Source organism: Poecilia mexicana, unplaced genomic scaffold (genome assembly GCF_051168715.1).
Source record: "Poecilia mexicana isolate PSO_F unplaced genomic scaffold, ASM5116871v1 scaffold_13, whole genome shotgun sequence".
NCBI classification, from domain to species: domain Eukaryota; kingdom Metazoa; phylum Chordata; class Actinopteri; order Cyprinodontiformes; family Poeciliidae; genus Poecilia; species Poecilia mexicana.
Genome location: NW_028263382.1, coordinates 29,923,459 through 30,500,174, shown reverse-complemented (window position 1 = coordinate 30,500,174; position 576,716 = coordinate 29,923,459). Strand labels below are relative to the sequence as shown.

General features: G+C 39.1%; 5 protein-coding genes and 2 long non-coding RNA genes across 9 annotated transcripts; 1 reads left to right on the top strand and 6 right to left on the bottom strand.

The window, feature by feature from the left end:
• Window positions 1-1,618: 1,618 nt before the first annotated feature.
• Window positions 1,619-34,893, bottom strand: zbtb16b (zinc finger and BTB domain containing 16b). Of its 2 annotated transcripts, XM_088012055.1 has the most exons (8): window positions 34,808-34,893; window positions 31,502-32,750; window positions 26,278-26,375; window positions 24,174-24,281; window positions 21,984-22,070; window positions 11,081-11,251; window positions 8,296-8,463; window positions 1,619-5,630 (listed from the first exon to the last, which is right to left on the bottom strand). In XM_088012055.1, the coding sequence occupies exons 2-8, from the start codon at window positions 32,653-32,655 to the stop codon at window positions 5,401-5,403; spliced, it is 2,016 nt and encodes a 671-aa protein (XP_087868181.1). In that variant the 5' UTR covers window positions 32,656-32,750; window positions 34,808-34,893; the 3' UTR covers window positions 1,619-5,400. The 2 variants fall into 2 exon arrangements, with proteins under 2 accessions (XP_087868181.1, XP_014842369.2); XM_014986883.2 differs by lacking the exon at window positions 24,174-24,281.
• Window positions 34,894-37,956: 3,063 nt separating this feature from the next.
• ncam1b (neural cell adhesion molecule 1b) lies at window positions 37,957-153,872 on the bottom strand. Its single transcript, XM_088012054.1, has 18 exons — window positions 153,354-153,872; window positions 102,408-102,482; window positions 99,110-99,319; window positions 96,426-96,569; window positions 93,551-93,688; window positions 92,323-92,440; window positions 85,786-85,946; window positions 83,436-83,578; window positions 65,374-65,524; window positions 63,488-63,675; window positions 63,044-63,140; window positions 59,410-59,580; window positions 58,366-58,494; window positions 52,986-53,110; window positions 52,548-52,728; window positions 46,040-46,238; window positions 45,241-45,357; window positions 37,957-40,330 (listed from the first exon to the last, which is right to left on the bottom strand). Exons 1-18 carry the CDS (start codon window positions 153,403-153,405, stop codon window positions 40,216-40,218), a joined length of 2,514 nt encoding a protein of 837 aa, XP_087868180.1. The 5' UTR covers window positions 153,406-153,872; the 3' UTR covers window positions 37,957-40,215.
• Window positions 153,873-200,434: 46,562 nt separating this feature from the next.
• cadm1b (cell adhesion molecule 1b) lies at window positions 200,435-457,179 on the top strand. Of its 2 annotated transcripts, XM_088012052.1 has the most exons (11): window positions 200,435-200,606; window positions 373,001-373,021; window positions 382,205-382,351; window positions 390,643-390,795; window positions 394,851-394,988; window positions 402,863-403,021; window positions 406,802-406,898; window positions 407,176-407,348; window positions 433,984-434,034; window positions 451,872-452,000; window positions 452,163-457,179. In XM_088012052.1, exons 1-11 carry the CDS (start codon window positions 200,531-200,533, stop codon window positions 452,279-452,281), a joined length of 1,263 nt encoding a protein of 420 aa, XP_087868178.1. In that variant the 5' UTR covers window positions 200,435-200,530; the 3' UTR covers window positions 452,282-457,179. The 2 variants fall into 2 exon arrangements, with proteins under 2 accessions (XP_087868178.1, XP_087868179.1); XM_088012053.1 differs by lacking the exon at window positions 373,001-373,021 and having other exon boundaries at window positions 200,437-200,606.
• Window positions 277,018-278,342, bottom strand: LOC148155900 (uncharacterized). The gene is made up of 2 exons (XR_015765127.1): window positions 277,943-278,342; window positions 277,018-277,306 (listed from the first exon to the last, which is right to left on the bottom strand). It is a non-coding gene; the product is annotated as an uncharacterized LOC148155900 (long non-coding RNA).
• Window positions 457,180-477,742: 20,563 nt separating the features above from the next.
• Window positions 477,743-511,646, bottom strand: arhgap32a (Rho GTPase activating protein 32a). The gene is made up of 22 exons (XM_015006828.2): window positions 511,379-511,646; window positions 499,308-499,421; window positions 498,339-498,444; window positions 496,829-496,920; window positions 496,468-496,552; window positions 493,502-493,588; window positions 493,261-493,398; window positions 492,413-492,505; window positions 490,558-490,680; window positions 490,363-490,440; window positions 489,436-489,517; window positions 489,174-489,323; window positions 487,952-488,054; window positions 486,318-486,462; window positions 485,982-486,064; window positions 485,274-485,381; window positions 484,999-485,144; window positions 484,687-484,900; window positions 484,118-484,266; window positions 483,927-484,001; window positions 483,199-483,828; window positions 477,743-481,839 (listed from the first exon to the last, which is right to left on the bottom strand). Exons 2-22 carry the CDS (start codon window positions 499,394-499,396, stop codon window positions 479,666-479,668), a joined length of 4,950 nt encoding a protein of 1,649 aa, XP_014862314.2. The 5' UTR covers window positions 499,397-499,421; window positions 511,379-511,646; the 3' UTR covers window positions 477,743-479,665.
• Window positions 511,647-514,991: 3,345 nt separating this feature from the next.
• On the bottom strand, window positions 514,992-520,903 carry LOC148155899 (uncharacterized). Its single transcript, XR_015765126.1, has 2 exons — window positions 520,615-520,903; window positions 514,992-520,427 (listed from the first exon to the last, which is right to left on the bottom strand). It is a non-coding gene; the product is annotated as an uncharacterized LOC148155899 (long non-coding RNA).
• Window positions 520,904-526,906: 6,003 nt separating this feature from the next.
• Window positions 526,907-576,355, bottom strand: igsf9ba (immunoglobulin superfamily, member 9Ba). The gene is made up of 18 exons (XM_088012149.1): window positions 576,067-576,355; window positions 574,570-574,767; window positions 565,278-565,568; window positions 555,719-555,870; window positions 549,912-550,029; window positions 546,718-546,859; window positions 542,115-542,260; window positions 539,772-539,914; window positions 538,838-538,978; window positions 538,603-538,722; window positions 538,309-538,459; window positions 536,397-536,520; window positions 535,881-536,056; window positions 532,178-532,404; window positions 531,998-532,082; window positions 531,734-531,895; window positions 531,011-531,056; window positions 526,907-528,746 (listed from the first exon to the last, which is right to left on the bottom strand). Exons 1-18 carry the CDS (start codon window positions 576,353-576,355, stop codon window positions 527,123-527,125), a joined length of 4,335 nt encoding a protein of 1,444 aa, XP_087868275.1. The 3' UTR covers window positions 526,907-527,122.
• Window positions 576,356-576,716: the final 361 nt, after the last annotated feature.

The window sequence follows — 576,716 nt, the reverse complement described above, 5'->3', positions numbered from 1 at the left end:
ACATTTTTAATGCTGGAGAAACTAAGCAAATAAAAAATGATCAGAAGAATACTTCAATCATTACAGGAGAAAAAACAACAAACAGAAAGGAAATAAATAAATAAAGTGATACGATAAATTTCCCTGCAATTTGATTAATTTTAGAACACAGGATGCCATATTTATTGACAACCCTGATAAATACTGGAAGTAAATGAATCATGTTGTATGAGGCAGAAAAAATCCAACATATTAAACTGAATTCAGGATTTTTCCCTACTGATTATAGTAGGGAAAAATCCTGAATTAAGAAACAATTTAATATAAAATCTCTGCCACTCTTACTGCTTCCAACACATTATGTAACGTCCTGCATTACAACACAAGGCTGGAACTAGAGTTCTACAGTATTTAGGTTTAAGGAATAAGATCACTAAGCAAAGTATATTTTTAATTCATTTGGCTAGATGTTTTGAAAAATTAAAAGCTTTAAAAACCTTTATGCTCCATGGGAAAGTAGAGATTAAAACTCACTCGGTTAGCAAATAAAATAACATTTTGTGCGTTCCAGTTAACTGCTCAGTGTTGCTTACTTGTAAAGCTCTGGAGTTTTTACCCCAGTTATTTCTGAAACAATTTCATCTAACTTCTACCACTTCAGACATTTCTCTAAAAATAAAAAGCCTTGTAACTATTTACAGTTCCAACTGCAAAATATATCCATGAAAGATGACGCCAATCAACAGAGTGCTCACTCTGCAGCAGCAGACTGCAAAGAGTTTAAACTTCTAAGCAAAATGCAAAATCTGAAAACAAAAAAAATCTCTTGGACACAATTTATGTGCCAACTATGCATGTGTAATCAAACTGTGCAGTTTATGTTTGACTGACTCCTTAAATGTGCAGAGTAAAATCAGAGAATATAACCTCCAGAAACACAAGACTGTGCTGTTCTGCACAGTATCCCATCCAACTATTGATAAGGATTAATTACTGATATTATATCTGTTGGGCTCCAGTTAGAATCATTTAAAGGGCAAATGTCTGGAGAGCCAGAGACTTTTGTATTGTTGAAACAACTTCTTAAAATAATAATAAAAAAATGTGATTATAAATGAAAAAACAACAACAACCCCACAAACCTTTTTAGATATGTTTATTGGCTGGCAATAAAAGTGTAGTTGTGTGGGGTTTAAGTATTTTTTCCCCCTTACAGGAGAGTGCTTTTATTATGGGGTACTATATCCAAAGTCTACGCTTGTTAGTCTCTTGCCTATTTTCACTGGCAGAAATAACAGGAACAGCTGAAATAATTAGAATATAGAAACTGCGGGAATGGCTTCAAGTGAACTGAATAAATTAGTTGTATAAAAAAAAATGGCAGGGAAAATCTTTAGCTGCTGCCAGCTTCAAGTGGTTAGAAGTACAAACTTGAGCAAACTATCACTTGATTTCTTAAAAAAGTCTAAACATATTATAGATTCTGTTTTCTATGGCAGTTCTGTAGGACGCCAATAAAAAGATGTCACATATTTAGAACATGTCAGGCAGGTGTAAATAACGTGCATGTTTGGTGCAGAGAGGATCAAATAAAAGCTCCGAAAGCAGACAGAAGCAACAGCAGGAAACCGAGACGAGGTGCATAAAATAGTAAATCGTTTTATTCTTTTTTTAAACCATGCCACTGAACACTGACGCATACAGAGTTGTGCCTGAATCCACACTGAGAAAACATTTGCACACACTGTGTTACAAAGCTGTAATGAAGAGGGATTTTTCTGATTTTTTTTTTTTTTTCCCCATTTTTTTTTCTTTTTCTTTACTGCACACATGGCAAGAAGAACAACCCTGATTGGATACCAGCTCGAGCTTTGATCTGGTCCTGAGGTAGACAGACAGTGACATAATCTAAACAATGCTAATCACATCCTTCTAGGACACATCAAATAAAAGACAGCTGCATTATCACAACATACAAAGATCAAAGAAAAAAAAAACCCTTTTCAAACAAAAGTGCTCTATTTCTTTTGGTCCACCGAGGAAATCCATTTATAGTGCATGTTCATGTAGAATAGATACAGTGACTGTGGGTTTTCATGGCACTGAGTGTTGTTGGCTACTTAGAGAGGCTTCGGTAATGCCTGCAGACGCCAAGATTTCGCTCATCGTCCAGAGATGTCAGTCCATTGTCACTCTGAAGGGAACGGCTTGAGACGAGCCGCGCCACTTCTCTTTTTATTTATTATTTCTTTCTTTATTTTTTTTTTTCACATAAAAAGTTGCTCAGGCCTTGCATCAGATTATCAGCCACTATCACAGTATGTTGCTTCCATTTGCAATGTTCAGACAAAGTGGATCTACATGGCAGTCTATCTTTAGTTTTAGTAACAATAAACAAACACCCAGAAAACACCAATCGACAGCACAGACCCATGTACTCAAGCACATTTATGCTCTACTTATAAAAGAGGCACGAGGGAGGGGTCTTAATCAAACTCATACAAAAACAAAACACACACACAAACATTAAGATGTCTCTCAAATCATACTGAATGTAAACAAATAGCAAATTACCGTAATACAAAAAAAAAAAAAAAAAAAAAAAAATTACGACATGTTTAAATCTAAAAAGCCGGCGTCGGGCTCACACAGGGGGAATCACATACCATGACAGTACGTTTACAGCTACACTACGACCAACGACGACCTGCACCTCATAGGAGTCGGATGTCAGAATTTTCTGCTCGTTTTATAAAAACACAACTTATTTTCATGTTTTGTTTTTTTTATCTTTTCTAATAGAAAATTCTGTTTCTGTGATTTTTATAAGACATCTATGTAGAAGCGATGATTTAAAAAATAAACACATTAAAGCCTTGCAGAGGCTTGTCACATTTTTTTTACACACGTTTGACCATGGAAAGTGTTTTTTTTTTTTAACTGAATCTTGCTGAAAAATAATTTGCAGTGGAAATTAAAAACCAGTAAGCGATAGAGACGCACCGATTGGAATCATGCCATAAGTAACCCATCTGTTTTTTTTTGTTGTTTTTGTAAAGCTTTGCCCTCCTGATGCAGAGTTTGACTGATTTTAATTTCTCTTTGAGAACTTAGAAGAAATAAGAACAATATTCTGAATAATTTTTTAGCTTTCTTGCCATGCAAGGTCATGTATTGTTTTAAACATTAGGAGCAAAGGTGACCTCGCAGTGTGTACGTGCGGGTGTGTGTGCGTGTGTGTGTGTGCGTGTGTGTGTGTGTGAGCAGGGTAGCAAAATTCCAGAAATGTTCTCAGTTGGAAAATTTCCATGCAATATAACAGGATTTTCATGGGAACGGAGATGAATAATTATGGAATTCAAAATAGAAAAGGTCGACCTTTTGAAAGAAAATTTTAAAATAATTGGGGGGAAATATATTTTAGCTTTATTTTGACAAAAAATCTAATTTTGTGAGTACATTTCAGTGTATCTGTGCTATTCACCAATTCGGTGCACATAGAACTACAGGGGAACCAAAGCCGTGACCCCGACATGCACCCTGCAGTTCTCCATCAGGTGCTCTGATTATTCCCTCCACCCTGGACTATTCAGGCCACACTGGAGCATACTTTCTAAGTCTATTGAAACCATATTCTCGGAATGTGTTCATAATATTCTCAGGTGTTTTTTAGTTTTTAACTCACAAGTACTACATGGATACTTACAATGAAACAAAATGTTTGCCTTTATCATCGGATATGTTAAGTTACATTCATACAATGTAAAGTTTCCAACTTAGAAGATTACAACAAAGGAATTTATTGCTGCTTTGCAACCCAATGGGTGAGAAACGACGTAATAAAAGAGGATTTTAGTTCTGTAATACAAGGGACGGTAGAAGAAGCACAATTAGTAATTTCCAAGGGGACCCCTGCTGGTCTGGAGGTCCCAAGAGAAAAATTGACAGAAAACGTTGTTTGTGCTAGTTGTACACATAAAAAAATGTGTATATATTAAGAAGCATGTTTTATAGATTTGATACTTTACAAGAATGGATACTCAAAACAGAAAATGCAAAAAAAAAAAAAAAGTTGATTTGCTGGTCACTGTTCAGCCTTACTATTATCTGCTTCAAGTCTTGCTCTCTCTCACTTTGTTGCAGCAAATTGTTAAATAGTTTCCTTTTAAATAGCTTTTTACATCTCTCTGCCTCCCCTGATTTTATTCTTAGTCACTTTACTAACACTAGACATGCCTAACTTTAAGGCTTCTTCGTTCATAACAGGATCTACTGTGAAGATTGGTGCTGCTATAGCAACCCGTTCTGAAGACAGTTTAACTTTATGCGGACCATCACTGGTCGGGGCCAATCCAGCTGAAATGTGCCCGGTGCCAGTCTCTCGGTGCGTCTCTAGTGAGGAGGTAGAGCTTGCTCTACGAGGAAACATCCCTACAGACACAGACCACGTGATGAAAACCAGCACATATATTTGGTAACACATAAACAACATATAAATAGCAAAAAACCTTTCATGGAAGCAACTCAGATTTGCGAGCGAGTCGCCTCCAAATCAACGCTGACTGCATAAGACAAGGCAATTAAAGAGATCAAGCTCATGAGGTCAGCCGTTCAAGTAAAGAAAAGAAAAAGTGAACATGCAGAAAAGAAAAAAAATTGACTCCAAACTGAAAACCCAGCAGGGAAACAAAGCTAAGTCAGAGGAAATTAGGAGAGAGAAGTTGCAAAGTTTAGCAAATGGAGCTTTTAAGGGTATATTTTTAACATCCACGGCACAACTGAAGACGACAGTCGCTCAAATCCTGCGGCTGCTGCAGGTCAGCGGTCAGTCACTGTGGTGTTGATGTTGTCACCACAATAGATTCTCAAGACATGATATCCAAACTGTGCGCACGGAGGGACGTGTGTTTGCAAGTGTGTGTGTGTGTGTGTGCGTGTGTGTGTGTGTGTGTGTGTGTGTGTGTGTGTGTGAGGACTCGAACAGTTAAATCATCAGGAATCTGTCAGCAGCTTTTCTAATTACGAGGACAAGCGCGCTCCCTGCTCCTCGAAATGTCAGAGTTTGAGATTTAGAGAAAGACTAAGTAAATCTCTTTGGATTTGACTCTCTTATTTATTTAGAATGTCATTGCCAAGTTGTCTCTACTTTACAGCATTCTTCATATTCGGAATAATTCGACTGCTAATAAAAGTAATCATTAGCTGCAGCTTTACTTTGTAAACACTTCTGTAATCCTGCTTTGTACGTCTTGCTGTCGGGTTACAAAACAACCCTCAAAAAAACCTTTTTCTTCTTTTCTATCTCTAAGGGACACTTTGCCCTAAAACAGCAGAATACTTTTTAACAGTTCAGCATTAAACCCAGCAGCCCCAGTTTTCACCCAGTCGTGACGGTTTTTGCGCCTGGCGTCCGAGTCCTGCTCAGACGTAGCAGACGTACAGGTACGTCTTCTCTATCCTCCAGTCGGTCGGCACGTCCTCGGGCTTGTGGCCCTTCATGTGCTTCTGCATGGCGGCCAGGCTCGGGCAGAAGTCCTGGCAGATGGTGCACTGGTACGGAGAGGCTCCGTTGTGCGTACGCAGGTGCTTGATCATGGCCGAGTAGTCTCTGGAGCGCTGGTGGCAAAGCTTGCACTCAAATGGCTTCTCACCTAAAAAAAGACCAAAAACAAACAAACAAACAAACAAATAAATGGAGGATTAAAATGAGTCTGTAGCTGGATTTTTGATGATGATTTGATGTTGTAGCTCACTGACATTTTTCTAGACTGCTGTCTGGAAAAATGTGGAAATTGTTTTCAGCATTTTGCTGGTTTGTATAAATGCGGAAAAAATAATGTAGAGAATATAAAGTGATTTTTATTTCCATATTTTATCCTTGTCCCACAGACTAAATGTCCTTCCCATTCTTTCTTTGTGTTCTTGTTTTGTCTTCCTTACATCTTCCTTGTTTCCTCCTTTCTTCCCCATGTCCACTCTGTGTTTACTTTTCTCTCCTTGCTTCCTTTCTCCCTCTTGTCCATCCTTCTTTCCTTGTATTGTTCCTTCCTTCCGCTCTTGTGTTCTTCTGTTCTTTCCTCTTATGACCCGACTTCTTTACTCCTGTTTGTTACTTCGTTCCTGTTCCCTCTGTTTCTCTCCTCTTCTTCCATCTCTCTGTCCAGGTTTCTCTTAATAATTCATTCCATTTTGTGTATACTTTTTCCTTCCTTGTTTTTGATGGAACTCCGTTAAAAAAAACATAATGTCTGTATTGGAACCTTGAAAAGTCTGGAGTATTATTTTTCATAAATGGGCAGTTTACCTCGCAAAAAATTAGGCTAAGTTATTGAGTACCACTAAAGGCAGACCAAGGGCCACCAGGGTACTTGAACCATAGCTTGAGCACCATCATGGCATCTCATATTATTCCAGACTGCATAGGAACCTTGTCATGTCAAGCACATTTAAGCAACAAGACAATTCAAACAAACTTGACCTGATTTCACCATGGTTTTAGAAGAACCGTATATTAATTTCTAAAAGGGAATCTGCAGTTAAATTTCCAGACTTTTCATCTGCAGTGTCTACCTTTTCCAGTCAATATCAGCTTTAAATGCATTTTGAACTTTTCTGCATTTAAATGGCTGAAAACTTAACTTGGAAGTCTGGAAAATGACAAAAGTTGTAGGAACTTTATGTATAAATCATAGCCAATGTATACTGAGCGGCACATTATGGAACCAAAGCAAACCACTGGGTGTCAGACTTGAGCAGCAGCAGCTACACCTAAGGAATAAAATTGAAACTGAAAACTTGTTGGATTAAATCATCTCATCAAGCTCTTTGTTTGAAACAAATGAACCAATATTTACTCTTGTATGCTTTCTATCATTTTTTTAATGTCCAGTTCAGAATCAAAAACTAATTTTGAAAAGGAAAATCTAAAACTTTGGTCACTTTTGCACAGATTCATGTGACTGGAACAGCCTGATCAGACAAGAAGGAAAATGACTACTCAGTCTCACATGGTTATTTTGCTAATACCCTGCTAAATAAGGTGGTAGTTTGAAGGATTGTGTGTGTGTGTGTGTGTGTGTGTGTGTGTGTGTGTGTGTGTGTGTGTGTGTGTGTGTGTGTGTGTGTGTGTGTGTGTGTGTGTGTGCGTGTGTGTGTGTGTTGCTGTACGGTTTCTTTAAGTCGGCTTACTGAATGGAGAACGTGTGTTAATGAAAAGAATCCATTTTTTCTGGCCTTAGTAAGTAGTACATGAAAGGTGCAGGGCCTTACATTAAATCTTCAAACAACTTCATATTTTTCTCTATTCTCACATCACATCCACAAGCTTCAATGGATTTTATTAGGATTATATGTGATAAACCAAAACAATGTACCACATGATTGTGAAGTGGAACCACAATTCATTCATTCAAAATTTTACCACTGAAAATACACAAAAATAAAATTTAATGCTGCTAAATTTTAAAAGTAAACCTTTGTTTACTTTTATCTCTGTTGCTCCACAAAGGCCTAAGATGGTTATGAAGGATCAAACATTGTAATAAAAGAGAACACGGAGCAGAGATCAACCAAAAGGCCCTTTCAACCAGCTGGAGGATGTCGTTTGCAGCAGAAAGGTACCACTGCTCAACACACTATCGCCTCTGTGATGGACAGATATGCAGCACAATGCTGCCACTACAGAGCAGAGGGAGGAAAACTGGTCATATTATACCAGGAGTAAGATTAAAGTAATTATATTTCAGCCCAGAAATAATCCTGTAAGAGGTTCTAGAAGATTAGAGGCTGAGAATGATTCTTACCTTCTGGTCTAGTCAAAGTCCAGGCATAAATCAAATTAAAATCTTTAAAAACTTTTAGAACATAATTCTAAAAGTTTTTAGTCAATCAAATCTGGCTCCACTTGAGCTATTTTGCGTAGAAAAATTGTCACTGAGTTTTGTAGAGACCAACACCAGAAGGTGTAGCAGGTCCTGTCCTGTGTTTCTTTGTGTGGCCCTGGAGTTACTTCTACAATATAAGGATGGACTAAAAACATGCTTAGTTTTTTCAGATCATTGTAAGGACATTTTTCAATTTTAAAAATCATGTTCCATCAACTACACTGTGAAAGATGGGGTCAGACGGAGACAGATGACTCACTGTAGCAAACCCTAGAGAGAAAAGCCAAAAGGCAAAGATGATGATTCCATCAACAACATGCACTGCTTTGTGTTGGTCTACCGCATAAAATCCCAACAATATTCAGATGAAACATGAAGGGGCATGAATAACGTTGCAATGCACTGTGTCGGTGTACGACTTCCAGCGTCTCACCTGTGTGAACCCGGTAGTGCGTCTCCAGCTGGTGTTTCAGGCTGAACCTCTTGCCGCAGCCATTGCACTCGTAGGGCTTCTCCCCCGTGTGGATGCGTTTATGGCCCCTGAGCGTTCCGTCGTCTCTGAAGCAGCTCCCGCAGAATTCACACTCAAACGGGTGATCGCCTAGGAGCACAGTCACATAACACACGCGAGCTGCCGTTACAAGAAGCATCACAGAACAACTTTGTCGCTGGCACTGCATGTCGCGGCGCAGGCGAAACGGCGTAGGTCAGATACTGACACAGGCCTGTCTGGATACGGCCATTAGGGAAACGGCGTGCTTTCAGACGTCGCTAATGTTTTGACACGAGGACACTCCTCTTGGCTGTATGCTAACAGCTAATAAAAGTCCTCCGGGCATGTGCTGCTCTGTTCCCTATACTGTAGTTAATCTATTTCTCTCCTAGGCTGAGGGTTTGACTCATCTCCAATGACCTATGTGCCTCATTATCTCAGTGTCCACAGCAACAGCCAAGTCAGAGGATACATTGCTCTCCTCATTACAGGCCGATTCTCCCCAATCCCCCACCCCACTGTGGAGCAGATGACATTTACAAAATGTTACTTCCAAGCAGAATGGCATACAAACAAGATACGGCGCCATGGCCAAAACTCCCTTCACTTCTGTCTCTTCACATCAATTATGTATTTCTCCCGTCTAGACATCAAGCCGTCCTGACAGCTGGTAGTGTTATTTAAGGTAGGAGAAGAAAAGGGGACATCTTTTCAGTAAATATCTCCCCGTCTCCCGCGGCACCGAGACTCACCCTCAGCAGCACACAGAGACAAGTCATTTCCATTTGCTTTTCCTTCAATATTTATTTGGGTTTCCTCTATCATTTTCCGTGAACCACACAAGAAGTGACAGCCATGAATTGCAGAGGCCCCAAAGGCTGTCTAAGAACCCGAAATATAAACAGGATGAGATTGCCCAAAAATACGCACCGGCCATAAAGGTACAGTGCTGTCATCGGAGAGGTGAGTCATCCTATAGAGAGCGAGAAGGAAGAGTGGGAGAGGATGCGTGCAAATTGACTAAAAACCTTACAGCCAATAACCTGAGGAAATTAACCTATATACAGAAATAACACAGCTCTTCATCTCTTTTCAACATACAGTGCTGTGAAAAAGTATTTCTCCCTTCATCCAGCTATTCAGCCTTCTACAGCCGCTCAAGGGACCGCGGCCTGCTTCCAGTGATTGTCGGGTCAGAGGCTGGACAGGTCGCCAGCCCACCACAGGACAAACAGCCATGCACACACACAACTAAGGGTAATTTATAGCAACCAATTAACCAAACATGCATGTTGTTGGACTGTGGGAGGGGGTACCCAGAGACACATCCACACATCCAAAGGATGGGCATGAAGAAAACTCCCAGTCAGGATTTCAGACCTTTATGTTGCAAGCCAGCAGTGCTGCATACTGTGCTAAAATTCAAATGGTGATCAGTTCTTAAGAGAAAAACGCTATCCAAACAAGCATGACGCTAAGTGAAATGGTAACCTGGCCCAGTACTAACAGCTAGTTGTGCCACACTTGACGGAACGATTGCTCTTCTTTACAAAACTACTTTAAGTCCACCGTGATGCAGGTTCTCAAGGACGGCCTATTTAAAGTCTTGTCATAGCATTTCAACCGCTGTCAAAGTTTGGTTTCGACTGAACCATTCAGTGTTTTGGATTGTTTACCTGCTGCATAACTCAAGTGTCTTTGAGCTTTAATTCACAAACTGATGTCTGATTATCTCTTCTTATGGTAGAGAGCTGAATTCTAGATTTAACAAATTGTACTAAGTCATCTTTATTCTTCTTCTGAGGACAAGAAGCTTCAAATATGACAAACAGAATCTTATATGACTGTCAATATATTTTTTATAAAATGTTGGTTTTAAGGAAGATTTACTGGGATGTACATCTTCTAAAAAGTGCAGTTTGTCTCAGAAATCAACTGAATTTTCTTTTTACATAATCTTTGAGATCATCATTAACCTGAGGAATAGGAAGTTTTTAATGTAAATATGAAATGGGCCAGGCTTCTGTGCCGCTTTTGGTCAGCAGTGGTTTCTGAAAAGAGATTTTTGTAGAGGCCATTCTTGCCCAGACTCCTGGTCATCTTATTGGATTTTGAACACTAAGTTAGTCAAGTGATGTCTGAAGTTCTCAGACATCACTTGACTAACTTAAGTGATGTCTTAAGTTAGTCAACTTAATGGATTCTGGTCATTGATGGATTCTTCGAATGATTCTGGTAGGTCGGCCATAACTGGTTAGCATAGTAGATCGCCACTGTTTTTCCCCAGTGGTAGATGATCACTCCAGCTGTGGTAAGACGATCTCAAAGCCTTGGAAATGTCTTCATTAGTCTTTTTCAGACAAATGCCAATAACTTTCTCTTCTGTTCTTAAATTTGTTTAGATTGAGACATAATGCGTTATTTTTATAAATCGTTTAGCTTATTGATGTTAGGCAAATCCTGGCCAAAGGATTTCTGTAGTGTGCAGGCCTGAAGGTAATACGATCTTGTGGCTAATATTGACTCAGCTTTTGAAAAAGAAAGTGATTTATATATTTAAATATAAATATATAAGAATATATAAATATATTGTATATATATAGTATACAATGAATATACTGTATATATTCATTGTATTTATAGAGATTACTTTTCACATAGAGCCTGGTTAGTTTGGACAGTTTTTTTTTTTTTCTATTTGATAAAAGCTAAAATGACTCCTTACCTGTGTGGGAGCGCAAGTGTCTTTTGAGGGTGGTGTGGCTGGGGAAGGGGCGCTCACAGTGGCTGCAGATGTAGCTGTGCATCCCTGCGTGGACCTCCATGTGCTGCTGCAGGGCCTTCTGGGTCTGGAAGCGCTTCGCACACAGCAGACAGAACACCGCCATGTCAGTCCCTGGAGAACGCACAAGACACAGACGCGCAGTTATTTCAGTACCATACACAGACAGGGCCTTAAGTGGGGAAACTGGGTCACTTCAACTTTGTGCAAGTCCTCTGAGGGAAAAGCTTCTTTCAAAGAGCAAGCGCCTCTACCTAAACTAACTCCCCTAAAAGCCCGGAGGCACTTTCAGCTGCGAGTCTTTATATGCTCTATTTTAAACCATGAAAGTGATTGTTTTCTTTAAGAATTTCCCCCCACACAATGCACACGGCATGCCAATCACACAATCATTCCTCCTTCCTGGCGTGTTAGATGTCTAATTATTCTCTTCTTTCCCCCCATCAGGAGTCGGCTTCAGCCTGTGAAGTCCTCCGTCTCTGTGCTCAAAGAGCAGCTGATAGTGGCTCCACCCTAAATGATGCCTACACTACGTGCTCCGTGCTGAATGTTAAGTAGCGATATCAAGCCATTAAAGGCAGGACTGCAGGAAAAAACACAATCCAGTTTAATCCTGTGTGTGACCTGGCATCTCTTTGGGGCTGCTTTCCTGTTGCATGGAGTGTGGCGAGGAATACAGATAGGGGAGTCGCTGGCAGGGTTGTTCAAGTCAAAATGGCTACGTGAAGAAGATCCATTGGCTGTCATACAGTCGACACTCGATCTACCGGGTTCGGGGGGTGGCAGCAGGCGCCAGCTCTTGAACCCTTTTCTGGCGTCCACGCCGACGCAAACTCACACGTGCGGCTAGCCAGAGAGACCGGGACTAATGGGCAGCATTGACATAATGTGCGTGTCCTGGAGAGCGATGCTTTAATGTGAGATTATGAGGTCCTTATTTCTCTGTCTGCTCAGGTTGCAGATCATTTACAATGTGAGCAGGTCCCATTGCTCCTGACTCAGATTCAATCAGACATCTCCAGCAGAGGATCATTAGTAAACAGAGGACTGTGCCAGCACTTCATTGGAATTCAAGTGGGGTTGCTGTGTCGCATTTAAAATGCAGTCTGATGAGGTCCACTAAATCAAATCATTTGTTACTGTTATTGAAGTGCCTTGAGGCAACTGGCAATTAAATTGGAATTAACGCAGGGAAAGGGATACAGCACACTCATACTAAGAGGGAAGAGTGTCAGACACTTGCTTTAGGTTCAATCAAGTTAGCAGACAGACGAGCCCGCTCAAAGAAAGAAGGAAAGAGAACGAGAAAACAAATCAAGCAAATTCACATTTTAAGGAGTAAATCAAACACATTCACATCGCATTGTTTACTAATCCATGCCTCCTGATTTATTCAAACAAAGCAAAGCTCAGCATTTTATAGATAACTATAGTTTGACAAAGCCTTTTTTTTAAATCTAAGGTTCTGAAAATTACAGCTAAAAATTCAACAAATGTAGATAATAGAAAAATGGTACAGGATTCTTGATGTGAAGTTGTGTTAAGGAAAATAAGCAGTTTTGTATCTTACCTTAAATGTATTATTTTAATAATTTGTATAAATTTATATTAGCTGCACCCTACTGGCCAGCCCAAGAGAGGCCATGACCAAAGAGCAGCCATCCTAAAGCAACCCCACACTCAAACTTAACTGTGCTTTATGGGAACGTTATTTTATGAACAGTTTTCACATCTTAAGTGGTAATTCAGAGAGAAGCTGAAGAATATTTACACTGCAAGTAGAGGTTGGAGGTGCTACATGATCAATAATCTTCCTGTGTAAAAAGCATTCTGCATGTGCAGGTCCTCCAAGGTGGAGCTTTGGTGAAATAGGCGGAGCTTTGTAGTAGCACGTAGGAAGCCCTGAATGACTGTCAGGGGCTATTCAAGGATTTACATGTAAAGGTCCAAATATTATTGTTTTTTTAATAATATCCCACATTAAAAAGTTTATTTATTTCAGTAATTCAAATCAAAAAGTGAAACTTTCATCGATTCATTACACGGTTTGATTTATTTGAAGTGTTTTCTGTTAATTTGGAAGATTATGGCTTGCAGCCAATGAAAGCTCAAACTATGTCAAACTATTGCACAAGACAAGTAAAAATAATTATTAGAGAAACATAATTTTATAGCTTACACATTAATAATGATGAAGACTGCTGGCTTGACAGCTGTCCAGGTTACAGTCACTGATATTCTCTACATAAAAGCTGAGCAACAAAAGTTAGCTGCTGAATAAGATGCCTGTTCAGAATGCTTCTATGCCAGCATACAAACGGAAAGTTGAGTGAAGGGAAAAAGTTACACCAGTAACTACAGTTTAGAACGGATAGCCTGGAGGAGATTCACCAAGCATGGACTGCAGCTGGTGTCACTGATTGAAGACCCACCACACACAGACCTGTCCTTGGGGCATAACTTGTGTTTATCATTAGAGGCATCTTGCTTACGTCTTTAAGGACCCATGTTTTAAACATCATTACGTCTATCAGGGAATTCTGCAGAATTTTTCTGATGAAGACGTTTATGGTAACAGTTTTATTTTCCAGCAGGACTTCACACCTGCCCACATGTCAAAATACCGATACTGGCTTTAATGATGATGATGATGCCATTGTGCTTGAATGACCAGCAAACTGAGCTGAACCTAATAGAGTATTTGGAGTATTAACAAGAGGCAGCTGAGGCACAAGACCCAACACTGCTTAGGACCTGAGGGCTGTTTGCAGAGCAACCTGGATTCCCAAACAGAACCACAGGCTTATCGACTCGGTACCACGCTGCATTGATGAAGTAAGTCGTGCAAAATGAGCAACACCCACACATCGAGTAGTACAGTATTTTTTAGTAGGCTGATTATTTCAGAATAAAACATTTCTCTTCTTTTATTGGTCTAATGTAATATTGAGGATTTCCGAGAAACAGAATTTTGATACCTCATTAGCTCTGAGCGTGTGTTTAATCAAAATATATTATGTTGGATTAAATTTTTTCAGTGATGTACCTAATTTATAAAGATGAACCTCCAATGTTGGTTTCTCCTCTAAGACAGTTATTTATAGCCAGAAAAATGCGAACTCGTACGGTTTTAACAGATCTTCACTTGAAAAAATACTGAACTATCCCTTTGACACAAAGAAGATGGGATGAAAGACATTCCCTGATCTCAACAATCCTTCACTGAGCCACTCTGGTGGAATGAGCTGCACCTGTTTGGGGGACTATAGCCCCCACAAAGGACACACAATAAGGTTCAGGGCCTCATTGACCGAGTCTATTAGTCATAGGCTCCACACACAACTTCAACAATCCCTGTCTTTCTACTAAAGCCTAATGACTAGGGCTCTTTTCTCACCCGCAGATCACAATATTTTAGTTGTAAACAAAAGACTTTCCATTTTGAACGCCTCTGCTGCCACCCCACTCCCTGCATCCGCTGACCGTACAGGAAATCATTGGAGTGTCTAACCAGCTTCCCTCTGTGCCTGAGTCATACTCTGCTAATTCTACTGGAAGCTGCAGCTGCGAGGCCTGGATAATGAGCCATCCAAAACCAAAGCAAAACACGTTAAAAAAAAAAAAAAGGTAGCAAATTGAATGTCTTTATAATCCGTGATTCATTTGATTTCCTCTTTTTGGTAGTTGCTGCGGCCAGCAGGGGGAGCGCTTTCTGTTCCTGTTCAAACGGTAGCTGCAGGGAGAACAACTAATCCAACGTGAATACATCAAAGCTGCTTTAATTACCCCGCTTTATATCAACCATCATACATCGCGAACTCCTGCCTTCTCTGCGGCTCGTGCACTTCTCAGTCTGCGGTGAAAGTTTAGTTTCTCTGCGCCGGTGAAACCGTCGCTCGCTGACACTCGCAGACATCCACAGATGTAGACCTGATCCTTCTGTCACCAACAATCCAGAAACTTGAGAATAGAAATGACAAATATTCTGTCACAAGAATCTTCACCCTTGATCTGCGGCTGACACACACTGACAAACAGCTCAGCGGTCGTTTTTATTCCGCGCAACTGACGGCTGCTGAAAATAAAAATACCGAATAATATCTTGAAGTGTAAAAAGAAGAGGAAAAAAGAAACCTAAAAGGAGTGTTTGTGTGTGTGTGTGTGTTAGTGGTGGCATTTCACCTCACCGCGCTCTGTTAACTTCTCAAAGGTTTTTCTTTTTTTCTTTTTGGTCGTGGATTTTTTTTTTTTCCTGTAAGCTTTTGTAATAAGTGCAGAGGAGCTTCTTTATGAGAAAATAGGCCCCTAAAGTTGGCTCCCGTTGCCCCCTGCTTTCTCAACCCGAACTGCACAATAGGTGTGGGATTTGGCCTTTTTGAGGCACAGGCTGACCCCTCTGACCTTTGGCCCACAGAGGGGTAAATACCATGTAATCAATGGGTTTTCTCAAAGCTTTGTGTTCAGTGGGAGGAAGGCTTTAACAGTGGAGAATAATGATTTACTTCTGAGCATTTCTGCATTTGCACTGTGCATTATATGACAGATCTGCCCGCCTAAAGCACGATTAGGTGTCCGAATGCGACGGGCTTGAGGTTCTAATGCCGCGTCGGCATATCTCTATCAGGATGGTGCCACACACATGATTTTTACACACTCTGCCTCTTTTCATCTGCCACTTAATTCAGTCCAGCTGAGGTGGGGAGCTGGCCTGGCTCTCACGCTGCCTAAGAAACAAAACCATGTGTCCAGGCAACCAGATAGGATCATGGTCCTTGCTGGGGTGAAGTGTTCGAGCTAATCCCTTCATTCACAAATAGGCGCAGCCTGTTTCTTTTCAAGCAGCAAACAAAAGTTTCCCACCCTGAGAATCTGGGAGCAAAACCCCGCCGTAGACGGAACAAAGGATTGTATCAGCAATGACCACAAATCGGGGTAAATTCTTCTTAACTTTCGTGTTTGGAGCCCATCAATTAATTGTCTGTATGTTGAAATGTTGGATGAACATGAAGACAAAGAGGATTCTGATGGCAGATGGCCCTGTTCAAGACATGGGATAGCTTTAAAATGAATCATTTTTTAAATGTTCAACTTTTGTTTGAGTACTTTTATTGACTTATGTTGTGAAATATTTATTTTTAACTGTTTATATTATTTGATTAGTTAATCTGATGTTTTAGCAATCAATGAATTCCTGTTTCCCTGAGATACAGATGGCCATTTTCTTAAAGTGGACACATATTAATCTGGCTACCAGGCACAATGAGGAGGATGGTGAAAGAGAGGAAACAAAGACCTGCACCAAAGAGTGGCGTCTTGAGGTCACCATGTGTCCATAACAACCATTAGACTCCATCAGCAAGACAGCTTGCTGTTTGGAGGTCAAACCAGGAAAGAAGCATTTCCTGTTCTACCATCACAAATATGAACGTGCGAAATTTACTAAAATCTGCAGGTTCTTTTGGAACTGTGAGCTGTGGTCAGATTAGACTATAAATGTCTTTGGTGCCAATCCAAGTGGCTTTGGGGTAAAAGGATAAATATGTGGTAAAACTACCTCATACCAATTGGAAAAAATGTAGGATGTGATGCCGTGTGTCTTTTTGGAATACACTGCATCATAAACTTCTTCAATTGAAATAAAATGAAAAATCATTGTGTGGTTGCCACTAGAAAAACCAATGTATTCCAGCAATGTCCTCTGTTTTGTTCCAATACAGTGGACTCTATTCGGAAATGTTGGCAGCTTTCTGGAAATCTTAGTCAGTCTGACAGGTGTGCAGCAATGATTCACAAACATTTTGTAATAAGTATTTCTCTAGTAAATGCTACATATTGGAATGTACAATACTATTTGTACTATTTCTATTTTATTTGTATGTGATTCATAATTCTACAAAAAAGAAAAAAGAAAAAAGTTGGAACACTTACCAGAAATGTAACAAATGTGCAAATTCAGGAGGAAAAGTAGGAGGTCTCTCTTTAACTAATACCTTGAAATGACTGAAAATGTTTCAAAGTTTTGATAATGTTTCTTTGAAACCCGTTCACAAAGACGCACCACATAACCTCCTTTAGTAATCATGTTGCTAACTGTTTAAAAGTACAAAATGCAGAGGATTGCTAGCTTGTATTGTTAATAACAGGTAACGTGCTGCTTACAAATAATTTCGATGAGGATTTGGTGTTATTCATGTTCTGACTGCAGAGGTAAATGGATCAGAAATGCGGAGCTTTCCCCTCCTTCTCATGCATTTCTAATAAATCAACCATCAACGACTTGACAAACAACAAGTCATTGTCTATGTCAGTATGCATTTTTTTTTTGCATACAAACAAGTGTCTGTATGCAAAGTATGCGTTTTTTTAATGCATGCCTTCAGAATTTATAAACGTCAAAGTCTATAAAATGTAATATATTTATTTTTAGAAAGTGCTGGCTGGCGTAGTTGGTAGAGCAGGCGCACTATGTGCAGACGGTACACTCCTCGATGTGGAAGTCCTGGGTTCAGTTCCTGATCTTGGGACATTTGCTGCACGTCTTCCCTCTTATCTCTTCAGTAAAGGTCACCAGTCTCAAACAAATCTTTAAAACAAATGAATTCAATTTGAAAAGAAGTCACAGTCTGTCTTTAAAGCCAGGAGTTTATGATGACATCAGTGTTGACATGTTCACCAGTGTGCAGGGGCGAAAGTGCTATAAACTGCATGGCCAAGCTCAGCTCAGTGTACACAGACTGTGTGCTGGCTCACATCTGCTCTGTCACCCAGTTAAGCATACAGTCATACAGGCTACATTATGTCCCAGCCCTCACATGACCCATGTGCATTCATGCTTACTGTATGTGCTCATGCACTAAGATCAGACACGCGCACACACACCAGCACACACACAGAAAGCTACAGTACCTTAAACAACCCCGGGAGCTTATCAGTAGACTGCTAATCTACCCGAGTGACGAACAACCGTCTCAATAATTAATGCAACAAGAGAAGCGTCGCTCGCATTTAAGCACCATTCCATGGTCCGGTTCATTGAGGTCATGCGACGGCTCCGCTCGCCTCGATTCCTAGAACATTTCAAAAATATTCTGCACGCAGGCCTCGGCGCTTCGCCTCACATGAAACGACAGGCCTGTCCCGGCGCAAATAAATAACCAGGAGGCATAATGGCCCGAACGGAGCCCGGCTCAGTTCAGTTTGAGGCTTATTCGAATTAAAACCGGGTATTACCAGGAGGGTGCAGAGCGGTGACGGACATGCAATTAGGCGAGCTAAAAGGTCTGCATTAGGGGAGATGCATTAGAAAGCCTTGGCTGTATCTGAATAGACTACAGGAGCGTTTAATTAGGGCTTGGGCAGAAGGTAATATTATTCACTTGATGAAGCAGCCTGTAATGTGTGGAAACAGCACAGCTGCTGCGAGTACACAAAGCCAGGGCTCTTATATGGCCCGTTCCTAAAGGCAGAGGTGGCAAAATGGTCAGCCAGCAGTGTTTTAAGCTAGTAGTCACAGATAAGCCACAGTCTCGGGGTTTTCCAAAAAAATGTAAAAAAAAAAAAAAAAAAGAAACCCGGTGAGCTCGGTGCCCCGGAGCCTCGCCTCGACTCGCCTTACTGTGATGAAACAAACGCCTTTGTTGTGAGAGCGGTTCGGAGACAGATCCATTCTTTTATTTTGGGCACTGACAAGTAGGTCAGAGGAGACGGTGACAGTGCTGTGGTGAGGAGTAAACAGCAGCACATGATGTTGTTTTTCCTCCTCTTACTCCTGGCACCCAACACCAGCAGCAATGCCTCTACCCTCAGGACACCACGCACACACACAGGCACACACACAGGCACACGCACACACCGCCCTCCCTCCTCTCCCTTTGATCTCAAACTTCAGTAACCCATGGCCGTTCACCCCTGACATATTCAAATGGATATAGAGACTTTCACTGTAAACTAACGTCGCTGCCAGAATTACCTAATTGCCTCAGATTAAGGTCTTCCCAAAAAGTAGGGAACATTTCCCCTCCGGAGGACATGGACAGTGCTGCAGCTGCTGAGGGCCCTGACAAGTGTTAATCTGCTCAGAGGAAACTCATTTGGCTCACTGGGTAAGTCACATGGCAAATTAAAGCAGGCACTGTTTGATCCCCCCCTCTCCCCCCACTGAAAGATCCCAGTGTGTGTTTTTTAGGAGGAAATGTGGTAAATGGGAGCATTTCAACTTCTAACCTCTGCAGATCAGAGCTGATTAAGTTACCTGTGGCTCATGTCATACGGACGTGGGAGTGCGTCACGGCAGGCCGAGCCAAGATCATGACAAAATAACAGAGTAATGCCCTCCTGTACCCAGATCCAGTGCCAAGCTGAAACCGAGCTCTGGGTGTTTACAACTCGCAGAGATGCGGGTAGAAACTTCTGGCCATCGTTAACACCCCTCCATGTCCGCATGCATTAAGTATTCATACTGCGTGTGCCACCTGGAGTTACAGTTACATGCCAATGCTCCTGAGAGGGTTATCACCTTTCTCTGACAGTAGCAGAAAAGGTGTGGATTCAGACACTGCTGGGCGTCGGACAATAAAACCACGGCTTGTTTCCGTCGCAAACATTAAAAACAAAAACAAAAAAAAGATTCGAACCGCTGTCAGTAATAGCCATGATAAAAATAAAGTATATAAATGGAATAAAACAAGTTTAAAATCTAGTACTCTACATAGTAAAAAGTCATTGTTTACAGATAAGCATTTTCTGTTTTTAATCATAAAAATTAACATACTGTGAAAATAAATGTCTTGATATCTTGATTGCAGTGCTCATCAACTGTGCTTTGCTTTCATTAGTTGTCTTTGTTTTCCTTTTCCTTTCTTGCTTCCATTTGATTCATTTTATCAACATTGAAAAGCCAAACAAGTGTCAAAACACCAGAAAGGTCATCGGTCAGTTCAGCCCACCAATTTGTCACAACCTACTGTCCAATAAAATCCAGATTATGTTGTTGTTGCAGATTAGAGGCTTCAGAGGTTGAGAATCCAACCAAACAGGAAAATCAGTTCCTCATATAACACATTCTCTGAGTATCTTGCCATGACCTCTTAGAGGTCTTTACTTGGTTCAATCTGTTGTTTTTGTTATATTTCAATCATATTTATCTTGTTTTCTAAAAGGGTTTTCATTCACTTCTATGTAGATGATATTTTGTTGAATGTAGATAGTTGTATTTTAGCTTGTCTTCTGTCAAGAGGCTAAAAACCTTTTCCTACTTTATGCACAAAGACAATTTTTATAAATTAAAATATGAGTAATAGCTGCTCTGTATTCTGGGTTAACAGTGTGTTAAACTTTTTCATGGAACCACCAGCCTCCAGATATTTTCAGTGAAAGTTTTAAGTTAAAAAAAAAAAATCTTATGTATTTCTTTTGTTTGACTCTGTTTTTATATTAATTTTGTATTTTTCAACTCCAATGCACAGCTTTTCTATATTGTTTTTGCCACACCACATTGATAAAAAGTGACATATAAGTAGTTAAATTCAGTAAATTAGAATATCTGAGTCTCGTTTGTCACATTAAAGCGCCTTTTGAAAATAACAACCTTTAATCAGGTATTAAACATGCGTTTCATAAAGCTCACATTCCTCTTTTTAAAAAGTTTTTTATTGGTCTGAAACAACATTCAAATTTGAAAACATGTTTTCATTAGTGGTACGTGGGAAATCATCATAATTAACAGAAATAAATGTTCTCAAATATCTGTATGTAGTTGATCTATATAATGTTTCACTTTGCAATAAACTTCGTATAAATAAATTGACTTTTAAATAATAATAATCTAAGTTGTTTATAATTGGGTCTTCAGTTTTAGAAAACAAAGAAATGTCAATATTTCTCAATACAATAATTGACATTCCTCACTACTATCTTCTCTTTTTTGTATGTTTTTCTCTAATCATGATTCCACCACCATTTTCCCTCAACTTTAAAATCTCAGTGACAAAGATTTAAATTGGAGACGAGCAAAAATAAATAAGGTTCTTTCAGCAGGCTCATAATTTCTGTAACATTTTACTATGTCAAGATAAGCTGATACACAGCTTTGAGTATTAATTAATGCAAATATCTGATTAAAGTGCTCTAACTTTGAGTTATAAACTCACAGGAGTTTCATAACTTTACAGGAGAGCACGAACAGACTGGAGCATCTGGCTGGTTGGGGGTCATCCCAAAGGCCAACAGGAGCATGCAGTGTCCTGCAACAGATCCTTACTTCTTGTACCCAAACAAACAAAACAAAACAAAAAAATCTCAGATGAGAAATGACCAAACAGAAAAAAAAAAATAATCCAGCTAACATAGGGGGAAAAGTACCTGCACCCAAGAAAACATGGCCACCCAAAAAATCCAAATGTAAAAAACAACACGCAGATTAATCAATAATCATTATTACCAGATGACTACTGATGTAATCCACAAATGTTCTTAATTCTCAATCATTTTTAAAAGCATATGGGTGTCGGGAAAGTAATTTCAAAGCCATGGTCAGGAGGGAAGGTGAGGCCAGTATGTCTGTGAAACTGTAACGCCGCATGGCGCTGCATGGCGCTGCGCGGCCCTGGCTGCGGCAAAGTGGCACGCGGTTGGTCAGGATGCCAGGAGATATTAGTGGGTGATATGTGAGAGGCCTCCCACCTCCCTGTTGATAAATTATGGAGCTTCATGACAGGAACAGTTTAACCCAGCCAGCATGACAAGCAAGTTTAGACCCACAATCACATGAGTGTCGTAGTCACGGCTTACTCAACAGCTTTAAACACACTCTCTCCGGGTGGAGCGGACTGTTGGTTCGGGTAAATACCTGTGTGTGTTTGCCTGTGGGCCTCCAGAGCGTCCTCTGAGGAGAACGTCGCTCCGCACTGATCGCACACCAGCGCTTCTGCAGGAGCTGTGGGTGACATCAAACCCAACAGAAATCAGCAAACATACGAATCTCTGTGTGTCACTGCTTAAATGTTGAAATGCAGACTAGTCAGGATTCAGTTTCTCAGATTTCTGCTTCTCGATCATTTCCAGTATTTTTACGATGATTTCTGTCTTACTGTTTGGATCTTCTGACAAACATTAAAAGATGAATAACTTTGTAAGGAACTTTGGAATAAATGATGCTTTTTTTAATTATTATTATAAAAAGAAAAAAAAAAGTTCCCGACTGGAAGACTGTGGTCTAAATCTGATCTGGGCTTCAATGAAGTCCCAGATTAGGCCACAGACTCCTGAATTTTGACTAAAGGCAAAACACTGCTTGGGTAGTCCAAGTTTTGTAAAAAAAAAAAATAAAAACTTGATGCCTTTCTCCTTAATGCATATTTTCTATCTTTTTTCATTTTGTAAAGCATGAAAATCCCTCAACTTTTTTTTTTACCTGCATTTAAAAAAAATAAAATCTTGAACAGAGAAATGAGTCTAGAAACAAAAATAGTTTTGGAATATTGTTTTGTTTTTTCTCCTTATCACTCTTGGTCAATAACAGACATATGTCCATTTTTATGTTTGATTTCTTGAGAGACTCCATTGATCAACCTTCTGCTGTCTGTGGTTTCATTGATAAATGCGATGTGAAAAATATTGTAAAGATGTCAGGACACTGACCAAAGAGTGAGAGCTAACTTTTAAAAGCTAAAATGCTTTTCACTTAAGAATGTGAAAAGTCCCATTTTTAAGAATACAGGCTGACAGTGCTGACATTTCTCAAAACTGACTGAAAAAGTAAAAAGTAAATTCCACACAATGCCTTGCAAAAGCAGATTTCAATGTATTATTGGGGGATTCAGTGGCTGCATTTCCATTAAAAATGTTCAAAATCTGTTTTTTTCTAATGTAAAAAAACAAAAAACTATTTTGCATTTGGAGTGTTTCCATCAGATTAGAAATAACTAAACTCATGCATGAATCAGCTTGTTTACATAAGTCATCAAATGCATGGCAGCGACGGATGTAAACATATGAGATATATCCATAATTCAGTCACGGTGCTGGCGCTCCATCAGCCGTCAGAGGAGACATGTCGTCTTCTTGTCCTCTCTTCTTCGTGGCTTTCCAAAACTGCCGTTTGTTTCCATTAAGCAGATTTATTTTTGGAATTTCAGTTTGCACAATTCTATAGTTAAAAGGAAAATGATGCCTCATTTTCCCAGTTTTTACAAAACCGTTTTAAAAATTGTGGCATTAAATTCATAACACAGTGTCACTAATTTGTAGAAGTACCTGTTACTGAATCTCTACACAAGTGAGACACCAGAACAAGTTGAACTCAGACTGGATGCAGAGTGTCTGTGAACGTTGCCATATATTAAATCAGATGGTTAGTTCCGTCTTTAAGCGTTTAAATCCTCTAAAATGTCCCTGTATTTTCCTCCATTCATTTTTTCCATGAACTCTATTTGGCCTCCATGACATAAAAAAACGCTAAGAAAAAGAAAAGCTTGTTACCCTTTGAGGACACCGTCTTCAGGGTAATATGCAACTAAAACTTTCCAACACATATAAGTTTTAGACATGCAGACCAAAAAAATTCATTCTGGTTTTATGTGACCAGAGTACCTTTGTAATATTTCCCGTCTGCCCTACCTGGCTTGTGGTGAACTGTAAATTTGACTTCTTATGGCACTTATTCAACTATGGTTTTCTTCTGGCCACAGAGTGGCAAGAACAGAGACTTTCTTCATCCACAAAGGCCTGAGTTAGTGGCTGTAACATGACAAAGTGTAAGAAAAACAACTTTTGCAAGGCTCTGTCCTTTTGGGCTGCAGAGGAAGCCTGGTTTAAGTGAACGCAGTTGAAAGAAAGGTAAAGAAGTCACCGGAGAGCCGCGTCTACACACTTGTGCTTTTCTGTTGTTTAACAAAGGAAGCAAATGTGAAAAACTACAATGGAGTACAGGACAGAGAGAGGAGGGGGGCCTGAGGGGGCAGTAGACAGTGTGCAACAGCCCATCTTTTTCTTCTTCCTGACAAAAAAGAGGAGAGCAACGCTGAAGAGTTTTATTTACCGTGGCCTGTTATCAGACTCTGAACAGTGAGCAGACTGTCTGCCTGAGAGGCCACAGAAGGACCGGGTGTTCTCTGTACAGCAGACGCTTCCCGCCTGCGGCGCATCCCTTTATCACCAAAAAAAAAAAAAATCCCACTTCAGAGTCAACATCCCAAATCCCAACGCATGGACTGTAACTTCAGGTCACCTTTGCAATGCCCTTGTCTGTTCTGATATAGACATGAAAGAGACAAGTATGCATACAGCTTACAGAAACATCCCATTCTTGTTCTGCACTCACCTCACACCTGCATTGACAGACACATTGGACTAATATGTGTGCTCACACACACATGCACACACACACACACAATTTCTCTGTTTCTCTCTCTCTCTCTCTGTGTGTGTGTGTCTCTGTTGCACGCAGCTGTTTGGATGTGGGTTGGCTCTCACTGAGATGTAAATCGGTTGCAGATCCATACTGGCCCAGGGCTCATTCACTGATCTATTTTCTGCTCAGCTGGCTTTAAATGAAGTTAAAATGACTCATTAAAACACCCACAAGCTTTGGGAACTCTGAGCACTACAGCCTAAATGTGGTCCTCTTTCAACTCTTCGCACAGACAGTGCACCACTGTTCCCAGAGCTGCACGCAAATAAAAAAAAAAAACAGCCTCAATCTGTTCATTTCTCAAAAAACCCCCGTTCTGCTTCGTTTTGTCTCGCACAACATATAAAAATAAAAATATATATGTATATATATATAAAAAAAACTCTATTTGAGAACGGTCTTGTGCGGCAGTAACAGTGGAGTTAAGTGTTGTAGATCCTGATGTTGTTTGACGCCGTCCAGCCCGGTGTGTCGTGCCCGCGTGAGATTGTGTGATAAGGGGGAAGAGGAGAACACAGTGCATTGTCTTGTGCAGTCAAAGGCACGGAGTGTGCTCTCATCCATAAACCATCAAACTGTCTCCAGACGCGGCTGCAATCGTCCTCCATCAAAACACTTTGTCTGGCATACCAAAATAAGAGCCAGCATCGAGCTGAATACCAAATCAGCCCATTAGAGCGGCGGAGCACTCGCTCCTTAGCAACCAGCGGGATCTGAGGCTGCTATACTGAAATACACAGTGACAAAGAAATGAGATCCACATCTATCTCTCTCTTTTTCACCCCCTCACACCCCCACTCCCCATCTCTTCCCTCCTTCTAGTATTACGGGGTTGACACGTCGGATGGGGAGAGTTTATGCAAAAAATTCAAATGCGGTTAAAGGTGCTGCTGTTATGGATGTCGGTGCGAATTGAAAATCAAAGCATGCTGTGAAGGTCTGAGAGTGATGCAAAACAATGTGTGTGTTCAGGGCTGAGCAGAACGGGGGGAAAAAAAACCCCCCAGGAAGATTCAGGTGAAGTTTAAAGGAGCAGATTCTCTCTCATCTGTCAGTGGCGTGCCATTCCTGAACAATCCTCAGAGAGGACAGGGGACTCTGCCTTGTCTCTAACATATATTCAAACTGAGCTTTGTGTGTGTGCGTGTGTGTGTGTGTGTGTGTGCGTGTGTGTGTGTTTTTTAAGTTTCATTTTTAGTCTCTGATCCCTCCTCTGTCTCTCTGCACCCCCCCCCCCCAACTTCTCCCTCCCCATCCTTTTTCTCTATTTTGGATAAAGTAGCTGGGAGAGCAGTCAGGTCTGATTAAGTCTGCATTTGGGTACAGTGTGTTCCTGGACACACATCTGCGAGCGAGCCATCACACACGCTTCGGAAAACGCTGGCAGAACACCCAGGCCTGCCGGCAGCTCATGATGTCATCACTCAGAAGGGGCAGAGCTGGCGAGCCGCCATTCTCTCTCTCTCTCTCTCTCTCTCTCAAAAAAAAAAAAAAAAGAAGGAAAAGGAAAACAGGAACAATTCAAACCGAGAAGAGAGGCCTGACGACCTCGGCGTGGAAAAGAGAGCGTGATCCAAGCGTTCGGAGTGGCGCTGACTGCTGAGGGAGGAACGGGGGGAGAAAGGGGGTTTGGGTGGAGGAGGGGGTGAACAGGTGCATCTGAAAGGCCGCAACCACTGTATGGAGAGCGCCGATGTGCAGAGGCTGAGAGTGCATGAGAGTTACTAAATACCTGTGTGAGACAGCATGTGCATCCTGAGCCGCATGCTGTCCTGGAAGTGTTTGCCACAGTATTCACAGCTGTTGCCCTTCTCCTCATTATGAAGCCTCCTGTGAAAAGAACGACACACTGATGTGAGAGCGCTAATGGAGGAGAAGAATGCAGCGAGAACACACTTGTAAAAATTTTTCATTTATTTCACGCGAACGGGCGGCTGCTCATTGATCAGCAGGAACAGAAAGCGGCTGACTGCGGTTTACCTGACTCCTTTCCCGCACTAGGATAGAGACCGTCAGCATTATGACGGCATTACCAGGTTCAGACCGGTCACTTGTTGATGAACATCAACGCCGCTTTTTACAGGTGAAAATGACATGGAAACAAGCAAACAATCTTGTCCAGGACGGTGAAAATTACTGACATTTTCATTTGACAAATTTGAGGAATTTGAGATGAAATCCAGTCATAAATATTTTAGTCCAGCAGAAAGTCGGAAAATGTCAGTGAAATTTAATCTAAAGTTTTTTCAAATGACAAAAAAAAAAAAGTATGTCACTGAACTGCAAAACAGAACATAAATATAAACTAAGAAAGTGGCAAAAATCCACATATTTTACCATATGCTTACGCTAAACTTAGTTTTGAATTGTAAGACTTACAACTTTGATGAAGTGTTTTCCCCTTGTGTTTTTTACATTTGTTTAGTTTTACACAAACTTTCTTAATATATTTCCATCTTCAAGCATTCAGCTTTCAGTATATTGGTTGTTACTCTGCATTGTCTTTATGTGACATCCAATGGCAGTCTCTGGCCTCTAGGTGGGACAAAAACAAGGAGGGGTAAAAAGGAAAACGATTAGTAAAAAAAATAAAAAATAAAATAAAATGCACTGTGAACATTAGCAATCATGGCGTAGAAAGTAAAACTTAGCCACGGAAACGCTATTTTAAACTACAGCCGGCAAGCTAGCCTGTATTTCTGTAAAGCAGCCAACTGCAGGCTAGTTACCCAAGTAGCCTGAATAATTAAGCGGCTGAGGTTTTTTGATAAACTTGCAGCGTTACTTTAAAAAGTGTGCTAACTTTTTTTTTTCTTTTTAGCTGAATTATGGTTATTAATAATCATAAGTTCAAATGTTAGGTTTCATTTAATCACATTTTTTGGGAGGATATTGCATGTAATTCTCCTTTTCCAGGTGATTCTAAACCTACTGGAATGGTTGAGGTTTATAATAAAAGACAGACTGTGATCACACCAAACGAGCAACCTAACCTTTTCCTTACGGTAAAGTCGGGATGGCCAGAGGAAACGGAGACGTTTTCATCATACTTTTTCTACTCTTTAAAGTCCTTTTTACTGAGAAAGCAGAGAAAGTGCTGGACTGACTGGAGTCTGTACTGCCCCTCCCCCACCTTTTGCTTGTCACAGCCATCTAGCTGACTGTGACGAGCTCTAAAGTTATTTGCTCACTTGTAAAATAAGCAAATCATTTTATTTGTGTTTTATGATACGAAATATTTCAAGAGGGTAATGCTGTGGAAACTGAAGGAATACTAAGCATCACTCTTATTAAGGAAGCTGTCAAAACCGCAATTACTGACTCGCTAAAACCAGTTTGCTATACAGGTAAATGGTAAGTAAAACGGTAGGAAACTACATTTTTTTAAAAACTTTATTTTTACAACAGTAGGATTCAAATAACATTTTTCAATTGCAGAGCATTAATCAATAGCGTTGAGGTTATTATACTATGAGAATCTGGACCACGTCTTTTCTTTAGGGCCTCTGGACTTGGAAGGATCGTTGTTCTTTAAAAAAACAAAAAAACAAACAAAAAAAAAAAAAACGGGAGTGTTTTAATTCCTGCAAGAATCCAAGGCTATATGCAGCATCATTAGTCTGAGAGGCCCTTGGAGTTGTGAATCAACGCATGAATGCTAAAAGCACACAGACAATAGGATATCTGGCTAATTTCAGAGTGCAGACAAACGCGTGCCTCCACCCGCCAGCACTTCAAGACAGCAACCACACACACAAACACACCGAGAGCACGCACACAATGTCACATCCCAGCTGAATAAGCTCTCTCTCTCTCACACACACACACACACACAAACACACGCAAATATACACACAAGCTTTTCCTGTGTTTGCAATGAAAAGATGATTCGCCGAAGCTCCGCCGGCAGCAAAACCTATCATATCATATCACACACAACCCAAGCATGCAAGGCATCTGTACTGTTATCCTTATATCACCCCCCTACAGCAGAGCACGTGGCCTGGAAAAGAGTCTGCGCTCAGGCACACGCTCAGGCAGCGCTCAAAATGAATGAAACCTGAGATGTTGCTTAACGCACATTAACATCAGGAGAGCAAAACAGGAACTCCGCCGTAAAGATTAGGTTTTATTTTGGCTGTGGAGAGTCCGTCTAATGTGACTTACAGAGCGTTTTTATTCTAACATGTAACACGTGGAGGTTTATTAAAAACACACACACACACACTAGAAATAGTCAAAATAAGTTAAATTATAAATAATTATAGGATGAGGTAATGAGGAAATAAAATGCAGCGGTGTTTAAAGCTGAAGTTCTCGAGTTTAACTTACTTCAATATTTATTCCTTGTGTTTTAAATAGTATTCAGTTTAATCAAATAATATTAGCAGCTACAATTAAATAGAATACAATATTTAAAGTAGTGAATAGGTAAGTTTTCAGTTTAAAAACATTAATACTCACATGGCCTGTGGGCTTCTCATTAAAGGGTTTGTAAGATGAAAAGCAAACTGAATCGGTTTGACAATGATCTTTTATTTAAAAACTAATGAAAGCAACTTTAGATCATTCTTACAATACAAAAAGCTAGGAAATCCAGAGACTTTAAAAGCAGAGTGAAGTTTGCTCTCTGGCTCTTGTTTCTGCAGCAGCTGTGTGGAGCAGATAGAACCGAGCTTTGCTTTTCTACGACCGACCAGAGAAAAGATCGTCGATCCCATTAAATATAAATGCATGTTCTGTTGTCCTTGCATTGGCATAAGAAACAAACTCAAGCGATGACAAAATGTATTCTTTACTACATTGTTTGTGTGTTCTTTATTACAACAAACAACGTTTGTGAACATGAAGTTTGACTCAAACGTGACGCTGAGGTGTATAATTTGGTCTAAATGACTCACTGACAGGCTTCAAAGTTGTCTTGCGAGTCTCTTAAAATGTGTGTTGATTACTAAAACTTCATCTTTGTCCTGGCTGAGCTGGGAAATTGTCCACCATTCATGACTTAATTATAACTTAAATAGTTTATAATGGGGCATTAATCTACCGTGGATCATCAGGAGGCATGTAAACGCAGAGCGGCGTTTTATCAGACCTCGTTGGTTTGGTCATTTCTTTCTGAACTTTTTCAAGTCATGAAGAATCTGAAACAGTTTTGATGAGATGATTCAAATTCAGCCCAGAGGTACTGATAGTTCAGGTTTTCACAATTATACATCATTCCTGTCGCATCGCTGAGATCTGTCTGTGCATTTTATTTTTTTAATTAATTTACCCCGTTACACTTCTATTACTACAATAATGAACCATTTCTAAGTTTCTAAACAATTAACTCAAGTTTCAACCATTTAAAATTTAAGGTATTTTGCAATTATTTTTCCACCACCAGGGTCAGACTTTAGAAAGGGGCAGCAGCCCAGGGCCCTGGTATAAGGGGCGCCACAAAGATTTTTTATTTGTTTTTGTTAGTGAATGCTATTGTGCAACCATTGTCCTGAACATAAAACTCACAAGCTGATACCAGATAAGTTTCATTAATAGTTTGGAATTTTTATGAATATAAACAATTCTGAAGTATTTGAAAATAATAGATTTCTTTGCAAGCAACATGGAGTTTTTGGCAAAGAGACGTATTGATATCTATCTACTAATGTACTCAAATTATTATTAGTAAAACATTTCTTCTGTAGTTGATAGGGCACCAAAACTGACCCCAGCCCAGGGGCTCAAATCCTTGTGAGTCCGGCCCTGGAGCACATATTCCTGGGGTTTGTTTTGGTGACATATTTAGGAGTTTGTTTACATGTCTGTACTTCCTACCCAGACCATTTGAATTTATTTAGCTCCTCAGTCTGAAACTGTGCCAGGAGATTCGAAGACGACAGCAGCAAATGTCAGTCTGCAGATCAGGTGAATGCTCAGTGACCTGGTTACAGACTTACAGCAACTTCATTGCATCCTCGAGCAGCGCCACCAACACAGCCCCTTCAAACCTGCGGACATCAGTCTGTCTCCATGAGTAAGGAACGCTCATCGCTACGTATCCCACAGGATGCTTTCTTCCCCCCTCTCACACCCCTGTTTTGGTGGCGCTTTTTGGAGTGGCATGCAGCTGAGATGTCAGCCGCAGGGGTGAGCAGGGGAAGGCTGTGATCCTAATCGTAGGTTAGCAGCATATTAAGGGCTTGTTGTGTTGCTAATGATTAATGATGACTCAAACACTGCCCATCTCGCACAATTAGAAGCATCTGCAATCAAGCTAATGAGTTTTTCATGGAAATAGTTGGTGGGGTTTTTACGTAGAGTGACAAAACACGAGCTGACAGGCTCATAAATAAAGCAAAAATAATAATAAAAAAACCCCACAACAACAAGAGAACGAGTCGCGAAACAGAAGTTATCCATCATGCTGCCGAGGCGTCCAGCCTGGTCCCCGCTGAGAGGCTTCTCTCGTTGATGTGAAGGAATGCATATCAAATAGCCTGGGAGACGGTCTGTTGTGTGAGGCACACGTCTGCGCAGATAATCAAAGGGAATTTAAGAAACGGGGCTTTGTAAATAACGGCGTTATGTGACATGGAGGCCTCTTTACATCAATCCCCCCCTTTCCCTCACAAAGACCCGATTCAAAGGATCCACTGTCAAAACATGAGCGCAGGTGTCCCTCTGAATAAATTACCATATTTACCGTTGCTTCTTCCAGCTTCTGGATCATAGTATTTAAACATCAAAGAGAAAAAGGATGACCTGTTATCAGAACTAAATCTTTCTCATCTCATTTTTTTAATAAAGTACATGAACACAATGACTGGCAGATCTCTAGATCACCCTCAACTATCTAGATGATGATTTATATTTGAATTCCCACACTTGTAATTTATACTTATTGGTTGTTTAACTTGTCTGGGCCTTTTGGGCATCAGGAGGTCGTGAAAGTTGGATGTTTGCGTGCTTACCTGTGCTGCTCCACAGCCTGTCTGCTATGCAGCTGGAGGCCACATTCACCACAGCACTGCTGGCCCTGAGTCTGGCCCTCGTGCCTCATTCCTGCTGCAAACTGGCCCAGCCTGCTCAGCAGCTCTCTGTGCAGGAGGCCATGGTGCAGCAGGCCGCCGTAGGCCCTGGGATCCAGCGGAACGCCCAGAGACGGCGCCACTGAAACGGACACCGGCAGCCCCTCTCCCGTGTGGTTGGAGGCCATGGAGTAAATGGAGGCCAGGTGTTTGTCCGCGATCCCGGGGAAACCGTCAAGAGCGTTTGTCGCTGCTTGACCCCCATCTTCGGAACCCGTGTTCAGCTCTCGGGCGCTGGTGATCACGCTGCTTCTGAGGGGCGTCCCCGGGCCCTCGTCTCTCGGCTGCTCGGATGTGCCTGTCGCCTCCCCTGCGCCGGATGACTTGCCCTCACAGCTTTCGTTGTCATCCACCTGCATACGCTCTGATTTGATACTTCTGGCATGATCCAGGGGCGAGTTGTTGCGAACCTGCTGGGAGCTTTCCATGTCGACCTCGGCGTCTAGTTTGGGACTCCGTTGAGGAGCTGCATCACACTCCGGACCCGGCGACGTTCTCTCTGCCATGTGGTAGAGAGCCAGGTGGTGGAGGGCGGTGGGAGTGCCGCACTTTGTTCCGTCCTGTAAGGAATGCTTCTTGGACATCAACATATGCCTCCAGTGCCTGGCCCGACCGTGATCGCCATGATCTCCAGAGCTGTGATTCCTCAACGCCACCTCTTCGGTTTCCTCCGCTTGGATGGTCTCGAGCACCTTCAGGCACTGCTCTTCCAGGTACTCTATCTCCAAGATCTCGGCGGCGTATAGTAGGTCGTCCAGGTCCTCAGCCGTGGCCTGGAGGGAGGCGGTGTAGGCGTACTCGAGGATCTGCTGAAAGGTCTTAGGAGAGAGGAAGTCTAGGGCGTAACGCAGGCTGCTCCGGTGGAAAAGGATCTCAAACATCTTGCTGGTGCAGGCCAGGACAGTGCGGTGCGCCGGAAACTCCTGGCCGTCCACAGTGATGATCACGTCACACAAGGTGCCGGTCAGGCGCATCTGATTGGCCCGCTGCAGGAGCGTGCTGGAGTGAGTGGGGTTGTTGAGCTGGAGAACACCCATGTTTGTCAGAGCAGTGTCCACCCGGGCCTTTGCTGAGCCCACGCATGAGGTGTGGCTGTCCTGCCTTCTTCTCTCACCTTTAGCCGGTTGTAGCTCTGTGGTTTTGGTGGAGGAGGGAAGACAGAGAATCAATTCTGCCTGATTTACACACAGAAGCAGCCCAAAGCATTCTATTTTAATTTATTGTTGAATAGTCCAATGTTTAGTATAGTAGCTGTTTTTATACTTAACATTTTTACCCAATACATGTACCTAAACAGAATCAAGAAAAAACTGAAAATGCACATGGGCTGCGCAATATTAGAACGACTTCTGATGGTAATTTTAATTTTTTAAATTGTGAAATCAGGAAACACATGTTTTCCTCTCCTCTCTCATTTCAACCATTCCGCCTGTCTCTATGACCTTAAGCATCTGATCTCTATCATGCGAGTTGTGACTAGCTACTGCTGTGAGACGCCACCTGACAGGTTTATTATTAGCCATCAAGGTGTGGATTTCTCACATTTGAAATTTATTGGCCCACTATTTTTGCATTTAATAGCCTGTGACGATATTTAATACATGGATATTGTGATTATGATATTTTTGATTTATTGTGCAGCTCTAACATCTGATTGGTCAGAAATTAGAATCAACAGGTCATATTGTAAAATAATCAACACATGGATGAAAACTAGAAATTCCCACCGGTTTTGGTTTTTAAATGTGTCAAACAGCATTGTATGTTTAGTTTACTAAAACATCAGTTAAAGGTTAGTGGCATGTACTTTAATGCATAGTTAACGATAATCTTACAATATTTTTTTATTTAAATGTCAAATTTAATGTCCATCAAATAATCTGAATATTTTTATCCCATGTTATCATCCATGCAATTAAAAAAATAACCCAAAGTATTGCCTAGGAAAAGTTTGATTTGTGCATTTCTGCTTCTTGACAATATTAGAAAATGTCACTTCTCCCCCCCTCATTAATTAGATTTTATTTTATTTATTTTTTAATTCTTGAGATACAACAATACTAATATAATGTGTGACCAGTATTACTTTCTAGTAGTTATATCAGATATATAAGGATAAAACTTAGATGAGCTGACTGATCTTAATTGGACGAGCCCCCATATCAAATTCTGATCAGGGCCCACGTGACTCCTTGAACCGCCTCTGCTTGTGTAAAGATTGTTAATTACACTCCAATGGAAACTTTTATCTAAGCTCAATCAAAAGGAATATTCTCTCAGCAAAACATTAAATATTTAATCACATTCAGTGAAATATGTTTTCCCGAGTGATGTCTTCAGAAGCCTTATTTGATGCAGCCTCCGTGTTTATGTATTTTAATTAAGAATCAAAGGCAGACATCAGGTCGATAAGCGCAGAGCAACAGTTTCCATTGCAGGTGATTAGTCTGAGGGCTCGTTGTGAGCGGTCACGTCGCTGTAATAGCGTCTGCATACTGAGAGGTGACGGTTCAATTTGTCAAGCTCCTCACACACATCTCTGCTCTCAACAGGTAGGCTTGTTTCTAACAAACGCCTATAACGGATGATTATCGGTTAATCTACGCGGCGCACGTGCGCCGGTGATCATTTAACGCTTCAACAAGTTATCAAACTCCCCTAAAATGATTCCTCCTGTACTCCAGTGTGTAATTTAATCCTTTTAAATCCTAACACTAGTGACATGTCTGACGCTTCTGTGTTTACCGGAGCACTTCAACGGCACCTCTGCTGATGCCGACATCCTCAACTGACCGCAACAACGGAGCGCATCAGGTGCAAATCCGCGTTCATTAGCTCAAACACGCCGAGGCAAACGAACCCCGAGTCTGCGCGCGCTCCTTCTGTCTGCGCTCCTGTGTGTGCGCGAGGAAGCGCATCCTGTCCGAAAATAACAGACCCAGTTTGCTGGAAATGGACCACTGACTCTGAACAGTCAAGTTTTCTAAAATCCCAAATCAGGCACAGGGATAACTTGTCTCGATTTCCACATCTCTTATGGAGCGAATCCGTTTGTAATCTGACCTAAACTGGTTTTATTTACAAAAATATACAAAAAGATATGTAAAACGAACTAGACACTAAAAAGTATTTGAGGGAAATTTTCGATTGGAATAAAATGAGAGTCAGGTGACAGAGCTTTTTTCTTACCTCCGTTTTCTAAAGTCCTCCGCTGATTATCCAGGCAACATCATGCTTACACATTTCACAGTACCCGCTCCAAACTCAGTCCTGCTTCAAGTAAGCAAATCATCAGCCTGCCACCAAACGTCAATTTAGCTGAGGGGAGGAAACGGGAGTTCCGAGTTGGGCTTTCAAAATAAAATGCCTTTAACCACATGTTGAAGCAGTAACAGGACTAATCCGAAGAGGAGGGGTGTCCCAAGATGACATTCATTAGCAGGTTGCTTGTCAACAGAGGTGGATCCATATGTGTCCTGATTAACATACCAGAGTATTTAGAGGTTTGTAATGCTAGTATGCGCGGTCTATGGCCAGACCACCTATTACAGACATTTGGAATCATCTTTCGGGTCAAATATAACTACGCTACAGTTCAAATTTAGCCCAAAAACCTGAGTTTGACACATCTTGGATGGAGTAAAGCAGACTAGTGTAGAGCTGTAAAATTTGTAAATTATAAAAACTTTCTTTTTATTTGAAGACTGGCCTGCATTTCATTTGAATTCAGGACAAGTGTTAGTTTTCAGTCCAGTTTTAAGTCAAACCTTAAAATGTTCTTCACAAACTGAGGGCTCAAATAAGTTTTAGAATAAAAATCTGTTAAAAAGTAAAGCTAATTTTAAGCTTTAGTTTTTTTTTATATGATGGTTATAACTTGGAACCTTGCCATGACTTAAAATTAGATCATTACAGATTTTAAGGTGTAACAAACATTACTCAGCAGAAAATGTGAAAATGCAGAAGTTGTGTGTGAAAGAACAAAAAAGAAAAACAGATCTTTATTCATTTTAATATGAATAAACTTCATACGTTGTTTTATTAAAATAAAAAAATATTTTTTTTCAAGTTTTAGTTTCCTCTAAATTTTTAGATTAATACAGTGAAACACTGATATTTTTTATTTATTGCCGTCGTACCCAACATGATTGAGAGATGCACCTTGCTGCTACTTTTACATTTCGACCTAGTTTTTGTTAAACTGTGACAGAATAAAACAATAAACGCCATGGTATTAATTTATTTATTAGCTAACTTTGAGCCCTTTTAAGGATCTATGTTCATGCTTGGATAACAATGGACATGATTGTATTTAGTGACGTTTTGCTCTCCAGTAAAAGCCCGTCTCTTGCTTTACTCTGAAGTCGGCCGTCCTGCTTCCTGTGCCAGCGGTTAGCTTGACCGGCTGTGAGAATGTCTGTGAGAACGTCAGGGCTTGTTTCTCCATCACAGTTTCTGTCAGGCGGATCTCCAGGACATCAGAACTGGCAACAGAGTGAGGAAATCCAGAAATCAAAAAGTGACAGGCCTTCTAATCAGTCGCCATCGTCTTGAGATTGTTTAAAGCGGAATAATGCACATCAGTTAATGAGTGCTTTAGTCCATCAGCAAAAACAAAAGTAACACGCCAGATTTACCGCGACAGGTTCATCTCTAACAGGCTGAGGGTGTGTAATGGATCCGTGTCTCTACGGGGAAATAAAACTTTATGTAAATAGATAAAGAGTGGCTGAAAGTGGATTCCAGGCCGTGTCAATGTGTTTGTTGACGCTCTGTTGACACAACACAGGTTATGTCACAACAGATACTGAAGGGAAGGAATGCCACGTGAAAATATCAAGGCCCCTACTGGAACATAGTTCCGACATCTGAGCCTCGATGTATCAAGTTTGTTCCTGCACAAACACATTTTCAAAGAGTAACATGGATTAGTTTAGTTTGCAGCCCAGCGTCTCTCTCTCTCTCCGAATAAAACATTCTGATAAGTTCTGAGGAGGAAGATAACCTACTTGTTCAGTAACATTTCAGTAAGTAATCCAGGGTGTTTGTCGTGTGGAAGGAGAAATTTGGAGGGGGAAAAAAAATACGCCATCACTGCCATCTGCTGTCCAACGCGTGTCACTTCATAAATGCGAGAGTAGAAAATAAAATGGTGAGTGACAGAAATATTAGAAAAGGATTCAGAAGTTAATTTGTCAGGAAATTCAAACTAATTGCATTCAGTAGTTATATTTCTCAAACATTTCTGTTAGTTCAGATATATTTGGCATACAGGCAATGAAAAAAGGAAACGATCAGCTTCTCAAAGAACTAGAATGGCACTTTTAAACATTTTTTTAAAATACAGAACTGTTAGTATGGCACACAATTATAAGTAGAACTGGTTACTTGCCAGTTATCCATCAAACACTCTGGACAGCAAGAATAGACTACAAAATGTCACTGGTAACGGAGCTGGCTGACCACAGGGTCATATGTCAAAGAATATTGATAAAAACTTGAGAGAGGAAAACAATCATCACATTCTGACATCTGGGGGAAGAGGGGAGAGGTCTACAAAGATGATTTGGGGAACCATGTGCTGTGCTGGTGTTGGTCCAGTGTGTTTCATCAAATCCAGGCAGTGCAGTCGTCTACCAGGAAACTAGCATATTTTATGCTTCCCTCTGCTGACGAGCTTAACACGGATGCTGAAACCATTTGCCAACTTGATTTGACAACTTTACTGACCTAAAATTCAAACATAAGATAAGGTATTGCATAACAGGAAGGACACCTTCCAATGATGTAGGCAAGTGAAAACATCTTTATTAAAGTAACCTCAAAGCCACTGGTGATGAACGCCTCCCTACACACTGCATGGATGCAGTAATTCATGCAGAAACAGCTGTGATTAACTGCAGTACATGTAGTGGAGAGTATGAGAACAGAGCCACGTCTTTATATATATGATTTATTTAGTCTGGTGTTCTAAAACCATGATAACAGAAATGTGTATGATGTTTCACTTTTGAATATTATTCAAAAGTTCACATTTTTTTATTGAATCAATTTGCAAAGTTATTGAAGACAACTGTCTCTCCATTTGTGCTCTGATATTTTCTACCACACTTTTTTCTTCCACTCACCTTTCCATCAAAACACTTGGATACAGTTCTCTTAACAGCCACAGTTATTCTGTAAATCCTAAACGTTATAAATGCTTGAAAAATATCACAGTTTGTAATGGAAATATGAGTATCATTTACGGACAGAGTGTGAAAATTCAGATTTATTGACACGTATCTGTAAGTAAATAAAAAATAAAATGTAAATACAAATAATAGGCTAGGAGAAAATTGGATTCGGAAACCATTTTTATTTTGTAAATGGGTAATCGCTCAGGCTGTACACTGATGTTTTCTGAGTTTTACCCAATAAAAACAGTTAGGAGCATCCAGAGACGAGAGAGCGAGGTGACGAGAATGAAACGGGATGAGAAGAGATCTGTACTCCGTTCTTTCTGGACTTTACATTTGATATCTGAAGCTTCATTAAAAAAAACAAAACAAACAAAAAAAAAAATAACACATCTTGTTCTGCTGTTTCAGGTGGCTCACCTGCTTCCTGCCCAACGGGATTCCTCAACTCATCAGGCAGCTGCTCTGGGTGAGAGATTCTTACTAAAACAAAAAGACGTTTTTTTAAGACAAAAAAAACAAAACAAAAACAAAATCCAAACGGCACATCAGAAAACACGGGCAGGGGAGAAGTAAAAAACTTTGTGTAGTTATGCCAGAAGAAGCTCCCCAGGGAATACACATTGATTCGATATGAGAACAGGTTTCTCCTGTACAGACAGAAGCACTGACTGAGTTCATGCCAAAGCTCAAAACACCTTCCGTCACTACAGCCGGCAATTATATAGCGCTGTGACCAGAGACGGACAGTTTTTATACACTACACTTGTTATAATGACCACACTTGATGTGCTTTTTCGTCTAATATTACACCAAATAAAAAATTAGGCTCCCTCACAACAAAGCTATACAGGTTATCATACAAACGGATGACGAGACAGTCTACTGACACACAGGTACAGTGCACGAGTTCGCAGGCAGGGATGGGGAGGGGAGAGGAGTCAGTCGTTTTTGAACAGTACGAAATGCTTTTTTTTTTTTAGTTTTTCCTTCTTCTTTAGTGTTTCTGAGCGAATCTCCAGACTTATGGAGCCAGAGCTGTGATCTCCACAAATGTCAAGAAGATAAACCGTCTTCGTCCTCTGGGCAGATATCGTTATTCAGCTGGCGGTCGCGTGACATTCACTTGATTTTTTGGAGGTTTTTTTTGTCCTCCAAACACTTGGCTTTAAGTCAGCTGCTCCACTGGCGTCTCGCATCTCATCTTCAGGACGTTCCCTTTTTTTTCTTTCGTTGAATGCATGGTATCGTGAATATTTAACAGCACTATTATAAGGCAGTGACAGAATAAGTTTGACAAATTGGTCCATATCTGATATGATCATGCACACTGTTGCATCGTAGAATATCTCCCTCCTGCAGCTGCAGCCTTTTTTTTCATTATTTACCAAAACAAATACTTTGCCTTGCAAAAGTTACAATCCCTGATTTTTGTTTTCATATTTTGATACAAATGTTGACGGATTTTATTAGTTTTTGATACTGATTAACACAAAGGTGCACATAATTGTGAAAAGTACAAGTTACAACATGTATGGCAGTGGTGTCCAATTTTTTTTCCCCCCAGGGGCCAAAACTGTTGTCACTATGTGTCGAAACAATAGAGCTATACCTAAACGACTGCAGTGAAATATGATCAAACACAATTTATGAATCAAGGATGGTTGAATACAAATAACTGCCATACAGTTTTGGATTTAGAAAAAAAAAAAATTGAGCATCATGAATCTGTTTTAAGATCGTGGTCGTAACAAAATGTGAAAAAGTTCAGGCTTGTGAACACTTTTGCAAGTCACCGCACGTCTAAACGCTGAAGTCGGGTCTCGGTTTTTCGATCGACGCCAGCGTTAAAAATCCCTGTAACAGACACAGTGAAAACTTTACAACCACTTGCAGGTCAGACATGCAGAACAAGCTACTTGGAGACTATCCCACAAAAAGTCAAATAATAATAATAAAAAAAAAACAAGTTTAGGTTTTGCACAATAGAACAATAAAATAAGAAAAATAATTTCTATTTATATAGTCATTTTCTCTTACATTTATATTTCTCATAATATTCCAGTATTCGTGAGTAGCTGGCAAAACTACGCACATTTTATTTATTTATTATTTTAAAGTTTCACACACTTACGAGGCGGTCCTTTAGTAAAAGCAGAAGTGTCTGGACTGGTTACGTAAAAATGAGAATTAAAAATAAATAAATCTCTTATGATCTAAAGATAAACTCTGCAGGGTGTGGTAAACATTTAATAAACGAAAGCAGTCAGAGTGCGCGCTAACCGATCCGCGGAGGTGTGAGGTGTTAAATGCGTTAAGGGCACTAAAAACAAAAGCTTTTCCTGTCACTGCTGCTGTAAAGCGTGACTGGGCGGCGGAGGGGGAGGAGGGGTTTTTTTGCGTTTCCCAGTTGGCCCATCATACTTTGCTCTCTGTCGTGTTTGTCTGTATGACACTGTTGTGTGCCGAAGTGATCAGGGGGTTTGGTAGGTCTCCCTCCTCCAGTTTGCTTTTCTCATCAGCAAATATCTTCCTGCAGTGGAAAAGGAGAGAAAGTTTAAAATTAGAAATGTTAACGTGTGCGTGGTAAAGTAGGAAAAAAAGAAAAAAAAAAGAAGGAAATCCCAGCAAACAAAACGGGTTTCTAGAAACAAACAATACCCAATATGTAAGACGACGCTGCAGTTAAGACGTCTTCTTACATATTTCTTCACCACCTTGACACGGTCGGATAAAATAAACAGATAATGACATTCCCACATCCCAAACTGACTCTCTTCCCTAAAATCAAACGTTGAGCAAATGTGTGATAATAATAATCAGCTTGGTTTTGTTTAACTTCTGAGCATTATTAATAGAAGAATAAATGCGCCCCAGGTTTGTTACAGAATGTCCCAGTTCCAGTTGAAGCCCGTTTTTCCAGATTTTTCCTTCAGCAGCTCACAGGAACAAACACCAGTTGGAATCTCTCGATACCTCTGGATAAAAGTTTGAGGAAATGCTTGAAGTTATGGAGTTAAAGCCTAAACTGATGCATCTTATTATTATGACTAGAAAGGCGTTTCAAAAATAATATAGATCATATTGCTATTCAAGTGATGGTTTCTATGCAGATGACCTCAGTTTGCTAAGAGACCGCTTTACTTTTGAAGACATTATTATTTTTTTTTTTTAGAAAAAGGTAATATTTGCTTTGATTTGTTTTATTTTTTCTACACGCATACACATTGCCTGTTTTATGTATATAAATTACATCTCTTCTTATATTCATGTTAGTTGCCGTTTTTTTTTAAATCATTTTAGAGTTGGAAAATCTAGAGAAGAAGCATTAAGTTGAGTTCAAGTAAAAGTCAATATTCATTAAAAAATAATCTCCAATATTTGAATGATGATATATTTTAAATATGTTGAATGCTGTTATTTGCAGCTCTTAAAGCTACTTTTATTAAAAGATTTTTCCATATTTGGCAAAATTGTGCAAAACGAGATAATCTGTGAAAAATATCAATCTCCTCTAGTTCCTCCCTGTGGCATTCCTGCCATCCGCAGAAACACACCGTTCATGATACAGGCTGTGAATGACTGCAACATTGTGATTTCTTACTTTTTTTTAGCTTTAAGAAATTGGCCAAACGCTACAAAAATCTTTCCCCACATTTTCATATTTAAGTATATCTATGTAGAAGTTTGAAGAAAGAGATGCATTTGATGCAATTTGGAGTAAGGCTGTAACAACACAGATGCTGTGAATCCTTTCCAGGTACACCGTAGATAACCTGTGATCTTTAAATCTCATCAAAATGAATCGCAGCAGGCAGACGTTCTCAGATGTCACACTATCCATTTTGTGTAATCACTCTGAAAATTACAGCACTTTTTGCGGGCGGCTGATATTTTTGTAGCTCCCAAAATAAATGAGGAGAAAGGTCTGGGACAAACAACTGTATAATTTCCAGACAGCGTCAGCTTTGCCACACTTGGACTCTAAAAATCCTTGTTTGCTTTAAAACATACGTTTCGTTTTAAACGTTGTAGGAACCCTGTACTTCTTAACATTTTTAAAAAGCAAATAAATATAGATAAGTCAAGTTTTGTGATTTGTTTCTAAATTAAATTCAATTTTTTTATATTATCACTTTTGCTAATTAATATAATTAATGTGAATCAGTAATATTGAATTCATTGTGACCCCTGTTGAAAATGACCTAAAATCTAGATTTTAATTTTAAAGAAAAACAAACCAGATGCTTAAACACTGTAATTGGGGACGGTGCTTTATATGTATTGAAATTTGTTGCATACAATATGCTGTGTTTAGCTGAAATGGCATTTTTTTAAGCTTGTTTTACTTTTCATTATTGTCATTGGGTTCTTATTTACTTTGAAATCTGTTTTGGGATTTTTTTTTTTCTGTTCTGACTTTTTTTTGTGTGTGTGAAAAACAAAAATGCACAATAAAATTGTTCAAAGCAAATTAAACCCATGATTTCCTGACCTCAGAGTAAACTAGAGCTATTTGAAGAGGTAAAGCCTGCTGCTAGTTTGTAAATTAGTCAGTAACGATGTCTACCATCCTTAAATTAAATTAATGAGTTCCAGATTTTGATGTGTGGAGTCACATCACTGTGGGCCTCAGCTTTGAACGCACACATGTGATTTAGGCTCTGGATGTGCTAATAAACATAACTGAATCCTTTTTTAACTTTGTTTAAAACTGGATGTGTATATCCAGATTGAGCTTAGTTAAAGAGGCAGCTTTATGTGGTTTCCAGGCACATAGTGCCATTTTATGGTACGATCAAGTAACTGATAAGTTGTTAAAAAATGCTATATATATATATCAAATATGACAAAACAAATTTTACTTTGTAATTTATCGCCTTGAAATTGGGCGTCTGTTGCTTTAAAAACTCCCGCTCTTTCTGAAACTTAGAAGTCATCACAACATCGCTCCTCTATTAACCATTTAAGATTTTTACCAGCGTTTTACTGAGAAGTGGCTCGTATAATGAGCTCGGCAGATGCGCAGTTCCACCAGGTGTTTGCTAATTGCTACTGGCTAGTCTGAAGGAGCTGAGTGGGGGAATCACAGGGAATGGGTGCTCCATGAGGCGGAATGTGTCTCAAAGGCCGCGCAAGGTCCATCCAGGCCGTTTTGCACAGCTGAATGGTCGCCACGGCAAATTAAATAATCTCTCAAACATGCATGACAGAATCAAGGCGACACTCCAGGCATGTTTTTGATGAGGCAATAACATTATAACATGATGTAAAGCCCAAAAGCTGATTTTACATAAAACTGCCCCTTTGACAACTTGCATTTCTAAAAACTTGCTCAACTACTCTTAATGTTTTGTTTCCAAATTACAAACCCCACATTGAATAACTGTCACACACAGGCAAAGAAAATGACAACCATCAGATCACTTCTATCTGCAACATTCCACTAACAATTAAAATTCACCCCAATGTCATTACCACAGTTTACCATTGCAATATCTGATATTGTGTGGTCAATGGCAAGATGCGGTGGTGAATGAATGAGCATACAAGTTACACGCACTCTCACACGAACGACACACGCACACAGATAAACCTCTAGAGGGAGCCGTACTCATCGTTGACAGGAGGAGCGGTCTTGAGAGTCTCTGAAGCCTCCAGAACTGGGCCTGAGGGAGGGAAGTCTGCTTGGTCTCCGCTGGGCAGAGAGGGGGCGGCGGACGGGCTCTCTAAGCTAATCAGGTCAGAGAGGGGCCGGGAGGGCCTTCCTGCGCTGTTTCTCAGCTCTAACTCTAAATCTGCATTTTTGTGCACTCCGTCCGGAGCCGTTAAGTCGTACAGGTCTGACCCCGGCGTCAGGAGGTCGTTTGGGACTGCTGAAGCGATTGCGGTGATGGGTAAAGGCGAGGGGATGTCTGCCAATAGAGTGATGGGATTTTTGAGTTGTGGATCTTCGACGGCATTGGGGATATCTGAAGAAGCGTTAATCGGCTCGGGTTTTGGTGTGGGGATGTTGTTACTGGTTGGATTATCTGTGTCAAAGTCAGTAAAGGTGTATGCGGTAGAATCTGGAAGACCAGGTTTAGACTCCGGGTCTGGTTTTGGGGGGGCAGTGTTCGCTGTAGTGGCGGCAGTTTGCACCGGTGTCTCTTTGCTTAAGGCTACGGCGTTGGCCCGTGGAGTGGGCTTGTTGACCGGTGGGCTCGGTGCAGGTTTCTTGCCATCTGGAATGAGAGGAGGAGAAGACACGGCGAGAGGGGAAACCGGCGGACTGTTTTTAGCATTCAGAGCAGCGAGTTTGGGAGAGTGTCTGCGCTTTGGCGGTATAGGCGTTCCGGACTTTTGAGGTCTACACTGTTCGGGGGTGGTAGGAGGATTGCTCGTCTTCTCTGGCTCTTCCGAGGTCTTATGCCCCCTCTCCTCGAGCAAAGGCGCCATTTTGGCTTCGACGGCGGTCGAGGAGACCACGGGGGTCGGAGGGGCCGTGTTGGACTCGGGGGTCGGGGCCGGAGCGGTGAGCGGGGTGGGTGAGGGCTCGTTGGCCAGGGTGGACAGGCTGCATGTGAGTGTGGTGGTCTCACTAGAGGGGCTTTCCTGAGCAGGATCAATGGTCGCGGTGGCTGTGTCTGAGTTGGTGGCTACGGAGGAGGGGGTGTCCAGTGCCAGAGAAGCCACCAGCCTGAGAGAGCAGGGAGAGAACAGAGACACACAGACTAGACACCAGGGTGACTGTGACAAGAGGAGGGGTGACCCGAACGAGAGCATGCAGAGGGATTAGTTGGCTTCAGAAAGTCACACAAACAGAGACAAAAGCAACTGAAAAACAGCAACTATTAAGCTTAGCAAGAAACAAAAAAGAAAAAAGGGGCATCATGCTGTGAGTGAACATTAAAGGATACATCCCATACACACACCAACATGGAGTACACTGACTACTCAACTAATGTACTTAAAAGGCACCAATCTTCTTAAGGTGAACTACAGCACCACACTGAACCACCTTCAAGGGTTAAACAGTACCAGTGACAGTCTTGTTCTGCATTTTTCTACAGTTTTTTGCTTTTTCTTCCATACTTCTGGTATGAGATGGCTGGCTGAGGCTGTCGAATGGCTTTATGAATTGACCACACTTGGGGGAGAAAAAAAAGCCTTTTTGTGTCTTTTACTGGTATTGCTTCAACCTTCACGTAATGAGACAGAAAATCTCCAGAGCTGGAGCAGAAACACAAAGTACGGTAATCCCCTTTGACCGGGAGGAGGAAAGGAAAAGCAACACAATCCAGTGGACTCCACTCAAGAATGAACTGAACTTTTCCACAGATTGAAAAGGCGAATTAAGTGTTGTTAAATAAGACGATTCTTTAAAGTGGAGTGCAATGTCGGACAGTTAAGAAAACCTTTGCGTAAAAGTTGCTGAGTGCTATTTGTCTGTTATTTACTCACTCTGGCTTTGTGAGAGGTGTAGTTTCGTTGGGCTCTATCGGTCCGGCTGCGTTGTGATTGGCTGTGCACTCATCCTCCGTTCGGACTTCCACTATGGGCTCTTTGGACTCGTCTTTCCTATGAGATCGAGAGGACGGCGTTATTACAATGGCAGCACATGATGTGCTGACCAACATTTTATTTTACTGTCATAGTGTGAGAAGATGCAATGAGAGCTGTGAATCTAGGCTTTCCAATTCTGTTATTGCACATGTGTACGTTTTGCTTTGTTAGAGGAAAAATGGTTATTTAGATATCATTTGAATGTTAAGTATCCAGCATTTTGTATGTAGATGGTTGAGTTCTGTTTGGCAATAAACTTGTAGTCATGCCTGATGGACGCAAAAACGCAAGCTAGTTAAGGTAGTACGGGTATATTAGCAGCTTGTTACCGTTGTGATTTTACACCGTTTGAATTTTTATTTCTTATTTTGGAAAGGCCTTGTAGAACAAATCAATAAGATGCTAAATGTAATGGAAAAGGGCATCTGTGTCATATACACATACACTAGGTCAACAGGAAGTCATCCATTACTAATCAAAGACGCTTTCAAATATAAAATATAAATACCTAATTAAATTACTTCATAAATGTACACAATTTAAGTACAATTTTACAACTTATCAATGTGAACTTAGTTAAAAATATAAACACAGTATCTGGATAAAAAACAGTTGGTTCATAAATTTTCTCTCGCTCAGAGCTGGGATGTTATAACAAATTTGTGAAAAAAACTTAAATGTGATCTTTCATACTCACACGAAAGCAGCTTTGGCCTCTTCCAACACGTGCCCTTTCGTCCCTGTGCCTGATTTTCCACACAGGCACATGATAAGGCCACATTTGTTGACAAAGTAACAAGTGACATCCACTGCTAGCAGCAGGAGTACAAATACTACAACAAGGATCCCTGCCCAGAGTATGATGTTCATGAAGAACGGGCCCTCATCACCCAGATCTGCCAGACAGGAGACACAACGCAGAGCAGTGAGAAACTGGAGCGCGACGCACAACAACATAAACCACCAAATTAAAGTGCTGCAAGGCTACAGGAGCTTTTAATACTTGTATGAAAATAAAGAACGTACCTGCTGAGGAGTGGTTACCGACAAGTTGCCTTGAACTGATTCTGAACATGAGTCAGCAGTGTGTGAGCTGTTAAATACTCCTCTAATGCTAATCATGATGAATGTGTATTTCATATGAAAAGATCGGATTTAAGGGGACAAAATTATATACATATTTTTATTTTCAAGCAATTTATTTGATATTAGAAAAACAAGCAAACCAAAGTTTACAGTGTTGCTGGTTACATGCGGGTCAACATTTCCATTTCCAAAAAAAGAAAAACCTGCTGAATCTTTACTCTTGATCTAAAACTATCTTTAGTTGTTATGGACTTCTAATGCAATATTTTAATATGTACATCGATCAGCCATAACATTATGACTACTGACAATTAAAGCAACTAAGACCCTGCACAACGTAGTGTTCTGCTTGGAGAAACCTGCTTTCTCACATACACAAACATGTTATTTTGAATATCTGCAATCTTTTATTTTTTGCAGATGACTTAATGTTTTATATGAGTGGGGTTTATTGCATGAATTAAATTTTGATTATACAGATTATTGGCTAAATTAGGCATGGGTCGGTATGCAGTTTTCATAACATATGTAAAACAGAACTGAAACAACTATTACTATTACTGCTGAAATAATAGACAATTGATTACACTTATGTTATCTATCATATTTGTGTTTTTGTTGTGATGCACAGATTTAACAGTAGGTATAGAATAAGAGCCTCATAAATATAGTGATATATGTTTATTGTGCGGAACACAATAAACATATTGTGTTCCGCACAACAGTTTATAGCAACAACGTTGCTATAAACTCTTTGCTGCTTAATTTGTCATGTTAAATTCCCACCTGACGTATTTCCAAATGCTTTCTTTAAACTTGTTTTATAGACACTGCACAACAACATGCGGGGGAGGAGCTGAGCTGCTTTACTTTATATCCCATACAGATCAAGAGAACTCTGGCAATGTCGACCATAGTAAGTGCTTCAAACCATAGAAGTGGTTCGACGACGGGTTTCTTTCTTTCTTTTTTTTTAATGAATCCTTTTCTCAGATTCATCAAAAGTAATTAAGATTGCTACCTATGCAACATTTCACCACTGCGATTCACAGAGTTTTGATTCTGCACAACAGCAAAAGATTAATTCAGTACAAAAAGTGTAAATGGCTGTTTGCTTGCTTTGCTTAATCCAGACCAGTAATTTGACCAATCTCAAAGAGTAAGAGTGCATGAAATATCAGCACTAGCAGCAGCATAGGAATGTTTTAGTATATCTGACATAAAACCAGGCCAATTTTAACTAATATTCATTGTCATGTTGTTTGTTTCTGTGGGGTGTTGGTCATGTGATAGTGATGCAGCAAAGGATTGTGGGAGGTTATCTGCAATAATTGATATTGTCCAAAATTTTTATATCAGTGCATCCCTATCAAATAGTTCACATGCAGAATAATTTTTTTGACTGATTCAAATATTTCTGTTTGAAAAAAGATGTTTGATTGATCAGTTCGTAAAAAAATTTAAAAAATAAAACTAAAAAAATAAGAAAAACTTGCTGCCTGTGAAATATGTATTTTAGTGCACAACCTTGTCTTTTACAAAAATTCCCTAAACCAGACCCATGCCCAAAGTAAATATGTCTGCCAGGCTATAAAACATGCAGTGCTGCAAAAAAGTAGAGCCTAGGTTCTGTTTAGGTTATTCCTGGATTCTACAGGTCGGACACGGACAAAGTTAGTGAATTTGAACATGGCTCTCCATAAAATTGAATCATAGTTCATCTATGATTTAGCAAACGGGTCAGTTACTTTTCCAAAAGGGTCGGTAGCTTTTATTATCCGAAAATACAGGTGCTGGTCATAAAATTAGAATACCATGAAAAAGTAGATTTATTTCAGTAATTCCATTTAAAAAGTGAAACTTGTATATTATATTCATACATTACATACAAACTCATATATTTCAAATGTTTATGTCGTTTAATTTTGATGATTACAAATGACAATAAATGAAAATCTCAAATTCATCATATCAGAAAATTAGAATATTACTGAAGACCAATAAAAACAAAGGATTTATAGAAATGTTGGCCAACTGAAAAGTATGAACATGAAAAGTATGAGCATGTACAGCACTCAGTATTTAGTTGGGGCTCCTTTGGCCTGTATTACTGCAGCAATGCGGCGCGGCATGGAGTCGATCAGTCTGTGGCACTGCTCAGGTGTTATGATAGCCCAGGTTGCTCTAATAGTGGCTTTTAGCTCTTCTGAATTGTTGGGTCTGGTGTATTGCATCTTCTTCTTCACAATACCCCATAGATTTTCTATGGGGTTAAGGTCAGGAGAGTTTGCTGGCCAATTAAGAACAGGGATACCATGGTCCTTCAACCAGGTACTGGTAGCTTTGGCACTGTGTGCAGGTGCCAAGTCCTGTTGGAAAATGAAATCTGCATCTCCAAAAAGTTGGTCAGCAGCAGGAAGCATGAAGTGCTCTAAAACTTCCTGGTATGTGGCTGTGTTGACCCTGGACCTCAGAAAACACAATGGACCAACACCAGCAGATGACATGGCACCCCAAACCATCACTGACTGTGGAAACTTTACACTGGACTTCAAGCAACGTGGATGAAGTGCCTCTCTTCTTTTCCTCCAGACTCTGGGACCTTGATTTCCAAAGGAAATGCAAAATTTACTTTCATCAGAGAACATGACTTTGGACCACTCACCAGCAATCCAGTCCTGTTTCTCTTTAGCCCAGGCAAGACGCTTCTGACGCCGTCTGTGGTTCAAGAGTGGCTTGACACAAGGAATGCGACAGCAGAAACCCATGTCTTTCATAAGTCTGTGTGTGGTGGTTCTTGAAGCACTCACTCCAGCTGCAGTCCACTCTTTCTGAATCTCCCCCACATTTTTGAATGGGTTTTGTTTCACAATCCTCTCCAGGGTGCGGTTATCTCTCTTGCTTGTACACTTTTTTCGACCACATCTTTTCCTTCCCTTCGCCTCTCTATTAATGTGCTTGGACACAGAGCTCTGTGAACAGCCAGCCTCTTTAGCGATGACCTTTTGTGTCTTGCCCTCCTTGTGCAAGGTGTCGATGGTCGTCTTTTGGACAACTGTCAAGTCAGCAGTCTTCCCCATGATTGTGTAGCCTATAGAACTAGACTGAAAGACCATTTAAAGGCCTTTGCAGGTGGTTTGAGTTAATTAGCTGATTAGAGTGTGGTACCAGGTGCCATCAATTTTGAACCTTTTGACAATATTCTATTCATCAAAATTAAACGACATAAACATTTGAAATATATGAGTTTGTATGTAATGTATGAATATAATATACAAGTTTCACTTTTTAAATGGAATTACTGAAATAAATCTACTTTTTCATGGTATTCTAATTTTATGACCAGCACCTGTATACATGTGGCAAAATGAATAAAACTGAATAAATCTGTTAGGGGGCAAATACTTTTTCACAGCACTGCAGCTGAATGAAGCACCTTCCACATATAAATATATAAAAAACATGATGTAACTTCATCAGATTAAAAACACTTGCACAACAGAAAAAATCTTACTAATCTGCACAAAAATAAATGTTCTCTAATATTTCAGTAAACATTTTGTGAATCTTTGCCAATATAAACGATAAAAATATTTGAGTCCCCCCCGCCCCGGCATTGTCAGTGTTATTGTTCCAAACCTCTAGAGTACAATTTTATGAAACAGAATATTATACAGTGTTTATGTAAACAGACAGGTTCAGTACTCGGCGCTCACTCGACTCTAAGTGCTATGTTTTGCTTTGTTAAAAAAAAAAAAAAATTATTATTATTATTATTTTAACTCCACATCTGTTCATAATTGTAAACTGGGAATCCTCTCTGTCAAGTGCTGATGGCTAGCTGTGCTAATGCTGAGCAGAGTGAATCTGTGGGAGGCGAAGGTTTTCCACTGCCTTTGGTTCATTAAGTCTGTCTGGTCTGTTCTGAAACCACACAACAGCCTTCTCGCCACCATGACAGAGGCGCATCGGTCATGGAGGAAGTCCGCTATAGTGGCTAAAAGCGTCCAGAAAGAAAGAAAGCCAGGCCAGAGAAAAGGCAGGCTCTCCTCCAACGTTACGATGTAGATCCCAAACATAAACTACGTCAGCAGAAGCGCAATGACAAGGGGCGAGATGAGTAGTACCAAAGTGTATGTCACAGATGAGCTGCCCTGAGTGGCTGTGGGTCGAGACAGCACAAACCAGACCAAAACGCACACAGGTCGAGACGAAAATGTTCACGTGGGCCCACCACACGAATATCCAGGATCAGGAGAGAGAGCAGGAACAATGAGCGAGGAGATGAAAAGAGAGAAAAAGAAAATAAGAGGAAATAAAAGCACAATAAAAAGGAAAAAAAAAGAGAAGGGTGGGGAAAACAGAGAAAGAGAGAGAGAGCGTGAAAAAAATGTTTCAGCTCTGAAAACCAAAGGTGAAAAAAAAATTAAGAAAAATGATTTCTCACATTTGAGGGAGGAAAAAAAAAAGAAGCAGCAACACATCAAAGCAAAAGCACATCACAAAGGGGGGGGGAGCACACTGTGTTGACTGGATGGGTGACTCAGTGGCGGTGAGTGGAAAAAGCTTTAGTTTGGGAAATAAATTAGAAAAAAAAGTGAGAGGAAGACATAATGGCCTGCTGCGATACTTCAGCGAAGCGCTCGACAGGGTCTAGCACTTAAAGGGAATTTGACAGGCTGTGTGGGTTTTCTACCGTTAGTAACAAGCTGCTTCAGCTGCAGTTAGGACCTCACTGAACATGTTAATTAAGAGTTATTCAAAAGATTCCTCTCAGAGGGAAACTATTTCATCTACTTGGTTAAAATTATACACAGGTTAAAGGGGGAAAAACAGGATTGGAGGAAGTCGTCCTCCTGTGAAACACAAACTCAAGCTTATTCAGCCACGGTTTTCAAAAACAACAAATAAAAAAATCTTTTTTATCCAACTTGGACGTTTATACCAGCTATGAGAAAGTATTTCACCTCCTAAAGAGTTTTGTTTTTGCTTTTCTGCCACTCCTAAATGTTTCAGATCATCAAGTTTCAGACAAAGATGCATCCAAAAAACAACAACAAAAAACAACCCAGAAAGCAGTTTTCAGCTCTTTATTTAATGTATTAATAGAATAGGAGAAGGTTATGCAGCCCAACCTGGCTCTATGTGGTAGCATGGCTGTCTGGGGCAGCTTTGCTGCTTCAGGGTCTGGACAATTTGCAGGAATTGACCGAATCCTGAAATCCTGATGAATATTTGGCCATCATGTTATAACTTTAGGCTAAAGGATTCTTGGGTTACGCAGCAGAACAATGATCCAAAGTTCCTACTCCAAAATGGTTTAGATTGGATCTAACCCAACTAATTAACTTTAATTTAAGAGCCTGAAACCTGACATGTTTTTAAGAGTTTCGTTTTCTTTCGTTTTTAGATTTTATCGTCTTCCTGCTCCATCTTAACCACAGGGTGAGTCAGGTGTAAATCATCTGGGATGTGTGGTTGATAGGATCCTATCTGCGCCGCTGCTTGAGCAGAGCCGCATGCGGTGCGCTGCACTTGTTTAAGTCTGCTTACTTTTTCCTCAACATATTAAACTCTCTACTCTTCTACTCTCACTGTAAGTAGATTACCACAACTTTATATCGTGGATTCTCGTTTAGCTTTCTCTGATCTGTATGTATCAGAGGTTTATTAAACGCACCACAGAAGCCTGAGCCCGACCCAACCATCAATAATTCTGGCCCAAATTCCAGGTCAGAACATCTAAGCTCCACTCTGAAACACTCCAATTAGCTAAATTACAACAATTCCGCAGAGAAATTATATTTTTTGCATTAATTTGAAGAGCTTTCTTTCCCTTGATGAATTACATAATTAGAAAACTGTATTTCTGCATTTTGTATCCTTATCTGATTTAAAGCTTTAAATGATGATCTGAGACATTTAAGTGTGACAGAAAACAAAATGAAAATAAATAAAAAAAATCTGTAAAGATGCACATACTTTTTCTCAACACTATTTTTCTCTTTACTAATGTGAGTTAAATTAAAGAATAGACCACAACACTCATTTTTCAGCTTTGAGTTTGGCTCCCGTGTTTCACCCTGTTGGTTTACTGAGAGCAGTGAGACGTCGCATACCTGGGAAGGCCTCTGGCTCTGCAGATGTTCTGAAGGACATGGTGGCGGGTGGAGACTTCCCCTTCAGGTTCTCGGCCACCACATACACGTCGTACTCCGTGTCCCAGTCCAATCCACGCAGCACGACGTAATCGCTGCCACTGGGCATCCGGATCTCAGGCTTCCACTGTGACGTCTGGATCTGAGGACAGAGACAGACATAAGCGACATGCTTTCAAGGCAGCAAAGCGTAAACTTCAGAAGAAGAAGAAAAAAGCTGTTGATGTAATAGAAAGCAGAATCGTATATTAACCTGGAGACGCCGCAAGAAAGGTGGCGTGGATGGATATTTGCTTAAAAGCATAATTATGCTGGAAATGTATTTTCCCCAGAGATGCACACTGGAGCCTAAAGTCAGGGTATTTTTTTACGCTCAACATGAATGAATTGTTAACTCACGGGTTTATAGCGGATAAGATAATGCAGGATGGGAGAGCCGCCATCATCCTGCTTAATCCAGCTGACTTTGAGGGAGTTGCCTTTAGGCTCCACTGACCCTTCAAGCTTAGGAGGATTAGGATTTCCTAAAGGTACACAAGAGCAACACAAAGATTATTTCAAAACTGGATAATTCAACTGCATATCGTATGAAGTTTGATTGTAAGCAAAGTCAGAGGCAATTGTTAGCTGACCGTTAAATTCAAAGTTTAAAACTAGCCACTCTTCCTGCTCTGGTCCTCTTTTATTCAGTTGACCTTTAATCACTTGTCCCAAGATGCTGTCAGGTTGCACTAATTGGCAAATGACACACAACCACATGCTTATTTGATTCATCTGAGCTGCTGCTGCTGTTGCTGAGTGACCTTCAGCTGGCATGAAGAATGCTAAGGGACCAGCTAGGATGAAATATTCACTTCCTTAAAGCTGCAGTATGTAACTAATCCTATCATCTTACATTTCATAACATACAACCTAACTGCTACACCAGTTGGTCATTATTTAGGAAAAAAAATGAATTACTGCAACCTGATTTTGTACAACTTGATACTATTAAACAGCAAGCTTTTTGCATAGATTAGAATTTAGAGATGTCATTTCATTGCCTCCAAAACTCAATTCAGTCAAGTTAGTAGATCTAACTGAAAGGCGTTGATCTTAATAGTGTTAACAATGACCAGCAATTAGGAAATTAAATGTAAAAATACTCAAGTCTTTGAATGAAAACCAGAGCTAAGGGATGTCGGCAGGAATAAATGGTAGCAAGAAACGACCAATGATTCTTTTGTAATTATAACAAACAAGTTTCATTACACACTTGATTTACTGTAACACATCCAACTGATAAACATCCGTCATGTGGCCGACTATCAATACTTCTACAGCGCCATGACCAGCTCTGGTTTTCCCTCATTTTTTTTCCCCCTTCAGGATGCCGACATGACTGATTAAAGTATTACATGCGAACACAGAAGCGCATAATGTGGTGTTTAATTGTCGTATTCATCAGCTGAAGTTAAGAATCTTCTTCGTCGGAGGAAATTCAACACCAAGTTACCTTCTGCACGGTTGAAGGAACCATCAGCACCATGCAAGTCAAACATGAAATGAGTGATTGAAACAGTAAAAAGACATAATTAAAGGACAAAACATTCAGACCTCTTTGACTTTTTTAACATTTCTCACATTGTAACCACAGACTTTGATTTATTTTTTATTTTATTTTATGACTGATTAATTGACTGATTGATTAATAACAATAAAATGCAAGGATTAGTAAGCTAGTTGCAATAAAACAAACAAAAAAAAATTGCAGTTGCAGCAAAAGGTAGTTTCCACAACGCATAGACTCAAGGCTGCTTAATATAAAGTTTTTTTGTGTGTTTTTATTTGTGCAAATGTTGGGAAACCCTTCGTTTTCCTTCCCTTTAGAATTATGTGCTGCTTTGTGTTGATTTGTCATAAAATTTCAGTAAAATCCATCAAAATGTGTGCTTGTTACATGTCAAAATGCTAAAAAAGTTCTGAAAACCTTGGCGGGTCTCTGCTGGGAGATGACAAAACAGAGGCAAGGGTAGAGGAGAGAAAAACTAAAGTGACCCTAAGGACAAACTAAAAAGAGACTAAATCACAGCAAAGCTATAAACACACTGTTAAAAGGCACTTTAATTCCTCTGTTTGGCTTCTCAATGTGAGAAGTGCAAGAGACATCAAACAACTTTACATCCTGATTTAGGCAGAATTAATCCTTCAGAAGGCAACTGATTAATCAATGCTGATGGGCTTAATCCAAATGCAAATATTCCCCAAACTCATCCCCAAAGTAGCTGAAACCAGAGGCAAAAAATTTAGCGGCTTTTGAAATACGAAGATTTCCCGTTAATTCATCACAGTGTCACTAAGCCAATTATTTTTTTTTACAAGCTCCAAACCCAGAATTACATTATTATTCATATTTGTGTGTATCAGATTGAAACTCATGGGATGAAAGTGAAATAATAATAATAATAAAAATCTGTTCACAGAGGAGTTTGCAGTGAAAATCGGGGCATGCGAGGTCACGAATGCAAGAGGAACTTATCGGGTTTTGCAATGCCTTCATGTTTCTAATCAGCAGGGGTGACTAGGTTATCCCATAAGACGAAAACGGCTACAGCACTAAGGGCTTCTATTAGCGGCGCCACAGAACAAACCTGTTCCGTCTGTGAAAAAATGAAAAAGGTCGTCTAGAGACATAAGACAAGAGAAGCAATCAAAATCAGTTTTCTACACAAATGACCATCTGAACCTCGATTAAAAGAATCTCTTGAATGAAGAATTTGGGAAGTCTAATTTCTGGTGCTGTGCAAGAGCTATTGTTTATGAAACAAAGAAAGTGATTACTTTTAAGAAGAGTTACAATTACTTTTTTTTTAAAACAGTGGTTCAAATTTACAGAGACTGAAAATATGGCTAAAACAAGAAAAAATGTTTCACCTTTTTGCTGCATCTTTAAGCTTTTCAATTAACATTAACTAGTGCTAAAACTAAACCTATATCTACAACAGATGAATCACTTACTCTTCTTAATGGGGGCTGAGGGACAACAGAGAAAAATGAACAATGGACACAAAAATTAGTCATTAAAAAATAGAAACGTAAAGACAAGACATGAAGTCATCATGGGAGGCTCTGCTCTATAAATGGACAACCAACAGAGGGCACTAAACACTAAACCATGAGATCAGGATTCAGTGAATTCTGAAAAGACAGTGATCAGATAAGTGGACCGCTGATGACACAATGCAAATTTGAGTTGAAAAATACATTAGCACTGGATTACTTTTCATATTTGTTACATGTCAAACCATTTTTGTGGACCAGTCGCAGCACCTACAGCATCAGCTGTGACACAGTCAACCTAAAAGTCTCATACAATTGAAGAGGCTCCAAAGATCCAACTCTGATCACAGGACTGAGAGGCGGTACTGGTCCAAATCAATATATTGGAATTTTACGTAAGTTCGTTTCTTCAATTCATAAAGTGAAACTCATATCAAGCATTTATTACACACTGTAATACTTTTAAAGAATCTTTTTCAAGATTTTTTTTCTCTTTGTTTTGATGATTATGGCAAATAATTAATGAAAACAAACAGTTTATAAGAAAACTGATTATAAATAAGTGTTTATTCCCTAAAGGGGCAGTATTATGTAAAATCGACTTTTCTGAGTATTACGTCACAACATCATGTTAGTCCCTCAATGTTTTTTTCTCTTCATGCATGTTTGAGAAATCCTTTAATCACCCGTGGCAACCACTCAGCTGTGCAAAACGCTTTCCAGCCACAGCGCCACATCAGAGCTGCAGTTCCACCTCAGAGAGTGTTGAACCCTGTACTTCTACTCCTCCATTCAGCTCCTTCAGACTAGCCAGCAGCAATTAGCAAACACCTGGTGGAACTGCGCATCAGCTGTGTTCATCATATGAGCTCACAATGTTGTTGGATGGTTAATAGAGGAGTGGTGTTGTGATGACTTCTTGAAGGCAGAGGTTTCAGAAAGGAGGTTTTAAAGCGACAGAGACCCAATTTCAAAGCTTTAAATTATGAAGAAAAGTTTCTTTTAAGTTCAATTTGATATATAGCATTTTTTAACAAATAAAGTTGTTTTATTGATGCTGCGAGTATCGACACATTAAATCCTACTCAAATCCTTCGTGTTCCAACTTGCACATGTACTGTAAAAATGACATGTAATGAAACAGTTACAATTAATAAAAAATAATGAAATGAAATAAACTATAAATAAATAAAAGTGAATAAGACAAAAAATATTCCTTTTCTGCATAACTAAATACACAAAGCTACAAAATTAACATTTAAACAAAGCAAATCTATAAAAGAATTTATAACAAAAGCATTTATTAAACCAGTATTATGCCATCAGTTCAATGAATTTAATCCAAATCTATGTGACATTCACAAAATGTCACCAAACACACTCTGTCCCTCTAAAATCTTTCAGAAAATCTTTAAAATGTATTGAATCGTACCGTTTGCTGAATATCGTGATATATATCATATTTTGAGCAGAATATCGCATATCGTGAGATTAGTGTGTCGCTACAGCCCTAGTTAAGATAGTTACTTGATTTGTGCTACAAGATGGTACTATGTGCACAGAAAAGACACAATACTGCCCCTTTATAAGTGTGCACTCGATATGCAGTCAAGGGACTTTTTGCATGAATTACTACATCAAAGCAAGGTGGAGCAGATCAGCCTATGGCACATCTGAGGTGCTAAAAAAGCCCACACTCCTCTCATAGTTGTATCTGTTGACTGTTGTGGTGTCTCTGATTTTCTTCTTGGCAATACTTCATAGGTTCCCAAAGGGAATATTGGCACTGGTACTTTCAGTATTTTGGACAGGCCAGCTTCTTTAGCAAGGAGCTTTTGTAGCTCATCTTTTCTGTGGAGTGTGTTGGTGACCAACTGAAATCAGCAGTATTTCTCTTTAATATGTTTGCTAAAAAATAAATGGTCAGAATTAAACACTTTTTTTTATTGTTCTATCCCAGAAGTCTGTGACCTTCACATCCTGAAGAGCCATTATTCCTCTGAGGCCAGCCAAATAAAACTTATTTAGAGCCGCTAATGTCACACAAATAATAATTTTAGGTAAAAATCTACTATAGTTTATTTTTTAAAGAACCGCCATTTCATTTCCAGCCAAAGTTATTGAGAGCCACTGTGGAAGGTGCAAAGAAAAACAGGTTGCATTTGTAGTCATTCAAATAACTACAAATACACATTTGAAATGCATTACTGTGTGTGATAATTCTATAAATTAGGAGTTTGACTTTTTGAACTGAGATACTAAGATATAATGTTTGACTTCAGTACAACTTCCCCTGATTAGTAAGAGCTGTTGTGATGGCAAAAGACTCATTCTTATCCATATCATGCTGCTGGTGATACTGTAATTCCTCACTGCAATTAGGGAGTAAGAAATTAAACCTTCTATTTTTTCAGTAAATTACAACATAATTAACATGAGAGTGCTGTAAAAATTATATCTATACTTTGTAACAAAGTGGGCATGTAATTATAGGAGTAAAAAATATCTGTAGATAGCTTTTAAAATAACTGCTTCATGAATTCAAACATCTCCCTGCAGAGAAGCAAAATCGGTCAGAAGAAAGGACTGAAATCACTCTGTTTTTGTGAAACTGTCCAAACATCTCAGGCAACCAGCCGATAATGTGTTTATAGAAATCCTCTGCAGGTAATATGTTTGTGATGAAAGAAATGAAGAGGAGGATAAAAGCTTCACACTGCGCTGTCAACTGTGCACTTACGGACAGGCTCGGTCTTGAACCGCTCCGTGGGGCTGCTCTCTCCTTCGCCCTTGCCGTTAATGGCCGACAGCTTCACCTCGTAGCGGCTCTCCGGTTTCAGGCCCGTTATCGTCACCTCGTTGACGAAGTCTGTTACAATATCAGAGACGGCGCAGGTTCTGTTGAGAGCACCTTGATCGTTTTGATGAGCACAACAATAAAATTCCCCCCCGTTCCAACAATACATGGATAATTAATCGGCGAACACGCAAACGCTGATTAGCTGGATTCTCATTTCGCCCAAACAATGTTTAGACAACTGATTAATCCATTTAGAGATGTACCGAAACTCGGCATACAGGGAAACAAGAGCAGCAGCCGTGTTCAATTATTTTGTCAACGTCACAGTTTGTATTGACAGCCAAGTGTGCCACGATCCAACAAAGAAACAGTTTGTCCAATAATTAATTACAAACTCGATAGTCTAATTACAACTGTAAGGAATAATTCAATTTTTTCATATAAATGTATACAGTTTTCTAATTCCATAAGCCATAAAAATTGAAGTAATTTAAAACTATACAGAAATAATTATAGATGGTTACAAGTACAATACATAATCATTGACTAACATTTAAAAATGTGCGTATTTTAATCCTTGCAAACATTTAAATAAAGAAGTGTTATTCATTTAACTGCCAGTTTCATGTACCAAATCTTTTACAGTTTTATTTGAATTTTTTTTATTTAAAATATTTATTCTTAACTGTAAATAATGGTAATTTTGGCCCAAGTAAATGTTTTTTAGTTAATGGCAGTTGAGCATTACCATAACATTTTCCTACCTTATTAAAATTTATCTAGCATTTGTATACAAAACAATGTATGAATATTGATTTCTACATTTGCACTGATATTTCTGACATTTTATATCAATTCCAACCAAAATAAAAAAAAGGTTTTATCTAACATTCATTGAAAAATAATTAAATCTTTTGTTGAACTTTTAAGTGAATTTTGCACAACTACTAATACCAGCAGTTTAGTTTTTATACGTGTGTTTACCGTCTTGGACCTCGTAGACTTTCTGCGTCCAGCTGCTCCTGCCCTGCATCCTCCATTCAGCTCTGTACTTGAGAACAGGAACGCCTCCAGTAGATTCAGGCTCTCCAAACTGGATCAGAGCGGTGGTGGAGAAAGGCCTCACTTCATCAATGACCAACGATGACGGAACCTCTGTGAAAAAAAAAAAAAATTAGGTCAGTTTAACTACAGAAAGTTTAAAATTTCACAAAAACGATTCTTATAGCCGCTTGTTCCTTTCACAGTGATACATTGAACTCTTAATGCATCTCATAATACATAGCAGTTGCAGAAGTGAATTAATTAGTGATTTATAGGTTTAAAGCTATGGATCTTACTCCAAACACTGTATTGTTCATTAAGTACAGCTAAATGTAAAAAGCATTCTTTGATTCCTGTAGTAAGCATTACTCATTTTGCCTATTTGTGCACAAATTGACTTCCAAGACTTGAATTCAGGTTAATGTGCTACATGCAGATTATAATAATTTTACATGCACAAAACAAACAGGCAGCAGAGAAACCGTCATCAGTAGTGGTGCCACTTTGTCAGCAGCTAAAACAAAATTTAGTCAGTCAGCATGTTATGTTCAAAGTTGGATAATAAGCAGAAAGTTGGATCCGATAATGAATGTTGCTGAGCAAACATCAACACCAATACAGAAGCTTTAGTTTTAAATATCTAGGCATGATGATGGATTCACAACTTTCATTTAAAAGTTTTTTTTAATTAAAAGATCAAATTAAATTACTTAAAAAAAAAAAAGTTTAAACACATAAGAAAAAATCTAACAAAAGAACCTTCAAACTCAGTAACACCACAGTTTTATATCATATGCCTTGTAGTTTGATGAGCTGATCCCAGGCCAGCAGGACCACTTTGAAGCATAAAAAAATAAAATAAAATAAAAAAAAATCCATATTATCATTGTAAAAATATTAAGTAAGCATAAATTTCTTAATTGGGGTAGTTTTATAATCTATTCAGATGACATATTTGTATACAAATTGCTTCATGGGCTGGCTCCACCAGTTAAAAGATTTTAATCAATTAAATTTTGTGTTTGTCTGTGTGTGTGCGTCTTTTTCTTTCTTTTCACCATAAACCTGCCATTACAAAAGGCTAAATCTGTCATTTTTTACAAGACTCTTTAATCTAGAAATGCTGATTAATATGCACTAAATCAAAATTTAAATTGCTCTTTGCACAACTACTAATACCAGCAGTTTAGTTTTAGACTAAACTAAACCAGCTGCTAGTATTTAGACAATAAACCTCATTTGCAGGGAGGGTTGAGCAGTAGTGGTCAAAGTGCACCTGGTAGATTTATTATTTATCTGTTGGAAGCATAAACACTTCTACAGGACTGGTAAGCAGGCTTAATTCACATAAAGAGCACAGTAAAAACACACACAGTCAGGGAAAGGCTAGAACTCTAGAAAAATAAGTTCCTGGAGAAAGAAGCAAAATGAAAACATGTCTTTTGATGTAAAATATAAAAGCAAAACTGTAAAAAAAATATATATAATAAATTAAAATAAGAAAGCATTAAACAGACCTAAAAACCCTTCAAAGAGCTTAAACTAAAATTAAATATGGATTTAAACCCTTTATCTCAGATAATTCAGTGTTTCAGAAATATGAAAACATTTAAACTATGAACAGAAGGGTTCAGGAATATACTGATACTAGTAAAATAAAGATTTATTTTACCCTTCCTATAAAAACCATCTAGGCTGCGAGGTGCAGAAGGAGCTGAAAACGCATTCTGACTTTCAATCATCCTTTGTTAAATTTACCAGCATAAAAAAATAATTGTTCACCACCCACTTCTTGATCCATTTTGGGAAAAATTACATTATTAAAAGTGTTTAACTAATTGAAACAGTAATATCCGAGTTCTGGTGGCTTTGCGGGATTCCTACACTCTAAAGCGAGCTCCATTCTTTCCTGCATCACTTTCACTTTGATCTGGGTAGTAAAAAGGAACACTGTAATTACTGTGGTTGCACAGGTTTCTGCCTGAAGTGAAAAATGCTGCTTTTTTTTCTCTAGTCACTTCAGATGGTGGCTTAAAACCTGTATTTTCTCCTTTCCTCTCGTCTTATGAAGACGGATGCATTCATATGAAGGTGTAACATTATTAACTTGTACTTTTCTCAAGAAAGCATTCAGCTGAATTATGCAGATGCAAAGTAAAAACACAGCAAAGTTTTATTTTACGCTGCACCGAGGGCTTTGATACAAGACACAGATAACCGTTGCTGATAGTTGAGCTGATGTCTTTTTATCTAAAGTTATCTTCTATCTAAACAAACACCGCTGCTTTGTGTAATCTCATGCTGGCTGTTACTGCAAAATATATTTTAAAAAGGAGTGTAAAATCTGTTTTACAGCCCAGAGCAAGACAACATCTAAAGCACTGCTCTGTGTTTTAGGTTGCTTTCACACCTGATAGTCCGGTAGACTGTTTGATTTTTGGACCAAAATTGCAACATGTGTTATATTTTCAGCTGGTGCAGTTTTTCGCACTGCATTGTGTCAAACCAACCAAACCCTATGAAAAACCTGTTCACCCTCTCGCCTCTGGAGGCGATGAACCAAGAACCACTGAAAGAAACGGCACAAAAACGTCTGAAGAGGACACTGAGTGGAACTTCCTTCTTCATGAAATATGGACAAAAATGAAGTGCCGTCAAATTTTAGCGGTTGTAGGATTTCTCTTTCTTTGGTGAAAGACCACAAGCCTTCTCTCCCACTAGCGCTGGACATTTGTTTTGGTTGCATTTACTCTTGGCGCTTTTGGAGTGGTCTCCGGTCCGCTTAGCATTCACATATGCATTCAAACCGCACCAGAGTTCACAGCAACCAATCCAAGACCTAGGTTTGTAGGCTAACTAGCTTGATTACTAGGGATAGTGTGAATGTACCCTTAAGTTTAATTCTGCTACAATGGTACTGAATCGCATCTGCACGTTTCAGCAAGTCAAATGTAAGACTTAAAACCTATCAACTCAGCTTTGTGCTTCTCATACTGCAGATTTTGCTCTCTACAGCTTTAACCCCTTCAGTGCCAAGCTTAAAAGTTTTGTTTTATCACTTTATCTCAAATTGGTTGGCAGTAGAAATCAGCCAGTTGCAAAAATGAACATCATCCAGCCAACTGCTAATAAATGTGATAGAGGCAAAAACGCTAGCTAGCTAGCTAGCCAGGGTAGTTTAGCGGCTAGTTACCGGTAGCCTCAACCTCCTCGAGTCACAGAACTCAATGAAGATGTTTCCAAACAACTTAAACTTTTGCCTAATAGAAAAGTACCACGAGAAAAGAAAACTACATCGAACAGTCCTGCCTCTACAAAGTTTAAGACCTGTGACTAACAAATTAAAGACCAACTTACATTTTTAATGAATTTAAGACATTTTAAGGTCTTAATTTTACACACACACAAACACTTTTTAAGACATTTTACGGATGTCCGTACACCCTGTACAAACTTAACAGCTATTACTGAAATATTCAACACACTCTGCTGAGTTGTATTTTTAGTATAATTACATGTGAAGGCCAAATGCTGTAAACAAGAGTGAGATTTAAACCACATCCTCATCACTGACCGGCCTGAATGAGCAGGAACTCCTTGGACTCGGTGCCCATCTCGTTTGAGGCGGTGCAGTTATAGCTTCCAAAATCATTTTCAGACTCTGGTGTAATCTGGAGGGGAGAAGAAAATATAGCAGTGAACATAATAAGGGAAGCATGGCTAAACAGATGAACAAACTTATGTGTCAATCACCATGGAGGTGACTTTTGTGTTTGTCCATCAGAATAGCCTATTTTCATGTGTTGCCGTGAGCCTTCATGCTGCTGAATTATTCATAGATTCCTCCCACCCCCGACAATGAGGCTAGAAGAAAATCCCCCTCACTTCTTAGTCTATGCTCATGAAATCTTGATGACACAAGGTGATGGGGGGTCTGGGATGTGCCTGTGCACATGGAGAAAACTTCATGCATGCATTATGTATGTTTACGTTGGAAAGTGTACTTTAAAGTCAGTACCTGTAGGTAACTGGATAAAGGAGTTCTGAAGATTTTGATGTTGGTGGTGTTTGAGTTTGGAAGCTGCAGTCCATCTCTGAGCCAAACAATTGACACATCTGTGGGGAAAGCCTTGACCTCGCAGCTGATGTTGACCGGGTTTCCCTCCCACGTGTAAACCGCCACTGTTCCGTGGATCTTAGGCGTATCTAGGAGTTGAGAATGTGATTCAGAAAACTCTTTCAAACAGCTGAAAATATTTTTTAACTTGTTCATAGTTCTGGTTGGAAATTCATACACATTCATTGTGGGGCTTTTAATGATTTATTTAATTTTGTAGTGTGAATATTTATGTTTCACCACATTTCTGAGCAGAATTGATTTAAATTAGTTGGTTTGTTTGCTGCAGAGAGGCACCATTCATGCATACTCCCTCGGCATACTCTTGACTTCCTTTATCCGTTCTAGTTTCAGTTTTTATAAGTATTTGGGATCCCAGTCCTTTTGCAACACCCAGTTAAGTCAAAGTATTGCCCAAGAATTGAGAGGATCCCAAACAAAACAGAAGCCCCTACTCAAAGTTTACGTCCTTCAACGACAGCCGAGTTTCAGAAAGTTCTATGATCAGAGGAGACACAAACTTGTTTTATCTGTACGAACCAAAAAGTATGTTTGCAGCAGTCAAGTTGAGGCTTTAAAACCTAAGAGCTATATACCAACTGTCGAGCTCAGCGGTGCAGCATTGCCAGAGGATGGAGCAATAAAGAACAAGGAGTACCTCTAAGTTCTTCAAGTCAAATGAACAGCTACCTGGTTGAAACTTAGACACACTTTGGTTTTATAACAAAGCGGAATAGAACAATGATCACAAATGGAAGTCAAAACTGGCAGGAAAGGATACAGATTCCAGACAGGCTTCTGCAATGACCCTGACCTCAACCCTGCAGAACGTGTGCAGACTGTGGTTGTTATCCTGCGGTAGGATAACAACCAATTAACTAAACTCTATATTCACCTTGAAACTTGCAGATAGCTACAAAAATGTTGCAGTCAAGGTGGAAGTTACTAAGGAATATAGTTTAGATTTATGGCCTGAACCGAACTCAAACGAGACAAAAAGTTCAGGCCGGGTTGGGTCAGTGTTATTTGCTTGCCTGCGATCCATACAGCACAGAGAAAACCAACGATAATGCACAATATAATGCACAATATAAAGTTGTTTTAATCTGTCTATAGTCTAGAGCAGATAGCTTAACTTGTTGATTAAATAAACACAGCAAAGAGGGTGCAGAAGTTAATCAGATTGTAACAAGCACAGTAAACTGCATGCACACACAGCTCTGTCCTGCCCTGCCCTGTTTGAGCAGCAGAGGAGATGGGATCCTGCAAATCACACATGCCAGATGATTTGCACTTGAGTATCTGAACTTGACTCACCCTGAGGTTACAACAAACGAGAAGATGGAACTGGAAGATGTTAATCACAAGCTAAATATGAGACACTGCTTATCTAAATGGTCTACAATCGTAATTTAAAAAAAGTAGGCATAGGTCTATAAGTAAAGTTAATTAGTCAGGTTGGATTGGGACACATTGCCTACGGATTTGGGTTGGGTTGGATACTAAGGAACGTGTTCTCACTAGTCAGCCTGTATACAGAATTTTGACCCTGTGTAAATTACAGGTGGTTCCCCAATAGTTTAAAATTTGTTCTCCATATGCTTTACTTTTTTCCTTAAGGTTGATTATCTAATCATGCCAAATTTGAAAAATAATGACTCAAATAAATAATTAAAAGCCTAAAACATCCACAACCTACAGCCCATTGTGACTGTAGGTTCACCTAAACCTGACTCTCAGGAACCAGACTTATTTTCCAGCTAAGCTGAAGACAATGCAATACTCACAGCGGACCTCCAGATAAGCGGTCTGTTCATCCTCTCCGATGGCACTGCGAGCTGTGCAGAGATACTGACCGGCATCTGTATACTTGACATACTTCAGAGTGAGGGAGGACACACGAGCATCGCTCCTTACTACTACATTTCCATCTGGACTCTAAATGGTAGCAGAAAAAGGTTTGGTGTAAGGGGGAAAACAACAACAAAAAAAAAACAATAGGACTTCATTAATGGCTATATTGCATTGTGACATTAAACAATTTTATAGAAAGATGTTTGTAACCTGAAATGGAAAAATAAAAGTAAGCCAGCCTTTAAAAAAGAGAGTGGACATTAACTTAAGGAAGGAGGCGAACAGCGCTCGATAAAGACGTGGAAACATGGGGACGCTGATGACAAAGCAGGGGAGCTGGTAAATAATAGATGGAAGACAGCATTAAGAACCATCTAGAGCTTTTCACATGGCAGCTACTAACTTGTGAAACATGCTGATGCACAGTTGCAGACGGGGAGCTCCACGCTTGCACTTTTACACATTGGCTGACATATATGTTTTTTGTTACATCATCCTCATTTAAGACAATTTTTCTTTTATTTCCCCATTTCTAGAAATTATTCGTTATCAGATATGTTATGAGGCAGTGATGTGTACATCTAGTATTTACTCCGTTTTCAGGGATGCATCAAGTCACCTACCATTTGAAATCGTGACTGTTACAGCAGATGTTGTTGTGACTGTTTTTATCATTTGGTACTAAAACTGCCAGACAATAAGGTTTCTGCTTCCAAAGAGCCGTAGTGTAGCATATTACTGTAAAAAGTCCCATTAGCCACTTGAATTTTACGATGATGGCCGCCATTTTGAGCTTTTTAAGCCAATTATTGCCATAAAATGTTACCTATTTTCATGACTTGGATGAACTGTCAAATCATGTTTTCTTATTCAGGCAACTTTAAACTAATATGTAGAAGAATCAGCAATTGAGGACTTTGCTGTTTGTGAATCTCACACCAGTCGTCAACTAGACAGAGACAATGTGTGACAGAATTACAATCGTCTTGGTTAGTGCCAACTTCTGCTGATTTTTTAAATATGCTTAGTGGTTTAGCGGCAGCAGAGCTAAGATTCTTGCTTAGTGAATTTATGGTTAGTCAACCTAACTATTTGGCCAGCAATGGCAATAACTACTCCTGATTTTAATACAAAAGTATACATTATAACCACAATGGCCACTGAAAAATGTCCACCAGAAAAAGATAACTGCAAATCAACAAAATATAAATGATTTTTGGCTCAAAATGTGTAGGTTATGATTTGACACCAAACACATTCATCTATTTAGTGATTTTAGTGCAAACATGTATTTTCCATGACGACCATGGCGGCACTCTTAAAAAATTATTACTAGACATGAGTGATCAATGGGTCAAATTAAGCATGATTTAACAAAAGTAATCATCTGTGATAATCATTGGCACATTTAGTACAACATACACAATCCCTATGACCATCCTGCAAAATGGTGGCCATCTTGAATTTTTCAGTAGCTTTTTTTTCTTTTCTTTTGTTTTGAAAAAAGGAAGACCCATTGAACATCTATGCCAAGTTAACTTCTTGTATTTGCAAGTGAAAGATTTTTCTGAAATATTCAGTTATCTTCTGCACCAGTGTTTCAGTGCTTTATTCATTTAAAAGACGAAACAAATTAAAACATGACATCCTCAATATAATCAGATCCACATTTACCAAAACCAAATAAATTGACTTTCTTTTTCTGCACACATTTGTACAATAACATTATGCATCTGTTCCTTTAACAAGGTGCTAGACTTGAATATCTAAGCGTCTCTTACGGTTGCCTTCGTGGCTTTGATCCAAATTGAAAACAAAACAATGGCAGAATGCTTTTACATAGACTGAATTAGGGCTCAGCCTGGGAAGGCATTTAAGAGAAACAGTGTTAGTTTGTATTCAAATTGAACACACAAAGCATGTCATGGGCATTTATTATGCATAGAGGGTAGCGGGAGCAGGGAGACACTTACATAACACACACTACCCTTTTCTTCTGACCCCTGTGCAGATAGCTATCTCAGTCGACCCCTGTGGTGCTGTTTTCGATTGCTGCATTTATACAACATGCCACACTGCATCTAAGCATTAGTGCCTACTTTAAAGAAAGCTTTAAGTATGGATGGGCTTTTTTTGGGGACACTAAAGTCTCTGATGTAATTTGAGAAGTAGCAAAGTGTGTGAGAGATCCCAAAAATGTGGAACGTTTCTAAATATTCATCAACATTTCAGTAAATTAGATTATTATGAAATAATCTCAGCTAATTTAGTTATTTTGATTGAAAAAGCTAAACTTCTCCTGATTCATTACACACAGTGAGACATATTTTATTTTCTTTTAATTTGGATAATTATATCCTACAGCACATGAAAACCCAACATTTAGTTTCACTGGAATTACAAGATAAAAACGACTAATAGAAATGCTGTTATGCTCGACACAATCATCTTCTAAATTGTCAGTTGTCAAGTAGACGGTAGTCAACGCCCTCAACAACAAGTAGGGTGTGGCACAAAGAATAACCGCTAAAGCAGCTGGCTGTTCAGAAAGTGCTGTGACAAAGCCTATTGCTGGAAAGTTTAGTGGAAGAAAAACCTGTGGTAGTGAAAGTTGTAGAGTCCTTAGTGCTATATGGGCCACAATCATACTGTTGAAAGAACTCGTGGGCCACAAATATAATTTTCTTTTCTGTTCTTTTTTTTATTGAAAGGTTTAACAACTTTACCAGTTCCTATTTTTTCCTTGTTAATGTCCCAAAAATAAACTAAACGAGCAATATCTTAATGGACATAGATGTCTAGACAAGGAATCTTGAAATATAAAAGGATTTTTGCATGTCTTACATATAGCTAGCAGAAACAATATAAGGATAATGATTTTATCAAATAAGTTTGTTGTATTTAGCCTTAATTTAATGACTAGGTGATCCCAAGTCGGGTGTTAAGTGGAAATTGCACTTGCAGGATGTATGTGGTTGTACTGGCAAAAAAAAATGAAAGGGGCAGTATGAGCTTAGGTTGAACAAACATGGTGTGTTATGAGCGACATCTCACTGCAACACTGGTAAAAACATTAAGGGGTTAATAGAGGAGAGATGCTGTGATGATTTCCTGAAGGCGAAGGTTCAGAAGGAACAGGAGTTTTTAAAGAGACAGAGGCCCAATTTCATGGCATTAAATTACAACAGGGTTTCCCTCAGTATATTATAAGCCTGGTGGGCCACCAGGCTTTACTTGTACCCCCAAAAGGCTACAGATTGCATAGTTTTTTAAGTCTTTTTAAACTTTTTGCATTTTTTAATGCTTTATAGTTAATGTTCAGATATTAATCTTTCAATCTTTCAATAACACATAATTATCAAGTAATATTTTCAAATTTCCTGTCAACTTTAAACATTTTTTAACTCAAAAACATGGCAGGCCACTGGATGAATGATTGGCCTAGCGACCAACCACCCGGCTTAGCAGGTTTTCTGGGGGAAACCTTGTACAACGTGAAATTGTTTGGTTGTAATAACTTCTTGGTTGTACTATAAAATGGCAGAATGTGCCTGGAAGATACACAATACTTTAAAGCAAAAGAAAAAGCTATTAATCATATAAAAAACACTTTGAATTGTACATAATATTTTCCATTAACATTTGCTTAATTGGAATCTGCATCTTTTTTCAAATGTCTTGCTCTTTAGACATTTTGCCCACTATGAATCTCTGGGATAATAATAAAATACATCACCGTGTGTAATACATCTTTACTGTGCATGTTCCACTGCTTGATTTTTAACAACTAGAATAAATTAACTTTTCATACAACTTTCTTGAGATGTTATACGAAAAGTAGAGGTGTGCCGATCGATCGGCTACCGATCATAATCGGACGATTACCGTGAAAAAGTGTATGATCGGTGATCGCCGATCACGGTCTGTTATTGCCGATCACACAAACCGATCACCACCTGCATCTCATTTCGCAGCCTGCCTGTGCAGCTGGTCTCCTCTTTCCTTCACACTGCGCAAACGCGCAGCAACAAATCCAAAGCGATGTGGAACTATAACGCACTGAGTGAATGGGGAAGTTTGCGTGTTGCAGCAGAAAATTGAAGCACGTGGGGTGAAACACTTCAAAATGCATCAACACGACGAATCTAATATGGCATAAAAACAATGCCATACTTGATGGAGTTTGGCTACATCGAGGCTCATTGCAGTAAAAAAGACATATGGAGGATCAGACAGCAGGTAAAGCAGCGCACAGCTACAAATACTCACCCGGATTAGCGTGACGGTCAGAAAGCTAAACAAAATTATTTAAGTCTTCGAGCTGCGATGTAAGACGCTGGTTCTGCTCTCGCTGTTGAACCGCTGCTACGCTACAGGTAGTAATATTTCACAGACGGAGCTTCGCTTCTGCTCCACCTGGTAGTGACTCTCACACCGAACCTCTGCTTAAAGCTGCAGCATCTAACTTAAAAAAATAAATTTTACATACGTATTAAAACTTTCGCTGTCCAAACATGAGACAGATAATCTCTGAAAAAATAATCGATCTCCTCTGCCTCCTCCCTGTTCTGCATAATTACTCCGCTCAGTCAGAAACAGCCAATCAGAACTAGCAGTAACCAGCTAGCCGCCATGCTATCAGGAAGTTTTCATTCAGTAACTCTGGATTGTTTATTGTAATGGATCCTGTATTTGCCTTTGAATGTTAAGTTTTATACTTGAATTTTCTGGCAATGTTGAGAGGTTTTATTTTGACTCTTTGCATTATTTAACCTCTTCAGAGCCTGCATATGTTTTCAGTCTGTTAAAGATAGTATTAGCGATAGCAGTACAATTTGCACAATGCCTGTTTTGTTTTGTTTTTTTCTTGGAAAAAGTTATTAAAAACAAGTTTTTGTCTAAATTAAGGTGAATTCATGGTTCCTTTTTCCACATACTGTAATGCTTATGATTAAAAAATTAATAATTATGTAATCGGTATCGGTGATCGGCCGTGATCGGAATCAGAATCGGCAGGAAAAAACCTGATCGGCACATCTCTAACGAAAAGCAAAAGCTTTTTAAAAAGATTAATCTAAATCAGATGGTGGAGAAAAGACACAGACTTTAGCATCCTTTACTAATAAAGCCAAACTGACAGCAGAGTATGACAAGTAATAATTCTTCTTCTCAAACCAAAGAGCGACTTTGAGGAACCTCAGAGCATAAAATTGACACCACATACAGGACAAGTTAAACTCATGTCTCATCAAATATAAAATAGGCCGGCATACAAATGTACCTTCCACCTGCACGGCTTATTAAACGAACACTCAGTATTCTCCCAGTGCTTCCAAGCCTTCCCTCCTGTGTGATTTGTAATTGGATGTCTTGCAGAGAGACACACTGATCAACTCAGAGCGCAGGTGAACTAAAAAAGCATATCATTATGTCGGAAAGTGAAAATTATTATTGCCTCATCCATTAATGAAATCTAGAGAACTCATGACTAGAAACCACACATGCTGCAAAAAGGCCACCAGGAAGTCTTTTTTAGATTTCACTAAAATATGCTTACTACGGACAAATGTATGTGTCTATATGAATAAACTTGTTGCAGTTCGTCGGCCATGTGTATTTGTTTCTGGAAGAGACCATTTTTCTTAGTCTTATGTAACTGGGGGTGAACTGTTTCAGGTCTTAGAGTTTCCTGTTTTATTTTTTTAGAATAACTGCCTAATTACGGATCCAGATGGCCAGGATGAGTCATTCATTTTTGTACTGGGAAAAAAAAAAAAAAAAGAAAGAAAAATCCAGTCACTTTTTGCACAACTTATCGGTGACGCAAACATGTTCAGGTTGCACACCTGAAGAGGGATGCAACCCCCTCCCTCATCAGAGGTGTGCAGTTACTGTAAATATCTAAAAATTGAACCTGTCAAATTGCATTCAATATTAACATTTGACCAGACAAAATATTGACATTATTTGCAAACTCTGAGCATTAACGCATATTTGATTTCCAAGAGTATACTAAATTCTCCTCATTTGAAACATCTGTGGAAGTAAAAATAGCGAGCCTATTTCAGGACCCAAAATGATCTGAAAGTACAGCACTGATGTCAAAGTAAAATTATAAATAACTGTGGTAACTTTAATATTCAGCATTGCACATAAAGCAGGGGATCAGTGACGCACTTAGCAAAAAGAGAAGATGAATCTGAAGCAGTTCTGATCGTTTCACTCGGCGCTGCGGACGGCACAGAAATGACGGAGATTTTCTCACTAATTTTCACACATATGGAGAACACATATTTGATGGAGACGTAAGCGTCAGAGGGCTGCTCTTTTCTGCAGACGATTTTTAAATTTTATTGACTGGCGGTCCTTTGTTCATTTCAACTTTTTCAACCCAAGAAAGTCTGATCTACATACTACATGAGGATGGCAGTAATTTTGGAAGATGTACATTTAGAGCAGTTGCATGAAAAGGAAAAGATGTGGAAGAGAGAGGTTACCTCTGGATCATGAATGTCTGCAATAATGCCATTTCTGACATAAAAAAAAAATTAGCAAAAAAATCCAGCATTTGATTCATCAGATATATCCGAACAAAACTATGTTGAGGATTCGAGTTTGAGAAGAAAAAATCACAGATTTGAAAAGAAATAACCACTATGTAAAGTGCCTCGCAAAAGTATTCACATCCCTTTAACTTTCACACATTTTGTAATGTTAAAACCACTAACCTACTGTATTTTCCGCACTATAATGCGCACCGGATTATAAGGCGCACCTTCAATGAATGGCCTATTTTAAAACTTTTTTTCATATATAAGGCGCACCACTTCATAAGGTGCATAGAATAGACAGTACAGTTAGGGTTGCCACCCGTCCAGTATTGAACGCGATTTGTTCCATACTCTACAAATGTGGATGTGTAGTAAGAAAGAACTGGTCTCCGAGTATTTTATATAGTAGGCTGCCCCAGTCATTGTTTCACTCACGGTGTTGGTGTTGCGATATTGTGCCCAACTGCTTTCTGGGTAACACAGACCAACCGACACACTGCCACCGCAGTCTCTGTCTCTCTTCCCCCGCCCCACCCGGCTTTAAATGTATAGGGGCTGGTCCCTTGGTAACCCTAGTCGAAGCACCCCGGATGAAAGTCTAAAGCCACTTTGTTGACATAAAGAATATCAACAAAACAGTCCGACTCCGGTCAGCGAGGAGAGCCTTCTGCGACTGGGCTGGGGTGTGGCCGGACGATGGTCATCCTTCTCCGTTTGCGCACAGCATGTTCGTGGAGAACGTGGTGCTGAATGACCTGCAGACGACCTGATTATAGACGGTCGGTAGGTAGATAGGTTAGTCAAAGTTTATTAACAAACCAGCGTTTTGACAACTATCCCAGCATGCACCGGGTGCTTCTTCTTCTACGGGCGAAAATGAAGTCGGCGGCTGCTTACTGTAGTTGCTAGACCTGTTGTGGCTCAATATTGGTCCATATATAAGGCGCACCAGATTATAAGGCACCCTGTCGGCTTTTGAGGAAATTGAAGGTTTTTAGGTGCACCTTATAGTGCGGAAAATACGGTAATTATATTTTACTGTGATTTTATGTGATAGATCTCAGGAAGCACAAATTGAACATAATAGGAAAATGTTCAAATATTTTATAATTTTATTTCAATTTTATTTTCAATTTTTAACAAATATCTGAGATAACACTCCAGTTGCTAGCTTTAGCTTTAGCCGTCGTTCCATTAAGTCCAACTGAGTTCACTGCCGGAAAAAAAACCCAACCTCCACAGCATGATACTGCCACCAATATGTTTCAAGATAGGGATTGTATTTTGTTAAACACAATCTTTAAGTAATATAAAAAAACTTTATATTACTTAACTTCTTTTGGCATTAAGCAATATATTTAAAAAAAACACACACAAATTTCCTATTTTGTCCCAGTTATTTCCTACACTGTGTTAGCTTATCACATTAAGTCTGGATAAAACACACTAAAGTTTGTGATTCTAACAAGCCAAAACGTGAGCGAATTGAAGGTGTATAAATACTTTTCCAAAGCAACGACTGTGCTAAAAATGTTGCGGTCGAACTGGCAGAAGTGAAGCCAAAACGGACAGAATCCCACCAGCACCACTTTCTCTACTGCATCACTCTCAGCGCTTTATACTCTCGTTGACCCTTATTTGATCAAGAATTTTGATCTGCATCCATTCGGAATTGAATTAGACTTCCCTGACGTGAATGATGGATGGGTGGAGGAAAAAGCCATGCATTTAGAATACCTTGTGCTGCTCAGGCCGAGTCCATGATGCCTGCAGGGGACAGAGAAACAACAGACAGAAGGCAAAGCAATTCTTAGAAGGTAATCCTCATCCTCTCCAGAATGGGATGCAGCACATCGCATACAAGTATTAAGTGTCCACATTATTTACCTTGCATCCAAAGTGGCCTGGTCTGAATATCTGATTTCGTTAAAGCCTGCAGCTGCTGTCTTTTTTTTTCTTTTTTTTTTCTTCAGAAATTTTCTAACTGGAGAATTTAGTGAATTTTATGACATTTGCAAACCAAAACAAGGTAGGTCTATTGGAATCATGAAAGGCCTTCTTTTTCCCAGATAAGAGGGTCTTTGGTTTATCAGAAGGATGTGATTCAATTACAAGGCAACAACAGAGATAGGACGGTCTTCTTTGGTAAAGGAGATACAGCAATTATCGACTCGCAATCCATTTTAGTCCACTCCTGCTGTCTTTATTTGTTAAAAGCCTCTTCTCTGCACCAAAGCACACCGGTTAGCAAGCTTGTCATTGAAGTCACCGAACAACACTTTTGGGCTTTTCAATAAGCGATGAAGGATTGAAAAAAAGGCAATTTCATTGGAAGGTCTTCCAGAAAATAAATCTGTGCCTGCAAGAGTTCTGCAAGTAGCATTTTTCTCCCCTGGTAACAAGCTTTGTTCTCCAAAGAACAAAAGGATGACAGCTCCCTTTGTCACGCATTTAAGCCGCAAAACAAAATATTTTCTCTTTGTTTGTAAATGATACAATTAAAAATGAAATATAGCCCACGCTGCTTTAGAGGTTTTTCTTCGACTTTGAAGAACCACCACTTGGTTGACGTGCTCACGTCTTTGGGAAATTAAATGCAATTGTTCAAAAAGTTAATTTGTTTTGAGATCTGGCACGGATTTTACATATTTTCAGCAGCTATAAAGCTTAAACATTCTCTGTAAAGCTGCTCCTATAATTTCTAAAGCTTTCAAGGCAACGCCAGAGAGCGTTGTTTTCTCCAGCTGTGTGGGAAGAAGGGAAGTGGCTGTGCACTGCCAGTCAGCTGGTTGAGAAAACATGTAATTTCCCCCTCCTTTTATGAGTTTGAGAAAACTGAGTGAAAACTAACAACGCTACCCATCATTATTTAAATTAGAGATAAGGCGGACTGCCAACAGCCCAACTAATTGACCACATACACTTGTGTTGTTCTATAAAAAGCAAACGGGTATAACATAACGTACATTCAAAACTACTTTGATTTTGTAGATTAGTGGTGGGCACTTATCGTATCGTTTATCATTTATTGAGATAAATTCTAAGACTTTTGATTTATCATTGTCACAATAAATTCCAATTCATTATACTTAAAGTCTATGTTGTCTGGATTGTTAGCGTTACTATTTTCTCTTCTGTTTGTTCAATAAAAATGTCAGTAAATGACAATAAATGTGAAAATATAACAAAAGGCGCTTAATGTAGGTAGCCTAGTGATACAAATCAGTTTTTTATGTTTTCTGAAGAATCGTATTAGAAATGAGAATGTTTTTCAACAGCAGTATTTGTGTTTGTTCTTTTTTTTAAAGTGGTTCTGTAGCTCCATAAAAAAGCACAAAGAAATAGTTTTTATTGTCTCTATAGTAACACAAAACGCAAAACATTGTGATAAAACTTTAAATCTACGTCGCCCACCTCTACTGCATGTCTAATTATTAAATTTAGTTTTTATTTCATGAAATAAAATCAAAGTACATTTATGTTAAAATGGGGCTAATGAGTAACTTTTCACAGCTGATTGAATTTCTTATGATGCACAAAGCATGTCGTTTGAAAAGGCAAGTAATACATTTAACAAACTTAAATACTTCTCTTTAACAAATTAACAAATATGAAAAGAGTTGCCGCCAGTCTGCAGCAGGAATATGTAAAACACCCTGTATAGAGACTGATGATTTTTAGCAAGATTCTGAGAGCTATTTGTCTGGAATACATTTCTTAGAACCTTCCTCTGAAGGAGTAAGAAATGTTGCTTTTGAAAGAACATAAATGGCTCGAGCCACTTCAGCCAGAAAAGAGGGGTATTAACGTTTTGACAGAACCTGGCTGCAATCCTATTAGCTCAAAGAAATTGACAAAGTGGCAACGAGTTAAACTGTCAAACCAGACCATTCTGAAAACTGTAAGCATCTGTCTGAAAGGTAACTGACTTAGTGTCAGCTGCAGGTGGAGCTAGTGGAGTCGACAGGTGGGAGATTTAACTGGAGTTTGTTCTTTCTGCTTGTTGTACAGAGATAAACAGCCATCTTTATTCATGGGAAGAGACATGAAATGTTTAGCACTAGTGCTTCTAACAAAAAAAAGTAATTTAGTCACATGTGCAACCAATATTTTCTGAGCCTTCCATTAAGATGTTAATTATGACTCCAAGTTCATTTTTTAGACGTTTCTGTTTTCAAATTTTCAATTTTTTGCAATGCACAAATTCCATGATGGTCAGCATCTTCGTACTTCTCTAACATACATCCAATAAATCACAGAGTTGTATCACATCTCGGCGGATAAAGTCTCAAAAACAGCACAGACTTTTCGAACCAGTGTAGACAACATGCTACATCCAATTAAAATCACAACACTGAAAGAACTCCACGAGACAGAAACCTTTGTGGACAGCATGCTCTGTGGTGATGCTGACGAGAAAATGTTAAGCATGTCAATGAGATGTGATGGCCTACAAAGCAGGAACACACACACATATAAAAAAAAACATTATTTAGATGCAACAAGCAGAGTGATAAACAGCTATTTCATCAGATGCAGTGGCGAGAAAATGCAAGAGGAAATGGAAGCAATCTACTGGAATAATAATGGGGCAAAACAGTGAATCAAACCATCAATATTCACATCTAAAAGCACTTTTGCATCATCGTTAGTGCCTCGGTAGAAGGCTTATAAAAGACTTACGGCGTGTTTAAAGTCGACCGGCTTTACATTAGCTAATTCCTTTAATATCCTTGACAATCAGCACCTTTTCTCATTGCCAAGATAAAGACAGTAAATACTTATGAGCAAGAGTTTTATGCAAAGCTGACCGTTCATCATTAAGTGCGGCATTTTGGCCGCGTATTATCCGAGCGTCGCCAAAGAGCGGTTGCCCAATTAAAACGAGCGACTCGACAGCGTGGAACGTTGCCATTTCGTCGGCGTGAGCGGTAAGCGAGCTGACGAGCAGCCGCCGTCGTATTGGTGACGGGTGCTTATCTGAGGCAGAAAAAGGACAAGGAGAGGACACCTACCGCATTCACATCACGGAGGAAACACCAAGAACAATGTGCTGTTGGCACCCAGGAGAGTTATCAGGGTTTTTATTTTTCTTTTCTCCTCCAGCCCATTGTTGTTCCACAGACAATAATCCTCCTTCTGTTCTGACTCAAACTGTAATGTCAGCGGGTGGAAAAGAAAACAGCGACTAGAGCAAATAATTTAGACACGTTAACAGAACCTTGACTGTGTTCTTGTTTTTTTAATCTAAAACATCTGATTAAGCTTTCTGTCATTGTCCTGAACCATTTATATATGCTGAGCCTTGGAACATTTCTATTGTTTCAGGACAAAATGAGCTGCAGCCACCCTTACGCCACATTCCATCACACATGACCTGACACGTTAATAACAAGGATCCGGAACAGTCCGGCCCTGTGTTCCAGCTGGAAACACTCAATCGTAACAAGTTTCTTCACACATATTACTACTGTAAAATCCCCTCACTTGTCTTTTAGCATCAAAAAAAAAAAGCAATTGAAAATTGAAAAGCCGAGGAACTAATTCATAGTGCTTAACTTGATTTTGCAACAAAAAAAAAAAAATATATATATATATTTATTTATTTATTTATTTATAAACCTTTTCTGACATAAAGCGGACTGTCACGCACTGATAGCTATTATTTGCTTTTAGGTTTTATAAATATTGCAATTTCCCTGCATCTTTCCGCTTTTATGACCCAGAATGCTTTGAAAACACGGCATCAAGGAAAAATGTTTAATATGTATTCAAATAAGCCAAAACATTCATTATGTAGATAATATACAAAGCGTGAATAAAAACTCCATTTACATTTTTCAGTTATTAAACAGGCGTACTTATCTAATATGACTTGCAGCAAAAGCTTTCAAAGGATCGGGAGACCCAAATACTACAAGTGAAGTTGATTAAAGTTTTTTTTTAATTGCTTTTAATAAATATATTACTACTTAACTTTGATAGCAGCATAAACAAAAGCAAAACTATCCTCAGATAAGCTCTGATTGAACTCTGAAATGTAACTAAGCTGGTAAACTACCACAAGTCCACATGGTTATTTTTTTTAACATGGTTCTTTTATCCTCTTTCACTCAGTGAACAGAACAACAGTAATCCTCAATTCTCACACTGTGCTTCTTCTTAAATGGCTATGGGACAATCCTTTTTTTTCCCCGCCTACATCTCCAGTGGGTTACCATTGGTTTCTTTCGCTAACCTTTGAATTCCAAGCAGAAAAGGAAGCGACTTGAATGAAGACGTGTCACATTTACTATATGTCAGATTTGCATTCAGGTAGTCTTCCAATAAATATGCAACAGATTAGTTGTTTTGTTTATTGCATTAGTTATTAATAAAGCAAGCTGTGTCTACACAGGTTTTAGGTACAGTTAAGCCCAAAATGATTCATGCCTCTGGCAGATTAAGTTCTAAATCATTGGCATTCAACCAAGATGTTTTGTTTCTGGTAAGAAAAGGATATAGAGGATTCTGTTGAAATTGTATTTAAGCAATGCAACGTGTTACCTTTATAATCGCATTTGATCAAAATACAGCACGCCGAGTTACTTTGAATCTCTGCAAATATTCAATTAAAATATCTTCTTTAGAAATACCGAAATCAAATCCTTATAATTGCTGCGTTTCATCAAAATGTTGAAAACTTCTTGGAAACTTTGAAAGATAATACTTTAAATCTAAATATGCCAACGCAAAAGAATAATTATGGTCTACAGGCGCATCTCAATGAACTGGAATATTATCATAGTTATTTTATTTTAGTACTTCGGAAAGTGAAACTTATACATTATGTAGATTAATTCCAGAAAGTGATATACTGCCAGAGTTTATTAATCTTTTCATTTGATTCATAAAAAGCACTTTAAAACATTGAAATAAGGTGATTAAAGTGCATAACAATAAAACCATGAAGCCTAGCCTTAATTACCGAATATGATTTGCTTCACAGCCTCCTAAGCATGCGATTATCCCTGTTGCTTGTGCAACTTTTTTCCAAATTCAAATAAGTTTCTACTCAAAACTTTCCATTAACACGCTCAGGAGACCGAACACTGAACAGCTGGGTTGTTTAGTGGCTTGAATTCCCTGGAAATGTCCAGACAACTGCCATGTCAGCAGTCTTCACCACATATTTCTGTGATAAAACTCAATTTTATTAGTAGTTGAGACCTAATTATTTAAAATTAAGAGAAGAAGACACTTAAAACGCTTAGTTCTAAGCATTGCCAATACACAAAATGAAGGAACTTTTTAATATTTTTTGTGATTTATGCAGATGTACCCGTATGCTGTTGTACTCAAACCTGAAAAGAGTACATTGTCAAAGACATTAAAAACAGCTTTGAGGCGACATTATTGCTTAACATTGTGATTTACTGAATAGTTTTTTTTACACAAAGGTATCGTACTGTGAGAATATCAAACTGGCACATTCCTACTTTTACACAGAGTAGTTGCTAAGTGTTCACCAAACAAGAAAAAAGTGCAACATCTACAGTGTAACAATTGGACTCAGTTAGGTTTTTGTCAAATCATGTTGGAACACAAAAAAAGTATAAAACTGCTCACTAACCAACATGTCCACGAAAAATATATTCTCCAACAAGCTAGATCAGGATGCTAATGATGTTCAACTCTTCAACCGGACAGCATCTGACCAGTTAGAGAGAGAGAGAGAGAGCGCCAAAGAACTAAAGACACTTTCAGATTAACTGCTAATTAATTCAGGTTATTAATCAGCATCACACATCTGAAAACACAGCCAAGGATCTTTGCTGGTTCTCTGACCAAAATGAAAAATCTCACCTCGATTATGGTAATGAAAACATGCTTCCTGTCACTTCATCATGCTCGCCCCAAATGGCATTTGGAACATTTGTCGCACTGATCCCAGATGAAATGCAGCTGTTGTATGGTCATTACAGACAGACACATCGGACGGACAAACTGAACAGGACAGCGAAACAATTAGCAGCTGCTTCCTCATACAGCCAAAAGCCCGCCACAGGAATAGGTTGTTTTATCAGACCTATAAAGAGGCGATTCAATAAGGCTGCTAATCATTTATTTTTTTAAAAGACAGCTGTGAGAAGAGATGCCACAAGATACCCAAGCATACTGTACTCTACAGCACAAATCACACTGCCACCACCACGCAGCTGGCTGTCAGCTGATGTGTCATGTGAAAGCCCGACGCGGGCGGACGCAAAATGCAAAACGGACAGGGCGACGTTCGTCGTACACTTAAAAAGTAAACTGTCTGCAGAGCTCTGCCGAAACGATCGCTTTTGTGACACGAGCTCTGAATTATTCGCGGCCCGTAATGAGTCTCTCCTCGTCCGTTATCGCTGTGAGACGATGGGAAGCTAAGCCAAACTAGCAGCGACAGCTGAGGACGTGGACATGCACCAGCTGGGAGACGCGTTCTCCACACATGCTCCTCCTGGGAGCCTGACTGTGGGGAAAACAGGACCGAGGTATGAGCCGTTACTCAGCGGCGCGTCCATGTGCGCGGGGTGTGTAGGTGCGTCGTGGTGTGCGTCATATGGTGGAAGTGTGTTTTGCACTTTCCGAGCGAGGCTCCGATCAAAGTATGTATTTTTAAATATCCAACAGGCTTGACAGGTGGCTGCATTTGTGTGGACGGTATAATGCAAAGCTGCCGGTTTTTGAAAGTGACCAGATTTCATGATTAAAAACCAATATTTTTTTAAAGTACGTTTGCAGGTGGTAAAGGGCTGATATTTTAAAAGACAGACTTTAATCGGAGCGTCTTTAAATCAGGATTTTCAAGCGATACCGACATCTGTGTTAAGACAATCTACATTGTTATGAAAAACGACACAGAACAAGCTCGGCTTGAGACCAGGCAACCTCATGCTGTGATGGAAAGTTTGAAAATGATCAAGCAAAAAGAAAGCAACACAGAAATGATGTCTTCCCTTCTTTTTCTATTTTTTTAAAAATATATTATTCGACAAATTTTCATTCGATCTTGTGAAACGAGCTCTCTGTGCTTTCTATCACAAGATCAGTGAAGTTTTCAGGCCACATTTAGGAAAACATGCAGCAGTCAAATCAATTTCATGAACCCTGATGAGATCATTCCCTTTGGGGAGGTTTTTGAGGTGGAGGGGGGAAATTTTCAAGAAGCAACTGAGTTTTTTTGAAACAAAGAAGGTCGATTGGGTTTCAGTAGAGTTTTTGTTGTCGCTCAAGACATATTTTTACACACTACTCCGGGACATTTCTGTGCTACGCGGATTTCATACCTGATAGATCCTGTTTAGATGTGCCTGTAGGGAGAAAATGTAGCGTATGTAATGGACCGGCTCCAAAATTACTCTATGAACTGAAGCATATCTCTAGAGCATATAACCCCCGTTTTTCCTTTTATTTATTTCTTTATTTCTCGACTGCAGTGAGTCACCAAACACCTTGAAAGAAATAAGCCATGTGGACAATAGATGTATGAGAATACCCCACGGGGGTATTCGCTGCTTTTGATGGTTTAGCCATGTAATAATGTGGAAAATATTACAGATGAAAACATTCAGGAGATTCAGGATGTGATGAAAGATTAAGAAGCTGGCTCTCATAAACGAGTCTGAAAGATGGCGGGAGAATGTCCGGCGACACCGTAGCGCCATAATTGAAAAGTATTTCAATCACTGACATGAGCACAAAATGGCAATAGTGATTGAAAGTACAAAACACACATATGCTGAGTCAAGTGCTCATTGTAGCAAATAAGAAACTAATTTCAATCACATTAATTGGCATGCTTACTTTGGGGAGTGGTATAATTGAGTTTAGCAGATTGTTTTCCCTGCAACTGGGGGGACATTTGTCTCAAATGTAAAGAGTCTTGCAGAAGTATTCATACTCTTGTTGAATTACAAAGCAGTGCACAGTTATGACGCTATTGGGAAAATAACACTGTTGTTGAAAGTGTGTTTGTAATCAATTCACTTGAATCATTACCTCCTGGAACTTCATTTTGCAGCAAGTCTTATGGAGAATGTCTTGAACAGCTTTCCATATCAAGACTATAACTTTTTATGGATCTTTGTAAATAGTCTCAAGTTTAATTAGATGGCATGCAGAGTATTGTAACAACACAATGTTTTTATCTAATCTTTTCCATTGCAGCTGTATGGTTAGGGTTCGGGCTTTTCCTATTGCATGATGAACAACCTCTGCCCAATCTTCAAGTCTTTTTGAGCCTCTTACAGGTTTTATTCTATTTAATAGCTCCACCTATCTCACCATCAACTCTGACTAACCTTTCTGACCCTGCTAAAGTAAAGCTTCCCTATCACATTATGCCGGCTTGTGGCCAACTCCAAATAGGACTTTTTCACAACTTCCTTTCAGCAATGACTTACTTCTCGCCTCTGTTGCACAGATTTGGCCAGATTTGCAAAGTGCTTGTCAACAGATTCTCCCACCTTAGCTGGTGATTTGTACAGAGTTATTTACAAGCTCTTCACAGCTTCTCCAATTAAAATCCTCCTTCCCCTGCCAGTAAGTATAGGTGGATGGCCATGTCTCGGTAGGTTTGAGCCAAACTCTTCCCATAATCATAGAAAACTGAACAGAGCTTTGTGCAATCTTCAAAGCTAAGGCTATTAATTTATGAAATAACCCTGCTGTAAATTTCTCCACAACTTCCTCCATGACCTGTCTGGAGTGCTGCTTGGTCTTCATGATGCTTCTAGTTCTCCAACAAACCTCTAAGATCACCATGTAACGTGCAATTATTTAGAAAGACAGATAAATACGAAAGCAACAGATTCTTATTTGTAAAATTCCAAAATACTGTTTCTGCATCACAATTATGCACCGCTTTGTGTTGGTCCAAGTGTGAAATATAAACATTAAAGTTTGTGATGCAAAAAAATGTTCAAGAGGTATGAATACTTTTTTGCCAGGTATTATAAAGGCACTGAGTTTCACCAAACAATGCACTGGGCCATTCAAAACTAGCTACTGATTTAAGATTTAAAAAGCCAGTGAACAAGATTTAAACCCTGTGAAAGAACCCTGTAATGAATTTCAAAGTCCCCCATCTGCACCAAATCAATACATCATTTGAAAGTAGGTTAAAGGTACTCAATTCTTCTTCTGAAAACACCTGTTGCCCACAGGTTTGTGTTTCTCCCTGGTGGTTACCGCTCAATGTTCCAATTCTACATAATCCATCAAAAATAAAGTATGCTAAAGAAGGTAAATATGCATTTTTCATAATTCTGTTCACATTGGAAAGCACATAGGATGCACAAAGCTAAAACATTCAAAACAGACTACACTAGATAGACTAAATGTTTTATTTCCCCATGTTTAATTGTTGGCTCACTTATTAAAATTATGGTGGATTTAAGTTAAATCAAATCTGACTTTACCTGGTCTCCTTCGGTGAAGACTTGCTCACCGTAGCTCCAGCTGATGGTTGGAGTCGGATCTCCAGATGCTTCACAAGTCACAGTTACCTGCTCTTCCGTCTCTGAAGCGGTCCGGTTCACTATGTATGTGATCTTCGGTTTAACTGCAGATAAATAAACCTTACGGTTAACACCCGCAGATTTTAGCTGGGTGATTTGCAGCATAAATAAACAGAGCAATGTAATACACTTGATAGTAGGGAGCAGGAATTAAAAAGTAGCTGAAAAATGTAAAGATTTTTTTAAAAATTGAAACAAAAATAAGTTGGATATTGTCCATGTGCAGCAGTGGAATAAATGTCTGAATTTAAATGTACAGTCCCCCTGAAAATACAGCACAAAACCAAACTACTGCATTTAATAGTGGAAATGGGATTATCCTTCCAAGTAAAACATTTAATCTTTTGCTTAAGAGAACAGACAAAAAAAAAAGAGAATGAATCATGGTTAAATAATGCAAACCAAGAGCTACTTCAGTTCTAATTGTATTTATTCAGGGATTGTAGGAGCTCAAACTGTTTTATTTCCAATTTTAAATGCAGTCTTATTAAAATAATACCAAGTCTTTCTTTGTCTGCATTTGCTATTGGTTTGGAATTCTGAATACATCTAAGTATAATGTCTGGCTCCAGCTATTCTATATACTACCTTACTTCTAAACACATCAATAAAACTCACAGTGAATCCAGGCCTCTAGTAAACTTATTCATGATGGCCAAAAAACAAACAAACAGAAAAACAGAGATCCTCAGAGAAAGTTTTCCATTTTCTGTTACGGTAAATGTTTTTAGAATATACTTCTTTAAATGTTTAAAACATAATAATTGTGTTTTCAGAAACGGTATAGTTTTTCACTTTGTCACATTGCAACCACAAACTTCATTGTCTTTCAGTGGGATTTTATGATTGGTCAACACAAAGTGGTGTAGGATTGTAAAGGGAACTAAAATTGATAAATGCTTGAAGTTTTAAGAAATGAAAAAACTGAAAAGTATTATGTGCATTTGCTGTGATAACAGCTTTTGCTACAAGTACAGTAGCAAGTCTTTAGAGTTGTCTCTTCAACAGTTTTATACTTCTCTTAAAGAGACAACTCTTCAACAGAAGATTGACCTCTAGATTCGCTAGAGGTCAATCTAGTCTGACCTCAGTCAGTCAGTCAATCTAGTCTGACCTCAGTCAGACTAGATTGACTGCATTTGTGGAAAAATCATTTTAAAGTCTAGCAACAGACAAGAACGGTCATGCTTTGTTCTAAACTTTTCCATTATTGCTCTTGTTACAAGATCAATAATGTTGCAATGTTTATAAGTCACCTAAAGACTTACAAAGTACAAAGGCAGCTGATTCCACTGGATTTTATTAAAGAGTAGCAAAGTAAAAAGGGGCTGAATAGAAATACAATTTGACAACATTGTATCATGTTCCCTATAGCTCCCTACTGTACACTGCTTTGTATCGGTCATTTATGAAGTTTCATAAATTGAAGTTTTTAGTTGTAACTTGACATAAAGTTGAAAAGCTAGAAAGATCAAGAACGTACAGTAATGCTTGCTTACATTTGAGACTTATTATAAGGTCTGTATTGCATAACGGCTCCACATTGTATGAAGGATTATTATCAAATCAAACAGTGTAAAAGTTTTCATTGAATAATGAAGGACTCCTGTTGAGTTAAAAGTAAACCAAGGACTCTGTAAATCCATATTTGTGATTTGTACTTAAAAACAACACGGATGCTCACAAAGGAGCGTTTGATTGCAGCTTTGCACACACTGATGTAAAGCAACCACAGCTTTCAAAGACAGCGAGAGAGAGAGAGAAAAATCTTTGAAATAATGAGGCAAACAGTGATCTGACTGATGTCTTGAATCATTTTGAGATAATTGTTTGCTCTGAAGAAATTACAGACGCCAAGTCTTCTGTTTAGGGAAAATAAATTGCAGCAGCCAGCCCACTCTAAATTTTAACTGACGAGAATTGAAAATCCGGTTGTGACAGGACAAAATAGAGACAGGAACAAGCTAATGGGCGTAAATAAACAAAAGCCGAACGCATTCCAAGACTCAGACCGAGCGCATTCGACTTGCTCTCTAATTCCTTCGGTTTTATCCCTACGACAACCCACACAAAAACAACACCTTATTCTTTTCCGACTTAAAACAGACACAAACTGTACTATTGTTCTTCCTCCCCACACGTACACACTCATATGTGGGTTATATATGTATATAATTTAAAATTCCCACTCACTTGGAACCTTTCATCCTGTCACTAGTCCACGTACTTTCTAGAAAACAATCTGTCTTACCAAACACTCTCAGGCTGAGTTCCTTCTCGCTCTCCCCAGCCTTGTTCTTGGCGACGCACGTGTACTCTCCTTCGTCCAGCTTGGTTACATCCATTATAGTCATTTCGGAGCCATCTTCATTAAAGCCGTACTTCTCCTCGTCTCTGAGTTCTACTCCGTTCCTGTTGATAACGCACAAAGTGTTAAAACACTGACGCCAGTCAATCCCAACACCACTCTTCTGACCTCTTTGCGGTGCTCTGTCGAAAGCGTGTAGTAGTTCTTAAACCCACCTGGGAAAAAAGTGAGAAAGGTCAGGAGATAAAGTACAAAAGCGACGATGAAGAGAGAAGATGTGAAAGCTGAACATCTGACACAGAATGTGTTCTTTTTGTACAGCAGCACATTTTTCTTCTGCAAGCCGTTTGACACCTTTGATCCCAATTTATTGTCGGTTCTTCACTGGATCCAAGTCATATTTCAGCTTTGCTGTATTACTAATGAGAATTGTTGGTAAATTAGTAGCTAAAGGAAGTCAACATGGAGCTTCCATCCTGAGTGGACGCTGATGCTTTAATAAGATGGTAAATTTAAAAAGAAAAAAAAAATGGATAATTTAAAATTTTTTAGCAGCCTGTTGTCTATGTGGTTTTTAAAGACTGTCAGCACCCAGGTGGTGACAGGTGGGGTTCAGAATGGTGAGCCCGTCTATCTCAGCAGGAGTAAGAAAGCTGGTCTGGGTCACTGAACCCATTTTCTGGGGAATCGGACTGACTGAAGTACGAGTCTTTCATCACTTTCTGGGTTGTTGTCTGACTGTGATACTAGCCTACTTTTTAACACCCTGCAAATTTTTCTGCAAAGACTAAAGGCGAGCATTATGAGGACATTATACATTATTCTAGCTAGACGGGTGAGAGGTGTTTACATCTACCAGTGGAGCATGTGGAATAGCTAGGGTGTGGTGTGAGAAAAAAATTAATTGAGAAAATATCCCAGTATCACAGTATTTAAACCAAAAGGGAAAACAGAAACGTAAGCCATGATCTAATTGCTTTTATTTAAAACTGAAAATTAAAAATCACTGCTGCAGCTGCTAAGATAATACAAAACACTGATGATGGTGGAACCTCGGTTGATACAGTCTTCTAAATTAGTAGATAGTGCCTCTCTGTAGTCGACTGCTCAATGAAAATGTTTAAAAAAAACAACATACCAACTTTAGTTTTAAAACAGTTTAAGACTGATGAGTGAAGTTTCACACCTTTGCTGTCTGTGATTTTTTTTTTTTTTAACAGGAAACATTTCCAAACAGCTAAATTAGTCTTTGCTGTAAACAACTGGAAAGTGTTATAGCTTTTATCAGCCAGCTGACTTGCAGTGTAGTGAAAATGTCAAGCACCCTAACCTTTTTGTGGATTTTTATTATCTCTATTGTTATCATTTTGAGTGCATACATGAATTTCATCTGGATTTGACAAGAAAAAGTGATCCAGTTTTCCAAAATCACATTTTAGCATATAGCATAGAGAACTAAAAGCTTTCACAACTCCTAATTATGACACTTTAACACAGGGAACATGAAAAAAGTAAATTGCCAACTGTATAAATATGAGCTAGTGAAAAGTATCCTCTCTGAAAGCGTTCTATCAGATTTTCTTATGTGTGGCTTTGATGCTTTTCTGCTAGAACAGCGTTAAAATAACATTCACCAATCAGAGCAGCAGCTAAAAAGCAAAAAAAGCATGAACTTGAACATGAACTAAAGTGATGAAAAGAGAAGCAAACTCCAGTAAGTGGTAGGCTGGATCTATTGGTTGTTAAGCTCCACAAGCACTCTCGGCAAACAATCACAAACTCAAATGATTAATGTTGACATTTCAGCCCACCTAAAGCTCACGCACAAATTCTCTGAAAATATTAAACAATACATTCTGTTCCTTCATCATTTTACAACTTGCTCTCAAAGCACATTTTCCATCTACAGTATGTTTAAAAAGAAGCTACAAATCTGAACTACGACGAAAGGTAAAATGCACCCAATAGTTTAAAACCACAGTCTTGTTAGTAGAGGCTCTTTACTAACAAATTACATTTTCCAAGTGAAAAAGGGAATCAAACTTTATGTCGAGTTTGTTCAGGAAGTAACATCCTTGTCTAACAGATGGCAGGTTTCCTCTGGAGCGCACACACTTCAACAGCTGGGAGTGAAGTATACTTTGAGAGAAATACCTTGGACATAATTGAGGCATGTAGCCAAAAATGATATGCAGCTCTATTTAATTTGTGTTATCTGAGCAGCTTAAAGAATTGTGCTGCTTGGATCCTGTTAGGCTGTGATACTCCTCTGTACAATGCTTCATTACATGAACACACATTGCACTGTAATGTTGCGCAAAGTAAAATCAATTCAAGTCTTTCCTTGATTTGCCAGATTGCACTAAGGCAGTTCTTTCTGAGTTGTTTTTCATCCTTTGAATGTGTCTCTTGCAGGATTGCAAGATTGTGGGAATTTAGTCACAACGGGTACATGACCCCTCTTTTTTTTCCTTTTATCGAGGTGATGGCATGTCGTATTGGTTTTCTATTTTGCTATGTTGCTTTTGGCAAAAAACTAGCTGCATCTAAGGGGTGGACGAGGTAAAGCTGACACGTGTCAGTCCACCTCCACATGGTTAAAATACCAACCAGTAATTTTACTGCACTATTTAAGCTTACATTAAAAAAAAAAAAAAAACAGAATATAGAATGCATTTACAGTCAGCTTCTGAGACGTGGGTGTTGCTTAGTAGCATGGATGTCTTTTTTTAGTGGTTTTGACTTTTTATTTGTTGTCAGTACCAGACATCTGGTGATGTAGGCAGATTCAATCAATAACCGCTATCTAATAACCATCATCCTGTATGTGTATTCATAATAATTAGCTTCAGCTGGGACTAATTTCCTTCCGTGTTTCAGCCCAATAAAGAAGTGCGCGTCTGACTGCTGCATATTTTCATATTTTACCATCAAGCATTAGTGTAAAGGGAGTTTTTAGAGCAAATGCTGTGACAAAACTGACTCCAGACAGATTGAGTGACATTAAAATAATAAGATTTTCCCAGTTAAATTACTGTCCTGTTCTGCAAACATTAACAAATGAAACAAAATGATGAGTGGAAGAGTTAAATGTACACATTCTCTGTCTAATATAAAGTATGCTAATTTGGTGACAGCTGCAGTGAGAACAGGGAGAGCCGATGCCAGGTCACGTCAGAGTAACAGTGCAGGTCAGAACTGGAGCAGGCATTAAAGTATCATCTGTTCATCAGTGAAAGGTGCCTAATAATAATTTTATCACTCCACATAACCTGAATGCTGGCAGAGTTTTTGGGTTTTGAAACAAAGTTTTGACTTTTCCACAAGGGATCATTCCCATGTACAAACAGACTCTGTTAACCGCAGAGCAAGTGGAAGTCTGTGGTGTAGTACCAAACCAGTTAGTTGGGTCTAGTATAGCCTGTTCTAAGTTTCGCATCATCCAGAGGGTCTGGACCCTCGGCTATTGGAACAGCTGGAGACGTGGACACAGTTGAAGTTTTAAATGATTGGATAAGATTTTACCTGAGCACTAATATTTGGTCACGATTTATGTAATGCAAATGCTTGATCACGAAGGAAGCTACGCTATGAAGCTTTAACTACTCAAGATTTTAGGCATGACCAACATGAACTGAATGTCATTCACTTTAACCAACTACAATAGGCAGACTACAATTCAAAAACAGAGCAAAAACTCCACGTCACAACTCCTCCTTCTGTTTGCCTACTGGCCAGGATGAAATGCATCCTTAGAAATCGAGCTCATTGGGACAAATCCAACACGAAGCACTGAAAGGAGAAGAGAATCGAGCAGAATTGCGTAGGAAGGTAATGGCAAGGCTAGGTCTCCAAACTAATGCTCTCAGAAAACTATTCTCCTGATAAAATGACAGCATAAACCTTCATTTTCTGAAATCATTTGCTCCACTGTGACCAGATCAATCTGGGTTGAACAATGTTAAACATTGACGTTGTCGTTTGGTGTCATTCTTCTGCAACTTTCAGCTGCTTTGTGCTCTTTTTGACCCCTACATATTTCTCATTTTCCAACATGGAAATGAATATAACTTTAATGAGCAACAATTGGGAATACAACTGAAATGAAAATGTGTAAAAGTTGCTATATCCTCTTTATGAATTTTGACATTTCTTCAAATTAAGTTGTAATTTCCCAAATGACAAACATGTCAGAGTTGATAGTTGATTAGAAATCTTTGATTTACTTTGCTTAAGTGCAAATGTTTTGGTCTGCAAAGTACTGGCCAAAACACCCCTAGCACTTTGTTTGGATTCCCCCCAGAGCTGAAAACATCTCATTCAATTAGCAGCTCAGATTTTCAAGGGAATAGCACACCACTCTGGAGTGCTCACAATGAAGGAAAGGCTCTCAAATCTTTATCTGAATTAAACTTTTTCCATGCAACATGAACAGCTTATGAAACCAAATAGGCCAGTTTTCTATGTAATCCATGGTGTATACATTCAGCTTTATTCGAAAGTCGGTTTAATTTCTATCTTGTCATAATAGAGAACACATCCTTTGTCCCAAACACTAGCAATCTAAAAGAAGTGTTGTTTTCTAACCTTCTATTTGTCAGTGTCTGAAAGCTTGTTTTGTCTTTCAGTGAAGTGTTTAATAAGACATCACCCCTCTCTAACAGAGCTAGGATAAACCGAATCTATCAATAAAACCCAGAAAGCCAAGTCTAACAGTGTTTCTTGGGCTGTTTAAACTTTGTGACCCCGGATCTAAATTGTCTGTAATTATCTGCTGTCTTGGAAACAAGATGAATGGAAACAGTTTAACAAAGCAGGAGCCTGTCAATGGCTGTATTCATATACACAGATAATGTGGCTATTGTTGACAAGCAGCTCCTCAGGTTTCAGTTTACCTTTGTTACCCTGTGATTAAGTTTCCTACTGCAATGAATAAATCAGTCTGCAGAACATCACTAATAAGCTGAAGTGTCTTGCACACAGAAACAATGTTTTTATGCCTAGGTTCAGTCAGGCTTTAACTCAAATGTGGAATTTTTAGTGCTACATGTCATTCAATTTATGCTATGTATGGAATATTGGGCTCTAGTAATGATTAATACTGCATTTATTGAGCAGTTCTGCTATATGAATAACATCCCAGATAACGAGAATGTTTTCACTAAATCTTAAGCTGAATTAGCATCTTAAATGCAGAAGGTGATGCTAATCTCACACAAACCACTTGATGAACTTGTGGGAAAATCTTAAGATGTAAACTTTATATATAGGTAAATATATGTATTGATGATATCAACTCATACCGTTTTTGAACACGTACAATTCACACAGCTCATTATTTTTGATTAGCCCTGCCTCATTAGTTTGTTGCTGCCGGCTTTTACTTCACTGTTATGCATCAGCAGCCCGGTACCGTTTTAAATGACTGGCATAACGAAGTAGCAACCTAGATCCAAACCACACAGTGGGAATGATGTGTTGTGCTCTTTGAATAAATCATTATTCCTTTTTCTGTCAACTTTACGATAAATATTCAACAAACGTCTAACTGAGCTGCGTTGACATTTTGGACAGACTTTGATTATATTATGTTTTAATTGTTTTGGCTCATTGGAAAATGTCTTAAACTATGACATGAATTGCCTTTAAACATAAAATACATATTAATGCTGCTGACAAAAAGTAATCACAGCTTTGTCACCAGGTGAAATCAACGATTCAAAGCAGGCCGGCGTACAAATTTACTTTTGTTTTGGACTAATTTGCAAAGTAATACGCTGTAAATGTAATAGATGGCAAATTTTTCTCAACATGAGAACAGAACCATGACATTACAGAAACCTTTTGCTAAAGCTAACGCTAGGCGTCTGTGTCTGCCTGTGCAATGAGAAGCATTTGCTGATGTTTTCCGATTCATGAATTCCAGTCTAGACCACAAATATTCAGATCCTTTAAGAATCAGGTCTAAAGTGATTTTTTCATTTTAACATGTCTTCTGGAAGTAATATTAATGTTTTGGAACTCCAATTTCAATCTGAAAGAATCTCTGGAGGAGGCTAAAGATTAAGGTGAAGAAGCCCAAACAAAGATTTGGCGCTTGTCACCAAATATTAAAAAATCAAAATAGCAAAATAAATATGCAATACAAAAACTGGACAACAAATTAGAATAAGGCTGATGTAGTGCCGGGAATGTATTTCCATTGACTGAGAAGGCTATGACTCACATTTAGACTTAGACTTATTTTATTTGATAAACAATTTTTTAAAAAATGTAAAGATATTTTTTTTCTTTTACATAACTTTATTTTCCTTGAAAATAGGTCTGTCTCTGTTCAAAAAGTGCAAAAGATACATTATTCCTATATGCATGCTTATGTTAATTAAGCATTTTCGTGCCTCATAAAATTACTTTTCACAACAGCAATAACTGAATTGTGTAAAAATCTGGCAAATGTCTCTACGAGTCAGAGAGGTTTACCTTATCCAGGTCACCATGGGTTCAGGGTAGCCATCAACAGCACAAGTCAGAATGGCAGGTTGTGCAACCTCTGCTGTGGCGTTGACTTCTGACTGCCATATTCTGATGGTTGGGAGCACTAATATAGACAAAGAGAAATGGTTAAACAAGGAAAAAAATAAAACATGGAGATAGGTACATTTACAAGTTATCAATAGACATAGAGAGAGATTAAAATATAACACATTACTATTAATTAGCACCCTCAGTGAAGATGTTTAAAAAGCACTGAAATAAAAATCTTTTATTGCAGCAGTATAATCTCACATAGAATAAATTTTTTAAAACTTCAAACTTTATTTGGAGTACATACATTAATGATAACCGTCATTTTTATGCTGGTGCCACAGATTCCTTTTAGGAATCGTTAGCAGCATTGAAAAGAAGCCTTTTTCAATTACCATATTTTCTGGACTATAAGTCACAGTTTGGCTAGTCCCAGTGGCACAACTGCACATTATTCAGGTGGATGCGAAAACTTAAATCGGCCCTAGGAAACTAGTTGAGAAGCCATCGAAATACCTAAATAAAAATGTGGTGGACTCTACAAGAAAACAGGAAATATAATTTGGTTTTTATGAACAATGATACTAAAACACCAGGCCAAATCAATACAGAAACGATTCACTCAACACAAAATCAGCATTCTTTCAGGGCTACCTCACAGTCCCCATACTTTAGAAAACCGTAAGGTTGACCTGAAGTATGATAGGAAAAGAGAAACCCAACACTCTGGATTTGTCTGCAGCTTTCACCGCTATGCTACTGCAGTGTAAGATTAATACAGCCTTAAGCTTTTGACACATCTTCACCAGACTTGCCAATAAGAGTGGAATGTGACGTATGAACCCATTAAGAGTGTGCAGCTCTAAACATTTGACTGTTGTACATGTAAAAAAAAAAAAAAAAACTATAGCAGAATCCGAGACCGAAACAGTCACTGTGACACATTCAGAGTACTAATTTTAGTTGTGTTCTGTGTCTCAGAAATTGCAGGAAACAGGCTTCATTAGCATAGAACATCTTTGATAAGCGGTTGCTCTGGGCAACTCTCTCTACAATGACACCTAACGTGGTCCCCCCTCTTCTGTATCTACTGCTTTCTTTGTGCGTCATGGTACACCTGCCACACAAAACCATGAACCCGGGAACAAAATGGAAGAGGAAACGATGTGAAGAGGTCGCTAACCATTCACCACGACGCTGATGGGACGCAGATCAATCTCGCCGCGGGCCATGAGGCGAGCCTCACACATGTACATGCCCTCATCGGTCTTCTTTATGCCGCGGATTTGAAGGTGATTGTTGCTTAGCACCTTGAAACGAACTGAAATGAAAAAGAGGATGAAAGAGTTATTTGTTTGTTACTTTGACAAGTTTACAGTCTGGAGCTGTCGTTGTACGGCCAGAGCGGGAAAAAATGGGGAAAGTCTTGTCTATATTAAATGGTAAATGGTCTGTACTTCTAAAGCACTTCATCTAGACTAGAACACTCTAAAGCGCTTTTACACTGCAACTAGTCATCCATCCATCCATTCACGCACGCACGCATTCACACGCAACATTAATAATGCAATACATTATTAATACATCTTTATTTGTAAAATATTTAAATAATTCATGTTTTATTTCCTGAAAGCTCTGCCCTGTTGCATAAAACTTAGAGGCTTTCTGACCAAAGTTTTAGGAAGAGTTTTATGCCAAATAATTAAAACAAATAATAATTTTTTAAAAATATCCAAGAAACAGCCAAAACTAAAATGATGGTTCCTTTTTCCTGTAAATATATTTTTAAGATGTTTCAAACACATTTTTGCAGACTGGTTTGGAAAAAAAGAAGTCTTTTACACAAACCACAAAAACAACAGTCGGTTGTACTCAGTGAATTAATAAAGGACAATAAACTAGTCATTAAAAATAATCTAATAAGTGGAACCCTATAATCTGAGAGAAAACCTACATTGTGACTAGGCTGAACTGCATATTTAACGCATTTATTCACAACTAATCACAAGCTCACTTTTATCATGAAATAGTTTTAGTCTGGAAGCAGATTTTTATGCATCGGATTCAAAATATTTCTTAAAACTAAAACATTTCCATGTACTATATTGAATTACAGTATAGTACATGACTGAATTACAAATAATCACTGACTGTGGAACTTCATAAAAGACTTCAACTCAAAACCTGCTGCTCTCTACTCCTCCAAACTCTGGTACCTTCGAAACAGGGCTGCAGCTAACGATTATTTTAGTAAACTATTAATCTACTGATTATTCTGACGATTAATCGATTAATCGGATATTTGAAGAAAAAAATGGGCACATTCTACATATGTTTTATTGCTTCAGACTTTTTTTTTTTACACAGTATTAGAAATACATTAAAGTATCATGTTTAATTCGATTAATCATTTAGGTACCATTTTCTAACAGACATAGCTTTTAATTTTTAATCATTTGTTGTAAAATAAAAATAAAAAAAACTTAATTTTTCCCCATCCTTTTTATAAAGGTATGTCATAAGAAGGGTTTATTTAGGACATTACATAAGCAGTGATCTTTAAGGTGAAGCGGATATTTATAGACAGTGGTGTAAGCCATGCAGGAGCACATGTTTACTTGTGGATTTAGCTCTATGTACATTGCCTGTGCAGATATTCCTTTTCAAAGGTTTTCCAATCCTCTTGTATTCTGCCCACCTGTAGTGTTGTAACAAAAAGGCAGCTTACAGAGGCTCAAACAGGCTTACAACAATGATTGCTGCTGAAACCTCTGCAAGGTACAGCACAAGCCAGATGTTTTCTCCCCTCACTGCATCCAACTGCTCCACATTTCACTGTTAATAATAATTCAGATTATCCGCAGGTTGTTTAAATCTGCAAGCAATATCTTATCAAATCCAGTCAACTGTATACTGTAATAAATGAAATGTAGTTTTTTTCTTGTTTTTAATGATTCAAAGTTGCAAACTGTGAAACATTACTACTACCTAAACAGGATAGATATTTCCATTTTGTTAGAAGTTATTAACATGTCCTACATGTCTCCAACAAGCTGGAGGCAAATAAAAATATGCCCAAAGCAAAGTTTTTTTCACTTTGAAATGAAATATGAACCACAAAACTGTAATCCAAACCGCTGTTGCAACCCTCACGAGCATGTGTTATTTCCTAGTAAGCAAAACCAACACTAACGTTATTAAACTGCCGGTGTCGAATGAGACGAAGAGTGGATTTTATTTTCAAACCCGAGACCAAATTAATTTTTTTTTCTTTCAAAGCACAGATAAACCCCAGAGAAGAAAGCCATGAGCAGTGGTGCACAAGCAATTTTAACTTTGTGACACCAGCAGATCTGCATAAATATAATTAGGTAGCCTTTCTTTGGGTGCCAGAATGCGCTTTCAGAAATTCTCTATCTATCTTTTGACAGCTCTATATAGGCTGGGGAGATTTCCCTAATTATACCACACTGCAGAACAGAACAGATGCATTATAAGTCGCATGATAATAAAATTTTATTATACTGCATAGATTCACTTCACAAAACAGTTTATAATAGCGCTAAGGCTTTAGTGTATTAATCCTGACTAATTACATATGTTAAAAACTTTGACGTAAACAATCGACTTTTTACTTCTTTTTTTTTTTTTTTTACATAAAACGGATCCAGCTGGAACCTTCTTTTTCTTTTTTTTTACTCGTTTCTGGTACGCCTGTAAATCTGACACACAAGTATTTTATGTATGTATCCAATAATTATTCTTATTTTTTTATTTTATACATTTATTTGATTGAGTTTTACATTCATGTCTTCATGGAAGAGAATGACTGTGTCTTTCTATGACCTGAGCATGACTCTCGTTGGGGGCCAGTGAGGTAGCCAACGTTTTCGAACAGGGGGTTATGGCCCTCTTCTACCCCCCTTGTGGCGCCACTGGTCATTATCTCCATTAAAAGTTTAAACTGAGTTCATAAGCATCACAAGGATTACAAGACTAGTTCATGATTTAACTATCAAAAGATACCAACAGCTAGTAACAGGGACAAACAGCCTTACCATCTTTCTCCATCTGTATTTTGGCTCCCTTGTATTTCCAAAAGACTGTGGGCGGGGGTGAGCTGGTGACATCACAAACGATGTTTGCGTTGTCTCCTTCAGTAAACTCTTGGCGAGGCGGTGCATTTGTGAAGGTTATTCTTTCTGCAATGAAACACGTAAACCACAATCACACTCAGGGATTTGGTTCATCTAATTCAGTGATTGTTACAGTGAGGTCAGAAGAACTTTATGCATTTTTTTTGAGTGAGCAGTTTAGCTTAAGTTTAGCGTGCGAGGACTGAGGCCAACGTAGAGGACTATGGCAAATGATACAAGTTTTACGTGTGTGGGGTCGGTTGGACCCCATTTCTACATACAAGGGTTATGAAGTGAAGTGTTGTGCAAGATTAGCAGCATATTTTACACTTTCTTATACCATCTTCAGAGGTTTTGTGAGGTGAGAACGTTGCAGTGTTTTTTTTTTTTCTGGATCTAATTTTTGTGAAGAACAAATACGGATCATTTTGTGGCATAGAGTGAGGCAGATAGCTTGGAGGATTAAATGTGAGTGAAAGTCATAAGAATAGTTCCTGATTAATTTTGCTCTTCACATATTCATTCTCTATTTAATCTCTTCCTCAAGCCATTTTGTACCCATAAACAAAACATTTCACACCCTTGTACTTATGAGTTTATTTTTTGCACACATTTACTTAGTTGGCACATTTAAAAACAACCAAGGCTAACCAAGTTGCTTCACAGTCTAGTTAAAACAAGCAAATAAACCAATTTAGTGCAATAACATATATTTCAAAGTTAATGAAGGAACAAAACACATGTAGATATCTACTAAAATTTGCTACTGTAATGCACATGTGTCAAACTCAAGGCTAAATCCGGCCCACTGTAACTGTTTTTAGACTCTTGAGGACCACAGAAACAGAACTTCAAAATAAAAATATTTGAGCATAAAACTGTTTTGTCAAATCAAATCAGCTTTTATTTGTATAGTGCCAAATTACTTCAATGTTAAGTATTGAATTTTTAGAAGTACTCATCGAATGCAATGCAAATTGTTATATTTTAACAATTTGTTAATTGGTAGTTTTACCAATACGTTCTGCCACAACTGGCCCTTTGATGTCACCCAATGGGAATTTGACCCCCATGTTCTAATAGAATCAAAAGTCATTGTAAAGCAATAAAAGAATATATATATTATCCTTTGAAAACTTTGTATTAGACTCCCACTCGATTATTTTGTGCAGTTGGATTTGATCCACATCTGGAACAGTCAACTCATTATCAACTAAAGTAACCGTTTCCTTTCAATAAAAAAGAAATAGAATACAGAAAATTTATTCCAATGATATTTTCTGAGTTGATTTTAGGTTGATTTAGGAAATGCCCTCTTGGTAAGCACAAAATGATGCATAATCCACTGAAAACCTCCCCTTGTGGCAGACTCCATTTTGTACCAGAAAAAATTTGGGCTTAAAGCATTGAAAATCACAAAGGTATGAAGTGCTGAAAGCGTCCCTTTAAAGACTGAATGAAACTAGCCTCTGACCTTTTCAGCACACAACAGGATTTAGGCATAGACCACTACAATATTACATAATTAAAAACCTCATGTAAGTCATTTCTAATGCAGAACGACTGTAATGTGATATTGATGTAATTAGATGTAGCAATATGAAAATGTTCATATTCAGAAATTTATCACAATAATTAATATAACCAAAGCTTTGTAAAGATGTGTTGAAAATATTCAAAACGCATCAAACTTACAAAATACAAATGCTTGTCAGTGCAAAGAATAAAGAACATGAACAGGTTTTTAGTGGAATCGTGACCCAATCGGTGGGATTCTTGGAGTGCAGCTTCTGAGATCAGTTTGCTGCTTTTATTAGTATTTTGGAGGCGTAACAGTGTAGTCCATCGGCAGTCTGCTGCCTCTCCTGCTAACCTTTAGACTGATGACAAACCTTCATGGGACTGCGGTGGTGTGAGGAAGCAGGTGTAAGTTTTATAAAAGCTACTTACCTTTATGTTTTCCTGAATAAAAAACACAACTTTCTAAGTTATCCCAGCATTAACAAAGTCAAAATGAATATTTATGAAGCTGCATTCTTCTTTTGTAAAATATTGGACTGTATACTGCAAATGTGCATTTAAAAAAATATTATATATATATATATATATATATATATATATATATATATATATATATATATATATATAGATAGATAGATATATATATATATATATATATATATATATATATATATATATATATATATATATATATATATATATATATATATATATAACTAAAACAGCTAGAGGACAAAAAAAAGTTTTGAGTAAACTGATTTCATCATATGGATATGGACATTTGTTGATGTTTGGCATTCAAGCAAAATAAAACCCATTACTCAGAAGAGCCACACAACAGACAGGATCATTAAACAGCCCTTTAATGGTCTTCCAACACTTTATTGAGCTGATGGAAAAACCCCTTACTTGAAAAAACGACAAGAATAATGTGTTGCCTTTGAGCAGTCAATAAAATACAACAAACCCCATTCCTTTTATTTTTCATCCTGCATGCATGTTTGTATGATTTAACATTTTTAAAGGCTGCCGTGGAGGAGAGGAGAGGAGAGGGGAGGGGGAGGCAAGGGGGGGCCGGCACTTACGGAAGATTTTCACTTTAACGGTTGCCTCCGCTTGCTGGTCTCCGTTGGTGGCGACGCACTTGTACGTCCCGGCGCTATCGGTCTTGGCTTCATAAAATGTGAGGGTGGAAGATGACTCATCGTTGCGGGTTACAGTCAAGTCTGGTCTATTCGGGGCTATCCGCTCCCCGCTCGGGCCATACCAGTCCACGTGTTTGGCAACGCCTACAACTAGGTACACAGAAAGACGAGCAGGAGATGAGAAAAGAGACAGCGGTAGTGGGCTCACTCCAAGTCTAGAGGAATCAGATCCTGTCAGCAGATGACATATTGAAAGCGGGTGAATCGTCTTTTTTACTTCTTATTTTGTTTGTTTCATGTTTTTATTATGGACCTTTTTTGTGTCTGGAATAAAGATATGATGATGATGATGATGATGATGATGATGTATTTTTTTAATTTTAAAAAGATTTAAAGCTGATTGACATGATTTCATCATGACTGCATCATGTAAAGCTCTTTGCTGAACAACTCATACCCCCTTGAATCTTTTCAAATTGACATTACACCCAAAATCTTTAATGTATTTTATTTGGATTATTTTAGAATACGCCAACATTAAGCCATGCAACACAATACCAAAGCAAAACTCATGGAAAGCATGTCCTGAATTTGTACACAGCCACTCTGACTTCATTGTAAAACAACCTGCCATTCCGATTTAAGCTCTTCTAGTGTATTTCTCTACCTTTGCAGTGGAGACTGAAATGTTTGACAATTTCTATTTGCAAAATAGCTCCAGCTCAGGCAGAGAGTATCTCTGAACATATATTTTCAGATTCCCTTTTGGTTTTAGGTCTAGTCTTTGACATATTATTCTGCTCAGAGCTAAACTATTCCAAAGTATCTCTGGCTGTATGCTTAGGATCTGTGCCCTGCTGGAAGGTAATCCTTCATTTTTTTTCTTTGCCTCAAGCAGGTTTACTTCCAGGATTGTCCTTTGAACGCAAACTTTGAACAGATTGCCTGATCTCTTAGCAATACTTTTCTTCTAGCACTCTTTAATGAATGCAGATTTGCGTAGTGCAATAATAAGGCTATCTGTAGTTTGAACTATCATGTTGCATGTTATTTGACTTTTGCGTCATTGACATTAGAGATGCATCATAATTCTGCACCAGAAGAAGCCAGACATGGTAAATGTGGAGGTAAACAGTGGCTGATAATTATGACTCTGAACATTCTGAAAGAAGTCTGTCAGTGAAGTGCTTCACTTCACAATCCAACGGCACTTCCAAACAGACTTCGCTACAAAAGGTAGAGTCAGTGCTTTGCAAAATTAATTGTACTTCCTTTTATTTAGCAGTGTTTCACTTTTATTAGCTGTGCTTTCTTTTTATTAGCTTCCTTTGTTTTGTTTTTGTCTTGTGACAATACTGTTGGCTCCTGTTACTGAATGATATTAAAATCAATCCATTGACGGTGGCGTCCATTATTCCTTCTGGAAACAATGCAGTGCTGTGTGACATCTATGCTCTTCTTCTGCTCCTCTGGGTGGCTTTGGGGTCGTAAGCTGTTCACACACACATCTGACTGCGGTCAGTAATTAGTAGTGTGAATGACCACGCAAAAAAATAATAATCTGATTGGACCCAAATCTTTGTGGAGTCCAAAGATTTTCCTACCTGATCTGTGGATCTCTGAAGCTCCTACGTCAACATGGCCATCTTGGCTACTTCTCTGACCAATGTTTCCATTGCCCAGCCTGTTTTTGTCCCTTTATCTTTTTATTCTCAAATGATGGACTGGACAGAACTCTGATAAATTATCAAAGCCTAAATTTACCTAACCTAGACTTGCGTTAAACTTTTCACAACTTTATCTTTGACTATTCTGTCGTTTTAATTTAGGGATATTAAAACACACTGAAGGTTTTTGCTGTAATGGTTATTATTAATTAAGTAAGAAAAGTAGATCCAACTTAAGCATCTAACCTAAATGGAATAAAATAAAAAAAATAATATGAAAAGTTGCATTTTTTTCAAACTAGTTTACACAACAATGTGCTCTTATTTAAAGCACAGGCTAGCACAAAGTGTGTCTTCCTCTGGAAATCAATGCAGGTTTCACTATTTCTCGTGTTTCCCATTTGAGTCGTTTCATAAAGTAAGCCTAGAAAACATCAAAACTCTAGCTGCTAACTGTTTTAGGGATTAAAAATGTCAAGTTTTTTCTTCATTTTGACACAATCTCATTTCACCAACAAAAGGACTACTGGCTCGCTCAAATTACTAACTTCACACTTGAAATTCACCAGTCTTTCTCAATCCTGGTCCTCAGGGACCACCGCCCTGCATATTTTAGATGTCTCTGCTCCAGCACACCTGATTCCAATGATAGCATTAACCCCTGCATGCCACCAAGTGCTGGAGAAGCATGTTAATCACCCATTTATTCAGGTCGGCTGTGTGGCAGAAGGGAAACACCTAAAACATGCGGAGCAGTGGTCCCTGAGGACCGGGACTGAGAAACACTGAGATACTCCAGTTATCTGGCCAGAAGCCGGAATCAGACGATTTTAACTTGATGGGTTCTAGTTAAGTTAAAGTGATCAGAACCCATCAAGTTAAATTTTGATCCAAACCCAATCAATACATACAGAATGCAAAACTAAGAACTCTCACTATTTTTCTAACACTGCATCTTCAATCAAAAGAATACTGAAAGACGCATTTTAGTTTAAGATGAAGATTAGAGATGTTTGCTTTGATGTTACAAATCTTTGCCTTGGAATTTCTTTAATTTTTAACAGATTTTAAAATAGCACAAGTAAAGTGTTGAGTCACAGAATAAATAGCACATATTTTGTCATTTTAAAGTTCTTACTATTCAACAACAACAACAAAAAAACTGATGCCCAAGTGGAGTTTAAAGACATTTGAAAATGCGTATCATCTGAGCAAGACCTGGTGCAACTTTACATTCCAGTATAACCTGCAGTATTTTTTCCTAAGTACATCAAATTCAAATGTTCTGCTGAGCTCAGAAATTGAGCCAAAGTAAGATAGTGTCAAAATTGTTAAGTTTCAAGTAGCGAGTAAAGTCAAAATTTAAAGATTACAGTAAATTGTTTCTTCTGTCAGTATAAAGAATCTTAAGTACTTTGGGCAAGGTCGACTCATTTTTAAATGATGCAGATTTCAAAACAAACTTCTTTTTTTTTCTCTTTATCTTCCACACAAAATTAAAACCAAAATATAAAATGAAATGTTATTTAAATGAAGTACCGAAAAGAAAACATATGAACTCTGTAACTTACCATCGCACATGAAGAATTTGGATTCTCCAAGACTAATCTCACCATGGGTTGGTGTGATCTGGACCTCCAAGGAAACTACAAATAAAAAGAAAGTCACACAATTACAACATTTACAAGCAGTAATCTGAAATATGATTAGCAGAAATAAAGGATGCACATAAGTTATTTAAAGACTACTTGGATTCGTCACTGTTGACACACTAATGTGCAGCATCCATTGGAAAAGACACCTGTAGAGAATATCTCAAGCCTTTTTAATGGCAAAGTACTTAAGTCCCTGTAAGATTTTAAACAAGGTTTCCCCCAGAAAACTTGCTAAGCCCGAGTTAACAAATGTTTAAAGCTGACAGGAAATTTGAAAATATCATTTGATAATTGTGTGTTACTAAAAGACTGGAAGATTAATATCTGAACACCAAATATATAGTCTTTAAAAATGCAAACATTTTAAAAAGACTTATAAAAATAAGCAATTCTTAGAATGTTTGGAGCCACAAATAAAGCCTGGTGGCCCGCCAGGCTTATAATACACTGAGGGAAACCCTGTTAAGTAAATATGTTCATCTAAATGAGGACAAATATATTTAAATGTAATTCTGATAACTTTTGATAAAGTTATCAGCCACTAAAAAATCCTAAATCCCCGTGTGGCCTTGGAAGGGCTGCATATCTGTAATCTCCTTGAAAATATGTAAACACAACGCTCTTCCCTCCTCACCCCCTCCTGTATCCATGGAGTTGCAAAGCTGAATGCTCCTAAGGACATTCCTAGATAAACAACACCTTTATCGGACTCTGCCAGGACGCTCAGTAACGTTCCTTCGTGGCCCTTTGACGTCACCGCCTTCACTCATGTCTTTGTTTTGCCCCTTTGTTTTGTCTGAATGTTGCCACCTGACCTACTGTGTCCATTCCTCTTTTTTGTTTAAGAAACGGTGGAGTACTCCCTATTTAACCCAGAAAAGGATTATTTTAGTTTATTAGTAATATCAGAAATTGTGGAGTACGCACTATTTAGATCATACAGCCCAGAAATGGAATCAGAATTAGAATTAGAATAACTACGAACTTGGAATCCAGAAATACTTAACAGGAACAGTCACTGCTTAGTTTATATTACTTTTAACCCAGAAAAGGATTTAAAACAAACTTAGAATTGTGGAGTACTCACTTTAACCCAGAAAAGGAATTAGATCAGTCATTCTTTAGCTTATTTTATCAGAAACTGTAGAGTACTCACTATTTAGAAATTGTATTAGATACTTAGCAACCCTGAACAGGAGCACTTAGTTTACATACTTTAGAACAACATTAGATTAGTTTTCTTTACTCTTTTTTCTTTCCTTTGGTTTGTTATTTTGTTTGTATTTCCTTGTAACTCATGTAAAGCATTTTGAATTGCCTTGTTGCTGAAAATGTGCTATATAAATAAAATCACCTTACCTTACCTAAATATTGTTTTTTTTAACGTTAAAGAAAACAAAAAGGTCTTTTATACAAAACAGAGTTCTTGTACTGTTCAAGATCATAGTTTCCTTGTGGTATCAACATGTACTGCCTGTATGTAGAAGTGGTTGCATATCCAAGACTACATTCATACTTAATTTTTCATTTTTTTTTATTTTTTGTTCTTATTTCTTGCAAGACTGAAAGAGCAGTGAGAATAACAAATCTGTGGAAAGCAAAGCCCATGCACATCAATAACTGTACCAATTTCGGCTCCTTGCAGACCTGCTACCAAAACATGACTAACAATCCCTCCCTCTCCACTGCCAGCAGCCCTGTCCTTTCAAGAAAAATAACATCAAGTTATCACCACAATTAATCAGTTCCACACACACAGAAGGAACTGGTGCAGCTGGAGAAGAAAAACAGCTCTGTCACGATGTGTCAAGAGGAAAGAAATGTTTAGTTACTTTAATAAACGATGTCCACTTGCAACATGAGAAACTGTAAATTATTTCAAAAAAGGATGTGTGCCACAATGCCACAATTCACAAAGAAATACAGTATAAATAGTAACCTACAGTTACCAACACTTAAAAATAAGTACATAAAATATATATCTAATTAACCACATATATAATTTCCAAAAACAATCATCTTTCAAAGCTGAACTTTGGTTCTGGTGCGGGTTAACCAAACAGACGTTAGCATCTGTCTGACAAAACCCAGAGAAAGTCTAAGGCCAAAATTGCTCTTTTTTGTGTCGTTTTATAAAATGCATTATTTCTTATAATCTTCTTGTATATTTTTAAGTGATGTGTGATTTTCATTTTAATTTTTAGGCTGGCTTTGACAACTGTCAATGATGAAAATTTGCCTACTTTAGCGGTTAGTCTGTCGCTGAATAATGTGCACTGTCCCTTGACAAATAAATCATTTAATCAGTTAATTAATTTGATTATGGGCTGTAGCAGAAGGACCATTAACTGAATAAGAGTAATGAAATAAATATATTTCATTTCAAACTATAATCACCACACATTTTTTTGTGGTTAATTTTTTTTATTTATTGTAGATGCACACTTTTACAAATTTCCAGATTTATTCAAACTGTGATTGGTCCATGTATTTATTACAGCTCAGCTGTACTGCGTATAGTGAAATGCAAGTCTCCCCCTCCACCACCTGTTTCTAGGCTCTGCTGTTAGCAGGCAACAAATAAGCTATGAAACATTTTCCTTTGTTTACAAAAAGAAAAAAATATCAGGCTGTTTGGAAACGTATCCGGTCTGGAAAAAGGGAAAGTTGGGCTGTAGAAATTAAAATTCACATTAGTTCCATTACAGCAGCTCTGTTTTAAAACTACAGCTGGTAAATTATGAGCAACATGTCTGTGGGCTGATTACTGTTACACACAGGACAACTAATTAGATCAAATCAGCTTGTTTGATTCGTTTTGGCAGTAAGGAGAAAAATGATTTAAAAAAGTTTTATATTTTTTCACAATTCTCACAAGTAAAATACTATGTTAATTGGTACGATATATATTTCCCTAGATATATAGGTATGTTTTTTTAGGAGAAACAAAATAATACATGTTCTAGTCAAAGACAATATACATGTGGAAATCAATTATTGATTTTCTGCTTAAAATAAAAGCAGAAGTGTTCATTTTTTTGTATAAAAATTATGTGTAATATCACATTGCAAAATTCTACTGGAGTGACAGTTTCAAGTTGGCCTTACTATGCAAAGTAAGGGCAAAAAGACACATAAAGTTATGACTTATCAATAGGCCTGTCGCGATAAATGATAAATCAATTAATCGCAGATAAATTAAACCTATCGACCTCATTTTAATTATTGGCTTTATTGTCTCTTCCTGCCGTTTTTTCTTTCTGTTGGTGACACTGAATGAAAAAGGCTCAACTCCGGTGCTCTTCACTGACCCTCCCTTCCTATTTCCTTAGTGTAATGCCCAGCGCACACTAAGAGTTGTCGGCCCATTTTCAAAACCTGAGAGACCACCATTAGCCGACAGAAATCCTAGGTATAGCGGTTCGATCGGGTTCGTCGTGCTTTGTGGTGTCCAGCCACATGGACACAAAGTAATGGCTACAAGTCCAGTTAACTAATTTTAAAACCAGGCATTAATCAATGCTTTACTAGAATCTACCTGTGATGCATGTGGCTAGAGTCAGTCCTGACTGAATGAAAATCATTATAACCTATTTATGTCATGTTAACAAAGAACAGCTGAAAAGTTACCGGGTTTATCAACTGCGGTAGCAATTTGGCTTCAACTCCTCCCCTTGTCATTTCTATATTCTTTGTACGAAATGTTGAATAAACATTAATGTTGTTTCCACATATTATCTCCAATATCCGCTGGATTTTGAGTTGCGCTGTGTCAGCTGTTTGGGATTCCTCTCGTTATTTCCCCTCAGAAAGCACGGAGGAGAATCCGCGCTTTCTGATTGGCTACCTGTCACATTCAGCGTTAAGCTCTCAGTCGGGGAAAACCCCTGATTAGATCGGAGCGGCCACGACGATCTAAATCACACTACAGGATGATCGGTTACGAAATCACCAGCGACAATCTTAGATCGGCCAACGGTAAGGGGAAAATAGGGGCAAAAAATCGTGTAGTGTGAACTACTGCACTAGGTAGTCGGATGTGCCTGTCTTCTCTATTTAAATCTAGTGATTACTGAAGGGCAATATAGTATACAGATTTCATAATCTGCACTCTTTTGGTTGAATGCAGTATTTATTTCCACGTTGGCTTTATGTTGTTTAGTATTTATTAAAGTACGTTTTTTGTTAATGGAGACTGAGAATCCATTTTATTTTTGTTTTTGGTTGTTTTGTTTATTAGTTTATCAGTTCCAGTGTTATGTGTTCTTTTGAAAATAAAGTGTATCTGTCTATGGCAGGAAATCGCATGCATTATTACGTCATTTCCATTAAATCAGTGCCAAAAGGTCTTGAAACAAAATAGCAAAATTTGTTATTGTGACAGGCCTACTTATCAATGGAAAAAAGAACACGGAGTAACTAAAGAAAATGGGATTTTTTTTTTCTAAGTCTAAGTCTTTTAAATAAAGTAACATGAATTCCCTCTAGCATGTCAAAAGAAGATGGCTCCATCTGAATAACTAAGGCAGTGAAAGATAAAGGATAATTGGCATGCACTTTTTAATTTTACTGCACAATTTAACAGCTGGTGCACAGCTTTGGCAGAATTAATTTGAGTCAGATTTAAAGCAGTTTTCTATTATTTTCAATCAACTTTACTTGATAGTAAATTATATAAAAACATGGCCTAAAGAAGTAACAGAAAAAAGTAAAAGACAAAAAACTCAATTTTGTGAGTGGAATGCTAAAGATGACTACCTAAAACGTATAACTTATAAAGACAACATGTTATAAATTATTGCCTGGAAAGACACAAGTTACAAACAGAGGTCTAAATATGGTTTGGCTGCAAGTACTGAAAATTTTATTTTGCTGATTGATGAATTCATCCCTAATTTAATCCAAGCAGTCATTGAGTTAGTCAAGATGAATTATCTGCAAAAGACCTAAAACTAAACAAAAGAAAGATTGTTCCACTTCCAATTACCTGTGTAAGGAAAAGACTTACTATAAAATAATCGCTTTACCTTACAATTCATTTTTAGTAAAAAAATAAAAAATAAAAAAAACACACTCGAGTTCCTAGGTAACAATGTATTCTTGATGAAATACTCAATCTTCCCAAGTTTTTTTTATTTTAAATTGAGCCAGATTGAATTATTTTCCAGCATACTTAAATGTTCAAAGAGAGAGAATATAAAACCAACACATCAATCTCCTTGAAGAAAACACCAACAGATTTATGTTACTGAAATGGAAAAAAAATATTTAGCATTAAGTGGGTAGAGAAAATGAAAGTGTTTGACAAAATGGAAACTCCACCATTCAGCTGAAATGTTGCTGATTATAGATTTAAAGCCCAGAGATTTATTTCACCTTCTCCTTCATATTCTTTGCTGACTTTATGAAGAAAAAAACAGTTGTGATCCAAAACTCTTTTTTCGTGACTGTTATTCCCTTTGACAAAGTACAAACAACAATACAAACCACCACTATTATGCGGACATTGACTAAATATTCAATAACTATGTGTAATCAATCCTTTTGATTCCTACAGTACAGATCCAAGTCTTGAGAAATCCTATCTACAGATGGCACTCAATACATTTTCTTCCCTAATGACACTGAACGCATCATAAACTCAGTGAAACATGCTACTGTGTCATCTCCCTGAGGGAAATGTCTTGTGTTGATTTTGTTTAGTTCCAATTGTATTCCTTAGAGAAAAACATGCTGTGTGTATATAATAGGAGGCATAACAAAGAAAGCAACAAGTTGATTAGCCATGCGGTATTTACCAACTACAAAATAATTCCATAGATGACAATAAACAGCAATCAAGAACTCGTTCTCTGTGTTTTGATAGAAATGCAGAATGTATACAATTAAGCAGAACACAGATGTTTAGAGCACTAGTGTCAAATCAAAACCTCATTTGATATTTTTTTGTTGTTGTTGTTGCACATGAGTTAGCCTACCTTTGGGCATTGCTACATGACCAAGCATTTTTTGACCAATCTGTTGTCATTCCCTTTCACTTCTACTTTATTTTAATCCCATTGACCACTAAAAGCATAGCAGTGGGGTAATTCCACAATCAGACTTCATGCACAGGTGGTATTCTGACATTACTGAGCTTGGATTTACTGACCTCCAGGGGGCAACCCTTTTTTTTTTCATACCTAGGTGCTTGACGTTTTCACACCTGTGGCCCTCTAAGTGGCTCTATCCATCTTTCCATCCATCCATCCATCTCTCCCCACACACAAACTTAGGGAAATAAAAGTACGGTAATTGTTGCTTGGTTGATTTATTTATTTGTTACACCTAGGCTTTTTGAAAATAAATAATATGACTGAATCCTTTTCATGTCCCCTCAGATGGCACAAAGTCTGTAAGAAAAATGAATTCGTGGGTAAGTGATAGAGGGGAGTATGTGGGTTGCGACCATGAAAAACTTGCCAAATTCCCCATTGCCGATGGCAAACAGCGTATTCTGCTACTGACTCATGTTTTGTGTCGTTAATTGGATTGGATGCTTGATGTTTAGAAAACAAGAAATACTGATCATTTAAAAATGTATTCATTTAATACACAAGGGACTCTGTTTTGCATGAGACAACCTCACCCAACCACAACGGCCTGGCCTACCTACTCATACTGATCCCCATTTTGGTCACACACCGCCGTAATATGGCTTTCACAATCTTCAACTAGACGTTGTCATAAGTCAGCCAATGTGGTTGTGTTGGTTAGTCTGGCCAAGCTGATCCCAAATGTGCTTAATGTGGGTTAGAGGTCAGGACTGCAGACAGGCCATTTCATTTCCTCCGCTCCAAAATTGTGGAGGTAGTCTCCGACAAACCCGGCTCTGAGGGGGCGACGGTTGTCATCTTGGAGGAGAGAGTTGTGGCATCTAATTAAAGGGATTTCAAAAATGTAGGGAATGTTATGAGGGAAAAATTTCAGCAATTACGGTTAACTGGCCCAAGCCCGACTGCGGCATACAAATGACCAAACTGATAAAATAAAATAAAAATTAAAAAATGTGACAATCAAAATCTTTAGGAGCTCTTACTTTATGAGTCAACTGAAACGATTTGAATTCCCGTCGTAAATTCAGACAGCAGTAAAGAAGGCTCTATAATCCCCGCTCCGCTCCAAAACCAGCAATGCAAAGCCGTCGTTACACTGCAGACGAGCTGACAGAGGGACAAGAGTTCCACAGGGGCTTTCCGAAAACTGAACCCTATATCGGTATCCCACTCAATCACTAAATGTTTTTTTTTTCTCTTTATTGAGCTGAGTGCTTTAAAAAAAAAAAAAAAACAGCATCACACTTGCACAGTCTGAGAGTCTATCAAATTAAATCACGGTTAGCAAACCGCTAATTGGCTTTCTAATTGAAGGTAGAGCCGAGCTTCCTCTTCACTAAGACCTATGAAGGTTTTATAATTGCTCTCCAACCAACAGCTCACTTTTCACATATTAAAGAGAACTGTAGCTCCTGCAGCTCAATGCCTGCAAGAGAGACTCTCTCAAAGCAGGGGTGGGGGGTGGCCAAATTACAAGAAGCAATTGTGAGGTCTGGAAATGTAATCCGCATGTGAACTTCTGGTAGCCGATGTGTTTGAAACCCAACACATAGACTGTAGAATGCAAACCGCTCAGCCACAACATTACAACTTCTGCCAACTAAGAGCTCTGGGTAAAAAAAAAGAGGAGTAGCTTTTGTTATCTTGTAATGAAATACTTTGCAGGAGAACCCTTGATTTTGGAATTGATATGCCAGACTGATCATTTGCAATACCAGCGATACACCAGATCCTCCAACAACATTTTGTATTTAACCAGACCGCAAAACCCTCAGAGTACCTGCTCAAAAATGCAATAAACCCACCGGCCTAGATCCAAAAGAGGAATGGAGGAAGAAAAATTTTAATTTTCTGTTTCAAAATAAATGTTGCAAATGTATTAAGAAATTACAATACCAACAATGAATATAAGAAGTTGACATACCCATGTAACGCAGAGAATAGAAATGTCAGAATTAGTAAACCTTTAATGTGAACAAGAATCTAAATGAACAACAAACTTTTTGGGAAGCAAAACAAAAAAAGAAAAGAAAATACAATAATATAGTTGCAGAAGTTGGCACGCTTTTAAACTAGCGCTTTATTTGAAGCATTATGATTTTCTTAAAGCACTGACTTTTCAGAGGAGTTTATTTGCATGGCAAATGCTGACTTGATCATTTCTTGTCCGTTCTGCAAAAACACTTCAAAGCTATCAGACTGTGAGGACATCTCCTGTGCACTAAAAGAAGAAGACTCAAGGTTAGGTGTGATTAAAATCAGTGAAGCACAAAGTGCTGGAAAAAGCTGAAAAGATCAAATGTATTTTGTGCACACTGAGATGCATCTTGCTCTTTTTAGCTAATATTTTATCAGCGTATTTAGTTGAGCAAAATGTATTGTTTCGTTGCAGAGTTATTTTTTTGGTTTTATCAAAACAAGTCTCTCTTGTAGATGAGATGATGGATCTCATTGAGAAAATCTGTACAAATAAACGCCAAAAAAAATAAAATATCTGGAGCTCATAGTTAAAAAGAAATTGAAACTTCAAACAAACACCAGGAGATCATTTTTACTTTTTTTTTAACAAGTTGCTTCTTCTGTTGCTTCATCCTTTTGTTGTCTCAGATATGTTTTGGCTCACTGTTGTGCTGACAGATAAAATTCCTTTTTGTCATTTAGCTGTCAAGCAGAGGACTGAAAGTTTGTGTCCAATATTAACTCGTGTTTGGAACAGTTATTAACTCCCTCTATCCTTAACTAAGGGTCTCAAATCATTATGCTGCCAACACTGTGCTTCACTGTAGGTAAGGCCTCATTATGATGATGAGCAGTGTTGATTTTGCAGTAAAAATATCTTTTGTAATCACAACCAAAAAGATCAGACGCATCTTCACAAATGCTTTCGGAGACTTCAGCCGTCGATGTTTGTTCCTATGTATAAAAAAAAAAGCTTCGATCTTGCCACCTAATCTCACAATCCAGGCACATGGCGCTCTGTCGATCGAGATTTGCTTCCCAGCTACAAAGTTCGGAACCTCTTTATAATCACACAACGGTTACAAATCCACTGCAGAACGAACGTACATTGAAAAACGTAAATCAGCTGATGGACCAGTCAGCTACTAAACAGTGGAGCTATAAAACAAACCACTGCGGCCCTCTTGATTACTCCTCTGTGTAGTTGTAAGGGCACTGGAGGCTAATGTGGCTAACAATAACAATGGAGCCAGACAATTGGAGCAGAAAATGTAGGAACCCCTAGCAGCCTATGCTGCTGCTTTAGTTGGTCACTAAACTAAATATTATACAAGATAACCAGAAATATTGAATAGTCATATGAGAATAGTCAACAAATATTTGTAATTCTTAATATATCTTTATGTATTTCAACTGTCAGATTGGTGTAAAGTGCTTTCATACCATTCAATTTTCAATTGATTGATCCTTCATAGCACTTTGAAAAAAGTCCTTTATTTGTAATATGGACTGTGGATGCTGACTACTAATGGTGCTGCAACATGTTTAGAATTGAGACGCTATTTTAGGCTTGAATGGCTTCATTGATAGACTAACTCCTTTTTGTAAAACATACAACATATTTTGCAAAAAGTCTCCAATCAAATCGCTTTTTTTCAAGCAAAATTCAAGCCCTACTGGACCAAAAGTGGTGTTGTCCAACACTGTTGCTTGTAGACGACATTTTTCTTTTACATTCATACCAGAAACGAATGTTGCTGGAATCTCTGTATGAGAAATAAAAAAAGATGATTAGTTGTGCTAATGCATTTGAAAATCTGTTAATGATTAATTAAAATTAGTGCTTTAATATCCCTGCGCTGTTTTAAACACAATTTAATTTGCCATAGAACAATACTTGGTGACCCGTTGGTAATAAAATGCATTATCAACAGCAAATTGACAAATAAAATAACGCACTGAGACTTGAAAGATAAGCAAATATAATTGCATGACTGGAATATAGGAACACATCTATAAAGGATGTTAATACGTAGACTAAGTGTAATCTAGTCTGTTTAACAAAGCCTGGATGTGACACTTCTACACGGTTGTTGAAAACGGTATTACGCATTAAGTATTTTTCATATTACTGGAAATGAGTTAGAAAGTTGTGCATTGTTCAATCGCTACAGATTATAGGTCATATTAAAAAGGTGTTAAAAGGTTTTGACATTAACCTAAATTTTTAAGCCACAATAATTTAGCATTGTAACCGGTTGTGTGAAAACTTCTATCCATTGCGTATGTATATTTGCTATTACAGTGGAAAGATTTTCAAGATTACTTCTCTGTCTAGAGAAATCCAATCAACAAGTTTTTGTTTATTCTGTTTTGAGTATTTTAAGCAATGAAATGTTTTTGTACGAAAACCCAGGAAAGGACACGAAAATGAGGAAACAGGAACTGAGCCTGAAGAGCATAAGAGAGACACAATGTCCCACTAATTGGCAAACCTAACCTTGAGCTCATGAAACTTGTATGCAAAACAGAAGTAGCAAAATCAAACGCATGTTAGGCTTCCAAGTTGTTAAGGCACCTCTACAGAAGACGGGGCTGAGAGACCTGGAGAAAAATAAACAATTCAAGCGGAAAAAGGAGTGACCTAGTTCTGGAAGAACCGCAATTAAACTTGGCATTTCTTGGACGATTAAAAAAAAAGAAATCCCTTAGAGTACCAGATCTAAAACCAACCTGCATTGACAGGCTATAATTCAATAAATCAAATCTGCTACAAAGCAACAGTGTTAGGTGGGAGAGTATAGGCACTTACAAGAGTTTAAAAAATATCTTCTTGTCTTTCACTTATTTTTAAAGGTTAAAGAGCCAAAGAAAGGGAAAAATAACAATTATTTAAAAAAATATTCAATCCGAATTATTGATTCAAAATCTTGCCAATTACAAGCGCAGAATATTATTGGGATCTGATGGCAGCCCAATGACAGACAGAGCTCGCAGTGCCAGCCACAAATCTGAGCTGCAAATTAAAAATCCTAATTACAAGAAATAAGCTTGATAATTTAGGAGCAGAGCAAAATAGTCTTCCAATTGTGCACAACACCAAGGGAAATGTGAAGAAGAAAACAGCAGGAAATCTGGATGTTTTTTTTTCTTTCTTGCCTTCTCTCAGGAAAACAAAAGGGGAGGAATTAGATCCGCCAATGTGGCTCACACGCTGGCACTTTATTTTAGATTCACCAGTCAATGTAGCTGCGGGCAATGTCGTGTATGGACACAGGCTTGTCATGACTTTACGAGACAGCTTGCATTGTCAATAATTCAAGTATCTGGAGGTCAACAAAAAAAGCCTTTTGTTTTTCTGACTTAAAGATTATTAAACTCAATTGTGAGGTGAATATAAATGTCACATTACACTGGATAAATGCCGTGCGATTTAAAATCAAATGCATGCTTTCCTATTAATTGGCTTATGACCAGGTATGACTGACTCGTTCGCCATTCTTGCTTCACTCCAGGCTTTGTTATGCATTTCCCCCTTTTAGAGACTGTAGTCGTTCTTTTTTTAGCATAGCCATGAGGCGTTGTACTACAGTGCTAAATACCAGTGCATGCACATGGGTCTGCACGTGCATGAAAGTGTTAGCATCTTATGTGTAAACATGGTGATGGCAGGAGGATTATTTCATGAATGAGAACTGTGTACATTGATGTCCTTGGGCTTAAGCAATCACCAGATCCAGCCGCTGCACCTTAAAACAGTCTCACGTTGCCTAAACCCCAACCTTCCCAGCTTATGTTGCCCCTTTAATGCAAGTTCCAAACAAGAAGACGCTGGTATTTTAGAAGTAAAAGATAAAATATAAAGAGAAGGGATAGCATATAGTCAAGAATTTATGCAGAGCCTTGCTGTTTTATATTTTCTCTTCTGGCCTTCGCGGTTATCTCAGAACACCTCGGATGCTGCAGACTACACTTTGGGGCGTTGCAGTAAGCCTCAGCCCAAGACGCGATTCAGCTCACTTGCCATGTGGGATTATGCTTATTATCTGTTCTCCCAGTGTGAAACACACACATAAACATTCATAGCTACTTAAAGAGTTTCAGCCTGCCACGTCGGCGAGCTTGACGTAAACCCAAGCTCGCCGATCGTCGAGGTAAAATAAGCAGATTTCTGATCTGTCCTTCACACAAACAGTAACCCCACAGGAAGTGAGAATCACTGAGTAACTGAAGATACATGACACATTTTTTATTACATTTTTAGATAAAACACAAGCAACATGGCATAAATCACATAAAATAACCCACTGCCTGATGCTATACATGTTCCCTGTGTGCTGCAAAAACAGCTCTGACCCACTGGGGCCCAGAAGGAGGACCTCGGAGAGTGCTCAGTGTCTCTGGCAACAGCCTCTTTAGGTCCTGTGGGTAATTGGGTGGAGCTTCTGTTGATCAGACTTTCAGCACATCCAACAGATGCTCGATCAGATTGCAATCTGGGGGATTTGAAGGCTGACTCAGTGCCTGTAGCTCTTTGTCGTGTCATTCCAGATCTTCTTTTTCTTATATTTTATTTATTTTTATTTTTTTGCGATGTGGTGGGCACAGGGTTACTTTAGTTGCTGAGTCCATTAAGTGTTGTTTTTGTGTTTTTTGCTTGTAGAGGCACTTGGTATGCAACAATGATGAGGTGGGTGGTGGGTGGTAGTTAGGATGAAACGCAAGGCAAAAAAAAAGTGATCCTTAAATTCAGACTTTCAATGAGTTTACTATATTTCTATTTCGCTGTGTCTCAGGGAAAGTGACATATTATTGCATTTCTCTGACAGCCTAATAATAGTCAAGCTAGGTTTCTGACACGCAGAATGTGGAAGTGGGTTACGGTGCCCTGTTGAATCATTCATATGCCTTGAACTTTTTCAAATTTTGTCTTGTTACAACTTTGAAAAACAGCTCGAGCTGAGTGAAATTTAATGAAGAGCGTCTATGAGTAGAAATTTTCAAACTTTGTCACCAACTGTCAGCTGAATTTAGCTGCAGACGTTTGAGGCCATTCAAACACATGAATAAGCTTGGATCTAAATCATTTTATTGCAGCAGCTTAAAGAGTTAGGGGAATGGAGGTTAATGGGCGGGCTTCTCTCCTGTTGGTCAACATCAAGATCCAAGTGTTAAGTTGGGAAAGTTCTTGTTTTTGTGGTGCAATATTTGACACATTAATTACTTTATTAAGCCATTCATTTATGTCTACCTTTATTGCCAGTTATCCTCAATAGAAACAAAGGAGCTGTTAAAAATGGGCTGATTTGTTGCATGAGTAGTTAGTAGGGCTGTAACATTTCATCGAATGATTACAGCAACTTGGTTTTTAAAATCCCTTGAGGCAAATTATGCGTCTTGAAGCTTCATTAAATTAGGTTTTACTATTTAGCGCCATGTGTTCCGGCCGGATAATTATTTGTGTTGCGCAACGCTCTCGTTCCCAAAATTGAGTTGTTGATGAATGCTAAGTGCTAGACTTTCTCCCTGAGCTGCTACCAGAGTTTGTCCATTAAACTGACTAAAGACTGGAGTATTCTTTTTTTATAACAGGTGTCTTTGTTACTCTGCTGCTTTGTTACTTTTATTATTAAATTTGATGTAATTTCAGAAATTGTGTGTAATTTCTGTCCAGGTTGACATAAAAACGACCTGTTTTTGTTACAGTTTAATTTTCTAAGCTACACAAAAGTTAGTCAGGGATGCACAGACATGAAAATTTGGGCCAATATTTATATCTGATTTATTTTATTAATTTTTTCATTTGGTTGCTCAATTAATTGTCAAAATGATTGATATGTCACTCGTTTACTAAAGTAATTGTTTACAACAGCCCTAGAACAGAGTCACAGATGTGTAAAAATTAACTAAATGAAAAATAATTAATCTCCTCAAAGAAAGAATGTGAGGATCTATCTGTAGTTCTAGTACCATCTCTTCCTTAATTTTCCATGCTGCCAAAGATGTTCCACCTTTAAGAAAGAGACAAGAAATTAGAGTAGTGAGTTAGATAATATATGACCTGCATATCATGAAAAGAGTATGTCTAATACTCGTCGTAGTGGACGACCAGCCTAGGCATTAGCTTCTCCAATACTAATGGCAGCCAATTCAATTCTAATCATTCGATAGGCTTTTTTTTCTGACTGTATACCTACATATATCCTACATATATACAATCTTCAGACTGTTGTGTGGTTGCACAGAAAAGCCCGGCATAACTGAGGGACATGAACTGTAATTTGTCTAGACTTTCATTTGATTTATTGTTACACAGACATGCGAGGATACACAAAAAAACGATTCAGTACAGAAAAGTGAGGCTTCAAAAGTGGGGACAAAAGGTCGGCGGATCAATAACAAAAACATCAAGCCGTCATTTAAATCTATCGAGGCATAGAGCTTGTAATCGATAGTCCCTTATTTTGTTTTTAAATGATTTTGACCATTGCATGTAAGATTTTTAACAGGATCATTTGTTCTATTTTATTTTTTTTTTAAGGTTTATTTTCGCAGACACATGAATCTTTTTTTTCTGGTGTAGACCTGACATTCATATCAGTGATTAGACAAGACTTCATACTTTATATCGTCATTTTTGTCCTTAATGCTAATTTTTTTCATTGTGTGATGTGATTTGACATGTTTGAAACTCCAGTCATTCATTTTACTATGTTCTACATATTAAATCCGACATTTTGTGCAGAAGTGGTTATTAAAGTTGAAATTATGTTTTTCTTTTTTCATCTGCTTTCCAATCAACTGAAAAACTGTCATGGGGCAGTGAAAGCTGATTACAGATTTACACTGCACTGACTCAACTGCTTATACTGACTGCTATCAGCTGTGGTGGTTCCTGTAGTACCACCACTCCAGGCAAAATAACTTCCTTCTAATGAGAGTCGAACAAAGGAGGAGGAATTCTTTGAACCAGAAAAGGACAAATGCAGATTGGATTTAGATAGTGTAAAAGAATGCAGCAAAAGCTCTCTAGTAGTAGCGTCAAAATGTCTTTATTTTTGCTTCCAACATTCATATCCTTCCAAGTTGACAGTCACATAGGGAACTGTTGACTAGCCAACTCCAACATCTATCTTGTCAAATTTAGGTTGTTCTAATTTGACAGTAGTTTGATCATTACTTTAGCTTGCTAAAACATGTTCTTCCTTCTTTAACTGTGCATTTTCTTTAAAAATCTAATCTTATCTTACATCTAATCATACAAATGACTTCTCAGTCCAACGTTCCTAAGTACTGTAGTAAACAACCTAATGGACGAAAACTGTTGTAGAAGACCTGCTGAAGGTAGAGAGTCGGAGCTTCTTAAAGAGACACAAGCTCAATTTCTAGGCGTCAAATTACTTCTGAGTCATATTTTATATGTAAAGCATTTTTATAACAACTGAAGGCGATATAGTTACTTAATTGTGATATAAAATTGCACTTTAATTTTTTTAAGTTGCTGAAGTGGTTTGTATATCTAGTTGGCAAACTTGTCACACCACAGGCATAAATCTCACTGTAATATAAATAAGTTGCTGAATATATATGGGCAGCACTTAATATTCTTGGACAGTCCAAACTCCAATAACTTTGGGAAGCCCTGATATGTGTGCAAGTTCTTCTTTTAAAAACCACTTTGGCTCCTGCGGAAGCAGAGGCCGGCTCATAAATTCTGTGTTTTGGTCCACTGCACACAAAAGACTTCACACGTATTCCTTCTTTGTTAACATCAATACAAAAGACGGCACAAACCCAAAGCTTTTAATTTTGTAAACACTCACAATTAAGGTCCCCACTAACAAGTTCTTTTTTTATATAATAAAATACTTCTATTCTGGACTTCCAGCTTTTAAGGAAGAAGTAAATATTTGCTTGCTGCTCATGTCTCTCAACCACAGTTAAACTCAATTGTACTAGTTGCTATGGAAACATGTCCCTCCACCCCCAGCCCTCCCTCCACTCCCCTCCCCTCTCCCCTTATTTTGACATCACTACTTTCTTTCCTCTGCTCTCTCCCAACTCTCTTATATGGCTGATTGGATGCAGCAGTACAGCCTGAGAGGAGTGCTATTTACATTGAAGAGGCTGTCAAAACATCACGAATGGTTTCAGTTGATCACAATGACTAGTGAATGGTATGATCTCCCAACTTCTGCACCAGGAAACTCCAGGTATTCAGGAAAACCGTTTTGGATTGACTCCTCTAAGCAGAATCGGGATTTTATCACTCGTGATGTTAAGTAGCACTTTTTGATGCACAGTTAGTGCCTCCCTTTTTATAGCTCAAGGCAGAGGCACTGGTATCTTCCAGGCTTTAGATATCTCATCTGTACATTACTGTTGTGCTTTTTTGTGTGTGTTTTTTTAAATTACAAAGACCATAGCAGATGGCCAGCAGCTTTATATATAATCTCTATGCATTAGCTTTAGAAGAAATGGTTATGTACCAACCCAAAAGGAAATGGTGGTGTTGTGACACTCACTGGAACCTAATTAGATGTGTTCCAAAGCTTTTAGTCCAAATTACCCATGTAGAATTTAAACTTAAATCTTAATCCTCATCATAGTTTCGGGGCATCCATTTGAAGTTGCTTACAATGCAGTTCATGTGCTTAAATCACTTTTATGAAATAATGATTAGTTTTATCTGGAAATTACAGTATTTTGCTATCAGAGTCTACAGATAGTGGGATTTATTTTAATGGACTGTTACATTTTGCGAACTGAAATCGCTGACATAATGGTGATGCTTATATAATATTATAAGGCAGCACACATTACATTAAGAGGTTAGAGACATAATAGTTGGCTGCCTCACTGCAAAGATCAAGTCTGAAAAATATCTGATCAATCAGAAAAATTGTAGTTTTCATAGTACAATAATTACATCATCAGTTTGTCTAGTTGCTTTTTTGTCAATTTGCAATGGCAGGCCATCAACCTATTTGTTTAACTTTCGAAAAAGATACAGTTTGAAGTTTCAAGTGTAAGGATTTTTATGTTACGTTTGGGTCACTTCGTTTTTGTTTCCTCAAAATATACCATCATAGTCTGCTACAGTCCTAATTTGCTTGCCATTTTCATAATTTTATTGCATGTCATTTTATGATTTCATGCAGATTTATAATAGATTTAAACACGTCATTTCTTGGAGATGCAACACAGAACAAGACAGGAGTTATTTATTGCCAGACAGACAGACATTTTAACAATAAATAATGTTTCTAATGTGGGGCGCTGTGTGGTAGTGGCAGAAAATAAATGTTCCTAACAAAGTTCTTAAATTTTGCAGAATCAACAAATATCTCATATTTTAGGAAAAGATCCCACTCTCATCAGTTTTAAACTTGGGATACAACGAAACTGCAAACGTTCTTCAGTCCAGGACATCCAATCCTACGTTGTCCTTGCAGTGCAAACGAAAGGCAATGTGGGTGGTGTTAGATTTCCTCTTTTGTAGAGGAAATCATCTTGCTGCAGCAAACCTGTGATTCACAGACAATTCCATTCTGCTTGCTCTTCTGGTTGCACCACCTTTTTACTGCAAAACAATGCCTAACCATGTTTGGTGGATTTAAGTTTTTACCACTTGCTTTTTCTTCTCAGCCTCAAAGATTTTAACAATAATTAAATGGTAAAATGACTTTAACAGGAGATTTTTTTTTAGCTTCAAATATTATTCAATAATATTCTTCAAATAATATACCCATATGTATATGGGTATATTATTTGAAGAATATTGGATACACACACACACACAGTACAGTTTAGTACTTAATCATTATTCACAGTGTCACAGTGTGTTATTTTTTCAGTATTTGACCTTTTTTTGAGTCTGTATACTCCAGTTACAGATTGATTACTAAATTAGTTGACCATCATTCCAGCAATTGATTAATCATGTTTGATCCTAGTAATTGTTTCAGTTGTGGTTATGATAGTCGCATTGTTTTCACTTGATTTTGCTCAAGAATGGGGTTTCACAAGTTGGCAGCAGTCCCTCTGGTCAGGGAATCAAATATACTGTCATTGTTTCCTGCTAATCTTTTCCCTCCAGCTAACACGATTGATTATTTACAGCTGCAAGTTCACTTGAATGCAACATGTAAACATAGATATGAGAGACTGCTGTGCTTTTGTTTTTGACAATCTACATAGCAAGGTGTATGAATGAATACGAATGGACTTACTCCATCCAGGCAACACAGTATGTCTGATGCAAAATCTATAATCACTATGCAGTGGTGTGTGTCTGAGTCCAAATCACAAAGCAGTAATGGAAGTTTTCGGGACTTTTCTCACCCACTGGACAGAAGTAGTTGCTAACCACAGGGACTTAAGAAGCAGGCTGGTGTCCTAGGCAAGTCCAACTGTTGCTTTGGCCACAAGACATGATAACTGATACTCCATTCCTTAGTGCTGTTTGACGTGCTGTGGGTTTCTTTTCACACTGTCACTTCTAATTTAGATTACAGGACAAACGACTTGTTGTTTGCTATAGTAAGACATTTTATTACACTATATTAAAAAAAACCCATTTGCCAGGATTTTAATGTCCAAAGCCATAAAGTAGCCATTTATATCAACATTTGAGATGTGCTGAAGAGACTGCAGCCCCATTCAAAACAGCACGTCTTATTATGGAGGAAAACAATACTGCTGCACAGCAGGAATTTCACTAGAAGTAACCATGGAGGAATTTTCTTTCTTCAGACACAAAGTTAAATACTGTCCACACCACCGAAACCAAGGTCAAAAATGGTGTGCTGCTTAATGATTTATTCAAAGGGACCCGCTGTTGGTATTTTTACATACTCTGAGACACAGTATGTCTGCATAGCCGCTCAACCTTTAATTTCTACTGTATTTGAAATCAAATTTGATGAGCACTAACACTGGGAAAGCCAAAAAGATCCATGAGTTGTTCTCTCCATTAATATGTGGGATTTTTGGGGGTACTCAGATTTAAAGAAAATGGATGGGTATGAGAAATAATAATTTGAATTTGTCACGGCAAAACTTCCATCTGATCCCTAAAATTACAATTATTGTGTTTGTATATTGCTTTCTTTGGAGTGTTTTTTTTTCTCTAATCATCATGCATTACTTGTACTCCCAAACCCAATTCAATTAGAAGTGTTATTCAGCTGAGTTTATCCAGCTGTGTGTAAACAGTGTGTGCTCTGAGACATTTTTTCTCTCGAACTCATTTCTACCAACTACTGAAAGGAATACAAAACATATACACATCTTTAGCAATGCAGGAGCTACAAAAAAATCTAAGCTACCAGCAAAAGACTCAAACTGCAGTCAAAATGTGAGCTACAGTGATCGGCCTGTAATGGGTATATGCCTCTCTGAGCTGCATTTCTCTTCCTCTCCACGCTGGAGATAAACTGCGACTCAATGAGCTGCGGTGCACTCCACTTCAACGGCCAACAGAATTTTGCCCTCGTTCAGGCAATTTAGTGTGAGTGCCCCTCAGCATCTGCCTCAGCTGTCTGCCACACAACAAAAGCCCACAGAGGCAGAGAGCTGAGCAGTCTGTGACCCAACATGCCACGCTGTGTACTCCTGTAATGAGTCACTGTTTAGACGGTAGAAAACAAGGCCAGAATAAAATACAGACATTGTGCCGGCGTTACACTTCAATTATGTTGGAGAGATGGGTGCTAAAGAAATAAAACCACATGAAATAGAGCAACTGTAACATCATCTGAAGTGTGTTTTCAGTTTGGGCTCATAGCTCACAGTACTTATTAATTTTTAAGTCCAGAATTGAGAGAAATGTAAAAAGGTGGAAAAGAAACAAAAAACAAACAAGTGAGGCAGAGATGCTGAAGAGTGAAGATGTTCTGTTTTTGAAATGCAGATTTTCGACATGCGTGACACAATGAGCTCTCAAAATAAAAGTGGTGATAAAGTCTCCAGCTCCAATGCAAATTCATAAGGGGGAGAGATTTATACAGCAATTATTCAGAAAGGAAGCGCTGTCTAGACCCCAGTCTGCATAAAAGTGAAGTCAGTGGCGAATGATTATAAAATTTGTGACTTCTGTACTTTTGTTTTAGTTGTCAATTGTAATTGTTTAACTGTGCTAAATAATGTAGCTGTTAAAATGTTCCCCGGGTAATGCCTGGTATGCCACTAAAACACTACAAGTCTCACGTTATTTTGGACCAAAGAGTCACTTTAAGATAAGACAACACATGACAAGGGTAAGTTCAGTTAGAATACTATCGCTACAGTAAAACAAACTCCCCTTCATTTAGCTCAGTCACAAAGAAAAGAAAGTCACAGCTGAAGCTCAGTCACAGCTTAACAAGCAGGAGGACTGCTTGGAGAGAACAGTTATTGATTTAACATGATATGTAGACATCAACTCATACCTGACACTCTTATCTGGTCCAAAAAGAGATATTCCAGTTAAAATATATTTTTTGTCAAAAAGCAATCTAATCTGTGAGTATTGTGAGAGATTTCCAGAAAATGCCTTTACAGATTCTACGGGATCATCCATAAATATAAGTGCCTTCCTGTTTTATTGGAAATGACTCAAAAGTTAATTATGTTCCAGAAAATAACTTATCTGCATTGATAATATTATGGAAAGACTCACTGTGAATTTTTATACAATTTAGAGACTTCAGCTAGAAAAGTTAAATACATATGTCTTTAAAGGCAAAAGGATGTCAAATGCATTGAAATATTAACTGTATCTGAATGTTCATGTTGCTTTTCATCTAGATTAAGGCTCCAGCAGAGCTGTAAAACCTGTGCAGAGACTGTGAGCAATCTGTCACTATGTCAAAAAAACGCATACATAATCAGTGAAATGGAAAGACTCTCGGGGGCTGACTTCTGGGGAGTCTATGAAGATTTCTGTTTTTTGGTTTTTTTCTTTTCAAATCCTGGATAGAAACCATAAACAAGAAAAGGGAGTCTATGTGGCAAGAACAATGACCGAAATGTGAACATCACTGTGAACACAATGAATCACCACAGTCTGTCACTCCTACACACAAAAAGGTTATTTTTCCAGATTAATCACTACAGTGGTTCTCCAGTGACTTCCCCGTTATCGCTAGTCACGACACACTCTCTTGAAACCTGCAAAACGCCATTTGTTTCAGGCGACGTAGCTATTAAGATTAAGCGGGGTGCGATGCGACAAAGCTGTGCTAAACTGGAACGGTTTTCAAAAAAAATCCTGAAAAAAAGTAAGTCAGAGAGTCTGGAAAGAGGGAGCCAAAATGACCACTCAGTCACAAGATGCCTGAGACTGCAGCGAGAATCGAAGCCTGGCACACACACACAGCTCTCTCTGTGTGTCCATTCATAAGGCAGACACGCTGAGACGAGCCGGATAAGCCTGCCTGTGATTCCACCAGGAAGAAGATCAATAGGAGGGAATGCACCATTTCGGATATAGACAGACAGACTGAGCAAGGGCAAGGCAAAGAGGCAGAGCAGCACTCGAGTGCTTATTATGCCGTGTAGGGCGTCCACGGTGGTGTGCCGCCACTTCTGGAGGTGTCCAGGAACACAGGCGGACAATGCAAACTCCTTAGAGATTAGGACACACCACGTGGTGGATTAAAGCCCTAATGAAAATCAGAAGTGGCATAAGCGTCTCCTTCAGCAACATTGCAAAGCTGAGGACAATTGCTTGAGCAGGCCAACAGACGGAAGAGAACCCAGGTGCCAGGGGCCCAAGCCTCTCCCGCGACCAAATAAACACTGAACATTGTTTGCCTTGACTGTCTCTTTAGCCTCCCTTGCTGGCATGGAAACAGTTGGCTGCATCTGAGCATTTGGACATCACCACCGGCAGTCAATCACAATCGGACGCCCCGCCTCCCGTGCTAACAGAGTCCAGCCTGCTTGCCAAGTATCAAACGCCTGTAAATAAACAAGGGTCAGCCTCAACGGAGGCCAAAATGATGATGCCTCTGAGAGTCTTTTCCTGTCCTCTGATTATTACGCCTCTGCTCACATCGTCTCCAGCTATTACCCAATTTAACCCCAAAAAAGAGAAGAAACTAGGCTTTGGATTAAACAGGTTATTGGGGAGGGAAAAAACTTGCTATGCTGTCAGCTGAAAGTTAAAGTACCATTACAACACCAATTTAAAAATAAGTGAATATAGTGAGTAGGGCTGAAACGATTCCTCGAATGATTCGAGTACCTCGATTACTAAAATTCCTCGAGGAAAATTTACCTGCCTCGAAGCTTCGTTAATTTATGTTTTATTAGTTAGCGCACCGTGTTCCGGCCGGGACTTCATTTGCGTTGCGCGGAGCTCTCACTTCCGCCTCTGAGTTGTTGACAAAAGCCAAGTCTCAGCGGCATAAAGTCCAATCTTCAAGATTGGCCCGTGGGGATTTTATTGATTGATGATAATGCCCGACTTTTTATCGTTTTTGGGGAACCAATAAGCATCCTTAAAATGACTGGGGGATGCCTGGAGTACGGCAGCATTTCTCCTCCGGGGCTGCTGGTTGAAAGCGAACGGCGGGAAGAGCGCTGAGGTGAGCGGATAGACTGAGCAGGGCGGGTGGCTGAGTAGCTGATGCTTACCGTGTAAATGTAGCTTTACCGACGAACCGCACAATAAATTTCATATCCCGGTCTGAAGAAACGGGTGGCGGAGCGCATCGTACATGGCTGGTAGATGAGTTTCTGAGTGACCAGTGAAGGTGTCGTAAATATCCCGTATTGCTTCCCCCCGTGTTCGTCCCCCGGTCTAACGGTTCGTCAGTCCGCTGGTCTATTTCCTCCCCTCCACCCCATCTTACGTTCGTTCATTCGCCCTCTCCTCCCACTCCAGGCGGCATTTCCCGTATTTTCAAACCCAAAGCGTGACAGGTTAGGTGGCAAGGTGAGTTTAATTAATCTATTAAACTCACTGAAGATGAATACATAAACTAAAAGCTGGATTGTAGACATTTTTTATAAGCATATTTGTGAGCCTGCCTCTTTGTTATTACATTCAATATAATTTCAGATTTTTCTATAACTTTTCTTCTGGTTAACTTAGAAAGTGAGCTATTATTGTTACAGGTTAGTTTTCTAAACTACAAAAAAGCAACTGTTAGGGATGCTCAAATATGAAAAATTGGACTGATATTGATTGATATCTGATAGTAACACCGGTATTATGCCAGATTTACCAATATTTCATTTTATAATTTTTTTTATCCGATTACTCGATTAATCGTAAGAATAATCGATAGATTACTCGATTACTAAAATATTCGTTTACAACAGCCCTAATAGTGAGGGTGTGTGTTAGAAGTCAGGAAGTAGGGAATTAAGCAAAAAGAATGCAATGAATTTATTTTTTACGCTTTTTCTTGTTAAGGGCGTAACACATAGGATTCGACATTGTTCCCTTTTAAGGTGACAACTGCTTGCCAAGCAATGCTAAGCGACATGACACAAGAAAGTTGAAAAGCATTTCAAGTTTTATCACTGTCGCAAGTCGTTCCATGTATTGGGATCGCGCCAAGTAGCAAAAACACTCACATGAAAACACTCACATGTTCTCCTTATGGAACTCATCAGTCCTTGTGTGTCGAGCCTATTAACATTAGAAACTTGTACTTTTTCCCGATTTTATGTGATAGACAAAATGGAAAAAGAAAAATCTGTTTTCAAAAATGTGACAAAGGGCGTCATTTCTGCCCCTCTAAAAAAATACTTTGTAGCATTACCTTTCACAGCAATTACATCCATCAGTGTTTACGCAAACGTCTTTACCAGCTTTGCACATCGTGAGGTTAAAATCTGGCTAAAAATCACTTTTCAAATCTTGCCGCAGATTCTCAATTGAAGCCTTTAACTGAGCCTGTTTAACACTTGAAAACGCCTTGATCTAAACCATTCCACTGCAGCTGCCACTGTATGTTTATTGATGTCTTGCTGAAAGGTGAATAATCACACCAGTTTCATGTCTTTTGGAGTTTCAAACATGTTTTCTTCCATGGCTGCCCTGTATTAAGTTTAACACTCCTCGCCGCCCGTCCATTCTGACCAGCTTCCCAGTCTTTGCTTAAGAAAAACACCCCTACAGCATGACACTGATCAAAGGATATATGATGCAAAATGACCAGAAACACAGAAATTGAATAGGGCTGGTCCAGAATACATTTGCATGGATCAGACCCTTGTTTATGATGTTGTCCAGCTACTTGCACATCTAAAACCAATGTACTTCTATCAAGGATGCAAACAGTTAAGGCTTAACTGTTACCAATCTTAAGTATTATGCATGAAAGTGACATTTTAAAATGTTTTTAATAGGTGCTCAATTGCACACCATTTTATTTCGCACAAACTGAGTCAACATATTGTCATGTTTGGTTACTTTTTTTCATGTCATTATAAAGAACCATATCCTTGGAATGATTAATTACAGTATAGAGCACTGAATATTTTTCACAGTATCTGAATTGTTTTAAAATTTTAGCATTGTGATAAACCGTGATTTTCATTTAATAAATTGTACCCATTTAGGTACAATTTAGGAATGTGGGGCTATGCATTCATCTGCAAGGAAAAATTAAAATAGTTAGCACTTTTATTTAAAATCCTCTTAACTACTGATCTTCATATTGACTTTTTTTTTTACAACAGTGATAAGTTGAAGCATAAACTGAAAATGAGGAATGCTCTAGAAAGCTGTGTTCTGTATAAGACCTTCTTAGTTAGATGTAGAATTTCAAGCCTGCAGTCCAAACTGCGTGTTGATCCTAGCGTTGTTCAATTGTAATTTGAAAAAGAGGCGAATAAAAGCCAAGGCAACAACTTAAAATGCCTGTGAGGGGGGTGCCCTTCTCCTTCCAACAAGTTAGCTTCTTCTTCAGTCCCACAGACAGAGACACTGATGTTTCTCCCCTCCTATGGAACCTATAGGGCCTCTTTCTCATCCCTTCAAACCACACTGCTCCTCCTGACGTGCCTTCAGTCCGATTCCTCTCCCTGACGTATAGCTGCAGTGCATCTCTTTGCTGAAAGTCTGCCCGCATGTTAACCATCAGAGGAAAGCCTATGATCACAGTACAAGGGGCCATTTATGCATGACAAAGAACCTCAACTGCCTTATCCCAATTTGCACATGCTCCTTCGCTTCCCCTTGAGGAATATGCCCCTCCAAATGCGATCCATCTTAAGACAGTTACGGGGACAGCGCAACCACCGGGCAGTGCCATGGGACCGACTGCTCTTCTGATCAGAGGGAGGAGGCAGAAGTGCCCGCATGACTAATGGGAATGCCTGTCCTGTTGGGAATCGGCGGAGGAACGGGAAACAGCAAAAAAGCCCCATACATTTCACGGCTAAACAGCAGAGTTTGCAATACTCGCCAAACAAGAAACACTGATTGATACGATCGGCTTGTGGACTTTACAGAATGTTGCTAATTTTTGATGATGAATTTTCCCATCCTGCAGAGCCAAGAGAAAACTGTTCACTGATGGAGCATGGCTGGACTCCAACCCAGCTTTCATTGGGTGAGAGCAGGGATACACCCTGAAGAGGCTGCCAGCTTATCACACAAGCCAACACCGACACAAACGACCATCCTAACTCCTAGAGCCAATTTAAGAATCACCAACTAATTAAACATGCGTCTCTTTGGCGAAACTGCAGAACTCATTTCCACGCGACAACCTGGGTTTGAATCGAGAACCTTCCTTCCATTAGGTGACGACCTTAAAGACAGCAGTAAAAAAAAAAAAGCTCATCTGCTGCCATGACCCATACATTTGAGTGGCTGTTCTTCAAAAGGTCTGTAATTGGATTCACAGCCATTGACATCAAAATGCCCTTGGTCTGAACTCCATATTGCTGTTAAAACGTTCATTGCTACATATATAGGGAAAGGGTTGTATATCCAGCAGAATATGAAAGCTTTCATGAGTGCATTTGCAGGTGTCCTCAAGAACGAGACGGTGAAATACCTTGCGTACCTGAACAAGGTTTCTTTACGCTCCTCATTCAACAAGTAAAGAGCCTTTATTTATTTAAAAGCCCTCCGAACTGCTATATGTTATTTATTTATTAGAAAAATGGGGGAGGAGGGGAACAAAAGCAGTATTTTTTTGGACAGGGTTTGAGCTCATTTATATAAAAATCATTCAAATGAATGTCATGTTTTGCTTGGAAGAACACTTGAGATGCTTTCTGACAAACAACAAAACAGGGTTTTCAGGCGCATCTTTGCATTATTTAATGACATTTACAATCTCACATATTTTAGGCCACATCTAATGTTGCTAAGTCATGCTGGCTAAGATGTAGCAAGACTTTGTAGCATAAGATCCCTAGTTCCTATAAAATGACTTTGTCAGATGTAAAAAGTATAAGTTAAAAACCCAGGATATGAAGGTGAATGCTTTCAGACTGACAACATGTAGCTATAGCTTTTGCAATGCGCTGCTGCCTTTGTACACTTACAGAATAACAATGGGAGTATAATCCACTGCCTTTGATTGAATATTAAGTTGGATTGTCTGCACTAGTACTAAGACTGCACTTCTCTCCCTTACAGACATGTTGCTTGTAGCTTCCCAGCTAAAGTTTTGCTGTTACACACTTGGACTTTTTCACGACAGGAAATGTTTGGAAAGGTTTTCAAACAGTTATTTTGATTAGGGGCGAAGGAGAACATTAGAAAACTTCTTGCAGCCACCTGACGGGCAGTGTGCAGGAAAGAGCGGAGTAAAGGAAGCACACGTTACATTACGTTAAGTGTTGTCCCTCTAATGGAATAATCTTAGTACATCTTGATAGCTGTAATTGACTCAGACCTTGTTGATGGGGGCCGAGTGGGACAAGTGACAATTTATGATATTTTAGCTGTTGTAAATGACAATGCATCCTGGCTGCCAATAAATGTAATAAATAGTTTCTGTTTTTAATTCCTAGCACAAAAGTAAAAAATAAAAAGGAAAATAAGTGAGCAGAAAAGTCAAATAAGTGCATTGCTAAGAAGCATTGTTACCACAAAGAAATGATCAGCCAGGCACAAATTTCCTTACATTTTCTTCTAAGTTTACTTCTTCTGAGTTCAAAATATTAAATACTTTCACTGATCACACGTAAAATATTAAATTCTACGTTGAACAGAGATTTCTTAAAACAGTTTGAGGTTTGTGAAACTTTTTTTTGTGGCATTTGGAGGAGGAGGTTGTGACAAGTTGAGGTCAGTTTACCAAATGTAATCTTCTGTTTCAGTTAGTCAAGTCCCTGCCGCAAGTGTGAGCAAGTAATTTAGCACTTCTGGTGCGAGAGCAAATTCATATTCAATTCATAGACTAGACAAGCAATGAGTCACAAACCACCTGCTACTACACCTGCCAGATAAATCTGTTCTTGTTTACAGTTGGCATTTGAACAGGTATTAATTTATTTACAAATCCAATACAGCAAACACATGAGAAATAGTGAGCATTAAACATGCATTTTTTATATCACATTCAGGTACCACTACTCAAGAGAGCAACACTAGACGAACCATTTTTCTCTTGGAAAAAAGTGTGCTCACTTTTATACTTCTGATTATATTAAAAGCATAATACCCAAAGAAAAAATCCAACCATAGCTGGCATTAAAAAGAAAAAGAGCAAGAAAAGCCCAAGGTTGTGTTTTGCATTCTCTGTGAAGAGCAACTGCCAAGGCGTGGTCAGTTTTCACAGCAGCTCTACTAAAGGCAACAGATGGTACAGAGGCACCTTATGACATAAACATGAGCTTCCACACACGCACACACACACACACGCACACACACACACACCTTACTGGCCAATCAGAGACTGGACAGTAAAAATAGACACTGGGACAAGGCTAGCCTCCAGAGAGATTGCAGCACTACTTCTTAGGGCTAGAGCTTCCAGAGAGAGACGGAGGAAAAAAAAGGAGGATCACCAGTTGCAACCACATCATGGTCTGGACTAACACAAACATCGGAGAAGATTAATTTTGAGGCTAAATGATACGGCTAACTATTAGCACAAAGTCAGTCAAATGATAATGTCATTTATTTTTAGCAGCTTAGCACAAAATACTTCAGGTAGATTCAAGGGTTGAGCTTGACTAAAATGCATTTAATCAAGTCTGAAGAAGAACAGAGAGTATAAATTTCAAACTGAGTAGAAGGTCAATTGAGTTTCTGTTTTAAATTATGTGAGGTGAACGACAGGAATAAAATGATCAGAGGAAAAGCAAAAAATGCATTCAGGAAAGCCACTTTTTGGGCAAGATGTTCAAACTTTTATATTATACTTTCTCTAATTTATTCCATCTGTTTTATGTCTATATATTTCCGAACTGTACACAAGATCTGAATTTCCAAGGCAGAGAAAAACAATACATATAGGTAGGAATCACAGGGTGCTGCACAGTTTGAAAAATATGACCCATTATATTGATAGCACTGAATGTATAATCTACTTGGGGAATGGATGATAATCTGTCTGCTGTTGGCACAAAATCTGACGGTCACAGCCAATCAAAAGTGCACATAAACAGATTAATATCAGAGGGCCCCAGCCCCGGCTACTCGCTGTAAGTAAGCACGGCGTTTATTTCAATGCTTCATACTTCCCCACTTGTTTAGGGCTGCAGCTGTCAGTTTGTTAAAAATGAGATCACTTTGGGACCGGCAACCTTACAATAAGTCCCCTAGGCCAAACAACCGTGCTGGAATTGTCGGAAAACATGTCACCCTGTCATTAGATAATATCTGGAACCCGAAGCAATGCAAGAGCAACACTAAAGAGGCCTCAACTCGCAATTTCAAATTACAAAAATGATTTCAACACAACCTTCCTCTAAGCTAAGAATTTAATTAAGTTCCATGAGAAACTAATGTTGAAAACAAGGGTGGATAGTTGTTGTTTTTTTCCAAAGGTATTGAAGTGTTTATTTCAACACATACCGAAGTCCAGCAGACATTAAAAGTCTATTTATTTCTTACCAATATGATAGGTGTTCCATATTAACAAACACCGTTTTGGTTGTAGTAATTTGGGGATAAAAAGCAATCAGAAAGCAATATCGACAAAGCATTGTAAGAATGTTGCAGAAAACAGAGTTTCATTACTATTAAATGTCTCAAGTTTTTAAACATTTTTTCTAATAATCACAGAAATCAAACAGTCCATCTCCATCAGACCAGTTTTTTAATCTCACAATTGCTCTACATCATTGACTAAATACATTAACAAATTAAATGCATATTGTTAGTGCATTGTGGTGAATGCATGGATAATTATCTTAACAGAATAAAAAATGTGCCCACACCGGAGCATTTGTCATGTATCACTGCCATAACACAATGCATTTCTCCATGACATGCAAACGCATAACTCATGAATAATTCTTTAAATTAGTTCATTTTCTTCAGAAAGTTACAATTACATGTTTCATACTAGAGTTACCGTATATGAATTCATCACCAATCTTTTTCTTTAATCCAATCATTCACGTTCACACCCTTTATTTGCTCTGCTTGACTGTTATTGACTTTAAAATCCCATTTACTTCAATCCAGTTTTTCACTTCTCATTCTCATTAAGTCATTTTTCCCCCAGTTTATTTTATTGTTTATTCTCTAGTATCGAGGCATATTGTTTCTAGTTTCCCCGACATGATGCTTTGGCATTCTCGTCTGTTACAACCTCACTGTTTTGTTTGCACTTGTTCCCAATTTCAGAAACATTAGCCAGGAAGGCATCACCATCTTTTGACATGCAACATTTTCCTTTTTATTGGATCACATGACAGTACTCTTGTCGGTGTCATGTTTCCTGTCAGTCAGCCAGGTGAAAGAGCTTGTTATGGTCTGAAATTATTTTCTGTCAAATTTAGACTGAGTTCTCCATTGTATTTTTGCTACAGTACTTCTATGTAGCAAATGGTACGCAGTTGGAAAAACCTCTCCCTTTAAATGGTGCCCGATTTGTAAGCAAAATGCATGTGTTGGTTCCATACTCAATTATTGGACTTAGTTTGAGTAAAAAAAAATCTGAATCAGGTGTGATGGTTTTGTTATTTTTGTGAGAAAAGCCCCTGTGAAAACATGCATGTAGCATTCATCCTTTTCTGTATAAAATCAAGAAGCGTAAAGTAAATTAAGGCTGGACAATAAATCAGTATCAATATACAACACAATAGACATGTGATCAATATCAATAGATAATACATCTCATAGAATATTCAATATATACATCTGTCAACTCTGATCCAGAACCGCACGGCATTCTGGGATATGCAAACAGAGGAAAGACTTTAGCTCCTTAACTTCTTACAGCTAGCTAATCTATCTTAGCAGCACCAACTAACTCAATCACTCTTTAGTTACCTAGCAACAAACTATTGAGCTACAGCAGCATTTTCAGGTTTCACCACTGTGCCTCATAATGGCAAAAAAAAGTGGATAAAACAGGAATGCTTGGCAGTATATCAGACATTTACTACAAAATACAAATCAATAATTATCAATATTGACAATTATCGATATCACCTGATATGAAACGATTATATTGCGATACATTGCATCACAATTGCAATTGTAGTTGCAATTGTAACTACAAGAACTCAAAGCTAACTCTCACCTATATTTATACCCAAACATTGTGTGAATATAATTACCAACACTGGAGAGTCATGCGTACTGTTACGGCAATATTACTTGCGATATATCCCTACTTCCGTCTTTCTTCTCTTTTTCATCTGTGCTTTCACTCTGTGACCTTTAGCATTTTGGGCAATGTCACTTGTGTCCAGTTTGAGCATCTACTGCTGTGAGACTCTGTCCAACTGGCTAAATATAGCTTTAGCATGAAAATGCAAGCTCACAATACGTCAAATATAGAAGTCAAGAATTGTGTCACTGCAAATAGTCCTCTGTGATGTGAATATTGCAATTGCAATAAATTAGCGATAGATGATGACTAAATATACAACGTTTGATGTCAAGCATGCCGAATGTTCCAGCATGGTGATTTAAATCCTCCCTGACCCTGTTCAGTCTAAGTGTGTTCTGTGTGTTGCTGTAGCCACTGAGGCAGACAAAGCAGCCATGTGCTTTCATAAGGTAGAGAACAGTCCTTCAAAGACACATCCCCCCCCTCTCTCTCTCTGCTAATGATGGTTGTTGTAAAAGAACCTCCAGTGGGAGTAGGTACACAATTCACCACAATGCCACAGAGAATAAGGTAGATTATTACAGTTTGCTAAAAGCAAAGATGCTGCACAGTCACAGATTTTTCATTGTGTGTAACCTGTACAGATGTTTAATTAAAAATGCAAAATCCTGGCAAGATTTTTTTTTGTTTTTGTTTGTTTACCTTAATCACCTTCAATTTCCTTTTTCTGTGAAAGTCATACGTAAAACCAAATGAAATTTGTCATTATGTAAATACTGATATTTAACTAAAATCGTCTTGAATTGTAAATCCCTTTAAATAATGCCTCTCAGACCAATACTATTTAAAGTTTCCACTTCTTTTTACTTCAATGAAATGTAGATGGATTTCATACAACACAACCTACATAACAGCTAAGTTACTTTATAAAAGAGAGATGAGAAAAAAGCAACTTTTTTAAAGAAAGTTCCAAAAAGTTTACTTTGAAGTTTGCCGAAACTGTTTCACACTGTGGGAATGCTTTTCTTTAGGAGAGACACAGAATCTAGTCAGAGTTAATGGGATGAAGGATGGGACTGAATAAAGCGGAATAGTAGAGGAAAACCTGTAAGAGGCTGTAAAACACTTGAAAATGGGGTGAAGGTTGACCTTCCAATGGAGAATCTGGTTCAAGTCTTAAAAATTGCTGTTCACAGATGTTCTCCATCCTATGTGTCTGAATGTGACATATTCAGGAACAAAAGTCTGTCTTTAAACGTGCAAAGATGATTGAGACACACCCCAAAAGGTTTGCTATTGCAATTGCAACAAAAGGGTTGCAAAGTATTAACTCAGCTCGGCTGAATCAAAGACGTCTTTCATATGTTTGTTTAAAATTACATCTGAAAAGCATAAATATATACATTTATTTGCTTTATATATATATATATATATATATATATATATATATATATATATATATATATATATATATATATTTGTTTTATTTGGATTTTGGAAGGAAGAAGATCTCCTTCCTTCCAAAACCTAAATAAAATGCATGAAAGTTTTGTCTTTTTTTTCCTGCATGTCACTGCATATAAACTAAAGAATAGAGACATGAGATTTCCTGTTTTGCTTTATCTGCATTTTTTTTTTTTTGATTCGTTGAATAGTTTAAATGTGAACTGTGCAGACAGCTTGCGAGGCAGTGAGCTGCTTCTTACTTGATTAGTTAAGATAGTTTAATTTGCTTCACAGGCCTTGTCATCTTCTTTTGGTTTTTATGGCATTAATGTTGAAAAGCCGGACAATAGGGCTCATGACACATCCGGACTGCTGGCAAAGAAAGCAAGATGGCTTTCAGGCAGCTGAAGTCAATGAGTCATACTCCATGGAGCTCCTTCAGGGGGGTATGAAAGCCATGGTAAAATAGATCATGACAGACGAGCAGTGTGATGCCAAATTTACAGTGGATACAGAGAAGCTAGGTTCAACTAAATGGCACAATGTGTAATTTTTCTTTCAAATATTAACAAAATTCTGATGCAAACAAAATGCCAGTTGCTTTTGTTTTAGATTTCTGTGTTATATTTAAGTGGAGTGAAAGATCAAATATGAGTATACCCTAAAACTAGGCTGATGAGTGCTAACTGTAAATATTCTGTGACATTTAACACAAAAATGAAGAAAATTAGTGAGCATCAACACCAAGGTCAATACTTTAAATTCATCAGGGATCACTTATACTTTGGTTCACCACATAACTGCATCTGAATATTACAACTATGAGCTGCTAAACCTTTATGAACATACTTTCTCTGTAATAAAAGCCCTTTTTGGTTACGTTGGTTACGAAAACTTGGGTAATTATCAACGACAAATGGTTTGCTCTTTTTACAGAAAAAGAATATTTGTAAAACCATAAATAAATTCTCAAAAGCAATGTCTCCTTATGAATATATACAGGGTAAACTGACAGGATGCATATTACATATAAAAAATATGTCTAGATGATAGCAAATAAAATAATTTCTCCTGGTGCAGGAAGGAGGCTCACTGTGCTTTAAATAGTAAAAGATTAGCAATCATTTCAAGCTTTGCTAGTCTTGTTTGAAATGTAATAGTACTTCTCCCATATGTAAAGATAAATCATCACAAATTATATTGTTGAAAAGTTTCAGTAATTTGATTTATAATGTGAAACTTTGAAATTATATTGTTTTGGGGGGGGGGGGGGTTACCTAGAGTTACCTATTTCAAGTGCTTATTTCTGTTCATTTTGATGACTATGCCTTAAAACTAAAGGGAAAACAAAATTCAGTTCTCCCCAAAAAATGGATATAGCAAAAGACCAATTTAAAAAAAACAACAAAAAAGACAATATAGGAATTTCAGCCAACTGGAAATAAGTTCATGTTCTGGACCGCTATACTCTTAGTACTCTGCTGGAACTTTTTCAGTGCTTAAATGGTTACACTGGCCACTCATAGTGCTTTTACGTGACAGCCACATTCACCTAACTGCAATCACAAACAGGGACATATAAGGGTTTAAGTATGTTTACGTGAAAACCCACAACATTCTGATTGCAAGAACACCACTCTTCCCGCTGAGCCACAGTTGCCAGATACTGCATCATGCAGCATTGGACAGATGTGATCAGGCCTGTATCAAACCATTTCAACAAAGGTCTGTGCAAAGTCTTGTCTGACTGGTCTAAAGTTTGTTGTCGTGCTCTATACACTCTATGCACTCAAACAGCAATGTTGACATTGTTTTCCAACTAGTTTGCTTCCACTATCTGGTTTTTGTATCTGCAAGGGACATAAATACTTTTGAGGAACAATTATCTGACGCATTGACGAACTATGTACATTTGCATAATACTTCACCAAATAAGTCCTATAAAAGAAATAAGACAGGCAAATGGCTTATAGTTCCTGGATGGAAATTGAAAAGTCGTTCACAGAAGAGGCTGTCGGCAGAAAAGTGTGGCACTAGCTCCGTGACCGTTTCGTAAAAGTAAACCAGAGAATGCATGACAGAAGCGGAAATCTTCGCGTGACGCACACTAAAACATGTGCCTCAGGTGGTCTTCATGACTGTATGAAATGTGTGCGCGAATATTAACGTCCCAAAACCATGTGACTGTGCGTCAACTGTTTGATATATATCTTTTTTTATTAGTGCTATGTAATATTCCATTTCCTAAAAAGTTGGATTATGAGTTATGGGTATTAGATATAGGCAATCATGATAATGAACAGGAAAAAAATGCTTGAAATACATCACTTTAGCACTGTGTGATGAATCTGAGGTTCAGTTTACAAATTGAATTACCTGAATAAATTTAATTTACTTTTTACTTCAATTTATTGAAATTCACCAGACAGCTTTAGAGAGGGGAATGGGATCACCATGTCAACCTGACAGACGGAAAACTACTCTGCTCTCCAGACACAGCCAACCAAAAATGTACAATAACATTCCTCCATTCTCTAATTATGCCGCTATAAATTGCAGGCGCATTGTGTTCAGCTCACGTCTTCATTCGTTTAATTTCTAATTACCACTGCCAGCATCTACTCCAAAGCTAAAGGGTAAAGTTGAAAATGTGAGAAGCATTTATAACATCACAAAAGCGTGGCTTGCACCTCCTCACACTCTGTGCATTGATTAAAAGCTTGTCAAGTGTTTCACAGAGAGCTCAATCTGTGGTTCAACAATAGCCCACAATTGATTTTCATCACTAAACCAAAAGGTTTCAAGATAAGCTTTAATTTTCATTGCATGATGGTAATCTTTGCCCGACATGGATTTAGCTTTAGGTTAATGGCTGCTGAGCAATATAAGATGCCAACATGCAAAAGACAAATCTTAATTGAAGTTGTATTGCTTTCTGCATTGTCTTGTTTTACTTTTATAGAGAATTTGTCCAGTGTAAAAAAAAATAAAAAAAAGTAAAAGAACTAAGCTAATTAAAAACAGACTGTAATTGTGTGCAGCTCAAAATCAAATGAATATAGTGCTGCTAAATAACCACATTATGAATTATCTAAAAGGGTAAAAAGTCAGATTCATCTGACAATTTAATTTGTATGTTACTTTCCAAGGCAGCTGCAACAATATCCAGAAGCTTTAGCATTTCAAAACAACACCCAAGAAATTGAGTCATGCAGGTGTTTTTTTTTTCTTTTTTTTTTTTTTCTTTTTTCGTTCTAGGTGAGCTGCTACCGAGCCCAGCAATATCCAAACAGCCTACAGGCTTTCAGAACGAATCTCATCCATCACATCCACTCCAGCATTGTGGAGTTAACTGTAGTACCTCTGCCTCTTCGATGGATACTTCAGCTACACCTCCTGCTCAAACGGGCGAGAGTGCCAGGTTCATGAATTCCACTAAGTACCCAATGCAGCTTTAGATGATACAGCCGGTTAATGTTAGGAATCCACAGGCCTAAATAAGAAAAATACAACCTAAATTGGTTCTTCATAGCCTCTGGAGATTGCTTGCTTCCACGCCCAAACGTCACTGGCTACAGCTGATTAGTTATGGCGTCTGCGTGAAACAAGGAATGGAGTCTGCAGTAGATCAACTAAATGTGTTTTGTCTGGGGCTGGCAATATGGTGAAAAAAGAATTTTTATAATGATAAATTTTTGCTTTGATTATAGTGCAGAATTTAACTGTGGTGTCATGGTGTATCTGTGTGCATTTGGGAGGTTAATTTGGTTGTGTTGACTTACTTTTCAGCTGCATTTATGTGGTTAGAGTTCATATTTATATGCACATAACACATCATTACATAAGCAATGGAGGGCCTCGATTTTTCACGTCTCACTTACATTCTGGTCCCCGTCAACTGGCGAGCAGCTGGACTCAGTAAAGATGCCACGGTCAGATCCATTTCAAATTTCACTGAGAATAATCAACCCTCATATTTGAGAGTGAGAGGCTATATTCACTGTTACTGTCATATAATATTCCCAGTGCCTTATTCTATCTGCCTTACAACAAACACGCAACCTTAAGTTACCTGCTAAAAATTATCAAAATGTTCCAATAAAGTACTTATGTGACAGATTACCAACATGAGACCGGAAAGCTGAGCTGATGTTTGTCTGCTTGTGGGAGATCACTCACAGTAAAACAAGTTTCACAATGATTTTGAAGAGAAGACAAAATCATTGTGGAGTTTTTGCACAATTATTTTGTCTTCTCAAGCCATCATTAAACAGAAAACACTGTCTCTGTATTCCTTAGAAATGTGGCTCTTTAACCTCACTGTGAGATTTCCAAAAAGTTCTTCTAAATCCAGAATATTCCATGATAATCAGATGTTAATGGGTGTTTTTTTTACACTTTATAATCTGGTAGACTTGATTAGATTAGGGACCAAAATTGTTACAGTTTCAATTGGTGCAGTTCCCTTTCATACTGCACTGTATCAAACAAATTAAACCTTTCAACGAAAATGTTCACCCTCTCGCCTGTGGTGGCGCTGCACCAAGAAACACTACAGGACACTGAGCGCAATCTTCTCCTTCACAGGATGTAAACAAAAATGGAATGGCATCAAATGTTCGTGGTTGTAGGATTTCTCTTTTGCCTTTTGTAACAGACCACGACCCAATTCTCCCTCTATCGCATTTGATTTGACTGGTCTTACCCTGAATGCCCTGCACTAGTCCACTTCCTGCTTTTGGAGCAGTCTCCGGTTCGGCTTGGCATTTACAAGCATTCAAATTGCGTCAAAGTTTGCTTCAACCAAACAGAGACCTAGGTTTTTAGGTGGACCACAGTTCAATTTTTTCGGTCCCATAAAAGTTTGATTGCGTATTCACACCTCCCCAAATGAATGAGACTGTCTAGGCAAACACACTAGAGTGCAATTAAAGCAAACTAAACAGGGCTGGTACGAAAGCGTCCGAAAGCTCAAAAGGAACCTCTGCTGCACTTTGCTCTGCCTTCTTATTATCTCCTGAAAGTCACACTCTCTCACTCACAAGCTAAATAAACTACAGACATGTCTTGATATTGTCTTTATAATAACTTGTTGCTCATCTAACCTTCCTCTGACTTTTTAAGCACTTCCCTAATAGTGAAAATACCTAGCTTTGAGTTGTCTCCACTCAGTTTTAGTACCCTAATTGTTCACATGAATGTTCAATAATCAGAAAAAGACAAAAGCTTTTGAAATTTTGTGTCTGACAGCAATTAAGCTGAAAATCAGTGAAATTCTATCAACAGCCAATTTCTAGACGCTCCAGTAAAAATAATCAGTAAACTCCATAAAAGCACCTCTTCGGTTGGAGGTTACAATTAAAAGAAATGAGGGAAAAAAATGCTAATGTCACAAGAGAGCAAGCAGTGATGGGGCAAATGTCAGGGAGATGGTGTAATTTCCTTAATTACTTATTCATTATTCATGCGGATCAATCACCAGAGGCCTTTGTGTGCAGTCCAAATAACAAAGGTCACAGTGGATGTTAAGATTTCAGGCTGCCCTGTGTCAAAATTATCAACCTGCTACAAAGTTCATACTAAATTCAGAGAATCATTGAAATATTTCAGTGTCTTGCCTGTGATTGAAAATAAAAATTGAGACCGCAATCTAAATGAATTCAAATCAAGCGATCAGTGTGTGACTGATGTGCAAAAAAGCATCTGAAATTCTGTACTACGAAACAATTCTTATTGAATATAACTGTACCTAAAGCTCCCTAATTTGTAGATATTAAACAAATGTGAATAAACAAATGTATCCGCCTTGTTAAAAATAACAACATGATTCAATCTCAAGAAAGGATCAATGAAATATAAAGTCACAGTAAAGTGCAAAGAAGCTTAATAGCATGTTTCCCCAGGTCAATCATAAAAATAATAACAATGTAAAGTGTTTTTCTTATGGCACACAATTTTCTTAACACTACATTTTAGTGCTTATATTTATTTTAAAAACTATAATGGTAACGGTATTTGATGCCTTTAAAACAAGCTTGTGTATAATTTGCAGTTATGTTCCGTAGAAAAATGCATCAGACAGAGACTCCGGCAGAAGAAAGTGCTGATGTCTTTTGAGAGCCTGACACAAACATCCCTTGTAAATGTTAGAAATTTAAAATGTGATTTCCAAATATTAATTCCTTTCACTCAAAGCAAATCAGTCTACTAGAGGTTATGATTTTGTACAGTATTCTCTAGGGATTTTTTCACACAACTGGTGAGTGATGTGAATAGTTCTCTCTAAAAAAAGAGTGTGGGTCTCGACAAGGCTAACCTCTAAAGGGGTAAAATAGCATTTGGGAAAATTGCATAAAAAAATGTCTTGTATGCTATGGCATCATCTCACACTGGGAAAAAAATCACTTTTTCACACAGGGCCATATAGGTTTGGATTTTTTCTTCTCCCTTAATAATAACTCTTATTTATAAGCTGCATTTATGTTTACTTGTGTTGTGTTTGACTAATGTTTAAGTTCGCTTGCTTTCTGAAACATTAAAGCGTGAAAAATGTAGGAAATCAGGAAGGGTGCACACCGTATTACAATGTGTGCTTGCATTTCAAAAGACATTGCACGTAGGTCTAATCATGAGAAAATGAAAGACACCTTATGGAACATGAAGTACTGTACCGATTGTATGTGTCTTGTTTGTGAATTCACAATGCCCTGCCACATTGTGACCAGGTACTTTACTTTTCTGACATCATATTCTTTTTTTTTTTATTACTTTTTGTCCATAAAGAAACAACTGACCATCTTTAAATCAAATTTAACTCCTCCAAGATTGCCAACAAGAATTTATTAGCTAAAACAATCAGACAGTAGATGATCAAATAGGTTTGTGCAGTATATGTGGCGTTTGATAAATGCGGCACTCAAGTAGCTGAGTTTTTCAACAGGTTGGTTTATGTGGTGATAAATTTGTGTAAGCTAGCATTAAATGCAGAGGAAGGTAATGTGGGGCTTTATTTACTAATGGTATGTCTTTAAACACCCATAAAATGAAGCATTGAGACCCAGTAATGTGGCGTAAGTATAAGGCAGATGTGGGTTGAATGTCTCAAGTCAGGAAACTGCAACAGGAAAACGGCTCCTTAAATAAACTTGCCAATATCTTGTCTGAGTAATAAAACTGGAACAGACACATAGTAAGGCTGGAATAGGACCTATGTTTAATTTGCCACTACACACTGTGAGGAGGATGGTAAGGAAAAATAAATAAAAAAAGTTGCTGTTGTCAGAAAAAAGTCACAGCTGGAGAACTGCAGCACTTTTTTTTTCCTGTGGAGGGTGATGCTACTGCGACAAAAACAGAATAAAAGATGAAAGCCTTTTTTCTAATCTTTACTATGGTTACAAATTATGGATGGTGTTACACAATTTCAACAGGAAGACACATTTATAATAATAATTAAAAAAAAAGATTAAGGAAATCATTACCATGTTTTTACCATTTTCAATGTAATGTGAAAGAAAGGAGACAATTGGGTTCAGTTAGCAAATACCATTCACATAAAAAAATACCTCTGACACAAAATCAAATTCATGCAATAATCACTGTTACCATTTCAAAGTGGATCCTGGATGTTGGATGGAAAAGATGGAGCTGGCAACTCTTCCCTGGAGATTGTGTCTTATTAAAGTGATCTAATTAGATTGTTATAAATAACCCAGTTCTTACCAGAATGACTTTGAATGCACTACTTAAGTCGCAGACTTTTTTTTGACACAATTTTGGCTTCGTTATCCTCTTATCAAAATAATTTAAAATAATTTCCCTGACATTCAAAGACACATTCAAAGTACACTGAACAATACGCTTCAAACGTACACTCCATTTTTTCCCCCCACATTTCATATTTGTCTCTAAATATAGTTTTCTCTTAACATTGCAGATCCAATTTGCAGTATTTGACAAGAATGTTGAGTAGCTGCCAGATATTGTGAGGCAAGTCAGCAGAATAGCACATAGCAGAATCTGAGTTTCATCGAGAGATGAAACTTCAATAGATCTCTGACCTGAGAGAACAAGTGGGCGTCGTTTCTTCCCAACACTTGGGAAGAATTAATTACCCAGCAATCAGAGACAAAAAGATAATGCAATTTCATTTTAATTTCTACAGAATAGCATCCCTTAAGTGCCACTTCAAAAATAGCTTTTTCAGGAGATGAGCTGAGAGGCATATGGAGCAACCTTTTGAAGAAGAGCTGACTTTTAAAAGTGGAGCATCCAAATATTTTGACCAGGTTACAACAGTAAAACCATTTGAAATAAATAAATAAATACAAACACTTAATATTTCTGATGTAATTTCACTCTAGTTTCGTTGAAAAATAATCATCGGCTTGAAATATTCTTGTTTATTCTGTGTTATGAGAAAATATGTCTTGTTATCCTGTTCTGGTTTCCATTTTTTTCATGGGAAAAAAGCTGTTAAAGTAATCTTGGATCATTGACCTCTTTTTAAATAGATCATGACCCAGATTAGCAGAAACAAAAGACAAAGTAAAGACTTAAATGGAAGAACTGGTTTCTAACAATGAGCCAGTTACCAATAAGCCAGATATACCGTGCTAAGATTAAGAGTAGAGAGGAACTCAACAGGGTCAATGTATAGAGAACTATTCATAAGATGTGTGTCGGCCATTTCCCGTCCTAAAACCTAATGGCTGGATTGGCAGTTTGCACTTCAACCCTTTAGCAACTTTTAGGTGTAACACCCACAGGTTGACTTCAAGCCCCTTTAGCCTCTTTCAAAAATCACAGAGAAATTACAGAAGGAGTCTTGGTTTGAACTTTAGGAACAAAAAGCTTAAACATCTTCAAAGTTGTAAAACTGTAGTGCACGATGCCAGCTCAATATGATAAAATCTAACTAGAAACTCCTCACACTGCATAACGGAAGATGCCAGACCTCACAACTTGTTGCTACAGCACAATCTCATTAAACAGAACAAACGGTGACATCGGTGCAACGATTGATAGACAGCAAGTTTTGGGTGTGAACACTCACTCAAACTCTGTGGATTCTGAACAGAGAGAATCAGGAAAATGAGACAGATGTGTAAACACTTCTGACAAGACATAAAAGGACAATTTTCAGATATCTCTTGCAGCAATAACGATGCGCAATTTCCCAAGAAACTTTCTGATGCTGCTTGAAATTTGTAGTAGGCTATCTCAGGAAAGTGGTAAATTGGTGGTTGGTGAATTTGTAACCCCAAATGACCACAGACCAACAATTTAACCCTACAGCCAGAGATTTTCTACCAATTCTTTCATAGGAAAAGACTTTGTTTAAGACAGCCGATGCTCAGGACTGAGTAAATCTATGTCCATTTTACTCAGTTCTGGAAAGTTGCTTTTAGCTATGATGATATTTTCCAACATGCATTGTCCATTTGACTCACTACCGCTGAATTAATTGCAATATTAGGTAGGTAACTAATGTAACATTACAAACTGCATCACTTGTGTTTAGTTTACTGATATAAATCCCAATCAGATTTTCATGAACAAATTAGAATTAGAATTCAATAGAAATTAGAATTCAGAATTATTAATATAAAATAGTATTCTGTAACAGGAAAAATATTAATATTGAACAATACATCTTGTCAATGTCAAACTGTAACATTACTTGCATTCCAGATGTAGGGTTTTTTCCTGAATGGTGCTCTACAGATCCTTTTTTGCATAAAACATATGATTTAAATCTCATCACTGTCATTTATTTATCCTAGTTCATTTTTAATTGTTCATTTTCTGGATCAAAAACTAGCAGTCAACAGACGATTTGTTCAGAGTTTTTAGTTGTAAGGCCTGTGAGTGAAAAGCCACTCAAAGAGAACAGAACTTTTAATTGCTAAAATAGTTTCTATTTGAACTCAAATTAAAAGGGCTGAATTGCACAATTATGCTCAATTTATCTCTGAATGCTTAGAACGCTTTGAAGATCATTTTAATACACATTATCACTGTGTGAAACAGAATCATCTCCAAGTTCCCAGGCAATCGCTAAATCTGTAGAGAACTGTAATATTAGACAGTTTGCCACATTTTATGGAGTACATAAAAATGCCCGAGGCGTAACAATCCAAATGTCCCTCTCCTCTATGCATAGTGATGCATCCTATAGTGTTTCAATAATGAATGCACCATGATGTGCATACATGAAGGGACGCATGCTGCTTCCCTTCATACTACACAAAAGAAAATGAGCGGTATATCATTGCCAACAGCATGCTGCTCTATTACAGAAAGATAAGACACCATTTTCTTAAATCAGACATACTTTAAGCTCGGAAATACTGTGAGCTTCAGCTGATAAGGCTCATCTGTATCACTTGTAAAACCGGGATGCACTTCTCTCTGTTGCAGACAGTGGCACCACCATGGGCTCACCTCTTCTTTTAAGGGTCACTTGGTCTACAGACAAGACAGTGATGACTCAGTTTAGTCTACAAGGAGCCCGCGAAGGTGCTTTCAGTTTATAATAGCTATTGGAAAAAATAGGAAATTAGTCTTTATTTGCAAGTGAATAGCTTTGAGAGAAAAGCAAATACATTTTGTGAGCGCTTCGAGCATTTACATAAAGGGCCGGTAAACAGGAGCGGCAAAGAAAACAGCCTTGCTGAAATGGTTGAAGTTGTTTTGACCAACGTCGTCCTTATCAATGGATATGAAGAGGCGGACCTCCTCAAATCTTTTGCTTTGATATCTGGATTGTATCCAGATGGTTTTATAAAATATGAAAAACCGTATAAGACATGGATTAAACAAACTTACAGAAACCAAAATATTACAAGGAACCCAGCTACACATGGCAAACAAAAGTCTCCAGCTCTACAGCGACAGCAGAAGTTAATAAATGATCAACAAGAGTCCCTTTTAATGAAACCACTGCCATACAGGAAATAAAGAAAGATGTGAGAGGAGGTGATGTGCACCACTGTGGAATTTCTTCATGGTCTCTGGAGCTTTTAAAATTAGAAAACAGCTGAGGCAGAATGCAGGTAATTGCATTAGCAAATGAGCAAACTTGATTCAATAACAGCCTGTTCCATTTTAACTGTGCATTATGTTTGAGTAAAGTAATATACTGAGTAAACGCGTTGTGCATCCACCGACCACAAATGCCAGGAAATGGAAACGTTATGTAGTACAGACTTTTTGTCGATGTGACAAAGCATACATTTTTCCTAAATAGATCCTTTCACTTTTAATCTGGGCAGATACTGAGCCATGACAAGGCAGTATCCAAAGATTAACATACCAAAACAATGGTCAGAATGTCATATGAACACACACGTAATTGTCTAAAATACAATTTGTGTGTTGATACACCCAATAAATGAGCATTTTGACCTATTCGTTTCTGACTTTGGCATCCTTGAACTTGGACTACAAAATTGCTGAAAGAAATAAAGATGCCAGATTTGTAAAATTTGCTAGCCAGTGGACCATGACCTTGATTAGCAGTTCTGCAACAAATATTGGGACAAAACAGTTAAAAAAAAATCTGATAGGGAACAGAAAAGATTCAACGGATTGAAAAATGCCACCCAAAACCCAAACAGTTGTATTTTGATACTCTACACATGTGTTGGTATGAAATTTACAAAATCTTGGTCTTGACTTTTATCTTAAGGCTATCCAAAACTACAACTGTAAATCCTTTTTAAACTGCAACCTAACTTCTGGCTCCATTCAAACAAACCAATAAGATTTTTTTACAATTAAACTGTCAAATGTGGCTTTACACGCCAAAGATGAGACACATCTTGTAAACAAGGTATCAAATTGTAAACTTGAAAATATTTAATTTACAGATGTTTATCTGTTTGTACATCACACAAGAAGAACAGGTGCTAAGTGAGTTCAGTCCTTCACCTTCACTTCCTCTGTAGGTAATTCTAAGTCAGTTAACCTTTTAACAGGATAATAACTTTAAAGATGCAGCCAGAGCAACAGTAAAATAGTTTAGAGGAAAACATGTTTTGGTTCAAAGTACTGAGATCTGATTGAATATCTGTAACAAAAAGTGCTGTTTCTAAATGTACTCTAGCTCAAGCTCTTTTGCTAATAAAAAAAGGAAAAAGCTAGATTACACATAATCCCAAAGGCTTTTCATTGGGAAAGTATCTAGAGGTGTGAAAACTTTTGAAAGTAACAATGTCTAATTAAGCTGGTTAGCCGAGGAACACCTGATAAGCTTACTAAAAGGTTATTAAACACCTCCGCCACAAAGCATTATTTGACTGCTGTACCTTGTATATAATGTAAACAAGGGGTAGCAAATTAGAGAAATCTACATGGGGCCAGTGCCAATTTTACCTCAAGCTGTCCACTAACCGTATAATTTTTAATTGCTACTTGACCAAAAGAGATTGAATTAGTGCCTGAGACAGCAAAGGAGTGGAGGAAACATCAGCGGTCTACAGCTTTCCGTTGCTATGTATTGTCCAGCTCTAAAGCAGAGAAAAGCCTTTTAATACCAAAAGATGTGCCAGCCTAACTAAGATTCATTGCCCAAAGGGATCGTGTATTCGCAGGGTGTGCCTTCCGTGGGTTCCTTTGATAACGGACAAAGATGCATAGCTCTAATTTCATGACAGAGACGAAATCTTACCGGGTTTCCAATTAAAAGAAAAGCAGGAGGAATTTGACATTAGAATTGCATTCTTTAGCAAACAAGCCGGTTTTCATTAATCACACACCGTAGGAAAACACACCATCCTCTCCCATGTACTTCTTATTCTGTGCTGCATTTAATCTACTCTATACTCATGAATTAAAAGTCATTAATATTCATCCCTAATATGAACCTCAAAGGTTGGACTTAAGGACACCATCGCCACAGAGGCTAAACATTTACAAACAGCCGCTAATCCCCCGTTCTATCTCCCCTCTGCCAGGAAAACCCTGAGGAGACAATGTGTATGTTCCTCGCGTGGTGCCACATGGGGTCACGCGCTCATGTAAAGTCATCTATTTAGTATCCCGAGGCAACAAATCTCCTCTGAACTCTCTCAGACCTGGATCTGTCTGTTCCGGTCGCCATCACCCAGAGACTCATGTCCTGACCAGAATGATTCCCAGCCTCCCTCACACTTCCTTATTCCTGATGAAAGTCTTTGTTGTTTTCATGTGTCTTGGAAGTGATTTTAGTTTGATTCACATAAAACTGTTACTCAATTGACTTTGTGATGGTAAAGATCACTAGTCTTAACTACTGCTCAACAATATAGTTGTGATATGAATGTGTGCAATAAGGCAATTGCGAAGGGCTGTTTGGTCAGCTATCATATACGATGCGTTCAAACTCTGCTTGCCAATAACACCTTTAACCAGTTGGGTGATTTTCACTGTCCACACCTGAAATTAGTTACACAGCTGTGAAAAAGTAATTGCTTCCTAAACCTAACAATTGATTCTTTCATTGTCCCTAGCAACAAGTGTGGTTTTTCGTGAAACATTCAAAAACCATCCTTTTGTCTCATCAAAAAACTCTCTTAGCAGTTTCCTAAATGTCTAAGGGAGAATGGAGTTGTTGTTTTTTTTTTTTTTTTTAAATTGTCACCTTTGACTGCTACCATGAATGCCATGTTTGTCCACTGACCTTAACTGAAGCAAGTGAGGCTGGCTTTAGTAGTTGTTCAGGGTCTTTTTATGACTGTATGAGTGAGTCATCAACACGTTCTTGGAGTAAATTTGATAAATCGGAGGACCATCTACTGTTTGGAAGGCTCACCTTTTTTCGTATTTTTTTGACTTGTGGATAACGTGTCGAACTGAGATTTGCTATCTCTAAGCATCCAAAGTCTTACAGATTGTCTTTTTGTTGTTTGAGGCCTCTTAGCCTGCCTTGTGTTGTCAAATTATTAAATTTCAGTGATTTCTTCATTCTACAGGTTTGGGAGAAATCATTGCCTGACTGTTGCCTAAATTGTTAAAGATAAGGATACCTTAACCATAAATAGATGAAATTGTGTCATTATTAAATGTGCATCTATATTCTCTAGTACTCCACTGACCTACCACATAAAACAAATGGTTAGATCTTCTAGTCAGGTCACCTTTATGTTATTCCTTTAGTTATGATGGGAAAAACAACAGCAATTGAGTTGAAACTACAATATTTTACTTTTGGTTTGAGTTCTCTGTCAGGCTTTCTACAGCTACAGGCTTTTTATTCAATTTTACAGAGTTGTGCTTGACAGTACAAGACACAAATCTCATTAGTTTTGTAAAGTTTGCTGAAAAACAGAGTGACATCTTTGTTACAGAGTTGGTAAAGAGGTCATCACTACCCCAACTGCACTGTTACTATTATAGATTTAGCCATATGATAAATTCTCGGAGTAATTATTGAAATAAACAATAATATTGTTGTTATTGACACCATTTATATGTAATATGTTGATAAGGCATAATATAATGCAAGCTCACCCTCTCAAAAGACCAATAAGCTTTAACTGTGTAAAGAAAACTTAATTTTAATTGCTACTTGACCAAAAGAGATTGAATTAGTGCCTGAGACAGCAAAGGAGTGGAGGAAACATCAGCGGTCTACAGCTTTCCGTTGCTATGTATTGTCCAGCTCTAAAGCAGGGACAACTGCGAACTGAAAGGATACTTTAAATGTAAAAATATAAAACACAACAACCAAAAATCATAAATAAAATGGAAATAAAACAAAAAAACAAGCGAAACTGGAAATAAAATGGATTCTGATGTTGCTGTAAACAAAATTGCCCTATCACAATGAAAATTATCGAGCTCATTTTAATTTGTCACCCGACTGATTAATTGCTTATTGCGATAGGCTTAACTGCAGTAACTTAACATTTTCACGTAGTTGCAATTGGTGGTAACAGAAGTAAATTATTCCAAAGAGGATAATTATTTAATATAAAAACAAATAGATTTTGCCAGGGACAGTTAAATCACAACGATTAAATAGATGCTCTGCTGCTTGCTTTAGGGGGGAAATCTAGTTTATTTTTGCCTCTGCAAGATATGCACGCTAGTCTGAAATCATTGCTTTTTATCAAATTGGAGCTGCTGGACTCGCAGCCGTTGCTTATAGCAGCGCTGGCTCCCATCCTCACAAAGATAAAGTCAGTCGTAAGGAGGGCTGGAGCTTTCCTAAGTCAGCCTGCTTCCATCTTGCTTTAAAAACAGAGCAGCACGGAGCTACGTCATAATTTCCACATGACTGATGATGTAAGACAGCCTCAGTGAACCAACCCTACTGTAAAGCACAAAGCCGCTTTCTCCTATTCAAAGGTGCCATATGGTGAGACACAGAGACGTCCCACGATTTAAAGACGTTTAGAACTAATCTCTTATCTAGTCTGGCTTCGTTCTCTACGGCTGTAATTCATCTTTGAAAATGGATCCACGTTAGCAGTTATCAGTTGGAAGAGGATCAATTACAGGACAGGGAACAGAAAGAGGGTTAATCCCTCCTGAATCTCAGTTCAGTCATTAAAGCTGCTAGCAGTCCTGCCCTACAACCGGCAGTTTAAAGATGAGGATTTTATTTCGTTTACATTCAACTACTTACAGCAATGACTATTGCTAACGAAATGTATGGCTGTAAGTAGTTGAATACATGTAAAGGTAATAAGGTAATAAGTTGTTCCTTATTACTTTGTAAGGTAATAAGGAAGAACTTCCATGAAAAGTTTTGTCATTAAGGAAATTACTAAATCAGGTTTCTCTCAAAGTACTCTAGGATAGTATTTTATTTTAGGTTTTTAAGAAAAGTGAAGATTACAAATATTAACATTACTTGGCACTATAATATATTAAATAATTGGTTAGTAATTTTAAAGCTGTGTCAACTTTACATTGTGCAATTTTCCACTAACTAATAATTCTCCCATAAACACTCATCTATAACTCTTGATTTGTGATCATTTTTTACATTATGGCTCACAGCCCAGAGTGCCTTCCTGTTAGGGGTGACACAAGTCCTTCAAAAAAAAAAAAAAGAAAGAAAGAAAAGGTTGTCTTTCATTTGTGTTTGAACTGTTGTCTATCTAGGTGGGCACACAGGTCGAAACAAAATATGGCACAGACAAACATTCTCTTTGACTAGTTATTATTTAAAAAAAATATTGTGTTAAGAATTGATATTTATTATGATGATCATCCATGAATTCTCAAAATATGCATTATGTTCAGAATGGTTACTATGTGAACATTATTTAAAATATCAACTTATTTAAAAAATAATCAGTTATGATTTGTTTTTGTTTCTTTTTTACAATTATGGTCTGCTGCTTAGTGGAACAATTCCTCTGGTGTAGTAAAGAAACCTACTTGATAATAATGAGATATATACATTTATATCCTCTTTTTTGCCAATTTTATTACTATTACAATAATGATCACATATATTTGAGTCTGTGTCCCAGGCTGAATCAAGCAAATTTAACTATTCCCATGGTTTTTGACAGATTTGGACTGCATTTGATCCTCCCCATCGTGATTTTCAAATGTTTACACAAGTTAAACCTGATGTGGATCTGGATTATCATACACTAATAATTTACTCTACCAAACATAGTTTGGAATGTAGGATAAAACTATGTTGCTGTAAATGCAAATTGGCCTTTGAATCACCTCAGAATGGGAACCGTGAAAAACACAGCAGCTGTATAGATAGGCAGAACTGGAATGGAAATTTCTATATTAAATTCAGGTACTAAAAACACTGTTTTGATTTGTAAATCTACTTTTTAACAGATTTCCTAACTGACAGACAAACATAAAAATTCCAGAACCATTCAGCATGCTATATTTATTAACTGCATATTATAATGTATTTTTGCTCTTACTGTACTGTACATCATTCTTAATTCTATTTTTTATATATTTTATATTTTTATCTTTGTGTGAACCTACATGCTTTGACTGCCTGTCACTTTACTGCTGTTACGCCTGAATTTCCCCACTGAGGAATATATAAAGGATATCTATATTCTTCTATTCTAACTAAAATGTAAAAAAAAAATGTGCTTTTGAATAATAACTGAATTATTAGCTCATGTGCATCAGTAAATACCAAATTCTTAATAGCACATTTCTAAGCCATTTATAGCCCCAGAATATGTTTGTTTTATTATTATTTTTTTACCAAGCTTCCTTTCAATGAGAGAACTAAATCTTCAAAGATAAACATTTTTTCATCTCAGCAAATTTCCCCTTGAAAAACTAAGTTTTCTTCAAAAATTCACAAGTCGTCAGCAAATTACTATGTGGGTTTCCAAGGGGTGTGTTTGAGTGTAATTGGTTCTAAATGGTTTTCAAAATAACAGCTACAAGAGTTAGACCATTTAAATAAATGTACACAGTGATACCCAAGAGGTTATTGCAGTGTCTTTTTTTTCTTGATATTGTACCAAAAAAATTATGCAATGAGGGCTGTATTACCATGACAATGCAGTGAGAGCTCCACTCCCACTGCGTTTTCCTCTCTAGCCCGAGGAACACCCCTTCACATCGGATTGTACATGAAGGATTAAAAGGCTAACCCACGGAAAATCCTGAGCCTGGTGTAGCTAAGAGCACTACTTCAAACATAAGCACCACACACGCACACTTCAGAAAAGGCAGAGAGGAATAAAAAAAATCACCGGCGTTAATCAAAAGAGGGCGTGCAAAATGTCATTAAAATGTAATTTCACACAAACTCCCTCAATTAGACTTATGTAAGGGCGCGTTTAACAACTTAGAGGATCTCATTTCAAAGCCTGCATCGTGGCGTCTGATTACACAACAGATGATTCAGAGTGGAAGTTGTGCTTGCTGTGCATCTAGTGTAACCCACGACTGCCCCTGACAGACCCTTGATGTTCATGTGCATTGCAAGCCCCACCTCCAGGATGTCACCATCGTACTGCAAACGGACAGGTGCACGTCAAAACACGTTTTATTTCTTCATTTATTACACACACATATATAATTTTTGCACAATTTGTATTCTTAAGAGTTAGTGACACGGTGTGCTTGGCGTGTTCGTTTCCGCGCACTTGTGCCTGTGTCCACACACACACGCACACAAGGGAGCCCCAGCATCACTCTCCATCAACAACAAACACGTCCCATCTGAGCAGAGAGAGCAACGGCCCACGTAGACACGACTCTCAAAACACAAACCCCAATAATCCCTGAGTCACACTTCGCTACAAACACCGCGCTCGCACACGATTTTAAATCCCACTGCATCCTAATTTATTACAACAATGCAAAGTCAGCGCAGAGGCTGTGCCACGCGAGGAGCAGCGGTTTTTTTTAGCAACCAGCTGAGTTGTGCTTCCGCGCGCGCGCGTGTGCATGTATGTTTGAGAGAACATGAAAATAGCAACAACAACAACAAAAAAACATTAGCCAGCAAGCTGTCTTTACTGGACACACAGCTCGCCTGGAAGCTAATTAGCAGCAGTCGCAGCACCGTCACACCTGCTAAATAAAAGAGTGCCTGCGGGCGGAGGAGGCAAGAGAGTGCCTGCGGTCCTGGACCACAAATAAAAAGAATGGGACGGAGTATTCAAAATAAAATAAAATAAAATAAAATAAAAACACGTGAAAAAGAGCATGTTAAAGATTCTTACCTATACTGCCCACAAGAAGCAAGGCTAAAAAAACATTCCTGGTCTGGACCATCTCAACTCCCGAGCAACGTGAACGTTAAACGGCGTAGCGAACGTTTAATCCCCGCTCTGCTCCCTTACAGTGATGCTCTCCGGGCTTCCCCTTTTTTTTTTCCTTTTCCTCCTCTCTGGCTCGCGCTCTCTCTCTCTTTCTTAGCAACTGTTCATCCTAATCTTTACATCTGAGCTCGTCGATTTTAAGTGTCAGTGGCCGGCGTCTTTGATGACAAGCAGCGGTCAGAGATAAGCAGTGATGAGCGCCAGTGCACAGTTCAAAGTCTGACTGACAAGTGGAGCCTTTTCACATCCGCAAATTACTCCGCGCGGGCGGAGAGGAGAATCTGCCGCTGCTAAATAGTGCGCTGGGCTCAAAGACGGGGGTTGTGGTGATGATGATGATGATGATGAGGAGGAGGAGGTGGAGGATGATGGGGAATCCCCAGTCATTGCAATAATAATTCACTTAGCCCATTACACATCAGTAGCATAAATAAATAAATAGATAGATAGATAGATAGATAGATAGATAGATAGATAGATAGATAGATAGATAGATAGATAGATAGATAGATAGATAGATAGATAGATAGATAGATAGATATTGAAATATGTTATTTACAAATTGGGATACTTATAAATCCATTCTAAATCTATGAGTAGTCTGTTATTAAAATAAGTGAATTTTTCTTTTGAAACGTAGACTCTAATACGGGATTGTTACCTACAAGTATCATCTCTTAGAAATAAAGGTATTTTATATGTGGCATACAGTATAACCAATTTATATAAACACTAAAATTATATATATATACATATATATATATATATATATATATATATATATATATATATATATATATATATATATATATATATATATATATATATATATATATATATATATATATATATATATATATATATATATATAAACACACACACACATACATACATTTCCCATTTGGAAGCAATATTGAATATTGAATTTGTACCAGAAAATATAGAGCCAGGGGTAGGCAGTGGTTTTTAAATTATCCTCAATTGGTACAAAATGGCTGAAAATGTGCCAAGAAAATATCCCCTCCCTACAGCTCCTCACCTCACTATCATCATTAGCCTGAAGCAGGATGGATCCATGCTTTTATGTAAATGCCAAATTCTTACCCTTGCATTTGGATATTGGAGTGGAAGTTGAGACATATTTGAAAAAGCTAAATCTTCTTTCAATCTGTTATTGTCCAATTTTAAAAACTATGCTGAAATTGCTTGATACTGGTGATGGTGTTCTGAATTTCATGTTAGTCAATCAGCAATATCTAAACTACTTAGATCAACTCAGGCCAAAACAAATGATCTACTATCTATTTAAAGTACCAAAAACGGGCATGACTAAAAAAACCCCAAAAAACAAGTATTGCTTCATCTAAACTATTTTCAGGTGTAATAGGATCATGAGATGTTTTGTAAATGTCTACAGATGCACAACAAAATGAAGGGACACTACATGCCATAAAGGTTGGTTTGTGATTTAATAATAATAATAATAAAAAAAACAATCTTAAGTATTTAAGTAGACTGCGCTCTGTTTTACTTTAAAGGGGGGAAAAAACACATTCATAACTCACCACATTTTACAGTCACCGAATTGCACTCAGCCAAACCAGAGCAATTTTCCACATTAGAATGTTTTACAGCACCGCTTTCACTCACATACTTCCCAGACCCCTCTCCTCCAGCCATTGACCTACGGACGTCTCTTGCGGCATTCTTTCTCAGGGTGGAAATTGAGTGAAGAAACAGAAGTAAGAGAGGAGAGTGTCTGCAGTGTCTGCACAGCAGGACTAAATCACACTGTAACATTTGGACACCCTGAGAGGGCGGCTTATTTTTATTTTTTATTTTTTATTTGCACTACTGGGCTGTAGGAAAAAAAAAAAAGATCCAATGGTTCAAACTCTGATAAACCCAAACCAATCTGTGGGCTGGGTGAGAATGCATTGTGGATGAAATCTCACCTATTTGTCTCGGCCCATCTTTGCACAGAAATGTTCTCTAAATGTCCCAACACATGGAGTGTGGCCCCAGATATCTTCTACTAGAAAGTTTTTTTGTTTTTTTTTACTAACGTTAAACTTAAAGCAGTTGAAAGAAAAAAAGTTAACTGTGTGGTGTAAAAGGGTAAAGTTTTGACCGACGTTTGCACCTCATGAAAAAAAACTTTTGAAAAAAACAAAAAAAACCAAAAACAGTCGTGACGTACAGTACTGTTTTATTTAGCGCATGTTGAACTTAAAACGCATAAGAAGGTCATTTTTGATTAGAATTTTTCTTGTCATTGTGAAAGATGCTGTTAGCTAATTTTTAAAGAAAAAAAATGTTTCTCTTTGAGGATCGCTGAAGTTTTTGGAATGATGTGTGAATCCAAATCGTATTGAATTATTCAGAGCTGTGGGATCTCCAAGGTCTGGTCAGCTAAATTCTGTATGAAAAGTCCATCTGGATGTGTCACTTTCTGTTTGTCTGCGGAAAAATGAAGAAAACTGCCTCTCCCACTGAGAAATCCGCCCTGCAGTTCAACAGTGTTGGATTAAGTAGCAATGTTTCATTTTCTGCGAGGAAACGGCCATTTGTCAAAATTTTCTCACACGAAATATATTTATTAAACAGTCTTGGGCGAAAGTTCCCTTCATCCTATATATTTCTTCTGTTTTTTAAGTTTTTGACACAGTTAAATGTGTCAAATTACAAAATAAGGTTTAATATCAGACAACGATGACAAAAGTACATACAAATTAGTTTTCAAATGAGAAAAATAACAATTAATCACATTTTTCCAAATCAATTATACTTATCATTCCTAACCCTGACTACCAGATCTTGCAAATAAAACAAAATCACCTAAATAGAAACTAACAGCATGAAGCAGGTTAAAATATTTCAACCATCATTTGTCTCAATTATTCAAGAATTCAAGAGCAGATGGAAAAACTCACCCGTTGACATGTTTCAGTCTGGACATGTTTACACCGTTTCTAAGGCTTTTAAAACTCCAGTGAACTGCAGAAAAAAAGTCAATATCTACAAATTGAGAAAACATGGCAACCTTCCCAACAGTTACCAGAATTTCTCCAGGAAAAAAAAAATCAACAAATAATCCTGGAGGACCCAGAATAACAGGCCTCACTTGAACCAAATGAGGTTAGCCTTTGTGGATACAGAGGAGTGATGTTGGGCAAAAATAGCATTCGACCCAAGTGAAAATGATTAACCCAAAAACCATTTTATAGCAGAATCATGTAACTATGTTACCTTCAGTTGTTCTGAAAAGGCTGTATGTCAAATATGACTTAAAAAGAAATATTACTTAACAACTTGAAATTGGGCTTCTGTCTCTTTAAAAACTCCTGCTCTGTCTGAAACTCCGCCTCCAGGAAGTCATCATAACGTTGCTCCTCTATTAACCCTTAAACAACTTTTTTTCTTTTTATTTTACTGGTGTTTCACTGAGAAGTAGCTCGTATAATTAGCTTAAATTCCACCAGGCGTTTGCTAATTACTGCTGGCTAGTCTGAAGGAATTGATAGAGAGAGTCGGAGCAGGAGCATTCACAACTGAATGGTTGCCACGGGAGATTAAAAGATTTCTCAAACATGAAAGAATCAAGGCAACATTCCAGGTACATTTTTGATGGGGGAATTACTTTATAACATGATCCAAGGCTCAAAAAAGTAAATTTTACATAATATACATAATAATTTAAGAATGAAAAACTAAACACATTTTTCAGTGATATTCTAATTTATCGATACAACGGCACAACCAGGTATGATCTTATCCTTGAACTACATTTTGATACTTATCATCTTTTATGTGTTCAACTATCTAGATCTCAGCTAAAAACATACCAGCTTCTACTTAGACATAATATCTCTTGTTGAAACTGGTTCATATTGGCGGTTCTAGCAAGCTACATCTAGAAAATTAAGCTTTGTTTCCTTACAACTCCACATGTTTGTATACTGGGATGTATTTTCTGTCTCTTCCTGTGTCAGGATCTCTCTCTTTTTTCCACTTCTCTGATTTCTTTTACACCCATTAGCACCACAAACACTTGTGTAGCACTGCATGTTAACACACAGCCTACTATGCTGCATCCGTCGATGCTTCAGCTGTCCGTCCATTTCTGCATCTACACATATAACCATCTCTCCAGCCTGGTCTACATTTCATACATCCAGCGGAGGTTTGCATGATCATCCTCCACTGCATGTTTTAAAATAGCCTCTATTACCTCCTCCACTGCTGGAGCGCAGGGCCTCATACAGTACTGATGTGAACATTGTTTTCTGGGTCATGGGAGAAAAGCAGAGGTCGACGGCACAGAGAATAGAGCAAGTACGACATATTCAGCGGGTAACAGTGCAACTAACGAGAGAAACAAGGAGGCCGTGATTACTTGATGGCACGGCTTTGCGGGCGCAATTTAGCATTTTCTGAGTAGGTTGTAATTTTTTTAGGGTTATTATTCCTCAGACAGTTACTGGCAGACATGTGAAAAGCCCTCTTTTTTTTATTTATTTAGAAGGAAAATTTTGATGCAAGATATATTTGTTATCCAGCAAAGTCATGAGTAAAGATTCCTATAACGTAAAAAGGGCTACAGCTAACGGCTATCTTTGTAATACAGAATTGTCTACCAACTATTTTGCCAAAAGAAATTGCCACTTTTTTTAAATCAAACTGCTTAAGCTTATTTCATACATTCAAAATTCATAAGAAAACGTAAATAAACAATTCAATTACATTTTAGTATAGCAAATAATAATGATGTTTTTTAGTGTACACTTGGTCAAAGGATGCACCTGCAGTTAAAAATAAATACTTTTAAGGTTATCATGTGAAAAATTCAACCTTTCCTACTTGACTTACCATTAATGCAGTGTAGGGACAATCTGTTCAATTTATTGATTGACCTGTTAATAATTGCATAGCAAAACATGCTTAATAAGAGATCGTTTTTACAGATTTTGAACCGAGCGAAGCTGAAACTATGCTGCTTGAGGAGCTTTGGACAGAACATATTTACAAACGAGGAAGGTATTTCATTTTAAATGCTAAATGTTTTTTTTTTTTTTGCCGTTTTGGCTTAATTACGATCACGTACAGTAATGAGGAGAAATAGGAATGGTTTTAAAAGTATATTTTTGCCGAAAAGAAGTACCATCTTTGGGCTTCCAAAACTCCGTGACAATTTATTTCAAAGCTGCAGGTTGTAGATTTTCTTCTCCTCTTCCCAGTAAAACTGGCCCTTACATAAAAGAAAAAAAAAAAAAAAGAAAAATCTTGTGTCAGTCAGATCAGGAGCCCTGGCAGGTTTGCTCCATTTTCGCTTTCTTTGCTGCTCACTTTACTTCGCAAGACATCTGTTCTGCCTTCCTCGGCGTTGCTGTGTGTTACAGCACAGCGCTGTTCAACAGGAGGTAAAGGTGTGCAGACGCAAATCGATACTGTACAATATGGCACCTCGTCAAACAGATTCTGCATAGTCATTACGCTCCGTTTAACGGCCTCAGTCACCCTTTGCTGGAGACGAGGGGCTGCGGAAAACAAACCAAAGACACACACGTCTAAGTACGCCCATTTCGTTTTAAAGGTGACACGTTTAATGAACTGCTAAAAAAAAATAGGAGGAATTTCACATTTGATCTTTTCCAAGGCTTCTCCTTTCACTATCTACTTTTTTTGTTTTGTTTTCTGCTTCACAGATAAGCCGCTGGTTTCATCAGGGAGTTGTTTTTCTCTCTCTCTTGTCCGTTTTGTCCTCCTCTAACAGCGTCCTGCTTCCTCACATGTCATCTTCCAGCCTGCTGCTCAGGGTGTCATTGTGTCTTCAAAAAATAGTAGTGTGCTGTGGGCAAGCTATGAGCTGCACATTCACAAGCTTGATTGGGCGATTTGCTGATTGTAATTCCTTACAAAGGTAAATTTTTCCATTTAGAAGACATCAAATGAATTCCATATCTTAAGGATTTACAGAATTATAGCTACAAAATTAAATGATTTTTTTTTTATGATTACTTTGATTGCAATGACTCAAACATCCTTCAGCTGTTTGAGTCACCTCAGTTTGTTGGAGTCAAATTTTGAGGTGTGTGTGATGGTTTTGCTCATAGTTAGCTAATCAGTTTATTTACTTATTTTTTTACCAACAAGCCATGTGCAAGTGGTTATTGTGCAAATGGCAATTAGTCCTCCAAGCGGAAACAAACACAAATTACTTAAGTGAGTGAGAAATTAAAAACGATTGTGATCGAAATGAATTTTTGTCAAAAAGGATTCTAATTAAAGAGCAGAGCAAAAGCTGAGTTTGTTGGGGGGTTTTTTAAAGCAGAAAAATGAACGGGAATTTTAACTCAGTCGAGTTCTGTTGCAAGACTACACATCCTACAGTGCCTTACATTTCCAAAAGTATTCACACCTCTTGAACTTTTTTGACTACATATGTAGGATGACGAACAATTTATCAGATTCTGATTTTAGGTGACAGAACATGAGTCGGTATCCTGCGGCGTTGGGAAAAACTAATAACAGTAGGTACCGGCAGCCAATTTTTTTTCTTTAGATTTTTGGTACTCTAAATGCATTTTTCTACTAAGTGTATTACCAGAAAAGAGCAGAAAAAATTTCAGCCCATTATCTCTAACGGTTTTTGAGATTTTGGGGGTTAGGTGTACCTTCCCACAAACGCACCTTGGAGTAGAAAAAGATGTGGTTTTTGAAAGTTGATTACTCAAAAAATAAATCAATTTAACACTTATTTGTAATTACATTCTTTAAATAGATATAAATTATATTGTAAAACATGAAAATGTGCAGTATAATTAGCTTACTTTAAAAATGAAGGTTCTTTAAAAAATTGAATTTTTAAAATAACAGAAATTTCAATATTTACCCTGGCATGTTTGGGATATGATATTAAAAAATATATATTGAAACTAAGGCCCAAAAGCCATTTTTCCCAGGCTGCTATGTGATTTTAACAAGCCCAATTTTTTGTAGGGGTCTGGGACAGTCAAACAAAAAATTATTTGGCTGCAAAAATGCTTCCTAAGCTAATTTGACCGACGGAACAAAATTTCAAAAATAGACAAAATTGAGTATTTTTTGACCACTCGTCAAATTTGTATCTTTCATTGGATTTCAATGAAACTTCTTTAGTACAAGTAAATTAGGTTGCTGAACATTATAAAGACATCCATTTTTGGCTACCTTCAATAGTTTCCTTAATATTGCAGGTAGGAAAGATGGATTTTGAGGCGTTTTTTAAAAAATTTGTATTTTAGACAATTTTTGACTTGCTCCAAAATGTTTGTTGTTTTATGCGTTTCATAGAAACTTCCTTCCTAGATGTCAATTAGGCTGCTGCATCAGATAAAGACATTTACTTAGGGCTATCTTCAGTAGTTTTCTTAATAAAGCTGGCACAGAAAATATAGATTTTTCCTTTTTTTAATGGAAAATTCACTATTAGAGACCATCTGAAAAAGTGCCAAAGAAGGTGCCATTTTTCATAAAAATTGTCTAGAGTTTATTCTTTTTGGACACATCCACTGAAAAACAAGAAAGCAGCAATGAATATTCTCAATATCAAATTTTTTTAAGCTTTACATGTATTTGAGCTTCTACTGAAATTAGATACCCTGATTTTCTTTATTGCTCACGTTGATTTTGATTATAAAAATGAACACATCTTATTGTTAAAAAAAAAACACAAAATAAAACTAATAAACATGAAAAAACACCATGTTCATTTGTTTATTTTTTCATCCATGAACTGTCATGTCGGATGTTTTTCTGTACACAGACATTGGGAAATCGATCGATTTCACAGACTCTTGTCTGTGAAACCTCGCACGTTTGTGCTGCGATGTCACCAGACAAGTAAAATTAAATAGAGTCTATAAAAAGAGTCCGATATGAGAAATGAAGTAACAACGTATCTTTAATAACTAGCATGTATAATGAGCATTGGTATTTTTGTTTCTTAACCGCTGGTTGTAGCGTAAGCGGCACACTAATGAAAAAAAAAAAAAAAATCCGCTCCAAGACCGAACCCATTTCTCTGAGAATATACAATCAATATTATTTATTTTATTGACCAGGTATCTAAATTCACACATATACGCTCCATCTTCTACCACTCCGTTTTGTATTTTAAGCGTAAGCTATATAGAAACCCAGCTAAAAACAACCAGCTTGCTAACAGGACGGCGAAGTTAGAGAAAGCCCGACCAGATCGGCAGAAACCGCCTTCCCACACCGGATTAAATAGCTACAATCACATATCAAAATAACGCTAACTATTATCTTTACATTACTTTAAAGATATCTGATGTAAGAAGGTGTGTCTAATTTACCCAAGTATGGAATTAGTACGTCCGGAATAGAGCAGTGATCCGAACAGTCAGCAGCGGCCACAGAAGGCGGCTCCATTTGTTTATGCTAGAGGGGCGACGTGCCTTTCGTTGATGATATGCTCGGCGCGTCACGCACATTGATTCTACAAGTGTGATTCCTGTATTATATTAAAGCTAACAAATTAATCTTTATTTTGATACCCGGTTTGTCTGGTTTATTTTTTTATAATTCGTTCGCTATTTGACGAAGTTTTGATACTTTTATGATTTACAAAAAAACTAAAAAAATAATCCTTGACAAACCGGGTATGTAGAGAAAGCCTATAGTTTAAGGTTTAATATGATATCACTGTTGACTCATTTGGTCATATGTTCGTGACGCGCCAACTGATTTTCTTGAACTATGTGTCAGGAGGGGCGTTCGAATTAGCATAAACAATGCGGCTTTTCGAAAAAATTATGAAAATTACTGGGAAATTTAAAGTGTTTAATTTACTTCAACATACATAAAACTGGTATCATTGGAAAGGAAAATCAATGAACTTTAACACAGTAGTGTTGCTTTTGGAAAAAAAATATTCTAAAAAGGACTTTTGATGGTGGGAAGTTAGGGCATTTTCTATGATCAGCGCGCGTTCTCTCCCATTCCTGAGTGGAAAGAGCGTCGCTGCCGGTACCTAATAACAGACATAAAAATGAGGCTCATCGAAATGACTTGGCAATTTCTGTGGCACCATTTCTACAACAGAAGAAAATTAGTGGAGCTATTAAGATAGCATGTTTTTAAATTAAATCTTGAATTTTAGAATTCAAGAAAGTTATTTTATTCAGCAATTGTAATATTTGCTATATTTAATTATTTATTTTAGAAAGTCATTTTATTCAGCATTTGAAATATTTGCTATATGTATTTATTGTTTGTCTAACATCTAAAAATAAATGCATTTGCTGTTTCTTGATTTCTAACCCCTTAACTGTCGCCTCCAAAAAGCTTTTCCAAAGGCTGGTGTGACTTTGTGACTCTACAAATGTATGTGTTCAAGACACGTGGCAAAAATGAGTCTCTAGATGATAGAGGTGTCTGACCCCTGTAATGCAATAACACCAATCTTTTTTTTTGTTGTTGTTTAATCAATATCCAGAAAGTTACTCCTGCTTTTATACTTTTTTTTTCTTCTTTTTAAAACAATGTCACTTTTACCATTCATTCATATAAGCTAGATTTGCAGAGTGGCCAGCGAATAGCTTCGTTGTCAACAAATGTTCCCACCTGAACTGTTGACCTTTGCAGCTCCTCTAGAGTTCCAATCGTGGCTGATTGTCTGCATTGCTGAGTGTCAGATGGCGTAGCGTCGACGTGGATGCACATGGAGGGCAGGAAATAAATGCAGCCCGTTTACTTCTGTTGATCCAGCATCAAAATGTCTAAAGTCTGTGTCCTTCCCAGTTGTTCCAACCGTTATAGAGAGAAATATGAACGTTATTTTTGTGTTTCGTAGGTAGTTGGTCACAAGGGAGTATATTTTAAAAATCTTACCGAAAAAAGAGGAGAAAAGTGGATCAACAATCTATGGTTAAAATATGCAGAAACTAATCGCCAGAGTTTGCGGCACCACTTTCTAACAGGTAACGATCACATCGTTTAAATTGTATTTCCAGATATTTTATTGGACAGTTACTTAGAAAGACAACCATTCATGTGTAAAGTAAGATATTTCATTTTTACCCCCTAGCTTGGTAGTCAACAGAGTGCTAATGTGTTATGTCTGAATTCAGTGCCGAGTCACTGACAGAAAATATAATGTCTATTCAGTGGGACTTTCATGCTTAAAAAAAAAGTAAATAAATTAAGTATAACCTACGCAGCCATACAGTCACAGTAAGCTGTGACTATTCCCCCACATGGTTAGTGTCTCACGAACTGTATTCGTGTGACATGAACATCGAGATTTCTGTAGATCGCTGCGAATAGTTGACCTACATTTGACCTGAATCCAGCCTCCTACAAGACTCAATACAACTCCAGCATGAATTTGGGTTCACAGAAGCTAAATAACTTAATTACCAGGAAACCCAAGCTCATATAAATAACATGGGTTAATTCGTTGTTAGCAATAGCATAGTTATCATAGACTAATACTTAAAATAACTCACCTGGCATAAACAAGTCCACAGCCATCTAATGCTTCTTTTGATCCTAACTGCTTGACCCAACCTGAAGAGAAGTCTTTTTTTTACCGAGATAATACGGATCATATCCTAAATATACGCGCATTTTGTTTTTCGAGATGCCTCGTCTGTTTCAGTCTATTTAGGGTATTAGCGTACTCGTTGTGATCCACTTTGCTTTGTTTTGAACCGGAGAAAGCCACTTCCGGACCTTCATCTAAACTTAGCGCGTCATCTGCAACCCACCAATAGTGGCCTGACTGTGCACGCAGTGGCACAACAAGTGTGTGGCACCATTAGCATATAGCATAGTGCGCTAGGGGCGCCAAGTCAATGACAAAAAAATTTTCTCATCTGCGTTTTTTCAGTATTTAACAGCTGTTTGTGCATGTGTAATAACAGAGACACGCCACTGGTTATTCCGTCACCGTAATTTCACATTTCCACAAGAGAAAATGTATTGAGCACTGGGCGCATTTCTTTATGCAAGTATTTTTTTGTTTTGTTTTTGACTGAGCTCATCACCTAATGTAAAACATAATATAAAAGTCTGTAATAGAAGTCTTATTCTATAAACCCCTGGTGGGGGGTCGCCTTTTTAGAACAAACAGTTCTGGAAGTATATATTTGTGTGAAGGATGTCAGCTTAACTGGCACTTTAAAGTTTCAAGTTATGCCATACTTATTCAGTATTTATAGAATACACAGTGCTCTCTGTTTTCTTTGAAAATTGGGATGCCATTTATAATCATTCTGCTGTACACATTTTCACAACATCTTAAACATTCTCCCTGGCCTAGCCGCCGTGTTCATTGGTCGTCATGGTGCCGTTTGTTCACTAATGTTCTCTTATAAACATCTGAGGTCTTTGTGGGACAGCTGGATTTATACTGAGATTAGATTACCAGTGATTCTTGAGAATAGGGACAAAACAGGTCCTATGGATAAAGCATGAAATTTGAATAAAATATACACAAAATATATTTTTTTCAAATATCTAACTAAACTACCCTGGGTCATGTGAGCACAACAATGTATATTTTTCTTTTTTTTGCTGAATATTTTTTTATTTTAAACATTGTAGTCGGTGGATGATGCCTGTAAAAGCCCTTGTCCAGGAGCAGAACTCAATACATCCTTATAGTTTAAAACAATTAAAGAAATACTAAAATTATATATTATGACAATTAAGTATAAGTAGTCATATAAATAATTATAAAAGTATCGATAAATTGAATTAAAAATAATTTTTAGATATTTTCCAACTCCGTTGAAATTTGTCCTTAGTTTTTGTCAACACCGTCAGAAATGAAAAGAATGTAAAAAAATCAGGCATTATTGGGGGGCACCAGAACTTCTGAGGACCCCATAACGTTGTCGTTTCTCTTCCTTTGTTAGGAGGGCTAGTTAGCTCCGGTTAGCTTAAGTTATTCTTTAGTTTTTTCTTCTGTTTTATTCCTAAGTTGTTTGTCACAACCATGCTGTGTCAACTCCATAACTGACAATTTACAAAACTTTGATGAAATTTTGCGAAATAAAAGCTTAATTTTGGTAAACTGTAAAGATTTCATGGACCTGACGAGCTACAATATGGCCTCCTTCAGAATAACATCATATAAATTGAGGTAGTTTGGCATTTCATCAACTCCGTCAGATGTCAACTCCGTCAGAGTTTTTCTGACTCTTTCAGTGAAATTGTTGTCAAATCTCACTTAATTGTGCAACTAATTCATTTTAATGTATTTTACATGAATTGCATTACTTCACATGTACCAAGTTTTTCATTTTACTCACTAGTTTGTCACCACCTTCAGTTCTGTGTCAACTCCGTCATGCACTGTCAACTCCATCAGATGGACTTTTTCTTGTTTTTTGTTTTAAATAATATTTATTTTATTTCTTGAGAAGCATTTGTCTGTAAATTGAGTAAAAATATCACTAATGGGGTATTTTAAAAATCATTTTAGATTTATTTTTGTCAGATGGTGATGACAAAGTTCTGGGTCAGGTCGATTAAAAATGTAATTTTTAAAAAAAAATTCGCAACTGGGAGCCTGTACCTTGGCATCTTCATATTTTCTAAACATTATTTGTCATATTTGCATACATAAGGTTGAGAAATAATAAAAAAAAAATATGGGAAAATTAAAACCCATTTTGTCCCTATTCTCAAGAATCACGAAGGATGAGTTCCATTCAGTGATTCCTCAAGGCAACGCTGCAGAAAAACATAAAATCTTACAAAAATGAATTTGGTCTGGTTTCTAGGGCATATATCTCAATTCACTTGAAATAAGACAAAAATAACTTACAAGTAACTTTACAGCAAGATATAGAAGCTTATTTTAAGTAAATAATTCCTAAATATTGATTAAAAGTTCCAGTTCCATTGGGAGATTATATCACTTAAAACATGGAATTTTTTTTGTCAATATTAAGGAACTATTGACTTAAAACAAGCTCCATATCTTGCTGGAAAGCTAATTGCAAGTTAGTTTAGTCTTATTTCAAATGAAGCAAGATTTCGCATTTTTGTGGCGTAATTAGCTCCAGTCGGTTTTGTTTTCGGAGCATCAGAATAAAATAGGGCTGAATTGAAATGTGAGAGAAAAAAAATAGCTTCGAATTTTTCTTCAACTTCACAAGCGTCCACTCTCTCACAAACACCGAAAAGTGAGAGGGCAGGGCAGGAACGCTCTTCCGTGGCCACGTTGCTGAACGATGCTGACAGCAGCTGTGAGAAAACCTGGACAAGTATCATCATCTTTCGGTTCCCACCTTCGTCGCAGAAGGTTAGCGGCTTCCTACGGCCTCAGGATTAAGAAGTGCACAGCAGATCGCCTTCGTAGCGAGATGTCGTTGTCACACAGGCCACTCATTGTCCGGAGAGTCTGTCTTGTGAAGCACACAGAGAGCGCCTTTGTGCACTGCTGATATTAATCTGTAAAGGCAGAAATCTGGGGGAGTCTGACTAAGCTCACACGTAACCACACACACACACACACACACACACTCAACCATATGCATATTCATTATGTAACAGTGAAGAGAGGAGAAGCCTTGTCCGGTCCGTGCAGATCTTCGCCGTCATAAAGATTTCATTCTTCTGAGTCGACTTCCAGAACACGACTCGGTCTGCTGGCCTGTTGTCACCAACAAGCAGACGGTAGGTGCAACTTGGGGACGTCATAGTGGAATGCCAGCTGACTGTCATCATCGTGGAGGACAATGGAGGGTAACTGTACTTTGGACAGGAGACAACACTTTACCCTGTTCACATAAACCAGAACCCAAGAAAAAAAAAATCTAGAGTGTGAAAGAGCTCAAGAAAGTCTAAGAAGAATCCAATTAGATTAAAAAATAGTCAAATTCTGCAACAAAATAAATGCCACTTGTCTTACTGCTTGTAACTTTATTCCAACAACTTATTTATACTACTACTATTAATAATGATAATAATAATAATACTGCCAAATATGTCTAAAAACAGTCTTCCAAAGATAGGATTGGATTTTTTTTTATTCTTAAAGTTAAATTACCTAAGTTGTGTTCACTGCTTCCCTGCTTTTATGTCGGCTTTCAAACTTTCAACCCACAGAAGGTCAAGAGGAGAGACGCATAAAACGTCAAGAAATGTGGAACAGGGCTAAAATAAACTTTGTATATATGCTGCCATCTAGAGATCCAGAACTATTACGGCATGCAAATATATAATGTGGGGATGAGAAGTCCATGAAATTACACTTTACATGTAATTTGCTCTCTTTAACATTTGGGGGCAGCATCTCTCTTCTTCAAGAGTTCGTCCGCCTTGCTCCTGTGATCCATGCGTGGGCTGCATAGGAAGGCAATTAGGAAGAATTATAACTAATGCGGATCACTTTTGTGGCGTTAAAGAGGTGTAATTTGGAAAATGGCAAATAATAGATTTTCTACCAACACCAACTGTGTGGCCTCCCAATTGTCTGACTCTGACCCAGCCCTCCTGCTGGACAGGAGAACCCACACTGAAAGTGCTGCAGATATTTGGACTGAAAATGCCACTGTTGGTGTTTGATGTATCTGAAAGTGTGAAAATATGAACACAGCCTCTTTTTTTTTTCTTTTTGTTCTTTATTTCATGAAATGTTCTCACGTTTTGTTTGCATATATGCATAATAGTCGATTAATCAAATACTTAAAATGACAAAATGATCCCGATTTGCCTTACATAATGTGCTCTATCATCATTTTGAAAATTAAAATATGTGCAGATGTTCTCTGCCAAATTTGATTACAATAACTGAAAAAAAAAAGCAATTCTTACAAGACCCCCAAAAGATGGCAAAATTACACTGTTAATTACATGTAATGAGTTAAAAACACAGATGTTGATCGAAGCTGAAAATTCGCTGGAAACAAAAATGGAGCAGCTCCTCTTGGACTGTCATTCATAAACGGTACGTGTGGCTACAGCACTCGAGTGATTTTAAGATTTTCACCGCAGACAAGTCCTACAACTTGTAAAGTGACTTCAGCATGCGCCGGCTTTCGTAACACACGGTGACAGTTTGCATCAGATCTTCAGTCTTTCAAGACTCCTGTCACTTTGGATTTTGCTCGAGATGTTTGACAAGCCTCTGACACACTCGAACCCCATTTTAAGCCCGGCACTATATGCAGAACACTCATCTCAGCCAACAAATCACTTTCAAATGCCCCCTGTAATACTGAAGCGCCGCAGGACATCTAAGTGTGAAAATGAGACAAGGAACAATCACTGTTTGCTCGGAGAGTCTTGTGTACGATGTTGTGTGCTTCGGTAGATGAGGTAATAAGACTATTTGACCAGAAGAAAAGCCGCTCCTGGTTGTTTGTGTGTGTGCAATCTGCTGCTTTAAAGGGCCACAGCTATGTGGTAACCTGCCACTTTCACTGCATGTCTGTCTGCCTCGTTCAAGTTTACTGGTGTTTAAAGTCCAGCAGTAAAATAAAAGCCATTGTCTTCTTCTTGGTAGTTTCTTTGTTTTTTTCTTTAGATATTTTGATGTTTATGTGACTAATGTCATCTTGAACAAGTTACTCCAGCCCAGCTGGGCCACTTCCTTGTGACCTAGCACAGAAATGAACATGAAGAATGGTGGCAGATATGATAAGTTCTATGATAAATTGATTTTATTTTGATATCGATTGAAATCTGTTGTTGTCTAGACGACTACACTGGCAGTCTAAAGCTGAAATTTTGCTTGAAATTAAGCTGAATTTGCGACATTAATGTTATTCCCATTTAAATATTCCCATTCATAATAAACAATAAGCTATAAAACATAATCTGTTCTATTATGATATGATATGGTGCGCTATGCTATGCTCAAATATCCTCTGGAACGCTACGTTCTGATATGCCATGCTTTGGTATGCTAATATGCTACAATATTATGTTGAGCTCTAAAATGTTACATCATAATATCCATGTGATAATATGTTCTCATGTACTTTGCTATGCTCAGACATGCAGTAGCATATAATATTAGCATATGTGTATAATGTCATATGTAGCATTTACTTTGTAATAATCACATTTTTTTATGCCCTGACATGCTATGCCATACTCTGATATGTTATGTCATGTTATGCTTTAAAGTCCTCATTATAACACTATTCTATGATATATTCACATATAATACACAATGCTGTTTTCTGATATGCTATGCTATGGTGTTTTCTTATATGGTATGCTATCAAAATAGCATATTCTCATAGCCATTTGTGGCATTTGGATATGCTATGTATATCCTTATATTCTATGCCAGGATAAATGATGAAGTAGAATAAGGATTCCCTACAAAATATCCATAAGGTTGATTATTCAGCAACATTTATTTGTTAGCTTCTTGCAATATGATTCAGTCATCCATTTTAATGTCTTATTAATAGTGAATTAGAATGTTATAATTGGTTATTGTATTGTAATTATTTTATTTTGAAAAGCCAAATAACACTACTTTCATGTTTGAAATGAGATTTGGAGTTAGAGTTCAGTGACTCAGTTACGCTAGAACAACATGCCAAAACTCCAGAAAATTATTGCTGAAAGATTGTGGAAACTGAAAATGTTTTATCCAAGTTTTAGAATTTAAACAGCAAATCTATCATGTAGAGATGGAGGTAAGTATATGAATTAGAAGAAAAAAAATTACTCATTCTTCTTTAGTTAAAATGGAGAGGGACTTTTGATATTATTTCTTAAAATTACATCAGTTATACCAATTAATATTCCAGAGCTGCGGAGTAGGTCTATATACTCCATAGGAGTTTTGTGATATATTATTATGTTTGCCATTTAGAATAAGTGACTGTGTAGAAGATTTTATAAAAATAATAGCATTTACTTAGAGCTGTACCTGGAGACAACTGAAGCAGGTTGCTAAAGTGGAATATTCCAAAATTTACAGCATCAAAAACCATCTTTTACCATTCTTTGCCTGATAGTTGTTGAACAGTTATTGCACTACCTTTCTTAAAAATAAACAGTTAAATGAATGTTTTGGGTATTTTTGGTAACAAAAGACACTCCAGACACAAAAATAAAACACAGATATCGCCACACTTGCCCTGTCATGGGTACACAAGACATTAAATGGTTTTGCGTAAACATATTCAAACATCGGGGAAACACCCGCCTGCTTCTTTAAATTTCAAAACTAAGCGTCGGTTTCTGTGTGCGCATTTCAAAGTCTAAAAGAAGCTTACGGCAAAAGCCACAATATGAACTTCAAACGGAATGAAATGAACTTTCATTTGTCTCCCCTCGCTTCCATTGATTGAGTGAGAAAAATAAGAACAAAGACTTTTGCCTCTCACTCATTTCTTTTCTGACCCTTCCCTGCCTTTGCTTTTCATCTTTAAAACAACATTAATTGATGGAGACTCTCACATTGTATCTGCCCATACCAAGCAGACATGGGAAAAGCAGTGAGCATAAATCAATCTCCCTCCCTGACCAAACACCCTTAATCTATTTGGAAACAAAACATATCCTGATGTTGTGTTTCGGTTTTGCCCAACAATTTAGGACTGAACAACTGGGTGACAGCCCACTGTTTGTTAGCATGTAGCATATAGCATGTGGAAGTGACACGTTTCAATCAGTTATGGTCACTTTTATGTTCCGCACCTCCAATTAATTGACCTGGTTATGATAATGATAATCAGAATGTTATTGTGCACCTGTGTGTAATCTGTATGCTGCTTGCATGAATACATATTTCTGTTGAGAAAAGTTTAATGATGGGGAACAACACTGAAATAAAGCGCGACCAAGTAAGGAATAAAGACCAAGGAGTTTTCCTAGATAGATTAGGGGAAATGCAGTTTAGGGTTGGACTGAAAAAGTAATGAAAATATATTCTATTAAAAAAAAAAAACCCACACAATTAAAGCCACTATTTTGAGAACAGACCAAACAAAAGTAATTTGAAGTAGCCTGTTCCGGTTTGTAGTTATTTTGTTACAGCCCACTTCCATTTTCAGGTCATGAACAACCAAAGTCTTTCACAGCCATGTTCCATTGCTAATTACTTTATTTCTATTGGCAGTTCAATATTGTAGCAAGTTAAAGATCAAGTCAAGTCTTAAATCATTGGTAGGCAAGTCCAACCCAAACCTCAGTTTTCTGACTAGCAAGTTTATATTAAGTCAGATCTTCAATACTTTGACTGACACGTTTCTGAAAGGTGCTCTCAACCTGATCTAACAAGTAAACTTTTGACATCGATCTGTTGTCCAACTTAATCAGATTCTAGCAGCTTTAAGCAGCAATAAAGTGGAATTGTACCTCGTCTGAAACCTTAACATGTGCTCAAAGACGAGTAGCATAAAACGGATCGACGCCTTTCTACGTTACGTTTCTGAATTAAACCAAAGCGATGTGTTTTTATTTTGAAGAACTGGATGTGTCTATTTGATCACCTCATGTTCAAAATATATAACAGAGCACTTCCATCCATCCATTTTCCTACACCCTTGTCCCTCAGTGGGGTCGGGAGGGGTGCTGGTGCCAATCTCCAGCTCACGTTCCGGGCGAGAGGTGGGGTACACCCTGGACAGGTCGCCAGTCTGTCGCAGGGCAACACAGAGACACACAGGACAAACAACCATGCACACACACACTCACACCTAGGGGCAATTTGGAAAGGCCAATTAACCTGACAGTCATGTTTTTGGACTGTGGGAGGAAACCGGAGAACCCGGAGAAAACCCACGCATGCACAGGGAGAACATGCAAACTCCATGCAGAAAGACTGGGGCCGGGAATCGAACCCAGAACCTTCTTGCTGCAAGGCGACAGCTCTACCAACTGCGCCACTGTGCAGCCCTAACAGAGCACTTCATAGGATTTAATTACTTTAATTTACTTTACTTTTAATTTGTTTTTTTTCCTTTTCTTTTCTTCTTCACTTGCATGTGATTCAGGCGTGGAGTTCCTACTGTAAAGGTGACAGAATCTACCCAGCAGTGCTAACACAGTGCAGCCAAATAATGACAAAGCAGTCCGACTGGTACACTCTGTACCGCAATCATTAACATTATCATCATCAGTGGGAAAGAAACAAAGCCTAAGATGTTCAGAATATCTGGACATAAAAAATCCTTGTTCTGCTGTTGTACTGAATCAATAAAGATGCATCAGTCAAGACAAACACTGCATAACAATACCAGCCCCCAAGCCCTCCCCTCCGGCTTTATTTATATTCTTTTATACCTGGCTCTGTTCCCATTTCACAGTGCAAAATGTCCTCATGTCACGGTTTTATCCCTTTCCGACAGAGAGGAAACAGGAATGCAAATGCTGCGCTCTAACTAATTACACATCCTGATGGCTTGGCTGCCTGTATGTATCCACCTGGCCCATTAACTTTCAATTCAGGGAGTGGATTTTCCACACCATTTCTACAATTAAAGCAGTCAGGACATATACATCTCAATTCTGGCTCCTCTAAGTTTGTAAAATTGATGGACATCATTAGGCTAATAAGATTTTTTCTTTTTAAATCTCAAAATTGAAAAAAGAAAACACAGCACAACCTTTTACCAGCTAGTCGATGCTTTTAGCTGAAAATGTTTTGCTGAATTGAAGCTATCCCCTGAATGTTTTTCTGTCTTCAGATGAATATTATCTGGCTGTCAGCTCTGCCTAAAAGCATTAATCTGAGGAGAAAATGACAAAACTGTGACTTGTGGGACTTTTGGCCAAATGCAGCTTTGCATTCATGCTTGTTACCCTTTTCACATTTTGTGATATTACAACTGCAAACGTGTGTGTACTGAAATATTATAGTGTTTGATCAACACTAAGTAGTGCATAATTATGAAAAGGAAGGAAAGTGATGAAGGAAAGCAGATGTAATTTGTATCCCAGACAATACCTGGTCTACCCCCTTAACTTCATTTGTTCTCTAACCTCTCTTTTGCCCGGCTCTTACCCTCATTTCCTCCCTTTTAGCCCTCTTGCAAATGTTTGACTTTTTAAATTTAGAAATTTCTGTTTTTTCCTAAAAAAAAAAAAAAAAAAAAAAAAAAAAAAACTTCAGTTTTTCCTCTAGCAAATGTTCAACTTTTTTAGGTCAGTTTTTTTTCTAAACAATGTAAATTTTTCTAGCAAATTTGACTTTTGAAATTATCCATTTTTTCTAAAGTATAAGATTTTTTTCCCCTAAAAAAGTCTTTTTTTTTCTTTGAAAATTTTTTATTTTATTTTATTTTTTTTGACAAAACAATTTCAGTTTGGGACCTAAAAAATTTTCTTAAAAAAATTCTGAAATTTTTCAGAATTTTTTTTTTATTACTGACAAGAAAATGTATACGTTTGAGAAATCAAAAATCCACTTGAAAAAAGTCCGTTTTCGTAGAAAATGTATTATTCCAAGAAAAAAAGATTATTCTAGTTTTTTTTTTTTTTTTTTTCCTTACACACTCGAAGGGGACCGACAGCACGAAGACCCTCCTCCTGGCTCTTATTATTGGTTTCTGACCAATCGTGCAGATGGCAGTAGGACTGCAGGTGAGTCATATATTTTTCAGATTATTTGTCTCATGTTAAAACTGTCATGGCATACAGTGACAGTTTTAATAAATATGTAAAAAAAAAAAAACAACAACAACATATTATTTACAAAGTCCCATACTGCACCTTTAAAGCTTGTTGTGACAAACTGCGGACAACATAATTGGGTAGGGCTACTTTTGCAAGGCACTGGAGCTACACTGAACTCCTGCGTGATACACAATAAAACAAAGCGACATAAAACACTGAAGAGAAACATGAGCCTGGTTTGTGATCTGTATATGACTCACACTAGCTTCTTTTCTTCAGCGTTACACAACCAGCTCATTTAAAAAAAATAAAATAGCACCCTTTCACAAAATGTCACATTATACAAAGAATAACAAGTTGGCCAGGTTGTTCTCATTTACCTTCATCTGCGACTTCACTGAACCCGGCCACGCCGCGTAACTGCATATTTACCAACGCCAGACGCAGCTGGCATCGCTTTTCTCCAAGAGTGTGAAACCATGAAGTTGTCTAACAACTTTTGCTTTAAGACGCTTTTAGATTCCTCGCGGATAATTCATGAAGCTGCAAAGAAAGTTCACCCTAGGCGGCGTAATAAAGGAAACGCAGAAAAAGGGGCCCATCTCCCTGTTGTGGCTCCTTTATTAAACTGCAGACACACACACACGCACGCACACACACACACACACACACACTTGGAAAAAAAAAATCATAACGGCTACAAATACGTCTTGTGCGGCGTGTCGTCGAAATTCAAAGCTTCATTATTTCGCATCTCGCCCTGCGTGAAGCCGCGTAAAGCTGTTTAGGCGGCAGCGGCCATGTTTACCGCCGCCAGAAAGTGTGACAAAGAGATATACTGCAAATCTAGGTGTCTAACTGAGACTGACAACAACGCTTAATTGCAGTATGTTATCGCATTGTGGCATCATACATTCAGATACTTGTCGCCGGTGGGAAATAAATTTATGATGCAATGTTTTCTTTGTGCAATGCAAGCGAGGATATGCGACTTATGTCTTTGTTAAGAAAGCGTGGCACCTTGAGGAATTTGTTTAAACCATCATTACTGCGGAGCAGGCGTGGGGCTTTCTGCTCCCAACTTCACAAAGAAGACTTTGAGATTTGAAAAACACATTTGATGTCTCTTCGAATTCGGGAAGCCCGTTGTGCTTATTTTATTTTACTTTTTCAATTATTATTATTATTATTTTTTTTTTTGGGAAAGTACATTTCTAATCTCCCAAGAAATAGTCAGTGATAATCTTTAAACCAAATCATGCAAAAGTTAAATAAATTGCTGATTTCTTCTTTTGTGACTTAATAACTGGGTTGCGACGCCGCAGACAGGGAAAGAGGTCTCATCTCTGAAAGGCTCCGACTGATTAAGACCGCTCTTGATTCAAAGAATCGGGGAGCTGAAATTTGCACACAAAAAAAGAAAAAAAAATGTTTTCCTTCTTCATTTAACTGCCAAAGGAAGCTGAAATAAGAATGCAGCTGATACGTTTCCTTCAGACGGAAATATCTGAAAATACCAGGTGAAACGTAGGGAAACCAAACGAGCTTCGGCTCGTCGTCTCATCCGGTGCCGCCGCTCAACACTTCAAAAGTTGATGATTTTAAATTTAGAAATCAGTTGAGGTCAACTGCATCTGTGAACATCATTACAAATAAAAAGTGTGTACCTGTCATGTGTTGTGCTCCAATAAGAAAACCACAAATTGACCAAATCCTTTCATAACAGGCTGTGAATTGGTGTTTTTGTGTCAACGCCAGAGAAACAGAATGACTTCCTTGGATATCAGGATCTTTTACATGTGGTAGTCTATCTTTTTCAATGCATCCATATAAAAGCTGAAGTCTCATTTTCTATAATATTCTTGTTTCCTTAAACCTGTTGTAGGTGACTTTTATAAACATTGTTTTTTTTGTTTGTGTGTTTTTTTTACATACAGCTCTGGGAAAAATGAAGAGACCAATGCCAAATCACCGCTTTCTCTGATTTTACCTTTAATAGGTCTATGTTTGAGTAAAATGAACATTGTTCTTTTATTCTATGAACTTCTGACAACATGTCTGAAATTCCAATCAAAACTTATGTATTTATTTGCAGAAAATGAGAAATGGTCAAAATAACAAAGAAGATGCAGTGCATTCACACCTCAAATAACGCAAAGAAAACAAGTTAATATTTGATAAAGAAACAACAATACTAATATTTTAACTCAGGAAGAGTTCAGGAATCAATATTTGGTGGAATAACCAGGATGTTTCCAGTGGGCTCCTGATTATTTCCAGAGCTGTATTTCTTAAAACTGTTTCTATGCCTACGGTTTAACAACAACTAAGTGCTAAGATCCTCCTCCTGGCTCTGATTGGCTGATTCTGACGGGAAGCTTTGAATTTTTGCAGATGGCAGTAAGACCACAGGGAGCAGGCCGAAGGGATTGATATTTTTTTCAAAGATTTTCCATTTCGTATTATACTTTCACGACATTGTGAAAGTTTCAACAAGTATGTTGCCTACCAAAACCTTCAAGACCTTCAGCTTCCAAGCCTCCACCTCACAGAGCAGCCCTCCTCAGTGTCATGCCCACTCAGTTCCTTCAGACTAGCCAATGGCAATTTGGAAAGACCTGCTGGTGGAACTGCGAATCAGCTGAGCTCATCATAGGAGCTACTTCTCTGTACAAAAGGTTGTTAAAGGGTTAATAGATGAGCAAAGAAGGAGTTTCAGGAAGAGGAGGAGGTTTTAAAGAGACAGAGGCCAAATTTTCAAGGCGTTAAATTAGGAAGTCAGATTTCTTTTAAATCATATTTGACATATGAAGCATTTTTATAACAACTGAAGTTACCATAGTTACTTGACTATGCTACAAAAGAACTGACCATCTTATTTCATGTAAATTTCCCGGCCTGTGCCGGCCGGTCACCCCACCATTTGTGACACGCTTGTTTGCAGAATTAATTGTTTGAAATAAAAGACCCCAACAAGAAGGAGCAACATGCAAACACTTCAACAGCAAATTGTCTTGGTGACACAGTCGGGCATTTCAGCGCCTGGAGCCAGACAATATGACAGGCTGCACTGTGCGAGTACGGACTTGTTGTTAATACTTTTTTTTTTTTTTTTCCTCCTTCTGATTAATACAGATTGTGTTGTAATCTGGGAAAGCATCGTGGCATAAAGAATGAAGGATTACATTTCTTTTTTTGTATTCATCTCAGAAACTAATTGAAAAGACCCACCACAGTGGTCTTATCACTCGTGTCCCCAGCTGAGCTGCAGTCGGGGGGTGATATGAATGACAGGGAAGAAAAGGGAGACTTAATGAACAGCATGTGACCGTTGAATAGACAGGTGCGGGTTTTTTTGGGGGACCTTAGGTGTTTTTCTTTTTTAATAAACCAGTGTTCAGGCCGTCAGATCCAACGTTAATATTATGCCGTGTGTGTTGTAAGCACCTTTTGTGACGGATGAATGATCAGAAGCGGCAGTAAATGCAGCATTTCAGCCCTCGGAATAACTTGATTTTGTTTATTTTTTAATGTATATTTTAAATAGGCTTTTAAAACCAAGAAAACAAAGCAATCAGTAGGACAACAGAAAACATGCGCATGCACAGCCAAGAACAAAATAATTACCTTACTGCGACTTTTCTGTTTGAAAGGCAGTAGGAAGAAGCAAACACTTTATTCAATCCCTCCCTTTGTCTCAGTTTAATGAAAAGCGTCGCTTACCAATTCGGCAATGATCAGAAGTTTGTAAATAAAACCATGTTGTGGTATTCATACGCCTTTTCAATGTACCATGCTGAAGATGCAGCAAATAATTATGTTACATAAACAAATGATTACAAACTGACTCTCATCACACAAGAAAATCTACGAACGCATAATAATAATAATAATAATAATAATAATAATAATAATAATAACAGTAGTAATAATGACATCTGTTAATAACAACCGGACATACAGCATCAGAATAATGACCAACTCCTTGTCAATATACACACTAAACATTCTTCATATTCTGTGTTATATAACCAGCAAAAGTAGTAATAATAAAATAAGGATTAAAAAAACAAATTATAATGATAGTTACAAAATAATAAACTACTAGTAATAATGGTAGTAGCTTAGAAGAAAGTAAGGAAAGAAACCGTATATTTGTGTTAACTCCCTTCTTCCCTGTACACTGTGAGTACTCCACTTTCTAAATATTACACCTTAAAGTTTAACTTGTTAAGATATTTGCTGGCCTTGAGTTGTGCCATAACATCTCCATACCTTAATTGCATTATATATCAATGCAAAGAAACCCAAAACTGCCAACTGCAGCATTTTATAAAAAAGATGGCTGCAGTAAAACGGTGGACTTTTTTTTTTTGCACTTTTTCCTCCATCTGTCAGCACGGTATATAAAATATACCACAATTTCTTGAGAGACGGATTCGGATCAGGGAATAGCATCTAAATGACTAGAAGGTCCCTGACCTCTTTTCCCTGTGACCCCTCAAAGGAATGGTTTGATATGATTTTATTTGCTTCCCTGCCAAGAGACAGATGAGAAGATCTGTATCATGTTTTTTTGTCTGGAGGGTAAAAACGAGCCAGCAGCCAGTTTGCCAAGCTAAATATATATATATATAAAAAAGAAACTGGATCCAAGGGTAAATCTTCCGGTCAGAAATGTACATCTATTCTTCAAGGGCATTAATGTTTGGTCATTTCAGGGATTTAATGATTTGTTTGGAATTGCGAATCTTGTTGAATCTTGTGAGTTTCACCCACACCAGCTTAACAGATTTCTCTAATATAGTTACGTGAATATCTCTTAACAAGAATAACTTCTACCACACACTTGTTGTAGACATCTGGCATCATTTTGACTTGATATTTGAGCACTTCTCTTAGCAGAATTGAAGGAGCTTATTTAAGTTAGTGGGTTTCCTGGCGCAGTCCGGGCTTCTGGGATGACAGTGGCGTAGAACATCTCAAAAGATCTCTAGAAGATCTAGAAGCCATGTGGAGAAAACAAGATGAATAGACCAAACAGTCAAACCCGTGATACCTAGCATAGCGCTATGTGGTAAGCTCATGATAAAACTATGCATACAAGGATACAATTCTCATTACACATCAACAAAAGACTCCTTAAAGAACATAGGGACAAGGTATTTCAGCTGTATCTGTTATAGTATTTTGCTCACTTCCTCTTGCGCAGGTTTGAGTCACACATTTTCCTCCAGTGGCACAGGCAGGTAGTAAAGAGACAGGCATGTGACCATTCACCCTAGCTACATGAAATTAGTATTGCTTAGAGCAGACAACCTATTATTTTTATTTCAAAATTTAAATGACCTGCCCAGAGCCAAAATAACACTTTTAGAGCTTCCAGAAGTAAAAAAAAACAAACAAAAAAAAAACAACCAAAATAACTTATGGGAATAAGCATGCTAGCGTTCATGTGGAACCTGTAGACGATATTCAAGACTCTCAATTCTCTTATAGAAGAATATCCAGTCAAAATTTGCTGATATTTTCGAAAAATGTCTGCGACTTCTCTTCAGCATGTTCAGGGACATTTAGCAACAAAAATATTGATAGCTTTATCCAAATATAAGTGTGAGTGTTGGGTGTTGACCAAGATCAACGTGCCTGCTAAAAAAAAAAGCAAAAACAAAGAAACATTTTATAACTGGACTAAAATTTGAAACTTCTCACACAGACACACCAGCTGCCTTCTGGAGGTAAGTTTTAGTGTCAGACTAAAATTGAGCCCAATGAAAAGGAGGATATTTGGAGGAGTCAAGGTGAGACTCTCAGAACCATGACGAATGTAAGATCTTCAAATTTCAGTAATTCTTATGACAAATTTGACAGTGTATGTTGTTCTAACTGGAACTGTAGACATATAGATTTTTTTAAACCTACTCTTTTATATTTAAAACATCATTTTGACCTGTTAGATGTAAAAGCTGCCGTGACTCAATCAAATAGGCATTTTCCTCTTGGTTATTTCACTGAAATGTTTTTTTTTTTTTAAAATACATGGACTGAAAAGAAACAAACAGCCTCAGTTATGAAATAAATTGCAATACATCGAAGTAAAGTGAAGGTGTTCACAAATACCTTTGAAAGCTTGAGAGCTTTTGGTGGGTGTCTGGGGAGGAATAGCAACCCTTTCAGAATAACAACGTGGCATTTGAGACTGACATTTGTACAAAATGTATACCAGCGTTCTGGATATTCTTTTGCAACCGACTGTACTTCATCCCACTTAGGCTTGAATCTCTCACTTTCTGATCATTGATGGTTCCATGTAAAATACAGGGACAAACAAGTAGCAGGATTTTTTTTTTTTTCGTTTTTCTTTTTATTTTAGGCAAGTTCTGTGGCAGTTTTTAAGTAAATGGCAAACTAGTCATCCATGCCCGCAACAGTGACCTGTTATCAGACACAGAGGGAATATAAAGCAGAACATTCATCGATGGTGTGTTAGCAACAGTAATGAGTTTTATTAGGTTCCACTTGAGGGAGAAAAGCATATTTAATTTAATTGCATTTTCTGACTCCACTGTAGATTATGGTACTGTGCCGATTCTCTCTTTGTCGAACCAGAAAGATACGGAGCACTGAAAGTAGGAGAAAACGCAAACGACAACTTTCATCATCTCCTTCACGACGTCAGATTTCAATGCTTTAGTTTTATTATTATTTTCTTTTACCTTTGGTTCAACCTTATCAGCCCAGGATTAAGTAACAAATTATTTTTTACTATTTTTTTTATTTTGTCTGGACATTCTGACTGGTTTGCTCTAAAAACCTGAATCCTTGTCTTTTACAGGCTTGTTTCTTTGATTATTGATACCTACTTGAATTAGTAGATGGAAATCAATCAGTCAATCAATCAATCAATCAAATTTTATTTGTATAGCACATTTCAGCAGCAAGGCATTTCAAAGTGCTTTACATAATTAAAATAAAAACAGCATGTGACATTGAATAGACAATGAGAAAGAGAGAGATTATAAAATAAAATAAGAAATAAAAACATTATCTACATGAGGACTTGCCCTTATGGTGTCTCCTCCAAAATAAGAAGCTCTACAAGCCTTTCCTTCTGTAGGACTTTAGTCAAACCGCCATTTGAGAAGGACTCAAACCTTTAAAACTTCTTTACATCAATGGAAAGTCTGCTTCAGACTTACCATCTTTAGAACAATGTATGGGAGATACCAAAAACTACTGAAAAATGCTAAAAAGAGAAAAAGAAAGTCAAACTGTCTTATAAAGTATCCAAATACCAACCCAGTGAGACTGGATGCCATACATGGGTAGTACTATCAAGATTCAAACCCCACTCTGCTTTACAGAAAACCATTTATTTTTATGTCTTAGCATTTGACACCGAGTGATCTGAAAAACTGAAACTGTCAAAGGAGAACAGGCAGGCAGGGTGTTTTAGAAAGGACAGATAAATAACAGTTGCTCAAATAACCAGGCTTCATAAGCAAGCTATGCAGAACATCACTAACCCTAACTCACTCAACGGAGAGAAAACCTCCAGTTGCCATCGTGAAAGGTCGACAATTCTGTCACCTAAAAACAGAAAACTAAGGTTACAGGTTTTTTTTTTTTTTTTTTACAATTCCATATTGATAATAAAAATTGGCCCGACCAATGAGTCTCGATTCCAGCAGGTACATTAATGCAATGCTGATGGGGATATAATGGCAGGAGGGATATTTTCTTGGAACACTTTTTGGCCTTTTTGCACCAGTTGAGCATAATTGGGACGCATCAGCAAACCTGAATATTGTTGTTAAAATATGAAACTATGGATCACTGACATGGTTGACAAAGGATTGTTTAATTTATTTGGGATGTAATTAAACCATAACCTTAACATGACTCCCAAAAAATGGTCATAAATGGCAACTTGGAAGAGCTTCTTAAAGAGCCAGAGGCCAATTTTGAGGCGTCAAATTGCAAAGTTAATTTTTTTAATTTATGTTTGACATATATAGCATTTTAATAACAACTGAAGGTAACTTGACTGTGCTATAAAGTGGTGCTATGTGCCTGGCAAACACTTTATAGCGCTCCCGTAGGACCTTTTGTTCACTTTTTCCCGTATCTGCAGAACTTTAATCGAAGACACTGGAGTGTTTCCGGTGAAAGTTTTTACAGAAATCCTTCTTGCCACTGGTGCCCACAGAGCCCCATTTGGTTCAGTCATACTTTAATATGGGGTGAAGCCCTGTGGTCTGTCTCACAGGCAGCTCTGACTAAATCTCCTCTAACCCACACATGCTGAAGGAGTTTTAAAACTGTGAAATTTCCTCATAACTTCCTCAGAAGTGCTGTGTCTCTGAAAGCAGCAATTTTGATGCACTCACACAACTCTCCTCTCCACGCCATTAAAAAACCCCAGAAGAAACGGGGGCGGGGGGAACTGTGTATGTTTTAATGCAGTAGAACTTTCTTGGTTAACTAAGCACTAATAAATACTGAAACAAAGAACGATTTGAAGAAGTTAATTTTGGTGTTCAGTAGACATTGATCCCATTGATATCTTTTTATTAGTTATTAAAAAACTTTTCACATTTTTGGGCCATAAAAAGTCAGTTTATTTGCATTTATTTCTTCTTATTGATGGCACTAGTTCACTGTTAAATGACATGCAAAAAGTTTAAAATTAAAATAAATTAAATTCAGTTTCAAATGACTTGTCATAAAGGGAAGTTTAACGTCTCGTTTAAGAACTCGATCAAACCAAATAATAAGACAAGTCTAAATCATTCAGGTAAATCAAGCCAAGCTAGCTTTGTTTATGTAGCATTTCTATGGCCTGTGTGGGGCAGCACCCATCAGGACTCAAACACAAAACACATGCCAGCAGGGATTCAAACCATCATCCCACCTGTTACTGGACACGGGCCGTCTGCCACGTTACCTGAACAGTAAAAAACAAAACGTGATTCATCCGTGAAGAGTGACACGTCTTCAACGTGCCAGACGTCATCGAATGTGAGCACTTGCCCATTCAAGGCGGTTACGATGACGGCCTGCAGTCAGGTCGAAGACCCCGGTGAGGACACCGGGCGTGCTGATGAGCTTCCTCGAGACAGCTTCTGACAGTTTGTGCAGGAATCCTTTGGGTATTGTTCAGAATAAATAATTCTGTGTTTTTCCTCCATCTGTTTTAGCTATCTGCAAAGCTAAAGCTAAAGAAAATGACATGTTAGGAAACGCCCTCAAAGCTAAGGATATGACACACTAGGGAACGCCCTCGTTAGGGTGTAGCTTAGATAAAGGCTAACAAAGGGAATTACCAACTGTTTTTGGGTACCAATACCAAAATACCAGCTGTATTTTGGTATTAATAAATGGAATTCATGAATTCAACTCACTGATTCTTTTTCACCCTCATACATCAAGAACTTAGCATGGAGAAAGATAATTCTCCACAGTTTCCAAACAGATTGCTGCAGTAGCTTTGTGGGCGGCCGGTCTCAGATGATCTTGGAAGCGAACATTCTGGATATGGAGCTCTATGATTGTGAGCTCGGTTGGATGTACTGCCAAATTCCATGAGACGGCTTATGGTAAAGAAGTGTACTTTAAATTCACAGGCAACAGATCTGTTGGCCATTCCTGTGGTCAGCACGACTCAAAACCTGTGACGTCTGTGGGATTGTGCTGTGTGATAAAATTCACCAGGAAGGAAGTTGGAGTCCTGGGAAACTGAGGAAATCCCAAATGCCAAAGATTTAAAGGAGCGGTAACCACTAGAAAGCAACAGAGAGACTTTTGTTAATGTAACACTTCAATTGTTGCCTGTGTGTTCTATGACTTTGAATTTTTTTTAATTATAATTAATAATTAAAGCAGTGATCGTCTCATTGCACAGATGAAAGAAGTTCTGGCTGTTCCACTTGCTTATATTATGCTGACTTCAGGAGCGAAGCGACTGTGGTCATGTTTTACACAGAATATAAACTGGTATGTTATCCTCAAAGATGTAGTGTAATTTGAGCTAAGGGAAACATTATGTATATAAATGTGACCCTATCTTGGAGCCTTGAGGAACTCCAAATGAAATCTTTGTTTTGTTTTGCTCAGTTTTTTGTTTTTTTTATTAAAACTGAGAAACTTTGCTGAGAAGCAACCATGTTCCTGCTCTTTGACAAAAACAATGTTAGCTGCTGTATGGGGTGAAGGGATTTTCATTGAGGTATCCGGGTTAGGCTTCTTGAAAAGAAGTTTTAATCAATGAGCCTGAGGAAAATATCCTGAGTGAAAAGAGGCTCTGACAGGCTGCAACAGCTCAGGTTCAACGCAGCTCAAAACACAAACAAACTTGTGAGCACCACCGTGTTACCGAAACCCTTTCTGTCAGAGACGCAAACACACAACCAGCACCAGCAATTTAGCAAATTAAAATCAGCTGAAGTTATGGGTGAGGGTAAAATACATGTCAACATTTACAAATGTCTTTTTAAAAAGCAAGACTTAACAGACAGTTTACAAAGCGAAGAGTAAGTTTGTGTCTGACTGCACCTGCACATATATATATGTGCTTTTTCCTTCAAAGGCCGTCCACTGGACATCGAGGTGGAAGACATCAAATCAAAGGTCAGGTTTGAGGCAGTAGCTTAAGGGTAGTCTGAGGATGAGAAAAGGATGGGAGAGGCGCAGAGGCCAGCATGGTTTCCAATCTAAATTCAGATGGCCTCCTTACCCCGGTGTTTACTCAGAGTTATTCGTTTTCCTCGAGTAAATGTTTTGGGAAGGAAGCTACTCTTTTGAGACTGCAGCTGTGCACCGGGTGATTTTGAGCAATAAAACCAAACACAATTTTACGTGCGCTTTAAAAGTCGGACTTTGAAGCTCCTTTAGAAACCTCCTCTTGGGTATGAATGATTGATTTTTTTTTTCTTTTTTTATATCAAAGTAAAATGAAAACACTTAAAGCTGAAAAGCTATTCTTACTCTTATATTTACACCCTTCAGCCACTGAGTTACTTTATTTTTATGGGCTGATGGTAGGAAAAGTGATATTTATGGTGGTAGTGGAAGCCTGGACATTCAGCTTTTCAAGTATATTTTTTCCCCCCATCAGCACCATAACATTTGCATTTTACAATATTATAGAAAGAGTAAACGCTACATTTCATCCTGTCTTAAAACAAGCAGTCGATGGGAAATCCATGGAGGCTTATTGTGTCTAAATTGATTATTTTTGACCTGATTTTAATCCGATGTGCCGCAAAATATGTTTCTGCAGACGACAACAGCATGAGGCCGACATACCAGGACAGCACATGTTGTTAATGAAGTATTTTCTTTTTTTATAATTAAGGTCACTGTTTAACAGAAAGTACCCCTCCACCCCCCTCTGCATGTAATTTGAATAATATGTGTCAATGAAGCCAGCTACGTTGGGAAATCATAATGTGGTTCATCCCCAGCGTGGCCTGTTTTTAATTCACAGTGATTTCCTGTTAGGTCGATCGACCCTTTGAGCAATAATTAGAGACTGGGTTGCAGATTTTACATTACCGACTCATCAAGATCAAGGTGCTTTTCAAAAAAAAAAAAAAAAAAAAAGGAATGAGCAAAACAGTTTTTCTTTTCTTTACATATACAAGTACAAAAGGAGCCTGTGACGGTTCTTTATTGTAACCTTCAATTTTCTGCCCATTCTTCCCTTGAATCCCCTCCTACAATGTGTCACCAGCCTCTGCGCTGCCCCCTCCACCCGTAATGACACAGTGGATGCTGCGTGTGCGTGGCAAACCTCTTTTAGAAACAGACTCTGTGTTTGCAGCCATGCTGAAACACTGCGGCGGCGCGCGCCGTCGTGCTTCGCCATAAACTTCTGCTGCACGTGACTTTGAGCCGCGACGCCGTGAAGGAGATGAAGTTCTTTTATTTCACTGACCTCATTCTCATTAATGACGGTCCACTCCAAGGCCCCAGAGAGTGTATGAAGAGTATGTTATATATATATATATATATATATATATATATATATATATATATATATATATATATATATATATATATGTGTAATGGACAATATTGATGTTTTAGCTGAAGACGCATGTCCTTGAGGTGTATTCGAAGGATCTTTTGAAGCTGTCTAAAGGTTTAATTTTCCAACAGAAATTGCAGGGAACAAGTCTTTGAGTGACATTTCTTTTTCTTTAGAAATATACTTTATGATATTTTCTGCATTTGAAAACTGCACTTCACAGAAATCCAACAAAGTTCTTGCCAGTAATGTTAGGTAAAGTGTAAAGGCTTTCAGCATTGATGAAAGCAAAAAAAGAAATGCGTCATGTTGTTGAGTCTTGACCTAAATGTGATCTTTTCAGTTGGTCTTGCTTTTGTTTCTCCAAGTTATTGAGTTATTTAGATGTGTGAATATCTTAAGTAACACTAAGAAATCCAAGAAAAATAAACAATCTATTTAAAACAATGCAGTTTTTGGTAAGGAACAAATTAGGACACCCAAAAATGAGAGGTCCATGGCCCTAAAGTTGAACTGGCTCAAAATAATTTGAATTATAATGTTAGGATTATTCTTAGTAAACCAATAATATAGGTATATAGAGTAATTATACCTTTAGGAAAATATATAGATATATAAATTTAAATTTAAGTCCGAAAGAATAGAGGAAATTTTTTTATTTCATGCAACTCTTTTAAGACTTCCTTAATGAACTCTCCATACCCACGGAATAAAAATTGGAGGGAGAGAGTAGAAGAGAGAGAGAAATAAAAATATGAAACCCAATTAGGCCTGGCTAAAACATTGCTTTTCACACCTGATGAAATTCTGTCTGTTTTCATAAAGACTCTCATCCCGCACTCCCCGCTCATTCATTAAATAACAGAACTTGGTAAGCACAGGGGAGGGAAAAGTAATCTGTGATGCTAAGGCTGTTGCTTGACGAGCTGTGTCTCCTGCGCAGAGCTGATTTGAAAAGTGAATCATGGTCGCCTGGAGGAGATATTGAAGGCGTTTCACTGGCAGTCGTCTCTTCGTTAGCTTATCCTGAAAGACGGGGATCATGAAGGAAAATGTTGTTGACCGTTTTGTTGCTTGACTGTTGTGCAGGAGGAGAATTACAGTTTTTCATTTTGTAGCAACAAGTAAGCGGACAGTAATCCTGGGTATGATGTGTGTTTATGTCTCCAGTGATATTTGGATTAATGAAAGGCTTCTGAGCAAGCTGTACTTTGGCCAGTGGCCTCTGGTGTAATTCTGGCTAGATATTTAACCGCTATTGTAATGTAACATCCTGAAATCTGGGTGTTTCCAACTCTCCTACTCATGACACTCATGCTATTCACCTGTGTGTGATCTTTGCCGTCTGTCTCTCACTCATGTTTCTGCCTATATAAGCTCCTTCCAGCAAAAGGTTTTCTACCAGATTATTTTAAGCCTTACAGCATTGCAGATGCCTAGCAATTGTTGTCTGGCCTTGTCTTGCTAGGCTAGGCTAACCTCACCTCTCCTAGCCTAGCCATGCCTGGCCTTGCCTTGTCATCTTGTTTTTGACCACTGCGTGTTCCCTTACCCGGCCAATAACAACATATTGAATACCTCTGCCACTTTCGTATCTGTCGCATCGAACTCGGACCAAACTGAAAAGTGCTTCTTTGGATTTTCCCAGGCTGATTCCCTAGCGCTCTCGTCTGAAGGAACAGAGCAGATCTGTTTCTCATGATGACATTTGTGGCGTTTACCTTTATTTCCCCTTAAAAGACCCCAATTTCACAACAAGCCCTCATAAGTTAATGTGAACTTTCCAGAGGGTTATTTGTAGCCCATTTGATCAATTCCAAAGCCAATTTTGACTGTTATATGGTCCTATTTTATAAAGGAAAACCATCTGAACCAAACTGTTATGTTTTGAACAAAGATTATTGTTTTTTTTTTAAGTAAGGAAGAAAGCTAATTTTACAATTTGATTGCTGAACAATTCCAAAATCAACATCTTCAAGCTCGCCAATTTTTTGGTTTTTGTTTTGCAGCTGCCCAAATTGACAAGGAACGTTTTGCTCATTTGTATGAAGCTAAATGTAGTTCAGCTTTATCATTTAAGCATCGATAATGAAATGATAAAGAGATTGACATTGATTCTTTTTGATTTGAGCAGTTAAGATAACTGCTGAATTGGAAGAAAATTAAATAAACTCTGCGTAAAAATCATTCCAGCGTCTAAGAGTCAGAAAAAGCTTCAACAATTCCAACAGACCGAAAATGGAAAAGGTGATTTTAAACTTAAATCTCACTTTTAAAATATCTGATTTCAACAGATACTGGAGCAGTGCATACGCAGATTAGAAAACGTTCATGACAATCAATAATTGTGAAACGGCCACGTCTCAGAGACGTTGTTAGCATCATCATGCAAATCTAGAGGGACACTTCAAATTAATAATTTAAAGCCACAATATAATGACATCCACCCCTATGATAACTACATAAACGTTTGACGCAAACTGCCTGAGCTGCACATACTGATGCTTTGCGGAGTGCGGAGTCATAAATCTGTGTATCGTATTAGAGAAACAACAACAACAAAAATCCCCCACTTGTGGTCAGAAAATGACATGTAAAATAGTGTTTAATTTAATTTCAAATCTCAATCAGTGATCTCGCCTCCCTGAGGAAGCGGTCGGCATCCCAGACAGCACAAGACAAACGTGGCGTTGTATCGTCGTAACAATGCAAATTAACATACAAATAGGGACACAGTAAAGCCCGGCTAACAGTTTACAGGCCAGTAACTATCTAATTAAACAATCTAATTAAAACCCATTCTCATGTTTCCATAAGACTTGCTAAAGGAAAAACTGAAAGAAAAAAAACCAAACAAACAAACAAACAAGTAAAATAAATCAGTTGCCAATTGAAAACTCTTGCGTCACTTTAATCAAGACGGTGAGATTCGCCAGAGGGGGCTTGTGGGAGAGTCTGAAAGCTCTGGTGTAATCTGTGGGGTCAAACAGTCACCGCTTCAACGGCAGTCAATGAAATCTATAAGAAAAGGCGCAGTGGAGTAAATAAACCGGCAGATAGGATCTCTGCAACTGAAAGCATAATGCTGCTATATGTACGAGCAGTAAAATCTAATTTTCGGTGTGGTTTCACTTGGAATAAAAAAAGAAGGAGAAGAAAAAAAAAAAAGAACGCTCTCAGCATAATGGCTCACACTGAATACTGTTTCTATCTCACTCACTTGGAGGTCTCAGTCTGTTTCTGTGCATTTGTTTTTGTACTGAGGAGGGGAAAAAAAAGAAGCAAGTTTGACAGCCCTTCAATACAAAACTGTTGGTAAAAGTGTTTCTAAGCCATATGCTTATCTCTTTTGTTGCTGTAATTGAAAAAAAAAAGAGTTTGATGTGTGAAACCAGAGTGTTAAAAACTAATTTGTGCATCCAATAGGATTACAGACGACTGCTGTCTGCCGTGTGGAGGTTAAAGTATCCTGTTGGGTTCTGCCACATTCCAGTCGGCTTGTTTTGTGATTTATTTATTTATTTTTTTAAACTGCGGCGCATGTTTGAGAAAAATTCACTCTTACTCCGATTTGTAAACAATGCATGAGAAAAGTTTTCACACCTTTTGAATGTTTTTTTTTTTTTTTTTTACATTTTTTCATAACAACCACAAGCTTACTGTATTTTGTTAAGATTCTGTGCGATAAATTGACATATAGTAGTGGATTTGCAAGTCTTTTGTGGGTTTGTCACCAAGACAAACTTGACGGAGAATGTCTGTGAAGATTTAGCACAGGTCTAAAAAAAATTAAATATCATGAAAGTCGTATCAAAAGGTAAAACTCATATGTTATAAATATTACACATAGAGGGAAATATTTCAAACCTTTCATTGTTGTAATTTTGATTAATATGTCCTATAAGACAAAATTCAGTGTTTCACAAAAAGTGTATACTGTGGAAAAGTGGCAGCATATAAGCAGAAAGTTGAGAGGAAGGAAAAAGTGTGTATACATCCTTAGCTACCATGATTTTTAATGACGTGCTGCATGAACGAGCTCATTTGCGTGTGATTTAAATGTTGTTTCTCACTCAATAGAGCCACCGCAATGGTGTTTTTTTTTTTTTTTTACATTAGCTGAAGATAGACAAAAGATTTATAATGAAAATGCAGCTACTGACAGTTTATGGTGCCGGGTCAACTGCTGGCGTTGATCCACTGCTGAAGTCTAACACCTTCCAGGAAAACTGTGCAGTGCTTCACGCTTCCTTCTGCTAACAAGTTTTATAAAGATGCCAATTTCAATCTGGCTCCTGTCCACTCTGCCAAAGGTACCAGAAGATGGTTTAATAACCACGAGGTTACCGTGCTTGATTGACCGGCAAACTCGCCTGACCTGAGCCTCAAGGAGAATCTGTGAAGTATCGTAAAGAGGAAGGTAAGAGGCACTAAACCCAACAAGGCAGATGACATGAAGGCCACAGTTAGAGCAACATGGGCTTAAAATCTCACATCTAGCAGAACCACAGGCTGTTGCCATGCCGCACTTCAAAATTAGCTCAGTTTAGATTTATATAATAAATAATCATTTAGATGCATCTTTAGGTTCCCTTCAGAATATTTTGGTCATAATTCTGACCTTAACTTCATTAAAAAGTCTCGAAGTAGCCACAACGTTCAATCAACAACGATCTTTACCAGTTGACCTTAAAATTGGAAAATAAATAAGACAACAGGATTTGCTGCTCGGACCTATATCGAATGCAAACATATGATGCAAGATAAGAAGCTTAAAAAAAATATTTGCAAATCTGAAAAGAAAGAACGATTGGAACATTGCTACGGTAGAGTTGAGGTTTCTGCTAATGCTACGCGGTAATTTAGCTTCTATGCACCAAAAATCTGGAACAAAACTTCCAGAAAACTGCAAAAAAAACAACAACAAAAAACACAGCCAAAACACTGAGTTCCTTTAGATCTAAACTAAAACCCCACCTGTTTAGAGTTGCTTTTGAAACATTATTAAGTGAAACATTAATTGACATTCTGATGTGCAAAGACGACTCGTGACAAAACTTAACACTTCAGCTGTTGACTGTGTGTTCTATGACTTGGTACTTTTGTGTTTTTTGATGTACTTTGAACTTTCTTGTCGCTGAAATGTGCTATACATATACACTTAATTGAACTTGATTGATGATTTATGCAGAAAGAAGCCCAACAAGAAACGAATGTACTTTTGTTTTTCTGCAAACTGATATGTAGGTGCCGATGGTCGCCATGTTTCCCATCAGTTAGTTTTCCACCACATACATATAGCATTTTGGATCGAGGCTACAAAAGTTGATTTTTGTTGCTTTTATCAATGGGTTTTCCTCTGGTCACTCTTCCACAAAGGTCAGATTTGTAAATTGCACAAATAACAGTGTCTCTGTTAAATCCTTTCACATAAATCGTGGATCTCTCCAGCGTCACAGTTATGCACCATTTTGAAAACCCTTTGGAGATTTCTCTCTCTTTTGTGATGAAATGTGAAGACGTTAACGTTGCGCGCCTGCTTTTTGCAAGGCACCGTGACGGTTCGCGATCGGTTTTGTTAAAGGCTCCGGCTTGCCGATTCTCTCCTACAGAAGGAAATGTCACCAACAGGCATATGAGAAATCCTTTCCCAAAAATATTTTGTAGAGATTAAGTGTAGGATAAAGGATTCTCTCCAGTAATTAATTTGCAAATCCACATGTGATTCAATTATCAACGTCTTTGCAATAACGCGACTTAATCTGACGCTCCATGCAGCCCCGTTCCTAAAACTCGCCCCACGTTTACATTTATTTGCCCAGCTGGAAGGTTGGATGGTGAAACATGGCTTCCATATATCTCTATTAATATAAGGCCATTACTGGTGTTATGTCATCAGTTTGACTTTGACTTTAATGTAGAAAATTATAGGCATGGTATTCTTCATTAACAGTGGGTGGCCGCGGCCGTTTGGCTCCTGGCAGAAATAGACACGGACAGTTTGATGCTAATGATCCTGGATTTGCATTATGATGATAGTTCTACTGTACGCCAGTGTTTCGAGCGCGCCGTCTCCAGCTGTGCTGATAATTGTACCAAACCGAACGTACCAATACTTCGGCGGCACAAAACTTGCTCCTTTGTCAACTATTTTCCGTCCCCGGCCCCCATTTTTTAGTCATGCAAAAGCTCGTGTTGTTTTTTTTTTCCTGTTATACATAAAATTGTGTTTATCAGGTTAATATAATTTTCCTTGCAGAATGAATCTACATCAAACAACCTCAAACAACCTGTTGTGACCTTGTCTGTTACTCTCGATGAGGTTAAATTAGTAAGAACTGTGTAGCCTTCATTAGTTTGAAGGCCTTAATAAACGTAAGCATCTTTATATAATATAATTAAAAGTTGTTTTTTTATGTTAGAAAAAGCTAAAAGCCTTCTATAAGCACAGTATGGATTTGGTTTTATAATGTGTTTGTTTGCTAAAGCTCGCGTAGCATTACCAGAAACCTCAACTCTACCGTAGCAATGTTCCAATCGTTCTTTCTTTTCAGATTTGCAAATATTTTTTTTAAGCTTCTTATCTTGCATCATATGTTTGCATTCGATATAGGTCCAAGCAGCAAATCCTGTTGTCTTATTTATTTTCCAATTTTAAGGTCAACTGGTAAAGATCGTTGTTGATTGAACGTTGTGGCTACTTCGAGACTTTTTAATGAAGTTAAGGTCAGAATTATGACCAAAATATTCTGAAGGGAACCTAAAGATGCATCTAAATGATTATTTATTATATAAATCTAAACTGAGCTAATTTTGAAGTACCTAATGTTGTCAAACTGAGACCTAAGCACCATCAAATGACATCAGTTTTCCCTTACATGTCTTGATGAGGTATTGTTGGTAGTTGGAGGTGAGGAAGACGCCGGTGAACCCAGGTAGTTATGATGAAATGATGATTTAATTAAGAATCAGGAACAAACTCAGAATGACAGGCAGAACTGGAAACAGACAGACGGACAATTGACGGAGCAAACGACGAGGACCCGATAAGGAACAAAGACAACAGGTGGGTCTAAATACACAGAGGATAATCAGGGAAACTAGACACCTGGGATCATTCAAGACAGCACAGAGACTCAAAGGGGAAAATGGGACTAGACAGAAAGAAACTAAAACTCAACACAAAACCTAACATTGCAGTTGTCACTAAAGTGTAACTGAGCCCCAAACATATAATACCTCTGTCAAGCTTAGGTTTAAAGTAATCTTTTAATTTCACCAACACTATTTTTCTCCACCTAGAAGTTTTAAAATTTCCCTTGGAGAGTTGACACCTAAATCTGATGAGCGAACTAGGGATTAGTTCATCTCAAAGTGCAAAAAACAAAATGTCGATACATTTTCAACCTTTTTTCTTCACCTCAATCAATCGTTCAGTACTAAGAAAAAGTCACTGGACATAATTACGACTTTTTGTGTGTGTGTGGAGTACGCTTCGTTGTTCTGTTTTCTTGAGTCAGACTGATGATTTCACCCATTTCTAATTATTGATTTGGATTACAAACTGTTATGATCAAACAACGTCTCTTCAAATATTTCCATATGAGACAAAGGACACATTCACTGCACTGGTTTTGGTTGAAAAAAGAAAAGAAAAGTAAAATCCTAACTTTCTGCCAGTGAAACATAAAAGTCAGCACAGTACTTTCTAAATTGGGGAAGGTGACTCTTCTGTTCAGACACTGTGCTGGCATCCAGAATTTAAATAGAAAATACTTTGGAGTTATGCAATGAATTTATTGGACCACTTGGGTTAATAGATCATTTCGAGCCTCGAGAGGAAGCGAAGTGGCCAAAAGAAATGCCGAGTACAGGGCCCCATCAGTCCCTCAGAGTTCAGACTGGTACAAATGGGGGGAGACTGAAACAATATTTCTCTTCAGCACATATAGAGACGGCAAAGTCGAGCTCAGGCCTCTCCAGTCAACTCGACACACACGCACACGCATACACACACTACTCCTTGACAAATTTCTTACCATTAAGCATCGGCGAGGTGCCGTGTGAGTCATGATTTATTACAATCACCTGCCGCATGTCTGGGGATGCAAAATTGCCTGTGCATGGGACCGGCTGCTAAAAGGTGCAGGATGTGCTGTACCAATAACGGTGTTTGCCCGTTTTCATGTTTGTGGGGGATAGAAGAGGGAGAATAATGGCGATTGCTCCCGCGTGTGATCAATTTTTATGATTTGAAAAAAAAAAAAAAAAACAACTTCAAAAGGAAAATAAAAAATAAATAAATGAACAAGCACTCGTTCAAGTGGGTTTGCTTTCTAAGCTGTGTGAGGTTTAGAGGCTTAATGCTAATGTCTAATCATTAACTTTAATGCAGAATTAAAGATTGCTTCTCTAGCAACATGGAGCATTTTTTATTTTTATTTTTTTTTACAAGCGTTCCCCACATACATGTACGTAAACGTGACAAGAAACAAGACAGGAGGACCAGCTGAGCGTACGTGTTTCTGTCCCTCAGAGGCATGAAGAATTGATGACCCGTGGCGGCATATTTGGAGTATCATTTCCTGTGGTAATTTACTGCGGAAGGAAAATAAAAAGAGACTGCAGGAACACCGTCCTCCACAAACGCTGCTGTGATAATGCGAATTGTGATGCGTTGCTGGGAACAAAAACACATTTTGGCGTTCATTGCTAGACGCTTGCTGTCCTGTTATGTCACGTGCGCCAGGCGGATGTACAGTGCCTTACAGAAGTGCTGGTACCTGTTGTTGTTTTGTCATGCTGCAAACACAAAACCTCTGCATTTTATTGGCCTCTAATGTGAAAGACCAACACAAAGTGGAGTATTTTGAAGAGGAACGGAATCAAATGTTTTACAAATAAAATTTGAGGAGAGTAGTATGATTTGCTATTTAATCCCAAATACTCCGCTGCACCAAAATTAAATCAAGTTCCACTCCTTTCTGAAGTCTATCATCTTCGCCTTGAAACATATTTGCAACATCAAGGTGTGGAGACGACTCTCTTCCTGGTCAAATTTGAGAATTTGACTAGCTTCTCCAGCCACTGCTAAAGTAATGATAACTTTATAAGGTGCTGAAAGCAAAAGTTTCAAAGTGGTGAATGACTGCAAGGAGATAAAAAAAAACTACCCCAAAATAAAACAATGTAGCTTAAAAACACGTAAAATACCAAAAGCACTAAAAACAATAGGTACGGGTAAGTAAAGCATCCCAACATCATGATACCGCCACCACCATATTTCACAGTTGGTGAGGGTATGTTCGCTGTGATGTACAGTGTTTCTGATGTGGCCACAGAGATTTTTGTTTTTAAGAAGAGTTATTACTTTGAAGAAACTCCTTTTGCTACAATTACAGCTGCAAATATTTTGGACTAAATCTCTACAAGTTTCACAGACTTGTAGAAAGTGGCACCTGGCGCCTCCTGAAAGATTTCATAGTGATGGGCAGAGCAGGTCAGTAAAAATTCAAAAGCCCCTGCAAAAAAAAAAAAAGATAATACAATAAAATCTAGTTATGTAATTATGTATTTATATATAATATTCACCATATGATTCATATTTATTTATTGTGTTTTACATTTATGTCTCAAGAAGACTACGTATGCCTATCCATGACATGAACATGACGGCTTAGCCAACATTTCCCAGATGGGTTCCTGGCCCTCCCAGACCTCCCAGTTGGGGGCACCTCTGTTCATAGAGACCTGACATTTTGTCTACTTCTGCAAACAGCTCAAGTTTGGTCAGATTGTTAAGAGCATGTGTTTTTAAGTCTCACTACATATTGATGGGGCTTATTTCAGGACTTTGACTGGGCCGTTTTAAAACACAGACAATTGCCGATCCAAATTGTTCTATCGCACCTCGGGCTATGTTTTATGGTGGAAACGATGGATATCTAACAAAGGTTAGTTGTACTGGATTTCATTTAGGGACATCAGAGTAAATATGAACACATGCCAATTTCTTCTATTTTTATTTAAAAAGACAAATTAAGCCATATATCCCTTCTCTCCCCCCCCAACTAATCATGTTGTAGTTTGGTTGCATTATGAAAAACATCAAGGGATGTAAATACTTTTGCAAGTGTGTATATTGTAATAGAGTAAAGATCCATGTTACATTGCTGGATTATGGGGGCTACACAGTGTCGCAGTTGGTAGAGCTGTTGCCTTGCAGCAAGAAGGCTCTGGGTTCGATTCCCAGCCCCGTTTGCATGCTCTCCCTGTGCATGCGTGGGTTCCCTCCAGGTACCCCGGCTTCCTCCCACAGTCCAAAAACATGACCATCAGGTTAATTGGCCTCTCCAAATTGCCCCTAGGTGTGAGTGTGTGTATGCATGGAGATAGGCACCAGCAACCCTCCCGACCCCACTGAGGGACAAGGGTGTAAAGAAAATGGATGGATTCCTGGTTTATGTTGAGTTATGTGTTCAGAGTTATTCTTTTTGGGTGGGGGGGAATTTGGGGGGTGAACCTATATTTCATTCCAATACGCCTTGCTCTGTTTCAGCCACTGGGGGTCACTTACGAGGGTCTGATTCAATTATTCTTCCTTTCAAAACAGGAGGAAAACATTTTCATGGTGAATGGTTTGCCTAAATAGATTACCATCTCAAATAATTCAATTTCCGTTAATTTGATTGATTTCATACCGAGGGGGGATGGTGGGGGTGGGGGTGGGGGGAAGAAATCTTAATTTAAAAGCATTGCATTTCTAATCAAACATTAACGGAGAAGCGGCGCCAGGCGAAAATCTTTTATTACCCGTTTCTGCACTAATTTAAATAGAAAATGCTCATGGCTTCCCCTATTAAATATCACCATCGCAATTCAGAGCATGCACTCATACCCAAGATCTCCTAAAAAAGAGAGAAAAATTATGCTTTTTAACTCTTTGAAGACCGTTTATCGTTCCCCAAAAAGTGTGCCCTCCATCCCGGGCGTCGTCATGAAAACAACAGGGCCGTCCATACGGGCGGCCATTACAGTGGAAGATCCAGATGAAGGAGTTCGGTCATGATCCGATCCGTTCCCATCCATTATTCATCCCAGAAACACCGGGTTTCTGGGGAAACCTACAAAACCAATCTATCCTTGTGAGCCAAAAAAATATAGAGAGGGAAAAGGAAATGCCACTTGGCAGCGGAATGAGTCACCGAAAAGCTGAAGGAGATAGAAAGACAAGGGGTGAAAACAAAAGTTGGGGGTGGGTTAGAGGCGGTGAGCCACAGGTGAAGTGAACCATCAAGCAAACGCCAAATTAAATTATCACAAACCTGCAGAAGAAGAAGAGAGAGAAAAAGAAAGTCCCCCCACACACAAAAAGAGAATGACATTTTTGACTTATTGAAGCACTTCTCCACCAGGTGCACTCTGCAGAGAGAGAGAGAGAGAGAGAGAGAGAGAGAGAGAGAGAGAGAGAGAGAGAGAGAGAAGGGTTGCCCACTGGTGCTATGTGCTGTCAGAAAATACAGCATTTTGGCCACTGCTGCGAGGAGAAAACACCTTGCGGAGACATTGTGTGAGTGGCAGGCAGAACTGGCAGGCTGCCACAGATAATAACATCTGAAATAAATTTGATGTGTGGAATTCAATCTGTAGTGATAGGGACGGCTGCAGCATTAGAGCGAAGTTCTAAATGCTATCTACTCATCCATGGAATGAGGACTGACACGCAGCCTCAGAGAATAGATTGTGCAATTAGCAGCCTTTGTGCTGTTTTGACACAATGAAAAGGGGAAATGAGATTCAACGTTGTCATGCATGGCTCTCTGTGGCTCCTGCGATCCTCATAAGATAGTCGTCCTGTACTCCAGGTGAGAATAAGTTGAGACATTCGGAGACGTAATATAAGCACAGAAAGAATGCACCGGGGAGGGGTGGTGGGAGAGAGAGTTATTAATAATCTCGAAATATTTTATTCAGACTGTGTGATTTTTCTAGAGTGTTTCATTCTGATGTGATGTTATTCCCAAACTGTGAGGCGCAATACGCGGATCAAGGACAAGGGGGCGCTATTTGAGTAGACATTGAGCGGGAAAAAAAATGATTGCAGAACCTGATTTTCTCCCAATCTTATTGAGAATTCCTTTACTTTCTTTTTTCTTTTTCTTTTTTTTTGCCTGAGGTGTGGATAAAATATTTAAAAAAAATAAAATCCAGGAATATTGGTGATTGATGCAGATAAAAAAAATAAAAAATAAAAAATAGAAAGCTGAAAATCCTGATAAATAAATAATGGACATCCTGAAAGAGGGTGAGAGGTGAAGCATGAGCTTATAAATGCCAACAGTCGTCACAAGTCATTGGTATTTTTCCGACTAAAAATACTCGGAATATAGTTCTCCGGTTCGAACCAGAAATGAGAAGAACGGTCCAAACACAACTGGTTACACATTAGACAGTTCAGTTTCACATTTGTTGTGTCAAAATCTTTTCTTCCCCACATGCACACTGATGCACTTCTATGGAAACCATTGGTGTCCTCACTAGAGGTTTACAGAGCATAAATTGTAAGTATTCAAAATAATGCTTTGTTTTCTATTCAGTTTAAGCTTGAAAATCTACACTGGCAGAATTTTAATGCGTCTTTTATAATAAGTAACTTGCATTTTCTTGATGGATTTAAGTTTAGATACAATTCATATAGCTGTTTAAGTATTGCTTTTCGGGGATTATGTTTAGTAAAGGAAGCCTCAACTGTCCTGTTAAAGACTCTTCAGTCATAAGCATGTACAGAAACATTTGAATATCATAAAAAATAATTGATTTAAACAATTCATTTCAAAACATAAGACTCAGACATATTGAAACATTTACAGAAAGAGTTTTGCTTTGCTTATGGGGATGACTACCAACTTGCCCAGCAGTCAGCTTGCCTTTCCACAAGGACAGCATATCCATGTAAAGTTGAGTGGAAGAAAAACATATAGTAGGGAAAGATGCACAGGGCAGCAGGAACAACCGCAGCCTCGTGAGGATTGCAAAGCAAAGCCCATTCAAGTGATTGAAGACTTTCGCAAGACGTAAAAGAGCAGGGATAATCAAAGCTCTGGGTGTCTGGAGTGAAAATTGGGAGACACAGAATCCAAGTGGCTTGAGGTCTTTTGTAAAGTTTTCACATTAAGTGCCGATTTGGAGAGCCATGTCACCTGTTGGTGTTGGCCCACTGTGCCGTTTAAAATTCAAAAACGGCACCTTTTTCAGCAACTTTTTCCTTCCCCTAAACTTTCTAAGTGGCTAATGAAGTGGCCACTTCATTAGCAATAACAATTTGTACTGCTTAACAACAGTCTAGTTAGTCGTCTTCCTCATGACTGGATAGTTGTGAGTAGTGTTTATTTTAATCAGCTGTAAACCAGTCATTAAAATGAACAGAAATGCCTGATATGTTACAAACCTGTACATCATCATGCGTTCACTTTTTGAATTGCTGAAATAAAAAAAAAACCTTTTTGATCATATATACATATATATTATATGTTTCTCCAAGACTGTTTCATGAGCTTTGCTGCATAATTGCTGTAATGGTACTCATTATTTTCTTTTTTTCAATTTTGTACCGTCCCAATGTTTTTCTTCCACTAAACTTTCCATCAATATCTTTGGATTACATACACAACTTGCTCTTTAGTCATGACCTTTCTGACCCTCAAAAAATCTTATCATCCAAATAATGGTATTATTATTTGGATAACATAGTGATACAAGCATATCACTGTGTGTAATTATTCTGAACTACTGATTAAAAATCTGTTTTAGAACTGAACAATTGAAGAAGAAGAAAAAAACACTTCCACTATGTTTTTAATTTCCCAACATGCACCTGCGTAATGAACACTAATTAAATGCAGTTTTATCAGAGGATTTTATTTTTTTTTGCGCTGCGGCTATAAACAAGTACATCCCAGCCAATTGAGCATAGTTCGGTTTACCACATGTGAATAAACAGCAAGATAAAAGAAAACCCATAAAAGAAAATTACTATAATGCCACCATAAAGTATCTGTGGTCCTCTGTGGTGAATTTACCTCACAGCACTGCTTGGCATTTCACGCTTCCCATGGAATCACGTTTATATTCCCTCAATTCTCCCACTGGGAATTACAGTATGTCTTAGCTGGCAATCTAAGGAGGCAATAACACAACCTTAAACATTTTAAAAGTCTCACAAGGAAGCGCTGTATTATGTCCACACCAGCCTAGGTGTCATTGCAACCTAACGCAGCTCCCATGCAATAGCGAGCAGCCCCTCGATGCCCCCCTCCCTCGCTCTCTATCTCTCTCTCTTTCGCTCTCTCTCTATCTTTCTCTCTCTCCGCCCCTCATGTGTCTACATTTCCATCCCATGGCCGTCTCTAGGTGATTTAGCGCCGCCAGTCTCAAGCAGGTATCCAACATGGCGATCACGGGGAGCGGATCTCTCGCTATTTCTTTCTCTGTTTTCATGATTTTGGCGGCGTTTCTTCACAAAGGTGAGTTTTTTCCCCGGTTTTTATTTTTTCCTTCTTTCGCCGCCTTGTGATAGAGAATTACTCGTTCACAGCAATCAATGAACCAAACCAAAAATAATAATAAAAAAACGGAGGGACAAGCGGAGTACAGAGCTGCCAGGGAGAAGTTGTTGGTGCGTATGCGTGCTGGATGCGCACGAGCTTCCCCCCTTGAATCTCAGCATCACTTACTAGTTTGTTTAATACTAAAAAAAAGCTGTTGTTGAAGACTTGTATTGCCGCTTGTGTCGTATTTTTATTTTACATTTCTTAACTGCCGAACGCTCCAGGAGTTGCCATAGAGGGGGGAAAAAAGTAACAAGCGGAGATAAAGTGAGAGTAGTGAACGAACGGTGTTTTTACTCAAACGAGTGAGGCAGTGGATTTCCGGAGCATTACCGGGAGCACGCGGCTCTAGTTCCAGTTCTCTACCGCATCCTCAAAGACACACAACTCCTCCTCGCGCTTACCCCTTCAGATCTCTCTCAGGCTCTGCGCTTCAGGTGCGCTTTAAAGGAGAGGGGAGAGAAGAAGAAGAAGAAGGAAAAAAAAAACACGCATTGCAGCTTGTGTATCCTCTGGCCGTGGCAGCAGCTGCAGCCTGGATACATGCGAGCGCGTGTCCGCAGTCCGCACTTTCTTCTCCCCAGTCAGCCGATGAGGCTTTAAGTGAACATCTGCCATGTCGGTTTAATAAAGCAACTGCAAGGATCCTAGATGGATTTTTAAGAAAAATGTGCATAACATTGCATCAGAGTTGTCAGATTTTTATTTATTTTTTTTGCAGACACTTTGCCAGATAGGGATGAACATGCCACCCTTTAAGGGTGTTAAGCAACAGTTGGGGTGACAGGGGTTACACTTAGTGGCTTGATTATGGTCCATAATAACACATCAGTGGTGTATAGAGCAGTGCTATCTGCAGCACACACATCAACAGGTCTGTATGCATGCGTGTGTGCGTGTGTGTGTGTGTGTGGTGATTGCTCCCAAAATGAGGGTACTTGTTAAAGAAATTTTTAGACACATTTTTTTTCCGCTTTGCAGTTCATTGGTTACAAGGCTTTCATTTCACAGCTGCTGAATGTATTATGTGCCATGCTGAATAGCAGCTAAATGACATTTGCAGTAACGTCTCCTTGTCACATTAATTTAATTAACCTCTTAGCTGAATAAAATAATGCATCCTGAATGGGGAATAACCTCTAGGCCCAAATACAGGGAGAGAGCTGTGTGACATATGGAGTAGTATAGTAGGCGTTTTTTATTCTTACATACTAGTTTTTTTTAAGCTAACCTCAGGTTAAATAAATAGTAAATAGTAGTCAAGTCAGTGATTTGGAGGATTATTTTTGCTTCTGGGGTTATTTCTCTACCGGATTTGACTTAGAGACTGACAGTTTTGGCAGTTCTTCTTAGCAGATTAGCTCAGGTTCAGTTGTATTGGATGAAAAGAATCTGCAAGGTCTTTCGACTTGGACTTTGAGTAGGCCATGGTGTCCAAAGTCAGTCCTCAGCAATGAATATCCCACGTTTTAGGTGTTTCCCTGGTTCAGCACACCTGAATCAAATAAGGGCTTGTTAAATCTGCTGTATTTTAGCAGGAATGCCTCTAAAACATGCAGGGCCCTGGGGCTGGATGTCCCCGACCCCTGGGACGCTCGGTGTTACACCTTCCAACATTCCCACAACATTGTACTGACACCATCGTGTTTCATCATGGGGATAGTTTGCGTAAGGTGCTGTGTCGCCTCGTGTTTTTCTGATCTGAGCCTCATGGTTTTGTTGTTTGTGGTAGTTAATAATAGATGTGAAATGCGCTTTGAAAAACTCGGCCTTTTGGATGTGCTTAAAGTTTGTAATTCCTAATCTAAATACGCAGGTCCTTATGTTATAAATGAAAAAGAAGTCCCAGACTCATATATTGGAAATTTGTGAATTAAGATGAAAAGGAAGGAAAGGTATGCCTGACAGGCATAGGCCTGTTTCACCAAGGTATGTCAAGCTTTCAGAGGTCATAGCTATGATCTCTGGGTGTTTGGCTTTTGTGTTTTGATCATTTCTGAGTTCTTTATTCATGTTCAAAAGGTTTTTCTGCATTTAGTTCACTTCTCCGTGTTCATTACAGCTACAAAGTTGTTGGCGTATTAGCTTGTTCCATTGTGTTTAGTTTGGACTTATGTTCTGTTCTTTGTGCATTTAGATTTATTTCTCCCAGATCGGCGTTAGCCTTTCTCTCCTTGGTTTGTCGGTTCTTTGTGCTTGGCTTAGCTTCCTTTGTGTTAATTATTCTCCTTCGCTCAGTCTGCCTGCTTGCTTTCTTTCACAGTTGTTCATAATCGCCCCTGATAAACTCACCTGCATTCATTGTCACTTTCCTCTCTCACCTCAGTACATAAAGTCACTGGTTTTCATTGTTCTTTACTGGTTCTCTCCTGTTCTCCATGTCCTGTTCCTCTTTCTGTAATCTCCATATGTTTGCAGTTTTAGTTATTAAATCTTCATGCCACGTTCACGTCTTTACTTTGGTTCTACTATTTCCCACCTCTCATTTCTTTTTCTTTTTTTAAAGGTTTTGGCTCTAGTGGCCTTTATTTGAAAGTAGTTTGACAGGAAAGATGGATATGAGAGAGGGGGAAGACATGCGGCAAATGTTGCCAGGCATCGAACCTGCAACCACCGGCATGAGGACTAAGACCTCAATACATGGGTTGCGCTTTGCCCCTGTGCGACCACAGCACCCCCCACCTCTCATTTCTTATGGCTTAAACTCCTCCATTAAACACATTGAAGTGCCTTTACAATTCTTCCTTTCCCCAACTTCTTGCTGCACATTGTGCATCAGCTGGCTGAAATGAGGCCATTACATGTTGCCATCAATTACATGTAGGGATACAGTTGACAATTATTTTGGTAATCCACTATTCTATTGATCATTCGGATGATTAATCAAATAATCGGAGAAACACATTGGCACATTGTGCTGATTTTTTATTTAACCACTTAAGCCTTTTTATGCAATATTAGAAATAAGCAAATAAACAAATCAATTTGTTTTTTAAATAAGAAACATTTTATTTCATAAAATTCAATAAGGGAGAGAGCTGTGTGGCATATGGCATATGCTGTGGCATTTTTTCATTGGACGCTTGATCAGTCGTTGTAAAGGATGCATCTGCAGTAAAAATAAATAAATAAATAAATAAATACTTATAGCATCAACATGTGAAAAGCTCAGCCATTTCTGCTAGACCTTGACATTGATAGAGTGTAGGTCTGAGGCCAGGGGAAGCTAAAACTATTCCAGTAAAGGATTTCTGGGTAGAACATGTTTACTGACAATGCAAAATGTATCTTAAATGCAAAATTTATATGTTTTTTGTACAGTTTTGGCTTAACTACTTCTCTGAATATGTTGGTTTCTTTTCAGCAAATTGCCTATTTTTGACTGTGTACTCCACTTGACATTTAATCGATTACTAAAACAGTCGACAATTATTTCAATAATCGATTCATTAGGATTAATCCTATTAATTGTTTCAGCCCTAATTACAAGGAACAGATATTTCACTTTTTGGAAATATTTCTGTGTGCAGAGAAATGAGGGACAGTGATTTTTATGGCAACTCCTCAAGAGTTGCCACAAAATCTGATTTTTTTTCTTTCTAACTGCTGATGGGAAGCTATAAGCGAAATGTCTTTGAAGCACCCGGCTGCAGGGTGGCTACCAGAGCAAATAGCTTGACTAATTAACCAGCTGGTCTCAGTTTGTTGCACTTGTGTTACTCTGTAAAGAGGAGAATGTCAAAAGTTGCAGTACTGTGCACAAAATGCACCATGACAAACTTCAACCAAATCTAAATTTTAGCTTTGCTCTATGAATGAAGATCAAAATAAATATAACTGTTTATTTTAGCTACAGCTTAGGGATAATTTGTAGTTTTTCTGTGTTAATTAAAAGCAGCTAGGTCATGTTATGCAATTTCATTCAAAAGGCGTATGTAAAAACGGCGACGCTGCGTCATTTTCGCTTCAAGGTTGCCGAATTGTGAGAACCCCACAACCAGCCCACGCCTGGTCCCACTTATCAAACGAGAACACGGCTCCTTCTCCGAACGTTGGCAGTCATAAAGCTAAAGAGCTGCCTCGGCTGAGCGTCCCCGTTATGAAAAATTGAAGGAAGAAAAGAAAAAAGGGACTCTTTGCATTACAACAGAGGAATCTGTTTAGTAGTGTGTCTCTCCTTCCGTGTCTCCCGGGGCCCCTGCCTGTTGTAGCGCATCAGATGGTTGAATTTCAGAGGGTTCAATGATCCCACTTATTGCCAGTTTAAAGCCATTCGTCAGGACTGAGTGATGGTGAAGTGGATCAATACGAGCTGTCATGAAGCCTCGAGGCGCCGCTGAAGGACAGGATCTCAGAGAAACAAAAGGAAACATACAGCTGTTACCGAGCTCTTGGATGCCAGTTGGCGTCTGACCCGGTGAGTGATTGACAATGTTCGGCTCAGGCTGCCTACGGTGGGGTTTGGCTTTGAAACAGACACTGCTGAAATCTGCTCACAGTGTGCCGCTCTGCCCTCAATTTGTGTTTTGTATATTTGTATTCTGGTGGGTGGTTGTTTTTTTTTTGTTTTTTTTTCCCTCTCTCTTCCTCTGTTATTATACAAGTTTCCCCTGTGTTTTATGATTGTCCTGTGGCCATGGTGGATGTTGGTGCCTGCGGGATGTGCTTCCATGCTTTTCATCCATATTTTAGTTGTACATTGGAGATAAGGTCATTGAGTTGGTGGAAGCGGAGATGCGCTAAGCAACACGAAAATCCAAAAGTCTAAAACATTAAATGTTTCTAAACCAGAAACGGGTCAGGATTTAGACTTTTAAAATTGCAGTTTGTAACTTTTATAAATGAATGTTTTTTTTTTACATTCTTGTTAAAATTATGATCATGTTGTGATAGTATCAGACAGATAATCTGTGGAAAAAAATCATCTGCCTTCTCCCAGTGCTCGTACTACTAACTGCAGAAGTACACCACTCAGTCAGAAACAACCAATCAGAGCCAGGAGGAGGGTCTTAGTGCTGTCAATCTTGCTCATGCTGACCTTTTCCCCCTTACTTTCTCCTACGCCACAGCAGGTTCACCACAACACAGCCTGCCACCAGTGCTAATGCTAGTTAGCGTGGCCACTGATGAGGGCGGATAAATGATTTTCCTGGAATGGGGAGTTGCACAAAGAGCAGCATTGATTGACAGCTCTAAGACCCTCCTCCTGGCTCTGATTGGTTGATTTTGATTGGGAGTTTCTTCAGACGGCAATAGCAGCTTAGGGAGGAGGAGGTGGTGTAGTTTGATCTTTCCACAGATTCTTTGTTTCGTACTATAATCCCACGACATGGTGACAGTTTTAACAAATATGAGAAAAATCTTTTTTTTTTGTGTGTAAAAGTTACATATTGCAACATCAAGGCGCTGCTTACACGGAGCCACCTATTAGTGAACATTTCTGCTGCAATCCAGCTGGTTGTTTACATCTTCTATAGTGAGAATCTCTGACACCGGCACTGTTGGAAACCAGGTCTCGGGGCGAATGCTGCAGTACTCCGCAGGTGTGAACGCGCACAGATAACAAGAAAAACAATGGCATATAGCATTGTGCTGTTTGCTTCAGCTTATCACAACTTCTGATAAGAAATGTGGTACATGAGCATTTGGTTAATCAGAGATGGGTTCCTGTTTTCTAAATGAGGTGGAAGTTAAGGCTCAAATGTGCATGCGCGTTTTGACTACGTTCTATATTCACAGCGCCGTATGGTGACCCGGCATGACAATTCCAGCTGATTCAAGGTGTCTTGGCATTGCTGTCTTAAAGTGGAGCATTTCCCCAATCGACATCTGAAAATGCCAGAAGTTTCCAGACGGCAGTCTTGTCTAAACATAGCCTAAGTTTGCATTTCAGGGAGCAAGATAGTTTTACGGACTCCAAAGGAAGTCCTTGTGTTGTTGGAAACAGGCTAACGTCAGTGTGGTAGCTCAGGACGAGGGCAGAACCTTCTCGTCTGCAGGGTTCCCTCAGCTCCCTACAGACAAAAGAGAGCAAAGGTGATCTTAAAGGATGGGAAGTCAAAGCACATTCTTGGTTTGTTGTTTGTCAAGGGTTCAAAGTTTGTTTGTTTTTTTGGACTTTGCTTTCTAGTTCCTTAAATATGTCGAAAGAAAGAAGAAATATGAACAAATCCAATAAAAATGCGATACCGGACCTGAGTAATGCATCACTCTTCAGCTTAGTTCAAATTTGGCAAGATTTCATCAAACAGCTCTATTAGTATAATTTTTATGCTACAATGCTATTTTGTTGATATTAAGCTGATCAATGCTTAATGTTTTTCAAAGACTCTATCTAGTATTTGTTGACACAATCTTGGTTCTCTGGAGTGTGGGGAGCCATGTTTTTAACTCCCAAGTAATTTTAGGTCAGACAAAAACAATGAAAATATTTATTTTAAAAGAAAGCCTGGTAGATCTGGTAGAGGTATGACCAAAAAATGAAAATGATGCAAAAAAACAACAACAAAACCTTGACAATTAGTAAGCTTATACAAATATGAATAAAAACCACTTTCAAAGAATAGTTAGATAATCTGGGTTATTAGAAAAAAACATGTAGAAATTAAGTATGACTTAAACTCTTTTGCACAGTCCTGAGTTTCAGCATCAGTTGGGAAATGTAGGGTTTGATATACATCTCCATGCAGTTTCACTGCTCATCTGCAGCCATGCTGTCGCTTAAAGTTCTCAGATTATTTGCCAAACTTACAAATTACTTGGCTCTGGCTTGACCTATTTAATTTAAACTGCAGCTGGTGATTTTGCCCCTTGCTATTTACTCATTTTGCAGGTTGGTCTTTTCATGCTTGCAAGAAACATTTCCTATACGAGTAAAGAACTGATCATTCAAAGTAATTTTCTTCATTCATTCTTCCTGCTGTAGGGAAGCTTCTCAGAGATATCTTGGATTGACCAGGGGTCATAATCTCTCATCTTTCAAATGAGCCTAAATGAAGATCAAAACAATAACCAATGAAAATATGTTTGATTTAGAACCTTTGAAAGTACAACACATACACTTTCACCTGCTCAGTTATTTTTCTCACCCTAATTTTTTTCTTCTAAATGTTCATCTAAAGAGTTTTCTGGGGTTTTTCCACAGTGTTTCTAACCTTTGGATTGTGGTCAGGGGTCACACAAAATCGAGTTCGGCAAATTGCCTGTGGAACAGACTTTGGTCACAAAGGTAGAAAATGGAAGCAGGTTGGGACGGAACGGAGACGTATTTGTGTGAAATGATAATTGGTGGCGAAATTGGACCTGGAACTATCATAGCTAACACAGCCGGTCTGTTGGTTACGTGGAGGAATAATAATGATGTGATGGCAGATAATAAGAGAAGGCAGACAATGCCCAGAGGAAACTTTTGTCAGGTCTTCTGTAAGTCTCAAGAAATAATGATCAAAAAACCACCTAAAAAAAAAAAAAAAAAACATCAAGAAAGTTTGGGATATAAGAAGATAAGACGAAGAACGACTAAAACTTTTGCACAGGAAGTAATGTTCAGGTCTGCAGGAAAGCTAAGCCACATAAACCACATAACCAGAGAAGGGTTTTCATTAGTTTGAGTCATATTAATATGAAGTTCTGCTACAATGACCATGTAGTTCTCAGATCGTTTGCTGAAATTGATTTTTAATTTGCAACCAAGCAAACATCCAAACGTTGTCTGACTTTGTTTTGGGCTTTGTGATGTAAATGAGTTCTGGTCATAGAGACATTTGGTCTTTGTGTGCTCTACGTCCTCGGTTCGTACCGACTGTGCATCAGTTCATACCCACCATGCGGATGTTTCTCACCCACACTCATAACTGCTCATTTAAAGTAATAGTGTGCTTATAGTCTGGTATAAGAAAACACATGTATGTAACTCCAATTCATATTTACCAGCAGGAGCTTGCTCAGAGTTATTGTACTTTAATTGGGGTTTGTAATCTATACTGTTTCATTTGAATAATAATAACCTAAACAGGAATCTGAAAAAATAACAGTGCAAAATCTGAAAAATAATAATTAATAAATGAAAGTATGACATTTTAGCATTTTATTATAATTATTTACCTCCATCATTCCCAATAGTGAAATATGAAAGGGTTTGTTTAAAGGTATCAAGACGAACTGATATTTCACCAACAAAACTGACAGCTGAAGGGTTAGAGTTATTGATTGTTGATAGATTGGTAGATTCCTTCCAATCTATCAACAATCAATCAATCCAGAGTGTTTCAAATCTAATCTCCACACAGTACTGCTTTTTCTAAAATGGCTTTTTTCTCCCCACCGTCCGTATGAAAAAGCACTTATAGAACAGCGCACGGTAGATTTAATAGTGCACTTAATGGCCCATTGATATGTGGAGTATTTCATCGCCTGCACTATGAGATCACCATTGTACATCATTTGTAACAATAATATACTCTTCTATTTAAAGAAATTGGATTTATTGCTCATTAAATTTACATTAAGCTGTGCCTAATAAGCCTCCGTCTAATTGTTGGGTAATGCATAGCACTATTTTATGCGGTGGCAGCTAATCGGAGCTGCTGGAAGTGAGCGTCTGGCGCGGAATTGGCAGCTGAGGCATGTAAAGAGTTTTGCCACTTGTAGCGGAGTTAACAAAGAAAGCGGTGCAGGTTATGCACCTCGGGGGTGTGCAGTTCCACTCCATCGGCTCTGACTTCTCCCGAAAAACTGTTAAATCCATGTTCTTAGCTGTAAAATGCCTTTTCTGACTCGTGTGTGTGTGTGTGTGTGTGTGTGTGTGTGTGTGCCTGCTATCAAACTTTACACTCTTTTTCACTAAGCTTGTAAAAGCACATATACCACAGGTAATGTGTATTTGCCTCCAGGTTCCTTCTGTTTTTGCTTCGTTTTCTTTTTTTTTTTGTCACATCTAAGTGTTTCAGATCATGAAACTCGGTTTATTATCAGACAGTGATGACTCAAGTAAATACAGAATGCACTTGTCAAATGATGACTTCAGTTGCTCAGATTTAAAAAGCGATCCTCACCAGTTTCCCCCTAGACCTATAGCAACTGGTTGAGCTACAAACGCCACCAAGTGTTTGTGATAACTGGCAGTGACCGGCATCCTTTGGATCACCCAATTCCACTTGAACTTGAAATCACAAACGGATGGCTGGAGACGCTCTCTTATGCCACATGAAACTGACTGCGTGCTCGCCTTACAAAAAGGTCCACTTTTGCCTCTTAAATCAAGAGAAATTGTTCTCTGACGGTTTGTGGATCAAAAAGATGTCTTTTGGCAAATATGAGAGCAGGCTCTCTGTGTTATTTCTGGACAGGGAACGCTCCAATTAATACAAGTTTTGCCAGGCTTTCTCTTACTGTTGAACCGTGAACACTGACATGTGAAAATGAAACTTAAAAGGCAATATTCTTTTAGATTTTGTTCTCGTTTTTTTTTTTTTTTGGGTGACCTTTCGGATGAGTTAGGTAATCTTGGTAGACCTGTCAGTACTGGGGAGTTTCACCACTGGTCTGTATTTAATGGCTCTCACCTTAGAAGTGGCTTTGTAACTCTTTCAAGACTGATAAATGTCATTAGCATTTCATAAAAGAAATGACGTGTTGCTTTTTTTTCTTTTCCAAATTTAAGCTGACTTCATGCTGTCAAACAGGTTCTTTGTAAATGATTTATCCAGATTGTAGGCAAACATGTTCTTCTACACATACGGATCGCTTTAGGGTTGTAAAACTTTCACACATAGGTGTGATTGCGGTCGTATTTCATTTTAAAAAACAGCAATGGAGCAAGAAGACCTGCTGATTGAACTTGGCCAAGATTGGATTGTGTTGTTTCCCCCCATCCCCCGGTAAATTGAATCATCATTTGAAAACTTTTTTTTTTCCCTTATTCGATCTTTGTGTGCTAAGTTTTGTTTGATGACCCAAAACATTTACTTCTTCACTGCACTTTAGTGAAAAATAAAAATAAAAAAAAGAAACGGTATGGAGGCAGCTTAAAGCAAACAGGCTGATTTTTCACTTTTGCATCTGACCTTTTTAGAGTCCAGTGTCATATCCAGTCATTCGACGTAACATCTGACACTGGGAAAAGAAACACCTCTCGACGTTTGTGTTAAAAAAAAAAAAAAAGAAGTGAAAATCTCTTTCTATCCTTGACTTTACCTTCCTTTCAATTTCTGAAATACTTCAGTCTCATTTAAAAAAAAAAACAAAAAAAAAACACGTTACCCTGGATGCTGCTGGGCATAAGGGTTCTTACTTTTTTTTCTTTTCCTTTTTCCTCTCCGCATACTAGATAGAGGGACCTCTGAGTCAATACTGTGTCATGTTGTTTTGTCAAGGTCGCCGAATACAGCGGCAAACATGCTATTACTGCGAGTCTTGTAGTTAATACTAAAAAAGGAGAAAAAAATATGAAAAAGGAAAGAAAAGAAAAAAAAGAAGTCAGAGGACATTTCCATTTGTGCCGCAGTGCCACACAGAAGGACAAAACTGAGGATGATCAAAAATCTGTCTGTCTGTGTCGAAATGTAGTAAACAGTCAATTAGGGGAAAGAGACAGATGACAGGTTCTTTTATGGTCGTGGGGACAGAAGCTCCCATTCACAGTGCTGTGGTAATGAGGAGGAGAGCTGATGTCTCTGCTTATGAATATGACATTGTTCTCTCTGTTCTGTGGATCTGAGAGACCTCACTCTATTGGCTGCGATGTTTAGACACCGACTATCAAGCCCGCACGGAGAAAAGGAGGGGGAGCAAAAAAAAAAGAGAGAGAGAGAGGGGAAATAAAATGGAAATGCAATGATTTTGTTTTGAAAAGGGACAGAGAGTGCACATTAGTATGGGTGATGGAGCAATTACAGGCCATCATTAAGGCTCACAGCGCAGCACTTTTCCAAATGAAAAACTCCAACGGGCACATATCCACCCTAACCAGCACCACGCGAAAAATAATATTCACCATTACCAAGTTACTCAAAAAAACCCCAAAAAAACCAGTGGTGAGACCATGACATGTTGATCCCGGTGTGTGTTGCGGCCCTCACACACACACACACACACACGCACACACACACACACACATAACGTCCAGATGCCAATAACCGCTTTTTCACGAGTGGCGGATGAGGTTCGGGTTTTGACACCATTAAACCCTCCCGTCGTTTTACTGCTTCTCCCTTATACGTTATAGGCGGGTGAGAGAAAAAAGCAAAATGCACTGACTTGCAAATCGGCAATTACGTTCATGTGCATTAGCCGGGAGTGGAACAAAAAGCTGCATTCAAATAGAACTTGACGTCGCATCCACAAGTGGTGTTTAAATAGGTCCGACATGAGATAAAAGAGAGCTAAATGTGAATGGAAAATAAAAAAGAGGAGAAAAGGAATATGGTTTTTCTTTAAATGGTAAGTGGATTTAATAATTTATGTAGAACCCAAAGTGCTTTACTCTATAGTCGCAAACATTCATACTTCCATACATCAGTAAATAGATAATTAACATTTGTAGCCATGTTATTTGTAAAAAAAAAAAAAAAAAAAAGTAACTGTCACCTTCTGCATACATCATTTTTTGGCAAAAAAAAGAAAAGACTTTTGCCATTATTTTAGGAAATGTGACAATATATATTCTTTGTTTTAAATGTTGCTTGTATTTTTAGGTAGTAACATCTCCAAGCATGTCGAGAAACAAACGGCGTTTTCTTTAACTTTTTTACGAGTGTGCTCACTAAACTGTACCAGCGCTTCTGAATCCAAACAGTGTTAAAGACTTACTAGAGAAAGAACAAAAGTGAAATTAAATCACGTTTTTCACCACAGAAGTTATTTGACCACGTTGTAGCAAGGTAAGTTTCTGTCAAGCTTTTTTTTTTTTTTTCCTCTAAGTTTCAAGTGCGCACGTTTTTGGCTGAGGCACAAAGTAACAATGAAACAATGAAATTCTTCTTTTTCGTCTAATTGGTCAAAATTATCCACTGCTGGTTGCTTCTCACATGCAGCAGTTTCCAAGCAACATCATCATCATCATCCATTTGGAGTCGTGTTTCTGTCGTTCTGAGGAGTCCAAGTAAAACATTTACTTTCCATTAGCAACTTATTTTTTTTGTTTTTTTTTTGTTTCTACCCTAGTTGCTAACTCCAAACTGAAACACCTTCATCTCCCCTAAGTGCTCGTGTGTTTGCTGTTGAGTAGCCAGTTTGAGATTTATTAGAGCTTGTTTGCTGGAGCAGCGAAGAAAATGTCATCGTTCCATCCAGCGAAATTTTCTATTATTTAAAGAAAAGATAAAAACTCAACACATACCAGGAAAAACAAAAACTGGATTGCTAGTTTCTATGACAGAGAATCTGTCAGAAAATGGAGGAATTTCAAAATTATCCCAATTCTTGAATCAAATCGTGTTTCCAACCTTTTTCTGTTGAGCAAAAAGGCCATGCTGCAGGGAGATGCTTTTATATGAAATTGTCTCTGATCTGCTGATCGCTCAGCAGAACCTATCAAGGGAGAATTTTTAATTTCTAATCTTTGACTGATTGAGGATACATCACTATATTATTGATAACTTTCACATGTCCACAGTTATGGGCTGCATCTATAAATCACCTGAAACCAACAGATTATTTGGTTTTATGCCACTGCTTTTGGTTAAAATGAGGCACGCAGCGTTTATTCTTTTGTTGACTTTTATTGGAAGTTGAGGAATTATTTCGCTCGATCAAATTTTGCGCTCGTTGTCTCACAGGATCGCCTCATAAAATGTGTGCACTCAACCATGTGTCGTCTGTGATATCTGAGATTTGATTCTAAGAAAACATCAGATTATGGGAGTCATCAAAGCATTAAAGTGTTCAAAATTGCATTATTCAGACCAAAGGGGGAATCAGTTAAATACTCTTAAAGCAGACAGATAAATACCAGAAACTGCTCACACACCTTCGTTTTTTTTTCTCCCCTCTATTTTGTCACGTTGGGCAAACTTGATCTGTAAAAGATTGATTATTTACTTTCAAACATCCATGCAAAGTACCCAGTAATGACGAGGCTAAGACATGTTCTTTGAAATATCTGCAAGTTTTTTTTTGTGATTGCCAAAATCCTGTTAATCCAATAATCTATCTGAATATTTTTTTTGCTGAAGCTCTTTTGGCAGCAGTCTTCTTGGGCATGACTCAACAAGCTTGGCACACCCGTTTTTGGGCATTTTAAACCATTCTGCTCTGCACAGCCTCTCAAGCTTATTCAGGTTGGACGGACAGCGTCGTAGACAGCCACTTTTGGTTTTTATTTAGGTATTTCCAGTGATATTTACTTGGATTTAAGTCCAGGCTCTGACTGGGCCAATCCAGTGCGTTCACAGACTGCATCTAAATCCACTCCTTTGTTGTCTTGGCTGTGCTTCAAGTCGTCGTCGTGTTGGAATGGGAATTGTTGCCATGGTCTGGGTTATTTGTGGCTGCCTTCACTGGCCCTTTATGGTCAGAGACAAACTGCATATGAAAGCATAAGCAACGGTTGTCCGTCAAGATAGTTTTCCCGCTGTCTTAACAAGAGAACCCCGGAGCCCCAGCTTTGGGACTATTGGGTTTTTGTTCACCTCTCTGACCGATACCCTAATTGGAAGGTCACAGGAAGGTTCTGATGGCTTCAAGTTTCTTTCGTTTCCAAAAAGTGGAGCCCACATTTCTTTTCAATGCTGGAAACAGTTGATGCAAGGCAAGATCACTAAGAGTGCCGGAGGTCTAATATGACTCTTTTTGACTTCTCTTCTATATATTCTGTTCCAAATTATGTCCAACAAAGTTCATTTTAATCCAGGTGGACTCCAGTCAAGTTCCAGAAGCAATTTCATTTACGGTCCCTGGAAAAGAAATGTACTTGAGCTCATAGTGTCATTGAGAAGTGTTTGAATACTTACATACTTATACATTTTTGATATCTACACTCTTCGTGAAGCTAAAAAGTGAAAGTGTGCTCAAATTGGCTTCAGAATAGCTAGGAATACGTTCTTGTTGTCATCTGATTTCCACTAAAGGCAAATGGTTTGAAAATATTTGGTGAAATGTTCCTTTATGTCGATTGAGGCCTAAGCTGAGATGTCCAACAAAATGACAACCCTTGACCGTGGCTGACAAGAACTTGCAACATTAAGGGTAAATAAAGGGTGATCAATAAGAGAGAAGAAAGGACGGTGTGAGAACGAAGAGGGGATCTTTAGTTATTGAGCTCTGGCTAATCCACTGCTTGAATCAAAACGAAAAGGGTTCTGGTTCACTGATCGGCAGCTGCAGCGTCTGGCTTTCAAAAAGGAGAGTTTTGTCTTTTCTACCGCACAAAAGGAAAAATGACATAGAGGAGATTTGTCAATACAATATCTACTCGTTCCCTCTGTGGACAACTGCTATCTAGTACATCCGATGTGGTTTGATAGCAGGTTACTCACTTCAGGAGTCCAAACTGGAGCTTTTCTTTGTGCAACAGATCTGTCAGACAACAAGGAGAGGAGCCGCTGTTTTTCTTCTTTTTTTTGTGTGTGTGTGTGCGTGTGTGTGTGTGTGTGTGTTCTCCTGGGCTTGCTGGGGCACATTTGAGCCTGATAAAATAACCACAGTGCACAGTGGTACACAGTGGAAATAATGCAACGCTACTGTACTGAGCCAAGGCATCGACAGAATGCAAACAGTGCAGTGATCAATAAATCTAAGGCTGCTAATAGAAACGCAGTCTGCTTGCAGCTGGCACATTTTAGCCCTGTGATAAGAGTGAAGAGTGAAAATATGAAAAAAAAAAAATAATAATTATATATATATATATATATATATATATATATATATATATATATATATATATATATATATATATATATATATATATGAAAGTCTGGCTTATATGCAGTCGGACGTCGGAGGACAGGCCTGTTCTTACTTTACACCGTCCCGAACAATCAGTCGCTCTCGTTCTCGCCCGGGCGCTGTTTGCAAATGCATTTATGCAGGCATGAATGAAATATTATTCCCTTACACAGCAGGACACAGCCAGTTTCGGGGACAACATTACAATAGTCGGGTCCCTCCAAGTTGCTGTGTTGCTTTTTCGGCATTGCCCCCAAAAGCCCCCCTAATGTTTCTGTGATTTTATTTAACAACACACCGAGGGACGCCAGCTGGAAGGAACTCACAAATCTTAAGGAAAACAACGAAACACGGGGGCGGGGGGAGCGTTCGGTAAAAAAGGGGGCCGGGGAAACAGAAAGTCCGGGTTTTTTATATAAGCAATATCCCTAAAATGAATTCTGTGCGTTTTGAAGATTTATTTATGCAACGCAATTTTCCTTGTGGTTAAAATAGGCTTGTCTCCGCATCTGCATATCCGCCATAAACAACAAGCGCGTGACTTTCTTCCTCTCCTTGTGACTGTAAAATTAATATGCTGAGATATTGGTTTTCATACTGAAGTTAAAACTAATAATACTAGCTCTTTTTGTTTAATTAAATTGAATAACTTATGTTTTTTCTCCGTTAAATATTGAGCTCCTGATAGTAAGGCCTATTCGTGGTTTAATTGTGTGGTTAGAGTAAAACATATCTTTGCATTTCACTTCTTTTCACAAACAAAAACAAAGGGGCAAAATGGCTGACACCCCGTTCCAAATGAACGTGTTCCATACGTTTCATATCAGTGATTTGAGAATGAAGTAAGGATTAACAGATTTAGAGCTAGCTGATATGTTCTTATCAAAGTGGGTCTGAGATGTATTAGAGAATTATTCTAGTTGTTAAAAGGTAAAAGGTCCATTTCAGTGGCCGTAAATCCCCACTTCCTTCTCTCCTGTCTTTATTATGTGGGCCATTAAGCCCCTCTATGACTTTCTCTGTTATTATTGGCATGCTAAGGGTTAATTCCTTTCACTTTGAATATGTAAGCCAATAAAAAGTGCGTTCCAAATATTTTTTTGAGATATGAATATTGAGTCGATTGATACAGTATGTACTTCTTAAAGTGAAAACAAAAATGAATTTATCTGATTTTTGCTGATTTTCTTTTCTTTTCTTTTAAGTTTTGATATCCAATCAGAGCTCCGGGTCATTTCACTCACTCACCAAATGATTTTTGTCCCAGTTTATTTCCGCGTTGCGCCTTTTAACAAACCTTTTCATATCTCCTATAATCATTATGTTTCAGTTTATCTATTTTCACAGGCAATTTGCTAATCTCAAAAGATAAATAATAATAGAGATCTGTTCTCTATTCAAGCGTTAACATATTTTTATGCTCAATGACTGGAAGACCAAAACTTTGAAGGTATGAAATGTCAAAGAGTAAAATGACATGCACACGCTCCAAATATTGAAAAATATATTTTTTGAAAACCACAACAAGACAACTATTAATTCTGTTCCACAATATCTTTACAAGATATTTGTTCTTTATTCTTTAAATATCTAAGCAAATTTGTACCTAAAAACTTTCAACATCTCCATTTTAAACCAGTTTTATGTGCTCAGCTATTCTGCACCGGTTAATTTCTCTTAGTAGTTTAATATTTACAAGAATTCTGGCGATAAATTATAACCATTTACTGATAGTTTCATATTACTCCCTGTCGTTTTTGTTTTGTGGCTTTAGTCCTTTTTTGAACCAGTCAACTTTAGAAATATGACAGATTATGAAACACAAAGGAACATGAAATTTATCAGAATCACTTAGCTACACGTTTTATAATATGCCATTAATAAATCAATTTAAAATGATTAACAGCAATTATCAAAGCAAAACAAAATGGCTCCTGAGACGAGTACAAAAGGAAACGCTGACTCGACTGACCAAAGATGCATAATTACAAAATAGTGAATCAGTGAAATAATCAGCATCCGTGCTTATTTGTAATAACTGCCTATCCAAATTTTGAATAAACTAAATCAGTTTGTTTTAATTTTATTTTAAAAAAATAGCATTCAGCTAAACATGATTATTAAAAACTCCACCAAGCAGTCAGTGTGTAAAAGGGAAATGGATTGAAATGGAACCAAATGTAGTTTTTAAAGACACATAAGATATTTTTCTTATGTGGAGTTTTTTTTTTTTTTTTTTTTTTACTTTGAATTTCTACTTACGGTATTAGATTCACAAAACATTTTTTTTGCCTCAGGACGGTCGACATTTTTATTCTACCGTAAAGATGCCATTGCGTTGACAGAAACGTAACCCGGTGAAAAGCCTGCGGTCGTCTCTCTCGCCGTTTGCACTGAGGCAGTGTTTGTATCCAAGACGAGCAGAGACTGAAGGAATTCCCCTGATGAGATTTTACCCATCATGAATTGTTTAAAAAAAAAAAAAAAAAAAAAAAAAGAAGGCGGAATCAATAGGTGAATGGGTCAAAAACTACACTTTTGAGGCCGCTGATTTGCCTGAGTGCTTGCCAAATAACTCTGTGTGGGAGAAAAAAAAAACAAAAAAACGCTGGAATTCACACTCCGTTGCTTCGGCGCTGACGATGATGATAATGACTTCTGTGACTTAAAAGAGCAGGAATCTATCGGAAGAATCGTTTACCTTTATGACTAATGTGGTCATGTTCTACGTAGGCTTGAATTAGACAAATAATTTACCGCTGCTCCCATTTCTGTCATCAGCAGGAGCTTAGCTGGAGTTCGTAACGTCAGCTTGGCATCCTGACAGCGAGCCGCGCTCTTTGAACTTTCACTAGTCATAGAGTGTATTTGTTAAATGCTAAAGTACTTTGTTAAAGTCAGGAAATGGCACACAGTTAGTCTGCATTGCTGTGCCTAAGAGAAGTATTCGCACCACTCTGAACTTTTCTTTTGTCACATTTTGTCACGTTAGAACCACAAACCTCAGTGTGTTTTCATCAGCATGTCGTATGATAGACGAAGACAGAGTAGCACATAACCATGAAGTGGAAAGGAAATATTTTTGAAATGTTCTTTTTTCCCTACGACTACAAAGCTTGAAAGTGTGTTTTCAGGCATCCTGAAGTCGTTGCAGGCTCAGCTTTGGTTCTAATTACACAAAGTCTTTTTAAGCATGTCTTGCACATCCAGAAACACTTTTTCCCCCCATTCTTCTTTACAAAACAACCCTAAGTCAGACTGAGTAGAAAATGTGAAGATTTGAAGTGTTTCTTACATGACTTGCAAGAAACTGCAAACTTTTCTTTAGATTTTCTTTGAGCATGACTAATAGTTGCTGTGTTGACAATTTCTCCAAACTGAGCTTTGGATCTCCAGACTATTAGATGTCTTTCTATTTGTGTTGCTTCACCACAGTCAATTTTATTGATAAATCAAATGTTTGGTTTTTGAAGATTGAATTTTTGGAAATCCAAAAAAAAATTTTTTTCTCCATATTTCAGAGTGATGTCAGCATGACAAAAGGCGCCATCTTGTTTGACAAAGCTCGTTTTAAAGCTCGTTTTACTTTGAATTCAGGTCAACTCTATGGCAACATTTATTGGACAGGCTAATATTTATTTATTTATTAATGATATTAGTTTTCCAAAAATAAAGTCATAGTGTTCCAAGAATTCAGTCATAGTTGTTGGTTTATTTTCCTCTGTTTAAATACGTTTAAATTCAGCTGGTCATCTTGTCTGATTTGAGGTCATACGACAAGAAGGTCGAAATAATCTGATGACCAGAATAATAAAATGACCAGAATGAAGTCGAAATATTAGGAGAATGAAATAGTATTTTTCATCAGAACTTCCAACACAAAAAATAGCCCGACTTCATCACACAGAAGATTGTAGTGGCTTCATGACAACACATAAAAGTCCTGGAGTATGAAACGTTGCCTAGGTTACCACATCATAGTGAGGCTCTGAACTGTAGTACGATTTGAACAAGCTACTTTCATGCGTTCTGATGTTGCGTCCCTTTGCCGGTCTTGCTGTTGTAAAATATATATTTTTTTGAAGATTTTTAAGAAAGCCACACGGTTGTAGAATCGAGCCCCTTTCAAGGTGAATCCTGCCAGATCCTGATGCTGTTTACTGAGAAGTGAGCTGCTGTTTGACATGTTGGTGCTGGTTGGGGGGTGGAGGGGGAAGGGGGGTGGCATGGTGTTCTTCAGCTATCGGCGCAAAGATAGACCCATCTTAATTACTCTCGCATGCCGCGCTGTAATCTGTCATTGTCAGCCTGATCAAGACTGTGCAAACCAAGCACTAAGGCTCATTCACCCAAACCGGAGGCCTATTGATTACTTCTCATACTTGACTCATTGCAGTGCAGAGAGACATGCGAGGCAATAGAGCTAATGGAAAGGGTGGTGGTGGTGGTGGTGGGAAACTCAAAGTCACATTGTTTACATCTAAGATGACAGGTAAATGTATTTGAGAGGAAATATGAGCTTGATGTATCGGCTCCCAAATAACTGTCTTTCTGTCTGCTGCTAACAAGCTGCAGTACAGGTGAATGCAAAACAGTCGTTTTGCCCCCCGTTAGTATTCAAACAAAATCAAAACAAAACGGGGAGAAAAACCCAAAGCGGGTCACAGTGAGATGATTTTTCTTCATCTCGGCAGATTTTGAAATCATCTCAGATCATCAATTATATCCAGGTGCCTAATTACTTTCGCAAGCTTTCTTCCATTTCTACTCACTCTCGCGCTCTATTAATGCATTAAGATTAAATGTCTTATTCCGAGGATGATTTATAATGTTTCATAACTTTTTTATTTCACGGGCTTCTGGGTGTAATTGTGGTTGTGAGAAGAAAGTACACCGCAATTCGCTTTCGGTTTTTCACGTACCGAAGCCTTCCGTGGGACTCAGAAGGGACTGCGGCGGAGCCGAAGACTCGATGTCAATGACCTTTTACCCGTTTGCATTAGAAACCGAATTTTCTAATGCTGGGATCAGTTACTTAAATCCATCTCCAAGTGCCGTTATGTCCGAACCAAAAAAGTGAGGTGAAATCGAAAAGTTGTGTGAAAATTAAGTGTACCTTTATGATTTTGAATTTTTAGCAACAATATGGTAAACTAGTCATATATCCTGTGCAACTTTTAGCTTCTGACATCGCTGTGGTGGAGCTCTGACCCGCTCCTTGTTTTAAAGCTCCATTTCATTGCTTGCATGACCCGATTTTGGCAAAGCTTCAGCTCACATTAGCTTCCTGTTTGACCCTTGAATGCGTCGGTGTATGGAGGAGATCATGGTTGACTTGGATGACTGCAAGGTTCCAATGTCAGAACCCCACCGTGATTTTTATTTTATTTTTTTGTGCTGAAGTGCTGGATTTTCTCTTTAGCAGGTAAAAAAAAGACAGTTGTCAGGAAAAATGAGGTGAATACCTCTATAATAACAAGTATTTCGTTTGCTGGACTGCTGGACTACATATATACTGTACATGTGTATATGTATATATAGTATAGTATTTTCCACCTGTTTAACACCTAACAGGCCAAGAAAATCAGCATTGTCATCCATTATTGTTGCTTGCGACTGCTGCCTGTGTGTCAGAAACATGTTAGCATTTATGTAATGGAAAAAAAAAAAAAAAATCTAATTTAACATGTTAGGGTCTCTGCTCCGAAAAAAAAAAAAATCCCTATTTGAAGCCTGTCGTTCTACTCTTTGTGCATTATTCACATAATGTGATGTTAAAGACTGACAGAGGTACAGAGAATAGTCACTGACTTATTGCTGCTGAAGACAGTCAGACAAGCTATAAAACCAGACTGTAATTAGTATTTTCACAACTTTTCCATTTCTGCTTAATTTATGTTTAGAAAAGAATGGCATTCTAAAAATGTTGGTTATTTTTGTGCTCTTGAGGGCGTGACTCAAAAACTTTCATTTTTATGACGTCAGAAATGAAACCCTAGAATTTCTGGATGTTGATTAGCACCATCTTTAAAGCATTTACATGTTTACAGGGCCCTCAAAAACTGTGTTATGTGTAGAAAAAATAGATGTACCATCTTTAGTTAGCTGCTAGCTGGCTCTGCACAGACTGGGAGTTTGCCACAGTTTATACGACTTTCTCTACTGGTGTGTGAAAAAAAAATAATGAAAAAGGAAAGTAACTCAGATTTGTTCCTAAACAGGGGATTGTGGTTTGAAAGTGCTCCATTAGGACCCAAAGTGCTGCTTAAACAGTGTTTATTTCTTCTTTATGACTCTTTTTTTTTGGCTGTAAAATAAAAGCTAAATTGCAAACATGCCAAAGCTTTAAAACAATACAGAAATGAAATGGCTGCTTTTCGTTATCTCCACATTTTCGGTGGTACAGCTTACGATAAACACACTAATTATGATTTAAAAGACAAACAAAAGCCCTTAAAGACATTTAATTGCAAAGCGTCTATCGCCTCTTCTTATAATGAGTTTGTATTAGGCTTATGTATTTTTCTCCTCTAACTCATCTCGAATGCATTTTTCTGGTTTCGTTTTTCCCCAGTGGGGTCTAAAAGAGGTGTTGATTCTTCTTTAACGAGCAGCAAGCCTTAATGGAGTCAGCAGTTCGCATTCCCCCCTTTATCATAACGCAATGTTGTTGTTTTTTTGTTGTTTTGCCTCCTCTTCAAAGCATTTTATGGTCCTTCTATTAATAATCCTTTGCATCTTACTGTAGACCCTTCACCAAAATGTATGTAGAGATGAAAGCGCTCACTGTGGATGGAGACTCCATTAATGTCTTTTGACTATATTCTAGTCATTAGCTTAATTTATCATTTTCCCCCCTGACAGTTTTAACATGATAGTACATGGAAAATTTGATTGTATTATATGTAGATTAACTGTGATATTTGATTTTTTATTATTATTATTATTACCCCACCTATTACAACTAAAAAATGTTGTGGTTCTTCATTTGTTAGATATAAAGAAGTGAATACCATCTTTTCTTAATGTTAGTATATTGTTCACTGTTCACTAGGGGTGGGAATCATTTGCTGTATTTTTATATTCTGAATTCATCATCTCAAGGTGTCTGTGTTCCTGGGCATTTGGTAAAAACCAAAATGTTTGCTATTAACAAATACGGGACCAGTTGGATATTTGTAACCGCCATTATTGGTGCTTTCCTTGCGTCCGTACGCTCCAGGACCAGAACATCAGAACGTCCCATGTAGCTACAAAGTGAAGGTTGCCGGTATCTATTTTGGAACATTTTATATCGATTCTTAGTGGTAGTAAATGAGAAAAGTCATTTTTATGTGAACCAATTTAGTTTTTGCCACACACCTACCATTTACACAATCTGTTTGTGCTTATCAAGATTCACTCACTTCAGCATGCAGAATGCTTGAGCTTGCTGACACAGCAGGGGTCGTTTGACCCATTTTCAGATCATTTCAGCTTGTGTTCAATTGCAGTGATATTTGTTCAATGTAGCTCAAGATGGTAAAAAAAGATTTAATGAAAATTATTTTGTACATGTTTCTTTCACTCCTCTTAGAGGGCTATATGGGATGTTATGGATATATCCCATAACTCTGTGTGTATGAACTTCATCTAAAGCTCAATGTAGAAAATGACATGCATCATAAACACAAAACAAGTGAGGAGCTACCTTCTTCACATTTATTGCTCTTGTATGCAGTCAGGCCTTGTTTTGCTAGGATTGTCTATAAATGTAATTGCTTGCTGTAAAAATCTGGCAATGAGTTTTCTTTCACTCACTGGAGTTGATATGTGAAAACTCATTAGTGTGCAGCTAACCTTTACAAAAAAATCTGTTCTTGAATTATTATTATTTTTTTAACTAAATCTTTTAGTGTCCACGGAGGCTCATGCACACCAACCGTCCTGCTTCAGTTAGCATGTCGTTTGTGGACACAGCTCCTCCACACTGAACCTTTTCGACCAGAGAACTTTGCTCTTTCTCTCCAAATTGAGCATGAACCAAGTATGGATTTCTTTCCTCATATGTTCCAGTGTTGGACCGGCGCTCGTCAGAGCTGTCAGTCTAATAGCTGGAGGTAAAGAAGCCGTGTGCGCCGTTGCAGCGCAGCTATTTTCTGTCTGTGAACTATTTAATGGGAGCGCACAAACCCAAGAAAGTTTGCAGCTTTATTTTTCTTGAAGTGCTGCGGCTCATAAACAGGATGATTATTTGTTTGTCATAAACGGGATCGTTACTGGAATTGTCAGTTTATGCAGCGATAAACACATTTCATTCCGAGTTTGGCAGCATCGACTCGGCTGCGTGTAAAGTCAACCAAATCTAATTGAATACTTAATAGTGATTTAGGTGGAAAATGGAAAGACAGAGTACAAAAAATAGAACCCTTTTATAATTATTAAAATGTCTTGTGAGGAATATTACTTATAAATGCAGGTGTGTGTGTGTGTGTGTGTGTGTAGCCTAGTATCCTGAGGGAAAAATGTTATTACACATTTTTAGAAGCCTGGGAGTCATTCATTTTTAAACATTATTTTCTAAACATGTTTCTACAAGGCAGTAAAAAATGCACCTCTTATTCCACATTAACATTTATTAAAGAATCAGCATCATTCAAAACAAGCATGGAGGAGAGATTCTCATAATACGATGCACTTTAGTATATCTATCTATCTATCTATCTATCTATCTATCTATCTATTTATCTATCTATCATTACTTGAGTAAAAGTAAGTAGCTCTCTCAAACTAATTAACTTAAACTGCTGGTGTATGAACCTTCAAAAAAATACTACTTAAAATTCTCAGGTTTTTGTTTTGATGTAGTCAAGAACAATTGGGAAATTTGTCTGCTAAATTGGACATATCACACCGATTATCAATAATAATGCATTAGTCTTATATTTTTGTAGCTTTTCTAGACGTTCATTTTCACGTATTGTGCATTTACATCACTATCAGTAAGGCAACACTGGGGGGACAAAAATGATTTTTCTTCTTCTCGCAGCTGGTTTAAGACTGTTTATCGCCACCTACTGTCAAGCGGCGCAGTGTGTCATTTTACTGTGTGTCGGTGGAACAAAATGGACACAAACAAAATCAACGAGAGCCTTTAGAAAAATGTAGTGGAGTAAAAAGTATGATTTTATTGTTGAAATGTAATGCAGTGAAAATGTCAAGTTCCCCACCCCTGCCAAAAACATGTATATATTTACACACAAACTTGCTACGTTAAAACTGTTGAGTCAGCCACTCCTTACGGTGCCCCTGTTGGAAACCAAGAGTATCACTTGTTGTCAAATGTAATCAGATAAATCTGAAAGGCCTTCCAGTTGACCCCCACTCATTCAGCCCCAGATATTCCACAATTACACAAGAAGCGCATTAATCCCAAACAAGCTTACTGGAGCTGGTGGGATTCATTATCAGTACAAGGTTTCTCTAAGACTTTTGACCCTTGGACGTACAAAGAAAATTGGAGTGGAAAATTGGAGTGAGCGTTAAAATCTCAGCACATGCTCTTTGATAATGACTCTGTCAGAAACCAAAAACTTGTATTATAAAATGATAACTCAAGAGACGCTCTAGGATTTGGAAGAAGAATTGAAGGAAGATTTACTAAATGCAAAAATCAGAGGTCCAACTTTCCATAATGGAACAACATACCGAACGGCAACCAGAAATCCAAGCCAGCACTGAGTGAATCTACTAACATCAGTATTTATAGACACTCATATGAGTAAATATGCAAGAAGTTGAAAGAACAGAGAATTATCAGAAAACGAGGCCCGTGTCTCCGAGCACAGGGAGCATGTGTTTCTGACCTGACCTGCCGCTCGCCTTATAAGGAGTTCCTCTCCGTCTCTGTATCTCACTTCCACCCATCTCCTTGGATACGAGTTGTGGGAAGCTTCTTGGTCCACGACTCCTCTGCTTGCCCGACCTCTGCAAGCAGGTCCCTCGTCTCTGGCCTCTGCTTGAACTCAAACGGTTTGAAGGACACCTTCAGATTCCAGCCTGGAATCTTCTTGTATTGGACAGATAGCTGACCTCTGACCCTTCAGCAGCGTAAGTTGGTTGTGGTTTGCTTCTTCTAAATTTCCACTCTTGGGATTCATAGCAAAACCAGGAACAAATGAATTGTTTTGAGTTGATTTGTTTTGGTTGATAAACTTTCAAATTTTAGGTTTCTTCATTTTAATTGTAAGGAAGCCCAAAAGAGTATTTTTGTATTGAGTTGTCATGTGAGTGGTAGGTTTGAACTGTGTTAAGTTCAATGTGTTTAATGTATTAAAACCATCATAAATAAGTTAAAGCGGTTGGTGAAGACTAAAATCAGACTGAAATAAGAAGCTTTGTTTGCTGATCTTTATTAGTTACTATAAGTTAAATTTTGTTTAGTTTTAGTTTAGATTGTATTAGTTGTTATGGTAGTCATTTCAGTTTTTTCATACTTCGGTTAATTTGTTTAGGACTAGAGTTCAAAAATATGAAAGTATTGTGATTGTGTTTACATAGATTGGGTAATGAATGCTCAACAGGACATACCATTTTCAGAAAATATATTAAATTATTGTTGAACAACAATTGACTCGGGGGGCGGGGGGGGGAGGGGTGTTTATCCTGACTTTTGGTGTCGCCATTTTGCGTACCAGCGTAAGCACCGCCAGGAGTAATTGTAAGGACATCTGACGAAACCTGGTTGTGAGAGGAAAAAAAAAATCTGTTTCACATCAATTTGAAAGGCTAATACATAAACCCAGAAACACAAAAATAAAAGACACTGTGTCTATAATTTCAGTAGGTTTTAGTTAGCTTTAAGAACGCACAATAAAGTTCCTGTTAGTTATGGTTTTCCCCCATTAATTACTGTCTATATTCATCTCTGGTAACAATTTTTCAATTACATATCTTGTTAGTTTTAGCTAAATATAATATCCTTGCTCCTCTGATTGGTAACAAATACAGTGTTAGGTACATTTAATTTTTAAAATTTTCAGGGCATATTTAGCATTCACTCTGCTAGTTCTGAGCAAATTTAGCTCCTTGTACTTACCCCATAAAGGGCCAGCTGAACAAGGTCAATACATTTAATTCACAAAGTATAATGGTGTTTAATAGTGTGTTGGTGGTCTTTTGAAATTAACTTCACGATTAAAGCTGGATTTGCTCCGAATTATAGAAGCGAAGCTAGCATGAATCCCTTTTCACAGAGGGCTGTAAGCTAAAGGTTTAGTGCTAACCTGCATCCTGAACTGGAACAAAGACTCAGGTGAACTATTCCCACATGACATTTGATCTAAACATGAGCTTTCTTCTTTTTAAATTACTAAAAAAATAAATAATTTACCAGCAACACAGTGCTTGCAATTAAAACCTTTTAGGGAAAATTGGAAATACCCCGTAGCCTTCATTCCGTAGCCTTCACTAGAGCCCTTTGGGGAATATCCGGCAATTTCCCTGATTGGGCCTCAGAATGTCATTATTTAAAACTGCATATCTAGTCACTGCTTGACATTTGCGCTTTAAAACGTGCAGGCTTTTTGGCTTTGGGCAGTTTATCTCTCTCGCCGTATGCTTGTCAGTGGCGACTCTTTACGAAGCCCGCAGTGGATTTCCTCCCGGGAGGTGATGGAGAGCGGGGTGGGGGGAACTTCTCCGAACTCTCCTCACGTTGCCAAATGGTACTTTGCAGTAGGGAGGGCAATGCTTTTAAGAGATGAGAGGGCCTCGTGTGATTAACCTTGATTGTAACCAGCTCCAAACACTCTCTCTTTGGTAATATATGATGATAGCTTGGGTCTAATTCCAGCCTGTTTTCATGTTCTGGACGTAGCGGCAGCGGGCGGGGGGAAGGGTGGAGAGGCCTGTCCACTTCAGAAAGAAGCACAGACAGACATCTCACTATTGAAGGTCCTCTTCATATATTAATTGCAGATGCTGTAATCATGCAGGACCTTGTGGTTCGTGACAAGAAACTGATGTCGGGGTCCTTCAGGCTGAACGCAGACGAAACACGTATTCGTCTTTAGACGTGCCGGAGCGTATTTACGTTTTCATTCACGGAGATATTCACCTGCAACAAAGTCATTTGTGTGTCAAATGGTGTTTTTAAAACGCACACAAATCCCCCCTTGAAGCACGAGTTATTTCTCACCCTCAAACTCGCCTTTTTTTTTCTTCTTTTAATGCATTTTAAAACAGAATTAAAAGGCGTGAAATCTCAGCAGAATTCTGCAGCCAAGCAGGAAAATGAACTACATGTTGTTTTTGTTTGTTTGTTTTTTTTTTTTTTTAAAAAGCCCCGCTCTGTGGTCTAAACTCTCCGAATCGAAAAAAAAAGTTTGCTTCTTTCGCACAAGTCCGACTTAACTCCGCACTGCAAACCTCCGTGGAAGACGGAAGCCGTGCCAGTCTAGAAAGAGATATCAATAAATGTAAACGGCGCCGGCCTCGGGGACGTCATTAAAAAGAATAGCGTGTCTAGACCTCGTAAAACCCTAAACATATTGTTATTTTGAAGCAGCGGGAGTTATTGCCTGTGAGCACTAAGATGACATCCATCAATTTGGGGGGTTTTATTGGAAAATGTAGATAGGCTGCATAGGAGATGTAAATGATTTACTTAGCATAAAGTTTTGCTTGAACAGACAGGGAGATAGCGTAGTTAGCGAGGGTACGGGGGGGGGGGGGGGGGAAGCATGTGTGCGTGCGTCTGTGTGTGTGCATGCGTGTGTGTGTGTGAGACGAAGAAAAAAATGGGAATGCCGTGAAGCCAAAGCTGATTTTCTGAGCCTGGAATCACAATCTGTGCATGAATAAATAGGCCGGACCTGAGCAACGTGGATTATTCTGGTTCAGATATCAGTAGACTTAAGGCTTGTCAAATGGCATACATGTGTAATAGGATTGTCGTACATGATTTCATTTCGCCACTCGTGCCCAAATGTCACATCTTCTAAAGGTTTATGCTGATTGTTTCTCACTCTGTGTGCAAATTACTGTTTTATTCCCTCTGCCTGTTTGATATTGTTCGTTCAGACCAATTTAGCAGGAACCTCTCCACGTTTGGAATTCCTTTTTTTTTTATTTTTATCATTATTATTGAATTTCTAATGATGTAGTTTCAAAACGGGGGAGAAAGAAAAAAACTTTCAGCAATGAAGACGGCTTGATATCAGGGCTCGGATAAATCACCATTACCTTTATTGGCGCCTGTCGGTGCGACGCAGCAACGAACCCGAATAAATTAAACGTGAAGCCCCGGTAGCGGATTTCAGCGTCGTCGGAATCCGGATCGTGGAAAAGCGGCAGCTTCAAAGCGTTTCGGGGTATTTGCATTCGGTTGTGTGTCACTCTTGACACGTTGGCCTCATCTTTCGGTAAAATCTCAAATCTGCATTTATTCAAATGTGTCGAGCGCGCTGAAGGTTGACACTGCATAATCCGTCAAAATGTTCCATTTGAAGAAAGAAGTTAGAATGATTTGAATCATAAGAAAGTTTCTTTTTTTTTGGTGCTTCCGGTGAAAGCGCTGATGTTAGAAGGAGGGGACGGTGGGGGGTCAAAGTTTTAACTCACGAGAAAAGAAATGAAATCCAAAAAGTCTTTCATGCACAAACATTGTCTTCTGACTCTGAAGTGAGACAGCAGCCTTTTCTCTGTCTGATGTTCCCTCTCTTTTTTCTATGTTAACAGCATCAGAATGTTGTGAATAATGTATTATGTGCCAGATGCAGAAGAGAAATAAAAGAAGGTTTAAGTCATTATTAGGAGCAGGGAAATTGCTTCTTGAATAACAAAATGTGTTGCAGCAACCCGGTCTTCTCCGCAGTTAGAGCCTGTTAAAGCCCAAAGGACCTCAGACAGCTGCAAACTTGTACATCAAAGCCATTATGTACAGTTTTCAACAACGATCAGTTTCCTCACAAACACAAAAATACGTGTCAGAATGAGGAGATTGGAAAACAGATGGTAGACAGTTTTAGTTTTAAAGTTTTTGATTTGGATTTACTTTCTGTTTTATGTACCGCTTGTTCACACATGCACCGATCAAGGAGCTTGATTTGATCCGGGGGTCAAATTTCTCGAGACAAATTTCTCATTCGCGTTAATCTTCGATGTGTCGAAGTGGAGTACTGCAGAAGCGGTAAGAGCGGTTATTATTTTATTCGCAATAACACTGTTTTCCTCACCATCAAATCTTAAAACACAGTAGAAATATCTTATTTTTAAGACATCCATTTGCATGTTACATGACAAATAGATGGATGCAGACTGACACGAGATAAACCTACTGAAAAAAAAATCTACAGCCAGACAAAACAAATACCATGGATTAATTAAAAATAACACTGAGATTCGAAGAAATGTGTAGCCAATTAGGATAGTTTAAAAAAAATCACATCTGTGAAAAATGTGAAAAATGTCTATAAGTAAGGGAAATGGGGGTGGATGTTTATCGTATCGCTTATCGTGATAAGAATTTTGATTTATGATCAATTCCAATTAAGGATGCTTAAACCGTCTGTATTGGCTGGCTTGTTAGTTTTACTATTTTCCCTACTGTTTTTGCGATGAGACGGTCAACAAATATCAATAAATTTGAAACTATGATTAAGTTACAGCTACTGTGTGCAGCTTTGTGATACAAATCTCACTTCCTCATGTGACCGGTGGCCTGAAGAAGCGCGTTACAAATGGGAATGTTTTTCAAGAGCTCCTTTTGTGTTTATGGGGCTAGGATTGCTGTGACACACAGCAGTTACCTACGTAATGGTTATTATCATCACTTTCAATCGTTCCATAAAATATCGTGATGAGTCCATATCGCCCACCCCAACAAGTGAGTCACGAATGTCCTTCTATGCTAGAAAGAAAGTCCTAAAGGAGAGTGCTAAAAAAGCCAGCTGGTTTTAACCTTCAAGGTAATGTTGCTGAAACTAAATTGTACTTGTAAAGGTTGCTTTCATTAGAAATCAGCCTACCAGCATTTTTCCATCATTTGGTCTGGGGAAGAGACTCAACTCTAATCTCTTAAGCTGAAGACCATGTTTGAAAGGCCGGGAAAGCCGTCATATTTCTGCATTCTCCGTAATACACAGAATCTCCATCACATCCGGTCTGATTGACTTCTCCTTCAATGCCAATCATGCGCTTTCCCAAATATCCAGTTGTCTCTCCTTCTATTTTCTTTTGTGGAACCTTCTGCCTCCACTGCATGGCGTTTTGCTAATAGACTGCTTCATGTTAGCTGTGTTTTTCATCCAACTGTCATGTGAATTTTAAAATGCAGCACAAAAGATTTTTAAAAAATGCGAATTAGGCGTGTTTCCATCCTCTGTTTCGATGTGAATCAACAACTCGAGGCGTAATTTCGTCAGATGTTGTCATAAACAAGAAGAAGAGGTTGCAGTAGATGTGGACCGCGAATCTTAGAAAAACAGAGGTTTACAAAGAATGGGTTCCTGTTGGGAAAGTTGGAATTGTTCTGTCAGGTCAACTAGCATCGGCAACGTTAGGCGACGTAGAGAAAGAAAGCCGGTTCTGACCAGCGGTTCGAATTGTTTTGGGGTTTACTGTAGCTACAAAGCGTAAATGACAATTCTTCTGTGGCTAAGACACCAATTTTGGCTTTTGCCCAGTGGCTCACACTTTCCTAAATCTGTCCCTAACTGCAGGTCTTATAATGCCATCTAATAACCTCTCCACAGAAGCCTACAGTTAAAAAAAGCAACTTATCCCCTTTACCACATCTGAATGTGGTTAAAAAAAATCACAGTGGTAAAGTCACAATTAAAAGCTTAACATGCCATCCCCCTCCTAAGAGTGAAAGGAGAAAATTGCTTCCAAAACCACGTGAAGCCTTTCTGACAATTATCATGCTCAGTTTTGTTATTAACCTCTTGTTCACGTGTTCGTTGGTGCAAGATTAGCTTTGAACCCGGTGTACTTGCGCAAAGCCTAAACTATATATAGAACTGGTTAATCTTTATTTATTATTCTTTTATTTTATCCTGCATACTCTACTGTGACTGTTAGAAATGTTTTACAGAAACTGCATCTCATCTCCAGATATAAAATTTAGCTAGAGACGTTCCGTATCTGCATCTGCAGCACACAGAGATATTAATCATTCTTTACTTTTGTTACGGCCTCATTCTAAGCGACTGCTTAGCATACAGTTTTTGCTTGAAGAGGCAAGCGGATGTTGTAGTTAGCCAGGGCAGAGGGAGTATGTGTGCCACAGGCGGTAGTGAAGCAAAAACAAAAAAAAGCGCTTTTCCCGATCCGTGCATGAATAAAAACGCGGGACCTACGCTACGTGGATTATTCTGGTTCACGTATCAGCAGACTTAAGGGTTGTCAAAAGGTATAAATGGCATGCTTCTGGAAAGTTATTAAACTCTCAAGGAGTTTCATCATTTTAACGCTCGATACGGTCCTGTCACATCATTTATTCATGTTTTACAAGCAGCACAAAAAAAGAAAAAGTTTTTAAAATCAGATGTCATTAAGAGAATTTTTTAAAAAAGAAAACATTTTTAAAATCAGATGTCATTAAGAGGAGAATTTTTAAAAAAAGAAAACATTTTTAAAATCAGATGTCATTAAGAGGAGACTTTTTTTTGAGTCCACTCTTCATTTGTTGCAGTGAAAATTTGCGTGGGGGAGGAGAACAAAGACGTGATTCAGAAGAAGTTATCTTCTCAGGGACTGCTGTCAAGGTTGTGGTTTGGGCCGGCGTATTAAGAGATGCTCGCATTCATTCAGGGCTTCTCGTTCGTTGCGTGTGGGAGAGCAGGAATCTTGTATTTTTCATCCCCGTATCCAATCCCAAGGTTGGAATGTGCATGCACGGGCTGACGCACGTGTAAAAAATGAATTAGGCGGTATTTAGCTGTGCCTTGGCTAAGGTCAAAACTGTACCCTTAATCTCAGTCACACTTTATCATTAGGGTTTTGGGGGAGGAGAGGATCAAAATGGAATTTAGCTGCGACTTCACAGAGCTGAGACGGAGGTAATTACCAGTGTGTCACAATGGATTTTTTTAAAACTGTGTGGTGTCTCTTTCCTTTCTTTTGGAGCACAAAAACCAAAAGAAGGAACCTAGATGACTTGAAATGACACTAAAAATGCTCCTCAAAGTAATTATTATCCATATCAGCCTCACCTTGTGATGCATTGAACACTTTGGCACCAATAATGTGTAACCACAGCGGTGTAATAATTTTTGCACCACAGCTCTCACACATTATCTATACCACTTTGTTGTGCTACTGCTGCAGCATTTACCATTCAATTATGATAAAGGACCCAGTAATAAGCTAAAGCAACACTATGCAGATGCTTTGTCTGCACTGGGGAAAACATTCCACTAAGATTCCTGACCACTTGGGGTCACTTATAGACTCGAACAGTTGAACTTTCATCATTTAACATGAAAAAAAAACAAAACAAAAGGGTGAAGAAAAGGACTGAAGTCGTGGTACAAATTCTTTATTCCTTTACATTCACAACATATGTAACACGTTCCTCAGGTGACACTTTCTTTTTCTTTTTACGTTTTTAAATGTGTTTCATTTCTGCAAACTTGAACTCGTAAGCAGTGTTTCTATGTATGCCAGACAGAAGAAAGTGTGACTGCAGCTTTAGTTCGAACCAAGGTTGAACTTGTTATAAAAATAAATGTGAGAACCAACGGTTTGAATCTCTTGGAGTGTTATTAGTCATACATTCATGACTAAGAACAAGTCAAAAAACATGTTTATGTTTTCCCCCAATTATAGTTCTATAGGACAAATATAACAAATATAATAAATCAGAATGCTAATCATTTTTCCCCCAACATGGGTTCATCCACTTTTTTTTTTGTATAAGCCATGTGTACTCGCATTACAGTTGACCATTTTAAGTAATTTTGTGTAATATACCAATATTTTTTTAAAGGAAGTTTTATATTTATTTTCATTGGGTTATATAACTTTAATAAAAAATATCTATTTTCTAATCTGCCATATTTAATAATAATCAGCTGTCACTTACGGGGACCAGAACAAAAATAAATGGAGATAGGAGTGTAAAACAAAGTTTTAGATAATATAAAGTCAAATATGAACACCATGATTTAATTCATGAAGTTGAAAGGATAACATTTCAACAAGAAGGAGCAAAAATAAACAAAAACAAAGAATTAAAGATTGCAAATGGACTTAGATTTTTTTTTTTTATTATTGGCTTTAAAGAAATCATAACTCAACCAATATAAATGAATCATATTAGGTGTGAATGTACAAAGACACAAAGTCACAACGCGATGCTAAATGTTTAAGTTGCAAATAGTGAATTCAGAGGACAGCCGTGGTTGGATATTCTTACCTTCAGCCGAGCGACTTGCATAAAAGTATGTGGAGGAACTGCGAATGACACGAGAGAATGTCTGTGACCCAGAATGTGAGATCGGCCCCAACATGGTCGTCTCTGGTTTTGACACCTCTGCGTCAAAAGCAGATGGAAAGTAAAAACCACAAGACTTGATGAGTCTATTTTTAACCAGCCATTTATGATCCTTAGAAATAAACATAACTCAACCAGAGTTAAAAAACAACAACAAAAAGATATGTTTGTTGTCTCTCGGTGGATTAGTCGATGATTAGCGGCGCAGGTTGTGTTGAGGAACCGCACAGGGAGCCTTTATGGTTACCTGTATGACACATTGAGCCGACGGCTGATGAAATGTTGACTGACAGATGTTTGGCATTCAGGAGGGCTGCTGTCTGTCAAACATATTGTAAACATGACACTGTTAGGGAAATGTTGTCACCTTGCACCCATGTAACACGCAGTGTTGGGAATAATAAATTCCTTGTAAACATAGGATTAGCATAATGGGTGACATGTTATTTTTTCCCCCCCTGATTCTTCCGCATAATTATATTTAACGATTTCCTCAATACGCAAAGTCAATCTGATTGTCCTGTCTCCAGCCGAAGGTCTCCGTTTTGTTTTGTTTTGTTTTTTTTGTATATTCGTCACGTCTCTTGACGCACAATTTGCCGCGCGTCTTCCTTTCCTCTTCATCGCCGGCCCGTGAAAGCCTTAGCTATCAGGCGCCTGCAATAGCATAATTGCGGAGTATTAGACCATCACAATGACACATCAGTCAGAAAAGATATGCAAAAAACGCCCGGCGAGGCCCGCCCCGGTTTTTACGTTTCGCTTCTCGTCCGAAATGGGCTGGAAAAAAAAAAAATGGGGAGGTTTGTTTCGCGGCCCGATCATAATTACAATCGGTGTTTATGAGAGCCGTCAAGCGTTTTGTCGCACTTGAAGGTGACTCTCCGGAAGGCGCCGCACATCAGTGGCGTCGGACATGCCGAAACAATGCTTTCAGACAAGCCGCCTCCTCTCGCCGGGCCTTTTAAATCATCATCACTTTGGGCTGGCCGCATGATGGTTCACATGATATATCACCTGTTAGAGCCGCGGCACACACACACACACACACACACACACACACACTGCCAGCGCAAAGTGACAATGAGTCTGGCAGCAAGCCTTAGCTTGTTTCAGCAGTAGCACTTTCTTTCTTTCTTTTTTTTCTATTTTTTTCTTGGTATGCTTCTGTTTCCTGTTATTAAGCTATCACCTCCATGCTGTTGAGAGTCAAGCAACACTTGAGCCAACTACCACACCCCGGTTCGTTTTTCTCTTCTTTTTTTTCTGGGTTTGGACCAGCTGGTTCAGTGAATGTTTCATAGTTTCAGACATCTCGAAGCAGCAGCTTGTTAAGAATCGAGTCTCTGACAGTGGGGTGATGCTTCCGTCTCTCCAAAGGGCTTTTTTTTTTTTTCTTCCACCCAACGCTCGGCTGTCTTTGCATCCACAGTCTGTGCAAATTTGCTATTGATCACAGTTAGGCCAAAGGGAAGAGCCTTTTGTGTAAATTAGCCTCTCCAAGCTGTTGATCAGATCACAGTAGCGTCACATTCACAAGCCTAATTACTGACATAATGGCACTGCAAGACGGGCAGAATTTATGAGCACATTAATTAATTTGGTAAATTGGGTGCCACTTTTTTGTGTGTGTGTGTCTTTGTTTTGATAGCTGATGCAGAAATGTGCAAAAATAAAAATTGACAATTTGCTCTCGTGAAACTGTGGAATCTGAGATTTTATACATTTAGGTTGGTTTTCAGGCTTCAGGTGTGAACGTTTTACATGCTTCAGTGAAAGTGGAAAGTAATTTAGATTCTGTGCGGTTTGCATTGTAATGAAGTCCTGTCTTCATTTGTGGAAAAGAAACGGCTTCCAGAGGCTATTTCCTAGACGTTTAATGATAATATTATGTTTTTTTTCCTTCAAACTGTTGCATCTAAAACCTATTTTTGCTTCATAGTTAGTGTCACTTTCACTCATCACATAAAAATCTGTTCCCATTACCAAGCAAATGATACAAGACGACAAAAGAAAATGAACACGGACATATTGTTTCCTTATTGATGCATATTTCCACCGTTTATGTGCCAAAGTGATTCTGTTTTAAAAAGTCAGAGTTTAACATAAAGCATAACAATAGTTTAAGGGAAGATTTAACAAATGGGCATCAGGGAAAATTGAATTGAAAAAAAATTGAAGAGCAATAAATATACTCGATAAGTAAATAAACTATGATGATGATATTATTTGCCATATTATTCAATTATTATGTTTTTCTTAATTGAGCAGTCCTAGGTCTAGACTTTACAGCCTAAACAGTAACAGTAACTCTCCATGACATGCATTGCCAAGCTGCATAACTGTTAGGTTCCGTGTTTCTGTGTGCTTATTTTTGAGTTTCTCTGTGTTCAGTCCTGTGTTCCTGTTAGTCTCTGTCCTGTCCTCCCCGTTGATTGCTCCCCAGGTGTGTCCCATTCCCCTGATTACCCCGTGTGTATTTAAACCCTCCTGTTGTCTGTGTTCCTCGTGGGGTCCTTGTCTAAGTTTGTCGTTTGTCTCACGTCTAGTCGCCTCCAGTAGAACTGTTAAGTCCTGGATAGCGTAGCTCCCCGTTGTATGTCGTCGTTTGTCTATGTCTGATGTTGTTTCACTCGCCAGTAGAACTGCTAAGTCCTGGTTTGAGTTTGTTCCCCGTATAGTCCTGTTTGACAGTTGCTACCGGTATTTAGCTGCGTGCTTGTTCCTGCCGTGCTGCCTGCCTTGGACTGTTTGTTGAGCATCATCATTAAATATATTCATCATCTTCACTATAACCTGGGTCTCAGCGTCTCTCCTCACCACTACCAACCACACCTCATGACAATAACTTCACAAATAGTAATAAGTAATAAGATCTCTGGGATAATTTTCATTTTATCCTAATTGATTATTTCACAGGAGCAAATGATTAGTAGTTGTGCTTCCATTGACCATATAATTGCACAATTTGGCATGTTGAAAATGAATTCTCTTAATGGAAACCTGCCAGTTGAAAAAAATTGTTTTTTTTATTTAAAAGTTTTGTCGCTAGGAAGAAGTGTTATTTATTTATTTATTTATTTATTTATTTATTTATTTTTGTCCTTATCAAAATTGCTTTACTTCGCAAAACTGCAATGGAAACACTTTTTCCGCATCACACACGTCACATGACCAACATGTGACGTGTGTGATGGAGAGACACGTTGTTGACGCCACATGATGGCAGAAACAACAAATAACAAGACGACAGGAAATAGGTGGAGGATGATGATGCGTCATGTTTCTTAGCGTCTTATCGCATGAGCAAACATATTCATCTCATTTGCGTTTCCTATTTAATGGAAACGCCGCAGTTGTTAAACTCAGTTTTTTTGACATTAGCGGAATATTGACAATTTGTAATAGAAACGCAGTCAATAATTATTATGTGTACGAAACAAAAAGTACACATCGAGACATTGGCTATTTGGAAGGAAGTTATAGGAGGGTCATTTCTCTCAAACAAAGGGGCCACCACATTCATTTAGCACTCAGCCTTATTCTTACTAATGACATTTAGTTGTATTTGTCATGCTGCCTATGAATAGTTGAGATGGAAAAGTCCAAAAGTGAAAAGGTCAGTGTTCAAAATGTGCAAATGACAGAGAGACGGTGCCTTCACTTGATGTTCCTCCATGTTCTTTTTAAACTCCTTATGCTTTTTCGTGTAGTAGTGCTTGAAGCGGCCACAGAGGACGTCGATGCGTTTTAAAACAAAGGTTGCACGCGCTCTCTACTCATACAGACACAGAAAAAGACTGGGTGGACACTCGTCTTCAGAGTGTGTGATGATTCTCGGCACTTTGTTGCAGACTTGAGTATGGCAACTATGCATGAATGTAAAAGATATAATTATGATCCGGCAGACATAAATATGAGCTAAAAGCCTCTTTTTTTTTTTTGATTCAGCACGGTGGGAAAGAGAGATTGAACATTTTTCGTATTTCTGTTTAATAGTCGCCGATTTTCAAAACGCAGGTTAATGGCGCATATCCGAGGATGTGTTGAGTTATTTTACCTTACCGTTCGGATCAAGCGTTGAACCTTACGTTTCCCTTCATTATGTTGAAGATGTGTCTTCTGTTGTACCATAACATTCCTGCACATGTAAATGAATGCAGTGTTTGGGGAATAATGGCCCCTAACAAATTTACTTCTCCTTGAAGAATGTTTTTTTTTTTTTTTTTTCTGAAATTACTAATGTTTTTGCTCATTTCTGGCACATTAGATTTTTGCATTTGTGAACCTTCTTTAATAGATGTAGAACATTATTAGAAAGCAGCGGGAAGGCACCCAGAAGGAGAAATCAGAGGGTAATAAGACTCATTTTTAAATGTGGCACTAAATATTTAAAACATTTGGGTGATTAAATACAGTGCCTTGAACTTATTTTCCATTTTGTCACATAACAATCAAAAACTTTCAAGTATATACCAATAAACACCAACGCATTGGTGAGACAGAGAAGAAAAATTGGCTTGCTTTAAAAATTTGAACTTGAATTCAGCCTCCTTTTTTACCCTAGTTGTGCCAAATAATCTTTCATACATTTGTTGAGAGGCAGAACAGCAATAGAGTCACTAGAAGCACCACAAATTATGACTGTAAAATACCATTATCCAATACTTTTGGATGGACAACCCTCTATATTATGAGTTGCAAGCTTTGGAACTCATTTCCATCTCATTTTAGGAGCATAACAGAGATTAAAACATTCGTTTCAAGGCTTAAGAAATGGATAAAAATGAACCGGAACTGTACTCATTCTTAAATATCGTCACCGTTTTGATTCTGTAGTTTCAAATAGATTTATTTTATATCTCTTTTTCAACATTTTATCACATTTACTGTTGAATTTAATGTTTGATTTTAATCAACAGTTTAAGGTCCTTCAAGGGACGAGTGTCACAAATTCGCTATGGTTACGCACACGGCGATACAGGCTTTGGGTCGTTTTGATCCATGTTTTTGTATTCGTCCCTATTAAGTAAACTATAAAATGAACAAAATTTAAGATTGTCGGAAGGGGGAAATCAGGACAGAAGTTGGTCGTGTGAATTTGGCACTGGCACTAAAAAGTTGCGTGATGCTACATTTTCATTAGCTTCCAATCCGTTTCGGTAAAGACCTATAACTTCTTTGATAAACGTCAGTAGGGTAGGATTCCCAACTCTTTTCAAAGTGTCTTTGATATCGTACTTTTGTTTCCTCTTCCTCATATTCTTCTGCTTTTGTCTTTAAACCCTTCTCCCTTTTATCTTTTCTTGCCACATCCACGTATTTCTAGTCGGGGCCAGCCGTGTCTGATCTCAGCTGGGCATTATCCCGGCCCGTATTGTCCTTGGATCCCCGGTTCAGTCTTGTGACCTCTTCTCCAACACCCGGCCACCGCCCCCACATACATCACCGGCTGTTCTTAAAGCCATCCTCAGCGCTGATTAATCCACTTTGGTCTGGTTCGGAGCAGATCAAAGGCGAACGGAGCAAAGTATTTTATGGAAATAATCTCTCAGTCATTAGCCATATGTTTGACAAGTGCGCTCTCCTGACGTCGGCGCCGCTCTATAAATCACTAACAGGGATCCAACAAGGGGGAGACGACGAGAGGGAAGGACCGAGAATCGACGACGATTTAAAAAAATATATATTTTTTTCTCTTTATGACTGATTGATCACGGCGCGGGCCGCCGTAAAGTAGCCCCGTCTTTTCTCTTGATGTACGACTGCTGAGAATATATTTTGGGTCATCGTCGCTGCCACCATATTTCTTCGGAAACCACGTTGCGGCCGTTGTTATCACCCCGACCTGCTTCGAGGATACGCCCTCCAATTCAAACACCCAGATGTCAACACACACACACACACACACACACACACACGGGTGGTGGTTGTTATAGCGGAAAACAATCGAAACAAATGATCTCGCCGACCACCTAACCGTGTTTTCCTCCACATAATATGAAGTTGATACCCTGCTTCCCCCCCCCCCCCCCCCCTATCCCTCTCTTCCTCCGTCCTCCTTCCCGTCCAAACGAGCCGCCCACTCTCCGTCGCCTGTCTTCCTCGGCCATCTCCCCCGGCTACAGGGACAAGACAGGACAGGAGAGGATAAATTACAGCCACAGAGCCCCGGCTCTCTCTCTCATGCTTTCATTTGCACCGGCAATTAATCAGCCATCACTGGAGAGCTCTTGCATGTCAGGCTGAGGATTTTATTAGGAATGTCCTTTATGGGCCTTAATGAGACTTATGTCTTCCTTGAGTATTTCATTTGCTGCACATAGCTTGGCTGCTTGTAACCTTGAGGTGGGGAATTTTTCTTTCTTTTTCTTTTCTTTTTTTTATATTCTTTGCCTAAAACAGTAACGCCATTGCAGAGCTTTGCCACTCAACCTCTCAGTGATCTTGACTTGATTTGCGCTTTCATCCTCTGCCTCACTCAGCATTACAAATCCTCGTGTCTTGCAGTCTTCTAATTTTAGATACAATTAGACCTAATTTGTTTTGTTTATTCTGACATCCTTTCTCCTCGCTCCAGTTTTGAAATGCAGAAGTGCATTATTGAAAATGCAGCCCCTGTGTTGTTGCTTTTTTTTGTATTTTTTCCCCCCCCGAGATGCTCTGCTCGACATATGTTGCTCTCAGTGTCTGTTTGTGAGAAAATTATTAAAACATAATAGGGGCAAATGACACATCATTAGAAGTAGTATGATCAAACATTTCCACAGCATAAATGATTTGATCTGAGTTAAAATAAATGCTTTTTGTTTTGCCAGGTAATCAACTTCAAGTATATGAACATTTTTACAATTCATGGTGTTAAAATTACAGACTGTGGTTTGTTATTTTGACATTTTACTTGTGGAAAGGGGTGCGTAATTTTCAATTGGAAAGTTTTCAAAAAAAATTCTAAATAATAATAAGAACCGGTGAAACCAGGGAATCTCCGTAGCTGTTTTCGTGTTTCAGGAGCGGACCACTCCAGTGCTGCTTTTGTCTTTTCTGGACCTGTACCAACCAACCTGTTTGCCCTCGAAGATGTAAGTCCAGAAATGTCACGGATTTCTGATGAAACTCACTTTTTTCTTTTGACATACAACCTGTTCTCAAAGAAGTACTGGACGACTTGGTGGAAATGTTTCTTGTGATTGGGGAGAGGTTTTGAGTAGATGAGGATGTCGTCTAAAAACACAAAATGAAAGGTGTCAATGAAGTCATGGATTATATCATTAACCAGAGCTTGGAGATGAAATTAGGATGCAGACAGGTTCCACAAAGACCAAGAATAAGGATCCTGTTGATGACGATCCAGAGGTTATGACTTGTTGAAGGAGTGAAAGTTGAGGAAGGTTAGCGTTAGCCTCACAGACGTAAACACCCAGATTCCTGACATTCACAAGGGTTTCGGTGAACATAAAATGTTCGCTTTTGTTTGCTTTTAGTGTTTCTTTGATGCTGCAAATTGGCAACCAGAAAATTCTAATATGCTAAAAAATATATATATAAATTACTTGCCAAACCTCAAAACCTTTCATATAAAAAAAGGCTCCATTTACCGAGCAATAATGAAGACTGCTCGGTTATCAGATTGCTCATCTTCACTCAAATTCAAACACAAATTGGACTTGAAAATGGGGAAACATTTTCACAGCTTGGATCCACATTAAATTGCTGTTAATATTTGATGCACAATAGCAGAGGTTTTTTTTTTTTACCTCATTGTTTCTTTCTTCCAACAAGCATCAGCATGACATTGTGAGTTTTAAGAGTTCATTCCTAAACTTGTGTTTTCTGACAGAGAAGCTGCAGTGAGCTCTTTCTTTTGGGTTTTGATCAGTTTCCATTATTGAATTTAAATCTGCTTGTACATATCAATATAGAATGGTCAAGCATTCATCTTGAGCAGAGACTCATATGGACACTGAGTGGTTCGCTGAAGTATTAGACAGGATTCTTTAGTTCCTGTTTCCCTTTTAAAAGCTTATCTTTTCCCAGTGGCCTTTGGCACAGTGTGAGTTCGCATACTCTTTTTAATTCTTCCCGTCTACTTTACCTACCTCTGTTCTACGTTTTCGCTTTAGATCAGGTTTCATTTTTATCATTTAAGACTTAATTAATCTTTTGTGGAGTCTGCCTCTCTGTTTTAGTAGCAAATAGACCTTTTTGATGATGTTAATTCATGCTAGAGAGCAGCCCTTTTTTTTTTTAGGCTGCCTATGTGACACGTCTCCCCGCCCCTTCCCTCCGACATTACCACACAACCCACATTACACATTTTGATGTGCAGCCTGGCTGAGCTGCAGAGGTTGGAAATGTTAATTTTGGATTAGCAGGAGATTTGAAGCCACTTCTAACACGGTATGAAGACACAAACACGCGCGGCGAGTTCAGTCAATCTACATAACAGCGTGAAAATAGGAAAAAAGACAATCAGCAATTAAAAAACAACAACTACTGAGTCAGAAATAGCTATACCTAGGATTGTTTTTCTGTTATGGTCAAAATATATTAAAGTTTATGTGACGGATATAAGATGTATTTGCTACCTGAGCCCTTATGTAAATAGAAATCTCCTTGTGTGCGTGTGTGTGTGTGTGTGTGTGCGTGTGTGTGTGGGGTAGCTTTTTAGTGTGCACCCAAAAGTAAAAAAAATAAAAACTGCTTGGAGTAGGCGTCACTGAGTTAACCCGTAACCACAGAGTCAGGCGGTAAGAGGATATGGAGGCCATCTGGTAGCGTTTTTACAGTACGGTGTGGCGGTTTGCCCACGTGTGTCTACGGAAAGGGTCGGCCGATGGTCATGAAAGGGAGATACTCCCCGGATTTCTCTGCAAGGACGCACGCGTGAATATTCTCGGCCCAATTTTCCGGCTCGTACGTCAGCGCGGGCAAAGTGTACGCGCCCCGCTCACATCTGTCGCCAGGGCTGCTCAGCCCGACTGATCAAACGCTGTGACCTTAAAAAAAAAAAAAAAAAAACCTTAAATGGTGTCTAAGCAGTTCTTTAAGCCACTTTTTTTTTTTTTTCTTGCTGCACACGATGAAAGCGGATGTCGAGGAAGGGCGCTTTTTGAATCCTGGTGTCTGCCCTAAATTTATTTTATTTTTAAATTATTTTCTAAGAAGCTGATAAGTAGGACGTCTTTCTGGGCTGCTGTGACGTTTGGAACCGAAGTCACACTGGGAAGTTCAATGTGATTATTTAATATACAGGTTATTTCACAATAAAATAAAACAAATAAAAAAAAAAACTTAATGTTAATCACAATAGTAGGAGTAAGTCTTGGAGGTCAAACTCCATTTTCGAACGCATTTCTGTGCAACTATTACTTTCGAACTTGTAAAATCAAAGCCACATTATCGTATAGCTTCTTATTGTTTATCCACTCAGCAAGGTAATATGTGGGTTGAATATAACTCGAAGCAGTTTCCCTGAAAAATAATGTAAGTGATTTAGACTATAAACTGAGATCATTTAGACGCCTACAAAGAAACACATCAGCCATTTCTACCATCCTCTCACTTCCACCTTTATATATATAAAGATATATCTCATAATGTTCGGTGCAGATTGTAATCCCCTTGTGTACATTTGCAAACTTTTTAATTTTCATGCAAAATTCTATTTTCATAATATTTTTGTCATTTCAAAAAACAGTTTTTAATTGTTTTCTGCTTACCCGTCATGAAACACACACAGACACACACACATGCAGTCAGTCCTGACAGAGTGCAGAAGGGCCAGCTGTGCTCCCTGTTTGACAACCAGGTGGTTCAGACTTTGAGCAGAGCAGCTTCAGTTAATTAAGGTTACCTATTTGAATTTTTTCTCAATCCCTAATTTGTTGTGTGTGTGTGGGGGGGAATATTTATTTAAATATTCTTTTACGTTAGCCCTTAAAACATTGTCAGCTCCTCTCACGGCTCAGGCCCCGCAAAGGAAACTTTTGACGAGGAGCTCCTGACGCCCCGTTTAGTTTATTTTCAGGACTGCGGCAGCTGAAAATCAATATTGAACTTCGAGAAGCTGTTTGCTTTACCTTGAAAAATGTTTAACAGCGGCTTATCGAGCGGTCTGTGTGGAGTTTGTGTGATGAAATCACCAGCCCGACAGTTCCTGTTGACTACGCTCGACCAGTAATGTGGTCACTGGTCTAACTGGGCAGCAGAATCTCTTACTGCAACTGTGCTGGTAATTAATTCAAGTAAATGGGTCAGAAATATAAATAGATAAAATGGCACAACATGGTGAAATAAACATTTCCTATGTGATTTTTATGTATTTCTTTTTATTTTACATTGATTTTAGACGTTTATTAAAAACGTATTTGTATGTTTTTGAAGATAAAACATGACTGCTCTGCATTCATACATCACACATCAACCACCATCTATTGGCACCCCTGGTAACGGTGTGTATGTAGCTGTAAATATATACAGTGTTCTGCAGCATCATGTTAACATAATGAGAAAATCCAACTGTTAATGTAACATGAGGGCAAATATTTAATAGGCAGGAAAAAAAATCCCCATTATGAAGTCAGTTTCTTATTCTACAAATTCAATTATTTTTATTATTAAGTATTTACATTGTTTTCTGTTGCATAAATGAAACAAAAGCATCAATTTTTCTTAGCCTAAAGGTCTCCGTTGTTATCGATCCATTTTTGCCCTCAGTCAAGTTAAACAAAACTTATCTAGCGCCTCAAATGTTACAGCACTTTTTAAAAAAATGACTAATTCCTACAAAAGAAGCCAATTTATTTATGCCGTTAGGTTTTGAAACAAAGAAAAAGCGAAACTTTTGCAAAAGGGAGCATGTTGACGTTTGTGGGAAACACCGTGAAACACAAACTTCCCCGTCCAACGACAAGGAAACAGATTCAAACAAACGTCGCCGGTGCTTTTAGCGTCCTTCTGCTGTGAAAATGAAATGCAATTATTCAATGAAAAAAAAACCTAACTAATGCTAAAATCTGCATTCATTAGTTGGCACTTAATCATTTTTCGCCAATAAGTCATTAAGAGGGAACCGTGGAGGGATCCAAAAAGCCACTCGGTCGCCGACTCGGCCGGTCCTGAAAGCGCAAAAAAAAAAAGAAAAGAAAAACACACACACACACACACATCGAGACATGTGTGAATCGATCTTTGTGGGTTAGGGAATAGCTACAAGAAAATATGTACTTGTTTAAACCATTTCCAGCATCGACGGCAATAAAGAGTTCGAAACGGCTAAAACTGTGACAAACAAGGCTGGACGAGAGCCAGAGGGAGGATGTGAAGGAGGCAAAAATAATAAAAAAATAAAAGAAAGTCTCCATGGCTCACAGTTGGGGAATAGGAGAAACATGAGAATGGTTTTATATCTACTGCCAACAGAAAGAAAAAAACTAACTCTGTTTTACCACACGCACATGATGCTGTTATAATTTATTCCCACAGAATCTATATGTTCTTACACTATAAATATCTCTCACAATTACTTATTTGCGCTGAAGTTGCTCAGTATTTCTTCATCGTTCTGAGTAAATAAATCATGGACAAATACACGTGTAGGTTACAGGAGCCTTAGGACTTGGATCACTTGCGTGTGTGTGTTTTTTTTTTTTTTTTTTACACACATATATACATAAAAACATCTCAGGGGGGAAAAATGAGGTGCAACTTATTTTTTGCATTTAAACCCAATTAATTTGTAGTTTGAGGTGTGACAGTGGTAAGAAGCAGAATCATCAGATGAATGCCTCCATGGGATTTAATAACCAACAAAGTGCTAATTTCACCTCTGATTGCATGAGGCGTTTAACGCCTAAAGAAAGTATATCTGACTTTTAATCGTGTGCCCAGTGTGTCGTCGTCTTCTTCTCCTTCTGCTTCGTGACACTACATTTAGCAGCAGAGAACAAACAAGACCCTGAGGAGGAAAAAACATGGTGGTGATGTTTAAACAAGGACATTTTTGGAATCCGAAAAACAAAAAAAAATACAAAACACTTTTAAACACCCTGCCTCCTCAATCATGGAAAATCTCTTAAATGTTTAATAATTCTCTGTTGCAGTATCACCCCCCCCCCCCCGTCACGATAACTTCCAATCTCAACAGGCAACAATATTTCTTATTTATTTAATGGAAGTCTGTTGAGATGAATCCACTTGTTGTCAGCACTGTTGCCAACTTAGCAACTTTATCTCTTCTAGCAACTTTTTTCTTAAACCGACTAGCGATGGATCTAGCGACTTTTGTCCTCTTATCGGAGACTTTGCCAACGACACGTGAAAGCACCAATCGCTCACCCTGAGCGAGCGGTGAGTTATGTTATTAGCCCCTCCCACTTCCTGAACGCTGTAGTCAGTCTCCCGGTCTGCAGTCAGAACAGAGAGGAGACCCGGTTCACTCTGGTGTCAACACTCAAAATGATCAAAACTACCACTGGATTACAAATCAGGATGTAAACAGAACCATTTTTTTGCACTAGATCCTTACATTTCACTGATTAAATGATGAATGGATGCATCAGCATGAAAACAACTTTAGAAATGAAGTGAAATTTCATATAAATTTTAAACCAGAACAGCAGGGTTTCCACCAGTGCATTATAAGCCTGGTGGGCCGCCAGGCTGTTCTTGCACCCCCATGAGGCTAAGTGTTGTTTGTTTATTTATTACTATAGTAACGGTGGTAGCAAAGGTACCACAGGGAGACTGAGGTCAGGTGTTTTTATTTACTGGAGCTCTGTAAACGCTTATCGTCTTTGCCGTTCTACATGCTCACAACTTCAGGAAAAAGTGACAAGTCATGGATAAAGGTTCAAAGATTTTGGACATGTTAATGAGGATGAAACAACCAAAGTGCAAAAAAATGCATATTTATTAAATACATTTTTATGTTTGTCTGTTTCTAGACTTCATAGTTGGTTTTCAAGTTTTGTTACCTTCCAATATCTCATACTGTCGCCGTGACATTTTCAAATATCTTGTCGACTTTAAGCATTATTCAACTCAAAAACATGGAGGACCGCTCAATGAGCGCCCTAGCATCCCTACCAATGAGTTTAGCTGGTTTTCTGAGGGAAACGGTTTGTTTCCCGTATGGCAGGAAGTAGCAGAATTCAGTGTTAAAAAACAGAATCAAGAAGGCGGTGACAGAAACAGAAATGTCCTCGCATGTTGATGTTCAAGCATCAAACTGCTGAAATGACAGCATTTAGTAACAGCGTCCTCTATGGGGCAAGACGTAGCTACTGGAACAGCCAAGCCCATTCTCCAACTGCAAAAACACAAAATGTAACAAAGTATATTTGGTCTGTTTTCTGCTGCAAATATCTTAGTACACTTGAAATAAGACAAAACTGACTTACAGATGACCTTTCATCAAGACATAGGAGCTTTTCTTAAGTCAATAGTTACATAATATTAATAAAAAAAAGTTCTGGTTCCAAAGGCAGATTATGTAACTTATATCAAGACATTAATCTACCAGTGGAAAGTAGTACTTCTTCACCAATCTCATCCAATCATTGACTTAAACCAAACTCCGCTATCTTGCTGAAAACTTGTTTGGAAGTGAGTTTTTTTGTCTTATTTCAAATGTACTAATATATTTGCGCTAAAAACTAGTTTATCTAGTTCACCGATAAAAATGAAAATACATATCTGTAGAGTCGTGTTTATGGCTTGTGTCTTTCAGCTGGAAAATAAAACTCACCCATCTGCACACATTCTTGAAATCTTGAACATTGATTTTGGTAAAAGAGTAAAAAAAAAAAAATAAATAAATACGCTGACATTTAGCATTTTTCCTTTACATTACGTAAAATGTTAAGAGTTGTACTCGCTGTTCACTCAGTGCTCCAGCCTTCTTGTAGAGTTCATCATCATCATCATCAAGCAGCAGCAACAGAGCAGGAAACATCAAGCTCCAGCTGAACTACAGCAGCGAGTCTGCTAAGGAAGCCATTTGCACAATAAAGATTTTTCGCATGTGCAGCGGAGCAACGTCTCTGAGCCATCAGTCGACTTGCGAGAGGCATTTACATCTCAACCAGCGGAGGCATTTTGCATCCAGCTGAACTTTATGGTGCCTCGCAAGATTCAGGGGGCAAAATAAAAAGGGAGGGAGATTGAGTGACTTTTTGCGCACAGCCACCCACCAGCTGCCGAAACATAAATAGCAGCGTATGATTATGGCTGGCCGAGAGGGAAAACACCCTGTGTTTTAGTGCTTTGCGGAGGTCATGTGGCAGTCGGTGGGTGTGTTCCTGCAGCTCCCGCTTAGAAAAACAAGCTAAATTAGACCTTTATGGATGCAGCCACGTAAATCCTCGGAATCTCACTGCGGTGGTTCTGGAGATTCTTTTTTTTTTTTTTCTTTTCCATTGTTGTTTCTTTTTTTTCCTGTTCGCAGCTTTAGCATAAGCAAATCTCTCCGTGCTGCTGATGATTGTGTCGACACTTGAAGCAGACGAACGTGACCCTGAAGTAAATTAGATTTCTCTGCATCTCTTTTATGCCTCGCGAAATAATACTAAGGAGATGACTCTTTTTTATTGTTGTTGTTGTTTGTTTATGTAATAGGGAATAAAACTGATCTGCGCATTGTTTTGTTGCTCATGCTCTGCAGTAGGTTTGTCTAGGAAGAGCTTGCTTTCAGATGGCTTGGTGGTGTGCCCTCTACATGATGCAACGCGCCGCAAGTCCATACTCCTTTGAACTTGGGCTTTCAAGCTAGTCTGCCAAGTTTTTTTTTTTTTTTTTTTTTTTTTTTCTTTTTATGTTGTTATTATTTTTCATTGCCTTTCTTTTGTTCTGGAATAGAAATGAAGAGTGAAAGTTAAAAACACATTACGGGCTACAGATTAGTCCAGCTTCTCCGATTGGGCTCTTTATTAGTCCTAAGAAATCTGTTTCAGTTCCGAAGACTACATTCCTGGTATCGGCATTTTTTCCGTGCCCCCGTCCGCCTGTCCATCCATCTGTTTCATTTTTCATATTTCTTAAAACTGTAACAATGTTATGACAGTATAATATATCAGACAGGTAATCTGTGAAAAACTCCGGCTCCTCTGGTTCCTCCCTGTGGTCCTACTGCCATCTGCAGAAACACACGGCTCGGACCAATCAGAGCCAAGAGGCGAGACTTAGCACTATCAGTCTTGCGCGTCTGCTAGGCTGAATCTGATGTGTTTTGCTAATGCTAGTTAGCATAGCTACCAATGACAGCACAGCAGATAAACAGTTGTCCTGTAACAGTAAGTTGTTTAGCATGTTAGCAGTGTGTACACTAGCTTGATTGGCAGCACCAAGACCCTCCTCCTGATTGTGATTGGTTGTAGTTGGAGATTGATTTTTTTTCACAGATTACCTGTTTCATATAACATGACGACAGTGTTAACAAATATGAAAACAAAACTTTAAAAATAAATAAATTAAAGTTATATACTGCAGCTTTGAGGTTTACTTTCTTTAGAAACATCTGTTGTAAAGTCTCTGGATAATTTTGGACCTGAAAATTGACTAAAAATGCATTTTTAAAAAATTTGGGGAGAAGTATAACAGTTTCAAATGAAAGCTGCTTATGAAGCCTGCTCAGTCTTTCCATATTGGCACTAAACCAGAGTTGATTACTCTGCTGATAAATCTTCAGAGATCGAGAGAAAACAGGTCGCGTTTCGTGTACAGTTGCAATGAAGTCGTTTGTCTTCACAGCAGCTGAGTTTGTAGTTCGTCTCGTAAATATCCGAAAGACTTCTTAAAGACGAGACAGATTCACCTATTTAATATTTGCATTTTTCCGCCGCATCGTGCCTTGAGTGGTTAATCATAACCGTTTTTTTTTCCCTTACACTGTTCTCAGTTTTTTTTTTTTTTTTCCTAATGTGTTCCTGACACAGAAATATTTGGCTGTCATGTTTTCTGACAGCTGATGAATTCATGGAGCAAGTTTCATCAAGTGGCCCTGCTTCTCCCAAGCGAGAGCGACTGTTAAATATGCATGGCAGAAAAATAAATGAGGCAGCCTTCTAAGGAAATGTTGATGCTCAAGAGGAACTTCTGTGGCTGTGATTTACAAGTCTGTTTTATTTGCCACTTTGATGCTGCGGTTGTTGGAGATCCAGAGCTGCCTCCAGGTGTGCCCACTCTTCTTCTTTTCTTTTCTTTTTTTTTTTTTTTTTTTAACAAAATGGAGGCCCCTGTTCACCGGCGCGACCACTTACTTCCATCTCAGCCAAGTCTGCTTTGCTCATGCGAACATTTTGTTTTTAATGAGTCTGTTTTGGGGTGGTCAAAAATGACTTTTTTTTTTTTTTGATGATTCCTTGCCAGGGAGAGAAACTCTCTTTCTACCCCATTGGGTTTTTTTTTTCCTTCCTTTTTTTTTGAAGTAGGTTGAATGACTTGTTGCCTCATTTGGAGTTTTCTTTCTTCTTTTTTTGTGCTCATTCTGACCTATTTTAACCCAAAATGTGTCTTCAGACGGAGGCTGCCAGGATTTGTCATGTTGAGGCAATGAAAAAAAATCTGACAGTACGATCTGGATAAGCTGAAAATAAAAGTTTGTTAAAAAAAAAAAAAGAAAGAAAAAAAACTGGTGAAGTGTGGCTAAATACTTCTGAAGAGATCCAGGTTTATTTCCTGGCAGCAGCCTCGTTTGCTTTGTGGTGCGATCCAAGTCACACTCCTGTCAGCGTTAGTGGGTGGGAGGATTTTGAGGCGCCTAAATTTGAAAGGTTCACCTTCTCGGATTTGACATGCATTAATTAATTTTCAAAAACAATTTGTTTCTTCATTAACTCAAAGCAAGTCTGAGGGAGATTTTTGGGAAGAAAAAAAAAACACAACAACCCAAGATAATGAGACCAAATTATAGGGGAGCGGGTTCTGACACAGAGACAACATGGACATCCACAGTGTAACTCTGCTTGCTGCTAAAAGGCACAGCAATGCAGGAGGATTGTTTTCCCCACCAACGTTTGTAAATCTCTGTTGGACAAAAAAAAAAAAAAAAAAAACTAAACTGGTTTGTCGTTATTAGCTGGATTCATTGCAAATGAAATGAAAGGGTTGAATGTGGTGATTGTTTACATGGTGAAGCATTAATGTTGAGAATATTAGTAAAACTGCATGAGTTATTGTGAGACGCTACTCTGCACACAATTGATTTTAGTCTGATTTCTATGTAATTCAATTGCAGTGTTTACAACAATTTATATATTTATATATATATATTATATATTTATATATAAATATGTATTTATATATAAGATATATTTTTATAAGAAATATTTGTCAAGTTAGAAAGACAAAAAAACAATCTATTAATAATAACAATAATATATTTCCCATACTATTTCTCATAATAGCACCATTTTAATTGCTGGTTTTTGTTTTTCTGGGGTCATGAAAACATTAAACTCAGAGATGACAGCAGCTTCATTTCAGCTCATTTCCATCTCATCCAGATAAAAGACCTGCAGACCTTTGCTGCATGTCTTCCCCTTTTCTCTCTTTGTCCATTTTACTGTCTGATCTCCTTGAATGAAAACCTCTAGCAACACACACACACACAGACACACACACACACACACACACACGCACACGCACACACACACACAAAAATCCCAAAAATAAAATAAAAGCAGAGCTCAGGATCGTTGTGAGTCGCAATTACAGTCGTGAATTTTTGTGTTATGAGCAATAAAATGCAGAAAAAACTGCTAAATGACTTCTTCTGCATAACATTTTTATTTAGTTATATGTACATTTTTATTATGAAACTTAATGATCGTGGCACAAACCCATATAACAATAATAATATATTCTCCATGGAATCATATTTTATTTTTTTTTTTAAAAAAGAAGAAATAAATAAATGCAGCTCCATCTTGTGGCGTTACGTTAGTGGAGTGTTAGCGTTAGCACTATTAATTAAAGGCTGAATAATGACTTTGCATTTCCTTATTAATAGGATGAGTAAAAGCAGTTTTAATTTATTTATAGTATACAGCAAATCAGCAAACCCATTGCCTCCAAATCAATTAGAGGTATAATTCCTGCAATAATGGACTATTTCAAACCTAAAATATTTTTTTTCTTATTATATATATAATATATATATATATATATATATATATATATATATATATATATATATATATATATATATATATATATATATATATATATATATATATATATATATATATAAAACAAATTCAATCAAATTACTGAGGGAAAAAAAGCTTGATATATTCAAAATGCAAGAATTGAATGTTCCTACTCTTCAACTTATCTAAAAGGGAAAAAAAAGAAAAGAAAAGAAAGAAATGAAATTCGATGTGTCATCCGTGTTGCTACGCTGTCTACACCAGGGGTCCGCAACCTGCGGCTCCGGAGCCACATGTGGTCCTTTAAGCCCCGCAGAGCGGCTCTTAATAACTTTGGCCAGAAATCATATAGAACTGAGCAACGTGTTTAAATTTAAAGCCAAATGAAAGCCTTAATTTTAGCAGTTCTTTGAAGTCTACCGCTTTCTATTTTACCCTTCATTTTCCGTAAAGATAGAAGTCTACTTCAAAGAACGAACGGATTCCATCTTTATGTTTTGTTTTTTTGTTCGTATAAAACCTAAACAATGAGACGAGAAAGACTAAATAGTTTAATGTAAACACATTCTATGTAGTAGCTTATAAAACTTAAAAATATGTTTTCATGTATAATCAGTAGCAAATTGTTTGTTAACATTTTTAACTGAGTCTTCAGATTTTTTATTTTTTATGTTTTTGATTAGCATTTCACACAACCTGCTTCCCTTTTCAGCTGTAAGTTTGGGTTAGAGCTGGACGCCATTGGACTGATGATTAAATATTAATCTAACAGCGTGTGTTTACAAAAATCTTCATAGCTTGACATTAATATTTTCTGCTACTTGCGTCTAAACATTTGATGCTCGTGTGATCGGTGTCTCTGTTATCATTCATTGATTGACACTGAATTTAGCTCCTGCTGTGGGATGTAGAATACAAAAGTAAAAAAAAAAAAAAAAGGGAATAAAATGTCGGACTCAGTTTGAGATTAAAATCTGGGTCGGCTCCGATCGACACACTCCAGAGAGACGGGCCTTTTCATCGCGCAATAACTGAGAACGTGGATAACAAACTCCAAAACTTTTCTGACACGTGTTTGTTTATTCCAGCCAGAAATCACTCAAATTCACACTTTTTTTTTTTTTTTTTTTTTACTTTTAAGGAAAAAGGTAATAAAAAGTTTCCTGCATTTCCTTCAGGCTGTCAGGCGTTTAGACAAGAGTTCGGGAAGAGTTTTGAGATATTTAATTCTGAGAGAAACCAAAAAGATCAATTTATTCTCACGTCAGAGCTCGCCCATCACGCCGCGCCTCACGCTGAGCCTCACGCTGAGCCTCAGCTTTCATTTCAAACGCTCCACCTAAAGCTCTTCCCAGGTCCTGCATACAGGATCCAGTTTTTTTTTCTTCTTCCTTATAGACTTTTTCTTTTCTGCTAATTTTTAAAGCCTTTTTTTCCTCCCCCCCCCCGCTCCACGTTATGAATTAAATAAGACCAGATCTGATGATTTATGTCTGGACAGGAATGGCGCAGAAGTGCGAGCATATGCTTCATAAACAGGACGTCTGTTCTCTCTTCATAAATATAATTTAACTGTCAACGAGAGAGCAACGTTTAGGCAGGCGGGGGAAAGCCTTTTCATCAGACAAAATCTTTTTTTTTTCTTTCTTTTCTTTTTTTTTTATCACCGGGCTGTAAAAATATTCACTGCAGGTATTAAACTTGTAATCTTCAGCCTGTGGGGTGTTTTTCTCAACAGGCCCTCGTATTATTTTTTTAATTTAATTTTTTTTTTTACAATCATTCAATAGTGTTTCTGATTAATTATTTAATTGTTCACTCAATAAATTTGATTAGTGGTTTAAATATTTTTGATTTGTGTCATAAACAGTGCAGGATGACTCAATCCTGGCTCCTCAGTATGATTCTAATTATTATATTATTACATTCAATTTATTACAGCTGTCCCTTTAGATTTATTTATTTATGTTTTTATTTTGTATTTTTGCAGGCACCAAGTGATCGTTTTAACAAAAAAAAAAATTATATATATATATATATATATATATATATATATATATATATATATATATATATATATATATATAAACGTCTCCGTGGAGGGAAAAAAAAAAAAAGCTTAATCCGAGGCCAGAATACGTCTTCATTCTGTTAAAAAAAACGGACAATATGACACATCATATACATTTTCTCTGCATTATGAACATGTCAGTCATTTCTTTGAAACCGCAGACTATCTAAATCCTGATTTGTTGCTCTCTGTTGCCAGAACAACCGCAGACGACAGGACCCAGCAGGGGACAATGTTAGACATGAAATCGGTAACATGTTTACCATTTTTCAACGGATTCATGTCGCATCTGGAGAAACTGGATGAATCACTTTGCAAGCAGGTGTTTTCAGATTAAACGGGTTAAAAAGCTATTTGATGTTGTTTAAAAATCCCGATCATTTTAAACAACCAGAAGCTTCGAGACACTTATATTAAACGTACCGTCCTTTATTCAGGACGTATCGGGTCGGGACCGATCCGGACCGTTCCTCGGTTAAGACCTGGCAGAATGAGGTCAGGTTAAGCCGCCGCCCTGAGTTATATATTTAAGAGCCCAGACCCTTTGGATCACCTGTCACTTTTTTTCCCCTCCATCTTAAAATACCCACTCAATTTTATTTATTTGTTTTTTAATCTTCTGAACTCACTGTGTAAATTTCCAAGCTTATCAACAAAAAGCAAATACGAAACCGGGACAAAAACCCAACAGCACAACAAAACACCATCACCGACCTTGTTTTTTTTTGTTTTTTTTATATATATATATGGCAGCCATTTTGACAGGTCACAGTGGGGAAAGCCTGTATGAATAAGTGGTGTTTTCCACTTGGAGGGGGGTCGTGCTTTGGTCCCTGCTGGCCGGGCTGTCGCGGCTCACCGGGAAGCTTGATGGAACTGAACCATCAGCTACTCCACATGTGCCGCGGCGCTGTGACGAGCCCGAATGACCGGCGTGACAGCGGCCCCCATTGTAAAGACAGACGCCAGGACTGTATCAATTGGATTTGCCGCATGTCTTTACAGTACGCAGATGCAGATTGAATAATGACATAAATGTATTCCTGAATAGAGTCCATGAGGCGGACGTTTGGTGGGGGGCCGGTACTGGAGACCGGGCACAGTGCAGATCACTCAGATCCACTGTGAAAGCGACGCGTCGCGTCGTTTTACTGGGACGCGCTAATTGAAAACTTTTGCTTGTCAGAATGTCTTTTTTGGATGTTTTTTTTTTTTTTTCTTGTGGCGCTAGAGGCCTTTATTTACAATAATCAGACAGGAAATGAGCAGAGAGAATGAAGGGGTAGAGCTGCGGGAAAGGTTCAAAGGTCAGGAATCGAACGGCGGATTAGACTCTACATGCGGGGTGCCTGTGCTAACGCTACGCCACGCAGGCGGCTAACGCTTTCGCTGCTGTAGATTTACAGAGAAAATATTGTAGAATTATGTGGAGATAAAAGCAATAAATTGTGGGGAACAAATAAAGAATATGTGTTTTACTAACATTTGATCTCAGTTAGTCTTTATATAGCACCAGTTATTGATTATTTCTGGAAGATTTAATAAAAAAAACTAATTTAATTTATTTAAGTTTGTCTGTATGATTAGCTTTTATTGTTTTGAATATTTCTGGAACTCTTTGTCCTACACAGTGTTTTCAGATTATGAGTTGTGACAGTGGCTACTGATTGGCACAATCTGAATAAACGCAATGAATCCCAATTATTCAAATTTTACACATGTGCACATACTAAGAAAATGTTAAATATATAAATTATTTATGCTATTATTAAAGCAGTGTCAATAATCAAGAGAAGGAAGAGATATTAAATATTGTTTCTTGTGAAATTTAAATATATTTGCGGATATGGTCGGATAGTTACTAACTTTTGACTCTAAGTTTAATTGGAAACCCCTTAAACTAAAATTTCTTCATAAAAACAGTTACAACACAGCGGATAAATAATCTTTTAATCACGTTTTGCATTATTCTGGGAAGGAACCACGACTATTTAACTTCATTCCAACTTATATTTTGTGGAAAGTTAATTTGTACTTATGAAGATCCCAAGATTAGCACATTGAGTTTGTTGGGAATTTTCTCTTCATTGGGATGCAGCATAGAAACAAAACCACATCTAGTTTCTGTCATATATCAATATATATTGTAAAATGAATTGGAATGTATTCAGGTCATAATTCTTATAAAGAGGATTTAAAAAGGCCAAATGTTTGTGAAGAGATGTTGGAAAAGTCCTTGCCTCAAATCACATTACAATATGAAACATTAGGTTACATTAATGGAGAAAAAAAAAACTCTTTCCAGGAACAAGATGAGGATTTTATTCTTCAAATATCAACCATCATTTTTTTAAATTGTGGCTCTAGTGGACTTTATTCATTAACAGGTTTCCAAGAAGAAGGGCATTCAGAGACGGTGAATACATTCAGGGAACTGAAGCAGGAACAGCTAAGTGAGGATATATCTGAGACGCCACTGATAGCAACACATCAGATTCCCAACAATTCCAAGAAATTTCACTCAGAATGTATTTTTAGTACATTTTCTCTTTTGACTGGAGACAATAAAATTAGCTTTAAAAAAAAAGTCATTCAATTATGTGCTAGTTTTGTGCTCCTAACACCAATGGAAATAAAGCTTTCCATTTATACTGATCCATCTGACTCCATGTTACCTTTTGATTCATTTTAATTAGGTTAGTGGTTGGATGTGAGTCATATTTGATGCAGAAAAAGTTAATATTTGATAAATACTTTCTATACACCTCTTCATTTTCAATTAGCTAATAACAGATAAGCAGTTAAAGCTAATCAGGCTGTCCTATAAAAACAGTGTTACCAAAGATATAAATGGGAAATGACTAAATACATTTACTGTGTTTTTTTTTATTTTAAACATTTGGGCAAAAATGATCTTTGGTATTTTTATGTTAAACGGCAGCAGTCACCCTTCAGAGGTTTATGCCACTCTTTTAACTCTGGCCTACTTGGGCAATTGTGCTACAGAAAGAAAGAAGAAGAAATTAGTGCTAGTCCACCAGGCTGCATAAGCGCTGGACTCTGGTAGAGGCTGTTAAGAGACGCTCTTTAAAGTTTGACAAAAGACACTGTCAAAGTTATGAGTCAGCCCCCAGCTTTAAAAACGTAAAATAAACTGTCTGCTTAACTTTTCACCCTGGAATATGGTAAACAAAAAAAAAAAGTACGTGTCACCTTGAAAGTGCTCCACTCAAACTGTCTTATTTTCTCATTATTTTGTCAGAGTCCATTTTTTTCAGGCAGTTTTTACTGAAGCAAATAAATACAATCAAGTATTTGTCATAACTGCCTATGGCACTTTGGGAATTTTGTCCCTTTTCTTTTTTTTTTTTTTTTTTTCCCCAGAATTGTCTTAATTCAGTTACACTGGAGGATTTTGAGCAACGACGATTCCTCCACGCTAAAAAATAAATAATAATAAAAAAAAGCTCAGCTGTGATATTTCAGTCAGATTTAATTAAATTAGCTTGGTGATTTGAAACATTAAAAAAAAAGAAATCTGTGAAAACTTTTTCATCAGCAGGAAACATGACAAAATCCTCATGTATAAATAATTTGTGAACTAACTGCAGGGGTGCTTTTGTGCTACCGGAGTAGTTTTTCCACATAAAAAGAAAATAATTAATTTATATATATATATATATATATATATATATATATATATATATATATATATATATATATATATATATATATATATATATATATATATATATATATATATGTACACAGTACGCTGTCAAGTGCTAAGGAACTCACGCAGAGACATATTTTTGCAAAATGTGTGATGATTCATTTACACATGAATGGTGTGAAACACGGCATCGGCAGAAAGAGTTTCCTCTTTTTTCTTTTTTTTCCCTCCTGTTATGATAATATGGGAAATTGATCTCAATCACATTACCTTATTGTCCAGGTCTGCAGTCGACTTTCCTCTCTCTCGTTTCATCCTTTTAATGAACAAAAACCACACACATATATATTTTTTTTCTCCATTTGTTTACAGCGGTGCGTCGGATCTGGCCGGCTCCTCTGTGGCTTTTTAAGTTCTCCTAACCCCCGTCGTCCCGCTCCTTTGATATTCTGCCCCATTTCTCTCCTCTGGATTATGAATAAAATAATCATTGTTTGCCAGCTGAAATCTCTACTCTTTTCCCTCCCCGGCTGATGATTATCTTGTTTAAACCATATCAGCTGGAAAAAATATAATGTGTAATTTGAATGCCAACGATTCCAACAAACATATTCTGGGGGAAAAAAAAAATAAAATCCTCCGAGCTTTATTTTTTTTATTTTTTTTATCTTATATTTGCAGTCTCTGTTGAGAAGCTCAAAACTGTATGAAAAGTGCAATTAGACCAGCGTTGCACCTGTGAATGTGACCTTTTATAGTGTGAGAATAGACTGTGACAGTCTTTGTTTCTTGATAAACAAATATGGGGATGTGTGAATGTTTCCGCGCAGTCCTTTGGATCTCGTGTGTGTGGAGTAGCGGTTAGCCTTGCTCTACTGACCTACAGTCAATTTTGCTCTGTGAGCGACTTTAATGAAGATGGCCAAGTGAGGGTCAGTAACCCCCCCACCTCCTCCCGTCAATTCAGAGCCCACAAAAGCTTTTGCCTTCCATTTATTTAATTTTTTTCTTTTTTGTGGGTTTTATTTTGTACACACACATTATTTTTTTCTCTGTATGTGTGTGTTTCTAAGAGAAGAGGATGTGTATGTGTGTGTGTGTGGTTGAGGTGGACAGCCAGGTCAGTGGATGTGTGAATTGGACGACTGTCAGGTTTCAGACTCCAGCCTCTCTTGCGGATGCCGAACCATTTGACTGTGATGCACGACTGAGGCGCTGAACTATTTCCAAACTGTTTTCCATACAGACTTTGCATAAGATAAAAAAAAGGGGGGAGGGAGGGGGGCGGCAAAGGGGCGACGACTCCAAAACATTTCATTCAGCAAGTCGTTCCACATTTTTGCTCTCTCTCTCACTTCCAGGAACATGAATAATGTGTTCTCAGGCTATCGTTTCAGAAACCAGAGGTCATCAACGACGTGACCTCAAAGTCATGTCATCGTCACCTTATATTTTTTCCAGCTAGTCAAGCAAAGACTAGTATTTACTTGACGTGTCATGGATGGGTTACTTTCTGTTATACATAGACTTTTTGAAGTTTATTTTTCAAATATGCATATATTTTTTTTTAGAAAAGACACAAACAAAATCCCAGCACATAATGACAAAAACATAGACGGTTGAAACCGAAAATTTACCTACACTATACAAATTAGTGTCTATACAAAATATGCTCATTTTCTCACTGACTACCGAAATTAGTCCTACTTGAGATTAATTTGATAATATGAAGAGAGATCACTGAACTGAACACACAGTATACAAGTCGGAAAGCCATTTAGTATGTAGAAAACACATGTGAAGACGGCTAGCATAGCGGTTAGCTATGCTAGCTTATTGAGCTAATTTTTCAATCTGTGTTAGCCACAATTTTGTTCTGCTCTGTTCTCCTGCTTTTATGGCAAAACACCTTCCCACAAAACTTTACAGAAGTTGTGCCTCTGTTAGCATAATTTATATTAAAAAAATAACCCATTATCTTACAACTTCTTCTTTGAGTCGTACTTTGGATTCTTTAACATAAAGGGTCCAGGAAGCTTGGATGGGAGTCACTCTGTTTGTTATGCTATCATCTGATTGGCTGCTGCGTAACTTTTCATTAACCTTTTCTAAACTGGACTACAACTGTCTCCTTAATCAGATTCAGAGTAATTCGTCAGTAATTGAATACTACTTGAGTTAAATTGCATTACCTCACCCTCTGAACATGGTTCAGGAGCTGCCAGTTGATCGTCCCGACAATAAAGGATCATTACGTAACATTAGGACTCAATCACGATAAACCTGCCTCACCATTGGCTAGGGGAGGGAGGATAAAAAAAGAAATAAAAAAATCAAATTCCCAATGTGTGTTTACTTTAAGAGCGGAAATGAGTAATCTGTCCCCAGTCGTGCTTGCCTGGATCTCCGCAGTGAGTTAGACAGATGGTTATTGCTGGAATTTCAAAGTGATGGAGTAAAACTAACGTTGCCTGCCTTTGCCAGCTCCGATTCTTTCATCCCGGCGAGATGCACTTAACGAAAACAGCCCCTTGTTGCCTAAATGAAAGTGCACAACAAAGCAAATCTGCTGACTGTCACTACTCAGCACATCAGCCTGCGCCGGGTGCCGGGCCGAGTGAGCGAGGCAGAGGAGAGGCAGCTTTCTGCACTCGACCGCTCCTTCCTCCGGGCCGGTGCGGCCCTGCATCCTGAGAGGTAAATGGATGAATAGGAGAAGGGTGGTGGTGGTGGTGGTGGTGGTGGTGATGCGGGGCTTTATGGAGATGAGGAAGTGTAATGGTACTCACCTCTCAGTCCCAGTGGCTGGAACAGTAGCTCTTTGTGTCTTTTATCAGGGACATGAAAGGGGGACAATGAGCCTCTCTGCTATCAACAATATGGTGTCATTTGAAGCAGATTATCCCTCTGTTGAAGAAGAGGAAAATAAAAGCCCAGGAGACAATGGATGGAGCTACGAGCCAAGGTTCCTCCTCCCATGAGAGGATCCCTCATTCTGCTTTGTCTTATTTCTACAATCTAATCTGCCAGTACTCCCACTCATTATCATCTGAGGAAACAACGTTTTGCAGATATCTTTCAGATACGAAAGGGTTTCTTTTTTTTGCATTTTAATGTACTCGTCGAGCAGCACATTAAAACTTTCTGTTGTAGTCGAAACCAGCGACATCAAACTAATGTGTAATGAACTCTGTCACCCCTTCGACATTTTTACATATTGTAATGTTACAGCTGTAAAACTCTTTGTATTTCATTGGAATTCTATGTGATAAATTAATACAAAAATAGATTCTAATTGTGAGGTGAACAGGGACGTCTATGTAATCTGAAGTGTGTGGCCTGCATTTGTATTTAGCCAACAACTGCCTTTCTCTGCAATTACAACGGCAAACCGTTTGGGGCAACAGCTTTACTGAGACTGAATTATTACCCATTGTTTGCGTTGTAGGTCATGCTGTTGCATTGTTAGCCTCAGCCAACATTAAATAACATTTGCCTGGACTTGAACATTGTATTGCATGGTTACAGTTTGAGCTGAACCATCACATTGTAACTCTGGTTGTACATGTATTATTGTTCTCCTGCAGGAAGGAGAACCTCCAACCAGTCACAAAGTGCCTTGGAGCTTCTGAGCTTTTTAGGTTTGTCTTGTGTTCAGCGGTTCCTTTCCTTTCAATCAGCTCTGAGCAGTTCGTCTTTGCTGAAGAGACACATTTCACACTGCTAACTTTCACTTTGGTGTCGTCAATGTTGGGTTGTATGCTAGTTTACTGCAGAGTTGGGTACTGACTAGCTACATTTACTCAGTTATATTTACAAAAAAAAATTTTTTTTACTAATCCATACTTTGTACTTTTACTTGAGTAACTTTGTTACAAAGTATTATTTTCACATTGGCCTTTAATACACCAACATTTCTATGTAACTTTATATTTTGGTCCATCTGAGGATGTATTTTTTAAATATTAAATTATCAGTTGCTTTTTACCAGGCCCTTGTTTTTTTTACTCCTACTTGAGTCATTTCTTGGATGGCTGCTGTTAACTTTCACTTGAGTGAAAACACATGGACGTAGTTCTACTCGACGTAGTTGCGTACTCTACCCACCTCTGATTTTCTGCTACACATGGTAATTCTGTTGGCCTCATCAGACAGGAGGTCCTTCTTACACATGTTGGAGTGTCACCAGCATAACTTAAGGTAACCACAAGTGGAGCTTCTTGTGGCTTTTGTTGCTGCTCTTCCGAAAAGGCCAGATTTGGGGAAGGCAGAGTCGGTAGTTATCCTGCTAACAGATTCTTCCACATGAGCTGCAGATCTGTCAAACTTCTCTAATTAATGGATCTCGTATCCCAGCTTGTCAGTTTAGGTGGACGACCACATCTTGGTCCACTATACCCTTCTCAAAGCTTGATATATTGCTTTAATACCCAAACATACTTTATTAATTGCCGCAAGTTATCCCTGACCCACACGGTGTTGGGAATTTCTTTGGTCGTCATGACGGCGAAGTCTGAATTGAACAGGACCAAATATTCACACCAACTACTTTTAGTGCTTTGCTTCCAATAAATAACTTGCGATATTTTGTTCCATATAGCTAGCTTTTTCTTTACTGATCTTGAACTCTTATATCTCCAGTAAAGTAAACTTGTCTTGTTGCAGTGGCATCCATCCTTTGTCTTTTTGGCGTCTTTCTAGACAGAGTGGAACCCTGCGTTCTTCCTTTGCCCTACAGCAAATACCAGCTTGGCAAATCCTGGTTCTTACATACATTTAAGTTACAACTACTTTTTTTTTTACTATGGTTGCAAAGGCTCAGCTGTTGGGTTTAATGGTGCTGAACCATTAGTTAATCAGCCGCAACGTTACACAATGCCAAACATAAAGCCAGAGTCATAATGAACCAACTTCCACCTCTGGAAGAGGAAAAGTGCTCCTACAGCAGATGGTGTGGCCCCCGAAGAGCCTTGATCTGGAAATCACAGAGGGAGCCCACTGAGGCAGGATAACCCCACAGAATATCTGCTGCAAACTCGAGATGATTCACTAATTCTGACAGCCGATTACCTTGGAAAACAATGCGTGGGAGCTGTTTCTGCTTTGGAAGCAAATTGCATTTTATTTGGACAGTTTTGGTTTTTTGAAGGCCCGAGCTTGCCCGATCGCTTCAATGACAACCTGGTTCAGCTTGGCTGAATTAAAGGCTTATTATTATTACTTTTCCTCTACAAATGGGTTTGATCCCCTTTTGATTGGTTCGGTCTGCAGTGAAAATGTTTAAAATCTTGTCTAAATGAATTAGTAAATAACTCTGATCAAGTGATCTTTTTAAACATGAGAATGTTTTGCGTCAGCAACAAGTAACCGAATGACTAATGCAAAACTCAAACAATTCAACTCATTTTAGCTGTAAAATTTGCCTCCAATAAAACGATAATAGCCACTAGGAATATTTTGCAATATCACTTTAAAACGACTTCTTTTAAAGGGTGGAAACTAGTTTTGAAGGCTTATATGTGAAATATATTTAAGCGTCTCATGGAATTTACATCAGCCTTTTTGCATAGTTTTAACTTTTTGTTTGATTTCTGATACGCTTAATTAAATCTGCCACAGACTTTGAAAATCTAATTTTCTCTCTAAATTTGCTAAAAAGAAATTAACAGTTTTTATCTTCCCATTGGTTATGAAACAGTACAGTAGGACATGCACACATCAGATTTATTTGCAAAGCACATTTCAAGAAATTAGACATTTCAAAGTGATTTACAAAAGAAAAGAAAACAAGCAATATACAAATACCGTCACAAATTTTTATTTGATTCATCTGTAATTTTTTTACTTGTTTATTGACTTTTCTTTTACTGTCATAGTTAATAAATTGGTTACTCATTTCATTAGATTTTTTTCATAAATGATAAAATAAGTGGCAAAGATCAACCCTGTAAAGATATTTTTGTTCCGTTTCTGTGTAAAAACGATGCTCTTTTGCTCATTTTGAGAGCAAAGGTTGGCATTTTTGGAGGGTAACTAAAAATAACCGTCGATTCAAACGGCATATTGTTGCAGAAACTCATCAGTTTACCCTTTCCACTGCTCTGATTGCTTGTTTGTTTATTCATTTGCAAAAGGACAATGCACATTAATTGAGAAGCCTATTGTTAGAATTAGAGCGTTATCCTTTGTGTCAGTTTGGACCAATCAGCCTCCGTGGAGGCAGAAGATAAACAACGCTTCGTGACATTAAGAGCCTTGGCTACCGGTGAGCTGTTCGAAGAAGCTCAGGAAGGACTGCAGTCAAAAACTTTTAGGTTTCTTAACTGACATTTCCAATGGAAACGTAACATGTAAGATGAGGAGGGAAAAAAAGCACACGGTGTCCTCTTTAAATATTTATCTTCTGACCTTATCCATAGTCAACATGTAGAAAATTAAAGACCATCCTTCCATGTGACGGCTTTTCCCCCTGAGAGTAAAACGTTCTTTCAAAGACAAGGACGTAGTGTGTACCAAAGTGTGGCTCGGGTTTATTAATCTATGAGAGGCAAGCTATTCAAAAAACCTTGGACTTTATGTTATTACGTGTCCCTTTTGACTATGTGACCCAGAATGTTTTCCCTCCTGGATCGTACTTTTCCCAGAACCTTGTATTTTCCCCTGTCCATCAGCTGAGGCCGTTTCGACAGTGGAGTCCAAAAGTGGGCCGTTCAAGTAAATGACGTCCAATGACACACTGCAGACTAACACACTCCGCACTAACACACTGCTGTCAGTTACAGTAACCTGCAGACGCAGTTCTCCACACACAGAAACAGTGGCGTCCAGAATACCATAAAAGAGCAAAACAAAGAAATCAGATCACTTTATTCATGTATTTGAAGTGAAACACTGTGAAACCCTTCATATAAAACACAAGTCAAAATGTTTAAATGTTTTGCAAACGAAAAATATCCGTTAGCATTAACGTCATTTTGATGAAATCCGACTGCTTTTACTCATATAACGTCGATCCTCAATGGTTGTTCTTAAAAATGACAAATCGAACACATATACAGAAATGCATAATCCAATAAAATGGATAGTTTGCATATATGCTCTTTTTAGTCCTACACTGTAAAAAGAAAACGGGTGATCCAATTTTTTAAAACTCAATTAATGTTACCAAATAAAATGTATCCAGGTAAATATATTACATTTATTAAGCTGTGGTAAAGTCATTTTATTTATATAGCACATTTTCAGCAACAAGGCTATTCAAAGTGCTTTTACACCAATTAGAGGAAATACAAACAGGATACCAAAGGAGACCAAAAGGAGAAACAAAAAGTACTCCACAATTTATAAACTAATTGGACTTTTTCTGGATAAACTAATAGAAAAGAAAAGCAAATGCATAAAACTGCATGCTGGTAAATTTGACAAACTTAATAGGATCACATGTAACAGACTAACTCTTTTTTTATTTAATTTGGAGCTCAATTCTCTTTTTTTGTGCAGTTAAATGCATTTTAATTCAGTTTATGCTGCAGATTGAGCATTCAGTCTCTGTACTGAGCAAGCATGTGGTCACAGTGGGAAGGAACATCTCCGTTTTAACAGTAAGAAACCTCCAGCAACATCTGGTCTGGTGAAAGTGGAAAACAAAGTTAAACATCCAAAAAGTATTTCATCTCTGCTGGGGCCGTGGGATAACATCGATACCGCTTTCCCGGATTGGAAACAACGTAGATAAAAGATTTTGCGTGACATTCTGCGGAGTAGTCCTTTCAATCAGGTTGCGTAAAATTAGTTTTGGTCATGAAAAAAAAACTTCATCCGAATCAAAACTTTGGTTTAAACTCTTGGGGGGGAGATTTCATCCTGCCTGTGACTCTGGAGTGTGAAATTTAAAATACGGCAGTTGTTATTGTAAGTCTCAAATTGTGAGGTGACGTGTGGAATGTGTGCCTGAGCGAAGAGAGAGAGAGAGAGAGAGAGAGAGAGAGAGAGAGAGAGAGAGAGAGAGAGTTCATGTAAAGAAACTAGTTTAAGAGGAGAAAAAACAACATGAAAACAGCCGAAAACAAATTATTGGGATCAAGCCAGATGCTTCAGGTCTCCATAGAAACTCCGCACACTTCACACACTCGTCTCTCTCTTTCTCTCTCTCTCTCTCCCGCTCTCTCTCTTTTCTGTCTTTTCTCTTTATTTTTATTTCTACAGTTCCCGAATAACTTAATTAAAGCTAAGGCAGGCGACCATGCTGTGAGAGATGACGGGAGGCCTGAGATGATTTGTGATGGATTACTGCATTTTATCTTCCCTTTATTTACTCGGTGGAAATGCACTGAGGCTTGATACAAAACAAAACGAATGTGTGATAAAGAGTGTTTTTTTTTCTTCTCTTTTTGTTGTTGTGCGTGTTTGCTCAAAATGACTTGGTGAAAAACAACTCTTTGCAAACATGAACAACACTTTATTTTTTTATTTTTTTTTAGTCCATATATATTTATATATATAACGCATGTGTTTGTTTTGAACTGGTGTCCTGCTGTCTGCACAGATAAAAGTGGTGGCAGCAGCAGTAGGTACCTGTAAAAAGCTCCACTGCCGAGCGCCAGTGATAAACACGGCTCTTAATTGGATATCATGGGGGGAGTAGAACACATCATCTTCACTTCAACTGATTAATTAGCAAAGTTTGCCTCTCTGTTTATTCTCCCCTCTTCCAGAGCAGCATCTTGACAGCGCACAAGGTTATCCAAGCACAAAGGTTGGCATCAAAGTTGAGAAAAGTTGAGCCGAGGCGGCCAGTGCCGGGGTTACGAGGGGTTGCGTTTCGGTTTCTTTACATGTTTTTGGAGGCTACGGTACAAGGTCCTTGACGTTTTTTTGAGCAAAAACACAACAGGATCACGGTACCAGTGCACTCTTCCCTGACCTGCACTCAGAGCAGCTTTTATTGCAGACTAATTAGGAGTGGAATGAGAAAGTTAACTCCAGTCTCCGTCTTCTCTCTTCTGCGAGACGCTTTGTGCGAACTCGAAATTAAATCAACTCCCTTCAAAGATGTAATTCACCGCTCAACCTGGCTCTTCCCCAGAGCACCTAACAAACTGACAGCGTCTTACAATTCATTATAACAACGCGCCAAACTCTACAAAACGATATTGCGAGGTAGTTGGTAAAATACCAGGCTCTGCATTGTAAATTTTCTCCTCCATTTACTCTACGCTCCTCTGCTTAAAGATATTTTCAGACGACCAACGGATTCAGATTTGCTTGAATATATAGATTCTAATAGCTCATTGTCACAAACTCGTGTTTTTCATGAAATGCCATTCCATTATTGTAGAGGGGAGGCTATCAGTGCCTTAGGGTGCATTCACACCAGCCCTGTTTGGTCTGCTGTAATCAGACTCTAGTTTGTTTGTGGAGAAAGTCCAGTGTGTGGATTCACATTTGAAATCTGATGCGTATCCAAAAAAAGCTAACTAAAACCCTCTGTGTGGTTGAAGTGAACTCTGGCACAATTCGAATGCATATGTGAATGCCAAAAGGACCGGAGACCGCTGCAAAAGCATTCTGGGTAAAGACAATCAAAACCAAAGCATGAGTCTAGAAATGGGTTGTGACCAAAGACAAAAGAGAAATCCTACAACCGCTAAACTCTTACACCACTTTATTTTGTCTCCATTTTGCGAAGAAGGAAGTTGCGCTCATAACTTCTTCAGAGGTTTTTGTGTCGTTTCCTTCAGTGATTCTCGGCGCAGCGTCGCCACAAGAGTGGGTGAACAAGTTCTTAGGTCACAGTGTGGTGAGAAAGTGAACAAACATTTCAATTTTGGCTCCCAGTCGACCCGAGTCAACCAGTCTATCATGTGTGAAAACACCCTAAAATGCAGTGATTGTTGTTCCTTTTAGAATAAGGGAAGATTTTCTAACAATGGAGAGAGTGAGCACACCTGTTGTGCAAGTCGTTGATATGAACTGGTACCAGTTCAACATGTCAATGCTGTAATAATTTTGTCTTCGTTTTAAAATAGTAGTAAAGCCCGGTGTAAATGTTGCAATCACTCAAAGTTGATATCAGCAAATGTGCTGAAAACCTAAGACGATCTTTTACAACTGTGGTTGTTCATAATGGGTCTGAAATTTGGAGGTTGGCGCTAGTAATGTGCTATTGAAGCTAGCTGCTAGACAACAGGTTGGACACTTGTCTCTATTTACTAAGCAGATCAGCAGAATTAGCTGTTTTTAAAAGAAACTTCCCTTCTCCATAGTACATTGAATCCATGTAGATTTGATGTTAAAGTTGGCTGCAGATAACAGGGACACTAGATTTTATCACTACGAACTGCGAGTACAACATTACAACAAATCCAAAAGGCTCAAGCGAATGAACCAAGCATTTTAACTTAGTGGTCTCAAAGTGCAAAGGTTCTGTTTTTGTTATTTTGAGTTAGTAGCGACTTCAAAAACCGCAGTGTGTCCTCTGAAGCACAGGAGGAAATGATGCTTTGTCAACTTTATCGCAGACACAAAGGTACCATACATCTTAAACCTTAAAGGTTTGGTCCTCCAGGCAGATTTCCCTTCTTTTTTTTTTTGTTTTTTTGTTTTTGACACCCACACGCCCTTTTGAAACTCCAAACACGGAGCTTGTTCCAGGCAGTCTTCACAAAACAGTTAAACTTCATCTGATATCAAACAGTGTCTGGGCTGTCACCCACTGTCAATCAGTGGACTGTATCAAGAGCTCAGTCAGTCAGAGCTGAAAGGTTTGTTTTTGCTATTTCAGGGATACATCTAAGAACACGTCTTAGATTTTTTTATTATTTTTTATTTTAACTCTACTTTGGATTGAAGGTTTGAAATAAAGTGGATGCTTTCAAGCCACCACCAGTTGCTCCTAATTCTGCCTGTGGGCAATGCGGCCAACGCCGGGGTTAGGCTGCAGTCGCCGAGACTTTCTGCCTGGTTAAGGTTCGCTAACCTGAAACTATGAGGGCTCCTGAGTGGTTAACTGGGTCGGACATTTGTACCAAAACAGTGTACCTTTTTATTCCTTTGCAGTGCAGTAAACAGAGCTGCTATTACTACCTCCGAATTGAACTCAAGACGGCGGAGCCGGGCTTTTGGCTTTGTGGTATTCTCTTTCTCCTAATGGACTGTCTTCAGCCAGAGGTGCTATCCATCACGCGCACTACCTGAAGTCTGGAGCCTCTATAAAGATTAGGACTGTTAAGAGAAGATGGATGGCCCCTGTCGCCGCCAAGCATCATCCCCAAATGCCTAAATTAAATCTAGAAATTCCCATGGGGAGGCTAGATTAGCCTCGTAATAGCCGGCATGAGCCAGGACTTCCTCGATCCCCCCTCCACACCGTTATCGTTCCACTGGTATATCTTTAAATATTTATGAAAATTGTGAACATTACCTTTAAGAGTCATTTAAGGTTAGTTGAGGAGCACTTTAGAGGCGGGCGAAAATCTCGCCCGAGTTGAATTCAAGGTGGCAGAGAAGAGCCGAGGGAATCTTTTCCCCTCTCTCTCTCTCTCTCTCTCGTTTCCCTTTTTTGCCTCTGGGAATTAGTCAAAGAGAGAAACAATCGTTAAGGAAGTCCATATTAGATTGACCTTTGTATCTCGGCTTACACCTCTTCTGGTCTTTTAAAAGGTTTGTTGGTCCTGTGGCCTTTTAAAGCCAGTAGTTATGGATGTTTCCTCTCACTGAGATGGTTCTGCGTTATACTTGGAAAGCCTTTTATGAAAACACCATATTTTATCAGACAAACCACAAAGAAGAGAGCAAAATGACACAAATTACAACTATATATATATATATAAAAAGGCGTATCGAGCTTAGCATTATAACATTATATAGAACCCCGACAAACGTGGACAAAGACGCAATTGATTCAGTAACGATGAAATGGAAAAAATAAAAATAAAAATAAAAATTCAGTCTAAAAATTGAGGATATAAAGCAGCAGGACATGTGGAAACCAGTATTATTGGTTTAGTTTTTAGTGAAAATATCTTAGTATAGTTGAAATAAAACTAAGCTAATGTACAAGTAACTTTTCAGCAAAATGTAGTAGGAGCTTGTTTTAAGTCAATAATTCCTTAATATTGATTAAAAAGTACTATTTCCATCAGCAGGTAATTTCACCTATAACTAAATATTTTCCCGTGTCATAAGTGAAATAATTTCCAGTGGAACTTTTACTTTTTCATCAACATGAAGGAATTATTGTCTCAAAACAAGCCATTTCTTGTTGAAAAGTTACTTATAAAAAAGTTAATTTTGTCCTATTTCAAGTATACCAAGATATTCACACTAGAATCTGGCCATAAATACCTGGTAAGATTTTGTGTTTTTGCAGTGAAATAACAAGGGAATTGTTGCAGATGATGCAGAAAAGCAGATGTACACTATTCAGATATTTTTTTGAAAATGCCTGAAAATATCTAGGCTCTGAGAAATGATCTGTGATGTTTTGATGTAATGTTTTGGAGTACAAATTTCCACTAAGACCAGAGGTACTAAGGTAAACGTTTGGCAGGAAATATTCAAGACTGTGATAAATACTTAGTAAAAATATTGTGGCCAATAAAGCAATAATGAAGAACTGGAGGGAAGTGGAAACACCATGGAAGAGCCAAAAGGATCGAAATAGTGGAAGAAATATTTCTAATGGAGAAACTGACATACAGGTCGAAACTACAAGAATCACAAATGGACAAAAAATGGACAAATTTGACAATTTGTATAGAAAAATAGATATAAAGGATGTTATCAGGCAATTAGTCGAATGTGTTGTGTGTTTTCTGTTTTAATACAATGTAAAATCAATAAAGAATAAGTTACAAAAAAAATCCCATCTCAAAACATTCAACATTTTAGATGAAAATCGAATACCAAACAGATTTTAATGGAAATGTGCAGCGTTATGAGCAGGTATGGGGTTAGTCACCGGTAAGTTTTCTAAGAAGTTGCATCACTCCATTCTTACAGTCATTTTAATGAGATCTTGGGGAAACTGCTGGATCTTCCTCAGACTGGATGGCTAAATATGTGAATACAGATTCATCCCCAGGGTCACAAGAAAGGCAGCTTTAGCTGTTTAGAAATATGTCTCTCCACAAAAAAACAAACAAACCGTGAACAGTTGTGATGAGAAAATTTCTCATTAAAAACATTATTTTAAAACCACAGATGGTAATCTACAAGCGTCATACGTTATGCGTATCCCTCTGCAGGCTCTAGCTGAGCTAATACCAACTCATTATGCTAGCAGCTCTTACTCTACAAAAAACATCAAACTAGATAAAAAGGTTGGGTTCTTAAAAAAATACTAATGATTGCCTTGCTTTTGTTCTGTAGTTATGCATAAGTTAAAATCAAAACAATGAATGTTATATATGACATAAGAAGTTGTGTAATACGCTATGATTTCTTGGGAATCACATTGTGCTAATTTGTTGTAAACATAACAAAACTGGCATTTTTCCTCAAGTTTATCATATGGTGAGTCGTTTATAGTCATTATTTATATTGAGTTTGAATGACCAAAAGATAAGAAAATAGTGGGAACAGTGACAGCTACATGGTAATTGGCTCAATGTGCTGCTTTGTAAAACTTAGTCGTGTTTCTCTAAATTCCTTAAAAGTAAATTGCACACGTTTGAGTCTGACTGTAGAAAACCGAAAAGTAAATGCAAATATAGAAAACTAGTGTCAATTCTAAAGAAAAACACCAGAACGTGAGGATAATTTTGAGAAAATTGCAGTGTGTGTGTGTGTGTATATATATATATATATATATATATATATATATATATATATATATATATATATATATATATATATATATATATATATATATATATATATATATATATGTAATATTTATTTTTCTTACATGAACAAGCATGCCAACAGAACATGAGGAATTATAAATAATTTGTCTTGTTTAGGAGCTTATTTCATATAGCCTGCAGGCCCGACTCTCTCTGCTCTGAAGGTTAATGGAAACTATGTTAGAAATGAGAAATCAAAACACGAGCACCACACAGTCCAAGCCGCCGAGCTCCATAATGGCTTCCTGCGAATGTCTTTTTTTTTTTTTTTTTCCCTCCCCTCAACTGGACATTTTCCCTGCATTTAGTGGAGTTGTTTAACAAATAATCAATAGTGAACACTGCAGGTGTTATGGGAAGCTGATATCACCAATGCCTTCCATCAGGGTTCTTTCTGTGTATGGCTCTCCAGCTCGCTGTCGATCCTTTTTTCTATTTGAGGAATAGAAAACTGCCTCCGATCTTTCTTTTTTTTTTCCTCCACGGTTTTTATTCCAACATTTAAATCTGGCATCACGAACGTCACCCCTGCTGCTGCGGTCCCTGAACCTCGTCTCTCTTCCTCTCATGTCAATGCATCACGAAAAGATTTTTACAATCTTTTCTCTCCCCCCCCCTTCTCGCTAGCAGTGCAAAGCCCCTTGTGTATCATTTCTAAGTCTGGCAAAGGTGAGAAAGAGGAGCTTTTCTCATTTCCTCAGACTGTTTTGGAACCGAATCACATTAGCACAATGATGGGGGCTCGTATGACTGGGGCCATATAACATCCCGCTTTGCCTCGGTCCAAACGGGAGTTGTCTGCTCGACACTGCGGGTGATTTGCAGTGGGTTTGAATGATGCAACAGGAATTTTGAAAATTACTCTCTGCGGCATTTTCACTAATGCTGGAGTCGCCACCACCGCCGCTCCCGGGGGTTGCCACACATCCGTTAAAAGACGCAATCATCCTGTATTTGATCAGTGGGCCCAATTTGAACTCGATAAGGGACAGGGTTTGTCCCATTCTTCCCAGTCGTCTTGAAAGCAATATCATGCTGCGTATGCCTTAAACAGTGGCTCAGGGAATAGACTTTAAAATGCTTCTGTTAGTTTATGAATCACTGAACGACTTGACACCAAAATACATTAATAGATCTTTAACAATAGATTCAAGATCTATTGTTATTGGATCAACCCTCCGGAGCTCTCAGGTGTTCTGGTTCAGTTTTTATCCTCCACTAATCTGGAACAAACTTCCAGAAAACTGCAAAACAGCTGAAATGCTGAGTTCCTTCAAAACAAGGCCGATCTCCGTTTGTTTAGTGCTGCCTTTGATTAATAACTGGACCACTGATTAATTATTGTCTTCATTCAATATTTGATAATAATTACTCTTGATGATTTTGATGACGGTATTTGGTAAAATGTAATGTTTGTTGATTGCTTGCCATTCCTAATATAGCTGTTTACTCTGGTGTGTTTTTATCATGTGAAGCATTTTGCTAACATTGTGCTACACAAATAAACTTGACTTAACTTATGAGTACATTAGCCAACAGTTTTAAATGCAACATAAATTCATGTTTACTAGCAGCAGTACATGATAAAACATTTCATCCCATTCTAGTGCAAGATTATTTTCATTTTTAATTAGGAGTTTGAAGTATAAAATTCCTCGTGGTTACCTAAATATTTGGAGAAAAAACATTTTTCTCTAAACAAAACCACCAGAGTACAGCGGGTGTGGCAGAGTCACGTTGTGGGGGTGTTTTGCCACAGGAGGGACCGGTGCACTGCACCAAGTGAATAGCAACACAAAGAAAAAGGAAAATTGTGGAAATATTAAAAAAGAACTTCAAAACATCAGCCAGGAAGTTAAAGGTTGGGCACCAGTAGATCTTAACGCTGAGCATAGCATCAAAATCAATTTAAAACGTCAAAGTCAATGTTGTGACGTTCCAGCAAAGTGTTGAAGAAAACCTGAAATATTTTAGCCAAAATTTATACTGTTTAGGAAGCAGATCGATCGAAAAGATTTGTTTCTAGAGATTCTGAATTTGAGAAAAATGAGAGAAATTATCATTATGTTTGCATTTATAATTTAGCCGAACCTGACGGACCTAAACAGGAACAGCTACATTTAATTTCATGATGTTTTTTTCATAATTTTACATGGTTTATTTAAATATCTGGTTTCAACAGTATTGGAAATTAAAGAAACATATACACACTACCATTCAAGACTGTGTGTAAATTCTAGAAAACCACTTTAGCCAAAACCTTGTTGTTGTTTTTATTATTATTATTATTATTATTATTATTATTATTATTATTATTATTCACATTCATCATGCGTTACTAATCTGATGAAGTTTAATTATGGTACCTAAACATCATCTAGGAACTGATTTCAGTCCCAATTAGTCCACATCTAAAAAGCACTTCAGAAATTAGACGTGAATAACAACTAGTGATAAAATTACACTAACATAAGTCTTCCAATATGAACAACAGTCAGTCTTGCCCTTTCAGGAGTGCTTCTATTTTCCTTCTCGAAACGTAACCCCCCTTTCCTCCCCCTGGCTGCGGCTCGCTCTCGGTTCGCCGGGGCAACATCAGATTTAGAGCCGCCATCACAGCGTCGAGTGCTCACCGCTTTGTGGCGGCGGCGTTGTGCACCAGCTAGCCGCGTTAGCAGACCTGGGCACCACCAGTGTTGTGGGTAACAGGCCAAGATGTGTCAGGGGAGCAGAGTGCTATTATCTGCAATGAAAATCCATGCTATCCTGACTGCTACAATTAGTGTCAGCTGGGGTATTGAGTCTTTAAAAAGGACTCCTGGCCTTTTGGCTCTCAGCCTGTCTGGCTATAGATGTCTCTAATGAGTCATTAGCTGCATGGCCTCTCCTCTCATGAGTCCACCCCATAATGGCACACCTTTCATCTATTTTACAGAGAGGCTGTCGTTGGTCATTAGCGCGGCTCTGAAGTCCTATTACCTTTACGTCAATGATGAATGAATAGAATGCGGCTGCCAAGAACAATATCTCCCCCGTATCCTCTGGTCAACCATGACTCTGTTTTAATTCAATTTCTCCTCCGCCATTAAATGTAATTGATAATTGATGCGGTCGGACTCGGTCGCGGGGAAGACGTTAAGCATTCGAGCTGAAACCACAGGGCGCCCCGTCGCTCCCCGCGTGTTTACTGGGAGGTGTGTTTTGCTGTCTTCAGCAGGCGGAAAGCAGCAGCAGCAGTTTTGCTGTCACAGATGATGACTTGACACTGATGTGATCCTCCGGGGAGAGAGCTGTGGCTTCTTGGAAAGAGAAACCTTCAGAAATAATGAAGCTGCTTCGCCGGTCTAAAACGCTGCGCAAATGCCCACAAGTGCCATCTCGGCTGTGCCGCTCCGTGTTGCCTCGGCGCCCCCCTTTTTTCCCCCTCCCTCTGCGAAATTATGCAGCTTTGTATTGTTGCTTCTTTTTTATTTTTTTTCTTTCCCCGCTCCATTCTTTGTTTGTGTATTTGTTTGTAAGACAGAAGCAAATTGTAAGTGTGTTGCTATGGATTGACAATCCTGGGCAAGCTCAAAGTCTTCGGTTCAAAACGGAGGGCAGTATCGACGGGGTTCAGTGGCATGTTTTGCATAACACAGCCTGAGGAAACATTCAAACAAGCACCTTTTTTTTTTGTTTCTTTTACTTCGACGGCTTACAGCTCTTCCGTTCGTCCAAAATGCAGATCCACCGCTCCGCGTTCTCTCTCTCGCCCTGATGCATCGTATTGATTAGATGGTAAATATGTAACTTTGAAAAGAGAACGGTCATTACGCATCCAGGGGTGTCGCCCACAGTGATTAGGTAATTACTTTAGATTTGAGGTTAATCAATTAGCCAGTTGATTTATTTCTAATCAATAGTCTTAGCTGACAAGCCGTTGCTCTTTAATTGAATAGTCATGTTGCGCTTTGCATAAATTACCTAAACAATGAAACTATCGCCTCCCCGAAGCCACGCTGATTGCACTGCTCTTTACCAAATATTGAAATTATCCGAAATCCTGAGTCAAGAACTGATTGGAATCTTGAAATGGACAGAAATTATGTAGATGTAAAAATATCTACAGAAAAATATTGTGGAGGTCGAAAACTTGATGGCTGTTTCCAGTCTCCTTTAAAAAAAAAAAAAAAACTTCTAATATGAATAATGATGCCATTTTTGATATTAGAAATGTTTTAGGAATATCCTAGAGAAATGACAAATTCAATAAAGTGGACAGAATTGACATTTTTAGTTATGATTAGCCACTGAGATTAGCTATTAGCATGGTTAGCATGGCTAGTATTACTAAAACTAAGGTGGGTATGGAATCCATTCCCAGATAGCACAGAATCATTGAAACAACATTGAATCAATGTCAGCCAGAAACATTGAATCAACGTTGAACGCTGACATTGAAACAACATTGAAAGTGGTCGGTGACTTGTATGTTGAATCAACGTTAGGGTTTCAACCATTACTGACATTATATCAATGTTGATTCAACCATCATCTGTATGTCAACTTACATGCCTATTTGTGTTGATATTACATTGAATCAGTGAGGAATCCACGTTGATTCAACCATCATCTGAACGTGGATCTGCATGCAGATTTGTGTTGATTCTACATTGAATCAATGTTGATTCAACCTTCATCTGAAAGTGGATCTGCATGCATATTTGTGTTGATTCTACATTGAATCAGTTAGGAATCAACGTTCATTCAACCATCATCAGAACGTGGATCTGCATGCAGATTTGTGTTGATTCTACATTGAATCAATGTTGATTCAACACTCATTTGATTGTGGATCTGCATGCAGATTTGTGTTGATTCTACATTGAATCAATGTTGATTCAACCTTCATCTGAAAGTGGATCTGCATGCAGATTTGTGTTGATTCTACATTGAATCAGTTAGGAATCAACATTTATTCAACCATCATCTGAATGTGGATCTGCATGCAGATTTGTGTTGATTCTACATTGAATCAATGTTGATTCAACCATCATTTGACTGTGGATGTACATGCAGATTTGGGTTGTTTTTATATTGAATGAAAGCTAAGGATTTATGTACATTTTACGTCTGATAGGTCTACATCATAACATGCCACTAAAAGTTTCTTCACTGTGTTAAACACTATATTATTGGCAGATGATGCGTAAACTGTGTACAAAAGTTTAAAAATGACAACATGGGTTTGATTTAACATTTTATTTAAGAAAAGAGGGACAGATCTTTAAACATATTTGATTCCTTTTTGACTGTCAAAACAACAGTCTGTTGTCCACAGAAGAACAGAGTCCATGAAGTTCCCTATGAAGTAGGGAAACAGTACAAGTTGTGGTAACCCCAGTTTGACTCTGGTTGGCGTCACTTTGATTCCTTGTGATGTCTTCCTCTCATTTTGGCGCATAATGAAGCCACTTCTTGACAGTTTTGCTGCAGTCCTCAAGAGTCAGCTTTCGGTCAAACTGCAGAGCAACAGCTGAAAAAAATAAAAGTGAGGAAGGTGCCAGTTAGAAATATGATAAACATTTGAAAAGTTCTGAAACACAATGAAAGATTAAACACTGTACTGGTTACAGGTCTGAGAACAAATACAAACCATATAGTTCCCCATGTACACTCACTGTTAAATTAATATCTTAATCTTTCATTGATATTTATCTTAATGTTTACATATACAACTGCATTTACCCATCAAGCTGCAGTATAGTGTAGGATTTATGATATTGATATTAAATCAATATTTAAAATAAAGGGCTGTTTATCAGAAAACCTAACAATAAAACTCAGGGAGGATCAGGTTTATTTAACACACCAGAAACAAATAAATCGAACAAAAGGTGATTTATAGTGTAGTTGGAAAAATTATAATTTATACAGAATAAACTTCCAAATAGCTGGTTCAATCTTCCATCAACTACAAATATTTCCAAATAAGTTGATTAAATTCCTTAAAAAGTGTCTATATGCTATTAAAGATCCCACACAAGTAACAATAGTCCAGTTCAATTTAACCAGTTACCAATCCAAGGATCAACAGACTGAATCAGTCATTAGCAGGTTTAGTTCAGTGTTTCACCTGCCTTACATGTTAAGTGTTTCCCTTCTGCCTCACCTGGATTGAATCTGTGGATGATTAACAACCTTCTGCACTTCTTGATGGCTGCAGACGGTCATGTAATCATCCAACTCAGCTGTTCTGGTACAGAGGCTCATTTAAGCACGACCCTAAGCATATCATAATAAAAAGTTAAAAACAAGTGATTACTATCACAACAATTTAAAGCCTACCTGGACCAGCCAGCCTTACACTTCACACTCCACCACATGCTCTCCCAGACCAAACAATAGGCCCCGCCCTATTTTAAAAACTCAAATCCCACAAAATCTCGCAGGATTTCATACTTAGGCCTGGAGTGGTGGGTAGGATGAAAATAATACAAAAGGAGACATGACCTCAATTATTAAAAATATCCGTTTTGCCCCAAAATAACCAGGATTACTATGGGCACAAAACAATGCCCTTATTTTTCAATAAACACATTTAAGATCAAAGTAATATTGAAAAACTTACCATAAAACTGCTCAGAGGAGAATTCAATTCAGAAGCCGGTAGCAAACAAGCCAGCAGCAAAGTGGCTTTTTGGTTGGGACAAACTACAAGTGTTTGTCCCAGTGCTGGGGGTGCGGTTTCAAGTCGCTTAAATGTCTGATTATAGACTGAGAAAGTCTACCGCCTGTTGAGAAAGGTCTATTTAATGTTAAAGTTACTTTCCCTCAATGGAATATATACTAGTTAGTCCCAGTGACCGTTTCACTCACGGTTTAGCCGATGTGTTTCCTGGGTAAAGATCAACCAAAAAACGCAGACCAACCTCCCCGCCCCTCGCTCAACAGTTTCTGGTAGTGCAGGCGATAAACGTCAGGGGCCTGGTGATTCGTTAGGGGTCCGGTAACTAGCCCCGCCCCCCGGCCCAACGCTGACTTGTTCTGCTAGTGAATCTGGGTACAGAACGGAATCACAACTCAGTGTTGTCAACACATAGTGCTTAAGTTAAAACGTGATTAACCCTCACCTAAAAGGGGTTGTGCTGTGGTGGCGCAGGGGTTAAGCACAAACCACAATCAAGGCCTCAGTCCTCAACACAGCTGTCGCAGGTTCAATTCCTGACCTTGGCGACCTTTGCTGCATTACCCCCCCTCTCTCATTACCCACTTTCCTGCCAATTAACTATCAAATAAAGGCCACTAGCCAAAACAATCTTTTAAAAAATGAAAAACCTTCACTTAAAATTAAAGTTGTTTCACCCGATTGAGGGGTAGATGGGCCCAGGTGGGGGGAAAGAGGCTTGTGTGTGTTTTTGGTGGGTGGAGGGAAGGGGGTTGGGCGTTTGAATGGCAGGCGGTGGTGAGGGGTGCAAAAAACACCTTACATTGATTGAACACTTTGATTACTAGTTTTTCCCCAAACCTTATCCTCAAGGCAAACTGACCTGCATGCTTTCAGTTCAGCAAAACCTTGTTAATCAAATGTTAATTAAAATCATGTGTGCTGAATTAGGGAAATGGCTAAAACTTGCAGGGCAGTGTGCCTGGTGCCGGTGCTGAAAAACACTGGATTCGATGTGGCATTTCAATCAATGAATGTTAATTGGCTAGAATTGAATGGTTGTTTGATGGTTGATCCAGCTTCTGTCGTTGACCTGAACCATACATGCAGCCTTTGTGATCATAATTCAACATTAAATTAACATTGTGTGCTGTCTGGGTAGTTCTTCCCCAAACCTTGACGTCAATCAAACTGACCTGCGTTTTTTCAGTTCAGCAAAACCCCGTTAATCAGACGTCAATTAATATCATGTGTGTTGAATTAGGGAAATGCCTAAAACTTGTAGGGCCTGGAGGACCAGTGCTGAAACACACTGGATTCGACGTTGGCATTTCATTTATTTGATGTCAACCACAAAACAACATTGATTCAGTGACACAGTTTCAACATTAGTTAATTGGCTAGAATTGAATGGTTGTTTTATAGTTGATCCACCATCAGTTGTCGACCTCAACCAAACATGCAACCTTTGTGATGATAATTCAACATTGAATTAACATATTTTCCAACAAGCCAACAGCGAAGCAGCTGTGTGGTTGGGCTATCCCACTCATGTAAACGGTGGGGGTGGACCGCTCCACTCCTTTTAGAAGTTGTAGATGTTTTTGTGTCAATATATCACACACACACAGTCAGTGAGAATTGTTATGAACAAGTAAGAAAATGTACAGAAAGGAATCAGCACCCACTATCCTCTACAGTGGTTAATTTAAATGTGATAACCCCCGCTCAGTAATAAAATACTCTGACCCAGAGCGCTGCTGAGGAGGAGAGGAGGGGAAGGGGTGAGGCAAAACAGCTGACATTGATTCAATATTGATCAGATGTTGATCAGACATCGGCATTTCAGTCATTAGATTTCAACGACAAAACAACATTGATTCAATGACACAGTTTCAACATTGGTTACTTGGCTAGAGGTGGATGGTTGTTTGATGGTTGATCCACCGTCATTTGTCATCTTCAACCAAAAATCAACCATTAATCAGACTTCGGCATTTCAGTGATCAGATTTCAACCACAAAACAACGTTGATTCAATGTCACAGTTTCAACGGTTTGATTGGATGGTTGTTTGATGGTTGATCCACCGTCATTTGTTGACTTCAACCAAAAATCAACGATTCTAACTATTTTTCAACGTTGATTTAACATCATGTGCTATCTGGGTTGTTAGCTGATGGCTAACTGTTTTGAAGGACTTTTCTGCTTTGCTAATGTTTTACATAAACTAGTATCTACATGTTTTAACATTACAGAAACCATAAAATAATTTCTATATCTTTGATATCTAAGTCGAATGACCGGAAAAAGAATCCACCTTCATCTGCTTGATTGGTTCGTGCTACATCAGAGGATAACCAATCAGCTTTTGTCTCATCTGTTCACTAAATGTAACAAACTTCACAACTTCCACAATTTAAAAAAAAATCTACAAACACAAAAAAAGCTATTTATTTCCCTCTAATGGAAATATGTATGAGGTACATGTTTTTATTTCAACCTGAAGCCCATGCAAATCTCAATTCTACAACCCATCCTCAATCTCTTTCTATTATTGTAGTATTTTTATATTTTTGTGCAGTAGAAGTGGTTGAATGACCTCTCTGTCAGCATTCATGTAACTTCATTCAAGCTTGTGTCCTTGCTCGGTAGTTCAGGTTTGGTTTGCAGATTTCTAAAGCTGCGAATGACCTTTGGACGCACCACTTCTCAAGGCTGAAACAAAAGTGACAACATGCGCGCCTCCTTTTGTCGGGTGGCTTCACGAAGGCTGCCGAGGGAAAAGCAGAAAGACTCGGACCGGACTCTGCATCTGTCGCCAGCAGAATGCGCTGGATGTTTTGCAAATCATCTACGGGGCAACTAAAAACCTGAGAGATTGTTCTACCTGGAGATCATCCGTCTTCACTCAGCTCAGAGACAGCTTCTGTTAATTCTATTGAACTGGACATCTGGCAGCTCCCACAGACGGAGAGCCACCCAGGTGGACGACTTTAAACTCCTCCTAGCCATTGACCCACACCCTGCATTTTGACTGATTATCAGTAGCAGTCTGGAGGATGTGTGTTTTTGGTCTTCCAGGCTTTGTGTGGGCTCTCCTGTCTGTATGGGTCGATCTCTATGCTGCTGCTTTACTAGCTGTCACAGCTCTGCCAATACGGAGAGAATAACTTCTTAGCAGCACCTGCCGACTCCAGTCAGATAAAAAAAAAAGTGTAGGATTCCTGAGATGAGCCAGGTGTTAACTCCATTCAAAGGAATATTTTAATCTGGTTGAAAGGTTTTATAGATTTTGCAAATTAACACCTTTTTATAGGTTTGTTGTCATATTGGTCAGGGACAGATATCATTTTCATGATGGTTCTAGACGAGATTGGTGGTTTTAAAACTTAGTTTTTATTTTTTCCATCAAAAATGGGTAAAGATATGAGGTCACCAGTTGTGTTTTTGAAAATGTTTGGTGTTGAATCCAGACTGGATTCTGAATCTTTGAGCTGATCTAAATTGGACCATTTGCTGTGAAATTGCCATTTGCAACACTGACTTAAACAGTCACCAACTTTACTTTTGTGCTTTTTTTTTAACGATTCAATGACTATACACAAAGATATCTGGACATTAAAATCAGAAAAAATAATGAATTTTTAAATAAAAAATTGTTAGATTTTTTTTTTCTACCGTCTCATTTAAGGCAGGTGGACGTCAGTAAGTTTGGACATCATTGAAAAGTTAATTCATTACAGCAACTGCTTTCATACTCGTATTGCTATTTAATTTCAATTAAGTGTTTTTTCTGTGGATCTTGATAGGTATGTGTGAAAACTCAAACTATTTCATAAGAAAATTTAAATATTACATTAAACAAAGTATTTCTGATGTTGGCCATTTGAAAAACACAACAGGTGACCTCATATTTTTGCCCATACACACAGGTGCATCTAAAAAAAACTAAATATTGTGTAAAAGTGCAATATTTCTTACCAGTCAGAAATTGAGGCGCCCATTTTATAGAGATTCAGTACACAGAGTAAAAGAATTAAAGCATTTATATATTTATAGGGTTTTTTGTTGCAATATTAATAATTGGCTTACAAGTAAAGAAAATCCAAAATTCTGTATTTCGGAAAATTAGAATGTCACATTAGACCAAATAAAAAAAAAATGTTTTTAGCAGAAATGTCATATGTCATCCCTGCTGCTTCTACATTTTCCTTCCACTAAACTTTACATCATTGTGGTTGGATCGATCACTCTAAACAACCAGCTTCTTTATAGTTTACCTTCATTTTTGGGGTTTTCATTGACTGGAAAAGTTTTCCGTATGGCTTTTGTTTGGCCATATTGTAACATTTGTGTATCAATCATCACCTCTCATGGGTCTTATGTAAATGTGCTTTTTCATGAGCGTGTAATTTATTGAGCTGCACCTGGAGAAGTCATCCTACGAGCAACTTTCCTTTTCGAGTTCCATGAATGGAAATGAAATGTGAGTTTTGTCAGGGAGGGAGACGTAAATCTGCAAAGCAAGGTGCGCAGGACGTGGCAACAGTCTGAACCCCAACATGAAAAAAAAAAAAAAAAAACCATTAAGAGACGAGAAACCTGACAAAGGTTGTCTGAAAGCCATTTGGAACTGAGCTGAAGGAGCTAAAGATGATGCAGCAGGTGTGCTAATTAGTAATTGAGAACAGGTGTGAGCAGAGCAAAGAGCAAGAAACGGCTTCTGAAAAGCAACCGCAGATACAAAAGTGCAAGGAGCGACTAAATGAGATAAACAAAATCACGCAGAGCACAGTTTGTCTACACAAACACACTGTGTACGGAGAGGCTGTGTGTTAAATACTATTTAGACAAAAATACTCTCAGCACACAGTGGCTATGGACTTATTAATTCTGATTTTGCATTAAGAGCTACAATTAGCAGGATTTAAATATTTCCTGCTGAATTGAAAATGCTTCCTCATTTACAATAAAATATCTGCAGTAAAGTGAACATTGCCTTTTCTCTGAATGTTACAGAAATCTATTAAATCAGTAAAACAAACGTATCGGTACCAAATAAGCCAAAAATAATACCGCTGACACTCCTTGCATATACATTTACATTTATTTATTTTTTACACCCCAAGCCATAAAATTGCGATATATGGATTAAAAATAGAACAGTTGTCCCACGATTCATATTTCAGATAAATAAAACCCTCTAATTTATACGAAGATGCTTTAAATTACTAAACCGTTCATTCATTTATCGGGGCAGTAATGGAGCCATAAGGAGCCATTCTGTGGTGAGTGGATATTAATTATTTACGGTAGGAACAGAGGTGACGTCACAGCATGTTTCTGTGAAAGGAGTCACTGGTTGCAGCTCTGCAGTAAAAAAAAAAAAAAAAGGTTTTTCTTTTTCTTGTATCTGGACTAAAGCTGGTCTGGTTCCTCTCATCATATGTGTTTATATTTATCGGATAGAAATGACCCCGCCTGTTGGTCCTATACTGTATGATAGTAATTAGTGGTGAGACTCTGTTTAAATTTTTATTCAAGTCAATTGGGGGCGGAGGGTGGTCTGCAATTAATTATTTACATTATAGCGAAAAATATCCCCAAAATAAGCAACATTTTCAATTCATAAACCTTTTGTTGCTGTTTAGTTTCTGAATAAACAGACATATGAGCTAAACAACACAAATATTTATTGGTCTCCATCTGTTATTTAGGTTATTCAACCATCAGATTGGTGCAAATGAATTTCAGGAACCTCTGATCATCCATGGAACGTCTTAGAAAAATGACTATTTTAGAAACATGGACTATAGATGTTGACATCAGTGTTAGAGACGTCTGTGCTGAATAACTTCAGTGATAGATAAGCTCCTTTTTTGGACAACTTGCACACAATAACAGTCTTTTCCAACAGTCTTTTTGTGCATCAGATTTAAGGGCGTACTAGAAACAGCCGGAAATGAAGGTTCTGGCCGGAACCTTTGTGTTCGCGCCTGTAAATGCGATCGATTGCGCTCAAATTTTTAATGCGAGTTTCAAATCTTTCCAAATAATTAATCAAAATAAAAACATTGAAGTCCCTATACATTCTACTAACTGTGGAAATATCATAAAACTTGACAAATTTTGCGTTTGCTTTGAATATTTAACGGATTAGGACTTTCAGATCCAGGCATCACATAGACCTGTATAAAGCTAGCATGGTGTTACATTCTGATTTTGATAACTGTGAGTAAAAATATCGCAGTTTCTCTGATGTAATTTACACAAAATATCTACAGTTGCATAAATAACAATGCCTGGATTATCACGTGTATCTATAACATTTTCATTTTGTTATTTTGATGTGGACATGAGTAGACATATGGTATAAAGGTCTAAATATAGCTACATGTAGCAGTAGTTTCTAATTAGTGTATCATTTTGTATATATATTCGCTGTTCTGCATCACATAGTGTAATAGTGGGAGTATATTCGCTCAGGTTGCATCAAGCCTGCAGCTGGCCACTTTAACAGGCATGCTGCTCATGTCTTGCAGCTATAGCTTTAAATAGCATCAGATTAAAAACAGCGATGGGAGATGCTTGTTCAGTGTCGACAACATAACTGTTTTCACACCTGGAAAGATTTCTAAAACGTCAAATTTCTTAATGGAGTGAAATTCAGTAGCACTTTTCTGAACACTCAGAGTGCCCTTGAAAATTTTAACCAAGTGATGTTCAAACTTTTTGCCAGAGGACCAAAGTCGGGTTGAAAGCACGTGGGGCCACAAAAATTGCATAAACTTTTTTCTAACATTTCTAAAATCAGCTTTTGGCACATTTTTTTTATCTGCTCAATAATAAATGAAACTATTTTATTTTTACTAGAATTAAAAAATATTCAGATTTTCATGAAAAACGAGTCTGTAAATCATTGTTGATACAAAACATCAACATTGCCCAGAGTTTCCAAACTTTTTGGGCTGATTTTATTTTTTTTTTTTAATTTGACAATTTATTTTTGCTTTTGAGAAAAAGTAGGTCAATGTTTGTGGTTCCAGTTACACATTCATTAAGATGAATGCAAAAACTTTAATAAATGGGAATATATATATGTGTGTGTGTGTGTGTGTGTGTACGTATATTCTTCAAAGAGGCAGGATTGTGTAATATTGACTTTCTTAAGCTTTACATTGTGCTATAATGTGACTCCTTTATCAAAAACATACCTGGATTGTTGCTTTGATTCTTTGTGTGCTTGAGAAACACCTGAGTGGACATAGCTCCGCCTTCGAGGCACAGCTCCTCCCCAGAGCTGCAGTTTTCAAGCTTCCTTGCCTCTTTTTCGCAGAGCAGCTGTACCCCGCGACTCATCTCAGCTCCTTCAGACTAGCCAGCAGCCATTAGCAATCACCTGATGGAACTGAGCATCTGCTGAGCTCGTTATAGTTATCTCAGTGCATCACTGGTAAAAACGTTGCTAAAGGATTAATAAAGGAGCTATGTTTTGATGACTTCCTGAAGGCGGAGTTTCAGAAAGAACTGGAGTTTTTAAAGAGACAAAGGCCAAATTCAGGGCATTAAATTACAATATTTAAATTTTTATTAAGTCATGTCTGCTATATGTAGCATTTTTTAACTGAAGTTAACATAGCTACTTGATTGCGCTATAAAATACCACTATGTGCCTGGAAAACACATACTACTGCCCCTTTAAGCCAGTTGACAAGTGTGCAGCAACAGGTTGGGGAGGGAGCAAAAATCATTTTACTTCTGGCATCTTCTGACCAAAAACCTCAATAAATGTGTCTGTCTTATGTGTGTGTCTGAAACAACCACACACACACACACGCACACATGCATGCAGTTGATCTATGGTAGCTCAGGCTCTTTTTAATTGATTGCTCGGGATCACGGAAGTCCTTCACACAGACGCGCATCTCCATTCACTCTCTCTGGACGGCCGTGCAGCATTCCCTCCTCTTTATTGTCCGCCGGTCCTTCTCTGTGAGCCTGAGCCTGGCACGGCGGAGGAGCCGGTGACGCAGTCCCGGGACTTCAATGGGTACAAATAGGCAGAGAAATGGATGAGAGAGCGTGGTGAATCGAGCTGTGTGATGTAACATCCGGCGCTGGAAAGACAACCTTGTCTTTTGATCGGGCCAAGTGGAAAACACTTCACACGGGGGCCGCGGGCTGAATGTGGGGCTCAGTTCCTCCTGGAGCACAGAAAACCTTCACAACCTGCTGGGTTTGTTCTCTAAGTCTCCCCCCTCCCCGCTCCCGAAACCCCCCGGCTCAGGCGTTCACCCCATGAATATTAAGACACACACGGGACAGCCGAGCTCCACGAAGAAGCGAAACAAGAAGTTGCAGCCTGCATTAAAAAAAAAAAAAAAAAAAAAAAAAAAACTCAGAGAAAATGCTGAGCAGCAGAATGTGTGGGATAATCTCTCCCCCCCTCTTCTTCATTTCAATTGAAGCTAGAGAGGGTTAAAACTCCGTGGCAGTCTGCCGTGCAGAGGAGAGATTGGCTAATCTGTGAAAGCGAGCCCGGCGCTCACTGGAATATTATGCTCCCTGATTTAATGTCCTCTCTGTCTTTTTCTCTTAGGTAAGCACTTTCCTGCTGCTGTGGGGCTCGGGTCGCCAGCCGCGATGGCTGCCTGTGCGAGGGCTGGGATAACTGATTGAGGTGATGTACTGCGGTGTATCCGCTGACAACAGAAGAGCTGCCGGCCGGTCGCTCTATTTCTTCGACGCGTCAAAGAGCGAAGACGAGGGGCGGGGGAACGAGACGGCTGATGCTCAGAGGATGTGGATTTAGGTTGCTCTCTCAAAGTAAATACTGTGTGAATCGGTGAATCGTACTGAAGAACAAAAAGGTTTTTAATCGAGATCAAACCTTGAATTCCTTGTGACTTAAAAAATAAGCAAAAATATATATTATTAAATGGGATATTGAAACTATAAAAAAATATATATGCACAGCAGCTTAAGGAAATTGTAGCTCGTAACGCTTACAACGCATTATGCAATAATGTAATAAAATCAGGCTTTAAAATGTAATCGATGCAAAATGAAATCAAATCTTGAGCACATGTTGAATCGTTTTGCCTTGAACTTCGAGGGTTCTGGCAACTAAACGACCAAAGGTTCGTTATTTATTGACCAAAGATTCAGTTTAAATGCGTATAGCATCTACAACATGATTGTTACTAGAAGTATAAGAATGATTGCATTATATTTTGTGCAGATTATTACGTAATGTTTTACTAGGTTTTGAAGCCCACTTTTATTACATTATTACATAATGAAGCGTTGTTAAAAGCGCTGCATTGCACATGTAGTAAATTACTTTACAGATGGGCGATATGGGCTTCAGTTTTTATCACAGTATTTTGTGGCAGTATTGTGATAATAAAACCTGCCTGTTGCTTCTTTTTTAGGTAACTGCATAGGTGCAGCTGTGTGTCACGGCAATTATAACCCCACAAACACAAAAGCTGCTCTTAGAGAAACATTCCCATTTGTAATGCACTTTTTTATGACAGCAGTCCCATTTTCTACGTTTCATCACATTTTCAAATTCCCTGATGTTTATTGATGCTCTCATTGAACGAAGAATGGAGAAAACGGTGAACTTAGCAATCTCCATGATGCAAACAGTTTTGGGGGGATTTTAAACATCATTAATTGGAATTTATCATAACGATACATCCAGACTCTTTGTGATAAGAAATTCATCAGGATAAAGGACAAACGATACGCTAAATGCACAGCCCTACATTACATCTGTTTATTTTTTTGTCACATTTAAAGTTTCAGATGATTAAACACACGTTAAAGTCAAAGACTGTGTGAGTAATCTCTGACTTCATACAGAAATCAGTTCAAATGAGGTTTTCATTTAGTACAGAAAAAAAATGTATCCAAACCAACTTATTTTCCCTATTTGAACATTGAAAAGTGTTTAACTTCAATAGCATAAGAGCAACACAGTTTATACAATGTAGTGCTGGACTTTAAATAAGCCACTCCAGATTCAACTTTAATTTGAATCTTTTTTTAGTCGTTCAGAGCTGGACGTGGTGACGTAGTTTGAATCCTGGTCCTGCTGTTGAACATTTTTGCTAGTGAGCAGAAATCATGACTCCATCAACAACAACAACCCAGATCTTAAAAAAAGCAAAGACATCCTCGCCATGTCTGATTGTTATGATTCCTTCCTGTTTTAGTTCTTTAGCCAACTTCCTGGTGTAATACAGGAAGTTGGATAAAGAAATCTCTGTAAATGATTTCTTCAGGTCCAGCAGCAGTCAGGCTAGCATTGGCTACGTGGCTAGTCACTGTTCTTTTATATTTTATCACCCCTGTCAACATTCGGTTTTTGATGTGTGACATAAGTGTGACAGAAAAACAAAATAAAACCAAAAAAAACCCCAGAAGAAATCTGTTAGGGAGTGAATACTTTTTGCAACACCGACACACAGATGAAAGTTCAATAAGATAAAACAGCCGGCGGTTTCTCCTCCCGCTGCCTGCCGTATATTTTGGGAAACCTTGAAGTTGCCGTAATCAATATTATGTCTTTGTAGTTCACTCTCAGGCTCTCCGCTGCCTTTCTGAGTCTTTCACTTTGCTCTCTTGGTTTTATGGATGCAACTTTCTTGTCCTGGCTGCTGCGGTTGTTTTCTGCAGCTGCTGTTTTCAGGTAAAAAGCTCTGATAAATGCACTCTGCACCATCTGCCCAGCAGCTGATGGCAGGGGGACAATGTTAGCAACTTGCTGGGTGGACAAAGTGGAGCTTTTATCTGCTAAACAGTGGGATGTTCTCTCTCTCTCTCTCTCTCTCTCTCTCTCTCTCTCTCTCTCTCTCTCTCTCTGTCCTTTATTTTTCTGGAGGGAGAGAACATAAAAACAGTATGTATATTACACTTTCAAGCCTTAGGTGGTTGCTAATGTTATTCTGATCTGTGAAATGAAAATGTTTGTTACCCAAATCCGTATCCTGTAATGTGTGAGGCATTTTTAGGCCCCTACCAAAAGATTTGGTGCTTCAGATTTGCCTTACTTATTACAGATTTTACGCATTTTTGCATCAAATAAGAGATTTTTTTTACTTCGTAGAGCTATTTCTTTTACACCCTATATGGCTTTGGAAAAAAAAAAAAGAACAGTTTTAGCACGTATAACAATACCCTCTTTACATCGCGGACCACTTATGACATCGGCACAGCTTTTAGACCGTAGCTGCTTTGCTAAACCTGTGAAGATATTACATCTGACTGTCCGAATTTACTGCATGACGAGACGTTACAGCAATCAGCTGACAAGCTAATCAGCGGAGGCTTTAGGAAGACGGCAAAGTTTTCAGCGCCGGCTTCCTGTCAAGACAAATTAAAGCCTCTGTTTGACTTCAAAATGTTAATCAGACTCTGGAGTGTTGCAATGTTCTGCTGAATAGAAATTTCCTTAATGGAAGAGCCTTCTTTTTGGAGTCTCATCAAAAAAAAAAAAAAAAAAGTTCAGATAAATGATGCAGGATGAATGCCTACATTTGCTCGAGAGCTTTTGGAAACAAAATCAGCGAATGAAGTGGGGACCGTTTTCAGAGACGCTCCGATGACCCATTTCTGGTCTCCCGGCTTCTCTAAAGCGTTGACCCACTGATGTGGATTTCTCTTTAACTACTATCACGCACAAGGATAGATAGATAAACAGCATCAAGAGTACGTTTTCTAGCCTTTCGTATGGGAATGGTAATCTGTGTTAGGATAGGAATCAATCTGGTCTTGTGTGTATGTGTGTGTGTGTGTGTGAGAAGAGTTGCAAAAAAAAAAAAAAAAGATAAGGTTTTGGTATTTCTTAATCACAGGAAAATATTATTACTGAGTTGTAGTTGTGAATTAGCTTAATTAGCATGATTAGCATTACTAGTTCAACCAATGCTGGTTACACTGTAGATACCAGCACAGCTTCAGAAACAATGACTTTTTCTCTCGTTGGGATCAATCTGCACATTTTGCACCAAAACTATGAATTCTACGATAGCTTTGCATTCTGATGCTATTCATGGCTGCATATGAGATAAACCAGACAATAATTATCTTCCTGACATCTTGATTCTTTTTTTGTTTTTTTTAGATTCCTTCATTGTGCTAGACAAGGAAGCGTTCTATTTTTTTTTAATCCACATATGAGCGTCAAATTAACTTAGATAATAAAAACAGTGGTGAGGTTCTCTACAATTTCAAAACCCACATTTCTGCAAAATAAGCAGCATTTTCGATTCAAACCCTCTTTTTGCTGCCTCATTATCGAATAAACAGACATACGAGCTTACCCACAAAGACATTCTTTGTTTTTAGTTTGTTTATTTATTCTTTTAAATTCATTCAGTCATAAGATTGATACAATAGTGCTATTACACCCATTCAGCTTTCAAGTGTTTCAGGAACCCCTGGTCATGGAACTGCTTTGAAAAATTAATCTTTCTTTAGAAATGTGGACTGGATGTTTGTTTTTGTTGCGACATGTTCAGCATTGAGATGCTGCTTCTTTGTCAGGCCAACTCCATTTTCAATAACTTGTACACTAGAATAGCCTTTTGCACCGACCTATTAGGTCGTATTTTGCAGCAAAAATGAACTCGCAGTCGCTGAAATCGCGTTTGCGTTGGTTTTGCGTCCGTACCAGAAACGTGTGTAAACAAAGGTTCCACCTTGGAACTTTTTTCTGTAAAAAATAAGAAAATCGGATCCACTGTGTGAACATTTTTAACACTTGTAAAATCACTTTTAGTTAACCAACCAAAATGAACGCAGCAAAGTCGAGTTAAAAGCCAACCTGGAATCTTTCCCAGATTCCCAAAAGGCACGCAAACCTTTTTGGTTGTAAGCTTCTGACTTTAAAAACAAACATCTTACTGATTAGTCTGGCATCTAGCAGAAGGAAATGCTCATGATGAACATAACTAACCTGCAATAAAATAATTTTAGTCAAATTTAATGTCAGACTATAGAAATACAGGAAGCTTGTCTGTTTTTTTTTTGTTTTTTTTTAATGTACGCCTGTGATGATAAATTGTTCCAGCAATTATTGTGATAAACAATAACATTGTTGTTTTGTGAGACAATCTTCAAGAAATATAATGATAATGGCATTATAATGCAAGGACACGTTCTATAATTTCTAATAAATGTTTAACACTAGAATTTGAAGGCATTTTAAATATCCAGTATAAATAAATAAAACAACAGAAGCAAAAAAATAAACAAAATTGTCCTCCAGGAAAAGGAGCCAGTTGAGTCTAAAGCACCAGATTGAAGACTTTTATCATCCAGTTTTTGGTAGAAAGACAGAGAAAAAAAAAGAGAAAAACGATAAATCTCTCAAATGGAAATTATTGAGCTCACTTTAATTTCCGTTGTGATTTATTCCTCATTGCGACCGGCCTGAAGTGTACGTAAACATCTGGCTTCAGCTGGGCTGTGACCACATCACACGACGCCGCAGCCAACCAGCCCAAAACGGAAATCAAACACGCTTCGAATGAAAAAATGAAAATGGCGACCGTCCGACAGACGGAGTAAAAAAAGTTGAATAAAATCGGAGCAAAAACCGCTAGCAGGGCGTCAACCTTTGTAGCGGCGCTTGAAATTCCAGCGAGCCCTCCGGTCCTGACACGGAGATGGAGCCACTTCCACATCAGTGCAGCGGTCTCGCTGCGCGCTGTGGTGTTGGAGGCTCCATTATGCATGAGGCCTGACCGGCCCTTCACCAGCTGTCACCGAGCTGACCACTGAATCCCATCTGGACCCTGGGGGACATCGGCGGTGTCCGTCAGGGGAGGCTGTAAGACGAGCCCACTGGTACGGAAACTCCCACCACGGATCCCACTTACCGCAAACGCCCCCCCTCTCTCCTCACCCTTCGCTCTTAACTGGAGTTTCTCTCATTCGCGGGTTCAAAAGGTTGGCCCGCTGCTCTGATCTAATAGCTTGAAAGCCGTATTTCTCTGTCAGAGTCCTGGACGTTTCCAGCTTCAGCTGGCTCTGAGGAAGGAGCATCAAACGCATCCTGTGGATTTGATTCTTTTCAACAAATCAGAATTAAAAGGACAGCAGTAAAAACCAACGCGATAAAAACTTTTTTTTTTTTGTTTTTTTAAACATTCTTGTGTTTAAGCAAATTCTAATAACTCCCTTGTAAAGTTGCAGCAAAATGTCAAGGTCTGGCCCATATAACACATGAGCCCAGTGGAGGCATCGTAAAGGGGTTGTAATGGGTTTTCCCTGCATAGCTGCATTTCGTACAAGCAGAAATGTGGTTACATATTTGTTTGGTGGAAGGAGGCGGGGAGGCGGGGAGGGCGGGGGGAGGGGATAATCCACTTAAAAGAGCATTGCAGAACAGAAAATGGAAAAGGAAAACAGGAATGGATTTATTTGCATCAGATAGAGCAGGATGTTTCACAATTTCTGCTCCGGTGTTTCTACAGGAGGGGAAAAAAACAAAAAAAACAACGGCGTCTCACTCAAAGGGTCTGAGCGATCCGGATCAGACGATGCGTTTTCGTGACCTCTTTGGAAACCTGCGATATTAATAGTTGTTCCAGGGCGGCTCGGCGACTTATCGCTTAAGATGTGAGGATGTAGGCAAACGGTTGTTGTGAGACGACGTTCAAGTGATGCCAAGCAAGAGCAAAGAGAGGTTTTAGCAACAGCACAGAGAGTTTGCTGCTTTCTTCGTACGCTGGGTCAAAAACAACTAGATGATTGGTTTTGTTTTTGTTTTTTTTTATTTTGCTTCTTTGATGTAATATAACATTGATGTTCCATTTGGTAATAATTTTATTGAATACTTTATTGTAGTTTCCTCTTATTGTTATCATATCACGGAGAATTTCATTAAGTTACTTGACGATCATAGATTAATGAAATATTTTAAGTCCAATATAATTGCATCGACAAAATGCGATTTTGAAAGCAAATATTTTGTGTTCAGTCACATAACTGTTCCACAAAAGATAAATACAAGTAAGTCATTTACAGAAGAATGAAGGAACAGTAAGAAATATCCAACGCCGATGAATGCAAAACACTTTATACGATCTAAAATGACACCTACAAACTAAACTTTAAAAGTTGTGAGCTCATTATGGGACGCAGCGGGTTGGACTGCACACGAAGCGACGCTTTCACACGGAAACCTGCAGATGGTTTAAAGAAACGTGACACGTCAGTCCGCGCTGTTGCTTGTTCGTCGTCTCTAACACATTTAGAAACGAGTTTTGACCTCCGGTGCAACTTTAAGAACGTCTCGCTCTTCATCATGTTGTACTTTGAAGGCTCTTATCTTCAAAGAAAGTTTCAACTTTCTGTAGATTTTTCTTGCTGGTCATGTATTGCACTTTTTTTTTTATTTTTTAGATATGAATCAGTTTCAGGTTTGCATTAAAGTAGATGTTGAACTTTTCGTGAGTCTTTCTGAAAAATGGGAGATAAATCATGAACCAAGAGGTGTGAGGACTGAGTTGGTAACGATGAGTCTAACCCCATACAGATTCTCTGTTGACTGTTTCACCTTCCTCTTTTTTTTTTTTGTTCACACTCTATTGGCTTTACATACTTGAGAAAGTTTTGCATCTTCTGACTAAATCCCTCCAGAAATCTCCAGTTTTTTTTTTTAATAGAGCAAAGTTTGGTTTATCAGTTGAGCCCCGTATTCAGCCAGTCGTCTCCAAAAAGAGTAAGTCATCCTTCCCTCCTGTCCATATTGATGATGTAATTGCTCTGATAATCACCACCTGTGTTCGCGAGAGCTGTATTGTCTATTCAGCATGTCTAAAAGTGTCCTTTCTGGAGCAGATGGCGCTGGAGGCAGGAGACCAGCCCTTCTCTCACCTCAATCTGGAAGGCTGGGCTCATCATCGCTTCCAGCCTGGATGGGGATGGAAAAATAGTTTGCTTAAGGCGGGAAAAAAAAAAAAAAAAAAAAGCCAAGAGACAGGAACCTCGCGAGCCCGGCAGCTGCGCTTTACGTGCGGATACGTACAGCTGAGGAGATTATCTCCTTACATAACTGTCAGTTGCGGGTTCAGGGTGGTTGTTACAGCAAAGTGCTCCCCTCTGATTCCTTTCTGCCAGGGAGCCATATGTTTAAATGAGCCGCCCGACTCCAGTGGCCCCTCAGGAAGTCTATAGATTACTGTTAATAAGCACGTAGCGCGGCGCAAATACACATCGCACACAGTGTGTCATCATCGAAACATTTCAGAAATAATCCTTATCAGCCAGCCTTTGTGTTCCAACATCTGATTAACCGAAATTGCCGCTCCGCAGCTGTGCGGGCTAATTGGAAACGTGACCGGCTCCTCCAAGACATCCAGCTATCTCTGCTGCTCCTCTCCAGGCTTCACGGGAGGCTTCCATGGGGAGGGATGCGTCCGTGCGTCTCGGCGTGGGAAAAACTGGTTAATAAAAGTTTTCGTTGTGGTTTGAGAAGTCGGGGTGGGGGGTTGAACGTGCCCGTTTCGGCTCATTTAGATGGATCTGACGGTAGCGGCGAGCCGGTTTGCTTGAAAAACGCGTTGCGCTTTGGGAACATGTTGAAATGACCCAGAGACTGAAGTTTCACACAACAGGAGTGAAGAACAACATGCGACGAAAAACTAAATAAATCTGAAGGTCAGATTTGTTTTGTTTCTTTTGCCCTTCAGAACAGCCGAAAAGTTTCACAACTCAAAATGTTAGTGTTTGCTGCCCCTCCACCACCTGTTGCTGCGTCGTGACGGTTCGCTGGCTAAAAGAAAGCTAATAGACATTTATTTACCTTGCTTAGGAACAAAAAAGACAAATTTGTCTCTTTAGAAACATTTCTAATGACTAATATCACAGAGCGTTACTGTGTGGGAAACTAAGAATCTCTTTTTAAGGTAATGCATGCATATCAGTTTGAATAATGCATGCATTACTTTTGGAAAAAAGAAAAAAAAAAGGTTGGAAAAGCTATGAGCAGAATATCTTTTAAGCAGCTGACTGCAGCGAAGCTGCCTGTGCAACAGAAATTAAGCTGCTTATTTTTAGGGATAAATAATCATAAAAATGTTGACTTCTACAGCATAATTTATTTTCAAGGAATACTTGTGGAATAATTTAGTTTTATTTTCCATTTTTGTGGGTTTGAGTCCCACAAAAATGGGACTCGGACCAATGTAGAATATATGAGCGACCCAGTGCTGGTACATGTTACTAAAGATGCTCCGTAAGCTCATTTCCCAACAGTAGGTTTTGAGCAGAATATGAAAACAATGGCTTTATTTTGCAGCTTCATTTTGCACCTGAATGAGTCGGCCATAAAACAACCAAAACTACACAGGCATGAAAAGTGAAATAATCTGCCAGTGGAACTAATACGTTTTCATAAATATTACGGAATTGTTGACTTAAAACAAGCTCCTGTTTCTTGCCAAAAAGTTACTGATAAGTTTGTCTCATTTCAAGTGTGCTATGATATTTGCACCAGAAATTAGACCAAAATCCTTGGTGAAGTTTTGGTGGGGGGGGGGGTTTGCGGTGATTTGAGTGGTGGTGATTTTAGTCAGGATTATAATAGAGTCTGACGTCTGGTTAGCAGCATATTTTTGAAATTAGAAGTGTTAACTGTATTCAGTATTCAGTGCTAATTGGTTAATTTCTTTTTGTTCATCCATGAAGACGTGGCAGCTGCTCTCTCACCAGCCTGTGTTTCTACTGGTGTGTTTCTCGTTGGTCTGCGGTCAGTTTCAATACGCTAGAAATAAATCCAACAAAGAATGATGAATCACTCCAAGTTTTTTCTCTTTTTTTTTTCCTTTTTGTTTTTTGCTGATCTGTGCTACAGAGCCCCTTTCCACCCCGTGTAAATAAACATTGCTTGACCTTTCCTCTGAGTCCATTTCACTAATCTTAGTCACTCCTGCCACTGCTTTTAACTAATTATCTTAAAGTAATTTATGGCCTTCAGCTCCCATTGATGCTCCACACAAACCCAATTACATCACATAAACAAAGGACAACTCATAACCGACTTTGCAGTGATTTAGTAGTGGGTGTTCAGGCTTTTCTAAATTACTGTCCAACTTTTGCTAAATAAATGAGCAAGAGGATTAATGAACAAATGTGCACGCGAAGTGTAGATTAAATACCGTTTCTTCTTTATTTCTGACCCTCAGATGCACCCACCATCCATTCACAGTCCACTGAAGATTGTCAGACTTTTAATCTGTAATCACAAAGGCACGAAGCTGAATAATGGCAGGGAAAAAGAAAATGCGTTTAACAGTTAACATGCTAACTTATGAGCCTCTGGCCCGGCTTTAATCCGAGTGTCGTCCTGCCGATGACCGGTGACACCGCAGATTAAATTTGCGAGCAGAACATTTTGACGAGCTCGTGAAATTTGTTGCACTGCTAAACCCGGCCACAAAGATCCTCCACCTGTTGATATTATTATCATAACTATAACTCTCTCCTGTGGAAGGGAAAATATAGACGTGCTGTTTAGTTATGAGCCAAACAAAGAAGTAGAAAATACATTAAAGATCGGACATATTCACTCCTGGTTTAATTTGCTAAATTTGAATGTGAAAACTGCATTCTTTTTTTTTATCCAATATTTAAACACTCTCAAAATGTAGTTTAATTTTTTTTATTTCAAGTATTTATGTCAATGTGTTGATTTGCACGTAATATTACTGAAGGGGAAACACTTTGTATCACCTTATAAAACCAGTTTTGTTGAACCACAGCAGTCTCTTTTATACTATTATACAGCAAATGTTGACCTCCATCTATTTACTAATTCATTTTTTTTTTCATTTACACCATAATTACATAGTTTTTGGGGGCTGATATAATATGGTTAAAATTGAAAAAATGGAATTCAGAAAAATAAGAATTCAGAAAAAATGTTTGGAAAATGAAAAAGAAGGTTTCCATATTGCCATAGTGATGTTTTTGAACTCAAAACAAACATTTATTTATTTATTTATTTATTTATTTATTTTTAACCATTTTCCAAAAATAACATTAATTAGTAATTTCCAGCTGCACATATTCGTATTATTCTTTACAGATTGAACCTAATACCCGCTGTAACAAACAAAATAAAAAAAATTGACACTGTTACGACGTCCCTCTGTTACCAGCGAGGAGAAATAACCTTACAGCATCCGGCCCACTCAGCAATATTTCCTACACATTCCTGCTAATGAAGTAAAAATATCTGAGCTGGAACTCGTATCATAACTCATCTCCATTCGTCTCCTTTTGTTAATCCAGCTTCCTATTCGCATCTCAACGAAAGGCTAACTTCAATTAACCTACTCCGCTCACACTTCGGGAGCTGTAGGTCCGCTTTCATGGATATAGAGGATATGCTTCATGTCTGCCAGCTATTGAATTTGAATCTCATTCATAATTTTGTTTCTAATATTAAAGGTCACATTAGCATTTGTGTTGATAAGCGGTTGGTATGCAGGGCCCGCAGCACATCCGCTGGTCCTGTTGTTGCTGGGGTTTTTTTTTTTATTTGGCCGGCCCTTTTAATTTTTCAGGATAAACACACACAGCGCATTACGAATTAAAAGAAAACTCATGTTGGGTCATGGATTAATGCGCCAGAATGTGATATCGGTTAGAAACGTTTCGTTTCAGCTTCACAGCTAAATGTGTTAGCAGTGATCAGCAACCGAGCGGAAATGCCTTTTAATTGTTTAAGTTGATTAAAGTCTAAAATTAAAATTTCTTCTTAATAACTGGAGCTGAATTCTGCCTGTGACTTCTGTAAAAAAAAAAAAAAAAGGAAAAAAAAAACTACCTTTCAGATGTTTAGGTACATTTTTAAATGATTCAATGTCGTTAAACACATTTTTGCAAACATTTTCCAGGGTGATGCAAGTATTTTTTTGAAGCTTTCCATATGTTTTTATTTTTATTTTTATATATTTAGGGAAAGAAAGGCTTCACTTCAAGGATGAAATATTCATCACTATCTTCTGTTTTTTGCTTCTTAAATAAAGACTCACTGTAGTTCAGTGTTATACAGCGTTTCTAAACAAACAAAAAAATATTCTTTTTTTTTATTATTATTTTGACACAATTATTTACCAGAAGTCTCCATTTCATCTGCTGGAACAGTTTTTTTTTTTTTTTTTTGTTTTGTTTTAGAGCTAATTCTCAGTTCCAGTCTCTTGGGACGTCGCAGTTAAAACACACAACCCTGAATATAGCATGTCTGCCTCTGAATGTTAATGAATCAGATCTGTTATGCTGCCTCTCGGCTCGACGTTGTCCCACCTGAGTTACGAATACTCACATTTCTCAGAAGGAACAACCTACAGAGCCGTGAAAACGTATTCGGCTCCTTACAAACTGCGCCTCGTTTTGCGTTTTCGCCCCACCAGAATGTTCCAGATAATCAAACGGATAATTAATATGAGGCGACGATAACTTGAGTAAACACAACGAGCAGTTTTCAAATGAGAATTGAATTTGTTAAGGGCGGGGTGAAAGGAAAAATTCAAATCAATCTGAATCTATGTGGACATATAATTGGGTTAATGTTAAATTATGAATTACTGTGATTATTATTATTTGGTTCAATTTTACTGGCCTAACCAAGAACTCATTATTGCTTGACCTGTATTTTATTTAGTTTCTGTGTAAGTTGATAGTACAAAAACAATGTTTCACAGTTTTCGTTGATGGAATTAAATCTTCTGTTATTAAGTGATTCATTCATTCATTCATTTATAGTAAAATGTTTTTTTATGTTTCAGGACCTAAATGACTGCAAAAGACTGTTCTCCGCCAGAAAATCCTACAAATTATCTTTTCTTTTTAATACATCCTGAAGCTCAAGCATACTGAGTCTATGCAGTCGGACAATGACCCAAAATCCACCACCAAGTCCACTTTTTAATAGCTCAAAAAACACAAAGGCTTTGGAGTGACCTAGTCAAAGTCCAGACAGCTGTGATGCTGTGGCATGACTATAAATTGGCTGTTGATGCTCAAAAACCCTCCAGTGTGAAGGAACTAAAATAATTCTGTAAAGAAAAGTGGGTCATAATTCTTCCACAGTGGATACAAACGACTTGTTGCCATTATTTGCAAAGCTTTATGACAGTTGTTGTTGTTGTTGTTGTTGTTGTTGCCAAGCCTGGCACATGTAAGCATCAGGTTTACGTAGGCCTGTCGCATTAATCAATAAATCAATAAATCGCACCATAAATTATTTTCTCTCTCTTCTACCTAAAACTGGATGAAAAAAGTTTTCGGTTTGGTGCTTTGGTCTCATAACAATTTTGAATTTATGATCATTTTTGCTTACAGAGACTTCATGATTTATTTTATTTGTTGTCTCTGTTGTTTTTATATATTTTTTTTTAATATTTAAAATGCCTTCCAGTCCCAGTGCTAAATATTCATTAGAAATGAAAGTTTATTTGAGAATGTGTTCTTTTCATTACCGTGCCATTACATTATGTAAATGCGGCCTCAAAACAACAACATTGTTGTTTATCGCAATAAAGTTTATTGTCCAGCAAACTTTATCACGACAGGCCTAGGTTTACGGTGTAACTACTTTTCCTACATCTGGTGTTTTGGGCAGATTTTCTCCCGACTGTCGAAGGAATCATGATTTGAAAACTACACTCTGTGTGAACTGAGTTTATCTTTGTCTGAAACTGGAACTGGTTTGATAATCCGAATCTCAGAAGTGAAAATTAAAAAGAAAAACACCAAAAAAGGAAAAAATCTTTAAATGGGAAAAATGCAAAGCACATCAACAGGTGACAAGACAAGCAGGATTTTGAATATGATAAGAGAAAACTGCTGACCGAATACTCTGTGTTGGATATTGAACCGGTGTGTGGGAGACAAATTGAACTACAACAGACCCACTGAGTCTCCAGGTCCCATAACCTTGCAGGTCATTGGGAAGCGGGGCTGAGACGGCAGTAACTGCCACCCAGGAAGAAATAACTGGTACAATAACTAACAGGAAAACATGCAGATTGACAGCGTAAGCCGTTCCCGCACGTTCGCCGCTCTGCTCTGTGTTTTTATTTTCCCAGTAAGCTTTTTTTATTGGAGTATCTGCGCTTTCCCAGATCTGGCTGTTACTACAATAAAGTCCTCATGGGTTTTATTGAATGCGTTTGTTTCCTACCCCCAAGAATTATGGCTTCCTGCAGTATTCAGTCCGTGTGTGTACGTATGTGTTTTCTCTGGCTGTAAGCGCTTTCCCCGTTCTGTGTCAGAGCGCATAGAGGCATGGAGTATATGTTTTTTTTTATTTTTTATAAATCAATTTTCAGTGGTTGTCAGCACTAAGGCTACTGTCGGCAGCAGTTGATGGAGCTCCGCTCTGCTGTAAGACTCTCTGATCTATCAGCTGTGACGTAATGCCCTCCTCAATCACCAGCTCTGGGAACTGTAAATCAGAGTGCTGCTGCTCTGCGTGGCGCTAATGCCGGCTTCCTGCTCCCAGCTCCACCACTGAGCTCATCCACTGTCCAAACAGCGAGAGAACAGCAGGATAAGTGCCGGACATTTTAATTGCTCCTAATGGCCTCGACATATCAGCGTCTCAATAATGCACTTTGAGCTCCCTTCTCTGCCCCGCCCTGCCCCCCCCAAAAAAAATAACAAAAAGTGGGAACAATCTGGATGTTTTAGACTGCGGCTGCCCCCTGAAGCTGTAACTGGTGTTTACTGCACAGCGTGAAAGTTCACTTTTTCATACTTTGTTTCCAAGGAGTCGCACTTCGTTGTAATTGTCCTCTTAACTCGTTGAGGGTCCTTCAAAGACTTCAGTCACCTTGTCATTCCTAACATGCTCCAGTCTTTGTGTTTGACAACTGTTGTCTTATCTAAGTCCGAAACCTCCCATCTATCAGCTGATCCGTTTATCCAGTGGGAAATGTAAATTCAAAGCTTGAGAGATCAGAACCACAAGAAGATTATTATTTTTTTTGCTTCTGTGGTGTGAAACTATGAAACAGATTGACTGTGGAATTGCAGAAACGTCCGAACATTAAATAATTCAACCATCTGCATGAATGGCCTTCACTAAATACAAGAAATTATCCTGACATGTTATGTTGTGGTTGTTTTTATAGCATAATTAGCATCAATATTATCATTACTGTTGTTGTTAATACCATTAAAGCCACTTTTATGGCTATTGCAAGCAGATTATTGGATGTACTGGATTAATAAAGAATCTGAGAGCAAAATGGAGGTAAATTGTTACAAATAGGACGAAATAGTTGCGTTGTTGCTGGAGGAGGGGCGGGTTTTAATACAAGAAATTGACAGTTGGTCAATTTTTGCTAAAGTAAAAGTCAGATGTTTACTTCCTGGCACTTTGGTTGCTAAGAGACGCGGTCGTCTCTTAGCAACCAAATTGTTATTGTTCATAAAACATAAGATTTATTCTGCTCTTTTGAAATACTACGTATCTTATACTTACTACTTAACAAGAATTGTGCAGCTGGTGAATTTTGCAGAAAAGTGAAAATGTTTTCTTTGTCATTGGTGGTGAAAATATTATAAAAGAGACATTTAACACTACAGTAAAAATCAGATTTTTACTTCGTGGCAGTTTGTTACCAGAAAATACGCTCATTTCCAAACATCAAATTAATATTATTGTTGTGTATAAAACATAAGCTCTTTTGAAATACTGCTTATCTACTTAGACACAAGAAATTTACAGTTGGTAAATTTTGCAAAAGCAAAAATCAGAAGTTTACTTCAAGGCGGACTTTGTTCCCACAAAACGCGCTCGTCTCTTAGCAACCAATTGACAACAAATGTTGTTGTTCATAAAACATGAGATTTCTTCTGCTCTTTTGAAATACTACGCATCTTATACTTACTTCTTAACAAGAACTGTGCAGCTGGTGAATTTTGGCAAAAAGTAAAAATGTTTTCTTTGTCTTTGGTGGTAAATATATTTTTAAAGGAGACATTCAACCCAAAAGTAAACATCCGATGTTTACTTTGTGGCACTTGGATACCAGAAAACGTGCTCATCTCTTAGCAACAGATTAACAACAAATATTGTTATTGTTCAAAATACATAAGATTTCTTGTGCTCTTTTGATATGCTGCTTAACTTACAACTTAACAGGAATTGTGCAGCTGGTGAATTTAGTAGAAAAGTGACAATGTTTTCTTTGTTATTGGTGGTGAAGTTATTATAAAACAGATATTCAACACAAAAGTAAAAAATCTGATTTTTACTTTGTGGCAGTTCGTCACCAGAAAACTCGCTTGTTTCCTAACACAAATTAAAAACACGTAATGTTATTCTTTATAAAACATAAGCTCTTTTGAAATACTGCTTATCTGCTTAGACACACAAAATTTACAGTTGGTAAATTTTGCAAAAGCAAAAATCAGAAGTTTACTTCAAGGCGCACTTTGAAAACAGAAAACACACTCGTCTCTTAGCAACCAAATAACAAATATTGTTCATAAAACATAAGATTTATCCTGCTCTTTTGAAATACTACTTATCTTATACTAGTTACTACTTAACAAGAACTGTGCAGCTGGTGAATTTTGGCGAAAAGTGAAAATGTTTTCTTTGTCATTGGTGGTAAATATATTTTTAAAGGAGACATTCAAAACAAAAGTAAAAATCCGATGTTTACTTTGTGGCACTTGGTTACCAGAAAACGTGCTCATCTCTTAGCAACAGATTAACAACAAATATTGTTATTGTTCAAAATACATAAGATTTCTTGTTCTTTTTTGATATGTTGCTTATCTTATTGTACTTACTACTTAACAAGAATTGTGCAGCTGGTGAATTTAGCAGAAAAGTGAAAATGTTTTCTTTGTTATTGGTGGTGAAATGTGAAATTGGTGGTTATTATAAAACAGACATTCAACACAAAAGTAAGAAATTAGCTTTTTACTTCAAGGTAGTTCGTCACCAGAAAACTCACTCATTTCCTAACACCAAATTATTGATGCGTAAATGTTATTGTTTAGAAAACATAAGCTCTTTTGAAATACTGATTAGACATAAGACGTATGTAGTTGGTAAATTTTACAAAAGTAAAAATCTGATTTTTACTTCGTGGCAGTTTGTTACCAGAAAACGCGCTCATCTCTTAACACCAAATTAATAACACATAATATTATTGTTTAGAAAACATCAGCTCTTTTGAAACACTGCTTAGGTTTACCCACTCCTTTGGACATTTGTTGTTTATTTCATTGTTGTCACTGCAATTTGTAGTTCATAAAGTTCAAGAAACATGGAAATATGAAATAAGAATGTCGGGTAAAGTCAAAACCTTTTATGGAATCATCTTTTTGATGAGCTATGTTTGAGATTTAGCACTGATTTAGCCACAGATTGACCAAAAAGTTTCTTGGTGTCTGGTAACTCGTCAGTCCAAAGTTGAAAATTTGGATCATTTTATGACCCGTAAAGGCACCAGACAAACTTCTGACGACATGTTTTTTTTTTTTTTTTGAGGAAGAAGCAACATTAGCAAGGTGTATAAAATGAAAATGAATTTTCTACATAACCCAAAATATTAATCTCAGAGGGAAGCCAAAATGTTTAGGAGTTTTAATGTCAGCCCTGGAGGGTAAAAATAAAAAAAGAGTGTGCAGTTCTTTTTGCTCCAGTATATCTGTCAGCAGCTGTAAATGATTGCAGAGAATGGAATTTAAATACATTTGGAAAAACCTCAGATCTGCATAGAGTAGTCACTACCACAGAATGCTCTCTGTTAAACATGGTTATAGTAAAACCAAAAGTCCAGCTGCTGCTGCTTCAGTTTCCGTGGTCAGTTCTGATCGGTTCTTGTGTTTATTTGGATGGCTGACTGTGCTACTGAAGCTATCACCTGAAATCCAGGTGACTGGACAATTAGGAAATAATGATTAGGAAATAATTGATCAGTATTAGATGCCCTTCATATCATTCAGCAGTGACATACCTCTGCTAATGCGCTAATTTTTCATTTAGCGTTTTTGCTCATTTTGAAAACATTTAGCATACTTAGCTAATTTTCTTAGCTGTTTGGTAAACCTGTAGTTAAATCCAATTTGAAGTTTCTGTTTTTGACTGTTAAAAATTAACAACAGGCAAAGTCAATTGCCATGTACTATGTTGTAACATCGTGGCTGAATTTAGCGCGTTAGCACTCAAGTATTAGCTACTCCTAAGGGATGTTGGTGTGGGGCTTTAGCATTAGCAGAACTAATATTTATGACCAGTACTTTAAGGTTGGCTCGGTTGGCTTTTTAGTTAGCATGTTGCTAACTAAAAAGCCTATTGCTAGCACTACTCGTTTTTTTTTTCTTTTGTTGTCTCAGGTTCCATCAAAAATAAAACTTACCGTATTTTTTTATGTTGGTGTCTCCCTCTTCAAAGATATTGTTGAGAATGAAAATCTCAATTGATGAATCATAATTTGTATTGACACACGGAGCATAAAATCAGCCAAGAAAAGCATTCAGACTTTACTTATTTTATTAACTTTCAGCGCTGAAAGGAGACGCTTTACCATTACATCCGAGAAGAGTTTCTAAAAGTCTGTTCAGGGTCTGAAGAGAAAGAGGAGGGTAGCTGATTATATGAACTGAAGACACTCCCTGAAATCACACCATGTCTCTGTGGCCTGAGAAAACGTTTCTTTTTCGTGAGAAATGAACCTTGGTGTCTAACAGAATCAAAAATGTAACTCTTTACTATGGGCCCTTTGTCTAACAGCGTGTGACTCTTTCTCGGCCTTGGTAAAGCGTCTCAACAGTATCCATAAACCTGCCCTGAATACAGATCTACACCAGATCCAAAGATTTCTCCTGGTTTGTTTTTTGTTTTTTTTGTTTTTGTTTTTCAGATTTGCAGGGGGGGGGGGGGGAATCTTTTCCTTCCACTTCACAGTTATACATTACTTTACGTTGGTCTATCATATAGAAATCCAATAAAATACATTGAACTAAAATACATTTTTGGTTGTAACATGAAAACATTGGAAATGTTCAAAGGATATGGTTAATTTTGTAAGGCTATGTGCATCTTATGAATCCTGAAGTTGTTTACAGTCTAAAATTACCAATGCGCCCTCCCAAAATAAGCAACAATGGACACAGTTGTCCACATTAACATGAAGTATCTGTCCTAAGGCATCGGTCTGCAGAGAAAGACAAATTGGCTCTCTGTCTTCTTCAGAATATCATAACATATCAAAGGTCTCATCAAATGGCATATCAGATGTCAGAAACAGACCTTTGGATGAAAATAATGACACAACTCCGGTGGTTCTCTGGTTGTGGAAAAGCCCAAGCGCATGTTTCAGGTTACCAGAAAGGCATTAAAAGCGAGTGACATTCTAAAAATGAAAGGCATGTGAGAGGCCTAACCTCTGTAAATCAAGTGCACTGATCCTGACAGATTTTTCTGGGTTTATAAAGCCAAACCCCAGCGTAAAAAAAAAAAAAAAAAAAGCAACATTAGCTGTCAACACACAGCTGAACTAAAATTCAGCAATTGAATCCAGCCAGCGCCGTTAAAGTTGCCCCGCTCAACCTCCCCGAGCTACTCTCCGACTTTATGATTGCTTCCATCTTTCCTCCCAGTGGGCAAGAATCACTTTGTCACTTTAAACAGATGTTGCTTTTGGCAATATGACTAATGCTCTCATTTTGCTTCCAAGGTGTATAAGCGCTGCAACCCACAAGACAGAGGGGGGGGACTTATTGTAGGTGGCGGGGTTGTTGGATAAATCCAAAAGCAGCGATGTGACAGCAAACGTATGAAAGAGATCATGAATAAAGAGAGGTAAAAAAAAAAAAAAAAAGAAAATCCAGAGAAGTGCTCTGGTAATATTGTGCTCCGGTGGCACGGTGACCTCTTTCTGCTTTAAAGGTGGAGGCAGAGCTTGATAAGGAAGGTCAAAACCTGGGATTTATTTATTTACCCATGAGTTTGAGGATTTCCTCCAAAGAATAGCTTGCTGACTTGGAGAGATAATGATTGCTGAAGTTCGAGACGTTTCCCTATCAGGAGGACACACACACACACACGCACACACACACACCCCCCCCCACACACACACACACACACACACACACACACAAAAGGTAACAAACCCTACAGAGATGTGCAGAGTTCAACAGATGGAGCCGGGAAGGGCAGATGGAACGAGCCTCACCAGTCCTCTCGCAAAGGGACGTCGTACTGTAAACGTCAGCACAAGAAAGTCAAACTGGGGGGCGCGGGTGGGGGGAGAGAGAGAGGAAGGACAAGACGTGAGGGTTTGAAGAGGATCCTCTCTGAAGGATTTAAGGTTTAGAGCATGGAGTTTGGAGGATTATTGGCATGGTCAGGATTTTTCAATGAAATACATGATCTTCTAGTGCTACGGGAGTCGCGGCTTAGAGGCAGAGAGAGGCTGATGTCAGGTCGGTCAACATTTTAAAGAAAAAGACAGACTACAGGCTCCTACACAGGTGTTCACTGCAGTAAGAAGGGAAAGAGTGGCATAGGGTTACAGTGGCTAAAAACTAGATAGAGTAACAAGATAAAAAGAAAAGGGAATTTATTTCAAAAGCAGGGTTATCCAAATGTATAAAGTAAGTCTGTAAAGTCACAGATGTAAGGACTGAAACAATGGAAGCTAACAGCTGAGAAGGTATTTTTATTACCTAGTGTTCACTAAAGTCAGCCTAGTGTTGGCTTTAGTGAGCACGAGGCTGAGGAATGCAACTCAGATGCTGATTAAAACAATAAAGGTCAACATATAAGGTTGACCCCAAGAAACGCTACTGAAAGTGTTTGTGCACAAGACTGCACATTCCCCAGACTCAGTCCCATGCCCTCCTGCAAGCAGCTGCTTCTGGTTTTTCAATGTGTGACCGTATTCAAAAAATCCGATTCTTGAAAAGTTCATGTGAAACATGCTAACATGCTAAGTCGTTAATTACACACCGTTTGATGTTTTCAAACCTTTATTTCTGCTAATTATGATGATTTACAGGTAATGAAAACCTGTAATATTCTACATTTGAGAGTAGAATATTACACCAGGCCAACAATACCTCCTCATAGATTGTTTTGAAAAAGTATTTTTGAATGAATATGAGCCTCATTGGAATGGATGTTTAAATTTATTGAGAAAGTCTGTGGAAGAGCTCATAGACAGCACCACAGGAGACATAGCTACACATTGTGAGGTAGTGTAGTCAAATGGACAAAAAACATAACAAACAGGTGGAAAGTTATTGATAACGTAATTTACAAACTCATCTACCTAACTAAATAGTCAAACATTTCACACTCAAAATGTTAACACAAAATACAATACAATAAGGAAACCCCTCGATATGGTAGAATCCAGTGATGCAATCGATGACATCATTTAACAGGAAATGCTGGGCCGGCCCCGCCCATACACCTGCTCAGGCCACAGCATCTAAAAGGTCAAACAGTGGTGAATAACAAGAAAACAAACTGTTTAACAGAAATGTGGCTTTGAGGAAAAGAAACGTTCATATTTACCAAATGCTTTAGAAGTGTTGGCTTTAAATAAAACGTATACTTGGATGTTACACTTGCCAAAGTTACAACGGCAGTGTTTAAAAGAAAGCATCATGACCTACTGTAGAACGATGAAGTAAATCAGAAATATATTTAAGGGACACAAGTGGTTAACACAAACTAAAACTCTTCATCACACACCTATCCGAGGTTTGGCACTCAGACTAAAGCCATGCGCCACCATCCAAGGTTTATCTATTAAAACCACAAAAATCTGTGTTGCATTGAATGACGGCAAAAGAAATAATGAAAAAAAGAAAAAGCAGCTTGTGAACTTCCCTAACCCTCCCTAAACTCTCTCTGCATTACTTTGAGCACCAAAGTATCAAATTGTTGAGCACTTACACAAAAAGCTTCCCTTCACTGTTAAAGGCCGCCTTTTTTTTTCTTTTTTCCACAGACTACACGTCTCGCATTTCGTCGTTCTTCTCGTTTGTGACTCCGCCGTAAAAGCCTTCATCGAATCTATAACTAAATCCTAAAGCAGAAAAACTAACAGGCAACATGGATTTCTCTGCTCACGGCTCTCTGGTCTCAGAATAAGTCCCTAAGCAAGATACCGGTGCCAGATCAGTTCAGCTCTGTTGACAGCTCAGATGGGTCGTCTTATATCAGCCCCCTCAGTTTTGTTTGCCAACAACTGTGCTTACCTCCACCTGTCAAATCTCAGTGAAAATCTTCATGACGTAGCAAATTACTGCTAGTTATCAGCCCCTTCCTCACTGTTTTGACACTGTGATTGCCTCTGGGTCTTTGCCCCTGATGCAACATTCGGTTAGCTTTGGCTACTTCCATACGAGTTTTTTTTTTTTTTTTTAAACAAAACTAGAGCTCTAAGTGTTTAATGTGTCAGAATTGTAATCTACTGCCAAAAACGCCTCCCGTCTTCATGCGACAGGAGCTTATAGTGCTTATATTTGGGCTTTAAAAGCCGGTATTTTCTGCGCGGCATTGATCCCTAAATTAAATTACGTGCGGCTTCGACACCTGGAGTGCTCCGAGTCGCTGTTTGATGATGACCCCCATTTCAGCAGAGGGTAAATGCAAAGAGGTTTTCGCACACCTGAGGATATGTTGGTTTGAGCTGCAGCCTTTTTACATTTTGTTACACTTACATTTCATCATATTGAAGTGATGCAACGTCATGATAATGACTAACAGTCGCACATTATTTTCTTTCTTTATTTTTTATTTTTTTCTAATGGCATAAAAGTGATGTTGAGTTTAAAATTGTAAATTGTTAGTTGCTTTCCGGTCTGACACTTCGACATATAATTGGCAAGGCTGGTATACGGTTTGGATAATACTTATGGTTTTGGAACATTTTGAAAGACAATGAACATTATTGTTTATGATATGAAAACAGAATCTCTCCGGTACAACGCTAAGAAACCTGTCGCTGTTTCATAGTGTGTGTTTGAACACACAGCAGTTGAATCGAATCAGTTTCCTCCTAAAACATTACAGCTTTCTGTTAGAGCAGTCAGAGCCTGTTCATCTTGACACATTTTAAATTAAGAACTGAAATATTTTAAGATTTATAACATCAAGTCTGCACTCGTGTCTAGTTTGAAACGCATACAGCATCCTGCCTGCAGTCATTGTCAGCGTTTTCAACATGAAATGCGTTTCTTTGTATTAATCAGAGAGCTATGTTGTGACATTAGACACATCAAAAAGTACTAATAATGAGTTTAGTGTTGCGTAGTATTTATTAGCTCAGTTAAGCTAGGTTCATAGTATTGGTATAACATAATTAAATGTGAATTCTTTGTAATTGAAATGCTCTGTTTAAATCTGATTGACTGGACATTTGGGCCCATATCTGCATGATGGCATGATGTGTTTAAATATAGTCTTTTATTATAAAAGCTGCTCTGACTTTCTGGGAAATGTATAACTTTCCTGCTCATGTGATCAAATCACGTCTTCCCAGAATTGCGCGTTCTCTTCTCGTTCCCATTTTGAAAACGGGGGAAGAGAAATGGGACTCCATTTCACATCATATCCAAGTATATCATGGAATAATGATTAAAGGTTTTTAGACACTGTGGTCAATTTAAAAAGTAAAATATGGTTTACAAAAAAGGCTCCAGTCAGATTAATTTTGTAGGAGTTGTGAGGGTAACCAGTAGGGTTTTTTTTAGCAATTATTTTGTGTTTTTACAATAACTGAATATACTATAAGTATGTAAATAATGATTGGATTTTTTTAAAAAGTAATTGGCCAATAATGCTACTGCGAAGAACAGAATATATATATAAATGAATAGATACATATTTATATATTTTTGAGGCTTTTTACACATCTTTACTAGCTAGAGTTATTGAAAGCGTATGGCACTACTTATAGTTTTTTATATTAGTCATTTGATCTGACTGAAATAATTTCTGAAAGTCATTTGTTTTCATCTTTTCTATCGTGTATTTCTCCTTTTTCATACCAGCCTACAATAAGATTTCTATCAGAAATGGTGCCGTGAAGCACAGAACCTCGATAGTACATACCACTTAAAGTGAGTGATGAGAAGAAAGAAGATCTGCTTGAGAGACTCTGGCGTTAAAAAAAAAAAGTTATTAAAACTTAAGGAGAACTAAAACTACAGCCGTGACCTGGACAGGATCCATCTAAAGGTGTTGCTGTCCTTTCAGACCAAGTACTTTTCACATCAGTGAGCAGCGTCTGAAATGCCCAAGGTCCTGGAAGATCCATTTAGGTCTCATATACACCAAATAATATATGTGCACGCACAATACTGTCTTGTAAAAGGAGATCAATAACAATAATCTTTCAGGACCTCTGGGCTTTCCTGGCAGTTTTTGTTGGAGGGCAAGTTAACTTTGTCATTGTTATTGGGACTAATGTGTAAATCCCATCTCAACTTTAGACGACTCCAGCCTCTGCACAGCTGAAAGCCTGGCGTTGGACATGCCGGACCTTTAATCAATAAACGCTGGAATATGAAATGACAACGATTTCCTCTTATAGAAAGTTAGTAAACTCCAGAGATTTTTTTATTTTATTTTTTTTTCCTTGAACAACGCACTGGGGTAGTAGAAGCGCTTTAAAAACCTATGGTAAATATCAGAGCACTGCAAAAGTAACGTCTGTTGATCTTTACCAAAATGACGACAAAGTCCTATTGGGGATTCTTTGTGATAGTCTAACATAAAGCTGAAACTGTGAAGTGAAAGTTGAATTAGAAATAAAAAGTGTGGTCTGTATTCAGTCCCTTTAACCCTGAAACCCCTAAATAAAATCCAGAGGAAACCTATTGTCTTTAGGATTAGCAAAATTAGTTAACAGTCACTCTATAAAATTATGATCTATTAGGCATAAAGGTAATCCAAAGGTTCAATGATACTTATTAAAAAGAGACACAACAAAATATTTTTAATATATTTATGACATTTTTGCGCTTTAAATGAAAGCATGAAAACAAAATGTTTCACACCACAAACTATCCACGCTATTTTTATTTGATTTAAGTAATGTGAAAGGGCCTAGTTGATCTTTTATGACCTTTCCTTCAACTTTTTAATATGTTTAAGATGATAGCTGCATTAAAATAAGATAAAAAATGTTATCAAGTTGTATTAAAGTAGCCCACCGCACCCTTTACACCATCTTTGTTAAGTTACACTGTTTGGGTGTTTTCACCTAAATCATGTAACCAAGGGACGTTTTTAAAAGTAGTGACTATTTTGGGCTTAATACAGATGTACATAATATTTTCACAGTTTCAACAAATATGAACCTTTCATATAGGCACTTATTTATCTCACGGCTTTTCTCTATCATCTATATCAGACCTCAGCAGCCTGGGAGCCAGTTGTTCAGACGTAACAAAACCAAGCGGCTGAGATGTAACCTCTTTAACGTCTTTATACACGTTACATCACCTCGCCTGTGATCACAGCAAAGAAATATCCTATTTCAAGCCTCCACGTGTGTGCCTCTGTCTGCCTCCGTCTCTCCCCACCCCCCACACCCGACGCTGGGCGAGACGCGAGGCACAAAAGCGCCGACGCGAAGCTAATGCTGTGATCCATGATTCGGAGGTAAAACGCTTTATCAACATTTCCTCGGGGCACCAAGGTCAGACGCATCCTCACAAAGCGAAAGATGAATGGTCCGGGTTTCCACGCCACGCAGACTTCAGGGCCTAGCCTCCCCTGAAACCACGTAAACACAGGCTTCCCACCTTAACTACAGGCTGCCAGGTCCGGCGAGCTGCTGCAGAAGGTGGTTTGACGTAACCGCCGGTGACCGAAGGGACACCGCAGAGGATTTCTGGGAGCGACCTGCTGATTTCCTGCTTATAGTCATTTGGATGAATATAATTATGGCGATCAGTGATTAGAATAAATTACCTCCTTGTTCTGATACCTAAGGAGACCGAGCTCCGCCGTATAAGTTGTGAGTGTGACACAGTGTTTGCAGCTGCCGTGTGACTTTGCACAAATTTGCACATCAAAGGGAGATTTTTTTTTTTTCTTTTTTATGTGCTGCCGTATATGAGGCAGCTTCGTTTTTCTGAAAGATATTGACAGGAAAAATACAGCTCATGTGTCTGTATCCAGCTGACTTGCTGTTGCAACAGGTGCTACCCACAGATAAAAATTTACAGAGAGAAATAGGATTTTCAGTTGAAGGATAGACGTTTCTTATCTCAGATAACCACTTTACTCCTGTCATAACCTGTCTCTGGCACTTAGTTCAACTCTTCTGATTGTGTGTGTGAGAGCCAACGAAAGTGTGGCGTTTCATTGTTTGCCATGCATATGTTGAGATGGGCTCTGTAATTGCAAAATTTTTTTAAAATTTTTGCTAGAAGGGAAGGTAAAGCAAATTTATTTCATTCACAAAGCGATTAAAAGGGCCCTACAGTAAAACTAAAACAGCATAGGTAGATATAAATGGCATTTTAAAGAAGCTAGATGCATTAAATGAATAACGGGAAGACCTTTATCAGTGAATGCAGCTTTAATTGTTTCTCAATTCCAGTCCTCAGGGATCATTGCCCCGCATATTCTGATCCAGAACACCTGATTCGGATGACCGCATGACCTCCTCTGCATGCCATCCAGTGCTGCAGAAGCCCGTTAGTCACCCACTCTTTCCAGTCAGGTGTGTGGCAGGGTGGGAACGCCTAAAACATCCGGAGCAGTCGTCCATGAGGGCAGGAACGGAGAAACATTGAGTTAGATTGAAGAGAGTGGGAAAAGAGGAGCGTATTCATTTTCATACTGATTTGAAATCAAAACCTTAACTGTAGAAGAGTTTTTACGAAGTTTTTTCTTTCCACAAAAAGACCTGCTAGCTCATGTTGAAAGATTCCTAAGTATTCCTGGTCTAGGTACATTGTTCCTCTGTCGTATTTTGGGTTTGTCCCAGAGTCTCTTCACTGTGTGATTGGCCCAGAAAGCGTCCAGAGGACGGTTGGAGGCTGGAACGATGGCCACTGTGGCTACTATTCAGGCCACCATCAGCATGAGAATGTGTGTGTGCATGAATGACTGATTGCAGAGTAAAGTGCTTTTGATAAAGCGCTAAACAAGTACAGGCCATTTACCTTTCTGGGCTTGAGGTCAACTGACTTCTTTCGGTGTGGAGGTTTGGGAAACGCTACGGCTCCCACTGGATGACAGACTCTTCACTCCACATGTGTGAGACAGTGGGACGTTCCACACCGAGGCAGAGAGGGGGGCTTGTGTTTAGGATCTTGCCTTTGCCAATAAGTGAGCGATGGCACATAGACAGATTGGTAAATGAATAGCTTAGCTTTCTGGCTCACACTGGAGCATCCACATTATCCCACTCCACTCTACAATTATTCATCCTTTCCATGAATAGCACAAAGAGGATTGGGGACAAAGGGCAGCAGTAGCAGGGTCCAGCACTCACTGGGAACAGACTTGACTTTGTGGCAGGTTTGGGGACACGGCTATTTTCATACAAGCACCAGGTAACCCAGGTGTCACAAACTTTGACAAACGTACCTTAAGGGACAGAGCGATGAGCCCTCTTCAGGTCCACAAAACACATTTGGGAACATAACTCAACTCCAGTGACCACTTCAAGGGTAGAAAGCTGGTCCAAGTGCCACGGCCAGGACAAAACCAGTACGCTCTTCACGAATCCAGACATCAGCAACTGGTCGAAGTCTTCTTTCTAGAGTAAGCTTTACACACGAGACTGAGAAGTGTGATTTCTTGAAAGTAGTGTATCTACTCCCTACCTGCCTTTTCTTAAAGACTGGAACCAAAAGCCCAGTTCGCTACTCCAGAAGTGTTGTCCCTATCCTTCATGCAAGAGTCAATTACTACAACTCCCCAACGTCCTTCAGCATCTTAGGATGAATCTTGTTCACATCTGGGGAGATTTTTAACTACCTCGGCGACCTCTGCCATGGTAATGGACTCACCTTTACCCAGAGTCTTCACACAGAGGACATCGTGACCAGATTGACGGATCCTCAAAGTGTTCTTCCTCATCTCCCCCTTCCAAACGTCACACAAGTCGTGAAGTTTCCTGCTTTTCCTTTTCTGGGCTGCGAGTTGCTGAATGGCTTTCCTGAATTTTGTGGAGTGCAACCTAAAATATTTTTAAATAGTTTTTTTTTTATTTGTTGATGAAAATTGCTTGAAAACCATTTATCATTTTGTTTCCTGCTCCGCAATGATCTACAACATTGTGTTGCTCTCTCACAAGGATGTCCAACATTTTTGCAACATGGGCCCAAACTGTCAAGTCAAAAATTCACACTGTAACACTTTTTTTAACCTACTAATAATGCAATAGTTTAATTGAACAAAAAATTATTTTATTTTTTTTTTTTTTTGTGGAATGAGATGTACAGCCAAAACTTAAGGTTTTTGTGGGTTTTCCCTATCAAAAGAATATTTGTTTTGTGCCTAATTAAAGAAAAAGCAAAAATATTAGTCAGTTTGGAGCAATAAAAACAGGATTTAAGTCACTCTATCTCTGGAACCGCATAGATGTTGTCATTGCAAAAGATTGCAAAAATAAAATGGGGTTATATTTCAAGAGACTAGTTTAAAGAAGATTTCAATTCCTCCATAATAATTAAAAACAAAGTTTCCATTTGCGCCAGCCGCCTGTTCTGGAGGGTTAAATTTGTATTATTCTTGAATTTCAGTGGACAGCCACACAAAATCAGTCCCTGCAATGGTCACACTTTGGACACCGCTGCTCTATTACATACAACGCTTTGAAGTGTGTGATTATAATGTGCCAAAATAGAAAAAGAATATATAGAAAAAAAAAAACTTTTTCCAAGACAAGTAAGTAAAGCGAGTAAATCTTAATTTACTGCTTACCCCAGCAAACTACTCGGTGTCCTCTATGCATGGACGACACAAGTTCTTTCATGCATAGCATTTCAACACCTGCTGAGTTGTTGGCAGCTCCCCTACAATCAGCGCCTCGCTCATTATGGGAAAAAAGATACCTTGAGCCCGCTTTCTCCCTTTCAGCCTCCGTCTTTTGAGTCCATTTCAAACATCAGTGCACCAGACAGCCACAGCAATTGGTCCGCTCCACAACCTCAGGTCTCCCCCGTGTGACTCTGCCTAACAAATTATACCATTAAATATCAAAATGCCACACAAAGAACGCTCATATTTCACATCGTGCTTCGTACGTAGCGACTCCTGAAACGCCGCGCGTGAAAGGGGATACAGTAAGCGATGCGTCTGCTGTATTTTTAACGGCAAGTTTTAACAATTCGATTCTCAGGCTCAACTTTTTTGTGTGCATTTTATGACGTATGGAATCCTTTTCCTAATGATGGGAAGTTGGGTTTATTTCGGAAATGTCCAAGCTGCTCTGAAAAAGAGCTTTACCGCAAAGCTAAAAAAAAAAAAAAAAATTAAACAAAGAGCTAAAACGGAACATGAAAATGAATCAACCCCCCCGGCAGGAAGATATTTAGAGAGCCATGATCCTACAGGCTGGTCTGTGGGTGTTTCTTCTAGAAATATTGGCAGTGGCTCTTCCCTGTTTATGAAACCCTGCAGGTCCAGAGCATGGGGTGAAGACTGTGGAGATCTCGGATATTTGGCAAAGTCACCGGTGGTAACGGGAGGATACTTCATCATAGTCACAGTCACTGTCAGGTGGCTGAGACCTTGCCAGCTTTTTCAATTTCTCTCGGCCTCTCAGCAATTTGGCCAGTCGAGAAATGGCGGCTGCATTGCAATCTGCGCGTAATTTTATTTGTATAACGCACTGGAGAGAGTGACCTAAATGGGGCTGAAGGACACCTGCATTGAGATGGCCAATAATGCAGGCAGAGGTGCTATATTACAGCTGCCACTGGAGAAATGTCTCTTTAGTTGCTCTGGGGAGGTCACCAGATGGCTTCAAAGTCACCAGCCTTCATCTCTCACATTCCAATAGGCTATTAAGTGAGCACTGTCTCTACATTATGGCTGGGAAAAGTGTCAGGGAAGAGTTTTGGCTGCCTTCAGACCTGGCCTCGACTGTCGCAAGGCTTGGAAAAGGTGGGAGGGAAGCGTCCAAGTCCAGAGTCACAGCTCACCAGTGGCTCGGAGATGATGTGGAAACAGCAGCCTCCGCTTGAACTTAATGGTACCGAAACCCGCAAAACCGACAAGAATTCAAAGTCCAAAGAGAAAAGCTATTGAAGTGATTAAAAGTAATGAAGGCAAATATCAGCAAAAAAACAAAAAACAAAAACAAAACAGGATTAAACTGGAAGCCACTGACAAATAATTACCTGGGTAGCAAATAAGCTTAAATACTGTTGGGATAATGAGGTGATTGAATTTAAGCGACTCTTAAGCAACAAGCGATGGGGGGAGGGGGGCAGGGGGGAGAATGGGGGCGATTATCTAATTATTAGAAAGGGAAACTTTTAGCGTCAAATGACGATGACAGAAAAATGGAAAAGCAAACAGAGATCAGAATAAATAGGTTCCTTCCTGACGAAACGTGAACAGAATTTTAATTTCAGGAGAACAAATGTGAAATCGCTGCCCAGTACCAAGCAAACTGCCAGGAGAGAAGAATCGGAGAATTTTATTTTATGGTTAGTGTGTCATAATTTAAGTCAATGGGGCAAAACTTATATTTAAAGGTATGTTTCCTACAACCTGAGATGTGCAGTTCATTTAGACTGTGAGAGAGGACGACTTTCAGAAGATGATATGAATTTTAAGTTGCTTTGTTTTATAAGTTTTGAATCTATGTCTGCTGTCAAAGATGCTGGATTTGAAAATATCAGCTTCTTGGCAGTTCAAGAGTTCAGAATCATAACTCTGCAGAAAAAAAAGATAGAAATCATCTTTATATTGTATATCTCTGGAAAACATGCAGTCAATACACTTCTATTTTAAAATATCCAAACCTCTTTAAATATTTTGACATTGGGTATTGCTGAAAGCTGAGCTATGTAACCTTTATTAAAAACTTTATTTTATGTATTTTTTTTTACATATTTATTGAAACTATCACCATGTCATGACAACATAAGTGAAAAAAAATTCAATCTCCTCTGCCTGCTGCCAGTGCAAACTGTGGAAATACACAGCTCGGTCAGAAACAACCAATCAGAAGCAGGAGGAGTGTCTTAGTGCTGTCAGTCATCCTCATGTGCAGAGTGTGTTGTTGTCAGCAGAGACTGTTGCGAATGCTAAGGCTAGTTAGCATGGCTAAAAGCAGATAAATAGTTTTTCTAAAAAGATAACTTGTTTCTCCGTCATTAGCACATTGAGCAGCGCGTGTCTGAGATTGATTGACAGCGCCAAGACTGCCATCCTGGCTGAGGAAGTGGAGAAGTTTGATATTTTCACAGATTATCTGTGTCATGTCACACAGTCACAACAGACTGACAGTTTTAGATAAAAACATTTCTCTAATAAAAATGACATCCCCCAGCTTTAAAGACATTTTAGAGCAAAACAGGAACGCAACACATCTTTCACCTTTTATTACTGCATGGAAACAGGAGTCTGGTTGGGATCATTAGCCTGAAAACACATCTTCATTGTCTATTTCAACTTTACGGGTATGAAAACCGTCAGCGTTCCTCGCGGTCGTGCGGCATTAGGCTGAGTGGGCAGCAGCGTTTCAAAGTTTACTAACAAGTTAAGTCCAGCAGGAGCGACTGAAAGTTTCTGCATGAGAAAACACCGGCAGCAAAGACGGCCGTTTCCTTTCCCGTTCTTAACAGCCCGCCGGGGTGATTCTGGTATTTATCCCGCCGCGGTGCCCCGGGTTTCACTTGGTAATCCAGTCATGGTGGCGTGTCAGGATAGGTGCTGTTCACTCGGAGCATGTCAAACAGCGGAACTAGGCTAATGGATTTCCTGTGTGTCCCTCTGGGTTGCTTCACTATTGACAGGAGAGTGACTCAAGTCCTGCCATTCACAACCCTGGGAGCTGATAACGCTGGAAGGCGAAGCAGACGGTGCGACGGCTCACCTGTCACTCCCGCTTCGGTTCCAAGCGGCTACTGTTGATTTAGCTGATTGGAGGCAGGCCCACTTAAACCAAACAGAGCAGTCTGTGTCCCACCGAGAGTGTTACGGAGACAAAACATGCTGGTATAATCGGCCTCTTGTTTACTCTAACATGGCAGACGTGACCTTTGGTGGGAGTTAAAAAAAAACAAAAAAAAAAACAGAGGGACCCAACAGAGACCGAGTCGGGCTTAGGAGAGGAAGCTCCTGCATGTGTTGACATTACTGGCCATCTGCTTTAACTGGTCGACTGGGATGTAAGCTAGAAGCAGGTACTTAAAGCTCTGCAAGCAGCTCTGCAGCTCTAAGCCCGAGTCATGTGGGCTTCGTTAAGAAAAAACGGCAGTTCAGGGGCTTTAGATAGGAGGTGTAAGGAAGACACCCAAATGATACAATATGACTTTTTTGTTTTGAATAAATATCCCTGACAGAGTTCGTGTGTTGTACAACAAATGCTAAAAAGAAAAAGATTTACAGAACCTTTTTTTTTAGCTGTAAAAATTCCAGATGCGTTCGTTTCTCTTGCTTAATAATTAAGCAGCTCAGAGGATTTTATATTCTGCCTCAGTGTACAGAACACAAACACCAGAAAAGTCCTCACGTTGTGGTCCGACCTAATCTTGGCAAATTCTTCAAGGTTTCAAAAACGCTAAGTCGCCTCAAGTAAGTTACATTTAGAGATTTACATCATTTGCCATCGGCATCAATGTCGTATTAATGTTGGGGTGTGTTTTAACACCCAAACTTTTCCCAGTGAGATGGTTAAACAAAAAACAGCACTTTTATCTGTGCTACCAACCTGAGCACTCAGCCACCGATCAGAGCGATCAGTGAGACCGACGTGAGCGCGTATATCTGTGTGAACGAACAATCATTTGTGGCTTGTGCATTTAAATCTCACACACATTCTGTCCTGTGTCTGCGCTCAAAATTTAAAGTGTTTGGAAATTAACACCACAGGTAGTTTTTTTTTTTTCTTTTTTTTTTGTCCAGTCAGAGTATTCCTTGCAAATACTGCTTTGGAGACAGCTTTTTTATTTCCTGTGTTATGTATGCATGTCGCGCTTTAAGGAAATGGAAAACCATGTTGAATGTGGAAGAACTGATCACAATCAGCATATCCAAATACTGCACAAAGTGGCAAAAGTTACAAAACAAAAGGATTTAAGATAAATGCAAGAGAACGTCTTGTAGCCTAAGAAAAAAATTAGTTAGGTATAGATAGATTGTGCATTTTAGACCATTTGTCTTTATTTCTGCAGCTACTGAGAATATATCATCATTTTACAGTAGATTTTAAGAACTAGGCCGACCGGTAGCTCATGACTTCACCCCCTCACGCCTCCTCATACCTTGAAAGCCACAATTCCTTCCAGGGCAACTTGCATCCTGTTGCGAAGCTTGAGACGCCACTGTGAGGTCGTAATTATACATTTCAACTTGATTCTCCGAGGCACGCTGATTCCACAACAGCCAATTTTAATGAGTTTTAAAAAAACAATCATTTGTCGCACGTTTGGATTTACACCTACTTTCCTGATTACGTGGGTCAAATTCCTCACTCAGGCTAAAAGTACATACATCCAGCCCCAGCAGTGCTGCTGCTCTCCTCGAGTTGCACTTCAGCCGCTCATCTTTTGTGGCCAGCAACACGTTCCTGCATTCCCAGCCGGATATTTGCACACTTGGAATAGCAGGGAGAGCTTATTTTAATTGACCTGTTTTTTTTTTACATGGACTCGGCTTTTAAGCGCAGTCCATAAATTTCTAATAGGGTTGAAGCCGAGGTCACTTCTGGACCTTAATGCTGGCTTGGCTTATCTGCTCCAAAATGAGTATTGATCTGGATTTCAGATAATTGTCAAACTGGGTCCAAATTTCAGTTATTTAGTCGTTGATTTGAGGTGGAGATGATGTTTTTTTTTTTGTTTGTTTTTTTTATGCAGAGTACTCGGCCCTCATCACATCGGTGCCACCACTGTGTTTGACAATTGGTACAATCTTATGTGGTTTGAAGACCTAGGATAAAACTTTGCAGCTTAGGTCCTTTAGGTGGTCTCTATGGGCGGTTCCATGTTTCATTTGCAGTTAGAGGTGTTTACTGTTGAGCTTTTTATTCATGTTCTCAGTTGTGTTTGATTTAACTCACTATCAACAGTGACAATGGGCATAACTGGAATCAAAGTACAGAAACTCAGTTAATCAAAGACTTCTGATGAGGTAAAACATGAGACTCCTGGTGCTAATCTGATTTAAATAGCAAAGCGGAACTCCAAACTAAGTGTGAATTAACTTAAGATTTTTTTTTCCACTTGGATTGTAGAATCTTTGACAAGTCGCCGGTGGAAGTAGATAAAAATAGCGAGGCAAAATTTCTTCCTATGAGTTAACCGGCGCTAACTTTTCGCTTGCACGTAATCGCAGAAGGACACGTCTCAAACAAAATTAGCAAAACAAAGGTCCAAGTTATGTCCAGTTCTGTGTAACACCAAAAGAAAAAAAAAGAAAAAATCTGTTTTCCATGTATGCTTCCATGTATGATTTAAAAAAGAAAAAAGTCATCCTCATCATGGAAGTGTCCTTTCTTTCTTTAAGATGTCTTCAGTGATGTTCAGTAGGATTTCATTTTGTGCGTGTTCTTGTACAGAGGTGTAAAATCACATCGCTGTCCTACTCTGAATTAATAATGGCTGCAATTTCTCAAGGTGCTTCTGCATCAGTGTGGCTCTGTTCCAAGATGTCATTTGGCCATAGACTATGAACTGCCATCAGAATGAATGACTCCATATCCCATTACCCCCGCTGCTGGGTTTGCATTTTGTCCTCCCTCGTGGAGCTAAACTAAAGTTGTTTTTAGACGAAAGGATGGAGGGAGGGAGGAAGAGAGGAAAAAAAAACCTGCCAAGAGTGTGTTTGCAGCAGAGAGAAACAGTGTGACATTTTTTTTTTATTTTTTTTTTTTTTCCCCCTTCAGCACCCTGCTGGTTCTGGTCTGTGTTCCTCCCTAAATGAGAACGAACGCTCGTGAAAAACTAGTTATTGCCAGTCGCGTAGCTTGCAGCAGAAATAATGCACTGTAATGACATGTTAAGATCCAGAGTGAGTGAGTCGGGTCCAGCAGGACAGCAGAGGGGCCTCGGTCCAGCTAAGTGATGGTCTCAGCCCAGCTCCATCTGCCCATTGTGTTTGCCCTTGGCAACCCAACATAGTGGCTGGTGATGGTGAGTTAATGAGGACTGTGTAAAGGTTAAGTAAACAGGAGTGGCCGGTCTAAGAGGAAAATTACTACTGCCATCATCATAGAGGGCAGCTCGGCGGAGCTGGGGCAGCTCTCATCATTATGTCGGTTATCAGCTCCGCTTTTAATGAGGCGTGGGTACTATTGAACTGTACAACGCAAGCAGCATGCCACCAGAACACACTGGAACCTACGGCTGCTGAGATGTTTGAAACCATATGACACTCGAGGTTGAGGCATTTGGGTAAAATGGTGAACACGACCCCCACCTACCCACCAATCCCACCAGCTTTTGTCTGTTTTGAGTAGGCAAGAGCTGGTTGTCAGTAGCAATGTGTTGAAAACATTCCTATGCCTTAGAATTGTTTTTAAATGTGTAACTTTTATGAAGAATATGTTTTTTTTACATATTTGTTAAAACTGTCACTATGCCAATCGGTGAAATGATCAATTGCCTACTTAAGAAATTTACAGCTCCCGACCAAAAACAACCAATCAGAGCCAGGAGGAGGGTCTTAGTGCTGTCAATCAATGCTGCTCAATGTGCTAATGGCAGAAAAGCGACTTACTGTTTACAGGATAACTGATTATCTGTTGTCATTGGTTGTCATGCTAACTAGCCTTAGCATTCACCTCCTGGCTCTGATTGGTTGTTTCCAGTTACCACTGGGAGAAGGTAGGAGAGCTCAATTATTTTTGTCCCACAGATTATCTCCCCCATACCATACTGTCAAGACATAGTGACAGTTCAATCTGGAGAGACTCAAATGGAGAAAGAAGGCGATTAAAAGAGTTTAATGACAAAATGAACATGAAAATAAACAAAGCCCTTTGGCGTTCAGGCCCCGGCCGGGGACATCAAGCTGGACTTCGATGAGCTCGATGAACATTCCTGATGCAGCATAGGAATGTGGACCCCCCCCGGGGCCTGTAGTGGTGGCGGCAGTCGGAGGAAGATGAGGCCTGAGAGCCGGGAGCCGAAGGTGGAAATGGGGTGGAAGTGGGTTGATTGCAGCTGGTGAGCAGAGGAGGCTATGGGTGGAGGTCCTTTTGAACTGAAGCCCAAACGATGATTGGCTGGAGCGAGGCTTGGTCCACGCCGATAGGTCCAGGTTGCAGAGAGGCGGGCGCTGATTGATGAGGCAGTTGCGACTAGAGTCTTCCAGACTGAACTTTTGTCAAGACTCCATTTTCAACAGATACATACAATAAAAAGTGTGACATACTACAGCTTTGAGGAGATGCCAGAGAAGAGTTCTGCAGCTGAATGCAGAATAGAGAATCATGTCCATGACCTTTCCCCACCTTTGGCTGCACATCACAGCTAAGCTGGCTGAAAAATGCAACTCCTTTGTTTTTTGTTTGTTTTTATTTTCTCCTTTGCGTACAGGACAGACAAATTTATTTGTTTGGAAATTCTTCTTGTTGCAAAAAGACTCGTCAGTCGTGCTTTTTAAAGGGATAAATTGGGTTTCACAACATAAGGTTCAGTGAATTTATCATCATTCATCGTCCCCCTTACCTGCTGTACCACTGTCTCAAGCTCACTGTCGTATCAGTGAGTTTGCAGTAACATTGGTGCAGAATAATGACCCCTCCATACTCGGGTATTCAAAGCGTACCCCCTGATCGGTTTTGGCTAATGACTGATGAAACTATTTTTCCATGGCATGCAATACTATTTTACAGGTTATTAACCATTTTTGCGAATGTTTGTATTTTGTCCTCTGAACAGCATCGCTGTTAATACACTACAATTATACTGACAGAGTCTCGGCTGCATCAGTCCATCCCATCAGTTGACCATGAATCCATTAAGGGTCATTTATAAATTACAACAAGATCTGGACAAGCAGAGGAACGTTCCACCTTCAATGCCCTTGCAAAACAACAATGGCTCAAGGTTGCAAAAAAAAAAATAATAATAATAATAAAAATAAATAAATTAAAAATGCCCTCTATTAAGGTATTCTAATATTTCTAAAGCTACGGTTGCAGTCAGTTATGATGTGGGAGCTAAAAGACCTTTTATGACTATTAAGCTTACTTTGTTTTAAAACCACAGTTGGCACGTAAAGGGCAGCATGTCTGCCTAGAAGCCAACCGCAGCCTCTAATTAACCAGCTAATATCAGCTTGTTATACTTGTGGTACTTTATAAAGAGCAGAAAGGAAATATGGTAAAAAAAAAAAAAAAAACCTGTATAAACCATAAACACTAATTAATTTAACATGTGTTTGTTCTCTGGTTTGCTTAAAGCTGGGAGATGTCACTTTTTAAATAAATAAATAAAGCTCCTGTAGATCCTTCCTGTGCGACTACTGCAATCTGAAGACACTCTCTCCCAAAAAGAGCCAATCAGAGCCAGGAGGAGGGTCTTAGAGCTGTCAGTCATGTTTGTGTACGTGATGCTAGGTGTGCTACAGGTGGAGAAACAACTTACTTTTATAGGAAAACAATTTATCTGCCATAATAAGTGGCCATGCTAACTAGGCTCTGGGGATGAGGAGAAGCTGTAGCGTAGCAGAGAGCGTACAGAAGCATGATTGACAGCGCTAAGACCCTCCTATTGGCTCTGATTGGTTGCTTCTGATTGAGGTGTATTTCTGCAATTAGCACTGGGAGCCCTAAAGCAAAGGTTCAATTTTTTATTTATCTATTTATTTTTTCTTTTTCAGCTTATCTGTTACAACATGGCGACAGGTTTAGCAAATACGTAAAACTTTTTTTTATATAAGCTTTTATTTTAGTGGCATAAGTGTATTATTTAAGATACAGTAAACAAAACAAATTAGACTGGCTATGCATTTGTTTCAAACAGTCGTTGTACCGCGAGACTTTCATACCGATCGATGCCAAGTTTGGAGCTTCGCTCGCGTCCTGCAGTTTTACGGGGAACGTGGCGACATGCTGCCGTTCCCCATCGCACTGAGCTGCTTCTCGGAGCTTCTGCCTGCGACGAGCGGAGCTGGCCGACTCCCTACGCACCATGATGGATGATGGGATTGTTATTCAGCATTCCTGGGCTCCGCTCCACTGCCAAGCGCCTGTCTCCTCCGACGGCCATTGTTCTCCTGTCGGTTGGAAGAGTCACCTTTATCCGATTGAAATAAATGAGATATACTCAAACCGAGACATTAATTACAAAGTTTATCTCCTGGCTAAAGTACACTAATAAAGGTCTCTAATAAGGCATCCATCATGCCCAGGCTCCGTGGATGTGGCTGAGGGCACTGGCCAGAGGTCACCTAATGTGATGAATGACAGTCTGTGATGCAACCGAAGATATTACACATCCCTCCGTCGGTCACAGAGACGTGGAAATCGGAGTTAACTTTAGATTTCTCAGCAAAATCACAACTCAATCCTTCAAGTAAGCATTGGGTATGTCCACACCCACCCACACACACACACACACACACACAATGTGCTTACTTGTCAAACAGAAAGCCAGCATAACTGTAACTACTGTTTTTGTGGGCTTAGCCTGCAGACAATTATGACAAATGTGCAGTCAGCGCTGCAGGCTCTCACTGCTGACTGCTGCGGGGCCAGCTCCGAAAATTGGCCCTGCTGGCTCAAAAGATAAACTTAAAGAAACAACCAACAGGATGGCGAGAGCTGCTCGGAATTTATTTATCACTTTCCGCGGCCCTGACTCCGGTCCGGGCGGGCGGGGACGGTGGGAGATTCTCAACCGTAAAATTATATCACAAAAGTCGTGTTTTTTCTTTTTTCTTTTTTTTTTTTTCCACATGATCCATTACTGTCAATAATTGACTTTGAGCTATGTTTTTTCCCCTCGACGCCTGCGATCAAGCGTGATAGCACGACGACCTCTTGCTTGTTTATTTTTTATTTTATTTTTTCGCCTCTCCGAAGCGAAGTGGATCAGCGGGAAACCGCGGAATGCAGAGCATGATCTCTGCTCAAGGATGCATCAGAGGAAAACCTTGACTCTTTTTTTTTTTTTCCTCACTAAGACGCAGGAAATGCATGTATTTTTGACAGTTATTCAGCAAAGCGCTCCTTTAAGCATTCACCAGAGGCTGCATCTTCCCCTCTCTCTCCGTGCAGCGGTCATGACCATGATCCATAATCAGGATAAACTCCAGTCGTGTTTACCGTCTCTAAACATCGGTTTCATTTTAAATTAGATGTTATGGCTCAGACGTTCAAACACTTGGATTGCAGGTGAAGTTCAAGGTGATTATACATCATCTCTTCTCTGAGACTGGCGATGCAACAAAAAAAAAAATAGAATTAAAATGCGCAGGCCAAGCAGAGCGCTGACACCAAGCTAAAACTTCTGGGAGGAACAGGCACCATTCTTTTTTTTCCCCCCGTTTTGTTTTTGCTGATTTGAGTGATTGCAAAGAAGTCGAAGTTGGGAGCTATGAAAAGAACTCGCCATTGTGCTCATCCAAGACTTGAAGAGTCTTTTTTGTTTCGCAGAAAAGTAAATCATCCGTGCAGTGCAATTTCGCTGACCATATTGTGGCTTTTGGCGGCGACTCAGAATGACTGTCTGACATCTCTACTTGTTTCTCTGCTAAGATTGCGCCAGCTGTCCCCCGTTAGCTTTATAATGTGCTCTTTGTTAGCGTTTTATCGAGTGTCTTGATAATGGCAAAACTCGAGGGCAGGCTCCATCCAGCACTTGGCTGCAATAACACAGAATGTGTTCAGAGAAGAGCCGCCGTGTGCCTGTGTGAAAGAGGAAGCGGCGCAGAGACGAGACAATGTGAAATCTGCTGTTAATCGGTGCTGAATGCGACGCCGACGGAGTACAGCAAGTCGGACCACGTTATGGAGTAACGGCCTCAAAAGTCCTTTGAATTACACGCTAAAGGAAGAGCCGATGACATCATGTTAAATTACTTTATATAAGATCAGGAAGCAGCTGGAGTCAAAAACTATTCATTTTGATTTTGTCACTGAGACAATCTAAAGAGTTACATCTCTTACTGTTGAGGCTCAGGATGCAGGAGGAACATTTCTGTTTTTACTGACAGAGGACTTAAAAAGTAAAAGTTTACTCACTGGATTAAAATGCTCACATTTGCCTTTGTGGTCTGACTGGTGATTGTTTGATCGTCAGTCGTAGCTGTTACTGGATCGGGGTCTGTCTTCATCCCAGGTTCAATTTGCGAATGTCCCTTGAATCCAAGATAATCGAAATGGCAAACTTATTTCCAACAAAGACAGTTTTTTTTTTTTTTTTTTTTTTTTTGACGCACAAGGACAAAACCGTCCTCTTCATGTGTTTACTTCCACAGAACCCAGCCATGTTTGGTGCACAGATGGTCCTTGTAGCCAAAGTACTTAACCATCATTGTTCTGTTCTTGCCTCCATTCAACATATCCCATTTCAAAAGGTTTTTTTTTTCTTTTGTTTTGTTTTTTTGCTTTTCAAGAAAACATTTTGTCTGTTTCAAAACATGCTACATCATCATTATCATCATCATCCATTTCTAAAAGAGGATAATCAATCTAGAGATTGAGACACAAAAGAAAAAGCTTCATTTGTGTCAGGAAAATGTTTTTATTTTACTATTTTACCTTTTGCTTAGAGGAACAGTGGAGACTCTAATTTTGGTTTTTCTGTGTCACACTTATCAAATTTTAGTATTTTTCTGGTTATAAAAAAAAGTTGACATTTTAGTTCAAAACCAAATATCAGTAAAAATAACAATAACTCCTACAGTAAAAGTAGTACCTGACATTATTTTAGCAGCAATAGGTGTCACTGTTAGACCTGTTGCAACAAGCAGTAAATCAACTGATCACACAGTAAAGTAGCTTTTCTTGAATTCATTTTATTAGTTATTTCTGTTGTTTATTTGACTTTATTTAAATGTTTTACAGCTCCAGGGTTAAAAGTTTATTAGAATTTAAACATTAGTGATATTTGAGGATGTATTCTTGCATTATGATGCCGTTACCATCGTATTACTTGAAAATTGTCTCAAAACAACAACATTATCGTTTATCGCGATAACGTCTGGGACAATTTATCGTCTCTCAAAATTAGTTACTGTGGCAAGCCAAATCATAATCATTGTTAATTTTATTGCTTAGATAAAAACAAATAGTTCATATTATATGTTTTACTTTAATTTTTTTTGTAAACACAGCAACAATAAGATTATCCAAGATCATCAAACTTTCAGGATCTCATCCCAGTGCTTGCTTGGTGTATACCTTTCAAACCGCACAAACAGGGCATATTATTTCCATGTTTGTCTTTTGTAAAGTTGCTAAATGGTTACATGTAATAAACCGGTGAAGTGTTTGGGGCTCGCACTGGGAAACACAAGGCAGTCCTTTCAAACACAGATTCAAAACATTTGCAATTAAAAATGCCTCTTAATCATTAAACAGGTGTCCTCATGCATGTCATGCATAATACAAACATAAAAGCCCATTCATGAGTGAAAACAAAATGACCAGCATACTTAAGTGTAACCCTTGCAATATGCAAAGCAGCTGCTCCCCCTCATATGCAAAACAGCCCTTTTACTTCTTGAGATCTATTATTCCCTTTCTTGCTTGCATATCCAATTACTAAATGAGCTCTGCCTCATTCCAGCAACTCAAAAAAAAAAAAAAAAAAAAAAAAAATTCTGTGGTAGCAATTAGTAACACCAGAGGGTAGCATGGCTTGTCTTGTTGTTGCACATATAATGTCTCCCTTTGGTGTCATTAACCATTGAATATGTGGCCTGTTGACTGCACTGATCATCCAGTTAATTGTAAGCGTGTTCCTGTGCAAGAAAAGCGCAGTATTCGTGCTGTGTTTGTTGCACTGGTGTGTACAGGTGACCGATGACTGTATACGGAAAATAAAAAAATTAAAAAAAATTCAAAATTAAAAAATTAGCGTACAATTCCTGGTTGCCTACAAAATGTGTTGTTTGGGAGTCAGACGACAGGAAACCTTCCCCGAATGGCGACAATCTCGCAACGCGTCCTGTCTTCGGAGGTCGTCTTTAAAAGGACGGTGCCGTATTGTCGAATAAAAAAGAAAAATCTAAATAACTTTCCGCTCGCGCTCTCCTTCCTCTTGCTGTAACAGAAGTTCACCCCTGCAGGCTGACCAAAGCTCTGTGGTTTGCCCTGGGCAAGCTGCCTTGCTTCTGCCTCTGCAGCTCATCTGTCACTGGCCAGACTTAAAGCTGCTGGATCTTCGCCTGAAGACTTTTAAAACTTTCTGGCAAGAGGTCACACATTGAATTAGAAAGCCAGTAGGAGAGGAGGGGGCGGTGGGGGGAAGACGGGCAAATCTTGGTACAGTAGCAAGAAGCGAGTATTAAACTGCATATCTATGGCTGCAGAGCCTTAAACGCCGCTTGCCCTCCCTCCGTCAGCTCATCATAAGAGACTCCAGCTTTTCAGAATGTCTGAGCATTCAGACGTCATGCGCAAGTTTTAACTGACCGATCCGACTTGGTTTTGCCTTGTGGTTTTACTGTGTCGTGTTATTTTTCTCTCATTTAAAGATTTCTTCCACCACTTCCAAAGCATAGGACTTTTCAAACAAACATAGAAATAAATAGAGTAGGTTTAGGAGTTTAGAAACCTGACTTTTTTTTTTTTTTACTTATTGCAGCTTATATGAATTTGAGTAAATTCATATGAATTTAAAAAGCAGACTCTCACGTAGATAAAAAAAAAGATAATGAAAGCTAATCTAAGCAAAAGTAAAGGAACAGTCTTGGTTTTTTGACGCCCTGGGATGAACCCCCCTCCGCACCCCAGAGCGTCCCGGCACCCAATGCACACCCCAAACCGAAACACATTCCCTCGACAAATCTCTTCCTGCAAAAAACATTAAATCATTTCAAGTAATTTCTTTAGTAACTTAATTCATTTCTGACCAGACTAAATACTTTATTTGGTTTTGAGCAAGAAAATTTTGTCTGAATAAATTAAAAATATTTGGGGGCAAACAAAAAAACAACAACTTTTTTTACACATTTGTTGAAACTGGCTAACAGAGCCTGTTGTTAATTATCATGCTAGTTAGCATAGTCGCCACCATTGACGGCGGATAAACGATTTACCTATAACTGTAAGTTGTTTTACCTCCATGAGCAGTACACAAGCTTGATTGACAGCACTAAGACCCTCCTCCTGGCTCTGATTGGTTGTTTTTGGGAACAGTATATTTCTTCAAACAGCAAAAGTCGCTCAGGGAGGAGGCAGGGGAGATCAATCTATTCACAGATTATCAGTTTCGTAACATACTGTCACGACATGCTGACATGTTTTAACAATTATCTTAAAAATATTTATTTTATAAAAGCTACACACTGCAGCTTTAAGTCAGGCATGTTTTCTTGCAACACAAGTGGGCATCAATTTCTCATTGCAACATATTTCCACCTTTAAGCTCCAGAAAACACATTCAGGGTACAACTGATAGATCACGTGTGTAAATAACGCCCATCAAATTGTGCCACCCTGGGTGGTGAGCCATTTCGTTCACATTAAAACATCTACTGACAGTAAACATATCGGCTGTGATTTAATACAGTTGCAGTTTGTCTTTGTATTCTGAAGACTGGAGGTCTGGTAAACACCGCAGACTTATGATCCATGACACTTTCCAGTGCATTTTTATGACTTTCATTATTGTTGTTGTTGAAAAAAGCAAAAAGCAAACTTGCTCCTGGGTAATTCTCATGGATGCCCTGTACCTAAACCCTTTACAGCTGTCAATCTTTGTTTCTAAAAATGTACAACCTAAGACATCATTGCCGTCCTCCCTGCATTTCCTCCGTAACGTTTTGCCACCTACCTAAACATTTTCAGGCCCAATTAAAATCTCCCACATTGCAACAGCTCCCCCAACCGATGCATAACAGCGGGACTTAATCCGTCCACCCCCAGCTCCTGCTTTTTTCTCAGTGGGACGCCATTAGGTCTCAGAAAATCTTCTTAAGATTTCCGCAAAAGAACGTGACAAAGAATCAAAGATGTCAGCCCCGGCCTTCAGATTTGGTATTCATCTGTTAACTATACCTGCTCATTGCATGTTGGGATCAAGGGGGCGGTTGGGGCGGCCTGTCCAATGTGTGTGTGTCTGTCTATCACAGGGCAACATAGGGACACATATCCAGCTGTCGCACATGTTTGAGGGTTGTTGAGGATCTTAATGTTGATGTTTTTTGAATGGTGGGAGGAAGCTGAAGTACCAGGAGAGAACCAATCCATGTACAAGAAAGGCATGCAACCGATTCTGCCCCCTGCTGGGATTCGAACCCACGACCGTGCACGCCACTGCGGCACTGAACTGTGATTGCCGTTTTTAAGATAAATTGTATATTTTTAGTCATATTTCAAAGGTTTGTAGGTCTGTAAAATCTTGTTTGATAATTAATGGACCGCTTATTGTTTAATTTGTTGCTTTTTTAAATCACAATTTAATATTTCGAATTATTAAACCAGCTCTAATATGACACAAAGTTAGCTAAAGTAAATATAACATGTATTTTCCAAATGATCTTTTTCATCAATTCTGTGAATTAGTGATGTCCAAGCCTTGTAGGACACAGTATTCGCCACACTTCTTTAATTATGAATTAACCGTGATTACCAAAATATTTTTGCAAAACTGACAGCCCTGTCACAGTCCACACAAGGCCTGATTTCCCTGAATCATAAAATCTCTCCCCTTGGACATCCATCGGTTCGGCAAATGATTACAGAAGCATTTCAAAGGCCTTTATGTGTAACCGAGGATACCACGATAAACAAATAGAGAAAACATGAAACGGCAGGAGACGTTAACAACTTATTCATTAAGGTCGCCAAATAACAGAAAACAACACCCGAAGCTCCGCAGACAAGCTCACTTGTCTAAATTAAAGTCGATATTCGTGACTCAACAATAAGAAGGAAACAAAAAATATCTTCAGTGGAAGAGTTTTAAACTTAAAACCACTGCTGACCAACACAAAAGCCTGAGGGAGAATTGATTTACTGTAAGACTGAAAATATTCTTTTGACTGACGAATGTGGAACTTTTTAAAGATGTGTTTAATGTTACTGCTGGCGTCAAACTACTGGTACACAAGAAAAAAGGACTTCATACTGACATGCTGATGGTGCTTTAATGGTCAGAGGGACGACTCACTTTAATTTCTGGTACTTCGAATACTTCTCTCTATCAGAAAACTGAGCAGAACAATAATCTTGACTCACACCAAAGTCTACACAGAGCATGGTAGAAGATTAACTGCCAGTTATAAATAGTTATCTGATGACAGTTAGGTTATGGGGCTTTTATTTTTATTTTTATGATGAAATTTATTTGATGAATTCAAATATTTAAAAGACAAAAACACAAGAAGTCTGTAAGAAGACAAGTACTTTTTCACAGTCAAATCCACTCTGATAAATAGAAAGGCTAAAGGTGCATAAATAACATGCATGTGAAGGAAATCCTGCCAAAACCATCAAAAGCAAAAGTCGTCCATTCCAAAATGTAAATTGCCTTCCACCAGCAGCCCGACAGAAGTTAATAAATGGTCTGCAAAGCTGGTAATTTGCCCGGCGATGCTGCAAAAAAAAAACATAAAAAGTACTCAGAAAAGCTACAAGTGGGTGAAATGTGGGAAAGCACGCACTTCCCCCCCCCCAACACCCCCTCCGCACTTGAGCTGCTGAAGTGTTTGTCATTCAGCTTAATGGGGAGGATTCAATAGGGAACGCCTCAGCAGCATCTTCAGCGTGGAGATGGTCGGAGCCCGGAAGGACTAGATGCTACGCTTTCAAATTCAAATTCAGGAATACTGTATCGATCCCAAAGGGAACTTAAAAAAAGTATAAATCTGGCCAGTCTAAATATTTTCATTTAGATTTATTGAAATAAATTCAGCCGACTGCAGGTAGTAGATCTGCATGGAGCTGTGCTTGAAACTCAGTGCAGTTCTTACGTTTGGATGACGAATGATGAAAATACAAAACAAAAGTCCGACTAATTTTTATGTGTATTTCTATTGTTTTTCTAAGGAATAATTTTGCATTTAGCATTTCCTGTCCTCCCACCTTAGGCAACTTCATTAAACTACAGGCACAATAAATGACGCCTGGTTCAGACAGTTAGCATCTAATGAAAACAACAACAACAAAACAGAAGAGTTTAAAAGGAATTATAAAAGCAAAAATAATAAAAACTAAACATTTTAGGAGCACCTCTGCACCCATTAAAACAGCTATATGTTTTATTTTTCAGTAATTATTCATCACAATCACGGAATCTTCAATATACGCACATAAATAATTGAAGAAGAGCTGATGATTTTTTTCTTTTTTTTATATTTCAGAAAAGCATCCATGTGGTAGTAAGAGTGTTAATAATTAATACAGCTGCCCTCTTGTGATTACAGAACTAGGGAGAAGATAGAGAAGCTCTTAGTTCGACTCTGCAATTCAGATGAGTGACCCTGAGGTTCATTCACCAGCAGGAAAACTTTATAAATTGATTTCTTAGCTTCAAGCCTCCGTTTGGCTTGCGTAAGACTATTCCTCTGGGATGTGTTGTTTTACGCAGGTTATCGTCCAGGCAGTGGGACTGTTTATCTCCTCTCACATGAGTCAGGGCGACCAGATTGTTTTTGTAATATGATAATGCATTAGTTTCCCCCCCAAACTTGACATGAAATGATATGATCTCTTGTCCACATACAACTCATATTTATTAGTAATTTGATCAAAGCTTTTATCAAACGAAATTAAAGATTCCCTTAAGGGGTTTTCCCTGTTTGAGTCTCATTGAAAAAAATAGTTTCACAGACAATGAAAGGATAACACGGAGAAAGAAGTGATGTTTTCTAAATGAAACAGAACATTATTGTCAATGCCTTCATGTAATGGCTTTTAAATTAATAGTATTTCAGATTATTAATATGTGTCACTTGCTTAAAGCAGCAAACATAATGTAGCCGAGTATAAAGTTGTAAACATTTGATCCTGAGTTCATCAGTGTAGATGGATAAAGTCACAAGATCGTCAAAGTAATTTGAGACGCAAAACTAACATGTTGTTATGCCACCATAAAGTAGCAAGTGTCGTGATTCCCCAAAACGTTTTACTGACAATAAAACATTAAGAGTTTCATGGACGTATGAAACACAACAAGAGGAATGCTTTGTCCTTACAACATTTTCCTTTGTGAATGTTAAGGATCATAGCCCTTAAACCCAAGCGTTAACTTTCTGACAGAAGTCTTTAGAATTTGCCATAATTTTTCTCTTGTTTTTTTCCTCATGATGCCATCTATTTTGTGAAGTGCAGCTATCTAGTTATCTAACTAGCTAGCTCGCACAGATAGATAGCTAGTTAGATAACTAGCTAGATAGCTAGTTCTAGATCTAGGTTTTGCTAGAACTAGCAGAATCTTTTTTCCTGTGACTCCTGGATGTAGGCACCAGCCTCCCCACAACTCAGCAATAAGACGATGGATGGATTATTTAATCCCAGGCACCCTGATTTAGGATTAACTTTTATTATAAGGAGTCTAGTTCAGTCAAAATTTTTACAGGCATGTCTGGTAAATAAGTGAAGCAAGAGGCAGTTATAAAATGTGATAAAAAAAAAAAAAACATGTCTTGTTAATGAAGGTAAGATAAAAGCCTAAAGAGAGCAACATGGTGGCTTATTTTCCCCCAAAACAAAGACAGTTGTGTACAAAATCTCTTGGTTTTATTGAAAATGTAGTTGCTTCCCATTTCGGCACGGATTCTGTGAGGCCAGAATGTGCATGATAAATGTGTAAAGAAAAAGACAGAACTAGATGACATGCAGTAATACTCCTCTGTCAGGCTTATAGATGTTGATAAATGCTGTGGTTAAACTCTGTCTGTGACCCTGCCTGGAGTGGGTTGCCCTGAGAGAGGCCTCCCTCTCATTTCACGAGGAATCCTCACAAGACGGGAACTTTTTGACATGAAAAATGACACGAGGTGAAACACAAATCGGATCACAATCAGGAGGAAGTAGTTTATTCTGGAGATGTTGACAAGACAAATGTTTGTTCATTGGGTTGTAATAATCTGTAATCAGAGCACAGCAAATGCGTTTTCCATCAGACTGTTTTGTAGTGCAGATAGATTTGAAAAATTGCCTCAGGACTGTGATCAAACACTGGAATCGCATCATCTCCAGCAGCCAGTATTAGAACATTTTGTAAACAGTGTTTATCTATAATCGCTGTCTGTTTTTTTTTTTTTTTCTGACATAGCAGAAAGAAAAATGCATCACCATACTATTTTTTTTTCTTTTTCTCCTTTCTTGGAGGTTGGCATTTGGAGTTTTCTATAAAGAATATGGACTTTAGGAAGCAATCCCCTGGGAGTCGGTCCTTAAATAGACATAAAGTGTTTCCCTACGGTGAAGGTGTGCCCTACTTTACACTAGATTAAAAGAAGCTCTTAATACTTCCGTGTGAAATGCATAGGTGGATCTGTGTTAGCTAGGATATTATTAAAAATTATTTTAAATAATTCAATGTAAAAAGTAATGTTCCTGATTAGTTTTGAACATATATATTTATTCTATGAAACAGTCTGTTTTTATATTTCACTGCAGTGTGACCGGGATCATCTGTTGAGTTTTTTTTTTTTTTTTTACTTTGTGTTGGGCTCCAGAAGGTCAGTCCAGAGTAGGTCGCCTGCATAAACAATAAAACAATGCTTTCTAGGTGCGAAAATCGACACATTTGCCAACTGTTTGCCGTTCTCCTGTACACACCAACACTTCCAGTCCAGAGGTGTTGCGTTTTTTTTTTTTTCTGTACCAGACAAAATATGTGTGGAGGTGGTCCGGGTGGGAGGAGTGTGAACGCGGACATAAAGGACCATAGCAGTGTGTTTGCATGTTTTAGCACAATAACAACAAATTCATCTACACTTGACATTTCCACGTGAAAGCAATTTAGCTTTACATCTCCTAGGTTGCAGTTTAAAGATTTTTTTTTTCCTTAAGATTGCAGGCAGCTATTGTTTTCCATTCTTTTCTCCACAGTATAAAAATCAATGGGATGACTCTTGAAGCTCGAGCTGAGTAATTTATCAGTCAGCGCGTGAACATGAAGTTTGCTTTTTGTGGGTTTTGTCTGCGGTACGTTGTTCCACGTAACCTTCAGACTTTCTGAGTCTGCGGTGGATTTGAAACAAACGGCTTCACAGATCTGTGGCTGAGCTGCTTTCTGAAAATGGTGCGCTTTGATGGCTAAGGGCGTGATATTAAGTAAATGCGCTAACTCCTTTTTAGCATTTAACAAAACCAGCAACGTAAACTTATTCGGATATTAGAAACGGCACCTAATATTGTATAATCGTGTTTAAGTTGATCAAATCTAAATAAGTAATTAGACTCCTGCTCGTTATTGTGTTAAATAACAAAACCTATTGAAGCAGTGTTTGAATTAAATTACTTCATTTTAGCTGTTGAGTAAATGTCAAACAAATTATTTGGCTATTTTTGGTCACTTCTTCTGGATTAAATATAAATTGTGGCCACAGATAAGCTGCTCTGCTTTGCTTCGCTTCAAAATCCATAAAAGAGGAGGCTGAATTGGCGGCATTGGAGCGCATTTGTTTTACTCACAGAAGAACCTTGAGAGTAACACACGATGCCAATGCAGCGTAGCAGAAGGTTTCAGTGCAAAGCAGACAAAATGTGGAACTTGTTTTAATTTATTTAAGCTATTTATATGCTTTATTAGTCTTTTTTCCCCTCCATTTTACTTCAGTGTTTGTTTTTATAGCACATTTAATACATGTGCTACCAAAATTGCTTTACAAAATAAAACAAAACAATCTGGTAACACGTTATTTGAAGGGGTGTGTGTAACACTGACATGATCTTGTCATAAACAAAACACTGGTTATGAACATGAAGGAGTCATAAAGTGTCATTCTGTAAATAATATTTTTAATGCAAAGCTGCATTAAAAGTGTCGACTTTGCATTATTTGGTAAATGATGACACTTTTGAGGAAAGTCGCATTGAAATTTGCCTTAGAAGTTCATTAAATGTGTCAAGTTTGCATCAAAAGTGTCATTTTTTATCGAGTGATCCTTCATGACAACAGTCATAAGTATTTATGAAGACTCCTTCATGTTCATAACAGGTGTTATGACATGTTGAAGACAGTCTTATGCTCACCCTTTCGAATAAAGCGTTACTAAAAATCCTAACACATCTTCAACCGGATATAATAATTTGTAACGCATATCTTGAAACCATTATCCTTTAGTAGACATATGAGAAAAGGTCAACATTGACCTTCAGTATGCAGAAAACATGAATAGCCAATGATCGCAAGAGAGTTGCTCTGCTCTGGACCAATCATGTGGCTCGAACAGAGCAACGCGCTAACGGCTAATGTTTGTGCAGTCGTAACTTCTGACTTCAGCTAACAGGCAGGACTTCACTGAAAAAGACGAGGGAAAGAATGAGTACCCCAAAAAGGAGAAGTGACCAAATGACATGGTTGATAATTTGGTTGAATGGAGGAACTTTGCCTGTGAAAAATCAGACAAAAAGACAAAGTATTGTGCACTACAAACTAATTCCAGCACCGAAAACCACCGACCTGGTGGACTACTTGAACCAGTAGCGACTGCTGGAGCTCCCAGGTTGCAAAACTTTACAATTCCACAGATTGTAATGTATAAATGAAAAACTTTAAGGGTGACAGAAAAGGAAAAAAACAGGATAAATCTGAAGTAGATTTAGAAACATCAACCTGACAACATGTCTGCAGAAACTGCCTCTCTTCCCCATTATAGACATCAAACCAACAAAGCGATGCATTTTATACACACCTACCTTTCTAACCCCATTCAAGTGCAAAAAAGAGTCAATATGTAGAAGAGGAACTGAAATCATTAGCTGATAAGGAAAAAGACTGAAGATTTTCAAGTCTAAATCTTGAAACTTCTGAGGATAAAATGAAAACTGAATGGTCTGAATGTCGATGCATCAGTAATCTTTCAAATCTTTTAAATCAGCAGACTTTACACATATATTATGTATATGATGTGCCCAATATACTAATCGTAAATTATATTGAAATTAGCTCAAACTTAACCATTAATGCTATGAAAATAACTTAATTTTTACTTCCTCAGTCATTCTTGCACACTGAAGCTGAGCGCTGATGCTAACTGTGTTCAGCAGTAGTACTTAAAGTTAAATTTAGCATCCTTAAAAATAGATGCTTAATGAAACCCAGTGGCTAGGCAAAAAAAAAGAAAAGAAAAAAAAAGGCAGAAGACTTGAACTTTACTTCTCGTCATTTATTTATACGCGGGCCTCTGCAAGGCGTGCCATTTGTAGAAAGAAAGGGAGTACATTAGATTAATCTGACTAATGAGCTATCACATTGAATAAATAAATCTACAAGAACAATAATGTATTTTAATAAGAAATGCTAAAGGCCGCTCCCGTGAAGAATTACCTCTCAAAAGCCCCGGCCTATAGAATAAATCTGACTTCCCATTTTTGTTGACACGTGGGGGCCACGTGAAGTTGATTTTAATAATTGATCACCGCAAAGTGCTGCAAGAGAGCTTTGCTGATAAGCAAAACAATAGGTTTTTGCGTTTGAATCACAACATCCTATCGATCCCCCCTTTTGAAGAATGCTTAGTGGAAGAGTCGCGGACTTGGAGATTATTTATGGATCCTTCGTGACCTTAGCAATTCCCTCCCGAGATCGCGTTTAAGGCTATGAAATTGACTGGCAAATGTGCGCGCACGCAACGGCCAAATCCAAAGTGACAGCAATAATCAGAGTGGAGAGATTAGCAGCCCTCAGCTTTATTTTTCCTTATCCTACAAAGGCATACATCATCATCATCAGCAGCAGCGGGCCAAGGTGGAGCTCCTTCACCTGCGGCGCCAGCCGTCGCTTGGTTTTTGGAAAATTTTCTCGTTTGTCGCCTTTGATTCATCAACGCTTATTTGCTTTAAAACAAAGGCAGCACAGGCGTCTTTTATAGAATGGAAATCGGAATAGTTGAGGCTTAAAGCCTCTCTAATGCCAAAAAGAGAGAGAGAGTGTAAGGGGGATTTGTTTTAAAGTACAGTTCCTGCATTCTGATTGTACTTGCTTTGAAGCATTCAGAATACAAATTCCCCGTCGTAGAACAGTGGTAGCTGCCTTTAAGGAAATTAAAGCGTTTTATTTTTATTGATTTACTTACTAGTTTTTAGAGCCTTTGCAGCACCTTGCAGAAGGACTCACACCCTCTAATTTTTATCACATTTTTTATCAAAAACAAACTTCACTAAGTTTTCGGTACCAACCTCAAGTAGTGCGTAACTGTGAAGTGAAAGGAAAAGAAAACGTGGTAGTTTGCCGTTTTTTACAGCTGCGATTATTTTGTACATCTAGGGATTTACATTTTACCCGTTTTTTTTATTTTTATTTGCATAATTGCAAATGGTCAATCAGATTGATTGGAGAGCTTCCATAAACCTAACTTTGAATGTTATAACAAAATGGGTGTATACAGGATAGTTCTCCTTCTGGAAGGTAAAACTCTTTCCCAGTCCAAGTGTTTTGCTGTCTCTAGCAGGTTTTCTTCTAGGAAGGCCCTTATGTGTTTAGTTGCATCCATCTTCCCATCAACTCTGACCAGTTTCACTGGAAATCCCCCCACATGCACACCAATTACGCCGCCAACGTTATGTTTCGTGGCAGGAATGGCTGGTCAAGGCTGGAACGCCGAGCTCCAGTCTAGCTTTCCAGAAAGTTCAATTTATATTAAAATATTTTCTTCTATTTATGACTTTCCTTTAACAACTTAATATTTTTCTGAATGTGACTGAACTGGATTGATCTGGAAGCATTAAGTAAAGGGTCCTTAATTTATATTCACAGCACATGTTCGGGAAATCTCACTACTCATGTGTCCCTTTTTCTTCCAGTTTAATTATTTCCTATTTTGTGTTGGTCTATCATATAAAATCCCAATAAAGAAAAAAAACGATGAAACTTGTGGATGTAACATGGCAAAAATTTTAAAAAGTTGAGTGAAATTAATACTTTCGCAAGACTGTGTGGACACGGACTCCATAATATCCACCGCAACTTCACAGAAACTAGTCTTGGCATCGCGTCTTCGTTTCTGAGTCATTTGTCTTTTCACACAATCTGCTGGGTTTCGGTTCAAGGTGAAGAATGCCAAGAAACAAATAAGTTTCACAATTTTTTTTCCCTTCTTTTTTTTTCCATAGAGTGGACTCGATCTGCCTTTCGTGGCAGACTAAATACGCAGCAGTTTGAGAGAGCGATTGAACGGAAATAGAAATTTGAGCGGCTTAAACGCGGAGTTCGTTTATTTTCTTTTCAGAACCTCGTGAGTGCCGCTGCCAAAACGTGAGGTTCTCTTTCGGTGGCGGCAGCGCTGAGGGCACACTGGCTCACGCTCACAACCTCCTTCTGTTGTTCTCCGTTTTACACTTTCGCGCTGCCTGATGCCTGGGATTGCTTTTCAGAGGACAATGGTGTTCAAGTTTCTTTGTTGTTTATTCAAAACAAACAAAATGAAGTGTCACTGAATAATAATACCCACATACTTAGTGTTTTTATTACAGCTGATATGTAATCTTTAGAGGCACTCTTTTTAGGCAGGCTACAGACTAAACCTTGGCTCCCGTTAAAGTTACTCTGAAGTTTGAAAACTCGAGTTAGACCCATCGTGCTTCAGGTTGTTGGATGTTGGTGTCCATTCATGCAAACCAGCAGCAGAAGTCAAATCAATATATTTATTTTATCTGGATTTCTACTTTAATTTCTTGTTCATTTTAATGTGTTGCTTTGTTTTGGAGCTTGTATTCTGCGTATATTTTTTTCATTTTGCTTTTTATATTTTTATATCTTGCTTTGTTTTTGCTTTAAAGCACATCCTCTCTTTGTGTATGCCATTCAGTTTTAATTTCTGTTCTTATTTTAGGTTGAATGCTTTTTTTTTTTTTACCCACTCTGTTTAAATCTGCTGTTTAGCAGCAGTTAGCATACCGGTATTTGTTCTGAAAAAAGAAACAGTGAACGACTGTGGCTTTGTTGAGTGATATAACCTTAACCCTTGTGCGTGCGAGGACTGAGGCAAATGATAAAGTTTTACGTGTGTGGGGTCGGATGGACCCCATTTGTAAACACAAGGTTTAAGCTAGCACTATGCTTTCAAAACCAGTGCTTTAAGCTTGACTACCTGTTAGTTGCATTGTTTCAGGAGTTAGCTAAGAAAGTCTGCCTGTTGTGCTTGCTGTCAACACTTGTGTAGAAAAGCAAAAAAAAAAAAAAAAAAGAAGGACCCACTCTGTTTAAATCTGTTACTTAGCAGCAGTTAGCATACTTTTAGGAAAAAAAGAAGCAGTGAAAGAGTGACAGACAAGAGCCAAATGTTTTGTAGGCTCTGTTAGAATGTTGCCACAGGCTAACTGTTGGCTGCTAACAATGCTAAAGTTGCTGTCTTTGTCAGAGTTTTCCATCGCTACCGTTAGCCACTAATTGGACCAATTTTAGCATTTGGCTCAGATCTGCCTGGTGGTGCTTCAAGACCGGAGATCGGCCTTTCATTTTCCAGTTGCATTGTATCAAGAATGTTTGTTTTTTTGTTGTTTTGCTGTACTTTGATAACCAGACTGAAGGCAGATTATTTATAACATTGTTAGCAATTCCCCAAACTTTGTGAGCTCAAAAAATAGCTTCCCCAAAAATAATATTTTTACTCATCTCTTTTTCTTGAATCTCATAAGGTGGAATAGTCGGAGCTCTGGTTTTGTGTTTTCTCTCCCTGTCGTGCTCTTCTTGTGATTCTCTTGATTGTTTCTACAAGTGTCTGTGTGTGTGTGTGTGTGTGTGTGTGTGTGTGTGTGTGTGTGTGTGTGTGTGTGTGTGCGTGTGTGTGCGTGTGTGTGTGTGTGTAGAAACACATGGCAGTTTTTCCTTCTCTGTTAGTTTCTTGGTTATTATTTACTAAACTCTGAAACAAGCCAGTGGGATGCTTTTAGTTGAGGGTAAACCCTTTCTTTCATCTCAGGCTTTTTAATGGCTTATTTATCTAATGGCTATAAGTAATACAAATAGTCATCGAAGGTTTGTGGCATCCTCCTCCCGAAAAAGAAAATGATTCAGTTTTATGCAACTTTTATTTGTGAAGCTTAGATGTTGTAAATCTGTTTCATTTACTGCTTTTTATACAGATAGAGCAGATAATAATAGATAATAATAAGAGTGTTCATTTCTTAGTTGAAAAATTCTCAAAGTGACTTTTTCTGCAAGTTGTGAAATGTGCTGGGGTTTTTTTTTTACTTTGCTTATCTGTTTTATGCTGCTTGTTTTGGTTTTTAACATATCTTTTATTGTTTTCTTAATAAGAGCAGAGATTAAGATCTTTGCTATCTTTATCAGAGACAAGTGATAATAGATCTGAGGTACGGAGACTGTGCTTATGAACTTATTTTGTAAAAGAAAAAAAACTGGAATAAAAAATTAGTCTATAAATGTACGAAGCTGACCCCAAAAACGGTTTCAGAAGTAACATCCAGCAAAATGTGACTCTTTTCAAACTACAATTTCCATGGAAGTACTTTCCTTCTGCTTTTTAAATACGCATTACGTGTTGGTCTATCACCTAAAACAAAATACGTTGAAGGCTGCAGGTGTAACCTGACAGAATGAGAAAAATCAAAGGCATATGAAAATTTATTCAAGACCTGGATAGAAGTTTTGCCTTTTCTTTATAGCATTGTGCCTCACCCGATTCCTAAATATATTCATATTACTTTAACTATCATACAGACAATTGTTAGACAGTCACAATGAACATTGTTTACATTTTTTTAAAATAAATTGCAGACAAAACCCCCCCGTCTGTACTTTGATATCACCCGCGACTTGTAAATACTTGTTAGAGTTACATAAATAACTTAGTAGTTACTTCTTAAATTTTCTAAAAGCTTCTGTTTCTTCACAAAAAAAACAACCTTTGAAGGTACAGTTTCTTTCCTGTTTTATTCAAAAGAAAAAGGCTGTTTTTCCTCTCTAAAGCTCTTCCTTTTTAATCATTGAACTTGCAACGACTTTAGGAGGCGAAGTCAAAGAGGTGAAGTGATGAAAGAACGAGACACCGAGAAGAACGGCAGCAGAGGAAGGGCGGGCGGGCAGGTGGGGGTTAGGTGTCGGCTAACGGGCTAGCTGTCACTGTAGTTCAGCGGCTGATCTGCGGTGACACTGATGTATTCACAGGATAATCCTCGTGCTCGTGTCTAGATCTCTGCCGCATCCTGAATCAATACAAACAAAGTGACTACAAAACATCACTGAGGAAAACTCTTATGTATCTGTTTTGTTGGCTGAATATTAAGGCCCCTGTGCGTGTGCGTAGACTGAGCCCGGCGCTTGTGGCGCGCATGCTAATATGCGGTTTCAGGGACCAGGTATTAGCAGTGGATTACAGGTGACTAGCGGGCTTTTGAATCTCTTTTCCTGTGATACTCTTTGAATGTGTTCATTCCCTTTGAAGTGATGTCAGTTTTAAAATATCTCAACCCTTTTATGTATAACCATAGGTTTTTGCGTTCAAGATTTTTTTTTCCCTCCTCCCCACATCCCCCCCCACACTTCTTTTTAAGAGGGAGGAGATGAAAGCATCACAACAGTCAGAATCCTTCAAAGAGTCTTGGAAAAAAAAAAAGTCTTGGAAAAACTCTTGCAAGAGAACGAAGCGCAACTTGTTAAAACGCAACGCCGAGGCTGTTGTTGTGTCTGGGCGATCGGGGCGCCACAGCAGGTTGGAGAATCTGAACGACAGCCAGATCCAGACGGCGCTTGCTCGTAGCTCCTCTCTTGTCATCGCATTTGATAGACTGATTGTGTGTTTTGCAGCAGTAATGAGCTTTACAGTATGTGTGTAATGTCTCAAGACCTGATTCGTATGCTGGATGCACCAGCTAATTGTTCGCACTGCACATTCCCCCCTCGGTCCCACGGCTCCTCCTGATTTGGATTCATTTAGCCTCTATTTTGCCTCATTATAAAGCCCTTTGTTATTGCCAGGTTGTATGTGAGGTGTTTGGTGTCCCTGTAACTAACTCCAGTAATTTAATTTGAAGAATCAGCAGTACGCCGCCGTACCTCTCTGCATAAATACAAAAGAGGAGTGGGAAGGTGCTAATTTAAACTGAACGGTGAATTATGAGGGTATTTTCGATCAAATGTATAAATTTGAAGAAAAGAAAAAGCAGGCATGTTTTCAGGTTATGTGCTAGCTTTCAGCAACTACAATAGAATCAAAGCAACCCTGACCTTATTAGTTCAATTTTTGCAAAGTATAGATTTGCATTTCAATTTTTTGAGCCCAATCTCTAATTTTTTTGTAAAGCTTTGATCAGTTCAAAGCTTTGATCATGTGACGTGCAATTTGAAATAAGAAATGTAAAATGTGATTAAAAAAATACATGTTTGTGTTTATTTGATTCCTATTCAAGACACTTTGATAAGATTGACTATATATATAATACAGGCAGCTACAGAGTATCTTTGTTTACATTTTTGGTTGTGGTGTGCCTTGTGATTTTTTTCAATTAAAACGGTGTACCGTGGCTCAAAAAAAGGTTGAAAAACACTGAGCTAGACGATGATGGTCAACATGCTAGCATTCAATCTTCTTCTGTTATTAACAAAGTTCTCACTGAAGAGTGTCTGTAGCCTGAGCTGGTAATGTTTAAGGTATGATGAAATCACTAATCAGATATACGTAGATCAGACTTTGTTTAGGCCCTTTATTACATTGTATATTGACATGCAATAGGAGGAGAGACAAATTGGGAAAACATGGCCCGAGACTGAAACCCAGGACATTTGAATCCTGCCATCAACCAATTTCTCAATGCATCTCTTGTTTTTTTTTCTTCTTTTTTTTTTAAAGGGAAAGCTGGCTCACACCAAACAGTGGTAATGACAGGACGAACATGCAGATTGCTTACACTGTCATTTTTTCTCCCGGATGCTAAACAGCGGCAGAGAGAAGCGGCAAAACCAGGATATTTACCCCGGCGCTCCGGTGGCTGTCTTTTGTCTGCCCAAGGCAAACAATGCCCTGTGCACACACTCGGATCCTTCCCCACCACCACCGCGCCGTCGCTTCAGCAGGTATTCTCAAGTGTCTGGCCATTAAAAGTTCCAAGTGTGCCTGCTGCTGTTTTAGCGCCGCAGTCGAGCCCGCAGTTTAAAAGTTTGCATTTACATTTGAAAGAAAGGAAACTCCTCAACAGTTACTCATGAGAAGTTCTCACTGCTGCGACGGCTCTACAAGCTCGCCTGAACCTTTCTTCTTCCCCCCCTTTAAAGACTTCCTAGAATTTTCCTCGTCAATCATCCCTTTCGATTCATCTTTATCTCGCTCGGCGTGGCTGTGCGATTGAAGGTGCTCACAAGTGTGTTTGCATGTGTTCCTCCTCTGCCGCTTGGCGTCTACCATTGTGTGGGTAGCGCAGCCCTGAGGGCAGTACCCCACAAAGCAAGTAATGGGGCCGAGCACGCAGAGAGAAAACTGATTTAGAATGAGAGGCATCTCTAATCTTCTGAGGTGTCAGTATTGTGTCATGGATTAGTGGACTATTTATGCTATGACCCTCTTCTCTTTGTTCCCTCCCCCCCGGCAAAAGATCACTGTGTAACACTACTTCTAAATGGTAATATTACTATATCTGGCAGAGGTAATAACTGCTGTTATCTCCACTCGTGTGTCGGGGTTGCTTCGTTTGTGGCATTTCTATTTAGGTACGATTGATAAACACTGAACACCCCGACTAGACGTTCCACGTTTGCATTAAAACTAATCAGAAGGTGAAAATGAGAGTTACGAGAAGACCGGAGAGGATCTTAACTACAAGCTGGGGCAGAAACGAGGACGTGGCGGTGGATAATGGACGACAAGGCGACTGTATGCCAAGGGAGAAGACAACCAAAGGTAATGCAGGTGTGATGATTGGGTGATTGATTGAAACCTGGTGTTTAGGGAAGCAGAATATGAAAGCCACGAAACACAAACCAGACCACAGCCTTACAGTGGCCAAAGCTGCCTTTCCATTGACCGTGTAATTGTGCAGTTTGACATAAAATAAATTTGTCAGTTTTGAAAGAAAACTTTGGCTTTTCAATAAAACGTTTGGACACCAGGAGGAGGTTTTTCTTTGGCCGTATCAAAATTGTTTTATTTCGTAAAACTGCAACGGAAACAGTTTTTTTTCCCTGCATCACGATTCACATGACTTACAACCGGATGTTGGCGTGGCTTGTTAGTTAATAACTTATCATGTGCACATCCTTATTCACCTGTGATTTTTGTCGTGTTGCTTATTTTATGGAAACACAGCGATTGGGAAATTGCATTATTTCGACATTAGCGGAATAAGGACAGAGTTTTGCGCAGATCTGCAACGGAAACGCAGCTCATTACAGCAGGTCTGTTCTTTACCACTCGCCTGTGAATTACCTGCCGAATGGTGAAGGAGAATAATCTGGGAGGTTCACTCTTAAACAAAGAAAAACCCACTTATTAATCCGAAGAGCCAAAATCAGCTCTCATTGACGACGTCGTGTTCGCAGAGAGGCATCTGCCTGCAGACGTCGACACCAGGCCTGAGTTGAACTATTTCAACAGACGTTCGTGCAAAATGCTGTGTGATTGGATCACTTCAATCAAGGATGACCCGTTTGATCAATTTAAGAATAAAGTCTCATAACAAACACCCCATCTGAAGTTTAAACAATATTCCATTATGTTAGTCAATACATCAACTATCAACTACAATTTTTTATGGTCAGCCAGTTCTGACTTTTTTCAAAAGAATAATAAAATTTTTGGCACTGAAACAATTTTTGCCTTCCCTTTCGTGATGTGTAAAATAAATGGCTTTAAAATAAATTTAATTTGTTCTTTTAGTCTTTCATTTTTTTCACATGAAGAAATTTAGAAAAATCCAACTTTAATTTATTGAGTAGAGAAAAACAAATCAAGTTTTAAAAATAGATTTTATTACTGAAGAGTGGTTTGCTCTATGAAGCACTATTTTAAATAACAGTGCTTCAGTTTTCTTTTATTTTTATACTTTTTAATTGTGTTTCGGTGTTCACGCTTTCCCCCGATAAGCGCTTGAGGATTTTTATCTGGGAAGGGTACTATAAGCGTAGCCTTTACTTACCTGCTCACGTATAACCCGCCTTCTGCCAATCACGGCGTTTAGTCCTCTCCAGTATTAGACTAAATGCCAGAGAGGGATCTTTGACCATTCATCTTTGCACAATCTCTCCAAAAGGTCCAGAGTCCTGGGACTGCGCCCGGCGCTGTTCTATAAGATGTAGGTCTGGGCACCGACATGGCGAAGGAAGATGATTTGCTTTGTGTTCTGTGTGGTTCTGCGTTGAACCACACAGAACACTCATTCTGTGTGAAAAAAACAAACAAACAAAAAAACATGTTTTCAGTTTTTTGTCTTTGATTCTTCTACAAAACTCACTTGGTGTGAAAGCAACTCAAGCAAGGTTGGGGTGCTATGACGATGATTCCACTCCAAAGGTCCCAGGGTGCATCGCAAACTATTTTACCAGTAGAAGTGAGTATTTATTGTTGAAAAGCTCAATCTTTGCCTCGTCAATAAGCACGTTGTTGTCGTAGTTGCGTCCTGCTCATGTGAACTCCACGTGCTTCCTTTGGTGATGGTGTGAGAGCAAACAGCATTTTCCTGACATGCCTCCCAAACAAACAACATGCTGGCGGGTAGATAGTGTCTGATTGTTGCTGGTGACCCCCTCCCCTCCCCCCAGATGCCATCTTAGCTGCGGTTCTCTCACAGCAAGCTTGGGAGAGTGTTTCACCTCCATTATCAGCCTTCTGTGCCTGGTGGAAAGATAAAAAAACAACAAAAAAAAACAAACAGACAGAATCCTCATTCAGCCTTGTGGCCAGTTGCTGAAATAAATGGTTTTCTGTGTCACCGCATGTTTATGGCCTAGGGAAGCAGAATGTTGTGTGGTACTAATGAGAGAGGTTACTTATGAAAAATGGCTTCAGGAATTTATTCTGAAGATTGTAAGTATTTTACCAGAACCACATGGTCGAAAGGTCCTACCGCGGTTTTACCTTGGCGTCCAAAACGTACGAGCTAGATGATGTTAGGCTTTACGTGGAAACTTTCCTGGTTCCTTTCGCATTAAAGGGGCAGTGTTATAAAAAAAAAGACTATTTTGAGCTTTATATTATGTTATAAAGATATTCCCTCATCAAAAACATACCTGGAGTGTTGATTTGATTCTTAAAGGCATCAAAGCCAACATTCGGCTTTGCACAATGCCTTGGTGGAACCGAGCGCCGCCTTCGACAATGAAGCTCCTCCTTGTAGTTTCCAAGCTCAGCACTCCTCCACATCTCCCCCACTCAGCTCCTTCAGACTAGCCAGCAGCAATTAGCAAACCCCTGATGGAACTGAGCCTCTGCTGAGCTCATCATACGAGCTACTTCTTAGTGCATTGCTGGTAAAAAACATTGTTAAAGGTTTAATAGAGGAGCCATGTTGTGATGACTTCCTGAAGGCAGAGTTTCAGAAGGAGCAGAAATTTCTTGAGGAGACTTGGACCCAATTTAAAGGTGCTAAATTACAAAGTTATGTCATTTCATACCTCATGTTTATAACAACTGGAGGTAACAAAGTTACTTGATTATGTAAAATGACACTTTGTGCCTGGAAAACAAACAGCACTGCCCCTTTAAAAATGAAACTATGTATTAAAAATGGCTTCAGGAGTTTATTCTAAAGTTTTTAAACAAAATGGTCGATATGTCCTAAAGCACTTTTCCTTTGGGGTCCAAAACATACAAGCTCAATGATATGTTGCTAAAATTTAACTGGAAACTCTCATGTTCATCCTCTTGCATTAGTAATCTCACGGTTAGGCATGGATTGGATGTGAAACTGTTGTGCCAATTCATGTCCGTTCCCTTTCTTGAAAACATAATGTAACGAACTTCTCACACTTGCCCAAAAAAAAAAAAAAAAAAAATGCAGCTGACTTTTGTTTCAACTGCAGAGATGAACTTTTTAAGAAGGTGCTGGAACGTGCATCTTTTCCCAAACCCGAGGTGAGAGGCGCAGGCAGCGGTGATCAAACGGGCACCGACCATATTTGCTGCCTTAAAGGGAGACACAGCATGCTGTGGCGCTGCTGAAGCTGCACAGATGCAACGAGATCCTGTGCGAGTCTGTCAGTCTGTTGGCCTCTGGTATGTTTATTTGGTGAGGAGTCTTTGATGTTGTGCTGCAAGATCTGTTCCTCTGATGACACAGATGACATTACGTTGGAATGCATCGACGCCCCTGCTGGAAGCCGCACGGCGCCGTTGCCAAATGTTTGCTTTGTCCTACGCGTCCTTCCCCCTCGGCCTACGTTCCGAACCGATGGACTCGTTCCAATCAGGACGAGGTTCAAACATTAGCCTCAAATTGACACCACGACGCCTTCCATTGCTACCGGAGGCGATTGTGCCACATTCCAATACCTAAAAGTAGTTACAGAGGTGTCTTAGCTGTTTCTGAGACAGGAGGGGGGTAGGAGGGGAAAGCTATTACAGCTCAAAGTGCGTAAATTGCGGCAACCGAATGTGACCGCGGTAACGGATGGCGGCGGAAACCTCCGAGAATAGGGTCAGCCTCACCCTAGGGAAGGAGAGCAGACATTGAAATCGGTTTATGCTCCCACTGTCGTACAACGCTCATTTGTTTTCTCCACCTGCATCCGGTGTGGACATCGATTAAGACCCGACTTTACCCTTACGGACGCCGAAAGCGGCAGGGACATGCCATTTAGAGGGGAAAGAGCCGCAGGGGAGGGGAGGGGGAGCGTGGCACAAGGCGGTGGAGAATATGAGGGCGCCAGAAACTGCCGGATTGATCATGAAGGTGCTGATGTTCCTCTTAACAAGCTTCACGAGCGGGGTCTCGGAAGATTTCCCTTTGAAAAACACTGACCGACTGCGGCGAACCGTTGGACGCACGGAGGAAAACAACACTGACAGCATTTTTAAGCAGCTTCCCTTTGTGAGCTCCATGGCATACTTTGGCTTTTTTTTCCTTCTCCTTTTGCGTCAAAGTCGACACGTCTTGACTCCGTATGGAGCCGGCCTTACCGCCGGTGTCCTCGCAGCAGCAGCGTGGCTTTTAAATGAGCCGGTTATGAAAGTTTTATCTGATCGCTGACTTTGAAATTGCATCCCCTGTTTCCACTCAATTACAGCAAAGTAGAGTTGAGTCTTTTTTGATTCTCTGTTTGTCTTGTTCGCACAAACAAAATACTTGATTAAAAACTCGACTGTTTTCCAAGGGGAAATTGAGGGGGGGGGAAAAAACAAAAAAAAATAAAACAGCATTGGGTGTAATATTTCCAGCAGAGCCTCCGCCTCCTGCGTTTTGGATTTATTTCCAGCTCTGGCTTCACGTTCAGCACCAGCATTCATCATCAATGGAGAAATCTAGATGTCCTTTATCCAGCGAAGCAGATTGTAAAAGGCTTAGATGGCGGATTAAAGGATAGACTTGTGCAAGGGACTGGACTTTCCTCTGATTGCAGACCTTCTGATTAATCAGAACCACAACCTTTGCAGCGTACGCCAGCCCTGTAACCCTCAGACTGTTCAGGCTGAGCTGCCTTTGAGCTAGAAAATCATTCCCAGACGCTCCTGTCACTGCAAAAACATGAAATCTTACAAGGTGATTTTTGTCTAGTTTCTAGTGCCAACATCTCAGAACACTTGAAATAAGACCAAATTAACTCAACAGATAAGAGCTTGTTTTAAGTCGATAACTGTATAGTATTAACAAGTACTTGTTCCATTGGCAGATTATTTCACTTATAACAAAACATTTTTCTCATAAGTGTAATAATCCGCCAATGGAACTAATATTTTTTCATCAATAGTAGGAAATTATTTATGGTTTTTGTTTGGTCATGTGACAGCGATAGTGACGCAGCAAAGGATTGTGGGAAGTTTAACTGAAGCAGAGATGAAGTCGGTGGTGTGGTCATTTGTTTTGTTTTTTTCCATGGTGTCAAAACGGTAGTGAGATATACAATATCAGTAAACATCTGTTATTGGCTGCAACCGCAGTATTGATATTGGAATTCAATATTGGCTTTTCTGCTGCTCCTCTTGTCTCATCCTCATTTTTTAAATTTATTTTTATTTGCAAAAAAAACAAAAAAAAACAAAAAAAAAACAGAATTAAAACCATGCATCACTTTCCTCCTACTTTGCCATTGGACACTACATCATGTTGATGTAGCTCATGGAATCCCAGAAAAGTATATTAAAGTTTGCGGTTGCGACTCTACAAAATGTTAACAGTTCAAACTCCGTGCTTCACAGTGTTAGTGGCTCACAGTATCAACTTTCAATTGGTACTGTGAAAATGAAAATTAATGTGAAAATGAAAATCTCAAGCAGCCTGAGGGTTTTTTTTTTTTTTTGGGGAGAATTTTGCAAAAAAAACAGCAACAGTGAGAAAAGATGGAGAGTCACAACACTGATAACGTGTTATCAGCACTAATGAAGAGACTAGATATTCCTGCTGAAGACCTACACTTCATTTTGTCTAACTTTTTTTTTTATTATTTCTTTAAGGAGGAAATGTTTCAACGTCTCATTAAATTTGTTGAGCTCCGTGATTTCAGCAGTCAGACTCGGCACACGCGTTCCCGTTCCTTGTGTTCTAGCAACAAAAGTGTGCATTGTCAAATTTCTGTGCGGCTCCTTTTTATCTCTCCGTCCTCGTCTCTCAGTCGCTTCACACAGTAACACACTGAATACAGATAAATACTCCATTGTCACTATTTAGGCAGTAAACACCCTCCCCCCACTGCCACCACCTGCGTATTGTCAGCCAATCAATACACAGTGGGCTGAGCAGGTTTCCCCAGGGATGTGTCACACGTCACCATGGCGATGCTGATTCGTTGATTGCGTAATGTAAACGCACACACATACATTGGTCTTTTAAAATCTTTTTTCTTTTTAAATACGTCAGGAAGGGTCATCCACTTTGAAAACCACAAGGTTAGTAAGACAGTTGTCATTTTTCATGTTCCTGCTGTACTGATCCCAGCAGCGTTTCTATTAGAAATTCACACAGAATGTGTTGATATCCTGCTAATGTGTCGAAAAACCTGAATTTTGCAATTGTGGCTTTTCTGTTAAATAAGAAACGGAATTAAAATCGCAGGTGAATAAGTTTGTACACATGATAAGTCATTAAAAAACAAGACGCTCCATCATCCTCCTCCCACTTCCTGTCGTCTTTTTCGTGGTTTGTGCAGCAGTATCACCAGGTTGTTGATCATGTGACTCGTGTGACGCAAAAAAAAATTTCCCTTTGCAGTTTTGCGAAATACACTAATTTCCCACACCTTGACAGTTGTGTGCTTGGCTTAGAATACAGGCTATTTCTATTAGTAAATCTTAAAAGCAAAATGTTTAATTTTTCAGCAGTTTTGCTGCATTTGCTGCTCTGACTGCATTGTTCTTTCAGCAAATGGCCTTTTTTTTGAGTCCAGCTAATGATTAATCGACTGCTAAATTAGTTGACGATTATTTCAATAATCGATACATCCTGATAAAATCGATAAATTGTTTCAACCTTACTTGAATTTTAAAACACTTTTGTTATTTTTTTATCATCATACCATAAACTATGATGAATTTTTAAGTCTGTGCTTCATTTGTAATCAGTTTTAAGTAAACCAAGAAAATCATACTTTTGGCTGTTTGTAAAGACTTGAAAGGGATAAAGGAAGTTTACTTTGTGGTGTAATACAAAGACGCAGAAGCTTCTTCTTTTTTTATTTTTATTTTTTTTACATAACAGCTGCTGTAGGAACAAAGTAAGATGGATGTGTTTACTGGCTGCGGTACGCCCGCTTGAGTGTTGCTGTTCACTCAGGAAGCTCACAGTCTATATGTTTCTGTCATGTCTTCCTATTAGTCGGCCAATATTCACAGCGGGTCGGGGAAGACGTCCGCCGGAGAGAGCCAAATAAATGAAGTCGGACGAGTTTGTTCCCTTTCCCGCTCACTTCCCGATAGCCCACTCCCGCTTTCGTTTGCGCGCGCTTCCGCATTCGGCGAACAAACGACAGCGACCACACCGGCCGGTGTGTAAACCCGCACGGTGAATGTGAACGCGCGTGGGCCTCACCGTCGCCGAGGCTAATTGGTATCCAAATATAGAATAAAAAACTGGCTTTTTTTTTTTTTCCCCTCCCTCAACTTCGCTGGTCGTCATGGTTATACATCCTTAGGGACGAGTCTTAAAGCCAACACGAGTCAGACTCATAGCTGTGGCAATTTTTTTTTTTTTTTTTGGTTTCTCTTTCTTGATGTGTTTAAGTTTGCATGTGTGTTTCTGGCCTGTCAGTACGGCACATCATCAGTCGTAACAGGCGGTCCCTGTGGAGGGCAGACTGACAGGTAGGTAATGATCAAAGAGCCTGTTTCCTGTGTTTCATGTTGGGGCTCACAGAGAGAAAGAGAGAAGAAAAAAGAGAGAGAGAGAGAGAGAGAGAGATGCATCTGTACTGCCAGTTCCTCAGACTTTAATGGGCTCAGGTTGTAGAAAAACTGATCTTGTGTCTTGCATGCACATATGAGCACAAGCTTCAGTCAATCTGGTGGACTTTTCACATTAACATCCACTAACACATTTCTCAGGCGTACTGTAGCTCTCTCCCTCCTTCCCACTACTGCCAGGCTCCCTCCCATTTAACAAATGGATGAACTCTCTGCCGCCTCCTCGTCGACGCTCAGTCATCTCGCACCGTCATCCGAGCTGTATCGCACGTCCATGAAATATTAACCTGAAGAGGGAAACACAGGCAAAGCCACCTCCATCACCTTCTCCTCCCTCCTCTCCCCCCCACCAGCTTTCCAAGTAAGCAGGACTATCTCCTGGAGTCAGATGCCAGGCCACTCACACATATCTTACCCTCCATCTTGTGTCCACAGTCGCCCGGCGGCTGCGTGGACAGGTTCACGCTCCGCTCCGTTCAGCATGCCACTTTCTGTTTAACCAGTTGAAGCGATTCAGATTGTATTTGAAGGGTAAAAAAATAAATAAATAAAATCACATCTCAGGCCGGACGCTCCTGAAACATGAAATGCATCCTCAAGGATAGATGTAAAAAAAAAAAAAAAGAAGAAGAAAAAGAGACTCACTTTATCTGGGAGATTAAAACTTCAGGGTCACGGTAATCTGCTTTAATGAAACTGTCATGTAATCTGAGAGCGTCACCATTTCAGGCACAAGGTTGTGCATATAGAGATATGTGGAAAAAAATTTGACTATCATATAGGTAATTTATTTCAGTAATTCAGTCCAAAAAACCCAGAGACACCTATAGCCGACTGATTCATTTATAAAGATGAAACCATATATATATATATATATATATATATATATATATATATATATATATATATATATATACATACACTGAATAAAAAACACAGGTAATCTTTTTTTTTCCCCCATTGTGACTGATTATGATTAGCCTTTTTCCATTTCAAGTCAGCTTTGAGTGGCCAAAATAATTTCCATTTGCTAAATTTTAATATTAATATTTGTTTTTAGTTTTTGGTATGGCTTTCTTCAAATCCAAAGGTTTAAATGCCAGAAGATTACAGTCCTAGTTATACCAAAAAAAGCACAAACTGCAAGACTACTGTTTCCAGTAATTATAATATCTATACAAAATAGATTGGTTTTGTTTTTTTAAACAAATGAAATATGTTAAATACGTTATTAAATGAAATATGTTTTTGAAATATAATTCAGAAGAACATTTTGAAACAGGTATGTAGATATTAGGCTGAACTTAAAAAGTCAAAAATTCAGCTTCTCAAATAATCAGAAAATTTCTTAATGCCAACAAATATGGACTTTCAGATCATTAATTTGTATGGTATGTGCATATTATGGCCTTGCACAATTATTTAGAAGACTGCAGACTTGACAGTTCTTCACTAGATAGTCATTGGCCAAATACCAAAGTTGAGACACAACAGGCAACTGGAAAGCTGGTTGTTCACAGACAGCTGTATTTAAGCTTAGCTACAGAAAATTGGGTGGAAGGATAAAGGATCTGAATCAGAGTATCGTTATTTGCCAGTATTGTGAACAAATGAGCAATTTGACCTTTTTTCAAGTATTCGCAGCATAGAGACATAAGTATAAATGTAAAATGTTTAGGAAAAAATTAAATAAGGATAAACAAACTAAAAGTTGGGCGAAAATCGTAAGGTGTGGACCACGCTGTCACACTTTTCCCTTCATCTAAAATTTCTATTTGTCTGCAGAGTCACAGCACAAAGTGAACATCTGGCTTCATGAGCAACTGGCTTTTATTTTTTTATCGTCCTGGTTGAGGGAGTTAACGGTTGTAAAGCCACGGCGTGACGTAGCCATGAAAAACATTTCCAGGTTTAAATTATTTTCCTTTTTAAGTCATATTAACATGTTTGATGAAACTTAATTTGGCTTCTTCATTAACTAAAAGCCATAATCATCAAATCAACAGAAAGAAACCCCTGAAATTCATCCCTTTATGTGCAACGACTCTGTACGTGACCTTCACTTTTTTTAAATGACTAAAATGATCTTTTGCTATTATTCAACTCTATTGAGACACGCCTCTGTATTTGAGTTATTCCATGATTCTAGACATGTTTTTTTTTTTTCCCCCTAGCCTTTGATTGGCAGGGTAGAGGGTTGGGTGATTGCTATGTGAGCTAAATTAACCAGCAATTAACCAATGTAAGGATAATTGCTTATCCAATCAAATACAACTCAGAGCAGGTAAGGCAAGCATGAAGAACTGATTTAATCACCTATCAGAACTGCTCCTTACGGCACTCCGAACGTTGGATCTTAGTGCTCTTAATTTTGCCCGTTTTCTTCCATTTTTATTTGAAGTATTCACGTCTTTTTTCCTCCTGCAGTCTTGGCAGCGGTGTGCCAGGATTCATTAAGACCTTTCTCGATCCTGGCATAATTTCAGATCAGATATTCCAATTGATGGTTCACTCAAAACATTTGCCTGAAACCTTCACTTAAAGTTTATCGTGGAAACAACAGAAATGCAGGTTTTCTTTTGTGCGTGTGTGTGTGTGTGTGTGTGCGTGTGTGTGTGTGTTATCTTAAAAGCGAGGGAATGCAGCTGCTGTGGAAAACAGAGTTTTTCACAGCGTCGAGGTTAAAAATAGGTCATACAATCGCTGAATCATACTTGACTTGATTCTGATTAAACATTTAATCAGGCACTTGTGTAATTAAACTTCACATTCTGACAAGAGTGTGCAGTTGACGGTGCAGATAAACCCTCCCCCCCAAAAAAAAGTGGAGAGAGAGAGAAATGCAGGTTTATCTTAGATAGTCACTATCTTGGTGTTGTAGTAAAATGAGGGAGACCTCCAACCAATCCCCGGCGAGGTGGAAAGAGATATGTCAACATCAGATCAACACGAGCTGCTGGTGACACAAACTGTTATTTTTAGGTAGATGGCGAAAGATTTAGCGGTAGACTGTTTTTAAAGCGATGTTTATGAAAATCAGTAATCTAAATAACTCGTTTTGATCGTCTTCAGTTTTTTTGTCGACTCGCTTCCACGAAGGAAAGCTAATCTTGGGCTGGAAGCAAGATGGCCGCCGCCAGAGGAAAAAGTCTACCACAAACATATATATATATATATATATATATATATATATATATATATATATATATATATATATATATATAATATGTATGTAGATGTGGATATATATACATGTGTTCCTTGGTCTTAATGAGGCAGTTTGTTTACTAGTGTTTTCTCTTAGAGGTTGATGGTTTCACAGGACAGCAGTTTCCACATTGAGCATAAATTACACACAGGTTAACTCTGCTTACCAATTAGGTGACAGGTGAAGGCAATTAGTTGCTTGGAATTTTATTTTGGACATTTTTAAGGGGTTTAAACACATACGCACTTTTCAGGTTCTCAGTTGAGAAATTAGTGAAACAAAGGCCGCCGCCTCCTCTCTCTAACCAATTACGCAGAAGTTCTGCACTCTCACAGTGGAGAAAGTGCAATATAATCTGACGCTGCGATGTGACGAAACGTGCAAAAGTTAAAGGGGCCAAATGTGAATTTTACATACTTGATCTCAGGCCACGCTTTCCAGGTTGGGAAGTCCTGTGAATAAAACCGATCTCTCAAGATGCGCGCGAGTCCGCGCAAGATTAATTGCTCCTGGTTTTATGCTTGACCCCAGCGCTCCTCTGATGCCTCGAAATGGTTTATTATCACAGCTGATACTGCTAATGCCTTCAGCAGACAAGGACGGCCATTATATCTCACGGGCTGTGAAATGCATCCTTGTACACAATATGTACCAGACTGAACGATCAGCTTGGTGTGTTGCCTCCACAAAGCAATCGATGCATACAAGACCTGCAAGCGCTCCAGCACAACAGGCACCAGGAAACAGAAATGCGCGGATAAAGGCGACACAAAGTAGCAAATAGCTTTGTGTTCGTTTTGGCCATAGCATGACTCTTCTTCTTCTCTAAACACTAGAGCACCTTTATTTACCGAAAGTGGCGACGGGACGCACATGGCCTCGCTCCTCCAAAGACGCAACAAAAACGGCGAACTCCAGGCTGACCCTTTTCATTTTACACTCCCAAGGCTGGCAGCTTGATCAGCAACCGAATCTCTGGAAAAAAAAAAAAAATGCGGAGATGCGTGGCTGGCGACCACGGAGGAAGGCTTCAAATGATTGATAGCCATTTGTTTTGCCTGCTTAATACAACATAAACTCTCCAGCAATTCATCACCGGAGTGAGAGTTTTTCACGGTGCCTCCGCAAAGCCCACTAAAAATAATTCATTTTCTGTGAGCGACGAGTCGGGGCTCTAATGTTAAATATTCATGCGGGGCCCGGTCTAAATGATGTGGCCATTGGCACACAGTTAGAGCACACTCTGTGGAAGGAAGGAAATGTCAAACTGTGAATAAATGAAAGCGGTGAAGCCGTATATTACCCTGCCATTGTGAATTTACTATAGTTGCCATTTTGTCTGGCCACTTCAAACAAATCTTTTTTTTTTCTTTTTTTCCCCCAATCAATACGCTCGGAAACAAACATTGAACATATTGCCAAGTTGGCGAAAATCTGGACTTCTCGTGTTGGCTCGTTTGGCTTCGTTTCCCAGTCTTTGTATCGAGAGTCTTAAATTCCTTGTTCAGTTGTGGAGAAAATAAAATTTTGACATCTAGCTAAACAGAAAATTACCAGTGCAAGGGACGCAGAAGTAGCCAAACACTTCCCTTAGGTTGTCAATTGGAGGTTGAATATGGCCCAGCTAGAAAGCTACGAGAACTGCAGCCAGGATGCTGGATTATTTCTGGAGATGGACCAGGAGCAATTAGGAAGCTGTTAATGCTGTTCTCATGTTTGAATGAGCCACAAAACGGGGAAGAATTGAGCATGTTGACTCAGATTAGTATATTGTGTTGCTTGTAGTAATTTTGGTCAATATATGGTCTGAAATTAGCCTTTTGCAGTTGTTATACAGAGACATTATCTCCTCAGAGGTATCATGTAGAATTGACTTATTTGAGCTTTGTATCATGTTACAATGTTAAAAGGTTGCTTTGATATTTTTTCATGCATGTTTGAGGGACCTTTGACCTCCTATGGCAACCATTGGCCTAGCACTTGCTCCCACAAAGCCCCGCCCATTTCTACAAAGCTCTTCCTCATTGCCCGTTAGCAAACACCTGCTGGAACTGCACATCTGCTGAGCTCATGAAATGAGCCACTTTTCAGCCCAATGCTCCTGAGAACGGTTGTAAGTGGCATAAATGGCATAATGAGGAGCATTTTCTATAAAGTTGGCTTGGATTGGCTAAGGTTTATTAGAGGAGCGATGTTGCGATGACTTCTGATTTTCAGAAAGAGCAGGAGCTTCTTAAAGAGGCAGAGACCCAATTTCATGTAGGAAATTGAAAGTCCAATTTCTTTTTTATGTTCTGTTTGATACGTACAGCAATTATATAACAACTGATGGTAACACTTGATTGTACCATAAAAAGGCACAATGTGCCTGGAAAATACATAATACTAAGCCTTTGAAGACATTATTGTTATTTTAGTTGATACCTTACATATGCTAACATAAACATACAGCAATGTTACATCATCCATAGCATTGGAGGCATTCACAGAAAACTCACAAACTAAGTCTTTGACTATATAAATCTAACAAAGATGAGTATTTTATCATTTCTGTATGAAGCACAGCTTTTTCCTACTGGTGTGGCTGTGATTTGACTTGAACACACAGGTTTTAGCTAACATCTTGCTATGCTAGCAGAAAAGTTTTATTTTAAGAAATGCATACCTTTTGGTTTTATTACGTAAATAGCTGCAGCTTTTTACAATTTTAATTCTCTGCAAATAACTTTGTCTGTATTGACTTGAAGCTTTCACATCAAGTTGTCTGTAAATTGTTGGCATTGAAAACATTCCAAATTGCCATAAAAGTTGACTTTACCAGCTGTTCTTTATAGGTTGCAGCAACAGCATTTCGGGCCATATCTCCTTTGATGTTGTGTTTGGCGCCATCAAAGCGACTCGGTTGACTCTCTTCAAGGATGTCGATGCACTTGGAGCTCCCCCTTGTCAGCATAATCAATAGAGTTTGTGCCTATGCAGCTGTTGGGGGTTTGATTCGTATCGACTTCCACGTCAGTTCCATCCCGCGTTGTTTCCCTTTTTCTTTTTTTTTTTCTAGAGACAATCCCACTGCCGACCGCGACAGAGGAGAAGTTGGCGTGGCTGCTCAGAAATTGTTTTGGTGGAAAATTTCGGAGACGTCGGTGAGCGGAGAGGAGGGAGAAAGAGAAAGGGAGGGAAAAAAGAGCAAAATATATAATAGAACTTACTCGCCTCTGAGTGTCCATTTAGAAGAACTCAAATAGAGAGCATAAATGTCCGCCGTGCATCATTTGGATGGAATAGGAAATGCTAAATGGCCTCATATTGACAGAAGCACTCTTCCAGAATTCATTTTTATCACACACACTCACTTCCACACACACACACACACACACACACACACTCAGATTTCCTCCTGCAGTCTGACTAATGAGGCCTGGGGCTGGAGATGGTTCCATCAAGGAAATACCCCCCTACCCCTTCCTCCTCTCTCTCTCTTTCTCTCTCTCTCTCTCTCTCAAACATGCACCTGATTGATAGCAGTGATTTGACTGAGAAAAGGGAAATGGGAAATTGAAAAATGGCGGAGGAAGATTGGAAACAACGCTGCTGATTATAAACTCTGCGCGAGAAACAAAAGGCCCCCTTCTTTCCTCCCTCTGCCTCCTCTCTCGGCGTCGGAGGTAGCAGGTGTGTGTCTGACAGGTGCCTGATTGAGGCGCGCGAGAAGACATTACAACTGCAAACAAATAGATGTGCTTAGCGTCCCAGGATGCAGTTAACGTTTTGGGCTGATAGAGGTGATTATGGACGTATGAGCGGAGGCGGCCCGGAAGAGCGGGCCCAGGTGTTTTTGGTGGAGAGTCGGGTCTGGAAGGAAGCCGCGTTGTTGTTGCCGAAGATAATAATCCATCCGCACAATTAATGGCATGTTATTACCAAGGTCATCAGCCTTGGGGGATGCACTTAATACGTCTCATATTGTGATAATAGAGCTCCTCTCCATTGGAGACAAACACGCAGGAGGTGTATGATCATACAGATTTATCATCATCATCATGAAGAAGAAGAAGAAACGTGTAAAATGAGAACAACAGTCATTAAGCTGCAAATCCACCGAATTACAAAATAACCTCAATTACCTCATTGCCATCAGCTTTTATTTCGGCATTCGCTTTGCAGTCTCTGTTTATGTTCTCTTGTTTCAGGTTAGGGAAAAAAACAACACACACACGCACAAAACAATAGCACTTTTATAACACTGGCATAAATTAGCCGCCACCTCTCCGCGGAAAGGCTTTGCATGTTCCATAAACCATGGAGGGAGAGAGAGAGGAAGTTGGCCGACGCTACTGCGGTTTAATATTCTCTGAGAGCTTCCAGACAGTGAGCGGCGGTGCAGCAGCTGTCTCTTGACCCTGCCGGACCCCCACTTACCCCCCCACCCCCCGACCACCTACTCTCTTCTGAGGGAGGCTACAGAGATGACAAGTCTGTCAAAGGCTTCTCCTAATGTCCTAATTACCCCCACACAACCACAAATACACACACAACCACACACACATAAACTCTCAGTGAAAGTGATGCTGATGCATTTCTGCACCCAGTGACGGAGCAGATATTGTGCCAAATGGACGCTTTCACATTTAGTAGCGTCACAACCGCAAAACTTCAAAGTGTTTTATTGGGATTTTATGTGATTGACCAGCACAAAGCCGCTCATAATCACATCCTTTGTATTCAGTCCCACTGAGTCGATATTTTGTAGAACCAAATTTTGTTGCGATTACTGGTACAAAGCCATTTGTTTTTGTTTTTTTCTCTCTCTCTCTCTTCCAGCTTCGCATGTCTAGAGACAGAAATTTTTACGCTTCCTTCTTTACACCAAAGGTTAATGTTATGAAAAGCATCGATGGATATAACATTTCAGCTGTGGCCACAGATTCTCTATTAGACTTTGACTACCTGGCCTGGCTATCACCTTCCAATTCTGCTCAGTTGTGGCTCTTGATTATCTGAACAAAGATATGCTAAGACAATAATCAATCAATCAAATTTTATTTGTATAGCACATTTCAGCAGCAAAGCATTTCAAGGTGCTTTACATAATTAAAAAACAAAATAAAAACAGCGTGTGACATTGAATAAACAGTAAGAAAGAGAAAAGAAAAGAATAGAAAAAGATAAAAACATACTTTTGTTACAGAATTTAAGCGTCTGTCGTCGCTGGACTCCGCCGTCCGTTTAACATGGGTATTATCCAGGCCCCGTCGCCTAACGGGACAAGGTCTCCAACCTTGCAGCACCAGGCTCCGTCCACCTATCACGCGAATTTTTGCGCTAGGACTTTGCCGTCCTACATGGATTTTTGTGCACTATTTTTACCTGTTAGAGTCTAGAATTTACAGGGTTTTTCTGTGCGCGCAATGACCCTCAATCACTCGCCACTTTTACATAAATAGATAAAAAGTGAAGATAAAAACATTAAAAACATTGATAAAAACATTAAAAACATCAAAGACATTTTGCTGCTATGCTCTCTAACCCTAATTTAGCCATAAGCAACTCTAAACAGGTGGGTTTTAAGTTGAGATTTAAAGGCACCCAGTGTTTCAGCTGTTTTACAGTTTTCTGGAAGTTTGTTCCAAATTTGTGGTGCATAGAAACTGAATGCTGCTTCTCCTCGTTTGGTTCTGGTTCTGGGGATGCAGAGCAGACCAGAACCAGAAGATCTGAGGGGTCTAGTAAGTAAAAGTTCATCAAGACAAAGACAAAAACAGTCGAGTATTTCCAGAAGCATATGACCCACACCCACTAGAGCAGGGGTGTCAAACTCAATTTCACCGAGGGCCACTTCAGCATATTGGCCCCCCTCAACGGGCCACATTGACAGTACAAATCAGGAGTGCATCCCTGCTAAAACACCCCAGACAAAAGGTTGACTTCCCTCATTCAGTTCTGTAGAGGCTTATCAATGGTCCAGGTGTGTTAGAGAAGGAACCATCTAAAGTTGCAGATGGTAGCTCTGGAAAACTAGACTTGGGCAGCCCTAGCATAAATGTATAAAAATACAATGTTAAAAATAAATTAAACATCTCATATAGTTAAATAACTGATTTTATGTATTGAAGTTTTAAATATTACATTTGAGTTTCCATGGATGTAAAATTACTGCTCAGTTTAAAAATTACAATATTTAAATCAGTGTTTAAAGGTAAGCAAACAAATAATAAAAACAAGTCACATGGGCAGACATTATAGACTTTACGCAAAGATTTAGTCTCAGAGGCAACTGAAATCAATTAATTAAAAATCCTTTCTGAATATCATCTCATGGACTCTGAACTAAATGCGTCTTTCTGACCGGGAGCTGACAGCGTGTTGAAGAGTTATGGACCGGACGGTTTGGAGCGTCTGGTTAGGAAGCGCATTACAAAGCTTTGGTTGAAATGGAGCGTTAAATTCAAGTCTCCATTACAGAGAAAACTAAAGAGAATGCAACGTTGAGGATCCATTTGAGGAGCCGGTACTTTATCTTGAGGAAATAAATGACGATGCAAAAGTTAATTAGACTGTAACATACGGAGTCCGCTGCTCACAAGACCGGGAACCAGGAGGAAGTGCGTTCAGACCCCAGCGGGTGAAGTAACATTAATTTAAGTGAAGTTGCTTAGATGTAGATGCATTTGTCTGCTTAATTTGTGATGGGATCTGGATTCACGGTGAATATTAACTAAACCACATAAAATGCGACTAAATAGCCGATGTTAATATGATTGTAATTTCACGGATAAAAATAGTGCATGACCGATTCTTTTTATGTTGTTGATCAAGATAACGGATAACAAAAAAGTCTAGCGCGACCTGCCGCCCTGACACCAACTCACACATCTTCATTCACAGTCTTACTTGTAAATCGATTTTTCTTTTCTTGGACGTTTTGATGTTAGCTTGTAGACATCTCAGTTTTATTTGCTCGGAAAATCAATAAGCAGCTTGAGGTGACTCTGCTGCTCTCTAGTGGCGAGAAGCCGTAATGTTGGCTGGTAACAATCGGAATGCATTGTGGGAGATGTAGTTTGTAGTCAATTCGTGCTCAAAACCTATTTTAAGTCAATCATTGGCTTATAAAATGCTGGGGGGGCCACATAAAATGGCATGGCGGGCCACATGTGGCCCGCGGGCCTTGAGTTTGACACATGTGCACTAGAGCTTATTTCTGCTCAGTTCTCATCTCCCTTTACTGCTCCATCTGGGATTTCTCCCATTGAGCTGGATTTTCAAACTTTGAACTTGATTTTCTGCCATGGTTGTAGTTTGGTAACGGCAGCGGAGGGAGTGAACAAAGGCGTTCAGTCCAAATATTGAATTAACATTAACGGCCGTCTCATTTGACTTGGGATCTCTCTGTTTGCGATGGAGGACGTTTTGTTTTCAGTGCAAGCAATTTCCGGCAAGCTTCATAGCATCTGGCTGGCACGCTACATAAATCATGGCCAGACGTTAGCAAGTGGGTAAGATTTAAAACTTCGTCAGAGCCAACGCCTCCATCTGAGGGTCCAGACGCTCTGCATCACGCGAAACATAGAACAAGGGGGTGCTTGTTTGCTAAGCTATTGACTACCCCATTCAAACAATAAATATATTTTAATGTAAATCATTTCATTGTGTCCCAGTCTAAAAACAGGTTTTCTTCTATTGTTGACATGAACATGTGCTGTTTTACAACTTAACTATTCTTCAAACTTCTCATCTTTCTACATGTTCGTTTGTCTTCATATTGCTGTTTTATTTTATTTATTTTTACATAACTCAAGTCACACAGAACTGTTGGATACATACTGACATTTAGTCACATAATCTGTATCCTTCCTATTTGAAGAGACTTCTTAATGCAACTGGATGCATTTGATTTTTATTTAGGGGTATCACATCAAGGTACAAATCCATGCCAAACACTTAAATTATTCATTTGTTCTGTAAAAAGAAAATCATCCCTTCAGAATTATTCAGTACTCGTCCCCCTCACAAAATTCCCACAAACATGCATTAACTTTCCTGGACATAATGTGACAAAACAGAAAGTTTAAAGAGTATGAATACTTTTTGCACAGGGAGCTGCAGTGAGCAGAAACGATCGCAGACGTTGTGTGAAAATAAAAAAAAAAAATCACACTAGAACCCCTCCAGAGTATTGTGAAATTCCCACGCAGGAGGCCCACACCATAGGCGAGGCATCGCAGTTTTTCACCAGAATAGCAGAGATTCTTCCCCTCAAGAATTCATCGCGGGTCTTTGATGCAAAACACTGTGTGATCGTTTTGATCCCGCTTGAATCGCAGCATCGGTTTCTCTCCTGTGGTAGCGAACGCAGCTCTCCCTCCTAAACTTTCTTTCAACAACTGAGGCCGAGTTGGGGGGGAAAAAATATAACAACAAAAAAAAAAGAGAGGAAAAAAACCGCAACAAATAAATAAGAAAGAAAAAAAGAGGATTTTGTGGGGATTTCATGTCGGCTTCTGCTTCTGAGGGGGAGAGACATGAAGAAGTTGCAGCGTCACCTGAAATAGATCGTCTGAATGAGGCGTGATGTGTCACTTCGCCAGAGGTTAAGCTTTGCCTCGGCTTTAAGCGGGAATCTCTCCGCTGCTGCTGCTGCACTTTAGTCCGCGCTCACTCAGCCTGTCTTGTTAACATAACAGAGTGGATTATTGAGCCTGCGACAAAGAAAGGGGAACTCTGTTTACCTCCCGTCAAAAAAAAGAAGAAAGAAACAGGAAAAAAACAGCTGCTTGCTGATTTATAGACCTGTAAAGTCGCTACATTCGTCACAATCAGCGCCTCTTAATTGCGTGTCACGTTAACGCTCTTCCTACCTCATTTTACGTTGAATTGAGACGTTACGCCTGTTGGAGAGGAGTGTTGTTTCATCACGTTACCTTGTGATAAATGTGCCAAGCCGAATCCCAAGCACTGACAGCTTTTTTTTTTTTTTTTAAACATTTTTTATTTATTTATTTTCTTTATTTATTTATTTTTTACTTTGAGTATCAGGTGGAGCTTGGCACCTATCAGCAGCTTGGCATCGTGAGTTGTCGGAAATGTGCTAGAGCTTTCCCTTTTTTCTCCACACAACTGGAAGAGATGAATGCAACCTAAGCAGTGGCACTGATGTCACTAAAGGTTGTTAATAACTCTGTGGGTTGTTTTTTTTTTCTTTCTTATCAACTGTAGACAGCAAACGACACACTTATGATCCTACATGTCTACCGTTTTCAAAGCCAGTCTTGAAACTGATCTGTGTCGGGTTTAGCCTCTAATTTGCACCATTTTTTGCCTTTATTTATTTATTTTTTTTTAACAGCAAAAGCCTCAAACTAAAAAGAACCTGGATACCAAAACAATTTCAATATATCCACCTTTTTTCTTTCTTTTTTTTTTTTTTAACTCCTGGCATTTTTCAAGGATTTCCCCTTAATCTCCGAACATGAAGGCTCTCTTCAGCTGCACATGTCCCTCTGGCTTTCACACTCATTCAAGCCAGACATCGGACAAAGCGCATCACATTAACAGAAAGCAATTACCCACCTCTGAGGGGATGTATGTAAAATCTCCTTTTTGTTCCAGTTTATCGAGCAGAAACATGCTTTGCGTCTCCTGTAAGCCTACCTGATTATTATGTCCTGATTGACTCTGGGGAGAGTTAATCTGAGTATTCCCACTTGTGTTCGCAGGTGAGCGTGTGTTTGGATCGCTTGTTGCCTGTTTAGCCTGGATTTAGTGGCACGTGAGCGCTGATAGCAACAGTTTACTGAACCTTCTTAACTTCCTGTACTGTAAATGGGGAACCTCAGGGTTTTTCAAGTGAAATTCAGTTAAACAGATTGTAATCCGTTATTATCTTACCTTCAGTAAGTACCACAAAGGCAGATAAGGGAATAGTGCCACCATTAACATTCTTAGTTATATCTTTTGTGGTAATGGGTTTCACCCCTTTTACCTTCAAAAGTGCCTTTCAAGATAATGTTGGGAATATTCCTTTGTGTTTTTGGTCCATATTTACCAAAAACACTAGGGAATGTGTAATAAATTTCCCAAAGATTTGTAGGCTGCACATCCACAAAGTGAATCTCTCAGTACATCCCAGGATTTCCTCCATAACACCTGCGAGGCTCGGTGGTCACGGCGTCAACTGTAAACCTCGCCTAGTCTGTCATTACTGTCACTGTTACTGGTGGGAAAAAACTAACAACTATTTAAAATAAACAAACAACGCTTAGCCTGGTGGGGTGGCAAGTAAAGCCTGGAGGACCGTCAGGCTTTCAATACACATTGACATCCCAATGTTGTTCTATGGTTTTACTGGATCTAACTCTGGTGGCCATTGGATGCCATTGTCCATTGTTAGTGTCCTAGTATGTTGTCAGCATGAAGAGTTAAATGTTTTTGAAATAGTGCAAAAAAAAATAGTCTACAGACACTTGCAGAGAAACTCTTGTTTGTGTGCATCTTCCTGCTATTGATGTCCAAATCATTGACACGCCTGATCATTCTGAAAACTTCATGACATCTAAACAAATCTGATTTGATTGCTTGCAAATAAGAACACTCTATGGTTTGCAAAATAAATCAGAGCAGCCGTAAATCAGCAAAACGCCCGACTGAGAAGACTTAAGTTCAGGAAGCTAGCACCCACTCAAGAGTCGAGAAGGCAGACATATGCCGCGTATGCTGTCACGGTATGTAATTCTGCCAAAACATGCACATATGAAGCTTTGCAAAGTCTTCCTGGAGGCACAATATTTATGATTAACTCTGAATAACACTGATAAGGACTTAAAGAGAGTTGTGCAGAGGATAAATTATCTTCGCTGCATGCTCTTCAGATGTTAGGATGGCTTGTTTTTCATTTTTCCTGTGAGGTCATGCTTTGATCAATAAAAGCAGCGAAGCACATGTAGATGAACTAAAGAGAAAGAGAAAGAACTGCTAACATTAATGATGTACATATGGCGGATATTTCAACATCTCCAGAATGACTGGCAGCAACGACTTCTTTTTAAAGATGGTTCCTGATGTTCTTCTTTTGTAGTGTTGGGGCGAACACACGCACACACACGCGCACACACGCGCACACACACACACACACACACACACACACACGCATGCACACACACTTTAAAGCTCCAGGCCAGGAAATTACCAGAGCTCCTGTTTTTACAGAGGTGATGCTCAGTTAATCAAGTGGATTTGATTAGCTGGACTTGGCCGCTTTCTCTTAATTCTTAAGGGAAGCAGTAAAAATAAATCCCTCGGTATTCCCCCTCTTCTTCTCTTGGAAAGAAAAATGCCATGGTTTAATTTGTCATCGGTTTTTATTCGTCTAAAGTTGTATTTACTGATAGTTTTTACTGAGACTAGGTGAAGTCCCTTATGACTGAAATTAATATTATTTCAAAGATAAAAACTAATCTGTCTGTTTTATTAAAACCCCTACACTGTCTTACCAGATCTTTCTTTTTAAAGAATTTAATTTCACATACTTGTTCATACTGTTGAACAAATATGTGACTTTAATGTACTTTAAGGTCCCTTTCCTTTAAGTACATAATCACAATTCCCCATTGTGACCATGGCTCCAAGGATCACTCTTTGCATACATGAAATTTACAGTTTTTTGGGGTAATGTTTTTTCAACCTGGTCGTAAAATAGTTTAAGAGGCATTTGGTTGAATTTTTAAATGAAACGAACAGGAAGGTGGGTTATTTTGAAGAACTAGACATTGACCAACGCTAACCAACGTTGGCTAGCTAACCAAGCTAACGTCTGTTAATCGCTGTGATCAAATTGTCCAAATTTGACATGAAACTGGCACATTAAATATAAAGTTAAAGCCTTTGCCACCAGTTCCAAACAGTACACACGTTGCAAGAAGAAACATAAATGACACAGATTGAGGTGGAATGTAAAAAGAGAAGAAGTCCTGAATGAATGCAGCAGGAGGCTTTAGTTTTGAAGAAATTGTTTAGTTGTGAAGGTGTTTAAAAGTGCAGAAGTAATAAGCTGCTAATGTAAAGTTAAGATAATATTGTTTTGAAATCACCTGATGTAATTTATACAGAGCTCGCCGGGAGAGAGACATCCTCTGATCCTTACAGTGAAAGCAAAATCAACAAGAAGAGATTTTTATTCAGTGTTGTTTCAAATGTTAAGACAAACACTCTTTTTTGTTTGTTTTTATAGTGACATATGTTTATCCTTGTTAAAGCTATGGTCTACTAAATGTCTGATTTTTACTCCTAATTACATGATATATTATTTTAGTATCATTTTATTCATTTATGGTTAGGGTTAGTCGAAACTCAAAGACTTCTATTTCTTGCTGCTTCTAATCAACGCGGTCAAGGGAGGGGTGTTTGCACTGTAAATTTAAAAAGAAAGTGTAAATTTTAGTGTAAACTTTAAAGTGATTAGCACCGAAAAGGAGTTACTTGAAGTGCTGGAAAATGTTTTCCTCCCTCTTCTTCTTCTTCTTCTTTTTTTTTTTGGGGGGTCGTTCTGCTATGGTTTGATCAGTTTCCTTTGTGAATCCAAGCTGACCTCTGAAGTCGCCCGTGTTTATTAGGTCCACTCTGCGGGAGCTCACGTCTCGATCCGATTGAAGAGGGGAAAAAAAAAGTTTAAAGCCCACCTCTGATCCCTTCTAATTAAATGAAAACACAGTGGGATACCCGCAGCAAGACTGCGTTCCTCCAACCACGTGCGCAAACACAGTTTTGAAGGTAACCGATGTGGGTGTTCTCAACAGGGGAAGCAACACAGAGCTCCAGCAATACAACATCCGTCCTCTTGTGCAGCGCAATCGCACACCAGGATGACATGCAACACGCCGCAGTTCATGAGCATAAATAAGCGAGGGAATGTTTTACCTGAAAGAGGGAACTTTAATTCAAAGGCATCACTCCAGCACTGTGAAGAAATGTTGCCTCATTAGTGTTACCCCACTGCTTTTACCGAGCAGCAGTCATGAAGGGAGAGAGAGAGAGAGAAAAAGAGAGGCAATGTGCCACTCTTACCGCACCGACATCTCCTCTCCTGAGATCTTAGCATGCCTCAGCAGCTCAAAAATACTGCACATTGTTATGGATCCATTGGCATGGCTACAGGTTTAACGGAGACACTCGAAAGCCAAGAATCCGGCCTTTTCAAAACGCCCGCAACGAGCCAGGCTCCAGCAGGTAAATGCGACACAACTGCTGTTGGAGTGCTGCTTTGCCGGCGCTGCTGGATCATTGTGCAGAGCGGGGCGGAGGATGAGCACCGGGGCGACGTTTGGATAGAAGGGAGAAGAGGTGAGGAGACAAGGACGGTCATCATTTGGAGGAGGGCTGGCCGCGCCTGCTTTCATCCGCCGTGATTGACGGATTGGTGCAGCGGGCTCGCTCGCTCGCTCGAATGCCGTCACACACGCATTCCTCTGGAAATCTGTCTATCAGTATTGGCTAAGCAGAGCGACAGCCATGACATCTAATCACAGGCGAGCTGGCACCTCATAACTTCTACCTAATGTGCTGCAGGTACAGAGGAGCGAAGGGGAGAAGGCGGCCAACACGACCGCAACCATTACCAGCGCTATTAATAGCCCCCTTCAGAGGCCACTGGCAGGAAGTGGATCATACCGAGGGGTTAGAGACGGTGTCCCCCACTCCATCTCAAGCTCCTGTATTTAGACATAGGTCTCCGTTGACAAGATTAAACAATGAGGTGTCCCGATATCTGGGTGATACATTTTTCTGTGTTACACTTCTGACAGAGTAACACAAAAAGAGGGCAGAGAGACTACACGTACAAGATGATAATGAGTCATTTACATAATGTTGCTACAACATTATAATTACCTGGCAATTAAAGCGGCTCAAAAGCCTCATTATGGGCTGTCCCGAGGCCTGGTGAGACTGGGACAGGCTCGGGTCGGACTTGTCAACCACTCTGTGTCTTTTTCCTAGATCACCCATAGGCCTCATTATGTTGAGTTACAGTGCTTTAACCGCAAACCCCATGATTTAATGTGATAGATCAGCACAAGGTAGTGCAGGAAAGTGTGAAGAGGAAGGGAAAGGATTGCTAGGTTTGAACTTTTGTTCACAAATAAAAATCTTTAGTTCCAATCTGTTCACGGACTTCAAACTGGTTTCTCTAAATAGAGTTCGGTAGAATCTATTACACCAATGGTCCACTTGTGTTTAAGCAAATATCAGTATCAGTGCTGCACTTCAGTGAAGGCCTATGTGGTTTAGTAGAGGCCAAACAAGACCAAGGCAAACAGGTCACAGATACAGTTGTGGGAAAGTTAAAGCAAGTGTTTTTTTAAAGGTTTTATTATTGGCTCCTGTGGCCTCTGTTTGATAGTGAATTGACAGGAAAATGGTTAATGAAAGAAGGGGTAGGACATGTGGCAAAGGCCACCAGGCTGGGAATCAAACCCGCGACAGACCAAGGCGTCCATATGTGGGCTGGGCTTAACCCCAGCGCCACCACAGCACCCCAAAAGAAAGTTTTGTTTAAACAGCATTCAAAGCTTTAAACAACTCAGAGTAATCTTCAAATTTGTCATCCATAAATTGAGCATATGGCACAACTGCATACCAAGACATGTCGTGTTGGTTAGAGGGTCCAGTGGCATCCTCACTCCTGTCTCCTGTAGCACACATACATTCACACACTGATAGTGATTAGTGTGTGAATGTATGTGTGAATGACGGTGTAGTGTAAAGCGCTTTGCGGTCCTCTTGACTAGATAAAGCGGTATACACGTACAGACCAGTACCATTTGTCATTTACAAGGTCATCCACCAAAACATGGGAACAGTGGAAGAGATCCACTACTACCATCAGGTGGAAGAACCACTTTGGACAATACAACTATTTGTCATGGAGACCATGAATATAACCTTCATGTCAAAGGCAAAGTCATTAGAAGTCCTATTTAAAGTTTTTTACATGCCATGTTGGAGATACATCAGTGTGGAGGAAGGTTCTCTGGTTCAAGTTCACCGTAGACGTACAAGCCAAATCTAGGAAGGAACGCTTTTGATCAGCATGCTTTAGATTGGGAAAATAACTAGATCTAAAACCAATTGAAATCTGTTTAAAAAAATAGACATTCACGTAAACATTTGATCCTATGTTTACTGAGTTTGAGCTTTTTTTTTTTTTTTTTTGCAAAGATCAGTTGTTAAATACCATGTAGAATTATAATAAAATACACGGACAATTGAGGTTTTTAAGGGACACAATACACAAAGAAACAAGGGCTACGAACACTTTTGCATGGCATCGTGTCACGTAATAGGAGTAAAGTTTTTACCCAAACTTAAACCTTGACAAAAGGCAATACTTCATCTCCTGAAGTATTGCAGCAGACACAGGGGCGATGTTTTGAATTTCTTTCCCATTGTGTGGGATTTGTCAGTTTCTTCAGTCCAGAGGGACTTTGTTGACACACCGAAAAAACCCACAAAAGGACATAACAAGGACACGTGTCATACCTTACACCCTTATTATACCTGCAGTGACAAGTGAGACGAGCTGCCGCTTCAACATACTACCGCGCATTAAGCTCGGCTTCCCATTGCTCACAATCTTAAGTCAAGAACTGCTAACATCTCGTGTGAAGTGTCAATGTAATAAAGCATCGTGTGTGAAATATAAGGATTTGGACGTGCGTGGGTGGTTCGCAGGGGACGGGGGGGCTCTTCATGAATGGCAGGCGATGAATGATGGAGCTGCTCCCGAGGGTGCAGAGCCCTGAGCTATGCTGCAGGGACTCGGGAACACGGCAGTCTTCCATGCCCTGCGAGATGACAGTTTGGGTGGGCACCGTTCCGAATGGGTGCCCTTCTCTCCAGGATACGCTGCCGGGTCCCCAGGGGAGAGTCTACAGGCTGTGGCTGCTCCACAGTAGGGGTGGCCGGGAATCTCAATCAGGGACATGAGTGGAGGCAGGGTGGGTGTAGGGGGGTGGAAAACAAAAGACACTACAAAAAATTAAAAAAAAATAAAAATCAGTCCTTAGGTTCATTGTGTTTGTATTTCTGGAAGAAAGCGGGGAAAGTGGCTCATTATATTGAGATCAAACACGGTCTCCGGCTCACTCTGAACTCTTTTTCTGTGTTTCCTAATTGGTGAAAAATTGCACAATAACAGGACTTGAATTTTTATCGATTTTTAACCTGCTTTTTCTGCAATTATGAAAAAAAATTATAATAATAATTAAATATGGCTCTTTGCTTGCAGGCTGTCTGCTTACAACCTTTCTTTTTTTCTCTCTCTCTCTCCTCTCATCCTCGCCTGCGCTGCAACAACACAGGAGCTGCTGAAACCGTGACAGGTACTACTTCTTCCTTCTACCTGCTGTTCATTTGGAAGCGCTCGCTTCTGTGCGTCTGTTGATTGGCTGTCCGTCCCAGTCTGTTCATCTGTCCATATTTACACGCCTGCTTATGTTGTGTGTTTGCTTTCGAGACGGTTTAGAAAGCCATGCATTTGTTGTCTTCCTTTAAAATCAACCTTTGGCCACATAGTGTAATTAATTAGTCTGAGTTCCTCTCGCATGTTTCTTAGTTGTTGTTGTTGATGTTGTTGTTGTTTTGCCACTCGGTATTCTAACAGTATCGCTCCTCTAACCCAGTTCTTTACCGGCTCCACAATGTGTTTGTCCGCTCTGTTTCCATTCTCAGCCGATCGTTACCACTTATAGCATCGGGAATGTTTTTCACTGTCTGCTGTTTGTTTGAAAAGAAACAGAAAAACAACTGTAATTCATTACGTAATTACATGTAGCTGCTTAATGGAAAGTAAACCTAAATGACTCCGTTTCCAAGGGTAAGTAATGCTGATGGCCTCTCTGGTTCTCGATTAGATTTTGGAGACATTCGGTTTCCAGAAGCCACTCCTTCTTATCGAATTATGTTTGCCCTAAACTCCTCGGTTGAACTTCATCCTGGAGTTTTTCTAATTGGAACAAAAGCGCTGCGCTCCGAAAGTAGCAACAGTCGGCGTTGAAAACAAACTCAGATTTTTATCTGGTTATTTACGGTTACTGTCAAACATCCATATCAATTGAATTCAATTAATTCTGACCAACTGTCCTCAATTATTAATTTTCTTCTTTTTTTTTTTTATTGATGTTGGGATCTCTTTCCATGGATGTAAGATAAAACATTTAAGGGCATAAGAATAAACTTTATTTGCTTATTTGTTGACAAACGACTCCATCCAGAGTGTTAAATATTAGCAAATACAAATGTTAACATAAGAGCTATAAAATTAATAAAAAAATAAAGATGTGTGTGATATTATAAGTAATTTCAATGTAAATATAATATAATATGTACATGGAAATATGTTAATCTCAAAATAAATCTATAAATGAATTCTTAATAAACCTAAACATAGACATTCAGAGTTGGATGTTTTAATATTTAAAACATCTATTAAATATATTGTACAACAGGTGTAATATTTCCAGTGTACAGTAAAAATAATACATAAAGTGAGTTTTAGTTGGGATGTTACTGAGTTGTTTTGTTTGGTTTGTTTGTTTGTTTTTACATATTAATAATTGAAGAATTAAAGTTAAATGTTTTGTCCAAATTTTCCCAAATTATGCCAGAAATTACAAGTTGAATTAAAAAGTAAATAAATTAAAAAAAAAAAAAAAAAAGGTCAAACTGCCTCAGGTGCTGGAACCACAACAAGTAATTTGAAGTGACTGATTCTTCATCAGAGCAGACTGAGCTTTTGCATATTGTGGCATGAGGAGTTTATACCTCTGAAAACTTTAATGACATTTGTGGCAGACTGCATAGAAATATGATCATACAGTATTAATAACTTATTAATCCATATCTTCATGTTATAGAAACAGCAGGTAGATACACAATATTATTACAGAGCACAATTAAGACAAAGGTATTTTTGAAGCATGTATGTTTTTCACAGTGTCTGTGCTTACCACACTCACCATAGAGAGCTTAGGCTGAAGCGAAGGGATGCAGACCGTGGTCAACTGATATTGAAGTATTAAAGTGTTTAGACTTTTTATTTTTAATATAAAAACAGGCTTACTTGAGAAGAAAAAGTGTTTTGGCAAAGTCTTTCTGACCACAGACAGGTGTACATTTTTAAAGACATTCAGTGTCTTTATATCTTCCTGTAACTTTAGTTCTAAATGAGAAAGACTTTTCTGTGATGTTTTATGTCTGAGATATGAATGAAAAGCATGTGGAAACTTTGATTTTGATGCACTAGTTAAATGTGAAGTCAATGTTTAAATTAGCTGTTATAGACAAATCCTGACTGACGTTTCAGTACTCACAGAGTCTCTATTCAACAGCATCGGTAATATGAGGGGAGAATGATTGTGGTTGACAACATAAATGTGAACTTACAGTCTTCGTGTAAAACCTCCCACTGGCTCATTGAACGCAGGGGACAAAAGTCAGCAGTCCGACCTATACTTCCAGTTTCAGTAGGTAAAATCAATGGCTAGAACCATATTGGTGCTTTTGTTCTGTAGTGTGAGAAAACAATAATCCATAAATCAGGCAGCATCAGGCAGCCGGGTCCAGCTTTGTAACAGCTACTGACATTTGGATTTTAATATACGGCTATAGTGTTGTAAAGAAAAAAAAAAGTTTGTGCCCCCAATAGATTTCTTCTGGTTTTCTTTTTTTTTTTGTCATCAAACTAATTTTAATATCAGTGACAGATATTAACACAAGTCGATATAAAATAAGGTTTTTCAATGCTAATGTAATTTATTAAGCTTATCACATAGATACGCATAGAGTTGAGCCTCTAAACCGAAAAACTGACTAGTTCAGCTGTGCGGCAACAACACCTACAAGGCAGTTGCTGCAACTGGCAATGATATTTGTACATTAATTCAATCATTAGTCAGTGTTCTGGTGATCATTGTCCTGCTGCATAGCCCCAGTGAGTTTGAGTTTAAGGTCATAACTGAACAGAGGTTGTTCTCCTGCAGGATTTTCTGACAGAGAGCAGGACTCTCCGTCTCTGGCCAGTCATCCAGGTCTTAAAGCAGCAACATAGCAACAGGACATTACATTGCTACCATGTCATCTGACTATTGATCGATACGATGCTTTTTTTTTTTCTGAAGAGTGAGATCAAGGCAAGATTTAATGAGACAAACCTGTCTGGTCAGTGTGGCTGTGGTTAAGCTTCAGGATCTCCAAATGGACGCCATTTTTGACCAGTCTCTTGTCTCGATCACAGACTTTAGCTGAGGAATTCTGAAGAGGATAATTTTGGTGGAAGAGGTTCAGCACCTTTCCGTGTTTCTTCTGTTTGTGAATATTGGGTCCACTGTGGTTCACCAGACCCCCAGCATCTTACAGGTGGTGTTGTTAGCCTCTCCGGACTGATGGATGTCTGTGGCGTCTCATCTGTTCTTTAGATCAAGACCTGACGGCAAACGTACTTCCTGTTGAGAGACAAGTTATTTCTTGTTTCTCTCCAGTCTGACAGTAATCCTGCCTGGGTGTGGCTATTGAGATTGAAATCATCTTTCCAAAAAAAAAAAAAAAAATTAGTTGATCACAATTAATTCATGATTGTGTTATTTTTTTACATGTTGTTTTGGATAGCTGGTTTCCCCTAATACATGAATTTATTTATTTATTTATTTATTTATTTATTTATTTATTTATTATATTTTCTCAGGTTATCTCTTACCTTATAAGTTGTTTGATGGCCTAAAACTTTGAACTGTGACAAAAAAGCAAAATCAGAATAACTCTGTGGGGTGTTAGGCCAAACAATTTTACCACAGTGTGATATAAAAAGTCGCAGTAACTAATTGGTGCCTTTTTCTATGCTGTGAGACAACATTAATACATACAGTACAGGGGAAAGTTGTATTTTGTAAAATTGCTGGCATTTATAATTGGTCAGACATTTTACTTTAATCTGCACTAGAACAAAAATCTATTACTTTCATACAAAAAAACCTACTATACAATAATTTTTGTCAGATTTATGAGGAATTTATAAAAGAAGTACACTTTTAATTATTACACAGGAGCAAGTTTGGTTAAATATATGAAATTTGGTAATCCAAAAAAGAAAGTTTCATCTGGAAATTAAGTCAACATCAAAGTGATTTTCTAATATTTTATTTATTTTTGCTTGATTAAATTGGAACACAAGTTTCAAGCCGTGATTTGAAGTGGCACAAAATAATTATATGATAATGAAACTGAATTTTTAATATTTGCAGCACTTTAAAAAAAAAAAAAAATCTTAACATTCCTCTTTTGAAGTTGTGTTGAGTTCCTCTAAGAGTGTTTTTGGTCAAATCACCAAACTTAACCAATACCAGATTTTTTTTTTTTTTTTAAGTAACGGCACAGCTCTAATTACACCCTTCTCATTTGTGAACACGTTAAGACGCCGTTTCATCACGAGGCTCGGGATTTAACGGCTAAGAAGAAGCGGAATCACAGCAAGAGGAATGAGAAACTTTATGTTGTTAACACTGGTCTGGTTTTTCTCTTGAGAGAACACGACTGCTGCCGCAGAGACCGTTGACTCATGGGAGAGAAATCAGGGAGTTGGAGGGGTCGGGGGGTGGATGAGGAGGGGGCGCTGACTGTCCCGCATTTTGCTGCCCCCCTTTCATGTCTTTTGATGTGAAAACAAGAGAGAAAAGTTCAAAGAGCGAGCCAACGCGATTCAAAAGGTGCCGGTCTCTGAATTTCTGATGGAGGAGCCAATCCGCTGAAAATTTCTAGATTTCGTCAACTTTTTCCCTGAGAACGGTTTGTGTGTGTTGCGGAAGGGGGGGGAATGAAGAGGGGTGCGGGGGGGATGGGGGGGTGCCGTTTTGCATTCTGAGTACGGCTGATGAGCCGCGCCTCCGTGCCAGACTCCTTTCGCCAGATTGTACATCCCCTCGGAGAGTGCACAGACTTTTTGAAGGTCTGTATTTTCCTCAGACTGTTTCATTCAGTATGTTGTGATGCGGGAACAGGAGGGCAGCCATGTGTAGAGATACAGGCACTTTACTCTCCCAGACAGCTGCTGGAATGAGTGTGAATTTATCAGCCAGTCATCTGTGCTATATCTCTGCCCACTACCCCCGTCCCAACTCCCCCACCCTCCTTCACCACCATCATCCCCCACCCACCACGGAGAATTAATGACTGCCTCTCCTCATTTGCACCCAATCATGACCAGGATGCCGAGGCAATTGAAAATGTTTACTTCAATTGCGAAAACCCTCCATGTTCCACAAAGTGGCCTGTTTTCACTTTGATGGGATTGCTAATCACAGCGACGTTATTTATGTGTGTTTTGAATTGGAGATGAGCCGAGGCTGGGATGTTGGAGGGGTACCAACCTTGCTTGGGGGCTGCTAAAACCTTATGGAGAATTTATCTTTTTTTTTTTTTTTTTTCTTTTTTTCCCTGCCGGTTCTCTGTCTCTCAGTCCAGCAGATTGGGAGCAGAGTAACCTTGCTTTGAGGCTGCTCTGTTGCTGTTTTGACTGCCAAATATATTGCTCTTAGTGCGATGAAATAAAATAGACATCAAAACTACTTTTTTTTTCTTTATATTGCTTTCCGGCTCATCTTTGGCAGTATTTATTACGAGGCGCGGGGATTTCGAAGTTGAAATTGCTGCATGCTTTTCCTAAAAAAAAAAAAAAAAATGTTTCAAAAGTACTGGAAAGATTTACACGTGCACTGGTGCTATTAACATACAGACTCAATATGTTGTAAATATCAATCTTAATCATGTTTTTTTCCCATATTTATTAGTGTTTTGGATACAGTATATACAAGTCAGGGTAGAAGTTTATCGTCTGTCTGAATATTGTATTGATTTTGGGCTTTTGATGTCTTATTTGAACCAGAATAACAACACAAGAGACAACTTGGAGTAATTTATAAAAACATATTTTTCTTTCATTCAAGCTTGTTGAAAGTCATGAATACAGGCTCAGACGTATTCATGACTACACTAATATGTATCTAATATTTAACGCATGGCAGAGGAACCACACATTTTTTGTACCTATTAAAAAGATTCTGGTGTAACTCTGGCTTGATTTGACTGCTTCTCTTATGGGAACTGAGCACCAGTATAACTTTGAAGGTGGATACTGGTCCTCCTGCAGCTCCCAGTTTGAAAGTTATTCTTGATGGTGCCTAGGTTTTGCCCAGAAATAATTAGCTTTTTTTTTTTTTTGTCAAATGAGAGAGTTGGGTGTTCAACAAATGATCCCAAACACAAATCAAAGTTAATCTTGAGATAGACAAAGCTGACTAACTTCTAACTTCTTTGTTGTTCCTGTACTCAAATCTATTTATCTACACCAAGAAGTCAACCAGTTTAAATTAGTTTGACCAGTTTTCCTAAAAAAAAAAAGAAAAAAAAAAGAAAGAAAGAAAATAAAGATCAATTATCAAACCAGACTTATGCCAGAAGCTTGTTGATGTTTACAAAAATGTGTGGAATCGAAAAAATAAAGAGCCCTCTGCACTGAAAGCCTCCTGGTTATTCCACCAAATATTGATTTCCGAACTCTTCCTGAGTTTAAACATTAGTATTGCTGTTTCTAAATGAATGTGAACTTGTTTGAATGTGATCTTAAAAAGGATGCCAACATTCTAGGAGTAAATTTTAAAAAAATGCGCTAAAAAGGTTTTGATAACTTGGGAAGTTGTTAGTTCATTTTGTTCAATAATAACTGCAAGACCATGAAATACTATGATTATGAAATTGGGTGCCGGAGAGTCAAGAAATCAATAGAAGTATATTGTGATAGACATGTAATCAGTATTAATAGAAAGTACGTCTGATAAAATGTTCAATAATTTCACTGAACCACACAGCATTCTGGGAGATGTAGGCAGAGGAAAGGCTTCAGCTGCTCAGCCTCTCTCAGCCAGCTAAGAAAAATCTGTCATCGACCAACTCACTCACTCTCCGGTTGCCTAGCAACGGCATGTTGAGTAACTTGCACCAGCAGCAGTTTCAGGTTTTACCCCCACAGCTGCTTAAAAAAACAAACAAACAAACAAACAAACAACGGGGTGGAGTGAAAGGAGAACGTGAGTTTATCAGATCAAGAGGATAAGACAGGAAAACGTTCACGTCAAAAGTTAGGCCAAATTTCAGATATTTAAAGCAAATAAAATGAATCCAAAAGTCGATTTAAATGAAATGCTTATTTCCTTATATGTTAAAATTGTGTTTATTTACTTACCTAGCTGACTAGCAGATAACACAGCAACAGGTGGGGGTGGGGGTCACAGGTGGGGGACAGCGCTGAGTTGGTTTATCCTCCAACTGTTCCTCTTTACATCATATCTTTATTTTCTCTATTTATGTATGTATGTTTGTTTTTTTAATTTTCTTTGAAGATGCCTGACAAGTAATTAAGCTGATCAAGCTTAAGGTGAAACTTCTTATCAAATTAGTCCTACTTAAGCTTTACTGAGCGAGTCAGCGCATCCTGGGGGTCACAGAGAAATAAATGTCGCCGTAAGGTGACATTTATTTTTGCTCGTAAATTGAAAGCAAATTTAAATAATTTCCCATTTGTCGTTCTAGATCTCTGACCTTATCTGAAAATCAAACCTGGACCTTCTTTTTTTCTTTTAAAACAACGCAGTTCGAAATGAATTGATTAAACGGGACCTGATGTATGAAACGAGTATTTAGCAGAAACGAATTAAAGCCCATTATGAGGCAACAATAAACTTTTAATTGCCTACATTGTGTCCTCTGACTCATAATTGTTTCTTTTTTTGTTGTTTTGTTTTTTTTTTGTACCTATTACCCTTCTTTTGTCCTGAACCTGAGGGCTGGCAGAGGAGTGGAATAAAATGGGTAGTTCATTGCATCAGACAGGTCTGAGGAGCTTTTCTCCACAGGAGGTTAATTTCTTATTGCTCGCCGCATTTGCAGAGTTCATTTTGAATCATGTTAGTTTGGCTGTCTATTCCCATTATCGCTATCGGAAAACGCAGGCATTTCTTCCCCCCCCCCCAACCCCCTTTCCACTTTGTAAATGTCAGAATGCAATAGAGGTGTCTGACAACTCAGGCATGCAAATGTGCTTTTGATGTTTCTCTTTTTTTTTTAGGATCGGAGGGGGGGAATGAAACTAGGAGTGTTGTTTCTCCGCTGGTGTGAATCTGAGGCATTAAACGTGTTTCCTTTATGTTTTTTTTTTTTTTTTTTTTTTTCTGGCTCCTGCCAAATAAATATAGCACAAGGTGACTTTTGACTTTCTCCTTCTTCTTTCTTTCTGAAGACAGGGTGGGGAAACAAAGCCAGGCGTTTTGTGTGTGTGTGTGTGTGTGTGTGTGTGTGTGTGTGTGTTGGGGTTTAGTACGGTGTAAGTTATGATGACAAGGTCCAAAGTCTTGTCAGGGAGGTGGGCGGGGGGGCGTCAATAATGGCCGGCGTACAGACAGTGACTCAGATGCTTGTATTTCCTGCAGACGGGGGGAACAGAACCGCTGAGCACACACCGACCTCAGATGGAGAGCTTCGATTAAAAAAAAAAAAAAAAGCTTAACCAGAAACGCCATCCGACTCCTCCTCTCGCCGTTCTCGATTTAACCGTCCTCCATCTTTCTCACCTCCAACCGCCCCGCCCATATCTGCCGGGTTTCCACTTTCCTTACACTTGTTCATTGTCCCTTTTTTTTCTTTTTCTTTTCCCTTCATATCCTTTTCCTCTCCCGGCATCTTTGTGGGCAGCAGAGCTTACAGCCCATCTGGCATTCGTTCGCAGGGCCTACTCTGAGCTGTGGGGGGAGATCAATAGTGACAAACACTGCACATGGCTCTTATATTAAAAGGATTAGACATGGCTGCAAACTGACAATCTACACAGCCTCTTCACATAGCTTTGCTCCGTCTGTTGACATGGAGCAAAAGAAAAAAAAAAAAAAACAACAACGTCTAAGTATTTAATAGACTCTAGACATCCAGCAGGGAAAGTTTCGCTAAAGCAGCAGTGTTGTGTAAAATCAAGTTGTTGTTTTTTTTTTTTTACTTTACATTATGTTATGATGTTATTCCTTCATCAAAAACATACCTGGAGTTTTGCTTTGATCCTTTAATTTCCCGGGGCAACCATTCATTTCAGACCTGCGGTTTCCAAGCGACTCCCACCAACCAGCTCCTTCAGACTAGCCAGCAGCAATTAGCAATCACCTGGTGGGACTGTGCATCAGCTGACTTCATTGTATGAGCTACTTCTCAGTGACACACTGGTAAAAATGTGGTTAAAGGGTTAATAGAGGAGCCATGTTGTGATGACTTCCTGAAGTTTCAGAAAGAGCTGGAGACAGAGGCCCAATTTTAAGGTGTTAAGTTGCGAAGTAATATTTCTTTTGAAGTTGTATTTACATTTTTATAGCATTTTTATAACAATTGAAGGTTACTTGACTCTGCTATGAAATGGCATTAACACATAACACTGCCACTTTAAGAGTTGTCTTTTTTTGTGTTTGTGTTTTTTCTAGTTGACAGCCAGAACCTGGCGACTGACAACGTGTCGGTGATCGAGGGAGAGACGGCCACCATTAGCTGCCGAGTGAGGAACAACGACGACTCCGTCATCCAGCTGCTGAACCCGAACCGACAGACCATCTACTTCAGAGATCTGAGACGTGAGTGCCGCTCCACCTCCCCTCCACCTGCCCCTCCCATCTGCCCGAAATGCAAAGCTGCATTCGCGATTCCTGGAGTTTCTTAAAATGCACAGTCATGCCCCCTTTTACTGTAACTGAGAGAAATATTGTTTGCCACAACAAAAGGGATGGAGTAAGTGGAAATCCAATTTTCTCCAATTCCGGCTGCCTACAGAGGTTTGATTTCTGCCTCAAACCAGGAATATTTCTTTCAGAACTTTAGGTGGAGGAGGAAGAAAAAGTTATTTTATGTATTTTTTTTCTCAAATAGTTTCTTGTTTTCTTAGTTTTTCTGACAGCTGAGGAATCTCTGTTCCTTCTTAGTGTTAACTTTTAGAGCTAACTTTTGGGAGTGAGAAGGTGGGGAGAGGGGAATGAGACAAAGTATGCAGGCAGCAGCTTTGGGACCATAACAAACATAACACATTGTCTCACTGCTCTGCACTTCTCTTCTGCATCAGAGTTTACCAAAGCAGGATTAAAGGGCACGTATCTTAATTTTTTTTGTTTTTACATCTTTTGCTTTTCAACTGCGTTCGGTTTTGTACCTCGCAGTGCTTTTATTTCCATGACGGCGAGACATATGTAAAAAAGATGCACCCTAGCATGAAGCTAAATCTGCCAGAGCGGTGACGTTACATAACAAACGCAAAATCCGAGCATAAATGTATGACACGAGGGCCACGCGAGATGACAACGGTCGTGGTTAAATCTCCAACTCCAGTGTGAGTGCATGAGGTAAAGATTTACATGGTAATTTATTCAGTGAGGAGGAGAAAGTCAGGGCAGATCGGCGTCTCCTCCCGGGATTCAAAAATGATCTGTAGAGAGTCTAGTTCACCTGTAATTCACCGCAGTGACAAATTAGTGCTTTCTGCTCCGGTTCTGACCAGCATTATGATTCTAATACACATTCATGTAATATATTGATAATGCCATGAAAATGCAAGACCTATAAACTTTAATTTTGTAAAAAACACAACACTGGAGCTGGAAGACAATGCAAATATCCGAAATAAAACACGACAACCAAAAACATTAAATGAAACCAAAATAAAAACCACTTAAAGCCGTAACCATAAATAAAATGGATTATGATGTTTCTGTACGACATAATGCCCTTCAAAAAATAGGAATCATCAGAATGGAAATTATTTCTGGCTTGTTATACTGAGTTTGGCATCGCCCCCTGCTGTACGGGCATACGTACTACCCACAAGAAACAAATCGGTTTTGTTTCACTTTCAGTATGACCAAGAAAGAAAAAAAAAAGGCTCTTAAAACAGAATTTGTGATTTGCAATACCAGTTTTGTATAGTTTCAGTCACTGACTTGTATCTGTATCTGTGTTAAGAAGAAAAATATTTTAAAAAATGTTTATACAGGTGTTTGAATTGGCTTGGCTCCAAATGTACCGAACTTAGTTTGGGAAAAATATTATTACAAAAAAAAATTTATTACAAGCCTTTTGCACTTTGTGATTTGTAGAACAGAATCTGTGATCCGCACTGAAGACTCTGTGAAGGTGTAACAGTAGTTTTGTGTCTGAGTGATGAACAAATATTCACAAGTTTTTTTTTTTGTCTGACACAGGTATGTGGATTTGTTTTTGCACCATTTGTTTGGAATCATTTAGGGGCAAAGCTGTCCGTGTGGGATTTTTTTTTTAAGTGCGACTCAAAGAATACAGTTTGTGCTCTTGCACTGAAGAATTTGAAGTGATATAACTGCTGCTTTGTATTTGTGAAAGTTTACAAAATGTACAATTGAAAAACTCCTGTTGGCTTTTTCTCTCTGACTTCGACTTCATAATTAAAAGGTACAAATACTTTTGCACCAAAAATACTTCCGTATTGTCACCGTTGTACAAATTGTTGTTTCCTTTTCCTTCATCTTTGAATTGTTCTCCTGGAGAAAAACAGCACTTTGAACAGTTTGTGTCTTTACACATATACTTTGATCAAGCTAATCTACTTTTCCTGTGAAGGCGGATCTTTGGAGTAAGAAAGAGCGATCACTCTGTCCTTTTCTGTGTTACCAAAAAGCAGGCACACATTTATGTGAAATATTCCTGCAAACAAAACTGTCATGTTAAAAAATCTCATAGTGCTATTTCTTACCAAGTAATATTGTCCATAGTATACACCATTTGACAATTTTATTGTAGAAAATTATGTTTTAGGGTACTTTTCTTCTTTGAATATCAGTTGCTAATTATTAAAAGTGCATACTTTTTTTTTTTTTTTTTAGATTTCTGGCTGCAAAATGTCTTAAAAATGTCAGATCTTAATTTAGTTTTGCATATGTAATACATTTTAATTCTATTACCAGCAATTAAACAAGAAATTGTTACTAGTTATCACTCATTACCATGGACGAGGTGTCGGACGAGGATGCCGCAGTTTATATCGCCTCACCCTTAAATTAACATTTATCACCTACAATTAAACATAACCAAGCTGATTTGTCTTAATGTATTAGGTGGCATACAGAAAATGAGTCAGCTGCTGCTACTTTCCCAAATGTGGCAACACAAAATGTCACAAGTATTTTAAACTATTATGCTTTATAACAAAAGCAATTAACCGCTATTAAAGAACACACACGCACACAGCACTCTCTGCAATTATTGGGACCTCTGTTGAAATGATGTACAAAAGCCTCGAGACGAGACAAATTTGGGTCCTTGTTCAGCCCTACTTGTCACACTTTCAATTACTCAATTTTTTTTCTCTGCCTCTAAACACAGAAAAGGTTTGAGTTTCTTTCTGTATCACACAGCTGTCCTACTTAAATTGTAGATGATTTTTTTTTAAAGCTAACATCCCACTGTTTGCTATCTTGCCACGTTTATCGGTGGGTTAAAATATGTAGTACACAGATCGAACGGTTTTGTGAAGATAAAAGCTTGTCATGTCTTTCAGGATTGTGTCGCTTTGCATGTGTCTTGTTTTATTCATTTTTTTTATATATTTAAGGATCATCAGAAAATTTATTTTAAATGTTCTAATAGAGACCCTAAATTGTCACTTAATCATTTATTGGAGCTAATCAGAAAGTATGCTTTCTGATTAGCTCCAAGCTTACACCAAGCTTTCTGTATGCTTGGTGGCTTTCAAGCATACAGCATGCTGAGGTGAGCGAATCCTAATTATTGCAGTTAAAGTGTATGCATCACAAGTAGGCAATATTATTGTGTATTAATGTTTTATTGCGACATCTGTCGCTGTGTCACTGATGCAGTTGGACTATAGACTTTTGCCCATGACTGCCTCCCTTAGCAAGGGCTTAAATTGTGTGTTATATAGAGTTCAATGTGTAGTAAAGCATCACTGGAGGATTATTTACCAAAGATAAAACAATTGAAATGTAAGGCAGAGGCAGATATGACAGTGGCTGTAAGTTACCAGTATTTTTTATTCAGAATTATATTTAATTAACTTAATTTTCAATGATTTTTGCACTCAAATTAAAGATTGGACTTTTGCTAAATTTCCAGTGTGAGGTTATTACATGGCAATAATAAGTTAGCTTATTATGAATTGTGATTTCTTTTTAAGCTACCATTTTTTAAACATACATTTTAAGAGGTGTGAAAACCTGGTGTGGATGGTGACGTTTCAGAACACAAATAAGTTACAAACGTCTTTACCAAAGTATTAAAAAAAAAACAAATAAAAAACAGCTTAGCTTATAAACCTAAATATTGTCCATAACCAAAGTGAACTTTATTATTTGTGCTCCTTTGAGTACTTATATTTGTTTTTCACAAGAGGAACATTAAGTCAGGCTTATTTGAAAAGTACATTTCAGCAACGAGGCAGTCCAAAGGGATTTCCACCATGAAGACATAACAGTAATCCATTATGAAACGAGCAATAAACGTCACATTTTGTCAAATACCGTCATCAAAATCATCAGATGAATGCAGATAGAGCATGTCGCGCGGCGTTCCATTTACCACTAATTAAAGTCATCTCTAAACAGGTGGGTTACTGTACAACCATCAGTGCATCCTGGTACCAAAGGAGCTGTTGTGGTTTTACTACAGTAAAGGTGTCAGACACGACGACAAGATCAGCTGCGGCTTTCGCTTGGATTTGGTGTGCAAACACGATTCCATCTGTCCTTGACTCTCTGGCTCTTTTACACATGTCATTAAGCTTCGAATGCTGCGAGATTATTAAGAGATAATTCACAGCGCTTATGTAATGGAAATACTTTCGTGTCCTTGTCGGGTTTTTTTAAGATAATCTCTTAGATTAGGGATATTGGGCATTATGATTATGCATGAGCATATGGGATACTTATGCTTTAAACCAAGATTTTTTTCTTTCTTTCTTTTTTTTTTTTTTTTTGTCTTGCATTTTTTTCACGTAGCGCCTTGGATCCAAGCCAGGATTGAAGGTGAATGAGAGCCACCGTTCATCTCAATCTATATTGCTTCCCAGCTGTTATTTCGCAGGCCCAGGTAGCCAGACGTGCGTTCGGTCCTCTCGCCGGGGGAGTCTGAGCGCACGTCTTTGTCACATTTGTGTAAAACACCCACAAAAAATAAAAACAACAAAAAATTGTGGCAGAGAGAGAGAGAGAGAAAAAGAGAGAGGAGTGTTATGAAAGTATAGATCGGGGGCTGTGCTCCTATTTACTCAGACAGCAAAGATTAAAAGAAACAATAATCAGGAGGCTCATCGTGCCCGCTGATCAATGATGAGTCTGTACAGTTACAGAAGTCTTGCCAGGAGGTTAGGACAACCTTTCCCTCTTTGTTCTATATTGAGCGGCGCCATGTGAGCCTGCAAACATGTCATTTTCTCTGCCAAAGTCAATACATCTCCTTCGTCAATAACAAAAAAAAAAAAAAGAAAAGAAAAAACCAAACTGTGTTGTTTATCCACCGTTGGATGTGAATATATGTCAGACTTTGCGACGGGCGGATTAAGTGTTATTGGGTTTCTGCTGCGTATTTGTACTTCTCGTAATGGGGTCTGGCGAACTCCCCCAGTCGACAATGCTATTCTAGGCCCCCGGCTCCTAAAGGACCTCCAGTTCTGCACAAACCAACCTGCCCCCCCTCCCTCATCCTCACCCCCCTAACTCTGTACCCTCCAAGCCGGTGGCATTGTTACCTGTCATCATGGCTGCCCTGACACAGTGGCAGATCTTTGTGCGCGAGGAGGCAAACAGCAGTGACACAGAGACACACCGGGAGCTGACAAGCCGAGTAGTCGCCTCGGAACAAGACACAAACAACAGCAGAGTATCGGCTTTACAGTCGCAGAGGAGGGCTCTTTTTTTCTTTTAAACAAATTCCTGCTGCAGCAAATAAAGATAAATTATGTCACGGGTCGGTCGGAGCCGAGCGCGCCTTGTTAGGGTGAGACGTTTATTCCTCCAGATATATCCAAAATGACATGTAATTCGGCAGCGGTTGTCATCCGGAATGAAAAAAATGAGTCTTTTATCAGTGAAGGTGGACTGCGGCTCGGACAGCAACATGGCGCAGCATTTCCCCCCCCACCCCCCCCGCCCTTCCGGGAGGTTTCCGGGTTTGTGTTACAAAGGCTTAATATTTAAAAAGTGGTACTTCACAAACAAATGTGATGTTCAGCATTCAAAGCCCTGCAGGTTAGCTCAATTTCAAAAATGGTTATGGCTGGGTTTTGTTTTTTTTTTTTGACATATTCAGGACACGTGTTGGCTGAACGAGTCCGTGCAAAATTTGTGGAAGGTTATGGTAGAAAACTGATCATACAGTGGATTTAATTAAGTACCAACTTAGAGAGCAGGAAACATGCAGCAGTTCTGATTGTGTTGAATCTATAATATCGTGTGGACAAACAAATTCTCACTACCATATCATATTTATTTACCCTTACAGTGGATCTGGAGGGCTGACCTTGGATGCCATTGGTGAAGTATGTAAAGGCCTGTGATGATCTAAAAAAGCACAGCAATTGTATTTATCTCACTTTGAAAGAATTTCCTTTGATCTTTGAAATATATTTTTGATTAATTCCTCTGAAGGTCTTTTAAAGTATTTCTTTAGACTCATTGCAGTTGCAGTGACCTACACCAAAGTGTTTCACTTAGTAAGCATAAAGACAGGAAAGCTGTTTTGAAACTTGTGTGTAAACCACAAAGACTTTAAAGGAACAGTATTATGTGCATTATGCTATAATGATATTCCCTTATCAGAAACATACTCGAAGATATGCTTTCATTCTTTCATGCACGTTTGAGGAATCCTTGAATCATTCAGTGGTGCCTAAACACTTGCTCTCACAAAGCTCCTCCTTAGAGCTGCAGCTCCCGCCTCACAGAGCAGCACTCCTCTGTGACTCCCCCACTCAGCTCCTCCAGACTAGCCAGCAGTAATTAGCAAGCACCTGGTGGAACTGCGCGTCTCCTGAGCTCATCATATAAACTACTTCTCACTCCGCCACAGTTATTGTAAACGGCACAATGAGGATTGTTGGGATGACTTCCTGAAGGGGGAGTGTCGGAGAGAGCAGCAGATTCTTAAAGAGATGGAGATCCAATTTCTAGGTGCTATGTCTCTTTAAAGTCATATTTGATAATATGCAGCATTTTTGTAACAACTGCAGGTAGCATAGCCACTTGATCGTGTTATAAAATGGCACCATGCTTGGAATAAACATAATTCTGCCCTTTTAACAAATTTACATTTCTAAATAAAATATATTCCAAACAGAAAAAATCCAACATTTTCCTGCCTAAGCTAAATGATGTTATTTGTTCAAATAAAGATAACATTTTCAGATCACAGCCACCAATGAAATTCTTTGCAAAAGCTACAAACAACTTCTCAACCTCAGATATGGGTCTAACAAATCAGACAAATCATGGTCTTTTGAGAGCTATCATTTTTTAAATCACATCTTATTCATTTTGTGGGGCAAATTGGACAATATTGCATATTAGCGCCACCTACTGGTACGTTCATACCTTCAATTTGTCATCCTTGGGACAATTTTCTAGGAGACTTCAGGATGCTGTGTCATAATTTGCCGAATCTACAAACATTAAGACAATACTGCTTTTGAAGTACATTGGAGACTGACTGTGAGGATTAGAGAAAACACGAAATACACAGAAAAACCTCTGCATCCAGTTTTTGTGTTTTAAAATGACTGAATTAAAATCAAAGGTACAAATAAATCATTAGCACCCCACAGTTAGCATCACATGTATGCGCTTAATGAATGCATGGACAGGAACTGTATCTATTGGCGCTCTTATCTAAGCAATCAACCTCTTATACGTCACAGAGTCATATGCTGCAATCTGCACTCATCATTTCAGACATGGAGTGTTTCCCTCTGCAGCAGATGCTCTTGCCTCTCAAAGTGCAGGCTTCCAAAGAGCCTTAAGATAATATTGAGGGAATAAGGTTTCATATCGACGCCACCCGGAGACCTCAAGTAATGATCATAATGCAAAGCGTGAAGCCTGAAGGGAATAATAAACTCTTTCCCCCGCTTCAAACGGGGGCCGAGTGGCGTTCGTTAGCTCAACAGATGCGGAGAGGACTTGATAAAGAAGGCAGGTCAAGGCATCAAAAGGCCTCCCCAATCAAATCAGCCCAGGCTGTTTATGTAAAAGAGCTCTCGGGGACGAGGGCTGACCCAAAATGAAAAGCGGCGAGCATAAGGAAGTCGGAGAGAGACGGAGTCGGCTAACCCAGTTTGACGACGACGTCGAAAGATAGGAAGTCCGGAACAATCCGTGGAGGCATTTAGTGCAGAGATTGCCGGCTGCTTTTGATTTGGACTTTGGGGCGTCTGTGCTTCCTCTCTGTGATTTAATTCATTATGTATGTTTGAATGCCTCTCTCCTTTCAGAGGACTGTGTGTGAGCCCGGCGCGGCCATCCGTGACCGGCCTCGGCCCGGTTTTAAGACTTTCTTAGCTTGTTAGGACTCTTCATGAACACTCCTTGCGCTTTTTCCTTTCTTTGCGAGTGCTCCATGGACTGTAAAGGTACTTTATAAATCAACTCGTAGAAATCGTTCTGAAACTCACTTTTCTTTTACTCAATTAAGGAGAAAGCCCCGCATAAAGGGCAGTGCTCTGCCTCCCTCCTCCCCACAGTTCCCTCCTTCTGTCTGATTTCCTGATAGAGTCTCCTTCGTCATCCTTCAACCCCCTCATCCCTTCCTCTCTTCTTTCCCCCCCATCCCCTTTGTTTTCTTTCTTCTCACCCCGCGCATCTCACACTTGTGTCCCTGCTCTCTGTATCCCCAACAGCTCTCAAGGACAGCCGGTTCCAGCTGGTGAATTTCTCTGACAACGAACTCCGAGTGTCTCTGTCCAACGTATCGCTCTCCGACGAGGGACGCTACGTGTGCCAGCTCTACACAGATCCTCCTCAGGAAGCCTACGCAGACATCACCGTCCTGGGTAAGGTGTGAGGACACACACGGGTGTGAAGAAGGAAAAGAAAAAGAAAAAAGAAAAACCCACACTCTCGTTGTGAGCCGCTCCATTGTGAGCGGTGAATATGAAATAATAGTTATCTCTGATCTTGTTATCTTAAGCAACTGAAACAAAATGTCAGCCAATTAGGCTCTCGCGGTGCTCAACAGCATAACGAAAAAGGAGCAGATGCTGAAACTGATGGCTCAGACCGCGTTGGTTTGGCAGCTGTGTTGACTCTGTGAATCCCGGTGAATGTTGACTTGGCTGCTCCCAACGATTTCCCATTGAGAGTCAGCTGTGCCACACTTTGATGCTTTGGAGAGAAATTACTTTAGTTAAGCTTTATTATACATGCAGACATCCTGGGGGATTGAAAGGAATTAAAAGCACTTAAAAGTAATTACTCCAGTTGTACGACTGAAACCTAGCCCCCTTTTTTTCTTCTTCTTCTTTTCTGAATCAAGGGGGTTGCATTCAAGAGTTCTTGAAATAAGCACCCCCCTCCTGCCCTCACCCCCTAAGTCCCCATGTGACGTTTTGCTTTCAAGTACGTGAAGTTCGTGAAGTTAGCTGTGATGACTAATACAAGGCGGGGTCGGGAAATGGGCCTGATTCTGTGTTTACATCCGAGTGAACACAGGTTGCAATTACATAGGGCTGTTTGACTGTGCCTTAAAATCTTTTGGCAATGCCTTAATAAGAGAAACTACACAATTAATACTGTACGTGATTTACTGTGTTATTGTTTCAACGTTTGTATAACCCTCCAGATGTGTCGCAGTTCAACACTGGACCGATTTTAACATGAGTTCTACGTACAAGAAATTGGGCTCATTTTAGCACAACGTAATGTGTGGGTGCAACATTTTTAGCTTTTGCCTCAGTCTCCCAGCTCTGACCCCATCTTCAGTCAAGTATGCAAAAGCAAGTTGGCTGATCCTGCGAACCTCGAGGTTGGCGTCCTGACTCCACCAGAGGTCAAGAAACACCAGATGGAGGATCTTGAGATGACTTACAGTCTTGGAAAAATAATTAGGACATCCAGTTAAATGGAACAAAAACAGTTTAACTAACAATGGGTGGAATAAGTAGCAAGCAATGTCAACATTTTGGAAGTTTAAACATTTATGATGCTTTAAATGAATCATTTTCAAAAAGTTCTTTTAATCGGACAAACATGGCTTAGCAGAACCTATGTAGGTTTTATTTTAATATTACTGTTTAAAATATGAAGGTATTGGTGAAATAAATTAGAAAGACTCAAGGAGTAACTATCAAACACATTAAATAATGTGTTGGCGGCAAACAGTCACATGCATTACTCAGGTGTAGTTTTGACCTGTTCCTTCTGATAAACATTCAAATGTTGAAATTTCAAAAGGATCCAGTCAGGCGAATGACTGACCCATTCCAACAGTGTTACTCTCTCTCTAAAGAATCTTGAATTAGTAGTACAACTTACAACAACATTTAATTTCCCTTTGGGATCAATAAAGTATATCTGAATTGAATTGGATCGAATCTCTCGAACCAGTGAAAACATTTCATTGGGGGTTTGTTTGGGACTTTGGTCTTACTAGTTCAGATTCTTGTCAAGAACACAATTTATCCCTTATTTCATTGTTCACCATTGTAAACAATGAAGTAGTTTACCATCACCATACGACAGCCCACGAGTGATTTTCACCTTCAAGCTTCACTTTTGGTTTGGTGTTTTTGAGGACCAGACATGTTATGTGCAGTGCCATTCAAAGAGTTCACATTTAGATTCCTCTGATCCAGACTTTATCGACCTAATGGTTTACTTGCTAGCTGATATCCTTTGCTGTAAAATTTAAAATGTCCACACTGGTGTCTCATGCAGTGAGTATGCATAGGGGCCATTGTGATTGAGTGCACTACTTAATGCACTTAACTATTTGAATTTACTGTTCCTTGGCTTTTAGGCAACTAATTTTATTATTTTTCTTTCCAGTTTAGGGCTCCACTATTACTCACTTGAACATGCAGAAGTTTTGGAATCCAACTCTAGCCATTAAAATGTTTGGCAGCAATAAGATTTTTTTTAATCTTAGAAAAGTAACAGCCCTGCATGTGTAAAAATTGAAATAGAACTGATTTCCATTCAAAATACTATATTATGTATTATGTTGCTATTGCTGCTTATTGAAAATGGTCAGGTTTTAAGATGTAAAAACTACTGACTCTAAGTCAGTCCAATTTCTGATCATCTATATGTGGTTATTATACCATACAAAGATGAATATTTCAACAAGGAGTTATTTCCTAGTCATTTTTAAATATATATATTTTCTATTTAAAAAAAATGTCTAACAAGAATGAAAATACATATTCAGTGCATGCATCATGTCTGTTAAAAAACAAAAAAACTCAAATGAATGTTCTGGAAGTTTTCTCTCAACACATTTCATATTTCAGGTGAAATATCCAAACAAAAAAAAAGAAAAGAAAAATCCCATGAAATTTACCTGGCTTTCAGTGAAAGTCAGAAGGTTAAAAAGGATCTCGCCATGGCATTTCAGGTATTTTAATTCCTGCAAAAGAAACACTCCAGTTGCAGTGGTGACAATATACCCTGTCTGGGAAAAAAAAGGGGGAAAAAACCTACAACAAAGCCAGTGTGAATCCAGAAAAGCATTTTCTGATTGCTGTACCGATCGATCTTGATCACATTAATTACAACAGATGTTATCCTCCATTTCTTTAACTGGAGAAACTGTAGTAGTTCTGGACAGGCGCAGTGACCCGTGTCCACAGGGCAACATCGTGTTTATCTTCTTGCTTCGCCACCCACACACAACTGTTGGCAGCGTGAAGTGCAGGAAAGCCTTGTTTTTGCATCTTAATACCATCGTTTCACAAATATATACAAAGGATTCAGTCTGGATAAGCAATTGTGTCAGGAAGTCCATTAAAAAAATGTTTTCCAAGTTTAGCTAAAATCTGGACACAGCTTAAATATTTGTCACAAATTCTTTGTTGACCTTTATATCTATGTTTTAGAAAATAATAACATTAAAAAAGACTTAGTGAAAACTTGTGAAACGTCAGTCACAGTATGGAAATTGAGCCCCATATGTGAGTGAAAATTAAATCTTTGTTTGCTGAGGCATTGATTCCAAATTAAACTTCAATAACTTCCTGATGGTACCAACTGAGAAAATAAAGAGGAAAAACAGAAATGTTTGTAAAAATGAAGCCTTGAAGTTTTACCATTGTAAGACAGGGCTGCAACTAACGATTAATTTAGTTAGCAATTAATTGATTGATTATTCTGACGATTAATCATATCAAAACACTGGTACATTCTTCAGATTTTTCATTTAACCGCCTTAACCTTTTTGTACTATACTGGAAATACATTAAAATATTAAAATAAACAATTCAGTTCCCTTTTTAAATAAGAAAACAAACATTTTATTGCCTGATGTGGTAACGTGGCATTCCTTAAGCGATTTGAATCGGGTGAAGCTAAACTGTGCCACTTGTTGGGATTTTTGTAAAACTTTACAGATAAAGGTGTTTTCATCTTTAATGCAAATGTATATTTTACAGTTTTGATTAAATTACTGCTCTGAATGTGTTGGGGTTTTTTTCAGCAAATTACCTCTTTTTTTTTTTTTTTTACTCTGCGCTGCAAAAGCACAAAATCTCACAAGGTGTTTTTGTCTAGTTTCTAGTGCAAATATCTTGGTGCACTTGAACTAAACTGAGCAAGATTTAGGAACCTGTTTTAAGTAAATAAAACAAAAATTTTGCACAAAAGTGCAAATATCTCAGTTTCTATTAGAAACTAGATCAAAAGTACTTTGCAAGATTTTTTATTGACGTGTGTGTACACCAGGTTAACGATTAATTGAACGCCGAATTAGTTGACGATTAACTCAGTCGATTCACTGCGACTGATCCGATTAATCGTTTCTTACCTTACTAGAAAAAACAAAACAAAAACAAATGTGTGTACAAGCGCTGGCCTGATCACGTCTGTCTGAACGTTTGTGCTGCTGTGTGGTCAGTCCCGCCAGGCAGCCCAATCATCGAGAGCAGAGAGGACGTGGTCAGCGAGGGGAACGAGACGGAGCTCACCTGCATATCCATTGGCAGCAAGCCGGCCGCCTCCATCAGATGGATGAAGGGGGAGGACGACCTGACAGGTTGGTGGAATAACAGCCTCCCTCGGTCAGCCTCGCGTTCTCCTGGCCTGTCTGCTCGGCCTCTCTGGAGGCTCCTGCTTTGCGAACAAAAGAAGGAAGAAAAAAAAAGGAGTTTTTCTAAAAACGCGTTGTGTACTGATGATGTTGACTGGCGTACGTACACGTGAAGATCATCCCGTCTGTCACACCGAATACGGCTGAAGGCGCCACGCTCAAGTTGCTGCTGCTTTGCATTCCTCGCAAATTCAGCTCTGCCTCAAAGTAACTTTTGCACTGTAGTTTTCATTTCAGAGATCAATGTTTGGATTTAAAATTGCTTAAATATTTACCGGAAACATTTTTGCTACACCTCGACTGGCTGATGGAATATGTTTTAAAAAAAATTCAACTCTTAAGTCTTTCCGATTTGCATCCAACCAGCCGCTCAGGGTAAACAAGCTTCATTTGCACATTTTATCTTCATTTCAGCGCCTTCTGTTGCCTGCAGAAAAAGGCGGTATGAAATCCGAGAGTGGCGGGGAAAAAAAAGAGAAAAAGAAAAAATCTTATTACCTCTCAGTTATGATTAGGTGTTATCAATTATTCATTATAAACTTATTGTACGGCAACGGCGAGGTTCATATTAGTCACATTGTACTGACACGGAGCGAGTGTCTCTGAGCTTGTTGTCAAATTATATATGTATTAGAATGGAGAGGATACATCGCGCTTGTTGAGAGATGAAATATTTAGACAAGAGCAAATCTGAAGCTAAATGCCATCTGTGCCTCCAGTGTTCCCTACAGGAGTCAAAGTCAATTTCTGTTTATGAGTTGTAGAGGGTTGTGTTGGGGAGGGAGAGACAACAGGATGGTTAGATCAGCAAAATGCCACTGACATGCTGAGCAGGGCTAATCCACAGTGGCAGTGGATACATAAAGCTAGCCACAAAGTCACGTCCCCTTGTGCCCCAGGAAACACAAATCACTTGTTATTACTGACGTGCTAAACAATTCATTAGTCCCCACACGTACTCGGACTCCACAGCGCACATGGCTCTGGCAGACTGGAGCTGCTAGCTAGCAGGATAGCTTTAATGCTAGTAAAGAAATAAATTGACCAAATTGACCTCGGATAAGCTGTTTTTTTTTTTTATTTTTTTTTTAATGTGATGTATCCCATTCAGTTAGAATATAATCAAAATTTAATTTAAAAAATACCTACACAGAGTGATATATTTAAAGTATTTTTTCTGGTCTAGTTTGATGATTATACTGGAAACCCAAAACTATGCTAGTTACAAACATTTTAAACATTGCATAACAATCACAAGTCACAAATGACTTGTTATTAAGGACGTGCTAAACAATTCATTAGTCCCCACACGTACTGTGATTCCTCGGCACACTTGGTGCAGGCTTTATAGGCCCTGGCTAACTGTAGCTGCTAGCTAGCAGGGTAGCTTTAATGCTAGCAAAGACATAAATTACTCAAATTGAACTCAAATAGGTTGACTTTTTTTTTTAATGTGATGTTTCCCACTCAGTTAGGATATAATCAAGCTTCAGTGTAAAAAGTGTTTATACAGAGTGATATATTTTAAACATTTTTTCTGTTTAAGGACTATTTTCTACTAGAAAACCCCAAATTATGCTAGTCAAAAATTTTAGAACATTGCATAACATTATTTTTAAAAAATAAATATTACGTCATGACCATGTTATGGTTTATAACAGGGTCCAACAGACATTCTCCACAAGCAGTGGTACCAAATTTGAGTTATGTCAACACTGTGCCGAGTCCTCCTCAACTGAACTCTTTTAAAGTTACTTCACAAGTAATTTTAACACTTAGATTAGTTAAAACTAAACAGTCTCTTGTTGAAATAACACTGAAAGTGTTCAATTAATACCATTTGAGAAAAGGACTAAATGGACTTGGCACAGCGTTGATTTGTGGAAAGTTGAGTGGAAGGAAAAAGTGGGAACAAAATTCCACACAGAATCCATGGAGCATTGTCAGAAGGAATTTAAGAGACATCTCAATGAGGATTACCTGAAGGTTGCTGTAAAAGGCTAATCGCCTCGCAGTAATTAAATACATGGAAGTCTTTATTCACTTGTTGGCATTTCATGCATTAATGTTATTTCTTATTGGTCCTGCTTGATATTTTAAATTTTCATAGAATGTGAATTTTGGATTGTTTTTCTTTAGCCACAATCATCAAAATGTACATATCTGTAGTAAAACAAATACTTCAAATATGTCACTCTTTTGTGAATATTTGTTTTTTATAAGTTATACCATTGGAGATACATTTGCATATCACTACCGCATGTCTCTATCAAGTTTCTTGGCTTAATAATGATAAAATATAATAAAATAATGGCAAAATAAACATGATAAGAAAGGACTGTAATAATGAAATCCACTGGGTTTACATATTTAATTATTTAACTTCTGTGTTTCATCGTGAAGAACAGTGTCTGGCATTGATTGAGTGACATTTGTTTATGACATAAAACACTTGCAGCAAAGCAGCTGCATAAGAAGCATCATCTGTTCCTCACTATGATTATTCAGAACATCGTTTGCCTTCAACTAAATAATTGAAAAGAAAAATGGAACAGAATAAGAATGGAAACAGGCTTTATTGACCCACAAAGGGGAAATTCAGGCGTAACAGCAGTACCAGATGTAAAGAATCACACAAAAAGTTCCTAAAAAAGTATGTGTATGTACTTTTCAGTATACTCAGCACAGAGTCAGATCAATTTGGTTGCAATTTCTCAATAGCACACCTAGCAAAATGGTGTTGCTGTTCAGTGACATTACAACGTTTGCACTTGTAGCTTAGAGTTTCTTCTCTTTCATCACTGAGTTCATTTATTTTATCTTTCGATGCTTTTCGGTTAAATTTTCAGCTTTTTCCGGAAGATGCCTGTCTTTGACGGTTCTGCCTCAACTAAAGAACACTGTTTACTACATTGTTAATTATCCTTTTACAACTCAATATTGCTTTTACAGACAGTGATTAAAAATGAATAAATAAAAGTAATGAACCGTCCAGCCAACTTTTGTGCTGTTTGCCAGCTTTATAAATCATGTTTGTATTCATACCATTCATATTTAACAGTATTTGTTTTCCTAAGCTCATTATTACGGCAGATTACTTAGAATATTTTAGTAAATATTCCATGCCAATATGTGTCACTATAAAGTTGCAACTGAATACACCAAAACAAAGGAGGAGGCATGAAAACCTACTTAAAAAGTGCATCTGGTTTGCTCTAAGTACCAAAAAAAAATGGGGTTTTCTTGCTACTATTAGCAATGCGAGCAGCCAGCAATACACTTCACTCCTTTTTATGAGTTTAAACACTAAAATAATGATTCTCATTATGTGTGTCTCTTATTTATTGAGGTGCAGACTCTCAGACGTGTAAATAGAAAGTTTAAACCTGCGACTTTCACTTTGGCTTGCATAATCACACGCAGCCATATTTAGTACTCAAATATTATATTTCATTGAGAGGCACCGGTGCTGTTTGCAGGGAAGGAAGAAGTGCAGAACTGGTGGCCCAGTACAATAACTGATTAAGACTAAACCATTTATCTGATGCTGCTATTGTTAAAGGTGGAAAGAAATTGGATTAGACAGCAGCGTTTAATTGTTTCTTGTCCTTGTGATCAAGGGTAACGGTATTCAAGAAACTGTGTAAAAAAAAAAAAAAAAAAATCGAACTAAAGCTTAAAAAACCTGCAATTTCAGATTGAGCCGTAAAAGAGTTTCGACTAACACGACAATTAGTATTCAGTAAAAATCCTCAAGCTATCAAAAGGAAAGACAGAAAAGAAAAAAGAACCTTGATTAAAAATTTTCCGACTCATTTTTAATTCAAAGAGCTGGAGCGTGGTTTTGTATTTGACCTTGAGGAATCATATTTTAGAATAAATACACCAAACCTAAGGTTGACCTGCTCCCCTTGTCTTAAATGAGCTTGCTGACATTTAAACTCACTGAGGAAGACCTCTGTGGGATCCAATCAGAAGCTGATTCAACCACAGTCACTGAATGTTAATCTCAGAACATCTTGCAGCCTTGTTGAGCTTTTGTTTCACATTTTCTCATCCTGGTATAGATGTTGGCGCATAATCAAATTATTATTTTTTTTTTCTAAACCTTTGAAAGTTTCATTCACAACCTTTGGCTTTGTCAAATATCGGTATGTAGGAGTTGCCATCACAAACCTGACTGAGTTACAAGAGGAATGCGACAAAGTCCTGCAAAAATATTGTGGGAATCTTGTGGAAGAAAACCCTAAAACTGTTTGAATCTGGCAGCCCCACCCAGTACCAAAGACATGAAAATAACCTCTTAAAAATGAACAATGCAGGTCAAAACTGTGAAGCAGTTTTGTTTATCCTAATGTAGGTAAAAATGCAAATGCTCGATTTGATTTAGTACAGCAAAAGTACTGTATATGTCTTTTTATATAAACAACACAACCAAGTTCGATTGCACATATTTTGAATCGAATTACTGAAATTAACTTTGAAAAGAAAAATCAATCTGAAACTGTTTTCACATTTTCATTCTTCTGATTAGCTCTCCTGTTATCTTTTATGTCTCTTTTCACTCTGCTGACTGCATTGTTGATCTCACTGCAAAAACACAAAATCTCACCAAGTATTTTTTTTGCCTAATTTCTAGTTCAAACAACTTATTACACTTGAAATAAGACAAAATCAACTCACGGGTAACTTTTCAACGGGACGTGGGAGCTTGTTTCACGTCGATGGTTAATAAAATTTACTTGTTCGATTGACTTAGAACAAGACATTTTGCCCATGTTACACATGAAATAATCTGCTAATGGAATTGGTTCTTTTTTTGTCAATATTAAGGAATTACTGACTTAAATGAAGCTCCAGTATCTTTCTGAAAAGTTATTCGTAAGTTAGTGTTGTCTTTTTCAAGTGTACTAAGATATTTGCACAAGAAACTACATCAAAAAATAGATTTTATGTTTTTGCAGTGCTGCTAGAAAGTATTTGTTCTTCCAACATGTTCTTTCACATCTAATATTTCTTAAGTGTGCACCTTATTGTATTAAATTTATGTTTTTAAAATATGCTGTTTGACCTCTGTGGGTCTTTTGTCTCTGCTAGAGCCAGTTTACTCGAGTTCAGCATTATCTAACTTTACCACCTTCCTGTAAAACTCCGGCTCTACTGACACGACTCATATTCTCTCGTTTCCTCTCGGTGGTTGTGGCGAGTTTAATTCCGGAATTGTATTTATTTTTGACGGCTTTACCGGCGCTGGAGTGGCGCTCATCTCAGCCGTCTCCAGACAGCTCGATCACAGACGGGGCCCCGGCAGCGTGTTGGCAGCCAGACGACTCGGGTTAGAGTCTGAGTGAAAGAAAATGTCACCCTGAGAAGACGGCCATGCTTGATTGCTCTGGAATTGATCAGTGCTCGATGCTCACGAGAGCGTTTGATTTGACGTCTGCTGCAACTCCAAAATCTCCCTCTGCATTCAGATTTGAGTCCTTCTCTGACCCGATCCGCGCCGCTTCTCCTTCGTCCGGGCTTCGGGGCGAAGCCGTTAATTGATAGAAGATGACTGGCTTGAGGATTGGGGACTTCCGAAGTTTTCCCTCTTTGCTATTGCCATGGTCAAAAACGAATCGGGAGAAGATAGAAAATCAGCACCCTGTAGTTTGTGGAGCCAGCGTTTGCAGCTACAGCGGCTACAAGTCTTTTGGGGCGGGTCACTGTTTAGGTCGTTGTCTTTTGCAGCATCTAATGGGTTTTTCTTCAGGTACTGCCCTACATTTAGCCCCATCTAGCTTCCCATCGGCTTTGATCTGTTTGCATGTTATCCACAAATTTCCATTTTGTTTGCACCTGATCAGAAACCCCTTTTCCACGTGTTTGCTGTGACCCCTATCTCGCCAGCGCTAAACCGTAAGCTGCACTTCATAGGACTTTCTGCAATGAATGGCTTTCTTTTTCTTACCACTCGCCTGTTAAATCTAGATTTGTGGAGTGCACAGTTTTCCTTCTCTTTACCAGATAAATGACATCTAGAGGCAGTTGGTTGGGCTGAATTTATTTAAAGTGGGAGTACTATGTATTTTCCAGCTTTTAGCACAATCAACTAACAATGTTACCTCCAGTTGCTATAAAAATGTTGCATATATCAAATATGACTTCAAAGGAAATTTGACTTGTAATTTAACACCTTGAAATTGAGCCTCTGTCTCTTTAAGAAACTCCTGGTCTTTCTGAAACTCCGCCTTCAGGAAGTCCTCCTTCATTTAACCCTCTACCAGTGTTTCACTGAGAAGGAGCTCGTTTAAAGAGCTCACCAGATAGTAAACACAGTTCCACCAGGTGTTTGCTAATTGCTGCTGGCTAGTCTGAAGGAGCTGAGTGAGGCGGAAGCTCAGAAGCTTGCAAACTGCAGCTCCCAGGAGGAGCTTCCTCCTCAAAGGCGGGGCTAGGCCCACCTGGGCGTTTTGCACAGCTGAACGGTTGCCACGGGAGATTCAAGGATTTCTCAAGCACGCAGGAGAGAATCAAGGAAACACTGGTATGTTTTTGATGAGGGAATAACATTATAAGATGATGAAAAGCTCCAAACAAGTTCATTTGACATAATACTGCCCCTGTCTGACAGGGATGTGCATTAAAAGTTGAATGTAATAATCAGTAGTTACTTTCTGCTGTCGTATCAGATTCATTCGCTATAAAATAATTTTTTTTTTAAAACTGACAAGATGTGAAAAATGGGTGATAAAGTGAGAGACGGTGCTTTAAAACAGCAGCGTTCTGTGTGTGTTCTCACTCAGCGTTATTAGCTGTGCTGATTGCAGCCTGGTCAAAGTAGTTTTCTTAAGTAATGCTCCCATTCAGACTGCTACGTTTAACAACCAGAGCAATAAAACATGAAATAACACAAACACTTTATGACTGCGGTAGAGTATGTGCTCCGTGCTTCTGTAATGTCTTTCTTCATTTTGGGGAGGAAAAAAAAATAAAAAATGAATTTTTTGGAAACATAAGAGATTTGTTTACAGTTATTATTCCGCCAAGTGTGCCTTCCAAACGGCGCGTTCTCTCGCCTGCAGTCGGCAGAGTCGTCAAATTTAATGCCTACGAGCGCGGTGGCCTCTCGCTGATCCCGGCGCTTTAAATTTTATGCCGGGCAGGTTCCTTCACGGGGCCGGGTGTATGTTACGCAGGGTTAATATCCGTCAAAGGGGGCCACATATGTGTGTGTTGGCGGTCATCGGCTGTGGAAGAAGACGTTTTTTTTTTTTTCCTCTCCTGCCCTCCGTAGGTCCCGGCCGGGCTCTCCCCTGTGACGAGGCTGAAATGGAAGTGTGCTGCAGGGTCAACGTCGGGCTGTAATTATTTCCTCACTTCATTAAGTGCGGGTAAACCATCACACTCAGCACCGCGGCTAATGCGATGCCCCTCTGGCATTGTAATGCTCTCTAAATGAATGCCCCTCTGACAGCCTCGGGCCTAGTGGGCAGCAGATTACTGCGGGGTTAGCCCCAACAATGCTGCAGCCTCCAGCGTTCATTATCGGACCCGATATGACCCGGACGCTCCTGCGTCAGAATCGAAGGCCTCGGGGCTCGTCTGAATCCTCTGAAGTCTCGTTCGGGCTACCGCATCACCGAATCATAAATTAAATGTAAATGCCATCTTAAAGTACTTCACTCTGACAGGTAATATGCTCTTAATAGCTATGACTATTTGCCCATTACCAGCTGCTGCTGCTGCTGGGGGGATTGGAGATTTGATTTTGAACTTTTTTTTTTTTTCGGCCAGTAACTTTTATTTCCTCTTCTGTGTGCGGCGGCTTTTTCCAGCTGAAACAACAGTCGAGGAGACGTATGACAGGATGTTTACTGTCACCAGTCGGGTGAGGTTTTCTGTCACCAAGGAGGATGATGGAGTGCCGGTGGACTGCATCGTTGACCATCCAGCTGTAAAGGACCTTCTGGCTCAAAGACACTTGGAAGTGCTCTGTAAGTGACCCAGAAATGCATGTTTTTTTTTTCTTCTTCTTCTTCGTTTTTTTTTCTTTTTAAAGGGCCAGAACCAAAGGGTGCTATGCTTGGACTCTGGAGGGCTGGCCTTCTGTAGTGGAGAAAGTCCTGGGTGTTTCTGTGCTTTAAAGGTTTAATCTAGAAGTATTGGAAAATGGAAACTGTGAAATAAAAGAAAGGTTTAACAACTAAAGCGACAAAGGCAGCACAGAGATATTTGAGATAGAATCATTTTGTGCCAAAAATATCTTGGCATTTTGCTGTGTGTTCAGATAGTTAATTTAACCTTTGTCCTTACTGATTCTACACTCAACAGACACTGTAAAAAAAAAAGAAAAAAAAAATCTCTAATCTACGGTAAAATACCGGCAGCTGTGTTTGCCAGAATTTTACCGTATAAATACAGATTTTACCATATTTATACGGCAAAATTTTGGCATTTTACCATAAATTACAGACATTTTTTTTTTACAGTGTAGACTTAATATTTATTAATTCAGACATATTTTCTCCAGGTTGATGAACAGACAGCACACTACTTTAATTGATTTGTACAAAAACATAAACTGGGTTGCCAAGTTTGCATTTAATACTGACTTTCTTTTATTTAAATATGTTCAAATATATAAATATGACAGATGTATACTTTATTGTCCCCATAAGGGGAAATATGTCCAAGACAAATTCCCCTTATAGAGAAAATAAAGTATACATCTACAATCTATCTACCTCCGTAGATAGTAGGCTCCGTACTTGTCACAGTTTTGTTTTCGTCTTACTGGATGATGTTTTTCTGACCTAATTAGCTTTCAAAAGCAGTTTTTAATTCTACTTTGAAAATCCACTCTTACATCTCTGCCCTAAACGTTTTAGACGTTCTTGTGTGCGCCTAGTTCTTTTTATTTCTGTATTTGGTGTGTGTGTTTTGTTACAGTCTACCCAGTAGGTCAGCCTTTGTGCTTGATTATTGAGGTTTTATTACATCATTTTGGGTAATTTATTATTCTTCGTCACAGAATTCATACACTTAGCTGGTTTGTTTTGCATCGTCAAACATTTTAGGAGAGATGTTTCAGGTAGGATGATCCCAAATACATGTAATAATTGATTTTGAACGGACTGAACAGTCTTACGTTAAGCGTATTGATTCGTCCTCCATAAACAATGACCTCAACCTCTCTACAATTGTGTTAACTATGTTGAAAAACAGAGTCTGTACCAGAAAACGTAATATTTTAAGTTTATTCTGTAATTTCTGCCAAGAATTCAGAATTATTGAGGAATTCTAAATTTGCTTTGAAGTGTACCTTTCTTTGTCGGTGTATATTATTCTCTATGTTTGGTGAAAATCAACTATAAATTCAAGACTTCCTGTGCACTGTATGTAAACTTTTAAGCAAAACTGCACAGAATAATTATGATTTATAATCATTTTTGTCTTTGACACACAAGCAGGAAACAGCTTTTCTATTTTTAGGCCAGAACAGTAACTCTCTAGATTACTCTCACCAAAACGTGATAGACTGAAGCTGCGACTCCGTTAATGTATGCAAATCTTTAACATGTTAATTACGGACTAATCTTTTCACCGCAGACCAATCAAATGCATTGCGTAACACTTTGCAAAAAGGCAGAATTGGTCCAACTTGTGTCAGCCTGCATGCAGAAGGTTTTTCACAGACTGAATGGTCGCCCTCTGCATTATGGTTCTGGTAAATAAAATTATCTGAAGTCTTAATGCTCAGTCTGAGGAAGAAAAAACAAAAACTACAGAGATCAACTAAGTGCTTTGTTTGGCAACTCGTCGACGATATGAAAAAGAACCCATGTTTTTTAACGATTTAGGTAATGCATAGAAAAAAATAAAGCATTTTCAATATGTAGACAGTGGATTCATTAAATGACAAGAGCCCAACACCCAAATAATGAGTTCAAAACTTGTTCCAAACATAAATAACAGTTCTGTTAGATTGGACAGAATGAAAAGATCGAAACAAATTCATTTTCATTTATTGAAATCTTTGATGTGTCACGTTGTGTACTTGAAACATATTTGACGCACACTATTTCTCCAAAAGTACTTGGTCATCCCTTCAAATCTTTGAATTCAGCTGTTTCAAACATTTCCCTAGCCACATTAAATGTAAAATGTAGCTCCTAGAAAAGGTTAACTGAGGACATTCCGGCATACCACCATGATGAGATGCATCCTGGGCAGTTAATCCAGGGTGGAAATCTTCTGGCCACAAAATATTCCACGGTTGCTCGACTGTTGTTGCTGCTTTAGCAAAGTGGAAGCAATTGGGGATGACGGCAACGAAGTGGTGAGCCACACCAGGTCACACAGTTGGGTCAGGGCATCTTCAGTCACAAAGAGCAGAGAGGTAATCGGCTTTTTGTAACAGACTACAGACCTGCATAGAGCGGTTCAGGAAGTGAGATTTTATTGAGCATTCAAGGACATTTATCAGCAAGATTGGTGTGGATCAACTTGACCTTCTCGTCCAACATTAGTGTCTGACCTCACAAATGTGTTGGAAGAACTTTTCAACAAATCCAATAAGACACGCTCCTTACCTTGAAAGGATAGGTAGACATTTTAATTTGTGGTTGATATACATTAAAGATATGCGATAATTGGATAATTTGTGGTTCATCGTCATGACAACAAACTGGTGATGCTGTTAAACTCCAAAATCTGAAGGTTTGATTGGCGTTACCACTTCTACTGTAACATTCCAGAGGTTATCAATAAATATTAGAAATATGACTTTATTGGATAATTTTATTGCTGTTCATCACTTCATGTATGAATTGAAGATGCCTCAAGATTTTTTTCTCACAGATGTATTTGTAAAAACCTCATTGTTTTAAAGTTTTTTTTGTGTGATTACCTCCAGTAATCACAGGAAGTACCACAATTTGTTGTGACAAGTTTTTTTTTTTCATAATCTTCCCTGTCCCTAGTGTAAAAAGCTGAGCTCCATTGTAATGTCTAAATTTAAGCATAAAGTGCAGTTCCTCCTTAATACCCATAATGTGCCCTCAAAAGCTCAGCATATGCTCTTACCATTAAATCATAGCTTTAATTAAATCTTTGGAATATAATTAAAATTCAGTTTTTATGTAAGCTGCTGCCTTGTCTAATAGCATACATTAATTTCAGGTAAAAGCAAAATTGCTTTTCCGATAATTTTTTACGTTTTTTTATTTTTATTTTTTTTATTGTCTGACGCATTGATTAAAGAGGTAATACAAGCTGCCTACCACTGTTAAGCATCAAAGAAAGGTTAGGCTAGTCTTTTGTAGTCTCTGTCGAATATTATTATTATTTTTTTAAGGTAGATAACTGTTTTGTCTGACCTTTTAAGGAAAAAGAGAAAGGTTGACTGTAACCGCTTGACATTTTGGTAATCTTTTGCGTCCAGAGATAAGAGAGTCAGGGAAAACACACACACACACACACACACACACACACACACACACACACACACACACACAGACACATTTTGCTGTAAGGTAGGGCAAACTGACTGGATGTGTAATGAGAACATAGAACAATCATTTTATCATCGTCTGCGTTTCACTCGTAGCTGGATTTTCTTTTTTTTTTTTCGTTTTGGTGTGAATTTCACTCCAGAGTTCACTCTAGAGATAAATCGTATTTTACTTGGAGGTGAGGAGAAAATAAAAATCCGTTACTTTTTGCTTCATTTTTAGATGTCATTTGCTGTTTATTTTTTGTTTGTTTTTTTCCAGATAAACCTGAGGTGAAGATCGTGGTGACATATCCTGATGGGTTAACAAGAGAGGGCGACAATCTTGATTTGACATGTATCGCTGAGGGGAAACCACAGTGAGTTGTTTCACACACACACACACACCCACACACACACACACACACATGGATGAACTTAAGCACTGGAGATTGCTGTTTACTCGGCGGTACCATCCCTCTCCAAACATCCTCTTAACCTTTCCATTTCATTGTACCATTAAACCAGTTGTTAGCATGCCGTACACCATTAGGCACCGCGCCCTCCGCCGTCGATTTCAGATCTGACCTTTATTTCGGATTTCTAGCATGGGATAGACAGCGTCTGAGTGATGCGTGTGGCATTTGTGCTTTCAAGCCCCCATCAGATCAACTGGCTCAGGGTGGACGAAGACGTGCCGCCACACGCCGTGGTCACCGGCTCTGATCTCTACATCGAGAACCTGAACAAGTCGTACAACGGCACCTATCGCTGCGTGGCGTCGAACGCCGTCGGGGAGGCCTACGACGACTACGTCCTCTACGTGTACGGTACGTTACGGCTCACGATCGCGCCAGATCGTTGGCGTCCTCAGGCGTGGGATGCTCTGTAACGTTGCTCACATCAGTACCGAGCCTGCATGGCTTTGTTGTTCTGGAAATGATCACCAAACGACAGGCATTTGTGACAGCAGACTCCATGCATCAAACTTTCATTTGTTTTCTTTAAAAAGTAAAACGGTGGAAAGATGAAAATAAACTCGCAGAACACAAACCTTTTCAAAATCGAAGAGGTGTTCGTAAACGTTTTTTTATTTTTTTTTATGCTGTAACAAGTGACGACCGCTTGTATGCATTTTAATGAGATTTTTATTTAACATAGCAACACATTTACACATACCTCAAGTGTAGGGCTGGACGATACAGGCTGGAAAAACGTATCACGACATAAACCTTTTGTATCAGCCAATATCGATAATTATTGATCAGTTTTTCATAAACGGCTGCACTTTATTTGAGCTGGGTGTGCATATAGGACTGACATGACAGTGTCATCAATGTAACACCTGTAAATGTTTGACTGTTGTCATGAAGTGTCATTTGATAGATAAAGACAATTTTAATGCAAGGTCGGATGGTAAATCAATAAACATATGTATCGCAATAGGCAAGTGATCAACAGATAAAACACCTGATAGATTATTCAACATTCACCAAACTCTGATCTAGAACTCTGCACAGCATTCTGGGAGATGTAGGCAGAGGAAATTAGCTGCTCAACCTGTCAGGGCCAGTGACGTCAGCTAACTCACTCACTCTTTGGTTACCTAGCAACGTCCGGTCGAGTCGGTAAATGATTACATCTTTAAAGCAATGTAAAACTCTGAAATATTACACAAAGGGCACCTATGTGCATCGATTTTGCTCTTCAATTCTAGTCTTGACTTTAACTAGGCCATTCTAATGCAAATATATGTTTTGATCAAAACTATTCTGCCTGGATATTTAATCAGTGTGAATTTTTTTTCCACAGTCTTTTAGCAGACTCCAAAAGGTTTTCTTACAGTACTGTCATGAATTTAACTTTTGGACTAAAGGTGCAAAAATTATCCTTGATACGGCAATACATATCAGCTACTTTCTGCTCTGTAAATTGAAGTATGCAGAGCAGGAAGTAAGATAATGTTTTTTTTTTTTTTTTTTGCCAGTGCTGGGTTGAAGAAAGCCAGCTTGATTCTTGAATCTTTAAAAAAAAAAGAAAAAGAAGGAGAAAAAAAACAGACACGGAACGGAAGAAAACCCAAATATGTGTTTCTTTTTTTGACGTCAACAGAAGGGCAGCAAATAAACCAAGTGGAACTGCTGCACCAAACAGCATGTCGTGCCATATGCTCTGCAGTTAGCAGAGCCAGAGGGAACGTGAGACGTGGACAGGTCAAATTTATACGGAAATATGGAAAGTGCCTGTTCGCCGCCTTCCAAGCACCACCTCAGTCTGAAACTTTTCAGGCCCCACAAACACCGCCCCGCACGACTCCAGGCAATTAATCAGAGTTCACACGCTTCCCTCTGGAGCTTTATAATAATTAATATGACTGTGCACCTGTAATGGTTTGTTTATTACCATTTGGATTGTTATAATTTTATTTATTTATATTTATTCATTTATTTTTGATTTTCCTTTGGGGCAGTTTGGTCTTTTTTCTTCTTTTTTTTCCCATTTTGCTCAGAAAATGGACACGTTGTTGCTATTCCTATGCGTTGCTTTTAATCAGGAAAATATTTTTCCCTGCCGACAGAGCCGATGCTTTTTGGCAATTGACTTTTTTTCAAACTTTTAATTAAAATGTTGTGCAGATTCTTGTTATTTCATTAACCCATATAGGTGCACAGCAGTAAACTATCATGTGTGGTAGAATATCACATCAGGCTAATAAAATATGATTTTTTATGTTTTAAAAGTATGCTCATGTGCTGCACAGTTAATGCGCTCAGTATAAGACTCTTTTTTGCAAGAATGACTGCGTTAGTGCAGCATGGCATGGACGTGATCAGCATGTGGCTCCACTGGTGTGCTAAGGCTTAAAGGCCATTTGAGCCTGATCCAGGATCATGGACATTTGTGCTAAAACTGCAGTATGTATATATGATTATTATTAAAGTTTTTTTTACACATTTGGTGAAACTGTCAGCATGTTGTGACAGTTTTGTAGGAGACAGATAATCTGTGAAAAAACCAAGCTCTTCCATCTTCTCCCAGTGCTAACAAGAAACAGCCAATAGGAGGCGGGTCTTGGCTCTGTCAATCACAATCTCTTGTGGCGCTGCTCATCCTCCCTTCCCCCGCCCCTCTTGCTCTCTGCTAAGCTTTAGCTAGCGTAGACTATAGTGAACAAATAGGCTAGTTAGCATAGCCACCAGTGACGGCAGATAAACGGTTTTCTTGTAACGATAAGTTATTTTTCCACCATCACATTCAGCAGAGAGTACACATGATTGGTTGACAGCGCTGAGACCCGCCTCCTGGCTCTGATTGGTTGGTTTTGGTCAGGAGCGGTACACTTCCTCACACAACAATAGTAGCTCAGAGAGGAGGTGGAGGAAGTCAATCTCTTCTGCTTCACATTGTGCTGTCAACATAATAGCAGTTTTAACAAGTATGTAAAAACATATTCTTCATAAAAGTAACATGCTGCAGTTTTAATGCTGAGACATTTGGCTTTGGGAATGATTATTGCCAGAAGACGGATCTTAAAGAAATGGAAATCCTCTGCTGCCTCCTCCTTTCAGATGTGGATCGTGGACATGATGTCATTAATACAGATGGAAAGATCCCGAAATAAAAAATATTCAAGGACTTTTCAAAGTGCTTGGAAGCCATTCCTTCCTCATCTAGAGACGGCTAATGTAGACTGATGCCCTAGCTGCTAACCCCAACTGCAATTACTGTTACATTTATTTATTTATTTATTTATTTATTTATTTATTTATTTCACTGCTTCGTATAACCCTTTATGAATTACTTCCTGTCTAACTGGCAGAACAGTTTCTTGTCTGAGCCGCTGTTCGCTTGTTTATGTGAAAATAAAAAAAGTAAAATTTGTGGTGGAAAAAAACCAGCCCTGGCTTTGGATTTGATAGATCAGTGGATCTATAACAGCAGATTATAAAAACATTACTCCCCCAGTTCATGACTCAACTTGCACTCTGTGGTTTGTACACTCTTACTCCAGGATGGGGAACCTCGGTTTCCAAATGAAATTAAAATGTCTTCTCTCTGCCATCTGGACAGAAGACTTTAGGGCACGGACCAACACGTTTATTTTTTATTTTTTTTCCCTGACGTCTCTGATTCAGGAGTGTAAGAAATGCAAGAGTCATAGTCTATTTCCTGTAACTGTGAGTGGTGGCTTTCACAGCTGCAGTCACTTTACTGCCCTAGTCTGGGCATTCCTATATACATTTTCAGTTTCTCAGATTTTTTTTTTCCTGATTGCTTTTTTCCTGATTGCTTCACAGTTCTATCAAAACTGTGATTGTGCATGTTTCTGTGCCACCTTTTCCTTCCACTAAACTTTCCATTAATGTACTTTACTTTTTTTAGCGATGCTAGGAGTCTACCGTTTGGTTAAGTAACATAACCCTTCTTCTCATAACTACTGTGAATGGTCTCAAATAATATTCACATTTTCTGAAGCTGAACAATCATCAACATTAGCTGTAATAAACACAAATCACTCTGAGTCCTAATAATGACCACGGATTCAACTGCGGTCATAAATGACATATTTTATTTTTTGTTGACTTAGTTTTTGTTCCACAGATAACTTTTAAAGGGCAACACAGAGGCCGTCTCTCCAGAGGCATGAATTTCAATGAGCTGACAATTGGCTCACCTCTCTTCATTTAGGCCTCATTTTCTCTTTTATCCTAACATGACTGTCATCATTTTCACAGCTGTGTGCATGTTAATGTTTTTTTTAATTATTATTCTTTTTTTTGTTGTTGTTTTTCAGCACATAACTACAAAGCCCATTTAAAACACAACCAATTAATCACTGGAACAATTACTGTGATCTTCGGAGGATTTACTTGATCAATTTTTGCACGAGCAACGTTTGATTTTCCTCCGATGGCAACAAAAAGTTTTTCGACAGCCGCCAAGAACCTTTGCACTTGAATTCCCAGAGGGGAGCGAACAACAGGAGGTGATTATCTGAAGTTTTTAAAATCACAAAAATAAAAAAATTTAAAAAAAAAAAGAAATGAGACGTGACACACACTCTTTTCTTGGACCTTAATTTCCTGTTTTTTGGGGCTGGCAGCGGTGTATGGTGATCAGTGGGGGGAAAAATAAATAAAAAATTTCCAGCAGCTGCAGCCCGTTGTTGGCGAGTTTAGTTTTTTCTCTCCGTGGAGCGTCGTGCTGTTTTGCATTTTTCTCCCAAGTTTCTGCCAATGTGCCAAAACCGTTCTGTGCCAGTGACAGTACCTGGTACCGGCGATGAAAATTTATCTGATGTTTAGACTCAAAAAAAAAAAAGAAAGAGAAGAAAAAAGAAAAAAGTTGGGAAAGATTTTGAACTCAAGTAAAAGTGATAAAACTGATTTTCACTTTCACCTCCCTTTATTTAGAAGCCATGATAGGAGACAAATTCATTTATCTTTAAAAGGCATGTTAGAATTACAACTAATTTGCTGATTTTTAGCAAAACCATGCTATGAAAAATTAATATGAAAAATTTCTTTCACAAAATTAACAGATTAGATTTTAGACCAGAATGTTTTTAGCTTCAATATATCAAACGTCCATCTAAATTTAGCAGTAGTGGCCTCATTTGAAAAGAAGTTATTCTTTTAATTGAATCTGTTACATTTTATATTTTAGAAAGTATATTAAAGATTATTTCTGGGCCTAACAGAAATATGAGCTTTTTGGGAAAATGGCACCTTGCTATAAACTAACACTAGACCTGAAAGCTGCGGTGTCCAAACTTTGTATCACATGGCTAAAATAGATGAGTCAAAAGTACATTAAGGCCAAAACATGTAAGTAAATAAAATCAAGTCAATAACGTTTATTGTTGTTTTTTGTAGAAAAGGAATGTCGTTCACTGTAGATTAAAAACCTAGAAGGGACTCTCTAATTTTGTTTTTTATTAAACAGTGTTTGTCTAGTTTTCAAATTCTTTTGAAACAAATTTATTCTGTTATGCGTCACTTTCTGTCGAAACAATTTCTGTATTTAGCCAAGTTTAAGAAATGAAGTAAAAGTCGATTCAGGTGTAGAAATGTCGGCTTTTCAGTTACAATCTATGGACATACGTGGTTCTACTTATTATAAGAGCTTGGTTATGAAAGACAGTAACGTTTCCCATTGTGGTAAAATTATGTTACGTAGCCTATTTAAAAATGAAAAGTTTGTGTCTGCTTCAGCCGTCTGTGCTGGACGGATCAAATCTGAAATCATTCAAAGCACTGAATTCTTGAATTTTGTGCTTTGGCCCCCGGGCCGCGCTTTGAACAAACCATCCTTAAGGTCAATAGAGACAAAGATGCGTCTTTTACTTAATGTTAAATTTTTAATCAACAGTAGCACCCTCATTTTCTGTTATTTATTTAAATCCTGAAACTTATGTAAGCTGTAACATTATGCAAATATTGTCACAATAAGATTTTTTAAACCTTTTACTGATAGAAAAACAGCCCAATATCCTACAGTGATGTGTAAAAATGTATCTCAATGTAGAAAAATCCACCATTTAGAGTGATAATAACAGGATCTGCTGCAAACCAGGCTGGATGACACACTTAGTGAGGGAAGAATAAAGCACCAGCAATGAAAGATTTTATTGTCACTGAACAATTGTTAAAAGAAAGTAAAAGTAACTCATACATAGCAGTTAGAAAAATCAAAACACGACTATCAAAAAACACAACTAGGACCAGTAAAAACAAAATGACGTGTGATGTTAAATGAAAATGGCGCAATAAGAGACGTTAAATTCAAATTCAACGTACGTTAAAAATGTTAGACAACGGCGGCAAAGAGAGGCATATTGGACGCCTCAGTAACGCTCACTAGACCCTGTCTCCATGCCAACCAGCGGTTTGGAAGAGGTGGCAGGAAAAGGCCTGGTCTGGAACGTGTTCTAACTGCTTTTAAAACGTAGTACGGGATCTGTGATGTAGGGCGTCTGTTTGTCCCCCGAAAAGTTTTGGGAACTCTGTGTGACACGCCGCACCGCAAACTCCTTTAAAAGCGAGACGTTTCACATGGAAAATAAACCTTTATTGGGTCTCTCAACTGGGTAACGATTCAAATTATTCCCCACAGCTATAACCTTTTTGCACGTTTCGATCAGAACTGCTCACCACACTAACATGGTCCTCAAAAAGCTGACAACAAGCATTTTGTAGGATTTTTATTTTGTTGTTGTTGTTGTTGTTGTCCAAAAGCGGGGGTTTTTGTGCCGTGTCTGAAATAGCTTTAATTGTTATTCAGTCGGCGTGTTCATCAGTTCTCGCTGACAGCTGTAATCTCTTCGTCAAAAACAACCAGTATAACATTTTATTGTCTGACTCATAAGCCAGTGTTTAGGGAGGTTGCTGAAAATGTCCATTTGCAAAACAGAAATGCATTTGTAATTGGGTTTTACATCAACAAATAAAAAAGCAAAAAAAAAAAAAAAAAAAAAACAGCAACTGTTAGGCAAACTGTTAATAGGAATTTACTGGAAGGAAAAAGTCTTGGAGAGAAACATCGAAAATCCTGTCAATGTCAGGAATTTGATGATAATATATATATATATATATATATATATATATATATATATATATATATATATATATATATATATATATATATATATATAAATATAATTTCCAGGGTTTGTGGGAGAGGCCAGTGACTTGAGTTTGGGGACTTTTTAAAAACTTGTGAAGTTATTGCCTCCTGAATGGTTTGCAAGCGTGTTACTGACGGCATGAATTTGCAGTCGCGTGGGGTTTTAGGAAATGTCACAGCGGAGCACAGCGGGATCTCACTAATCCAAATCTCTGGGGAATAAATGGCATGGAACAGCTATGGGATTCAAGTTTGCCCTTGCCGAAATCATTTCAGTGCCTCCAAAAAAAAAAAAGAAAAAGAAAAGAAAAAAATCCCAAACAGAAACTTTGTTTGAACGAGAGTGATTATCAGTATATTTATATCAGCTTAGCCCTTGGTTACTTGTGTTACATCAGCAGTTCAAAGTGTTTTACGTCGTAAAATCATGAAAATAGAAAGTCATAAAAACAACATAAACAGTCGCCAATTGAGAAACCAACAACTTTCATTACATTTTGTCAAGTGCCATCATGGAGACACATCAAATATGTTGGTCAATGTTCAAAAGCGTCTCTACACAGGTTTGGGTTTTAGTCTTGATTCAAAGGAACTCGGTGTTTCGGCTGTTTTGTAGTTTTCTAAAAGTTCGTTTCAGATGTTTTTAACAAAAAGCTCATTTTTCAGCACAGCCACGTTGCAATTAATTCAGGGGATGATTTATATGACACACCAACTCCAAAAAGATTCATAATTATGAGATGAATTCAAATTATGCTCGGGGATTTTTATACTTCTAATAGAAATTTTATGTGGCCCTCCTTGTTTACCCTTCTAAAGGGTGAGCCTTAAAGGGGCGGTGTTACTTTATTTCAGGCACCAAGTCTTTTTGTAGGATGACCAAGCAACTATGTTACCTTCAGTTGTCATAGAAATGCTGTATATATAAAACATGACTTAAAAGAAACTTGACTTACCAATGTGACATCATGACATCGGGTTTCTGTCTCTTTAAGAAGCTCCGCCTTCAACCTGTCGTCACAACAGCGCTCCTCGTGATGCTGTTCACGACTGAACAGTAGCTGGTATGGTGAGCTCAGCAGACTCCACCGGCCTGGAGCGCCATCCATTTTAAAGTTCCAGCTAAATGAGAGTGCTACAGAACAGCTGCAACAAATTAAAGTTTGCAGTTGTAAGTTGGGAGCAAAAAAAAAAAAAGGGAACACTCAGAGGGTGAAAACTGCGCTAACATCTTGAAGCACTGCAACTAGAATCACACACCTGCAGCCCCCCCCCCCATTCTGAATGACTTGCTCACACTTTCAAAAGGTGCAGCTAATGAAACCAATTAGTACAACCCGCCCGAGCGCTCGCACTGCGTTGGCGAGCGAGGCTACGGCTCTGCTGGGCGTTGCGCAGGTATTCCGCTGCTCCGCCGGGCGGATGATGACATCTGCTCGTTCCCAGCGGACCCCGCGACGATCGCTTCCAAACAAAAGGACGACATATGCTGCCAAACAGCTCACTCACAGCCGATCATCGCGCTATCAGGACCACGTTCCCATTAGCCGAGCAAAGATCCCCACAGAACCCCCAAAATAGCACCTTATATCGCGGACAGATTTACAGAACTGCCTGCGAGCGCTGAAAAAAACCCATGTATAACGCGTGTCTTCTGTTGTTTTATGTATGTATCATTTGATTCATGCTCTCCCCCCATTACCTCTGTAATACTCCCATGAATGAGTAAAAGCAGTGGGAACCGAATGTGCTCTGCTCGCGCCGTGAAAATGCAGAGCGTCTCCGTTATCAGCGTTTGTGCCTTTGGCCATGACCCCTTCAATTAGTAACTTTGTATCCACATATTTTACCAATTTCCATTAAACAGATTTTCTCTGGTGTGTGAGCTTTAGAGGCTCTCTGACCTCAGCTCTCTGTAATGAGACACAGGAGATTGATAAAAGGTGCTCAAAACTGCATATAATTGCAGCCGCGACTCCCACTCCTCTTTCTGGAGGATTTAATGCCAGACGAAAATCGCGTTGTGGTCCATGTGAGAATTTGTTGTCCCAGACTAATCATGCCTGCTACAGTAGCTTAATTAGTGTGTTCCTGTAACATTGATTGGTCTTAGCGTTATAACCTTGTGCAGTTTTTTGTTTTGTTTTTTTCCTCCCTTCCTGTTTGAGCCGTGTACAGCTTCCAAAGCCGGCAAAGTTTTTCTAAAAGAAAAATCCGGTTTTTATAACTACTCAGTCTCGGATTTAGAGTTTTAGGGGGTTAAATTAACATAGTTTCTGAAAGAGACCAAATTTGTTTCAGCACAGTCTTGATTTAACTGTGTAGTATAAGAAGACCAGGCATGCTTTCATTTTTTAGGGTTTTGTGCACTTTACTGTGCCATCTTAGGGATTTGACATTTTGATGTCACAGTTAAAGATTTTAAATGAAACTTATTTTGATATCTTGCTAAGATAACCACTGTCATTTATTTAAGAAAGCATGATTTGATATCACACAGCACACTTCACTGCTTAACCTGGGTAGACTTTCTGTTGTGTCTGACATGAAGGAGATTAAAAGATCTGTTTAAAAAAATAAAAAATAAGTCATTTCCCAATCTAAGGAAATTCAGGAACAGATGGGAAGCAAAGTCGTTGACATCCATCAGTCTGGAGACTGTTACAAAGCCATTCCTAATACTTTGGGATTCCAGTGAACCACAATGAGTCTTTATCCACAAACAAAGAAAACATTCAGCAGAATCTTCCCAGAAGGGCCTCATGTGTTAAAGTTACTCCAAGAACAAATCAATGAGTCAACTAGGAGATCACAAGAAAGAATATCAGAGGGTTATCTTGTCTCAAGTAAGGTTTTTGGTTCAATGTAGCAAAAACAAGACTAGTCAAAATGGCGTCTGGGAGAGAGATGGTCCCTAAAATGTTTGTGAAAATTTCCTGTCTAGACAAAAGTAGAATGTGCTGGAAATAGTGCATCCTGTGGTCGTGTGATGGTTAGCTGCTTCTGGACCGGGATGACTCGCCATCACTAACTGCGTTTCCATTCACCATGTAATTCCGCAAAAAAAAAAAAAAAAGACTTGGTTAATGGAAAAACGCTGATTTGGAAAAATCTCACAATGTCCGATAAGTGTATTTTGCAAAACTACAATGGGAACTCCTTTTTTGTATCACACGAGTCACATGATCAACAATCAAGTGTTACAACTGAAAAGACGAAGAAGACAAGAAGTAGAAGGAGGATGACGGCACATGTTTTTTTTAACGAGGCTTCATGTTTTTATGCGTGAACAAACTTATTCACACGTCATTTTAATTGCATTTCTTATTTAATGGAAACACCTTTTTTTTTCTACATTACCAAAATACTGACAAAGTTTTGCACACATTTGTAATGGAAACGCAGCTGTGGATGGAATCATGAAATGTTCTCTTGACCAGAAAATCTGGAAGAAGAATGTCCGCAAATCGTGACATTATGCTTTATAACACCTGGGTTATACAGCATGATAATGATTCATAACACACCTGCACCTGCTAGTCCACATGCGAAGGACTTTAAAAACAAATATTTGTGAGTGGCCTAGTCAAAGTCTGAGCTTGATTCCAATTAAGATACTTTTGCATGACCTTGAAAAGGTTGTTTAAAATCTGCCAGTGTGGCTTAATTTGAAGAATTTTTCAAGGAAAACAATTTCTTCATTCAGTGACTATTGTTGCTGTCGTCCTGCCATCCAGTTAGTTACTTTTCCGCAGTCAGGTTGATTTAAAGCATTTTTTTCCTGTATAAGCAAAACTGTTTTTTTTTTTAAAACTGCATTTTGTACAGTCAGGATGTCGTCATCTGATGTGGAAAATTTTCTTGATATTCTTAAATGTTTAAGCATGGGAAAATAGCAAACACAAAAGAGAGCTGTAAAAAGTGCAGATGATTTTTCATTACAAGCTCCAAATAAAGCTATACCACTTCTATCAAAAAAAAAGAAAAAAAAAAAAAAAGAATTGTTCAGCTTCCTCTCTCTCACACAGGATCTGTTGAATCGCTCATCAGTTTTATTTTCGCTCCTCCTGCCACCTTCCACCTGTTCTGCTCCTTCAGGCTCGTCCTGTTTTATAACAACTAATGACCTTTCAACTGCGCGACAGGCCGGACAGGTGGGAGGCTGATGTAAATCCACGTCAAATCAAGTCCCATTGTGCAAAGCGCCGCATTGTGTGCGGCCGGTCGAAAGGGGCTCCGGGAGAGAGAGGCTTCTCACGCTGTTTCTCCACGAGGGTCTGTCTGAGACGGCCTTTAAATTGTGGCCCCCGGCTGGCGTTCGGTTTGTGAGAGAAGTGGCCAGAGCGAAAACCTTTCTCTCTCTCTCTCTCTCTGGGGCAGCAGCAGCAGACTGGCAATATATAACCCACACATACCGCCAATCCTTTTACCACCCCACTTCAGCTTGCAATTGACTTTTTGACCTATAAATCCTCAACGGACGCAGAGTCAAAGACACGCGAGCTGCTGGAAATTTGGGGTTTGTCGGCGGTTTGACATAACATGAGCGGACGGGACTCAGAGGTCTCCTTGGTCTTATGAGGGCCTGTTGGAAAACTGTCCTTGTGAATTGAACTTCATATTCACTGTCAACGCTTCACTCATAAAAAAAAATAAAACAATCATTCTATATGTCTCACTTCATTGTCTCGCAAAGATGCTTCTTTTCTTTTTTTAAATGTTTGTGTTAAACCACCTCTTGAGTTCAGTGTTTGTTTGGGGCGAGACATAAATGTGAAAATGAGCTTTTTCACATTTTGTCACGTTTCAGCCATAAATGTCGATGTATTTTATTAGTTTTATGTGACAGACACCAGGAAGTTGACAACAGTGAACTAAGAGGAAAATAAGTAGAAAGAAGAATATGAAGAGGGTGGGCTGAAGTTTTCTTCTGCCCATTTTACTCTAATCCCTGAATTAAAATCCAGTGCGCCCACTTGCTTTTATCAAGTGCCGTCATCCAGTTAGTAAATCACGTTCACTTGTGTGTAATCTACTATAAATGTTGCTGTTCTGTGAACGTATCAGATTCTTGGAGAATATTGGTGAGCAAACAGAATCAATGGACCAAAGAAATAAAGCAAAGTCAAGATTACAATGAACAAGGACAACAACTGAGTCAAAATTGAAATAGAATTAAAGTAAAACTAGATTCAAAAAGTAAAAATGATCAGATGATATTTTATTATCTCAAGTAAACGGAGTTGTAGACTATAATCCTTGAGTGACGTTCTGGTGCACACTCCATGCTAGTCGGTGGCAGTAGTGCACCAATTCACTGTTTGCCAATGTCAATAATCACAGAGGAAGAAGAAGAAGAAGTAGAGTGATTGAAGAAGGGTTTTTTTATGAAAACCTGTCAGCAGGGCAACTATTAGTCATTCTCTGCACAAATTGGACCTTTAGGTGGCAGCAAAGTAAACCATTATAACATGGAGCCCCATTTCCAGTTTGCCACAAGCTATGTTAGCAAAACACATGAAACATGTAGAAAAAGACACTCTGGTTAGATGAGATGGAAATGGAACTTTTGACCTATATGCAAAAAACTCTCTAATATTTCAGAAAACTAACATAGGACTTCTAAACATTCCCACTGTAAAACATGACTGTGGCTGCATCATACTGTTCAGGTGCTTTTCTTTAGCAGACGCAGAGAAACCTTCCAGAGGTGACGGGAAGACTGAAGGAGCTACAAAAGACTTGAAACGAGGGACGAATTTTAACCGTCCAACAAATTGACAACCTGAAATGTACATGTTGTCATTTCAGCATTATTGTTGAGTTAGGATGGCCCAGTCAAAGTACAGGCCTCTAATTCAAATGAGAAGCTGTAGAAATATTGAAAGGTTGATTTTCACGGATAACTTCAATCCAGTCCGTTGAGCTGTCAAAAGACAAGTGGGCGAAAGTGTCAGCCTCTGGAAAGCTGGTAGTTAATTCAAAGATTATTAACTCAGGGAGGGTTGTATTTGTAAAACATTCGTTAAAATTTAAAATTCTGCATAATTTTCTTTTACTTCATAACGTCGCATTGGTCTATTGCAGACAATCCCCCCAAAAAACAAACTTTAATGTGACTTTACGATGAAAGCTTCAACAAAGAAAGAAAGAAACAAAGAAAGAGAGAGAGAGAGAAAAGCAAAGGGATCACTGGAGTCCTTTGAAATTCCAGACTTTTCTCCGTGTTTAGCAGACCCCTTATGGAAAAGCAACTTTTAAGCAAAAAGAAATAAGCAGACAAAACAAAAACAAGCAAAACATCTCCCCCCCTCTCTGCCCCCTGCTGTCATGTTGGCAGGCAGATTTAAGCAGGCGTGGATAAACAATTTCTCAAACATTGTTTCACTTTATGGTTAAATTTTCTCATATCAAATTGTTCACAGATACAAATGCTCCCTGAAAATATGGCATCTCCAAAACACACTCATATTTCAGCCCTCATAAAGCCGAGCCCGGAGTCATCCAGCCTGGAAATTGCCCATGGAGAATTCGTGTTCGCCTGGATATTATACGTGCCACATCCCATCCCGGGCTTTGTGAAGACCCTCATCCCTGAATGGCCAATTTCGCCCCCCACTCCCTCACCCAACTCTCCTCCACACACTGACATTTCAGCTATCACACAGCCTTCGGTCATAGGGAAGGAAATCTAGCCCACCCCTCTCTTCAAACACTGTCAGAGGAGAATCTGCCGCTGATACCCCCCTACCACCATCAGCACCACCTCTGCTATACACTCCATCCCTGGCAGCAACATTATGCTGTCCTTGATGTTTTATCATTAGTTTGGGAGTGTGTGGTCCCCCACTGCTGTCTTTTGATGGAGTGCAGACAGTAAAGGCATGGAAACAGCCAGCCAATTTCCCTTGCTGCAGTTCTCCCTCAGCAAGGGGCCGGGCTATCTTCCCCCCCTACCCGCCCAGCACCACAGCCTGGCAAAATAATTCCCCTTGATGAGGCGGGCTTTCAGTCCTCCTTAGTATAGTTGTATACCTGAATTGGCCTCCATTTTGTCTTCCTGATTATTTTTGCGCGAGGTTAGCAGCGGCTCTGATTCGTACAGTGAGGAGCAGAGAGAACAGTGAATGTTGGGAAAGAAGCAATGTCCTCAATCGGTGCCAAACGTCTTTGCTCGTTAGTCACTAGTTGTTTTTCAAAAGTGACATTTAACAGCTAACGTAATGAACTGTAATGCAACCCCAGAGTTTATTTGTCATCTCCTTTTTTTAAAAAAAAAATGTATCCATAAAATCAGCTTTATTTTCGTAACAAAGGTTCTGTCATGAATGCTACCTTCGTTTTCGTTACAAATGTGCGCAAAACTTTGTCAATATTCTGCTAATGCTGAGAAAAACACAATTTTGCACTTGTGATGTGTTCTTTGAATAAGAAAAGCAATTAAAAACCACACATGAATAAGTTGGTTCACACGATGTCATTAAAAAAAAACAAAAAACATGCCGCGCCACCAACTACTTCCTGTCGTCGTTTTCTTCATGGATTGCACCAGTAGCAACATCTGGTTGTTGACTGTGTGACTCGTGTGACGTGAAGAAAGTTTTTCGGTTGGAGTTTTACGAAATAAACCAATTTCGATGTGACCAACAAAACCCACCTCATTCTAGCACTAAAACATTATCTGAGTTTTACTGAAATTGCCATATTGCATTCAGCAAATTTATTATCGAGATGTCAAATTCTGCAATTATATAGTCAATGGAAAATCAGTTACTGTGTGGATCACTTGGAATTGACAGGTGTACCTAATAAAGAAATGTTGGCCTCCTGCAAAGTGCGTCCATCTACTGTATAGTAAAAGAACTAAATTCTACTTTTTTTCTACCACTCAACTTTCCATTAATAAACTAGAATGCAGCATTTTGTGAATAACTCAGTGGGCCACAAGCAGATGATATGCCCCCCAAATCATCACCGACTCTGGAAACTTGAACCATTTCCTCCACTTCTGAAGATTATTTATTTTAATCTGAATGGAGAATTTGGGCTTTTTTTCTCCTTAGCTGAGGCAAAATACTTTCAGTTCAGGAAACGCTGGACCAGACATGTTGCCATGCGTACGTCTATTTGTGATGTCTCTAACCACCCACTCTCCTCCCCTAAGGATCAAAACTTCTCTCTGGTTATCCTTGTTGCTTGTACACCAATGTCTACCACACTTTTTCCTTTTCCAATAATCTATCAGATGGTTGCAAAATAATCCACTAGATTGGTGGATTAGAAAATCCACTAGATTTTCTGATCAACGTCCCAAGATTGTAGAGGCCATTCTATGGTCAATACATAGCATTTACATTCTAAAAAAAATCTATTGGTCTTTATAATATTCAAATATTTAACTTTAAGCCATAATCATTTAAATTTACAGCTATAAAAGCTTCTATTACATCACCAGTTGCAGATAGAAACTATTCACGAGTTTCAGTTTTTGAATTGAATCACTCCGTAACCTTTTAAAGTGATTCTAAGCTATTTAGATGAGTGTATAGTTTACTTACGATTATTAGATTTGTTGACATTCGTGCACGTCTGGATGGATGACCTTATTAGATTCAGTCATTTGTGGTTCCCTACAGCTAATCTACCTTTTTAATATTTTAATACCTCTTTAGAAAACTGCACGGAATATGTCCTAAAAAAGCACATGACTAACGCTGGATGCTGACCGAAGCTGTTAGGCAACAAGTGGAACAACACCGCTTTCTGGACACTGTGTGGAAATAACTAGATTTTTCTTATTTTATTCTTTTTTATTTACCGTAGACTTCTGAGAAATAAAACACACAAAATGAAACTTCTACAGGTATGACGGATTTAAAAGAAACGTAACAATAAAACGAGCATTCACAGCACCACAAGCAGTGGTGGAGAAAGTGCTCAAAAAATTTACTTAAGTAAAAATACAAATACACAGACAAAAATGTACTCAAGTAAAAGTAAAACTACCACATTAACATTTGTACTTAAGTAAAAGTAAAAAAGTACTGGCTTTTAAAAATACTTAAGTATTAAAAGTAAAAGTATTTGCTGAATGCATTACCTAATACAATATCATTAAATGAACCGATCATATTTACATTAGAAATGTGCCATTTTAAAGAACAATGCCACAGATAAAGCATGTTTTTATTATGTTTACTCTTTGTAACATAGTTTAGACTTAGATATGTGATTCTATGCATCATAATTTCAGGGATGGAAACATCTTATCTCCTGTCCTAACATAGCATGAACTTCACTTTTTTTTGCCACTAGTGGCTTTTATTTGGAAAGAAATCCAACAGAAAGGGGATGGAAAGAAGGTGGGCAGGGGAGGACATGGAACCGATGAGCCAGTAGCAGAGTTGTAGTAAAGATCACCTACCCAAGACCAAGTCAAGACCAGCACCCCGCACTACGTGACACGAAAAAATTAAGTTTTACCTATCAAAATTGCTTCTCAGATTGATCTGAAAGATCCACATTGTCCTAAATGTCATATCAATGCAGACTTTGGTCACAGCGTTGTCCCATATATGCGACACCTCAGTCAACACCTCCACACAATAATTCAGCGCATGAGTGACAACTTTTTTTCGCAGATGCAACATGTGTGTCTCAGTACAGCTACAGCTAGCATCACGTCCTCAGATCTTACCTTTCTTTAAGCTTTCCTTCGAAGTGACGCTAAAAGTTGGACGAAGTCCCCACCGTCTGTGAAAGTGAAGCGCTGCTGATTTTACATGTCGCCATATCTTAAGATTTATGCAGCGCTATTATATTACTGACGATTAGACAGACATCTTCTCCCGCTCAGAGGAAACCACTGCACATGTCTGGAGCTCCGCGTGCGAGTAAAGGTGGAGGCGATGGGTGACAACAGACAGTAAGTCACGTTATTGCTTGGATTTTACGTCGCCACCTTAAGACCCTGAACTTCACATTTTAACGGACAAAAAGCGCAACGCGAGTTGGATGTAACGAGTAACGCGACAGTTTTGTAGAAATGTAGTGAAGTAGAAAGTACAGATACTTACTGTAAAATGTAGTGGAGTAAAAGTATAAAGTACCCATTATTAAAACTACTTAAGTAAAGATACACGAAAATTGTACTTAAGTAATATATGTACCACATATATATATATATAAAAAAAAAAAAAAAATTCCCTTCTCACCCTCCGCGGGTGGTCTCTTTCATCCTCTGAGCTCGGGTCCTCTACCAGAGGCCTGGGAGCTTGAGGGTTCTGCGCAGTATCTTGGCTGTGCCTAGAACTGCACATTTCTGGACTGAGATGTCTGATGTTGTTCCTGGGATCTGTTTGAGCCACTGCTCCAGTTTGGGGGTGACTGCCCCGAGGGCCCCTATGACCACAGGCACCACTGTGGTCTTCACCTTCCAGGCCTTCTCCAGTTCCTCTCTGAGGCCCTGGTATTTCTCCAGTTTCTCATGCTCCTTTATATATATATATATATATATATATATATATATATATATATATATATATATATATATATATATATATATATATATATATATATATATATCACGTTAGCTATATATATATATATATATATATATATAGCTGACTGTATAGCTCAGTGGGTAGACACCAGTCTACCACCCGGGAGACCGGGGTTCGAATCCGGGCTGGGGCGAGTTACAACAGTGCAATTGTGCAATTGAGCTATGCAGTGTGGGTCCTTAGGCAAGACCCTTGGAGCTATATAGCCTACCTCATAACATGAGAGACATTGATACGCATAACATGCCGGCTCAGACGTCGCCCGGCCAAACAAGGTCTGCGTCAGGTGCTGGGGAACCAGAGCACCTTGATGAAAAATGGGCTACTGGAACAAGACGGAAATGGGCGAGAGACGAAAACATGGATCTGTTGGAATGCTACTACTCAAGTAACCCTAGTCAGAGGGGTTACATGCAAAGACTGAGGGTGGAATGGTTACTTCGACACCCACAGTCTACAATGACTGCCAAACAACTAGTAGCTCAGTGTTCCAACATCCGCAAACGGCAACTGCTATCACAACTTGAGATTGACGAGGTACAACACAAATGCTACGGCAAAAGGGAGGAGCCCAAAGATAAGGTCAGGGGGGAGTTAACTACTCCCCACCCCGAGACTGGGTATGCAGCCCCAGTAATGAACGAACTATCAAAGCTGAACGAGACAGCAACTGACCTGAGAGAGAGAATCGTGGCCCGAATGAACACCAGGCAACCCCGACGCCAATTACAACGGCTGAGTGAAGTACCATCAGAAAGTCTCATTGAAGATGTGAATGCAGCATTGAGAACAATCCCTACCAACACCATAACAGAAACCAATGAGCTGATATACAACTCAGCATCAGTGATCCTTGAAATGCTTGGCTATAAGAGCAACTATGAGACCCAATATCCATCATGGAAAAGACGGTTAGAGGCTAAGATCAAGATAACAAGGAGGGAAGTGAGCCAACTGTCAGAGCTCCAAAGAGGTGCAATGAAAAGACCAGTACCTAAGAAGTACAGCCAGATGCCCATACCTGAAGCACTCGAAACTGCCAAACAAAGGCTCCAAGCCTTGGCCAGCCGCCTAAAGAGATACACAAGAGAGAATGAAGCCAGGAGGATTAACCGGCTCTTCTCCACCCAACCAGCTAAAGTGTACTCTCAATGGCAGGGTACTAACAACAGAGCAGACAATACTGGACAATACTGGAAAGGACCACAGCAACCTCCCTGAACAAGCCCCGGTAACCATCACTGTGGCAGATGTCCAAGAAAGAGTCTCGGGTATGAAAACTGGACAGCACCAGGGCCTGACATGATCCATGCCTACGCACAATCCTGATCCAGAAGGACCCCTCAAAGGGTTCAGTCCCATCCAACTATCGGCCGATAACCTGTCTCTCTACAACATGGAAGCTCATGTCAGGCATCATAGCAGCTAAGATAAGCGGGCACATGGATAAATACATGAACACGGCACAGAAGGGCATCGGCATAAATAGCAGAGGAGCCAAACACCAACTCCTTGTAGACCACACAATCACCCGAGGGAAAGCATACATGGAACGACATAACCAAGTGGCGGGCATAGTGTACAGGAACATCTGTGCCGAATATGGACTGGAAGCCCCGAGGTCAAAGTGGGGAACACCCCCAAAAGTGGTGGAGAATGACCGAGCTAAGATCCTGTGGGACTTCCAGATCCAGACAGAAGGTGAAGACCACAGTGGTGCCTGTGGTCATAGGGGCCCTCGGGGCAGTCACCCCCAAACTGGAGCAGTGGCTCAAACAGATCCCAGGAACAACATCAGACATCTCAGTCCAGAAATGTGCAGTTCTAGGCACAGCCAAGATACTGCGCAGAACCCTCAAGCTCCCAGGCCTCTGGTAGAGGACCCGAGCTCAGAGGATGAAAGAGACCACCCACGGAGGGTGAGAGGGGAATTTTTTTATATATATATATATATATATATATATATATATATATATATATATATATATATGTGGTACAGACCAAAAGTTTTCAAAATTCAAAGAGTTTTCTTCCTTTTCATGACTATGAAAACTGTAGATTCGCACTGAAGGCATCAAAACTATGAATTAACACATGTGGATTTATATACTTAACAAAAATGTGTGAAACAACTGAAAATACAGCTTATATTCTAGGTTCTTCAAAGTAGCCACCTTTTGCTTTGATTACTGTTTCACACACTCTTGGCATTCTCTTGATGAGCTTCAGTCACCTGAAATGGTCTTCCAACAGTCCTGAAGGAGTTCCCAGAGATGCTTAGCATTTGTTGGCCCTTTTGCCTTCACTCTGCAGTCCAGCTCACCCCAAACCATCTCGATTGGGTTCAGGTCCGGTGACTGTGGAGGCCAGGTCATCTGGCGCAGCACCTCATCACTCTCCTTCTTGGTCAAATAGCCCTTACACAGCCTGGAGGTGTGTTTGGGGTCATTGTCCTGTTGAAAAATAAATGATGGTCCAACTTAACACAAACCAGATGGAATAGCATGCAAGATGCTGTGGTAGCTGTGGTAGCCATGCTGGTTCAGTATGCCTTCAATTTTGAATAAATCCCCAACAGTGTCACCAGCAAAGCACCCCCACACCATCACACCTCCTCCTCCATGCTTCACGGTGGGAACCAGGCATGTAGAGTCCATCCGTTCACCTTTTCTGTGCCGCACAAAGACACGGTGGTTGGAATCAAAAATTTGGACTCATCAGACTAAAGCACATATTTCCACTGGTCTAATGTCCATTCCTTGTGTTCTTTAGCCCAAACAAGTCTCTTCTGCTTGTTGCCTGTCCTTAGCAGAGGTTTCCTAGCAGCTATTCTACCATGAAGGTCTGATTCACACAGTCTCCTCTTAACAGTTGTTACAGAGATGAGTCTGCTGCAAAGTTTTCCCAATTTTTCGGACTGACTGACCTTCATTTCTTAAAGTAATGACGATCACTCGTTTTTCTTTACTTAGCTGCTTTTGTCTTGCTGTAATACAAATTCTAACACTCTATTCAGCAGGACTATCAGCTGTGTGTCCACCTGACTTCTGCACAACACAACTGATGGTCCCAACCCCATTTATAAGGCAAGAAATCCCACTTATTAACCTGACAGGGCACACCTGTGAAGTGAAAACCATTTCAGGTGACTTCCTCTTGAAACTTATCAAGAGAATGCAGAAAGTGTGCAAAGCAGTAATATAAGGCATATTTTCAGTTGTTTTACACTTTTTTGTTTAGTACATATTTCCACATGAATCTACGATGTCAATAGTCATGAAAATAAAGGAAACTCATTGAATGAGTAGGTGTGTCCAAACTTTTGGTCTGTACTGTATATATATATATATATATATATATGAGCTGCTCAGTGCCTGAGCACTTATCTGTGCATCTGCCGGTGCTGATGATCCATCTGCCCGTCGCTCCATGTCCTCCTGCCAGCACACCCAGCCTCCATCTCTGCGTCTTCATGGTTCCATGCGGCCAATTGGCCGCCCACCTCTGGCTCTTCGGTGGTCCAGTCTACACCGTTGCAAGCGTCTGGACTGGCCACAACTCCTTGACAATGACTCTGTGTGGGCCATGTTCCACCCACTATCTTTGTTGTTGGCCAGTTGTCACTTTGACCCCAACGCTGTATTCGTCCTGTCCTTCTGTGGCCTTTTCATAGATGAAGATGTACCCATTGCTGCAAATGTCAGCTTCACAGTTGATATTAGCCAGTGATACCTGCTCATCCTCTGCCTTAAACACCAGCTCTCCACACATCAGATATGTGCAAAGGCTGCTGGTGTCAGAAGTTGTTGCCTGTTTCCAGCAAATGACTGAGGACAGATGGTATATCTGACTTCCAGTTTTTACAGGAACTTCAAGGGCTGCTTTAGGTACCACAGGATGTCCTTCTTTAGAGGAAACTTCATTGTTTGTAGCGTCCATGGTCTCAAAACTATCTGTGGAATTTTGAATTCCATCCTTAAAGTTTTCATCAACTGAAGATTATTCCTCCGTTGAAGAATCAATAAAGATTATTTCAAAATTCATCAGACTTTTCTCGCTGTCACAGCTTGCTTGAACAGCCAGGTCCACGTGTTCATGGGGAACATAAACACTTTCAAAAGCATTAAAGTCTTCAAAAGTGTTTTCAGTGTTTACTTCAGTATCCCCAGCGCAAGCTTCCAAGTGCAGCTTTGTTTTGATTTCAGTAACACTTTCCAAATCAACTGTGTCCTCAGATGTCAAATCCTCCTCGATGGTTACTTCCTCAACTTCAGAGGAAGTTTCCATGTCTTCCGGCATAATCTCTTCAAAACAAAAGTACTTCCATCTATTGTCCTCTTTGCTTTCCACTAAAAGTCCTTCATCTTGTACCGAATCATCTCTGTGTTTTAAGTTTTCTTCGGTGACATCCTCAAAACAAAAGTACTTAAAACTTTCGTCAGAAGGGCTCTCTTCTGGAATTTCTTCATCCTTAATCCTATATCCCAGGAGTTTTTCAACTCCCTTCATCACGAGATAGCCAAGGCCCCAACCGATCGTAAGAATCATTTTTACTTTCTAAAATCACTCTTAGAAATTGTCTCTCTCGAAGTGTTCTGCCTCCAACGAAGTTGAAAAGGAAACTGAGGATTCTTGTATTCCAAATGATGATAATAATCTTTTGAACCTTTATGACATCATCGATGAGAACATTGATGACATGATGATGTCAAACAACCATGTGTCAGGTTCTTGTTTGCTTTAGTTGCTCTGGAAACACAATGAATTATGTATGATGTAAGACTACTGTCAATTAAAAATCAATTCGTAGACATCTAAATTTGTGGATGTAAGTCAATAAATGTGCATAAATTTAGGTTTTGTATTTGTCCTGCTTTCCAATTCATACATACGTGTAGAAATCAAAGATTTTACCTATGAGAAATAATAAATAATATTAATAATAAATAATAATAAATAATAATAAATAAGCAAATAAATTAATACAAGTGTTTTTGATAGGTTTTATAGAGAGAGTAAGTATTTTTCCGGAAGTTCGACACACATCAGTCACATTTAGAAACTGGCTCTAGGCCATCGGCTTGATCTATTTTGAACTGAGTGAGGAGGATCCTCTTAAACTTATCATGTCTTGCCTTAATTGCTTGGTCTGTTCATAAGGAAAACATTTAACAACATCATACATATATTAACATTTGCAATGGAGGTTTTATTCTTAGTTTGTTTCTTTGATTCGTCTCCAGCTAATGTTCCGGGCAAGAGGCAGGGTTCACCCTGGACAGGTTGCCCGTCTGTCACAGGGCCACACAGAGACACCTGGGGACAATTTAGAGACACCAATTAATCTGACAATCATGTTTTTGGACTGTGGTAGGAAGCCAGAGTACCCAGGGAGAACCAACCATGCACAGGGAGAACATGCAGACTCCATGCAGAAAGGCCCCAGGCTGGGAATCGAACCCAGATCCTTCTTGCTGCAAGGCAACAGCTCTACCAACTGCACCACTGTGCAGCCGTGTTATTAAGCATGTTGCGATAAAAAAAAAAAAAACATAATAAAAATAGCAGCATAGCAGCAAGTGTTCAGTCCTTTGTGGCACTTGAGTTTAGGTCAGATTTCAATTAAGACCAGATCAGTTTTTGGTCTGTTGAACAGAAAAATGTTTTTACTCTCTTACCATAAAACTAGGGTTTGATTTCCTTTCACACCTGGACTCAGTGAAAGAATGTCATGTAAATTCCATCTTCAAACGATATTTACTTTGAAAATTAGTGACATGTTAAATTCTTGTTAAATATTTTAGGCTATACGGATAATATTCAATACATTTGTATATTATTGAAAAGTTCATTTATTTCAGGAACTTTATCACTAATTGAACACATTATGTAGATTAATTACACTCATGGATATTTGATTTCCTTTATTTCTGTTAAGTGTGATGATTTTCCTCTAACAGTTCATGAAAACACGACATTTAAAATTAGATTATAACCCCAGACCAATGAAAAATTTTACTTTTAAAAAACAGAAAAGTATGCCAAACAACTACTTAAAGGTTATTATTTTCAAAATCACAAAACTCATGAAGACATTTTTAATTATTGAGTATGACTGTCGTATCTGTGCTTTGAAAATGGCTGAACAGAACAACTAAGACTGGGTGAGTTTGAGAAAATATATTTTCAGGAACATAAACAAAACGTAGGAACATAAACAATGTTTTTATGAAATGCTGAGTGTAATGATTCTGTGTAACGACAGGCTGTTATAACCAAATGTATTTTTACATGAGAACATGTCAACCATTCATGAATGCATTAGTGTGGATTATCAGTCATGAGGACAAAACCATCCTAATGCTGGTGTTGGTCATGTCTTTAGCTGGACTGATGTTATTACTCCTGTGCTGCTGCGGTTGTTACCACATCTTCTTGTTTTCCCTTTCTGAGGTCGGCAAGTAGGACAGGGCTTGTGCAGGTCCACATGTGGTTAGAGCTCAGTAATCATTTATTTAACTGATTTTATCTATTTCAAAGAGTCCAAACTCAAAGAAACAAACTTAATTCACTGTTTATCCCAGTTTGTAAACAAGGACAAAGTTTAGTTTTAGGACAAAAAAGTCAAGCATCAGTTATTTCCTCAGGAAATTCAAGGCTATTGCTTCAAAACACCAACATGAGCTCAGTGTAGGAGGATTTTAACCCTTGCGTGTGCGAGACTGAAGCAATACAATTGATGTCGCCTCGGGGCCCATGCGGACCCCGCAGAGGTGAAAACCACACAGTTGATGCGTTACAGAGGAAGCCAATCTGCCGCTGCAACGGTGGTGTAGAGCAACACAAAACACAAACACCAGAGTTCACAGTAGATGCCGGCATGCAGCCGAGTGAACGCAGCTAGCTAGCTATCCGTCAGAAGGTTCAGCAAATCTGTTGTGGAAATCTGAGTTCAAGCTGAAATTATGTTAAATATTTTTGGATTTTTGATTAGGAAATAAAGAGGCGAACAAAAAACAAACATGAAAAACGTCTCACCTCAAAATAGAAAAAAATCAAACTTTTTATTATTTCCACCCATTAATCCAAAAACTGACATCTGATTATCAGCTTGAAAAAAACATAACATTCATAACCATGATAAAGAAAATGTGCAGCAATTGATGCTAGGAGCAATTAGAAAATATATAAAGATCCAAAAAGGTGTCTTTAATTAACATTAATGAGTAGATAGCTTTTATGTTTTATTTAATCACCAAACAGGGCATATCTCCATATAAAATTACCATTTAAAAAAGCACTCAAAGCTGATAAATCAGTTCTCTAAATCAGTGACGTACAGAATTTCTAAAATTTTACATTTATTTCTTTCAGTGTAAAATATTTTGTGATGTTTGATACTTTAATGAAAAAAAAACCTAACATTTGCTGTACATTTATTGTTAACATTTATTCTGATAAAACAATAAAACAACCTAATAAGCAATGATCATCAGCGGTCATTTACAACAAGCATTAAACCATTAAACATTATAAAAACCTCATAATAATATCAGTGATCATGACACTATGCAAACTCAGAACACTTTGATACAAATACAAACTATTATTACCATGACATAATAAGTTTTGCTCGAAGAAGGAAAATCAAACCAACCAAAAAAAAAAAGGTTTGCTTATTTGCTTATTAATAATATCAGCCAAAAATAATACTATAATACTAATGGTCATTTAAAGAACAAATCATACAAATAGACATCAATATTTCCTACTTTAAAAGGTTTGTTAATGCTTTCTGTATGCTTTATTTTGAAATGCTGATATATTTTGACTAAAATACCAGAATGTTCACATAACTTTTATACTTTTGGCTGTCTGACAACACATTTTGAATATTAAATCAGGTGTTATGATCAGTTCCTCAGTACTTGAATAATTTACCAAATACTTTTTACACTTGCTTAATTGAACGTGTTTAAGGTCTGCTACTCTGTTTGGAGTACAATTTTGGGGTACTCTAACCGACCTCTATGCTCTATGGATCACCTTTTAAAAACAAAAAACACCGCCATAAAATAATGTCTATCACTGCAGCAGACGTCCCCCATGCATGGACGACGCGCCGTGGGGAGCATCTCTTATTTTTATTTCTGAAAGGTGGCAACCCTAGTTGGCATGAAAAAATGAACAGATGGCTAACAGGATGTAGCGTTAGCCACTTTAGCTTCATGCTAACATCAGTTCCTTGCTGATGTTAGCTTTTGGCACGAGACACTACTGCTTCAAAAATGGGTTTATAAGTATTTTTTTTAACCCCAAGTCTGTTTGAAAACAAATGTCAGATGCCAAGGTGTTCATAAAAGCACCAACAAGTTTGGAAATTTAAGCGTTCACAACGTTTTTACTAAGCTAGGCTATTAAAAGCATCAGGGATTTATTTATTAAGCAAAAAACTTGTTAATAAAATCGAGTTCTTCTAAAGAAAACAAAATGGTTGTCTATGGAAAAAGTTTAAAGTTCTTGAAGGATTCTTTCTGAAAGGGTAGGTTTATTTTATTCACGGTTATTGGGTTATTTATTTATTTACATGTTTTTTATGAGAAAAAGACGGGGGGGGAAATCATTTCCACCTGCATTTTTTTATTCAGTTCCTCACAAACATGTTGAGAAATGTATTTAAAGCAAATACAGGTGAGGTTAGTAACTGTAAACAATTCATTAGAGCAATGTAAAAAGAAAAAATGCAACACAGTTGCCATAGATATAGACCAGGGATGATTCAATAGTTTCAAGAATGTTTTCTAAAAACACAGCTATTGATAGACTTTTTTCAATGTTTATTTATTTTATTTATTCAAGGACATATGTCATTTGCAAATGTATTTTTTGAGGTTTAAAAACAGTTTCCATGGACATTGTATGTCAAGCTCTCCACGAACGAATACGAAAACCAAACAAAAAAGATGTTTGGTAGTAGTTGATAGTATTTGGAGTTTGTCATCTCTGCTGACATCTGACACTTTTATTGTTTAAAAACTTGGGGGGTGGAAAAAAAAAAAACCCTGAACCTATCATTTGTAAATGCAGCCTCTCGCCTACTAACATGTACTTTAGCTCACACAGTAGCTTCAACATGTGCATGTTAGGATTTCTTTGGTTTGTTTGTTTTTTTTATAAATAGTGCAGCTTCTCATCTTCAGTGACTTTGTCTCTTTCTTTGCTCTTGTCTTTATTTCTTATACATGTTCTTTATTTTTTTTCCACTCTTTTCATCTAGATGCTCCCACCACTATCCCCACACCCACCACCAACCCAGTCAACACGCAAGGTACTGTATTTCCCCACTACTGTCCCTCTCAGCAAAACAAATGTGTGTGTGTGTGACAGAGAAAGCTTGCATGCATGTGTGATGGGAAGAAAGAGAACAAGGGCTCGTACCTACAGTGGAAGGGAGACAGTGGCTAGCCAGTTTAAATTAGATAGTGCTGTTGATAGGTGACAGTGAGGACGCGCGGTGCGGGACAGTCGGAGACACCTGTCACGGCCGTCTCCCCGCTCGTGCTTTTGATCACAGGGAAAATTTGCGACGCTGCTTCGCCGCTGTGTTATCTTATCGGCATCTGCAGCTATTTATCTCAACTGGACCCGTCCGTCACGTTGTAATGCCCGTTACATCCCCTCTACAAATGCCAGTCACATTTTGTCTCGGCGAGCATCAATAACCGTTTTCCCGCGGACTGACAGAAAGTAGCTTGTTTTGCCGCGCTAACGGCGTAGCAACCTCTTGCGTCATTTTTTTACGCTTAGGTTTACCTCTGCTGCTGCTGCTGCAAAAAAGTGTTTCAGCACAAACCATTATTTTCTTTTTTTTTTTAAGGCTATTATTTCAAAAGCAGTGTTAAGGCTAGACAGATGGTGAGGCAACCTTGGGAGTTGACATTTGGATATGCCAGAATGTGACATTTTAATACACAAAAAAAATCCTCTTTAAAGAATAGATCGGTTTATCAATAGCCGCTTTATAGATATGGCAATTTTTCTTTTGTCGTGGGCACTCTGGAATTCATTTAGTTTAAAAAAATAAAAAATAAGAAGAATCCAAGGCGACCAATAATACGTTAAAAGAAAAAAAAACTCAGGAGTGAGACTAGATCAAAAGCAAACGTATTCTAATGAGGCGACTCTAGATAACATTCATTTACGCTTTCATTTGATCAAAGAAAAAAAAAAAGCTGACATTTTAGCTCTATTTTTGTGCGTCGGATAAAAATAGCGGCAGGTAAATCTCTCTTGAAAATGAAGCAACTTTTTTCCCTCTGGTTTCTCCTTCAGACCTGCCTCTCCTCTGTGACAAACGGCAAATCCGAAGTGCTGCAGATCAGCGATCGTCCTCTAACGGTTAAAGCCTCAGTCAGCTTACCGACTCTCTCTGGGAGTGGCGGAGTCAAACGGGACGCTGCTTTGCACATCTGTTACATTACGCTGCAGTTTTCCATAAGCCTCTCTCCTTTTGAGTCACCGTGATGCTGCCGTCTCTGTTTTGTGCTAAAACATTCCGAGGAGACGGGCCCCAAAGCGGATTTGGCGTGATTTATGTGAAACATGCTGGGAGGCTGTAATTGAGCTTCCTTGCAGTTCGCTGCTCTCCTAAATACTCCCGTGTCACAGGGCAGTTCTGAGCTAGCTTGTGGTAGATTGCTCTGCTCTACCTTAATTAGCATAACGCCACAGTGTGGCATTTCTGTCCTGCCAATGAGTAAACATAGCTTTGTTGGAATAAACATGCCACCACTGAGGAATTGTTCTTCTTAGAGAGACACATCCACAGCTACTCGGAGATCCTGATTTTAAAGCCAGTGTCTGTACGTCCTCTGGTCCAAATTTAGTGTTGCCTTAAAAATATTTAAGGCAATGTTGTGTTTTCAACAAAAAGTTGCCAATTTTCATCTTTGATGCTGTGTCTCTGTTTCAGAGGACTTGATAAAAACTTTGAGCTACATGTAGTGAGTATTTGGATATCTGTACTCACAGAGTCCATTGGGTAAATTCTTTATCTTGGTCACGAACCACTAATGTGAGCGCTTGTGCCACATCTCCATGGCAACCCCTAACATGAGGACACGACATGAGGAAGAAAATAAAACAGAGCAAGAAAAGTAACAGCAAGTTGACCAAATCTATGCCAAAGACACAGCGGATAGATTTTTAGTACCTAAAGCTGTGGTGGTTTGATAGGGGTTCCCAAACTTTTCCGATTTTAGTTTCCATTTTAGCAGGTTTTTTTTTTTTTTTTTTTTTTTTTTTTTGCAGCAGCAGCAGAATCCTCCACAGGTGGGCTACTGGATACTTCCTTAAGTCTTTTCCATGTCAGAAACGTTTCCGTCTCTTGCTTGCTACGCCGGTCTGAGGAGCAACTCGGCAGAGTGATAAATTTGGCAACCAATAAAAAACGAAAAAGAAAAGTAAGCATGAGCTAAAAACATGTCAGTAAGGTAAAGCACGTAAACCGCACAGCAGTAAAACATGTATCAATGGAATATCAAATATAGCAACAGCAAAAAGTTATATAAATAATAGTAATAGTGTAGTTACAGTGGGTGGGGTGGGTTAGCAACATGCTACAAACTACCTTAAGCTACCGAACCAGGCAAAGACAACATTCATGTCAGGTTTGTTTGTATAACAATATAGCAGTTGTATAGATGGGCTTTCAGCCTTGATTGAAAGGAACTCAGGGCTTCAGCCATTTTGCAGTTTTCTGGAAGTTTGTTTCAGATTAGACGAGCATAGAAACTGAATGCTGCTCCTCCATGCTTGGCTCTGATTTTACAAATGCAGAGTAGACATGAACAAGAAGACCTGGTTATATTTTGTGCTGAGTCATGATGACCAGCTTACAAACCGCACACAAGCGCAACTGCTACACGGTTGACGTAGCAGTAACTCAATAGCAACGTTACTTAAATCGAACGCGACACCATGCAGATGCTCTGTCTCCACTAATGAAGATTTGCTCACCTCAGGATGCTGAATGCCTGATTGACCTGCTGAGTAATTCAGATAATCGTTTGGCCAATTGGGGGAAATCATGACCTTTATGAGCTTTGAAATGTCATCTCAAAATGATAAGGATTTTAAAAAGACAACTGTTACATGATAGCATAAGTAAACAATATAAATAAACCTGATTTTTAATTGCATGCATGAGATTTGATATGTGTTTTCCAAATATTTAATTCACATTTTTTTCTCTATTGTTTTTATCTTGTTTATTTGTTATTGGGGGGTTTTTTTTAGCTTTGGTTGAACAAACACAACCTCATCACAGAGGTGAAGGACACCACTTTCCCACTATAGAGTAAAAAAAAACATATAACTGGCTTTTTAGAGTTAGTTTCTTTTTCTTCATAGTTCTTATATGGAAATCTGTTTGTTTTTCTGAAATACGATTCAAGTCGCTATATTTATATCTTGCTTGCAATTTTCTCCTTTAGTTGTGACTTCAGAAGTGTCAGTGCCAAATCCTAATATTGTCTTGTGCAATGAAAGAGCAAATGTCATAACAAAGCACATAAACTCACAGCGGTTTGTCTTCTGCGTTTGTTGTTTCATGTTCAGAAAGTTTTGCTGGAAATTATATCATCAGGTCGCTCGGAGTCTTCCTAGATGCAGAGAGTGTGTGTGGGCGGGTAGACCACTGGGGAGAGATAAGTCACTGTTTTAAAAAGAACATTTCTTTCATGTGTTTGAAAGTTTTCAGGCCTCGTGTCTCGACATGTGTCGCCGTTGAATATTTAAAGAAGTCTGAAAAGCTTCTCGCTTCCGACTTTGTCTCAAGTCAGAGACGACGCGAGTGTGTTTAAGGTGTAGCCGCCAATCCGAGCAGCTTAAATGATTTTTAGCATCAGATCCAAGATGGAGGCCGACATCGAAACGAGCATTAGCAGGCCCCGATTTTCTTTTCTTGCGGTTGCGTTCCGTCCGGGGAGAGGGGGATATAACCGCGGATCTCTAGCTCTGAAGGAGAGCAGAGAGTCTGTCGTGATAATGCTTGAGCTCCTCAGATGCTCACAGACGATCCAAAGCAGGGACATCATATCCTAGGTAAGCCTCCAGTAAACCCGAGGCGTTGAGGAGAGCCAGAGGAGGGTAGGCATGAAAGAGGGAAGACACGAAACAAAGACTTGTGTTGTTGACTTGATTGAGAACACCCGTTTCTGCAGATCGTGCTGCTGTTGGACCTCTCCGGATTAATCCGACTGACAGAAAGTGTCTGTCGCCCCTATAGATAAATTTCCTTTTATTTCTTATTCTCCTACTGGTTTATTTTTATTTCTAATATTTGACTTGCTTAAAATGGCTAAGTAAAAACCAAAGTGGGCTTGTAAGACGCATTTCCCCCCTGATAGACTTTGTTTTGTTTGGTGCTTCTTGGATGCACTTTATTGTTTCAGCTAAACAAACCCTTTTTAAAATCAGCCTGAGTGAAAGTAAAAATGTAGCTTTCAAGAGAAGATTTCATTTATTAAGGGAGGGAAAAAAAAACCTCTCCAAACAAACCTGGCCCTCTCTGGAAATCAAATCAATTGTTGCTTAATCCAGATAACAAGTAGTGCCACCAATTGCTAACATCTCAGTATGATTGAAGTCCAGACCTCCAGATAGACACTTTATAACCAATATTTTTTTCCTGTATTGTTACTTTTGTATGTTTTTAAGATGTTCACAGTGGAGTATTTCAAATCTGATGGCTGGACTTTCTCCTTCCAAGCATTATGTTAGAGAACTGAACTTATGGCAGGGATGCAAATCTGTCAGCACCTAGTGATTCAGTTTGATTCAGATTTTTAGGGTCATGATTTGATTTAGAAACGCAGTTTTTATTATTCAAATGGCCAAGAGATTTAGTTTAAAATATGACTGACAAGAGGAAAGGACAGTGCAAACAAATAGGCCATTTATTAAAAACAATTCAGTAGGGTTGTGCTGTGGTGGCACAGGGGTTCAGCACAACCCACGTATGGAGGCCCTAGTCCTCGATGCAGCTGTCGCAGGTTCGATTCCCGGCCTTGGCAACCCTTGATGCATGTCTTCCCCCTTCTCTCATTACCCACTTTCCTGTTAATTAACTATCAAATAAAGGCCACTAGAGCCAATAAGGAAAAAAATAAAAATTCAGTAAAACTTCCATTCTGTATCAAGTTTATCTTTAAACAAAAATAAGTTTGTGCATAAAATCCTGTAACTTAAACCACCAGGGTTACCGTGCATTCGCACCAAACTCGTTTCATGCGGCTGCTTTACGTTCAAAGTCTATATTAAGGCGTGTTTCGAGCAACTAGAGCAGCACAGTTTGAAGCCTTTGGAGCGTTTGATGCGTCAACACATCCGACAAACAGGCCGGCAACGGAAAACAACCATAGAGCGAGTCTGATGCGTTTGGTGTGAATGCATCGTTAGGTTAGCTTAGCTGCCTGGCTTGTTCCTAAATTTTAAAAAGTACCAAAAACATAATTTTACAAAAAAAAAAAAGTAGACTTTTTTTTAGATTTTTAATTGATTTTAAATTCCCAGAACCAGTTCATGGCTCTGTTAATGAGGGGATGTTTTCCAGGTCCGACGGCACCAAAGCAACTCCAGGCTACTACGCTACCACCAACATGTTTGACTGTGGGTAGGTTTATTTTCTGAGAGGGTGTTTGGATCATGAAGGATGTAGAAGAACATTCACCTTTTACTAAAAGCTCCATTGTAGAACGCAGGATAGTTTTCCAAAATGATTGTGGATTGCTGTGATATTTCCTTTGGCAGTGGTTTCCTCCATCCCATTTTTTCTGCCCAGTTTCTCTCTTCTGTTGTTGGATCTTGACTATTAACCTGAACAGAGGCAGGTTAACATCCTGGGCTTTCGATGTTGCTTGTGTCTGTTTTGGACTCTTTTGACTGACTCGTCAACGCACTTTGGGGTAATTTTGGTAGACTGGCCACTTCTGGGACAGTTTTCCTTTGTTAAATGTTTTGGGCATTTAAGGATAATGACTCTCTCTGTGGTGCGTTTGAGTCCCACAGCGTTACAAATGGTTTTGTGAACCTTTGTAGACCAATAGATGTGAAGAGTTTGTTTTTCCATCTGTTTTTTTTTTTTTTTTTTTGTTTAGTTTTTTTTATCCGGGCTGGATGCGTTGCTTCATATTCTCAGGTTCTATTTAACCAATTTCTGCAAATATCCAGCCTGGCTGATGAAAATGAATTTAGGTTAGTTAATTCACGCCTTGACTAAACAAGAACGTCAGTGTAGGTCACCTCTTTTCCTTTAATCAGCAAAAGCGTCATTTGAAAACTCAACTTTTACGGTTTCACACAAAAGTTTTTCAAATTTTACACTGAACACTTAGGAGAATGAAAATTTTACAATGAAAGATGATCGTATTTATGAATAACGAGCATTTAAAAAATTTAAAAATAAAGAGCATTTATGGTGACTGATCGTTTTTCTTTGCTCTTTTTCTTTTCCATTGTGCAATAAAATAACCAAGTAACTTTTTTTTCCTCTTAAAAAATTTCCAAAGGCTGCACTTCAAGAGTGTCAAGTGAACTATTTCACGTTGCGAATGTCTGAATTTACACATCACCCACTGCTTTTATTAACTGCCTGTAAGAGCTTTGCCAGCTAACAAAGTAGACATGAATTTTACTCGGGCCTCCTCGGCTCGCCCTGCGGACCTAATCTGTGAGCGGCTATATAAATTTCGTTGCTGTTTTGGCTAAGCCGTGAAGGATTGTGCGGATCCTCGTAACTTTCGCAAGGGGTGCAGAGAAACATAAATGATTTCAGGGTCATTCTCATGACTCCTCTGAACAAAATGTACTTATGCTCAGACCAAACCCGTCTTGTGATGGTATTTCAGGAATGCACAGGCTGTTTTAAGGCTGTGGTTAACTCTTTTTCTTTCTTTTTTTTTCTCAGTCCTGAGGTTTCCACTGGAGTTTATTGGCTGGATGCTTGACTGTTTAATCGCTATAATAACTTTTTCAATGCTGACTGTGGCACATGCTAAGTAATATAGCGTATTACCTGCACAAACAAGTGCTTAGTTGTGTTATGAGATTATTTAGTGTTCAAAAGTACCAGATAAACTTGTTTATCTGGTTGTTTTTTATGTGTTTTTCACCATCATCATCACTGTTTTAGAAATTGTAGTTTTATTGTCCTCATTTTTTCTCCCTTTCCTGATAAGTTTATTTTTCAGTCATGCCTAGGTTCTTAGACAATTTTTCCCCCATTATTTATTCAGCTTTTAATGGAACAACATACTTTAAGGTCTATTCTAATTGGTCTCCAGACAATTCGCAGTGAAATCTCCCTTAAGTTAAAACAAGCATTTTACTCCACCAGGGTGAGTGTGTTTGTGTGTGTGTGTGGTTTTTTTTTAACAGAGATAAAAATGCTTATCCAGATCTCCTTTTTTTATACCACATTTTACCACAAGGTTGAACATAGAAAGTTATGTGCCAAAACACTAATGCTGTGACCTCATTTTTCTTTCCTTGTAAAGAATAGTTTTAAAACACCCGTACCTTGTGCATCTTCAAGAAAATAACCTATATCTCTTATTATTATTATTATTATTATTATTATTATTATAAGCTAGTTCTTTGCCTGGATATTTTCTTGGTTAAAAAAAAAAAGTTCTTGCTTTTTTATTTTGTAAAATCTCAAAAGACACTGGCATCTCATGGAGCAGTTCAAGCTCACATCCGCATTTTCTGTCATAAGGTGTGGTTGGTAGTGGTGAGGAGAGAACGCAGAGACCCAGGTATAGAGATGATAATGATGGTTTTAATAATGATGTTGCTCAAAAACAGTCCAAGGCAGGCAGCACGGCAGGAACAAGCACGCAGCTAATAGCCGGTAGCAACTGACTAACAGGAACATACGGGAGCTAGCACTAACCAGGACTTATCAGTTCTACTGGCGAGTGCCGACAACGTACAATAGACAAGGACCCGACGAGGAACACAGACAACAGGTGGGTATAAATACACACGGGGTAATAAAGGGAATGAGACACACCTGGGGAGCAATCAACGGGGAGGACAGGACAGAGACTCACAGGGAAACAGGACTGAACACAGAAAACTCAAATATAAACACACAAAAATACGGATCTTGACAGTACCCCCCCCTCAAGGGCGGATACCAGACGCCCACAAAAACAGAAAAGTCCAAAAACACAAAACAACCCAACAGGGTGGGCGGAGGGGCGACGGAAGGAGGGCAAGAGTCCATAGAAAAACAGTCCAACAAAAAACAACCCAACGGGGTGGGCGGAGGGGCGACGGAAGGGGCCAGAGTCCAGAAACAGTCCAAAACCAAAAACAACCCAACAGGTGGGCGGAGGAGCGAATCCGGCGGGCGTCGCCGGCGCAGAAACCGGAATCCCGGAGGCGGGTCCGGCGGTCTCTTCCGCCGGCGCAGGAACCAGAGACGTGGAGGCGGGTCCGGCGGTCTCTTCCGCCGGCGCAGGAAGCAAAGACGTGGAGGCGGGTCCGGCGGGCGGCGTCTCCGGCGCAGAAAGCAGAGACGTGGAGGCGGATCCGGCGGGCGGCGTCTCCGGCGCAGAAAGCAGAGACGTGGAGGCGGATCCGGCGGGCGGCGTCTCCGGCGCAGAAAGCAGAGACGTGGAGGCGGATCCGGCGGGCGGCGTCTCCGGCGCAGAAAGCAGAGACGTGGAGGCGGATCCGGCGGGCGGCGTCTCCGGCGCAGAAAGCAGAGACGTGGAGGCGGGTCCGCCGGGCCGGCAGGAAGGCCGGCAGGGATCTCGGGCGGAGCAGACTCAGGAAACTCGGGCGGAGCAGACTCAGGAAACTCGGGCGGAGCAGACTCAGGAAACTCGGGCGGAGCAGACTCAGGAAACTCGGGCGGAGCAGACTCAGGAAACTCGGGCGGAGCAGACTCAGGAAACTCGGGCGGAGCAGACTCAGGAAACTCGGGCGGAGCAGACTCAGGAAACTCGGGCGGAGCAGACTCAGGAAACTCGGGCGGAGCAGACTCGGGGAGCTCTGGCTCGGGGGAAGGCTGCGCTCCGGCAGCAGGCTCGGGGAGCTCTGGCTCGGGGGAAGGCTGCGCTCCGGCAGCAGGCTCGGGGAGCTCTGGCTCGGGGGAAGGCTGCGCTCCGGCAGCAGGCTCGGGGAGCTCTGGCTCGGGGGAAGGCTGCGCTCCGGCAGCAGACTCGGGGAGCTCGGGCGGCTGCGCTCCGGCAGCAGACTCGGGGAGCTCGGGCGGCTGCGCTCCGGCAGCAGACTCGGGGAGCTCGGGCGGCTGCGCTCCGGCAGCAGACTCGGGGAGCTCGGGCGGCTGCGCTCCGGCAGCAGACTCGGGGAGCTCGGGCGGCTGCGCTCCTGCGGCAGACTCGGGGAGCTCGGGCGGCTGCGCTCCTGCGGCAGACTCGGGGAGCTCGGGCGGCTGCGCTCCTGCGGCAGACTCGGGGAGCTCGGGCGGCTGCGCTCCTGCAGCAGACTCGGGGAGCTCGGGCGGCTGCGCTCCTGCAGCAGACTCGGGGGACTTTGGAGCGGCCCACGCCACTAATCGTGCCGCCTGCCGCCCGGGCGCCAGCCTGGCTGCTTGGAACCCCATCACCATGGGGACTGTTGTGGCTGGAGACGGGCAGACGGAGGTGGCGGCTGGAGACGGGCGGACGGAGGTGGCTGGAGCGGATGCTGGAACTGGCGGAGGTCTGACAGGTGTGGTGAATACTTTCTTTGCGAGAAACTCTTCGTAGAGTTCTTGAATAAGGTCCAGCATGAACGGATCGGAGTGAAACATGTTACGGAGATGACTGAAATCCTCCTCAAACTCTATGTTATAAATGTCCGGGGATTTGAGGAATGGGTATACGGGTGGAGCTGTGGTGGTGGTTGCTGGGTCCATGATGAAAGCGTTCCTCACCGGTTCTTGGTCGGGTCCTTCTGTCATAAGGTGTGGTTGGTAGTGGTGAGGAGAGAACGCAGAGACCCAGGTATAGAGATGATAATGATGGTTTTAATAATGATGTTGCTCAAAAACAGTCCAAGGCAGGCAGCACGGCAGGAACAAGCACGCAGCTAATAGCCGGTAGCAACTGACTAACAGGAACATACGGGAGCTAGCACTAACCAGGACTTATCAGTTCTACTGGCGAGTGCCGACAACGTACAATAGACAAGGACCCGACGAGGAACACAGACAACAGGTGGGTATAAATACACACGGGGTAATAAAGGGAATGAGACACACCTGGGGAGCAATCAACGGGGAGGACAGGACAGAGACTCACAGGGAAACAGGACTGAACACAGAAAACTCAAATATAAACACACAAAAATACGGATCTTGACATTTTCAGAGGCCTCGTCACTTCCGTCGAATGTCATTATGTTTATATATCAAATAGTTTCATAGGCTGTTCAACTTCTTGAATGTATTTAGTGATCAAGCCTTTGCACTGAGTTTCACCTGTGGTGGTGTGGAAGCGTCCTTGGGGGACCAGGCCGTTGTTCCTGAGAGGAAAAAGTCTTGCTTAGATACAGGTTGGGATGAATGGGCCAATTAGAGGCACGTTCTAAAAGGAAGCGTGTGATGAGATTAGATAACTTTAAATTATCTATTTGTGTAATGGAGAAAGGGGAAAAAAACGAAGCATTTTTAGACTGCTTTGAGGCTTCGCTGAATAGCCGTCCTTGTGCAGCAAAGATGTCACTTGTTCAGTGGTTTAGTTTTGAAATAGTAATGTTTGCAAGCGCCTCCGTTTACCTTGAGCGCTTCCTTTCCACATTTTACGCGCTCGCTCGTTTCGGTCTGCCACATAAAATTCGAATAAAACAAGCCGCGTGTTGGTTGTAGTGCGAGGACGCGTTGGAAAAGTTCAAGGGACGTGAACGCTCTGGTTTTGCGAAGACGTGCGACTTTCCCGTGAGAAGGTTGGGTGTGTAGCATTTGCTGAAAACAAAAGGATAAAAGAGAGGAGAGCTGAAATGATACGCCCCTGTAATAAACCTGGGGAGAGCCGCGGCGGTCTGATCTCGTCGCTGACAGCAGACCCTCTAATAGGATGCTCTGCTACTGACCAGAGCAGCAATTAGTCATTCCGGCGCGGAGATGGAAAAGGTGCGACTGTAAAGCATGTGACAGTGGGACTTGAGCGGAGCAGATCTCCCAGCCGCGCAGACACGGGCATCAGTTGCAAATCCTCTTTATTCTCCCATAAATCGCCACGGTTGCGCGCATCCTGTCAGGACGCCGGTGTGGACATGTCAGCGCTCTCTGATCGAGCCGCTAGCACAGCGAGGGAGAGCGGGAGGGGGGGAGAGAGAGAGAGAAGGAGAAAGAGCTGCACCGGGGATGTGGACAGCAGCCAGACACATTACAGACATAATCAAATTCTACTTGATTCAAGTGCGAGGCCACAAAAGGCTGCCATAATGATACCGTCTCTCATTTGGAGATTTTCTTCCCACTCCGAGCACCTTCTGTTGTTATAAATGCAAAAACAGTTCGGCGAGCTGCAGGGAAACTTAATCCTGGATTTGTTAGCGCGCCAAGTGACAAACCGATCCACATAGGAAGAAGGATAAATGACAGTAATCATAATAAAGGACTATGCAAAGGGTGCTAATTCGGTTAAGGCTTGATTTGATTGTGACTGCGATAATATATCTGCTGGCTGTGAGCTAAATAACTGTTTTAAACACTGGCCCTGAGAAGACAATGAAGGAACGACACTGTTGAAACATGAAAGGCATGTTTACACCGAGATATCTAATGATGTGTCTCTCAAAACCCTTTCTTTTTAGCTTAAACATAGACGATGCATAGTGAAATGTGTTGCCAAGTATACATTTATGTAGAAGGCAACATGTTGATCAGTAGAAAATATGTAAAAGGCCAACTTCGAATATTTATTTGTCAGATTAATGTGATTCTAAAATGTTTTTCCAACAAGCTTTTTCAAGAACTGCTCCATTGTTAGTATCAAGATCACTGATCAAAGTAAAAGAGCAAAACTCAGCTAAATTCAATAAATTAAAATATTCCTTCTGGTGATGCAAAATGATTCCTTTTTCTGTTTTTCAGATGTAATATTCCAGTCGTGTTTTTCTCAGCTGGAAGCAGAAAATAATCAGAATCAGCAAATGTAAAGACTACAACGATGTGAAAATATTAGTATTAGTATTGGCTTTTAATGTTTCTTAGTGAATCAAGTTACTTAAATAAATTAACTTTTCAACAACGCTCTTTATTAAATATCAGAGCACAGCTGAAAATGGAACAACTTACTTGAGTTTGCTTATTTAATAAATTGAATCACTTGTATAGATATGCTACTATGAGATTCTTCATTTTATGCCACAGTGAAGTACCTGTTACCTTCAGTTGTTGTGAAAATGCCATAAATATAAAAAACAGCTTAAAAGAAATCCATCCGTCTTTGCGCAGAGCCTTACCTGACAGCTTGAAAGTGGTCTCTGTCTCTTTAAGAGCCTCCTACCCTTTCGGTACGTCGTCATAGCAATGGTTCTCCACGCCCATTGATGAAGTTCACAGCCGATCTCAGGAGGGTTGTAGTTCACACAATGAGCTCAGGCGGTGTTTGCTAATTGCTGCTGCCGCTAGTCTGGAGGATCTGAGAGGGTGAGGGTTGCTGAGTGGAGCACACCTGAACGGTTGCCACGGGAGACCCAAGGAGTCAAAGCAACACTCTAGGTTAAAGCCCCACACTTTAACGTTTTGACGTTAGATAATCGCGACGAAAAATGCCACAGATTCACGGTTCCATGACGTGTAAAGAAATAATCTGAAAAATGATCTAAATAAGATTATTTGAAACTTAAGAACCCTTTTTGGCATTCAAATTTGAGCCTAGTTTTAATAGAGTCTTAATAATTCCCGGCCAAATGTAATGAATCAATGACAGCAATCTGCCTTCCTGAGCAAACATGTGGAAAGAAACTGTTTTCAAATGACAATATCATACTGAAAGTGACTGGAGGTGCTTCTTTAGTTATTTTCTTATTAATATTTTCTTGTTGCTTGATTTGAACCAGCTGACTGGCAGTGATGGTGCTGCATGACTTTGTTTTATAAAGCTCCAGAAATGTCTAGCATCTATGTTTTTTCTTAAAGTGTGAATATCATAATTATCATCATCACCTTTTATTCTTTGTAAAGCACTTTGGCCAATGGTAATATTAAAAAAAAAGGCTTGTTTGATTAACTTCAATCAGTAATTATTTAAATGTGTCATTTAATAATGATTGCATTACTTCTACATAAAGGAATTAGATTAATTTACACTTTGGATCTGTTTTTTTTAAGTTAGCTACCTGCACCAGATGATTAAAGGTTCAAAAAATGAGTTTATTTTACAGAATAATTCATATTCGACAGAGGTGCACATGGTAATTAAGACGTTGTTTGTCACAGTTAATTTAGGAATTGAAATGACCAAGCATGAAAAAACAAGTAAAGCTATCATATTAATGTGATAAAAAAAATAAACATATTATATGCAATAAATGAGAAAATTCAACTCAAATCGTAATAATAAAAAATTAATTACAACTTTTTCTTGACAAATTTATGAAACAATCTCAATAAACTAATTTACAGAACAAATCAACTCACTCTTCTTAACACAAAAAAAAGACAAAAAAAAAAAACCGTGATTATGGGACTTAAGTCCTCAGAGAGCTGTTGAAATGTTGAAAGTTTCCCCACTGGTCCCCTTCTGCTCTGGACTGTGTCTTTTCTGCTCTCACGTGTTAATCACAGTGGAGAGTTTCCTCCGGTGATGCGATGTCACCTCTGGATTTGTTTACAGCGCGCAAACAGCAAGCACTGCAGATAAAACTCACCGACAAGTTTCTGTGTCCAAATCAATACCACATATATCTGAACACATCACCTACACTGTTAAACAAATGGTAGACTGTTTTTTTCCTTCTTTCTTTCCTTCTATCTTTTTTTCCCGCTCCTACACTTGCTCCCAATAAAAGCCTGGGAAAAGTTGCGGTGACGTTCGCGCGCCGTCTCGTTTGGCGATCTTCCAGACGCCCGCCGTGCTGCGGCGCGTTCAGAAACCAACGCTTTTAAGGCTGTAGCTGGTACGTCGCAGTTGTAAATTGGAATTGTTCAGCCGTGAAGGCTTACAAAGATTATTTTGTTAATGAGACATCCTCCAATAATAATAATAATAATAATAATAATAATAATAAAATCCCTGATTTACATGTTATCAGTTAAAAACCTTCTGTTTAGTTGGAACACGTCCATGTAAAATTCATGCATGGTTCACAATGACTGAAGATGGGTTCTACCAGGTTGCTATCAGTAGTCGGTATCTTACTAGCAGTGGGTAACTGTCTGCCTCATTTTAGACAAACAGATCAGTCTTTGTCAAGCTAACTACTAATTAAAGTGAACCAAATAACTTTAGTGTGAACAATAGCTGTGTTTATGCTTGTTTACAATTGAAATCAGAGATTTATAAATGAAAAGACACAACCATTTTTTTTTCACATCATCATCATAAGTCCAACTTAACCAGTAGTTGGCTAAATTATTTGTGTTTGCCAAAGAGAGAATAATTGTTTTACTCTTTTTAAATTCAAAAGTTTAAATACATTGCCTTAGCGTTTGTTAGAATTATCTTCAAACTCTAATCTTTGACTTGAACATTTTGGGTATTTTTCCTGAATTTAGTTGCTGTAGTTTGCTGGATATTTGGCTCATTTCCACTGAGTATATATAAGCACTTTGTTTTACACACTTATTTTTTCTAGACTTCATTGAATAGAAATAGTTTTTGTTACTCCATCTAATAGAGCAGAAGGTTTAGTTGGATACAATGTCTCACAGTGAGAGGAAAACCAGTTAAATAAAACAACATGACTGGTCTTAACACATGTGACTGATTTTTACTGTTGTTTTAGGTGACCTGCTTGGACAGAAATGGCACTTTGAAACATAATGCAACCGACAGTCTTCACCTAAATGTTGCAGCTTCAGCCGCCTTTCTGCTGTTACTCCGTTATGTGCGGATGTTGGCATTTTTCTCCCAACTGTTGTGTCGACCAGATTGCTGATTTTGTATTAGCGAGCCGTGCTCTGGTTATGCAGGTCTCACTTTTCTCCACATAAAGGTAATCAGTTGTGATGGTGTAGCTGCACTACAGTATCGTGGCTCTCAAAATGTCTTTTTTTTTCTTTTTTTTATGCAGAGAATAGAAATATGCTTTACTGCCTCACTGTGGGGAAATTCATCAGTTGATCTTTATAGAGAGAGTTTTCATTTCTTCTGATTAGAAATGTTTTATTTTTACTTTAAACGGTGCTGTAACAGTAAAACATCATCATTCATAGACAGTGATAACTTCCCGCTAAAATCAGTGCAATGCAAAAAATTATTTTTTGCCGGAAAACGACTAAAGCGCTTTGAAATATAGTCAAAACGCATATTTCTATGTATTTATGTCTGATTCTGATTATATACAGTAAGTGCGTATAAATATCCACTTGTAAACTTCTATTTCATAATCTTTCCTGCAAATTCTATAGATGATAGTTTATCCTGACCTTTAGTCTTTGACATAACTTAAACTCCCAAATTTCCTGTGTGACCAGCAACATAATAAACCCACATGCAACAGTGAATATTTCCACATAGGAGCGCAGTGACCAGGAGACTGAGTCAGCACTCCTGGTCACTGCTGACCTTTACATCTGAAATCATCTTGCAGCACACTGAAGCCCTGTGCTTTTGGCATGCTCTGTAATTCCCTTTACAACAAAGTCGGACGTCGCGAAAACGAGCAAAAATTAGAGATTTTCGGCACGCGCCCGCGTCGGGTTTTTGGGGTCATGTTTTGTCCGCTCACCCCGGCGGTAAATACAGAACCGATGAACAGGAAACCAGCAGTGTTCAGCAGTGTGCCTAATGCGGGCAACACGAAACGCAGCCAACCATAGCCGTTGATACTGCTGCCGTTAGGGGATTTTAAGTTATTCTCTGACATTTTTGTGGTAGTGTCTTGCTGCTGACTCCGGATGAATTTTTTTTTCTCTCCCCTCCCCTACTTGTTAAATCAAACTCTCCCTCGATGCGCCGAGGCAGCCAAGACCTCCGCGTGTTTCCCCCAGGATGTGTCAAGCGAAAAGACAGGGGGTGAGCAAGGTGAGGGCAGGAGGCTGGGAGGGAAAAGAAGAAGAAGAAAAAAAAAAGGGAGGGAAGACGAGACAGGACGGTGCACAGGCCATTTAGCGGGAGCATGTTCATTAGCATGGAGCACGGGCCGTTTCGTCTCCTCCGGGGTGTGTGTGTGTGTGTGTGTGTGTGTGTGTGTGTGTGTGTGTGTGTGTGTGGAGGGGGGAGCTGTGCTATCCTGACATCCTTGATACAGTAAACAAACTGCGCCTTGTACGGGCCTCAACGCGCAACAGCCGTGCCCTCCTTGTTGAAGATGAATCCGTTTTAGCGGGGGCGCTCGGCTGAAACGGAACTTTTCCTATTAATTACGCTCATCGTAGGAATCGATTCTGACAAGCCGAGCTACCGAATGAGGTGTTTTTCCTTTCTTTTCTTTTTTTATTATTATTTCTCAACTTTTTTTTTCTTTTTTTTTTTTTTTTCTCTAGGTTGAGATGTGACTGCCACGTCTCAGACCCTTCAAGTCGACTTATTACGCCTTTTCGTCGCGTCGAGAAATTCTGCACCCTCAGCTCGTCTTTTATCAAAATCATTCAAGTTTGGAGCATGACTGGGGAGACTGATGGAAAATTGAGCTGCTCTCTCATGCAGCACAAAGAACAGTGCAGCCATTCCCCCTCGCCCATCACTCCTCAATCAGACCCAATGTGCACAGATATAGACTATTGATAAATGCCTCTGAACTATTCTGAGACTGGAAATTTAAGGGCTTCGGAGTTTCGCCTTGTATGTCGAGCGGCGCATGGATAAATCTGGCTAAGTGCCGGACAGCGATACTCGCTGACACCTGAGGCAGTTGAGTATTTCTCGGTTTTGGGGGCAGAGGAGGAACGGACGCCGGCCGCCAATTTATCTCCAGACGCGTGTCTCTTTCTCATGATTGAGCTCTATAACTTCCAGAAATGGCCCCTTAAATCACGCCGCATCTTACAGTGTGTGAATTCTCGCCGAAATTGCAGACAGTGTCTGCCGTTTCATGGTGGAATGACTGTCTTAATATTTTCAGCGTCGCTCGCTTGAGGAGACCCCAGGGGGAATGTCTGAAAGCAAAAGTAAAAAGAAAAAAAAAAGTTAAAAACTGGAGTTCTGCAGTATGGCGCGACGACAGCTCCTTCTGTTTGTACGTTTCAGTCTGCCTAAGCAACAGAAATAATTATACAATTAAAAATCATGTTTTTTTTTCATATAATTCTCCTTTAAGGATAAAAGATTTTTTTAAAAACAGGGATGAAAAGATGATTTTTTTTTTATCAATTATGAACCGAAACCCACATGATTTCTCATAACAAGAACCCTTCATATTTATTTGTGAAATGTGGAGGAAAAAAAAAAACGATACAGAATAAATTAATCAAACAAAACATCGTACTGAATCAAACCTTAAACCTGAGTATTCAGCCAGTAAATAAGTCCCATTAAAAACATTTTTAACACTCTTCTTTCTGTTACTTTGTGAGAAAACAGTTTTTACTGATAAGACAGAACTTTTCACAAATTTTGACCACTTGTTTGCACGATCTCTTTAGATCGCCCACAGTCTTGGGTTTATGTTGTTTTCTCCTCTGTTGGTTTTCTACAGGACAGATTTTCATAACCCAAGAAATGTACTCAATATAAAGTTTATGCGAGGTTACGCCCCTGCAGTTAGACATTATATAACTTCAAGGCTTTTCACACGTTTCTACCAGAGGTGCCAAGTGGTGTGAAAGCAGCTGTGTATGTTCAGAATATTTCTCCTCTCTTTAAAGTTTTCTGGTTTGCTCACTCTAACGTTGGCTTGGCACTCTGATGGCCAGAAAACCACGTGTGTGTGGGCTGCACTTTTACCACAGTTCTCAAGCTGAGATTGTATCAAACCACGATATTAACTTTTGGTTATTGTGTTTTGTTTTTTCTTTTTTTTTTACTTTGTTTTGCAAAGACTCCAGAGCCGGCGAGGGCGCGCCGCAGAAAATCGACCACGCCGTCATCGGTGGAGTGGTCGCCGTTGTGATGTTTGCCATCCTCTGCGCGCTCATTGTGCTCGGCCGGTACTTTGCCAGACACAAAGGTAAGCCAGCGCCGCCGCGCTTGCTCGCGAACACATTGTTGAGAGTTTAAGTGCTTTATTTGAAAATGGAGTGCAGCAGAGTTGAAGAGAAAAGGTGGAGAGGCGGAGCGCGCCGGGCGCTAATTCGTTTGTCCCCCTTTTTTTTTTCTTTCTTTTCTCCAGGAACTTACTTCACGCATGAAGCCAAGGGAGCGGACGATGCGGCCGACGCCGACACAGCAATCATCAACGCAGAGGGGGGCCACAACAACACAGACGAGAAGAAGGAGTACTACATCTAAACCAGACGGGCCTGAAGTGATGGTTGGGGACGCGGTGGGAGCACTGCGTCCAGCGTTGATTGGGTAGTAGGACGGCTTGGGTTAGGGTAAAAGAAGAAGGGGAGAGGAGGAGGGAAGTAGGAATGGCGTAGCCGTGGGAAGAAGAGGCGTCGTTTAGTCTCCTGTCCGACCCTTCCTTGGACTGCCGGGTCCTATTCTGTACAGTATAATTATTTTACAGACAATTTTGTGCCTTGTTCTATTTCTTTTGTCGGTTCGTTGGTTTCTATTCACATGCTTGTTGGATTGGATTCTTTCTCCACGTGCTCTACTTGATCCTTTGTTGCGTTTGGCTTTCAGAGGAGATAGAAAGGGGTCTGGTGTTTGTCAGTGTGTGCTACAACTAGCTTTTAGCTCATGTAACCAGATATATGAGAGGCCAGCTCACTCACACTTTAGTTCACTTTTTTTTTTCCTCTTTTTCTCCAGTTGCTTATTAAATGAAACCCAGTATCGACATGTTTCTCCCCGCTGGGTCAAAGTCCTGTGGTGCCTCCCAAGTTCATCACATTTAGATGCAGGTCTGATTGGTTTTGACGATTACCTGCACACACACACACACACACACACACACACACGCACACACACACACACAACCCCCCTTCAAATTCAGACTCATTGTTGATTACTTGCGTAACCGTTTTGAGTACTCATGCCTTTCTTTGAATGTATTTGCTAAAGGAGTAAGAGTCACATGCATATGTATATGGGGTTTAAAATCTAGTTGTGAGATGCAACCGATCCCTCAAAAGCTCCCAGATCCAGACACAAGCGCAGAACTTTATTTTGAACCACATTCCTAAAAAGTCTTGAGCAGCTACCGTTTCTGAAACGTCTTACTATATTCATCAGATTTATTAGATAAACTCTCCAATGTCAGTGGTACCTAATTGCATCCGTACCTGCAATCGATGCCATGTTGTTTCTACAAAGGGATGTTTATATATCTTTTTTTTCTTTTTTTGTCCCCAGGGTTAATCAAGATGAAGTATTTGCCAATACAGAGTTTTGATCTAATACTTGCATTTCTTTACAGCCAGATTTGAGTTGCACACTGCCTATCTCTAGTAAAATAAAGTTCAAATACATGCCGTGTATGTAACATACATCTCAGCAGGTCTACAGAAGTTTGAAGTGCTCAAGTTGACCAACTATCTTTCTCCCATATCGCCCATGCCATGAGGACCAGCGACTGCACAAAGTAAAATCCTAAATAAATAAGGCTAAGTTTTCTTATTCAGCTCAGGTCAGGAGGGGTGGATGTACCACGAAAAAAGGGAATAAAAACCTTTATTTTCCACCACATCAGTGGGCTGGTCACCCAGAGTGGTAAATTGAATCGCTGTGCAGTTGTTTCTGCCTCATCGCTGTCACTTTGAATCTTTTCTACTTGTAGTTTCCTGTTGGAGTTAGCATCATCTCGAGAAATACTTGAACTGCCAAGTTTGCGGGATACAGCTGATCAATTTTTGTTTTCCGCTAAAAGATAGCTGTTGACTGCAAACCTTTCTTCACGACATTCAATCCTGGCCTGTATAGTAAGGCGAGAACATGAACAGCTGAGAGCAACTCTGACTTAATGGTTAAAAACCATAATCAGAATCCCAGACCAACGGTTGGGATCGGATCGGCGGTGTCCCTTGATTTTGAGAAAGTAATCATATGAATCTGTGTTTTCATCTGTAAAACCTTTCATCTCCTGCTTTATGAGTCCATTGTTGGTTGTTTTTCTTTGTTGTAAAATTGTCGGTTTCATTTGAAAAGTTAGTCTTTATCCTCTTACCGTACCCAACTTTATTTAATATTAATCCTGCAGTCTGTCAGGTTTAGTTTACAGAGGCATTTGCCAGCTGTATTAATACCACAGCAGACTGCATCTTCTCAAATACATTTCTGGAAGATAGTTATCTTCTAAGCGACACTAATGTGCCATGACAGTGAGGCAAAGGTTGTTCAGTTTCTTTCATTTTCGTGTTTTTGTCTGGTATTGACAAAGAAATGTGTATGAAGCAACAGATAGTGAAAGGTTAAGATTTCTGGAAAGACACTTTTCTGTAAGAGACTGACACTGTAATATTTAGTAGTATCAAATATGTATATGTTAGACCTTAAATACATTAGCAACATTATTTTAATTAGCTGTAACAAGTAGCTACCTATTTAAGTAGCAAATTAGGATATTTATCTAAATTAGCTAAGCAGAAAACTCAGTAAATCAGCTAGCTAATTTAAGTACATATATTCGAGCTAATTTAGTTAAAAAGGCAAAGGAGCTGTTTAGCTAAATTAGCTACACAACCTGAATACCTGATTAGCTAATAATAATAAATAATAACAATAAAATAATAATAGTAACACAGTTTGGTAGTTTTCTAAATCATCACTTTAGCTAATTAAACTAGCTAAACTGATTTATGTTTGACCTATTGAGCAGATTATTTTAATAAAATTAGCTTAGCAGCTAATTTTGCCATCAAAGTAGCTAATTAAAGTAAATAAGCTGCTTAACTATCCATCCACATTGCCTATAGGCTACACGCTAACACCAGATGTGTTAGCTAACTCGCCTACACTCTTAAACATCATTTATTTTGTTGGCTTATAAAGTCCGACTTCACCCAAGTATTGCGTCACGCTAAAACAGACAGCTAGCAGTTCTTTGCTAGCTTAAAATATTTCCCATTTTCATATTTCCATTCCATGCCGACGAATGGCACCAAATATTATGAGTCTTTGTGCATATTCCATAAAGAAAGTTGGAAAGTCTTCTCTACAAAATGTCCCTCCTTATCTGCTGGAAGAAAACAAAACTGATGTCACTCTTTCAGTTAAATAAAAACACAAAAACTACATTTAGCTTTGAAGTCCTTGCAGAGCCATTTTTGTTTCTTATGCTGTTGTTGTTCTTGTTGGTTTCCGACTTATAAGACCTTTCAGTCACTGCAAGTATGAGTCCATTAAATTTTCCTCTGTGCAAATACTTTATCTTTGGGCTTTCTTTGATAACTTCTAAGGCCAAAAGATTTCACTTGGGGAAGCTCCTGTTTTAGTTTTTTGTTTTTGTTTAGTTTTTTCTGTCATCTTGTAGCCTCAAACCGCAGAGAAATGGCATAGTGCTACAATTTATCTCTCCTTTTCGCTAACCCCAATCAAACAGTGTGAACTTTACACATTCTACGCCTCTTTGACTCACAGCTAGAAGAGCAAAACTTGTTTGGCAATTAGCAGGACACTTTATTGTATTGCCTGAAGAAGAAGAAGATGAGTAAGGAAAAAATAAAAAAAGACCAGATAAAAACGAATAACCACTGCCTTAAACAGACCTCTTGATACATGCGATAATAAAATAAAAAAAATGAATAAAGAATAAAATGAAGGACATATTGTAGTGCCTTCTTCTGATCTCCAGGCATATGGTTAGAATCATACTCTAAGCTTGTACATATATCTGTCCTTTCTAACTTTCAGGCCAATACTCAGCCAAGTTCTCTGTTCATGCACTATAAAGTCACATCCTGGTTTTTGGATCTAAATAATAAATAAATCAAATTCATTCATTTTGAAAATAAAATATGTTGAAATCATTTTTGGTGATTTTTTTTTTGTGCAGTGGGGCCAGTATTTATAAGAGCAAAATTCAATTTGGCCTTAAGTATTTGTTGGTCGCCTTTACTGCGTTTGCTATTTATTTGAATATTTCCTGTGTGAAGGCTAAGCAGCTTTCAGAGAGGAATCCAGTGCTAAAGGCTAGATAATAAGCTAGAATAAAAACAAATTAATATATCGCTCTCTCTTTTTGTTGTTGTTTCTAGATTGTGGAGGTGCGGTGTCATGGAAACAGCTACGCGCATGACAAATGTTATTCTGGGCTTTGATATTTATCTTAAATGGTAACTGTCGCTTTTGATGGATTAACTTTGAGAAAGGCTGTGGTGGGAGGGGGGGAATCATTTTATTCCAATTTTTCATTTATGTTTCTTACATGATGTGTAGTATATATTTTTTCCTTCACTCTCTCAGGTTCATGAGTGTTATTATAGTTGTGTTATTTTTTATTTTTTTGCATCTCAGGTAGATTGCAAATTTTAAGCCCCGAGTATATATATAGGTACATATATATATATATGCTGTAGTACCACAGGTATCGGAAGACGTAACGAAAATCACAAGATGTACATGTTCCTCTCAGTTGTACATGTTTCTGTGTTTAATATGGTGCACTGTTACGGTAAATGTTAAATATTATTTTGCATAGGCCTAGTTCACAAAGAAAACTAGATTTGTTAAGCAGCTGAAAACGATGTACAGTCGGTGTTAACGAAGTCACGACGATGTTCTCGACACTTCTTCCACCGTTGCGTTCTGCTCACGCGGTGCTGATCAGTTAGTAACCCTAGGATATTCTCACAGTCCTCAAGCATCTGTTTTGCATCATGCATCGCTTTTCTTATTTAGAAGATATGGTGTATTTACTGTGACATGAAGTTTTATGAATGATCTGTAACCTCTTGGATATTTGGACGAAACTCATGTTTTTAAAGCCTGGGGAGGGAGGAAGAGGAAGAGACCTGTGGGGGAGGTGATGGTTTTTAAACCCCTAGATTGGTTGTTTAGGTTGTTGAATCTTGAATTTAATTTTTTAATATATTTTTTTTGTTCCCAAGTGACGTTTTGTTTTCTTGTTTCTTTTTTTTTTTTTTTTTTTTTTTTTTTTTGTGTGTGTGTGTGTAGTAAAGAGGATGTTTTTTTGTTTTCATTTGACCATACATATTTTGTATTGGTTCATGCCAACATTTTTACAAAAGAAAAAAAAAATCTGAAGAGTACTTGTCTTAATAAAAAGATATCAATGTTTAAAACGGTGTGCAGCTGTCGTTTGTTTAAAACAACGCTTCCACTCATGATCACTTTAGAGGTTAGGAGTCAAATTGCACTAAAGTTTGTGTTAAAATGGCTGAATTCTAGAAACGGGTGTAGATCTTCACATTCTTAACGTCGCTTTAATTTCCATATCCTAGTTAGGACCAAAACGTTCAGAAAGATTTGTTCAATTTTAGTAAAGCCAAAACGATGTTGGCTGTTCAACAACATAATAATGTAGATTATTTTATTTACAAACCCAAACATTAGCTGTATAAATTATGTTTTTTCTGCAAATAACTGATCTAATAATTTTAATTTCAATTCACTGGTTTATTTATACAGCTCCAATTCACAGCAAATCTTGTCTCGAGTCACTTTACAAAAAAGAAAAAAAAAAACATTTTAGTTTGATATCTCATACATTTCCCTGGTTATAACAGCACAGCATGCTCAGTTAATTACTCGACATGGTTTTAAAAAATGTAGAACGTTGATGACTTTACAGCAATCCCTCAAAAAGAGGACGCACAAGGAAGACCTCCCCTTTAACAGGAAGAAACGTATTCCACCTCAAATCTTTTATATTATCAAACAACTTTTTAATCTCAAAGACAATATTAATAAATCTGCTTTTTAAAGCTGCTTTTAAATGCTTTAAATTTCTAAGTGAAAACAAAACCTTTCCAAACCAAGCGTGGCCTTGTGATATTTGCTAAATTATGAATTAACTCCACAGTTTAGTCAGCTCAGTTAAATTTTTCTAATGCCACGCAGGCCTGGTTGCTGCCAAACTTGTAGAATTAAATTAAAAAGAAAAAATCCCTCGATCTGTAACAATTTAAGCAAGCGTTTAGGCACCTTTGAATGGTTGCCGTGGGAGACTCAGGGGTTCCTCAAACATGCATGAATGAATCAAAGCAACACTTTGTGATGATGGAATCACATTATAACATGATGTAAAGCACGAAACGTCTCGCTTAAGTAACATCTCCCCCTAAACATTGACATAAAAATATAAGTAGAAGAACTCTTAGGAATCTAATACATGATAATAATTATAATGCTCTAATCCTCAGTGTTGCACTGGCTTAACCAACTTCTGAATCCTGTGATCATTCAGATTTCCTCTGCCTGTTTAGGTTTTGCTTCAAAATCAACATTTCTGATGTCGCCTCACGACAGCTTGGCTTCACGTTGCCGTCTTGTAATTGTTTCAGGTTGATCACCCTGGAGCTGGTCAGTGGCTGAGTTTTTGTGATTTTCATCTTTTTTGTTTTGGTTTCTAAGCATTCGAGATATTTTTAGCTGAGCAGACAATCATTATATATATAATTTTCACCTCCAATCAACTTCCTTTCAACCTTGTTTTCCCAAATATCTGGATTGAAATCGGTTTCCTCTGCTTTTCAACGCTTTAATAAAACGACCACCATCTTGAACAGGTTTTGCATTTGTCCGCCTTTTTGCCACCCGCTTCTCTTTCTTTGAACCTCCACGGCATTATTTTAAACGCAAACCCTTGAATTAACGACTCAGCCGTGCGGACGCCGTGACTCTTGGTTTCCTCTCACTCCGCTGCGCTCGCCGCTAAATTATTCACCATTAGAGAGCGAAGAACTTGAGCGGGACTCGGTAACGAAGAGACTCGAACCATGTCTGAGTCTTTCTCAGGGCGGGAGCAGGTGGAACGTTTTGCCTCGTATTTGTTGTCAAATTCACTTTGCTTGTTTAACAGGGTAAAAAAAAAAAGCATTAGGTTGGATTGATCCTTTTCACTTCATTCTGCCCTCCTGGTGCTTGTCAAATTTACAACAAAAAAAAAGAAAGAAAAAGAGGGAGAGAGAGCTTTTGACATGCAGGAAAAATATTGTACCGCTGTCGATTGGATGTTGGTGAATGGCAGCGGCGGCAGCAATCTGGGCTCCCATCGGTGACTGACAAGCTCGTTGTGGCGCAGATAGAGGCGAGAAACGTTTTAAACGACATGATGACTGACACCGACAGGCTCAGGGGCCCTGTTAAAGTTTCCAGCTGAACACTGGATGCCGGTGATTTGACAAATTGATAGGCGTTTTGGGGAACAAGACCTAATTCATAACCATAAGCTATTCTGTCATCATAATTCTGTCAGTACCGCCATTTCCCATTACTTTTAAGTGATCCGTTCCAGGTAAAGGTCAATAACATTATTCAAACTTTAATGGGAGTAGTCTAACCTTCAAAAACCAGCCACTTTTCTCTCTTATTCACACAATCATTTGACTGTAATGCTTCTCTCGAGGAGCATTAAATAGCTGCACAAAGACCGAGTCCCTTTGTGAATTGTGATGACTTCAGATTTGTATCTTTTTTTTTTTTTCCTTTTTTTTTTTAGCTTAACACAAAGTTACATGCAGCCCTGGTTAAGATGTGCTGAACGCCTTAGAATAAATTAATCTTTTTTGAGACATTAGCGTTGTCTACCACTGGAAAAAAATGTATTAATCCGTCCTTTTATTGGTGGAAAACCTAAACAATAAAGTAAGAGGTTTAAAACATTTTTCTTCAAAGTATTAAAACCTCAGACTATTTCTATAAAATAAATTCAACTGAACCATTTTGTAATTTAAACTTATTCGGCGTTTAAATTTTTAGAGATATTTTTTTTTCATTCATGAACGTTGTTAGAACAAATAAATGTAAATGAAACTCGACGTCGGTGTAGAGAGCTGCTACGGCATGAAATGTGACGACGCAGAAACAACCAAAACAGTCAAAGAAACTAGCGTCACTCTCCACACATATAAAAACATAGTTATCTATATTTATTAAAAAAAAATAAATGTATCTTTTGCTGCAGAAGCTTAATCTATATACAAAAAAATGTAGAACAATCTAACTTTTTGAGACATTTATTCTTTGGGACTAAAATAATTTGTAAACATGTCGACGTCGTTCTCATCAGTTCTGCTTTTAAGGTTTCTCCTGAAATGAAATTCACACTTGATTTCAGTAAAATGTAAAACAACCCAGACAAGCCAAGCGCTTAAATTAGATTATGTGTAATAAGGTGGCATTGTGGAGAAAATAACTGTTCTGTTTTTAATGTAGTACAAGTTGAAATAATCCACTCAAACACAAAAAAAGCCAACTCTGCTGCTGAAGGGAAAAAAAGTATGTTCAACTTTGTTTAAAGTCGGCACCAGCAGAACCCTGGAGGCGGGAACGTTACGGTCCGAACTGTTTTTTATTACAGGAAGTGATGCGTGGAGAGATGGACCAGGAAGTTCCTGATGGGAACCTGAAGACAAAACAAGAGCAGACGTCCAAGAAAGATTGTAGTCTGAGACACAGAGCCAAGGAAACACAGAGTACAGGACTCCAGGAACCCTGGAGGTTTGAAAACTGTTTGTGTGGGGGAAGAAAAAGGTGAAAATAACATCTTGACAATGCAGGAGTTAATACCAAAAATGCTTTTGTGCAAACAATTTGTCAAATTCCAGCAAGTCTTTTCAAGATGTGTCCACATGGCAATGCAATTTTTTTGGCTCAGAACTTAATTTGTGGTATAATTTGCTTTTATAACTGTTAGTTATTTTCACAATTTCTGCTTTTTTTCTCTCTCTCTTTACACTCTTTTTGTAAAGAGAGCATAAAGAGAAAGGAGAACAAGCATTCAAGTGACGCAGAAGGAAATAGCTACAAGTAATGGCCACTTGTCTAAATTTGCACTAAATTACAAAGAAATAGTTCCAAAGAATAAAATAATTGCTCCTGCAACAAACAAGGCTGGGGGAGGAATTACATTGTTCTGGCCTCCATACCCACAGGAGGGGAAAAAGAATTCAATCCAAAGTTCACGAATGTAGCTGCAAAGAGTGTAACTATTTATTTAATTGTTTATTTATTTAATAAATAATTGCTTCGTTGCAGGGCTGCCGATAACAGCGGTGCCACTGGTGTAATCTGAATTAATAATACATTTTTTTAAAAAGTAGTTGCATTTTCCTGTTGGTGGCTGTCCAGACACAGCCAGCGTCTGATGTTTCAGATTAATATTACTAATCCTATTTAAATGTTCAATTTTAATTTGGAATGACATGTTTAAGTATAATTAGCACAATGGGGAAATTAAGAGTGGACGAATGTCTGAGCGTGGCCTGTTTAGCTGACTAATTAATTGATTAAGATTGATGGCATGTACCACTTGGCTTGGCTGAGGTATAATTAAATGTAGCAGGAATAACTAGTGAGAATGAACAAAGGCGAAATGCAGCCAGGTCTGACTCAACATCCCTGCTATTTGATTAAAAAAAATAAAATAAACTTTCTACCACTTTTTTTTTCTCTCATTAATAAGTTATCAAAGAAGAATAAATGTTGACAGATTGTCAAACTTTTGTTCGGTTTATTCTAAGGGCAGCTGAAATGCCTTTTTACTCACCAAGATGAGACAATCTGTGGATTTTTGTCTCTCTTTGACAGAAGCCAGCTTGTCGCAAAAACGTCTCGACTGGCGAAATATGAAACAATAATTATTCATTTCAAAACTTTTTCTAGAGAGATTCTTCCTGAAAACACAAACAAACCTGTTTAAAAAAACTCATTCCTTCTTTTTTTTTACTTGCTAATCTTTGCAGGTCTCCTGATATTCTCTGCAGAAACCTGCTTGCATAAAAACGCACGGCTAGACTTATACTTTGCTGAAGTAGTAGTTTTGATTATATTTTCGTCATTCATTCTTCTTGGGGTTGCACCCGTCATCGCATGCAGTGAATTTATGACATTTGCTCATTTGTATCCAGTAGCACAAACCATATTTTTGTGGGGTTTTTTAATGTTTTTTTCCACAGAGTTTAGACAGGATCTTATTGTACAAAGGAAGCAGTCAGGAGAAGAGTACGAAACATCCCAAAACATTGCATTAAAATCATTAAAATTCCTTCTCTGAGAGTCTCTCAGTAGCTCGAGGTCATGCTGCACTTTGTCCCATTTCTGGGCAAGATCTGAGTCCGAACGGATCCCCTAACCCAGAGGTTCCCAAACTGCGGGGCGCGTCCCCTGGGGGGGGCACTGTGTCGTTGCAGGGGGGGCGCGGGAAGCCGTCTGGATGAAAAAAAAAAAAAACAGGAACACTGTATGCGCTGGGTTTTTACCTTAGAATGGCCAACTCTCTGTTATTCCTATGTCAATTTGATACAGTAGAGGTTTCCACACTTCCCATATTTGTGTCCTCTGTCACTTTTATCAGCAGTTAAAACTGTTTAATCCGTTGTTAACATGTTGTAACCTATTTTTCCGAGCCGCCTTTAAACGCAACATGAGCGCTACGACGCTCGCGCTGAGTGAAGGAGACCTGCTGCTGCTGTGCGGAGCTACGTAGGTTTGTGTTAGAATCACGGCAGCAAACCAGCAAAACGCAAAGAACTTTTCACAGTTTTTCCCTCCAAACTAACCGACTGAGTTGAGTAAAGCTGTTGGATTCAGGTAATGTTAGCTAAAAGATGACTAGCTAATATCAATACAGAACCTTAAGCTTAACAAGTACCTTGTAGGCTACCGATGTTGGTGTCTATTTTCAGCTACGTACATTAATTTTGCCCCCAAAAAAGTTGATGCCTCCCCACCCCCAGTCACACGCGTCATTTCAACCAGACAGCCATTTGTAATCCATAGGGGGGGGCGCAGAAAATGTTTGGAAACCACTGGGGGGGCGCAGAAGAAAAAGTTTGGAAACCACTGCCCTAACCTATCAAATTTGACCTCCCCGTCCTTCCAGTCACAGGTGTGTTGTGCCTTCCGGTAATAGTGGTGGGGAGTTATGATTGTGGCCGACATCTGTTTCTCAGGTGGACGAGACAAATTTGTTGATCCTGGAGAGCAATAGTTACACTTGGCTGGACTCTCCAGAGTCACCTTGACGTATCTGTGGCATTTCTTCAATCTTGTCCAGAGCAATCTTTGCTCTGTGGCGGCAGGCTTTCATCCTGCTTTTAAAAAAAAAAAGAAAAAAAAAAGGCCAAGTGCCATTGCCAATGCTGTTGAGGTCCAGGTGGTTTGCAACAGTCTTCAGGTATGTGGTGTGTGTCAATCAAAAGGAGAACGAGGCTTCACGTTGGCTCCTCTTCTCGCCGGTGAAGCCAGCCGCCATGACGGTCCGAGCACCCGGTCAAGCATGGTGTGAGAGAAATTGGGATTTTTCTGATCATGCCTAAACTTTTCACGCCACACAGGACAATCGAAGGCGAAGGTTACATTAACTCAATCTTCATATGTTGGTTAAATTTGTTTTACCTTAAAGATGGAGAAGTCAAAAAGCTCCCACAGAAAATCTCTTAGGGTTTTTTTTTGTGTTTTTTTTTTAAATGTATTTCTGGTATGTAAGTTGAACAAGTAGACATTTGCTGAATGAGTTAGTAGTTTGTCAGGCATCTTGTGTGAACAAGTGGGAGATTTTGTTGATATTTCCAGTGAAGTGAAGTACGGCACATTTCAACAACAAGGCAGTTCTACTTACTTTTCACCATGAAAACATAACACAGGAACCAATTATGAAACAAGCAATAAGCATTACATTTGGTCAAATGCCACCGTCAAAATCACTAAAGGAGTAGTGTTATGTAAAATCAACTTATTTTAGATTAATAAGATATTCCTTTATTAATCCCGCAGTGAGGAAATTTGCATCGTTAGAGCAGGACAGAGGACAGAGCAGAACCAATATCAAAAATATAAAAATCTATAGATGCAAAAAATACAAGTGAATATCGAAATACTGAAACAGTATAGTAAAAAATAAGTAAATTCCAGGTGTCTGATGTTACTATGTTATTCCCTCATCAAAAACATACCTGGAATGTTGCTTTGATTCTTTCATGCATGTTTGAGAAATCCTTTAAATCTCCCATGGCAACCACTCAGTTGCGCAAAACACCAGGGTGAACCTAGCACCGCCTTCGAGATGCAGCTCCGCCTCGGAGATGGAGTTTCTGAGCTTCGGCCTCGCGAAGCAGCTCTCCCTCACAACTCCCCTATTCCACTGCTTCAGACTAGCCGGCAGCAATTAGCAAACACCCTGAACTGTGCATCAGCTGAGCTCATTAGAGGAGCCACTTCTCAGTGAAACGCTGGTAAAATCGTTGCTGAAGGGTTAATAGAGGAGCCATGTTGTGATGAGCCATGTTGTGACGACTTCCTGAAGGCAGAGTTTCAGAAAGAACAGGAGTTTCTTAAAGAGACAGAGGCCCGATTTAAAGGTGTTAAGTATCAAAGTTAAATTTCTTTTAAGTCATGTTTGAAAAATATGGCATTTTTATAATAACTGAAGTTAACATACTTACTTGAATGTGATATGCTATGGTACTATGTACCTGTAAAAAACATACAGGCCTTAATGCCTGAATATCCAATTACAAGATTATGTTGATATAAAAGACATACATCTTAATAAACAGATGATAATATCAATAACCATTGTGAATTCACGTTTAAAATGTTGCTTTTTACTTTCTTCACTTCTTCATATCTCGTTTGGAAGAGACTTCAAAGTAATAACTTAATAAAACGCATAGTTAACGTCTTAACATGACTAATTATCACTATTTATTGGACTGGTCATGCCATTTCCGTTTGATTTCCAATGTAGAAATAACAGCATTTCTGAATAAATAACCTGACTCTGAAGGACGTGTGTTTACCTAATCACTCAAACGCTTAAAAACAATTGTCTTTCTTTCATTTTCTCTTGACAAATCCCACATGACTCGAGTGTTTGGAAAATGCCAAGTCATGTTTCGAGGAGGAGAGGGGGGAAACAGATGAGCTGGTCGTTTCAAACGATGTTGAAGGACGAGCACCTGAAGCCTGTGATAACCACAACACAATTATCTCCAACCGCTGCCGCCGGATGACCCAGAGAAATCTGCATTAATTAAAGGCACACGCAGCCGGCCTGTTAATCCTGTACCGGAGTGTCAGGGAGAAAGAGACTCGTGTTTGGGAGGTGATTAACTTCCCAACCTGGAAGATGCTGCCAACAGCACTACGGGCCCTAATTTCGGCTGCGTTCCTGCTTGATGTTTTATTGCTCTGATATTTAATCGCAGATTGATGTTTACCAGAGGGAGGAAACACGCTTGGATGTTGATGTGGATTTTTTATTTATTTATTTTTTTTCCCGTTTAGATGCGATTAATGAGAAAAAGCATTAGGGTAAGAAAGAAAAAAAAAAGGTGGGAGGGGGGTTTTACTCGTCTCCTTTCAAAAATTAAATGCTTCAGACAGGAAATGTGTAATTATCTGCTCAGTCTCAGCTTGAAGCTCCATCCTCTGATGCCCCTCCCCCCCGCTCCAAACCCCACCAACAACCAGATCTCAAGGTGACTTCTCTCTTCCGAGGTTTTCTTCTCCTTTTTTTTTTTTTTTTTTTTATACATATATTTATTTATTTTTAGCAAATTTATATTGACGTTCCGCTTCACAGCCGCCACCCACATACAATGAGCAGAGCGAACGCTTCCCAATCTTCTCCTCTTATCTCTTACTGCGCTTACGACTGCATGTAATCTTCCTATCTTATTTAGGGCTGCCAATGCATAATTAATTTCAATTTAAACCAAGCTCTTAATGTGAATCACTTAGTTATTTGCGATTATCTTTTAGGAGATGGTTGTAAAGAGGCTATTGTTGAACCATAATTTTATTTCAATCGTCTGGCTTCGGTGGGAGCTGCTGTGTGACTGTGTTTTTAAGAAAACATTTTATTGAGATTGAAAAGTAGTGCTTGTCAGACAGAAGAAATATGACACAAGTCTCAGTTTGTTGAACAATAAACCGTGGTTTGTATTTTTGTATTCGCATTCACTCACTAGGAATCTTTTTTTTTTTTGCAAAACCACATTTTTTGCAATTACATCTGCAGGTTTTTTTCTTTTACTTAGGTATTTTCTGCCAGTTTTGCACAAACGAAGAGGAAATTATTGCTAATTTATCCCAGAAAAATGCCTCAAGCTCAATCAAACTAATGTCTTCAAACATCAGGTTTCAAGTCTTGCCACAGATTATTAGACATCGGTCTGAACTATGATTGAGCTGTGCCAAAACGTGGATTCATTTTATTTTTTTATGTTTTATTCTTTGGTGCTCTGGCTCTATTAGGTGGCTTTCTTTTCCTACTTTATTCCCTTCAGTCCACACAACAATTCACATCCTCAACAATCTTGATGAGCTTCACTGTCGCTAAGAAATAAAACTTTCCACAGCGTGAAGCTGGATGGTGTCGGCGTGTTCAGGGTGTAATTTTTCACCACGCATGGGGGTTTTTCTTGAAGAACATTTGAATTTTGACCTCTCCTGACAGCCTTATGCTACGTGTTTGTTGTCTCCTCCATGTGGCTTGTAGCACATTTTATGGTTTTCTTTCAACAGTGGCTTTCTATTTGCCCAGAAAAACAACACATATTTATGGAGGGCACAAGTAGAAATCTTCCTGTCAGTGGATTCTCTCAGCTCAGTTGTGGATCTTTGTAGCTCCTCGCAGGTTGCCAAGGTTTTTCAGTGAATGATTTCCTCCTTTTCCAGATGCAGTTGTGCAACATTCATAATATTCAGGTGATAAATCAGCTGTTGCCGTGTGAAATGTCCATATTTTTGTTTTATAATAAAACCCTAGTTTTAACTTCTCTATAACTTAAAGTCTGAACTGTGCTGTGTTTTCTGTTTTGTCTTTTTTTTTCCATTAACGTTCTCTAAACATCTGGTTGCACAGAATCTCACAGGTTTGGGTGTAAAATGTGCTAAACACAAATACACACCAAATTTTTCTGTACTTTGTGTTGGTTTATCAAATAAAACCTCTACAAAGTCCATGAGGTTTGTGATTGCAACAAAATGTGAAAAGGTTTTCTGCATTTAACTGGTGTTAGCATCTATTTTTAATAAAGAAAAAAAAACTCATATCTTTAGATTTTCTGCATAAAGCCTTTACATCAAACAGAAGCAAGCGGCTGGCTCGCTGCAGGAACAATGCCACCTTAATAATTTATCACTCTGAGTCTATTTTCACTTATTAAATTAATTAGTTAGGTAATTAAAAGTTACATATTTTAATTAAATTGCCATTGAATCCCAACGTTGGTCCTCCACCTGAAAAGACGGCATCGTGGGATGAACTTCATCAGCTTGACTGAGCTCCAACTTAAATTCAGTCCCATTTGGGAAGACGTGGATGAATGGAAAATTATCTGTTTCATGCTCTGCAACCCATTCAAGTCACTCTCTTTATGACAAGAATTAGAGATAATAATATATTGTCTTATGAAGACAGAGGAGCCTAAAACGAAGACGAGGGGAAAATGGTTTAAACTTTACAAGAGAATGAATATAAAACTCTCTATTTAAGGTCCTATTTTTACAGTTATATAATTTTACAAACAGAAAATAAGAAGACACATGAAAACTCATCTGACTTTTTTTTAAAAAACACATTCATATTTAGAATGAAATTTGAAGTGAAATCACTTTGAAGTCCAATGAAATTAAGTGATAAAGTTCACTGTACTCAACATTTACTGGGATGGTTTATGTGACAGTTTGTGTTCATAACCTATTTATTCTTTGCATTAAATGGAACTGAATGTTTAGTGTATGAATTTAATACGCTATTTCAAAAATGACTGTTATCAAAGCCTTGTGGTTCATGAACTGAGAAAAAAGTAGTTTTTTTAATCATAAAAAAGGCTTTTTTTTATGAAAGACTAATGAACAAACAGCAGGATTTTGATGTAAGTTAAGTGCACTTTCATGTATCATCGTATTATGGAGGCGTGAAATATAAATAAATAACTACAGTAATTTGTACTGTTTTTCAAAGCAGATGGGTAAGAAATAAAGAGTCACAGGAAAGCCATATCATTACGGCATCATATGAAAATGTTTCACTTTACTTCTGTTTTGAACTGTATCTTGACCAAAAGAAAAGGACCAATGGAGTGCATCTTGTTGACAGTATTAAAAAAGAATCGTCACTGCCTGACCTCTGACCTGGATGGAGCAGTTTACCATTTCTGGGTTAGGGATGGAACCAGATCTGACTCGATAAACCGTCAAACTGAATGCAAGTTCTAGGGACACTGGTGACAAAAACTGAGTTGTCATGAACTCTTGCTAAATAAAGTGGTGCTATAGCTGACACAGACTCTTCCCTAGCAGCGCTATCTGAACCCATTAATTGAGCCTTTTTTGGATGTGATCCTGCCTCAAATACTTTCACACCAAAACATCAAGTTTAATAAAACCTTGCTATTGACCCAAGTGCGACCTTAAGAACCAGATTTGGGAACCGCCAATATAGAAAAAGGTGTCTTGTTAGCGTTAGCAAACCTTGTTGTTGATTGACAGCGATGAATCAAAATGGAGGAGGAGGAGTGTGTTTCTTCAACCCAAACATCAGAATTCTGGCTTTCTGTCATTTTTAGCTTCAAGCTAAAAACAACACACTTGTGTAGAAAGTCCAATTTTATGCTAAGATTAACCAAGAGTAACTGTAACCACTCCTTCCTGGTTTGGCAGCAGAGCTCCTGGAAGGTTTTGGATCGAGAGGTTTACAATGAAATGTTTGTCATTCCCTTCCTTTGTTCAGCTGTGCAAAGGATCCAGTCTTTGGCTGGTAAAACATTGCCGAGCGGCGCTGTTTATACAGTTTGGCTTGTGTGGCCGCTACTGCGCGGCCACGCTGAGTCTACATTGACACAACAGTTAAAATTGCACACGTGCAGCGTGACAAAGCACCCCGAGACGAGGCAAGCCGTCATCTGAAGAATAACACTCGCGCCATCGCCGCGTATTCATTTTAAGACATAAAGCCTGAGCATGAGATCTGTGAGCGCCCTGCATTGGAAGCACTCTCACCGACTCGCCGTGAACAAAAGACAACAGAGCTGGTGAGACGAGAGAAATGTGTGCAGAGAGGAACAAAAGAGACAAGTTAATGGAAACAAGATGGAACGCACTTTTTTCCATCTTTTTTTTTTTTTTACTGTGGTTAATTAGTGTTTTGAGGAATGGTGGCAGTACCACCGTGTCATTTTTAGAATTTCATTACAGACCACACTAGTAATTAAGGCAATCGTAAGGGTGAGCCACGCTCTACAGTTTGGCTGGTAATTACCTGTAAACACACCCTGAGATCCTTTAGCTCTGAACAAGACGTGTTTGTTACGTTACTCTTCGTAATATGACAAAAAGTACCAATATTCACGTAATCTGGGGAATGTAAATGCAGCTGAAGCTGGATATTTATACACACCATAACAATCAATCGAGTAAGTTTACTTGTGTAGCACATTTCAGCAACAAGGCCGTTCAAAGTGCTTTACATCGTACAAACACGAAAACACAGTCATCAACAACAGAAACGTTACATTTTGCCAAGTGCCAACATCAAAACGTTGGTTAGTGTTTCACTTCATGTGAAAAGAAACAGACGTTTGTTTCTCTGTTTGACATCAAATCAATCATTTCCTGTTTTAGGTCAGTTTGGGGGATTTCAAACTGACGAAGAGATTTCATTTTTTAGAACAATCTTTAAATTCAGAGGTTGACATCCTTTTCGTTTGTGCTTTGCTGCATTGTTTCGCTCAGCGGTTTCGGGGATCCTTCGGCAAGCAGTTTGCTTGAATGACGGCTCATTCATACAGAGCGCTAAGATCCGGCGCAGCTGGGTTGAACTCGTGGGCCACCATTCTCCCATGCATCATATTTTATTAGCTCTGGCAACAAATTTTCTCAGTTCAGTTCAATTCAGTGTATCTATATTATACCAATTAACAACAAACGTCTTCTCATTGTCTTTTTCAAAAGCCTGTTGGGTCCAATCCTGCGGACAGACTTCAAGTCAACATGCTTTCCAATTTGATCCTAGTTATCAAACAATGCTGTCGAATTGGGTAAGCGTTTTCTATCTAAGGAAACCAAGCCATTTGTAACTATCTTATCAGTTTGATAAGGATCGTAGCTCATTTGGAAAACCAATTTCTGCCCAAACTGTCAATCCCTCAAGCTTTCAAACATTCCCTCAACATTTCCACATGATCTTATTCCCTCATGATTGTGTGTTCAATTGTACCAAGACACTCCCATTACATCATACTGCCACCACTGTACTTCACTGATAGAATTATGTTGTCTGCATTGTACTTCCTCATTTTTCCTTAAAATGGTCAGACATTTCAATTCTGGTTTCTTCAGAAAACAGGGAATGCCTCCAAAAAGTGCAGTCAGTTTCACTGAGTGTCTTGTTTTTTTATGTTGTGTTTGGAATAATGGCTTCTTCCTCACTGAATGGCATTTTAGCCTATGTGTGTTACTTTTGTTCTGGAGCTGATTTGTACATTTCACACCAAATCACATTCATTCCTCAGACAGAGAATCCATCTCCTTCACTCTTAGTATAAAGATCAGACATTACCTTGCTGTGTGTACTTGCAAGTAGTTGTGTGAAAAGATCTAATTTGGACTTCTAAGTAAGAAACTGCACCTAAACAATTAGTTCTCTTTCCAAAATTGTGCCTGATTTCTTTAGATTTTCCATAATGTCACACAAGACAACAATGTGTGTGAGATTTTGTCTTAAACTGGAGCCTGAATTTAATTGAAATAAAGTTAATTGGTCCATTGGGATCTTTGAGACCCACTGCATCATTATTTGGAATTTTCAAAATTCTTTAAAGGTACAATTTAATTTATAACTTTATTTATACTTGTTTTATTGAAACCAATATTACAGATGCAAGAGACAAAAAAAATCAGAAATTACGGTGGAAAAAACAATCAGCATGAATCATTTCTATGCAAACTACAAGGAAAGGAATGGAGAAGCAAGGTTATATAATTAGCTTACCGTTAACCGCATCGCCTTTGGTTCTGATCTCAAATAGATGTTTGAAAAACATTTTGTCTCTACCATAAAGCATATTTCACTTAAGACCTTTTTTAAAGAAAAAGAAAAAAGAAAAAAAAGAGCATTTCAGCCTTATAACACTTTGTTTCCTATTGCAGAAATGAGCACAATAAAACACAGAGAAGCTAAAAGCTATCGAGCTCCACAAAATGAACACTTTGTCCTTTGCTTCTGGTTTTCATGGCCCAACAAAAATAAAATCTCCACAAATGGCGTAGCCATTTAAGGTACTAACTCGACAAAATGTAGAAAGGTTAAAGGGATACTAATACTTTTAAAAGATGCTCTGTCTAAGCTTTGTTTTGAATTGCCAGGTGGCAACATATTTATATGTTTTATTCCAGCATAGCACACACTCTCTCACCCGGTGCGTCTTTGTCTTACATGACACGTTACGCAACCCGGCGGACTCGAGGGTCACTGACTGACCATTAATCAGCCGCTGCATTATTTTACCGGACAGTATTTCCACCTGCGGCTTCAGTAGCTACGCAACTGATTGGGAGCTTTTGCTTCTTCGAGCCCTTCACGTCGTGATTGCACCGACTGCTCAGCCAGTCCAGATGGGCGGAGCTTAAAACAAACATGACGGACTTGGCTTTCTCTCTCTCTCTCTTTCTCTCAACCTGTTGAGTCGTTTCCCCGTTTCTTCCTGCTTTTTCATTAGTAATGGCTTATGGCTTTCAGACTTTGCATAATTCAGACTCAACGAACTGTATTCAGCACCGGAGAGCCAACGAGCGCCGAAAAGAAAAGAAAAAAAAAAAAAAGCTAAACAACAGATGTATCGTTTACAAGTGACTCCCGTGGCTAAAGCCCGCTCAACCGGTGGTTACCGTTTGAACCGACTGGTGATTACGTTTCTGTTTCCCAGGCTATTGTTCATCAGTTAAAGGTCAAGAGCATTATTTTGTAACACGAACCGAGCCCTCGCATTGTGTTGGCAGCAGTTGCTTAGTCACTTTGATATGCATGTGAATGTGGTATTAAAGAGCCGAGCCCTAATAGGCAGCCATTATTGTGCGCGAGGATCCTTTGTGTTAATCTGAGGTCTAATCACTTATTCAATCACTAAAGCATTGTGTTGGTGCTCCCCCACCACCCTGTCGTGCGGCTGCACCCTTGGAAAAAATAAATAAATTTAAAAAAAAACACCACAAAATTTTTTATTTTAATTTCCAATACCATGGATACACTCGCGCAAAACTCACATTTCTGGCCATAGGCACGGCCCTAATTGGTTACCCAGGGTGCTAACGAGGTTTTCCTACTCGCTTTAATTAAATGTGAACTCGCTGCCATGTTAACTATGTAATTAGGTGAGAGACGCATATGATCTCTGAGAACTGCCTCCCGTCACCGGCGCTACTCTACCTTTCACATGCAAGTTTACAAAAAAAAAATTATAACAGTGACTACAGGAGAAAGGAGCTACAGCTTTGCCTATTATCAGCTGAAAAGATAGATTCCCGAAAAGCAAATATCTTTTGTGCAGCACTTGTGAAGCACATCTGTGAACTGTTACCACAAAGGACAACATGTCGTCAAGCCAGCACGTTGGAGGGAAGATTAGACTTCTTCGTTGCCGCATGAACGCAGCAATGAAGCAGATATTGATGTTTTAGCTCGTAATGAGCAATGGCACTGCGTTATATGCTCACAGAAAAAAAAAAAAACCCAGACACTTATTTTAAAGCACAATTTATATCCATTCTATCCATAATCTACCTCTAGATTATGGTGGTACTGATGAAAATATTTTTTGTAGAGGCAGTCCTAGCCTGTTTGGTGCCCTGGGCGAACCACCACATTGGCAGCCCCCCATACAGAGTTGCAGACCAAGTGGGGTTGGGAGGATGAGTTTTTTGTTTTGAATTGCCAGGTGGCAGTTCAAAACTGTCATCTGGCAAGTTTTGAACGGCACTATGGTGCCTATAGTTTTTTGCACTATAGGCACTGTTGACATTCAGATCCTCTGGTTTCATATTTTGTTACATGATTCACCATCTTTATTGTGCTACAATGTTTCTGTAGTACAATAGAACCAACTGTCCTAACTTGGGTAAATTACAGCCGTAATGTTGACATTCTCCTTTGCAAAATCTTCCTCGGTAAAGTTTTTTTCTGTGATTATTCTTCACTTGATAGGTCGCAGTTTAAATGTTTTTGCTGTTTTCTTAGTCAAGAGTTTATTTTTTCGATTCATTTGCTTGCATTTGGACATCTGGGGAGCTTCTTCAGTCATATATGGATGAAGGGCTTATGCGGACATAAACTTTCAGTTCTTCCTGCAGATTCTTAATTGGATTTAGGTCCAAACTTTGACTGGTCCATTCTGAGAGTCACGTTTTGCCGACTGTCTAGTGTTGTTTTCCAGTCAACTCTAATCAGCATCTCCTCAGCATAAAAACACTTCAAAGGAATAATGCTGCCACCTCCGTGTTTCACAGCGGGGGTAGCTGTGTTTATGGTGATGTTGGTTAGTTGTGTGTGCGTGTGTGTGTGTGTGTGTGTGTGTGTGTGTGTGTGTGTGTGAGTCAGACCAGATGGTTTTCAGCATTGTTTTTTTTTAACAAAATATATGAATAAAAGTCAAGTTTTCCCCTATTTAATTTTAGCTCCTCATAAAAACCCAATAAAATGCATCGACATTTGTTTTGTAAAATGACAAACTCAAAGGGCCATTAACGATTCTGCTAGTCACTGCACGCTGATATGAATTCCAAAAATAAACTTGTTTTATTATTATTGTCTTTTCAACAGGAGCTGCCACCGCACCGCTTCACTTTAACGCTTAAATATGCCTCAGCACTTCTTCGTCAAGACCCATCGCAGCAACAATGAGAGAGAGTCTACATTCATAAAGTTCCAATAATGTTTTGTAATGGAACATTACACTGTAATGAACAACCAAAAATTGTTCTTTATGGAGCCACTAAAGTGCCGTGAACCAGAGCAACACAGTCACCGCTGTGCTATAACACTAACAGATCTGCAGACCTCAGTCAAAGTCAGAGTCATTAAGGGTTGTAAATTGTTCCTCCTGAATTTAAGGAGTCATAATGTTCAATTTTGTCCAACGCTAAAGAGTCATCTCTGCGTACGTGGAGGGCAGCAGATTTCCCGTCCCGTGAAAGAAGCCGCGGTTCTTTCACCGTGCACCTGCTCTCGTTTTGGCACCGCACACATCCCCGCTTCCCGCATCTTGCGCGAAACCAGACAATTCCTCTTCCCTTTTCTCTAAGTCGCCTTAAAGTTGTTTAAGTTTGGACGCGTCCCTGACTGTTCCCCCGTTCGGAAATCTTCACAGGAGTTTGAAAACCTACTCGTTTTATTTGCCTCCCTCTGGAAAGATGAGACTTTAACCTGATCCTGATAGGTGGCGTGTCTCAAATGCACCACAATGTCAAAAAAAAAAAAAAAAAGGCAGAAAGCGGTCTGGCAGGGCAACAATTCTCTTTTTCTGAAAAGCTGAATAATACATGCATATTTTCTCCGTGATCCGGCAAATTCAATAGCCCATATGGAAAAGGATTTCTCTCAACGTAAACCGCTTTTTTTTTTTTTTTCCTTCTTTAGCAAGAGAGGCCTTCCCTTTTACTTTTCCGTAGGTCCGGTCTCCCATAAATAATTTGCCTTCAACCTTCACATGCATAAAAATTGCAACTTGTTGGTTATGAGAGAGGAACAGTGAGGATGCACTTTGAATGCCAATGTAGCGATGAATAAACAATGGCTCACTGCTCCAGGAGCAATGCAAGAGCTGCCAGAAGACATTGCTTTGAGTCCGCAGGCTCTCTTAATGGGTTTTTGCCCACAGACCGAGCCTTTCAGTCAGCTGTGAATGGGAGACTGTTTTGATCTAGGGGGGAACACTTTAATAATTTCTAACAAAGCGGCAATTCCCCGGGTGCCTCGGACAACCTTGGTCGATTCCCTCTGATTATCTTCCAGCCACTCGATGCTCTTTAAACCGTAACTGAAAAGTCCTTCAGTGGCTTAAAAGTTGCGCGGTACGTGAGAAATGACAAATCACATTCACTTCCAGAGCCTCAAGTCGTTGTCGGCAGAGGGAGCTTTGGAACTGGGCATTTGTAGGATCCATCACAACAAACCAGGCGTTGTAGTGTTGGCACTACACCCTGTGGGTTTTATAATAATATTTAAAAACCATAGAGCTAGTCTGGCTCGTCTGCATCCTATCTGAGAGGATATGGGATGCTTGAAAGGCAAATGAAAGCCTGTGATTTCCTTTGAAAGCAGTGGGGGGGCTGGGAGACGTCTCTGCAGTGTTACAGTGCCACCTGGTGAGCGGTTTCCAAACTGCAGATCAAAATCTGTTTTATTCATTCAGTCAATGTTCTTCTAAAATTATTTATTGTTTTTTGTTGTTGTTGTTGCTTTTTTACTTTTGGGTCTGAAATTAATTATATACATCTAAATAATTTGAGACAACAATTAAAAAAGTTTAAAATTTTCATAAAATAGTCAGAGCAATTCAGGTATGGGAAGATTAAGGATCGATTACAGATACAGGGGTTAATTAAAAAAAGAATTTGATGATGACTAATATCACATAAGTTGCAGTTCATGTGGTAATATAGGATTTCTATTGATAATTTTGACTAAATCAAGTGTGATTTCTCTTTATTTCCACAAAATATTAAAAGAAACATAATTAAATTGCTTTTACACAATTTCAAAAGTGCCATATTTTCTTCAGCTCAGATATCTTCAAGTTTATAATGTCATCGATAACATTTACATATTTTGATTTTTGTATGTCAACTAACACAAAAATATAGAACGGAGAGCTGGTTTGTTAAAGAGGGATATTATGTATTTTCTAGGCAAAAAGTGGAATTTTGTAGCACAATCGAGTAACTACTATTTTACCTTCAGCTGTAATTAAATTGACGTATATTAGAAATAACTACCAACAAACAAAATACTAACACAGCACTGAAATAACTTAATCTAACTTTGTTATGAACTAAGAAACTCTGAAGAAATAAAGGAACTGATATACAGAAAAGGACACTGAAATGGCCTAACTAGAGTCAAAACACACTCAGATCATGACCACACCACCTCAAAGGTTACATCTTCTCTGCTTTGTTTAGTAGTCATTGTATATTCCCTTTCCAAAATAGGAACATTTCTTCCTTTTCACTTTCATCACAATTTTTTGTAAAGTTTTCGCATGATATTGGATGTCAAAAGAATACTTAATAATAGCTACAAGCCACAAAACGGTAAATAAGTATAAGCCACAATGCAAAATAAAAAAAAAGAAAACATCTGACATGTCCTAATTATATGGTATTAACCCACATTTAGCTATGTTTACTATAAAAGGAAGCAGCTAAACCTTCATGTTGTGTTTTTTTTTTTCCAGTTCAAAGCTTACATTAAACATTTTTGGAATTCATTTTTACTGACAGTGTTTTCTGACATATTCGAAAACTGAAAATAAAACAGAATTATGATTTTCGCTTGTACAACAAGAAGAAACTCAGGATTTTCCAGCCTTGCTTTCATCACTCCTCCCCGGGAGCGTGGTTTCAACTCCACAGCAGAGCACTAAAAGGCACTTACCTCATTGCACTTGGGCTTTTCAGCCTCTGACAAGTCAAAATGTTTTGTGAAAAAAGGTAAAAAGTCTAAGCAGGCCCTGTGGTTTTGGCAGAGGAAGCCAACAAAAGAGGCTCAAAGCAAGGACTGCCTATCTCAGTTGATATTTTTGGTGCTGTATTGATGTTGTTTCGGAGTTATAAACATGTCAACGTAGCATTTTTCTGGTGTAGCATTAGCATTTTTTAAATTTATAATATATGAATTGACATTTGTTACTCTACTGTTTTGTTTACATGTGGCATTATGTAAAGATATACTAATTTATGTGTCACAAAATACTTTTAATTAATGTAAAAATGCACACATATACTAGGAATAAACGTGTAGAGTATTTTAGTGTGCCACATTTAGCCTTAAGGCTAATTATCACCTCTCCTTCTTGGTAGGTTGGTAATAAAATACTTGCAAGAATGAAACAAGTAAGCCTGAAAGCTAAAAACACTTGGCCAAAAGAAAAGAATAAGACAAAAATGTGCAAAATTAGGCTTGGAGAATAAATCAGTAACAACATATATCGTGATAGTTACGTGACCATTAAGAATCGCACGGCATTCTGGGGGATGTAGGCCGAGGAAAGGTTTTACCTGCTCAACCTCTACCAGCCAGCTAAGCAAGTTGGGTCACATCAACTAATTCACTCTTTGGTTACTTAGCAACAACTTGTTGAGTTTCTTGATTCGTCACCGTACTTCATAACTGTTTAAAAATAATAAAAACGTCATGTAGTGAAGGCTGTGGATAAAACAGGAAAGGTTGCACCAGCAGTTTGGTAGAATTTCAGATATTTAAAACAAAAAAAATAAATCAATAATTATCAGTATTGACTGATATTGTGATATTTTGTTAAGGCCATATCGCCCGATGTAAAACTGAAGATTAAACTTTGACAGTGTTCAAAAGCTTTAACAGGACGCTGAGTACTCATAGGTCTTACCAATCTACTTTGAAATAACCTCAAGCACATATTAAACAAATTCAACCAACTCTTTTAACTGACAATATAACTTTATTTTTTTTATTTGTCACTAAAATAACTCGTAACATGTCTTAACAGAACGTCCTCATTAACATGTTTTAAATTGATATAGCATCTTGAGTAAAACTTATGACAAAATGAATGAAACATGTTTCCATGTAAAACACCACATTGTTAAAAGTTTGTAAAGAGGAAGGATTTTTTTTCTTAATTTTATGACAAAATCACAATGCCATATAAAATACACTTTTTTATATATATATATATATCTAAAAGCATGAGCTGACTTGCCTTAAATCCAGCATATTTAGCCACGGTAGCTTTGACTTGAACAGAAATCATACAGCACCCACTGCTTTTAGATAGCATTAAACAAGAGCTTGTGTGAGCGACCCCTGAAGAGTTAGAAACCGTGAGGTTATCTTTCGATTTTTGCCCCCCGAAAAGTGCCATTTAGCATTAAACAATGACTGAGCAAGCTGTTTCTTACAGAAAAAATATAAGCTTTATGTCTCCATCTATACCATGTTAAGACAATGTGTTTCATACACAGTTATCCTGAAAAGTGCTTGTTGAAGTCTGAGCAGACTGTTGGATAGAAAACAAAAAAATATACAGTACGTTGGCCACATGTTAGACGTGTGTTACTCCTATACAGTGCCGGCCAAACGTATTGGTACCCCTGCTAAAGGCGATTTAAAGCCTTAAAATAAAATTATCTTTTTAGGGCAGCAGAATATAATCAAGCTGAATATTTTAGAGAAATTTTGAGAACATTCTTAATATGTACTCAATAGTTTTGAGAACTTATCATTTTAAAAGTATCACAGTAATTTTCACAGATGTACATTGCTTCCTATTTGTCTTTTGTTTGTCTCAAGGTCAATTTGTTTCATTTTTATTGTGTTCATGCTTTCTTTCATGCTAGCCTAGCTTATTTGTTGGCTAGCATGAAACAAGCTAACGTAGCTTGTTTTTAAAACAAGCTAGCCTAGCTTGTTTCATGCTAGCCATGCATGAAACAAGCTAGGCTAGCTTCAGTTAAAGTCCAAGTAAAATTTAGGCAACTCCATATAAATAAGCTTTTTCCCTGTAGGCTCCCTTCAACAACAAATCAGTCTTTACATAGTTTCCAGTGGCTGTTGTTGTCCAGACTTGGTGACTCCAAGTGACTCTTTGTTGCAGTTCTTTAAGATGCTCTCACAATGTTTCCTTTTCTAACAATGTTTGCTGGCTTATTAATAAAATGCGTTTAGAAAAATTAGGAAATGAATGGGGTTTTGTGGAAACTTAATTGTGTGTTTTTGATGTGTGTCTTGTTTCTGATGTGCTCTTGTGTAAAACAGTCTACGTATATTGGGATCAAGAAATTCAAAGTGTTCTGCTGTGTCGTCACCCTCTCAACCGCGATTTCCTTGAACATTGTGTATGTGGCCTAATTAAAGGTTAGTATTGTGGAGTAATATTATGCTTCTGCAATAAAATCTATATTTATTTTCTAGTTTCTTTTCCACATCTTTACCAGGGGTACCAATATATTTGTCCACATCTGTATATTACATTTTTAAAAAAGTTTTTTATACACATTCCTTAAAAATCATGTTATTAAATCACATGAATTTACCTTGTTATTCCTTGTTATATACTCAAAACATATATACCTTTTTTTTCTTCAAACATGCTTCTTACACCTATTTCCAAATGTTAAATGTTAAAACAATCCGTTTGTTCCCGTTAAGCTTTTCTGGAAGCTAATGTAACAAAAAAGTACCAACGGCACAGTCCTCACCATCAGCCTCGCTTCACACTTCTTTTAGCAGCTCGTAAAGGTTAAAAACAAAAAGCGGTCTGTTGGTCTGGCTGAGGATAAAGTGCAGGTGTCCTTTGGCCCCAACATGGAATCAGATATAAAAGCAGTGGTTTAAGATCACTCTTAGACCCCAGCTTCTGATCTAAGAGCGGGGTGATAAAAAGCCTCGTGACCCAGGACATTGGACAGGAGTCTCTGTCCGTGCGGAGACATGCAGCTCTGGCCAGGTAAATATCCAGCGGCTGCTTTGCTGGATCTGGTGGATTTAGATCTTGGCGAGGCGTAATACCCCTCCATGTGGTCGTAGTGTGTGGGCTTGACTTTAGTGCTCTGAGTCCGTCTGCTGAGGTGAGCGGGGAAGGGTTCCAGATGTTCGGGATCCAGGGGAGATTTGGAGTGGTAATGATAGTAGTGACGATGTTCTCTGGTGCTCTGCGAGCGCACCGGTCTTCTCAGGATGCTGGGTTTCGCAGCGCTAGCCAGCACTGATGGATTCTGTTCAAAGCCTCTCGTTTGGCATCGGTGAGTGTGCTCGATGCTTTTCAGGTTGGGGCAGCCTCGTTCTGGCAACGAGGGGACTTTGCGGAGGAGTGGCTGCCTTGAGTAGCCCTCTTTGATATGAATCCGTCTCATCGGCCCAAATTCTGCGCCAGACCGTTGGCCATAGCTTTGCCTGGACACCTCAGGGTATTCTTGCTGAGACCTTATTCTTGGGGTGGTTGGCGATGTGGCTGCGGCTGTTTGGCTGTCGACGTTGTGGGCAGAGAGGAGGTTGGCGTTTCCGGGGTCTGACTTACTCCTTGTGTGGATTATGTCCCTTGGTGAGTCTGGGGCCTCACAGGGAGACACGGAGTGGTACGTGCTTTTGTGTCTCTCTTGCTGAACTGGTTGATACACAACCCTTTCAAAAACCTCTGCATCTCGAGCCTCATAAACCACAGTGTCTCTGCTTTCTATGTAAAGCTCCCTATTCACGGGAGAGGCGTGGCGTGGAGAGTAGTTGTAGTAATCCGACTGATCACCTTCCCTTGTGGAGTGGACTGTGTAGGTCTGATGGCGATGGATGCCACTTTGCCGACGGGGATCTATGAAATAACGAGGTCTTGGATCTCCCGAACTTGAGTCGGAATAGGGGCCATAGTGGTGTTCTGGGTGTACGTTCTCAAACTGCGTCCGTCCAGGCTTCAGGACGGCCTGGATTCGCTCTGGATATGGCACTTCAGGGCTCAGTTTCTGCTCCACATAAAGCATGGAGTCAATCGGCAGGATTTCTGTGTTCGCCAGCTCGTAATGACTGATCTGTGGGGAATGAAAAGAGTGTGCCCGCCGGATGGCCGGGTTTCTCACTGCCCTGTCCTCAGAGCTCTGCCATTGCCCCTGCTGCCTGTGGAAGTCGCCCTGGTAGCGCCTGTACTGAGGTGACAGCGGTTGTCTCAAACCTAGAGAGCTGTAGCGGCTCTCTGACGACTGCCTGTACAGGCCTTTATGCGCAGAGAGGTGCGGCGGCAGAGCGCCGGGCCGAGGGTAGTGAGGCGTAGGTGTTCGACCTGAATGAATCGGCCGGTGATGATACTGCTGCTGATGATGATGATGATGATGGTGATTACTGAAGACATCCTCAAGCATGCCAGGAGGCCTGTTGTCCTCTGGGCTGTAGGGATGGGCCGAAGAGGTCTGGACCTGTTGTGGGAAGACCTCTTCGATAGAGGCAGGCATTGACGACTCCGCCAGGACAGATCTGAAATTAAAGGCATCCACAGAGTCCATGTTGGCGTACACGGGAGAGGCTGGCGGGCTCCTTGCTGAGCCGATAGGCTGGCAGGGCGTCGAGACTCCAACACTCTGGTAAGTGTGATGTTCCTGTTTGACCTCCGACTCTCGTTCCTCTCTGTGCTCCCTCCCTTCAGCGCTGCCTTCCTCCAAACTCCCCGACCCGAGCGGGCTGACGTTAGGGGTGAAATTGCACACGCTTTCCTGACTGTCGGCAACCTGCAGCGGCTCCGGGTAGAGGTGCGAAGGCGAGAACTGGCCAGGGTGAAGGCAGCGGTGGGCCTCTGCAGCCGCTTGCCACTGGGAACCCGGGCCGGCGTGAGGACCGCGGCACTCCTGAGGATGCACTTTGACGTCGAGAACGGAGGGTCGCTGTGGCCTGCAGTCATGTGCGTGGCTTCTTCTTTGGGACGCGTTGCTGGCCTTCTGGGCAGATTCCGCCAGGGCCAAAGCCAACTTGCGCGCAGCACTCATCGAGGGAGGGTGAGGAGGGAGAACAGAGACTGAACTCATAAGTCTATCTGTTCCTGGGGAGGGATAAGACAAACAACGCTACAGTATGACAGGACAAACAAAGCTATGGTAAGACATGATGGGACAAGACACAAAAGCTTTCATAAGAAACTAGAGTGCATTAAAATTTGCATGCTTACTAACTATACAGATACGGATATAAAAAGGAATAAAGAACATGCCTTGCATATTTACTGAAACCGCTTAAACCTTTTCACATTTTGTTCTGCAACAAAAATAACCTTGGTGTTGATGGGAGGTTTATAGATTTTCTGTGATCAACACAAAGTTGAAGGCAAATATGTTTTAAAATTATTTTACAAGTATGCATTTTTACTGCAATTCCAGCTGCAAGTCTTTGAGGGTATATCCTCCAGTGCAGAGGCTAAATGTTGCTAGTGCTTTTTTGTAAAATAGCTCAAGCAATTTTTAAGTCCAGCCTAAAATACTTTGTTGAATTTAGGTATGGATTTTGATTGGGCCATTCTAACACATTAATATTTTTAGATCTGATCTATTCAATTGTAGTTCTGGTTATACTTTGCTTACGGTCTTTGTCCTGCTGGAAGGGGAACCTTCACAAATCTTTTGCAGCTGCAAAGAAGTTTTATAAAACCTACATGACAAACGTTTAATAGAACTTCCTTCAGTCGCCAGGTCCACATATTCTCTCACGTTAGATGTGGATATCTGTGTCACTATGGGCTTCTTGGGTGCTTCTGTGAATAATGTGATCCTTGTTTGTTGCAGATCTGGCATTTGTGCCGTCCTCTTTCAATGAACAAGGCTCTGTAACATGGTCAAAGTTTGGATTTTGAAACTTACCTACTCTTTAAATTTTTCCACAACTTTATCTGTGATCTGTCTCGTGTGTGTTCACAGAATAACTGGATTTACACCAATAAAACAATATCCGATATTTACCAGTATGATATGCACTATATTTAATTCAATACTCTTTCAACACCTTAAGAAAACGACCACACTGCTGGCTTTAACACTGCTTCACAATCCTGCGCTGCATCATTATCACTGACCGACCTCCTTCCCTAAGCCCTCTAGGAACAAACGGCAGCAAGATGGAAATAAATATCGGTTGTTAATATTGGCTCTGTTTCATTTATTTTTGAGTTTCCAATATGTTACAAAGTTACTAATATCCTAGCCGATACCGATGTTAGTGCCGATATATCGTGCATCCCTAAAATAAATGTACCGGTAAAGATTTTGAAAAATTATTTTTTTCTCGGATAAAAATACATTTAAAACATATTCAAACTTTGTGTTTGTAACAGTACAAAATGTGAAAAAGCTTAGAGGGTTTGAATAGATCTGAAAGGCACAGCACAGATTTAGGATATTGAGAAACTAACCTGGATCAGGGAGGTTCTGGGCAGACTGACTGAGGTCTGTCACGCCAGACGCCTGACTCGCCGTGTTGATGGGGCTGCTGTGCTGAAACAACGCTCTCGGCTGTTTCCCGTCTGCTGCCGAAGCCTCGCACTTGTCCACGTTGGGAGAAGAAGAAGGCACGGGAGTCTGACCATCTGCCAGCATTTTTAATGATTTCTTCCTCACTTTGGGCGAGAGGTGCTTCAAGGCGACTTTTTTTCCACTTTTGCACAGAACCGGGCTGTCGTCCGGAGACCGCGAGCAGCCGACGTTGTTCTGGGAGGAGACGGGTTCGGATTCGTTGGGGCACCCCGCGCTCTTCTTCCGCCTGTTGCCACGATGCATCGCGGGAGTCTGGCTGCACTGGAAAGACATGGGGTCGAAGTCTAAGGTCGAGATGCCCGCAGCCGGCGGGGAAAGGTCGAGGTCGTCCTCTGAGTAGTGAGGGGAAACGGCTGCGCGGCCTCGGTGGGCGCTGCGTTTACTGTCGTTCAGCTGGTGAGCGCGGCGGTCGTCTTTGTTTCTGGAGTTGTGCAGGTCGTCCCTGCTGGTGGCAGAAACGGCTTCGCTGGTCGAACGAGGTCTGAGGGGACGGTAACTCGGAGGCCCACCTGGGTTGCATAGAAACAAAAAATATATATTTATATATATAAATGTAAGCTGCTGAGAGCTCAGTGGAAGAATTTTTTATCATCTCCTGAAAGATTACCTCCTAAATTTTGCAAAGAAGTGAGAGATTCTTCGCTTTTAGTGGACCGCAGTGTGCCGCTATCTCCTCGTCCTCCTGCAAGAAAAAAATTATTCCGGATAAATCACACAACTTCCAAGATATCCTAAAAATAAATAAATAAATAAATAAAAAAGGGAGAAAAAAAAGCTGTGGCTCCACAGCAAACTGACCTGGCAGTGCTATGCTCTTTATCTCATTTGGTTCACTGGGGTGTCGCTTTAGTTTACGCTTGGACACGGAGTGGGACTTGCCCAGGTGGAAAAAGGACAGCCAGTTCCCCACAGGAGACTTCTTCGACTTCACTAGAGGTCGCTTGCCACTGAGACACAGAGAACAAATCGTATTTAACGCTTGACCCTGAAAGTGTGCTGTGAAGTCTCAAGAATATCAAGGACAAAATGGTTCTGGCTGTTGCTTAGGCAACATTTTTATTTTTGTTTAGTCAAGGAAGTTGAAGGGTTTCTGCAGGTTTCACCGACTCAAATTTAAGACCTATATCCACAGAAATGTACCAGCTTCATCCAACCAAGTGGTGATAAATTTGCCTAGCTAGCTGCTGGCTTGTTATCAGTAGCTTCAACTGTGTCAGGTTTCACCAGAGACATGAATACAGATTGGGACATGCTCATTAAGGAGTTCATTCAGTCATTTGATTCATCAAGCTAAAACAGAAGAGCTAGCTCCGACTAGCTAGCTAGTAGGAGAACTAGCATTTAAAGAGATTTTTTTTAAACTCTACCTCTCCATTGGCAGTTCGATGACGGTGTGAAATTTTCCCAGTAGAGCTTCGGGTCCCTCCCCGACCTCGATGTAGTCGCTGTGGGAGAGGCAGGGGGTTGTGGCTGGAGATCCGAGCTGCGTCTGGGTCCGAGCCTGGGCCTCCTCTAAAGACAGCAGCTTTGTGGACGGGGAGCAAACCATAAGAGACTTTGGTCTTGATAAGGTGTTGTTACCTAAGATTGATACACACACATGCACACACACACACACATTAGCACAGATACATACACGCATTTTGTTTTCCATTTCTTTATCCCTTAAAAATCCCTACCAGTGCTTTCTCTTAAAATCGAATTTAACTTTGTGCTGAAAAGGGACTCCGTGTTGTTGAGGATGAACTCCACCACCACCGACTGGATCCGCACCTCCATGAAGGCCGCCGTGCCACTAAAGCAGGCCGACTCAATCTGTCTGGACCTGAAACGGAGCACAGCGCGACCTAGTTCAGCGCTCGGCATCACTGAGATGTGCCCCAGTTCGCCGCGGCGGAGCGGCCAAAAGGAAGCGGTGAAATTTCCGACTGCGTCGCGGCCGAGATACAGTCACCTGAGGAGGTTCGGCGCCCAGACAATGGCCAGGTTTTTAGTGTGCATGTTGGTGACAGAGCTGAAGGTGGCCAAACGGGAAAGGTGCCTCATGAGGTACTCCAGAGTCCTGCGGATGTAAAAAGAAACCCTTGTGTCTGAGATCGTTCACTATTGCTCTCTAACAAACCTGTGAGGCATTCACAGAACAACTGTTGGTGATTAAATAAAACAGAAGTGGGCTCCATGTATTTGACTAGTCAGTTGAACTGGATCTTATTTACACTCACCAACTATTTTTGGTAGATATCCTAGTACACTTGATATAAGACAAAACTAACTTACAAATAACTTTTCAGCAAGAAACAAGACATTTCCCCACACTGCATCCTGCTGAAAAGTTAGTTTACAAGTGTAGTAAAATATTTCCACTAGAAACCAGACAAAAAAAATACCTGGTTAAGATGCTCATATAATTCACAATGCACCGATATTCTCTCAGTTACTAGATCTTAAAATATGTCTGATTTGTTCTAGTGAATGGATGTCGGGAGAGAAAATGACAGAATTTAGCAGCTTAGCGGAGGATGACCTGAGCTTGGCAAGATAAAGATCAAGATTAAGCAGAAAAACACGAGTTAAGCAAAGTGTCTTTCACCAAAATGAGAATCTAAAAATGATCCATTCCACTTACTGACAGCAGGGGGCAGCAGTGAGCTGTAAATCTGACCTGTAATGAGGAGGCGGCAGCTGCTGGATGACATTGTGGATTTTTACCAGCCTCTCCTCGTCTGTGGCTGCAGACACAGCTTCCTGTGACGAAACGGAGGACAAAAGCACGGAGTCTAACAACCGAAGCAGACGACTTAATCGGACTCTCGGCTTCAAAGCGGTTCTTGGAAAGCTTGTCACAATGCAACCACCTCATTTTAAGCAGCACTTTGAAAATGAGATAAATGTCTCTTTCATTCAACCAATCAAGGAGCGACCAGAAAGACGTTGCCTGCACATCGACTGACACAAAGCTGAATCAGCTCCCGTGCAATTTTTTAAGGACTGTGCTCACCGAGAACCGGTCGTAGAGCTGGTAGGTGAGCAGCGGGTTGGGCAGCTCTCTGAAGTACAGCTTGCACAGGGAGCCCACAGAGTGGATGTCCTGTCGGAACAGTTCTCGGCTCAGGTCTGGGATCTGCTCAGAGTCAAACTCGTGCCTGGAGACGGAACAGAAACACAAGAACCCATTCGGACATAAAATATTGAATTATTTTTTCCCCTTTCTTTTGGAGGAAATATTAGTTTGACTTTTAAAAAAAGACTCAGCATTTTTAAGCCCAGACTGCTATTTTAATAGTTTATCCTGACAGTGGATTCTAGAAGTTTAGCCAACAGGATTAAATTATTATGTAATTTTATAAAGTAACATTTTGACAGTTTTTAGGTCTTATTTGTCCATTACAAGCATCTGGTCTGTGACTGCCTACATATGGAGGAGTCCTTAGTCCTGCTTTGTCTTATTATGTTGTAATCAGAGTCTTTTTCAGTTTGTTGATCACAGTCAAGTCTCTCTCTACAATAACAGAAAAATGAGCAATTCCTTCTTCTGTATCTCAATAATAATAAAACAGAAGTTTAAGAGATCAAACTATTTCTTCAGATGTCATGAACATGTCTGAAGACGTCACGTAAAAGCTTTTTACTTTCAATTTTATCTTTATGTTTTATTACAATTACAAAATCAATTTTTTATCATGTTCTTATCGCACCTAAGCAAATATTCCTACTGTCATGAGTTTATTGTCCTGGTTTTCTTTTGCAGCATTTCATACATATTTGTTTTTGTGCGGTAAAAATAAATCTGACACTGACATTAACTGAATGATTTCTTACAAAATCAGTAAATATAAAAACAATAAATCCATAAAATCCCTTTGAAACAAAAAAAGACCAACAGATCTTCAACATGTCTACATCTTTGCGTGTGCCGTATTTCCTGAGCTGTTAGAAGGAGGCGTGACGCGGCGAGAGCCGAGCTTTTCCCATTAAGCTTTTTGATTGGCTGCCCAACCCCATCAGCTCGTGTGCCGCTCAATTTATCCACTGATGGGAGTTTGTTTTATGGAAGCAGCAAAAAATACAGCAACGCTCTCAGAAGCTGCACAGCGTTAATCAGATTTCCATTGATAGATTGGGGGGGAAAATCTACTTAAAAGCACTAAAAGTTAAAGACTTGGACAGCAGCCGCTTCAGCCGCCGCTAATTGGCTGCACACTTATTTATGTAACATATCAATATATCTGCAATTTTGCCAAAGTGCCACATTTATACAAGTAATTTATACAAATAAATAAGCCTGAAAATAAATGCAGTTAAGAAGTTAAAAAAAATGAAAATAATAATCACATTTTGTGAATAATAACTGCGTTCTTCAACTAAATGTGAAATTCAGTAAAATAAAATAATAAAAAAAATACTCTGAAGTTCCCAGTCGTAATATATTCATACCGTGTGTAATTATTTCCGTGCTTTTATAAATATTTAATGGTTCCTTTTACTGCAGTGCACCAGGAGCAAATTCAGCTCAACAAATGAATCCTGGCATCTGATTGGCTTCAGACCAACCAGAAGCCCCGCCCCCTGACACAGACAGGGAAGGACTGCTGATACAGACTTTCTATGGTGAAGTAGAGAGGAAGCACAAACCTCAGTTTCTGGATGTTGGAGGAAATCCCTGAGAGTCTGTAGATCCCATCCACGACGCCGATCTTCTCGATGAACTCTGCACAACTTTTAACGACCTGCGGGACTGAAGGACATAAAGACGAGACACAACGTTCAGCCATTTTGTCTGTGTCTTCTAAAAACATCTTGTTGGGTACTAAAAGATGACATCTTCTGCGTTCTACATTCTCCACACTAATTATTTAAAGTGTTTTCGGTAACACCTTATTCAAAGGAGTGTGCATAAGACTGATATTACACTGTCATAAACATGACAGAACAACGGACACGAACATGAAGGCGTTTTCATGAATGCTTATGACTGTTGTCATGAAATGTCTTTTGGTAAATAATGACACTCTGAATGCAGAGTTGCATTAGAAGTCAATTAAAAGAGTCAACTTTGCATTAAAAGTATAATTATTTACAGATTTTTTTATGAAATGAAAACCGACGTGTTGAACAATGGCAGACTGCAGATTCGATAAAAACCACAAAGAGGTTTGTTTCTGGAGAATCCTACAATAAACAAGCCTCAGGCTGTAAATACCAGACCTCCCAAATGTTTCTGCATTATTCATCACATTTCTTCAAACACGCAAGTGATTCTAATTCGATTAAAATAAAAATAAGGACATATAATTTTAAACGCTGCCAAATCTTACCAAGTATTTTTGCCTAGTTTCAGTTAATAAGGCAAATCTAACTTGCATGTAATTTTTCAGCAAGACATAAGAGCTTGTTTGAAGTCAATTATTTGTTAATATTGATGGGAAAACAACCAGTTCCACTGGTAGATTATTTCACTCTTAAGACATTTTTTCCCATGTTATTAGTGAAATAATCTGTCAATTTTCCCATCAATATTAAGGAACTATTTACTCCAAACAAACTCCTATATCTTGTTAAAAATGTACTTGTTAGTTACTTTAGTCTTATTTCAATCATACTATGATATTTGCACTAGAACAATGGTTGATATGAACATTATGGAGCTAAATAAATCTGGAGATTCATGATGTTAACGTGAGACAAGATGATCTTGAATCAGTAGCTGAGAATTTACTCAGCGACTTCATTTTTGTTTCAGCATGGATGATTTTGCTTATACGGAAACAACAAAGTATTTCAAAAACAGGTTCTAAACTAGACTAACCTGGCATTAGTCTGTTTTTATTAAGTTAAAGCATGTGGGATATTCTACCGTCGTGTCCTGAGTTGTGGAGATGCTCCCCCAGGTCGCAGCCAAACACTCGCTCCCTGAGGATCCCGCGCTGCCGCAGCTTCTGCGGCGGCGGCCGAGACTTCATGAACGACCTCAGGAAGGTCACCAGCTTCCCGTGCTTCTTGCACACTGAATGCGCACGAAAACACACACGGGAGCCACGTTACAAAGGAACCTGACTCGGATCCCGGTGAGCGAGTCTCTGAAAACTGGCCACGTGCCAACGCACACCGACTAGTACCTGGCTTTGGCACTGAGTTTTGAACGCTGGGTGGGATCTTCTCGTTTATCAGCTCCACGCAGTCGCAGGGGAAGAACCCGACCTGCAGGAGGAGAGGTGGAGAAGAGAGCGAAGAGGTACAAACGGAGTGAGTGACGAGTGGGGAGAGGCGATGAGGTCAAGAAAAACCTCAGACTGAGCATTGATGATATTCATGACTGAATCAAACTTTTGAGGTTTGAACAAACTTTCCCAACTAAACTAAACCTTTTTTAAGCTGATCTGTGCTGATCTCATCACTGGTTTACTGCCGTCTCTGAAGACGACCTATGAAGTTTGTTTTTAAAGTAGCACGATCAATTTTCACTTTCTTTTCAGATTCAGAAAAGCTAAAATACTAACAGTTTGGATCCAATTTTGCAACATCAAATGTTTTTTTGCGTATTCTTTTAAGCTTTATTTTGAAAAACCAACATAAACCCTTTTATATTTTTCAGTTTACTTCCATTGGTAACATGATAAGAAATATTGAGGCTTTTATTTTAGAAAGCATCTTTAAGGCTGCACTTTATAAAATAAAAAGAATAAATAAAAGAGTTGTGATTGGTTCTGGATTTCTGCAAATGGCCGGGAGGAGATAGAGGAAATACATTTTTTACCACATTTTTTGTCTCATATTGTACTATGATCACATGATGACAGTTTTAACAAATATAATTATTATTATTTTTCAAAAATTACATTTGATTTTGAAAAGCCGATACAATACATTTTTCAAGACTCGTTTAGCTTCAGGAATTTTTTTTAATAATCTATGAAAACTTGAGGATATTATTTTGAGAAATAATTTTGTTTTGTTTTATTTCAAGTGTAATAAGATTTTTCCAGTAGAATCCAGACCAAAGGTACTCTAGGACTTTGTGTGTTTTCCCACAGCAGAAGGTTTACCTGGAAGCCATGCTTCCCTCTCCACCAGCCCGTGTCTTCTTTAGGCGGCATGTCGATGACAGACACAATATCCCCGACCTAGATCAGAAAGAGCTCTCTCTATGACGCTCATCAAAACTAAGTGCAAAAATATGCAGAAAAAAAACATACACCTGACAGACTGGTCCACGCCTGAGCATGTCTCTGTCTCCTTACCTCGAAGGTTAACTCGTCGGTGGCCTGAGCCGTGTACCGTTTGGTGACGTGGGCGGCAGCGATGGCGGGAACGTTGATCGAAGCTTCTTCAGAAACCAGCAGATGGTTGCCCTTGTTGTCGATCTAAAAATAAAGACAGCAGAGATGCTGTTGGCACATCTTACGCCCAAAAAGCCAGAGCAGGGAGTGGGAGCTGGTCACGATTTATCATGAGACGACGGATGAAAGAGAAGCAGAGAACAATGGAAAGTTAAAAATGTTTTGTTTTTGCCTCCACTTGAGCTTCCAGCGTTTTTAATGTCAGTGGAAAGTAGAGCAGGTGAATTGGCCCCAATGTTCTGTCTGTTTGTGTGTAACGAGAAGGATGTACTTTTTTTTTACTTATGTTTTTAGAAATCAGATATCTGCTTTGCTGCCAGTGGTGCTGCTGGACTCAGACCTGAACCTTCAGAGACGCATAAAGACAGTTACAAAGTCGGCCTTCTGTCACCTGAAGAACATCTCCAGGATTAAAGGACGAATGTCACAACAAAGAGAAACTCATATAAAATCTAACTGATTACAGTGTCCTCACATTCTGCCTACAAAAATCAATAAGAAAACTGCAGGTGATCCAGAACGCTGCTGCTCACGTTCTGACTAAAACCAGGAAGATAGACCACATAACACCAGTTTTAAAGTCGCTACACTGGCTCCCTGTAGCTCAGAGAATAGACTATAAAATACTGTTGTTAGTTTATAAATCACTGAATGGTTGTTGTATCAACCTTCCAGACCCCTCAGGTTCTGGTTCTGCATCCCCAGAACCAGAATCAAATGAGGAGAAGCAGCATTCAGCTTCTATTTGCCACAAATCTGGAACAAACTTCCAGAAAACTGCAAAACTGCTGACACACTGAGTTCCTTCAAAACTAGACTAAAACCCAACAAGCTTAACCTGTCTGTGGATTTATAATAACTAGAGCATAGATTAACTCAATTCAAGTGGCAACTTTTTACCACTTGTCTTTATGTTATGGACTATATATGTTATGTTTTCATCACCATAACCTGTCTTGTTGCTTAAATCTATAAAAATAAACTTGACTTGATATAAAAACGTGTTGAGGAATGGATGGAGCAGGCTAAGATATAAGAAATAATCTGCAGTACTAATATTTTTTTTTTACTTACTGAAGTCGTGTGTTGTACTAAAAGCCCAAGGCAAAAGAAAAATAAATAAATATTTTTTAAAAATCATTCAAATCCACAAAATACTCTACAACTTTACCACTGTGGCTGTGATTGTTAAAACAAATACAGGAAAATGTCATTCAGCTCCTTTTTGGAACTTCAGAGTATGAAAAACATACAACTCCAAAAATAACTTCAGATGAGAATCAAACATGTAAATACAAAGCCAACCCCACCGGTCAGATAAGTAAGATCAACTGAACTCTGAACACATTTGCACAGTGCTTGAAATTTGCTACAGAAGCTTCACTTTCTGTCACCGATCATTAGCTTGCTACTTGAAAGTCGCCAGAAAAAGCTGCACACCTCTTTTTTTTTCTTGACACCAGTGCTGTCTGTCTGCTTCTCACACTCAGGCAAACACTCCCTGCCTTATGAACCAGTGCAGTAATTAAGTCTTTGACTCAACATTTAGAAAAAAAAAGAGCTACACTGCAAAATGTAGGAGGATGTACTTTGGCACGGATGTGTAGGATTCCCAGCAGGGAATAACAATTCCTTCATCTTATCTGCGATATTCCAACCATAATCTCATTTTACTGACTGTTCCTTAGATAAACATCAGTCATGTTAGCGTTTCAGATCATCACAACAGAAAAGCACAATAAAAAAGAACTCCTACCTCCATCCATGTTAACACAGGACCACAGTTGATTTTGTTGTCCGCGATGGCAGAGAAGCGTGACAGGTAGCTAGTCAGCATTGTGGTGACTGACTGAAAGGAGACAAAAATAAAATAAAATAAAAAAGCTAGACCTCAATAAAGCTCCAAAAATAAACATGACGTCACACAAGCCAGCAGAGGTACAAGAATTTCTGCAAACGAATTCATGCTCTTGTATTTTGCTTTGTTTTTATAATGTTACAGCCACAAACTTCAAAGTTTTTCATCAATATTTAACACAAAGTATTGCTTTGTTGTGAAGTGGAAGGAAATGATACACTGTCTTCAAGTTTTTCTTCTTTTTTTTTTCCAAATAGGTCAATATTTAGAGAAAAAATTGTTCAATACAATGACAGCTGAAAGTTTATTAGGGTCTACTTTTTCCCTTCCTCTTTACAAAATAAGTCAGGCTCGGTCAGGTTCAGCTTCTTTGAACACCAGTTTTAGTGTTAAACTGTGTCTTTTTAAATAATTATTTGCATGGCATTAGGATTATTATGCAAACAAATGTAATGGTTGGTGCTGCCTCTTGGACTCCAAGAGGACTCACTTGTTTTTGTTTTTTATCTCAATCCTGGTTAAATGAAGGTAAAAAATAATAATTCAAAAGTTGAATTTGGACTAGGCCATTGAATACGCTTTGGACTGGTAGATGTGTCTGCTGAAGAAAGTAATGCCCAAAAAATATCAGCAGTGAATCTCTACAACTCTTCTAAAATAAATACATAAAAAAATGGAGATTATATCTAAATGGAGGAAAAAGTTTCAAAGGTGCATAAATGCTTTCATGAATGTGGAGACGATACCTCAACAGTGTCCTCTAAGGTGTCGTAGCGTGGCAGTTCGGTGAGTTGGGAGTAACGGCGGTCGTAGATGCACAGGTGCAGGTGTTTGTCCAGCACTCGGAAATCCTCGTAGGATCTTTTCACCAGCCAGTTTCGAGCCTGACGGGGACGACGCAAAGCAAATCAGGACCAAACTGAAGCGAAAGCGCCTGCTGCTTTTGGGAGAAGCCAGAGCACCACTCGGATATTCAAGTAATGTTACCTGGCAAGTGATCTGGACGAGAAAGACGAGTTCTTTGGAGTCCAGACCGGGCTTCGGTCCCTCGCTTTGCCCCTCTGCCAAGGCCAACTGCACAGGGAGACAAACAGGAGGAAGGAGACACAGAGGAGCTTGGATTGAGGATGGAGCATAAATAATAGATGAGTATGATACAAAACCCCTCTCTGTTTTTGGGACTGGGCTACTAAAAGTGCATCGTGTCCCATATTAATACTGGATTTACCACTTACATTGAATGCCAGGCGTTTCATCCTGCAGTTTTAAATGTTTAGCAGATTTCCTTTTTTTTCTTCTGCGAAATTATAGATGATAGGAAATCAACCCTTAAAGAGACCAAAGACGTAAATGGAGAATTGACTTCAGAGGCCTCCGTGCTGAGGAAGTTTTGGTTATTTATAACTGTTAGCAACCCGTCCAGATACACTGTTACACAACATGCAGCGACCTAGTTACGGCAAACCAAACCGATGAAGAGAAATTTGTTGTTGAGTGAGTCATTACGGTCAAAACGCAGTTCATCGCAACGCTTTCCTTTTTTTTTTACCCTAGTCCAAACTACAAAGCTAATTAAGCTGTGGAGAGGCTGAAAAGGTCAGTGGTCCAGTGATGGGAGAGAGAAGAGGGCAGATTTAGAGAAATACAGAGAAATTATGAAAACATTAGGCAACAATGCAGCTTTTTTTCTCCCGCACTCTCTCTCTAAGTAAAAAGCATCTCCACCATTTTTCCCCAGAAATATGCCCCACGTCAAACAACTAACCCACCGTCACGTCACGGGCCTCGTTCAGGTTACCTCCTGCTAGAGCATCTCAGATGTCCGACAGCGGATGAAGTAAGAGCTTCCTCTTTGTGTGTGGGACCACAGCGAGCTCCTCAAAGCAAACAATAAAAAAAAAAGAAAAGAAATAGCCAAATCTAGGCTGAGAGCAGAAGGGTTTAAAGGTTCTCCTGACTCGCCCGTTTCTCGTCCCAACAACAACAACAACGTTGCACGCGAGAAGCTTATTTGCAGAGCAACCAGCACCGGTGAGCTACAGAAAGCAGAGAAAACGAGACGCTGATGCTTTCCCTCTGCTCCCTGCCTCCTTCTTCCCCCCCTCCTCCTCCTTTTCCTCCTGCCTCTCCTGTACTCCATCACCCTCCCCCCTGTTCCTCTCTTTCAACCGTTCTCTCTCTCTCGTGACAAAAGGAGGTTCGCCTGTAAACGGGTTCATCTGGGACACACGGACACAGATGCTCATCCGTCACATAGCAACATGAGACAGATGAGACTTCCTAATCTGCAGACGAATCTGTCGGGATGCAGATGGAGGATGTCTGCTGCTCTGCAGGCATCACACCCAAGACTCGACCTCTGCTTTCCGTCTTTGTCGTTAAGACTCTGCGGCTTATGGCGTGATCCGAGAACACAGAACAGAGACTCGTCTCCCAAACCGAATCAAACGCACCCGGGGCGTCCGGCGGAAGCGTCTGAATCTGCATGTATGCAGCTCTGCCTTCAGCGTCAGTGTCGCCTCAAAAAGGACGTTTCTGCTTTTGCTCACACTGTTTTTCTGCACATTTAATGATGAAGACACAAAACGTTCAGCCAAACAGAGCGAAAGCGTCTCAGATCAATGCTCAGCCAGCCATAGCGTTGCTCACTGATGCGGCCGTGCAGGGGGTCGGCGCCGCCATGTGCATCACATGCACCGCTCAGGATGCTTTGTGCTAAGCTAAAGCAGCGGCTCCCAGCTGTGCAGAAACGTCTGACGCCCTCTGCAGGCGATCAAGCAGAACTACGAGAGTTGTAGTTCTGCAACTACAACTGGCTAAATGCTTACTTCTGCACATCACTAAGCCTGACGCAATAAATCAATTAATTAATTAATTAATTAATTAATTAATTAATTAATTAATTAATTAATCGCATGATGAATAGAAATAAGCTCAGTAATTTCCATCTGCATTATTGATCGTCTTTCTTGTATCTCTCTCTCCTCTCTACCAAACAATGGAAAGTCTTCAGTCTGGTGTGTTGGGCTCAGATAGCTCCACGTTTTTGAAGGACAGTTTCCATTTCATTTGTTGTTTCAGGTGTTTTGTTTGGATATTTAAGATAACAAAGTTTTCGAGAAGGTCTTATTGCATTATTATGCCATTACATTACTTCAAAATGATCTCGAAACAAAAACTGAAAAAGTACAAGAAAGAGCAAGAGAGAAAGGTAAGAGCAGCCGAGAATGAAGGTGGAAATCACCAAAAAATGATAAGTTTGGAAATGCTAAGCTAGAGTCAGGGTATTCAGAACAATGTCCACTCAGGACAAAACTAGTCGAAATGTGTCTTCAGATTGATTTGAGTTCATGCAGTTCAGTCCTAAATGACATATCAAGTTAAAAAGAGGAACCTTTATGTTTCAACTCATCAATATCGAGAAAAACTGCTTTTTTGTAAAAGATCAAGAAGCAGGTAAAGCATAAAATAATGTAACCTACGTTGTCTATGCGGAAAACGAAACTCCTTGTTAAGAATCAACTTGCTGTCTGCATCCTGCAAGGTGAAAAACAATTTCCTGCCATTCTCCAATGATAATCGTTCATTTGTGCTATTTGACAATAAATGTTCATTTCCAGGACCAGCATTAAGTTCATGCTGACAGCTAATAAATGAGTCTGAAGGTGGCAGCACTAAGCAAATCCAAGTTTAGGCAACCTGCCTGTAGAAGCTGAACAAAAATAAGTGTAGTAAGTGCAGAATATCGTCTGTGAACAGATGCAAACATGGCACGTCAAGAATACGAGGGAAAACTGCTACAGTGATTGTCCAGAAAACACAAACAAGGTTATTGGTTATGCCAAAAGTGCAGCAGCGCAGTCTGAGACAGCAGCAAATATAGCAGCTGAACGCCGGCCAAGTGCACAGTTATGAAAGCTAATAACTCTCTGCAAAGTATTTTTAGAGCTCACCTGAACGTTGCCAAAATCGACAGTCTCATAGTGGAAATGGGCACACTCTGCCAATCTGGGGAAGTGACCTCTGGGGAACGTTAGCCTAGAACACACAGAAGAGCGGCTACTCATTAACATTCAAGACACACCGACGCTGCGATGAGGAGCGGAAACAAAGAGAAAGAGGAAGGGAGAGGTCAGGCTTGTGCGGCGAGAGACAGAGCGCCGTTTAAGATTCAGACCGGCTGGTCGGCGTGAGAGGCGCCCAGCGCTGGAACACAGGCTCCCCCTTCGCTTCACTGGCCTGAATAAGGAGCCTTATATTCAGGCCAGTGAAGCGGCCCCTAAAAGCGGCGGCAGCGTCACTGAGAGCACCTACTTTTTCATGTTCTTGACCTTCATACTCGCCGTGCTGACGCAGGAGCGCAGGAGGGGCTCGGCCTGGTGTTCTGTGATGTCATCACTCTTCACCTGCCAAGAGCAGAAAGCATTAACGGGGTCGGTGATGGAGAAACCGATAGTTTATGACGTTGGAATGTGTAATGGAAGCACATTCCTGCCTCTGACGGCTTTTAAAATAGGAGTTATATCATTTTTCCTCAGTGGATTACATATTGTGAAAAAACAGAGTCTCACCACGTATTTTTGTCTACTTTGTAGTGAAAATATCTGAATACCTTAGAGAAACTACAAAACTACAATACAAGTAAATTATCAGCAAGATGTAGGAGCTTAAGTTAATAATTCAACAAAAGTAAAACATTTCTTCTTACGAGTGAAATAATCAGTCACTGAAACTAGTCATTGTTTATCAATATTAAGAAATGATTGACATAAAAGAAGCCCCTACTTCTTGCAGAAAAGTTACTTATCGGTTTTGTCTTATTTCAGGAGTACTAAGATATTTGCACTAGTAACTACACGAGCTGGCGTGGTTTGATTTTACGATGCACTGTGTCAAACGATCCAAACTAATTGAGAAACTTGTTCCTCTCTTTGCCTGTGGTGGCGCTGCACCAAGAACCACTGAGAGAAACAACATGTCAGAAGAAGACACGAGCGTAACGTCCTTTTTCAAGAAATGCAAACAGAAATGCAGTGGAGTCAGATTGTAGGTTTTCTCTTTTGTCTTTGGCAAAACACGAAGAGCCATTTGTCCCGTAAGCATTAGATTCTTGCATTTGTCTTGGTTCTATTTACCCAGAATGCCCTACACCATAGTCTGGTTCCTGCTTTTGGAGCGGTCTCTGGTCTGCTTGCCTCCACATTTGCATCAGAATAGCACCAGAGTTCACTTTAATCAAACCCAGAGCGAGGTTTTTAGGTGGACCAGAGTTCACTTTGTTTTTGTTTGACTGCAAATTCACACCTCCCCAAACAAACTGTACAATCAAAACACATGGACTAGAGTTTGATGAAACATGGCTGGTGTGAATGCAACATAAGTCTTTCAAACCTAAGAACACATCGCCTGGTGATGGCCTTATCCCTTATCCCTTTACTTACTCAAATTTTAGCAAATATTAATTGGACGTATGACTGTATTTGAGGCTGTATGTGTAGTTTTGACCATTTTTTTAATTTGCAGAAGACCAGGATGAATTTAAAGTCGTCAACTGAGACCTTGTGATCTGTTGAGGCGACATTAAAGTGTGAGTCAACTAAAGAAGCAGAGCAGAGCATCCTCATGGAGGAAGGACAACATGTCTGATGGGTTTTGTGTATTCTCTTGCATCAGCTATGAGTCAGTGCCATGTGTGTGCTTATTTATAAATATATATGTGTGTGTGTGTGTGTGTGTGTGTGTGCGTGCGCGTGTGTGTGTGTGTGTGTGTGTGTGTGTGTGTGTGTGTGTGTGTGTGTGTGTGTGTGTGTGTGTAGGCATGTACCGCGGCAGTGGATGTCTCCTGTGGCTGCTTCTCCTCTGGAGGATTAATGTTGGTAGCTTGAGGTAAGGCATCGTTTTTGTCGAGGTCAGCAGGTGGGGTCGGGTCACTGTGCAAGAGGTAAAGAAAAAAAAAAACAAGGTTGGAAACAGAACAGAAGCTGAACTATTGTTATGAAAATGAGGCCTCTCGATATATTTTGTTTAATTTTCATCCACCAGAGGGAGCAAGTGAGGGAGAATCACTGGAGTGGCTTGAGCTGGAATCATGACATTGCACCAGCATGCCTCAAAAAAAACAAAAAAAAAAACAGAAAACATGTCGTACTGAAGCTGTCACCAAGAAAATACACATTTATTATTTATGTTAGCTGTAACTATGAACAATTACTGAGATCAGTTTAGAAAATATCAGCAGTTTCTGCTTTAGTAGAGAGGGGAAAAAAATGAACCCTGATCCAGTGGTTGTTTTATTTGCACTCCAAAGCTCACGTGTTCAGTGAGGCATAAAGACAATCCACCCACAGGGAGAGCTTCACAAAACCTTCACTTGAAATGTGATTCAATGTATTGAGGAGTGGAGGGTGAGGCCCATTCAGGCAAACTTTGATAAGCAACAAAGGCCACAGGGAGTTTGGGAGTCTTACAGATTCAGCCTGATCGAACCTGGAAATGTGGCAAACAAACATCGACGTTTATGTGCTCCAAAATTACATGAGCGAGCGCAACAAATTAGTGGAGTCTGAAACTGATGGAGGTTGAAAAAGGGATAGTTTGTCTCTCTGCTTTACTCTGATAACTGGGTCATTTTTTTTAAAGCCTCACTTCTGGTTTTATTCATCTCAAATTCAAAATTCCCATGTTCCTTTAAAGCAGCACGCCACACGCTATCTGGTCTTTTCATCATCATCCAGGTGAGCAGACACACGAAGCCAGGGAAACACAAAAAAATAAATAAATAAGAGTAACTCACCCCTCAAGGACGTCACTACTTCCTGGTTCTCCCCGGGGTCCTGAGGCAGCATTCTCAATCACCGCGGCAACCACGCATCCAGCCTCCATGATGCCGCCCTGCTGCAACAGCCCGCTGTAGAGAAACGTGAGTGGGAGGAGAGAGAAGGAGAGAAAGTCACGGCGGGAGGGTAGGAGGGTCCGAAGCTGCGGAGCCACCAGACGTTAACCCACTCGAGGCCGCCATCCACCCCGGCTGTAATCTGGGATGACATCATGCCAGAGTGCCGCGGGCTGCCACGGCGACCAAAACGTGTCAGGCTGTGAGTTCGCAGGATGGATTTCAGCTTCTGTTTCCTCCTAGATCTGACAGATTTCGGTTGAGAAGCGACTCTCGCGCTCTCCAAGGAAACGGCAGGTTTTTCCCGGCAGCCAGAGATTTCCCCTTTACTTTTTAAATTCCACTGCTGTGAAAATGTATTTCCCAAAAAACAGATTCCTTCTGTTTTTGATATTTGGTCACGACAAAGATAACTTGGGTGAATACAAACATCGGTTTTCAGATGGTAATTTTATTTGTTAGCAAAGATAAGGAATCCCAATGAAATATTTGCCTCCTTGTTTAATCATAAATTAATGGTGATTTACATATTGGGGGGTTTAATTTCATCAGCCACGCCCAGGCTGATTACTGCTACGCCTGGAGAATCAAAAAATCACTCAGGTAGAAACTGTTTGTCAACACAAAGTAGGCTGAAACAATCTTAAAAAGCAACTTGTCGTGCTCCAATGTTCAGAGATCCAACAGATGTAAAAAAAACAGAAACCGTCATCCAAATACGTTTTAACCGTACATCTCGATTAAATGTGCCTAATTATGACATAAGATAATAAAATATTAGAATGTGTTGACAACCTGCCAAAGAAGACACTCTCAGATGGCGTATAAGGCTTATTCTATGCAGTGCAGTTCTGTGTTTGTATAGTACAAAACTGTAAATTTGCGCCAAAAAAAACTTAGAAATTTTGAGATTAATCTCTGAAATTTTCCAAAACTATATATATATATATATATATATATATATAAATTTGCAAGTTTTTCTAGTAAATTTCAGATTTTTCTCTAGCAAAATTTGACTTTTCAAACTCAGAAATTTCCAAGAGAATTCCTAGAAAATTTCTGAGATTAATCTCAACATTTTTGAGTTTTTCAGAGGAAACGTACCCTTTTTTTCTATCTACAATAGCCCTAAAACACCCTAACAGTATTGAGTTGCCTGTGTTGGTATTATCCCGTACTGTAATGCAGAGGAAGATGAATAAAGTTTTGGTTAAGCTAAAACACAACACTGGCTCATATCGTCCGTCCAAACGCAAACTAGATGTAGACATAACAGCCTGTTTCATTCAGCTTCATAAATAATTTTTTAATTTTACATCAAACAATTACTGTTTTTTATCCACTGCCATGGAATTGGTAAAATATCAGTATTTAGATAGGATTACACTTTAAACCTTTTTAATTTATGTCAGTTTTGTTCTCCAGTCCCAGTAAAAACCTTTTGTTTTTCATTCATATGCCTGCTTCTACTGCTTACCCTCAGTTCAGTAATGAAAACACTAGGAATGTCCTGATGAAGCAAACCTGGCTCTCCCTCAATTTTCCCATAACGTGCTTCTGGAATTATGAGGGTGTTTATCGGTAAACAACGTCTCACGGACAAAAACAGGCCCTTCCCAAAGCTCCCACCACTGCAGCTCAGGTAGCAGAGAGATGGGTCACCATCATGTGTAAAGGGTTCTGCTGATCAACCACAACATGTCTGGTCCAACAGGTACGTTAACTAGAGTCCACTGAACGCTTGTGCCGTAGTAGCAGTTTCCCAGCAGCCCCTCCAGCTCGGTTATCCACTGCTGGTTCTGGACTTCCATAAAGCTTCTTTAGTCAGCAGAATGCCAACAGGCCGACAGGAATACTGAGCAGGTCCAACTCGGCTCCATCCTCGTCTCGCACTGTGTCTCAACTCAACCTTGCCGAAGGGCAAAAAGTGCATTACACAGATAGCAGCGATCCAGAGACCACATTACATAAAGTTATGTTATGCAACGGTCACTTGGATCCAACATCTATAGTCTTCTTATATGACCGGACAGTGTCTTGGAACAGTGTTTTGTCACGTTGTAGCCACAAACGTTTGTGTATTTTGATGGGATTTGATGTGACAGCCCAACACAAAGAGGATGTTTACAGTAGATTTCAAATTGTGTCATAAATAGAAATATGAAAAGTGTTGGCGGGGGCATTTGTTTTGACCTAGTTAAGTTTCCACTTAATTCTCATTTCCCTTCAGTGCTGCATCTGAAATTTCTCCTATGGACCTCGATTTCTCCGGATGAATTTCAACCCGGCCAATCAGCGAACAGAAAGAGCTTTGAACAGTGATGAATTAGATTTGAAGTCTGCCATGATTGCAGTTTTAGCAATGACAGTGGAGGAAGTAAACAGAGCCGTTAAATATGTGTTGGCCACACCTCCAAATATTGAGTCGTTTAGTTTAGGACTTCTTATTTCGTAGTGGGGTTGGTTGTTTACAGCGCACTCAACTTGTACATATATCAGGACCAAATGTTAGCGATTGCCTCCAGCTACCAATTATTTCTCAATAGCTGAGGGTCTAGACCTTCTGTACGAAGCAAAGCGATTAGCGACATGAGACTAGTTTTAAACCAGGCCAGTACAGAGTCAATCTTTACTTAAGGTCTTCTTTCACTGCAATCACAGCAAAAAGTTTCTTTGGGTATTTCTCCTTTAACACCTTTCCACATCTAGGTACTAAAAGTTCTGTCAAAAATTAGATTGAGGTCCAGGTCCAATAACTAACCAAGTCATTTTATTGTAGCCTTTTCTTTATGTTCTGGGTCACCACCTCAAAACTTCTACAGCCACTGCCAGGGTTTCTTGTGAAACTGGTGTGAGTTGGGATGTACACACCATTGTCTCCACCGGCTCTGTCCACAGAATACTATCTCACATGTCCCCAACATGAAGGAACACACAAGTAGGTCCTCTTAAGGCTTTCTGTAAACAACAGTTTAGTTCTTGCCACTCATCTATAGTGAGCAGATCTGTAGAGGGCACAACTAATCATAGCCCCATCCATAGCTTAGGATCTTTTCTACTTCACCGTGGATCTGGTCACATGACTTTTATTTCACAAAGTGCCTCGAGATGGTATGTGTTGTGAACTGGCGCTATAAAAATAAACTGAATTACGCCCAATTGAATTATTTGGCTCCTCTTGCTCAGTTGAGGATTAGGTCTGGCACTGTGCCATACTATTTCCGTTTTTAGATGAAGAGATTTACACAGTACTCTGAGAGACATTCAGACCTTGAGATATTGTTTTGATTCAAGCCCAAATTTATCCTTCATCTGTGTTTTGTGTTCCTTGGTCAACATGATGCTGTTTGTCCCCTAATTTACAGTTTTATCTGCGCAAGACTGTGAACAGCGTGCATCGTTTACTTTCTACTTTACAATTATGCATTATTAGAGCCACACAAGTAACCCAAAAACAATGTTAAGGTTGTGGGTTGCTAATGGGGTAAAGACTTTTCAATCAGCTGAATTCTTTCCATGTAAAAAAAAAGGGTTTTCTGCGCATACAATGGTACCTGACCTTGCTGATTATAGCTCATCAGACAGAGTCTGTTTGAGTGGAGGAACATGTTGTCCTGCACACAGCAGAGCGGACGAGCTCGCATATGCACCTGCATCATAAAAGACTTGCACTTTTTTTTTCGTCTGGAAAACCTTAGAAAATCTGACGAAAGAAGTGATCACCAAAGCAATCACTTCTTTTAGCCCAAATACCGTAACAGTGGACCAATTTAGAAATGCTCCAAATAGCGTACACTACAAACTCGAAAGGCTGTGAAGAGACATGATGATGAGTGATCTTCATCAGCGTACCACCTTTTGGTGTATTATAGGTGAGAAAATGAATATATAAATATGTCTCAAACCTGTCAAAGCAACATATTTTTTTATTTTCCTGTGGATTTTCTTCTAGAAACATTGAAGTCACACCGAATCAAGCAGCAGTGCTGCTTCCACAGCTTCTCCGTCGTCATTCATCTCCAAAGTATCAAACGTACTATTCTGGATGTATGAATAAAGAGGCCCCCTTTATCTGTCACAATTAATGGGGAGGTGCAGCTCTGATCTCAGGAGACCGGAGCGGCGAGCACAAAGGATGTCGCCTGGTATCTGATGGCCTACATGGCGTTTTTGCGAGTAAAATGGAGCGGCGCGCACAATCCTGCACGCTGTCTGTGGGACCGGCATCAGCAGACATGTTGACAAGAAAATGACTGGGTGAATTTAATTTTTTTCCCAGGTAAAATTTGGTCACAAGTCTGTCAGTCACAAGTCCTTCATTTAAAAAATGAAATGAGGGGGCGGGTCATAGAGGGAAAGCTATGTTGCACATATCCCCACCATTTATTAAATATTTATTTCATTTCTCTTTGGATCAATAAAGTATTTTTTGAATTTGAATTCTTGTAAATGTATGCAGTATTTATGGAGTTTGGACTTTGAAAAGTGATCAAAAACTTTGAAACCTAATGAAAAAAATTCCGGAGTTAAGTGGACGTTTTAGGTAAAGCCGTCAAATTTAATCTGGGAACTTGCAATTGAAAATGGAGGATAATACCAACTTCCAGGGTTCTGTTTCAAGAGTAAATGCAATGTCTGCAAATATAACCAGCTTCACAGATATGATTCTTATTTCAATATTATCACATTCTGCCATTATGTAACTAACTAGACGTTTAGCTTTAGACCAAGTGCAAACTCCTAGTTTAGTTTTAGTTTCTCGTGCTAATCAGTAAATTGTTTGTGTTAAAAAAATGACATTTTTTAAAGAAAATAGTTTTAGTTTTATTGAAAATGTGTGAAAAGAATTTGCACCACCACTCAGTTCTCACACACTCAACACTGCTTTGTGAACTGAGCGTTCACAACAAGAACAAAGGTGCTATTTTTTAAACTATTTTATTACTATTGTCCACACAACCTAAACTTAATGCTAGCAAACTGAATTAATGAGAGAAAAATGTGACTTAATCATAAGTACTACCGGTTACATTATGTGGAAAAAGGAACCATGAATTCACCTTAATTTAGATATAAAACTTGTTTTTAATAACTTTTTTCAAGAACAAAACAAACCAGGCATTGTGCAAATTGTACTGCTATCGGTAATAGAGGTGTGCCGATCGATCGGTCACCGATCATAATCGGGCCGATTTTCGTGAAAAAGTGCATGATCGGTGATCGGCGATCATTGGCTCTTGTTGCCGATACCGATCATCTCATTTCGCAGCCTGCCTGTGCAGCTGGTCTCCTCTTTCCTTCACTGCGCAAACGCGCAGCAACAAATCCTAAGCGATGTGTAACTATAACGTACTGAGTGAATGGGGAAGAAGCTAATACGACATAAAAACAATGCCATACTTGACGGAGTTTGGCTACATCGAGGCTCACTGCAGTAAAAAAGACATATGGAGGATCAGACAGCAGGTAAAGCAGTGCACAGCTACAAACAATCACCCGGATTAGCATGACGGTCAGAAAGCTAAACAAATAACCCGCAAAATTATTTAAGTCTTCGAGCTGCGATGTAAGACGCTGGTTCTGCTCTCGCTGTTGAACCGTTGCTACGCTACAGGTAGTAATATTTCACAGACGGAGCTTCGCTTCTGCTCCACCTGGTACTGACTCTCACACCGAACCTCTGCTTAAAGCTGCAGCATCTAACTTAAAAAATAGATTTTACATACGTATTAAAACTTTCGCTGTCCAAACATGAGACAGATAATCTCTAAAAAAAAAAATCAATCTCCTCCCTGATCTGCATAATTACTCCGCTCAGTCAGAAACAGCCACTCAGAGCTAGCAGTAACCAGCTAGCCGCCATGCTATCAGGAAGTTTTCATTCAGTAACTCTGGATTGTTTATTGTATGGAACCTGTTTTTGCCTTTGAATGTTAAGTTTTATACTTGAATTTTCTGGCAATGTTGAGAGGTTTTATTTTGGCTCTTTGCATTATTTAACCTCTTCAGAGCCTTCATATGTTATCAGTCTGTTAAAGATAGTATTATCAATAGCAGTACAATTTGCACAATGCCTGTTTTGTTTAGTTTTCTTCTTGAAAAAAGTTATTAAAAACAAGTTTTTGTCTAAATTAAGGTGAATTCATGGTTCCTTTTTCCACATAATGTAACTGGTAGTGTTTATGATAAAAAAAATAATAATAATTATGTGATCGGTATCGGTGATCGGTATCGGTGTATCGGCCCTCATGGGTGATCGGTATCGGTATCGGCAGGAAAAACCCTGATCGGCACATCCCTAATCGGTAATACTATCTTTAACAGACTGAAAACATATGCAGGCTCTGAAGAGGTTAAATAATGCAAAGAGTCAAAATAAAACCTCTCAACATTGCCAAAAAATTCAAGTATAAAACTTAACATTCAAAGGCAAATACAGGATCCATTACAATAAACAATCCTGAGTTACTGAATGAAAACTTCCTGATAGCATGGCGGCTAGCTGGTTACTGCTAGTTCTGATTGGCTGTTTCTGACTGAGCGGAGTAATTATGCAGAACAGGGAGGAGGCAGAGGAGATCGATTATTTTTTCAGAGATTATCTGTCTCATGTTAGGACAGCGAAAGTTTTAATACGTCAATAATTTTTTTTTTAAGTTAGATGCTGCAGCTTTAAGCAGAGGTTCGGTGTGAGAGTCACTACCAGGTGGAGCAGAAGCGAAGCTCCGTCTGTGAAATATTACTACCTGTAGCGTAGCAGCGGTTCAACAGCGAGAGCAGAACCAGCGTCTTACATCGCAGCTCGAAGACTTAAATAATTTTGTTTAGCTTTCTGACCGTCATGCTAATCCGGGTGAGTATTTGTAGCTGTGCGCTGCTTTACCTGCTATCTGATCCTCCATGTCTCTTTTTTACTGCAATGAGCCTCGATGTAGCCAAACTCTGTCAAGTATGGCATTGTTTTTATGCCATATTAGATTCGTCGTGTTGATGCATTTTGAAGTGCTTCACCCCACGTGCTTCAATTTTAAGCCGCAACACACAAACTTCCCCATTCACTCAGTGCGTCATAGTTCCACATCGCTTTGGATTTGTTGCTGCGCGTTTGCGCAGTGTGAAGGAAAGAGGAGACCAGCTGCACAGGCAGGCTGCGAAATGAGATGCAGGTGGTGATCGGTTTGTGTGATCGGCAACAAGAGACCGTGATCGGCAATCATCGGTCATACACTTTTTCACGGAAATCGGCCGATTATGATCGGTGGGCGATCGATCGGCACACCTCTAGTTACAACAGTACGTTATTAGCTATGCCGAATATCAGGTCTCAGGAAATTTGCTCCTTCTACTTTTGTAACCTCATTTTACACCGATGTCATTTCGTCTCTAATTAATTCCAGTACAAACCACTTCATTCCATCATACCAAATTTGTTTATTTTAGTTGCATTTTTTTTCTGAATCATAGAGACAAATGGTTATAACAATGTTAATTTAGCTCAATATCATAATCTAAAAACTTTTTATCATATTTTCCATTTATTTTAGTTCTAGTCTCTGTTTTGTGAGTGGACTTTTACAAAATAGCCTAACCAGCTGTATTTATAAAGCACCTTGAAAAAGTGAGAACTGCCCCAAGTACTTTTTGTCCCTACAAAAGGACAAATTGTGATGATTTGATGAAAGTAAAATAACTCTACAAAGTAAAGTAGAAGAATCTCCTTCTGGTAAATATTTGCTTGAGTCAGGTAATTACATTTCTTTACATTAGACTCTTAATAGAATGTAGAAAATGTCTACATTCTATTTGACAGCTGTTAAAGGAGGTTTTCTGACTCTCTGAAACTATAAAGACATTGTTGACGATCAAACCAGATCATCGTCAGGTAATGTGTGTAGACTTCATGGATCTCCAAAACCCAGACCAGACATTGACAGGACACAAACGTTTGGTTTCCTCGAGGCTGGTCGTCTTTTAGCTCCTTAGCTTCAGTTTCTTTGCCATTTGTTGTTGGTCAGACTGGCTGTATCAGGTTTCCAGTGACTTGAAACAACGCAAATGGAAACTGTCAGAGTGAAAACATCAAGCCGAAGGGAGGCTAAATTCCCAGTTTATGGAATTTAGTCACGAGATCTTCGACGCACTTTGACTCTCTTGTTAGTACCAAAGAAAGACAGGCGTCGGTGTGGAGAAAGTTGGTTTCAGGCTCTCATTCTGATTGCAGTCAACAGAAGCTGTAAATGCAGAAGGGGTAAAAAAAAAAAAAGCTCTACGGTTGCCATAGTAACTCATCTCCCATCCATCGTGACTTGACGCTCTTCCAGAGCGAAGACGAAGGAGACAAATGAAAGCCTCCGAGGAACTTTTGACCAGATGCTCTGACACATCATCAGCCTGTCTGCCCGAGGCGCTGCCACTGTCACCACACTGCAGGTTTCAGCCCGCCGCCTCCCAATTGACCATGTGCTACCCGATGCTTTGTGACTCATGTCACCTCTCAGAGGGAAGGAGTTGAACTGGTTGGCGGCTGGAAGTCAATTTGATTCTCTAATCTTCTCGGAATCTGCCAGACTGAGATTATTTCATCCCGCACAGAGGAGATGTCACGGCTCAAATCTCTTAGTGAGCGATCCCTGATGAAGGCCAGGATGGGCGGATGGAGCGGAGTAACAGGGGGGTGAACAGCAGGCCGACGCTGATCCAAACATTTAATCAACAATCCAGTCTGTCACTCACAAAGACAATCCAAACCTTGCCACAAGGCACAAATCTCCTCGTGCTAAAAATAAGCCAATGGCGTACCACAAATAGTGAATGGGAGAAAATCTCATTTTGCAAGAAAAATATTTTAGGGAGGGCAATGTTTATTCTCAGAAATACGACAGACAAGCAGCAACTTAATCCACAGACAACCGGAGAGTACGAGCTTGGAGACGTTTGTTCAGTTTAAGATACTACACAGAGGTGTTGACTCAACAATGCTCTATTTCTTCTGTGACACAAACATAAAGGTTGGCTCTACCTCATCTGAAGAACATTGAAATTCTGAACATTTTGTTCAGAAAACTTAATAGTATTTAATCCTTAAACTGCTGTAAAGTTTTAGTTTTCTAGGTGGTTGTCCAATGCGTTCTTTAAAAAGAAGCTACATCTCTCTTCAAGTATTTTCTTAAATATAACTGTGACTATTAGACATAAGAATAGATTATTTTCTGTCAGTTCTCAATTGAAGACCAAAGTGGAGAAAAATGTAAATCAATATTAACCTAAAACTATGGGCAACAACTTGCTTTGTTCATAAAAAAAACTTCAGTTTTTAAGCCCATCTACAAGTTGTTCCCAAAGAGCTGGAAGTAGGGAATTGTTCAAATGCTGCAACATTAAGACTTCCTCTCACTGTAACTAATAGATAAAGTCTAAACCCTAATCAATCAGACATTATAAACCCGAACTTCTCCAATAGATTGCCAAACAGAGAACTGTAATTTCTACAAAGAAAACCTTTACACCACTGCAGAGACCATGAGGGACACGCTTTACACCACTGAATTCACTTGCTGATGCTGTATGAAAGCTTAGATGCAGCTCCTTTGCCATGGAAACTCGTTCTATGAAGTTGCAGTCGCTGCTCCCCATCTTCCTCAGAATGCAGTTTTACTTAACTTAATAGTCTGCAGCTGAGTTGTTGTTAATCAATTGCTTTCACTGTGTTAAAATGCCACAAACAGATGGCAAAGAAATGACATTACTCTAAAAAGTTTTCAATGCCTCCCAAAAAGTTCAAAATATATTTTAAGAACAGGGATTATCAGGAATCCCTGAGTCGTTTGGTCTAAAAAGCCAGAGAGAAAGAATGCTTTTATAAAATAACAATGACTTGTAGCGCCGGGTCTGATGCATCAGCCATCGCTGAGTTATAACCAGAAACGGTAAGAGTGCCCAACAATCGTCCAACACAGAAGTTGGTTACCATGGAGACTGGATGAAGACTATAGGAGAGACATTGCTGACTACACACCAAGGTTTCTTTTTGAACACAAGTCCCCCTGCATCTTAGCTATCAAGAAATGTGACAATTTCTCAATAATCCTCTCCAAGTGGTTTGGTCTCCTATATCTGAAGCATTTTACTTTACCAATGTATTCCAAAAACATAAACTTAATTTCTTTATGTTATTGTTTTAACAACAAATAAGCTGCTCCATATCCCGAAGCATGCCAAAAAGTCTTATTGTTTGTGAGTAGTATGAGGGATCCTCACATCTTTTGGTCTAAATATGCTGGAAAAATGATTTTATTTTCTCAAAAATTCTTTTGCTAACTTATCTGCTCATATGACAGTGCTCTACTCAATTATCGTGTCACACGTTGAGAAATTATATTATGCTTTACTGGCTCGGTCAACAAGCTCTTTTTTCTTTTACGGCCTTATATTTAAGCACTTTTGATTGTTGCCAGAGTCGACCCCATCCTGTACGAGGGACATAAACACAATTTGATTTGAGGACCTTTCAAATACCATCAGTCACTATCACATTTAAACTGACCCCTACATGCATTTCAAGAGAAACCCATCAACCATCAAAATGTACTTTGATAAACCTTGTTAAGAGTTTACTGAGAAAATACATTATCTGTTGGATTCAACTCTATTACCTCTACTAACGCATTGACATTTTTTTCTGTGCTTTGAAAAAACAAATCTCAATTAGGTCAGACTTTAAAGAGATGGTATTAAGTATAATCGACTTTTTTGAGCTTTATGTCATGTTATGATGTTACTCCCTCGTCAAAAACGAACCTGGAGTGAAACTTCGAAATCCTGTTTGAGAAATCCTTAAATCTCCCATGTCAACCATTCATGGGTGCCTAAATACTTGCTCTCACAAAGCACCGCCTTTTCTCCAAGTCGAGTTTGTCTCAAAGAGCACATCTCTCTCTCTGAGTCTGACAATAGTCTGAAGGAGCCCCACTCAGCTCCTTCAGACTAGTGTCAGCAGCAATAAGCAAACAGTGCAACTGTCCACCTGCAGAGCTAATCATAGGAACTACTTCTCAATCTGCTAAGAAAGGTGTTAAAGGCTTAACAGAGAGAGTTGTGATGAAGTACTGAAGGGAAGTTTCAAAGAACAAGAGCTTCTTAAAGAGGCAGAGGCCAAATTTCAAGGTGTCAAATTTCTTTTTAGTCATGTTTGAGAGATACAGCATTTTTACAACAACTGAAGGTAACAAGTTTTCTTGATTGCACTATAAAATGGCACTCTGTGCTTGTAAAATACAGAATACCGCCCTTTTAAGGAAACTGTATACCTTTATAAGTAAAATAAAAACTTTCAAGACTGATTAAATTACACTATACTTTAAACATCAAGGATCACATAAAATCGCAAAAACAGTTGGTTTAAGCCGCCAGCTTAGCTCGCTTTCTGTGACTTCAGCCGGCAATAATTGTCATTTCCTGGATGACCGGGAGAGTTCAACCACGGTCGTTACAGCCGACATTTTAATCACATGACATAATAAAATGTTGAATACATCTCGCACTTGTTGCAGGCCTGTTGCTAAGCATTACGGCAGACTCATCATTTCCTGACCAGACAGCACACCGTACAGATAAACTACAGTCTGTTTTTTTTTATAACCTCTGATGCAACATAATGCGCACTAAATGACCAATGGGAAAAGTTTACCGGCGGTGTACTATGACCTGTTGGGCCTGGCGGATACCAGGCGCATTAACAGCGCGCGCGCGCACACACACACACACACACACACACACACGCACACACACAGACACACACGCAAAGAGGGAGAGAGGCGAAGAGAGAGAGACTATGATAATCGATTATTTCACAGCTTCGGCGTGAACTAATCGATTTAATGGGCAGCAGCCGGTGGTGGTCGCGCGTTGGGAACAGCGCGAGGAGGGTTCACCTGTCCGCTCGAGGCGACGGGATCATCCGGCGGTAAACTTACCTGCGACTGCGCGCGCTGCTCTTCTCCGCCGCCTCCTCTATGCTGCTCGGTGCTCGGCTCCTCGGTTAGGAAGCATTCTGCCAGCCAGCATCGCATCGCACTGCAGACCCACGCAGCCCGGACGCTCGGTCACTCAAAGACAGGCCACGGCTGATCATCTGAGGTAGATGGTGTTGGCAGGAAAGCCCGCGACCAGGTGCGGCATCTCGCTCTACAAAAGAGAGGCTGGCGAGTGATTCCGTGGCTGGAAGACAGAGTGAGAGAGAGAGACAGAGAGAGAGAGAGAGAGAGAGGGGGTGAGTGAGAGTCCGGGTGTCGGGAGCGCGCACTGCTGAAACTGGATTCGTGCTCGCGCCTGTTTGAGCCTCAGGGGTTCCCAGACCTTTTTTTTTCGCTCTCTCTACCCCTTCCTCTTCCTCCTCCTCTTCTCCCCAAACCAGGGACCCAGATTTGATGTAGGCGTGAGGGTTTGCAGGCAGGCGCTGATTCATTACATTCGCTAGCATCGAGGAACCGCAGTTGTGCGGTGTTAGGTAATGCTTTTGGTACAACAATTACATAACCCCTCCACTGTGGGTGGGCGGTAACAGTGAGAGGAGTGAAAACTGGTGTTGAGATCGCTCATAATCATCATACCTTTTTTTTTTTAATATCCACCTTAGAAAATTAAGCGGAAATTCAGGTTTTGTTCTGGCTCAGAGTCCACAATGATTCTGATCATTTATAAACTTTATTCATCTAACTAACATAGTCATGTTCATTGAAGTTTTAATACATTTTATATGATATTTTTTTATTATTATTATTTAAATGTATTTTACCAGCATAAAAACCCATTGAGATTAAAAATCTCTTTTTCAAGGGAGTCCTGGCCAAAAGGCAGCAACAAATACAACACAAAACAAGTAGGAAGCTGTCAAGCTATAAAATAAAATAAGAAAAAATAGTCCATATTTATGTAGTTCATACTTGTGAAGTAGGACGACTATGATACGCTCTTTTCAAAAATATTATCATTTAGAAATCGGAAAAGCTTGATGCTTTACTAATCCCGTGAAATCAACTTTGTTCAGACATCACAGTTAGTAAAGAGTCCAGCTGAATGTGATTTGATATCAGTATAAATACAGCTGTTCTGAGACTGTCGCAGAGATTTTGTTACAGACCATTAGTAAACAAACATCTGGAGAACAAAAAAAGCACAGCTGCAGGGTCAGAAATGACTCTGCAGAGAGGTTTAGAGCTGGGCTAGAATTCATTTCGATTCAGTTTGAAAATACTTTATTAATCCCAGAGGGGAAATCAAATGTTGTTACAATTTTCTTCAAAGAGATGTTGGAGATTCAGAAAGGCTCTCCTGTAGCAGTCTGTGTTACAACACATCTCACGCAGCCCAAGAGCCACCAATGACACTTGAACGGCAGTTTGAGAAACATGTTTTAAAAACTGATGCTGAAATGCCACGGACTCCTAGTTGGACCAGCTCTTACACTGGCTTACCTCATATACCAGATTAGCAACCGGGCTAATATTTAAAAATCTGCAGGTCAAATCTAAACTGCTCCAGTTTGAATGTACAAAAAACGGGGATTCTCCTGCAACACGGATGTGGAATCACAGCAAGAGTGAAAAACACGGCGGAGCTTGCTTCTTCTTGCCTCTTCCAGTTGTCTGTTGGCCGGTTGCCATGGCGTTTCCAATCTTGTTTGTAAATATTGGTTTTCATATCATCCGGATGCATCCGTAAATCGTTGTTCTAAACAGTTTACGAATCCCATCAGTGGCGTCGTTCATAAACACCAGCCGGCATTTAAAAATGCCGGTTTGAGCACGAGCCCCAAACAAAAAAGCTCTTTGCTCTCGACTTGACCAAAACGATTCTGGAGAAATTATGTGGCTGTAGAAGGCTCAAGCTAAAGGTTGCTTTAATGCTTCTCCTGAGAGATAATACACCAGAGAAACGTTTGTCTCCAAAATGTGATGTCTGACAACTCTTCGGTGTTTTAGTGAGGTCAGGGATCTATGCTAGAATTCAGATCTTCTGCAGCACACACCAGTTTTAAAGAGCAAGACTTAGCCATCATTCTAAAGCCAATTAAAATTTATCAACTAAGTAATCTGATATTCGAAAGAAAATGTTTTTGCCAATATTTTTTTAGTGTGGATTGAGAAAGTTGGAAGCATCAAAACAAAAATTCCATTAATATGATTCAATGTCATTCATGACTATGTGGTGAAGGATCATCATTCAAATGTTAATTAACGATGATTCAGTTAACCTTTGTATTCCATGGTAATAAAGTGATTTAGGAGGTATGAGTCATAATACTTTCTTGAGACAATTTTAAAAATGTTAAAGGGGACCTATTGTGCAAAATTCATTTTTTTCTCAGTTTTCTACTTTCATTTGGGTTTTTATTGATTCTAGAAAAAGTCCAAGTGCAAAAAAGAAAAAAAAAAAACAATCCAGATGTTTTCTGGCAATCGGTTAATGCTTTTTGGTGTGGGGAAAAAAGTAATTCCGAAAACCTCCTAATTATGACGTCACTTGTGCGATGTGGAAATATTTAGCATTTGAAACATCTAAGAGTGGAAAAATACCTTTTGGCCATACCGTATAACAAAACATTAAAATCTTTTTTCCTCCCCAACTAACCCCAGTCTGGGATGGCCCTTACTGAGCCACCATTTGGGTGCAATCTCCTTATCCTGTTAATTTTGAATTCATTAGAGCGACAGACACAAAAACTGAAGTAATTTACTGACTTACTTAGCGCACTTCCCTGGAACTCTATTTTTAATCACTGCTTATACTTTTTAATATACTTTTAGTTTAATTTTATTAGCTCTAATTATTAACGATGCATTTAGTGCCAAATAAAATGGCCTCTGTCAGGGCTTTGGAGTCCTCTGACTCAATGAAGCGGCGCGCAATGCAAATGCAGGTCTTTCAGAATGCTACCACAGGAAACTTGAAGAAATAAAGCATACAATTTGGCTGGGGCATAAAAGAATTAATAATACTAATGTTTCTTTTTAAGTTGTGTCAACTATAAAGCCTGTGCTGTCTGTGTTTAATGATAAACACACAGCACTAGCTATATGCTTTTAGTAGCCTGGTTGAAACTGAGGCTTGATGCCTCAGGGCAGCTGAGTGTTTAAACAGCGGATTAGCTGAACTTTACATTTCACTCAGGTGTGTGCAAAAGAGTGACGGATCATTTGTTTGCTCTCTACCATTCGCCTAAAAGAATTTAAACACGAGCGCAAAGGAAACCAAGTGTTTTCCCTCCTTTAACATATGGGTGAAAACATCCAAAATATGCTTGGATTCCACTTTTCTTTATTCCAAATTTCAAGTGTTTTTTTTTTCTTTTTTTACTGCAGGGAGAAAATAAATCTGAAACTTGGCACTTCTACTCTGCTCTGACCAGTGTGTCCTAGAAATCAAAAATGGGAAGCAGAAAACCTGACCTGATTATCATGGTGCATCACTCTCTCTCTCTCTTTCCAATTTCTGACCAACACTCACCCCCTGTGTCCAGCATTTGAACTGCAGCGAAATTCTGGAAGCACACAAGGAAACAAACACACACGCAGCAAAAATAAAAACCTCTTTTGATTTTTTTTATTATATCAAAATACAAAAATTTGAGAGGAAAATCTTGTATAGGACTAAGCATTTGAAATGATATGGTGACATGGATACAACACTGCGCTCATGTTCTCATAGACATGCCATAGATAGAGCAGAGATCGTCTGATAGGCCCGTTTCTACGCCATGATGAGCCACCAGGAGTGAGCCTGTGCATTTTACCCCTATAAAGGCTTGTGATGGCGACTGCTGCTGTACATCCAGGCCTGTTTGGTAACAAGCCAGAGTGTGTTTTCCTTTTCTTTTTCCTTTTTTTTTTTTTTTTTACATTTTAGTTCGTCCAGGTTTCTGCTTACTCGAGGAGAAAAAGGAGAGAGAGAGAGAAATTAAAAGAAAATTCATGGCAGTTGAACATGAGTAGTGACCAAGACATGATCTCAAGACGAGTCACTGGATAGCAGTGGCAAAGAAAAAAAAAAAAAAAAAGTAGTACAGATATTATACATAAGGCTTTGGTACAGCACCATACAGTATGAGTTAATTGCTCACAACAACAACAAAAAAAGTTAAGTAAAGCATCAAAAAACCTGATGCGGTGACAGAATAGAATGGCATTTCTAAAAACAAAACAAAAAAAAAAAAACAATCAGTGTTATCGTTTTTAAAAAAGAGAAGAGTGGAAAAAGTTTTAACTCTGAATATTTACATATGGACATTGTGATCAAAACCGAAACGAGAACAAAAACATGTAAAATGCAGAATGTAAACATGTGATGTACAGCACAGAGTTCGGTGGATGAAAGTGAAACGAAACATGGGAATTTCTCACTTCTTTTAAGCACTACTGGATTTGCTTGAATATGAGCTAAAACAGTCAACAATGTAGTGCTTATAGTAGCCTACGATTAATTATACATTCTAGCTTCTCAGTGCTGGTACACATGAAGAACAAACAGAAACGAACGAACAAAAGATAAAGAGAATATAGAAAATACTACATACTTTTCTAGCTTCCGTCCAATAACAAACCAGCTCAGATGGCCATGAATGATTGGTAAATAGGCATTTTTGTAATTGTCTCTACATGCAAGATTAATACGATTTAAAAAAAAGGAAAAAAAAAGAAAGTCAAATCTGTTAAGTATCATCCTATCAGCAGCTAGTGATGCACTAAGAGCCGTAAGCAGAAACAACCCATCTCCCACCCCCAAAACAAAACAAAAAAACCCCAAAAATAACAAGAGAAACGGAACAGAAAACATCGCTAACAGTACGTCCAAAGCAGCCCTCTTAAACGCTGTACATGTTCCCGTTGGATTTTGCAAAGAAACAAATGACGAGCCCGGAAGACAGCGTCTGTAAAAAAAAAAAAAAACAGCGGTGGGGATGTGTGAGCTTTTCAGACAAGAGAATAAATGCAAACGTGAACGACTCATGGCTAAGCTGTACAGTACTAATAGGAGTTGTTCGTTTAAAAAAGTTGATGGTGGATGAGGTGAGATGTTTGTGTCCTCAGTCGTAGTAGTAGTAGTGTGCTTGAAAAAACAAGTGCTGTTGACCATAGATCTACATTGCTGTGGAAAAGCATTTCCCCCGCTTACAGATTTAAAGTTTTTGATTTTTTTTAGTCACACTCAACAGTTCCCAAAAGTGAAAGGTCTTTGTAAAAATCTAGCCACATTTTAATCACATTTTAGGTTCACACTAGATGACTCCAAGCTTGTTTTTTCTTCTTTATGAGCAAGGTTACAAACTACTGATTGGAAATTCTTTGCTAAAGAATTAGTTTTACGCCACTGATGGATGGCATTGACTTTGATTTTCACCTCTTCCTGAAGAGTTTTTGCTTTTTGATTTCTTGAATTTCAAGATATTTTAGCTAACTTTTATGTTGTAAAAAAAAAAAAGTCCTGTTTATGTGAATTCTTGATTTTACAGATATGGCAATAATCTGTTCAGCTCAGCTGTCCAAAGATGTGGTCAATTCGTGATTCAGGAAGGGTGGAGGCGATTATTTCTTCCACATTTTACAGACAGCTTCCCCCTATCGCCCATTTGAAAAATGCATTTTGCATTTGCACAGGTTCCACTTGACCGATGTTACTAAATTTACCTTTATGGTTTAATCAACTTCCAAGCAAAACAAAAGCACAAATAGATGAAATCTTTAAACGAGGCAAATACTTTTTCACAGCACTGTACAGGAAGTTCGCAGAAAAGATCCCCTCCCCGACCTGACAGCGCGCTCCGATTCTCTTCCATGTGTCCTGTGACTAGTTGCTAATCTAAGTCAGGCTACGTTTCTCCCGCTTAGGCTGGGTTAATAATTTCAATATCATCACAAATATATTTTAAAGAGGGTACCTTGGAAGCACAGACAGACATAGCAAAAAACACACTATAGAAAACAGGTCATTTTTGAGTTCATTGAATGTCACAAGTCTCTATTAATCAAGGTTATATGTCTACTTTTTTTTTTTCCAGTATTGTCTATCACTGTAGTCACACTGTTATGATTAGGACAATGTCTACCAGAGCTAGTTTAGCTGCTCAAACACACACGCACGCACACATGCACGCACGCGCACACACGTAGGGGAGTGGAGAAAAAGTTCCTTCCAGAAACAGAAACAAATCTTCAGACCTCTACTCTACAGCACCACAAAGTTAAACATAGCACCAAGTCGTAATGTTCAAAGCAACTATGCCCTAACACACTTTTATTTCATCAAACTAATGTAAACACAATTTCCTCCACAGCACGTTTTGTACATGTCTACAGCATGTCCGTTGCTTTTAGGAAACCAAACAAAAAGGGGGTAAAAGTAAAAAAAAAAAAAAGAATCTAAAAGTTTCCTTCAGGTTTATTTGCTTTGGACACGTGAAGGCGAAGAAAACTGTTGTGAACCTACATGTGTGCTCATGAATGGGCAAAATACATTACTTTGTTTATAGTAGAGGGCAACACATTTCTGCTTCTAAAGTGTTCCCCCGTCCCGTCCACATACTAATACATGAGAGAAAATACTTCTCAACTTGTGCAGCCAGCGGGCTGTGGCAATAATACACTGTACGGTACTAACATTAAGTGTACTTTTCTTCTCAGATAAAATGTCTGCTAAGGTATGACAAATTAGGCACCTTAAAATGTTTTAAAAACATCCACTTAAAGCCGTATTGTAAGCAAATACTTCGATATATAATCTAACTTCTTTTAACTTGGGATATCCGTCCCATTTTTTTCTTCTTTTTTTTTTTTTTTTTTAACCTATTCATACATCCCCGTACAAGAAAGTCTTCCTGTAAAACATGGTTGGATTTCTCTTTACAAATACAATACACACCATGTACAGTACATAACAAATATAGATTATTTCCTTGTATCTTACATGAAACCAATTATTTTGTTTGTCGCTCGCTTTCAAGCAATCGCCGCTCCAAAGAGATTTAGAGAATCATTCACGTGGATAACCTCGGATTTAGCAAAAACGTTCCAATTTGCTGAAATGAAACAAATAAACAAATAAAATAAAAAAACTGCTTGATGCGTATTTGAGTGACTGAACTAGCCTTAGCGAAAAAATCGGAAAGAGAAACGACGATAACATCGTCAAAGAACGCGGTAACCGGCAGAACGGGCGTGGCCGTTAAATACTGGAGTTTGGACCTATTTTTGCCGTCTGGTCATCTCAGCAAATCGCCGCTGCGCTACGTAAGCATTTCGACGGGTCATTCGATGCACTGTGACGTAGGGACATTCATTTCCTGTACAGCAAAACATACATTCATTATCGGTTAGTGTCACACAAAAAAAGGAATAAATAAATAAAAGAAATTAGCAAACGTATAGCGAAGTAGCTAGCAATTAATATACAGTTTTTAAGAGATAAACAGTCAGGGTGGCCATTTTGTGTGGAGATTCCCCATTGCTTGTTTTACAGCTTCGTGAAGCAATCACATTCCACTCGAACAGCTGCTGTCAAACTTTTACATCTTCACTGTGCAGTGTACTTGGGATTTCTTGCCCCCGCAATTTTTATATATAATATATATATTTTTTGAAAACAAAAGTTTTCTGGTACTATTGTTAAAACAAGCTAAATCAGACTTACGCATTCTCGCTTTCATGTGTCCTTGACAGAATAAAAGCAATATAAAAAAACAGACATTATTGGAGTTCTCACTTCCTTCAGAGTGACAAACATGAGAAGGCGATGGAAAAAAAAAGGCAGTTTATGTTAGAGAAAGAAAAAAAACGCAACAAAAGGCAAAGAAAAGGCACCTCAAGATGTGCCCAATTTCACAAATGATTCCTTAAGAATGAGATACATACAGACACTTCATACTTTTGCTTCGTCGCTCCGTAAGTCCAACCTCTGCTGAGCATGAAAGTCCCCCGACGTTTTTCACAAAGTCTGACGAAGGCTATGGTCTCTAGTCATGATACCGTGCCCTAGCAATGGGCGTAACGACACAGAGGGTAAACACTCCTCTCTACTCGGAAACCCCAAAAGCAGACGCAATGCGCTAGCTGCAGTAACGAAAAGCATCCAAATAAGATTAAGCTAGGCCATATTATCCATTTGAATGAGGGGTGAGCGTTATAAACCTTTTTTGTCCGTACCTTTAGAGTGTAAAAAGGTCAAGTACGTACAGTATACCACAAGAATTACAGCAACTCTGCGTTTACTCTGAGGTATATTTTGCGGTAAGAACCCTGTGTTTAAAGACTGACACTAGTTGTATTGTAGGAAAGGTAGACTCGTGTCCCTGTACAAGGACGCACCAGGCTTTAACAGTACACTGTTTCACTGAAAAACCTAAAAGGTATGAACCCTCAATGATAAGTGAGTGGAAAAATCTTTTTTTTTTTTTAACGTGTTGTGTCATACTCAACCAACACATTTTATTACTGTAAGAGGAAGCTTAATTCCCTTGTTTTACTAGTTATATACATTATATATTTCTCAGAGCATTTTCAAGTGAAATTCCTCAGACAAAAGAAAAAAAACAAAAAACAAAAAAAAACGCCATTGTTCTTGTCTTCAGATGAGACTTCCAGCCTCTGGAGGATCCAGTCTGCTGCTCCTCGGACAAATCAAGTTGTACGGATTGTATGAAACCTTTGTTTGTCGATGTTGATGCGTGGGGGTGGGGGGGAGGTGGGCGGAGAACTGCGGTGTTTTGGACTTTGCTTCCATGAGGGGCCAGCTTAATTGGGTCTAATGGCTTGGTGGGGCACACGGGTCAGCGTAGAGTTCCATAATTCGGGCCCTCAGAGTCTGCACTGGCCAGGATGCCTGTCTGGTCCTCCTCGGACGGCCTGCGCTGCAGGAAGGAGGTCAAGTAGCGGTAAGGGTTCTTGTTTTGCTTTTTACTCTTTTTGCGAAGGTTGATATCTTCTCCCTCTTGGGGTGTCTGAGATTGCTGCGGGGTCTGAGAGGGAGACACACCTGAAAGAGAGGCAGATGAGGCACACATTAGTTCACTCTCTAAACTAAATGCTATTTTAAACACTTCTGTAATAATGATGTAAATCTAGTTGATAATGAATACAAATTACACTGAATTGGCACAAACCCCCCTCCACCCCCCACAAAAGTCTAACTTTAAAAATGTGAAGGAACTCCTCAGACGAACCTGTTCTCCTCACAGATGTTGCGTTGTTGTTATTATTGGCAGCCACTCCCTTGGCTTTAGTTATACAGTGGTGTAGCAGTGCTGGTAAGCTCTCAGACCCGGCAGTATCACTAGACGCACCTAGAGGTTCCCTGAGAAGACGAGAAGAGACAGCACAGCATGCATTGCTCCGGATTAATCCAACGGTCTGCTCAATCACATCTCATTGAAAAAACCCCCAAAAACAACAAACAAACGAGACAAAACATTTCTTTCATTGCTATTTCCAGTAGCTATCGCATGATTTTGATGAGCGCTTGAGCATCTATTGAGAGCTGTTTCACTAAGATGATGAATTTCCAGTCTCTATCTGCTTTGATGGATGATAACAGTTAGACAGGAGAGAGGAAAAAATGGAGGAGATAAAGTGAGAGAAAGGACTGTTGATAGGAGGTGGAGATGGTGAAACTGCTGTTGCTCTCAAGCAGCCACGACGTTAAAGATCCAACCTGAGGAGTTCAGGTCGCATGTTTGGACTCGTACTTGTCCTAAATTATTATTTTTTCTCCAATTTTAGGAATCATAATTACATTTTTAAGTCTTTTGTTTTAATATTATTTTAGCAACAATTGAGTAAAGATTATAGCATTTAAGTTATTTTGGGTCTTTAAGTAGTGACTGCTTCAGAAATATGGGTAACATTGATTTTTTTTTTCTTGCTGTATAAACTCATAAAATGAAAATAATTTTTTGGAATTAAAAACATTACAATTTCTCTTTCAATTTTCCAAAACCACAACATTTGACACACTGCAGGTTGGAGGGTTGGCAGGCTTTTACGCATGTGCAGATGGTCGTCATGGCGGGGCTCTTCTGAATATTAATATGGAAGGAAATTAAGACTTTTCCTGCCCAGTGAGCAAAGATTCTTGAAATATTATGTCAAATGCTTCAAAATGGGTATTATTTTGTTTAGAATAAGGACTTTAAAGATCTGTCTGATGTATCGGTTCTTTTTTTTTGTCATCTAAACTGAATTGAAGTGAAAGGGAAAACTGACCCAGAGCTTGTGCATTGCAAGGTTTTCCAGAAAATCATAATGAATTTCATCAGATTTTGTGACCATTTATCTCGTCAATGTACTGCGACATTTAACTAAAAAGAAAGATTAACTGATGCACAACAATTTACCTATTTTTAATGGCCAAATTTGTATCTACAAACCTTTGTGAAAGAATGAAAAAAATAAATAAAATAAGTCTAGCTGTGAAATTTCCTCCCTACTAAATATCTTGTGGTCAGCTGTTGGTGTTACCATGGCAAACTGGAAACAGCTGTGATCAGGTCAGGCCATGTAAAAATCACAAAGTGGGGTCAATGGGGTCAAATACATTGCTGAAGACTTCTGAACTTCACGTGACCTTGAGATTGGTTTAGGAACAGCAAATAGGAAGCTTCACACATTGGATTTCTATGGCGTCCCACGTCCAACATCAGTGTCTGACCTCACTAGTGAAATTCTTCAAGAAAGCTCTCAAGTTCCTGTAAACACACTCCTAATTTTTATAAAAATAAAAAAAACACCTTGAAGAATTGAACTGTTTTAGCTACAACATGAACCCTACGGATCAAGTACAATATTGCCACTGAAGTTCACAGGGAAGTGAAGGAACAAGGAAATATTTTTCACAAAATATTATAAAGGAGCGAGAAAGGGAGAAACTGGCGATGCGTGAATATATAGTTGGGTACAATTTCGCAAAAGTCCCTCTAGCCCAGACCAGTAGAAATATGAAAGCTACTTCGTACTTAGTGGAAGATTTTGTTCCAGTTTTGCAAATGAGTAACTGAGTGAGAGTCACATAGCAAATAATAAACCTGAAACACTTCAATAATAAAGTAGCTCACAAATTATTAACAAGAAACTTTACACTTTGACGCATTCAGACGAGACTGCCAACCCTTTCAAGTAGGTCATTGTTTTGTTTTTCCTGATAGCAATTGAAAACAAAATTAAAGGGAACTATTTTCATTTCATGAGGGATACATGCCAAGTTGAATGAAGAATAATCATTTCAATAAGCACAGAATAGAATCATACCAATTTCAAGTATCTTCACTTTCTCTGTACAGCTACATGTCATTAAAACACACACATATAAAGCTACATAACCTCACACACTTTTTTATTTTTACATGTCTGGATACAAACGATTTTCAAAAACTTGACATAATGCTGCGATTATGCCAAGCTTTTTTTTTTTTTGCCAAAAAACAAACATGTACTGAGTCAGAAAGGGAAAAGGAACACAAAGCTTTAGAGACGCTGTCCATCATTTGCCACTGTGGAGAGAAAGATTGAGAGGCATTAGCAGAGAGGGGGGGGAAGAAGGGGAGAGGAGACAAATCTGACAAAACAGTCCCGTACACGAAAAAAAAAAAGGTAATTTTCATAATCAGATCGACTGTTTGCGGAGGCCCACGGTGTGTTAAAAACAATGTAGTACATTTCAATTAAAATAAATAAATAAATAAAATAAAAAAATAAAAAAAACACTAATACAGCACACTTTCATAAACATGAACACTGCGTACAGAGGCTTTCACCATGCTGACGGGAGGAGATGGCAGGAAGAGGAAATGGCCGTTAAAGAGCGAGTCACATGACAGAGAGAACGAAAGCACTGAGGACAACAGATGTAACAGAGAATTTAGTTGGAGAATCGTTGTTATTTTGTTTGGTCGAAAAAGAGAAGTTTAGAGAATGCATGCATGGCATTTTGCACATGGAACAAAACTTTAAAGGGGAATTTCTCCAGTCTGTCTTTCAAGTGCATCCTCTTTTGATTCAAGCCTTTTGTTTGTTTGTTTTCTCCCTTTTTTGTTTCACTGCAGGGATTGATTTATGCGTCAGAACCATAAGAGACCAAATGCTTTTGTTCGGTTCGCGGCGACTCTTCGAGCTCAGCTACGTCAGTCTGCGCCGCGGCAGGCCGACAGACCAAATGTGTCCTGCAGAGTCAGCATTTTTACCATTAGTTGTTCTTCACTTGAATCCAGCACAGAGGCACAACCCAAAGCGATTCCCCTTTAAAGGAGAGAGTGATTAGAGCCCTCCCCCTGCTGACCCCTCCCCGCTCAGACATGGGTCCGACCCTTACCTATTGCGGCGTAGGGGACCGGGTCACAACAACGCTGCCCAGATAGCTGAGATCAATCAAAAACAAATCAGGTAAGACCCTTACCCTCTACAAAAGCAGCAGCCCTACAAGCTACCCTCCCTCGGCGGCCAATGATAGTGAGGGAGCGGTGAGTCTGCCCCCCCCCCGCTGCTTTAGCTCCGCTCTGGGCGCGTAGCCTCTAAGTCGGTGAGGTGCGTGTAAGGGGGGCTCAAGGTGTGTGCACAGAAGAGAACCCGAAACATAAAAATTCTGTTTTCTTTTTTTTTTTTTTCTGTAATCTAAGTCTTGCCTTACAGATTTTGCATTAGTGTTTCACATTTTGTCACAAACTTTAATGGATGATATTTGCATTTCATTTGATCAACACAAAGCGCAAATTGTAACATGGAAGGAGAATGATTCGTGGCTATGGCGACCACCTGTTCCACACAGCATGATGCTGCCACTACCGTGTTTCACAGATTCTTACACATTGTCTAACAAAGGAATAGGCATGGCAAACTGCAAATGTATTGACCCGCCCAAATCATAATTACAACAGATTTTATTTATTATGCCCTTTATGTCTTTAGATCACAACGGGCTACAAAGGACTGAAAAAAAAAAAGCAATTACAATGGATGAAAATAAATAGATAAAAAAGATTAAAATAAATATCTAAGAAAGTGAAGCATTAAGAGCGAAGAAGCAGCCAAGATGCCTGTGTTAACTCTGGAGGAGCTGCAGAGATCCACAGCTCAGGTGGGGAAAATCTATTGATTGGCCGCTACAAAAATCTGACTGTTAAGATACAGAGGCAAGAAGAAAGCTGCTGTTGTCTAAAAAAAAAAAATAAAAAAAAAATGGAATGGAATAAGGTGCTATAATCAGATGAGATAAAATATTACGTTTCTTCTCTACATTCAAAATAGTCAGAAAACAGAAATGACTGAACATATGGTGGAACAATGCGGTGGCAGCATTGTGCTGTGGGGACGCTGGTCGGCACAAGGTGGAAAATGTTGAAAATCATGCGTCATTATCTTCTTACTTCACAAATGTGTGCGTTCTTCTTTCTCCCAATCTCTGACTCAAAATCCCAATAAGATGCATTGTTGTTTATGGCTGTAAAATGTGAAAAATCTCCAAATGACTTTTTTTTTCTTTGCAAGGGACTTATAGGGGAGCTAAACTATCTAAATGTATGCAGGAGGGGAAAAAATGTGTTGTAGTGCTTCTGTTAAACAACTGCACGCTCAAACGTGTTGTCTTGACTCATAATAACAATATTAGTGGAACCTACGAATACAAACTTTGTAAATGGATTTCTACAATTCTTGAAGTTAGCTTCTTTGTGCATGAAATGAATTATTTTGACTTAAATAATTATGGCTTTTAGTCTTCCTTCTGCAGGAAAAGAACTCAGTTTATCTTTTCAGCTCTTAAATATAAATACCTAACTGCTTGACCAATGATTATTGACAAAGCAAGGTCAACTAAGGTTTGCTATCTCAGTGTAACTTGGCTCAACAAAACCCAAAACTCCACTTGATGATAGCAGGTTATTATTTGAACTCAGGTTTTCTGCTTCAGCCCATTTGAATGCTCACATGAGAGCTGTAAAATAATCATTCTAGAACAAACACAAAACAGAAAAGAACAATTTGATCATCCAGATGCTTCTTTAGGAGAAGAATACTGCTGCTACAATCAGGACAAGGTATAAAGCTAGCAAAATCTTGTTGCTAGGTCCAATAAGTGAGATAGAAGCCAGTTAGGATTTTGCACAAAGTGCTTAATTTTTCACGCTGTGCACTGGCTGCCTAGCTGCATTTCAATGTCAGAAGTGAAACTGATGTTTTACTTGCACGTTTTAATGGTGAAGGATTACAGATAATCAAAACCAATTTTTATTTTCTCCTAAAATTGGAATATTGCACAAGGGGAATTAAAAGACCATTTTGTTTCCATTCTTGCTCACACAATAACGGAAAAATACTGCAGTTACCGACACCCACCATCCACAAAGATGATGAGGTACGAAAGGTAATTTTTATTTGTTTATCTTTTTTTTTTTTTTTTTACAAAAGGTGATTGCTAAAGAAGCAGCTGTTAACAGTGTGCTGTATTCAAGTTGGACAAGTTGAGTGGAAGGAAAAAGTGTGGTAGAAAAGGGTGCACAATCTGTAAGCCACAAGCTTCAAGGGCTTGGGAAGAAATGGACTCCAGTAGGGGGATAAGCACTGAAAGAGCCACCAGAACCTGGACTGAGACTGTTGCATTATCTGTGTTGAGCCACTTATGAACATGAAACAATATCTGATCTGAGTTAAGAAGAAAAGGGATTAGATTGTGGCCTGGTGGTGATCTTCTCTAATAAAAGGATTATTTATTTTCATTTCATTTGGTGGTAAAGGTACTTGAGTTCAATATTCATACTAAACTGCAGAAATATAGGTCTGAAATACATTACGGTCTGTATAATTAATCTATATAATGTGTGTGTTAAAATAGATTTACTATGCATTTTCATGAAGTGTATAAAAATACTCTTCATGACTTTTTCTTCAAAAATTAAGAAAAAATAAAAACTACTGGAGACTAATTGGCTGTATAAAGATGATTTTCTATAAAGGCATTAAAAAAATCAACAACTTCTGGACTTGTTAAAGATTGAAAAGTCTAAAAGTAATACCAATTAAAAAATATTCACTCATAGTCTCTGCTCCATATGCCGAAGTCTGTTGAGAACATTTCATTAAAATAAAGACAATTTTTCTGCAGAAGGAAGAAAAAAAATACCTCAAATCAGAATAGTTTGAGTATTATTTAACAATTGATAAAAACTGTTTTTAGGACTAGAAATTAATAAATAGTAGTCATTAGTAAAAAGACATTAAAGTACCTAATTTGTGTTTTTAAAATCCGTACTGTCACTAATTATGGAAGCTATTGATCTGTCATATCCTTAATTATAAATATTTCATTTTTTGAGTAAATCAGTAGTTTAGTGTTTCACCAAACTTAAAAACAACAACATTTTAACCACTAATTAAAGTTTCATGTGGATTAGCAATAATGAGGAAAAACGTATTACCCACAAGTCAAACTGGGTTTTCACACGTGAAAGTTTCCAACTTGTTGTTTTTATAAACTGTCAGTGTGTGCTAAATGCAATTACATGCCTTCTGCATATTAAAGTAAATATGCATCTTTATTATTGCTAAATGGAAACACCACAAGGCAAAAGTGTGGATAAATGCAAAGGATATTTGGAAAAAAATAAAAAAAGGCGAACAGACGAGGAGAAAAGTCTCCCTTTTTTAAAAAAAATCAACATGGAACTATTCTCTACAGGAATGGATCACCTACCCTGAGGCTGAGATCTGGAGCTGGGAGGGCTCTGAGGGTAGCATCTCCTCCTCTGTCCGTCTCTGGGATGGCCTCTGCCCAAAAACATCCCTGCCCTCTGGAGGGGGGGAGGGGGACTGGGAGGGGTAACTGGCTGCGGTGGAGGCATAGGACATGGGGTAACCGGGGCTGGGCTGCTTGGTGCCCTGGCTCTGAGTGGGCGAGGCGGTCAGGGAGGACCTCCGCGAGAAGCTAACGGTGGCCGAGGGCTGCAAGGTGATCTCGGGCATCTCCAGAGACCGAGAGGTGCGGAGGATGCTAGGGCGCGGGGGGGGCCTTACTAGGATATCTGGGGAACCTGGCTGGGTGCTAAGAGGGCTCTGGGAGAGCGGAGACAGACGGGAGGGTTGGAGCACTAGCGGGGGTAGGCTGGGGTCTGCCCGGCGCCCCGCCCTTGGGCTGAGCCAGGACTGAGGGCTACTACTAGGGGCTGTGCTTGGGCTCCCTGTGCGGGCTGCCGGGTCAGGGTAAGGCAACACTGGTACACCCACACCGTGGGCCGTGTGTCTGAGCTGGCCGAGACTCTGGGCCTGTTGCATAGCTAAACGCCTAACTGGAGGCCCTGGGGGCCTGTCTCTGCCTGGTGGACCCACAGGGACCTCCAGCTGCAGAAGTCCGGGGCTCGTCGGATCCTTCAGGGATGGAAGGTGCAGGCGGCTGGGGGGGAGAGTATGAGGAGGGTATGGGGGTGGGTCGGGGAGGTCCTGGGGGTGATGTAAGGGATGGTGAGGTGGGTATATGAACCGTGGGCCCTCTAGCCCCAGGAAGGGTAACTCATGAGCCTGCCAGCTCTCAGGTGAGCGGGGAGGAGGGCTGTGAGTGTGCGACAGAGAATGGCCGGAGGCAGTGTACTGATGGTGTTCCAATCCTTCACTCTCCTCCGGGATGGAGGGGTAACCGAAGGGCCCCTCAGCCGTCCCCGGGGGTGAGGACAGAGCGGAGCTACGCGGGCTGATGTCAGGCATGTAGAATGGTGGTGGAATCCCTGATTCAGCACGGCTGCCTAGATACCCATAGAAAGGGCCCTGGGGAAAGCCCCTGTAGCGGGAGGCTGGGGCCTGCCCTGAGGCATAAGGTGCACTGCCCTCTGCAAAGCTCATACCTTCCATGGGCCTGTGCAGGCGGGGGCTGTAGGTGGGGGGTTGCGTTGACTCCAGGCTGGAGGACGTTGGGGACAGCTGGGGCCTCAGCGTGGGCATGATAGGCGGCAAAGGCCCGGGGTCAAAATCATTTTCCTCATCTGACTGCCGGAACTCTGGGTACATGTCGGACTCCTCTGCAAAGGGGAAGCCCTGGATTCGGCGATGAGGCGGGCTGGTTTCCATGACAAAGCGGCCGTCAGGGCCTCGGCTTATCAGTTCTATAGGCGTGGTGACCTCCGCCTCATGTTTGGACACACTGTATTTCTTGCTGGCTATGGCACGCTTGGTTTTCTTGTAGAAGGAGAGCTCTTTGTCCTTGTCTCTCTGAGGGCTGGGAAGCTTCCTGACGTACAGGCCCGGGCCGTGGGAACCCTCGGACGATAGAGAGCGGGGCCGGGAAGGAGGAGAGCTCTCTGGACTTATCTTCCCCGACGATAACCTGAAAGAATGAGAGATGCAGACTGAAGGTGTTGGCTTTATTGAACACGTTGCTAAAGCTCAGAGGGGACTGGGGTTGAAAGGGGCATCTGATGCTGCAAATTAGTTCGCATCATTGCGCTTTCTGAAAGGGATGAGACAAAACAAAGCTGAAGCGCTCGATCAAGGCAGCCATAATGAACTACATTACGATAATGACCAGTTTATGGTGGTGGCAGCGTCCTGATAGGGCCACTATGGTGGGATGAGAGGAGAAACAATAATGCAACCATGGCAGCCATACCACAGATCCATTGGATCAACATCTTCTTGGAGACGAGACAGAAGTGAATGATGTCTGACCACGCCTTTATTGCCCACATTAGACACAGTGTACACATTTATTGCACAAGCTCACCGATACCTACAGTGTCCTTAACACTAATTTGCCTTCCTGTTAAAGATGTGAGATTTATTCTCCTTTTAGATTCAAGTTGCCTAATGTTACACAGAAATAAAAAAAGAAAATTACAACCTTTGAATATCTATTTTTGATAAGAAAATTAAGGAATACATTCTTACTAAACCGCTGCCACACTTATTGGGACTGCTTTTTTAATAGCTTGTACAAACTTGCTGCAGAAGAAGGCTGATTTTGTGTTCATTTAACCTTTTCTAACCTTTTCTAGAAGAGGCAACTAGATTTTTATGTATACTTTATTTATTATACCTTTTCAAATTACACAAATTGCACATTGTCGTCTTTGCCAACAAAGATGACAATTAACTCAATAGTTCAGTTATAACTACTTTATAGGAGCTATAGGTGTAGATACAGGTGGCACCAAAACTTGTGTAAAAAATAAAGACTTTTTTACCCCACTGATTTGCTGTATTGGATTAAATACTTAAGTTTTTCAGAGTAAGGTTATTATATTGCAATAAAAGTTATATTTACTTTAACACATATACACCAGAGGTGGCTCTCTTTTAGTTGGGCATAAGATTTGGCAATGCTTTGACACCTAAAACATTGTGCAAAGATTTTGAAGAGTTTTACAGAAAACCTTGGGTAACATATTGCTTGTGAAGCACTGAACCGTTTAAAAAGACAACAATGGGAGAAAAAAAAAACTACCAAAGTAGTCAATGAAATGTTTTTTGACGTGGTTCATTTCATTTTTTAAAATAGAGCATTCAGGGTCTGAGCTCCATCTCAACTCTTTGAAATTCTGATAAGAACAGAAATTTTGGCCTCTGCTATTTAAAAATTATGAGTCCATACCCACAGTTCTGTATTGTTCGTGCAACATGGCTAATGCAATTCCCTCCCTGCATGATGTAAGGGGCTGTACATGCAAATATGCTGGTAAAAATGCTCCACTACAACTAAAAGAAATCACCGTCAAATGATACGTTTCTATGCAATGCTGTAACCATGCAGCCAAGCCAGTGCAGGGCAGCACACTCTGTATTTTTGTGCAGGCAGGCACTCACAGGGGGCTGGCCGGTGGGGGCAAGAAACTGCTCCTGGCTGGCTCGTCCCAGCAGGGCTCTACCCCTGGCAAGGGGGTGAGAGGAGGCCTGCGATGGGAGACAAACAACATGGGCCTGGTTCATTTCTAACTGTGCTATTTGAAAGAAGGACTAGGTGCAATCTGCCAAACCTGCCTTCACCTTTTCATAAGAAAATATAAGGAAAGGGAAGTGAAACCGATCATTTCTCTTCTTTTTTTTTTGGTCTATGTAAAAGGTAGTAAACACTTTGGAAAACAGATTATTTTTCAGAAAGGACCTTGTTTTGAGATTGAAATGCAGTCAAACATGTACACAAGATTTACAAACTGACAAATACACACATGGAGCCGATATTGTACAAGAAACGAGACCATTAAACACAACAATCATGCACAAAAAAAAAAAAGAAACAAAAAAGCAGACAGCAGTTCGAGGTTAAACGACACAGATGAGGTAGAAGTCAAAACACATACAGCAACTTGTGTTTAAAATGCTAACTTTGCTGCTTCCACTTAATTTGCCCATGATTCTGTTGGGGATCGACTCTGCAAATGTTGCTCCGCACCATTAAAAAAAACCTTTACATCATCATGGGCCTCATGCTCAATTTACACCGTGTCGTAATCAGAATTGATATTGAAGTGACTTTCAGCTGTATGTCTTGTGCATGCATGGTGAGACAACTGGGTGTAAGAGAAGACAAACAGTTGTTGCCACCTCGGCAATGCAGGGGGTGCGGGGGGGGGGGCTCGAGATGTCTTTACTTACGGCGACTCAATGCTTTTCCTGAAGTGCGTCACTGACAAGGGAGGATCTGTGAGGACAAACGGGTTTAAGTACAGCATCGGCTTGGCAGGACAAATTACTTGGACAGAAAGGGAAAGTGCCATTCTACGCTGAAAATAAAGAAAATAAAGATAAGTGGGTAACTTACGCATTCAAACAGCTAAAAAGTTTCTTTAAATAATCAGCAGTTGCCTGGAACTTACTCAAATGTACAGCTCTGGAAAAAATTCAGAGACCACTTAAAATGATCAGTTTTTCTCATTTTACTTTTCAATATTTGGTGGAATAACCATGAGGTTTTCAATATGGTTCAGTGCAGTGGGCTCTTAATTTTTTCCAGAGCTGTATTTGGCTGATATGCCACCCTAAACTGTAGTAATGTTCAAAATTAAAACTCAAAAATCAGCTTTATAATCCACCAAGAGGTCAGATCAAGGATACTTTATTTCCTTACACTTGAGAAATTCAACCGGTTAAACTCTAGTTAGAAATATCCATAAATTATTAACCCTTCCATGTTCTTAAGAGACGCGGTCATTTGGATGCCACAAGTTTTTTACCCTGTGCGCAGTCCGGTGGGTTCTCAGTGACCCCTCGTGCGCTTTTACGAGTTTATTTAGTGTGTGGTTTTGGGAACTGACGATCTGATGTTCTCTCTCTCTTTAAGAATTTGGAGGAATGTTGACTTAGTAAAGAGAGGCCAACCTGGTTTACGCTTGAGTTTTCGACGGTGTTGTTTATTAACAAAGCAGGCCGCTAGAGTGCTGAACAGCACCGCTGCTGCCAGAAAACAGATGGTCGCCACGACGCCTGCCACCACAGGCCGTGCCAGCCCCTCTTCAGGCAATTCTGCAGCAGGGAAGGGGTCTGCTGAGTCCGCCAAGGAGACAGAAAGACGTCAGAAGCGCAGAAAGGTCAAAAACCGATTGACAACGACTGGGAAAGCACCACTCTGTAAAGACCCCTGACCTGTGCTAGACACTCCGACTACGTTGCTGCTCTCGCTGATCAGGTCGTCCATGACCGCCATCACTCGGAACTCGTACCAGGACTCCTGTTGGAGCAATGAAAACAAAGATACATTTGTGTATGTCTCATCTGGGTGGCAGGAACAGACAAACGCAGCGCTGTCGTTATCGTCTAACTCACCTGAACGAGGTCTCTCGCTACCAGCTCAGTCTCGGTGGATGGAATCAGGTCATCGAGAACTTCCCACCTCTCCCCAAGGCGGAACTCCATGATATATCGGTCGATGGGGGACGAATGGTTGGCTGGGGGGAGCCATGTGAGGAGGACACCATGCTGCGTGCGATTGGCTGTGAGGCACCGTGGTGGAGTAAGAAGCACCAGAGGTTCAGCGGTACCCAGAGGAGAGCCTGTGGGCCGCAATGCCAGTTCAGAAAAGGAAAAACCGTGACACATTGAACTTAAAAACAAGTTAAGAGCAACTAAGGTCAATATCACACCCTTAATATTTAATAAAAGACTCCAAACTAATGAACACCGATTGCCTGGAAGGTGATTGGACAAAGACAGTTTCAGATTTACTGGTATACGGCAATCAGAAGTCTTTTTTCCCTCACGGACGCAGCATATCTAAGGGCATAATTCATGTTGTAAACAATCTACCTTTTGAGTTTAAGTGTTTATTGAGAGAAAAAGAATTAAAGTTTGTCTTTTGTCATCTGTAAGGCATTTAAAAAGAAAATTAGAAGAACAGAAACTTGTTCCAAAATTTTAATAGACGTAGAAGTGAATTGGAATTGGACAAAACTCAGCAGATTAAAGCTGTAATCAAATACAGAGATAGAAAACTGAAAACGACACACCTCCACTCATAATGTCTGAAAAGGTGCATTCTCACCAAATAAAGTTTCTCCAAGAAAAAAAAATTCATTTCTGCATCTGATTTAAACAAAGTGGTTTAGAAAAACCAGTTTATTCTAAGACATAAATTCAGTTTTTAGGGATTAGATGGAAAAGAACTCGAGCACCTTTATAAAGAAATACTACTAACCCTCAGTTCTTTCATTCCTGGAAAAGAAAGTGATTTAAATGAACTCAACCCCCGCACTCCAGAAATATACATGTTCTATGTTTTGGGTTATTGTTATGTTCCAGGGTTCTGTGGTTTTTTCCTAACAATCAACATGGCCTCTTCTTCTGATGTTCAAATAACTATTATAGGTTACTCACTTGATGCTAAATCAGTATGCGAAGAGCAAACCTAATGGCATTGCATTGAGCTCAATAGATGTACTCTTCATACAACAGTTTGTCGTAGCTGTTATATATATGAAGTATTATAACAACTGCCTGTGATATAACATATAAAAATATTAATATAAAGTTCTAGAAATAACATAAAAATCCAGGTTATTGGATAATCCACTCCAGTGAACATTCATTGTCAGCCATCAAGAGGACGTCATCCGAGTGTGAGAATTGGGTCAGTGCTTTGCAAGCCTCATTAAGCAATCGTTAACTGAAGACAAGATTTCATAGCAAGCAACATGCAACTAAATGTACATTTGAATGAAACAGAGCATTTCTGTCAGTGTCGAGGCAACAGCTGATGAAAAAGCTCCTGATCTTGTACTGCTTTTCAAGTCTTCTGCAACACGTGATTTTCTAGTGTTGACATTAATTTACATGTGTTTCTTTGAGTTCAGTATTCAGTATAAGTATTGTTCATAGTAGTTGTTTTTTTTCTCACAAAATGATGCCCACATTTTTTTCTTTTATTTTTTCTTCCTTTTGAGATCAATTCACAAGCTGTACATCTGGATGCATTTAATAGAGACTAAAACAGGCAGCACAAAAAGGCATACAGGTAATACAGTGATTGACCCGATTTATTTATTTTTTAATCACTGTAATTTTCAGCCGACTTCACCAACACGCCGCTGTTCCTGAAGAGTTTTCCTTTCTCCTACGTGTTGAGTTGTCAAACAGGTGGAACTAATGAGATTATTTACGGCTCGGTCGTTTGGTGTTTCCGTACGCGTAAATGGGACACTGACATTTTTAATGTAATTAGTTACGCCTGTTCCGTTCCTGCTGTGAGGAGTTAAATTGTTTGTACCCAGTAACATCTAGTTCACAGCTCACGGCAATCAGCGATTGTCAGCTTCACCTGCAAAAAAAAAAAAACTTCTTTTTTTTTTCTTTCAATTTTTCTAAAAACATTTTTGGGCAAAAAAAAGAAAGAAAAAAAAAGGTGTCCAGCCATTTCTAGCTAGGTTTACACTGCTACACTGATTGGTTAAACAAAACCACTGCAACTGTCTGCTGTGTTCGTAGGTCTTCCTGATGTTGTTTGTTCACTAATGTTCTGTAACAAACTTATGAAGCCTTCTCAAAACATTTGGATTTATACTCAGATTAAAGGCAAATCCACTTATTTTTACTAAGTGGATGAATAAAGACAGTTGGTTACACTCGATTTCATTTAGGGCTATCAGAGCAAAGACAGCTCAACAAAATCATAATAATGTTTTATCATTTAGCCTCCGCTTCACAACTGTGAGCTACTTTGTGTTGGTCTGTGGCATAAGGTAATAATTAAATATATTGGAGTTTGTTTTCAGAATCTGAGAAAAATGTGAAAAAAGGTGTACACGAAATTGTTGAAAAGAAGTAAGGTAAACAGAAAGCTAGACATGTCAGACATGAGTCAGTGCAACACATCCCTGTGAACACAGTGCTCATAAAAAAATCAGCATTTACAACAACAATACTTCGGCCTCTCTCTAAGCTCTTCTGCAGACGCCTACAAGGTTGCGCAATTTCAAGCTGTATTTTATTCGGCAGGATGCCCTGCACCCTGCAACGACGCAATTCTTGTCAGGCAGTGTGATGTAATTTGGCTTTGAAATCCACTATGTCTCATTTCTGAACATAATCTGTGGGACCAGGTAATAAAACAAATCCTGTTCACGGTGACCGCACCTCTTGTTGCATAGGATTTAAGATCGTAGCACGCCTTCGGAGCCCTTTAGGAGTTCATGCTTTGACAAGCCAGAGCTGCTTTTGAAAGCCAACACATTAAAATCAGGCAGGTAGTTTCTCTGCTTTAGCTGAACTGTGTAAAGAACTTTACACAAGTCAAGCAGAAAAGGATGAGCTTTTCACATGTTGATGATAGAATTATTGTCTTAGCTGCAGATGCATCTTTTGCTGAAAAATGATCAAGTGTGCACTAAAGCAATGCTATGTTATTGTCTTTTAGGGAACACAGTTTTTATTTTCTTAACCAAAAAGGAACTGAACTGTCTGTGCAATTTAGCGTATCTCAAATATTGCATAAAATAAGTTCAAGTGGTTAAATAAAACAGCTGCACAGTGTCAATTATTTTTTCCTTCCATAACTCGATTAATTGTTAAAATAATCAATAGAGTACACAATAACTATAATCGTGAGCTGCAGCTATTTTCATCCCAGCAAAGAAAATTCTGCCACTTTTGCATAATTGCTTTTATGTTTGTCACATTTTTAAAACGAAAAGTAAAAGAAACCTATTATGGTTAAACTGCAGCCTCCAAATTTTTCCTTCAGGTTTTTCTGTGTTACTGCAAACACAGTAACATAAAGTAAGCCCACCCTTACTCGACTCATTATAAGCCACTGAAAATATTGAAACAGACTTCCATTCTTGAGATTCAAATTGCAAATTACATATAGATAATTGTGCTTTCAAACTATAAACACTACATAACTTTGTTTTTCTTTCCGTAAATCCTCCAGAGAGGCAGTGGGCACGCTGTTGAGTTCAGTTACACTCTAAGTATGTCACTGACGACGTCCGCTTCAGGCTTAGCATTCAAACGACCTTTATTTAGGAGAGCCTACCTGCGGTGGTGACTGTCACCACTTCGCTGAATGGGCCCGTGCCCAGTTTGTTTTGAGCCAGCACACTGAACTGGTACTCCGTCCCAGGCTCCAACCCTGGCACCACCAACCAGGTCTGAGCACCAGAAACTGGCATCGAGTGCCAGTCATGAGGACCAAAGTCTGTTCTCTTAGACCTGAGAACAGAAACACAGTCATAAAAGTACCATAAACACAGTTAGTGTGGTATTTAAGTTTGTGTTATTCAGAAAACACAACCGTCAAACCCCAGTTGTTCTGAAGATCACTTCGCACGCACAGTTCACTGCCAGTGAACCAAACTCAATACCCATGTGTCTAAACATTCAGGGAGATGTTTCCTCAGAACAGTTGAGTGTTAGCTCTTCTTTATAATCACTGTCGGTGCAGAAAGGCATCTACGTTCTGCCAGATAGCTGCTAGCCTTCCAACATGTTTAGTTTTCCGTTGCAAACATCGATTAGAAGTAAAATTAGAAGTAAAAGTAAGAGCACTCACACTGGACCGTACCACACAGAGAACGTCTGCTCGAAGCCGCCGTCATAGCCTGGTTCCCAGGACACATTAGCAGAGGTCGTAGAGGGCAACACATGGATATTGCCTGGAGCATGTGGGCTGGTACCTGAGTGGGTTTTTTTTCCCCCCCGCAAAAACAGAGACAAAGTGAGAACCTTTTAAAATATTGCACTTTAATAACATGTACAACGTTAATATGATACCCTGGGTTTTTATGGAGATAGTGTGAATATAAATGCTTCAGTTGGTTGTTGTTGTTTTTTTTTTATTACAGGAACAGATTGGATGATGTGATGTGGTCCGAGATTGCTACCAGCCACAGGTCAAGTTCATCCCACCCACATAACAGCTGTGCAGTGTGGCCCAAAGCCAGTTACTTCTCACTGAGATTAAGGCGAGACCTGAATGTGGTCTGAGGAGCACAGCTGTCAGCGTCGCCCTTTGACCCCGTGTCAGCTGACGGCTGGCCACATTCAGGCATGCTGCCAGCTGTGCCACTGGATAATAGGTGCTCGGGGAGCCGCCAGGCAAACAAACAGCATGCTTACTGACCCGCTCACCTCTTTACCACGCAGAAAACTACACTCTTGACATTTGGAGTGGAAAGAAAAATTGCGTAATAAGCAAAAAGTTTTGTGATTTATTGATTTTGAAATCTAAAAAGTGGCAGACTGGGACCAAGTTTTTAACTTTTGGTCAAAACCTACCGAGCAGCTTCACTTAGTGAGCTAAGATAGTCAGCTTTGCTCACTTGCTAGCTGAGGTAATAATGTGACACATTATGCTTAGGTCACTAAGCTAGCAGTTCAGGTAGCAGTTAAAAGTTAAGCTAGCAGTTAAAATATACTAAATTTCTCCTCACTGACTACGGTAATGTCAATCTATCATATAAATGTATCCAAGACGCACAACAATTAAAGAGGCATTATACAACTTAGTAAATACTCATGTCATACTTGGCCACTGTTTCCTGTTAGCCTGGGAGCTAGCTAAGTGATCACTGACGCTACGTTAAGATAACATAAAACAAACATTGTAATGTTGAAGTCTTGTTTGTGAAAGCACAATGTAAGGCTACAATAAGAGGGAAAAATGAACGGTAAAAGACAGTTCTGGTTTAGTAATCAACGACAGGCTGCAGGAAGTCTGTAAAGACTCAGACTTTAAATTAGTTGTATAAAGCTTTATGTGATGCTCTCTCCACAAGCTATACTGATTCGCAGAGAAATAAAAGTATGAGGCTCTCTGTAACGCAGCATTATGTAATAAAAAAAATCAAACTTCAAAATGTAATAAAACATCATTGAGACCGCAATATGTGACATTCGACGGAAAATGTAACAAAATCCTTCAAGTATTTTGCAATACTTTCATCCACATTATGCAACAACCTTACATTTAGTGTTGATTGTTACAAAATAAGGAGCTAGCTCTAGAATACTACTATTGCTATAAAATAAACAATTGTAAAATGTTTGTCTTCTTCCTACTCATTATACATAGTGGATCTGATGTGCATCTACAACAGTCATGTTGTAGATCCGATACTTTATCAAATTTAAACTTTGGTCAATAAAAGCCAAACTTTGGAGCATTTCGTTACCTTTCCAGACTCAGCCAGGACCCTCGGTACGAACCTACATGTCGTTCAAAGCAAAACGATTCAAAATGCATTCGCGGATTTTACCTCATTTTGCATCAATTATTACAGAATGTTCTTTTAATAATGCTTTATTACATCCTAAAACCCGATTTTATTACATTACTACATAATGCAGCATTACTCTCCGCTTAAACTCTTGCAAATGGCTTAAATCGCACAACAAAGCAGGAGCGCTGTAAACTCAAATTCGCTGCATAGATATTTGGGGGATTCATGAGGACTTATAAGTACCGATGACTAGAATACGTGTGCTGGCAGTGATGCTTGTGACCACATTGGTGGCTACACACTCCCACTCTCCATGGTCCTCCTTGCTGAGAGACAGAAACTGTAAGCTGCCACTGGGTAGGATGTTGTGTTTACTTCTGCTTGGCTTCCCCACCTTTGATTGACAGGAAAATCACAACAAGTCAAGCAGACGGGAAGGTGTGTGAATAAAGCATTTTGGGTGAAGATTAAAAACAAGTAAGAACGGATTTGCTTCCAGTAGATGCTACGTAGGGGATGTGCGTTATTCTGCAGCACCTTTCTCCAGGTGATAGTTGGTATATCGGGGTCTCCAGAAGCAGCACAAGGGATTACTAGCTCTCTCCCAGCCTCCTGACGGTACTCCCCCCCAGGTCTCACGTTAAAGTAAGGGGGATCCTTGGTAAAAAAAAAAAAAACACACACACACACACAAACACACATTATTCAGACGTGAGATCAGAAAAATGCAGAAAAAGAAGAGAAGACATGAAAAATCTGAATAGATGTCTACCTTTAGCACCAAAGTGGCAGGGGGGGACATGCCCATGGTACCTAGGGCGTTGTAAGGCACACAGGTGTAGGTGCCCAGGGAGTCTTCTGTGGCCTCTGCCACCCGGATACTTCCATCTGGCATCAGGCTCCAGCCGGGGTACTACAAGACAAGGGGAGGGGGGGCGTCTGAAAGCCTAGCTTTCACTGGGTGCTCCTGAACTCTCAGGGGCCCATCTAAATGTTTCTGAACTGCGCAAAAAAACAAAAACAAAACAAGATCCTCAAGATTAAAATAGATTTTTAGACCTAATAAAAGAGGATGTGGTGTTTCTAAAATACACACCAACCTTCAACGCCGACATATTAGGCAACACAGAAAGAGTTGTGTGGAAGTGGGAAGATCTTCCTCAATTTGCTCGGTTTTCAGCCGAGCTGACCCGGGATCACTCAGTCAGAAACTTAAAACCACGACCATTTCTATGAGTTACTATCTAGGAGCTAACATGTTGTACTAACAACAGCACTTTTCGGAGTGGAAGATGATCCTAATAAAGTCAGAGCAGGCAAAAATTGTTAAAGAGGCATTTTAAGACAAAATGTATTTTGCACATCTGTTGGAGTCAGACTTACTGCTGGATAAGAGAAAGGCTAAACGTGTATATATATATATATATATATATATATATATATATATATATATATATATATACGTATATCCGTTTTTGACACTGACTTCACTTTTGGAAAAGAAACATTGTTACATAAATAAATATTATAGCACAAGCTCAATGAGTATTTAAGGCGATAGCAAATAAAACAAACAAACAAAAAAACTTCCTGCTAAAATAAAGCGGATAAAGTCCTGGTTGGACTGGAAGCTATTCTTTATTTTAGCTGTAACATCAGGCTGAAGCGTCACAGCTCAGTCATGAGTTGTGACAGAGGTGACCGACCTTTTCCACCCTGAGTGGGTAGCCATCTTTCTCCCACTTCACTGATGTCACAGGTGGGTTGGCGTCCACAGGGCAGCGGATGATTCCTGGCAGTTTCCGTGGGACGTAGATGACTGGGGGCATGTTGATCACTCGAGCGGGGTCTGAACACGAACAACGGCCTTAGTTACACTTCTTAGGAGAACTCTAAGTGTAAAACGCATTCATGAAGCACAAACTAAAACCGTAAACTGCTAAAGCAAGAAGAAATGATGGTGAAGGGATGATGACAATGCATCTATCATTAGTATCTGGAAACTGGAAATTACTGGACTTTTTTCTTGATTTAAAAACAAAAACAGTTTTTGAAGTATTGAAATAACACATTGTGTTAAAAATAAAAGAAGGGTTTTTTTTTATACAAGAAGTACAGAGCGAGCAGAACAAAGATCTTCTGTGCAGGAAACTTGGAGAAATTTTATTGATGTAAAAGAAAAAAGAAAGCATTCTGTGTTTCGGAAACATTTTGTTCTACCTTCATAAGTTGAATTTGATTTGTGATTCAGATGAAAGAAAGAAAATCTGAGGAAAGAGGACACCGTAGTTACTCTGATCTTTCTGAACCAAATAAGGAAGAGAGAGTTTAACTGTGGCTGAAGTCTGATTTGTTATCACTAGCTTAGCTTCCCTCCAACCACCACACGCGTAGTGCAGTCCATAAAAATGCATTTCCCAATCCGGCAACATGCGTTTCAACGTCCACATTGTTACTGTGCAGCTAAACAAAGACTGGTTATGTGGATAAAAGTGAAACTTGCAGAATCAGCGATTGGCTCATCGATATGACTCAGGTTTTTTCTGGTGACAGATGTTGGAAGACATAAGCCGTGACAAGCTTTTGTCAGAAGCAGACGTTGCCAACATTGTGAACTGCATGCAGCCTGGGCTTACAAAGGGATTTTAAATCACTCCGTAGAGTGCCGGTGTGTTAGGTGTCCTATTTTTCTCGTTTCAAAATCAATTAATAAATTTTAAGTTGTGTTCTGCCTTGAACTTGCTCTTTTTCCTTCAACTCTTATTGACTTATTTCTCAGATGAAATAAATTGATTTCAGTCATGGGAATGGATTTATCTGTCAAAAACGGCAAGCCGAAACACAAATATGGAGGAAAGATTAGAAAATTGAAGATATGTCCCCTTTATTTTGTTCTGAGCAGCAACGGCATTTTGACATCTCAGGTTTTCAGGTTAATTATTCTATAGAAGATTACAACATACATACATCTGTCAGCATTGGCAATTTTTTATGTCTTTTGTTTGGCAACATATAAAAAAAATGTATTTTGGTGATACAAATTCATTTTTTGATTTGTTTTAGTAACTTTAATTCTTGACTTTATGCTACATTTCCAAAACGGGTGACATTATACCCATAAAAAATAAAAATAAATGTCCTGGCATGCTGGTGGGGAGACATGAAAGGAGCTCTGAAAGGGGAATTAGCTGAAGTGAAGATTAGGTGGCAGCAGGCAGAAGTGTTGGGAGTTGTCCCTGAATATGCCTGACAAGGCCATAAAATGTGCAAAAAAAAACACGTGTGCACAAAAAAAACATATTTGTTTGATTTTCCAGTCAGAAATCGGTTACAATTTATGAATATTTCTACAACACATGCCTGAATTTGTCTTTTGAGTCCAGTTCTCTGCTGAAAAGGAAAACAAAGGAGGATTCTCGAGCAATCATCTTTGTACAAAGCTCGTTTAGCCTCCACTACTCTTTTTTTCCCTCTCTCTCTCTCTCTCTCTCTGTCTCTCCCTTTATGTTGGCTCCATGTTAGGCTGGTGGTTCTAGGCTCCCTCCTCTTATGCTGTAACACAATAATCAATTACCAGCAGCAACTTGGGAGTAAATTAGCTCAACGGCAACATAAAGCCTAAAGATTGGGTATCTTTTATATAGACGTGGCGTTATTTTCTCATCAGCCGCAGCTTATGGAGAGGATTTTCATGGTTTCACACCCTGGGACTTGAGTAAAAAAAAAAAATGCATAAGGAGAGGGGGGGGGGACAAAAAAAAAAAAATGGCGTCTGACAACGAGCCCGTCCTGCTTAGGGCACAAAAGAAGGAGTGAGGAGTAATTCCATTAGGAGCATGAAAACGATTCCACTGCCTCCATTTGACTCCTGACCTTCAAATTCACAAGGATTCTCCTCGTTTCAGTCATGGAGCAGCCAAAAAACTACAACCTCCATACTGCCGATGCTGCCGATGCTGCTGCTGCTGCTGCTCCCATCTCCACATACAGCTCGCTCTGCCCCTCCCCCCCCTCCTCCTCCTCCAACTGGTTGCCACAGTAACACTCACACTGAACAGTCAGGTACGCTGAAGCCGACGGCGAGATCCCAAGGCTGTTGCTCGGACTGCAGGTGTACTTCCCGGCATCCTCCGGCTTGACCCGGAATATGATGAGGGTGCCGTCGATGAGGATGCGGACTCGGAGCTTCAGGTCACTGCGAGAGGACGACACATGTTCTGAAACACAGCATGCATCTGTTTCCACCCCCCTCCCCAGCCCCGGCCGAGTGCTACGCTGCGTCAAAGAGCCATAAGAGAGCAGCAGAGAGTCGAACAGCAGCCAGAAGCGAAGCGATACGTGGAGAACAGAGTGTACAAAGCCAGAGATTCAAATAAATCTGCCACATGGAACCGCCTTTACAATTTCCTGCTCGACGGCGTTTTGCTCCTAAAGACGCTGTTCGTGTGGCAGATATATCCTGTCCTTTTTTTAAAGAAAAAAAAATAAGAGCTCTCCGCACATTGAAACTGGCTGCAGCTCTGACTTAAAGTTTTACTTAAACCAAACCCCACTAAAGTAAATTGCAAAAAGCTTTCTTTGGTTACTTTGTGACTCGAGTTTAACTTTAATTATTAACTGTAAATTGAACAACAAATACAGATAAAAACCAGATTTTACATATGTTATATTAGAAAATGCATCCCTTTTGTCTCACTTTCTTTTATTAAATTAGATGAAACCTTTCCTGCTCTAGGTTAGCTGAGATTTTTAAAATTAACCATATGTTTTAAATAAATGAATAAAATCCATTTTGGGAGATTTTAAGCTTAAATGCATTTCCTGTTAAAATATCAAATTAAGTATTATGGTTGAACATCTTTTCAGTCCCTCCAGGTTTCTCGCGATCCTTTTTGTGATTTTTTTTTTTACAATTAATTTTAGAAATATTTGTGATAGTTTTGCTTATTTATGATTTTACTAATTTTAGAAAAAGTGCTTCTGTTGAAACACACTATACCTCCAATAAAAAAAAAAGATCAACTCAAAAACGATTTATGGAAAAATGTACGTTTTTGTTTTTTTTTCAAAATTGCCACATTTCCATTAAGCACATTTATTTTCGGAATTCTAATTTATGCAATTTTAAAGTCAATGTAGACGCAGCTATTGTTAATCTGAAGGGATCATTTGCATCCAAACATCAACATTCTGGCTAGCTTCAATATTTCCAGATAATGCTATTTCCTCATGGCATCATCTATTTTGTGTAAGTGCACCAGTCCCTCCTTCAGCAAAACTTCAGTCAAAACACATTCATTCAACATTGTGGATTCTTCCATGACGCCACACAATGAAGCAGCGTCTTTGAGGTGCTGCCTTAAAATACATCCACGTGTGTGTCTCCATTTAACTTAAATGATATGAATTTACCTATCAGACCTCACCTGGGCTTTCCCAGGTTGTTTAAAAGCACATTGATCATAGAGGATGTCAACTTCTGAATTTACAGAAGGTAATAAAATAAATTCTCTTTCATTCTGGCATTTAGGAAAAGGAAATTATTTTGGTAAGGTTGACATATTTGACACAAAATCTCTTTTGGGCTTATGTGTTTCTTGTCTGATTGGTATTGTTTCTCTGTAAAAGCACTTTGAATTGTCTTTGACTGAAAGGTGCTATATAAATAAAATTGCCTTGCCTTGCCATGTAATTTTTTTTAAACATTTTCATTAAACTGAATTTTATGTTATTTGTTTTAAGCCAAACCCATAAAAAAAAATTTAAAAAAATCATTGCAAATATATGCTTGAGCGCAATTGTGTGTGAATCTATGTAATCTATGTAATTTCTCCTTTTTTTGATAACTTTTGATAAAAAGTTATCAAAATTTTCTTAACCTCATTGTAGTGTCGGGGTCAGACTCCGAACCAGACAACAACTCTGACTGATCAGAATCGGGGACAAACCACCTGAAACATGACATCCTTAGTGCAGCGAACAACATGAATGTTTAGAAAACATTAAAAATAACAGTGTGGTTTCCATGTTGTAGTGCTTAAGTAACAGTATGAAATCACATAAATGCGCCAATAAGTCGCAAGTCCAATAAGCACCATGTCATATTTAGAAGAAAAGCTAGCGATCAATCTGAACACTCCCAATGTTATGTTCATGTAAGGTTCATAATCAGGTCAAACGTTGGTTTACCGACTGGTCTATAAATAATTACAAGCAACAACTGTAAATCACACGAACAGCTTCACACCATTAATTGCTCTCTGACACCTGCGCCCATGCTCCATGATGTCTGTCACCTATTATACATAACTTATATGTGTATAGAAATCAGATATTTGTTTATTTTTGCTTGTTCTGTTTTTTATTAGAAAGTTATTACTTGTGTTGATGAGTTCAGGTTTGTAAGGAACTTACAAAAAGAGTTGAAAGCAAATAGTTATAGTTACGCTATAAACAGACAAAACCTTTTTTTCCTCACTTTCTGACATTAAACCAGACTAACCATTTCCTGTTTGCCAAATACCAGAATAATGATTACTACTTTAAATTCAGAAGTTGATAGATATGTCATTATTCAGTAGACTTAAATATGAAGTTGAATGTTTTATGTATTTTTATGTTTTTGCAGTTGGCTGGCACTTTTAGATTAAGCGAGTTTTAAACGAGGATATAACAAGCTACTGAAAAGGAAGATATAGCCATGCTCTGTCAAAGTTAACACTGTAGGGCAGTACAGGCTAGATGCTAACAAAGCTAACAAACTGGGAGTCATTCCTTTAAGTCGATGACATGACTTTGTGAAACGGCTGCAACTAACAATTATATTAGTAATCGATTAATCTATTGATTATTTTGACAGTGAAAAAAAAACTATAAATCTCACAACAATGCAAAACTTGACCATATCATATTTATGTTTAAAAACTTAAAACAAGTAATGCCTTGACCTGCCTGTGTTTTCGACCAGCATCATCTGCCTCTTAAGACCGGGATATATTGAATCTGTAAACCATTCTGCATCTTGGTCATGATGACAGAAAGAAAAAGTGAAGTTAAACACGGGGGAGGGAGTAATAGCTGGCCGTAAGACGTGGCTCAGTTGTGTTTCAGATATTAAAAAGTTTTTATAAGTTAAAGGGGAGCTACAGCAGCTGAGGTAAGCAGGGAAGAAATCTTGGCTAACTTCAAAATTGGGAAGAGACGGGCATCCCTCTGCGTCCAGTGAAGGGTGTGGGCTCCATTCAGTCGGATTTAGATGCACTGAGATTTTTTTGCTAATTAAGCAACAAAGTTATCAGCTTGTAATAGTTTGGCCAAAGCTCTTAGGTCCTCTGCCTTTCCGCCGTTCTATCTAAAAACAACCAATCAGAGCCAGGAGGCGGGTATTAGCGCTCGCCAATCACAATCTCGTGTGGCGCTGCTCATCCCTTTTCCACTACAGATTTAGCCCCTCAGCAGATGTTGTTATGAATGCTAAAGCTAGTTAGCGTAGCCACAGATGATGGCAGATAAACCGTTTTCCTGTAATGGTAAGTAATGTTTCTCCACCATTAGCACATTTAGCAGCGGATACATGAGGTTGAGTGACAGCTTAAGACGCCTCTCCTGGGATTTGACAGTTTATCTGTCTCATAACACACGTTCACAACCCGGTGAACAAATATGTAAAAAAAACATTCATGTTAAAAGCCACATACTGCAGCTTTAAGGAGACCACAGGTGTCAAACTCAAGGCCCGTGGGCCAAATCTGGCTCACCATAGTTTTTTATGTGGCCCTCTAGATTCTAGACTAAAAACTAAGTGTGTTTAAATATTATGTTATCAAAAAAGTCAATGCAGTTTTTATTCATTTACTGACTAATTATATCTATCAGTCCCTCCAGTTTCTTGAGGATTATTGTGGAAATTCACACAAAATCAACAAATCCTCGCACTTTATTGCGGCAATAAAGTGAGAGTAATTGAGAGTTTCTTGCTGATTTTTCTCAAAAACTTTCTTACTTGTGCTAAACCGCTGCCTCAGCCTTAATGGATGTCAGATTATAGTCTGTGATCTATACAGCGAGTAATAAATCATAAATAAATAATCATAAATTAATAAAATCATAAATAAGCAAAACTATCACAAATATTTCTAAAATTAATTGCAAAAAAACATCACAAAAAGGATCGTGAAATCCTGGAGGGACTGAAAATATGTTCAACAATAATACTTAATTTGATATTTTAACAGTTTGTGAACATGTTTTTTATCAATACATTCTGGCACAACCGGCCCTTTAAGAGCATTCATGATCTTGATTTGGCCCAAAACTGAAATGATTTTGACACCCCTGTTTGATTGTTGCTGCCTCTCATTTCCAGTCTGGATGTCTACGCTCATGTTGTTCAGTCTCCTCACTTTGCGACCGTCTCTACCCCTAAATCTCTCTGGAGCCTGTCGAGGTCTGGGTTACGCTTTAGCTCATCGCTGTGTGAAGCCCACAGATGTCAAAAGACCTGACAGAGTGTGATGCTGCCATCAGAGAGCAATGAGTTGTCAGCATGTTGGTCATTTAAATGTCAAAGTCCTGTCGCCTTCCCCCCCGCCCCCCCACAAACAACAGATTTCTGCAGCGACGGTTCAGAAGTAAACTTGATCATAACTTTACTTCTTGAAGTAGACGTTGTCCTCTTCCCAAAACCAGGTGTAGGTCAGGTTGCCAGGGTAGGCCTCCGCTTGGCAGGTGAAGAGTGCGTTCTGAGATATGTTTACGGTGATGTTTTCTGGTGGCGAGACGATGTACGGAGGCCCTGCGGGAGGGGAAAGAAAAAAAGCTGAAGTTTTAGTCTTCTCTGTAGCATCAACAGCAACCGTTAACAAGTAACGACTAGAGAAATGCCGTTGCTGTTTTTAATACTGATTCACTACTATTTTTGCCATGTGGTGCATATCAGTGAAACTTTCATTCTTTTTTTCTCTCTGTTCTTGGTTTTCAGCGGCGCATCAGCAAAAAGTTAAAATAAAATATAGAAGATTCAAACCTCGTTTACATTCTGTGTGTTAAGAACAACAGCAAGAACAAAGAGAAGACAAGAGTTTTATATCTATATATAGATATATATAAACCCACTATTTGATCTGATCTCTACGTTTAATTAGAAGCAATCCTTAAAATAAATCCATCTTGTTTTTCATTCATTTAAAATGGAATAAAACTAAAGATTAAGCTGAAGATGAACATCGATGGTTGTTTGTTCCTGTTTTCTTGTGTTGGGCTGACGACCCGTCCAAATGGCGCCTGAGATATTCATGACCTCACAGGTAAGCCAATAACCAATTGGCTGCATGATAAATCAAAATGAGCTCCATAATTTCTGATTTGATGATTATAATCATTATTTGAAGAGCAATTTTTGTTTTTCACTTTATAATCTATTTTATTTACGGGTTTGGTTGTGTGTAGTTTTTATTTCCAAGTTATTTACTGCTAGTTGTCGTGCTCTCAGCGTTAAGTGTTCTTCACACAGTTAAAGTTTATTTATCTTAGAGAGGGGGAACTGCGTCATTATGCCATTATCAACATATTAATTGAAAATGGTATCAGAAAGATAACGTTATTCTTTATTGCAATAATTTCTGGGACAAAACTAACCAGAGATTCTCAAATCCTCAATTTGTGATCTGGGAGCCTAATGAACCAAGATACCCAAATGAATACTGTTAATATTAATATTTTTGCACATTTTGATGAAAAAAAAAAAGTAGCATAAAGAAACTCCCAGGCTTCTTCTCTTAGCAAACGTCAGTGTGAGCAAAAGCACACGCTACGCACTATTTACATTACCTCACCTCAGTCTGGCGGACGACACAGAGAGCAGCCGGCTACTGTAACCTTAACAGTAGTCGCAGCTGTAACTCAGGCGTGCTTCACATTGTTAACCCTCCGGCCTCCTGAGGTGCTGCGGGTTTTGCAGAAAACTCAATAAAAGCAGCAGAACCCATGAATGGTAAACGGTCTTTCATGACAGAAACCTCCCAGGTATTTTCCTCTCCTTGTGCTCAGCTTCACACATCGGCCGGGACAACCGGCACTGGGCAATTAAAAACAAAAAAAAAAAAAATTGTCGCCACGGGGATCAGATTGTTTTACGTTTTATATTGAAACACTGAATAAAAGTAGACGGTGGTGGTGGGAAGGGGGGAACACACTTATTGTGGATTTTATGATTGACGGATTATTGCGCGCGCACTCGGGAGATGTAGCAGTGGATCGCAGCGGTGTAAATCTGATATTAATATGACAGAGGTTAACAAGCAGTCACAGAGTCTCAGATTAAACATTAGCATCTCGCCCGGCTGGTGACAGAGGGGGGCAATAAGGACTAACGCTATTAATGCTCCTCCTTTCGCTGGTCGCTCTATTAAAAAATAGGCAGGCGGAGAGGAGCCATCTGAAAAATTCATTTTTTATGATGCTATTTAAAGACACGAGGGCTTGTTTTGTAGAAACACTTTAATTACTTCATTATCAGGAGATAACAAAGCTAACAGGTTAATACATTTAGTGGGTGTTAGGTTTTTGTTTGTTTTTTTAAATCAGAAAATGAGCCTCATCAAAACAGAGACTTTACAAGATCCAACCGTCTTTGGTAGAGTACCAACTTTGAAATTTGTAACACTCAAATTTCATCTGAGCTGTCTCACTGGCCAGACAGCATACAAAAAGGCTCAATAAGCCAACATAGAATAATACAGCATCAGTGTTTGTTTCAAGGAATTTACTTCCAAAGTGCAAAATTAAAAAAAAAATGGTATGCATGCTGTAAAGCTCAGTAACAGACTGCTTCTAACTCTACTTTGTGTCAAACTTAAATGTCTCAGATCGAACTAATTTTGAGATCAAACTCTGATAACTTGAGTAATTCACAAAATATATTTTCCAAAATATTATTTCATTAACACTGCCAGAAATTAAAAAAAAATTAATAGAACATGTCTGACAATATGACTAAAAGACTTAAAAAAGGAATACTTCATGCCCTAATTCAAAGAAGTGAATTCTGGATTCTGCTTACCACTGAAAAAAAAACCCAAACAAACAAAATCTTGTGGGAAAATGTCCGATTATTTTGCCTAATAACATAAATAACTAAACGAAAATTTAAACTTGTATTTTCTCTTATTTTTGACGTTTATTTGACAATTTGAGACCAAAAAAAAGTGAAAACTGAAGAATTTTGGAAAGGCGTAAATTCTTACAGCCACATCTTTCTACATCTGTATCTACACAAAATGCGTCTTAACAATACGACTCCTCTATTTGCTACAACAAAATAATAGCTAAGTGTTTGCTTATACTGTCTGCTGTCTGTATTTGCTGTTCTGTGAACACAGAGAACTGCAATTTCGCTGCTGTTTGCACCTACAGAAGTCAAGCGTTAAAATAGACTTGATGCCCACTCTGCCATAAAAGCGAGGCGTTCGGCTGCTTGTTAAATACACACTGTTAACTCCCCGAAGCAGCAGCAGCGCCGTATCGGGAGGCTGGTAGCGCGAACCCATCTATCTGATCTGCGTCTAGCAGAAAGAGGTGGGTTAATGGACCAGAAACAGACGGGGACGTTCCGGCCGTACGTACACATTTACACAGGCGGGCTGTAGAGCTAAGCGTCGGTCTGCCTGATACATCCCCGCGAGGTACGGTTAACACATGAGTGCGCCAGGATGCTGCCTTTAGGTCTAAACGCTGAAACTGAGCCGCCCGGGTTGATGCACAGCCAACCCGACGCTGTGAACGAAGACCGGCAGACGAGTCGTTTAGTTTTAAAGTCTGATGACGCAATCAAAAACGGGAGGCCTTACCTTGAACCAAGAGGCGGGTGGTGTGAAGCACCTCTCCCTGGTCGCTGTACGCTCTGCACGTGTACGCCCCTCTGTCGTCTCTGGTGATGCCGAGAATGGTCAGGCTGCCGTCGTGTACCTTCAGGTCAGAAGCAAAGGAGATGCCGTCAAGCTTCTTTTTGAATTTCCAGGTATTTATGTGTACCGTTTGCGCTAAACCAAACAATGTAGCGTACAGTGGAGTTGCTGCAGCTGATGTTAAGCAGAAGAGTCACTGGAGCTCTACATCAATAAAATATCTGAGTTTCTTGGGTGCAAGAATTCCTCTGGATTCCACTAACGGGAGAGCTCCAGCTGTTATAGAACACAGTTCATCGCAATTATGAAGAAAAGCGACTTAAGCATCAGAGGTTTTGGGAGAAACTTGTGGAGATGTCTGAAGGAGGGTTAGGTTTAGAGCTGAGATCGGGTCAAAAGAAAATCCAACTCGAAGTAAACAAGATGCATATTTGAATTAAGCTTTCGTCTTTAGACCATAATTTGAGTAAGAAGTTCAACTTCTCCCGCTTTTAGCTTTCGTTTACCGTCTTCCAACTCCATTATGTTGCTTTTTGTAACCTCAGGGTGAGTCAAGTGCAGATCACCTGGGATGTGTGATTGATAGGAGCGGAGCTGCATTGCGAATTTGTTGTGCAGTCTAATGAGCTTCTGCACCTTCCTTTCCCTCAACAGGGTAAGTTTCCTTCTCCTCTACTTAGACTACATTCAGTCAGTTAACACAACTTTATGTCTCGTTTTCGCTTGGCTTTCTCTCTGTTGTATGCTCCGTACGCTTATTGAACGCGCCACAAAAGCCTCAGCTTTTTTTTTTTTTAGCATGAATCTGGAGTGAAAATGACAGGGAACCAGAGGAGCTAATCAGAGGGAAGCGACACCACCAGAAGAAGCGCACAGGTAGCGCAGGATGAGGTGATAGATAACAGCTGTGCAGATATTAGGCTGACAGGCAGAGGGGAAGGTGAAAGAAAAACAGAAGGACGCAAAGAAGTAACTGCAAGGGTACAGAATAAATACTAATCTAAGACAACACAGGCAGGAGCACAAAGAGGCAAGAGTGATAAATAAATGAACAAAGACATAAAACAAAATGCAGGAGCCAAGGAAATAAACTGCAAAGAAACAAACCCCAAAGTACAAACATCCTCATATAATGACGGCAACAACACAAACCATTCATTTCTTCACACCACTGCAGATTCTAAGGTGTCTAAAAGTTTCAGAAGAACAGAGATGTGAGAGGTTATTGTAAAGGAAACTTTGGAAACGTGTCCGAGACCCATTCAGGCTGCGAAAGAGCGAGAGAGAGCCAGACTTTCAGCAGATCCCAGGAGAGTCGAGTAGCTTCACCTGTTCCATGAGTTTTCAACCTCCATCTGGAATAAAATATGCTGGATTTGCTTTCTTAGTTATAAGAATCTGTATCCGAAGATAAATAGAGACTCTCGATTTAGTTGTGTTAGCTGCACTAAAGTCAAAAACTGTTTAAAATAACTTCCTTAAAATAGATTTGTTTAAAAAAAACTGTTTGACCACTTCTATTAAGCCCATAGTATGACAACTGCTTTTCTTTTTTTTTTGTGAATCCTTACCTCCTGTTTGCCTTTAACATTAAACCTGTTAAAGTGTGATTGCTACATTTTGTAAGCCTGAAAACATCACATTCTGCTCCCAAGCAATCCCCACAATGAAGGAGCACATGAAACAAACCAAAGAAGCATAAAAAGAAAAAAGAAAAAGAAAGAAAATGCTCATAAATTATGCAAGGGGTTGCAAGAGATTCTGTCCATTCAAGTCACACACAGCTGTAGTGTGTCCATTCACGCGGCACAGAGGGGGGAATCTGCGGCGCCTGCAGAATTATTCCCATTCATCCGTCCCTCAAATGTTTGTCGGGCTACTGTTGGATGAACCAAAGCAGCTTTTAACTTCTGCGAGTCTGTTGGCAAACTGGATCGTCATTTATCTTCAGCGAGATAGCACTTTGTGTGGCGCTGCTGCAAGCTAGCAGCACACGTGTCGTGCCGAGTGCCGGGAGCGCTAACTAGTCACTGCTTTGTTGTGAAGTATCACTCTGAGGCTTAGGGAGCCATGTGCAAGGATCGAATTAGCCGGGAGAGATTGAAATTGTTCTTCTTTCATTAAACCAATACATTTTTTTTTAACTAAATAGGTGAGATCATAGTTCAACCTGTAGACTGGAATATTACTTTATGCTGTCATGTTCAAGTCATCATTTGACATGAAAGCATCCAGAAATAACATTCGTTTTAGCCTGCTAGCATGCTAACCCATAATCTCACTGTATTGTTTTGAAGCAGTTTTTATATTATTATTTTCTAAAATCTTTACTTACAAAAATTCCTTGTTCACTGTAATAAAAAAAAAATCAAATTCTTGAAGTACTTTGAACAAAAAAGTGGAACTACTCTTTCCACTGACTTAACTAAAGAAGCACATTCAATCTGCATCATAGTTAATGCTCTTTAATACCAGTTTCTTAGGACAATTTTCAACTTGTTCCTTCTAAAACTAAAGGGGTGTGACTCTGACTCAACCACAAACTAGGGCAAAACATTTTAAAGGTTTGGTATTATGTAAAAATGACTTTATCTTCATTTTATCATGTTGTTCCCTCATCAAAAACATATGTGGAGTGTTGCTTTGTTTTTTTCACGCATGTCTAATAAATCCTTGAATCTCCATTGGCAACCGTTCAGGGTGCCTGAACGCTTGCTCCAAAACGTTACCCATTTTTATGACAACTAAAGGTTGTCATAAAAATGAGTGACTTGATTGTGCTATAAAATGGTTGGAAAATACATAATACCGCTCCTTTAATTCTGAAACGCAAAAACATTATTAGTATTTTTTATTATTATTATTATTTGTACTCATTTTTTTATTTAAAATAACCAAAACATGAATACGTTTACTCATGTTTTAGTTCAATTTATGTATCCAAAACACAGAATAGCGTCTTACATAATTGTGACATAGTGTCCTAATATTTCAGGGATCAACTGTTTTATATTTTGTTGGTCTAGAAAAATATTTTTGCTCAATTTCTAGCAATTGAAGTCAAATCCAACAAACCTTGTTGCTTATTCTACACTGTATGTTTCTGTCTACATACAGAGATTAAAAATAACAGCTTTTATTTTTCCACATTTACTGACACAACGTGCAGCCTTAAACCACCGGGAAGCCACTGTTATTTTCCAGTTTTCTTTGTCCTGTTTCAGAGAAGGCCTTATAATCCCATCTTGGCAGCTGTTCACTCCTTCCCAGCCTTCAAATTCAATGTCCTCTTTTTGTCTGTGCCCATAAAAACAGGGAGGATGCAGAGACTCCAACCCAGACTATCACATTCCTCCTTTTCTCCAGGATGTCTCTGTGGATCTGCAGCCAGTCCAATGAACAAACATCCCCTCATGCTCAGTCTTTTTCTCTCTTTTTTTTAAACCAGAAGAGAACTTTCTCTCATTTAAAGACAGATGCACTGGAAAGAGGAAAACATTGTGTAAAAGCTGTGAAATTTGTACAAGATCTCCTCCTTTTTTAGCACTACATTCATTATTCTTATTATTTTTTTTAATCCTTGGTTAATGTATTATTGATACGGAAAAGAAAGATTAATTATACATCAGAACATTATCTAATCGTTTACTGAGGGAATGCTGTTAAGGGAGGCGGCTGGAGGGAGCAGAGCAGCAAAATGAAAGAGAAGTGAACGAGGTCTTTTAACAGGCTCCCTGTGATCCTGTCACTTCGTACAGTGCGTCCCGCGCGGGGAAGCGAGGAGCGTGTGCTGCCTGCAGCCGAATGGAATGTCAGTGACATGCAGGAATGTGAATAGACGCTGCAAAGAGAGGCGGCAAACTGCTTCAAAAGTTGCAAAAATAGTGACAATCTGTTCCGTTCAAAGGCCGTTTTTCTTTTCTCCCTTTTTTTTCTGCAGTGCCTCAGTGCCTTCACTTATATTGATCAGACCGATACAGTGATGTGAAAAAGTCTTCAGTCGTCCGTTATTTCTTTATGATTAGAGACTGGCGTTATGGTAACGTCTTGCAGTGGTTCTGATGAACGGATTTGCGACCTGCAGACGTTCTGCTTTGGATGTCAGCGGCTTCTTTTCCTATCGCTCTATCAAACGATTTTTTTTTATTTTCGAAGGTCAATCAAATAGTCGACAGTCTGTTAAACTCTAGATTTGATCACATTTTAGAGCCATGAAACTGTAAACGTCTTAAAATTAAGAAACATTAACAAATCAAAATCTCTCTTTAAGCTATTCTCCAAACCAGATATTAAGACGCACTTTTCAGTTGAAACAATCAAAACACTGAGTTCCTTCAAATCAAGGCTAGAAACCCATTTCTTTATTGTTGCTTTGTATTCATAATGGTGAGTAAATTGATCTATATATTTAATGTTCATTTGTTTCATGATGGCATTTCGTTAGCCTAATAGCATAATTAGCTAAGTCCCATTTTACAATTAAAGTGTCAGGAATACAACAGACCCCTTTGTGTTTAGAAAAGTGAGACTTTCAGCTGCTTCCATTCACTGACACTTTTTACATGACCACTTCTGTTGCTTGTGAATATTTTCCATGATTTTCTTCTTAGTCACTGAATTAATGATGAAGATCTTCCCATTATGTCTTTTTCGGTATCCATGGTGTTATGCATAAGATCAGTGTTTGGCATGTAATGAAATTAGACTATTGGTTGCTTTGTTTGCATATTTTTCTCCATTCTGGACATAAAAATGAACATAATTATCACAATTATCATTATCATCCACAAGTCTGAATATAACTGAAAATGGAAAGATAAAACCATAGTGCTTTAGATTTGATTTTCACCTCTGATGATTTGAGTAGTCTGTAAGTTCACACTTCAGCCTTTTTATTTTTCCCCTATAGATAAATCATGTCATATATATTTTTTAGCACAACATGCTATCATGTTCTGATCTAAAAATGGAGAAGATTTGAAAAAAAAAGAAGATGTTTCAAGACCTTCAGAAATAAAAAAAAATCATGATCAAAACCACTTTGGTTTGAAACCTTAGAATATATAACACGATTAGTGACTTCAGCAGGAAGAAAGTGCAAATGACACATTTTATTTAACATGCGGCATCATGTGGCTGTAACGCATCATCACACTTCTGAGTCATCTGTATTTTAAGCGCCTTTGAATCCCTAACAGCGACGCCACAGAGCTGATATTTATTGATGTTGCGTTGTGAGTCGCTGAGAGACTTTTTTCTTTTTTTTCGCAAATCAAACCCACAGTGAAGCTGTGCCAGAAATATCCTGTCAGACATCAGACAACGGGGACGGTTTTGTTTTGTTTTGTGTTTTTTATATTTTTTTTCCCTCCCCTCACAGAAATAAAAATTCGACATCACCAGACAACAAAGAGGGTTGAGAAATGTGAGGCACGCTGCCAGTTACTCTTCCCAATACAATTTGGGAAGATTCAGCGTGTGTGTGTGTGTGTGTTCATTTTGGGGTTTTTTTAAGCACAGGAAATCAGGAATAAGACATAAATAATTTCTAGATTCTCCAGTAAAACAGCAGCATGATCTAATATTAGCCCGGATGAGATGTGGACTGTAACATACTTTCGGTATAGATGGGCTCAGTGGATGACGCCATCTGTGCACAAAGCCTTTCTGTACTTATGTGCACAATCATAAATCAGGGTTTTGGCTGTTTGGATCCATGCTTTTTCTTTTTTTTCTTGTTTTTTCCTCACCGAGTATTTTGAGTTGGTTGCAAGCTCCTCCCCTTCTCTGAGCCAGCTGATCATTGGTTTTGGGTTTCCCTGGGCAGAGCAGCTGAGCAGAGTGCTTCCCCCTTCCTTCGCCTCCACATACTGCGGCGGCGTCGCTGTGAATGAAGGTGGGGCTGTAGAGACAGAGGGAAAAAAAACATGTACTTAAAGTCTGCATTACATTTGTTTTAATAAACAAACAGGTTAACTATTGTCTAATGCTCTGTAAGACGCAGAGTTTAGTGCTTCACCTCTTTGTGAGGACCGATCACAGCAGGATTACACCGGTTTTACGTTCCTTCAAAACCGTTGGGAGGTTCAGAGTTTTTCTCAATGAAAACACGATCAAATTTGATCTTTTAGGGGGTTTTCTCATCTCATAGTCAACTTTGTTTGCTTGGGGACCAAAAATGTGTAATTTGTTACATTTTCAGCTGCGCTGTGTCAAACGAACCAAACCCTCCTCACCTGTGGTGGCGCTGAACCACGGAAGGAAAATAACACAAGAACCTCTGAAGAAGAGATGGATCAACCTCTTTCTTCACAAAAAGTCAACAAACAATGATTAGTAGGATTTCTCTGTTGTCGCTTGTGAAAGACCACAAGCTATTTCTCCTGCTAGTGCCAGACTCTTTTGATTGTGTCTACCCAGAATGCCATGCGCTTTAGTTCACTTCCTGCTTTTAGAGCGGTTTCCAGTCCAGTTGGCATTCACACGTGTATTCAAATCGCACCAGAGTTCATGTCAACCTAACCGAGAGTGAGGTTTGTATGCAGACCTGAATTATCTTCTTTTTTTTTTTTGGTCCACTTCACAGTTTGATTCACGTCTCCCGAAACGAGCCGGACCTTTTCGGCAAGCGAACTGGAGTTTGGTTAAAGCGGATTGAACAGGGCTGGTGTGAATGCAACCTTAAAGTTTTTTTTGATTCCAGGAGGCATCTTCGTGTGGATAACAACTCGGCATCATTAGTGCTGTGTCACATAATCACAAGCTTGTTGCCAACAAAAAATTGTACTCAAAGAAAATTATTTTTCTAATGTGGTTAAAATAACATTCAGGTGCAGAAAAAGACTCTTTCCATTTTAGACGTTATCAAAACTCAAGTATGTTAAAAGGCACATCCCGCGTGCCTCAGGCTTTCATCACAACAAGCACATCCTCCCAGCTCCAAATGAAACGTGTTAATACGCCAAAATCAGTTTTACTACAAGAAACAACTTCACACATGTGCACAGCAAATAGATTTGTCCTATTTTTTTATTTTTTGTTTTACCCGTGTCTAAAATTAAACCTGACACCCACATTAGATTTACAAAAAAAAGAGAAAAAAAACATTATCAAAACCCTAGCTTTCCTTTAGACTAGTTATTAAAAAAATACTGTCTGTCACTAAATAAAGAGTTACTAATTATGTGTTTTACCCAGATATTTTCTGATTTATAATCACATTCAAGGCATCTGGAAGAGCCCACACAGTTCTAGCTGGTAAGCTGGTTTTCTAGTATTTAGTTAGTAAAACTGTTTTATAGGTCGATCGCAGTATTTAATGACCTGGGTTTTCCCCAACAATTCAGCTCCTGTGCTGTTAAAAATTGTTTTGTTCCTAACAAACTCTTATTGATTCTTCTTTGTATTTAATTACACTTTAAATGTTTCAGATCATCAATCAAGATGTCATCGTCAGGCAAAGATAACCAGAGTACCCTAATGACTCAAAACTCAGAGCAAACCATTCCTGTGATGTTTTCAAATTTTCTAACGAGACAAAATTTAAAAATGTTATTTAAGTCCTAGTTGTCTGCGCTTCTTACAGTATTTCACACTCTGGACGCTGTTTATAATGGAGGCATGAAATTCTTTTTCAAAGACTCCCAAGTCATTGCCTGCTATATTTTTACGACTAAAGCTATTGTGGGAAAGTGATGTCATCTCGTTTAGACCTGTTTGATTGGGAGAAATTCACATGGTTACGGTCTCATGTCCCAGGATGTTGTTTTGTTGTCTTTACTAAACGTCCATGCAGTTTTTAGAAAGAGGGAATTTGCGGCATGCTGTGTTTAATGCCTGGAACTGTTTGCAAAGAGACTTGGAGATTAAAGACATGCTCTCTTTGAACATTTTTAAAGAACATCTACGCAACTTAAGAGGCAGAAACATCTGTCTGGAAATATTTTTCCCACTCGGAAAAGAAAATGTTGAATATGTGATTTTCAGGAACCATTGGCCTTTACTGAACAGGAAATGGACCGGGAATGGGGACTCAAACCAAGGACTGTAGCCTAGCAACACATCTGAACCATCCAGTGCCTCTTGCTTTATTGTTGTGTGTCAGAAAACTCTTCTAAAAGATATTTTAATTTCTTTTAGGCTAAATAAAATTTAACACACACTTACACAACCTCACAATTAAGTAGGCATGATTAGGACTTGACAAAAGAATTCAGAACATCTAAATCGCTCAAAGCTTCACTTTCCTGAGTGAAGGTCACTGCTCATAATTCAATAATGAGAGAGAAAGAAAGCAAAACTAGCATTAAAGCAGCAATATGGAACTTACAGTATTTAAAAAATACTTTTTTTAACATATTTGCTAAAACTCTCACTGCCACCATAAGAGTATAAAATGAAACGGATAATCTGTGAAAAAGCAGAAGAGCTAAATTTTTTCACAGATCATCTATCTTTTAATGTACTGACGTGACATGGTGACAGTTTAAACAAATGCGTAAAAAAAAACACACACAATGTTTAATAAAAAAAAAATTTACATACTGCAGTTTTAAGGGAAAAACTGTTCCAATCAAACTAATCCTGTTTGAAAAAGTGTTTACTCCTTAAACCTAATAACAGCTGCCGTCAGGATTTGAATGCAAACTTTGTATTTTTGGTTGTGAATATAATTAGACTCGTGTCAAACTCAAAAGCTATTGGCTTATAAAGCTGCAGTAGGTGACTTTAATGAAAATAAGATTTTTTTTTTTACGTATTTGCTAAAATTATCACCATGTCGTGACAGTAAATGCGGAGATTTAAAAAAAAAAACACAATAGTAGCTCTGTAAAGTCATGGAGGAGCTTCACTTTTTCACAGATTATCTGCCAAACTGTCACAATATGGTGCCGTTTTAACAAGTGCTGGGGGGAAAAAAACATATTTTTGTAAAAGTTACATACTGCAGCTTTAAGGTAGAGCTATACAACCTTTTTGCTAAAGATCCACTCAGGTGTTTTAACTTTTTCAAAATGATCAGAATGAAACCTAAACATTTCCCTGCAGCTCTTTTGTAACGCGTTTGTGTGTTTTTGAGTTGTTAACAGAGGGACAGCAGAGGTATGCAAAAGCAATTAGACCCTACAGTTGCTGCTCATAATGGTCGGTGATGTGACAGCCACCAGCTGCACGCCGGACATGGATCTGAGTGGATAACAATCCCACTTACATCCTTCCTATTTAGCAAAAAAAAAGAAAAAAAGACAACGCTTTGCACCATCGCTGTGCTTCCACCTGATGTTTCTGAGCTCCTTAAACAGCCGCCGCCGCCGCCGCTGTACTGCTAATCATTTCCTCGAGGCCACCAAACTGCAGCTCTTTCCTTTCTACATAACATTTTGATTATAAATAGTCACACCGAGTTCGGTTAAATAAAAAAATAAGAGCGCTTTGGTGAAAAATGGGTCAGCTCTTGCCGCTGGGAGTGCTGCCATGCTTCAGACTGCACACAAGCACCTGGCATGGAATAAACAAATTACCCAATTAGCACTTTAGACATCTGTCTGTCCGTACTGGCCTTTTGCTCTCTAACACCTATTACATTACATGATACAGTTGATTAAAGGAGATTCCTATAGAAAGTACCAGTGAAGTATCCTTCACCCTTTGAAGATGATTGGTAGATAGCTGACAGAAACTGGTTTTAGGTTGTATAAATGTAGTTTTTGATTGATTCTCAAAGTGACTCTACGCTGCTGATAATTACGTCGTTTGATCGCCCCTCTATGTGCCGTGTGCAACACTTAGCTTCGTTTCCACTTTCCTCCAGGGAACAAGCATCAGCTGACAGGAAGTAGGTGACAAACGCGTTGCTGTGACAGCAGCAGATACATCGGCCCACCTGGGAATTGTTTCACATCGTCAGCTGCAGCTCCACACACAGGAAGCGTCACCACGGACAGGGGGAAACATGGGAATTACACAAAATAAGAAGAAGAAAAAAAAGCAGCATCCGGCGCAGTAAACCCCTGCCCTACTTACAGCTGCTCTGCATCAATTATCTACATTAAAAAAATGCTTGAAGAAGTTATGCTCCTTCTGTTCGTCTCTGTAGACCAACATGGCACAACTTGTTCAAAAGCTTTAAAGCCGTTTCACATCTCTTCAAGCATACTCTTTTTTTTTTTTGCCTTTCTTTTTTGTGCCCCTAAGAGAACGCAGCTACAGAAAGAACAATTTTTTTTATTGGTTTAACAACGTGAAGTTGAAATGCTTCAATATGAGAAGTAAAAAGCATTCAAGGACAAGTTCCTGTCTCAACTAAAACTGATGCAGTTAACAGAATTCAGAATATAATTGATTTTTAAAAATCTTTTACACAAATTCTTGACATGCTGGACAGTAGGTGGTACCCAAACTGGCAGCAGTATTCAATTTTAAGATAAAAAAAACACTGCAATTTGTTTTTGTACATATGATGTGCAACTCAAAGTCCTCTGCCCTTTTCCTCACAAGCTGTCTGAATTAGAATCAGTCTAAACATTTGCTGTGTTTGAAAATTGGGTTCAAACCTAGATAAAATAACCAAAGTACTTTAGCTAGACTAAGTAGATAGCTATTTTACTAAATAGTCTAGCTAAAGATGCTACTTTATGTAGACAAGCTAAACTTGCAGTAGTTGGTTTATCTGCACTAGCTGGCTTAAACAGCTAGCTAGCTTAAGATAACTGGCTAGTCTAGCTTAAAGTCAAGCTAGACAGCAAGCTTAAACAGCTATGTAGTCTAGTTAAAGATGCTACTTTAGTTAAACAAGCTAAACTTGTAGTAGCTACTTTAGCAAAGCTGGCTAAAGTAGCTACACTAGCTAGAGTAACTACTGCAAAACAGGACACTTTCTTATTCGATTACAAGCTAAACTTGTAGTTTTTACTTTCGCTTCTCTCTGGCTAAAGTAGTTAGACAAGCTCAAGTAGCTATTACAAGACGGGATAATTTTTTTTAATTACTCGATTAACGGGCCAGAATAATCTTACTCGATTACTAAACAATCACCCCTAGATGAGTGTATGTAAGCTTCTGGTCAGAACTGTACTCATTTTATTGGAGATTTATGTTTTTAATTCCATGCATTAGTAAAAGTAAATCAATGTGCGAAACAGGAAGAAAAATGAAAGAAACGACAGAGCCTTAAAGGTCAGCAACAAACAAGGTTCAGTCTGAGACCCGAATGTCAGATTATTACTCACTAAGTGGCACGGTTGCGGGATTTCATTAATGATGTTTTCGGGCAACTTCACGAAGTAACAAGAAGGAGGAAGACGTAGTGGATGAAAGAAAGAACGATGAGACAAAGAAGTGCCGGAGGACAGAGACGGAGCGAGAGAGACTGGCCTCAGTGTCTCTTCCGGGCACAAGGCCTTGCCATCTGACACCTGCCACTGAGCGGGCATGGAGTCCCTGTCCGCTTGGCAGGAAGTCGGTGCCCACGAACAGGAACACAAAGGAGGAGTTCATGCAAATACCAACGGCCAGAGGAAACGAGTGTCCTTTAATGTCTGCTGGGCCCGGGCAAAGACGCCACCTGCTTCACCTCAAAGACTCCCATTTAGAGGACTACAACGACTCAGCTCCCCCGTTAGATGTTTCAAATACTGAACCAGCTTTCATATTGTGACAAACGAGTTCATATCAGTCCTGCTGCTGCACCTCAAAGAGTTGGGAGCTTGTTGCGAATATTAACGAGGCGGTTAACAGAGACACAGTTTGCTCAAACAACCAAATATCGACACAAACGCGCCCACAGATGCTCCCGAACCTCCCAAAACGGCACAAAAGGAGCGCGGAGGACCCTGAGCGGCGCAACGTGACCCATTCAGCCAATTCAACCGGCAAACACAGATTTCCTATTAAAGCGGAGGGTAACGCGCAGGAACAAAAAACAACAGCATTATATTATTACAGCCATTTAAACAGATCAGCATTTTTATCCTAAAGTGGCTATGCAAGCAGTCGACGCTTCTCTACACATTACTTTACACACCACGCCTTGTGATCCTTATTCAGATGTGACAAGCGGTGGAAAAAAAAAGAAAAAAAAAGAAAAAAACATGCAAGAAATCGAAGGGAATATGCATGAGTTTCACGCAGCTCTCGTTAAGTTCACAGACCAAAAATATACGTGATTAACGGCACGTTGCCCCCCTCAAGTCACTCTGACGACGCAGAAGAGTGCAGGTTTCTGGAGTCTGTGAAGTTTCAGGAGAAATCAACACTTAGAGTCTTAACATTTCTCTGTTTTATCATCTCCAAGAACAAAAAAAAACTGCTGCTATACAACAAAATTAGAGCAGGAGGTGATCTCATTTGTGCTTACGTGCAGCAGCCTCACCTCGTACTGTCCTGTAAAACTCTTTATATGCTTCGAACCTCAAGTTAGAAGTATTTCTTGGAGGAGAATTTTATGCAATAAACCAACACAAAGTACTCCAAGGCTGTCAAGGAAAATTACTTTATATTTTTTGCTGGAATTGGGGAGAAACTGAAGCGATATCCCAATATCACAGGATTGAAGTATGAAAAATCTCACATGTGGAGGAAAAGCTAACTCTGCGCTGTCTCCATGGTGACTCTTGGTGATGGCAGCATCATGCTGAGATGACGCTTTTTCCAGACATGAAGCCATCCAAGAAGCTCGAGAAACACGACTTGCAATTTGCCGCTCACAGACAAGTCCGACAGCAACAAACTAAGTTATATTTTTGGCACAAGCAAAAAATACCTGGAATCAAATCAGGGAAAAGAAATTAACGGATTAAAACAAACTCCAGACCTGAATGAAAACTTTTTAAAAATGTATTGGCAACATTTTTTTAATTTAAGTTCATAACCATCTCCATCTGATCGGACTCAGCACCTGGAGCTATTTTATTTTGCACAGAATGCAGAAAAGAAACTTCAGTCTACTTGTGCAAAGCTGGCAAAGATACAACTATAAGACTAGCAGAGCAGGTGTCAGATGAATGGAGTTTCTGCAAAGTATTACCAAAGGGGGTTAGATCCAAAAAAATGCACAACATTAAGATGTTGCAATTAAAGAAGTTACATTCTACATCTTTTTGGATCTGCGTATCTAGGATAGAGCAAAAATAACATTTATTGCCACTGTGGGAAATTTTCAGGTGTAGCAGCAACAATGCATGAAGATTAACACAAAAATACAAATATAAAAGAAGAATTATGAATAAAATGCTGTGCAGTAAGGGTCAATTTACTACATAAAATACTGTGCAGCTATTAAAAACATTAAAGATAGCATACTCCAATCTAAAAAAAAAAAAAGAAGAAGAAGAAAAACGTGCAATTGAGCCGGATATTTATGAAAAAATCTACAAAATTTGCGTGTGTATTTAAGAAAAAGAATTTAGAGAAATAGTCTAAAACTGTATGTAGCAGGCGGCTTTGCGGAGCGTAATAAGACACAAGCGCATCCCTGTCTGTGATGCTCCGCAACAACGTGAAGGAGACACGCTTCACGCTGGATCCTCGGAGCCACTTGGGCATTCCAGGGAAATGCAAAGGTGCAGATTTTTTTTTTTTCCGCCTGCTCATCAGTTTGACGGCTCTCAGACCATCACAGACAAGCGGTGCTGGAACCGCCTGAAACTGGCCACAATCAATCCTCCCTCTGAGCAGCCTCTCGCTCCTTTATTACCCCTGGCGTTTTTGTTTTTTTTTTGTTTGTTTTTTTTTTGCTTTGTTTTGTTTTTTGAAGACGGAAAAGAAAGCTCTGTGAAGCATCATGAAAAAAATGCAAAACGGTTAATATCCATATATTGGCGCAGGAAGTCAGGTTTATGGAGAGGATGTGAGTGAAAGGCTCCAACCTATAGGGCCGGCCATGTTAATTGGCTCCCCTGTAAAGATGAGTAGCAAGCACTAACGTTGATAAATATTTTATTGCAGTAAAATACTCACAGTGGATTTTATAGAGGAAAAAAAAATCAACCTTTCATTGGAGTTTATTCATTAAGTAAGGGGGAAAAAGCATCTTTGAGGGTCCTAAAAACACCATATAAGTTTGATATATCATCATCACCACCAGTCAGACTTATTGGTACCACTGCTTCCTTTCCACAACCTCATTTTAGTCAATATCACTTAGTTTTCTTCTACATGATTTTACGAGGCTACAGAGAGATGTAAAGATTGGTCTCTTCAGATCAGTGTTTCTCAAACTTTTTCAGGCCGAGGACCACATAACCCATTTCACACCTCATTTGAAATCGCCCCACAATAACTCAACATCTCAATATATACAATCTGAACTGAAAGTATACGTCTCTTAACTCACTTATTGTCATGAACGATTCTACTTGGGGTAATTTGGGTAATTTCTAAGCTTTTCAATGATTTCAAACACATGAATAAGTTGCTCTTTACTATAAGTATTGTTTGAGGATTACCTGTAATTTAAAAGAACAATTAAAGAAAAAAGACTTGAGTTGCTTTGGCAGAAACAAAAATCCTCTTCTGCACCATTAGATGTAAAAAAATATATATATATAAATATACATATTTATTTATCTATCTATCTACTGTATTTAATTTAATTTAAGTAAAATAACAATAGCTGTTGATGTATGAGCAGATCATCATAAGTCACACACACACATACACACACACACATGTTTGTGTTGCTATCTTTGTGGGGACTTCCCATTGACTTCCATTCATTTCTACAGCCTAAACCTTACCTTTACCCTTTTCCTAACCCTAACCAAAACTCATTTCATACCTTAGCCCTAAATCTGACCCCTGACCCAAAAACAAGGTTTCCCCTTGTGGGGACCAGGCTCCGGTCCCCACGAGGAGCAATTGCTCCCCACAACGTAGTATATGTCAGGAAAATCGTCCCCACAAGGTATTAAAAACAAACGCACGCACACACATACACACACACACAGGGTTTTCTAATTAAAAGTTTAACAAACTCTCAAATTCCAGTTAAACCAGATTTATTGAACAAATCTCTTAAATATTTGTATTCAATACACAAATGTGTTTTTTTTAATTATTTTTATTGTTAAAGTAAGCAAAGTTGTACCATCTCTCCAACTACAAATTGACTTACCAAAGGATGAAGTGAGTTGTCATCATCTGGTATGAAGATGTGATGTAGAAGAAAACAAAAAAAGCTCAATGCTGTGTCCTTGAAGCGATAAATATTTTTTTCTCTGTGAAGCTCAATGGGCTTATTCAACAAAAGCACATCCTAGTTTTCTCCCTCCTTCACACGAGCACGGCCATTCACGCAGGCCGATGACTCACCGTTGACCGTGAGGTGCACCCAGCTGCCGTTGTGGAAGGTGTCGTACTGTTGCTCCAGCATCAGGACCCTGCACTCGTACCAGCCCTGGTCCTCGGAGCGCACCGGGTCAATCTGCAAGGAGGCCTTCCCATGCAGAGATGCTCTACCTGCAGACAGAGTTGGGGGGGGGAAAGAGAAAAGGAACGCTGAGTTAACCTCGGCAACGTCATAAACTTTTTTTTTTTTTAAGGCATGTCTTTTTCCACAGCATATGCCGCCATGAACTTTGCTGCTTTGCAAAAAGAAACATAATTATCTAAAAAGTGTCCGAAATTGCTGAATGTTTATTTCCTTAACGTGACTGTTTGGATGTTGTGGTTTTAGGCATGACGTAATCCCGTTTACTGTGGGACATTCCGTATCGTCCTCTGCCAGGGCGATGTTTAAAGGTTGCAAACATCAAACAATTTACTGTCATTTTTTAGAATTGATTCATAGTCTGCTTTATGGAAATTTAGTTCTTCGAAGCCTTTCTGCAAGAAGGAGTTTGCGCCATTATTTTTGCTTTGATCTGGGGTCATAATTTGGGATGCAGCGATTCACTTTTGTCACTTCCGATATCTGCAGATATCTGAGGTTTGGTATTGGCCGATACCGATGCGATACAAAAGAACAGTTACGAATCGATTTAAAATGTTTCTTTCTTTTGTTTTTTAAACACAGACATAAATGTACAGAGTTATGCATCTATTTGATAACTCTGCACCAGTTCAGCATACTTAAATACACCAATAGCTTCACAAGCTTGGACAAACATGATACAACAAACACAACATTTATTTGTTCAGTCTTGTTCAGCAATTATGAGCATAACAGCCAATGTGAAATAAATAAAGAAACAATAGATTGACCTTGGTCAAACATAAAAATTAAACTACAACAAACCTTTCAAATGGTCCTTAAAGTGCAATTAGGAATTCTAAATATTGTCTAAAATAAATAATAAAGCATGACATCGCTCAAAGCACAAAGCATAGAATTAGACAGAATATATCGCCCCTCATCTGGATTGGGAACATTGTCACCGATAACCCGATCTAGAAATGTTTTCGATATTGGGACCGATTCAGATATTCATATCGGATCGGTGGTTGTAAGCTACCATGTTTTAGGATCTAGAGATCAAAAGCAAACGTAAATATAGCATTTACTGAAATTTAAAAATGTTTAGGAAAATTGTTTTTCACATATGAGAGTCAAACTAATATGTTTAATGTTAAATCTTTTTAAAAAAAAAACAGATTTTCAGTTTGGAAGCTTTTGCAGCTTAAAGTCGCTGTACCATTTTAGTAAGACGTCAGGGTCCTGCTGGCAGGTTTATGTCAATAAATCATAAACTATGTTCAAACCAAGTGAGCCATCCCATCTGGGAAACGTAACATAACTACTGCTATAACTATTTAAAGATAACTTAACAGCCATGTGGCTCCAGAATCAGGATTTAAACATGAAGCTGTCTGGAAGACGCACCTTCGTCTGAATTAGCATAAATCATTTGATGTCATAATGCAAGGGGGGGGGGGAATGTCAGTCTTGGACTTCACAGAAGTCATATTTCTCACACAACTTTCCCATCCTCGACTCTTCCTACTTCAAGGCTGGGGATAAATTGGAATTCTAAAAAAAGGAGGAAATCTCAAGGGATGAGAGATTTAAAGGAATGCAGGCGTATAGCAGAAACCTTCAGCTGCTGAGCGAGCCGCCAGCACCTCCGGCAGCCTCTGACAGCCCGGCAGACTTCTGCTCTGTCTGACAAGTGTTCAGAAAAATGGGGGCGTTTTTTTTCCCCAAAAAAACTTTGATGTGTAGATGTACTGTAAGTACAGCTTCCTGTCACTTCAAAGCGAGTGTCAGGCAAACAGATCGACGTTGTGGGAGGGCTGAAATTGCTCTCCCAGCAACGACGCGGCATTAGTCAGGTACTAAAGCCGAGCACAGCTTTCCTACTATATATATATATATATATATATATATATATATATATATATATATATATCAGAAAATCAATCCAGCAAACAGGAAGTGGGAAGAATATCTTTTAGAAAACTCTGGATTTTTTTTCTGTGTGTTTTATTTCAAAGCTGTGATGTGCTGAGAGTGTGAGGAGATGGAGCGAAGCATCCCGATCACCCTGACCTCCAATTTGTCAGGAAGTGAAACGGTGCTGCTGTGAATAGAGTTTACAGGACTGTGTCCGAGTCGGGACCGGCCTCATGGGTACCGGGCGCCGCTCACACCATACAAGGTTCTGTCTCCTGGGACAGCAAAGCTCCTGGTTCAGATCACATCGCTGATTTGACCAAATCAGGAGAGGCCTTACAGCTACCAAATGTAGCGAGACATGACCAAAGAAGATCAGCATTCCTTCAAATTTGCGTGATGTTTCGCTTTTGTTCTGCTTCGGATTTATGCCAAACCATGGAGTTTGTGGTTGTCACATGGCAAAATGTGGAAAAAAGTTCAATTGGCATAAAAGTCTTTGGAGGAAACTGTCCTGTGTATCATGTCTTTAGGGGCTTTTTTTACTAAATGGCAAATGGTCTGGACTTATAGCGCTTTGCCAATCATTTTAACCACTCCAAAGAAAATGTAGGTGACTACTATGTGTCGGATTTTATACGCCGACACACAGATCGGTAAGCAACTTGGGGTTAAGTGCCTTAAATCAACATGTGACGAGAGGAAGCTGAAGTCGAACCTACAGCCTTCCAGTCACAAGACAACGACTTGACCCACAGCTGCCTCTACTCTGCACATACGTCCAATAATTTAGTTTGTGTAATCACATCATACCTCTATAGTGATACAACTGAAAGTGACCTGATACCAAAAAAAGAAAAAGGAAAACAAAAAAACAAAACACATTTTACCAGACAGTGTGGGAACAGCAGTATCTGACGATACATTTTCATGGGATGCACATCTGAATTATTGATTGCATCTTTGCTGGAGTGAGAAAACAAAAATAGATGTTTTTTTTTAATGCAATTGTTTCTTTTTTAGCTGCAGGGCAAAGTGGGAAAATGATCCAGCTTAACAGCAAGATATCAATTCTATACCCCCCATTTGGCAAAAATACCTGTTGCACTGAGAGCATTTCTTTCCAAATGAATTGTGAAAAAAAAAAAAATTGTAAGTACGGTATTTATAGAGATTTGCGTCTGGTTTGGGTAGCAGCTGGGTGATGGAATAATCACACATGTACTCTATTCATCAACTTTCCTTGCACCGAGCAAAAACAATTCATGGGAATAGCCCAAATGAGCTCAGAGACCACACCGAGCCATTAAGCGGCCCAAACGAGCGTCTCCTAAAGCCGAGTCCGGTGTCACCATGAACACGAAATCCCCAGAATGCACTTTAATCTACGTAATGAGACCGGCCATATTCAAGTTGCATCTGTTCGCCGATAATTCCTCGACGGCCGACTCCAAGCCACATGGCGGACGCCCACTAACGGCGTCCAAGCGAACATGGGGAAGTGTCAGAGAGTGCCGCTTGTTCAAAAACTCCCCGCCCCCGATTCAAGGAGGTTAGAGGGAGCAACGTGAAACGTTTCCATGCCTTTCGAGACCAACGCAAAATGGAGAAAGAAAAAAAAAGAGAGAGAGAGGGTTCTTGAGATGATGGTGCGTGTTCGTTTCAGTGAAGACCTGCTTCAAAAACCATAAGGAGCTGCAGTGAATTAATTACCAGTCACCTACTTTTCCCACCATTCATATGAATAAAACACATAAAAACCTGACTAGTTTAGGGACACGAGAAGTGAGTCTAAAAGCTGTTTTTTTTTTTTTTTCTTTTACAAGCCGTGTGTTTGCTCATTTATCCTTATTACGTGATCCAGGCTTTGTAACTGATAAAAAGTTAGTAAAAGGGACTCTTCTGATCTTCTTCACAAAAGCTTTCCTTTCAGAGATGCTAAAGAGGCGTGTGATGCTAACTTAAATGCCAGTTCTGTTAGCATCGCTGCTTTGATAGATATTTTAAGATTAAATGCAGAGTTCAGACTGTTCTGTTTCAGTATCTTGTTGACGGCACACCAGACCTCGGCGCTTTACAGTTCAGTATGCACAGATTTGCATATCTGCATATTTCTTTTTGCCATGGAGCGCATCTAAAATATTTCAGCTTAGGAAGCTAAAAACACCTAGCTTTAAACGACACTTTACTGGCTAGCATTTGTAACCAATCCAGGAGTGCCTTTCATTCTCCTTGGCACTGATTAGCTTTATCCTCAAGCACAATCATGGAAGACTGTAAAGATTAGCTTATGTGATAGTACCAAGATAGTTTTCGCTAGGGGTGAGCCAATCAATCGATCAGCCCAAAGTTTCTGAACTTTGGGTGATCGGTAATCAGTAATTGACCAATATTTGAGAAACCATATCTTTGCAAAGATCAGAAAATCCACCAACGTCTCTCTTTAGAAGCTTTTTTTCCCCGTAAACTGCAGTAGCTCATATTTTAGGTCGTTTTTAACCAGCCACAAAGAGGATGAGTTTTCTTTTTGGACTACAAGGGAAACCTAAAACTCAGGGCACTTTATTGGTGGTTTAAGTTGTTAGTTTGTCCTCAACTGACGTCAAACCTTGTGATTTTGTAGAAGCAAAATACAGCTGTGCACTACCTCATGTTAAGCTAAAAAAAAAAAAAAAAGTTTGTATTGTTTCACAGGGATTGTTCAGGGTTTTTTTACTGACAGAGTCAATTATAACAGAAAATATCATTTAAAAAAAATTATATTAGCCAAAATTGGAATTGGCAGGTCAGGTTTTTTTTTTAAAGATTGCTGTTTTCTGGTCAATCACCAATCTTTTAGGCAACAATACTTAACTCTGCAAACATCAGGGTCCACTGTACTTCCTGTCAGTCTGTATCCTATGCAGACAGCAATGAGAACGATTGTAGTTTGGGAAGACTGACTCAGGGTTTTGACATATTTTACATTTCCAAAACTCTCCAGAATCAAACTTCTAAATTTGTTTTCAGGTTTTTTTAATCAGATAAAACCTGAAAAAACAACAAAGCTCCATCTCAAAATGTATAACAGTCAAGTGAACCGTGAGTATTATGCTGAACTAAATGCAGATTCTTCTACAGCTTATGAACTTTGATACAATATATTACCAAAAGTATTGGTCACAAGTTCAGCCATGAAATTTCCTCACTTCTAGATGTTTCATAGTCAACCATTAGTGGAATTATGACAAAGTGAAAGGGACTGGGAGCAACACCAACTGGACCGCAGTGTGGTAGCCTACATAAAACCTCGGGGCGGGTCAGCAGATGCTGAGGAACATGACGTCCAAAGGTCTCCTACTATCTGCGGTCAATGGCTGCACGACTTTCAAACCTCTGATTAGCTCAATGTCACAGAGAGGCCCAAAGTGTTACATCACCAAGTACAATTTTCTCCCTCCCTACCTAAAAGAAATGAAAAAGCAAGTTTCAGATTTTTCAAAATTGAGAACCAACTTGTTATTTGGTAATGAACTCTTTAAGTAATACCATTTCATTTGATTGTCATAAAACCCCCTTTACTATTATTATTATTATTATTATTATTATTATTTATTACTACTGCTATTATTATACATCGCTCAGCAGTCTGGTCCAAACAAGCTGCGTTTTTCTTTTGACAGAAACCCAAATTTATCAAACATCAAACAGCAGGCAAATAGTTAACATTTAATGTGCTCTTTTATTTAGCCAATAAAAGGCCACATATTTCCTCCAGGAGCTGGTATACTTAAACCAAAGCAAACACTGAATTAACATTTAAGGGTTATAGCAAAGTGACAACATTCGGAGGAGAGAGAAAAAAAGAAGAAAAGAAAACGAAGCCAAAAGCTACAGTTTTAATGAGCCTAGCGGTGCTTCTTAAAGGTCCCAGAGTTTATTAATGTGGAGCTTCTGCACATATTCACAGTTTGACACTTGAGTTAATTGTGAATACTTACGAAGTCAACCAAAACTAAACAAAGGGAAGAGTTAAGGTCTTGCAGTTATTAATGACTGACATTTTGCAAAACTGAGATTTTCTGACATGTTTCCGACTTTCAAGCTTCTTGTGGAAAGAAAAAAAAAAGATCTTTAAAAACTGCCTCCATACATTTTGGTTCGACCTACATTAGTCTAAATGAACCAAAAAGAATCAACAGAACCAACAGTGGTGGTCTGAAGCAGAGGGGATGAACATCTCCAGTTCAGGCAGCAGCAGGGTGGAACAAGCTGCACGAGGACTGGGTGACCTGTGAGCGCATCGCCCACTGAAATACCCCGCTGCTTGCTGAGAAGAGTAAAAAATTATTTGTGCTTTCACATCAGGTTCTCCAGCAAAACTAGAAAGAGTGGCTAGATTCAGTGCTGGTTTTCTAAAGAAGGGTTTCTGGAGGCGTGAAAACTCAGTAAACGTTGACAGAACCAGAAAGCTAGCATAGCACACATGTACACTACACTACTACACTACATCGACTACCGCTGCATCTTGGAACAGACTGTAAAGTATTATTACTGGTATTTGAAATAAGGGAGCACTAAGGTCGGTGATGCAAATATTGAGCAACACTTCCTTTTGTTCAGAATCACAAAGTCCATGTTTTCATTTCTGTCTTATGTTGTTTTATTTCTAATTTTTAATTTTATCATTAGCATTATTTTGTTTGTTTCTATAGATTTTCAGTGTTTCCCCTTCCCTCCTGCTGTGTCGTCTCTAAATTACATTAATACATATCCTCATCTTTTTTAAAAAAAAGAAAATAACAATTTGTATCTGATTTCAAACACTGTCAACACTCACCTGTTATTTTATCTACCTTTTGAATGCCTACTACAGACAGATGAACCAATTTTTCAAACTACTAAACTTTTTCTTTCTTAACTTAATAGATCAAAGCACACATCGATGTTCAGTGAATACAACCACTCATCTTATGTTACAATTAAAAAACTTTTAATCCAATTTGTGTAGCTGAACTCTGGTGATAATTTTTTTTTTTCCTGTACACTATAGATAGTAAATTCTTCACATTTTCTACATCTCACATGGAGGTTTCCGGCCCACTCCGCTGGCTGTACGCGCTCTGTGTTGCATTGTCACTGGAGTGTGCAGGAAGCCATGTATACACCATGCAGCATTAAACTGCTGAGACTCTCTTATTTCCCCTCTGTTCACCCAGACGCAGCAGATGCCTCTCTGCAGGCCCGAATGCCGTGTTCATGGAGCAAAATGCAGCTAAAAGCCCAGCAACGTTACTCTCTTTACGACATAAAGACCTCAGCGCGTCATTTTTTTTACAATATACATAAACACCATTGAGCTTAAGTACTGCACAGGGACAAAAAAAACATCTATGTATGCAATCTGTGGATTATTAGTAGTCGGACATTGTTCTGTTCCCACTTCATAATGAGGTTTGCAGCAGCAGCAGAAGACGAAAATGGACTGCATAAACTCTGCACTGTCCCTGTGGAAATATTTAATTATGTCAAGCCATGCTAAACAGAGATAAAACACACAAAAAAAAACAAGAATAAAAAACAATTTGAAGAGTTCAGAGTTACAGGTTTAGATTTGCTTCCCGCTTTTAAAGATACAGCTGTCAAATTTTAGCCCAATTTATGTTTGTCCCAGTGAGGAAAAGACGTGATTTAAAACCCCAGAGTCTCTTTGTACGACTCGTTTAGCCCCGAATCCCTCTGACTAAATTTAGATCATATTTTGCCCAAGCTGCTTAGTTGTGTGAGTCTTAATTTATATTCCACACAAACAACTGAAAACATGGAAGATCCACAAGCTGATAGTGAAGATCATAGGAGAAAATGCCAGGGAGCAGCAGCGGACGAGGGGGGGAGTTTTACATCGATTTAAGGGCTTGATTTATGGACTGAATGTTTTTTTCAGACAGTTTTCATAAGAAAATGTTGTGGCTTTATTATTTTCCAAAAATACAATCATGAGTCAGCTCAGAGTACAAAAAAACCCCACAAAGTAAGGGAAAAAATAGATAAATAAATAAGAGAAAACCCTAAATGTAATCCTATTTAACATATCACAGAAATACCAGATATGAAATATTGAGGACTGGCAACAAAAGGTCAAAGTTGAATAGATTTTTTTATTTTTTATTTTTAGATGGACGGATCAACTGATGAAACTCCACATTATTCAGATTATGTATTATCTCTGCGATGGCGACACAAATGTCTGTACTTATTATTCTCATAAAAAAATTGCCACAAAATACTTGTCAAACAGAGAAAGGTAGTTTAGTGATAGAAAAAAAATAGACTGCCGTGACAGGAAGAGGGGCTCTGATGGATGCCAAAGAGAAATGAGAAGGTGCGGCTGCCGTCCGGGTATCGACACGATGAAAAATGCGCGTCGAAACCTCAAATATTCATAATCAATGCACATTGAAAAGGGTGAGGAGTTCCTCAGCGCTAATTCCCATAAACATGCGATGAAGAAGCTCCGTTTCATCGTGTGGCAGAACCAGAGCTGTGGTACGTCGGAGAAGTTTTTATGCTGAAACACAATAAACTTGAATGTTTTTTGTGTTTTTATGTCAAAGAAAAAAAAACTCGCATAACTGTAAATCTGAAGGAAAGAGAAACGAAGTTTTCAAAATTCTACAAATAGAAATATAAAAAGTGAGGTTTTCTTCCCGCATAGGAAATACAGGTCAGGCTTGTAGAAAGTGTCACTTCTGATTGCAACTGGCTTGAAACAAAAGGAAGTTAAACAAATGCATGCCACACTTTTAGGATATTTGGCAAGGAAATTAATAATTTTTAAAAAACTATTCATCCTTTTCATTTCACTTCACAATTACTCACTACTTTGTGCTGATTTGTCTCATACGTTCCAATAAAATACCTGGGGGTTTGGTATTTTATTGGGGCAGAAAAACGAAAAACTTAAGGTATGCACACTCTTACAGGGCTCTCTGTATGACCAGACAAACTTTCCAAAACCCATTTCTAATTTCGTGGATATTTTTGGGCCCCTGTTTATTAACATGCAGTGTGAAATTCTGTTGACAACTCTGCATCTGCTGCTGTGTAAACAGTCATTTGGCTTCCTCACAAAAAAAGAAAAAGAAACCAAAAAAAAACTTCCTCCTTATTTATTCCAAGACAAATCATATCACAAAGGATTCAAAACCTAGTGGACACGAAACTCTCGATGCGGCTCATTTCTGCGTACTTTCAGAGGTGGATTAGGCAGCTTTGGCCGCCGCCCGGTCTTACCAGTGTACTCTGGGTCCACATGAGGAGGGTAGAAGCGGAAGTTGATGAAGAAGGGGATAGGCACTCCGAACTTGAACCACTCCACCACATAGGGGGGCTGCTGGCCGTCCAGGGGAGGGGACACGTCACACCCCAGGATCACGCTCTCTCCAGCGCGCGCCGTCACAAACCGGGGCTCCTCTCTCACTCCGTGGGCACCTAGACGGCAGCAGAGGGCGTGCTTTGATTAAACCAGTCCTCAACTCTAAACAGTAAAAGCTTTTCTTTTTATATTTGTTAAAACTCTCACCATTTTGTGGCAGAACGTCATGAGACAGCTAATCTGTGAAAAGATCGACTTCCTCCACCTCCTCCCTTAGCTAACCCATCTGAGAGAATGCACGTCCCGAGCAAAAACAACCAATCAGAGCCAGGAGGGGGGTCTCAGCGCTGTTAATCATCCTCAACCTCATGTATGCACCTCTAAATGTTCTAAAGGCAGAGAAACAACTTACCGTTACAGGAAAACAGCTCATCTGCCATCATCAGAGGCTATGCTAACTAGCCTGAGCATTCACAAACAAGCTATGCTAGCTGCCACAAGAGAGTGTGATTGACGGCGCCAAGACCCGCCTCCTCGTTCTGATTGGTTGTTTTTAGTTAGCCCTGGGAGAAGGTAAAGGTCTATTTTTTCTTCTTTCACAGATATTGTCACACCATACTGTCACAACATAGTGACAGTTTCAACAAATAGATACAAACATTTTTTTCATAAAAGTTACGTACTGCTTCTTTAAAGGTTTAGTATTTTTTAAAAAACTAAACATTTCAGATCAGGATGGAATTTAATTTCAAAGGCAATTCTAAAATTATTTTTAGTCATTAAGAAAATTTTCAAAATCAATATTGTAGCTACAGTCAAACAGGCTGAATTGTGATGCTCTGGAGGTGTTTTCTGCTTCAGGACGTGGACAACTTGCAATACATGACTGGGACAATTCCTTCTGCTGCAGCAAAAGAAAGATGTACAAGAGCAAGCTAACATCTCAGTAGCTTAAAATAAAGTGGCTTAGTCAAAGTCTGAATTGCAATCCATCTTAAGTTATGATTTTATGTAATAAAGCCACAGTGTACTTTTATATATATATATATATATATATATATATATATATATATATATATATATATATATATATATATATATAATTTAATATAATATGTACTTTTATGAATAAAAGTACACTGTGGCTTTATTACATAAAATCATAACTTAAAAGAAGACATTTTCTATATTTTGAGGTTATTTTTCAGAGATTAAAATAAGTCAAAACTGAAGAAAATTTTAAGGTTGTAAATACTTCCAGCACTAGATCAACAACTCAAAATATACAAAATATAAATAATTTTTGCGTGGGTTCAGTGTTACTCTAGTGTAGCGTCTGAATACTTTCAGTCCGCGTGGGGAAACCCTCCACCCTGGCCTTCCCTCACCCACCGTCCCGTATCGTCATCTGTCACCCGCATCTGTTGGTGAATATTTCACGGCCGTGCCGTGCCGTACAATAAACGAGCTGCCAAGAGGCTCCATTGATCCAAGCTGGCCGCTGCTCAGACGAGCTTTACTATTAGCACCACCAAAGCCTGGCGCCTCGCCACCGATGTCCTGGCAAGCGCCGCAGAGCGTTGACCTATCAGATGACTCAAAGGTCGGCGTACCTGCCTCAGCAGAACGCTCACTCTGGGAATGGATTTTTCTCTCCAGCCATCGCCCCCGCTCCCTCATTGAGCGGCCGGGGGCCGGCTGCATCTCTGCCGTCAGAGCGAGCGTTGACTGTCGACCCCTCCTCCTGTCCGGAGAGGGGGATGATCGCTCCGGGGGAAATCAGGAGACATGCTGACATTCCCAGCTGAATAACTTAAACGCTTTCATTAGCAGGATCGTTTGCATGATCAGGGCAGATTTTTACCTTAAAAGAAAAAAAAAGTCTCTACAAGACATGGAGGTTTTATGAGCTCAAGCATGGGCTGCTGTTACCGTCTGAAATGATGTTAAACAGCCTTTTCCTGCTGCGTAAAACAGAAACCGCGGGGTGATCTGGAAGTATTGCCTTTCTGACTGAAATTAAAACCCAAATATTTTCATCCGGTTCCTCAGTCTGAAAAAAAAT

Coding starts and splice junctions, on each gene's coding strand:
- ncam1b (XM_088012054.1), bottom strand. CDS start 153,405: ATGGTCCAGACCAGGAATGTTTTTTTAGCCTTGCTTCTTGTGGGCAGT. Junction 85,947..92,322: donor CCCATGGTGACCTGGATAAG/GTAAACCTCTCT, acceptor CGTTATCAACAG/GAACGGAGTAGAACTCAGAG. Junction 65,525..83,435: donor TCTTCACCGAAGGAGACCAG/GTAAAGTCAGAT, acceptor GCTACCATTTAG/AGTCCAGATGGAAATGTAGT.
- igsf9ba (XM_088012149.1), bottom strand. CDS start 576,355: ATGCAGCCGGCCCCCGGCCGCTCAATGAGGGAGCGGGGGCGATGGCTG. Junction 539,915..542,114: donor AGCGTACCTGACTGTTCAGT/GTGAGTGTTACT, acceptor GTTCGTGTTCAG/ACCCCGCTCGAGTGATCAAC. Junction 536,057..536,396: donor TCTGTGTGGTACGGTCCAGT/GTGAGTGCTCTT, acceptor TTCTGTTCTCAG/GTCTAAGAGAACAGACTTTG.
- cadm1b (XM_088012052.1), top strand. CDS start 200,531: ATGGCGATCACGGGGAGCGGATCTCTCGCTATTTCTTTCTCTGTTTTC. Junction 394,989..402,862: donor GGGGGAGGACGACCTGACAG/GTTGGTGGAATA, acceptor GGCTTTTTCCAG/CTGAAACAACAGTCGAGGAG. Junction 434,035..451,871: donor CAACCCAGTCAACACGCAAG/GTACTGTATTTC, acceptor TGTTTTGCAAAG/ACTCCAGAGCCGGCGAGGGC.
- arhgap32a (XM_015006828.2), bottom strand. CDS start 499,396: ATGGAGGCTGGATGCGTGGTTGCCGCGGTGATTGAGAATGCTGCCTCA. Junction 493,589..496,467: donor TCGATTTTGGCAACGTTCAG/GTGAGCTCTAAA, acceptor CTCCCTGTGCAG/TTGGCCTTGGCAGAGGGGCA. Junction 484,267..484,686: donor ATCGAACTGCCAATGGAGAG/GTAGAGTTTAAA, acceptor TCTGTGTCTCAG/TGGCAAGCGACCTCTAGTGA.
- zbtb16b (XM_088012055.1), bottom strand. CDS start 32,655: ATGGGTGTTCTCCAGCTCAACAACCCCACTCACTCCAGCACGCTCCTG. Junction 24,282..26,277: donor GCACATGCTGTCTCACACAG/GTATTTAGTAAC, acceptor TTGGTGATAAAG/GGATGCGCCGCAGGCGGGAA. Junction 11,252..21,983: donor CCACAGGCAAACACACACAG/GTATTTACCCGA, acceptor TGCGTTCTCCAG/GGACTGACATGGCGGTGTTC.